At 49.7% G+C, this 576,716-nt stretch overlaps 1 protein-coding gene across 1 annotated transcript; it reads left to right on the forward strand.

The window, feature by feature from the left end:
• The first annotated feature begins 79,028 nt into the window (after nucleotides 1-79,028).
• On the forward strand, nucleotides 79,029-311,715 carry TRABD2B (TraB domain containing 2B). Its single transcript, XM_068966341.1, has 7 exons — nucleotides 79,029-79,130; nucleotides 81,231-81,791; nucleotides 274,858-275,004; nucleotides 281,801-281,975; nucleotides 298,202-298,292; nucleotides 302,045-302,320; nucleotides 311,313-311,715. The coding sequence occupies exons 1-7, from the start codon at nucleotides 79,029-79,031 to the stop codon at nucleotides 311,530-311,532; spliced, it is 1,572 nt and encodes a 523-aa protein (XP_068822442.1). The 3' UTR covers nucleotides 311,533-311,715.
• Nucleotides 311,716-576,716: the final 265,001 nt, after the last annotated feature.

A 576,716-nucleotide genomic window follows, 5' to 3' on the forward strand; every position in this document is an offset into this window, starting at 1 on the left:
ATTCTGTGCCCTCATACCCATCAGAGATGCCGCATATTTTCCCTTCAGTGGCAAAGACGTGGACCTTTGCGTCAGTGCCAGCCTGGCTTCCCCCGCCCTGAACTAGTGCAGCCACCCAGAGCCTCCACACTGCACACTCAGACCTGCCCCATCACTAAACCCAGAGGGGATAGCGACCGCTCCCATCAGAGGCTGAAATCTAGACTTTGTCTGGTTTTCCTAAATCTACTGTCAGGTTTATCTGCCCAAGACTCTCTGGCTCTGCCACTCTTTCCAGATATTTCCTGCCCTCACTTTCATTCCTATTTCCTCAAATTGCTGACAGTTCCTACTATAACAAAGGCAGAACACCCAGCATCTGACTTCAAGGACAACCAAACCCTCCCTGGACAACCAAACCCTTCCTGGACAACCAAACCCTTCCTGGACATTCCCACTGCTGGCCCTAGTCAGAGGCCCTAGAACAGAAGGGGCCTGGACTCTCCACCCCCTGCTGAACTTTGAACTCCAGGACTGGTCACTCTGCTGACCTAAGGCCATGCCAGCCCTAACATTTTCCTTGTCTTAGCAACCAAGCCTCCCACATGCCTTTGGTCAAGCTTACCCAATTTACCACACTGAGCTGATTTCATCTAACTTTTTGGCCCCAGAGCCTCTAACCTCACTCCACCCTAAACCCTGAAACCGACTCCTGGCCCCACTTGAAAGCCTTTCAGACTGAGTGAAAGTTATCTTCTGCCCCAAGTGTGTTGTCATCAAGACCCCTTGGGTACTTCTTTCCTGACCAGAAATGCCATCAGAGAGTCCAGTAAGCGCTGGGCTCACTGACCTCATCAAGGTCTCCCTAGCATCTGCTCCCAAAACAAAGTTGTCAGAAAACACACCCAGGAAAATTGTCAGGAAGCCACCAGTCGTCCAAATTATTTACTGTCCCCTGGCACATAGCCAGCTAGATGCTGGCCATGCAGACTCTGGGAAAATATTTATGTGGGTTCTGATGGATGCTTGGCCAGGAAAGACTGCCTGCTGTCATCTTTTCTTCCTGCTGATAAGGCAAAGCAACACATGTCAGCCAGCTCTTAGAAGGGCCTGGCAGCGGGGACCTGGCATCTGATCAGAGTGAGGTTAATGGCTGCAACCCTCTGTTCCAGTTCCATCTCTGCCACCACCAGCTCTGCCCTTCCCAGGGCAGAAGTTCCTCCATCTGTAACATCATGGACCAGACTGGATGACCTTGGTGTCTCAGATCCTGTGAGATTGTGACTCAGACAGAATCTGATCTCATTTCCAGATCTGCCATTTTGATGGCATTGGCTCATCACAGAGCTATTTTTCTTGGCACCCTGGAAACGTTCCTGAAATTCCAGCATCCTAGAATTTCTCTTTCCACTGATCCAGTTTCAGTAACCAGATGGGAGAACTCCATCTGGAGGGGAAGATCTGAGCCTAAAGTAAGAGTAAACTGGAAGAGGGGAAATTGAGGTCAAGCAGCGTTGGTCATGCACCCCGTGTTGGCAAAGCTCAATGCTGAGCTCACTGGGACAGCAAAGGGTCCCCAGCAAAAGGCCTCCTGTCCTTTAAGCCACACTGAGCTCCAGTTCTGTCCCCCAAGAGCTCCCAGTAGGCAGTGTGGAATGGACCCCAAGGCTCATCTTATTCCCCAGTTGGTCCTTATGCACGCTTCTTCCTGCCCGTGAACCCAGGGCCTCCACGCGCCGCCCTCAGCTCTGCAGTTCTGTCCTTGTCCGAGACCATCTTAGATGCCTTGCTGGGAGGAGTGTCAGCCTCCCCAGCTCCCACCTCTTGTAGATGACCTGACTCTCAGGTCCTTCTCCATTTCAGAGTTTACACCTGTTCCCTCTGAAGACGCCTGCAAAGTAACAAAGTCACAGATACGGACATAGGACAGAGGTTCAGGTGCCCCCAGAGTCCCTCCATTGTCTCCGGATGGCTTCTCTGAGATGTCCCATGACATCTCAGGACCTTCTGCCTACCTCACTTTCCCTGAGCAGGGAGTTCCCTCAGCCTTCCTCTCTCCTCAGACCCAAAGTTCTCCGGGAAGTTTCCATGTGCCAGTCTGAAGGGGCAATGCTGTAGCTGTGCTGGCCACTGAGAAATTAGAATGCAGGAGCCTTGCAGGAAGGGTGAGTGCGTTCAATGGCTATTTCCCTGAGAGAGTACTCAGGACAGGCATCACTGCTGTTTCCCTGGTCTGAAGAAGTGCTCCTCTAGACCCTCCTTCTCTCCATTCAACAGACTCACTTAACTCCCCTCCTGGGCTGGACATTGTCCAAGGTGTGATGGAGGGCAGGCACACAGGCAGACTCAGAACTGCTCCCTTCATCCGCCCCAGGTGCCTGGGATCCTAGAGCAAGACCAGACCAGCCTCTCAGCCTCTACCACCTCATGCCCTCATCACACCTCCTCTCCTCTTCACCTGCCTCACTCCTGGAATCATGATATCATAGGAGGGCCGAGACCAATCTAAGGAGCTTAGACAATCTGTGAAATGAGTAAGAATGGAGCTGTATGAACAGAGATGTCGATAAACAATTCAGATAAGGACTAGCTTCTACCTGCAGAGAAGGCAATGGCAACCCACTCCAGTACTCTTGTCTGGAAAATCCCACGGATGGAGGAGCCTGGTAGGCTGCAGTCCATGGGGTCGCTAAGAGTAGGACACAGCTGAGCGACTTCACTTTCACTTTTCACTTTCATGCATTGGAGAAGGAAATAGCAACCCATTCCAGTGTTCTTGCCTGGAGAATCCCAGGGATAGGGGAGCCTGGTGGGCTGCCATCTATGGGGTCGCACAGAGTCGGACTAAAGCGTCTTGGCAGCAGCAGCAGCAGCCTCTACCTGGAGATGAATGGAGAGAGTAGCATAGAAGCATATACAGTACCATATGTAAAATAGCCAATGGGAATTTGCTGTATGACTTGGGGAACTTAAACCGGGGCTCTGTAACAGCCTAAAGGCACAGGAAAGGGTGGGAGATAGGAAAGGGTGGGAGGTAGGAGGGAGGTTCAAGAGGGAAGGGACCTATGTACACCTATGGCTAATTCATGTTGATCTATGGCAGAAATGAAATCAATATTATAAAGCAATTTTCCTTCAATTAAAAATAAACCTGTCAATTCTAAAGGAAATCAGTCCTGATTATTCATTGGAAGGACTGATGCTGAAGCGGAAGCTCCAATACTTTGGCCACCTTATGAGAAGAGCTGACTCATTAGAAAAGACCATGATGCTGGAAAGATTGAAGGCAGGAGGAGAAGGGGACAACAGAGGTAGGATGGTTGGATAGCATCACAGACTTGATGGACATGTGTTTGAGCAAGCTCTGGGAGTTGGTGATGGACAGGAAAGTCTGGCATGCTGCAGTCCATGGGGTTGCAGAGTCAGACACAACTGAGAAACTGAACTGAACTGAACTGAAATGTAAAAAGACTAGCCTCCACCTGCAAGACGAGGCCCCGTATGGTACAGCCACTTGACCAAGTCTGAAAACCTCTGATAGTAGAATTGCTTGTTGCTGACAAGGAAACAGAGAGCCAGAGAGAGGCAGGGCTGGGACCCAGGTGATAAGACTGCTAGTCCAAACCTCAGGGCAGGAAGTTCTACCTTTTGGGGAAGATGTCTCTTACAATCCTCACAAGAAGCCTAAGAGGTAGGCCTTGTTAACATCCTCACTCTTCAAACAAGGAAACAAACTGAGAAAGTCAAAATAACAGGCAAGGTGACGCACTTTGAAGTGGCTGAGTATAGATTCATACTCAGTCTGTTTAATTCTAGAGCCGTCTTGTCTAGAACCCAGGTACACAGCTTTGAGAAAAAGCATGCCGAGGAACCAATGACCAGGTTGCTGTTGCTGTAATTAGCTAAAATAAGAGTTGGCCCTCCCTGGGAAGATGCATTTTAATATGCCTTCCTCAGTCAAGAAGAAAAGCAGCTAAAACCCAAACAATACACTGATGGTACTGTAGCAGTGAGAGCACCAATATGCTACAGAAACCAGGCGGGAGGAAGCCAAAGCTAAGTTCATCAGAGGTTTGTAACAGGGAATCAGGAAGGCGTCTCAGGAAAGGAAACTGCTAAACATGGCCTTGAAAGATGAGTGGAAATTCACCAAGAGAAAACGGGTGAGGAGCTTGGACATGCCAAACTATATGGGTATCAAGGGTCAGTTTTCTGCATCTGGGTGGAAATTGATGGGTGGGGAGAAGTAACAGATGCAGCTGAGGAGGAATCAGCTGACTGTAAGCTGAAGGGCCTTGGACACAAGGCAAGAGGGTCCTGACTTTATATTCAAGGTGCCAGTATATACAAGTTTTCAAGCAGAGAATCAACCCCTTGCCAGTTGAAAAAGACTGGGGAAAAAGAGGGAACACATCCCAGGGACAGGGGCTCATATGTTAACAATGATAATGACAGCTCACATGTGAGTATCAGTCTAATAAATCTCAAAATAAAACTTTCACTTGAACTCATTTATTCTTTGCATCAGTCCTGTGAGGTGGGTATCCTTCTCCCTCTTTTACAGAAGGGAGGAAAAGGCCCAGGATCATGCAGATCCATCCCCTTAGTCCAGGGAGTTCCCCTCTGCGTAGTCTGGGGCGAGTGTGCAGACTGAGCCTGGATTTCTGCCTGTGGACTAGCTGTTCTCTGCATCTCATCTAACTTTGAGGTTGTAAAATTCTGAGACTTGGTGGCAGGCTGGCTGCCTTGTGGGACTGCTGGTCTGAATCGTGGGTGGTCAGGAATGTTTCAGGACTTCCTGGGCTCCGGGTTCCAGGCTGGAGCGCCTGGATTAATGATCCATCTGCTGGCAGAGTCAGCCGGGGCCCTGACGCCCGGTGCAGGGCATCGATTAGACTTTACCCTCTGAGCTTGCTTTCATCTGAGGCTCTCCGGGTGGGCTGGGGCCTAATAATTAACATTCCCTGAGCCCCACAACACGAGTGAGCTGAAGAAGGAGAGAAAGAATCTTTTAGCAGGTCCCCTTCAGTGGTAGGAGTTGCCCCCGCACCCCCCCGCAGATCCGAGAAAACCTGGGTATGGCTGCCAGGCAGACGACCACATCGCCCCAGTTGACACTCAGTCCAGCCTGGAGTTGGACAGTGAGTGGTTTTGGTCTCATCTTTGAGATTCACAACATTTTTATGGGGAAGTAACACTAGGATTATTATCCTCACTGTACTCATTGGGAAACTGAGGCCCAGAGACGGGCAAGGAATTACCCAAGGGCAGAGGAAACAGAATTAGAGCTCAGGTCTCTGGCTTCCCTGCCTGGCAGCCTTCCAGTGTGGGAGGCTGTCTCCTGCAGGGATGTCTGGATCCCCTGGCACCTCGAAGTGAGAGAAGATAGGAGTGTGCTTTGATTTTCTGTTTCACAAGAGCAATCATTACAGAGTGTCATGTTACTCATTCATGCATTGGTTCACCAAATACCTACTGAATCCCTAGTCTGGTCCAACCTCTGTGCCAGGAGCAAAGGACAGTGGAAAATAGCCCTTGACGCTGAGGAGCTTAAAGCTGGGGAAAGGAGGGGAGTGGAGTGTGGTAGGAGAGGGGTAGATACACAAATACTAAGTTCATGAGGTGCCACAGTGCTTTACTAGTAAATCTAGTTGACAGTACAGAGTGCTTGGAGTACAAGGTCCCATAAAAGGCAATAATAAGTTCTCCCAGTGGAGTGAACACAGATAGTGATGGGGATGTGATCAGAAAAGGCTTCAGGGGAAAGATAACCCGAAAGTGGAACCTTAGAGGAGGGCTTGGTGTTCATCAGGCAAAATGGGAGATGGGGGGAGGATATACAGGTAGGATCATCCCCAAGGGGAAGAAAAGAGTTGATCCAGGCAATGCGATCGAGGCATGAAGTTGTTCAGTTAACTGAGAACAATGGTGTTGGTTGAACAGGAGGATCTGAATAAGACATATTGGGAAATGAAGTTGAACAAATAAGCAAGGATCAGATCGAAAGCGCCTCCTAAGCCAAGGTAAGGGAACTGAAATTTATCCTGAAGGATTCAAGAAAGGAGGCAACATGGTCAGAACTGCATTTCAGGAGGCTCCTTCCTGCTGTAGGGTTAAAGACATAATGGAGGAGCGAGAGATTGAAGTAGACACCTCTGGAAGGCAAAAGTGATGGTTTGTGGCCACAAAGGACACCCAAAGCTCTTGTCTGGTCTGGAGAGCCCTCTGTCCTGAGAATTTTCTTATATAAAGAGTGCTCCCCATGGTTGTCAACTTATGCCAAAGCCCGGGGATCTGGCCCCATTCCACACTCCCTGGTCTGCGAGGAAACCACAGCATCCTTTTCTCTCTTTCTATAGGATTTCTCATACCTAGCCTTCCCACTCGGAGAAGGCAATGCACCCCACTCCAGTACTCTTGCCTGGAAAATCCCATGGATGGAGGAGCCTGGTGGGCTGCAGTCCATGGGGTCGCTAAGAGTCGGGCATGACTGAGCAACTTCACTTTCACTTTTCACTTTCATGCACTGGAGAAGGAAATGGCAACCCACTCCACAGTGTTCTTGCCTGGAGAATCCCAGGGACAGGGAACCTGGTGGGCTGCCGTCTATGGGGTTGCACAGAGTCGGACACGACTGAAGCGACTTAGCAGCAGCAGCAGCAGCAGCAGCAGCCTTCCCACTTCTGCAAGGACGCGTTTTGCTGCAGGGGGCTTCCCACTGCCAATCACTGCCACCAACACGTGGCAGCAAAGCGCACACCTTCATAACCCTCTGCTTCAAACCACTGTTGTTATTTAGTTGCTCAGTCATGTCTGACCCTTTGCAATCCCATGGACTCTAGCCTACCAGGTTCCTCTGTCCATGGGATCCCCCAGGCAAGAATATTGGAGTGGGTTGCCATGTCCTTCTCCAGGGGATCTTCCCAACCCAGAGACCGAACCCACATCTCCTGTTTGGCAGGCAGACTCTTTACCACTGAGTCACCTGGAAAGCCCTGCTTCAAACTGTAGATGACTCCTTGTTGTCTGGTTGCACCCATTAATTCCACAGGTATGTGTTAACTGAGCATACTATGTGCCAGGCACTGCTAGGCTCAGCAAATGTGGCCTCTGCTCTCCCCTCCGTGGGCCCCTATGGTTAAAACCTAAACTCCTTAACCAGCATTTCAGGACTTTCTTAGACTGACCCCAGCCCACCTCCACAGACTCGTGTACTCTCTCCCTCTCTGCACTCGTCACATTGAGTCATTTGATGTCCCTTAAATATCTTCTATCATGTTTTCTAAATAGAAATATCTTTTTCATTGGAATGTTACTATACACACAATTTAATTCTAATGCCAATAGTGGAAAGTTGAAAGTAAAAATGTGTCCTCTATCCTCTCCTACCCACTACCCTCCAAATCCCATTCCCTAGAGATAAAAACTGTTAACACTGGGTAAATATCCTTCCTGATTCTTTTAAAAACTTTTGTGTCCTAGGACATCACCTTGTGGAAACTCTTTCTTATCCTTCAAGACTCATTGCAATGTCTATTCCTCTTCTGCTGAGAAGTTCCCTATGACCCCCAAGGGTGGAATTAGGCACCCATGTGTTGTTTCTGCTTGCAACAAACATAGCATTTATTGCCCATTATTGAAATCATCATAGGTATGCCTCCAGCAGGTTGAGTGTGGGACTGTAGTCTGTGATTACAAGGATAGGGCTGTGACAGCCTTCGTCTCCACCGTATTCATGGTGCCTTGCACATGGTAGGTGCTCAGTGAGTGTCTATTATAGAGTACACGGCGGGTGAACGGATGGATGGAAGAGCGGGTGGACAGATGGACAGATGGCAGGTGGAAACTCCTACGGCATGCTCCAGAAGATACACAGGACGGGATTAGATTGGCACCGAGGAGTGGAAAGGACCCCAGCTGGGGGTTAAGGACCTGGATTCCTGTGCTGGCCCTGCCTTCTCCCTGTTATGTAGCTTTATAGAAGTTCCTCACCTTAAGCTTCAGTTTTCCCACCTGAAACTAAATGGGGAGGGGCGGGTATTTCCCCGGAAACCTCCCAATGGATGCTCCAGAACGCTCAGCTGGCCCTGGCCCAGCACCGCTATTTCACACCTCTGTAATTACCCACCTGCACGCCTTTTATTACAGAGATTGAGGTGGGGGCGGGGCTCATTAAATAAAGGGAAAAAGGAAATTGCTGGCTTGCCGAAATGACATTGTTGGCATTAACTAGATTAACTTCTGAAATGAAAAGCCCACGAAAGCAAAACCAAAACAGAGAAGCAGCCATGGCTTCCGCTGGGGGCTTCACGGTTCCCTGCTTCGGCCTGCCTGACCCCTACCCAGGGCTCCCAGCCATCCTCCCTGGACAGGCTGGAGAGGCGGCAGGAGCCCCTTCCCTGTCTTCACACAGGACCTCACCTCACGGATCTCAGGAAAACAGTACTGGGCACTGAGCCCCACACCGGGGCTGGGAACTCTTTCAGAGGGTCCTAGTCCGCAGGGCAGATAGGCAGGCATGTCATCACCAGGCAGAGTGGTGAGAGAGGAGTCAAGAAAGCCAAGAACTGATGGACCCCGAGTCCAGGGATCAGAGAGGCAACACCCCGGCTGAATGGCAAGCAGATCTCCAGCCAGAGCTTCTTGGGAAGGCAAACCAGGAAGGGGGTAAGAGGAAGACACAGAGACGCGAGGAGGGGCCAAGGGCAGTCCTGCGTGGCTGGAGCACAGAGGGAAGGGGTGACACCGTTGCATTTAGCGGTCCCATCGGGTAAGTTTCTCAGGATGACACGATGACTCGATGACTCAGGGAACAAGCCTACAGCACCCTGGGATGGGGGCCGAAATACAGAATCTCTGCACCAAGTCAAGAATGCTGGAGCACCTGTGAGGCAGCGGTGGGAAGGAGCTGCTGCTGAACTCAGAGCTGGTGTCAGCTGACGCTCATTCACAAAACCGAGGCAAGGGGCAGTAATGGACTCAGACCAAGGCGCTGTCTCAGCTCCCATGCTTACAACCCTCAGGAGAGGTGGGCGAATACTGAGGGAAATGGGTCCAGCTCTGCTCTCTGGTTCTGGTCCCCACAAGGGCAGGGCAGGATGGAGTCTTGATGCCTAGCTAACTGTCCACTCTCTGGAGAGAGAACCAGTCCTTGTAAGCATCCCAGAACACACAAGGAAAACCCTCCTCCCCCAGTAAACCTGGATTCTTTGACTGCAGAGGGTCAGCCAAGGCGAGCCAGAGAAGGGAGGAAACAGGAGAAGAAACACGATGCAGTTGGTGCTTCCTCTCGATAAGACACTTTATGGACTTTCTCTTTCCTTCTGAAAAGAGTCTGGATGGAAGTATCCTTTTCTCCACTTGAGAGGCCACAAAACTGAGGCTGAGTGAGGTTTACCCACTTCTCATAGCCAGTGACAATCAGAGCTAGACTCAGCCCTGAGGTCTTTGCAGTTACAAATCTGGGAGTTCTCTCCCCACACATCTTTGCTTCCAGACCCTGCCCCTGGCCATACAAAGCTTCCAGTCTGCTAGTGCTATGGACCCAGTGATGCCACACTAGTTTGCTAACCTTGGAGTAAAACTCAGAAATCCTGTAGTTCCTCTGAGCCTCTAGATACCAGGACTGTCAAATCCAATCAACTGTCCAATGAGGTTTTTATTTTTCTCTTTTTTGACATGTCACGCAGTGTGTGGGATCTTAGTTCCCCAACCAGGGATCAAACTCATGCCCCCTGCCATCAAAAGACAGTGTCTTAACCACTGAACCACCAGAACTTTAAACATGACTTCTATTCCTAGCTCCCCTGACCAGGGGCATTTGTGATGTCCTTATTCTGAGAAGTGACATCTAGCGATAGAAGTCTCAGCACAGGACAGAAGAGGTCCTTTTAGATAGAAGGAGGCTGTTGCAGTGCCCCTCAGCTCCCTCCAGCTGCACCCGAACCCACACCTGGGCCTGCAGGCCACGGCACCTCATGGGTCAGTCCTGGTCAGGGTCACCAGATGCCAGGCTAGGTCACTGGGTATTAATCATTGCCAAGGGGGAAGTTAAACTGAAAACCGGTTCATTAACGATTAAGCTTCCCCTCTGTAGCCCTCGGGGAAGGGGAGCTCGGGTGGAGGGCAGGTCTTGCGTCAGGACATCTCCTCCTGTGGAAGTCTTCCCAGAGAGTCTGTGGTGAGCAGCAAGGGTCCTGGGTCTGGCTCTGCTCTTGACCTGCCAGGGAACCTTGGACGGGATACTTCCCCTTTCTGAGCGTCCGAGTCCTCCTCTGACACACGGAGAAAATTCCACCGGGTTCCTTGTGACACATTAGCATACATTGTCCTAAGAACAGTGTACATGTATTTGCTCTTCTCCATCTAGAATAGTTCCGTACCCTCAGGGTTCCCAGTGCAAGGACACTTAACTGTTCCCACTCTCATGGCCACGGACATTCAGTTCAGTTCGGCTGCTCGGTCATGTCTGAGTCATTTCTTTGTGACCCCATGGGCTACAGCACGCCAGGCTTCCCCGTCCATCACCAGCTCCCAGAGCTTACTCAAATTCATGTCCGTCGAGTCAGTGATACCATCCAACCATCTCATCCTCTGTCGTCTCCTTATCCTCCCGCCTTCAATCTTTCCCAGCATCAGGGTCTTTAACTGTTCGCATCTTCACAGCCATGGAAAGTTGGTGGCAAATCACAACTCCACCATGAGACCCGGGGTGCAGAGACTCACACTCTCCTCTTTGTTCCCCACACCAGCAAGGCAGTTCTCTGACCCCAGAACATGCCCTCTTTGCTCTTCGGCCACTGGCCAAGTTCTATCTGGAGGGAGTTCTTTGGAGCCCAGTAATGCACGAGAACCAGAATTCCCCATTTGGCCAATTCCAGGCATCTCCTTTAGGACCATCCCATCCCACTGGGACCTGCTAAAACCAAAGCTTTGCACAGGACCTTCACAAATGTTGATCCAGTGCCAAAGCAATGACGCAACATATAATCAAGCAGACTCCTAAACCCTTTGTATTCTACACAGGCACCAGGATGGTGCCAGCGCTGCAGTGGCAGTCCCAAATGGAAGTGACACCATATGTACCCTGGTTTGCAACCAGAAATGCCCATTAAGGTGAGACATCTGGCGGAAACACTGGTGAACAATGACAGATTTTAAAATATGAGGAGAATAAGATGAGAGAGGCAGTTGGGACGGGCAACCAACTTCTTTCCTCTTTTTCAGTGGCTCTTAACCAGGCTTTCCAAGAAGTGAGTCTGATCACTCTTCTGTCTGTAGATGGCAGCACTGGTCCCTTTCACACCCCAAGGGGGACCGTGATTTTCACTTGAGAACATGTGCTCCCGAGAACGGAGTAGAATAAGAATAAAATTAGAGGAACTAGCTTCACAGCTGGAGCAGGAAATGGCACCCACTCCAGTGTTCTTGCCTGGAGAATCCCAGGGACGGGGGAGCCTGGTGGGCTGCCATCTATGGGGCCGCACAGAGTCAGACACGACTGAAGCGACTTAGCAGCAGCAGCAGCAGCTTCACAGCAATTAGCCTCAGCCACTTAAGATGTGAGCATATCTGACAGAGTCACAAAATTCCCGAAGCCTCACTCAGGATTCTAGCAGAATACCAAGGTCACCAGTAACTGTCTAAATAACCACTGCAAGGGGTCCATGAAACTCACGGGTTTTCCCTGAAGTGGGTCAGGATCCACAGAACCCAGCTGGAGCACCCTTGAGCAAGAGAGTACAGACAGATAGCAAGCTGCCCCTGTCTGTTCTGAGTCAGCCTGGAGTGTCTTGCCCCCAGGCATTGTCCCAAACTCCTGTTTACTGATTGCCCTCTATGTGCCTGGCAGGTTGCTGAGAGCATTGCCAGCACTGTGCCATCTACCCCTCAAGATGGGCACTCCTTCCATCTACTTTACAAAGAGGAGACGCACTTGCACAAATGTGGAAACCGAATGAGTGGAAGACTTCTATTCAATACCATGTGTTAGGTCACCAACCAAGCAGGACAGGAACCTATGCACACCCTGGAGTGAAAGCTTACCGAAGCAGCCTGGCAATGCAGGAGACCAGAGCCACTGAAATGAGGAGGGAGGAAGAGAAACAGGGCTATGGTCTCAGGACACACCTGACACCTCCTCTGAATATTGTCACCCCCAACTAAGAAAGTCCGAGGAAGGGAGTCAGGAACACCCCTCAGATCCAGTACCAGTTCTGCCCTGAATGAGCTGTGTGAGCTCAGGCAAGTCCCTTCACCTTTCTGAGCAACCGAAACCTTCCCCAAGCAGGTGGTGAATACCTAATGAGATAATGGCAAGGGAAAAAAAGCTTTTAAAAGTATAAAAGCTCTCCTGGAGGTATTATTAATTATTATTATTATCATCATCATCATCTTTCTCAGTTATTAATGACCTGTTACCTGCAAGGGATCTGTCATCCAGGAATCTCTCTAAGCCCTTCTTGAATCTGTTTATATTTCTAGTCGGCAGCACCTTCCTTGCTTTTGATCCTCAGCCCCCAACCCGGGGAGCCACAGGCATAGTCCTCTGCCTAGAAGCCTGGGTTTGAACAGCTTTTCTCAGTCTCTTGTGGATTCTGTCACCACCGACTGAATTTAGTGCAATACAGCCTCACTTCCTCCCCCAAACCCCATTTGTAAGCCCAGATCTGTGTTAGGATCTTAGGAAGACAGAGAGGATGAAAGAGGCCTTGCCTTCCCAAATCATCCCGCATAAGACCACATGTCCCCCATAGGGTAGAAACATAGGACTCCCTCTTAAGCGCCTATACTTGAAAGGAGAACAAGGTCCAGACTCCACAGGTCTACAGTCCATCCAAGAACCAGGGCCCCACCTGCTCTCAAAGCCCTTTTTCCTCTTCACACCAGAGGCAAAGGACTTGAAAACCTTTCTCAAGGACTACACGGGCCAGAAATATAAATCGAGCTCAGTTAATTTTGATACCTACCTGGGATGAGCTGCACGGACTTCAAGTCAAGGCAAACACGGTATGGTCCTAGCCTCAAGAAGTTCATCGCCTGGTAGGTGAGATCAAGGCACAAAATAATGATCTTGCAAGTCAAGGTTAGCTGAAGGTTTGTCTAGAGGATTCAAGAAAACCAGTTTAGGGGAGGGCCTACCTAGCTGCACCTGTGACAATCAGGAAAGTTTCGATGAAGGGACACTTGAATTCGGTGCTAAAGAATAAACAGGAGTTTGGCAAGTAGAGAACGTGGTGAGCCAAAGGTAAGGGGGTCTGGAGCAGGGAGAACATGAACACTGTGTTCAGCGGTCAGAGCACAGAGTGATCCACCTGGGTGAGAGCCACTGGGTGTACAGTGCTGCCTGTCACTGAAATTGACAAATATCCTTCCCGATCTTCAGAAAAAAGCCCTATCAACAACTGTTGTCTGGCCCCCTAAGAGACTTCCTGACTTCCCCTAGGCAAGGTCTTCGCATGTCTTGGGTTGTGCAGACTACAGAAGCTGGGCATCAGTGTACTCTCAACCCCAGGCCAGTGTTGTGTCTTTACTAAGACTGTCGGGCTCAGAACGTCCCTAGCGAAAAGGGCTTCTCAAATGTACCCCTTTCACCCCTTAACTGCAGGTGAGGAAACTGGAGAAGAAGCCCCTTCCTCACAAGTCAGGGACAGGGGTAGGAATGGAACCCAGCCCTCCTGCCCCTCCTCTCCCCTCTGCTCCCATGATGAGGTAAATCTCACCCAACCTGACTGGAGGAAAGCTCCAGACACGTTCAAGGTGATTGTAACAGTAGCATTTGTAGGCAAATTATATTCCATGAGCTAATTAGGCAGGGATTGGGGCCCTTGGCCATAATTAATATCTTGTCCCTAACAACTTAATCCTGGGTGAGATCATAGCAAGGATCTCCTCTGAATGCCGAAATTCTTTCCTCCAACAAATCACCTATATAAATACATATATTTTAATAGCAGCAATTATAAAGTTCTCTGCCAACTTATGGGGCTGTTTAACATTCCTGGACTGAGGCCACAGTTTTTTCCCCATCTCCTCCCTCCCCACAACCAAAGCCTAATGAATAGTGACTCTTTTGTGGCTCTGCGTTCCATTTAACCAATATCTCCTACCCGATGGGTCTTCGCAGGGAGTTAATAAGCAGTCTGGGAGGACTGCCTGAGGAGGTCCACGAACCTGATCGTTAACTGCAAGGCCTAATCAGCATGTGCTTCCCACCCAGAGTCCCCTACAGCTACACAGCCCCGGTCCCCCAGTAATGGATGGAAAATCGGCGATTTCCTGACAGTTAGCAACCAATTTTCCACCAATTAGAAGAGAGACTGTGGTCCCTGGAGGAAGCTGGATGGGTCCACCGCACAGAGCTGGGACCGGAAGACAGATGATCCTAGAAGCATCAGGGAACCAAAGCCTTGGGGGCAGGGGGCCCCTCCCTCCACTCTCTTTCTGGATCAGCTTTGGCTTATATCAGGGGAAGGCGACTTTGGGGACAGGGGCTGCCTGCCTAGACACTTCCCTCCAAGCTCACCTTACTCAGCAACACTGTTATATGATAAACCACCCCCATCTCTTCTCCTGGGCCAGCAGACATGGGTTTCTCAGTGCCCAGGACACTGAGAAATTCCCCCAAGGCAGTTGATGTGGAGGCTTAAGAAAGCATAAGCTCTGGAGTTGAACAGTTAGGCCTCGAAATTCTGAATTTGTTTCTTTTCCATTGTGTGTGACCTTGGACCAAATACCTAAACTCTCTGGGCCTCAGTTTCTTCATCTGTAAAATGGGGCTAGCCATATCACTTACCAGATAGGACGGTTATGAGGATTAAATGAAATAATGTGGGTAAAGTCCTTTACATCACAGTAAATAGTGTTTAATATAGAAGGGCTATTATTATTCTTCCTATTACTATGTTGATAATATACAGTACTATTACTAACTGATATCAACAAGTGTGTGTTGAGCATTGTGCTAAGCACTATGAGATCACTACCCAAGACATCCTTAGACATTTCTCCAGTTTGTTGGCCCTGCCCCCATCATCTTCCATCTGCTCTTGCACCCCACCAGCTCATACCCCCACAAAAGTGCCAGTGATTTTTCTAAAATACAAGCTTGACTGTGTCCTCATCGCTAACCAGATTAAGAGCCCACAGTGGCTTTTGCAGCACAAGCGCCTTTCCTGGAGCTCACAAGCCCTGAGCCACCTCTTCCCTGCTTACTCCTCAGCTTTAGCTCTCCCCCTTGCCTGCCCTGTTTCTTATCATTCTTTAATGCCCACAGTCCTGGAACATTAGACCCACCATTGCAATGAATGTGAGGATGCAACCACATCACAAAGAAAGCGCACCGAATAGGTGCATAGGAAGCTGGATTCCCCCCTGCTCCATGCCGCAGCATGGCGCCCAAAGGAGCTGAGTGATGGCGTTGCCAACAGGCTTGCAAGTTGTGAGAGAGAGAGACAAGGCCACCCGCAGCATCATTTTGGCATTTATTGGACTTGATTGTGCTCTAAATTCTCAGGTAATTGGCCATTCTCACTTGGTAATTGTAACTGAATCAGACTCAGCCTTTGCCTCAAAGAACTCAGTCTGTGGGAGACAAAATACCAAAAGGGAACTTAACAAATACTTACTCTATGCCAGGCACTCTGCTCAGAAACTGTACATGGATTATCTCACGGGATTATCTGATTTGATCTTCATAAGAGCTTCAGGAGCAGGGTTAACATATAATTTATCACACAAACTAAGACACTTCTGGGAGTGAGGGAGTCTCTATTAAAAACTACATGGGACAATAGGCATAAACTTGGGGCCATCCTAGGCACGTCTGGATAGATGAAATAATGGAGGTGAAATAATAATAAAGGTGGCCTTGTCTCCAAGGTATGTGTTCTTTTTTAAAAAAATTCATTTTGGTCACTCTGCTCAGCTTGCAGGACCTCAGTTCCCCAACCAGGGATTGAACCCAGGCCACTGCAATGAAAGCCCAGAATCTAACCACTAGGCCACCAGGGAATCCCCAGTATATCTTTATTTTAAAGGGTTTAGGAAAATAAGGACTTTGCCCACATTTACTACCTTCTCAGAGATGGGGGCTCAAACCAGGCCCTCTGATTGCCATCTATGGGCACAAATAAGATGCAAAGTGAAACAGAATGTTTCCTAAGAGAAGGAGGGAGAGAGGTGGCTCCAGGCTTGAAGGTGAAGTGCGAAGGTTGGGAAGCAAAGGGGAAGGGCTGGGGGGCACACGTGAACTGAGGGCCAGAGGGCAGTTGGGTTTTCAGAAAGCAGATGGGAAAGTTAAGAAAGTCGTGCAGGAGGGAATGGAACAGGGAGTGGAGGGGTGAGCAAACAGGCGGGGAAGGAGGGAGGCAAGGAGGGTGGGAGCTGGAGTCTAAGTTAGAGACACGGCCACGGACCCAGGCGAGGGCTGATGAGGGAAGCCGGGGATGCTAGCCGCGAGGCCCTCGCTCTGCCTCGATCACACCCTCAGGACCCGCTGCTCATTCTTGGGACACAGTCACCCCACAGCCCTCAGCGAGCCTCTGATTCTCTCCTTTTCCAAACGCACCTGCAGTCCCCCTGCCTCTCCCAAAGCAGCTAGAAAGCCCTTGGCCTCATGTCCCCGCCAGAGGAGTGAAGGGTCACAGAGCTCCTTGCCCCTTCCTGCACCCCACGCGCTGAGTTCTCCAGATTCGGGCAGGGCGAGACAAGTTCGCTTCGTAGAGCTGAGACTCCAACAGCATCCTCTTTTCTCAGACTCTGCTTGTTTCTCAGACCCCTAGTGCCCATCCCTGCTTCCCACCACTGCCTGGCTTGCCCATTTGAACCTGTTCTAGATGCTAGCATCACCTCCAGTTCCTCATCCATGGAATCCAACACCATGACATTGCTTTCCCAGAGGAAGTTCCTGAGGGTCCAGAGTTGCTGGCTTGACAACTCAGGCAGTCACTGGATTCCAGGCTCTGGAACTGGGAGGAAGGCTGTCTTGTGTCTGTCCTGAGAGAGACTCCATGTGCAGCTTCCGACTGACCGGCAGGCTCAGGCAAGTGATGCTTGTGCTGGTGGAAAAGGAGCCCCTCACCCACGAGGGCCAGGCTTGAGGAGCGCCCAGTGGTGCCTCCACCTCCCGCACTTCCTCCTGCTGCCCAGGGAGCTCAGCTGTGCACCAAGCTCTACCTTCCTCAGCCTTCAGAAGTCAGAACCGGCACCAGCTCTGCCCAGTCCCACTCACCCAGCTCCCAGCTCAGAGCAGAGTGACAACACATGGCTGACGGTGACCCTGCTCCAATCTCACCTGGGCCACCTCCACATCTTTGCCAGAAGGATTGTCCTAGCAAGATGAATCACTCCCTCAGTGGTGTCCCATCACAGACAAGAGAAGCGCTCGAGCATCTTCACACACAGCTGTGGGGGGCAGGTCCAGGCACTGCCCAGCTCTCCAATTTTACCTCCATCTAGTCTCCTCACTTCCACCCATACATCTTCATTTAACCACTCCTTCATTCATCCAGTATGTGTTGAAGACCTTCTTCATGCTAAGCCCTATGCAGGTGCTGAGAATCAATCCCGAAACGATTCTAACACTCAATTCCAACATGGCAGGGGTGAGGCAGTTGGCATCCCACAGCACCAAGCAATTCTCCAACACCATCAGCTGGGTGTCCTACAATCAAACTCCATTCTGACAGCACCTGTCTGGAGGCAGTGGCAGATTCCACAGGGTAAGGCTCAGGCCCGCAAGACTGCCCCCACTTCGGAGGCCAGCTGCAAGTCTAGGTTTCACTGTGCTTCCGACCATCTGCCTGTAAATTAGAGGTTTCCATGACTCCCTCCTTGGGTTCAGTTACTTTGCTAGATGGCTCACATGACTCTGGGATCCTATTTATTCACTGGATTGCCAATTTATTACAAAAAATATTAAAGAATAGGAACCAACAGCCAGATGAAGAGATCCATAGGGTAAGATCTGGAACAAAGGAGCTTCTCTGCCTCCGCAGAGTTTGGTACCCAACACAGTGAAACGTGGAAGTGTTCTGGTTCCCCAGCTCTTTGGGGTTATTTATGGAGGCTTCATTAGAAAGGATTGGTTCAGTCATTGGCCACCAGAGATAAATTCAACCTCCAGCCCTCCCCTCTCCCCAGAAATCAGGGGGTGGGACTGAAAATTCCAATCGTGCAATCCTGTAATTGCACAATTGGTTCCCCTGGCAACTAGCCCCTATCCTGAGGTGCTTTCCAAAATCCATCATATTAACATAAACCCAGTTATCACGGAACAAGGCATCTTGAATAACAGGACGCCCATTTCACCTTGACGGCTCTGAAATGCTCGGTTTCAGGACAAGAAACCATGTATTATGATAAGAGACGCTCCCATTGCTCTTATCCTCCAGGAAATCCCCAGGGTTTGGGGAGCTGTGAGCCAAAAGCAGTGGACGAAGACCTAAATTATATGGGAATTATACTTTGGTCATTTGAATGTCCAAATATCTGTTTCTTATAAATCACAGTGGCATGCTGCCCGTTCTCCAACATCCCCATGCTGCTTAGGATGCCCCTCCCAACCTCTCCTACCTGCATTCACTTGATTATCCTCTAGGAGGACCTAGGGCAGGGGCCTCCATCCACACCCTCCTCCAGGCTCCCACGGGCTCTTATCATGGTCTGTTTGGATGCTTCCTGATTAGATTGGAGCTCAACAAGGAAGGGGCTTCCTTGGTGCTCAGACAGAAAAGAATCCTCCTGTAATGCAGGAGCCAGGGGTTCAATCCCTGGGTTGGGAAGATCCACTGGAGAAGCCACCCACTCCAGTACTCTTGCCCGGAGAACTCAATGGACAGAGGAACTTGATGGGCTACAGTCCACGGGGTTGTAAACAGTTCGACACAACTGAAAGTGACTCACACTTTCACTTTTTCATATTTTCAATAAGGAGTTGAATTTGAATCAGTCCTATGCTTCTCACAACAAAATATATTTGTCATCCTTCTCAGTTCCTTTATCCCAGGGTGTACATGTTCATTATTTCATCACCATCTCCAGCACCCTTTTGCCTGCTGCTAGAACTTAGAACACGTGTGTGTGTGTTAGGAAAAGGTGCCCTTTCCTCTGGTTGGATGCAACTCCTCGCTAAAGTGTGTGTCTTGTGAGCAGAGCCCTGGCTGCATCTAGCTCCCAGTTGCCGCTGGTTCCAGCATCTTCATGCAAGACACACCCAGACAGTCAGATGCATCATTCCCCACCCCACCAAGATGCTCATCCAGTTATATTTGGGGGACCACTCTCAATTCAAAGTTACATTGACATCAGAAGGCTAATGACCTCCCAGCTACAAACTACTTCTAAAAAGAAATGGTTGTGGGGAAGTTTTGAAGCAATCATGGGAACTGTAGATGTTCTGCACACCGGATGGAAGGTGTGTCAGACAGGCGCCTGTCCAACCAACAGCACACGCCACTACTTGAGTGGATGCTGCTCCTGGGAAGGGCTGGACCAGTGTCCCATCGGAAGGACTTTCAGTCACGTCGCTTCCTTTCTTTCCCCTCTTTAGTCTTAGTTCTTGGCTTCTGAGATCCAACGTCAAAGCTCCCTTCCCAGCTTCTATGCATTGGCACCCACAAAGGCACACATGTGCACACACCCACACACACACATGCTCACTCCTGTAATTATTCACTAAAATGGGCTCTGAGAGTCATGCTCCGGAGAAACCCACTTGCCAGAAAGAACATGATCTTAGACCAAGTCAACAAACGATGGAGGGTCATTTGGAAATGTGTAGAAATATCAAATCACTGTTTTGATACCAAAAACTAACACAATGTTGTAGGTCAGTTATACCTCAAAAACATACTAACTCATGGAAAAAGAGATCAGATTTGTGGCTACCAGAAATGGGAGTTGGAGGGGAGGGGGAAATTAGATGAAGGCAGTCAAAAGATACAAACTTTCAGTTATAAGCACTAGGGATATAATGTACAACATGATAAAGCTAATTTAGCACTGCTCTATGTTATATATAGACTTCCCTAGTAAAGCATCTGCCTACAATACAGGAGACCAGGGTTCGATCCCTGAGTCGGGAAGAAACCCTGGAGAAGGAAATGGCACCCCACTCCAGTACTCTTACCTAGAAAATCCCATGGACGGAGGAGCCTGGTGGACTATAGTCCATGGGGTCGCAAAGAGTTGGACATGACTGAGCGACTTCACTCACTTTCACTATGTTATGTATGAAACATACATAGAGTTTTATACGGAGAAGGCAATGGCACCCCACTCCAGTACTCTTGCCTGGAAAATCCCGTAGATGGAGGAGCCTGGTAGGCTGCAGTCCATGGGGTCACTAAGAGTTGGACACGACTGAGCGACTTCCCTTTCACTTTTCACTTTCATGCATTGGAGAAGGAAATGGCAACCCACTCCAGTGTTCTTGCCTGGAGAATCCCAGGGACGGGGAGCCTGGTGGGCTGCCGTCTATGGGGTCGCACAGAGTTGGACACGACTGAAGCGACTTAGCAGCAGAGTTTTATATGTTAGAGTAAATCTAAGAGTTCTCAACACAAGGAAAAAATATTTTTGTCTATTTCTTTAATGTCCTATCTCCATGAGATGATGGATATTAAGCCTATTGTGGTCATCATTTCATGATGTATGTAAGTCAAGTCATTTATGCTGTATACCTGAAGCGAATACAGTGCTATATGTCAGCTGTATCTCATGGAGTACCATCTATAAAAAATACTGAATCATTGTGCTGTACACCTGAAACTAATATAATATTGTAAATCAACCATACTTTCATTTTTTTTAAAAGAGATGAAAAAATAGAATGCTGAAAGCAGATTTTTAAAATAACTTGAAAGAGTATGTATCATTAAAAAACTTTAGACACGTATACACAGTAAACTGTCTTAATGGATGGACAGAGGGATGGATGGACGGGCAAATGCCTGATAGAGCAAATCTAACAAAATGTTAACATTTGTGCTTCTAGGAGGTAATGTGTATGTAATCACTATATAGTTCTTTCATCTTTTAAGTTTGGAATTTTTAATGCAGTGTTGGAAGAAATATATAAATGTATTAAATAAAACAATGTTTAATATTTAAAACTTGGAAAAACTATGTCTCAATAAAACTAGAAAAAAAATATATGTATATATATCCCTCAAAAAAAAAAGATAGTGGAGGATGACAGAAGTCCCTCTGAGCCCTGCCATGGTCAAGCTCACCTGGTGTTCACTCTGGCACATCAGGTGGCAAGGCTTAGTCAGGCCAAGGCAGCCCATCCCTGACATGATGGAGGCCTTTGTTCTAAGAGAAAGCAGCTCAGGGAAGAGCAGGCAGTGGGTAAACCTGATGCCTCCACCTCGCCCAACCTCTCGGGGGGAAGCAGAGACATTCTGGTGGCCCAGAGAGAAATAGGACCAACGGGGGCTGGCAATTTGGGCCGATCTTTACTCAGTATTAACTTCCTGGGAGGCAACTTTCAGAGGTAGAAAACTCATGGTCATGAGGATGTGGGAGCAGCCACTGGACGGCCAGTGTGGGCTGACCTTGAAGACCTGAAGATGTGAATATCATTTTGTTTCATAGTCTAGGATTCTGTGAATCTAAGACGCCACATTGCTCATTATTCTCAGATCCCATTACTATATGATCTTAAGAGTTTTAAAACTCAGTGCCTCAAAAATGCTAAAGTTTTATTATTCCTTAATTCCAGAACCTGAGAAATTTAGAATTATAAAGCTATGTATGAGATGTAGTCATTTGGGTGGATCTCTTTGAAAGATGTGTTGAGTACATGCTTTTCACCTGGTACTCTTTGGGGGCACTTTACATATATTATCTTATTTAATCCTCACAATGTACCTGTAAGTTATGTACATTTATTATCCCTATTTTTCAGATGAGGAAACTGAAGCACAGAGAGGTTAAGTGACTTATCCAGGACTACAGGAGTAGTATACAGTGGTCCTATAATGAAAACCTAGGGTCCGTATTCATGGCCACTGCCTTAGGCTGCCTTCCTGTATTATAAAAGGAATACACCCAGAAGGATGAAGGGCTCTGGCCCAGCCCAGGGCTGAGTTATGGGTCCTCTGCTCAGCTGGACTTCACTGGACGCTCTGAGTCCCAGCCCTTGGGGCTTCCCTTCTTTCCCACCTTTCCAGGGAGTGTTCCCTCCACAATCTCAGGTCCTGAATTCCCCAGGCAAAGCCAGCCACATTCTTTGGGCTGGGGTCCAAGTTTATTTAAGAAGAGGAAAATGTTATTATGGAAATTACAACAGCTTTATGAAACAGAGCGTCGCTGTATCAATCCAGGACCACAAGAATGCTCATCAACTTAATAGCTTCCTGTTGGGAGCCTTTCAAGCTACGACTGAAACTGGCAGGCACTGGGGCATGGGAATGGTGCCAAGCAACTGGGTGACACTGCACTCCACCCCCTGCCCTGGGGATGAGTGGCAGAGTCCCAGCAGGAGACCACAGGGGGCCCCTCCCTGCCTGCTCCTGCGTGCATCCCTGAACAAGACTGCAGCTTGGGCTTCCCATTCTCAAAGGTGGAGCCACAGTGTTGATGGTGGTGGTGGTGATGTGTGTGTCTCCAGGTAGCAAGCAGGGAGGAGAAGCCTGGGGCTCCTCCTTCCACCCACCCCATTCCACACCCACAGCCTGACTCAAGTACAAACACAGTTGTGATCCTTAGACATTCTTCCAAAGCCAATGTGGAGGGTCTGTGGCTAGCTCTCTGATAAGGACAGGCTTTAGGAAAGGGACTGCTTTCTTTAACTCCTAAGCCCAAGGAGAGAGAAAGCCAGGACTTAACTCTTTTTATCTTTTAAAAAAAAAAAGAGAGAGAGAGAGAAGAAAAGAAAACCATTAAAGTGAAATTCCTGGGGCTGAAAGCAGCCAGGAGTCTGGCACGTGTCTCCTCCTGGGTAATTATCTGGCATTTAGCACCTCTCTTCCCAGCACTTGTAATTAGCAGGGAAATTAAGATGCTGTCATCCTACCTCCCAGCTTCTTTCTGCTATGCCCAGAGGCCCAGGGAGAGGCCCAGAGAGGGGAGGGTATCAGTACACCAAGAATTGATACTAAAACTCGGGGAGGACTGAGAGGGGACATTTGACAGGAGAGCAGTGGTGGGTCCTCAAGGGAGCACTTCCTGCCGGCTGCAGCCACAGCCATCCCTTTGGTCTGAATTTCTGGAGTGTATGCAAGGGGACTACGTTCTCTCCCATGGGATGCTGTTATGGCTCTGATGAAACGACTAGGTTCCAGTGGAGTCTCATTGCCTTCACCAAGATTTTCACAGAGGCTCTTTGGTGCCCACCTCGGTGCTGGACCCTGAGATCAGGGATGAAATCAGATCCATCCGGAGTTGCAGATGGTCCCCAGGGGAAGGGCACGGCATTTGGTTGGGGAGGGGGTACAACCATGACACAAGGCTGAAAGTGACAAGGGTTGAGGGAGGCAGGATCAGTTACAGAATCTGGAGGGACTTACTGAAGATGTGAATTACTGAAATTCTAAATAATTTCAGACAGCAACAGCAGAAGATTAAACCAAGCATATGGGCTCCTCTAAGGGACTCCGTGAGCTGCATACTCATGAGGCCAGCCCTGGATCGAGGGCAGTGTGGGTATTGCCAATTAAGAAAGATTTCTTGGTTTTTTTCAAACTTTAAACTTTTTATTTTGTATTGGGGTATAGTTGATTAACAATGTTGTGATAGTTTCAGCTGAACAGTGAAGGGACTCAGCCGTATGTATACGTGTATCCATTCTCCCCCAGACCACCTTCCCATCCAGGCTGGCACATAACACTGAGTGGAGTTCCATATGCTATACAGTAGGTCCTTGTTGGTTATCTGTTTTGAATATAGCAGTGTGTATATGACTTGCCCAAACCCCCTAACCTCCCCTTTCCCTCTGGTGACCAGAAGTTCATTTTCTAAGTCTGTGAGTCTCTTCTGTTTTGTAAGTTAATTTGTATCATTTATTTTTAGATTCCATGTATAAGGAATACATATGGAATATTACTCAGCCATTAAAAAGAATGGAAAATGCCATTTGCGGCAACATGGATAGACCTAGAGAGTGTCATACTGAGTGAAGTACGTCAGACAGAGAAGGGGAAATATCATATGACATCCCTTATACGAGGAAGAATTCTCAAAGGGTGCAGTATTTGAACTGGTCTGGTTCAAGGAGTCAGCTTTGCTTAACAGGAAAATTACCTTTACTTTATGTGGCCAGTTTTCTCATCTTTCAAGACCTCAGTCAATGACCCCTCCTCCAGGAAGTCTTCCCTCCTAACTCCATGCTGGAATAGGACTCTCTAGCCTCTCACAGCTCTACTCCTTCACCCCCTCCAAACCTGTGCTTCCCCAAACACCTCACCTATTTCACTCCAGTACAGATGACCAGTTTATACATCTGCCTCTTCGGCTAGCTCATGTGCTCTCTAAAAACAGGTCTATGCCTTATTCCTGTTTGCATTCTTGGTGGCCCATGGAGGGCCTGGATAAGACAGGTGTTCAAAAAGTGATTGAAGAATGAGTGAATGAGTGAATGAACACCCCCAGAAGGAGCAACTTGAAAGAATACTTGATTGCGCTTAGGGAACACAAAGATGAATATTTATCCATGGGCCAAAAAGTTAAATTGGGATTTGATCAGAAAGGCCCTAAATGACAAGCCAAGGGAAGGGTTTGAGCTTTTACAGATGGATCTGGCTGCTCTAGAGAAGATGGCTGGGAGTGGAAGATGGGGGTGGGAGGGAAAGAGCTGTAAGCCAGGCAGAAAGAGCAGTCAGAAAGCTGTAACCATGATCCAAGCCAAAGGTCAGAGTGGCCTGGACCAGATAACAAACATGGGAATGGAGAGAGGGGAAGAGCTGGATGGGAGCTTTGAAGCCCCAGCCGCCCTGGTGGCAGCAACACTGGGTCACCAGCCAGCTATTCCAATTATTCATAGGAAATCAATCCCATTCCGTGGAGACTCAGATAAAACTCATGCACAGTAATGGATGGAGAGCTTAGAGTGAGGAGATAAGAGGAGGCCCCGGGTGTGGGGTGATCAGGTGGGGCTATGCAGGAGGGGGCGGAATGGGAAGAGGTTATCAAAACAGCCCTCAAACAGCAAAGGCTCAGAGCCTGTCTGCCCAGCTGTGACTGCAGAGGGACACACAGGCTCACCCCCAGGCCTGGGAGACCCAGACCTAGTGGTCCTTGGGCATTAGTCCCAGCAGCAGGGGAGACTGATTGAATCTTGCTACCCTGAGATGATGTCGGAGGTCTGATACCCTCTATTAGGAGACCGGGGGCAAGGGGCATGGATGTGGAACAGGCGGGGTACCCTCTGGGGCCCCTTTCAGTCCCAGCTTTCTGGGATCCTGAGTCCATGAATCACCACTGTGGCATTTTGTCTGTAGGATCAGGGAAAGGACGGTCTGTTCTCCAGCACAGGGCAGACAGAATAATGGAGCCTACTCACTCAAGCTGGGCCACAAAGCCTGTGTCCCATCAGCCTCAGTCCCTCCCCCAACCCTGGAAAGGGATCACCGAGCTTCCCTCCCTCTGAGAAGGGAGAGAGAATATGGGTGTGAGAGAGCTTTGCCCCAGGAAGAAAGGGAAATGAAAAGCAGTGGTGCTTCCCAGAGCAGAGAGGGTCCAGGAGGACCAGTGGGTGCAGTAGAGAGAAACGCTGAGAATAAACAGCCAGTAGTCACATAGTACCCACCACTGTGCCAGGCATTGTCCTGGATACTTTGCCTGAATTAGCCAGGGTCAGTCTCACAATGCTCATTTTCTAGAAGAAGAAATCAAGGCTGAATTGAGGAAAAATCTCCGTAAGTTCCCACAGCTGGAGATGCAGAGCTGGACACTTGAACCCAGGCAGTCAGACTCCCTTCTATCTCTGCTCTGTAATGATCTTCTGTTTGCAAAGAGCTCACTCTGTTCCAGGCACTGGTGTCACTTGGCCCCTGGGAGGGGTCATCATCCCCATTTTACAGATGAAGACGCTGAGGCTCAAAGAAGTCTGCTTATAAACCCGTTTCCCAGAAGTAGCAGAGCCGGGATGTGACCTCACAGCTCCCTCGAGTCTTGCACCCCTACTCTAGGCTCTGCAGGACAGGGGGTCTGTGCAGAAAGACCCTAAAGAAGCAAGCGATGGGGCATCTCCAGGGGAGGGCAGGGCCCAACGGGTCCCCTTCCCACCCTCTTCAGACAGCTTTTCCTCACAGCTGTGGATGGAGGCAGCCGGAGGTGCGCCCGAGAGTCCCCATCTGCCGACACTCAGGCCTAGGAGGAGATAGCACTTTTTATCTCTGGGGCGAGTTCAAGAGTTTATTCCCACCCGGGCCAGTGGGGAGCCTGGTGCCCGTTCTTGGAGGGTGTCCAGTGACAGGACAGAAGGGGGCACTTGGTCTCCTTTCCTGCCGACACTCACTCCCCTCCAAACCCCAGCATCACCCAAGGCCAGCAGGAACATCTCAGACAGAGCGCTTGGGTGCAGGAGCTGGGCATGGTGGAGCCTGAGGCTGGTTCAGAGCAGTCAGGGGTGGCTGGTGGGAGGGGCAGAGCTCTGGGGTCAGGCACTTGGGAGATACAGGTGTGGTCCTGGCTTCACCACCTTCTCACTGTGCCACGTCACACCGGGTGCTTTAAGCTCTGAGCTTCCGTTTCCTCCCTTGAAAACTGAATTAGCATTTCTATTTAAGAGAGTTCTCCTCAGGGTTAAAATAGCGAAGATATGTATTTCAGCCACCTGGCTCACAGCCTGACCAATAGCTGGGTCCCTAAGATCACCCCTCCTTTCTCGTTTGCACAACATGAACTGACTCCAGTCACTGAAGCAAAGTCCGCTCCAGGATCCCAAAGACACAGGGAAGAGCTCGACCCCCTCCTCAGGGTTCCTCGGGCTCCCCTTGCCCTGCAGAGGACGGAGCACACTCTCAGGGCATTCAGGGCCCCCAGGGGCCTGCTAGCTACCTGTGTCCAGGCCTCATTTCCTGCCTCCGGCCCCCAGGTGACTCATTCTCCCTGAACAAAGCCGGCCCTATCTTCAGCCTTCAAGGACTGGATCATCAGCGCCTCCTTTCTGAAGCCGCCCCCAGGCCCCTGAGGGAGAATGAATCACTGGCTCCACTCGGCTCCCACAGCTCTGAACTTACTCTGCTTTTTGCTGTGGGTCCAGCTCCAATGATCTGCCCCCCAGCACACAGTGAGCTCCTGCAGGACAGCACTGGGATCCCCGTCTCCTCATAAAATGCTTGCCCGCCGTCTGATCTGTGCTCGGAAAATGTTATGTAATCAATTAGTTAACTAATGAAAGAGAATGTCCCAGGACAGGAGCATCTCAGAGCTGGAGGAGCCTTTCGTCCCAGGGCCTCATTTTCTAGATGAAGAGGCCTGGATGTGGAGGAGGCTGAGATCTGGGGCGGGAAGGACAGGCCCTGGGCCCCACCGTGAGATAAGAGCAGGATAGGCACTAAGAGGCTGCTCTCCACACCTGATCAAGTGCAGGGTGGTGAGTTCCGGTTCACAGTTAGATAGACATGCACCTATAGGTGGCTCTCCACTGCCCCTTGAGGAAGTGCAAGCTTGTCATCGTGGCCTTCTAAGTCCCTTTGTGAAGTCGTCCCCATCAAGTGCTCATTTCTGCTGTGAGCCTGACCTGCTGTTCTCAATGCCGGAACACCTGCCCCCGGACTGGCCGAAGCCTGTAGTCCTTCAGGTGTCCGCTTAGATGTCACTTTTGCAGAAAATTCTCCCTTGTCCCCTGTGTCCCTCTTCTCTGGCCTGTGATCCCATCTGTCATACGAGGCTCTGACTCATTACGTGCCTCTCGTCTAGGCAGAGATTGTTCATCTTGTACCCCTAGTGCCCAGCCTGGAAGGAATATATGTGAGTGAATGGATGAATGAATGAAGTATAAGGACTGGGTTTTGGGGGGCTTCCCAGGTGGCTCAGTGGTAAAGAATCTGCCTGCAATGCAGAAGACATGAGTTCGATCCCTGGGTGGGGAAGATCCCCTGGCGAAGGAAACGGCAACCAACTCCAGTATTCTTGCCTGGGAAATCCCATAGATAGAGGAGTCTGGTGGGCCACAGTTCCTGGGGTTACAAAAGAGTCGGACACAAACTTAGCGACCAAACAACAACATAAAGATTGGAACTCTGGACCTCAGGCCGTCATTTTACAGATGGCCAGTTAACCCCCGGGCCTCGCAGGGGGTCAGGGGTGGGGAAGGCACTGACTTGGGAGGAGACAGAGAGCAGGGCGCGCTGTAGGACATCCCACAGGGGCAGAACGGAGAGTGTTGGCCATGGAGGGAGTCACGTTCCCCAGAACCCAGAGAACCCGTGATTTGCCTGAGCCCTCCCTGGGTTATTTTGGCCCAGTGACCTTTGTTATTTCAGGCAAATCCTTCAGTCACTGGGGAAGCATTTGGAAGGAAGAACACCCTTGGAAAAAAGGTCAGTCTGACCCATGTCCTGAGTGAGCCTTTACTGCCCCAGAGGCCCGTCCTCTGGCAGGCCGAGCGGGGCCTGTTCTAGAAGGCTGCTGGGAAGGGCACCTGGGTGCTGCTGGATGGAGAAGGGGAGGCCAGGGAAGTATAACAGGCAGTTCAGATAACAGCGAAGACTCTGGGGAGAGGGAGAGCTGAGCCCTGGGGGTGAGTGGGTATTTAGGGTAAGAAAGATCTGGAAGGAATGCCCGGCAGAGAACCTTAGGCTTCCCAGGAGTCCAGCCCCTTCACCACACATCCATTGCACTCCTCCTGCCTAGGCCCCACCTCAGAGAGCTTACAGTCCGGTGAGGGAGAGGAAAAAGCAAGAGACACTCAGGATCCAGTATGAGAAGGGGTGTGGCACGGAGGAACCCAGAGGGGCCTCTAACCCCGCCTCCTGGGGAAGTGGTAATTTAGCTGAAGACTGCCCAACAAAGAAAAGCTGTTTTTATTTTCTTCTCTTTCTTCCTTTCTTCCATTCTCTCTCCCTCTTTTATCCTTTTTTCCTTCTTCCTTTCTTTTTTCCCTTTGTTTACTCATTCTTTGTTTCATTCAATTATTAAATGAGTCATCATGAAAGCACAACTTGTGGGCACACCCACTCCTCTTAGGCAGGGCTACACGAGGTGAAGCGATCAGATGTGGCCTCTGCCCACAAGAAAGTTATGGTCTGCTGGGGAGACACATAGAAATGGTCACACCATATATACAGGTACATACAAAACATCCCACAAACCATTGTTGTTCAGTAGCTCAGCTGTGTCTGACTTTTTACTGGGTTTTCCAGTAGTCATGTACGGATGTGAGAGTTGGACCATAAGGAAGGCTGAGCACTGAAGAATTGATGCTTTTGAACTGTGGTGTTGGAGAAGACTCTTGAGAGTCCCTTGGATAGCAAGGAGATCAATCCAGACAAACGTAAAGGACATCAACCCTGAAGACTCATTGGAAGGGCTGGATGCTGAAGCTGACACTCCAATACTTTGGCCACCTGATGTGCAGAACTGACTCATTGGAAAAGACCCTACAAACCTTTAAGAGCTATGAATAAAAGAAGTATTTAGCACCATGAGAAAACTTAGCAGGCCTGAGACCTGTGGGAAGAACAGGAGTGCTAAGGCAGAGACTGAAGCGGAGCATCCAGGGGAGAGAGCGCACATTAAGGCTAAGCAGTGGAGGCACATCACGTGTTCAAGAAAAGAAAGGTACTGAGGACTGACCAGCCACTGCCTGGGGCCCTGCGCGCAGAGTGTAGAAGACTGCTGTTTCGCTTCCTCCTTCTAAACCTCCAGCAAACCCTCTCCATGTGCCTTGCACACCCGGGGTATGCAGCAGAGCGAATTCTGAGAAACGTAGTTCTGACTCCATAGAGTCAGAACATAGCTGACTCGATACGCTACAAATGCAACACGGGTATGCAAGGGCCAGATCATACTGGGCCCTGTCAACTTTGGATGATGTTTTACAAGAAGTGGGAAGTGATACTTGATTTTCAGCAGAGGGATGGAGAATGGCATGACCCATTTTATGTTTTTAAAAGTCCCTGTGGGAGCTTCTCTGGTGGTCCAGCGGTTGGGACTTCGCCCTCCAGCGCAGGGGGTGTGGGTTTGAACCCTGGTTAGAGAGCTAGAAGTCTTCCCAGGTGACTTAGTGGTAAAAAAAAAAAAAAAAAAAAAATCCTTTTGCCAGTGCCGGAGACACAGGAGACTCGGGGTCAGTCCCTGGGTTGGGAAGATCCCCTGGAGGAGGAAATGGCAACCCACTCCAGGAGCTTGCCTGGAGAATCCCATGGACAGAGAGCCTGCGGGCTACAATCCATTTGGGTTGCAAAGAGCTGGACACAGCTGAGCACAGCACAGCACACAGGGAGCTAGGATCTCACATAACTCTCAGCTAAAAAGTCAAGACATAAGGTAGAAGCAACGCTGTACCAAATTCAATAAAGACTCTAAAAATGATCCATATTTTTAAAAATATCTTTCAAAAACAGGTTCCTTTGGGCTGCTGTGTGAAGACTGGCATAGAGAACAGCAAGACAGGAGCAGGGATTCCACACAGAAGATTCCTGAAGGGTTCCCAGCAAGAGAACATGGGGGTTTAGATTCGAGGGTGGGGGCCTTGTCAGCAGAGTTGGAGAGAAGCAGGTAAATCAGAGTGATTTTAGCATGGAGGTAAGAGAGAGGAAAAATGATGACCAGGGATGATTTCCCCCGACTAGTAGCAGCATTTACAACACTGGGATGCATTAGGAGATGCGGGGTTTGGGTGACAGGGGTCTGATGGAAGATCAAGTTAAGGCTGTCAGGTAAAATCTGGAGGCTGAAAATCAGGATAGCATTCTGACCGTGAGATGTACTTGAGAAAAAATAGCACAGAGGTAGTATCCTTGGATGTGGACAAGGCCCACTGAGGGACAGGGTGCTGAGACAGGAGAGAGGAACCTGGCACTACCATGGAATTTTAAGGCAAGATCCAATTTTCATTTTAGAAAGAGCCTTCTGACTGCCATGCAGACAACCATGTGCAGGGTGATGCCAGAGATAAGAGAGACCAGATCTTGGTGACCAGCTGCATCTCAGGTAACTAAAATATCAGGTTTCTCTGCTTTAGGCTGTATCGACTAAGTGAGGCAAAGTTATACAGGTTCTGATGATCCAAAGCTCCGATTTCCTATTATATCATGATAGGGGGTGGGTGGTAAGACCAGTTTCCAAAGCTGCACAAATAAAACCTAAATGATTCCATGTTAGTCCCTTTACTGTCACTGTGTTGGTGGATGTAATCATCGAATGGCTTAAAAGATACAGTGAATTCGGAAAATTAAAGGATTCAGAATTCAGAGTTCATGGGAACGAAGGTCCTGTTGACTCCACCTCCACAGTCTCACTGTTTATCTCCAGCTCTGTTTCTACTATGGCAGCCCATCCATCCTCCGTCTGCATCTGACTCACTGAACCAGTCTCCCACCTTGTGCCCAGACCCCTCTCCCTCTTGTCCATCTTCTACACAGCATGGCTGACATGTCTAATTACATATGCAACCGTGTCACTCCAGCCAAAACCTCTCACTGGCTCCCACTGCAGGATCATGCTCAGCCTCCTCCACCTTCATGGTTCCAGACCCTGCCTGATTCTAGGCCCTTCCTTTCCAGCCTCAGTTCCTTCCCATGTCCTGAGCTCCCCTCCCCAACTCCTGTTTCCTGCTCTACACCAGTCTTCGCGTGAGAGAAACAGCCCCTGCAGGGCTCAGAACGAACCCTGCCCTCTCCCTAGGATAGGCTTTTGCAGGCATTGCTCCTTCTCCCCAGAACAGGCCAGTTTCATCCCTACATTCCCTTAATCTAGCAAATTCTTGCTTAGACTTCAGAATCTTTGTCTGGCTCTGCCACATCTGGGTGCCAGTCCCCTCTCTCCCGTAGCCTTCTGTGGGCTCCTGTCAGAGAATGGACCGCCTTGTATCATAATGCTTGTCTCTTTCTCCCCAAGTGAGACAGGGGCTCTTCCTTCCTCCCTTCCTTCCTTCTTCACTGCCCTCCTTCCTTGTCTCTTTCTTCCCTCCTTCCCTCCTTTCTTTCTTTCTCTTTCTATCTATCTTTCTTTTTCCCAGTTTTCAAAGTCTTTTATTGGCAAGTATTTTAGGAAGGAAAGATTAATCCCACTGTTTCCAAATCCATGGAATGTAGAGCTGTACCCAAGGACACATTAAGCGGTGTGAAAGAGACCGCTGCTTTGCTTCCCTGTTATTCATAGATCCAGCCAAAAGCAAAAAACTTGTAGTCACCAATTCTTCAGGCTTAAACCATAGGCTGATTTATTTTTCAGCACTTCTGACTGCATCACTGCTCTGAATGATGTTCCTTCTGACTTGTACACAGAAGTCCCCTTGTACTGTGCTTGCCTTGGATTCCACTGGTTTGGTCTCCCCAAGCATCAGTCACTCTGCCTTTGCCAAGTTCAGTCCCTCCAGATCATGGCCACGGCTGACCCTGTGTTCAAGCACGTCTCCACCTCCAGGAAGAGTGGGTGGTCTTTCAGGTCAGTGCTGTGCTGCTTTAGAGCTCCTCAGGGGCCTGAGGGAACTTCCTGGCCACGAGGCAGAATCCCTTCGGCTCTAAACACTTGCAGGTCTCTCCCCGCCTGGCCAAGCTACCTGCCCTCTGGCTGGAAGGCAGTGAAGATGTGCTCCACATTGGTGAGGTCCCAGAAACGAGCAGAGGCGGGTGGTGGGGGGCACTACAGGGCCAGAGCCAAGGGCTATTTCTTTCTTTCTCTTTTTTTGGCTGTGCTGCGTGGCATATGGAATCCTAGTTCCCTGACCAGGGACTGAACCCACATCCGCTGCACTGGAAGCATGCAGTCTTAACCACAAGTCCACCAGAGAAGTCCCGCAGCCATTTCTTATTTACTGCTGTATCTCAGTGTCCAACACAGAACCTGGCATGTGGGAGCTGTTTGTTTTTTTTTTTTTTTAATATTACTGATAATTAAAAAGAGACTTCCCAAGTGACACTAGAAGAACCCGCTTGGCAGTGAAAATGATGTAAGAGAGAGATGTGGGTTCAATCCCTGAATCAGGAAGATCCCGAAGGAGGACATGGCCACGCTCTCCAGTATTCTTGGGCTTTCCTGGTGGTGCAGATGGTAAAGACTCTGCTTGAAATGCAAGAGACCCAGGTTTAACCCCTGGGTCAAGAAGATCCTCTGGAGAAGGGTACGGCAACCCACTCCAGTATTCTTGCCTGGAGAATTCCATGGACAGAGAAACATGGCTGACTACAGTCCGTGGGGGTTGCAGTGAATTGGATACCACTGAGCAGCTAACTGTTTCTATAATTGAAAAGATCTCTGGAGAACTTAGGAAAAGTTTGGGACTAATCTCAATGAGAGTCAGAGAGAGCCCTGTGTACCCATATCCTCCCATGGAGCCCACGTTGCAAGAGGAAAACAGACAGGAACGACCTCCATATCCCACTCCCACCCACAGAGCAGAGCTCACCTCCGTGACCCCAGCAGAGAGATGCTCCCCACCCTGGTCCCTGGACAGAGGCCGCCGAGCTCTGCGCTGCTGCCATCCTGTCTCTGCACAGGCTGGGGAGCCTATCAGCGTGGCTTGGCCCACTCCATGCTGGACACCAAGGGCCAGCTTTACTTTCTCCACAGGCCAGAGGACAGTCCAGGGTCCTCCATCCCCCCTGCAGCAGCCAGACAGAGCCCCAGCTGGGCCCAGGCCCAGAGCACTAAGATGTAGTCTGTCTCAATTCCCCACAAACTTGACACTCAGTTTCTGCTGCAGGAAAACAAATCACCTTGCACTCTTGAGATGCCAGGAAACTGCAGTTATTCAGAGCTGTAGGGACCCTGAGAGAGCATCCAGTCTGCCCTCCTCATTCTCTGCTCCTCACTGCATTGTGCAAATGAAGGGAACTGAAGCATGGAGATGGAGCGGGATTTTGAGCAGGTTCATGTTGACAGGAAGAGAACTGGGGCCAAAAACATGGGCTCTCTGCCTCCCAGCTTCACGACCTTTTCAACCCCCAAGCTGAATAAAGAGCTGGGACTGACATCTGCAGCCTGGAGGAGCTTCGACAGCATCACTGAGCTGACTCACCTCCCTTGACAGGGAGCTCAGCAGTCTAGAGAGCTCTCCAACTTAGAACCTTAGACAGGGCTTCTCTACCCTGAGTCCTAACCTGCCTCGGGTCCACAGGGCCTGGGAGATTCATATGGAAGAGAAAATAGATGAGAATAGTGTGTCATTTGGAATTCTGGGGCCTGGGGAAGGCAGACGGGAAGCCCTCCTCCCTGCAAGAAAAACAGTGGGTTGGGGCAGGAAGGGGCAGGGAGACCCCCTGAATGACATTTCCCAGAAGCCTGGGGAGAGGGATCACAGGTCAAGAACTTGGAGTTTGGAAGGTGGGGAGTTCTACCTTCTCAGTTGGTAAAACCAGGGGCCCCTCCCCTGTGACACCCTCAAATCTTCAGTAACGTGGTGGCAAAATTCTCAGGGCAATTATGTTTTTGTAGAAAAAGGAGGACAAAATGTTGTGTGTGGGTCTAGTGGCTTAACACAACATGGCATAAGTTGCCCTCTCCTGAGCAGGGGATGAGAAGTGTGACAAATTGTGGAACAGATGAGCAGTCTGAGGTTCAGAGCAAGTTTTCACCAAATCTCTCAGGAGCACGGCAGTGCCACGTGGCTTAGGGTAACACGCAAAATCTATGTCAGTCATTCTGTATTCCTTCCCTTGACAGAAATTGACTGAATGCTGGTGATGAGCATTAGTACTGGGGATATTGCTATTAATAGATCAGACATGGCATTAATATATTATCTGCCCTGGGTTCTTAGCTAATAGCTCTTAATGGGTGTTGCCTCTTCCCCTAAAGCTGCAAGTCACTCAGTGGCTGGAACTTCTGCTTGCTTCCTCCCCCACGAAACACCCTTCAAGATGACCCTCTAGTGATCAGCTAAAGAATTCATGGGAAGGTACAATTTCATCAGCCACATTCACTCATCAGTCATGTAATCAGCTAAACAAACAAAGCAATTGCCCGATTCTTAAGTGCTCCCAACGCCTAGAACTGAATCAGGCAGACCCAGAGGGGCTCAGCTCTCGAGGTCATCAAGTCTGTCCTTCTGCCTCCAGACCAGGCTGAAGCCTAGGCTAGTACAGAGGAAGAACCAAAGTCTGGGAGGCAGAGAGGCAGACGGGAGCTGGGTTCTGCCACAAGCCCATGCTGTGCTTAGCAGTGATGCAAACGTCCACTGGTGGTGGCGGTGTGTTTTCGTCACTAAGTTGTGTCCGACTCTTTTGTGGCCCCATGGACTGTAGCCCTCCAGGTTCCTCTGTCCGTGGAATTTCCCAGGCAAGAACACTGGGGTGGCTTGCCATTCCTTTCTCCAGGGGATCTTCCTGACCCAGGGATTGAACCCACGTCTCCTACATTGGCGGTGGATTCTTTACCACTAAGCCACCAGGGAAGTTCACCATAGGCAATCTGGAAACCCTTTCCCTTGTTTGATCCTCTCAACAACCTGCGAGTTAGGTAAGGCAGGTTCCACTATCCCTGTTTTACAAAGGAGGACCCTAAGGCTTGCAGAAGTCAAGTGATTTGCCCCAGGTCACAGGGCTGGTGAAGTGATGGCGCCAGGGTTTGTGGCCAGGTCTGTCTGGCCCCAGCGGCCCCTTTCTCCCTTGCATGTACTATACCCTTGGGGTACATACCCCAGATGCCGCTGCGCTGGCGCCCACTGACGAGAGCCCCAGAGCTGAGCCGATTCATGAACTGATGACGCCAGCCTCCCTGCACCCCGTGCCTGATGGATCTGCTGGCTCTTCCAGCCCCAGCACCGCTGGCCAGTGACCAAGGAGAGCACAAGAAGGAGGGATGGGAGCTGGGGGCGTGGACGGGGGCAGAGCAGAGACAGACAGAAGAGACTCAGCACATCCATCAGCAGGGCCAGTCCCCCCACCCCGGGATCTCAGCTGCTGTCTGATCTGCCCAAGTTCCCACACGAAAGTCAGCCCCCTGACAACCTGTCAGTCACTGCTCCCCACCCCCACCCCGGGGCGGGGGCTGCTCCTTCCCAGGCTCCCTCAGCCTCATGGCCTGCTAGGATCCAAGCAAACAGGCCAAGCATAGCTGGGCTCTGATGGGGGAGGAGAAGCAGCCACTCGGACGTCAAAACAGAGGGACCCATGTCTGAGGAGCTGGCCGGACCTTTTTCCTGCTTTGGGGGCCTCATTCTCAGAGCACTGTGTCCCAGCCCTTAATTCCTTAAGCTCCTTAGCAAGGCCTTGCTGAGGTTTACTGGGCTGATGAGGTGCGACTTCTTGTCAGGCGTGTCTCCGGCCCCGGCCTTCACCCTACCTCAGCATGTTCTTGTCCTCGCCTCCGGGGTCGGCCTGCTTGGCTGGACACGTGTGGCCAGCACACATCCTGTCCTGTCGCATCCTGCTGGGCCCAGAGCACCTGGGACAAAGAAGAAAGGAGGTTGAGGAAGGGACCTGGGCCAATAGCATGGGGTCACGCTGCCCGGGGGCATCCAGCGAGAGGAGTGTTCTAATCACAGACTCTGCCCAGTGGAAGTGGGGAGACAGTCGTGATGTGCTTCTGACCCAGTGTCGTCTCAACCAAGGTGCACTGATGGCTGCCCTGTGCCAGACGGCCCTGGATCAGAGGCGGCATCAGATATGGCCCAGTTCCTGAAGGGCCTCTAGACTGTGGGGACAGTAGCTCAGACAACAAATCATTAATAAGCCAGTGATAACTTCTCTGAGAGGGCCCCAGGTAGCAGGAAGGCCTGAGACAGAGGCCAGTTAGCTTTGTGGAAAGAGGTGGGATCCTGAACAAGGGGATGAATTCAGATGACATCCTGCTGCTGTACCTGACTTCTCCAAGTCCCAACAATTTATCCATAAACAGGCCACCGTGTTACCCATCTCATGGCATCATTCCAAGCACTGGATGGTAAAGTATTTAGTACGATGCCTTGTGAGAGATCAGGGGAAAGCCTGGATGGCTTCATGGAGGAGGCAGCGCTGAAAGGGTGAAGGGAAGCAGAGGGCTTTTGACTACTCAGGAAGGTCTGAGGAGACCTTAAGATCAGTTCAGGCAGCACTTCTTCTTGAAGGTGGTCTTATTTCTGCTTGCTGTGTGACATTGCCCTTGTCTCTCTGTCTTGGCCTTGAGGCCATAAGTTGTTCAAGGACCAGGGCCCACCTCATTCACCACAGCATCTATAGTGCCTGCTGCAATGGCACTCAGTGAATATCGACCAGAATAATAATGAGTGACTCTAAAGTCTGTCATGGGCTTCCCAGGTGGTGCTAGTGGTAAAAATCTGCCTCCCCATGCAGCAGACATAAGAGACGCAGGTTCCATCCCTGGGTGGGGAAGATCCCCTGGAGGAGGGCCTGGCAACCCACTCTGGTGTTCTTACCTGGAGAATCCCATGGACAGAAGAGCCTCCCAGGCTATAGTCCATGGGGTCGCAAAGAGTTAAACACGACTGAAACGACTTAGCATGTATGCACAGAGCCTTCATACAGAGTGAAGTAAGTCAGAGAGAGAAAAACAAATATCGTGTGTTAACGCGATATCTGGAATCTGAAAAAAAAAATAGTACTGATGAACCTATTTGCAGGGCAGGAATAGAGACACAGATGTAGAGAACAGACACTCGAACTCAGTTGGGGAAGGGAAGGGTAGGACAAGTCGGGAGATTAGGATTGACATAAATACAGTACCAAGTGCAAAACAGATAGCTAGTAGGTAAGGGAGGGAGGTGAAAGAGGGAGGGGATATATATACACACACATTGAGCTTCCCTGGTGGCTCAGATGGTAAAGCGTCTGCCTGCAATGCGGGAGACCCGGGTTTGATCCCTAGGTTGGGAAGATCTCCTGGAGAAGGAAATGGCAACCCACTCCAGTATTCTTGCCTGGAGAATCCCACGAACAGAGAAGCCTGGAGGGCTACAGTCCATGGGGTTGCAAAGAGTCGGACACGAACTGAGTGACTTCACATGTAAATATATATAGCTGATTCACTTCACTGTACAGCAGAAATGAACACAACATTGTAAAGCAATCATACCTCCAATAAAATAAATGAATTAAAATTTTAAAAAATGATTACTGAGTCTGCAGAGTGAGAAATCAGGAGAAAAGGGATAGGGAAGAAACAGAAGGGAACCACCATGTTTAGTTCCCCATTATGTGTCAGGCATTAGGCTGCTTACTCTTGGGTATCATCAGATTTTGTCCTCCCAAAAGACTGCTGTGTGTTTTATTCTCTCCGTTTTACAGATAAGGGAATGCAGGTTCATGGAGGCCAGGGGGCCCACTAGAGACCCGGCAGCTGGAATGCAGCAGCCCAGAACTCCACGTCCTATTCTTGGGTCTGCAGGCCCCTTTCCATCATTCTGGGCCTCTTCCAAGTGGCCTAAGGATATCTGGCCAGAGCCTCAGGACCCAGAGGGCAGCCCCTCCCCATCCATCCTCTACCCCAACCCCAGCTGAGCAAACAGACTCCAGCTGAAAGGTTCCAAGGAGCCTGGGGGGAGGGTCTGGCAGGTCTGACAGGTCAGCATGAACTGGGCTTTCCTGAGAAAGCCAAGGTGGCCTAGAATGCATCCTTCAGCAGGCCCAAGGGAGGGGTGCGCCTGGCTGGGTCTGGCTGGCTCCAGGTGCTGTGATCTCAGCCCGCAGGCAGACTCTAAAAATAACTCTACCCACCTCCCTGCTCCAAGCACAGTGGGGACGGACCCTCCCTGGTCACTTCTGCACTGACTGGACTCCGGGCAAATCCCCGAGGCTTGCAGCAAGCCCCAGGTGTAAGTGACATCAGGGGTCACCCACCTCCCACTGCACCAGAGTCGTGGATGGAGGGAAGCTGGGGACGCCATGGGCTTGCTCTCCCTGCCCAGCAGCCCTTTCTCTCCAGCCTCTCTGCCCCATAGTCTTGCCTTTCACTTCAGCTTCATCTCCCACTTTCCTCCCTCCAGGGCTCCTCCAAGAGCGGTTGCTGTTGTCCTAAGGGTCTTGTTACGAGTTCTTCAGTAACCCTAGCATGCATACTACGCTGTTTCAGTCGTGTCTGACTCTTTGCAACCCCATGGACTGTAGCTCTCCAGGCTCTTCTGTCCATGGGATGCTCCAGGTAAGAATACTGGAGTGGGTTGCCTCGCCCTCCTCCAGGGATCTTGCCGACCCAGGGATCCCACCCGAACTTCTTATGTCTCCTACATTTGCAGGCGGGTTCTTTACCACTAGCGCCACCTGGGAAGCCCCAGGCAGGCAGTGAGACCTCCCTGCAAAGAGCACAGGCACGACACCCACTGTCTGACACCCACAGTCAGAACCTCCAGCCTGACATTGCCCAGCACTCATTTCCTTAGTTGAGTGATTTTCTTTCTGAAGAACCAGATAATCCACTTCTTGAAGGCAACGGGCACGAAGATTGATTGTTTCACACTAAGACAAACACACGCTGCCACACATACACCCGGCAGTGGGAGGCACACGCGCTCCCCATCCACCCTTGGCTCTCAGACAAGCCAACCCGTCTTGCCTGTACCACCCAGAGAGAGTGGGGATCCACCCTGCCCAAGGGCTGATACCACCAGAAAGGAAAGCATAACCTCATCAGGGGATCCCCACCACCTCTGCCCTGAGGCTGCACACAGACTCTCCTCTTTGAGATCAGGCCCATGAGACAGAGAAGAAGTGTCTGGTGGGGGACTTCCCACCTCAAGAAAACACACCCCATCCCTTCTTTGGGTGGAATGCAGAGAAGTGGTCGGACCAAGGCAGACACTGGAATTCACAAAGATTTCATCAACCACTTTCCAGATATTGAATGCTCACCTACTACATGCGAGACCTCTGGGATGGGGGATGGAGTGGCAAAGGAATCAAAGAGTTTGGCGTCACAAAACACTGGCCTTGTCACTTCATTACTCATGTCAGGCTATGGTTCCACAGATGTTTCTCGCATACTGATTGGGTGTGGACCAAGTTCACATGAGTTATCTCATTTAACTCAGTTCTCTACACCAGTGGTCCCCAACATTTTTTGCACCAGAGAACTGTTTTTCAGAATTTTTCCACGGACAGGGTGGAGGGTGGTTCAGGCAGTAATGCAAACGACGAGGCAGGCACACTGAGGAGCAGCAGATGAAGCTTCATGCCCTAGTCCTGCCACTTACCTTTTGCTGTGCGGCTTGATTCCTAACCGCCATGGACCAGTACCTGTCCACAGCTCAAGGGTTGGGGATGCCTGCCCTATGCTATAAGTGTAAAATCTGGGACCTAGAGAATGTGTCACTTGTTCAAGGTACACAACCACTGCCTCTACTTGCTCATATGTAAAATGGGTCCATAGCTGTATCCCCCTCACAGGGGTGTTGTGAGGATTAATGAGTTAATTTATGTAATTTTCTTAGAACCATGCCTGGCACAAAGCAAGAAGTTAATAAATGTTACTACTAGCTGAAGCCCTTGCCATAAATTCTACTCAAAAAAGCAGCAGACACTGGATTCAAGTAACTCAAGCCTTATTTTTCTCCCTACCATACCAAGGTTCTTTTGCATTTTGTTGGTTTGTAGTAATTTCCGACAAACAGCTACTGCGCATCACTTCTCTACAGGGGCAGCTCCGGGTCTGGTGTTCAAAGCCCTCTGTAAAGGAGCTATTGCAGAAGGAAATGGCAACCCACTCCAGTGTTCTTGCCTAGAGAATTCCAGGGACGGGGGAGCCTGGTGGGCTGCCGTCTCTGGGGTCGCACAGAGTGGGACACGACTGAAGCGACTTAGCAGCAGCAGTAAAGGAACTGGCTGTCCCTTCCTCGCCCATCCTCCTCTCCTGCCTTGAGCAAAGGCTCTCCTCAGTCACGAGAGAACAATAACCACTTCTCCACTGAGGTGAGCCCACTCTCCTGCTTCCAGGGCTTTGTGCAGGCCTAAGACTTTCCAGCTCGTTTCTGCTGACTCTGATTCCAGGACTTGTACCGGTGGCACTTCTGCTGAGAGAAAGTTTGAGAGCCAGTGATAGAAGAGAAATCAGCTGGCTTTCAACTTACAGCTATGGCACCACACCCTTGCTCTGCCACTTTGGCTGTGCGATCTTGAATGAGTTACTTAACCTCACTGAACCCAAGTGTTCTTATTTGAAGAGACTGTATGTAATAATCTTCATCTGTATTGTATTGAACAAAAGACTGTAGAGAGAGTAGTCCTCCCTTCAAGTTTTCAATTCACACACAAACTACATGAGGAGGTACAGTTTTTCCAATTTTTAATTTTTTTCTATAAGCTTTTCGTGAAGTTTTATGCCCATAATATCTCAACCATACTGAAATCCGCTTTAAAAAGGCATTACTTTCAACCAATATATTTGCTCATTTTGAATTTCACCTCAAAGTGGCTCGTGACATGTTGCAAGGATTTCAAATCCCAGTGGAGTGACCCCTGAACCTCAGTGAGAATTTTGCTTAGACTTCTCTTCAGCATGCAGCCACAGCCCTCTCCATGTTTTAAGGCCCATCTCCAAGTTGAATTACAACAGTGGTGTCATCGTCTGTGTATTGTGAGCTCCTTCCTTGGGGACAGACGCTGGGTCTGATTCATTGCACGGAGTCTAAGGAAGCATCTTATAAATCTCTGAACGGACCACCATCTGTTTCAGCCACCCATCCTCCAGCCATCCAGTCATATCCCCTCTTCAAATGCGGATTAAGGACTCTGTCTAGGGAATTCACCCTTCACACCGGGGGGCTTTCACCCTCCAATTTCTTTGTCCTCTAGCATTCTTCCCTCTTCTGGGATCCTTCTAGCCAAGCCCATCACCCTCACTGGGATCCTCTGCTTTCCTAGGACAGCCTCTTTCATTCCTACCCAAGCAGGTCCTCACACCTCCATGCAGGTGAAAGTTGAGGCTGGCACCTCAGAAGGAACAATGTCCCATGGGCCACAGCTGGAGGTCTTTAAGAACATCTGGATGTACCATCAGTTGCTCGGTCAGCCTTTCAAGCCCCAGGGTGCCAAATCTGAGCCTAGGCAGATAAGGAAGCTAGATTTTCATGTGCACATTTGGTGTGGGGTTGCGGGGGAGGGAAGACTGGGGGAGGGCCGGATCTCACTTAGCCCAGAAAGCCCTTCTTATCTACAAGTCCTTTGAAGTATGGGAGCTCTCGGAGACTGGCAGCCGGAGGGGAGCCTTCGCTCCACACTCCAGTCCCCACCGTCCCTCAGCTGGAGCGGATGGGCCCATTCTGGAGAAATGCTGAGATCTCAGCTCTCAGAAATCATTCATTCGCTCTTTCATTCATTCATTCACTTCTGACCCTAGCGAGTGCTGGGCTCCATACTAAAAGCTAAGGAGGCTGAGATGAATCAGACCCACACGCTTCTTTGCCAACACACAGCTCTCAAATGCTCCCCGCCCAAGAAGGGATACAGACATGGAACTCCAGTGCACTGGAGTGCTTATAATCCTAGGTCCTGGTCTGGAATGTGGCAACTGTATATGATGCTTAAACACCCTCTACAATGTCAGAGCAAGCAATGAGGCCCAAGTTCCAGCCCATACACCTCCCGAGGTGGCAGAAATCCTTTCCCCCTCTTCCCTCTTCCCCTCCTGCCAGCAGAGCAGCCCTTTAGAACACTGGGCCGTCTGGCTAACAGACTGAGCCAGCTTCCTCAGAGCTGAAACCTGCCCTCGCACTTCTCCCATGGGTCCTGACTCTGACCTCTGTGGCTGCCAGAACCTGGCTGGCTGCACCTGTCCCAGGACAGCCCTGGAGAGAGCTGGAGGCTGCATCAGCTTCCCACAAAGCTGTCACTGGAAGGGAGACTCCAGGGCAATTATGCTGGGCTTTGGGAGAGGAGAGGCTGGCGCAGCAAGCTGCCCAGAGGGAGCACCCCAGCTAATGAGGGAGCCTTAATCCCTCTCTCAGACTAACAGGGGAGATAAGACCAGTGAAAATGAGGAAACAGGAGCAGCTTTCCAGCTCCCAGCCCCTTCCTCCCCCCAGCACCTCCTCCTAAAGCATCTGTACTCAGGTTGGTTGCACACTCATTCTCCTAAGGCTGAAGTCCCTGCCTTAGGAGCTGGAGGGCAAGGGTAGAGCCTGGCTCATCTCTTTCTCACCTCAGCCCCAACCCTCCCTGCGGCTTGCCCAGGATCTGCACACAGCAGAGTCGAAAAATGTACACTGAATGAAACATTGCTCTGGGGTGTGCTCGTTATGGCTGATGCAGAGGCTATGTATCTAAGGAGTAGGAGTCAGCCAACCTTAGAGTCGGAAGACCCAATCTTACCCTTGGCTCTGCTGCGCACTCTTTTGCTCAAGAGGGACCTTGAGGAGGTCTGTTTTTCTTCCATGGGACTTGGGGTCTCCATCTAGGAGAACCACACAACTAAGACCCATTGAGTCATAAAATGCCCCATGATAGTTCAGGATGCCCTCTCCACCTTTATTCGGCACAGCCTATGCCCTTGTCAGGGACACCTAAGAACACAGCATCTCCTTTCTCCCAAGGCACCTCCATGCCTCCACCAGACTATTTCTGAACCCTGGGAACCAAGGGAGGAATGTGTCCGACTGTGAGTTTGGCCAAATCAAGCCAAGTCACCTTTTCTATTTAAAACCTCTCCCTGGGCAGAGGCAGTCTGTTGAAGCTGGAAGAAGAGGCAAATCCCTACTCATTTAGGAGTCCACTTTACGATGACTTTAAATTCCCTGGGATTAAGAGATCTCCAACACCGGCTTCCCACTGCCCTTTTCTCTAATGCTTCCCTGAGGCCACTTGGCTGATCGGAATGTTTAGCTCACCCTCTCCAGGGCTAGGCAGGATAAGTGCCCTCTCTGGGGACACTCGGCTGGCTGTCGCCTTTCCCTGAACTAATCCATGCTGACAACCCCTGGCCCTGGCATTTCCAAGAGGTCGAGTTCTATAGTTCAGAAAGCTGGGATCCTCCAGGGATCAGGGGGTAGCTGAGGATAAAGCAGGGCAAGACTAGAGACAGTTGAAGATGGATGGTGGGGTCCCACGCCACAAGCTTTTGGGTCCTGGCATGTTCAAACTGGAAGAGGCCATCAGAATAACATGTCACGCACCCCTATTGTACAAAAGGAAAAGTGAGGCTCAGAGAGGGCAGGGCACTTACCAAAGTCAGTGGTAAGGTGAGGACTCAGGTACTTAGGTACTTAGTACTCAGGATTCAGCTACTCCACATCCCCAGATTTCAAAGCGGGACACTTGGAATGCTGAGATACATTTGTACTCATTTCACAAACACTTCCATGAAACCAGCTATGTGCCAGTCACTGTTCTGAGCACCTTATAAAATATGATCTCATTTAATCCTCCTAAGAACCCTGAAGGTAGGTTTTACTGTCCCCAGTTTACAAATGAGAAGGCTGAAACGCCAATAGCGTAGATGAAAATAACTTTTCCAGGATCACAGAGCAATTAAAAGGTGATCACTTGAAGTCTGAACCCAGGTCTGTCCTGTACCCTTTCCTCTACGCCCAGTTGCTTGGTTAGAGGTCAGAGAAGTGAAGCCCCAGTAATATACAGTATAGGCAGCAGGGGGTCCAGGCCCCAGGGCAGAAGGGTCCATGCAAATAAGCTCTGACAGCAGCAGTTTCACACAGCTGGGGAAGTGGCCCAGCAACAAAGTGCCCCCACAGCCTCACCCCTGCCCAATGTGGCCACTCTGCATGCTTCCAGGGAAGCCCGTTTGCTTGGCTTTCTGAGTGAAGTCTGCCCCCAAGGCTGTGTGACACAGCAGTGGCCCAGCCCTCACCTGCCCTGGTGACTGGCTGCCCTGGCAGCCAGGGTGTGAGCCTCTGCCGCCGTTGAGCCGGGGCTGCTGCTCCTGCGTGAGCACTCCTGGGCCCAGGACGGAGGCCTTGCCAGCCCCAGGGTAATGTGCGCCAGCTGCTGCCGCGGCCCCCACCAGTTCTGCAAGAGCAGGCCGGGGGCAGCCTGCGGGTCATATGTCTAGACAGTCAGACTGAGAATGGGGCTCGGCATCTTGGGAGAAGTTTCCTGAATTCCTTCCACCTTCGGGAATGGAAACTGAGCTAACAGGGAATTTGTTCTAATTATAGGGAAATAAGGAGAATTGAACAAGAGCTCCTCAAGGTTGAACTCTTCTGTCGGGTTTCTCCAGTGCTCTCCCCTGTTCATCTCTCCAGTGAGAAACCCCAGAGCACCGGCTCTTGGCCAGCATGAGGCTGGGCACCAGGTACAGAGAGGATGAGATGGGGCCCCGCCCACCAGGAACACCCATCTGGTCGCATGGTGAACAGTGGACCATCAAAGGATGGAGTGGGTGGAGGAGGGCAGCGGAGCACAGGCTCCCGGAAACCTGTCCCAAGGCCAGCAGAAGCTCCTGGACAAAGTGGACGCTGAGGTCCTCCTCCCTCGCTCCTGCCTACACCACAGGGCCCAGCGGAAACGCCACCTCTGATTCCCTCAGGACACACTGATGGGCACTCATTCAACAGATACTGATTGAGGATAGAAGGCTGAACCAGATTGACCAGTCACAACTCGAGGAGTTTAAGGTTGCTCCCTTCTGAAAAGAGTCTTTGCACGTGTTTCACCCAGCAAAGCATCTCAGAGGGTATGTGTGTGTGTGTGTGTGTGTGTGTGTGTGTGTGTGTGTGTGTGTGTGTGTGTTCTGGCTCTTAAGAACTTCCCAAGTTTCTTTCAAGAAGTCCTCAAGTAGCATGACTAACCCCTGGAATCAGACAGTCACACTGGAACCTTGGGTCCAGCCCCTGTGTAATCTTGAACAAGCTATTTAGCCTCTTAGAGTCTCAGTTCCATTTGTCAAATTTGTACAATAGTTATTTGGGAAGGCTATGTGGATTAAAGTAACTCATGGTAAATACTTAAGCTAGCACTTGGCTGTTAGTGTTGGTATGGACAAGGACAGTCTCCACTGCCAGTCTAATGGCCCACAGGCATCATTTGCTTTGCAAATGCTTGCTGCTTGATTGTTATTTGGCAGAGAATGGAGAGTAGATATAGTGGCCTTTTAAAATGTGGTAAAACATACGTAACACCAAGTTCGCCATAGTAACTATTTTAAGGTGTACAATTCAGCAGCACTTGGTGCAACCATCACAAATATCCATCTTGAGAACTTTTTCACCATCCCAGCAGAAACTGTACCCATTAATGACTTCCCCTTTCTTTCCTCCCCTCAACTCCATAGTTGACTTTATTCTACTTTCTGTTTCTATGAATTTCCTAGTTTAGGTACCTCATATAAGTGGGATCATATGGTATTTGTCCTTTTGCAACTAACTTATTCAGTTAGCATATTGTTTTCCAGGGACTTCCCAGGTGGCTCAGTGGTAAAGAACCCCACCTGTCATTGCAGGACATGTAAGAGACAAAGGTTCAATCCCTGGGTCAGGAAGATCCCCTGGAGGAGAGCCTGGCAACCCACTCCAGTATTCTTGCCTGGTGAATCCCTAGACAGAGGAGCCTGGCAGGCTACAGTCCTGGGGTTGCGAAGAGTCGGACATGACTGAAGTGACTTAGCACCCATGCACACATTATTTTCCAGGTTCGTTATGTTGTAGCATATGTCATAATTTTGTTCTTTTTTAAGGATGAATAATATTCCATTTTAGCATCACAAATTCAATGGACATGAACTTGGGCAAACTCTGGGAGATGGTGAGGGACAAGGAAGCCTAGCGTGCTGCAGCCCATGGGGTTGTGAAGAGTTGGAATGACTTGGCAACTTAACAAAAATAACAACAAAAAAATATGTCCCATTTTACAGGCATATCACATTTTGCTTATCCATTCGTCTGCTGATGGACATTTGGTTTTGCTGTCTAGTTGCTAAGTCATGTCTGACTCTTGCAAACCCATGCCCTGTAGCCCGCTAGGCTCCTCTGTCCATGGGATTTCTCAGATAAGAATACTGAAGTGGGTTTCCACTCCCTTCTCCAGGATCGGACCCGAGGATCGGACCTATGTCTCCTGAATTGACAGGCAGATTCTTTCACCACTGAACACCTGGGAAGCCCGCACATTTGGGTTGCTTCCGCCTTTTAGCTGTTGTGAATGGTGCTGCCATGAGCATCGGTATACAAGCGTTCTAGTTCTTGCTTTCAATTTTTTAGAGTCTATTCTGACAAGTGGACTTGCTGGATCATACAGTTACTTGTACTTTTAGTATTTAAAGGAACTGCCATTCTGTTTTCCACAGCAGCTGCACCATTTTACATTTCCACCAGGGATGACAGATGGTCTTCAAGGAGGAGGTGAAAGGAGTGTCCAATGGTCTCCCAGGGTGCCTTGGTGGAGACTTTCCTCAAAGCAGTGGAACCAGCGCAGTAAAAACTGAGGCAAGCCCAGAGGATGTGTTTCAGGCATGGAGGGAACTGGAGCTCCACAGACAAGGGGTGGAAGGGCCCAGAGCGTGGGGTCTGGTGAGAAGACCCCAGAGGTGTGACGGCCACTGTTGTGCGTCCACCATTCTTCCTGGGAGCAGAGGGGGCTGCCTCGGAGTCAGGGTGAAGTCCAGGCAGAGTGTTCCAGGCAGATCAGATCCATCTTAATACGAGGAAGACTTTCTGAGTGTCAGAGCTTTCCAGCATGTGAGTGGGGAGCGCTCCATCCTTGGAGGTGTGAAAGGAGCCATGGAGGCCCTTTGGAACAGGAGGCTGAAGGGCATGGGAGGTCAGCTGAGAGCCTCCGGAGCCTATAGAGCAGTGTGTTCTGAACATTTGGGATTTCAGAAGTCTGCGGCTGGATTCCCTTTGCAGGCAAAGTCTCTGTAACTGGCTATTCCTGCCCATCCCGATAGTCCTGCCCCAGCCTCTCTGAGGCACAGACATTGCTCAGTCCCAGCCAGGGTGAGCTTCATTCTCATTTGCTGATGAGCATATTATACGATAGCCTAAGCTTCTAAGTTTCTGTGGCTCCTGTCTACCTTTTCAATTAGAAACAGTCCTGTGTGCATGCAAAGCAGGGAAGCAGTGCAAAGATGACCAAGGGGCACGACCTTTCCTGTTCAGCCCACTCTCCTGCCGCCAGCCCCTTACCTAGGCTCAGAGCTGACCTCACTTCTCTACTCAGCATTAGACTTTCTGCCCTGGCCTTGCTTTCCCCTGCGCGCTTCTCTCCTTCCAACCATTCATCTTGTGCTCCTGGCTAGACTCACTTCCTGGGACACCATCTCTGAATCTCTCTACCTACACAAATCCCACCATGTTTTTATGGCTCATCCAGGTTTCTTTTCCTATAGAAAGCTCACAAAGATCTCCTTCTTCCATAAGGCGCTGTTTGCCAGGATACTGCTTCAGGCAGTCCTTCGTATAAGTTTATTATTAAGCACCCATTTGGCACCTGGAGTGTTTCATATGCTGGGGACACATCAATAAAGAGAAGAACAGCTCTGCTATCATTGAGCTGCTGCTGCAGCAGGAGACATAGAAAATAAATAGGGAAATACATAAAGTCACTTATATAGAGATGATTGCTGCAAAGACAATAAACGGCTGACATAAGGGAGGTTACTCTGGAGAGAATGGTCAGGGAAGATCTCTCTAGGAAGTGATTTGAGCCGAGACCTGAGTTATGAAAACAGTCAACTGTGAGAGAGGCTGGGGTTGGGGAGCCTTGCAGGGACAGATGAAGGCATTCCTAAATAACCTCAGTTTGTTCAGGAACAAGAAGGTGGTCGCTGTGGCTGGAACATGGAGAAAAGGTGGGGAATGGATGATGTGACAGTAGAGAGACAGACAGGGGAGGTGAGGTCAGCCACAGTACGGATCGCAGTGGACAGCCATCGAGGGTCTTGAGCACGAGTCAGGTCTGACCTATGATGCATGAAAGATCACCCTGGCTGCTGCAGACAGAACAGCTTGTGGTAAGAAAACATTAGAAGCAGGCAAGGCCAATTAGGAGCCTACCGGAGTAGACCAGGCAGGGGATGATGGTGGCTTGGAGGTGGGAGTTGGCAGTGCAGACAATAAAGAGTCAGGTTTGAGATATGTTTTGAAGGTACAACTGCCCAGGAATTGGGAGATGGAAAACCTGACGGAGAAGTGTCACCTTCTTTGTTGGGCTGCGGGGTTAGATAGAAAAATGAGGAGTTCTCCAGATAAAGAGAAGAGAACATTCCAGGCAGTATTTGTTAAAGATTCAGAAGCAAAAGAGTGGCTGGTGCTTTCAGAATGATGGTTGTGAATGGTATGAACTGAGTTTTCAAAAATGACACGTAAGAAATAGGACAGATAAATCCATAAGGGTGTTGAGCATGGGAAGGGCTTAAGCCCCATTTCCTGCAGGTAATAGGGAGCTACTGAAGGTGCTAGCACATGAGAGTTGCTCAAAATACATTTACATAAGAACCACACGTAGGAGCCCCAGAATTGATGTACAGAAAATGCTTTCGCAGGTATTTCAAGGGACCCTGTAGAAACAGCATGGTGTTTGGCAACTGTAGATTCTTGTCTCTGCCTGCCAAAGGCAACTTGTGCCCAGATTGGGCTCTTTTCCAGGATGCAGTCTGCCTATGAGTTCTGTGGGCATAAAGATACCTGTGAGACACAGCCAGGTGGCCAGAGGCAGGAAGACAAGCATCTGGCTATGCCTCCCAACTAGCCTTCACTGTCCTTCTAGACCTCAGCAGCCCATGCCCAGCATTATCCAAAGACAGAGCAAGCCCAATCCATGTACCTGTGGCATTTCTACCAGCCAGTACAAAGAGAAGCTTCTGGATATAATTCCTCAGGGACATTCGTTTATCACTCCAGCTTGCCCAAGATTTTAGAGAGACATCAATGTATTCCCTGCAGCCACAGTTCAGTCTCCAAGAAGCTGTCTGACACTAGGCCAACACCTCGCTCTGGGCCTCAGTTTCCCTGTCCTGAAAGTGAAAAGAATGAGCTTAGTGACCCAACATGCTCTCCATCCTTGGAACCCTCTGTTTGCTTTTCTCCCTTCCTGCTCCCAACCCACTGGCATGTCTGCTCCTCACGCAAGGAACAAAGCCACAGTGTTTCGATGGAGCCTGGTCCATGGTTGGTCTCAGTCCCGGGGGCCAAGAGGCCCAGTTGGATTTCACTGAAGGGAAATCAGAACCCTGTAAGGCCTGCCATGCCCATGCCTTCTGGAAAGTGTTTGCAAAGCCTGAATTCCCAGCCCACACACTGGGGCAAGCCATCCTCCCTTTGAAACCTAAGCAAGTTTCAGGAAGAGCCATTTACCTGTCACATGGTTTTCATAATTTCCCTGGCACCTTCGCTAATCATTGAAGTGGGTGTTGGCAGGCGGAGGGTGACCTCTGGGTCTGACACGACGTGCTGGACCGCAACTCACTTGGAGGAGGAGAGCTGGAGCTGAGATCTTACAGGGCCCTCCTGAGGGTGTCCAGCTACAGGGATTTGTTCATGAATATCGGGGGGTCCTGCAGGAGTCCAAGAAGCAAGCTGAATCACAGGAGGTGAAGTGGATGATGCCTTGGAAAACCGAGTCAGTTAGCATCTGTGAGGCCAGCCCATGGGGTGGAGAGAAGGGTGGAGGGTTGTGGTGCCGTCAGAAGATGCTGAGCAGCTCAGGACTTGACAGGGATGCAAAGCACCGGGTAGGTCTGTATACTCTCGAAAATTATACTTCTTCATCCCTTCTCTCAACAGAGATTACTGTGTGAGCTGTACCAGGCACTAGGGGTACAGGGTAGGGCATCCATCCAGTCCTTCCCTGCCCGGAAAGATGGACTGACAGGAGATGTGTCTTGTGGTTTCAACTGTAGACATTCAGAAGGGGAGATAAGCATGGCCCTGGGTGACAACCAGGAGGGCTTTCTGGAGGTGGTGACATCTAGTTTCCAGACAAACTAGGTAAGGCCCAAAGAGAAATAATGGCTCCGGAGCACTAGTGGAAAAAGCTTGGACTTTGAACCAAATGGACCTAGTTTCAAGCTGACTCTCTGAGCCTTTATTTTCTCATCAATAAAATGGAAACTATTATGACAGTTTAGGAGATTAAATGAGTTAGGGAGGAAATATGCCTGGTTCGAAGTGGTGTCTCCTGAAATGGTTGGTTGGTAGAGGTCAGGGTTCAGGGGTTAATACAGAGTCTGGGGAGAAAGCCTCCAGTACTGCTTCCTCCTCAGCTTTGAATGGACTCCTCCCACCTACCCTTGTGACCAAGGTCGGGGAGGTAGGCTCTGGGCCAGTATCCAGGTCCTGGTGGCTTCTTGCCCTGAGCTCCCTGAGGGTATCAGTATAACAGGCTTCTGCGGGCCCAGTGAATTTCCACAAGTCAGGAGGGCCTCACTCTGAGGCTCACACCTCTGGAACTTGAGCCGTTGGCCAAGTTCAGGCAGTGCGAAGGGAAGGTAAGTGCTGTGTCAGCTGGATTTGGTGGGGAAATGGGCCTCCAGGGTGGAAAAGAAAAATAAAGAAAAGGATTCCTGCTGGAGCTTGCTTGTAGAAAAAGGGAGTTCTAAAGGTTCCCCTCCTGCCTCTGCTGCCCTAGGTCTTTATTGGAGAACTAGCTTCAGAATCTGGGCCAGCAAAGATCGCTTCCTCCAGGAAGCCTTCTTGGATGGCCCAGTCCCTTCGAGCTCTCGTTCTTTTGACCTTGCGGATTTAAGTGTGGTTTTGGGTACTCACCCTCACAGGCTGAATACTTGGCGCACAACCAGGCATATTTTGACTCAGATTGAAAGCTTCCACCAGAAAAGAAAAAGATAGAGAGGAGAAAATTCACATTTATTAAGCCCCTTACTGTCTATCTCACCCTGGGCTGTGCATTTTTTATGTCACCTCACTTAAATGTTGCAACAACCTTTCAAGGTAGGGGTCACTCTCCATTTTATGAATGAGGAGCTGCTAAGTCACTTCAGTCATGTCCGACTCTGTATGACCCCAAAGATGACAGCCCACTAGGTTCCCCCGTCCCTGGGATTCTCCAGGCAAGAACACTGGAGTGGGTTGCCATTTCCTTCTCCAATGCGTGAAAGTGAAGTTGCTCAGTCATGTCTGACTCCTAGCGACCCCATGGACTGCAGCCTACCAAGCTCCTCCATCCATGGGATTTTCCAGGCAAGAGGACTGGAGTGGGGTGCCATTGCCTTCTCCCATAAATGAAGAGACTGAAGCTCAAAAAGTCTGAAGATGGGAAACACAAGTCCGCTGGGCTCTGAAGTTTGTTTAACTCTGGTGGGATGGTGGGAGCAAGTGGGAGGGAAGTCCAAGTGAGGGGGGATCTATGTGTACATAAAGCTGATTCACTTCATCGCACAGCAGAGACTAACACAACATTGTAGAGCAGTAGTACTAGAAGAAAAAAAAAGCACAGTAGCAACCCACTCTTTAAAAGAGTAATAACAATTCTAATATCCAAAAAAGAAAGGTCCTCTGTGGAAAAAGTATGCACTTTGTGGAGAAAGGAGTTTGGGAAATGTTTTGTTAAGCATCCCTCTTGGATCTTCCAACCCACCTCCAATAGTATGTTCAAGGCTCTGAGAAGTCCTGCAGAGAAGATATCTGATTGACTTTACTTAGTCCAACACCCCCTGAGGGACACCTCAGTCACATGACAGTTGTTAACATTCCCTGAGGCCCATGGGCACACACTTTGGGACATGCTATCTAGAAAGCAAAGACTACCAAAGTGGGCATGCTGCTACTGCTAAGTCGCTTCAGTCGTGTCCGACTCTGTGCGACCGCATAGACGGCAGCCCACCAGGCTCCCCCGTCCCTGGGATTCTCCAGGCAAGAACACTGGAGTGGGTTGCCATTTCCTTCTCCAATGCATGAAAGCGAAAAGTGAAAGGGAAGTCGCTCAGTCGTGTCTGACTCTTAGCGACCCCATGGACTGCAGCCTACCAGGCTCCTCTATCCATGGGATTTTCCAGGCAAGAGTACTGGAGTGAGGTGCCATTGCCTTCTCCAAAAGTGGGCATACTCGGGAGCAAGTTCTCCGAGCTGGACTCGAAAGCTGAATTAGACCTGGGGCAGGGAGGAGGGGTGAAGAAGGAAGGGCATAGCTTCTGGGAGTGAGTACCATGAAGATCTGGATGGGGAGGCCACAGCCTCAGGTGAAACCCAGAACCTAAGTACCCAAACTGTTAACACCTTTGACCACAGAAGTCTGTCTTTAAAGCCAGAAGCCTGGAGAGACACTAGTCACGCTCTCAGCCATTGCAGGCAGGGGGCAGCAGTTGAAATGAGGAAGAGTCTGTCTCTGCTGTGTAAGGTTACGGGCAAAAAGCTTCAGTCAAACTTCAGTCAGGTCATCAGTAGAAGATCTAACTTGTCTCCTAAAATAGCATGCATGGTCCTGCCACAGCACTTTGCTCATGTTCCACACCATGAGATGCCCTCCTTCCTGTTCAGCTCCACCTTCCCAGCATCCACCAGGCAGCGCATCTGTCAAGAAGACCTTGAAGACGTCGTGCTCTCTGCCTTCTCCGGCATCAGAAAGCCCTGATGCATTTCTGCTTCTAAAGGAGATGCTGGTGACGTCAGAGACTTCTGATCAACATCAGGACCTAAAATCTTGGTTAGAAGATGAGGCAAAGAAGTGGTCCTGCTGAATTCTGCCCCAGATTGATCGCCCCTGGAGTACTCTCCACTGGCTGGCCACTGCACAGCCAGAAACAGGGGTGTGTCCACGTGTGGATAGCCCATGTGGGAGACCCCTGGAAACTATCAGGTGAGGCACAGGTGAAGGAAAGAGGTTGGAGTTAATTTATAGATGGGAGTGCAACCCAAATCTTCAAGCAATACCTCACACCTGTCTAGAGCAGGGCTTCTCCAAACGTGTCCCCGAACCAGCAGCATTGGCATCTCTTGGGAATAAGTTAGAAATACAAATTCTTGCACACCACCCCTCCCAGACCAACTGAGTCAGGAGCTCAGAAAGGAGCCCAGTCAAGAGTTCTGATAAGGCCTCCGGGTTATGCTGAAGCACTCTAAATTTTGAGAACCGATGACCTGCAATTCTTCTTGTTATAAGAATCACTCCTCCGGAAAACAGTGTTACTCTCCTTTGCTGTGGAAAGCAGCTCAGAGAGGACATTTGTTCCATCTGAGGATCCACGGCAGGTAAACGGCAGACTGGGGCTCCCAGTCCGAGGCATTTTCAAGCCTCTCAGCAGCTGCGTATCTAAGGTAGTAAGAGTGCTGGTTGCCTCGGCCCCAGAGAAAGCCTTAATTGGCTCATTAATAGATGTGATTAGAAGGAATGGAGAAGCCGTTATCTTTGAAGTCCCCAGGCTGTGATACAAGCTCATGCAGGGAGCTTGCTGTAGCTAATTAAAGCTGAGCTGTGTTTCCTGTCAAGAGCCCAGAGTGTTAATGGCTTCAAGCGAGGAAGATCAAGCTTCCACTTCCATTCAGGGGTAATGGATAGAACCAGCAGAATGCAGAGGAGAAGAAAGGGCCTTGTGAAGGCACAGAGCCCCTGGGCCCTCTTCTGAAGTATGTGCCCAAAGAGAAAATGCTGGCTTTAGGGGATCTGGGGGACCCTGGATTCCCCACAGAGACAACCCAGCCTGTCATTGTCTTCATTCTTTTGTTTTATGACTTTTGAGCATTTCAGCCTCTGGTCTCTAATCACACCTGCTCAGGTGTGTGTGAATTGGAAGTGGTGAGGGAGGGCTAGGTGACAGTCCCAGTGGTAACAGAATCTCAGGGGCTGTGAAGGTTCTGGTCCCAAAAGTCGTATCTATGATCAGCGTCCACTGCTATAACCAGGACTATCTGATCGATCACCTTTTCTCAAGTCCTTACGAAGTGCCAGATGGAAGCTGATAATGTTTTACACGAGCTCATACGATGCCCTCAGTGACCCTACAAAATACGCAGGAGACACAGGTGCATCAGGTAAGCGACTTGCCTGAAGACAGAGCTGACTCAAAATCCCTTGTTCCTAACCAGCAAGATAACGAAACCTTCTCTACCCCTGAGCTTTCTTTCTTGGGGCTCGGAGTCATTTCAAGCAGGGAATGCTAATGATGTTATCCCACCTTCCACCTGGCGAGGGGAACTGGGACCCCCATCCTTTCATCTCCTTCTCCCCACCACCCCCTCCACTTCAGGGGAGCTGACTGAAGACGGAATGTTTCCTGAGAACACCTTGTGGTTAAGTTAGGAAGTCAGACTAGACCCCAGCTGGTGGATATGAGCACAGAGTCGATATTTCTGAACCAAGAATCAAGATAGGTGATATTGAGAATGGCCTAGTCTTATCTGATTGATTTTATTTCTCTGAAAAGTTTGATGAAAGCAATCAAATCATAGAAAGTCTGTGAGCAGATATAGCCTTTAGTGAAACTATTATTACATAAATATGAGTACAAAAAACCAACCCCAAGTCGATATTTCCATTCAAATAAGACCCAGGTAGTTTAAATAAGAACTAAAACTGGATACCCAGCAGGTGATCAGTGCAATTCCCCAGGAACCCATCTTTGTGCAGGGGTCCTGGTTCGATACCTGGTCAGGGAACTAGATCCCACATGCTGCAACTAAGACCTGGAGCAGCCAACAATTAAATTTTTTTTTTTTTTTAATGAATGATCAAGAGAACAAAGAACTTGCATCTAAACAAATTGCCTCAGACACATTCCTTTCTTGGCAGAGAGAGGGTTAACCTGTTTGCATGCGCCTACCTCTCCCTGGCTCAGCCCCCTCTCCGCAGAAACCTCAATCAAATTAGAAGGAGGCCTAGGTCAGAGGGTAGAGCTAGGGCAGGGCCAAGCTGAGAGCCCTGGCAGGGTGGAGGGGGCGGGACAGGGCCACATGAGCATCGTCACTCAGGACCCCTCCACAGAGATGGCTTAGGGGGAGTGTCCCCCGCTCCCCCTGCTGCTGAGCAGCTCAAGCTTACCTTGGTGTGCTAAGTTCCTCAGAGGTCTGTAGGTCCTTGGCCCAGCTATGGAGGTTAGCACAGCAGAGAGGAAAAAACACACAGAGAAGCCCTGGCTCCTTTCCTGATGTTGCTGCCCCCTCCACATGTCCCCCACCCCACAAAACAGGGCAACGATAAGGATGCCAGCTCCAGGGCGTGGTTGGGATATGGGGCACAGTGACCACTGGGACAGCCGGGGGGAATGGCTATGGGTACTGTTAGGTGGCGCATTGCTCATAACGGCTTCCACAAAATCAGGAGGAGATGCTGAACGTGGAGAGGAAACAGACCAAACCATGCCTTCTTGCCCTCCCCACCTGGCTCCCTTCCTCCTCCTGCAATTGATGGGAGCAGCCTGGTGCAGCAAAGAGAGTGGGTGCTCACTATCAGCAGGGACCACACATGGCCCACTTCCCGAGACTCACTCCTCAACAGACCCTGGGCTGGTAGACACGTGAGCACACAGTACTTCACTAATTTTCACTGCCAGTCTTCAGAGATGGGATTGACTCCATGGAAAAGATGGGGAAATTGAGACCAGGGAGACACAAAGATGTAAAACCATGAACAATCAGCTGGTCCCAAATTTCAAGGCTGAGGCAGACTAGAAACCCAGGACTTCATGCCCCCACACTCTACTGCCGTCTCCCCCAAAGCCTTCTGGCTCCATCTCGGCCACTCGCTTGTCCTGTTTCATTGGGCAAGCGCTTCCTGCTGTGCCTGCTAAAGTCCTAGCCCTCTTCAAGGTGCTGCTTGCTCAGCCACAGTGGCTTGGTCAGGTGCCCCGTCTCTCCATGACCACAGGAACTGTGATGCCATTTCCGCTATAGTCAGAACTGGGATAGCAGCAGGGGTTGAAACCTGCCTTCTTCTGGAAAGGGCTGTGTGAGCCTGGGCCTCTCCTCCCAGACGGAGACCTATGGGGAAACAGAGCCTGTATTCTATCAGCAATATGCTCCCCTACACCACCCAACCACACAGCCTAGTTCAGAGTCTCGTGCAAAAGAGGGAGGAAACAGATGTGTCTAGTCAAGTGTCCCTTCTCCAGGCCAGTTTCCTCACTAAATGCTGGATGAGTTGGACTAATGGTTCAAAAAGGCCAGGATATACGCCTTATACAACCCACCTGACCCCATAGCCTCTCTGACCATATCTCCTCGATTCCAGCAACACTGACCTCCTAGTGCTCCCTTCAAGACTACAGTCAGCCCTGCTTCAGGGACTTTGCACTTGCGACTCCACCTGAGGGGTCTTCCTCCAGATTTCCCTATGGCTTCCTCCTTCAGGGCTTTTAAAAACACAATCTGAAGCTGTGCCGCCATCTGCCTTCTCGGACTCTCTCATCTACTTTCTTTTTCTCCATCGTGTTTATCAATGACTTACATTTTTAAGAAATGCTGGGCTGCTCAGCTAGCTACCTCAAAAACTCCCAGGCCAGCTAAGTCTGGAGCTCAAGGGTGGGGACCATTTGTATTGTACAAAATCTCTTCTCTAGGTATTTCAGATGCACAAGCAGGGTTGGGAACAGCTGTAAAAACAAAAACACAGAACACTGGAAAAAACTAAGATCCCCCATCCCCAGCTGGGACAGGGCTTGAGTTGACCAAGACTCAGCCTCAACTCTGGTTTTCATTCCACCCCTACCCTCCACCAAGCATCCATGCCCCCTCACAAATACACGGAGCGCTGCCGGTCTCTGATCATAGCAGTCCTTTGGTATTTCTGTTCAGCTTTTCTCATGTTCTCTCCCTCCCTCTAACTTTCCTCTCCAGCGCTTTGAACTCATTCTCTAAGTACCACCTGATACCACCTGCTCTTGAGCAATCTGTTACCCCCTCCACCAACCCCACCCCTGCCAAGAGTCCCTACGCCCTCCTCTGCACTCAGAGGAGCATGCACATATCTTTGATAAAGGACTCATCGCACCATCTTGTCAATTTTTCCAACGTGCGTCCTTCCCTGTTGACCATGACTTTGAAGAAGGCCACAGTGGAATCTCATCTGTCGACATTCCCAGTATCCGGCAGAGTACCTGACACACTGGGTGCTTCCTAAACATGGGAGTAGGTGCCCTAGGGACTGGACAGCTGCTTAAGCACTTGCATGCTTGGAAAAGGGAGTAGAGTGGGTACAATTTGTCTTCAAACAGTCCCACCATTTTCCAGCTTCATCTCAGCACAGCTGACCATGGACTACTTTCAGTTCAAGCCTGCTGTTAGGACAGACCCTGACATCAATCTCATACCCACCTGTCAGTGAAAGCACCCCCTTCCCCCGCCCCTGCCTTCCTAGAGTGCCTGGCTCTGTTTCCAGGGGGAATCCAAGCCTTCTGCCACAAAGGTTCTAGACACGGAAACAGCACTCAGGAGATCTTGCGTTCCTGGGAAGGACTTCCTCTTAGCTCCCCCAAGTCAGATGACAGGCACCACGGGATATAACGAGATTTACCCCCAATGGTGCTCCAAACAGAAAGGAAAGACATCACATGCTCTGAAGCAACAGGACAGCTCCACAGTTTGGCGTGAACTATCAGAGATCACTGTGTGCGGCCTCTTAACTCTTCAGATGGATGAAGACCCCGAACAGTTCAGGACACTTGCTAAGGTCACTGGGACTTGGTGGGACTCAACCCCTTTCTGTGGGGGGTTCTCATCCTGCCATCCTTCCCATCTCTCGCCCCTCGCCTGCCAGAGAACGGCTGGACTTCCTTTTAACCAGAGCCCTGATTTACGTCGGCTGGGCCCAATTAGCGCCAAGCTCTTTCGGGCCGCCAAGTGACCCGCCGGCAAGCAGCTGAGGCCTGTCTGGCAGGACATACTTGGATGATGAAGCCATGCTGCGTGCTAAACTCGGCGCAGGAAAGAGCAGCTCGACTTGGACGCCCACCAAAGGCTGCCAGGCTTGGCTCCTGCCCACGAGTTGGGCAACCAGGCTGTCTGGCAGGGGATGCGGGCCATGCTTCCCAGGCAAGAGGGGTGAGGCTGGCCGGGGAGAGCACGCGCCCTGGCGGGACGCCCTCCCTGGGGCTTGGCGGGGCCCAGTCAGGGTGGGTGGTGGGAGCCCTGAGCTGGGAGCCAGGAGACCTGACTCGGACGAAGATCGTCCCCCAGCTCCTTCCTGGGTGACCCAGGTACACTGCGCCTCAGCTCCGCCTCAGGAAACACATGAGGAACAGAGCAGATGCCAAAAAAGCGCCCGTTGTCGTTAAGCCTCAGTTTCCTCATCCATAAAATGGGAGAAGCGTGGTGCCTCCCTCCCGGGGCTGGAGTGAGGATTGACAAGTAGTGCTTGACGCGGATGAAGGCTACAGCTTGGCCAGGACTTAACCCCTTGTATGATTAGTGTTACATCCGGGCCGCCGTTCCGCCTCTCTGATGTTTAGTTTTCTAACAGGCCTTCTTTACATGGGTTGGTATGAAAATCAGATTCAGGCACCGAGGTCCAGAAAGTATCGGCAGCTTCTGTAAGTTGGTACAACTGAGAATTGGTAGATCTGGGTTCTGAATTTCAATCTGTGAGTCTGTGTTTCATCTCTAGTGCCAATATCCGCTCACGCCCCACCCACTGGCTTTCAGATTGACTTTTGGTGGTGGAAGTGCAGCTCAGAGCTGGCATGGAGAGGCCTAAAGTCCCCACAGATGCAGCCCTGGGTGCCCCCCACCCATCAGATCAGCCCTGTTATTGAGGGTAGCACTTCTAAAAAGCCCAACATGCCAGGAAAAGAGACTAAACCAGAAAACAAGACAGGACTGGCCTGACCACTCCGTGAGTGACATACCAGCCCGGACACCATGACCATGGGCTCCAAGCGCTGTCCTGGACTGCCCACGTGGACGCCTGGCCTAGGCCACTCTTGTTACAGCCTTCTTCTTCAACTGTCCTAGGTCCTCCCTGCAGTACACAACAGAAGCTCAGACTGGGGAAGAGACACTTGATTTTAATCTCAGTTCTGCCACTGACTTTAAAACACTTTGGGTATGCACTTTTAAGTCTGGGAGAGACTCGCAGGGGAGAAGAGGAGGGTGGGATGAATTAGGAGAGTAGCGTTGGCATCTATACACTATTATGTGTCAAATAGACAGCTAGCAGGAAGCTGCTGTATAACACAGAGAGCTCAGCCCGGCATTCTGTGATGACCTAGAGGGGTGGGATGGGGATGTGTGGGAGGGAGGCTCAAGAGGGAGGGGATATATGTGTAGGTATATCTGATTCCCTTTGCTCTACCGCAGAAACTAATGCCATGTTGTAAAACAATTATTCTCCAATTTAAAAAATTAACTTCTATTAACCAAAGAATAAAAGATATTTGGGGGCCTGAGCACCTTTCTGAAAAACGGCAGTACCAGGTAAACTGATGACTGTGGATGCCTTTCTCACAATAGGATCTTTTTGGTCTTATAAACTCTCGGGTGGTGAAATGACTGACTCCTCTGTGCTTTATGCTTCCTTCTGTTTTTCCAATATCTCTTCCTTAAATAAAAGCAAACAACCCCTACTTCGTCTGTTAATGTCTCTGGGATATCCAGCTGGGGGATAAAGAATGCAAGGAAGATGGCTGTGAAGTCCAGATAAATCTGCAGCTCTTTGTCTCCACTTGGAGGAGGACAGACCAAGGCCCTCGCCAAGCCCCGTGAACACGAGAGCCTGCAACTCCCAGAGAAGTAAGCACGCTTCAGGGCAAGAGGGGAGCCAACAGACATCAATAAGCTCAGAGGGACTAGAGAGGGTTTTGAATCTTTAGGCAGACTGTTCATTCATCTGGGGGAAGTTATGTATTATTAGATCCCAACCTGGTCTAGATAAATTACAAGATGCCCGTGAAATGCCTTACGTTTCTGTCCCAAACCTGTCGCCATGCCCTCATCCTCTTTCCTTCTGAGGAGCTCCAGGTCTGTTGATTTATTCTAATTCCACCCCATACACAGCCTCCACCCCAGTGCTGAGCATGCAGAAGGCACTCAATAGAAGCCCCATCCATGATCCTCAACCCATGCTGATTGGGGCCCCAAGTAGAGTCTGTAAAGATGTGATCACCAGGAGTTAGTTCTGATTTGAGTAGGTGGCAGGTGCCCACTTTGGCTAAACTCATGTCCATTGCAGTCCTTGGATTCCAGGAAGGATGGTCAGCTCAGCTGTGATTCATTCCAGCCACACAGCCTCTGGGTGTGACCTCAGATAAGTGGTGAAATGTATGAACATTCAGATCACGGACTTCAAGACACCCTGATCCAATCAGCTTATAAACGAATACATGTCTGTTTATTAACCAGCAGATGGTGTCTTTCTGATCTCCCAACTGCTGGGTGTGGGTAGCCCAGAGGAGCTGAGACAGAAGGAAAAGACATGTGAGAATGGAGAGCACAATAGTTTATGAACATGTTAGTCACTGGATGTGGAAAACAAAGGTCAAAGAAAGCAAATTTAACTCTTGGTGTTATCATACAAAATGATACACTTATATATCCTCACTCCATAGAAATCTCTTACTTTCCTAGACTCAAATTTCACATTCATCACAGCCTCATCAAATAAGCCTTATCATGCCCACTTTTCAGATAAGGAAATTGAGTCAGTGAGGACTGAGATGGCTTTCTCCAGCATCTTGTTAACAAAAAGACTAAAAATCAGTGCTATATTTTTGAATCGTAGAAGGCCATCAATTTGACCAATTTCCTTCCAGAGTGAAGATGATGTAAAAAAGAATTCTAAAAGATTATGAGTCATAAAACTTCCTTCCAAAGTGTCTTTGTTGTTATTATTTAGTCGCTATGTCTTGTTTGACTCTTTTGTGACCCCATGGACTGTAGCCTGCTAGGCTCCTCTGTCCATGGGATTCTCCAGGCAAGAATACTGGGGTGGTTTGCCATTTCCTTCTCCAGGGGATCTTCCTGACCCAAGAACTGAACTCACATCTCTAGCATTGGCAAGAAGATTCTTTACCACTTGGCCTTATAAAAATAAGCCTATGGCAATTTTCCTCTGAAAGACCTTTCCTCTCTCTAATTTTACTTTAAATAACTCTTTGGTTTCTATTCTTAATCCTTCTCTCTCTTTTCTTATTTTATACACTTTTTCTAAGTGGTCTTACTCACATAATGAGTTTCAGTGTATCTTCTCATCTGTCCTTCTCCAGCATGAATTCTACTCCTGAGTCACACCTGCATGTTTTACTGTAGGCATTTGGTCTGAGCAATTCAACAGCACTTAAAAGTAGACAGTTTTAAGAAGACTAAGCAGTTTCCGTCCCCAAGGTAATACTATTCTTTCCTTCACACTCAATCATGAAAGAAAGTGGGAGAGGAAAGTGAGGGAAGAAGGGAAGGAGGGAGAGACAAAAAAAGAAGGAAGAAAAATGGAGAGCAGGAAGAAACAAAAGATGGTGGATGGAGCTGGAAGAGTCTGCAAAGGTTGCGTAGCCCAACTCTTCATTCTGAAGATGAAAAAGCTGGCTAGATAGAATCAGATCTGGAACTGGAAACCCCGCTTCCCTGACATCTGGCTGGGATCTTCGCAAGAGCAGTGACATGGAGCCCTGAGAAATGACACTGAGAAGGCAGAGAGCCAGGGTGGAAAGCTGGGCCTTTGCTTCAGCACACTCTTCACAATGTGTGGCCATCCATTTGTCTGTTTACATGTGCGATGTCTGTCTTTGCAGAGTCAGCTCCATGAGACCAGGGACAAGGTCATGTTCACGACTATATTCCTAGCATCCAACACAGAGCCTGAACTTACTAAATATTTGCACCATTCGCTGTTGCAACAACAGAGAAAGTATCCAGGAATTCATTTAACCAAGAATACAGCATACCACTGTGAAAAAGAGTGTAACACTAGTGCAGGACACAGATTATCTGAATAAGCAGACACATTCCTGTTCTTGGGCAGGGCGGACTTAGCATTTAAAAAAAGCATGTCTCTTCTCTGAAATTAGTATAAACATTTAACACAAGGTCAATCAAAATTCCAATTGATTTTTTTGAGAACTCAATCTACTTATTTGAAAATATACAGGGAGGAATACAAATGGATTTAACCTAAAAGCTTTAAACATTGAAAAAAGAGAAATGAAGGGAGGAAAACTCACCTTTCCAGCTACTGGCACGATACAAAACCACAGAATAAACACATTGTGGTATGGATACAAGAACACGTGGGCAAACACGCCGCTGGTACAGCACAGAGAGCTCAGAGACACAGCCGTTCTCATATCCATGCGCTGTGCTAGCAACTCTACTTTCCCTTCCAACCCCTTCTCCACTATTCTCTACTCTGCTCTTGCTCTGAGAGGCTGGCCTCTCTGCATGGGGGTAACCGTACCCCTATGCCCTGTAATTCCCAGAGAAGTTTGGCCATTGAGAGGGGATATCATCACAGATCCATATGATCATTTCAATAGGTTCAGAACGTGCAATATTATGGGAGATAAGAACAATAAACGAAATACAGTTGTATTTTATATACTTGGAAAGTACAATCATAAACTGAAGATTTTTAAAGGCTATTTTTAAGAGCGTCAAAAATGATGAAATACTTAGGGAATGGTTTTACAAAGGACGGCAGGTTGTATACATTAAAAACCTCAAAGGATCACTGAGGGGAAGTAAAAAGAAAAAAAAACTAAAGAGAGATTAGCCATACTTATGTATCAGAAGACTGTTTTTAAGGTGTAAATCTGGAGAATCATTGCAATCATCATTGCAATCTAAATCAAAGTCTCAGCAAGCTTCTGTCCAAAAATAGACAAACTGATTCAAAAATCTGTATGAAAATTCAAATGATTCAAGGTAGCCATATAAATACATAAATGAAGAACAAGGTTGGAAATTTTATACTGCCCAGTTTTTTGACTAAGTATAAGGTTATAGCAATTTTTAAAAAGTGTGGAGCTCCTATAAATACAGATATCTAAATCAAAAGAAAAGTCAGAATATATGCCATGCATAAATCACCAATGATTTTTGATAAGGGTGCCAAGATGATTCAATACAGAAAGGATGATCTTTTCAACAAGTGATGCTGGAACAATGGATATCCATTTCCAAAAAGAAGGAAAAAAGAAGAAGAAGAAGCCCTCGATCCTCACCTCATGCTTCATACAAATTCAGCTAAAAATGGATCACTGACCTAAGTATAAAACCTAAAACTATAAAGCTTCTAGAAGAAAACAAAGCAGAGAAAATCTTAATGACCATGGGTTAGGCCAAGATTTCTTAAATAAGATACCAAAACCACAAATTATAAAATGAAAAAATTGATAACTTGGATTTCTTCAGGATTTGCTCTTCATAAGTCACCATTAAGAAAATGAGAATACAAGCCACGCACTGGGAGAAAATATTTGCAAAACTATGTTTAACAAAAGACTTGCCAACAGAACACCTAAAGAACTAACACATCTCGGGGAAAAGCCACAGAAACAGCCTGATGCAAACGAGCAGAACATTCCAACAAATGACTCACTAAAGAAGGCAGAAGCATGTCAGATAAACACAGGGAAACATGCTTAACATCACTAGTCATTAGAGAGTCGCAGACTGAAACCACAGAGGGAGACCACTTCACACCCACTAGCATGACTATGATTACAAACATGGACAAGACCAAGAACTGGTGAGGAGGTAGAACGGCAGGGAAAAAACAAGACCGGGAGCTGACTGCAGCTCAGATCATGAACTCCTTATCACAAAATCCAGACGTAAATTGAAGAAAGTAGGGAAAACCACTAGACCATTCAGGTATGACCTAAATCAAACCCCTTATGATTATACAGAGGACGTGACAAATAGATTCAAGGGATATCAATATATTTGATAGAGTGCCTGAAGAACTATGGATGGAGGTTTGTGACACCGTACAGGAGGCTGTGGTCAAAACCATCCCCAAGAAAAAGAAATGCAAAAAGGCAAAATGGTGGTCTGAGGAGGGCTTACAAATAGCTGAGAAAAAAAAGAGAAGCTAAAGGCAAAGAAGAAAAGAAAGATATACCCATTTGAATGCAGAGTTCCAAAGAATAGCAAGGAGAAATAAGAAACCCTTCCTAAGTGATCAATGTAAAGAAATAGAGGAAAACAATAGAATGGAAAAGACTAGAGATACCTTCAGGAAAATTAGAAATACCAAGGGAACATTTCATGCAAAGATGGGCACAATAAAGGACAGAAATGGTATGGACCTAACAGAAGCAGAAGATATTAAGAAGAGGTGGCAAGAATACACAGAACTGTACAAAAAAGATCTTCACGACCCAGATAATCACGATGGCATGATAACACACCTAGAGCCAGACATCCTGGAATGTGAAGTCAGGTGGGCTTTAGGAATCATCACTATGAACAAAGCTAGTGGAAGTGATGGAATTACAGCTGAGATATTTCACATCCTAAAAGATGATGCTGTGAAAGTGCTGTACTCAATATGGCAACAAATTTAGAAAATTCAGCAGTGGCCACAGGACTGGAAAAGGTCAGTTTTCATTCCAATCCCAAAGAAAGACAATGCCAAAAAATGTTCAAACTATCACACAATTGCACTCATCTCACACACTAGCGAAGTAATGCTCAGAATTCTCCAAGCTAGGTTTCAGCAGTACGTGAACCAAGGACTTCATGTTCAAGTTGGATTTCAAAAAGGCAGAGGAACCAGAGATCAAATTGCCGACATCTGTTGGATCAAAGAAAAAGCAAAAGAATTCCAGAAAAACATCTACTTCTGCTTCATTGACTACACTAAAGCTTTTGAATGTATGGGTCACAACAAGCTGTGGAAAATTCTTCAAGATGTTGGAATACCAGGCCACCTTACCTGCCTCTTGCAAAACCTGTATGCAGGTCAAGAAACAACAGTTAGAACCAGACAGTTTTAACAGACAGACAGTTCTAACAGTTAGAGAAACAGACCAGTTCCTAATTGGGAAAGGAGTATGTCAAGGCTGTATATTGTCACACTACTTATTTAACTCTTATGCAGAGTACATCATGCAAAATGCCAGGCTGGATGAAGCACAAGCTGCAATCAAGATTGCTGGGAGAAATATCAATAACCTCAGAAATGCAGATGACACCACCCTTATGGCAGAAAGTGAAGAGGAACTAAAGGGCCTCTTGATGAAACTGAAAGAGGAGAGTGAAAAAGCTGGCTTAAAACTCAACATTCAGAAAACCAAGATCATGGCATCTGGTCCCATCCCTTCATAGCAAATAGATGAGGAAACAATAGAAACAGTGACAGACTTTATTTTCTTGGGCTCCAAAATCACTGTGGGCTTCCCCAGTAGCTCAGCTGGTAAAGAATCCATGTGGCAACCCACTCCATTACTCTTGCCTGGAAAATCCCATGGACGGAGGAGCCTGGTAGGCTGCAGTCTGTGGGGTCGCTAAGAGTCGGGCACGACTGAGCGACTTCACTTTCACTTCTCACTTTTCACTTTCATGGATTGGAGAAGGAAATGGCAACCCACTCCAGTGTTCTTGCCTGGAGAATCCCAGGGACCGGGCAGCCTGATGGGCTGCCGTCTATGGGGTCGCACAGAGTCGGACATGACAGAAGTGACTTAGCAGCAGCAGCATCAGCAATGCAGGAGACCCTGGTTCGATTTCTGGGTCAGGAAGATTCACTGGAGAAGGGATAGGCTACCCACTCCAGTATTCTTGGGTTTCCCTGGTGGCTCAGCTGGTAAAAAATCCACCTGAAATGCAGGAGACCTGGGTTCGACCCCTGGGTTGGGAAGATCCCCTGGAAAATGGAACCGCTACCCACTCCAGTAATCTGGCCTGGAGAAATCCATGGAATGTATATTCCATGGGGTTGCAGAAAGTCAGACACAACTGAGAGACTTTCACTGTCACAAAATCACTACAGATGGTGACTGCAGCCATGAAATTAAAAGATGCTTGCTCCTTGAAAGAAAAGCTGTGACCAACCTAGACAGCATATTAAAAAACAGAAGCCTCACTTTGCTGACAAAGGTCCATATAGTCAAAGCTACGGTTTTTTCAGTGGTCATGTACAGATGTGAGAGTTGGACCATAAAGAATGCTGAGAGCCAAAGAATTGATGCTTTTAAACCGTGGTGCTGGAGAAGATTCGTGAGCGTCTCCTTGGACTTCAAGGAAATCAAACCAGTCAATCCTAAAGGAAATCAACCCTGAATATTCACTGGAAGGAATGATGCTAAAGCTAAAGCTCCAACACTTTGGCCACCTGATGCAAAGAGCTGATTCACTGGGAAAGACTAAGGGCATAAAGGGAAGGGGGAAGCACAGGATGAGATGGTTAAATAGCACAACCAACTCAACGGACATTGACCTGAGCAAACTCTGGGAGACGGTGGAGGATGGGGAGCCTGGTGTGCTGAAGTCCATGGGATTGCAAAGAGCTGGACACAACTTAGTGACTGAACAACAATAACAAAGGTCAGTTCAGTTCAGTCGCTTTGCGACCCCATGAATCGCAGCACGCCAGGTCTCCCTGTCCATCACCAACTCCCGGAGTCCACCCAAACCCATGTCCATCGAGTTGGTGATGCCATCCGACTGTCATCCCCTTTTCCTGTCATCCCCTTTTCCTCTTGCCCCCAATCCCGCCCAGCATCAGAGTCTTTTCCAATGAGTCAACTCTTTGCATCAGGTGGCCAAAGTACTGGAGCTTCCGCTTTAGCATCAGTCCTTCCAAAGAGCACCCAGGGCTGATCTCCTTCAGAATGGACTGGTTGGATCTCCTTGCAGTCCAAGGGACTCTCAAGAGTCTTCTCCAACACCACAGTTCAAAAGCATCAATTCTTCTACACTCAGCCTTCTTCACAGTCCAACTCTCACATCCATACATGACCACTGGAAAAACCATAGCCTTGACTAGACGGACCTTTGTTGGCAAAGTAATGTCTCTGCTTTTGAATATGCTATCTAGGTTTGTCATAACTTTTCTTCTAAGGAGTAAGGCAAGCATTAAATATTTGAGGAAGTTTGCAGGCCGGTGTTATCAGAGCCACTGCCAGCCTGAATTGTGCCTTGTGGAATCAAACATAGATGCAGCCCCTTGCCCCTGGATTTCACTGCCCACTAACCCCCTCAGCAGAGTGCCCTTGCGCAAGGCCCCACCCGCCCAAAGGCTCAGTGCAGTGGCTCTGGGTGCCACTCTTCCGTGGATACTCATGACCTCTTCCAAAAGGCATCTGTGTCACAGATGACTCACGCTCTTTCATAACTTCTTAGAAGAGCATGAAAGCATTTATCAAAGGAGAGGAGATATTTTAGAAGACTCTTGCTATCAATATAATTAATAATCATCATAAAAGTAACATCCATGCCCTTGACAGTACACAAAGCACTTTCACATCCAACAGCTTGATCCCCACAACACACCTGTGTGCTATGTGTTGCTATTGTTCTTATTTCACAGATGAGGAAATTGAGGTCTCAGGGATTAGGCTAGGAGTTGTGAAGCCTCTTCTTATACGGCATATAATTAAGAGTTATAAACTCTTAATTACCATATAAATGTATAAGCCTATTTGCACAAGCAACATTAGTCCTACAAGGACCCACAAAAAAGGGAAAAGCTGCAAGTCACTCGGTGTTCCTAGGTTTACTTGACCATCAGTAACCCCACTTAACCCACTCTTCACTCCGCTTGAGTCCTTGTTGACAATCTCAGTAACATCTTAGGTCAGTCTGGGCCTCTCATTCTAATGAAGTCCAACCTTTGACCCATTTTGAAAGGCCTCTTGGCTTGTTGTTTTTGTTACTTAGTTGTTAAGTCGTATCAAACTCTTTGCTACCTCATGGACTGTGGCTCCTCTATCCATGGGATTTCCCAGGCAAGAAAGCTGGAGTGAGTTGTCATTTCCTTCTCTAGGGGATCCTCCCAACCCAGGCATCGAACCTGCATCTCATGCATTGCAGGCAGAACCACTTTACTGCTGAACCACCTACGAAGCCCCAGTCTCTTAGCTATCCTCCTATTAAGACACTCCTCAAAAATGGCTCTACTCTTCACAACCCTCTCCTCTCAAGTCCTGGGGATGCCACTTCTGGATACTGTCTTAAGGCAGCCTTCATCTATTGATCCCTCCTGGTTGCGGAATATCAACTACTTTGTTTCCAGTGGTCTTTTCAGCTGTAGAGATGGGTTACATTGAGTCATCCATGATCATTCCCAGGGTCTCCCTCATGAACAAAGGGTTAGATATCCAGTCAAGGGGCCAGAACTCAGTCTGGATCAGCATCCAGGGCTAGGGGCTGACCAGTGGCCCACGACAAGGCACTGATATTTCTGAGGAAGAAGTATTTCAGAACAGCTTTCTGAACTACTTAAAACATTCACACGCTTGCTGCCCACGCTCCTGTAATAACAGAGGAAACAACCTACAAGGATGGGACCCTCCATTATCTCTGGATCTCAAGCCTCTTACCTGCTCTAGTGCTTCTCAAGGACTCCTCCACGGAGCCCTTCTCGCTCTGGGAGCCCCCCTCACTAGCTTTCAAAAGCGCGTCTAAACCAGCTTTTAAAAATGTAGATCAGAGTCCAAAAGACTGTTCTATACATCTGTGTCTCTTTTGCTGTCTCGCATACAGGGTTATCGTTACCATCTTTCTAAATTCCATATATATGCGTTGGTGGGAGAGGGAGAGGGTGGGATGATTTGGGAGAATGGCACTGAAACATGTATAACATCATATATGAAACGAATCGCCAGTCCAGGTTTGACGCATGATACTGGATGCTTGGAGCTGGTGCACAGAGACGACCCAGAGGGATGGTATGGGGAGGGAGGAGGGGGAGGGGGTTCAGGATGGGGAACACGTGTATACCTGTGGCTGATTCATGTTGATGTATGGCAAAACCAATACAATATTGTAAAGTAATTAACCTCCAATTAAAATAAATAAATTTATAAAAATGTAGATCAGATTGTGTTGCTTTCTTTAAAGGCCTCCTATGGTTTCTTGGGCTTCCTTGGTGGGAATGCCTGCAATGCAGGAGATCTGGGTTCAACCCCTGGGTCAGGAAGTTCCCCTGGTGAAGAGAACGGCAACCCACTCCTGTATTCTTACCTGGAAAATCCCATGGATGGAGGAGCCTAGCGGGCTCCAGTCCACAGGGTTGCAACTGACACACTCAGACATGACTGATCAATTCACACACACACACACACACACACACACACACACACACACACACACACACGCACACACACACGCGGTTTCTTAGTCAAGCTGGAATTCCAACTCCTTACTTTGACCTTCAAACCCTTCCTTCGCCTGGCCCCTCCCACCTCCCTGATGCGCTCTCTTAGAATCTCCCCCTGGTGCAGGCAAGCTTTGCTGGAGCCTTGTTTCCTGAGCACACTGAAGTGGGCCCTCCCTCTGGGCTTTGTGAATGGTGGTCCCTCTGCTGGGAATGCTCCTCCCTCAGCTCCTCTCACAGCAGACTCCTCAGCATCCACGAGGCACACTCTCTCCCACTGGCCTCGGTTACTTCTTTATCGCTTTTCTTCATGAGCTAGAAAGTAAGGCCATTGTGGGTAGATCTCTGCCTATCTTGTTCACCAGCGCTTTAGCATCGATTCGACTCTCAGCACATATGTCACAGTAACGGATGGCCAGATCCTCTTTCCCTCTTTATAGGAGTCGCCATCCTTGCCATGCTCCAGGTGCTGGAGCCGGTACATGAATTTTGTTCAGCTTGTGTCAGCCTCTGGGGTCACCCTGCCATGGTTCAAACCTGGCTCTGCCATGGACTGGCTGGGGGATTCTGATCAAGTCTGGGGCTCCAATTTCCTAATCTGTACTGCTGTGTTTAGTTGCTCAGTCATGTGGGACTCTTTGCGACCCCATGGACACCTTGGTAGTCCGCCAGGTCCACAAGGGATTCTCCAGGCAAGAATACTTGAGTGGTTGCCATGCCCTCCTCCAGGGGATCTTCCCAACCCAGGGATCAAACCTAGATCTCCTGCATTGCAGGTGGATTCATTACTGTCTGAGCCACCAGGAAAGCCCAAGAATACTGGAGTGGGTAGCCTATCCCTTCTGCAGAGGATCTTCCCTGCCCAGGAATCAAACCAGTCTCCTGCATTATAGGCGGATTCTTTACCAGCTGAGCAACCAGGGAAGCCCTAGGTATCTAGCATAATCAAATTCAGAGAGACAAAGTAGAATGTCAGCTGACAAAGGCTGGAGGGAGGGAAGAATGGAGTTGCCCTTTAATGGATACAGAGTTTCTGTTTTGCCAAGAGGAAAAGAGTTCTGGAGACTGGTTGCACAACACTATGACCACCGAACAATGGGGATTTGAACTGCTCAGATCCACCTATATGCAGGACTTTTCCGTAGTCAATACTGTAAAACCACATGATCTGCGGTTGGCTGGATCCCTGAATGTGGAGCCATGGATAAAAACCGATATTATACTCAGATTTTCAACTGCCTAGAGGGGTGGCACCCCTAAGCTCTACATTGTTTAAGGGTCATCTGTACTTACTGCTCTAGAACCATGTACTAAAAGATGGTGAATTTTGTTATATGTGTTTAAGTGCAATAAAAAATGCAGTCATGACCAAATCACCCATGCACGCTCAGGAGCTAACGTCTGAATCGCCACTGTTCGAATCATCAGGGTTCAGACAATCAGCATTTCTCAAACTGCTGTGATTCAGCCTTTGCCAGGAATTATTAATTGAAATTTTTAGATGTAATTTTTTGTTGTCATCTAGTTGCTTGGTCATGTCCAGCTCTTTGTAACCCCCTAAGGACCGTAGCCCACCAGGCTCCTCTATCCATGGGATTTCCCAGGCAAGAATATTGGAGTGGATTGTCATTTCCTTCTGCAGGGGATCTTCCCGACTCAGGGATTGACAGGTGGGTTCTTAACCACTGGCCACGGGAAGACCATCCTGTGCACTTGAGGATGTTTAACAGCACCCCAGGCTCTGCCTACTAGATGCCAGTGGCACCTTCCCAATTATGATAACCAAAAATATCTTCAGATATTGCCAAATGTTCCTCTAGGGGCAAGAAGGGTCAAACCATTTGCAATAAGGCATATACTTTTACACCTATTGACAGATATGAAACTGGAAGTTCGCAGAGTTTAAATAAATTGCCCAAGGCCTTAGTGCTGCCACGTGGGCAGCAAGGATTCAAAGCCCCATCTTCTTGGTCCAACAGCACATGTTCTTCCTTCCAGCTCACTGCACTAGGGGCTTGAGCCCGCCTTCCCTCACCCTGGTCGGCTCACACACTCACAGATCTGTGCTAATTACACAGCTATGTAAAACGTTATATGTGGTTTGTTATTTTATATCCAGGAACATGGTCCACAGCCTTCATTACATAAAGCAGCTGTGTGTATACTTGGGGTCTAAGTGCTATTTAGTGGTCAGCTCGATGGGGTATTTTGTTTCAAGCATCACATTTCTCTTCTCCCTTTCCATACTTCTACTAATGCCTAAATGGAGGGCTAGAGCCTCAGATGGCTCGGGCTAAAGAGAAAGGCAAAGGTTTCCTAGATGACAAATGTCCCACTGTCCTAATGAGATCAGGAGACAGCTGAGGATGTGCCACGTGTGGTGTGAATGTGTCCCCCAGTGACCGTGTGTGTGTGTTCACAGATGCACCCAGTCTGGCTCAAACACCTTCCACTACCTTCCCACGGGCGTCTTAAAGGAAGGGAGTGGTTCAGCAGCAAGAACCAGGCAGTCTAGAACTTCAAATTATCAGCTGTGTTACTTGAATACGTCATATGTCTCCTCTGAGACTCAGTTTCCTTGTCTTTAAAATGGAGGTAAAAATACTTGTCCCACAGTGTTGCTGAGATCCTTTAGATCAGTGGTCCCCAACTTTTTTGGCACCAGGGACCAGTTTCGTGGAAGACAATTTTTCCATGGACCTGGATCAGAGGGATGGTTTTGAGATGAGTCAAGCACACTGCATTTATTGTGCACTTTACTGCCATTATTATCACTCAGCTCCGCCTCAGATTACCAGATTCTGGAGCCTGGGGTCCCCCGCTTTAGATGAAGAGTCTGGCACATAACTGGTCTACGATAATCCCCAGCTCTTACTCCCCCTTCACTTGCAGAGACCTGGTCCATATCACCCCATCCCCGCTACAACCCATTCTCAACATCACCCCTCTTCTTCAGCCAGAATGTCCTAGCCCCTGACCCTCCTCTGCCTCTTCGCTTTCATCATCCCCCTTAACTGGGTTGCAAACAAGGCTCTTTTCACCTATTTAAATCCCATTTTCCTCTACAGCTGAATGCAAATCCCATGCCTCCTGGTTTAATACCCATGACCTTCCAGTTCTCACTGGCTTTTCCTGAACTTTTACGATTACTACATGATTCACCTGGCACTGAAATGCATTTTAACTAGTCACCTGAATAATTTTTGTGTTGTTCAACAATTGCAAGTAGCCAGAGGTCAGGACTGTATTCCTTCATGCCTGCAGACATGAGGACCCATAACTATTTGTGAGTTAACACAGTCAATGCAGATCATTTTTCTTCCATCACTGATGGCTGCACACAAAAGGCTGTGAATGCATCGCTTCAGGAACCTGACATGTTCACTACCCTCAGTTAGCACAATTTATGGAGAACAGCCCAAGACGATCGCATCCTCTGAAGGGCAAGATGAACGGCTTTCCAAGGTCATACATGGCCCTTCCCGGTGCAGTCTTATTTCTGATCCTCCCCAATGGTTCTCAAGTTCTAGCTTATGGCATTCCCAGTAAGCCAAACACTTATACCTCCTTGCCTTTGCGCACACTGTTCCCACTGTCTGAAATGACCTTGCATTCCTCACACTCCCTGTCCAAATACTGCTCATCCTTAGAGATCAACTCAAACATCATCTTCTCAGCAAGACCTTTGCTGGCCTCCTCCCTCCTAAGCCTGACTTTCTTCTCTCCTAAGGTTGCTGCTCTCCCTCAGCCCCCATCTGTTTCGCAAAGTGCCATTTGTGGGTACCTCTGTCTCCCTCCCTGGGTGGCAAGCTCCCTGAGGACAGGACTCTGGGCTGATTCCTGTGTCCTGCTCCCCCACTGGGCCAGATCTAGCAGAACTTTCTGTTTTTAACGAACACCATCTAATCTGGTGAGCCTGCTCCTCGGTTGCACTTCTGTGGTGTGCATTTCCCCACTCCTGTGAGAGAATGAACACACTTTTGGAATTATCTCAGCCTCTGCCTTTTTTCTGGTTCTTTCTACCACTCTAGTGTATCGAGCACTACTGATCCCCGCATGGTCTCAGAATCCTCTTTCTGTCTTTCCCATCTCCCAAGGACATCATGACCTTCAACGATTAACTTCCAACCCACTAAGACCAGGGTAAGGGCACTTTCCTGGTGGTCCAGTGGCTAAGACTCTGTGCTCCCTGTGTCTGAGGCCCGGGTTCTACCCCTGGTCAGGGAACTAGATCCCACATACTGCACATGCTGCAACTAAGACTTGGCTCACCCAAATAAATAAAAATATTTTTTAAAAGACTGGGGAAGACAGAGCTTGGGCGTGGGTAGAAGTAGGGCACATCTGAGACAGAGCTGGAGCTGGGAGTCAGGCCATGCCACATCCACTGGAAAATACCAGTGTGGCCCACGACCAAGGCTATGGCTGGACGAGAGGGCAGCCCTCTGGCTCAGAGCAAAGCTTCTCCTTTGGTCCAGCCCAGCAGGGGAGCCCCTGGCCTCCCTGCCTGAGAGGCGCCCTTCAACAGGATTGGGGCTCCTGGATCTGCTCAAGAGGCAGACTTTGTTGGTTTAGTTCCGCTACAAGGCTTCTGTTTCTGCCTCAGCTGCTACAGCCTTCAGATTCCTGGTACCCACCTGATTGAACAACTCAATTAAAATGCAATCAAAGGAAAGTGGGCCGGATATGACCGGGGAGAGAAGGCAGGCATCTGAGTCCACTGCCTGCCTCCTGAGCCCTGTGCCCCTTCCCATCCTACCTACAGGTCCCTGGGCAGGCAGTGGCATGGACCTCTGGACTCAAGTGTTGGGCACAGAAGACCCTTAAAGGTCTCTGATCCCTGTGCTGTTCATCTTGATGACTGGGCAACTGAGGTCTAGCCAGGACAGCTCCACCACCTGAAGCCACTCAGGGAGAGGTTAGCAGAAGCCTGTGGAATCTCTAGGACTTTAAAGATAGCTCATATGCTCACCATATACCAGGTGGGGGAAAAAACTGTTTGAAAACACAGAAATCCCTATTCTTGGGGACCACCCTCTCCCGGGGCCTCAAACTAGTTTGTTCTTCTTTGGGAGTAACAAGTTTATGGAAATAACTCACATACCATACAATTCACCCATTTAAACTATACAATATACTGGGTTTTTTAGTATACTCACAGAGTTGTGCAACCATCACAACAATCTATTTTAGAATAGTTTCATTATTTTCCAAAGAAATACAGCTCGCTTTAACCACGGTCCTTTCTCCCCACCGACCTCCATCTCTGCATTCCTCCTTGGCTGAAGCAACCACCAATGGACTCTCTGCCTCTATATACATGCCTGTTCTGGACATTTCATATAAGTGGGATCATATTATATATATGCCTTTTTGTGACTGGCTTCTTCTATTTAGCATAATCTTTTCAAGATTGAGCCATACTGCAGCATGTATCACCACTTCATTCTTTTTTATGGCCAAATAGTATTCCGTTGTATGACCCGACCACATTTGGTACAGCCACTCATCAGTTAACGGACATTTGGGTTAGTTCTCCCTTTTAGCTATTTTGAATAGTGCTACTATCAACATTTGTGTACAAGTTTTTGTGAGAACAGGTGCTTTCTGTTTTCTTGGCTAGGTACCTAGGAGTGGAAAAACTTGCTTCTTCTTGCATCTCGTAATAGTATCAGTAACCATACATACCGGTGAGGATCCTCAAGTGTTATTGTACACCCTGACTCAGAAAAATAGTGAGGGCAAGAAATGGGGTGAAGCAAGAAAGGCACAGAGAAGTTGATTGTTTTGACCTGGTCACACAGCCACAGTAAAGGACCATGGAGGAGGAAGTCATAACTGGCTCTCATGATAATTAGCCAATGAAACGTTCATAATTTTAGCAAAACATTCCCGGAACATTTTAAAAACTCATACACATAGTCACGTGCACCATCACTTCAACTACATGGGTTCCTTTGAATTTCATCATGTCCTTTGTTACCTACAACTTGTGCTCTAGGTCCCTGTGAAGACCATCACACGCACTCTCAGTGGAATTAAATCCTCCTCCCACTCCCCAGGCTTTTCACCTCATCCTCGCCGCAGGGAGTGCTGACTTTGCAGGGAGTTTTGGAGCCCCGAGGAGTGGAGGCTCTTTTAAGGCCTCTTTGGTCACAGCTGCAGGTCTCAGAGCTCTGTGTGTGGGAAGCACGGAGCCTCGCTGTTCTCTCACACCGTCCGGACCCTTTGGCCTGATCTGCATCTGTCACCAGAGGTGTGCACAGAAAAGAGTCGAGGCGGCTTTGACACCCAGCAGGTGGAACAAGATGAAACTGCCCACCGTCATTATTTCTGACCTTCAGAAATGACAATCTCAGGTGAGTCAGCCTGGAAGTTTCTGGCAGCCCCTCCTTACCCTCTCGGTTCCCCACCAAATATCCAGGTCCTGAGCTCCAGAAACTTTTCAGCCCCTGCAGCCCAGTGGGTCTTCCCTGCTCAGCTTCTAGACTGGCCATTCTCCAGCTGCTCTCACTGCTGCCTGAAGCTGTGGGAGGCATGGGAGAGCCAGGAGTCTGGGGCCCTCTCCACTCACTCCCCTTCTATCCAATGATCTGTCTACCTTCAGCTTGACCCCTCCACTCCAGGCTTCCTAAAAGCATATCGGCCCCAGCCACCTTCTACTTCAAGTCTTGCAATGATTCCCCATCACCTAGTACATACCAAGGGGAAGGCAATGGCACCCCACTCCAGTACTCTTGCCTGGAAAATCCCATAGACGGAGGAGCCTGGTAGGCTGCAGTCCATGGGGTCGCTAAGAGTCAGACACGACTGAACGACTTCACTTTCTCTTTTCTCCTTCATGCACTGGAGAAGGAAATGGCAACCCACTCCAGTGTTCTTGCCTGGAGAATCCCAGGGGCAGGGGAGCCTGGTGGGCAGCCGTCTATGGGGTCGCACAGAGTCGGACACGACTGAAGCGACTTAGCAGCAGCAGCAGTATGTACCGAGTACAACACCTGGCCAAAGGACACAACTTAAGTTCTTACCACTGGGTTTTTGCTCCAGCCATGCCTAACTGCTAGCAGTCCCCTGCAGGTACCCGTGCTCTCCCACCTGCTCCTTTACTCAGCTACCCCTGACTTACCCTTCAAGACCACTCCCAGGAGTCTTCCCTGAGCCCTGAGGCTGAATGAGGACACTTTTCTCTCTGTTCCCATTTCTCTGAGCTTCTGCCTCTCCTGGCACTTACCGTCCATATTTTAATTACCTGTTTGCATGTTTCTCCCCATCTACCCTCCTCCATAGGCTGAGGGCTCTGACAACTTCACCTCATTCTTCCTCCAGTTTCTATCCTCAGGCTAGAAAGAGTCAGTGAACTCTTCTTAACATAAGTAAGCAGTGGTGCCCATGACTCAGTTTCCCTCTTGGCTGGAAACCATCCAGAGGCTTGGGTCTTGCCTCTTGGCCTTTTCATTTGCCTCTCCAGAACTGAAGGAGGCTGGTTTTAAGGGCTCTTTCAACTTTTAAGGTCTAAGGAACTGGGATATTGATACTCACCCTTGCAGGACCCCTCACCAGGATCCTGTGTGGTACAAAGATATAGATGGAGAAAGCTGTTTAAACGGTTTAAGTCTGAGGAAATTTTGAGGAAGATCGTTTTGTTGTTCTGTTTTAATGCAACTAGTGTCCGCAGAACACCTACTAATCACGTGCCAGCACTGGGAACAGGGGTATGATACAAAGTTGTAGATACCAGCTTCCGGGGATTTCCTCTGAGTGCTGCCTTCCAAGAGCCAGTCTGGGAGCGCCGACCCCGTCTTGTCCGTCTACTCTCTAGCTGTTTACGGCTCCAGGACCTGTCTGGTCCATGTGCCCACGTTTGCCTCTCCCCGGGCCAGTGGAGTCCAGAGCGGAGCGGATTGAAGTTGGCCCTTCGGCTATCGGCCCAGGCGCCCTCTGGCGGCCGCGCGCGGAAGCTGCGGCCCGGAGCGGAGCTGGCGAAGGGAGGAGGGAGGGAGATCGAGGAGGAGGCGCGGGCAGGGGAGGAGAGGAAAAAGTTGCGCTGGGAAGTTTGGAAAGTTGGGAAGTGGCTGCTGCGGGCTTCGCCTCCCTCCGCGCGTGTGTATGAGGGAGCGAGCGAGGGAACAGGAGAGGAGCGAGCGAGCGCCTGCCATGCCCATCAGACCCCGCCTCGCCGCGCCCGGGCGCAGAGCTCGCCCGGACTCCCTGCGGCCCGGCCCGGCCCGGCGCGGCCCCGGCCCCCCGCCCCCCGCGCCGGGTCCTCCCCTCCCCCCGCCCCGGCGGCCCCAGCCCCCAGCCCGGCCCGGCTCCGCGCCGCTCTCCCGCCCTCCTCTCTCCTTCCCTCCCGGCCGCGGAGCAGCATGGCGGAGCCCGGGCAGCGGCCGCACGGCCGCCCGCCGCCCCTCTGAGCCCCGCTCGGGGGCCACCGGGCGCCCCAGACCCGACCCCCGCCTCCGCCGCGCCCGCCGCCGCACTTGTCCCACCGCGCGCCCCCTGGAGCACCGCGCACCCCTGGGACCCTTGCGCGCCCCGGGTCCCCAGCATAACCCCGGGTCCTCGCGCGCCCGCCGTCCCGGTACTGCTCCGGGAACACCGTGCACCCCTGGACCGCGACGCAGCTCCGGGACCTCCGCGCGTCCCGGGACCCCGGCGCGCTCTCACAGCCCCGGGGCTCGTCCAAGCGGGCGGCGCGCCCCGGTGAGGGGGCCCCGCCCCAGAGGATCCCCCTCTTACAGCAGGCGGAGCCCCGCCCCAAAGGGACCCCCGGGTCCGGCAGGGACATCCAGCCACGCCCCAAAGGGCTCCCGGCATCCCGCGTCCGGAGCCCCGCGCTGCGGAGGAACCTCTGTGCCCAGCCGGGGGCTGCCTGCCCCGCCGAGGGGGCGCCTCCCAGGACGGTCCCCCGCGCCCCGCAGGCCCGGCAGGATGCACGCCGCCCTGGCAGGGCCGCTGCTCGCCGCCCTCCTGGCCACCGCCCGCGCCCGCCCGCAGCCCCCGGACGGAGGACAGTGCCGGCCGCCCGGATCGGTGAGCGAGCGCCCGCCCGGCCACTCTCCCGGCCGCCCGGCCACTCCAGCCCCGCGGGGACGATGGTTTGGGGGTCCTGCCTTCCGCACCCACTTCGGCCCACCCGCTCCACCTCTCCGCTCCGGGCGCTACCTCGGGCGCCCCGCCCTGGCTTCTGCCGCCCGAGCTCCTGTCCCGTGCTGGGAACCGAGTTGGGGCGCTCCCTCTCCAGCTCCTTCCCCACCCGCTGACGCTCTCGGGCTCTCCTCGGACTTTCGGTCCCGCTTGGAACTTTCCTCTCTGTGCCCTTTTGGACTCCCCTCTTACTTTGATCCCGTCTTTACCCTCTGGTTCCTCTCTTCCCACTTCTGACACTGTTTCTGCCGTTCCTTGCCTTTCTCTTCTCTGCCCCTTCCTCTCGTTCACACGCCCAGACTCCTGGCAAGCTCCCCTCTCTCTCTTGACCCCCGCCGGTGACCTCAGGCAAACTTTGCATCTCTAGCCCAGGCCCCAGCACCCACGCTCCCAGGTGCCCCCGGTTTCACGAAAAGGATGAAGATTCCAGAGGAGAGGAAAAGAAAGTGCCAGGACATGCTGGCCTAATATTTCTTTGGGGATTGAGTAATTACTAGGTTTCCTAATTTTCCTTCCAAACTAAGGAATCCCTTGATTTCCCTCAGTCTTTCTCCCTCGAAGTGTAAACTAGTGCCTTGAAAATAACCCTGGTTTGGAGACCAGGGAGCAGGAAACCGTCTGTAAGGTCCTCACTGGCTGCCCAGTTAGTTGACCTTGGGCAAGGTGCACCTCCAGCGACCTGACTTGTATGGAAACAGGGAGCTTGGTGACAGGCAGAGTCCTCAGTGCCAGTCTCTCACCAGGATGCTGAGATTTACATTTGTTGACTGTTGGTAAAGTAAGGTACTATTCCCTTTCCCCACCCCAACAGATACTTTTCTTTTGTACTAGAATCAGGCAGAAAAAATTTTATGAGTTGACGGAAAGCTTGCAGGTGGTGGCTGGCAGTGGATGGTCCAAGGGGTGTTCCAGGGTCGATGGCAGTGATGGTTCGGAGGATGTTCCTGGGTGGACAGTGACTTTGCCTGAGAGACAGGAGAGGCCCTTTCTCATGTCCCTTGACCCCTGGACCTAAACTGGATTGGAGAAATGACCCATGTCTTCACGACCCTCCTTCATCTCTACACACACACACACACACGCGCGCGCGCACACACACACACACACACACACACACACATACATTCCTCTTCAGAGCCTAGGTGACGGCAGACAATTGGACTTGGAGCCCAGGTACACCTTTTAAAGGGAGGAGCCTGGAAAGCATGTACATTTCTTGGGACTAATTCTGTGGAATCTTTCCCTCCCAAACCAGGGCCTGAGACTTTACTTAGCCTGCAGGTTTTAAAGCACTTTCTCATCTGTGGTTTCAGCTGGTGGAGCAGAGTAGCTGACACCCCAGACCTGCCCTCCAAAAAGAAAACTGCATCCGCCCTGCTGAATGGGGAAGTAGCTGTTTAAATAGGCTATTTTTAATAGGTGTTCTGCTTTCAAAGTGCTCTTGGCGTGTATCTTCTAATGGTTGGATTTAAAAGTTATATGACTTCCTCCCTTCTTGCCAGAGCAGGACTCTTGGTCCCCCTCTCCCCACCCTCCACATGAAACACCGCCGGTGAAGGTTTGGCTTGGCCAAGATTAAATATTCTCAGGTGGTGTGGCAGTCTTTGGCACTCACAGCTAGAGCCAATCATAACGCGAGCTTCCTTCACTGCCTTCACTCCTTCTGAGCCTGGCACTGCTCTCTGGGCTTATTTACATAGATTGTGTCTTTTCATCCTCCCAACAATCTTTGAGGTGGCTGCTCTCAGCTCCCATTTTACAGATGGGGAAACTGAGTCTGTGGGAAGTGAAACAGTGTGCTTAAGATCATACAGCCAAGACAGGCCAAAGCCAGGATTTGAATGTGGGTCTCAGTTTCCAAAGCCCTTGGTCCTTCCCATCGCCCTAGGTCGGTCTCTGTCTTCTATCTGTTCTAACCTTCTAACCTCTGTTCTAACCTTCTGCTGGCTTCAGCCTAACGGCCTTCCTTCACCTCTCCTTCTGCAGCAGAGGGACCTGAACTCCTTCCTGTGGACTATTCGGCGTGACCCCCCGGCCTATCTGTTTGGCACCATCCATGTCCCCTACACCCGCGTCTGGGACTTCATCCCGGACAACTCCAAGGCAGCCTTCCAGGCCAGCGCCCGCGTCTACTTTGAGCTGGACCTGACCGACCCCTACACGATCTCAGCGCTGGCCAGCTGCCAGCTGCTGCCGCACGGGGAGAACCTGCAGGACGTGCTGCCCCGCGAGCTCTACTGGCGTCTGAAGCGCCACCTGGACTACGTGAAACTGATGATGCCGTCATGGATGACACCTGCACAGCGGGGCAAGGGGCTCTACGCCGACTACCTATTCAACGCCATTGCGGGCAACTGGGAGCGCAAGAGGCCGGTGTGGGTGATGCTCATGGTGAACTCGCTCACGGAAACCGACGTTCGCTCCCGTGGTGTGCCAGTGCTTGACCTTTACCTAGCCCAGCAGGCTGAGAAGATGAAGAAGAGCACCGGGGCCGTGGAGCGCGTGGAGGAGCAATGCCATCCGCTCAATGGGCTCAACTTCTCCCAGGTAAGCACGGGGCACCTGGGTCCCAGAGCCCAGCCGTTCCCATGTGCCTTCCTCCTCTCCCCAGATTGCCTTCCTCCTGCGGCCAGATCCTGTCCTTGCCTTAAAGGGAGAGGATCTTTCGAGCTGTGGGGCAGCTCTTGGCTGCCTTTGTGGTGGTATGAAGACAGACTGGTGTGTGCTGGACTTGGGGGTGAGAGTTCAGGTGTTTGCTTCTGTCTCAGTGTGCTACCTGGTGGGGATATATACACTCCCCACCTGCTGTGCCTGCCCGAGAAGAAAGAATTTCCCTCGGAGCATCACAGTGATGAGAAACAGAGAGAGTTGCCAGTTTGCATCTGACTTTCCCTGAGGCCCTGGGGTTTCAAGAGCAGGAGGCTGTCCTGAGGCCATTGGGAGGATGCATCTGGGCAGCCGTTGTGTGTGTGTGTGTGAGTGTGTGTGTGTGTACGTGTACGGAGGACACATAGAGGGAGATGTGCTTCCTGGGGTTGCGAGGCAGGAGAGGTGCAATGGACCTGGGGTCTGGTGGCCCTGGCTTGCAGGTTGAGGTTAAGAGCTGCCAAATTTCCCAGGGTCTCTACAAAACTCCATGTACCCCTTGGACCGCCTCCCTAGGCTGAGAAAGTCAGCAAGGAGAGTTTGGGGGTTAATAACTTCAGAGAGATGTGTTCACTTCAAGGTTGACAGTTCTGCTTTCTGAACCTCAGGCATGGGGGCAGGGAGGAGGGTGGAGCTTATCCAGCAAAGTGTCGTTAAAAGCCCTGTCTCCATGGGCAGAGGTCACTCACAACTCACTGGCCCCAAACTCAACTCTGAGGCCCTGGGAACAATGAGTTCACATCTGTGCCTTGAGAGGGGCTGTCAATCCCAGAACAGGCCCTCCGAGTCAGGGGTTGGTGGCTCTTGTAAGCAGGACCCTAGGCAGGGCCCCGGGCCCATGCCCTAAGTGAGGCGTGGTCCCCAAGACATGCTTTTCCAGGAAGGAGCCAGCCCGGTAGATTGGCTGGACTACAAGCTCTGCTGCTGGAACCAGACCTGCTTGTGCTCCCGGGATGCTGCAAGCTCTTCACCAGGGAAACAGGAGCAGAAACTGATCCCCCTTCAGAGATCTCTGCTTTTGTTTTTCCAGGGGAAATGCAATATTGTCCCCAGGGAGGTAAGAAGCCAGATTGATTTGCCGGCCAAATGAAAGGCGGGTTTGTCGGTTCTCCTGCTGGCTCTCCCATAATTGTGGAGTCCTTCCCCAGAGGGCCCGGTGGCAGGAATATTGGGGCAGTTAGTCACGCCCCGCAGGGTTCTGACTATGCCTGACTCCTTCTCCGCGGGGAAAAATCCTGTGCATTCTCTGGCCCAGTGCTGATTCCTCTGAACGTACCGGCTCACTCCCTCTGAAGTGACTTTTCCCTTGCTAGCCTCAGGAGCTGATATTATCTGTGTTAGGCTCCCCGGTGCTCACCACCCATCTCATTTTGGAGACAGGTTTGTGGGAGGCCTCTCTGTTCAGAGGCCTCATGTCTGGCCTCGATGTCTTTTTTTAGGCCGGGAAGGTGGGCGACCCACCGTCCCTCTCAACACCCTCTTTGTACCAACCACAGAGGAATCTGACCAAAGCCTAAGGGAGCACACAGACCCTCTGGTTAAACAGCCCCTGGCTTTAATCTGTCTCTCTTAAAACAACAAAACTATCTTTCTTCGAGGTCTGGAAACACTGCTGTGCAACCAAAGGATGGCTCTGGTAGGTTGAAAACATTTGCTGGAAAGCATGTGAGGTTATGTTTTAGGAAAAGTTCCTGAGAGCCATTCATCGGCCAGCAAGAAGCCCGCTGACAGTCTCCAAAGCCCATGTTTGAAGATCAAACAGACTCAAATTTCTGGTTTCAAAAATGCACCCACCCCATCACCAGCCTGGGCTGTCTCTTAAAATTGTTCTTGGGTCCAGCTCCCTGAGAGGGCTGCAGGAAGCAAGTCCTGAACAAAAGAAAACAGGACTCCTCTCGGTTCCCTAATCTGCACACCCTTCACCACCTGCCAGAGTGCCTGACCTCGCCAATTTGTCCTGTTATCATTTTGGAGCGAGGTGATGAAATCTCTCCTCCATACTCGTGGGCAGGCATGGGCTAACTGGGAAGGGAGCGATTCCAGAGCCTGGGCAGATGGAGTTGTTAGGGATCCCCAACCCAAAAGTCAGAAATGCAACAACAGCCTTCTCAGTAAAATTGTATGCACGCGTGCACAGTTTGATATGAACATCTGTGATGCATTATTGTACTGAAATATCTGTTAAGTGCATCAGATTTTTATTTTTTCTTTCCTCCCAGCATTACTGTTATTGCAAAATATTTGGGGAGGGGGTAGCAAAGAGAAGATGGTGAGGGAAAAAAAAGCTTGAAAAGAGTGCGTTTTGTTAAGACCTGGGATTTTAATTTTGATTTTAGTATTTCTCAAACTTCTTATATTTTCCTCTAGTCAGATTATACCACATTTCCCCTAGCTAAATGGAGAAAGAAAGCTATACCGGCTGAAGGTAGGACTTATGTAAAAGTTTCTTCCATCTTTGCACAGCATGCAAGATCAAACTTCTTGGCCCTGGTCTCTAATTTTAATATGAACTGAGCGCACTGAACCCAACATCATTGTGTGCTTGCTATGTGACCTTGAGCAAGTCACTTCCCCTCTCTGGCCCTTGTTTTTCCCATCTGTGAAATGAGACACCGGGATTAGGTCATCATTCAAGCCACTCAGCCCTGACATTCCATGGGACCATTATAATCAACTCCATGTGCCAGGCACCCTGCAGGAGGCTCTGCACGCTTTTTCATCTTGTCGGAATCTCACAACCCTATGACTTTCTTAGGTGGGCACTCCGAAAGCCTGGATGACTTGACCAAGGCCGCATGGAACAGAGCCAGTCTGCCTGACTTAAGGGAAGGACGCAATCCCCTTGCTGCCCTGGGTTGATTCCCGGGACGTCCTGCGTCTGGGTGATTCGTGTCTTGCAGTTCTTCCTTCAGTACTTGCTTTTGTACCCTTCTTTCCTTTAGGGTAAAGGGCTTAACAGTTTACTTCTTGGAGAATTTACCCTTGTAGAGAAATTATTTCCTTTGGCTCTGTGGCTGGAGCAGGGATGGTAAAGGCAGGTCCTCTAAAGATTTCTCTGATGTGTTTATAGGCAGCTCAGGATAGTGGGCTGAGGGATGGGAGTCTAGCTTCTAGGTTTCTGTCCCAGCTCTGGCTCCAAAGCCAATGACTTGTGTATAACTCTGGGGTTCTTGTTATCTATTGAATGGAACAGTAGTGACTAGCCTTTTTTTTTTTTTTTACAACTGAGCTGGTTTTGTGAGGATGTGAACCAACGTGACCTGTGGGGGGGTTGTCAGGAGGGTAAGAGGACTACCTAGACATAGGGCCCATGCTTGGGAAAGAGTCTGGGAGGCTTCAGGACAAGGAAAGAAGGCTGCATGGGAAGCATCACCTTCACCTGTTGGCACCTTCTTCCAGCAGCCATGCCCACTGCCTGTGCTTTGCTGAACAAAGTAAAGCTGGAGTAATAGGAGGGGGTGGTAGCCCCTGCACTCAGGGCCCGGGGGATGCCTGAGTCTCGAGTCTGGATCTTGTGACAATCTTGAGACCTGCCCATTTCAATCAGCTCTGCTGGCTGCCTCTGGGGATTGGTACCAGCTGCCCCGAATGCAGTGGACTGATTAGGGGACCTCTTTCTCCCTCTAGGGGGCCTCAGTGGCCCCCACTCAGTTCGGTGGAGGCACTGGATGAGGAGCCCTCTGAGTTATGTGGTTCTCCAAGGCAAGATGAAAAAAACAAGGACACTGCCATTCTGAACTTGGCTGTGATTTAACTCACACGCCGACGCTGTTCATCTAGTGTGTGTGGCTTGGGCGTGGCTGCCAAGGGTGTCCAAGATGTTTGTAAAATTCTACAGCCTCCTCTCAAAGGAGTTAGAAAGCCCAAAGTCATCATTTATTGAGCTGTGTCTCCATACAGGGCGCTATATTAGACCTCGTGATTACATCATCTCTAATCCTCCCAGAGATGTGACAAGGCCTGTCATTGTATCTCTTTTACAGACAATAAATTAAGGCTTAATAGGTTAAGTCATTCGGTTGTGATTATACAGCCAGGTCAGGCGGACTCAGGATTCAAGCGTGAGTGTGTCTGATGCCAGAGCATGTTTTTCAAGATTCCGAGAGCTGATGTAATTTTGTTTTTAACAGTCAGATGGCATTATCTGGTGATGTGTGTATTGTAATGCAGGGAGATCATCGTATCTTGCTAAAAAATAAAATAAAATATTAAAAAAATGTATTGAAAGAGATTATTGAAAAGTGCTGAAACTGATTTTCTCCCTGGCTTAGAAATTGGATCTGATTCTAAAATAGGAGTTCTTGCCTGGAGAATCCCATGGACAGAGGAGCCTGGAAGGCTACAGTTCATGGGATCGCAAGAGTTGGACACGATTTAGCGCACTATCTTTCTTTCTTCTAAAGGTTTGCCCAGCTTTCCAAGGGACCAAGGTGAAGACAGCACCCTTAACACAGGCTCGGCAACACAACTGAATAAAGGGTCTCCTTGGTTATAGCCAGAGGTCCTAGTCTATTAATACAGCTGAGGGAACGGCACGCATTATAGGATGCTTAAGTAGGATTTAGAGAGAGAATGAATGGTCAGAAACAATAATATGACCATCCCTGCTTCCCTTCCTTCGTCCAGCACTATGGAATGAATGAGTGAAGAAAGATGGCACAAGCCGCAGTGAAGAGCTCCCTCCTTGAATGTTAATGGTTCCTCACCATCCTACAAGGACACAAAATGTGGAGATAATGAAGCGGGCCGTGGAGTACAAAACGGGCTCCAGGCCTACCCTGTTTCTACCTTGGCCATGACTTTCGGCTTGTCCTGTCCCTCTCCGGGCCTAGATTGCCTGCTCTGTCCCGCAGTTTCCGGACCCGCCCAGTTCTGGGTTCTGTGTGCTCTTCTGCAGTCCTCGTACTTTGGAGGGGCTGGGCCACCCTGAGATTTCCAGGCTGAGTTCTCCACAGTTGGGAGGGGCTGGCCAGCTTGTCTGTGGTGGGCTGCTGCCTATACCTCATCTACTTGTGCTGAAGCCTGCTGGTTCCAGTGGGTGACCTGCTGCTTCTTGCTTCCAGCCTGTCAAGCGGATGGAGCCCCAGCCTGTCGTGGCGCAGTCTGGTGTACAGCTGCCCAGCCTTGCAGCCTGCCCTTCCCCAGGACTCCTCCCTCGCTGGCTCCCCCATTCATTCAGCCAGAGCATCTTAGTGTCAGCCAGGATAGTACGGGGAGCAGCCTGGATTTTTCCCCTGGGGAGTTTACTGCCAAGCCAGGGGCGATATCAATGCTTTCTTCTTAACAGCCGTGGAAACCGAGGCATGAAGAGCCTGTGTGTTAGTCTCCCCTGTGTCCTGCCTGCACGTCACCTTTCTGTTGCTGTCATACATTCCCATCTAATGGAACCCACCTCTCACTTCCCATCCTCCAAGAATGGCTGTTCCTACCCCCACCCCCACCCTCTGGGCCTCCGTGGCAGCTATAGCAGCAATAGCAGCAGTGACCTTTGGCCTCTCACGTCCATACCACTCATCCCTATTTGTGGCTTCCTATCAGATCCGTGTGCCCTCCCCAGATCGAAAGGGTAAGACACTTCTCTTAAGACCAGCTGGGCACCCCTAAGGACCTGCAACCATGCTGAGCCATCTTCTCCCCAGGGTCACCCACAGAGAGCCTCGGGGTCAGTGTTGGCTCTAAGCACAGGCTGGGCTAGTCCACACCTGTACCTGCAGATCCTGGCCTGGGAGCAGGCGCAGCCTGCAGCACCCACTGTGGCTCCCATCCCAGCCCTGTGGTCAGGAGCTGTTCAGCCAATATCTGTCACATGGTGTGGAAGTCACCCGGAGCACCCCCAAGGCCTGACCCCTAGACATGTGGACTCTCATTTTCTTTGTGTGCCCAGAGAGCTGTTTGCAAAGAGCCCCTGCCAGCACAGCAGGCTCTGTTCTTTTTTCTTTTTTCCCCTGACTTGGTTAATTTCAAACTTTAACATTCAATGTTATTAAGCTCAGAAGCAGACACATAGGATGGCTCAGGTCCTTCCATCAAAGGAGAGTGAGGCCATAAAGCCGGAGGTGTGACCAAGATGTCATGAAATATTCTTGTCTCTGAATCAGAAGTTCACAGCATGAAGTCTTCCTGATTTACAGAATCTCTGAGCTGGGACTTGGAGACTCAGGGAATCTAAGAATGGTGAAATCTTAGAACATTAGCCTCAGAGGCATTTTTGGACTCGAAGAATCTTCACATCGTGAAATCCTAGCCCTTTAGCTTTGAAGACTTTTCAGCTCATACACACAGACTTCTAACATCTTAGAGTTGGAAGGGACCAGTTCTCAAGAATTCCAAGAAGTCCCATCCTCAAACACAGTGATCTCCTCCCTACAAAGCCTCCCGCCCTCCCCAGGCCAAAAGCCTGACTTTGTGACGGAGATAAAAATGGGAGCGTGCCTTTGTTAATAGTTCCCATTTGGACATCTCTCAAAGCCAGGAAGAGGTCGCCTGGTAATGCAGCTTTCCGAGGGAGGAAACTGAAGAATAGGACGAGCCTGCAGCCAGCCAGCCAGGCGGCCGTGTTTCTTTCCCCCTCAAGTTTGCTTCTAAATATTATCCACTTCACTCCCTTTTATCTCCCATCACTGGCTCTCTGTCCGCCCACTTAATCCACAGGCAGCCGGTGGCCCAGCCTTCAGCTCTGCTCAGCGGCTGCCAAGCTGTCTGGCCTAGCTGCTCCTCCAGGATCCACAGGCTTTTAAATCTGCGCAGAATATCCGCTGGAACACAGAACGTTGCCCCAAGCTTGGAAATGCTGTTGCATGTGCTGGGCCCCCTCCCTCTGCAGGAATTTCCTTCTTTTCTCTCCTACTCCTGAATCCTCTGAGATCTCTAAGACTCAGCTCCATGCTGTACCTCCTCCAGGAAGTCTTCCCAGAATGCTTCTAAATCTCATCTGCTTGGGAGGACTTGAGGCAAGCTTTTCTCTGATGATGCAGCCACGTCTATTCTTTCCCTCTGTGAAACGTGTGATGGCATTTTATGATATTCTTTCACCACTTAGATATTTTACATTCTATTGTGATTATTACTGCGGCTGTCTTTTCTTTCCTAATCAACCCAGCTTCAAAACCTAGCTCAAAATATGCTCAAAGTTGATTACAAAATGAGACTGGATGTTTTCCAGTTCTGAAGTTGGGGCCCTGTGTTGTATCCTGTGGTTGAGGTGTTGGCAGCTCTGGATGCTAACAGGAGGCTGAGTGTTGGCCTCTGGATTCACAGAAAGCCTCAGACTGCCCACCTGAGACATGGAAGCAGTTCAGTGCTATCGCTAATCCTTTGGTGGGGACTCTATGACACCACAGGTCACTGTTGAATGTCTCTGTCTCTCCATCCCAGAATGCTTTGGTGTCTTCTCTTCCTTGTCTGTTCCTTGCAAACAAAGGCCTCTTTTTTTTTTTTTCCTCCTTCTCTCTACTCAGAGTTCATGTGAGCTTCTCCAGGGTCACTACATCCCGCATTTTATTTTCATTTAAAAATGTTTAATTTCAACCATACTTGCTACTTTGCTTGGGCTCCCGTGCTGCCAACCTGTTCTAGGCCTCTCTCCTTCCCTCTCTCTGTCACACAGTCCCTGATCAGGCCTCCATGCATTTGCTTATGCTGTTCCTCTACCTGAGAGCCCTCCCTGGTTTTTATGGTCTGGCTTTAGGGGTCCCTGAGGGCAGCCATTTGAAAAGCCTGGACCCTTCAAGCAAATGTTTCCTTATAGCCAGACTTTCATCCGAGAAGATGAAAGTCACAAGATTGGACTGTCCCCTCTCGGCTGATACTGCCTGATCATAACTCAGGCAGCCTGAGTTTAGGTGCAATGATGTGATTGGCTTTCAGCGTTGTAAGTTTTATTTTTTTTTCCTTTTCGTTTCTGATTTTTTTTTTTTTTTTTTTTTTTTTTTGAGGCTTACTTGACAACATGGGAACCCACTCCAGTATTCTTGCCTGGAAAATCCATGGATGGAGAAGCGTGTTAGGTGACAGTCCATGGGGTTGCAGAGTCGGACACAACTGAGCGACTTCAGTTTCAGTTTGACGACATTTATATTAGAGATTGAGAAGGAGTTAGTGTGCTGGTGATGGGCACCTGTCCCATCATGAGGACCCCGCCTTCATGACCTCTTCTAAACCTAATTCCCTAGTAAAGTCTCCATCTTCAAATACTATCATAGTGGAGGTTAGGACCTTAGCATATGGACAGAGTGGCACAAATCTGCAGTCCCTAATAGTGAGTGAGTCATACCAGGGCCACTCTGCATGCTTGACTACCCTTGAAAAGAGCCAGAAGGTCATCAGACTTGGCCCACACAAGTCACGGCCCTGGAGCTGTCTCTAGTGGGGGCCTAGGTCCTATCCAGTCTCTTCAGTGGCCCCTGCTGCTGGCCCGTATTCCTCCCCTGACTAGGCAAGGTGACTTCTCTGGGGGCCGGGGGACCTGCAGGTTCTTTCAGATCAGACCCTAACCACCATCCACCCTCCCTGTGCATGCCAAGTCACTTCAGTCATGTCTGCCTCTTGGGACCCCATGGACTCTAGCCCACCAGACTCCTCTGTCTGTGGGAATTCTCCAGGCAGGAATACTAGAGTGGGTTGCCATGCCCTTTATAGGGCATGTCCCTATATATATATGATTCCTGTCCCAATATATATATGTTCCTTTTCTCCCCATCAGGTCAGGAAGAGCAGGGGAAAGCACTCAATTTTACCTCTCTTACCTGTGAGCCTGTTTCTTTGCATAAAGCTTCCTCATTCCGAGGAACATCCTGGCCTGACTTAACCTTCAGAACCAAGCATTAGTCAGTATTCACCCAGCATAGCACAGACTCAACTCAGAAGCCCCCTAGGATGCCTCCAGGCAGGGCCCAGGACAGGCCAGTGCTCTTTCAGGCAGGGCCCAGAATCATTGCACTCATCAGGAATATAGGTCACCTAAGGCTAGTGACCTAACCTTCTTGGGTCTTAGTCTCCTATCTGCCAGTTTCATCTGATTGCTATGAGGATCAACTGATTATGAAGTACCAGACACCCATGGTCATTGCATCTTTAAATTAGCATCATCATATAATTTTTCCAGAAATGTTTTTTAGTTCCCATTGTGTGGCCAGATAGTGGGATTTGTGCTGAGATACAAAAGTGAGCAAGAAGGACGAGGCTGTGATGCCTTCCAGGGTGGGGAGGGGAGGGAGCAGAAGCACCTTACACAGTGGGGGATGGTGGAGGGGGGAGCAGTAGGCAAAGATGGGGGGTTGGTCTTGGCAGGTAATGTGATGTGCTCTGGGAGCCGGCTTCCCACTCCTGCCCACCTCTGCTCCCAGTCAGGGTCAGAGTGCGGTCGGCTTTGCTCAGACGAGATTCCGCTACTGAAGATACATGTTTCCTAGAAGCGCTGCACATGGCCCCGCCTGCCCCTCAGTCAGCCCTGGCGACTGTGCAGGAGACAAGGCAGGCTGCGCCCACGTCCCCTGGCCAGCCCTGCCCTGGGAAGCCAAAGTGCACAGATAAAAGGCCAGCTCCTTTCCAGTTCCTCTTCTATTTAAAGGACTTACCTGCTTCCTCCCTGTTATGGTTCTGTAAAGTTTCCTGACCAGTTTTACCTCCTGGCGACTTAGGGCGCCTTCTAGGCGGTTTGTAATTTAAGCCTCCAGCCCCATTTGAAACCGCTTTTGAGAAGAGAAGCTGTGGGCAGAGAAAGCCTTTCGGATACCTCCCTGTCTCATCTTTTTGCCCTAGTTCTCACGGTTTCCTTTCCTTGAACTGCTCTGCTTTGAGTTTGAGGAGAGACAAAAGCCTAATTGGCAATGATAATTCCAACCATTTGCATCGAGGTTTGCAGTTTCCACAGTCTTTCACATGCAATAACTCTAGCCCGAAATTCCTCCTGACCCCCCAGACAAACACCTTGAAGGGGGCTGGACCAGTTTCCTGTCCCTACCCCCTCATCTCCCCTATTTTGACTCCCAGTGCCCCCCGCCCCCCAGGAGAACTAGTTGGGTGGCTAGAAATTCTTCAGGATTATGGGATATTTTTGAGCTCCAGACCCTCTGCTGGGGATGAGATGCAGTCTGAAGAACTGTGTATGGGCCATGGGTGGGTGAACTGAGTCACTTTGGGACCTCAGGGGCCATAACTGGTACGTTCACTGTGTTTGAGCTTGACTGTTTAGTTGACCCAGCACTATATAGCCCCCATGCCAAGGCCTTCTGGTGGTCTTGCAGGTGACTTTTCTATTATTCTGCTTCCATCAGTGTAGTTGTATGGAGAGGGTGATGTGAAAGGGATGCAGGATTCTTGATGGAGAACTTGCAGTTTCAGCAGGACCAGGCAGGGCCCATGGAGATAGGAGTGGGAGAGGCCTTGCCTGGGGGAAAGAAACTGTTAGGCAGAAGTGCCAGATGGGAAATGTGGAAGGTTTGCAAGGAAGGTCTTTCTACCCCTCCTTCCATTGACTGTACTCTCTCCTTTTCCTCTCCAGCTCCCAAGACAGCCATTGTTATTTAGTGCCTATTATGTGCTAGACCTCGGGTTTATTACAGTTAATTTCTAAAATACTCCTGAAAGGTAAGTATCATTTCCCCCATTTTAGGAGCTGAGACTAAGTACTTTGTGCAGAATGATGGAGCCAGGATTTAGATCTTTTGATACTTTAAGAAAGGGACTGGACTGAGCTGGAGTTAGAATTCTAGCTCCACCAACTCAGACTGGATGACTGAGGGTCTGTTTCCATATCTGAAAAGCTGGGGCTCATAATAGCATCCACCTCCTGGTGTGTTGAGGAGTGAATGAGGTAATGCATATCCACCACAGAGCTGACCGCCTGGCACACACTCAGAGGTAATGGATGTTAATTGTGGTGGTTTAAGTCATGGTCAGTTTAATTATTGTTACTGGCCCATTTTCACACTGTGTCTGGAGGTGAAGCCCATCCCATAGAAAAAGTGGTTCTCAATCCTTGAGTCTCCTCTTTACTGAACGTCATCCAGAGCAGGGTGAGGGATTGGCCTGATTGGGACCCTGCAACCTGATCACCCAGAGCGTGGTTATTTTTTTCTGACCATCTAGCCATACTTGTTCTAGTTCAGCTTGCCTATGATTTCCCACCACTCCCTGGGGTGTGGACACGTCAAAAAGGAAAGAAAGTTTAGGCTGAAGACTGCTACGGGCCCAGCTCTGCCACAGGTTGCCTGCCTCATGCATGACCTGAGGCCATTCCCTCTCCGAGGGTCCTGTTTGTCTTTTGCACAGGGGTTGGTATGTTAATAGCAGTGACCCAGAGTGATAGGGAGAACTGGGGTTAAAGCCTGGGCCGGACTTTATTAGCTCTTCAGTGGGCTGTGTGCTTTGTGCTGCTCAGTATGTATTTCTCCTCTTCTCTTTCTCCCAAAGAGAAGTACCCTGTATCTACTCAGTGGATTGAATTAGTTACTACGGAACTCTTCACCCATCCATTCCTTCCTTCAGTTGTTTGCCAAACCCTGCTGGAAACTACACTGTGCCAGGCTTACTTCCAGGTCACAAGTCTGGGGCTGGTGAGAAAGGGAGGGATTGAAGAGACCCCAGAGAGAAGTGCTCCACAGCAGAGCGCCAGGAATGTGTCTGAGTCTTATATATGCACTGCTCTGCTGAATCCTCGTGACAGTCTCTCAGGGACATAGTATAATTCAATCCCATTTTACAGGTGAGAAAACTGAGGCACCAATAGGTGATTTCATTTACCTGAGGTCACACAGTTGGTGAGGGGAGGATCTAGAATTCAGACTGAGGCAATCTGGCTGCAGAGTCTGGGCACTCACACTCTCTGCATCTATGAAAAGGGACTGAAATCTGACAGTGGGAGGGGTCAGGAGTGGATGGGGGAGGCATAGCTCTTCTTCTGGGACTAGAAGTAAGAAAGCTTAGGAGCAGTAGGGAGTTGGTAGACAACTGATGTTCCCTCCTAAGAAAGAATGCCACATTGGGAAGGAGAGAAGGAGGTGGTCTGTTGGCCAGGACCCGAGGTGAGGAGGGAGGCAGGGGTAAAGGAATAGCAGGGCAGACTGAGGGCCCAGCAGGAGTGGAGGCCGTGAATGTATACTGGCACAGGCTGGACAACTGGGATACTTCTTTGTGTAGCTCTCTAGGGCAGGAGCGGGAGGAGGAAGTGTGGCAAAGGGCCACCCCCAAAACCCAGCCTCAGGAGCCTGTGCTGGGTAGCGTAACAGCTCCCATCTGCCTTGAATGCTCACCCTGAGCCCCCAGCCCCACCTGCAACTGGGGCTTTGCAGGGCCGTGGGAGGCCTTACACATGGTATCAAGATGAATGAGACAGCATCCTTGCTGTCCCGGAGTTTTCTTTGCTGGTGAAGATGCTCATTGTATACAATAGACAGACCTCCCCTCCTTATGAGTACCTGGCTGGGCTAGGAACTCATACCTATGCTCATACTATACTTGGCAGTACAGTGCCACCTTAGATCAGTATAGAAAAACAGGTGTTCCCAGGGTTCAGGAGGAGCACCAGTATGGGGTTGGGAGCTGACGGTGATATTGACTCAGACTGAGGGGCCGTCTTCACTCACTGTCCATCCTGTACTCTTGGAGCGCACTTGCTGGTGGAAGAGGAGGCTCAGGGGACCGGCCAGGGTGGCTCGCGGGCCACATGGTGGCGTGCTCTTAAGCCGTGTTAAGAAACTTAGACTCCATCCTAGGAGCACTGGGGGCCACCGTTCCGCACTTCTGTGTTCTGTAATTCACTCTTCTTACTGGAGCACCTCACTCAGGCTTGCTTGGAAATTCCCAAGCCCCGTGGCTTGAGGGAGGAGCTCCCGTGTGAAGGTCTTTTCCCTCAATAATTCCAAGTTGATCTCAGTGCTGAGCCAGAGGAGAAGGACTCTCAGCTTCTGGAACAGGAACATGGGTGTGTTGTCTTTTTGAAACGGGACCGTAAAAATGGTCTAGTTGCCGAGTGAGACTAGTGTGTAGTTAAAGATCAGCTCTTTGTGAGGAGCCTGAGACCCTGATCACCATTTCTAAAATAGTTACCATGGCATAACATGGCCTTGGATTTTGTATGGCCCATTTGACGGCAGAACTGGGGGGAGGGATTCCAGCTGTTCAGTGTGGAAGTGGGATGATGCAGGTGGTTCTGGGAGGTTGGGGGATGGGAGGATCTGCAGTTCGTACATGGTCTGTCCATCGTGGGAGCGCTGGATCAGGAGTCCAGCAGCATGAGCCTGGGCAGGTTCCTCCCTGGCCGAGCCTGCTCCATGGATGTGAGCACTTGCTAGACGCACATGGCATCCCGCTGCGGCGAAGCCGCTACCTCTGCTGGCCCTGACCTCACTGGAAAAGGGCATTTGTTACTTTTACTGTCTTGGATGTGTTTACATGTCTGTCTCCTCCGTAGACTGAAGTTCTCTGAGGGCAGGACCCTCATCTGATGACCTGAGTTTGCCTGGGGCCTGGCTCCCAGGACACACCCAGGGATCCTGAGGTCAGCTGTAAAATTACCAGCTGTACCCTCACATCACCACCTGAGTATCTGGGTGGGAAACAGAAAGTCCCCAGCTACCCCCACTCTGTTCGCAGATTTCCAGATGTTCAGTTCTAGGAGGTCAAACATCTAGGGAGACGCCCATGTGTCCCATTGTGGCACCCAGGTGTTCAGCTTTGGCAGCTCTGCCCACTGAGCCCCTTCTCACCCACGATGCTTTCCTGCTGATGCTTCATTCCCATGGGGGCCCTCAGTGCTTCTCATGGGATTGGAGGCATCTTCCCAGCCCTCCCCTTGCCCCCTTTCCTCACACTTCTGTGTTTTTTCCAGGACACGGATCAGAGCTTCTGTTTGCTGGTCATTCCGTGATCCTCACACAATATAAATGAAAGCTGCTAAAACCGATAAATTCAAACCATGTGTGGGCACCGGGGAAGCACAGAGACGTCAGAGGGCCGCAGTGTGAGGTGGCGTCAGCTCTGACGGCACCCGAACTGATTTGTATATGAGAAAAGTAAATATCCCAAGTGGTAAACAGCCCTGGGTCTCTCATCATCGCTGCGATTCAAAGGCATTTAATAGGAACACACGCTCTCTGTCTCTTGTAAACAAAGCGAGCTTCTCTCTGCCTGCTGACCTAAATTCTGCATTTTCATCTTTGGGAAAGCCAGCCAATCATTCTCGTCGGGAGACCGCAGGCAGTCTGGGCCGTCGGGTTGGGTCGCCTTCTTTCTGGCTTTAGCAGTTGGTCTGGCACTTCAGCTTTGCCAGAGGGCTACCTTTTCATCTCTCCTTGGCCTTGGAGCAAATGAGTTGGGTGGCCATTCTCATCCTGGTCTCATTGAGGAACACAAAGTTCGGAGATGTAAATCCACTTGCCCAAGATTGCACGCTGGGTCCGGCTGAGCCAAGACATCCCTTCGCTCCTCTCTGAGGACTCTCCAGCTCTCCATCCTTTCTCATGAATGGTACTTCTGTCTCCCTCACGCAGAATCCCAGTGACATCCTCATCAACTCCTCCCTTCTTTCCTCTCCCTTCCTAGAGCCAGGCCTTCCTCTGGGTCCCTGCTGCTTCTCTCTCTCTCTCTCTCTTTTTCTTTAAATTCAGGCGATTCTTATGTGCAGGAATGTGCCCCAGTGAAGGAACCAGACAGTCACGGGTTGGGGGTTCTGGTTTCTCCACCTGTCAGCTGTGTGCCTTTCAACAAGTTCCTTTCTCTGAGCCCTGCAGTTGTCAGTCTTCATGTCTGTAGAATGGGGATAAGAACACCTACTCTTTTGGAGAGCTGTGAGGATTAAACAGAACTCCCATGTGTAGAAGTGCCCAGCCTGCTCCATCCCACTTTCCTTCAACTCTTCAACTGGCCTCCTAATTGTCAGAAAGAGATTGGGCCTTAAAATTACATACCACTGAATATACCGTATACATATACACAAGCAAGGAAGCATCAATTGCACACCACTGAGTATACTGCGTACATATACACACGCAAGGACACATAAAACTCTGAAGTCTGAATCACATCGGAGGATTGTGTTAATGTCGCAGTCCTGGTTTTGAATTTGAATTCCAGTTACATGAGATGTTACCATTGGGGGAAGCTGAGTGAAGGGTATTATTTCTAACAACTGCTTATCTCTCCACAATTCTCTGAATATAAAAAGTTTAATGAAAAAAATGAATTAACTGTTTCAGCACACTCATTCTTTTGTGCCTGCTGCCAGTCAGGTACTGCTGCAGGTACTAGGCATGTATCAGTGGATGCGAAAGAAAAAAATCCTCTCTCCCACCTCCTTCAGGTCTTTGCTCAAAGGTAGTCTGTCTCCCTGTGACACCTGTTTATGATGGCAGATCACTCCCTTCAACTTCCTGTCCTTGCCTGCTGTTTTCCTCCATAGAAGGTGCCATCCGTTGGCATTCTCTATATTTTACTTCCTTCTTTGTGTTTATTTGTGTTCCTTCCTTGTGTTTATTGCCCTTCACTCTCTCACTAGAATGTCAGCTCTGTGAGAGGAGAGAATTCTGTCTGTGTTATCTGTATCCTTGGCACCTAGAACAAGCCGGGCATGTAGTAGGCACTCAGCTAAAGTTTGTTGAATGACTGAGAGGTCATTGACAGATAAGACATGACAGATAAGAAACAAGTCAGGATAGGCTAAGTATTAAAGGCAAAGAAAGCAGAGAAGGGGCTGGTGAGATGGGGAAGGAAATGTTGTTTTGATCGTGTATTTTTCTGCAAATTTTGTAGGCTTCCCTATTGTGTGAGGGGTAAAGTCCTGGCTTCTTAGATTGTAATCTACTCATTAATTCACTGTTCTTTTTATTCATTCACCAGATGTTTCTCTGAGCCATTTCGATGTGCAGGGCTCTCTAGAGCAGGCTGAGAGGAGGCAGAAAAGGATCCTGCCCCTAGGAGGCCTACAGGTGGGCAGGAAGGAGGGCACGGGAATGCACACAGCACGTGACAAGGAAGGATGAAGCTGGTGTGAGCAATGAAAGAATGCTAGGCAAGCGGCGCTGAGAGGGAGGGCTCACCTGGTGCTTGGGAAAGGCTCCCTGGAGGAGGTGCTGATTCCTGGCCTGAAAAGCCTGGGAGGATCTCCAGCCTCTACTCAGCAAACCAACTTCCTCTTCCATGGCTTCCCTAGGAGACCTGGCAAATCTATTCAAACTACTCCTTGCAGCTGGTTTTGGATGCCCTGACTCTACTGGTGCTGTGATCCCTGGCTACCTCTCTCCTTCATTCTGCTCTCAAAATCCTGTTTCCTTTTCCAGATCCAGTCTGGCCCTTCCTATAGGAAGGGTTCCTTGATTGCTGTAGTTCCCATGATCTGTTATCTCTGAACATCTGTGCCGTTTATAGTCTGTATCACACCATTTGAAAGTGAGGGGACCAGCTTCACTGTAGGTGGGACTTGGGCCTCTGTCTGGTGCAGGAGCTGGCTACTAAGCTGATCTTGGGCTTGGGTGCACAATAGGCCCTCAGCAATGCTTGTGGCTGGATGGACTTGAGAGCACTGGAAAAATGTGATTCATCTTCAAAGAGAGCAGGATTTGTTATTTTTGTTGTTGACCTAAGTGCTTCTAATCTTGAACCACTGGAAGTCCACTTAGGAGTGGGCTGAGGTCTTCCTTGACAGTGTTCCTGAGTATGTTGTTAACAAACCAGTGCTGTAAGCAGAGCAGCCCCGGTGCTTCACAGACTCAAGAATTTGCTCTTTCCTGGCATCATACTGGAGCCTGTGTTCAGTGTATTCTTACAAAAGACATGAAAATATATTTATTGCTGTGCATTCACTCATAACAAATGTGTTTTTTAAATAAATATTTAAATTAAAACAGTTTCTGATTTACAGAATTATTAAGAATATAGTACGGAGTTCTCTACCCACTTCCCCTTGTTGTTGACATCTCACATTAGTATATGGTACTTTCTAACAATGAAAGCATCAATGTTGACATCTTGTTGTTAACTGAGGTCCATTCTTCACTCAGATTTCCTCAGTTTTCCCCTAATGTCCTTCTTCTGTCCCAGGATCCCATATTACATTTACTTATCATCTCTCCTCCAATTCTTCCTGGCTGGGACAGTTTTTCAAACTTGCCTTGTTTTTGATGACCTTGACATTGAGTAATAACCAGGTATTTGGCCCTCACTTGGGGTTTGTTTTGCTGTTTCTCTTATGATGAGTCTGGGGTTATGCTCTAAGGAGAAAAAGACTAGAGATAAAGCCATGTTTATCACATTCTGTTGATGGCACATACTGCCAGCCTGACTTATCACTGCGGATACTAACCTTGGTCACCCGGCTCAGGCACTCTGTCAGTTTCCTCCACTGAAAGTTACTCGTTTCACCCCATCTTTCCATACTATCCACTTGGGCAAGAAGTCACTGTGAGCAGGCCATACCTAAGGCTTGGGGAGTGTTGCTCCTCATCCAGTCAGTGTGTTTGGGCACTGCTCACACGCATGCTCTGTATTTGTCAAATACTTGCTCTGTGCTGGGCACTGCCACAGATGCTAAAAATATAGCTGTGAATGAGACAGAATTTTTTTTCCTGCATGGAAGTGAGGGTTTAACAGTGAATGAGTAGATCATTTTAGAGCATGGTAAGTTGTATAAGGAAAGGGCAATGGGCCAGAGAGGGACCTGGGTGTTACGGGGATAAAGGAAGGGAAGGAGCAGCTGCTGGTTTCCTGGGGGTTTCGGGAGAAGGTGCTTTTCAAGCTGAGTCTGGAGGGATGAGAAGGGGCCAGCCATGAGGATCTGGGAAGCACATTCTGGGCAGAAGGAGCAGCAGATGCCAAGCACTGAGGCCTGCTCAGGGAATGGAGAGGATGTCATGATCAGAGCCCTTTGTGTACTGGACAGTGTCAGGAGATGGAGCAGAAAGGAGGTGGCGTGAGATCTCATGAAAGGCCTTCAGATCACAAGAAGGCATTTAGATTTCGAAGCCATTGGTTCAGAGCAGGGGAGATCAGATTTTCTTTTTTATACATAAGTGGTGGCTTTGGGTGTGGTATGCAGAATGGGCCCTCCTGGAGTTGAGAGAGGAGGAAACTGGGACACCAGTATGCGTGATGGTGCTTTGGACCTGGTGAAAGCAGGCAGAGGTCAGTTTGGCTCCGTTTTGGAGGAACCGTTTTGCGACGGTGTGTCTGATGAGTTGTTTGTGGAGAGATCAGGAAGCTGAAACATGCTTGCGTGCTTTGGCCCCGGTGGTGCCATTAACTGAAAGTAGAGGAGACAGAGGAGCACATTAAGGAGGTTAACATGCAAATACTCGGGGGCGTTAGAGTGGCTCCCACAGAACCCCACTTGCTAACACTGCTGTTCGTGGCCCGTCTGCGTTCCACCGCACGTTTGGAGGGATGGGGACAGCATTGTTTGCTCATTCAGTCACCACCTTTCTCCTCGGCAGCCCACACAATTGAGGGGTGAGTGCAAAGGGCAGATGTCCTTGGCAGGCGATCCGGATGTGAAGGGTGGGCCTGGCCTGGCCACCTGCCGCGCCCTGCTGGGCATGTGCCAGGCACTGAGCAGGGCGCCTTCCTGCCTCTCCCCATGCCCAGCCCATGGGAAGTTGCTTTTTCCTATCCCAGCTTCCATTAAGCAAGCACGTGTTAGTTTGTGTTGAATTATGTCCACGGTAAAGTCAGTCAACAAGTGTTAATTTGGCACCGATTACTGTGAGGTGTCGTGGTCCCTGCCTCTGTGGAAATTAAGATGTAAGCACAGTGAAGGGACTGAGCGTGAGTAGCATATTTAGCAAAGAGTGTACCGCCATCCATGTATGGGAGGGAAGGAAAGCACAAGTCTCCAGGGATGCCTGGAGGTATCAGGCAGGGCTTCCTGGAGGAGATGGAAATAGAGCTAGGAATTGGAAGGGCATTGAGGGGACTGGGCCATGTGGCCAGGGTCTTTGTTATTGAATTGGAAGTAGATAGTGTTGGAGGGGCACAATTATGGCCCGTCTGCCAGCATACGGGGGCTTTCCAGATGGCTCAGTGCGTAAAGAATCTGCCTGCAGTGCAGGGGACGCAGGTTCGATCCCTGGGTCGGGAAGAGGGCATGGCGGCCCACTCCAGTATTCTTGCCTGGAGAACCTCATGGACAGAGGAGGCTGGCGGGCTACAGTCCATACGGCTGCAAAGAGCTGGACACGACTGAAGGGACTAAGCACCCGTGTACCAGCATGTGGATCAGAATAGGTGCTAAAAACGAAAACCTGCTGGATGGGTGAGTGAGTGGAAACTAGGCTGATAGCACTGCCGGGAGGGCCTCTGATGCTAGAGCGAAGGAGTCCATTGTCTCCTAAGGGCCGCAGGGAACCGCTGTCTAAGAAAACTGGAGGGAACTAGATCCTGAAGAAAGATTTTTGAATTTCTAGCCAGCATTTAATTTTTTATGATAATAATGATACAGCTCATAATAACAATAATTTTTATAACTACTTAATTAGCATTATTTTTGCCGGAAAGGAACTGTTAGTTATATGCTTGGCCTCGTCTGTGTGTGATTAGAGGTTATTGGCTGAGATCAAGAGGGACTTTTTATCTTGAGGTTTTGCTGTTTTCTTTCCTCATTGGTCTCTGCTGATTGTCCATCTCACTGTTGGCTCTTTAATCTGCTTGTGTTCCATGAGGCACCACAAAAGCACAATCTTTGACAAGGTAAATATGCCAAATCCTTCTTATAACATTTAATCACTTAGGGAGGTTTCGTCCTGGGGTGGGGGTAGCGGGTGGTGGGAATGGGAAGAGAAGTCCAGATTGCTTTGATTAACTGCATTTTTCTTTCTGGGTGAATGGGAAGGCTTTGGTGCAGATCGCAGCCTTGGAGGCTATTTCCAGAAAGGAGTGAGAAAAGTGATTGAGAAGATTCTGGAGTCTTGGACAGCAAAAGGGGTGGAACACCAAATTGGGCCTGGTGCTGGACGGGTGCTGTCGGAACGCAGGAAAAAGGCCCCTGTCTTCCCATCAGGAGATGTGTCTGTGGGGAGGGCAGGGGGTTTTGACTGGGCAAGCCTAACTGGCTAGTGGACCTCAATAAATTCCCATTGATTGGATGAGCCTTCAACCACACAGTAGTTAATTGTTTTAAGGATTCAGACTGATGAGCAATCGCTTCCAAAAGGACTCGCTAGCCTGGGTGTCACAGAAGAAATGGTGTTTGATATAGGACTTGGCCCACTTGTGACTGCATTCAAAGCAGGCCAGCTTCCCACAGTTTTCTCATGTATTTTAAGGTTGTTTTTTTCCACTTTGTGGATGAGGGAGCCCCCACTCTGGGGGCTCAGAGCTTCATTCATATCACCAGGAGATCGGGGCGGGCCTCTTTATTCACCAGTCTGGCTCAGGGTCCAGGTGGTATGCTTACACACAGTAGGGTTTGGGGGCATGTGCATTGAATTAGCAGAGAAGGCAATGGCACCCCACTCCAGTACTCTTGCCTGGAAAATCCCATGGGTGGAGGAGCCTGGTAGGCTGCAGTCCATGGGGTCACTAAGAGTCAGACACAACTGAGCAACTTCACTTTCACTTTTCACTTTCATGCATTGGAGAAGGCAATGGCACCCCACTCCAGTACTCTTGCCTGGAAAATCCCATGGGTGGAGGAGCCTGGTAGGCTGCAGTCCATGGGGTCACTAAGAGTCAGACACAACTGAGCAACTTCACTTTCACTTTTCACTTTCATGCATTGGAGAAGGCAATGGCACCCCACTCCAGTACTCTTGCCTGGAAAATCCCATGGGTGGAGGAGCCTGGTAGGCTGCAGTCCATGGGGTCACTAAGAGTCAGACACAACTGAGCAACTTCACTTTCACTTTTCACTTTCATGCATTGGAGAAGGAAACGGCAACCCACTCCAGTGTTCTTGCCTGGAGAATCCCAGGGACGGGGGAGCCTGGTGGGCTGCCGTCTACGGGGTCGCACAGAGTCAGACATGACTGAAGTGACTTGGCAGCGGTGGCAGCATTGAATTAGTGAAGTCTTCTGGGAACACACTGTGTTGGAAGGCTTCAGAAAGTAAGATGTGCATGATACAAACTCAGGCCTCCTGTTCCCAAAGCTTGCTTGCTTTTACCATACTGCCCAGTTTCATTAGGCAGAGTTGGTGTGTTAGACGGCTTTCCTGGTGGCTCACATGGTAAAGAATTTGCCTGCAGGTTCGATCCCTGGGTTGGGAAGATCCCGTGGAGAAGGAAATGGCAACCCACTCCAGTATTCTTGCTTGAAAAATCCTATGGACAGAGGAGCCCTAGGGGGCTTGGCAGGCTACAGTTTGTGGGGTGTGTTAGACTATTGTTCAGAAATACTCACAGCATCCCCCTTCTGCCACTCTCCAGTGATGCCGGGTTTGGCCACGTGCCTTGCCTTGGCTTCCTGTTGGGCAGAGTGTACTTACTGGCTCCTTGATTTTAGGCTCTGTCATGGGACTTGCTTTGACCAATGAGACATTAGCAGACTTGAAGCAAGCAGAACCTTGACGTGCTTGCTTAGTTGGGCTCACACTCTCACGTGTCTGCCACCACCATGGAAAGAGATTCCCCATGTGGCTGCTGGCTGCTCAGCCTGGATCCCACGGTGAACACAGTAGACCTGAAACCCAGCCTGCAGTGAAGAACCAAGCCCAGATGGACACACAGCTTGGCTTTAACCCAGACCAGTCAACCGCTCACTGGCCCACAGTGAAAAGAAGGGATTGTTGCTTTCAACCACAGAGCCTTGGGCAGTAGCTGACATTCCAGGCAGGGCATCCCAGGCAAGGGCTGGCTCCCAGCATATGTAGTGGAGGGAAAGAGGGAGTGAGAGGCAGGAGATGAGGCTGAGAGTATAGGATCCAGCTAAATCTCACGTCTTGAATGTCAGTGGAAGGAATTTGGTCATTTTCCAATAGGCAGTGGGAGACATGGAAAGTTGTTGAGCTCAGAAGGGTGAGACCCAAACCCACTGAAGAAAGTACACTTGAAAATAAGTGCAGAATAGTTCAAATGGAGCGGGGAGGAAGTAAAGGTCAAAGGCCTTGGAAAGCTGCTGTTACTTGCTCTCCACTCTGTCCCAGAGCCCAGCATTGTACCCTGTGTACGGAAGGTACTTAATAAATATTTGTTGAATGAATAAATGTATGACATATTGTCCTAAGGGGGATTGATAATGAAGACTTGTATAGAAGTCCCTGATTATTCACTTATTTACCCATTTATTTGTTCATGTTTGTTTGCTGAGCCCTTGAAATGGGTAAGTACTTGAATCCAGGGAAGAGCTGGGTGGAACTTGGGGAGGCACCCTTCCCATAGCTTTTGGAAAAGGGGTCAGGCCGACCAGGAGGCAGGGCTAGAACAGGAGAGTGAAGAGGTGAGGGGTCGTGGCATTCGGGTGTGGGAACAGGGCGGTGGTGCCCTCGAGGGAGGGGATGTGCCCGGCTCCTAGTCATGAGGACACAGCAGGTTCAAGCGTCCTCTCTTCTGGCTTCACCTGGGACCAGGGCAGTTTCCCTTGTCCGCTTGCTGAAACCTCACAGGACTGGTTCTGCAGGGGTTACTAGGTTTGGGGATTCCCATTATGTTGGACTTCCTCTTTTTTTGCACCAGGCTGCCCATTCTTTTAAGGCTTCATGTCCACACTTCACTCACTCATCTGCTCTGGGTCAGCCCCTCACTTGTGCTAAGTCACTTCACTCGTGTCCAACTCTTTGGAACCCTGTGGACCCTATATCCATGGAATTCTCCAGGTAAGAATATTGGAATGGGTTGTCATTTCCACCTCCAGGGGATCTTCACAACCCAGGGATCGAACCTGTGTCTCTTACATCTCCTGCATTGGCAGGCAAGTTCTTTACCACTAGCACCACCTGGGAAGCCCCTTGCTTAGAGGAACACAAAGTTCAGTGGTTCATAAATCAACGTGTGACTTTTGGCACAGCCTGGCCTTCTCCCGGTCTGTTTCCTCATCTGTAAAATGACCACTGAGAGGCCTGGATTCAAATCCTAAGTCTGCACCTTTCTGCCTGTGTTTTCTTAACTGAGTCGATACTTGATCAAGGCTTTGAAAGGTGACCTCATTCCTTGCCTGCAAGATGGGAGGGTCCCTCAGGGTGGCACATGGTAGAGAAGCTGAGGTGAACTCTCAGAGAACAGGGGCTTTTTAAAAAGTGCCTGATGCTGGTTGAGATGAAGATCAGCCCCCGATGCAGGGCTGCACCTTGCTTGTATGAGCAGACTCACCTGCTCTGGGTCAGGAGACATCAGCTCCTACCGGTGGATTCTCTAGGGAAAGAGAAGTAAGCACACAGAATCCCCAGGCTTCAGTGAGAACAGCCTGGGCCAGGAAGGGTACCAGAACCTGTTTCTGGTGTTAAAGAGGCGCTAATGGTAGTGGCCTCCTGAAATCTTGGGTTGAGAATGACTCTGAGGCTCCATTGGACTTGCTAGGACACTGGGCTCTGATGAATTAGAAGTTGTGGGGGGCACATGTGCCAACTGCTTGTGAGGGCTGAGCTCTTTCCTCAGGCTGCTGGATCACCCATGCACTTATCATTCATTCGACAGATTCTTACTGAGCCCCTGCTTGGTGTTGGGGAGTGTCCTAGATGCTGTGGCTCCAAAACCAAGCAGTGTGAAAGACCTCAGTGCACATTACATTCTAGAGGGGACAGGAAGGCAGCAAATGGCAAATATCCTGAGTAAATATACTGGTAAGCTGGGGAGTAATGTGTGCTGTGAAAATAGGACCATGTGTGCGTGCATGCTAAGACACTTCAGTCGTGTCTGACTCTTTGTGACCCTATGGACTGTAGTCCACCAGGCTTCTCTGTTCTTGGGATTTTCCAGGCAAGAATACTGCCTGGAGTGGGTTGTCATGCCCTCCTCCAGGAAAACAGGACCAGCTAATGCCGAAACAATGGTTAGTCCAAAGTCATACATCTTGAGGTCAGGTACACAGGATCAATCACATCCTGGGGTCATACCCAGGTGTGTGCACGCCCACACACACACGTGAAGACAACCAGACTCCATTGGAATTGCCTCAGTTGCTCAGCAGTATTTCTTCCAGCTGCCAAGACAACTAAGAGTTGCTGTCCCTTCATGGCCATTCATGCCCAGAGTCTTGGCCGTCTGGCAGCTGGTTTAGGAGTTAAGGGCCTGAGGACGGAGTAAGATCACAACTTTCGTCCTAGGAGCAGCTTGTAGTTTACCTTCTTTGGCTTGATTTACTGAACATATTAGAATTAAAAATAAATATTCATGAGGAAATATGCATATGTGTCATGAACATGCAGTTATCACAAGGCAGGAATGTTACTTGTTTTGAATCAAATATTAATAAGTTAATTTCAACAGTTCTTATCTCTGTGAAAGCAGGTAGTGTAAGCATCTCTGTTAGGCAGTGCTTTCTTGCTTAGTTCCAGTTACCATGGGAATCAGTCAACCAGGGTGGGTCCCACCACATGCCCATCACTGATTCTGCATTATAATCATCAGTACGGTCTGTCCCTGAAAGCCACATTGTATACTGTGAGATAACACACAGTGACACCTCATTTAGGCAACGTCAGTTTTGTGAGCTCTTTCACCAGAATTGAATTATCTAGGTCATTAAGTACAGGTAGATAATTGTCTAGATAACAGAATCATAACCCTTGGATCTCATGATGTTAGCTGACATACCCACTTGGGATGGGAAGCTCTTTAAAAGTATGCTTGTCACACATGAGGGCAGGCGCTTCCATTGGTCTACCTTTTGCTTGGAGACTCAGGGTCATCCCCAGTGGCCTGGACAGTACATGCCAGTGGCTGCCCTGTCTCTGGATGACCGCTGGCGGCTTCTGTCTTTCTGTATTTTCTGGGAGTCCTGCTAACCATTTCTCTATCTCTCCCAATAGAGTCAGACTGAAGGTTTTGACTTGCTTCCTGGAGCTAATATCCTTTGCAACTTTTTGGCTGCTTTAAATATTTCATGGGCTAGGAAGCCAGAGGACCAGATTTATTAAAAGCGAGTCCAAAAGCTAAACTAATTTCAGATGAAGATGCTGAGTTATTCTTCAAGGAGTCAAGTGCACGAATGCGATGTGGTGCCAATTCTGTTATTTGAACACGTGTTCTAGACACGGGAAGTTACCAGATATGGAACTTATAAATTCATGAAGTATTACTCTGTGGTGTGTGCATGTGTCTATGTTCATTCACATATACTCAAGACCCATGGGGTGGGGTGGGGTGGTTAATTTAGTTTCTGAAGGGCTCTCTTTCGATACAGGGATTCAGTGTGTTCTTTATGACCCTGTTTACTGGGTGAAAGCTTTTAGGGGGCTGATTTCAGCTTAGCAAGAGAAGAATTTGCTAGTAGAGAAGTTTGGTCACAGGATGCCTGCCTTGGCGGCTGCTGGAATTGTTCTAATGAAGGCCAGGTAACTATACATCTAAGGACATGGTTGAGGGGATTTAAACATCCCTCAAGTGATTAACCTGATTCTTAAATTTAGAATTTCTTTTCACCTTTATTGAAGTATAATCAATGTATACTGAATGTATATATTTGAAGGGTTGACATAGTTGACTTTTAAAATCTGTTTTTAAAATTAGACAAAGCTATGTTATCCAAATGTAAATATACACTTCACTGCAATCTATAGTTCAGCTTAGTGACTATTGTGAACTAAATGTATCCTCTCAAAATGTATATGCATGCATGCTAAGTCACTTTAGTCATGTCCGACTCTTCAGCTTTATGGATTGCAGCCCTCCAGGCTCCTCTGTCCATGGGATTCTCCAGGCAAGGATACTGGAATGGGTTGCATGCCCTCCTCCAGGGGGCCTTCCCTACCCAAGGATCGAACCTGCGTCTCTTATGTCTCCTGCATTGTCAGGCAGGTTCTTTACCCCTAGTCCCATCTGGGAAGCCCAAAAATTGTATGTTAAATTCTAAACCCCAATGTGATGGTGTTTGGAGATGGGGCATTTGGGGGGTAATTAAGTTTAGATGAGTTTGTGATGGCAGAGCGCTTGTGATGGGATGAGTGTCCTTTTAAGAAGAAACACCAGAGAGCTTGCTCTTTGTCCTCTCGGTGAGGACACAGCCAGAAGGTAGCCATCTGCAACCCAGGGAGAGAGGCCTCTCTGGAACTCGGCCATTCTGGCCCCTTGATCTTGGACTTCCAGTCTCCAAAACTGTGAGGAAACACATTTCTGTTGTCTGAACTCTTCACTCTGTGGTGTTTTGTTGTGGGAGCCCAAACTGACTAGGAAAGCTGCCCTGGTCCCAGGTGGGTCTGAATTACTGAGGTTCTGCCAGGAAGTTTATCAGTCTGGGGAGCACTGCCTTCTGTCATTCACATTGACAGCTGAGTGTCCTTGTGTCCCTCCCTCCTTGGCTCCCAAGGTGAGACCTTCGTCTTAAATAACTAGAGATGGGCGATGCTTCCTTTGATGTCAGATGACAGCAGGGCAGGTCAAGAGCCCAGCTGTAAGGCTGTAAATACTGATGAGTACAGTCCAGTGCCTCCAGAAGGCATGTGCACGGCGCTGGGCCTCATGTGTCTGTGCTGGGAGCAGCCGCCTGGCTCCCCACGGCCTGGCCTGCGCTTGCAGATGCCACATGGACAGTCCTGCCACCTCTCTACTATTTACGGCCAAGTCACTGTGGAGGACTCAGACCCTAGGACCCTGTGCTGGTGTTCAAAAGGATTTAATAGGCCTCTTTGTAAACAGCGCCAAACAGTCATTCTAGCGACACGCAGAGCTCCACGTGGCCGTGGTGCCGAGTGCAACTTGGCCTTTTTTTATTTGTCTGGGCTCTTCCCTGCTTTATAAACAGAGAGGAGTGTCTGCCTGCAAAATTGTCTTCTTGGCAGGATGGGAAGGGTAGAGAGAGGAGGATTCTTCCTTCCCTGCTCTGTTCTCCGTGTCTCGGGGGCCACATCTCCAAAAGCTGTTTTGGAGAACCTGGCTCTCAGTAACCTCAAGTCCTGGGTGTTTAGAGGTGGGAGGGACTCAGGCTGACTCAAGCCAACCCCAGATCACATGGTGTCAAGAAAGAAGGTGGGATCCCATTTTCCTATGTACTGAAGTAGAAAGGAGGTGTGATTTAGGTCTCAGGCACCTTGTCAGAAGCCCTGCTGAAATAGACTCCCCCAGAGGTCTGTTGGGTCTGGGTTGGGGAAGGGGAAGGACCAGTGTCAGTTGAAGAGCCATCCTCAGGACATGGGAGGGAGAGTGACGTCAGATGTCAGATGCTGCCAAGGCCGGCCTCCCTCTGCCCCAACATCCCGCACAGCCATTCATTAGACCTTCTGGTCAGGAAGGCAATCTTTTGCAAGAAGAGGGATGTTTAACTGCAAGTCTGGATGTGTAACCTGGTCGTGGGCCCTGCCAGATAGATATTCCCCATCACTTTGGAATGCAGAGGTATAACCCCCAAGTCCCCAGGAAAGTCAGACTATGTCCTCACTGGAACCCCTTTCACCATCCCCCACCCCCATCTGACAGGGGCATCCTTTCCAGAGGGACTTTGGCTTGAAACCTCAACCTGGCCTTGATGCTTGAGTTGAACCCACTTGATCAAGTCCTGGAAGAAAAATCAAAGGCTATGAAGGGAGAATCGTGTGAGGTGCTTATAGTCCTGAATACATCTGTACACAAAGAGACGTATTCTTTGAAGACTGAGTCAGTTGGCTCAGTGCCCTGCTTGCTCTAAAGGGAAAAGCTCAAAAGAATTAGGTAGAGCCCTGAGATGAGGAGAGGTGGTGTCTGCCTGCAGTCCTGGGCAGCACCCCGCCCCGGCCTGGGCAGAGCTTCTGAGGGGTCCCTCCTGTGCTGTACCCAGTGGGTGTGTTGTCTTCTTCCCAGGACTTCCATCACTTCATCTGCAATATGAGAGATTCTTGATAAAGTGACCAAGCCCCGAGTTCCCCAGCTGTGTAGAAGGTGCTGGTTGAAATTCCAAGGCTGTTCAATGTTAAACAAACAACTGAAGGAATATGATAGTAATTGGAAGCCAACTGCAGAGATTACTCAAACAGCAAGTCTTTAACCCCCATATACATCGGTATCCTTGGCTTAAACTGTTAATTCTTTCCTGATCAGAAGATAGGACTTGCATTTTTGACAGCATCATTAGGGACAGGGATGTCGTTTGTTCAATACGGAAAATGTTTCAAAACACGACACTCAACAGGCTATGAGTGGAAAGGGGAGGTCTTAGTAAAAAGTTTGGAAACCATGTTTCCAGCATTTCAGAATTCTTAATAAAGTTTGGTTCCTTCCCTCAAACAACACTGTGGGCGATCTTTCGGACTCTTCCAAGCCTAAATTTGTAGAATGGTCGAGATACAGGTCTGGAAAGTGCTAAGCCCGCTCACAGGAAGCTCCAAGGTACCTTTGCCTCCGCCCCCTGCACTCACTCAGGTAGTAATTCCATGTGTAATGTAACCAGAACACTCCCTTTCCATTTCTGTTAATTTCCAGATTGGCTCGTTAAATCTATACATTCCAGAGACTTGGTCCAACATTCCAGGGAACCTTTCCATGGATAATCAGAGCAGGAGTTCTTTTCAGCAGGGTTTGTTCAAGCAGAGGGAATGTGAGAAAAAGAAAAAAGAAAAAACGAAAAACCCTCCAGAACCAATTACCTTCATCTTGCAAAGGGGAACTCAAATGGCAGCCTCACTAGCCTCACGGTTACCCCGGCCATATCTCTGCCTGAGTCTGCCTTGTACCCTTCACTTCACGCAGTGTCTCAGTTAGCCCACCTTTGGGCCTAGCCCCAGTTTGCTTCCATTTGTTGAACTCCTACCGTAGACAAGACATGGTGAACTAGCAGCCCTGCCAGAGAATCAGTGCAGTAAACTCCAGGGTATGCTTTCCTGCGTTGTTGTTGTGACACAAACATGTAAGTGTGTTTTAAACTTCAGAGTGCAGCTGCCAGGGGAGGTGTCTGTTTTGCTGCCAGATGGGTATATAATGTACCACACATGTGAGCAGGGCGCTGGGGAATTTTCGCTGGAATTAGCAACTGCATAAGAACTGGAAGCAAATAAATAAATAACCTGAGTGTTCAAAGGCCGTTTATCAGCTCAGTTTATCTCCACTGCTAAATGCCAACTTTTTTCTCGACTTACCTTTCGCATTCCTCTGACCTTCACAATTCTTCCGACATTTGGGATTAATTGAAGTTGCTCTCACGGCTCTTCGGTCCCCGGGTCTTCCAGCCCTTGTTTAAAGGACTGGCCTGCTCTTTTTCTCTGATGTGCTTTGGTGGGGCGATAACTTTTCTATTCCCCAAAAGGAAGCTCCAGGCAGTGGGGAGTCAGGAGGAGAGTTCTGGTCCCCAGGTTTCCGGTCTCTCTGTTTACCACCTGTAATGTGGGGGCAGAGGCAGTAGAGGCCATCCAAGCCTCATCCATGTGTTTGTTATTGGAAGGATCCTCAATAAACACATCTTGAACCCCCAGTGAATGCATGTAGCCAGGCACCTGTCTGTGAGGTGGCTCCTGCTCTCAGGAACCTGTCAATCCCTATTTGGAGAGAATCCAGCAGGTAAATGCAAACGGATGTTTAAGTCAGTCTATGCTCACTGCCCTGAGACCAGTGCAGCTAGTACCAAGCAGTGGCAGGCATATAATCAGTAGTTACTGAATGAACAAAAGAATTACAAAAGTTCAATTCTCACTCAGAGGTAAAGCAGCAACCAGACTTCCCTTGTTTCGTGGCCAAGCAGCAGGCTCACCTGCATGATGTCTCTCTGTGACATGGAAGCAGACAGCCTTCCCCTCCATGCATGGGGCCCCTTGTGGGATGCATGGCTCATTCTGGCTGGGAGCTTTTGGGCAAAGGTCAGATCGCACCAGTATGTGCAGTGGCCCTGCTGGGTGAGAGAGGAAACAGAGAGTTAAGAGCACACACTCTGAAGCTGGAGTGCTGAAGCTCCTGTGCTAATGTCCCCTCTTCATCTGTTCATCTATAAAGTGGAGGAAGAATAGTACCTGCTTCAAAGGTTGCTATGAGGCCTCACTGAATCAATACATGTGAAGTGCTTAGAACCGGACCTGGCACAAAGTACTAATTATTTAGCTCTTTCTAATGTTATTATTTGGAGGAGAGGCGGGGGTGTCAGGACCTCTGGGCAGCTCAGTTTTTAGAGGGGTGAAGGGTAGGAGGGAAGGCTGCTGCAGTTGGAAGTAGCTTGTTCAGAGGCTGTGGTCAGTTTGAGTGAGTTTCTAAAGCGTGGTTCTCTAGCCCTCAGGTCCTGTCTCATGGGCAGGTTTCTACAGTAGTGGAGGCAGGAGGTCATAGGTGAAAGTGGATAGCAGCAGCTTCCTCCTGGTTCTGGTTTTAAGCAATAAACATCTACCCTCTCAACACACACACACACACACACACACACACACACACACACACACACACACACACACACACACTCTTTCTCTCTCTTACTGAATGGGTGAGAGTTTAGCAAATAACATCCAGGCAAGCTCAGGTAGAGTGGTCCAGAGCCAGCTAGGTAGGCCAGAGCTGAGGGATATATTTGAGTGCTTAGTAGGGAAACTGAGGCAGAAGCCTAGTAGATACAGGTTTCCCAGAGTTCCTGGCAGGCAGACCTGAAGTCAGGTCTCTGGCAGCCAGACCATAAGCCTCTGCTACTGGCATTGCTAAGCAGCAGGCTCCTGGCCTGGCAGGGCTTGGTCTGAGGACCACAGAAGCAGAGTCAGCAGTGACCCACATCCCAGAAAGGAGAGACGTGAAGAGGGGGTTGATGAAGACCTGGAGTTGAGATGGGGCCCTGGAGGATGACTTGGATGACCAGAGTTGAGGCATTCCAGGCAGAGGGGGAGAATGGAATGAAGATGCAGGTGGGGTGATGCATATTGAGGTCCAGGAATCTGAGCACACTTGTGAGGATGGAACGGAGTGGAGGCTGTGTGTGGAGGGGAGAAGCCTGGGACGAGAATCAGGAGCCAAGGCCAGGGGAGGGGAACCTTGGAACTGAGCTGGTAACGAGGAGCACTGGCCATTTTGTGAGCCCTGTCACAGTGCATCTGATGCAATTAGAGCTTCCGTATGTCTATACTGTGGAAACGGTGGCAGATTTTATTTTCCTGGGGTCTAAAAATCACTGAGGACGGTGACTGCAGCTATGAAATTAAAAGATGCTTGCTCCTTGGAAGAAAAGCTATAACAAACTTTTATTGTTCAGTGGCTCAGTTATGTCTGATCTTCGTGACCTCATGGCCTGCAGCACGCCAGGCTTCCCTGTCCATCACCAACTCCTAGAGCTTGCTCAAACTCACGTCCATCAAGTCGGTGATGCCATCCAACCATCTCATCCTCTGTTGTCCCCTTCTCCTCCCACCTTCAGTCTTTCCCAGCATTGGAGTCTTTTCTAATGAGTCAGCTCTTCACATCAGGTGGCCAAAGTATTGAAGCTTCAGCTGCAGCCTCAGTGTTTCCAATGAATATTCAGTGTTGATTTCTTTTAGGATTGACTGGTTTGATTTCCTTGTAGTCCAAGGGGCTCTCAATCTTCTCTAGCACTACAGTTCGAAAGCATCATTGACAAACCTAGACAGCATATTAGAAAGCAGAGACATCACCTTGCTGACAATGATCCGTAGAGTCAGAGCTATGGTTTTTCCAGTAGTCATGCATGGATGTGAACATTGGACTGTAAAGAAGGCTGAGTGCTGAAGAATTGATGCTTTCGTGTAGTTCATGGTATTGCAAAGAGTCAGAGATGACTTAGTGACTGATCATAATGTGGTGGAAGGAGCAAGAGATTGACAGAGGAGCTTTCTTGGGAGCCATTGTAGTGAAGAGCCTGGACAGTGCAGAGGCCTGGGTGGAGGCAGCAGGAACAGTGAGGGAAGGAGAGATGGGAGAAATGCTGTGAAGCAACAAGCTCTGGCTCCTGAGATACAGAAGGAGCGGGAAAAGGGGGAGGCCGGCTGTGGACCAAAGTGAGTTCTGCTTCCATCTCGTAGGACTCAAGGTGAGTGTCAAGGGCCCCAGTGAATAGGCCATCAGGAAGGGGCCCTATGGAGTGGGGCCTGGGCTGGAGAGCAGGATTCTGGAGGCCTTGGCAGAGCTGGAGCTACCGATGGGGAAGAGATGGAGCACAGAGAGAAAGAGAGGAGACCAGCGACGGAAGTGGGGACAGCAGCCGTCCTCAGGGCCAAGAGGGCAGAGAGGGGATGCAGGATCTCAGAGCACGGGTTCCTGGTGTCCAGAGATGTCATCAGAGGCAAACAGGAGAGCCCGGCTCCCCCCATGCCCAGTCTCAGGCTGGACCCTCTGCCACAATCCTTGTCCCCAACACACACACACACATGTTCACACTCACACATGCTTGTTTGCACACACACGTTTGTTCATAGACACAGAAGCACCCAAGCACACATGCTTGTACACACACACCATAGCTCAACCCCAAGACCTATCAGATGCAGGCTCAGGTAATTTCTCCTCTGGAAAACTCTGGGCAGCTCCCTGCCCCAAGCACCAGTTCTTCCTCCTCTACATCCCCACAGCCCCTCCCCGACCTCTCCAGGCACCTATCGGATGACGTGGCAATGACCTGCTTAATGGAGGATCACCCCATCAGATGTGAGCTTTGCAGGCTGCTTCCTCCATGGGGCCACAGCCCTGGACAGCACACAGGGCCCCTGAACTGGTGTCAGCTGGTTGAGGAGAGTTCTTGTGAGAAGGGAGCTAGGGCAAATGGAGGCCTGAACAGGTACCCGAGTGTTCGGCTGTGGCCTTGCAGGCTGCAGCCCGTGTGGGAAGTGGAAGGAGAAGAAGTGTGATGGAAGGAATACCTCCCCATGACTCCAGCTGAGAGAACCACCTCCTCCTCTCCAGATTGCCCATCACCTACTGTCCCCCTGTACCCGGGCTGTGCCCCTCACCTACCTTTCCTTCTAACTCAGTTTCAGCAGTCTTTTGAAGCTGTGACCTGAGCTCCTTCTGTAACTGCTAGCTCCTCAGAAAATGCTTGTTTAAATGGATTGTGGCCAGTTGTCAAACGAGGACTGTTGAAAGAGGAGAATCCGACTGCCGCTCAGAGCTCCTTCCGATGGAACTCAGATTGCTCGAGCCTCTGAAATCATTTGAACGCCTAAAGGAGGCTGAACCATTTACTAGAAAGAGCGCTGGAGTCAGGGGTGTAGTGCTACGCAGCCACTGACCCCAGTCGAAACTTAGTTTCCTGAGTATCTTCTGAAGCCAAGCATAAGACTTGGCACCTTCACAAACGCATTTTGTTTCATCAATCCACAGAGCAACCTTGGGATACTGACTCATACACTGATTCATCAGCTTCATCTTATTTAATAATATCAGGGAACTCAGAGGGGTGAAGTAACTAGCTCAAGCTGGTAGGTTACAGGTTGCCTGATTGTTTATTTCTTAAATGTCACTGACACTGATTCTCTGCTAAGCACGTTATATATCTGGCCATCCCACAGCCCGGGAGGCCTCTGGAAATAGAAGAGGTTTGCTTTTGTCTGAGAAGAGCAGGAGTGAGCCTTCAAGGAAGTCTGGAGTGGGAAGGGATGTCGTGTTGAGCCCTAGGATTCCAACAGCAAAGGACCGTGTGACTTGAACACAGAGTATTAGGGCCAAACTCAGTCTTGGGTGTCTGGAAACATCTGACATGATGTCATGAAAAGCTATGAAAGTGTCTCTCCAAAACTCCAAGGGAGGAATTAGGCTTTTGCACGTACGTATGTGTTCAATTTTCAGCTGTCCTGATTTATCTCAGAGAGCCGCTGGTTCTTCCTTGGACTTGGTCCAGGCCCCTCTGTGCTTTGACTGCACTGGGACCAGTCCTGCATGCCCAGCTCCTTTGTCCCATGTTTTTCTGGGCTGCTTGGGCTGTCCTCAGAGGTGTTTTTGAATCACACATGGTCAGGAGCTAAGAAAATGAGAGCAGAGTAAACCTTGCCCCTCAACCGTCAGCAAGAGCAGGGGATTGCCAGGTGGCCTGTGGATTGAGCAGGAACCTGGGGTGAGGAATGAGGACCCAGCATCCCTTTGCTGTCACTGAGGAAGGAGAGGTTGCCCAGGCCGCCCCTCTCGGAGGCGACTGTAGAAACGGTCCAGAAAACAAAAAGTGGATCTGCACTGGGGAGGTCACAGTGTCCTCTAGGGAGGAGACAGGTCATGTGGAAGAGCAATTACATAAATATAAGAGTAGGGTCCTTCTGGGCTTCCCCAGTGGCTCAGCAGTAAAGAGTCCGCCTGCAGTGCAAAAGATGCTGATTCGATCCCTGGGTCAGGAAGATCCCCTGGAGAAGGGAATGGCAACCCACTCCAGTATTCTTGCCTGGGAAGTCCCATGGATGAGTAGCTTGGTGGGCAACAGTCCATGGGGTTACAAAAGAGTTGGAGACAACTTGGCGACTAGACAACAACGAGTCATCAGGGTCTCAGCAAATCCTAGGTGAGCAGAGCCAGGTATGGGTTGTAGAAGCCCCAGATGGCTCTGTAGTGGGTATCCTGCCCTGGAGGGGCTCACCATGTAGGGGGAGAGACAGGCATGCTCAGGAGTCCCGGCATGGGTGATGGGTGTTGAGGTAGAGGGTGTGCCCAAAGGTCTTGGAGGAGTTTGAGTTAAGGAAAAGAAGGAGAAAATGTCTTAGATACAAACAACAGTCAGTGGCAGGACCAAGACCTGGAGCTGCCTGAGATACTCTGGTGTGGGGAGGGTGTGGGTGTGGCTGCCCTCTACACCCCACCTGAGGGCTGACTCATGTCTTTGCCCGGGGGTCTCGGTGGAGCCCAGCTGTCAGGACAGGCAGCAGAGGCTATAAGGAGGGTGAGGTGTGTGGAGGTGGGAGTAACCTGGGAGGCTTCCTGGAGGAGGAGGCATACCTGAGGCTTCAGTGGAGGAGAGGGTTGGACAAGTAGGAAGGAAAGCGAGAGGACGCCTAATAGGAGCACAGAACCAGGACCAGATGGGAACATGATGTGGAGGGGCCTCAGACGGGGAGAGGCCTCATGGTGTCGCATGACACAAAGTCTGGCGCTTTCAGAAGGGCTGGAGCTCACTTCTCTGGGGAGTGAGTACAGGGGAGCGCTTGGGTCAGGGTGACCACTCCACGCCGCAGTCTGACCCCTGGGAAACAAGGATGCTGGCCTCCTGTGATGACCTTGTCTCATGACCTTGAGCAGGACACGTCACTTCTGGGATTCAGACTGGGGAGGTTTGTCGACTGGGGAGGGTGGAGCACGGTGGCTCTGTCACCTCGCTGAGCACCTGGGAGGATGGTGAAACCACGCCAGAGCAAACCTCCCACCGGGGCCCCGCCGCCTGTGATGTGCTTCCCGCCCTCTCCATCACTGGTCCCCGTGGGCTTCAGGACCACACAGGCTTCCTCAGGCCGCCGCCTGGAGCCTGCCCCTGCAGACTGGTCCACGTGCCTGGCAGCGGGAGCGCAGGCGAGCCGCCTGGCTCCAGAGACGTTTGCCCTGGGAGGACAGCGGCCAGCCTGCTCTGCGCCCAGGGTCCTGGCTCCTGCGCTCTGAGCTCACCAAGGTTTATTTATTTATCATTTGTTTGGGGCGAAATGGGAGGGAATCAAATCCAGCGAGCTATTTTAGCTGCAGTTGGTAGAAAGAAAGGCATGTCTGTTTCTCCCGAAAGAATCCCTTGCATTGTGGCCCTGGCCCCTTAGTTGGGTTTCAGCAGACAATGCCCTCCTTTCTCCCTGTGCCCAGCGGCTCGCCCCCGCCTGCCTGCCCGCCTGTCTGCCCTTGGTCCAGCGGGCCTGCTGCTGCCCGCTTGACTTGGCTGCTGGGAAGGAAGGGAAGGAAATGCCTGGGGCCCTAGCTGATCAGCCCAGTCCAGCCTAGCAGGCCCTCAGGGGCCACCATGCCCCTGTGGTCCTCCGGTCTCTCTGCCTGGAGCCCAAGTCCCTTGGTGTGTGTTGTGGGCATGCTCTGTGCCAGGCACTGTACCCACAGAACTGAAGCCCTTCTCCCTGTTGGATCGAGGTCCGAGGTTCAGGTCTCGGGTGAGCCCTGGTGGCCCCGCACCTCTGCCAATTCACAGATGGGAAAATGGAGGTGCTAAGAGTGCAGCCAATCTGCCAAGTGCACACATCGAGGTCTTATTGACTGAGATTTGTTGGGGGGGGTGCCTTTCTGCTGCTCCGGGCGGGTCAGTAGAGGCCGAGAGTGACTAAGGCAGCCTCTGCCGCTGCCCTCAGGCCCCTGCCTCCTTGCCTGCAGTCTTCTCTTCTCACTCCGCTTGTAACCTGGTGCAGCCTCTCAGCACACACAAGAACAGAACCAGAGTCCAGCCTGGCCCCCGTGCAGCTGGCTCCTGTCTGCCGCCCCAGCTTCACCAAATGCTGCCCCCCTTCTTCCCCTCTCTGGTCTCACCCTGTGTCTGCTGTGTCTTCAGCCCCTCAGACTCATTTCTGCCTCAGGGCCTTTGCACTCGCGGCTCATCTGCCTGCAGCTCTCTCCTCTGGTGACTGGTGGTCCTTGACATGTAAGGGGGCCTCTGGTTTCTGCGGTCTCCCCTCACCCGCACTCTTTAAAGCCTTGCCTTACTCTCCTTTGTATCATTTGTCCCTTGCTGAAGGCAAATGCTGGTGTGCTTGTTGGAGCTTTGTCTCCCCCACCAGGATGTAAGCTCCATGCCTGGTGCATTCCTGGTGCATTCCTGGAACTTAGTAAATATATGTCTTTTTTGAATGAATGAGTGAAATCCAAAATGTTGTGTCTTGATTTTCAGGGACTTCTCGGAATATTTTATTGTTTCCTCTAGTGTGTTTCTGGGTCCTTGGGAACACAGGTCGGAACTGTGGTCTAGGAAGGTATAGAGAGGTTGCTGGGGAGAAGCGGCAGAGTCGGGCAGAGCAGTTAGGCAACCAGGCTTCAGAGTCAAATAGACCATGGCACTATAGGCTCCCTGCTTCCATTTCCTCATCTGTAAAATTGGACTTCCGATGGCACGCCCTCAAGGACTGTCTTGAGAAGTAAATGGGTCAATATATAAAAAACACTTAGAACAATGCTGGTGCCGTAGCAAGCATTATGTTAGTATTATAAACTATTACTCTTGATATTATTTATTAGCTATTTTTACTATTACTTTTTAAAGATATTTAGTATTTTTTTAATTTCTCTTTTTGGACACACGGTATGTAGGATCTTAGTTCCCCAACCAGGGATTGAACCCACACCCGCGGCATTAACCGCTGGATCACCAGAGGTGTCCCTACTATTACTGTTCTTAGTGGTAATACAGTTATTATTTGAATTCAGCTCCGACGTTTACAACCTTTGTATCCTTATATTAGTCACCCAACCTCCATAAGCCTCAATTTTCTTACTTACAAAATAAAGTTAATGATAGAATACTAGCCTCATAGGTTTGTCATGAGGATATAATGAAAAAATGCACATCAGACGCTTAGTAAAGTCATGGGAGTTGGAGCCTTAATGGCCAGAAGAAGGGAGACTCAAGGGGTGAATGAGAGGGTGAGCAGGCTTGGCCAGAGGTGGGGGGGGGCCAAGAAGAGGGGGTGATTCAGGGGCAGGGAAACAGCAGGAAGGGGAAGATCATGAAACTTCAGGAAAGGAGTACAGAGGGTAAGGTGCCAGAAGAGGGGGAAGGGAGAGAGGCTGTCTTATTCTCTCTCTTTGGGGGGCTTTTGGAACCTTATAGAGGGATAGGCATTTTACATTCCTCTTCCCAACAAACTAAGTGCCAAGAAGTTGGGGTGAAGTCTCTGAGCTGGGCTTCCTCTCTGTTTCCCTCCTGAAAATCCAAATATGATTCCATTTGTTTTCAAATCCAGGGAGTAGAGAGAGGCAGGAAAGTCTCCACCCTTGGGGCTCAAATCTGGAGGCTGTCCTTTACGCCTTTGGTCCAGGACACCAAGAAGTGAAAGGGTGATGACCTGAAAGAAGTGAATTCACTGCTTCCTGCTCCAGGGACTGCAAGTTGGCTGGGGTGACAGATTTGAAAGCTTAATGTTGAACTCAACCCCTTTTACTTTTCATGACTCCATTTGCTTATAGGCCTTAAGCCTATCTCTCTGCTCCCCACTGAAGGACAGCTTGCCATGGACAGGGAAGGCTTTTAGGATAAGCTTTGCCCCACATATCTGCGGGTTTCCCAGGTGGCACTAATGGTATAGAACCCACCTGCCAGTGCAGGTTCAAGACACAGGTTCAGTCCCTGGGTTAGGAAGATCCCCTGGAGGAGGGCCTGGCAACCCATTCCAGTATTCTTGCCTGGAATATTCTATGGACAGAGGAACCTGGTTTAAAAAGAGGCAGACAGGACTGAGTGACTTAGCACACACGCAGCTGCCTACATCTTTGTCCCCACAATCTCAGAGCCCACTCCCGACATTCATCGTCTTTGACTGTAGAGCCTATTTCATTAGGATTTCAGAACTTTTGACCTCAAGATTCCAAACCCATGGCCCTCAAATTCCATACCTTTGGGTGCTTTGGTTTTCAGAGCCCATATCACCAGTCTTGGAGCCTTTCAGGTGCCTCCTTGACTTTACATCCCTATTGCCTGGTCTGCCCGGTCCCTGTCATCCTGCCCCTGGCAGAATCCTGGACCAGGAATCAAGTCTGGTCCTGGGGCTTATGGTCTGCAGGACTTCGTTACCAACAAGCTGTTCACCTGGATAAGGCTCAGTTTCCTCACCTTTAAAATCTGAGGAGCAAACAGCCTCAGAGGATGCTGGCCAGGGCTTGGAAGATAACGTGTTGGAATGGAAAGTGCTTCGCAGATGTGAGCTATTCCGGTTTCAGTGCCTGTCAGCCCTGCTCAGCATCAGCATCATGACACTGGAAAATCCAGCTACGTGCCCTGCTTGTCTTGGCTTCCATTTACTCCGTGGGCCGTGTCTACCCTTGCTGTTTATTCAGAATTTTAACTCAATCCACTCTCCAATTCCTCCAGCCCTCTCGCCTGGTTTCACTCTTCCTGCTTTGCAATGCGTTTTTCAGAGAGCCCAAATCAGGATCATCCCTCCCTGTTTCTCCCCCTCATTCATGCCTCTACCCTAGTACTTGCCACAGTGACTCTGTATATCTACATGTTAACATGTTATTAAACGGATACCTCCTGTCCCCTGTCACTCATGAGTCTTTGGAGTCTAATAGCATTGACTGACCTCCAAACAGGGTGCTGGCCTTTCTGAATCTTAATTCCTCACTGTGAACATGGGGAAAGGAACACATACCTCATAGAGTTGCTGTGATTAGCAATGAGCAGAATACTAGGCTTAAAGCATTTAAAGTAGCTGGTGCTCAGTTCAGTTCAGTTCAGTCGCTCAGTCGTGTCTAACTCTTTGCAACCCCATGGACTGCAGCACGCCAGGCTTCCCTGTCCATCACCAACTCCCGAGCCTACTCAAACTCATGTCCATCACGTCAGTGATGCCATCCAACTATCTCATCCTCTGTCATCCCCTTCTCCTCCCACCTTCAATCTTTCCTAGCATCAGGGTTTTTTCCAATGAGTCAGTTCTTCACATCAGGTGGCCAAACAAAGTTTTGGAGTTTCAACTTCAGCATCAGTCCTTCCAGTGAATATTCAGGACTGATCTCCTTTAGTATGGACTGGTTGGATCTCCTTGCTGTCCAAGGGACTCTCAAGAGTCTTCTCCAACATCACAGTTCAAAAGCATCAATTCTTCAGTGCGCAACTTTCTTTATAGTCCAACTCTCACATCCATACATGACTACTGGAAAAACCATAGCTTTGACTGATAGGTGCTCATAAATATTAGGAGAGATGGTAAGTTAAGGTGAGAAGAACATAAACTCTGAATGTGGGTTCAAACCTTGAGTGCTGTGTGATTTCAGGCAGGCTACTTAACTCTCCCGAGTCTCAACCTTTTCATCCTTAAAATCCTGTGAACTGGTGTCATGGGAGTACAACAATTTTCTCATGCTAATATTAGTAAAATGCACAGAGAAGAGCAGACACACAGTAAATGGTATCTTTTATTATTGCTTCCATTTACCTCCTTAGGGAAGAAATCTAGTTTTATTTTTTTCTGCACCCCTTTGGCCACTGTGTATAGCACAGTATAGTCCCTGAAGTGAATAAATTTAGCAAAACTGATAACTCAGATGGAAAAGATAACAAAGAGAAATGAAGGGAAAAAGATAAAATTTGAGAGGAGAAAGGACTCCTCTTCCTAACTCACTTCCTAACCTTATAAGACCAGCATTATGCTGATGACCAACTCCAGACAAAGTCATTATAAGAAAACTATAAAGCAGTCCTCCTTGTGTCGTTAATGTGGATGGATGCAAAAATTCTTAACATCTGAATGGATTCAGAAAAAGCCATTGTCAAAATTCAGCACTGTTCATGAAAAAAACTCTAATAAACCAGGATTAGAAGGGAGCTTTCTTGATCTGATAAAGGACATCTGCAAAACACCTACAACTAACATTAAACATAATCATGAAAACTGAATACCTTTCCCTAAGATCAGGAACTGGTCAAATCATGTATCTGAAAAAAGACTTGTATCCAGAATATAAAAGAACTTTAAAAACTCAATAATTAGAAAATAAATACAGTTTCATAAGTCATAAGTTGCTCAGTCGTGTCTGACTCTTTGCGACCCCACGGACTGTAACCTACCAGGCTCCTCCATCTATGGGATTTGCCAAGCAAGAATACTGGAGTGAGTTACCATTTCCTTCTTCAGGAGATCTTCCCAACCCAGGGATTGAACCCGGGTCTCCCACATTGTAGGCAGACGCTTTACCATCTGAGCCACCAGGTAATGAGCAAAATATTTGAATACTTAAGATACATGGGTGGCAAATAAACACATGAAGAAAATGTTTCAGTTCAGTTCAGTCACTTAGTCGTGTCAGACTCTTTGCGACCCCATGAATCGCAGCCCGCCAGGCCTCCCTGTCCATCACCAACTCCCGGAGTTCACTCAGACTCACGTCCATCGAGTCGGTGATGCCATCCAGCCATCTCATCCTCTGTCGTCCCCTTCTCCTCCTGCCCCCAATCCCTCCCAGCATCAGAGTCTTTTCCAATGAGTCAACTCTTCGCATGAGGTGGCCAAAGTACTGGAGTTTCAGCTTTAGCATCAAGAAAATGTTTAATGGCTGTATTTATTAGGAAAATGCTAAATAAAACTATAGTAAGGTACTAGTACATGCTGAATAGAATGGCTAAAATGAAAACTGGCAATACCACATGCTGTCAAGTTTGTGGAGCAACTATAACCCTCATACATTGCTGCTGGGAATGCAGAACGGTACTCTGCAAAACAGTTTTTCAGTTTCTTATACAGTTAAATTTCGAGGGGATTTCCCTCGTAGCTCAGTCAGTAAAGAATCTGCCTGCAATGCAGGAGACCCAGGTTTGATCTCTGGGTCAGGAAGATGCCCTGGAGAAGGTAAATGGCAACCCACTCCCGTGTTCTTGCCTGGAGAATCCCATTGACAGAGGAGCCTGGCAGGCTGCAGACCATGGGGTCGCAAGAGTTGGACGTGATTTAGCAACTAAACCAACATACAGTTAAATGCTTGCCACACCTGAAAAATCCCGCTGCTAAGTGTTTACCCAAGTGAAATAAAAAATCTCTGTTCACACAGAAACTGTACACAAATGTTTATAGTGGCTTTATCTAGAATAACCCCAAGGTGGAAACAACCCAGATCTCCCTAAACTGAGGACCTGATACTCAAACTGGGGTATGTCCATAAATGGAATCCTGCTCTGCACTGAAAGGAGAGGACTCCTGGTGCAGGGGCACAGGTAAGCTCGGATGTGTGAGGCTGGGTGAGAGAAGTCAGTCTCGAAAGGATGCAGGCCGTGCAGTGCATTTCTATGATATTCTGGGAAGCGAACAACCAGGGGGACAGAAAACAGCAGCAGCTATCAGGGTGGGGGTGGGGTGGGTTTACTACATATGACGCAGAAGAATTCTTTGGAGTGTTGAAACTTCTTTGTATCTCAATTTAGGGACTGATGAAGCTGTATGTGTTTGTTAAAACATATACACTGTACAGTTATTTTCCTGTATGAAAACTGTCTTAATAATGAAAAAAATTAAAGCCCCAAGAATTGATTAGTAAAGCTTTAAGATCTCCAGAGTAGGTGAGTGGCATGCAAATATGTACTGGACCTGGGAAATCCTGTCTTTCCCAGGTTTTTCTCTGACCTGTCTTTCTCTCAGACTGCATCCCTGTCCAATCCAGGATTTGCTGTGGAGTCGCATCACCTCCCTGGAGCAGGGTGGCAGCCTCCTTTTGTATCCTCCCCGCCTTCCACTGCTGCACGTGCTGCCCCAGGATCTAAGATGGAAATGTACACACAACCCCTCCTTTCAAGGGCGCCCCTTGGCCTTGCTGTGAGGTCTGAATCCATCCCATGGCCCAAAGGGCCCTCACGACTGGCTCCCCCAACCCCTCACTCCCCTGGCCCTTGCTAAGCTCCAGGGACACTGAACTACTTTGTATTTGCTGCCCAAGTCAGACCCGGTTCCACCTTGGTGCCTTTGGGGGTGGTCTGTTCTCTGTTCCAGGAATTCCAGCCCCCTTTTGTCTCTATCTTCTCAACCTCCGAGGTTCCCCTGAGACACTCCGTCCAGAGGAGCCCTCCTGAGAGAGAGCTGCATGCTTCCTCCTCAGTGTGCTCCAGTCAGTCCACTTATCACTTCTCTGACTGCACAGGGTCCCTGCTGCCAGGGAGCACAGAGCCCCGAAGGCCTCCAGAGGCAGCAGTGCCTTGGGGATCTGTCTGCCTTGCCGAACCAAGTCCGTGCTCTTTGCAGGAGGCCAGCCAGCAGAGCAGCGTTTGTGCTCCAGCAGGATGTCTACCTCTGTCCTGGCTGCTGTTTCCTAGAGAACCTCTCCTTGGTTATTCCCTTTTCTCCTGTTAGCCTTTCCTTCTTTCTCCACTGGCTCTTAATTCATGCATTTACTCACTCGTTCCACAGATATTTCTCAAGGCCCCCAGCCCACAGTGCCGCCTCCCGCGCACCCGTAGCTCAGTGCCTGGGCTGCTCTCCTTGCGCTGCCCCTAGCTGCGCCTTCCTTCTCCATGCCCCCTGACAACCATGCATAGCCATTCCGTGTCCCATGACCCCTCCATCCCCAGTACACGCAATGCCTGTATTGCAGTGTCTTGCAATGGGTCTTGCAATGCCATCTCTTATTCCTTAAGTAGCTCCTTCCATGTGGGACTTCTACAAGCCTCAGGTTGATGGCACCTGGCTCTGGTGACAGCTCACGATAGTGCCCAGCATATGCTGGGGTGCAGAAATTACTAGCTGACTTTCACATGACTTGTCAAGATTGATGAGGAGTGGTAATGTGTGTAAAGCAATAAGCATGCGGCCCGGCATGCAGTGTGTGGTAAATGTACATGGTTGATTTCCAGTAACTTCCATGTGATGGCATATCTCACAAATTAGAGCTGATGTTTCCTTCTGTTGTATTCTGTGGCTTTTTTTTTCCCCTTGATGCATCACACATATAGTTGGGAAAGAGAGAGAGAGTGCAAACTGCATTGGGTTGTCTTTCCTGAGACACAGGACACAGATGTCCTGGCCTCGTTGCCTGGTAACGTGAGTCTGGAGTCAGGAGACCGTGGTGCCAGCCGGGGCCTCTGCCGATAGCACGATGTGTGATCCTGGCCTTCTCTGGGCCTCAGTTTCACCATCTGTAGTAGAAACTCAGACTCTGGTTTCCACAATCCTTATAGAGCTATGCTTTTGCAATAAGGTCCAGAGCCAATAGAGATAAACTTGGGTTTGCTTTTTGTTTTGAGATTATCTTTGCTTTTTCTACTTCCCACATCCTTTCTCTAGGAGAGCTGAGGGTTCATCAGATTGACTTATAATAACAGAGAGCAGATGTTCAACAAATCCCTTAGAACTTGATATTAACTACATTTCACAATGTACCTGTGGAGGAACTTAGGTATGTTTCACCCACTTTTGAAATTTCCTGCCAAAAGTGGGGGAAGAAAATGAACAGGTATTAATTGCTGGCTGTGGGCCAGTGTCCCAGTGGAGACCTTGTGTGCCTGTTCACATCAAACCTCTAGAAACCCATTCTGGGGTGGCCAGTGTTATCCTCATGTTTTTGACTTGGAAAGCAAGACCAAGAAAGAAGAAGAAGCTTTTCCAAAAGTTGGAACAGCCAAGTGATTGGGTGTTTGAATCCACTGCTTCCTGGCTCCAACACTTGTGCTCTTCTTTTGAGGTTTTCAAAATAAAACAAAAACCCAATAAAAAGTCTAAAATACTTAGAAACAACCAATCACTGAATACTTGGGCACAGAAAGTAAGAAGCATGAACTCTCAAATAGCCTGTCTAGTTTAAATCCCCCCTGTACCTGCCTACTAGCCTTTCTGTCTTGGGCAAGTTCCTCAGTCTCCTTGGTTTCCATCTCTTCATCTGTAAAATGGGTATAACAATAGTCACTGCCTCCTAGGCTGTTGTAAGTATTAAATAAGTTAATTTGCATAGAGGTCTTATGGGACTGCCTCCCTGACACCCTGGTTAACTATGCAGTAAGCACTGGGAATTACTGTTGTTGTTGTTGTTGTTGTCAGAGTTATTTCAGTCCAAGCCTGGGATCTGGCGGGTTTCTGTTGGCTTGTCTGCTCTGGAGGGCACTAGGTGGGTGGCAGGGGATGTCCTTCTGGAGACTGTCATCATAGCTGCTAGGCTGCGGTCCAGCTCATGTGACTCATGAAGAGGAGCAATGAGGCGCCTGAGTCCTGCTTGGCCTGAGAGCTTTTCCTGGAGTAATGCTTGATGGTTGCTGGAGCGGGACCCTGAAAATGTATAAACACCTCAGCTGTGGAGACACTCCCTCCCCTGCTCTGGCCCCTTCACCCCAATCCATCCCCTCCCAACCCTGGTCCTGCTCTGTCTTAAGTGCTTAAGTGCTCTGTGCAGCTGAGCCCAGGAAGTGCCCTGCTTATTCTCCAGGAGAGGAAGGGCTTTGCTCAGCCGGAGGTGGGGAGGGTGACATGTGAAAGGCAGAGCAGGAGATCTTGGCGTCCCCAGTGAACCGGGAAGTCTGAGGACAAGAGGGGCCAGAAGAAATTATTTCAGACCAGTTCTCCAGCACTATACTTTTTCTAATACTTTGGTCACCTGATGTGAAGAGCCAACTCATTGGAAAAGACCCTGATATTAGGAAAGATTGAGGGCAGGAGGAGAAGGGGGCACTGAATCAATGGACATGAGTTTGAGCAGACTCCAGGAAATGGTGAAGGACAGGGGAGCCTGGACTGCTACAGTCCATGGGGTCCCAGGGAGTCGGGCATGACTTAGCAACCACACAAGAAGAACAACTCCAGCACAGGTGGGACTGGTTGCGTCACTCCCTCCCCTGGTCATGTTCCTTCATCCTTTGGACAAACATTTCCCGAACTCCTGGTTTGCACTGGGCCGAACAAAGTTAATACATAATATGACTTTGACAATTATATACCATTGACTAATGTTGAACACATAACATTCCAGGTGCTGTTCTAAAAACTTCCTACTTGTTATTTCATTTAATCCTCACATTAAAACCCAGTGGGTAAATTCTAGGATTATCTCTATTTTGCAGATGAGGAAACAGAGGTGAAATAACTCACTCAGGGTCACATAGATGTTGCGTGGCAGAGAAGGGATTTAAGTCCAAGTAGCTGGGCTTCAGAGCGTCTGTGCCATTGGCCTCACAGGAGATGAAGGCAGATCAGTTCATCGTCCCTGTCTCATGCCCTTTTTCAGCCTCCATAGCCCTGAGAGATAGGCAAGGCTTATTGGCCTAGTTTATAAATGAGGGGGACCAGAGCTGGGAAATGACATACACGGCCAGGTTTACACATCTAGTTCATAGTCAGATTAAATTGGAACTCAGATCTCCTGGCTCTTGAGGTGATTTACTCTTTTCCTGCACTGGGCTGCCTGTACATGTGTTAGTACCTGGGTGTCTGTGCGTGATCACAGGGGACTGTGAGTGTGCACATGCATGTCTGTGTGTGCTCAGAGGCACTCATGTTTCTCTGTGTGCATGTCTGTGCTTGCACATGGATGCTTGGGTGTATGTGTATGCAGGTGTGTGTGTGTGTTAGGAGGGGGTGGGTGGCTGCTGGTAACCCTGAGGGTGGATGGGGTCTCACCTGAAGACTTCAGCATGTATCCTGGCTCCACCACCAGGGTCCTGGGGCTGTACCCGTTTCCTTCCCCTCTCCCCAGCCTCAGTCAGGGTAAGTGATGGGCAAGGAGGGTCTCAAAGTTTCTGCCTTTCTGTGGCACTCTCCACTGCTGACAGGCTGTAGTAAACAGGGAGGGGATGGGCCCAGGGAGGCTGCACAGAGGAGGTGCCCCAAGAACAAGATGTTGGGACCAAGATAGTCGGCTGGAGTGGGGAAGTGTGGGCGGAGAGTGTCATTCATACGCCCGACTGCTCTCCTGGGCTGCAGTCCAGGAATAGCTGTGGTGAGAACTACATTTTTAAAGTGGGTCTTAATGTTTTTCACTGCTGGAAAATATGCCATTATGGGCATTTTTCTCCTCCAAATTCCTGGACCGCCATGCCCCCCCGAAGCTCCCCTCCCACACTGCTCACTTTATTTCTCTCTGACGAAGCCTATTTTTATTCCTGCATGCCACCTCTGTCCCTTGACTGCACACGGACGAGCCACCTCAGGTCTTGCTGCTGTCTGTCTGTGTTGGGGACACGTGACTGGGGCGAGGTGACTCGGCTCACGGCTGGGCAGTGGCCCGGGGAGCCAGCCTGTGGCAGATGGGGACAGGGTACATGAGTGGGCCCAGGAGGCTTCCGGGGCTGGCACTGCTGCTCCCCAGTTCTCTAGAGGAAACGGGTGGTGACGGTCAGCAGTGACACACTGGTGGCATGTGGCCTGGGCTTCAGAGAGACACCATCAACTTCACCTCACTTCTTCCTTTCCAAGTGTACAGACCTGGACAGGCTCCTCTACCTCTCTGTGCCTCCCTTCTTATGAACGAGAAGTGAGATGATAAGAGTAATGAAAATAATACTGAGAACAGCAATGAGATGCTAATGAGATAATAGTACCTGTGCACACTAACTCCAAGCATAGCCCACAGCCTGATGGTGCAGCAGGGAACCCCCTGGCTACGTGTGCGACAAGGCAAGTGGAATCCTGCTGTACAGAGTCCTGTAGGGAACCAGGGGCTGGTAAGCAACACTCACTCCTCCTGGGAGCCAAGGGAGCTTTTCCAGGGCTGCTCTTTGAAGAGTCAGAGTTGATGGAACAGAGAAGAGACCTAAGGACATTATAAACAGAGGCACGGAGAGCATGAGCCCAGTCACCTGGGGGAGTGCTTGGGGCGGAGTGGGGGGGAAGCGTGATGTTGCTTGGATGGAGGGAGTATCAGGGCTGGTGTGGGAGAACAGACTGGAAAACAAGGACCAGGTTGTGATGGGCCTTCAGTGACAGAGTTTTCCCTGGGGCATTGAAACCCCGCAAGATTTTAAATTGTGCTTGGATCTTGGAAGGACCACTCTGGGTACAGTATAGAAGGATGGAGCAGAAAGGAGAGGCTCAAAGCAGGGAGGAGGCTATGGAATAGTCCAGAAGAGGGGTCCCAGATGCCTGAGTTGGGCAGGCCTTGATAGATAAGCTCCTCTGAAGAGAGGTTTGGATGAATGACTTGGAAAAGAGGAGATAGACTGTGTGTGACCTTGAATAAGTCACTCATCCCTTGGGGGCTTCAGTTTTTCCATCTGAAGCAAAGCCACTGAGATAGTCTGGTGATTAATATCAGAGTTAGACTCCCAGCCTGGTTTCTTACAAGGTGAGTTACTTAACTTCTCAGAGCCACTGTGACTTTTATCCACAAAACAGGTCAACAGTAAAACCAGTCCCAATGCATTGTTGAGCAAATTAAAAGAGAGAATCCAGACAAAAACACAGCTTAGCGCCTGGCAGACAGCAAACCTTCGTAACTGGCCGCTCTCATTATTGTTGCTTATGGCTAATTTATGACTATGACTATAATTTAGAATCCTCTCCTTCCATTCCATGATAGCCAAGTGTTTGAATAGAACTTCTCTAAGTTAGATCACAGTATCCATCCTCGTCCCCTGTGCTCTAAGCTGCTCCTCGAGTGTCTCCACTTCACTGTCACACTGGCTTTCGTTGGACTTGAAAACCTTTAAAAGAAGTCTCTGCCTGCTCTTTCTGGCCCATCTTCCCAATTATTTCAAAGTAGAAATGCTTAACAGTTATTAGCGAATCTTGGCGGGGCACTAGGCATTCAAGGTGCTCACTGTTTATCTCCTGGGTCTTAGTCCTGGTTCTCTTCCTTGGTGACACCGAGAACACTGAGGTTGGGAAGTTCTTCCCGCCTCCCAAGCTTTCCCTACGCAGTTTTCCCCAACACCCTGTGTCTGTCTGCCTCTTTCCCTGTCTCTATCACACGTGCACACACACAGAGGCACAAAGACACACACTCTGACTTTTTTCTCTGTGTGCAATTCTGACTCCATCCATGTCAGCCTCTTACCCTATTTCTTCCAAGTAGCCTTCTCAGATCTCTGCTCCCAGAAGGACTGACTCTCACCCCAGGCACTCTCACAGAGCTCTGCTTGTCTGTTACAGGGACTGCCATGTAGCGTAGCTTCTCTGCAGCCGTGCACGTCATCTCCACCCAGAGCGGCCCAAGCGCTGTGTGCTTCACGCTTGACTTGAGTTGAATCCGGCCCAGCTCCATTGTTTTACAGATAAGGACCCAAGGTTCCACTGAAAGGAAGGTGGGAGACCCTGCCATTCTCTTTTCCCCCATCCCAGACAGCAGTGGTGCCAGAAAGAAGACAGACTGAACCAAGTGTCCTCATGCATACCACCCCCTGCCCCCCACCCACCTGCTGTTTATGTTTACCCAGGATTCAGGACAGAAGAGACCATCGTTTTCAGATAAACAATGGGAAGGGGGGAAAGTTTGCAGAAAGCCGTATTCCAAGGAGGGGTAGAGCTGTGACCAGGGTAACCCGGAGGCTTTGTGACTGTGTAACTCTGCGTTCTTCCTCTCTTGTCCCCTCTGCTTCCTCTCTTACCGGCCCTGCTCCCTCCACACCTGTAGCCAGAACCGCATCACATGTCTAACACCCCAAGGAGAGAAGGATTCTGGGAATGGACTGTTCACCCCTTTCTGTGGGCTTCGGGCCTCTTCCAGGCCTGAGTTCCCTTTGGCCTCCCCTAATTTCCCTGCAGCTTTGCTCTGCATGCCCGCACCCGAGGTTTGGTGGCTATGGTATGTAATTTAGGCCCCATTTGCGGCTGGCAAGATATATAATGAGCGGTAGAAGCGGAGAATGATGATATTGTTGGAGACCACTGTGGGATTGGGGTAGGAGCCGGGGGTTTTTCCTGTTTCCTCCTGGAACAAGGAAGTCAGGACAGATGTGTGTGCCCCGCCCCCGCAAGAGCCCTTCCCTGAGTCTGGGGCATGTGCTTCCTCTCCCTGGCATCTGGGTTTGGGATGTTGCCCTCTGCCATCAACTGGAGATGGCAAGAGCTTGGCTGAAAGACAGTTGGCACCAGCAGGGCAGGAGGCAGAGAGATGGACCTTGAGAGAAGGTGCCTTTGCACAAGCGCTGGCCCAGTCTCCATGACGCCTGCTCCCTAGTCAGAGACCTCTGAGCTTCCACTTGTTACAGGAAGCTTGTTGTTTTTTTTTTTTAATTCCTGTTCTTGCTAGAAGAATAACAGTGTTGTGGCCTGCTTCTAACCCTCTGAGTCACCCTGAACAAATTCTGGGCCTCAGTTTCTTCATCTGTAAGGAAACTGATGCTGATAGTAAGGATGGTGGCAATAATAATGAAGATGACACTCCTTGCTTGTTGATCAACATTCCAGTGTGATGAATACCATTAATACCCCCTTTCTCCAGATGAGAAAGCTGAGGCACTGGATGATTAACTTGGCAAGATCACAGAGCTCCTACATGAGAAAAGCAGAATACCTTTGACAGCAAGGATAGTGCAGTGGATTTTTTAAACTTCCTTCCAAGTCTGAAAATACAATGGCAATCTCATTTTTAAAACTTCTGATGTTTTTTCATGTTTTCTGTCTATTTGTTGTTCCTCTGTAACTGGAGACACCCTTTCATGTAAGTTCCACCCATTCTTGAAGACTCAGCTCTGCCATGAGCCTCCTCTGATTTTTCCAGGTCTGTAGAGTCCTCATCAGCATCTGGGTCCCCACACTGTCTGTCCTTTATCCTCACACCTGCCAGCTCCTCTGTTCTTTCCACGCCAGTGCATGTGAGCTCGTAGCTGGGAGGGAGGCAGGATTTTGCCCATCTCTCTCTCCCTCTCCCCCGGTTTGGGCTGGTGTTAGGGTGGACTATCATTTGACCCACATTCTTTGTGCATCTGTAAATGATGACGCATCCAATTCACCGTCTCAGCCCCGGGTGAGCCAGTCTCCTCTCTGTGTTGCTTGACCTACGAGAGCATCGCGCCCTCTGTGCTTAGCCAAGTCTGTTGCTGAGAATGACTCTTCCGTGACCTCCTCTGAGAGAGGGGGAGACCTTGTAAATCTCAAGTCCCTGCTGAGTGCTTTGCCATACGCTCTCCTGTTTCTGTTCCCAGCAGCCCTGAGAGGCGGCAGCTCTTACCCCCATCTTTGTGTTTGAGCCTCGGAGAAGGGAAGTACTCTGTCCAAGGTTGCATAGCTAACAAGGGGCACAAGTGGACCTTGAGCATGAGTCTGCCTGCCTTTAACATCGGTGCCTTTCTTCCTGTGACTTTATGTCCCCAATCGAAAATTACAAGATGTGGTGGGCCCTTTGGGATGCCTCTTCTGGACATGAGAAAGTGTTTAAAAAGTACAGTTTAGATTCCTAGATATTGGGATTTCTAGGCCATACCAGTGACATAAGCAGCTCATGGGATATGAAATTTGAAATGAGGACTAACCCAGAACACTCAGGTCCTTCAGTCCCCACTGAGACGGAGCGTTTGTCCCTGCAGTCATGTCCTGCGTCCTCATTAAGCATTGGTCCCTTTCTTTTGGAGTCTGCTTAAATGTCCCCCCAAAATAGATGCCTACCCTAGTTTTATTACCTACTTTGTACTCTAGTTACCTGAAGTACACTCAGCGGTCAATTCCAGAGCCCCACCTCACGTGGGATTAGACCTCCCCCCACCCCCAGAAGCTCTGTCCCAGCAAAGGGACATGAAACAGCTCATTGCAGTGTGGTGATGAGAAGTATGGAAGCATACGCTGAGTTTAAAGCTTTGAGTTGGAATCTTCTGACTTCAAGTCCAACTCCATTAATTGGCAGCTGTTTGAACCTTAGGCAAGTCACTTAACCTCGCTGAGCTTTTGTTCCCTCATCTATAAAGTGTGGGTAACTGGAATGCCTCCCACAGGAATGGGGTGAGGATTAGATGAGTTAAGAGACATACTGCACTTAGCACAGCCTTGGGCAAAGAGAAGCGCATCAGTAAATAGCAGGTGTGATGATGACTGTGTGTGCCATGCTTCGGGGCAGGGGGGAAGGGGCGTCCGAGGAGGCCTCATACAGGAGCTGAAACCAGAGCCGCCTCCTGAAGGGTCAGTGTGGATTTGCCAGCTGGCTAAGGAGAAGCGTTTTGTCAGTGGCCCCCTCACTATGAGCTCTGTCATTTTCTGCTTTTGACTCAGACTCTGCCTTCTATTTTGAGAGGAGAGCAGTGGGCTTATCTGAGAGCCACCTCAAAGGTTCTTTGGGATGCAGGTGATACTTTGTTGGGACTCTTACTGGAATTCCAGGCCACCAGAGGCCCCCTTTTGCAGCTCCACTCTGAGCCCTGTGTCTGGCCCTGATCTCCCCCCACCCACCTTGGAAATGCGGCCAATGATGAAACGGAGACTTGGGTCCCGTTTGTGGCTCCATCAACTCTGGAAGCAGATCATGGGAATTTTCTGAACCTGGGCCCCTGGCCAGAAGGCATTTATAATCAGACATGGAGCAATCATTAGAGCAGAAACAATAAATTACAATAGCACCGAGAGAACTCCCCAGCGCTGCTCCCGCGAGTGGGAGTCCAAGGAGCAGAATATGCTGGCAGGCCCAGGGCCGCCTGCCCCACCGCACACAGGCTGCGTCCTCAGACGTGTGCTAGCGAGTGGGTGCCGTGATTCTGCCTCACACGTGTGTACTGCAGGGACCGTGGCGGCGGGGGGTGGGAGAGTAGGCGGGGGCAGCAGGGTGGGAGGAGTCTCCCACTAAAGCACCTTCAGAGTCAGGCCCTGGAGAGGTGTGGGGTCTGCCTGGGGAAGTGAGGAGTCAGAAGAACCATAGATTTGGGAATCAGAAGACCTGCTAAGGGATAACGGCAAGTACCCCCTTCTCTCTGAGGCTCGATTTCCTTGTCTGTAAAATGGGAATAATAGTCTTCCCCATCTTCAACTGGAAAACAGTGAAGATTAACGTGTTAAACAGTGTCAGAAGCCTGACACATGCTAAGTGCTTCATGATGTCAGCCCTCCCCCAGCTCCTTCCTTCCGCCGTCTATCTGTGTAGTCCATATAGCAGCCATTAGTCATCTGTGACTGTTTAAATTTAAACTCAGTTGAATTAAAACATTTCGTTTCTCCATTGTCCTAGCTCATTTCAAGTGCTCGGTAAGCCGACCTGTGCCAGGTGGTCACTGCAGTGGGTAGCGCGGGTACAGAACATCTCCATCATTGCAGAAAGTTCTGTGGGCCAGGGCTGCCCCCGATCTACCACCAGGGAGGAGTGTGGTCCAGGAGCCACTCATTGACCTGTCGCTGGGGTCACAAAGATGACAGAAACTCTGCCCTGGCCCTCCTTCCAGGTGTGGTGGAAGCACACCTTCCACCAGCAGAGATGCGCAGTGTGAGGAATGCCGAGAGACTGGGCCAGAGGAAGGGCGTCTAAACGGGCCTCAAGGGAGAAGGTCCACCGGAGAAGGCCTGAGCTGACAGGTCAGGGCCGTAAGGTGGAGAGTGACATTCTGGGTGGAGCGGCGGGGGCGCAGCAGCACTTCCACACCGTGTCTTAAGGGAAGCCACAGACCCACCAGGATCCACGGGGCAGGGACGCAGACCTGCCTATTAGTGGGAGGGATGGCGAAGGCTCTGGGGCCACCCTTGATTGGCTGCATGACATCCTAGCATGTCATCTGTTACTCTTATCTGTCCTGTGTCGTCACCATAAGGCAGGCTTCATGAGGGCTGAGACCTTTTCTCTTTTACTCACGGCTTTATCTCCAACACTTAAAACAGTGCCTGGTACATAGGAGGGATCTGAACAGTGGACAGGTGAGTGAATGAATGAAGGAATGGTTATGTGCAGAACAAGCAACTTATGTTAAGTTTTAATTCCTTATTTGAAAAAATGGAGATGCCTTCTCTTTTGGAGTCCTAGAGTGTTCAAGAACAGGGAAAACTTTAGAGGGCCTCCAACTCAGCCCTACTCAAGGCCAGACCTTTCTCTTCCCCTCACCAGTGGCCACACTCCTTATGTTTCCTCCACCTGGACAGGTGTGCCGAGAAGACCTGGGGTCTGTGAGAACCCCTGAGTCATCAGATATAGGATCTGGTCCCACCTGTGCTCACAAGTTGCTGTGTGACCCTGGGTCAGTTTCTTTCCCTCTCTGGACCTCAGTCTTATTAGTAAAGTGAGTCTTGGCCCTCAATCCCATTCTAAGTGTCTTGGGCCTTGGAGAAGAGGCTGCCAGGAGGGAGAAAGACCTGGGACTGAAGCCTCAAGGTGTGTTTTCTCAGCATAAGGGATGCTGTGGGGAGTTGGGGGACCAGAGGACAAACATTAACCTCCATTCGTATGCCACCAGCTTTCGAACAAAGATTCGTGTGCATCTCCCTCCCGTCACACTGTGAGCTGGGAGTCTCCTTTGTCCACCAGCCTTCTCTGAGGGCAGAGTGGTGGGCAGGGGATGGGGGGGTGGGGGGCGGAGAGCAGTCCTGGTTAACCATCACTGAGACAGCAGTTCCCTTCCCTCCAACCTCCCAAACAGCCAGGGCCCTTGTTCTGACTCAGGACATGGAGCTGGGACGGTGCTGGAGGGAGCAAAAACATAGCGTTGATCCACAGGGATCAAGGTGCAGATACCCAGAAAAATCCCACCCCCGCCCCCCAGGAAGGGACCGCGCACTTTGCTCCTGCCTGTCCTAATCTCAGGGGCTCAGATGTTGTCAGAGCCAACACTTCCCTCATAAATCACCGGCCTCCTGGTCTTTTTCTTCTTTGGCGTCTTCTGTCAGACACCAAAAGGCACTCAGGAAATTGGACCCTCAACCTCGGCTGACCGTGGCTCAGGATCCACCTTCCGGGAGGGAGGAGGGGAAGGTTGTGGTGTGATCTCCAGGAACTGGGAGGGTCTGTGGCTCAAATAGCCTGCACTCCACACCTGAGTGCCCACCTGGCTAGATCCTGGGGAATCGGAGATGGGGGAGGATTGGTCCCCCATTACCCCCTAGCACTGCCGTAGAGGCGGTGAGTATGTGAAAGGGTGGAGACGGAGCAGGAAGTGAGGTCTGCACAGTAATCTGCTATTTTCATACTGGAGTTCGTGCAGTGAGATGGGATTTTGGCTCAAGGAAGCTGAAGGATGAGAAGCAGCTAGACAGATGAAAAACAGCAGGGAGAGTGTACAAGGGGATAACATGTGCCAAACCCAGAGGCAAAGGAGGAGAGCCAGGGAAGGCTCCCTAGAAGAGAAGGTACCCCCTTGGAGTCTGAATGGGAAGCCTGGGGAGAGGGCATTCCAGATAGAAGGATTGAAGTGGGCAAGGGCACAGGTGTGTGAAATGCCACAGGTGTGTGAGCATGTGTGTGTGGCAGGGCAGGAGCAGAAAAGGCCAGCAGTTTGGGATTGGCAAGCCAGTGGGGAAGGTAGTTCTCACGGAAAGTCTGGCATGCCGCGCTTGAGAGATCTGGAAGTTGGTTGCAAAAATTTAAGTAACGGGGAGCTATAGACAGATGTGTATTTCCAGTGGGCTCCTCTGATTGCAAAGGAGCTGGACAGGGAGAGGCTGGAGGTGAGGAAACAGGTAAGCTGTTGGTGTTGCTCAGCTCCAGCTGCTCTCAACACCCAGAGTGCCAGCACTGAAGCATCTTTCATGTGGCATAGCCCTGTCCAGCCCACTCATGAGCTCCCCTGCTGAGGCAGGCCCTGTGCCAGTCCCCGGCATGTGCAGGTGAGGGCTGGCCCCCAGGCATGCATCCAGGGAGACAAGGGCAGCTGTGTGGAGCAGAAGACAGGTGGTGGTCCCAGGTGCTGTGATACTGGTGCTTCAGTGAGGTTCAAGAGCACAGGAGGGAGACTAGAGGTTTCTGTCCATTTAGCAAGCACAGGGTCAGTGCCTGCTCTGTGTGCTGCACTCCAGGAATAAAAAGCTGAGCAAGTTGCAGGAGTCTTGGCTCTTGAGCTTACAGTTTAGTGGGGGGTAGGGGGTGCGGGGGCTGATAAATTCCCAGGCAATTGCAGTACTCTTTGGGGAAGAGTGTGATGAGGGGACAGCACAGAACAGGGTGTGGAAATAGCCAGGAATTCAGGGAAACAGTGACGGGACTAGAGTGAGGTGTGGAGACACCTGGGACTCACAGTGTAAGGAGGTTCACTCTCTCAGGATCATGCAAGTGCAGGCTGGGCCCCTGCGAGCTGGGGCCTCTGTAAACTTTGTGCTCTCGGTGCCTCATTAGCCTCACCTTAGTCCTGGCCCAGCAGGGGAAAATTTGTGTCTAAACTAACATGTAGGCTGAGACAGCAGGTTGAGCAGGAATTCGATGAAGGGGAGGTTTTATGGAAAGAGCATAATTGGTAAGGGGAATAATCTATGCAAAGACCCCAAGGCAAGAGGTGCCTGCTCAGGGACCTGTCAGTCATCTGGTCTACTAGCCAAAGGGTCAGAAAGTGAGGCTGAGAGGTAGCCAGGGCCTTATACATTATAAGGGAGTCAGCATGAAGTTCCTGACGGTGTTTGGCTGAGCAGAAGCCAGGCAGATGAGAGTGGGAGAAGTGAGCATTCCTGAGCTCAGAGTGAGGGCCTGAGGGACCGCTCAGCCACAGCGTCATCAGACTGACCCAGCTGGGTGTTGGGTGCTCTTACCAAGCTGTGGGCACCTGTCTTCACAGTGGCTTTTTGCTGGAGGATTTGATTGGGAACATCTCGGAATTTAAAGGATAAAGCAATCTAAATTTTAAGAGCCTTGCTTACCCTGTCTCCTGTCCTTCCCCGTCCTATCAGTTCAGCAACTGTGTCTGCGTTGTTGGAGGTAGAGGCAGGCATTTCACAGACTCATGGTCATAGGGTATGGGGTGTGGAAATAGCGGAGGTAGGGAAGGTAAAACTACGAATGCCAGATGTAAGGTATCTGGTATGTCATTTCATCTTAATCCTCAACGTATTCATTAAAGGTAGCCATTATCATACCCACTTTAAAGATGAGAAAACTAAAGCTCAGAGAAATTTGCTAGCTTTCTCCCAGGTCATAGATCATGTTATGGCAGAGGCAGGATTTGAACTTAGGTTGTCCAGATTTCAGCTACAATAATCCTTCCTTTGCACCACACTGCAGCCAGGGCCTATGTCTACACTTCAGTTGAGTTCAGTTCAGTTGCTCAGTCGTGTCTAACTCTTTGTGACCCCATGAACGGCAGCACGGCAGGCCTCCCTGTCCATCACCAACTGCCGGAGTCTACCCAAACCCATGTCCGTTGAGTCGGTGATGCCATCCAACCATTTCATCCTCTGTCGTCCCCTTCTCCTCCTGCCCTTAATCTTTCCCAGCATCAGAATCTTTTCAAATGAGTCAGCTCTTTGCATCAGGTGGCCAAAGTATTGGAGTTTCAGCTTCAACATCAGTCCTTTCAATCAACACCCAGGACTGATCTCCTTTAGGATGGACTAGTTGGATCTCCTTGCCATCCAAGGGACTCTCAAGAGTCTTCTCCAACACCACAGTTCAGAAGCATCAATTCTTCGGCACTCAGATTTCTTCACAGTCCAACTCTCACATCCATACATGACTACTGGCAAAACCATAACCTTGACTAGATGGACCTTTGCTGACAAAGGAATGTCTCTGCTTTTTAATATGCTATCTAGGTTGGTCATAACTTTCCTTCCAAGGAGTAAGCGTCTTTTGATTTCACTTAGTAACTGTATAACCTTCTGCAAGTGGCTTGTTCTGAGTGAGCCTCAGTTACCTCACTGGTAACATAAAGGGGCTAGACTCGATAGACAAGAACAAGACTTCTCAAACTTCGCTTTGCACGGGATCCCTGGGGACTTCAGTAAAATCTGTATGCTCATTCAGAAGAACTGAGGTGGGGTCCAAAGAGGCAGCCTTTCTGACAGGCTCCCAGGTGATGCCGATGCTTCTGGTCCATGGACCACCCCTGGAGTGCCAAGCTCTGGACCATCGCCCAGGGCCCACCTATCCACAAAGACTGACTCCTGCTGGGGAGAGGAGCAGAAGCGCTTCTCAAACCAAGATCATTCCTGCAAATCCTTTCCACTCCATTCAGCTTCTGGGCAGAGGTCAAGATAAGTAGAACATCTCCTGCTTTATAGAAGAACCAGAGGCTCAGTGAGGGCTCAGGGCTTGTCCACTCCTGGCGATGCCTGGCCAGTGCTCTTCCCCACACTTCCCCACTTTTCTTCTAGGACCTCCCAATGTGGACGGCCCCACATTTCCCCTCATGGGGAGGGCCCTCCTGACGAAGAAGCAGCACCCTAAATGCATGCTGGGTCTTCAGCCTACTCCTCCCCTGCTGCCTGTGGGGCCTGAGAAGGGTGTGGCTCTCTGGAGGGAGGCGCTCATGGAGAAGAGTAAGCCTCCCCACTGGGGATCTTGTTCTCAGGCCAGCGAGGCACTGCCATGATCACACTCCAGCCTTGGCTTCGAGTTTGTTGACTTGGAAGGTAGAAGGCACCGGAAGAGTGGATGTTTGAGAATGGATTTGCAGGCCTCGTATTTACCTGTATTGTCAGGGAGACGGGGTTGCAGGACTGAGTCACCCAAGGCAGGAAGGCTGCACCTGGCATCTCTGGTGGTCTGAGCCCACCCAGCCTCAGGGCCACTGTTCACCCGTGCCAGGCCTCCACTAAGGCCAACTCAGCCCCTGCCCTCGCTTTAGCCCAAGCTACTCTCCTTCCTGGATTGCCGTTCTCAACCTTTGTCCTTCCAGGCTCTCCAACATCCTTCCAGGGGGCTTCCCCCGCTCCCACCTCCGCCTGCCTTCTCTGTGAACTCGGCCTCCATCCAACAGTCCAGCATCTGCCTGCCATTGTACCTTGTGTGTATACGAACTTCATGGACTTGCTTGTGGGTGGATCTTGGTTTCCTTCCACTTCCTGAACCTCGGGACTCATGTTCAAACTGCCTCTGCCTCTCTCAGCCGAGCACACAATCATCACTTAGGAAAGGCTGTTAGGAGGGGATCGCTGAAGCACAAGGAGCTGGAGGAGGGTGGGAGCAGGGCAGAGAGGTCTGCACCTGCAGCCTGTGGTGCAGCATGCCCTGGGGAAGTCAGCTTGGCCTCCTTCCTCTGTAAATATGTTTGGAAGCTGTGGCCCACCCTCCACCCCCTTCCCGCTCCCCAGTCCCCCTGTACACAGGGCTGTGGGGTAGCAATGGCTGTACCTCTCCACTGGGAGGGACCTGCCATCCTGCTCTGGGAGCAGCTGGCAGCTTCTCAGTGCCCTGGCAGGCTCAGATGTGGCGTGGGTGGTGTGCAGGGGCGAGGTCACAGAAGGACAGGCTGGCCTCGATCTGCTCGGGCCACAGTGCTGCCGAGCGGGGGCACCCTGTGCTCTTCTCCAGATGTGGGCACACCTCTTCCTGGCTTCTGCAGCCAAGGAAGGGGCCATGCCTTGGCTATGGGGCAAAATCACAGAGAAGGAGAGCTCAGGCCCTATTGGTGCTAAGTGGCTGGGTATCATCCAGGTCCTGAGGACCCTGGAGAAGCAGCATCTGATGCCACCCAGATAGGCACCCAGGGCCCTTCCATTCTCTGACCAGTTCCCACCATCTCCTCCTTGACCCCTAGCTGGGGTGGGTGCTCTTGGAACCCCAGATGAACTGCCGGACAAATGGTGCCTTCAGAGCAGTAATTCGCCTGCACTTTTCCCGAAAGAGGAAAAAAGTAACCATGTACAGAACACGTCAACTCAAAGCCTCCTCCCACTCTTCCACTTGCACAGCTGCTTCTTTCAATGAAAGAAGGTTCTTCTGGGTCTCAGCAGAGGGCTGGTGCTCCCCTGCCTGGAGGTGGGAAGGGTGCGGGGAGCCTCCTCTCCCCCGCTTTGTGGTAACTCAGAACCTGCGGTGGTAAAAAGGGCAAGGCTCTCCCTGCGACCAGAGGCAGGACTCGGGCTCAGTCTGGGGTCAGGGTTAAGTGTCAGGTTGTGACTCCAGATGGCCTTGATTCCAGGGAAGTCATCTAGCCCAGGAAGTAACTAAATCATTCCCTTAATATTTCCAGCAAACCAACCTGGCCCTTTTGAAATGTCAGCCTCCCTACATCATAGAGTAGGGCAGAAACCTCTCTTGATTCCAGTTTTTATCGGCCCCCACCTCCAGTTTCTTCTTACTTTCCCTCAAAACATCCCTGTGCCGTCTCCGTTTTCTCACACGTTCCATGACACAGCATGAAAACCGACTTCAAAGCCATATCGGCACTTCACAGAGCCATCTCTCCTCTTTAAGAGGAACTGAAAAAGCATTAGGGAATTATTAACAAATTGAAAAGGGAATGAGAAAGAACAGGGGTTTGAAGGAGGACTTTTTGTACTTTATATTGAGAATAATCCTGGTCACTATTTCACTTTATCAGAGTCAAGCACCGATCTCAGAGTGAAAGGGGAAAATACCTGCACTGTAGCAGCAGCAGCAACAGCGACTAACACTAAGAGCTAATAGCCTCCTAAGTTCTATCTTCTGGGAATTGTTTCATTTAGTCATCACTGAACGCAGTCCAGAGATGTAGTTACCCCCGCTGTCCACACTGCAGATGAGGCTGGAGCCTCAGGGCCTGGTTGGGTTTAGGTTAGATCTCAGAGGGCACGGGAAGAGTCAGAGCCCCTCAGCTTATTATCTTTGCAGTAATATCAAAAATAATGTTTGACCAAATATCTGAGTATCCAGCCAAAAGTAACACAACAAATTAGCATCACATTGCTTCCCGTCTGAAGAATCAGTGGCAATGAAAAACCCTTCTCTCAGCCATCCTGTCAACATGATCCTCCCCGTCCTGTCAACGTGGTCCTCTGGCAGCCTTGAGGAATAGTCAGAATGGGCAGGATTCATTGTTTCATCCTGTAAACATGCTGCATTGAATTCCGACTTTGCACGAGGCCCTAGGTTAATCTAACAAGTCACCTGTAATCCTTTCCCTCCTGAGAATTTGGTGGTGAAGGCAGACAGTGAATGAATAGCTACCCAAAGCTGTCATTGTGTTTCCAGGTGGTGAGTCCCATAAAGAAGTAAGACAAGGCGTATGGGGACAGCTGGCATAGGACCCGGCCCAGGGTCAGGATTGGAGGGGCCTTCTCTGAGGAGGGGACTTCAAGGTCCAAGCTGAGACCTGAAGGATGGGTGGGGACCATGGTGGAGGAGAAGGTATCAGGCCAAGGAGCCATGTGTACGAAGCTGGTGAGGTATGAAAGCGTTTGGAGCATTTGAGACTCAGAGAGAAGCTGGCAGTGAGCACAGGTTGTGCAAGGGAGGGAGGTCCTGTTGGAGGCTGCAGAGGAAGGCAGAGGCTGAACCTTGAGCTCTCTAGGCCCTTCCAGGATCTCTACCTTCAGCTGAAGGGCACTAGGGAGCCTCTGAAATGTTTGAAGCAAAGGAGTCACATGAGCAGACTGGTCTTTTTGAAAAAGTGACCGTCACTAGACTGCAGGGAACAGACTGGAGGGGGCTCAGAGTGGATACAAGGAGACCTTGGGAAATGACTCTAAACTCCCAGCAGGGAGACCATAGGGACTTAAGCCCTTTGAAGCACTGTGCAGATGGACGGAGGAGGATAGATTTGAGGAACACTTAGGAGGTCCCATCCACAAAGCGTCATATTTGTGCAGATCTGGGAAGAGCAGGGAGTGATCACAGGTGCATGTGATAATCCCCATGTTATGAATGGGCAGCTGAGGATCAAGGACCAGCGATTTGCCCGAGCTCGTGGACCAGCACCTTCGAAGCTCTGCAGCCCAGGCCTGCTGTGCTCACCTCTGTCTCACTTCTAGCTGGCTCTGCTCCATGCGGGTGAGTTCTCCCTGGTGCTAATGAAGCCGAGGCTTAGGTTCCGTTTGTGATCCATCTTGTCCATTCCAAGTTCTTGACCACAGGCTTCAGCCCTAACCCTGGGATTAAGCTGTGGCCTCCGCCATAGACTAAGCAATCCCCATCTGGCTCCAGCGCAGGCCCTGACCCTGGCCACCCACTCAGTCCCGGTCTTGGCCTCTGGTGGAGTCCTGCCCAGGACCCCTTGATTCTGTCATCCTCCAGACAGACAGCGAGCAGCTGCTCTGTGCCCAGCACTGGGCTAGTGACACTCCAGCCCTGCCCTGTGGTCAGTTCACACTGCTGTTTATCCAGGGAGCCAGAAGAGAGTGGAAATGCCAATAACCCCACCGGCTAAATGGAGAGCTGGTGGCTGCAGTAGAGAGAGCAGATAAGATGTGACTTTGCCCTGGATCTGAACCCAGTCCTATTAGCTCTGTGGCCTCGGGCAGCTTACCTTACCTCTCTGAACATGTTTCCTCACTGTCAACTGGGAATCCCAGGCCGTACTTTTCTAACTGAGGTGTGGATTAGAGATATTGTTTGTATAGGGTATGTTGCACGCTCAGTCATGTCTGACCCCCTATGACCCCATGGACTGTAGCCCATCATACTCCTCTGTCCATGGGGATTCTCCAGGTGAGTATACTGGAGTGGGTTGCCATGCCCTTCTTTAGGGGATCTTCCCGACCCAGGGATCAAACTGGGGTCTCCTGCATTGCAGGCAGATTCTTTACCAGCTGAGCCACCAGGAAAGCCCACTATAGATATGATATCCTTTACTATAATAGATTTGGGGGATGTTCGAGGTGACAGCCAGCATCTCCTGGCATTGAGTCAGTATTTCCAGCACACTCCCTTGTACAAAGTCGGTGCTTTGCAGATGAAGGCCATGGAGCCAGGGAAGGTTTCCTCAGGAGCATCTTTGCACCGTCCAGCTCACATCATCCAATCAGTTTTAACCTCAAGGGGATACAGCCAACACGTAACATCCAGTCAGTTTCAAAATGGAGTGGACACAGCACCGTGTGGGTGAGTGGGGAGAAAGCCCCCATCACAGAGACTCCATCCTGGGACACCAGGAGGAAGACAGTGACTCTGTGTTTTCTCTCTTGGGATGAACGCTGTGCTGTCAGGCTGGCGTGTGCTGAGAGGAGTCCAGGAAGGGATTAGCAAGCTTCTTCTCAGCCTGCCAGCCCTCCATGGGTTTGTCTTCCTGGACCGCCAGCCCTGGAGACAGAGGGAGCTTGTGTTTCGTATCTTTAGAGGTCATCGTCTGCAGCCTGGAAATGCCTCCACTTCTAGAAGTCCGTCATAGGTCAGACTGACCCAGCTGTTGGTCCTGGCTGACCTTTCATGCTTGGGAAGTCCAGAGATGGGAGATACGGAGGGGTTTCACAAGCTCCGAGCACAGATGAAATGCTGAGGTCCAGTTCAATAGGCACTCAGCAAGTGTGTGGCCGGCCACGTGCGGTGCTGGGGATGCAGACGTCAGCGGCATCACTAGATTTCTGAAATAAAACCAGGAGTGTCCACGGCCAGCGCAGGTTGGACGGTGGGAGAGGCACTGCGCTTGGAGTCCGGGAGGGTAGATTGGGGTTCTGAATACCGCACCGACTCTGTGACCCGAAGGGAAGCCCCTTCTTCCTGGGCCATCCATATAAGAGAGGTAGACCTCGTGGCGTCTCTCAAGCCCCTCAGACCGCCCCCCGTGTCATTTGTTCATTAATTCTTTCATTCCCGAAGCCCGTCAGGCACCGCTCTGTGCTGAGCACTGTGGACTACAGGTCCTGTCCTCCAGGGACAAGGGAGCTGCTGGGAACTCTGCACAGTCACGGCGTGACTGAGTTCTGCTTCTCTCTAAGCTTTTGACTGCAAGAGTCTCGGCTACTTCCAGACACCAGACTCAGGCCCAAACCCCTCTTCAGAGCCATCCTGAGGATGCTTTCCTGCTTCCAGAGTGGCTTCCGAAGAGGCCACAGCTCCCCCAGTAGGTGGGTGGCAGCCTCCTAAGGGAGGCACCCTGCTTCCCCCAGGGCCACCTTGCATGGGCAGATCTCTTTTGGGAGGAAAATGCTCAGACTCAGAGTCATAAGGTCTAGGCCATACATCATTTTGACAGGGAAGGCTAGGGTCTTAAAACTATGGCACCTTGACCTTTGATTTTTCTGGGGATTAGGTCTGAAGGCAGGAAATCCAGAGACTTAGGGTCGTTGTGTGACCCTGGGGGTATTGCCTCCCCTCTGAATCTCACTGCATTCACTGCACAAGAGAGGTGGTGACACTGCCTTCCCTGCCTTCCAGGGAGGCTGAGCTCTTACTGTGCCTGCTGCTAGGTCCACATAATCTCACCCGGTCCTCAGGAAAACCCTTAAATATAAGCACCATGATTATTCCCATTTTGCTATAAAAATACCAAAGTCTCGCACACAACTGAGGGCTTCCCTGGTGGCCTAGATGGTAAAGAACCCACCTGCAATTCAGGAGGCCTGGGTTTGATCCCTGGGTTGGGAAGATCTCCTGGAGAAGGAAATGGCAATCCACTCCAGTATTCTTGCCTGGGGAATCCTATGAACAGAGGAGCCTGGTGGGCTACAGTCCATGAGATCTCCAAGGGTCAAACATGACTGAAGCAACTAACACACGCACAACTGGAAGTTGCAGACCAGGGTCTCAAAGGTACTTGAGTTTTCTGTGAAAGGGCTGTTCAGGAGGCTGAGTCTCGTCTGTTCTTAGCTCCCTTTCCATCTCCCTTGACCTCAGGCATTGCTTGTGCTCCATACCTAAGAGCCTTTGCAACACCTCTGCACCCATTTAACTCCTCCCAATCTTCCTGGCCCAGCACTGGCATGCCCTCCTCCAGGAAGCCCTCCTTGATATCACACCTTCTGAGCTCCCCCAATTCCTGAGAGTCAGTTGCATGTGGTAACACAGGCTGTGCATTAAATGTGCTATGTTGGAAGGACAGATTACACGAGCTGATTGGACCAGTGACACGGCTTGGGCACAGGGGCTGACATTGAGATGTAGGTGGCATTCTCCCTAGGGTTTTTGCCCTGTTGCACAGGCCCTTAGGAACCGTCTAGTCCAGTCCTCTCATCTTACAGGTGGGGAGTCTGAAACCCAGAGACAGGCAGTGATTTCCCCCAGGTCACCTGACAGGGAAGACCAGACCCTGACTAGCATTCGAGCTCCTTTCCCTAGTTGCCCTGGAAGGGTCTTTAGAAAGCACCTCTCCCTCTCACTGCCTCCCATGGACAGGACTGCAGCCTCAGACAGCCTCAGGAAAGAAGTTACTGTGTGACTTGACATAGATTCCCTACGATGGAGAGATTTTCCCATCACCTTGGAGAGCTTGTCATGGGTAAGGCTAAGCGCAGCCACTTACTCCTCATCACCCTTTCATCTCTCATTCATCTCTTATTTACTTTATTTTCCACTTGTTCATGTAATCATTTATTCATCCACTTACTCACCGGCCCTATTATTCACTTACTGACCCATTCATTCCTTTAACCAGCAAACACAGCCAACACAGAGCACTTAAGCGTGTGCTCAAAGGAGAGGCTGATAATCAAACTGATACTAAAAACTGTAGCCAAACACAAAATGATTGTTTTAGACAGTGGGCAGGCCAGAGGGAGCAACTGACTCAGGGAAAATGGGCTTCAGGGAGACCCCCCAGTGGAGGGCCTCCAAGTGGCCCCTGAGGATGAGCAGGAGAACTGTTGATGAGAGAGAAGGGAGGACTGTCCCTTAGCTCCTGATGAGGAGCCAGCTAGATCTTGAGCTGCCCAAACCCCTCTGTCCCAGGCAGCCTGAGCACACGGAACTTGAGCTTCTGGATCTGCTCGCCTTTGGCCCCGACTCTGGCCAGGGTCACTGGTTCTCCCCGGGCTGTGGGGATGCAGGAGGTGGTGAGTCTGGTTGAGTGTAAACAGCTGGATCCTCTCTCTCTCCAGCCCCATCTTGGATATTATGGCTTGTCTTCCAGCTGATTACCTGGGGCACATACTTCCACGTAGCCTCCTCTACTGCTGGAAAGGAAGAAGGAGAGAGAGGGAGGATTAGTAAAGTCGATAGCAGTGTCCTCATGCAGGAGGATGGCGGTCAAGGCCACTGGGCCACTGCGCTTGGCATCAGATAGACCTGGATTCAAATCCTGCTGGACTTGTCATGTGACCTCAGATGGGTTCCTCTGAGCACGTTTCCTTCTCTGTAAAATGTAATAGCATCTAACTTGCAGGATTGATGAAGGTATTTGTATGTCCATTCTGACTCACTGTAGGTACTCAAAATACGACGGCTAATGTCTTAAGATGCACTTGCTGCATAATTGTCAAGCCCTTCCTGCATGTTACATTGCCTGAAAGGTGCTCAGGGTCCAGATAAAGAAAGCTTTCACAGCCCAGCCGCTGGGAGACACCTGGCCCTGTGCTTTCCATGCAGGGTGACTGAGCCTGGGTCTGAAGTCCCTAGAAGGCTCTAGAGAGAAGGTGACATTGTAACTTGAACTTGAGTTAAGTAGGAGGTTTTCTTTTTTCTGAGTCCAAACAGCACCTTGGACTGCTAAATTATCTTATTCTGACTCAACTGAATGGGAATAATAACTATCAAGAGAACAAGTCAGGACAATTCATGTTAATAGGTTGTGTACTGGGAAAGAACTACTTATCACAAACAAGTAAGCAAAACCAAACCTGCTCATCCTGACCCTAAATTTCTTCCCCATAGCACACGCATACATGCCAACACACGTGTCATAGATCATAACAGGAATTCAGGAGGATTTGCCCAGGAAAGGTCAGAAGGGAAGCAGTAACACTGGTTTTTCAGTCACTGGAGCTTGGGAAGAATATTTCATGAACACTGAGGCAATGGCTTCTCTCCTTGCTGTACAACCCCCCACCCCTCAATGGGAGGGAAAGGATGCTGATTATAGCAGGAAAGATAGGCCCAGAGGGGCATCTTGGACATAGGCGTTCAGCATCTCAGGCTCACCATGTGTGCCCTCTGGAGTCCAGCATCCATGCCCCTACCTCCTGGAAGCCCTTCCTGACCTCCCCCAGGCCCTCCTTAGAGATCATATGTGAAGGCTCAGACTGGAGCCTGCTTCGCCCAGGCTGCCTCGCCCTGACCAGGCACCATTTCAGGACCGCTGCCCCTTTCTAGGATCGCACTTAGGGAGCTTTGGCCCTGGATCACCTCTTGTGTGGCCGGTGTGCTCATCACAGGATCAGATCCAGGGCCTGTGGAACTGTTTCTTCTCAGCGTCTTGGTCCACAATCGTCCAGGGAAGTCTTGGGGTTGGCCCTTTGGGGACTGGACTCAGTCTGTGATACCAAAGCTGGGGCTTCTGACTGCGATCCTGACTCTGCTCTGCAGAAGCTATGGGGTGATCTTGATCAAATTACTTACCCTCTTAGAGCCTGTGTCATCATCTGTGAAAGTTTTAATGCCAACATTAAACTGTGTCAAGAGCTGTAGCCAGCACCTGAGTCACAGAAGGTGCTCTCAAGATGTGACTCGTCATCACCGCTAGGCTGGGGCAGAGGAGAGGACTGCAAAGAGAGAATGCAAGGGAGAAGAAAGAAGAGAGGGGAGTGGGCACTAAAGGAGGGGATAAAAAGCCCCCCAACCTGCCCCTTTCTCCTTCCAGCCCTGAGTTCTGGCTCTTCTCCAGCCATGTGGAATTTGTTGCCTTGCATGCAGTTTTCTTCTGCAGCCATTCCCTCAGCCGTTGCTTCTCACCCTGTTTGAGACATCATTTTGCAGAGGCTGTACAATGCCCCCTCCTCCAGAAAGCCCTCCTTGACTGACCTTGTTCCTGAGCCCCTGCGCCCTGCATGCCTCTTCCAGCTCCCTGAGCTGCTGCCCTTTTCACAGCACTCATCACATGTCTGGTTTGTTTGCTCAGCTGTCCCCCACCTCCAGACAGACTGTGAGCCCCTTGAGGCCAGGGGCCTGGGACTGAGACCTCCGCACAGTACTGGGTCCTTGTGGCAGCTCAGTGGATGTTCCCATTTTGAATGAGTGCACAAGTAGATGACTCTGACGGGAGATGGGGAGTCAGGAGAGGCTGCCCTAAGGCCTGGCCTCCACAGTCTCGTCTCCCTCCCACCCTGCCTGTGACTGCTCACTGCTGCGCCCCACTGTCTGCAGCCGCTCGGCTGGTGAGGGCAGGAATAAGGCCAAGGTCTGTGCTGCACCGGGCTGCCCTCCCAACGTTCATTTTCCTCAGGGCCGGCTGTGGCCTCCCCAGCAACCCCGGGGCCTTTCAGACCTGCAGAAACAGCTCTCCACTCCCACCCTGCCCGCCCCTTCCCCTCCAAAACAAACACAGTCGTTGCCAGAGAGCCAAAGGGGCTTGCAATGAAAAACAGGTGTCTCCCAGAGACCTGTCAGCCGTGGCTGTGCTGCAGCTCAGGGTCACCGATGTGGAGCAGGGGAGGGGCAGTGGCACTGCAGGGTTCCCCCGAGTGTTTGGCTCCCAGAGCCTGGCACAGGGCGCAGCGGCCACTTCATGCCCTTGTCCCAGGAGGCTGTGACTCCCAGGACCGCCCCCTCCCAAGCCAGCGGAGCCAGGGAGCTCTGGGTCCAGATAGGCCAGCCCTGAGGAGACAGCTGAGCATGAATGCAGGCCTTGCTCTTGTTCCCTCTGCCCTGCCTTACCTGGAGTTCTGCTCCAGGGAGTGAAAGTGTGGATGTCCCAATCACCTGGCCTTCATCGTTGCTTAATCCGAGCTGTGTGGGCCTAGGGACCTAATTGTTCCTTTAGAGTCTTATTTGACTCACCTGTAAAATGGGTCAGTAAAGAGTCTCTCAGTGGGTCATGGAAGGAGACTGGGCGAAGCCGCTTGTGTGTCCGCTTGTGCAAGTGACCCAGCACAGGGCCTGGAGTACAAAACACATAGATTATTAAAAGTAAGCCCCTTGCCTCTGGCTCTGAATCCATCCCTGAGGGACTCTCTGAACTCAGGCAGGCATTTTCAACTCTCTGGGGCCTTTAGGAAGAGTCTCTAGCCTCTGACCCCTTCCTTGACCCCCTGAGGCCTGGCCTCCTGCACAGGTCACTGCGTCTCTGGCACCTCCCAACCTCTGTTTGCGATACCCCTCAGCATGGAAGGCTTTCCCCGTGTCTCACTCCTTTCACTCCCAAGATGTGCTTCCGGAGCAGCTGCTGTGCACCAGGGGATGTTCTGAGGACTCCGAGTACACCTCCGCACAGACCCTGCCTGCCCCAGGCACCCCTGTTCTGGCCACCCTGCCCCGTGGTTTATCTGACTGTATTGGGGGTGCTGCACGTGAGCATGTTCTCCCCACGACCGAGCTCCTGAGGGGAGGGACCACATCTAACCAGGTCTGTACCCTCAGCACGGTACACAGAGGGTCACGTCGGTCTGTTCACCACTGACCCCTCAGCATCCAGCCGAGGGCTTGGTAGGCTCCCAGCCGACTCAGCTCCCTGCTGGCCCCTGATGGAGGGGGTAACTCCATCTCCATCCTCCCTGCAGGGCCACTTTGAGGTTCTTCTGACTTGGTCTCCTCATCAACTCCAGCACTCCTTCTCTCCACAGTGGGGGCCGAGCCAGACACCCTGGAAGATTTGGCTGTGGAGGGAGAGAGGGTGGGTGGGTGCTGGAGTGGTCGTTGATATTTGTATTGGAAGCTGGTGCCTTGCATACCGGTGCTCACCCCTGATTTCAATTATCCAATTGCACACTGCTGCTAAAATTGCCGACGGGCAAGCACACTGGCTCCGAGCCCCTTCCTTCATTAATTCCAACCGTCCATCATGCAGCGCCCGGCACCCTCACCATCCCCAATGAGGCCTGCTCCTCTCCCATGGCTGGCCCCGCAGAGTCTTTCCGGGTCACGAGGACGGGAACCCGAGAGAAGAGCTGAGAGCAGGAAATGCCCTAGGAAACACCTCTGCGATTGTGAGCCGTCTCGGGTCAGAGCCCTCCCCATCCTGATGCTCTGGTGTTGGCCTCACGCCTGCATCCTTGGGGCTAGTTCTGGCCTTTGGAGGCCTGGGCCAGGAGTCACTTTGGTAAGGTGACCATGAAGGAAGGCTTTTGTGGTCGCTGGCTGGCTTCAGGGACACAGCCTGGGGTCGGGGCTCCCAGCTTCACCTGCTGGGTGCCAGAGTTTTTCCAAAAGTGAGTGACTTCCCCCCATTTTCAGTTATCCAGGTCCTGCCATAGGTAGGGTTTGTTGGGAACATTGGAAATATACAAAGAGTCTAGAAGCCTGGAAACAGGAGTTTTAGCACTTTCCTGAGGCAGGAGGGCATGTGGGGTGGTGGAGGTGACACAGGATAGACAGGGAGGGAGGGCTGGGTTCCAGCCTGGCCTTGCCATTCAGTCATCTGCTGAACTTGAGCAGATTGATAGACTATGCCTCAGTTTGCTCGTCTGTAAAATGGCAGCGAGGATGATATGATGATTAAAAGGTAACATTTGGCAGTGTAGGCACAGAGGAGGCTCTGGCTCCGTCTCCCCCTGAGTTCCTTTACTTCTGTACAGCTATTCTCTAGATGTTTTCAACCAAAAAGGACATGTCCACTCTGCTGCTGGAGCCAGGCGGTGGGGCAGCATGATGGGAGACAGGAAAGGGAGAGGGAAGTGGTAACTCTGCAGTGTATCTCTTGCTTTGATAGGAGCTCACATCCATGGGGTGCTGGCCACCCTGTGTGTTCCCACCTGGGTCTGCGCTGGGGTCTCAGGGGACAAAAAAGCAGCCACTTAGAATTTCACCTGTCGAGACTTCCCTGGCAGTTTGGTAGTTAAGACTGCACGCTCCCACTGCAGAGGGCATGGGTTTGATCCCTAGTTGAGAACAAATATCCCACATGCCACAGGGTGTGGCAAAAAAGAAAAAAAAAATTCATCTGTTAAGGTCAGGTGGGAAAGGGGGACACCTGGTCTGAATATGATGGGCACGGTAATGCCAGGTCAGCCACCAGCTCGATCCACCAGACCAAAGGCATCCTATCGGGCGTCTCTCTACCTTTAACAGTGTCACTTCAGTTCACTTCAGTCCAGTCGCTCAGTCGTGTCCGACTCTTTGCGACCCTATGAACCGCAGCACGCCAGGCCTCCCTGTCCATCACCAACTCCCGGAGTCCACCAAAACCCATGTCCATCGAGTCGGTGATGCCATCCAACCATCTCATCCTCTGTTGTCCCCTTCTCCTCCTGCCCTCAATCCCTCCCAGCATCAGGGTCTTTTCCAGTGAGTCAGCTCTTCACATGAGTTGGCCAAAGTACTGGAGTTTCAGCTTCAACATCAGTCCTTCCAGTCAACCCCCAGGACTGATCTTCTTTAGGATGGACTGGTTGGATCTCCTTGCAGTCCAAGGGACTCTCAAGACTCTTCTCCAACACCACAGTTTAAAAGCATCAATTCTTCAGCACTCAGCTTTCTTCACAGTCCAACTCTCACATCCATACATGACCACTGAAAAAAATCATAACCTTGACTAGATGGACCTTTGTTGACAAAGGAATGTCTCTGCTTTTGAATATGCTATCTAGGTTGGTCATAACTTTCTTTCCAAGGAGTAAGCATCTTTTAATTTCATGGCTGCAATCATCATCTGCAGTGATTTTGGAGCCCAGAAAAATAAAGTCAGCCACTGTTTCTACTGTTTCCCCATCTGTTTCCCATGAAGTGATGGGACCGGATGCCATGATCTTAGTTTTCTGAATGTTGAGCTTTAAGCCAACTTTTTCACCCTCCTCTTTCACTTTCATCAAGAGGCTCTTTAGTTTGTCTTCACTTTCTGCCATAAGGGTGGTGTCATCTGCATATCTGAGGTTATTGATATTTCTCCTGGCAATCTTGATTCCAGCTTGTGCTTCCTCCAGCCCAGCGTTTCTCATGATGTATTCTGCATATAAGTTAAATAAGCAGGGTGACAATATACAGCCTTGACGTACTCTTTTTCCTATTTGTCCCTTCAAAGTGTCCCTCTTTCCATGGGATCACCACTGGATACCTTACTGGCTTAGCCTGGCCAAACCCTGTCTCCAGCCCACAGGGCAGTTTGAAGAAAAGGCTGTGCGCTCCTCAGTGCTCATGGGTGGCGAGGAGAGAGGGGGTCTGTGTCCAGAGGAGGCGGTGGGAGTGGAGCAGGGGAGCTACTGAAAGTGCGAGAACCTGGAGTCGGACCCGGGAAAGAAGCTTGGGGAGGACGAGGTCACTTGCTCCAGATATCTGCAGGGCTGTCCCGCAGCAGAAGGGAAAGACCAGGTCACGGAAGCCAGAGCTGGGCCTGGTGGGGAAGCAGAGTAGAAGCGAGGAAGAACTTCTCAGGGTCACGCTGCCCAGCCCCCGGGAGCATTGACCAGCAACCTGCCGCAGAGGGCGTGCCGGTGGGCGTCAGTCGCCTGGCCCTGTAGAAAGGCGGGGGGTTCTGAGGTTAGCCATGCTGCCTACTTGTCCTGAGCTCACTCCTGCTTTGTGGCCTCAGGCTGGTCCCTTCCCGGCCATGACCATCCATCCTCTCCCTGACCCATGGTGGGGCGGTAATGGTTAGGAAGCGACCAATGTGCCCTGGCCAGCCCCAGGACATGGCAGGCCTGGGTAGAGGGAGTTCAGGGCCCAGCACACAGAAAGGCTGCCTGGAGCCCCCCTACCTCCCCCAAGTGACCAGGACGAAGCCCAGTGTCCCTTCTCCCCAGCCCTGAGCTGCCCCTTCAGCCCTCCTAGCATTTGGTAAATACCCTCCCAGTGAGTTGGAGCTGGACTGCTCCAGGAAATGTTGTTACAAATTGTTTTTCCACCAGAGCACATACTAGATTTTCCATGCCACCTCCAGCACATTTTCGGGAAATCCCAGGTGGTGGTGATGGGGGCTGAGACCCTCCAGAGAAGCCAAGGCCCCGGCAAACCAAAAGACGGCTGGGTTTTATTTAATCATAAATGCATATATGTCTCAACCTTTGAATACTGGCAAGGGGGGAAAAAAAAAGCCCGGGCAAACCAAAAAAACACACACATCGCTTTACTTTGCAGTGTAATTACTCTGAATTCAGTTAAACCAACTTGCTGTAGCTAACTAGATTAGTTTACATCTTGTGGTAGAAAAAGAAATACAAATTACTTAGATTGCAATAAACCATGTTTTTCTAACTAAATAGATTAGTTTATATCTTGTGGCAAGAAACAAGGAGAATGGCTCAGAAATGCCTCTTGCTCCCTGCTGTCCCCTCGCTCGTCCGGGCAAGTGTGTTTTCTATGTGAACTGTAGCCCCTGAACCCTGTGCCTCCATCAACCCCCTCCTCCAAGAGAGGGCAAGGACTGCGACTGGGAAAAAGAAAATCCAAACCGCCTCCAGCCCAGCTGCCTTGAGGAGGCCAGAGTGCTCTGTATGTGCACGAGCCACACAGATTCCACTCATTTTTATGGTTGTTTGCTTGCTGTCTGCCTACTCTGTGCTGGGCACGGGGCTGGGGACGGAGTGGGGCAGGCCAGCTCCGCAGGCACGAGACCACCCCCACCCTGCATGCTTGTTTAAGAGCTTTGCTGTCACTGCTTTGAAATTCTTAAGAGTTTATAAATAGGGGGCCCTATGTGTCCATTTTGCACTGGGTGCTGCGCATTGGGCAGCTGGTCCTGGAGGAGAGACAAGGGATAGAGGAGGTGAGGGCCTGCCCTCTGAGAGCATGTGACCTTACTGAGGCCACATGGCGCTCACAAGAACGCCTCATCTCTTTCTGAGGCAGGGTCCAGGTTGGACCCAAGACCGAGGCTTTGCCTACGTGTGGCTGGTGTTTGTCAAATGGATGTTTGTCATATGGATGTTTGTCATAGAGAAGTGATGGTGTATTGCCCTATGTGATTCCAGAGGATTCTTTGGCCTTTTTCCCCACCTGGAAATAAAAGACATTTGCCCCCTACCCTTGTCTGTATTTTTCTATCCTAAAATGACCCGGAGATGTAAACAGTGTATGTGTGCTCAGGTGCGTCAACCTCAGTTTCCTCATCTGTAAAATGGGGCTGTGAAGAGTACCCACCTCACACATTAAAGTGAGGATTATAGCAAGTATCTGTAAGTAATAATGTTAATATTATTTAGAGCATACCTAGCAGAAGAAATGGCTGATCCACCTACTGTCGCCTCAGGAGGCTGGACTGGAAGATGGGGCTGGGGCAGCAGGAGAGGAGGCAGAGAGGTCAGGAAGCCCTCTGACACCTCCAGCCCCCCTCTGCCAGCTTCTGCTTGTGCCCTCAGCCTTGTAGAATGCGTCTGCTCCTCCTGTCTGGAGGCTGCATTTAGGGTAGAGCTGGCCAGGTGATGGCCTCCTTGCAGAGCAGGCATGGAAAAGGGCAGCAAGGGCCAGAGCTCCAGAATACAGGGACTGTCGTCCCCAGGACTGCCTCAGAGGGAGGGTGGCAGCAATTGGAGTGCAGGCCAGAGGAGCTCAGAGGAGAGGAGACTGCGTGAAGCGGGAAACCAGGGCCGAGGCAGGAAGAGACAGGAGGTGAGGCCCAAGAACAGGAGCTGGACAGCACACCGTGAGCGCCCCTCAGACTGTCAGGATGGAGGCAGCCGTGGTGGGGGTGCTGTGAGCCCCACTGACAGGCGAGGGAGCTGAGGCCATGGGACTGAGACCGGCCTAAGTTCACACAACCAATGATGTGATTCCAAAGGATTTTGTTTTTCTGCTCTTAAAAAAATGATATTAGTATGTGTTACCACAGAATATATAATCTTTATAAAAAGCAAAAACAAAAAATTATAAAATTCTACCATCCAGGGAGAAATTTCAATAACCTCAGATGTGCAGATGACACCACCCTTATGGAAGAAAGTGAAGAGGAACTAAAAACCCTCTTGATGAAAGTGAAAGAGGAGAGTGAAAAAGTTGGCTTAAAGCTCAACATTCAGAAAACTAAGATCATGGCATCTGGTCCTATCACTTTATGGGAAATAGATGGGGAAACAGTGGAAACAGTGTCAGACTTTATTTTTTGGGGCTCCAAAATCACTGCAGTTGGTGACTGCAGCCATGAAGTTAAACGACACTTGCTCCTTGGAAGGAAAGTTATGACCAACCTAGACAAAATATTAAAAAGCAGAGGCATTACTTTGCCAACAAAGGTTTGTCTAGTCAAGGATATCTAGTGGGATAACTGCTGTTCAGTCCCTCAGTCGTGCCTGACTCTTTGCGACCCCATGGACTACAGCATGCCAGGATTCCTTGTCTATCACCATCTCCCGGAGCTTGCTCAAACTCCTGTTCATCAAGTCTTTGATGCCATCCAAGCATCTCATCCTCTGTCGTCCCCTTCTCCTCCTGCCTTCAATCTGTTGTTAACGTTTAATGAGTATCCTTCCAGACTTTTCCCCATGCCCATTTGCATCTCTGTGTATGTGCATGTAGATGAATACTTAACTGTAAAAGCAGAATTATTACTGTACATACTGTTCAGAAACCTCCTTTATTCAGTTCATCATATATCAAAAACATCTTTCTACTCCAGTCAAAATATATCTGTGGTATATTTAGTAGCCACAGGACACATTTAGATTGTTCCCAAGCTTCCACAGTCACCCAGGAGAGAACACTTATCAAGGTGACTTTTTAGTAAGAAAGGAAAAGAAATCAAGAAAATTTGAAGTGAAAGAAGAGGCCGAAGCTCTAACTAGTCCCTCTTCCCTTTTCCTGCACACACCCAGCTACCTTTCACCTGCCCTGGCTTACCGGCTGAGTTCTAAGCCGGCATTGTGTCTCCAGTGAATCCTGCAATTACTTAACTTTATTGCTGGAATGACTGTCACAGCTCATTTCTTTCAATCGGTTATTGCACAGAAGGCAAACAAGTTCAAATGAAACATTGTGAGTTTTCTCCTGCTATCTTGCTTTCTGTGATAAGGACTCCTTCCGCTGCTTTTCTCATGGCCTCTGGGGCCTGTGATCTTCCACCCTCAGATGGATAAGGAGTGAGAACAAACATGAATGCACTGGGAAACCAACCACTCTCCACCCTGACATAGTGTGATGGCCCCAAAGTCAGAGGAACCAGGTTCAAATCCCTTCCCTCCTCATTTATAGGGTCCTGATTCATGCCTGAGCCTCAGTTTCCTCATCTGCTAAGTGGGTGCAAAACAGGGACTCTGAAGGATGGTTGGTGAGCATATGGCACCAAATGGAATGGTACTCAACAGATAATTTTTGAAATTAGATACATGTTTCTATCCTCAGAGAATTTTCTCTAAGAGAAGTAGGCCCACCTGTTCTTGGTTAAATGTCCCCTCTATTCAGTGGCTGAGGAGAGCTTAGAAGTCAGAACCCAGTGACCATAGACTCCCTTGTAGAAAGCTGTGTTAGTGGCCCAGCCCATTGTTGTTGTTGTTTCGTTACTAAGTCATGTCTGACTCTTTGCAACCCCACGGACTGCAGGTCGCCAGGCTCCTCTGTTCATGGGATTTCCCAGCAAGAATACTGGGAAGGATTGCCCTTTCCTTCTCCAGGGGATCTTCCCAGACCAGGGATCAAACCGGAGGCTCCTGCTTTGGCAGGCAGGGTCTTTACCACGGAGCCACCTGGGAAGTCCAGCCGACTAATGAACAAATTCCCCACCATGAAAGAGTTTCCAATAAGCACGAAAGCGTGTTTGCCATGGCAGCCTGGGCCCTGCAGCGTCAGCTGCTGGAGGTTGTAGTATTCCTGCCTGAAGAGCCACACTTTTGTGTCTGGAACCTGTATGTTATTGGAGCCAGACTCTGCCCATCTCCTCCCCACACCAGCGCTAGCCAGTGCTCACATGGGCTATCTGTCCTGTGCATGCCCGAGATTCATAAGCCGGTTCCAGGGGACAGTTCCTAACTGTCCGTGGAAGGGGCTGAAACGAGGCAGGCACGAGGTGTTGTGTTTCTAGGGCGATTGTGCCTGTTGCCAGAGGGGGACCGACAGAGCAAGGGATTGGCACTGGCAGCTCCCCCCTCACCAAGCTCCTGACTGCCCGCGAGAGCCAGGCTAAGAGACGTGTTTTCTTTGCTGCATTATTAAGCTGTCTTTTGCTTTTAGGGTTCTGGGACCTGTCATAATACAGGCCATCCTCGCCAAGATTCTGGGCCCCTGTTCCTTTGAACTGCAAGAGCAGCTGTGGAGAAATGCTGCTTTCCCTGCAGGGTGGTTGACAGCTGGCTGACAGCCCCCAGCCAGGCTGCTACCAAGTAGGGTTGCAACAAAGCAAGTCCAGACTTGGGGAATCAGTCCTGTCCCCACAGGGAAGTTGGATGAAGCCCTGTCGCACTCAGACCCCATCACAGGGCAATAGAGCTGAGGACTGGAGAAGGGCAGCACAAGGCCTTGATCAGAGAGGCATTAGCAAGGACTTCCCTGGTGGTCTCCTGCTGCTGCCGCTGCTGCTAAGTCGCTTCAGTCGTGTCCAACTCTGTGCGACCCCATAGACGGCAGCCCACCAGGCTCCCCCGTCCCTGGGATTCTCCAGGCAAGAACACTGGAGTGGGTTGCCATTGCCTTCTCCGCCCTGGTGGTCTAGTGGTTAAGAATTCCCCTTGCAAAGCAGGAAACGCAGGTTCGATCGCTGATTGGGGAGCTAAGATCCCATATGGTGTGGAGTAACTGAGCCCACACGTCCCATCTAGAGAGTGTATGGGCCATAACAAAAGATCTCACATGAAGCAAGATCCCATATGCTGCAACTAAGACCTGATGCAGCCAAATAAATAAGTAAAAATATTCTTTTATAAAAAGAAAGGTGTTAGCACACCATGACCAAGGACATGGAGCTTGGTGCTAGGTGGCCCATGCTAAGTCCAGCTCCACCACCCACCACATACTTGCTGTTGACCTTACCAAGTTCCTTCACCTTGCTGAGCCTGAGGTTCCTCATCTGTGAGATGAGGGAGATACTGATACAGTATCCACCTCCTACCGTCATTTTCAAGATGAACTGAGTCGCATTCTTTGATGCAAAGCAGTGAGTCCAGTGCCTGGTCTGTGGCAACCGAACTCCACTCATACATTTCCTTCATGGGGGTCTTAGTGCTGTAAGTGGGCCATTGGGGGGAAGGACTACTCAGAGCTGGGAGTCAGGACACCTGGTTTCTGATCCTGGCTCTGCGGCTGTCCCTGGTATGACCTCAGGCAAGTCCAAGCCACTTTCTGAGCCCTTGTTAACTTTTTCCTGGTGACAGAAAATTGAGAGATGGTGATAGTGCTGTGATGACCTCTAGGCCCAGGAGTAACTGGGAGTGCCTGGGTCTAAGAATGGCAGGTGCAGGGGTAGGGGCTGGCAGGATTCCAAGGAGGATTGGACCTCCAGTAGGGAAGCCATCCTCAGAATTAAAGCTTTTCCTTGCACCTGCCAGGAGTGGGGAGGTGATGGCACTTACTCCCCAGGAAACAGGCCTGAAGAGGGGGGCTGAGCTGAGGGGATCTTCAGACATCTTCCGGTTTATGGGGCTAGTGCCGCTTTTCATCCCCAGCTGCTACTTGGCCGAGCCTGCTCCTCTGGGAAGCTGGTTCTCATTGCTCCTCATATATTCTCCCGAGACTTGGACCCTTTGAGAAATGAAGGAGTGGAGTTTCAACACAGCAACCGGAGACTTCCCTGGCAGTTTGACGGTTAAGACTCCAAGCTTCCTCTACAGGGGGCAGGGGTTCAATCTCTGGTCTGACAGCTAAGATCCTGCATGCTGTGTGGACAAAAAAGAAAGAAAATGTTAAACTCAGCAACCGTTTATGGAGAGCCTCACACTCTCCAGGCATGAGCTGGGTACTTCAGCATGCCTTGTCTCACTTAATTTGATCTTTCAAGCTCCCTTATCCTATGAATCTTCACTGGTTCTCACGATTTCTCCCTCCATCCATGGTTATTTGAGCCCCATGCCCTCTCTTCCCCATTGACTGTGAGCTGCTCGAGGACAGGCTCAGCCCCTGGTCCCCTTTGTGTCTTCGCAGCCCCAGGCTCCAGCCTGTGTGTTGACTGGTTTCTGTTGAATTAAATTATGTTGAGTCAAATCTGATTAATCTGGAGGGAGGCTTACTGAATTTAATTTATCTGATTTGCAGAGTTAAAGAGTTAGCTCTGTTGGGAGGGAGGAGGGAGGAAATTATATTTCGAAAGCAGAGTATATAATATATGGAGGGCAATGCTTGCTCAAGTGGAAGATTGGCACTAATGGTGGGGTTCTGGCAGGAGGCAGGTATGATGGGGAGATGGACTGGGAGCATTTTGTTGGAGGGAAGGACAGGGATGCAGGTTAGAAGAGAATCGTCCACAAGGGTGTGGGTGGACCCACATGGCTCTGGGACCCTCCACTCTGTGCCAGGCTGACCTGGAGAAGGAAGAGGTGATGACGCATCCTAGGCACTTGGTTGGGGAACTTTGTGCAGCCGGGGTTTCCTGCTCCACTGCTGTGACCACAGTAACAAGGCTTCCTGCAGGGAATGGGGATTTACCCCGTGAGTTTGCCCTGAATGGGAAAGGACTTGACCTAGTGATGTCTTCGCCTACAGAATGAAGCCTGGTGTCCCAGAACCTGGACTCTGCCAGCCACTGTACCCTTATTTCTTCCTGCCCCCATGTTCCACTTCCCCCATCCCAGCCTTGAGTCACCCTATTCCTTTCAGTGGCCTCCCTGACTCTGACCCATTACCACATCCTTTCACCCCATCCTTCTAGGTTAGACTCAGATCCCTCCTCCTCCAGGAAGCCTTCTCTCACTTCTCCACGGCCAGTACCCACCCCCCACCCCCTTCAGTGCCCTATTGTAGCTTCTTCTGTGTGTATCATGCTGTCTTATGCTTAAGTTAGGTTTGGGGGGATTGAACTCATCTCCTTCCTTCCCCAGAGTGAGCTCCTTGAGGGAGCTCTGAGTCATGGGTTTGTTGTGGCGGGCCTGGCCCAGAGAGTGTGCGCAGTGAGTGTGGGGGAGGAGAACAGCCCCAGGAAGTGGTGACCTGTAGCCTGGCCTGCTGCAGCCTCCGGTGCAGCAGGGGTTAATCAGGGGTCCATGTGACTAATAAATATTTACTGGGTGTTAAGTTTTTAGCCTAATGCGGGATTTAGCAGCCATTCTCATTTATGGTAATGGCAGGCATGTGCTACCCTGGGGGATTAGGGGAGGGAGCTCACTCCACCTGCCCTCAGAGCCCCACCCCCCACCAGACTCTACTGCCCCCACCAGGAAGCCACAGAAACCTCCGGCAGGTGGAGCTTGGCTTCCTATTGATTTTCCTGGGCTCTCCACTGTGGCCTCTACCCCAGGCAGCTCCCAGCACCCCCTCCACTCCCTCCTCACCGAATTCTCACTCCCTCACTGTGCCTGCTTCTCTGCTGGGCACTGGGGGCACACCTGAGCAGATGCAGCTTCTTCTCCCAAAGGAATCCCCACATTTTTCATATTTTCCCTGAGAAATGATTCCCAGACCTTGTTCTTGCCCAGCACTTCACAGCGAGTCATCAAAACCCTGGGGAATCAGCTGGGGAGGAGGAAAGACGCAGCCAGGTCTTAGCAGAAGGCAGGGCACAGGGACGTGCAGAACCTCCAGGTGTAAGAGTGCAGAACCTCCAGGTGTAGGGGTGCAGAACCTCCCGGTGTAAGGGTACAGAACCTCCAGGTGTAAGAGTGCAGAACCTCCAGGTGTAGGGGTGCAGAACCTCCAGGTGTAGGGGTGCAGAACCTCCAGGTGTAAGAGTGCAGAACCTCCAGGTGTAAGAGTGCAGAACCTCCAGGTGTAGGGGTGCAGAACCTCCAGGTGTAAGAGTGCAGAACTTCCAGGTGTAAGAGTGCAGAACCTCCAGGTGTAGGGGTACAGAACCCTCCGGGTGTAGGGGTGCAGAACCTCCAGGTGTAGGGGTGCAGAACCTCCAGGTGTAGGGGTGCAGAACCTCCAGGTGTAAGGGTGCAGAACCTCCAGGTGTAAGGGTGCAGAACCTCCAGGTGTAGGGGTGCAGAACCTCCAGGTGTAAGAGTGCAGAACCTCCAGGTGTAAGAGTGCAGAACCTCCAGGTGTAGGGGTGCAGAACCTCCAGGTGTAAGAGTGCAGAACCTCCAGGTGTAGGGGTGCAGAACCTCCAGGTGTAAGAGTGCAGAACCTCCAGGTGTAAGAGTGCAGAACCTCCAGGTGTAGGGGTGCAGAACCTCCCGGTGTAAGGGTACAGAACCTCCAGGTGTAAGAGTGCAGAACCTCCAGGTGTAGGGGTGCAGAACCTCCAGGTGTAGGGGTGCAGAACCTCCAGGTGTAAGAGTGCAGAACCTCCAGGTGTAAGAGTGCAGAACCTCCAGGTGTAGGGGTGCAGAACCTCCAGGTGTAAGAGTGCAGAACTTCCAGGTGTAAGAGTGCAGAACCTCCAGGTGTAGGGGTACAGAACCCTCCGGGTGTAGGGGTGCAGAACCTCCAGGTGTAGGGGTGCAGAACCTCCAGGTGTAGGGGTGCAGAACCTCCAGGTGTAAGGGTGCAGAACCTCCAGGTGTAAGGGTGCAGAACCTCCAGGTGTAGGGGTGCAGAACCTCCAGGTGTAAGAGTGCAGAACCTCCAGGTGTAAGAGTGCAGAACCTCCAGGTGTAGGGGTGCAGAACCTCCAGGTGTAAGAGTGCAGAACCTCCAGGTGTAGAGGTGCAGAATCCTTCAGGTGTAGGGGTGCAGAACCTCCAGGTGTAAGAGTGCAGAACCTCCAGGTGTAGGGGTGCAGAACCTCCAGGTGTAGGGGTGCAGAACCTCCAGGTGTAGGGGTACAGAACCCTCCAGGTGTAGGGGTGCAGAACCTCCAGGTGTAAGAGTGCAGAACCTCCAGGTGTAGAGGTGCAGAATCCTTCAGGTGTAGGGGTGCAGAACCTCCAGGTGTAAGGGTGCAGACCCTCCAGGTGTAAGAGTGCAGAACCTCCAGGTGTAGGGGTGCAGAACCTCCAGGTGTAGGGGTGCAGAACCTCCAGGTGTAGGGGTGCAGAACCTCCCAGTGTAAGAGTGCAGAACCTCCAGGTGTAGGGGTGCAGAACCTCCAGGTGTAGGGGTACAGAACCCTCCAGGTGTAGGGGTGCAGAACCTCCAGGTGTAAGAGTGCAGAACCTCCAGGTGTAGGGGTGCAGAACCTCCAGGTGTAAGAGTGCAGAACCTCCAGGTGTAGGGGTGCAGAACCTCCAGGTGTAGGGGTGCAGAACCTCCAGGTGTAAGAGTGCAGAACCTCCAGGTGTAGGGGTGCAGAACCTCCAGGTGTAGGGGTGCAGAACCTCCAGGTGTAGGGGTGCAGAACCTCCAGGTGTAAGGGTGCAGAACCTCCAGGTGTAAGAGTGCAGAACCTCCAGGTGTAGGGGTTCAGAACCCTCCAGGTGTAGGGGTGCAGAACCTCCAGGTGTAAGAGTGCAGAACCTCCAGGTGTAGGGGTGCAGAACCTCCAGGTGTAAGAGTGCAGAACCTCCAGGTGTAGGGGTGCAGAACCTCCAGGTGTAAGAGTGCAGAACCTCCAGGTTAAGAGTGCAGAACCTCCAGGTGTAGGAGTGCAGAACCTCCAGGTGTAAGAGTGCAGAACCTCCAGGTGTAAGAGTGCAGAACCTCCAGGTGTAGAGGTGCAGAATCCTTCAGGTGTAGGGGTGCAGAACCTCCAGGTGTAAGGGTGCAGAACCTCCAGGTGTAGGGGTACAGAACTCTCCAGGTGTAGGGGTGCAGAACCTCCAGGTGTAAGAGTGCAGAACCTCCAGGTGTAGGGGTGCAGAACCTCCAGATGTAAGAGTGCAGAACCTCCAGGTGTAGGGGTGCAGAACCTCCAGGTGTAAGTGTGCAGAACCTCCAGGTGTAGGGGTGCAGAACCTCCAGGTGTAAGAGTGCAGAACCTCCAGGTGTAAGAGTGCAGAACCTCAAGGTGTAGAGGTGCAGAATCCTTCATGTGTAGGGATACAGAACCCTGCAGGTGTAGAGGTGCAGAAGTTCCCAGGTGTAGGGATTTAGAACCCCCCAGTTCAGTTCAGCTCAGTCACTCAGTCGTGTCCGACTCTTTGCGACCCCATGAATTGCTGCACGTCAGGTCTCCCTGTCCATCACCAACTCCCGGAGTTCACTCAGACTCATGTCCATAGAGTTAGTGATGCCATCCAGCCATCTCATCCTCTGTCGTCCCCTTCTCCTCCTGCTCCCAATCCCTCCCAGCATCAGAGTCTTTTCCAATGAGTCAACTCTTCACATGAGGTGGCCAAAGTACTAGAGTTTCAGCTTTAGCATCATTCCTTCCAAAGAAATCCCAGGACTGATCTCCTTCAGAATGGACTGGTTGGATCTCCTTACAGTCCAAGGGACTCTCAGGAGTCTTCTCCAACACCACACTTCAAAAGCATCAATTCTTCAGCGCTCAGCCTTCTTCACTGTCCAACTCCCACATCCATACATGACTACCGGAAAAACCATAGCCTTGACTAGACGGACCTTAGTCAGCAAAGTAATGTCTCTGCTTTTGAATATGCTATCTAGGTTGGTCATAACTTTTCTTCCAAGGAGTAAGCGTCTCTTAATTTCATGGCTGCAGTCACCATAGTCACCATCTGCAGTGATTTTGGAGCCCAAAAAGATAAAGTCTGACACTGTTTCCATTGTTTCCCCATCTATTTCCCATGAAGTGATGGGACCGAATGCCATGATCTTCGTTTTCTGAATGTTGAGCTTTAAGCCAACTTTTTCACTCTCCTCTTTCACTTTCATCAAGACCCCCCAGGTGTAGGGATTTTGAACCCCCCAGGTGTAGGAATGCAGAACCCTCCAAATGTAGGGATGTGCAGAACCCTGCAGGTGTAGGGGTGCAAAAGTCCCCAGGTATAGGGGTGTGCAGAACTCTGCAGGTGTAGGGATGCCGAACCCTCAAGGTGTAGGGGTGTGCAGAACCCTGCAGGTGTAGGGGTGCAAAAGTCCCCAGGTGTAGGAATTTATAACCCCCAGGGAGAAGGCAATGGGAACCCACTCCAGTACTCTTGCCTGGAAACTCCCATGGACGGAGGAGCCTGGTGGGCTGCAGTCCATGGGGTTGCTGAGGGTCGGACATGACTGAGTGACTTCACTTTCACTTTTCACTTTTCATGCATTGGAGAAGAAAATGGCAACCCACTCCAGTGTTCTTACCTGGAGAATCCCAGGGACGGGGGAGCCTGAGGGGCTGCCATCTCTGGGGTCGCACAGAGTCAGACACGACTGAAGCGACTTAGCAGCAGCAGCAGCAGCAGATGTAGAAGTGCAGAACTCTTCAGGTGTAGGGGTGTGCAGAACCCTCCTGGTGTAGGGGTGTGCAGAACCCTCCAGGTGTAGGGGTGTGCAGAACCCTCCAGGTGGAGGGGTGCGGAAGCCCCCAGGTGGAGGGGTGCGGAAGCCCCCAGGTGTAGGAGTGCAGAGCCTGCAGGAAGTTTGTTGCACACTGTCAGAGAGCACCCTTTCACAGACATCACAAGGCTGGAAGCTGAAATGGACAAATGTTACGCACAGAGGAGATGGGTATGTGTGTGCTGTGACCAGAGGAAGCCCAGGGGCTGTGGGGAGTGGAAGGGTCCCCTCACTCAGCCTGGAGAGGCTTCTCCAAGAAAGCAGTCTTGAGCTGCAATGTGAAACCAAACAGAGAAGAGGGAATTGACATTTTAGGCAGAATGAATGATGTATACCAAGACCCAGAGGCACAGAAAAAAATCTGAGACTATGGTGCATTTGTGGCTAGAGTGGTGCTATTCCGTATAGGAGCCACTAGCAGCATATGGCCATTTACATTCATTAAAATTAAACAAAATTAAAATTCAATCTTTGAGTCACACCAGCTACCTTTCAAGTGCTCAGCAGCCAGGTGTGGCTAGTAGTGCTGATGGATTAAAGAATTTCCATCATTAGAGGAAGCTGGATTGTCCCGCACTGGCACTAGAGTATAGAGGAGCGGGGCTCCCCAGAGAAGAGCCCACAAGGTCACTGGGGTCAGACTACAGGGAGCCTGGAGTGATCTATGAAGGACTCTGGGCTCCTTCCTAGGGGAGGGAGAGAGTCCGTTCTTCCCTGGACCTCCGTGCGCTGGAGCACAGAGGTTGCTCCTACATTCCACAGCTGTGTATGAAGTTTTGCTTTGTGCCCTGTGTCCCTGGTTTACAAGAGAGGCATATGCCTAGGAGCCTGGAGAAGGATCAGATGCTTCCTCAGAGATGTCAGGGCTCTGAGATTGTCAGGGTCTGTGAGCAAGCAGCCAACACAGCACATGTCCATCACACCACCCTGCCAGAAAACTCTCGGCTGAGGCTGGTCAGGGCCAGCACCAGAAGATGCAGCTTGTGGGAGGCTTGGTCAAAGTTCATGACAATTCATGAGCCACAGGGAACAGAGCAGCCCTGGGGAGCCAGCCGAGTGCGCCATGCGGTGGGGGAGTGGGAGTGGGTGGAGGTGATCAGGAGGAGGACGTAGCATGGAAGAGTGTCTGTCTGTTCCTGGGCTGCCCTATGCCTCCTTGCCCCACAGATCAGTTTCTCCCTCTGTCACGCTCAGCTCCAACGTCACCTCCTCTAAGTAGCCTTCCCTGATTCGTGAAAGCACCCCAGCTGCCCGTGTCCTGGATTTTGGCACTTGTCTGCTGCCATGTCGTCGTCCGTAACTCGACCTTGGATGCTTTGAGGACCCAGACCTGCCTTAACTGTGCTCATTCCCTGGCCTGACTGCTTCTCCATGAATCGGCCCCCACTGCTCCCCCTCTGCATCAGAATTACCTGTTTGTGTCTCTGTATCTGGGCTTCCCTGGTGGCTCAGCGGTAAAGAATCCACCTGCCAAGCAGGAGACCCGGGTTCTATCCCTGGGTTGGGAAGATCCCCTGGAGAAGGACATGGCAACCCACTCCAGTATTCTTGCTTGGGGATTTCCATGGACAGGGGGGCCAGCCAGGCTACGTGTCCATGAGGTCGCAAAGTGTCCGTCAGACACAACTTAGCGACTAAACAGCAGCAACCACCTCTGGATCCACCCTTAGACCATGAGCTCCTTTCGGCTCAGGGACCGTCCCCTTCAGCTCCCTAATTGCCTGAACGGTTGAGTGAAACCAGGAGGAGAGGGGTGGTTCTGTGTCAGCTCTGCCTGGAAGCAGAGCACCTGTGGGCAGAGGGAACCAGGAAGGGGCCCAGGCGGGCCGAGGGAGGTGAGCGGAGGCAGGCCAGGCGCACAGCACCCCCCTCCTGCTGCTGAGCCCCTCTGCTTTGACCTGAGCGGCCTCGGTTGGGAGGGGCATCCTGTCTGCTTCCCGGCTCCAGGTTTCCTCTGTGAGATGGACCCACTCTTGCCCCGCTGCTTGACTGCTGCCTGAGAAGATCACGGCAGATCCCTGTATTTCTTGGGCCGGCCTTGAGGTAGAAATCCTTGTTCAAAGTGCCACTTGGTGACTCTCGCAAATTGTTCCTGACAGCCCCGCAGAAGGCTGGCCCATCTGCCTTGCCCTTTCGCAGGGCGGAAGGGGCTGTGAGGAGAGAGATTAGGTTTCCACTTCAGTCAATACTTTGATGTTCAAAGCTGTTTAATATTCATTAAGCCAGCCCTTCAGTTGTAATTGCAGTCATTACCCTCCCTTTTATGATTGTCCATAAATGTTATGGGACAGACGGGCACAGCTATTCTAATGATGGAGGGTTTTGATGATGGATAAAAGGTTGAATGGAACCCCTTCAAATCTGTCTCCTTACTCTTCGGTGCCTGCTCCCGCCCCTTTCTGCTTTTTTTAACGCTTAAAAGATGGTGTTTGGGATGAGAGGGAAGGATGGCTCCAGTAAAGTCACGGTTTGTTAATTTTACAGACACAAACATTGTCCTGTGGTCTCAGACTGAACCTGAACTCCCCCACACACCTGGGCTCAGCCCTTAGTCAGGCACTGAGCCCTGACCAGCCACCGCCTCAGCCTTGACCCTGGCCATAGTCTGCACTCTTGGAACCAGGAGAAGAAAGCTAGGTTTTCACTCCCTCCATTTAGAGAACACAAACTGTTAGATCAGATTTGGACCTTAGAGACCACGGTGCTTTTGCTCTGCAGAGGGGTGGGGGCCACCTTCGGGGAAATACACAGATTTGGAATTGGACATGCATTTAAATTCAGGCCCTGCCACTTTCTAGCTGTTTGATTTACTGAATGTGTCTGGTGTTTAGGTTCTTTTATCTATTAAGAATAAGGAATTATAATACCTACTAGCCAAGCCATTGTGAAGATCCTGTTAAATAACAGGTGTGCAAAGGGCATGTGCTCAACCAGTGCCAATTCACAGGGTGAGACTGGCCCCTTGAATTCCTGTGAGAGCTGGTTGGCCCTATGCTAAGAATCCCAAATTTGCTTAGAGATGTGGGCATTATGGGTGGGTCCTGTCATTGGAAGGGCAGGGTGCCTTTTGCCCACCTCTCCAGCCTTAGGTTCTGACAGTCCTCTCATGCACCCTCTTTTGAGCCCCCCAGTGTCACAGGTTGAGGTCACCAGGAAGCAGACTCTAAGACAGTTTTGTGTGCCCAGTGTTTATGAAGGAAGCCCTTGGGATCAACCTTTGGGAAAGGAGTTGGAGAGGAAGCATCGGCAGAGGAAATGCAGGTTAAAGCCTTTCCATGGGGAAGTTTGGATCTGAAATAACTGCCTGGGTCTTTATACATCTGTCTTGATCCATCATTGAATGTGAGTGCTTCTAGAAGGGCAGGACCTTGAGTGAGGTGACTTTGCAGCTGAGGTGAGCCCTGAAAGGGCTGACAGTTCCAGCGGCAGTGCTAGCAACTGGGAAGCAAGTTCTTCACCGAAGTGGGGTCTGGAGCCGCATCACTCTCATACTCCACGACCAGGATTCGTGGCTGTCCCCAAGTGCTTCCCTTAGGATGCTATATCTGCTCAGCACATATTGGCACATGTTTACACCCACACAGGACCACCGTTACACAAGCATGTTAGGCTTCTCAAAGCCCTTTCTTTAAAATGCTCTATTATTACCTCCTCCTGAAAGCCTGCCTTGGTTTCCCTCCTTCACCCACCTATTGGAACAAATTGCTTCTCTCACTACTCCTAAGATTCATGGGGAGAATGCCAGGAAGGTGGATTTCCTTCTGCTGAATAGCAGAGCCTTTTGTAACTGGCCTCGTGTGGAGTGGAGGGGGCCTTAGCAGTCAGTGTCCAAGTGACCGTGGCTAGTCCTCCTTGCCCTGCTAGTCTGTGATTCCTCTAGGTCTCATTCTGGGTGACTTGCTTCCCCAGCTGTGCATGAACCTCATAGTAGAGCAGGGCCTGGGCCTTCTCTGTTTCTACGAGAGGATCCTTGCGGGCACTTGATTTGCTGAAATCCAAGTACCTGCCACGCTCTAGTGAGCAAAGCAGAAGATTCAGCGTTGTGGGCATAGGAACTCTGGCCTGGAGTGGAGGTCAGATGGAAAAAGAACCATAGCTCTGTGGGGCAAGTTCAGCAACAGGGAGAAGTAGAGGAACCCCTCAGGGCCTGTCTCAGGGGCTCACCCCCAGCTGATTCAGCGTGCCGCTTGAGTGAGTGGATGGCCAGGGCCTCTGTCTCCAGCAGCAAAGGGACAGACATGCATGGTAAAGACAGTCAAGACGTGCTGAACGAATGAATGAGTAGGTTGAGTAAATGAATGACTGTTTCTGCAAAATGACATTTAGTTTTAAAAAATGACATTTATTAGTGGAGGCTTCCATCTTGCCAGCCTCCCTCCTGGGTCTTCTATCTGTGAAAGAGTCTATTCTCAGAATACACTCCTGAGCTTTCCTACTTCCTGGCCCAGTGAATTCCTCAGCCATCAAAGGCCATTCTGTGTCCTTCTTCAGGGATGTTAGAAGCTGTAGAGTCATCTGGGCTGGGCTGGGCTGTGTCAGTTCAGTTGTGTCGGACTGTGGACCTCAGCCTCCAGTATCCTCTGTCCATGGAATTCTCTTGGCAAGAATACTGGAGAGGGTTGCCACGCCCTCCTCCAAGGGATCTTCCAGACCCAGGGACTGAACCGAGTCTCCTGCGTCTCCTGCATTGCAGACGGATTCTTTACCACTGAGCCACTGAGGAAGCCCATAGTACTCGATGGTCTAGGAGGCCCAAAATACTCAGCTGCCCTCAACTTACGCCGTGTCTTTTGTTCATTGTCTCAACCCCTGACACACAATAGACTGTAAGATCCAGAGAGCAAGGACTGGAGTCTGTTGTACATTGAATATCCCAATACTGGTGTTTGGCTCGACAGGGACTCAGTAAATATCTGTTGACTTCATATGTGATGCCCTTCTGATGTCCCATAAATTTCACTTAGTGCCTAACCTCTGCATTTTCAGTGCTTTGTGTGTATGTGTAGGTCTTCAGTTTTCCTGCCAACCTTGCTAACTCACTGTAGGCTGGGAACTCTGGGAGCTGAATTAAATATCTCAGCTTATTTAAAAATCCTGATCCATGGAGAAGTGTAAGAAAAGAAAACCAGTATGGAATGCCTACTATGTGCAGTACTCTCACTGCACTCTCTTACTCAGCCTTCATGATGGATCTTTTCAGTTAGTTCCCATGATCCCTAGTTTTCAGATGAGGAAACTGATGCCAAGGAAGATGGAATTTCTTGTCCCAAAAATGGCAGTAGCAGGACCAAAACCCAGGTCAGTCTGAATCTGGGGCTGTATTCCCAAGCTGAGAGGTGGAGGCACCTCAGAGAGGGCACAACGCAGCCTGTGGACAGGATGCAGGTAAACCCTCCTGAGGAGTTCCGTGGCCCCCCAGGCTGGCCTCTGTGCCCACTCTTGATACACCATCTTTGGTAAGCAAGTCCTGGCCTCTGAGACCTTGTTCACCCCCATATCTCTGCCAGGGTCCCTGCTTGTATTCCTGGGGGCAGTGTAGGCAGTGTAGACCATGGCTTTATGGACAAGTGTGGGAAGGGCCAAACCCGAGGTCACACTCAGAGGGAGCCCTGGTGTGCCCATTAGCCCAGAGTGGGCTGCACCGCCTGGCTGAACCCAGAGTTTCTTTGTTAGCCTTGAGTCTCCACAGTCCCCAGCCCTGCCTCTCCTCAACCCGCCCTCCTGTCTGTAACCCCAGAGCCCCGAGCTCCCCATCCTCTCTTCCCTCTGGGCCCCGAGCCAAGCCTCCTCCGGCTCCCTTCTGCCAGCCTGTGAATGTCCCTTTGTGCGCAGCCCTGACGTGAGGTCCTTCCTGGGGAGGTGTTATTTTAATATATGGAGGGCAGTCATTTCATTTCATAAAGATAGCTTGTTTGGAGGGGCCAGCGGCAGCCCGGGAGAGATCGCACTTGACAGACGCAGGGACTGCCTGCGGTTTGGGGCTGGAGATCACGGTGTGCACCTCTGCAGCCCTGTGCCAGGCGCTGTGCCCCAAGAGCCGTGGCTGGAATAAGTCCTGCCGCCTGGGGCCCAGGCACCAGGTAACTATTTTCCCTCCACTGGCGTGGCAAGGCCCGGCAATGGGAAATCTGGGCAGGCTCCGGAGAAAGGCAAAGCTGAGTATGAGGGGGCAGGGCTGGCAGGTAAGGAGAGCATGGGTTCTTCTCCAGCTCCATCCTTGCCTCCTCCCCAGTCACAGGACCTGTGGAAATCTCTGAGAGATCCCCATCAGCAGAGAGGATTACCCAAGGGCTTTCAGACACTGTCACTGCAAGAGACTTTTACTCCAGTGCCCCCCATCCCGAGAGGAGAATTCTGAAAATAAATGAGGAGTGAATTTCACCTCCTGCCACCTTGAGCCCTGCAGCCAAGCCAGGGTGATGGACGGGGTGACAAAGTCTGGACAAGGTTGGTTCCAGGACAGGTCTGGTTTGCTGCCGAGCAAAACACCTGGTCCTTGGGGGCAAGTGAGACACGGAGGCAGCCTTACAGCTCCTCTCTGCAACAAGGATCCTTTCTCTGACGGTGACGGGAGGGGCCAGTGGGGTCCAGGGCCGGGCAGTCCCAAGGCACCCACTGCCAGGCAGCCAGGTTGTTGAACTTGGAAGTGTGTGTGCTTCCCTCAGCTCAACAGGGCAACCCACAGCTCCTGGCAGTGCTCACGTGGAGTGACTGGATGCAGGCGGGGCTTTATGGTAACTCCAGTGAGAAGCGGGTGTTAGGCTGGGTAGACCACATGAGTCTGTCCATTCTCCTGGGCTCATCCTCTGTGTCCAAGATGGGGTCCTAAGCTGTGATAAGGATTATCCACTGAAACTCAAGTCTCTCGTCTCCTAGGAATTCCCTGGAGAAGATCAAATTGTCAGCTTTGGATGGGGCAGGAGTTACAAGAGCTGAGTTTTGTCTGAGGGCTCTTTAAGTTTCTGCCAGCCTCTTTAAGGTGCACTTTTAGATAACTCCTACGACAAGTAGAACCTGGACTAGACCTGGCTGGTGGCTGATCAGGCAGGAGATCAAGAGCCTCATTCCTGTCCTTCCTTGGGCCCAGCCCTTCGCCCTGAGCTCTCCCAACCTGCTGTTCTGCTTCTCGGTGGTCAGGTCTGGCCATCGCCCTGATCTCGAGTCTCATCTGAACCACGTCTGTGCCACCTCTTTGCTGAATGAGTGATATTATATGCTCATTTCCACATCCACGTATCTTGCTTCCATTTTGTTCTTTCTCTTACTGGCAGTGTCCTCCTTTACAACCGGAACTCTCACATACTGCAGCTGGGTGCAAAAGTTATACAACCACTTTGGAGAGCTGGCAGGATTTACCAAAGGCAAGCTAAGTATACCCTTCCCCTTCAGCCTAGGATGTCCACTCCTCAGAGCAAAAAAAAAAAAAAAAAAAAAAACTTATTTATATTCACCAAAAGATGGTATAGCAATGTTGTTAACACCCTGTTCTTAATAGCTAAAGCTACCCAAGTACCCATCCACAGTAGAGTGGATTCTCACGACTGATACGATGTAGTAGCAAGAGCAAGTGAACCAAGGTTACATGAAATAATGTGAGTGAATCACAAACAGAATATTGAACTGTTTTTTTTTTTAAGAAGCTCCGTACAAAAGAATACACACTCTCCAGTTCTAACCATATAAAGTTTAAAGACAGGAAAAATTAATCAATGGCTTTAGAAGTTAGGATCGTGGTTATGCTTTGGGAAACTTGCTTCTGGGGAACTAATGTTTTGCCTCTTGATCATGGTACTGGTTTGATGTCATCATCCAGCTATAACTGATGACTTCTGCATATTTCTCATGTATGTTCTATGTCAATACAATATTTTTAAAGTGATAGATTTAAGAAAGAAACCACAAATAATAAATGCATAGCATCTGAGTTTGCCCTAACCCTGGAACTAGGTGGGATTACTGCGATACCGTTGAGTCTGTGACCACAGCCTGCAGGCTCCTGTCAAGGCTTTCTGTCACTGTATTCTGTGATTTTTGAAAGCTGTACGTGCCTTGAAGATAGTGGAGCCACCCTGTCCTCACCTCATCAGCGCATTCTGACCTGATGTCCAGCCGATCCTCCTGCATTTCTTTCCTCAAGAACTTTTTCTGTCCCTGGAGTCTACTTTGCCACATGCTGCTGCAGGCTGGGGGTACCAGGGGCAGGGGCCCCGGGAACACCCTTGTGAATTGACTAAGGGGGATTGACCAGTGAGGACTCCCGCTCCTTGGCCCCAAGAGGAACATAACTTGGAGGTTCACTTTCTCCATGGGCTCCGCAAGCTCCCAGTGGGACTAAAGCGCTCCGTTAGATCTTCTCTTGGCTCCTCCCTCCCCTGTCTCAGTTCTTTGCTTCTCCGCCAGCTTTCCTGGCTTCATGTCGCAAATTTTAGCTCCTTGAGTACTTATCTCAGGGTCAGTTTTGGGGGAACCCAGAGTCAGGGAGACGAGACATCCAGCTACACTATTCACGGGGTCTCCTCCTAGCAGGTACCATGAAATTTCTATTGACTGACTAGAAAGACACACTTCCTTTTCTAATTCTCTGCATCGTACCTTCCCTTTCTGCCAAATCCCCTTCAGCATGCTCTCGGTGCTTCTTGTTCTGCGGGGGCAGAACTGGTCCTGTGTTCTGTGCAAAACCAGCAGGACACAGAGCTTCGAATATGCCTACTGCCGGGTGCCCTCCCACCCTGGAGCCGAATTCTTAAGTGAGGGAAGTGCCTCCCCCCCCAGGCATTGTGCCATGTTGGCGAGTCCTTGGTGTGCCAGCATCCATCTCCTGACAGAGGGAGCAGCTCTGTTACCTGCTTTTAGCGATTATGTCAAATGATCCCCTCCAGTAATAGCAGCTGCTAAGACATGGGAGGAGAAGGCGATGGCACCCCACTCCAGTACTCTTGCCTGGAGAATCCCATGGACGGAGGAGCCTGGTAGGCTGCAGTCCATGGGGTCGCTACTAGTCGGACTCGACTGAGCAACTTCACTTTCACTTTTCACTTTCATGCATTGGAGAAGGAAATGGCAACCCACTCCAGTGTTCTTGCCTGGAGAATCCCAGGGACGGGGGAGCCTGGTGGGCTGCCGTCTGTGGGGCCGCACAGAGTCGGACACGACTGAAGCGACTTAGCAGCAGCAGCAAGAAATGGGAGGCTCTTCACGGCCCAAGAAGAAGCACTTCCTACTCAGCTCTCAGTCTTTCCAGCAGCCCCAAGAGCCCACATTACAGATGCTAAAATTCAGACTCAGAGATGAGATGTGACCAATCAAGAACACACAGCTAGCAGACGGTTAGGACTGGATCCGGAACTGAGGTCTCTGTCCCCAGAGTCATTTTATGCAGTAATACACATCTGGTCTGATGGCATGGAAAGCTTACACAAGGCTGTCACATTTGCAGCAGATGTACACAGGCAGTGTCACTCTCATCATTATTGTTGGTCAGCCCTCCACACCTTGCAGCAGGAATGATCATTGCTCCCATTTTCCAGATGGGAACACTGAGGCCCAAAGAAGGAAAATGTCACACACGAGGGCTCACACTGAGGAAGCGGTGGAGCTGGGATTCAAACTCAAGACTCTCGAGTCCTGCCTTCTCTGCTGGAGACGTAGCAGAGACCCCTGTTGTCCACTCTCAGACATCTGTCAGATGTTCAGAAAATATCTGTCACTGGCCGCTCCCTCTGGCCAGACATGTGGAAGCACCCCTGTCCTGTGTAAAGCCAGGAATTGGGGTGAGGAGGACAGTTCCTAGAAAACAAGTTTTCTTACGTATTTGAAAATAGTATCAGTTCAGTTCAGTCACTCAGTCATGTCCGACTCTTCATGACCCCATGGACCACAGCACTCCAGGCCTCCCTGTCCATAACCAGCTCCCGCAGTCTGCTCAAAGTCACCTCCACTGAGTCAGTGATGCCATCCAACCATCTCATCCTCTGTTGTCCCCTTCTCCTCCTGCCCTCAATCTTTCCCAGCATCAGGATCTTTTCAAATGAGTCAGCTCTTCACATCAGGTGGCTAACGTATTGGAGTTTCAGCTTCAACATCAGTCCTTCCAATGAACACTAGGGGCTGATCTCCTTTAGGATGAACTGGTTGGATCAGCAGGAATACTGTCAACTGAATTAAATCATGAAACAGAAAATAATAAAGAAATCAGTAAACTTATCACCTCCTCCTGGGAACCCTGGGGAGATGAGACCGTCCGCTGTCCGAGGAGCCATCTGGCCAGAAACCATTCCTCATGGGCTCCACCAGACCCTCCACCGCTGATCTCATGGTGGCTTGTGCAGGGTGCTCAGGACCCCAGCACTTTTCATATTGTTCCGAAGTAAGCAGAAATCAGGCCCTGCCTACTGACCTCTTCTCCCCTCCCTATGCCTCTGGATGTCCTCATAAACCTTGAAGAGCTTTGCTTATCAGACTGCTTCCCAGGGAGCTAAGCTGGAGACACAGCTCATGCCTGCTGCTTCAGTATACTTCCAGGAGCCCCGGAGATGGTCTGCACTCATTCCTCCAGATTACGTGATTCCCCCTCCAGCTGTTATCACTTCCTGGCCATTCATCCACATTGATAGATCCGGTGGTCGTTTTTCAGTCCTTATCTTACTCAACCTATCAGCACGCCTGCCTTCCGGAAACACTTCCTTCTCTTACTTTCCAAAACATCACCCTCTTTTGGCCCTCCTCCTTCCTCACCGGACATGCCATCTCTTCTCCTCTGCTACTTCCTCCTCCTCTCCTTGACCTCTGAATTTTGCGGGGTCTCAGAGGCTGGGAAGACTCCCTGGAGGAAGAAATGGCAACCTACTCCAGTATCCTTACCTGGAAAGTTCCCTGGACAGAGGAGCCTGGTGGGCTACAGTCCAGGGGGTCGCAAAGAGTCAACAACGACTGAGCATGCTCACACACACATCTCAATCCTCAGCCCTTTTCTCTCTTATTTTTTCTTTTTTTTACAAGTTTTTAAGTTGATATGTTGCATTTTCATTTTTACTCAATTCAATACATCTTTTTTTTTTTTTGTTCCTGCCACTTGGCGTGTGAGATCTTCGTTCCCTGACCAGGAATCAAACCCAAGCTCCTAGCAGTGGAAGCATGGAGTCTCAGCCACTGGACCACTAGGGAAGTCCCAAACCTTCTTTTCTTTATCTGAATGTTACTGTTCTTATTTGTGTATGCTGGAGGTTTGCCTTCATATCTGCAGCCTGAATTCTCCCTTCATGTGAACTCCCTGATCTCAGATATCTGGTTTAATCTCCATTTGGATGGTGAACGCATGTCTTAGACTTAACAACTTCAAAACCAGTGGGTTCTCCCTGACACTACATCCCAGGCCTGATTCGCATCCTGGCTTCTCAGCTCAGCAGAGGGCAGCTCCATTCTGCCCGGTGTTCAGGCTGAAAGACTTAGGGTCATCCTTGAATGTTCCCTTTCTTTCATATCCTACATCAGTCAGCAGGTTCTGTAGTCTCCACATTCTAAATATGTCCAGGATCCTACAGCTTCCCACCACCTCTCCTGCCTAGCTGTTGTTGTTCAGTTGATAAGTCATGTCTGACTCTTTGCAACCCCATGGACTGCAGCACGCCAGGCTTCCCTGTCCTCCACTGTCTCCCAGAGTCTGCTCAGATTCATGTCCATTGAGTCAGTGATGCCGCCTAACCGTCTCATCCTCTGCTCCAGTAGACCCACAGCCAAAGCACCAAGCCCGATTGCAGTCCCCTAACTGTAGGGGTAACTGCTGTTGCCTTTCTCCCATCTGGGAGTCTGCAGTTCACACAGCAGCTAAAGCAATCATTTGAAAAATTCTCTGATCAATTCACACTTGTTTCAAATCCTCCACTGGCTCCCAACTTCACTCCTAGTAGAATCCAAGTCATTAGTGCGGCCTGAAACTTCTGCCTAACCTGGCCCCAGCTACCCCAATGATCTCACCTCCTGCCTCCCCCCTTACTCTAGCCACACTGGTTCCTGCTCTTCCTTGAACATACAAAGCACATTCCTACCTCAGGACCTTTGCACTTGCCATGGCCTCTGCCCTGAACCCTTTCTCCCCAGGTGGTCACGTGGCTTGTACCTCGTTTTACCCAAGCCTCTGCTCAAATGTCACACCCTCAGAGAAGCTCTCCCTACCTCCACAGTAGCCCCCATTCCTTTCCATCTCTATACCTTGCTATATTGTTCATAACACCTTTTACCACCTGAGTATACATATGTATATATACATATACATATAATCTGTTTCCTCACTAAAATGTAAACTCCATGAGAGCTTGGACTTGGTTTTTGCTCATTGCTCTATGACCAGTGCCCCAGCCTGATCCCTGGCACCTTTTTACAGCTTACACTCCCTACAATGTTGCTATGTGCATTGAACACTATTCTGAATACTTTACTTGTAAGAATAACTTAGTCCTCACAGCAAACCTGTGGACTAGGTCCTCAATATCTGCAGTTGAAGAACTGAAGCAGAGATTGAAAAACTTGCCTGAGGTCATACAGAGCCAAGATGGGGACCTGGCTCTTGACCACTGCACCCTATGCCTTTTCGTGGTAGCTGCTCCAGAAGTATCTGTTGGATAGTGTAAATCCAGCCACCGAGTGGCTGCTGTGTACCAGACTCTATGAATATCGAGGACAGCCCAGTAAGCATCCCAAATGCAGCAGCCCCCTGCCCGGACCAGTCCAGGACACCGGAGATCCTGCCTAGACTGTGGCCTGTTTAAAACTGCCTGCCACCGTTTTGTTCTTCTCCAGGGTCCACAGAGAATAATTATTGAATGAATCCGTGTGTGTTAAGGGACAGTGGAGAAGAAAACCTGTAAATTTGTTTGGGGGATTCTCGAAGCTTCCTGGAGGAGGTCCCTGTGGCTGAGCATTTGAGGAGGCATTTGGCAGACCAGAGGCCTGAAACATCAGGTCTGTGGACCTGTGGGCCCACCTATTGATGCTCCGTCGTCCGGGGTCACCTAGGCTTCCCTAGCAGCTGGAGCCTGAAGGAATGCCCTCTCCCCACCTGGTCACCTTGTAGAGTGATGACTGGGGACGGGCTGCAGGGACACAGGCGTCTCCCAGAAGAGCAGACAGCCAGGGCCTGCTAACAGGAAGCAAGACACTGTGGTCTGAGCAGAGGGACCACCTCCGCCACCAGCCTGTCTGTCGCTGCTGCCACTTCTATGGCATTGCCACCTCCACCACCCCCTCCGCCCACAGCACACCCGCCCCTGCCACTACCGCTTCCTGCCAGGGCTTCCATGCCCCCAGCGTGTGCTGTGCCCTCCATCACAGCCCTTGCTGCTGGGCCCACCCTGGCTTCTGACGCTGTAACCCAACTCCAGTTCAGCTCCTTCTGCCATTCTAGCCCCAGCCGCTGGTATTATTATCACCACCACTTGTGGTTATTGTTCTTAATGATCTTAACTTTTAATGCATGTAGAATACCATGAAATTCATCAACAGGGTAACATCATGCTTGCTCTGACAGTCACGGCAAGTTGGTGCGGTAGGCAAGGCATCTTGCAGTGAAGAGGGAAAGGAGACTCAGGCAGAGATGCTGAGCGACTCAGAACGCCATCCGGGTCATAAAAAACTCAGAGATCAAAGTGAAGGAATAACTGAAATTTACGGAGGGCTTCCTCTAGATCAGATACTATGCTGGGCGCATTCATGAATTTTACCTCGTCTGATCTACATGATAACTTTAAGATGGTGATTTAATCTCCCTTACGTCTAACCCAGGGAAGCTGAGGCTCAGAGAGCATAGAGGTCATGCCTGAGATTGCCCAGATGGTCAGAGGTAGGGCACTGCCAGGCTCCAGAGCCTATGCCTTGGAGCTCAGGGAAGGTGTGTTGATGTGGTGGCATTGCCCTGGTCCAGAATTCCAGAGACCTCCGTCTAAATTCTCCCACTGAACTTGGTCACTGAGTCTCAGCAGTTGTGGACCTTTGACCTAGTAGCTCACGCTCTCTGGGTCTTATTCTGATCATCTCTTGATAACACCTGCCTTACCTTCTGCACTGTTTGTTATGAGAGAATGAGCGCTGCACCGGGCCACCCCGAGGTCCCATCTACCCTTGGCGTTCTAAGATTCAGGTGCCTGCATTGATGTGACTGAAGCACACGCTCCTCATTCTTTATTCTCCCCCAAACCTCGGGTGGTGGGAATATTGCCTGTTCCAGTGAACAGATAAGGAAGATTGAGGCTTAGGAAAGGGACATGAGAAAGGAAACTCAGCTCCTGCCAGTTAAGGCTGGGGTCTAAACCAGGGCCCCTGGCTTCATATTCCAGGCAGCTCCCACTAATACCTCTACTTTGACGCCAAGGAGTAGCGTGGGTCTTGGAAGGATTACCATCTCCCAACCAGCTGTCATCCTACCACAGCCTCCTGGGTTCTTGCTGTGTGCCACATGCTGTATTAGGCCCACATCTTCGGCAGTGAGGGAGAGACAGTCTCCACCTGGGAGAGGACGCTTTAGTGAGAAAGGCAGATATCACAGAGACACCTCCAGAGAATGAAATGGTCTCAAGGGTATCAAGCATAACCAGGAAGAACAAGAGGCTGGGGCAGGGGAGCTGGTTACCACAGGGACCAAACCTGGGGCAATACTAACCACTGTGATGACAAACCCAAATTTCAGTGTCTTCACAGCCCCAGTGTAGCTATCTGCAGTGGAATGAAGGAAAAGTGAGGGTACCCTGGTGGACAAAGGCTCTACCCTGGCTGGGTTCACCCCGGCAGTGTTTGTGGGAAGGGAGGATGGGATGACGCAGGGATGCTTTAGGGTCTGACCTGCAAGTGGCCTGTGTTCCATTGGCCAGCACCAGGTGTGTGGCCCCACCTACCTGCAGGGGAGGCAGGAATGGCACCCGGCAGAGGGGGCATGATTTGGTGGGCAGGTGGCAGTTGGAGGTGGTCAAGAGTGATTTCCCTAAAGAGGTGGGATTTCAGAGGTGTCCAGGGGACCAGGCTCAGCCTCTCTCCAGGCAGCACCCAGCCTGGGTAGAACAGCCTGAACCCCTCCACTCCTCCCGGGGCCCCAGGAGGCACGGCGCCTGCAGATGAAAGCTGCATCTTTGAGACCAAAGCGGGGGCATCCCTCCTAGCAGAAAGGCCCCTCACTCTATTTTCAGCCTGTCTGCGGGAATCCTGCAGGGGCTCTCTCCAGAGAGAACACAGACCATCCTCTCTGAGGGTTTTAAAGGCTCCTTTGCCGCTAGAAGCTGCCTTTCAGACCCGTCAGGCTAAAGATTTTAACCCGAGATTTAAAAGGACCAGAGATCAAAAGCAGATGCTCCTGGAAGACACTTCAGCCTGCCCAGCCGTCTGGGGACACGGCTACGGAGGAGAAGACGATTCATCACGGACCATGCAAGCCCCCGTTCAATAATAAACAGATGTATTATGGGGGGAAAAGAAAGGGATGGGTGTCAACCCCTTGATTCATTTGTCTCCCTCTCAAAATCACCTCCATCCTGGGCTCCGGAGGGCAGGCGCGGGTGCTTTGAAGCGGAGACATCATGTCAGGGAAATGGAAACATTTCACGTTGTAAATCCTGGGGGTTGTCAGAGAAACCCTAATGAGAGAGGAAGCTGCCGGGTGGGGTGGTGGGGAGCACCCTGGACTGGTTTGGGGGGAGGAGTCTAAAGGCAGCTCTGGGAGAGGGGAACCTGGCCCCTCCCCCTCCAGACTGACCCTTTCTGCACTGCTCTCCAGCCTCCATCTGGAGTGATACCATTGCGCAGTTTGTGACCTTGGTAAGATCCACATGCTTTATTCAGGTTAAAGCTACTTTATTGGCTTTGTCACATAATCACCCTTGGGGCTTTCCTGCTGCTGTTGCTAAGTCGCTTCAGTTGTGTCTGACCCTGTGCGACCCCATAGGCGGGGGCCCACTGTCTCTGGGATTCTCCAGGCAAGAACACTGGAATGGATTGCCGTTTCCTTCTCCAATACATGAAAGTGAAAAGTGAAAGTGAAGTCACTCAGTCGTGCCTGACTCTTAGCGACCCCATGGACTGCAGCCCACCAGGCTCCTCCGTCCATGGGATTTTCCGGGCAAGAGTACTGGAGTGGGGTGCCATTCCCTTCTCCGTGGGGCCTTCCTACCTTTCACTTAATGGTGAAGAATCTGAAAATATTTTGACAAGTCACAGATTTAGGTGTGATTACCTCCCAAGATAGGATATCTCTAGTTCTGTATTTAGGGGAAACTGAGTCATGATTCCAAAACCCCACACTCTACTCAATATAAAGCCTTTAGCCATAGTAAGTACACCCTTGCAGTCTGAAAGAGCTGGTAAAATGTCCAGGTTAAGATCTGGGGCTCTGGCTCAGTCCTGTGAGTGGAATTGCAGTTCTGTGACATGGGGTAAGCCAGTTCACCTCTCTGAGCCTCAGCTTCCGTGTTGCAGAAGGGTAATAGGCATTGCTGCCCATCCATGATTGCTGCGGGGATTCTGAGCCTCAGTTTCCGTGTTGCAGAAGGGTAATAGGCATTGCTGCCCACCCATGATTGCTGCGGGGATTGAGTTAATACGTAGCATGCGCTTTGCTTGTTCAGCACAGATTTCCTCTGATTCCAGGCCTGTCTCCAAGGTAGATTCACACCAAAGTGTAGATTATTGGTTCACTTTACGTTTGAAAATACTGAAGCTTAGAGAGTGACTTACCCAGGTTCACATAGGGAGCTAGAGCCAGCCCTCTGAGCCCCCATTCAGGGCTCTCTTGCCCCTACCCTACTTCCCCCTCTACATTCTGGAAGCTCTGATCGGGTATGATGATGGAGAAGGCTGGAGGCAGGAGGCAGAGGACCAGTTAGAAGCCCATCAGGGATGAAGAGAACAAGACCAAGGCAGTGGCCTTGAGGGTGTAGAGGGGAAAAACCAGTGTGAATAGCTCTTCAGAGGGTAAAATCCCGCTAGACCATTTCTGATTAATGCATCATTTCTTGTGCCCAGCCCCTAGCACGTGGCCTAACAGCCATGTAAGCAGATATTACATTGTTTCTTCTGTAATCACAGAAGGAAGAGAAGACTGAGTGGATAGGTGAACGGATGAATGAATAAATAAGCGAATGATTAAAAGCAACAGAAGGATGACTCCCAGATGACTTCCAGGTGTCTGGCTTGGCATATTCACTGAACTAGGGAGCACAGGGAGAAGAGAAAATCTACACAGTGATTCATAATATAACCAAAACTTCTAAACTTCCTTTGTGTACAAGGTCCAGAGGCTGTAAATCCACTCATTCCAATCAAATGGACCTTCACTAACGCCAATAGGTGTCTAGCGTGGGGAGAGGAGACGTGAGACAAGAAGTGAGCCTGCCTGCCCCAGGGGAGCCTGCGGTCCAGTGGGATGGCAGAACTCCCAGGGGTAAAGTTCATCCAGGGTGCAGAACAGTGAGTAGGCCTGTGTGCCCAGCAGAGAGCAAGCAGAGCTGAGAGAACAAGAGCTCCCTGGAGGGCGGGCCAGTCATGGAGGGCTCTCTGGAGGAGGGGGGACTTGAACTAATGGGTTAGATGAAGAATCAGGTTTGGCAGAGGATGGAAGCACCTAAGGGCTAAGGCTTGGATCTAAGGATGGGTCCTGGGTATGAAGGAACCAGTTTGTCTCCATCCTGGCATCTCCAACATCCAATAGAGGAGCTGGCATTGAACAGGCAGCAGTGATCTTTGGAAATTCTTTATCTCACTTCTTATATTCTTGACCAGTAGTTGCCACACAATGACTCTTTTTGGCCATATGCCTGAAGGTTGAAGGCATTCCAGACCCATAAATATTATTTCCAAAACCAACTGATGCATGAAACTAGACTTTGATTAAATATTACTACCAGCAATTGGTAATGAAGCATGAGCTGTCATTTATCAGCAAGAAATGTGGACGTAATAATTCATTAAGCCCCTTTAAGCGTGCTCTGAGCTGAGCACTTGGGACAGAGGGGGTCTGCAGGGGTTATGTTTTGTGTTGGCTGTTTGAGGGACTCTTTGGCAAACTGCTTCCAAAACTATTACTCCCCAGGCTGCTGCCTTCGCTGTGTCCCAGCCACTGAGCCACTTGGAAGGCCTCCATTTATTAAAAGGACTCCTTGCCTTCCCCTTCAAGTTGGCAGGAGTGGTGGCGGAGGCAGGGTGCACATGGATGCTTCTCCTACATCATTAGACGGCTGCCCCCTCCCACAGTCAGAGGACCTACGTGTGGGGTGGGGGGAATTCATCATCCATACATTTAACATTGCTTGATAGTTACGAAGTGGCCAGTGCTGTGACAGGTGCTGGGGATAACATGGGGAAAAAACATATACAGTCCTTGCCTTCGTTGAACCCACAGCCTGAGATAGGGAGCTGCTAGTAAGTAGACAGCATGCAGTGACCGACACTATAAGAGTGGAGACACTGAGGAGGCCTTTAGTCTGGCTTGGAAGTCAGAGAGGGCTTCCTGGAGGAGGTGGGAGTTAAGTTGAGGCCCAAAAGAGGTGTAGAAATTGGTTAAGTGAAGACAGAGAGGAGCACTCTGGGTGTTGGGAATAGCACTGCAGGGTTGTGGAAGGGAGAGAAAGCATGGCACCTTTGGATGACAGGGATAACTGGGCTGCATGGGACTGAGGGCGTGAAGCCAGTGGTGGCAGGAGCTGAGGCTGGACAGGTGAACTGGAGCTACTGCCGTGAAGGCCTGGAACCTTATCCTGTTGAGGGGTTTGGAGTGGCCTGGAGAGTAAGGGTGACGCTGGCTGCTGTGTGGATAACAGTAGAACTGAGAGTGGACACCATCAGAGGGACTGGGGTGAGCAGGATGCCTTTCGCACTGTACTTGGGGACCCCCAGCAGATGTGTGGGCTATGGGAGGTCAGGGTCAGGATAAGTATGTTTTGTTGCAGCAAGGAGCAGCCCTGAAACTCTGAGTGGCTTCAAACAGCAGACGCTTATCTCTCACCCATGTGACCACATGACTGTCACAGACCCACCAGAGGCCTCAGAGCAGCCACTCAGCAGAATGCGGAGAGACAGCAAGAGCAGGCAGGTTTCACTTGGTTTTGAAGCTGCTGCCCACGGGTGACACACACCATTTCCACTCGCATTTCCTTGGCCAAAGCAATGGCTGCTTCTGTTTTCAAAGAAGGTAGGGAAGTGCTACCCACTCTGGGAAGACCGGAAAACCAGACAATTTGAGGGTGTAGCCCTAACGACCAGCGCTGTGAGGCTGCTGGCTCCGCAGCTTGCCCTTTACATTACTATCACAAGCACTGGCCCACTGCTGCTAGAATTGATTTCCCTGTAGCTGGCCACATTGCTCCCATCGGGCCTGGGAGGCACACAGGGTCATCCCTTCCAAGCCACCAGGCTCAGCTCCCGGAAGTCCCCACAGAGAGAGCATGAATGGTCTGGGAACTTTAGAGCTCCTGGGGCAGTTGGGGGCTGACCTCCCAAATGCTTCCTGCGTATTTTTTACTTTGCCTAAAGTGAGCAGTAAGAGCAATGTGCTAAATAAAGAGAAAGCCAATGGCACTAAGTGAGACGCTGGGGAGACAGAATGGGTTTTGGTTTGTGTTCCTCTCTCAGAGCTGTTGGAACATTCGGCCTCCCTGCAGTTGGAACAAAATGACTGTTGAAGTGTTTTGCTTTGGTGTAGATACTACACGTGCCCCTGGGCATTTTACTTATTCTGGGTCTGGCTGATCAACCAGATGTCCTGCCTTTGTGGCACAGTTGACGGGTTCAGGCTCCTGGTCCCTCCAGGATCTCAGAGGAGCTGCTCCAAGACACCCCCTTCTTGGGCCAGGCTCACTCCCAGCTCTGTCCCCGTTTGGCCCTCTTTCTCTCCCTGCCCACTAGTCATGTCTCTGTCTTGTTCCCAACAGGTCTGCGTTTCAGTGAGTTAAAGTTCCCACGGTGACTGAACACGAACATGAACCGCAAGCTAGAATACTCATGTTTTGAGCTGAGAAAACTGAGGCAGTGTGAGAGCGGGAGGCCTGGGAGAAGCCTGGCTTGGGATTAGCTCTGTTGCCTAACTGGGGTGTGGCCTTGGATAAGAGAGTTGACATCCCTGAACCTCTGTGTCCCCATCTGCAACCTGGGGGATGGAGGCAGAGAGCGGATAGGGGTGCTGTGAAGAGTGAGTGACTTACTTCAACCTTTATGACACTCTAAAATCAACACAACGTTTTAAAGCAATTGTACTTCAAAAAAAAGAAAGTAAGAGTAAAGAAGGGAAAAGTACTCTGGTGACTGTTGAAGTATCTCAGTGCATTTTTTAATTTGCTGATTTCTTTTTTAACCTAATCACTAACACTAGCAAGTACTTACGTCAGAGCTTGTTTATTGGGTTGTTCTTTATTACTGATTTCTAGGAGTTCATGTATTTTAGAAGTAAAACTTGTGTCAGATACATATTTTGTGATCATCAAAAAAGTGAGTGAGATAAGATGTTGAAGGTACTGGTTCTGTGTCTTAGGAAGTGAACGCTGCTAGATGTTTGTCTATATCATCAAACATATACGTCATCTCTGTTTTAAGGCACAGTCGCACTTGGGGAAAGATGCCGGTTACTAAGTGATTTGCCCAAAGTTGTACTGTTGGTGCTTGCAGTGGGGTAGGATCTGCCACGTGTTCTGAGAAGGAGCAGCTTCTTCCCTAGACTCCTCCACATGCCTTGGTCCCCGACTCCCTCGAGAGACCTCTTACCTGCCTTCTTCTGATATCCATCCGTGCTTTGGCTCCCAGGTACCTCTTACTTCACTCCCACCTTCCTCATTCCTCAGAAGAAAACTTTCCCCTCAACCACTCACTGATCCCTGTTCCTTTAAGGTTTAGAGACCCGTGCAACCCCTCTCTCCTACATTGCACAGTATTTCAGCGTTCACAGAGCTTATCCTAGTGAAGCCAGCCCTGGGCACTGGGGCCTTGAGACTGTGGCGGGGTCCTCTCTGCTTCTCCTGCTTGTAGGTGCCCTGTGTTACACACAAGGTGACTATCACGTGTGCAGACACCCCACGTGCATGTTAAGGTCAATAACTGTTCCATCCAAACCCAACATCCCATGAATGTGCATTTAACAAGATTAAATGTGCATTAAAAAGATGCAAGGTCCTTTCTTGCATCCGTTGAGAAGGGTAGACCACTGGAAGGAGCTGGGAACAGAGATCACCAAACCACCCCACCCCCACCCCTCCCCTTAGACTTTGCAGGGATCTAGGCCAGCACTGTGAGGCTGAAACCAGGGTGGGAAGATGAGGTGAGGAGACAGACTTGGGGAGCAGATCCCGGGGAGCTGTTACAGCAGAACCTCCAAGCCCCTCTTGGCAGGCGCTCAGGCACACACGTGCGGGCCCCACAGCGATGTCCCCGAGCAGTGGCAGCCGCAGGGGGTGTGAGGCGGGACTTGCTTCTGCCTTTGGAACCCTGTGTTTGCTGATGTTTACATAGAGAGTGGAATTAATTAAATGCCACGGGGCCTTCTCGGTTGCTGAAAATAAACCCAGCCAGGCCCCCAGCAGTGAGCCGCCTGCCTGCGTCTGTTGGGTTTCTCCCAGCTTTGCAGGCACACACGGCAGGATTAGAGCCGCTGCCACTCTCCCCACAGGCAGCATGTCGGAGCCAGATGTGTGCAGAACAGGGGCACATCCCAGCAGCCGGAGGCACATAGAAACACACTGATTCACAGGACAAAGCATCGGCCCACCGAGCCTCACCCAGTTAAATACACACAGAGCCGTAGCTGCTCCTGGGTGCACGGTGAAGCAAGCACAGCCTGGCAAAGACGTTCAGATAAACCTGGCACATGTGCCACCGGAACTCATATCATGGTCCTGCACCCACAGTCATGGAGATGCGCGCATGGCTTCCAAATCAGAGAGCCTTAATCTGCTCCTAGATCTACCTTTTGCTAGAAGTGTGACCTGAAGCTTGTTTTTTAACTTGTTTGTGCCTCTGTTTCCTCCATTATCAAATGGGATAACAGCAGTACTAATCTCGCGGTGTCATTGTGAGGATAAAAATGAGAAAATGAACAGTCGCTCTTAGCAGAGCCCCTGGTGCTCACTAAGCCCTCCATGAACCTTAGATAAAAGCAGTTGCTCTCAACACCGTCCCAGGTGTGGGCTCACATGGGAACGTGGGCATGTAGACATTCAGACACGCAAAGATGCAAATGGACCAAGTAACACACGAGAGGACAGAAAGACCACAGAGGCATCCCCTGGGGCTCACAAATAAGTCTGCCTGGACCTGACCTGTGCAGACCTGTGCTCACACCCGCTCTCTTCTCCCCCCACCACCAGCCCAGCCCAGACTGATGGCAGTACATGGCCACGCCATGCAGAGCTGAGGCCAACCAAAGTCCTTGGCTGAGGAGCCACATGCTGCGGGTGTGGTTTCCAGCCACTAAAACACAGACTCTTCTGTGGCTCCCCATGACCTTCTGGCCAAGAGCCAACCTCCCTTCCTGAGGCTGAAATTCACAGACTTCCATGCTCTGCCTCCCTCCCTCTCCTTGCATCAAAACGCGGCACTGCCCCGTGGGGGCTCCCGATGAGCAGTGCCCCTCCGGTTCTGAACAACTGAGAAAGCATGGCAGATGGGGGCTGAATAGAATCTTGATTGCTGAGAAAGTTCTTGATTGCTGTGAGTTGAAGCGCACAGCTTATTGTGAAAGGCAAAGAAGCCTCCTACTGAGTCCCAGAATGGGGTGGGCCATCCCACGCAGTTCTAGACAAAAACTCACAATAAAGCGACTATTGCAATAAATGAATTTATAGTTCTGGAGGGGACAGGCACCCCGTGTGGAGGGCATGCAGAGGCAGAGAACATGTGTACATGCTGTTTGCCCGCACCCTTCCCCAAGCATCACTCCTGCTGTGTGCTTTCTTGGCCTCAATTCTGACCTTGCATCAGTGTCCTAGGCATGTAACAGTATGTACACTACACAGCATGTAACAGGCATGTACACTACACTTAGCGACGGGACCCAACACCGATTCTCTCGCGGTGTCTGTATCAGTACAGACATACCTTGGAGATGTTGTGCCTTCAGTTCTAGAACACCCATCACCATAAAGCAACTATTGCAATAAATGAATTTATAGTCACATGAATATTTTGGTTGCCTAGTACCTATAAAAGCTAAGTTTACACCGTATTAAGTGTGAAATAGCATTTTGCCTGAGAAAACAATGTACATGCTTTAATTAAAAAACACTTTATTGCTCAAAAAAAAAAATGCTAACCATCATCTGGGCCTTCAGCAAGCTGTAATCTTTTTGCTGACTTAAGGACTTTTTTCCAGTTTGATGGCTGCTGAGAGATCAAGGTGATGGCTGCTGAAGGTTGGAGTGCCTATGGCAGTTTCTTAAGACACTTATGAAGTTTGCTGATTCAATTGATTCCTCCTTTCGTGAACTATTTCTCTGTAATATGCAATACTGTTTGATGGCATTTTACCTATATTAGAATTTCTTTCAAAATTGAAAAGAAGGTTGAGAGTCCTCTCATAATCTGCTGCTGCTTTATTAAGTTTATGTAATGTTCTAAATGATCCTTTGTTGACATTTCAATAAATCTTCACTGCATCTATGCCAGGAATAGATTCTGTCTCCAGAAACCACTCTCTTTGCTCATCCCTCAGAAGGAAAGATATAAGCATCTGAATGCAGAATTCCAAAGAATAGCAAGAAGAGATAAGAAAGCCTTCCTCAGCTATCAATGCAAAGAAATAGAGGAAAACAACAGAATGGGAAAGACTAGAGATCTCTTCAAGAAAATTAGAGATAGTAAGGGAACATTTCTTGCAAAGATGGGCTCGATAAAGGACAGGAATGGTATGGACCTAACAGAAGTAGAAGATACTAAGAAGAGGTGGCAAGAATACACAGAAGAACTGTACAAAAAAGACCTTCACGACCAAAATAATCACGATGATGTGATCACTGACCTAGAGCCAGACATCCTGGAATGTGAAGTCAAGTGGGCCTTAGAAAGCATCACTACGAACAAAGCTAGTGGAGGTGATGGAATTCCAGTTGAGCTATTTCAAATCCTGAAAGATGATGCTGTGAAAGTCCTGCACTCAATATGCCAGCAAATTTGGAAAACTCAGCAGTGGCCACAGGACTGGAAAAGGTCAGTTTTCATTCCAATCCCAAAGAAAGGCAATGCCAAAGAATGCTCAAACTGCCGCACAATTGTGCTCATCTCACATGCTGGTAAAGTAATGCTCAAAATTCTCCAAGCCAGACTTCAGCAATATGTGAACTGTGAACTTCCAGATGTTAAGCTGGTTTTCGAAAAGGCAGAGGAACCAGAGATCAAATTGCCAACATCCGCTGGATCATGGAAAAAGCAAGAGAGTTCCAGAAAAACATCTATTTCTGCTTTATTGACTATGCCAAAGCCTTTGACTGTGTGGATCACAAGAAACTGTGGAAAATTCTGAAAGAGATGGGAATACCAGAGCACCTGACCTGCCTCTTGAGAAATCTGTATGCAGGTCAGGAAGCAACAGTTAGAACTGGACATGGAACAACAGACTGGTTCCAAACAGGAAAAGGAGTATGTCAAGGCTGTATAGTGTCACCCTGCTTATTTAACTTCTATGCAGAGGACATCATGAGAAACGCTGGACTGGAAGAAGCACAAGCTGGAATCAAGACTGCTGGGAGAAATATCAGTAACCTCAGATATGCAGATGACACCACTCTTATGGCAGAAAGTGAAGAGAAACTAAAAAGCCTCTTGATGAAAGTGAAAGAGGAGAGTGGAAAGTTGGCTTAAAGCTCATCATTCAGAAAACTAAGATCATGGCATCTGGTCCCATCACTTCATGGGAAATAGATGGGGAAACGGTGGAAACAGTGTCAGACTTTATTTTTCTAGGCTCCAAAATCACTGAAGATGGTGACTGCACCCATGAAATTAAAAGACGCTTACTTCTTGGAAGGAAAGTTATGACCAACCTAGATAGCATATTCCAAAGCAGAGACATTACTTTGCCAACAAAGGTCCGTCTAGTCAAGGCTATGGTTTTCCCAGTAGTCATGTATGGATGTGAGAGTTGGACTGTGAAGAAAGCTGAGCACCGAAGAATTGATGCTTTTGAACTGTGGTGTTGGAGAAGACTCTTGAGAGTCCCTTGGACTGCAAGGAGATCCAACCAGTCCATTCTGAAGGAGATTAGTCCTGGGTGTTCTTTGGAAGGAGTGATGCTGAAGCTGAAACTCCAATACTTTGGCCACCTGATGCAAAGAGTTGACTCATTGGAAAAGACTGTGATGCTGGGAGGGATTGGAGGCAGGAGGAAAAGGGGACGATGGAGGATGAGATGGCTGGATGGCATCACCAACTTGATGGACGTGAGTCTGAGAGAATCCAGGAGTTGGTGATGGACAGGGAGGCCTGGCATGCTGCGACTCATGGGGTCGCAAAGAGTCAGACATGACTGAGCAATTGAACTGAACTGAACTGAAGAAGCAACTCTTCATCTGTTCAAGTTTTATCATGAATCTTCAGTAATTCAGGCACATCTTCAGGCTCTACTTCTAATTCTAGCTCTCTTGCTGTTTACACCACATCTGTAGTTACTTCCTCCACCGAAGTCTTGAACCCCTCAAAGTTATCCGTGAGGATTAGAATCAACTTTTTCCAAACTCCTGTTAACATTGGCATTTTGACCCTTTCCCATGAATCATGAATGTTCTTAATGGCATCTAGAACAGTGAATCCTTTACAGAAGTTTTTTGAATTTACTTTGCTCAGATCCATCCAAGGAATCACTGTCTGTGCAAGCTGTAGCCTTATGAAATATATTTCTTAAAAAACTAAGGCTTGAAAGTCGAAATGACTCCTTGATCCCTGGCTGCAGAATGGATGTTGTGTTAGCAGACGTGAAAACAACGTTAGTCTCATTGTACATCTCCATCAGAGCTCTTGAATGACCAGGTGCAATCTCAGTGAGTAGAAATATTTTGAAAAGAATTTTTTTTTCTGAACAGTAGGTCTCAACAGTGGGCTTAACATATTCAGCAAACCATGTTGTAAACAGATGCGCTGTCGTCCAGGCTTTGTTGTTCCATTTATGGAGCACAGACAGAGTCGATTTAATTCTGAATTCTTGAGGACCCTAGGATTTTCAGGATGGTAAATGAACACTGGCTTCAACTAAAATCACTGACTGCTTTAAGCCCCTAACAAGAGAGTCAGCTGATCTTTTGAAGCGTAGAAGCCAGGCATTGACCTCTGCTCTCTAACTGTGGAAGTCCTAGATGGCATCTTCTTCCAGTATAAAGCTGTTTCATCTACGTGAGACTCTGTTGTTTAGTGTACCTATTTTCAGTAATTATCCCAGCTTGATCTTCTGGATTACTTGTTGCAGCTTCTGCATCAGCACTTGCTGCTTCCTCTTGCACCTTGGTGTTATGGAGACAACTTCATTCCTTAAACCTCACAAACCGATCTGATGACTTCAAACTTTTCTTCTGCAGCTTTCTTACCTCTCTCAGACTTCACAGAACAGAAGACTTAGGGCCTTGGTCTGGGTCAAGCTTTGGCTTAAGGGAATGTTGTAGGAGATTTGATCTTCTATCCAGGCCACTAAGACTTTCTCCATATCTTCAATAAGCAGTTTTGCTTTCTTGTCATTCATGTGTTCACTGGAGCAGCACTTTTAATTTCCTTCAAGAACTTTTCCTTTGTGTTCACAGTTTGGCTAATTGTTTGGTGCAAGAGACCTTGATTTCGGCCTGTCTTGGGTATCTCTATGGTTTCCTTGCTAAGTTTAATCATTTCTAGCTTTGGTTTTTGGCCTGCCAGGCTTCTTTGTGCATGGGATTCTCTAGGCAAGAATACATGCAGCTATTCCTGCCACTGGAACACCTGGAGGCTGTTATTGGATTATTAATTGGCCTAACTTTCAGTATTACGGTGTCTCAGGGAATAAGGAGGCCCGAGAAGAAAGAGAGAGATGGGGGACCAGTTGTCAGTAGAGCAGTCAAAATACCAATGACATTTATTGCTTAGTTCCTTGTCTTATATGGGTACAGCTGATGGTGCCCCAAAACAATTACAGTAGTAATACCAAAGCCCACTGATTTCACCATAACAAATATATTTGCAAGAATTATCAGTATGTGACATACAGACATCTAACGAGCAAAGGTATTGGAGAAGTGGTGCTGGTAGATCTGGTCAACACCAGCTTGCCGCAAACCTTCAATTTGGAAAAGAGAATTAAAAAGCAATATCTGTGAAAAACAGTAAAATGAGGCATGCCTGTATTATTTCCCAATTTAAAAATAAAAGCTTTCTCCCCAAAGGAGTATTGTGATTGATAGATGGGTTGGTGAATCTATTCATTTCTTTATTCACACCTTGAAGGACCCTCCTTTTCTGTAGAGGCTGAAGGGAGTGAAAGGTGTGAGACAGTCGGACAAGGAACAGAAGCCAGTACCTGAAATAGAAGATAAAAAGTTCAAGAGCAGAGTTCAGCCTGGAGGAGGGGTGCCTCCCTTTGGCTCTCCATCCGCAGTATCAGCCTCTGTCTCCAGGTCTCCAAGGGACAGGAAATACTTATGGTTCCAAGGCCACCTGGGCTGGCGTCCCCCTCGCTGGATCTCTGCTTTGAGTGCTCATGCTCACGGCAATAATAACATTACATTGTTGTAAGACAGAGTTCACACAGCTCCCTATGGGTCATTTTATTTGAGCAGTCCCAAGATCTCAGGGCTCCCCTTGAGCCCTGAGCCTCAGAGAGGGTGGCTGACTTGTTCAGGGTTGCACAGCTATGACGAAACGTGGCTTGTCCGACGCAGGCTCTTCTCTTCCTGACTGTTACTACCTGCTACTGTTACTTCCTGACTGTTCTACCCTGCTCAGTCGTGTCCTACTCCTTGTGACCCCACGAACTGTAGCCCGCCAGGCTCCTCCGTCCACGGGATTTTCAGGCAAGAATACTGGAGTGGGTTGCCATTTCCTACTCTAGAGAATCTTCCCAATTCAGAGATCGAACCCACATCTCCTGCATTGACAGGTGGATTCTTTACCACTCAGCCCCCTGGGTATCCAGGCTGTTACTGTTACTGTAGGGGCAGTGAATGGATGAACTCAGTTCCTGCAGTCCTCTTGGGCTGGAGGGAACACCACTTCCTTTGGGTGTCCCATACATCTTGTGAAAGAGCATGTCCAACTGTCTTGGATTTGATTTGCAACATTATTCTTTCAACACATAATTTTGTAAATATATATATATTGAGCGCCCACATGATGCACAGCATGGTAGCAGGTTCAGTGGGAAACAAAAACAGGAACAATTGTGAATGTATGTAAAGGCCAGATGGTGGCCAGCATTGCTGCCGGTCTCTGACTGGGAGCATGTCTTGGCTGGGGGGCCAGGATCAGAACTTTCAAGGGGCTTGGGACCTTGAGGAGGTGTGGGTTCCTTCCCAGGGACAGACTCATCAGTCACAGTGTGCTTCTGGCTGAAAAGAAAGCTTGGTGGCATCTAAGCTGTAAGCTTTAGGCTCTATGGGTAATGTATTCAGGGATTCTGTGTGTGTGTGTGCACGCGCACATGTGTAGAGAGAGAGAGAAGTAAAGAGCACTCACCTTTTCGTAGCAGGAAAATGTCAGGCATCCCTGGATGCAGGAAGAGGTCTCGGTGGAGTGCTAACAGGCTGCTCACAACTTGGAGCAGAGACTGTTTCCTGTCTGGCAGGAACTGATCTCCTTTTAACACCTAAGGCTCAGCCCACCCTAAGGCCACATTCCAAACCTCTCCATCTGAGCCCTGAGCCCTCAGCACTGACCGGCCCTCGGTACAGTCACTGTGAGCAGCTGTGTGAACAGGTACAGAGCTGAGGAGCTCCTGGATTCAGAAGCAGTGATGAGACAAGAAGAACCGCTTCCCTCTCTGGACCTCAGGTCTCAGTCTTCTCATCTCTGAAGTGGAAGGGCAAGGAGGATTGAACACTTTTATCTCTGAGACTCCTCTCAACTCTGGCTTTCAACTATTCCGTGTCTCCCTAGACTCTGAATAGCAAGTGTGTTACAAAGACCTCCCATTGTGATGTTTATATCCATCCTTTTATTTTTTTCTGCAGAAGACCCTAATGAGCTGTGTTTACGCCATAGGGGTGATGAGGTTTGAAGCACAGAACTTGTGTTCCCATTGTGTGGTTGGGAAAACTGAGGTCCTGCACTGGATCCCATAGCTCCTTGAACAGCAGCTAGGCTTGGCACCAGGTCTCCTGACTGTCTCTACCCTCCGTACTCTGCCAGACTACGTGGGTACCCATCTGAAGCATCCAGAAGGCAAAAGCCCAGCTGAGAGAATCTGTGGTTTTGTCTCAGTCCAGCCAAGCATCAAACCTGTAGGGGTTCTCGTTCAAGTGCACTCTGATTTATAAATGGCCTGGTCCTCCATCCACCTCATTATCTGCTGAGACACTGCTTTGTCTTGTAAAGTCCATTTCACAGGTCCACTTCCTCTGACCTCTTCTGCCCAGTAACTTGCTGAGTTGCTCACTCATTATCCACTTTGCCCGTTGCAAATTCTCTCCCCTCCCCACACCCCCTGCCCCGTGCTAGACAAGGCTCCGTCCTGGCAAGTTTCCAGTTTCACAAGTTGTGACCTCCGTCTTGACCTCTGCTAGGTAGGCAGCCTTCTTTTTCTAAGACAAGGTCACAGCCTGGCCATGGCCTGCTCTGAGACATGTGACAACACGTTCTCCCATCACCCTTTCCCCGGCGTCAGCATCCTCCCATAGCCCGCGTTCTCAGGTAGAAATCCAGGCTTTTATCTTAAAAAGGGGAAAAAAGCAAAGACAAACCTTAGTTAGTGTCAGAATGGCTCCCAAACATAGCGCCAGGGCTCTGGACTTGGCCTTCCTTCCTGCAGGGTCTGACAGCAGAACCTCCAAGCCCCTCTTGGCAGGCGCTCAGGCACACACGTGCGGGCCCCACAGCGATGTCCCCGAGCAGTGGCAGCCACAGGGGGTGTGAGGCGGGACTTGCTTCTGCCTTTGGAACCCTGTGTTTGCTGATGTTTACATAGAGAGTGGAATTAATTAAATGCCGCGGGGCCTTCTCGGTTGCTGAAAATAAACCCAGCCAGGCCCCCAGCAGTGAGCCGCCTGCCTGCGTCTGTTGGGTTTCTCCCAGCTTTGCAGGCACACACGGCAGGATTAGAGCCGCTGCCACTCTCCCCACAGGCAGCATGTCGGAGCCAGATGTGTGCAGAACAGGGGCACATCCCAGCAGCCGGAGGCACATAGAAACACACTGATTCACAGGACAAAGCATCGGCCCACCGAGCCTCACCCAGTTAAATACACACAGAGCCGTAGCTGCTCCTGGGTGCACGGTGAAGCAAGCACAGCCTGGCAAAGACGTTCAGATAAACCTGGCACATGTGCCACCGGAACTCATATCATGGTCCTGCACCCACAGTCATGGAGATGCGCACATGGCTTCCAAATCAGAGAGCCTTAATCTGCTCCTAGATCTACCTTTTGCTAGAAGTGTGACCTGAAGCTTGTTTTTTAACTTGTTTGTGCCTCTGTTTCCTCCATTATCAAATGGGATAACAGCAGTACTAATCTCGCGGTGTCATTGTGAGGATAAAAATGAGAAAATGAACAGTCGCTCTTAGCAGAGCCCCTGGTGCTCACTAAGCCCTCCATGAACCTTAGATAAAAGCAGTTGCTCTCAACACCGTCCCAGGTGTGGGCTCACATGGGAACGTGGGCATGTAGACATTCAGACACGCAAAGATGCAAATGGACCAAGTAACACACGAGAGGACAGAAAGACCACAGAGGCATCCCCTGGGGCTCACAAATAAGTCTGCCTGGACCTGACCTGTGCAGACCTGTGCTCACACCCGCTCTCTTCTCCCCCCACCACCAGCCCAGCCCAGACTGATGGCAGTACATGGCCACGCCATGCAGAGCTGAGGCCAACCAAAGTCCTTGGCTGAGGAGCCACATGCTGCGGGTGTGGTTTCCAGCCACTAAAACACAGACTCTTCTGTGGCTCCCCATGACCTTCTGGCCAAGAGCCAACCTCCCTTCCTGAGGCTGAAATTCACAGACTTCCATGCTCTGCCTCCCTCCCTCTCCTTGCATCAAAACGCGGCACTGCCCCGTGGGGGCTCCCGATGAGCAGTGCCCCTCCGGTTCTGAACAACTGAGAAAGCATGGCAGATGGGGGCTGAATAGAATCTTGATTGCTGAGAAAGTTCTTGATTGCTGTGAGTTGAAGCGCACAGCTTATTGTGAAAGGCAAAGAAGCCTCCTACTGAGTCCCAGAATGGGGTGGGCCATCCCACGCAGTTCTAGACAAAAACTCACAATAAAGCGACTATTGCAATAAATGAATTTATAGTTCTGGAGGGGACAGGCACCCCGTGTGGAGGGCATGCAGAGGCAGAGAACATGTGTACATGCTGTTTGCCCGCACCCTTCCCCAAGCATCACTCCTGCTGTGTGCTTTCTTGGCCTCAATTCTGACCTTGCATCAGTGTCCTAGGCATGTAACAGTATGTACACTACACAGCATGTAACAGGCATGTACACTACACTTAGCGACGGGACCCAACACCGATTCTCTCGCGGTGTCTGTATCAGTACAGACATACCTTGGAGATGTTGTGCCTTCAGTTCTAGAACACCCATCACCATAAAGCAACTATTGCAATAAATGAATTTATAGTCACATGAATATTTTGGTTGCCTAGTACCTATAAAAGCTAAGTTTACACCGTATTAAGTGTGAAATAGCATTTTGCCTGAGAAAACAATGTACATGCTTTAATTAAAAAACACTTTATTGCTCAAAAAAAAAAATGCTAACCATCATCTGGGCCTTCAGCAAGCTGTAATCTTTTTGCTGACTTAAGGACTTTTTTCCAGTTTGATGGCTGCTGAGAGATCAAGGTGATGGCTGCTGAAGGTTGGAGTGCCTATGGCAGTTTCTTAAGACACTTATGAAGTTTGCTGATTCAATTGATTCCTCCTTTCGTGAACTATTTCTCTGTAATATGCAATACTGTTTGATGGCATTTTACCTATATTAGAATTTCTTTCAAAATTGAAAAGAAGGTTGAGAGTCCTCTCATAATCTGCTGCTGCTTTATTAAGTTTATGTAATGTTCTAAATGATCCTTTGTTGACATTTCAATAAATCTTCACTGCATCTATGCCAGGAATAGATTCTGTCTCCAGAAACCACTCTCTTTGCTCATCCCTCAGAAGGAAAGATATAAGCATCTGAATGCAGAATTCCAAAGAATAGCAAGAAGAGATAAGAAAGCCTTCCTCAGCTATCAATGCAAAGAAATAGAGGAAAACAACAGAATGGGAAAGACTAGAGATCTCTTCAAGAAAATTAGAGATAGTAAGGGAACATTTCTTGCAAAGATGGGCTCGATAAAGGACAGGAATGGTATGGACCTAACAGAAGTAGAAGATACTAAGAAGAGGTGGCAAGAATACACAGAAGAACTGTACAAAAAAGACCTTCACGACCAAAATAATCACGATGATGTGATCACTGACCTAGAGCCAGACATCCTGGAATGTGAAGTCAAGTGGGCCTTAGAAAGCATCACTACGAACAAAGCTAGTGGAGGTGATGGAATTCCAGTTGAGCTATTTCAAATCCTGAAAGATGATGCTGTGAAAGTCCTGCACTCAATATGCCAGCAAATTTGGAAAACTCAGCAGTGGCCACAGGACTGGAAAAGGTCAGTTTTCATTCCAATCCCAAAGAAAGGCAATGCCAAAGAATGCTCAAACTGCCGCACAATTGTGCTCATCTCACATGCTGGTAAAGTAATGCTCAAAATTCTCCAAGCCAGACTTCAGCAATATGTGAACTGTGAACTTCCAGATGTTAAGCTGGTTTTCGAAAAGGCAGAGGAACCAGAGATCAAATTGCCAACATCCGCTGGATCATGGAAAAAGCAAGAGAGTTCCAGAAAAACATCTATTTCTGCTTTATTGACTATGCCAAAGCCTTTGACTGTGTGGATCACAAGAAACTGTGGAAAATTCTGAAAGAGATGGGAATACCAGAGCACCTGACCTGCCTCTTGAGAAATCTGTATGCAGGTCAGGAAGCAACAGTTAGAACTGGACATGGAACAACAGACTGGTTCCAAACAGGAAAAGGAGTATGTCAAGGCTGTATAGTGTCACCCTGCTTATTTAACTTCTATGCAGAGGACATCATGAGAAACGCTGGACTGGAAGAAGCACAAGCTGGAATCAAGACTGCTGGGAGAAATATCAGTAACCTCAGATATGCAGATGACACCACTCTTATGGCAGAAAGTGAAGAGAAACTAAAAAGCCTCTTGATGAAAGTGAAAGAGGAGAGTGAAAAGTTGGCTTAAAGCTCATCATTCAGAAAACTAAGATCATGGCATCTGGTCCCATCACTTCATGGGAAATAGATGGGGAAACGGTGGAAACAGTGTCAGACTTTATTTTTCTAGGCTCCAAAATCACTGAAGATGGCGACTGCACCCATGAAATTAAAAGACGCTTACTTCTTGGAAGGAAAGTTATGACCAACCTAGATAGCATATTCCAAAGCAGAGACATTACTTTGCCAACAAAGGTCCGTCTAGTCAAGGCTATGGTTTTCCCAGTAGTCATGTATGGATGTGAGAGTTGGACTGTGAAGAAAGCTGAGCACCGAAGAATTGATGCTTTTGAACTGTGGTGTTGGAGAAGACTCTTGAGAGTCCCTTGGACTGCAAGGAGATCCAACCAGTCCATTCTGAAGGAGATTAGTCCTGGGTGTTCTTTGGAAGGAGTGATGCTGAAGCTGAAACTCCAATACTTTGGCCACCTGATGCAAAGAGTTGACTCATTGGAAAAGACTGTGATGCTGGGAGGGATTGGAGGCAGGAGGAAAAGGGGACGATGGAGGATGAGATGGCTGGATGGCATCACCAACTTGATGGACGTGAGTCTGAGAGAATCCAGGAGTTGGTGATGGACAGGGAGGCCTGGCATGCTGCGACTCATGGGGTCGCAAAGAGTCAGACATGACTGAGCAATTGAACTGAACTGAACTGAAGAAGCAACTCTTCATCTGTTCAAGTTTTATCATGAATCTTCAGTAATTCAGGCACATCTTCAGGCTCTACTTCTAATTCTAGCTCTCTTGCTGTTTACACCACATCTGTAGTTACTTCCTCCACCGAAGTCTTGAACCCCTCAAAGTTATCCGTGAGGATTAGAATCAACTTTTTCCAAACTCCTGTTAACATTGGCATTTTGACCCTTTCCCATGAATCATGAATGTTCTTAATGGCATCTAGAACAGTGAATCCTTTACAGAAGTTTTTTGAATTTACTTTGCTCAGATCCATCCAAGGAATCACTGTCTGTGCAAGCTGTAGCCTTATGAAATATATTTCTTAAAAAACTAAGGCTTGAAAGTCGAAATGACTCCTTGATCCCTGGCTGCAGAATGGATGTTGTGTTAGCAGACGTGAAAACAACGTTAGTCTCATTGTACATCTCCATCAGAGCTCTTGAATGACCAGGTGCAATCTCAGTGAGTAGAAATATTTTGAAAAGAATTTTTTTTTCTGAACAGTAGGTCTCAACAGTGGGCTTAACATATTCAGCAAACCATGTTGTAAACAGATGCGCTGTCGTCCAGGCTTTGTTGTTCCATTTATGGAGCACAGACAGAGTCGATTTAATTCTGAATTCTTGAGGACCCTAGGATTTTCAGGATGGTAAATGAACACTGGCTTCAACTAAAATCACTGACTGCTTTAAGCCCCTAACAAGAGAGTCAGCTGATCTTTTGAAGCGTAGAAGCCAGGCATTGACCTCTGCTCTCTAACTGTGGAAGTCCTAGATGGCATCTTCTTCCAGTATAAAGCTGTTTCATCTACGTGAGACTCTGTTGTTTAGTGTAGCTATTTTCAGTAATTATCCCAGCTTGATCTTCTGGATTACTTGTTGCAGCTTCTGCATCAGCACTTGCTGCTTCCTCTTGCACCTTGGTGTTATGGAGACAACTTCATTCCTTAAACCTCACAAACCGATCTGATGACTTCAAACTTTTCTTCTGCAGCTTTCTTACCTCTCTCAGACTTCACAGAACAGAAGACTTAGGGCCTTGGTCTGGGTCAAGCTTTGGCTTAAGGGAATGTTGTAGGAGATTTGATCTTCTATCCAGGCCACTAAGACTTTCTCCATATCTTCAATAAGCAGTTTTGCTTTCTTGTCATTCATGTGTTCACTGGAGCAGCACTTTTAATTTCCTTCAAGAACTTTTCCTTTGTGTTCACAGTTTGGCTAATTGTTTGGTGCAAGAGACCTTGATTTCGGCCTGTCTTGGGTATCTCTATGGTTTCCTTGCTAAGTTTAATCATTTCTAGCTTTGGTTTTTGGCCTGCCAGGCTTCTTTGTGCATGGGATTCTCTAGGCAAGAATACATGCAGCTATTCCTGCCACTGGAACACCTGGAGGCTGTTATTGGATTATTAATTGGCCTAACTTTCAGTATTACGGTGTCTCAGGGAATAAGGAGGCCCGAGAAGAAAGAGAGAGATGGGGGACCAGTTGTCAGTAGAGCAGTCAAAATACCAATGACATTTATTGCTTAGTTCCTTGTCTTATATGGGTACAGCTGATGGTGCCCCAAAACAATTACAGTAGTAATACCAAAGCCCACTGATTTCACCATAACAAATATATTTGCAAGAATTATCAGTATGTGACATACAGACATCTAACGAGCAAAGGTATTGGAGAAGTGGTGCTGGTAGATCTGGTCAACACCAGCTTGCCGCAAACCTTCAATTTGGAAAAGAGAATTAAAAAGCAATATCTGTGAAAAACAGTAAAATGAGGCATGCCTGTATTATTTCCCAATTTAAAAATAAAAGCTTTCTCCCCAAAGGAGTATTGTGATTGATAGATGGGTTGGTGAATCTATTCATTTCTTTATTCACACCTTGAAGGACCCTCCTTTTCTGTAGAGGCTGAAGGGAGTGAAAGGTGTGAGACAGTCGGACAAGGAACAGAAGCCAGTACCTGAAATAGAAGATAAAAAGTTCAAGAGCAGAGTTCAGCCTGGAGGAGGGGTGCCTCCCTTTGGCTCTCCATCCACAGTATCAGCCTCTGTCTCCAGGTCTCCAAGGGACAGGAAATACTTATGGTTCCAAGGCCACCTGGGCTGGCGTCCCCCTCGCTGGATCTCTGCTTTGAGTGCTCATGCTCACGGCAATAATAACATTACATTGTTGTAAGACAGAGTTCACACAGCTCCCTATGGGTCATTTTATTTGAGCAGTCCCAAGATCTCAGGGCTCCCCTTGAGCCCTGAGCCTCAGAGAGGGTGGCTGACTTGTTCAGGGTTGCACAGCTATGACGAAACGTGGCTTGTCCGACGCAGGCTCTTCTCTTCCTGACTGTTACTACCTGCTACTGTTACTTCCTGACTGTTCTACCCTGCTCAGTCGTGTCCTACTCCTTGTGACCCCACGAACTGTAGCCCGCCAGGCTCCTCCGTCCACGGGATTTTCAGGCAAGAATACTGGAGTGGGTTGCCATTTCCTACTCTAGAGAATCTTCCCAATTCAGAGATCGAACCCACATCTCCTGCATTGACAGGTGGATTCTTTACCACTCAGCCCCCTGGGTATCCAGGCTGTTACTGTTACTGTAGGGGCAGTGAATGGATGAACTCAGTTCCTGCAGTCCTCTTGGGCTGGAGGGAACACCACTTCCTTTGGGTGTCCCATACATCTTGTGAAAGAGCATGTCCAACTGTCTTGGATTTGATTTGCAACATTATTCTTTCAACACATAATTTTGTAAATATATATATATTGAGCGCCCACATGATGCACAGCATGGTAGCAGGTTCAGTGGGAAACAAAAACAGGAACAATTGTGAATGTATGTAAAGGCCAGATGGTGGCCAGCATTGCTGCCGGTCTCTGACTGGGAGCATGTCTTGGCTGGGGGGCCAGGATCAGAACTTTCAAGGGGCTTGGGACCTTGAGGAGGTGTGGGTTCCTTCCCAGGGACAGACTCATCAGTCACAGTGTGCTTCTGGCTGAAAAGAAAGCTTGGTGGCATCTAAGCTGTAAGCTTTAGGCTCTATGGGTAATGTATTCAGGGGTTCTATGTGTGTGTGTGCACGCGCACATGTGTAGAGAGAGAGAGAAGTAAAGAGCACTCACCTTTTCGTAGCAGGAAAATGTCAGGCATCCCTGGATGCAGGAAGAGGTCTCGGTGGAGTGCTAACAGGCTGCTCACAACTTGGAGCAGAGACTGTTTCCTGTCTGGCAGGAACTGATCTCCTTTTAACACCTAAGGCTCAGCCCACCCTAAGGCCACATTCCAAACCTCTCCATCTGAGCCCTGAGCCCTCAGCACTGACCGGCCCTCGGTACAGTCACTGTGAGCAGCTGTGTGAACAGGTACAGAGCTGAGGAGCTCCTGGATTCAGAAGCAGTGATGAGACAAGAAGAACCGCTTCCCTCTCTGGACCTCAGGTCTCAGTCTTCTCATCTCTGAAGTGGAAGGGCAAGGAGGATTGAACACTTTTATCTCTGAGACTCCTCTCAATTCTGGCTTTCAACTATTCCGTGTCTCCCTAGACTCTGAATAGCAAGTGTGTTACAAAGACCTCCCATTGTGATGTTTATATCCATCCTTTTATTTTTTTCTGCAGAAGACCCTAATGAGCTGTGTTTACGCCATAGGGGTGATGAGGTTTGAAGCACAGAACTTGTGTTCCCGTTGTGTGGTTGGGAAAACTGAGGTCCTGCACTGGATCCCATAGCTCCTTGAACAGCAGCTAGGCTTGGCACCAGGTCTCCTGACTGTCTCTACCCTCCGTACTCTGCCAGACTACGTGGGTACCCATCTGAAGCATCCAGAAGGCAAAAGCCCAGCTGAGAGAATCTGTGGTTTTGTCTCAGTCCAGCCAAGCATCAAACCTGTAGGGGTTCTCGTTCAAGTGCACTCTGATTTATAAATGGCCTGGTCCTCCATCCACCTCATTATCTGCTGAGACACTGCTTTGTCTTGTAAAGTCCATTTCACAGGTCCACTTCCTCTGACCTCTTCTGCCCAGTAACTTGCTGAGTTGCTCACTCATTATCCACTTTGCCCGTTGCAAATTCTCTCCCCTCCCCACACCCCCTGCCCCGTGCTAGACAAGGCTCCGTCCTGGCAAGTTTCCAGTTTCACAAGTTGTGACCTCCGTCTTGACCTCTGCTAGGTAGGCAGCCTTCTTTTTCTAAGACAAGGTCACAGCCTGGCCATGGCCTGCTCTGAGACATGTGACAACACGTTCTCCCATCACCCTTTCCCCGGCGTCAGCATCCTCCCATAGCCCGCGTTCTCAGGTAGAAATCCAGGCTTTTATCTTAAAAAGGGGAAAAAAGCAAAGACAAACCTTAGTTAGTGTCAGAATGGCTCCCAAACATAGCGCCAGGGCTCTGGACTTGGCCTTCCTTCCTGCAGGGTCTGACCTAGTGATATCGTGTGCAAGGCAACGTTCGGGTTCCAGGGCCCCAGCACACAGTCGGGGTTTGGTGTGGGACATTCTCAGGAGTGACTGGAGGCCCTGTGCTGTTCAGAATGTGTTCAGACCTTCTCGTAGTTTTCCATGGGGAGAGGGAAAGCAGTCGCATGGTCTAGACAGGAAAACCTGGCGGTGTAGACACATCTGGAAGACGATGCTGTGTTTTGAATCACAATTGACATCCCACTTCCCTGTGTGTATGCTCCAGCAACGCGGTCCCCTCACACCAGCCACGTGCCTGCTGCTGCCCCTGTGCCTGTGGGTTGGAAAGGCTGTGTGTTTCGAGCTCTTTCGACAGGGAGCCAGAAGTGGCTTCATTCCACTCAGTGGATCAGGGAAGAGTGGCATGTGAATTGTGTGTCTGGCATCAGCATCCAGAAAGCTTCCTTCATGAGCTTGGATGAGCCACCCACTGCCCCCTACCCTGTCCTGGACATGAAGTGAAGCATTAGTTAGTCATGTCCGACTCTTTGCAGCCTGATGGACTATGGCCTACCAGGCTCCTCTGTCCATGGAATTCTCCAGGCAGGAATACTGGAATGGGTAGCCATTCCCTTCTCCGTGGGATCTTCCTGACCCAGGGATCAAACCCGGGTCTCCTGCACTGCAGGCAGGGTCTTCACAGTCGGAACCACCAGGGAAGCCCCTCCTTGTCTTGGGCCTGAACTCAAACATGAGTAGCATTGTGGTCCGGCAGGCGCAGGAGACCTAAGCACCCCTCGGCCTTCCATATACTGCCCTTGACCTTCCTTCCTCCAGTCTTCAGGCTGCTCGAGAATTTCTGTCCGGTGAGGGAGCCAGATTCTCCCCAAGCCTCTCTTTTCCTTTGAGGTCAGGAAGATAACTTCTAAGACTCGGTTCATATGCGAGTTCTTCTTTGGCGCCTTCCTGGTACTGCAAAGCAGCACTGCAACTCCTCCATTCTCCACGGGACTTTCACAGCTCTGCTGCCCTTGAGCCAGGCGTCTGGCCTTCTAGAGCCTCACTTTCTTGTGTGAATACCACTATGGCCTGTCTGCCTCACGAGGCCATTGGGAAGCCAGTGGAGGCAAAAGTGCGAACACCTGTGGGTACCAGTGACATCAGGAACAGACAGAGGTGGGGGGCTGGCAGCCATGCAGCCTGTCTCAGTCCCGAGGAGGCATGCTGGGGATGGTCCCAGAGCAGGTGTGGCCCTCCGAGAGTGGTCCGGACGTGTCAGTGGGACCTGCTCAGCACGTGGGGATCACAGGTGTGGGCCGAGAGCTCCATACTCACCCTCTGGTGCCCGTCGGGGATTCAGCACTGATGCTCGGTGCTTCCTCGCTGATCACGAGAGTGCGTGCTCTTCGGACACAGGCGCCAGGCTGTCTCAGTTCTTTAAAATCTCATCAGCATATTTAACTTCATATAAAAAACCCGTAAGGTAGGCAGCGATATTATCGCCAATTTACAGGTGAAGAAATGGAGACGCCAAGAGTACATGGGGAGCAGAAGCAGGTGCCAGGACCCTTGGCTGCCTGCCTTGCTCCTAGTGGGGCCTAGGACCTGCCATTGATCTCTTTATCCATCCATGCCTCCCTCCACCCCTTATTCTTTGCAAATCTCCCTAGGGTGGCAGGGTGGGTGGCAGCATGGGGTCTGTGAGGTCAAGGGACAAAGCACCCCAGTTAGGGTCATCTGAAGCTACAAGAGCCTGGGTCATCGCAGGAGAGCAGACACAGGCCTAGCAGGACCAGAGCTGTTAGTACACGGAGCCGACGGAGTCAGGGTCCCCTGAGAGGATGGGGACAGCACTACTGGGACCCCTGTGTGCTGCCCTCCTCCCTGTTGTGGCCACAGCGGACACGCGTCACAGGTATAGCATGCCCAGAACAGCCATGCCTCCCAGGAGCCCACAGTCAGTGAGTCTCCAGGAGACACGGGTTCCCCCAGGGGCAGGGACGTGGAATGACCCATCTCCCAGGCATTCCTGAGGGCACAATAGTGCCCAAGACACTGGCATCTGTTGCCTGCCCCCCACCACCCTGCCAGCCTCCCCCTCCTAAGAGAAGCCCTCACCACTGCAGATGCCATTTTGCCTTTGTTTGTTCTAAGAGCCAGGATTACTGGTGCTGAGAGCTGACTTCCAGCAGGCAGGAGGGATTGAACAAATGAGGTAAAGAGAGAGCCTGGAATGCAGCTTCGTGGTCCAGGCACCCGGAGCAGACTCTACAAGGAACCTGCTCGGGTCTATGGGGACCGCCGCCTTCTCCAGACCTCTGTTCCCCATCTCTGTGAAGCCCAGCAACAAGGGTGCACGCCCAGCCCTGCCTGACACATCTTCCCCCATGCCCTGCCCACCCCCCCACCCCAGTGTGGGAGCAGCTTATATGAGGCTTGCAGGAAGCAGCCCACCTCAGGTGAAAGGGCCTCACCTGGGAGCCAGCGAGCTTGTTCCAGGATCCAGGTCATTCTCTCCAGCCCCTCTGATCGGCAGGTGCAGAGGGAGCTTCCTGGGTCCTTCGAGTTTCACCCCCACCCCACCTGCCCCTGTCCCTGCCCAGCTCTCTAGCTCCCACCCTGGTAACTTCGGTGCCTTACTACTGGTGCACCCTTAGAGGAGTAGCTCTGCCTCAGTCTCCTCAACTGGAAAGTGGAAATAATAGTGCTTACCTCCTAGGCTTGTTTGTGAGGATTAGAAGAGTTATCAAATGTAAGGCACTTAGAATCCTGGCTGGTGTATAGAAAACAGTATACAAAATATCTGAGGGTAGCTATCATTACTACTGTGATTATGCTTATCATATGCAGTGTGCTCTAATCCCAGAGAACATCCTCCTGGCTGTTCTAATACTTTGTGAAATTCCGTCATCCCATGTCTGCCTTTCACGTTCTATTTTCTCTGCCTACATGCCCTTCCTTGTCTGATCTGTCTAGAAAACCCCCAGTCATCCTTCAAGATTCAGCTCAGTCTGGTCCATCCTCTCCGACGTCTTTAGTGGACGAGCTGGCTACATCCTGATTGTTACACTTGCTGTGCCCGGATGGCACTGGGTGTCTATCGAGCGGACTGGTACTTTACCCCCTCGCCTGTCTGTCTCCATAGTGATTAATCTACGTCTGTGTCTCTAACGTAGCACAAGTACTGGGGCAGGCGATGTGAGCAATGTTTATTTCTTTTCTTAAGTGTTCACTGGAGGACAGGAGGGTGTATGTGCAGTGGTGACGATGAGCCGGGTGAGGGACAGAGCTGGGGACTCGCGAGAGGGACGGATGCTGATTGAGGTTGGGGAGGATGGAGGTAGGAAATTGGGAAGATGAGGTAAAGTTGTGGGCTGTCAGCTATTTATGAAAGTGCTTTAAAGGTGTGAGTTTTTTTACAGACGCTAGTACAGACTTTTCATCCATGTGCTCATTACACCTGATCATGTTTCTTTCTGGTTTCTCTTGTTCAGTTCAGGCTGCTACAAGAAACTACCATAGACTGGGGGGCTTTCAAACAAGAAAAACGCATTTCTCACAGTTCCGGAAGTCCAAGAGAAAGGTACCAGCAAATTCAGCATCTAGTGAGGGCCTGCTCCCTGGTTCGGAGACAGCTGTCATCTCATTGTGCCCTCACATGAGTAAAGGGCTAAGGGGGCTCTCTGGAGACCAGTCCCATTCCTGAAGGCTCTGCCTAATGACCTAACCACCCCAAAGCCCCACCTCCAAACACCACCACACTGGGGATTGGGTTTTCAAGTATGAACTTGGGTGAGGGTCCTAATCATTCAGTCTCTACGGTATCTGTCTCTGGATTGGATCCTAACTTATATGCGGGGGCCCCAGTTCTCGTTGGTCTGATGGGTCAGGTCTAAAGAGAACATCCACCTCCCCAGCCTACCCTGCTTCCCTAGAACAGCTGCTGGGACCGGCTCCAGTTGCCTCCGTGGCCTCAAAGTGCTCTTTGGTTTGCCTTGATTTCTCAAGCCGTGTGTGACTTGGAGGGAACGTGTGCCATGTGTTTCTGATTCAACTCCCCTGTGCTCAAAGGCAGTGTGATCTGGAGCGATATCTGATGGCTTTTGAGCCTCAGAAATATGTTCTCCGAGCCTTCTTTTCTGCCCCTTTCCCTGCCTTGACAGAGCAGCCCTCCTGGCTGAGAATTGGTCTCCACAGTCCCAACCCTTGGCAAAACTGCCCCCAGCTGAATCTCTGAGCCCAGGAGACTGTAGACATCCAGGATGGAGGCCAGGGTGACACCAGAGCAGCATCCCTTTCTCATGGAGACACGCCTGCCTGCCTTGACTGACTATCCTGGTGGTTAAGTTCACTCTCCAGAGCTCGGTGGTTCTATAGCTCAAAATCAGAAAATATTTTGATGTGTTTCATGTTTGACAAGTCTTAAGAGTTTTCTTTTTCTTTCTCTTGCTGAACATAGCAGTACCTATCTATTTAGTAAACTTTTATTGAGAACCAACTAAATTCTGGGCAGTGGAGATATGAGAATATATAAAACAGCTCCTGTCCTCAAGGCAGGAGAAACAAATGCTTCAGGAGGCCGTTCCATGCATAGAATTCTTTGAGGGAGGCACAATCCTTTGGGGGAAGGAGAGAATGAAGGAAGAGGAAGAGAGACCAGTCAGGCCCAGAGGCATGGAAACTGTCCCTGACTATTGTGAGATGCACACAGGCAAAGTCAGAGTAAGACCCCAGGGACAGGGAACGATTGGGACCAAGAATCACCTGGTTACTAATGAATGAGACCAGGCATTAGGATTTTTACGAAAGTAACCGAGGATATCTGCCAAGCTGGGAAAGGTGAGGCCCCACAGTTCTAAATCCGCGTCTGTTTCCAGGCTGATTGCAGCTGAGCACAGTAATATCCCCCAATTAGGATCATGCTTTCTGGCTCAGTGGTGAAGAATCCACTTGCCAATGCAGGAGACTTGAGTTCGATCTCTGGGTCGGGAAGATCCCCTGAGGAGAAAATGGCAACCCACCCCAGTGTTCTTGCCTGAAAACTTCATGGACAGAGGAGCCTGGCGGGCTATAGTCCATATGGTCACAGTGAGTCAGACACAACTGAGCATGCATGCAATGCTCTTCTCTTTAAGTTTACAAAGCCGCGTCCCACTCATGATCTCAGTGAGTTCTTCTTCCCTCTGTCCCTCCTCTCTTCATTCAAAAGTGTTTTCTTAGCATGAGCCCTGTGTCTGGTGTTGTTAGACTCTGGGAACGGTGATGGGCCAGCTCAACAGGTCTCAGCTTCATAAAGTGTCTAATTCAGGATTCACATCACTTTAAAACTAAAGACTGATACTATGCCTCCAGGTACCAAATGTCAACATTACTTGGGGATGGCGGAGTTTCTCCATGTTGGTGTTTTCTGTGAAATAGTTTCCTTTTCCCCATTTCACATGAGGAAAGAATTCAAGAAAAAGAAGCAAGGAGGTGGTGTTTTCCTGGTGAGCTAGTTCACCTCCGATCTACTTCTGATAAAAGCATTTCCTTTCTCTGCCCTTGAGGCACTAAGGGAAGTCAAACTCCATTTAAGGCCTCCAGAATTGGAACCTCCCAAGCATTTTGCCCCTAATAAAGCATCACTCTCAATGGTTCATCTCCAAAAGTTTTGTTATTGATTCCAGCCATGTTTTGCAACACTCTTGTTTGCTCATATTTAAAAACAGAACATTTCATGTTGATTTTTTTTTTTAGCCTGATTTCTTGTTATTTCCCACATATTTCCAGTGAATGAAGAGATTAGAGAGTGCATTGGGTTTTTTTCATGAAGGACGAAAGTTAAACATCCTGTTCTGACTGTGGAGAAAATTTCAGGTTTCTGGAATCCATTAAAACCCAAAATGTCACAGGAAAGTTATTCTGGAGCCTGCAAAAACACAATTTTACACTTCTGATGTCCACTGGGCATGTTTGCCTGTCCTTGGAAGGACTCACCATTTTCTTTCTTCACTCCCTCCATCCTTCCCTCTTCCTTTCAGAAAGATGGAAGGAAGCCAATATATGTAATGCTAAGTGCTTTGCAAATGTTATCTTATTTAATCCTCCCAACAGCAACCCCAAAGCTCAGAAAAGCTGATGAACTTGACCCAGGTTGTCCAGCAAGGAAACACCAGATGCAGCCTTCATCTTGCTGCATCTTTAGCTACGTGGTCCCTTACGTCCACCAATGACTTATAGTTTACACTCTGATGCCACGCCATTTTTTTTTTCCATTTTGTAGAAAAGGATGTTGGTGTAAGCCAGAAAAGGACCAACGTTTTCTCTTTCTCTCTCAGCTAAAGACCATGTTTTCTCATTTGTAAGCGGATGTGCCACTGCAAACATTATAGCCAAGAATGATTTCAGAGCATCTGGGTCCGTGATCCAGGGCAGCTCTGTAAATGCACTTGTCATTACACATTCTACTTCCTTGCAGGAGACAGGCAGGTGGCTCTGAAGTCTGACGGTAGAACTGAGTGTAGGGAAACCTCTTACCAGCTGGCGAGGGGCCGATTGGCTGTGACAGGGCCTGAGAGTGAGGGTCTAGCTGGCTGCAGCCTAGCAGTCAGATCTGGGCCTTTGAAATCCACTAATAGCCCATTCCTGGACGTTGAGGCCCCCAGGGCCTTTCAGCCTGCCTTCATTTGGGCGCTTGTTAGAAAGTCAAGGATAACAGACTTGGACGGGAAGGGTGGGTGGAGAGGGGTCCACTGAATTGCATCACAGGCCTAGCCAAGTTCTCAAGCACAGGAGGAACACAGCCAAGGGGCCTCTTCTGGTGTATCCTTCACCCTCATCCCAGCACGTGCCTTGGGAATTTTCCAGGATTCTCCTGGACTAGGCAGGGTTGAGAGGTCTGTGCTGGTGATAGTGGGATCGTCTGGGCCACTTGCTGGCTCAGAAGCCTCACGGGACCAGCATCCCTCTCCCAGGGCAAGAGCCTCATCTCTGGGAAGAAGGCATGGCGGGCCCCCTTGCCTCACAGTATCCTTGGGAGGAAGGAAGGTGTAGAAAAACAGCCAGGACTTCCAGAGTCAGATTATGTCTCTGAGCCTTCTCTGATCTCCCAGGAAGTAATGCTCCCTTTTGAGGCTTACATGGTAATTCATTCTCTTTGCTCTTGACAGTCTTAACTGGCCTGTGTCTGCCTCCCTCAGACCACGAGTTCAGATGCTGAATTTGAACTTGGGTTTGCACAGTTCTGCCTGTTGTCTGATGTTTTCTAGTCAGGGCTGATCGCCTGCTAGAAGAGAATCTTGCAAGCACGCGAGCAGGGTTCACCTTCCCACTCACAGGGCTTATGTGAAGGAGTTCCTCGAGCTGTGATGAGGCTTAACAATTGTCATAGCTTCCCAGGTAGCTCAAACGGTAAAGAAATCTGCCTAAAATATAGGAGACCTGAGTTCCATCCCTGAGTTGGGAAGATCCCCTGGAGAAGAGAATGGCAATCCACTCTTGCCTGGAGAATTCCGTGGACAGGGGAGCCTGGAGGGTTACAGTCCAGGGAGTCGCAAAGAGCCGGAGAAGACTGAGCGACTAACACTCACTTCAGTGATCACAAGTCATGCGGTGTGCCGGGCTCTTTAGGTCCAGACCTCATTTCACTTTTCATTCTTACACAATCCTTAGCATCTCCCGTCAAATATGAGGTGACTGAAGGAGGGAAAGTAGCCGTCAGTATGTGGAAAGTTGAGATCTGAGCCCCAGACCTGACAGCTTCCTAACCCGCAGTGCACAGTAGCATCCTTCCACCTCCCAAGAGCGCCTGCCTCTCACTGGTCTGCGTGTTTATTCTGGCCATGGTCTGGCCAGAATTATCACCGCAATGGGCAGGAAGTGACAGGGGCCCGGGATGCTGAAAGGCCATTAGAAACCAACTGGTGCAAACTTGTTCCTTGACCAGTGAGAAAATAAGTCTCAGAGAGGGGCTGGGGACCAGAGCAGGAGCCAGAGTCCTGACTTCTCTTCTGAATTCCCACAAGCCTGTTTCCTGGACTCTGGGACACTGCCCAGGCCATAAAATTTTATTCTTTCCCATAAAGGTGAACCATCAAATGTCTAACGAAATTCCATTTAATCATTAAACCTTGGGTGAAGTTTGTTGGGAACGTGAGTGAATAGAGAGTCCGCCAGCAGGTCTGAGTACCAGTGATGCGGTGGACTTCAGTCCCCATAAACCTGAACTTTGGAGAGGGAGGCCCTGAGGTTTCTCACAGAAAGAGAGAGAGTGAAGAAAGGAGGCCTGGCGGTGGTGGGAAGCCCACCAGAGAGGAGAGGTCAGGCCTCCTTTCTCAAACACCTCCTGGTTTCCTGATTCGTGCTGCAAGCCAAGGGGATGGCCTGTCAGAAGGGAGGGCTAGGACAGAGTTTGATGCTGAAGGAGGCTGGCATCTCACAGAGGTGTTGTTTAAAGAGAGGAGCTTCCCAGGAAAGGGGCAGATTGCTAGGCCTTGTGCCCAGGAACCCCTGTAGCCTCCTCTCCCACAACAGTCAGGCCTTCCTGCAGATCTGGCCTGCCCCACCGTGATCTGAGAGCAATGAGGCCAAGGCCAGGCATCTGGCCCCAGGTGGTGTGCATGGGGCATGGGGGTGAAATTCAGGAATGACTGTTGAACAGGAAAGGGGAGGACCAGAGGGCACCTATGCCCAACCCATGGAGAGGGAAGAGAAGGGCAGGCTTTCCTTCCGGGCAGACAGCAGCACGCTTGACTCTGGCAAAGGTCACTTGGGACAGGTCTGTGACAGCCTCTGCCTGGAGTTGGCAGACTTGCCCCTCTGGGAGCGAGGTACCAAGCGGGAAGGGCAGCTCCCCTTGACCCTCAGTTCCACTTGCTGTGTCCCCCCAGGCATGCCTCTTTTCCTCTCTGAGGCTCAGGTTCTTTGTTTGTGAAATGGAGACAGTGCTACCCACCTGCTAGGGCCATCATGCCAGTCAATGCCATGATGTGGGATGCCTGGTTCAGGAAGCAGGATTCTGCCAGCTGCTATTATTGTTATTGGCCAGATGGTGCCAAGCCTTAGTGCCACCTTGGCCTCCTGGATGGCTTTGTTAGAGAGCTATTTTTGATACACAAAAGAAGTGCCACTTCCGATCACTGGGAAGTTTCCGATTCTTCCCCTTGGTACGTAGTTTTTGTAATAAACACACAGCTCCGGACTCTTGTGAGGGTCAAAGAGAGTGGACGAAAGGTGGTTTTGCTACATGGTAGAATGTGTAACTGATGGTTCATGTCCTCAGCTCTCGCTACTTGGAGGCATCTGTCCAGCCTGCACTGTGCCATGTTCTCCACGGTTCCTGGACACACCCAAAGGCACAGCCCATGCCCTGGGAAAGCTCACAGTTTGGGCCCATCAGAACATGGAGTGGTCACTGTGACAGTGATGTCCCCGAGTGGGCCTGGGGCGGCTGGGGGCTGACAGCATCCTTGGCATTGAAGTGGATGCCGCAGGGTGAACCAGCGCCTGACCATGGGCAGTAAGGGTGGGCACGCCAGGCAGGGTGCTGCCTGCTTAAAGTGCTGGCAGATAGGAAAGGCACTGGGTAGTTGCCAGCACACACAGAGAGGCCACGCTCACATATGTCTTGGGACTGGGCTGATGAGACCTGAAGGAGAAGGGCAGAGCCTCCGGTCTGAGTGGAACTCTTGGACTTTCTCCCGCACTTCAGGGCTGGCCAGCAGAGGCTCCTGAACAAGATGGGAGCTCTTCTCAGGGAAGAGCTGATGGGCCTTCAGAGGGCAGCCTGATGGTGGGAGTAGGGAGGGAGGCCTTCGAGGTAACTGGGAGGGAGAGTTGGGGAATCACAGCTGGGAGCAGAGCGACATGAGGCTGCACAGGGTGGTGGTGATGGGACAGGAAAGGAGAGACCAGCCCCACACAGCCTTTCTGAAAAAAACAAACCCTCAGAACTTGCCAGTGAGCTGGTCAGAGATGGAGAATGGAGGCAAGAGGGGAAGGTGACGCCTTGGTTCCTACCTTTTTGCAAATTCTTTACTTGGTAGGAAATGTGGAAACGCAGGCAAGACTAAGCTGGGAGTGTTGAGTGGGGTGAGGACGGGAGATGGAGTGACCACACGAACAGCTGCTGAGTGCCAGCTTGGTGCTTAGCACAGGCCTCCCCAGCCCCAGCACACAACAGGGGTATTGCACTTGACCTTTACAATTACCCCAAGTAGAAGATTTCATGCCCAACTTGCAGATGAGGAAACTGAGGCTCAGAGAGGTCAATGATTTGCTGAAGGACACACAGCTGCGAGTGGGAAAGCTAAGATTTCAACACAGGTCTGGCTGCTCACTGCCTTCGTGAGACACCTCCATCAGAACCTCCAGCCCTGCCCCCTCTCAGCTGAAAGCAGGGCCTCTCCCCACCGCCAGGTCTCTGTCTGAGCCACCTCACCATGTCTCCAGGAGGTGCTGCCATGAAGCTCCTGGGAGGGAAAAAGCCCAGTGTGGCACCATCTGTTCCTAACAAATAAACAGAGATGGCTTCAAACCATTCTGGGAAAAAACCACAGATACGGGAGGAAGGAAATTTTGAGACAATCATGTCATTTTCGTTAGCCTAGACCAGCTTCTTCAGCACTATCGGTGTTTGAAGTGGACTCATTCTTCGTTGTGGACACTGTCCCGTGTCCTATAGGATATTGTACAGCATCCCTGGCCTCTACCAGGAATAGAAGCTGCCTAATTCTACCAGGTATAGAGGACGCTCTTAGTGGAGTATTTCCCCCCAACTTATGACAACTAAAAATGCCCTCAGACAATGTTTCCTAGGGAGCTGAAGGGAGAAAATTGCCCCCAGATTGAGAATCACGGTTGTAGATAACCAAAGAATTTCAACCTGAAAGGGAATATTGGGGTCACCTAGGTCAGACCAGCTGTTGCATGGGAGGGTTGAAAGGTGCTCCCTAAAGCTAGCATTCCGTCGGTCTATGAGACGCTCAGTTTACTAGGAAGATGCTGGGACCAGAGGAGAGGAGGGTGCCTGCTGTCACTCAAGAGTCTGGAACTCATCACTTCTTCATACCACCTGTAACAAAGCCTCAGAGGCTTGAACTGTTTCCTTCCAAGCTCAAGTCCCTGGCTAGCCTATCGGAGGTGCCTAGCCCCGTGCCAGGTGCCAGGAGGTGCAGGTTAAGAGACAGAGGGGAGGAAGAGACAGGACTGCTCCAGACAGTTCCGCCCACTGCGGGTCACAGGCGGGCTTCACATGACCAGGAGAGCTTGTGCAGCTGTCTGTGCAGGGCTGGAGGGGCTGCAGGTCGTGGCGGGAAGAATTCTGGAAGAAAGGAGCCTTTGCGAAGAGGAAGGAGAGGGGCAGTGATGTGAGTCAGGTCAGATCTCTAGGAGAGCGGGAGCCACAGGACTCCAAGGACCAAGGCCTGCTTTCTGCGGCATCACATCCCCGACACCTGAGCCAGGGTGCTGCAGGGGCTCCCGGAAAGGCCGTCTGACCAGGCGATTCATGTCTTCATCCCGCTGCATCCCCAGCTGGGCCGTGCCTCCCGGAGCTGCATTTCCACCTGTCAGCAGGGCACCCCAGGGTCGTGTGAGGGCTGAATGAGATCAGGAGTCCCGAGAGTTCGGTTAACCACAAAAAGTTGCCCAGCATGAGGAATGATGGTTATCATACCAAGTGTGGTAAGATCAGCACTGAAGCAGAAGCATCAGGACTGGAAGGGGCTGAGGACTTGACTCCCCAGGGAGCAGCCGGGCGGAGCCTCTTGCCAGTCAGGCGGGTGGGGGTGGTGGGGAACCAGCCACCCTGGGCCAGGCAGCGTGATCCCCCCCCTTCTCCACCTACGTGGACCACTCTTCTACCCTGCCTGGCTCTGCCCGAGCGCCTGCTGGTGCATTCAGAAGCCTCCGTGACCCCAGGGCCAGGCCAGAAAGGGGCTGCTGCAGGAAGACTGCTGAATTCCACGGCCAGAGTTTTACAAGTCAAAACCAAGGCCAGCAATGCCCGGGGGCCCATGAATCTGTTCTCAGACACAGTTGTTGAGAGGAGGCATTATAAATGGGGTTGGGAGGCTGATTCTGGATGCAGGGCCTGGGGCCCAACTCCAGCTAGGCTGGGCGGGCCCTTGGTCACTATATTCATTTCCCAGTTGGGTGTGGCTGGCTCTGGGTAACCACCAGGACCCCAGCGCTGGCAGTGGGAGGGCATCTGAAGGTGGAGTGGGGGGCAGGCCGAATGGCAGGAGGAGAGGAAAGAAAGGAAGGATGGGAAGCAAAAGGGTCAGGCCCGCAAAGCTGGGTCTGCTGGAATGAACGGGCGGACAGCCTCGTGTCTGAGAAAACGGTGAACTCCCATCAGGAGCCCCACGGTTCCTCACTGACCTTGCCTGGCTGCAAAGACCACCTCCCAGCAGGCTCGAGGAGCCTGTGTGTTGGGGGTTGAGGGGTCAGTGTATGTGTGTGGATCGGGGGCGGGAGGTAGTTGTGGCTGCTTTTGGTTTAGGGAGCAGACAGGGCCACCGCCCTGACCAAGTCGACTCGATCCCCCTCCCAGTCTGGAGCTCCCCGCTGTGCCCTCCAATCCCTACCCCTCCAGTCCCTACCCGGCCACCAGTCTGAGGCCCTTCCCCAGAGTACCTGCGAGCTCAGCCCCTCCTGGAAGGCAAAGGCGAGTCTTTGGTTTCTGGCAGCTTCCTGGAAGGTCTGTGGCCACTCACTGCCCACCAGTGCAAGATAAGGCAGAGTGAAGACCCCAGGGGATTCGGGGCAGGGAGGTCATGTTAGAATTTGACCCTGCATTTCCGAGCTGGGTGAATTTTGGAAGTTGTTTCCCCCTTTTGGGCTCACCCACGTTGACTGCCACAGGGGAGGAGAGTTCTTAATTTGCAGGCTGTTAGAGTGTTCAATGAGAAATAAAGTTCTGGCCGCAGTGTCGCACGTAGACACTGGTAGCAGCAGTTACCATTGGCTGAGCAGCAATACGTGACATAAATGATGCTGAAAGAAGTAAGGGACGGTCCCCACATCCAGGGAGCCAACCCCCTAGAGGAAGGGACAGGGACCCAGGGAGAGTTCGCTTGTGTCCGCAACTCCTCTGTGCATTGTTGGGGGCCTTCTCTGTGCCTTGCCTGTCCTGGACGCTGGGATCAGCCCAGATGCCCTAGGGGGTCAGCTGGAGAGACAGGTATACCATCAGGCCTCAGGCACAGGGGTTAGGAGGGAGCTGGAGGGATACCCAGGAAGGCACTGAGGAGGGGTCTGTGGCCCTATGTCTGAAAGCATGAGTAGGAGGATACCAGGCGGGTATGCACAGTAGGGCAAGGCCAAATCTACAGCTGTGGTCTGGCCTCCAGCTGCAATATCTGAGTCAGGTACCAGCAAAGTCTGAACACAAAAGCAACAGCCGTGGGGCTTCAAGAAGGGGTCAGGCCCAGGATGCAAATAGGTCCCTGATTAGCAAGTGCCTCCTCAGGCCCCAGGTGTGAGAGAAGGAGAGAGCACTTAAAGAAAATCCTTGCCTTCCACCAAGACTGACCACTTAGACCACTTAGAGGGTGCCTTTATGACATTCAAGTCCAAAGCCCAGAAAGCTGGAACTTTGCGAAAGTGGTCCAAAAGTCTATTCAGACACCATCTCTGAGCCCTGCAGGAGCAACAGAGAAGAGCCTCTGATAGGTTTTACTTTTCCTTCTCCTTTCCAGGCTCACCGCTCCCCGCGCACCTCTGTCCCTGCCCGCTGGGTGCAGGCCTCCTCATTTATCAAGATAAAATCCATCAAAGTCTCTGGGAGGGAGGAGCATAAAAAGAGTTTGCGGGGCAATAAATCTCCTTTACCATCGGTGGAATTCATCCCAGACTGTGCTCTTTGAAAGTAGAGACTGCCGACAGGACAGTGCAACCGGGCGTGGGGGTGGGTGTGTGGGAGCAGGGACACAGCTCAGAGTCCTGGGCTTCACAGCTGGCCACCTGGCTGTGTCGGGGAGCACAGGCCATCAGTGGCAGAACTGGGTCTAGAACCGAGGATGGCACTTCAGCCCTGCTCCCGTCTGCGTTCCCAAGGTCAACGGAGACAGCTCCCTGAGCCTAGAATTATATTTGAGAACTAATGGCACTCATCCACTTAGTCCCTTCATCATCCACATGTGCCCGTTCATTTTTATGTCACTCTCTTCTGCATCTGTCACTAGTGTTTACTGTGCACCTATTGTGTGCCCAGCACAGAGCCTGCAGCAGGGCGGCAGAAGGTGCACCTGGGCCCATCGGAGCAGGGGAAAGAGCTCAGAGCAGGGGCAGGGAGCGCTCCACACTGTGTGAGGGGGGCGTGAGCAGAAGGGTCAGAGGTCCTATCCACTCTTCCCTCTCCCCCGCCCGCAGAGAACACCAAGCCTGTGTTACTAGGGGAAGGAGATATTGGGCTGCCTTGGTAACCCTCACCCAGGCTGATCAGCATTTAAGGGGACTTTCTTTGTGTCCAGCCACACACTCGGAAAGTGGCTTGTCTGTTCTCCAGGGAAAGTGGCTTCCCTTCTTCTGTCTCTCTTCCTTGTGATAGTCTAGTGAAAACAGCATGGACTGGGGGCTGGGAGCTGTCCATCAAGGAAATAAATAAAGCATACTCTGTCCCTGTGATGGAGCACGACGTGGCAGTTAGAATGAATGACCTACATGTGTCAACATGGGTAAACCTCACTTACATAATATTGGGTTAAAAAGGCAAATCAGAGAACAATACGCGCAGTCTTCTCCCTTATGCAAATCTAAAGAAGGAACAATATTGCATATTGTTTATGCACACATATGCATGTAATAAAAGAATGAGAGTACAGACAAAAAGGATGCAGCCCAAACTCAGAGGTGATTAGCTCTTGGGGTGGGTAAGGGGAGAGAGGTGAATGGGATCAAGGAGGGGGCAAGGGACTTCAGATGCTGTAATTTTATTTATTTTAAAACATGTGAAGCAAAGATGATAGAAGATCAATGTGTGTTAAATCTCAGTGGTAAATACAAGCATTTGCTAGGTTCTCTGTACTTTTCTGTTGGCTTGAAATATTTCATTAAAAAAATAAGATGTTTAAACAAAACCCAGACAGTCTGACTCAAAAACCCACATGAACCGCAGTCTAAGGGCCTCTGAAGTGCCAGACTTGTGGAAGGTGCTCTGTTAAATCCTCTCACATTTAATCTGCTGCATTCCAAGAAGGGGGCTTATTATCTTCATTTCACAAATGAGGAAATAGGCTCAGAGGGGGCAAGTAACTTGCCCAGTGTCACACAGCTTTAGGTGGAAAATCTGAGCTTCGAACTCTGGTTATGTGACCCCCAAAGCTGTGGTCTCTCCTCCACATCTCACCACCTATACGAGCTACATTTCTTTGATGAAATATAACCAACTGAAACAAACAAACACCAAACAAAATGAAAACCAGCTCAGAGTCTGACATGAACCTTCCCTCTGTTACATACTGACTCTGACCTTTGAGAACTACTATCTCCTGGAGCTTCACTTGCTCTCAGGGCAAAATGCAGATGGCACCGTGGTGGCTTCCCTAACAGGAGAACTGCCCTTGTCAATGTTGTTAATATGTATAAAAGAACTTGCCTGTGGTGCCTACCACTCAGAGCTGAGACCCTCACCATCAATTTGTAGAGGACTGTGGCTTATTCTAAACAATTGGCAAAGTGATTCCATTTTGCTGGCCAGATAAAACATCTCTGTTCTGCTTGCATATTGATTATACAACCTCAAAAGACGGAAATCTTAGTTCAGATGCCCAAGCATCATACCTATAATTTCCTTCCTGATCAGAACCGAACCAGAATCTCTGAGTGGAGAAATCAGAGGCAGGAAGAGAACCGAGCTGTGAACATCTCCTTTCACAGACAGAGTTCAGGAGAAGGTGAGGCGCTCAAACATCATCGTATGGCCCCTTTCCCTGTTCTCTGGCTGGCGGCCAGCTCTGTAGGTGGTAGGCATTGTGCTAAGAATTTGAAATTCTAAGAGCCCATCCCATTTTACAGGGGTCAGGAATTTAAGTGACCTAAGACATGGCTAGGTGGTAGAGTTGAAAGCCATGTCTTTGTGATTCTAAAGTCCTGCTCATAACCATTACATTATATTATGTGGAGAGGAGACCAGGATGAGACCAGAGGGAGAAAGATGCAGTAATGAAAGCACGAAGGCCACTGTAAGCCACCTGAGGAGCTGGGCTGGGTCCTGCGGGCATGGGAGCTGTTGCAAGGTTTAGGGAGGGAGAGACATGATCATTCTGGTGATTCAGAAGTCCTCTCTGGGTGCACCCGGAGATTAAATTACAGGGAGGGAGGTGGGAAGCAGGGAGTCTAGGTAAGAGATGGATACAGTTATCCAGGCAAGAAGGGCTTGGACTTGGGCAGGACCAGTGATGGTTGAGAAGAAATAAACTTTCAAAGGTATTTAGAGCATTATAAATATTGGAAGGATTGATAAATGGATGGATGGATTTATGGATGGATGAATGGATGGACAGATTATAGGGTCTGAAAGGAAAGAAGAGGAATAACTCATATTAAATAATGTGGTCTGCGAGCAAGCCCTGGGCCAGGCTTCCCAAGGTCTTTTTAGACTCCTGCTTGCATGACTTTCCTTGTTCTGAAATACATTAAATGTTAGAAGTCAGATACTATAGGAAATCCCACCAGAGTTTTCCCAACCCACAGCCAACAAGTCTAATGCCCACCCTCCACCCTCCTGTGGGAACCTTCTGGGCCCATAGTATATGCAGAAAAAGATGCTGGACAGAGGGAGGCCGGGCTGTCCAAACACAGATGCTGCTGAAAGTATGACCCAATATATACCAGCAAATATTGATCCTGCCCTGCTTCCCAAACCGGACCACTGCCGGACAATGCCAGGGCGCATTGTTGGGTCTGGGCCCTAGGCTGCAGGCTGAGGAATGTGGACTCTGCAGGATTCTGTTTGCTCATTTCCCAGAGCTTGACATCCCTGGCTTGACAGCACCCAGGGAGTGGCCCTCGGCCCGATCACCACGCAGTTCCCTGTTCAGGATATTTGTACAGGGGCCTCTCTGCTTAGTCTATATTCATTAGAAAAGGTTTTTCTCTGTTTGGCGTGTTTCCAGGATGTGCGGGAAGCTTTCCCACCCTACCCCTCCCTTTACCTATCCCACCCGGTTCTGGCTGCCTCTGCCAAGTCATGAAAGTAAAGCCCTAAAACACCAAAGAGAATATGACAAGTCAGGCCCGCAGAGAGGTACCATCATCCCATCATCCCCACTTTAAAGATGACCAGCCAGTACACTTTGAGTCACTCGGCTTGGGGGCAACTATTATGGCTGTTAAGAGCCTTTGAGTCAAAGACACTTTAGAAAGTGAAGCTGGATAAATTACTCAGCTTTTCATACCATCGCCTCCCACCCCATCTCCTCATCTGCAAAGTGGAGACAGCAGTAGTAGCCCCTCCTCTGAGATTAAGTGAAATAGTATTTAATGAGTGTCCAGAACGTAGCTGGCGCTTTTAAACAGAAATGGATTGCACCAGGGAGCTACAGGCAGCCACAGCGCACTTGGAGGGTTTGCTGCTTCCACCAGGAGATCAGGTTCCCAGGGAGTCTGGGCCAGTCTTGTCCGGCAGTGGCGGCCCAGGGGGGCTGCAGGGACAGTTACAATCCCTTGTGCTACATGCCCCAAGGGGCCCCCTTTCTAGCTCTCTCCAGCTCACACCATTCCAAGGGGATCATGAAAATGGTGGGTTGGGAGCTAGCGGGGGGAGACCCAAGCTCATTTCTGGTCATAGTCGGTTAGACTGCTTTGGCCTGGAATTCCTGGTCTCCTACAGCTGCAAAGGCGGCCTTCCAGCCCTAATGGGATGGGCTCCTTGGGGCAAAGAGCCCCTCAGGCCTCCTCGGGCAGCTGTGCCCTGAGCCCCACCCTCCCTCCTCGGGCCACAGTCTGGGCCCAGCTCTGCTTCCAGAGCCCATGAGGTTCCCTGGGAGCCCAGCCGTGCCAGGGACCACCATTGTGGCTTGTGGGTGTTTGGATTCGGGGTTATTTTTTGGACAGTTTCTGTCTTTCTGTTTAGCTTTCTTAGTTTAGCCCTTAGCACAGAGCTCTGAAATAGCTCTTGACAGCTTCCCCTGCGTTGGCTCAGGCGGGCTTCTGGTTGCTCCACTGTTATTTCAAGGACCTACTGTGTTCATCACATTGATTAAGAGCACAGATTCTAGAGCCACCAGCTCCAGCACATATTAGCTGAGTTATCTTGGGAGGTTCACTTGATTTCTATGAGCCTCGGTTTCCTCATCAATAAAATGATGATAGTAATGGTCCCTGCCTCTTAGGGTTGATGGGAGGAGTCAGGAGAGCGATACTTGTGGAGTAATTTGCTCACATCTAGTATTGATACATGGCTCCCCTAGTAGCTAAGATGGTAAAGAATCTGCCTATAATTCAGGAGACCTGGGTTCGATCCCTGAGTTGGGAAGATCCTCTGGAGGAGGGCACGGCAACCCAATGGAGAATTCCATGGACAGAGGAGCCTGGCAGGCTATAGTCCATGGGGTTGCAAAGAGTCAGACACGACTGAGCAACTAACACTGGCAGTGGCAGTATTGATACTTAGTAAGTCAGGATCTGTGAGATCCACACACACATGTTCTCATTTAATTCTCTCCATGCCCCTATGGAGTTGGAAGTATCACTCTGATTATGGTTGAGTATCATCACCTAAGGTCACGCACCTGGCAAGTAACAGAGAAGGCCTCCACCAGGACTCTCTGACTCTAGAAAACTATCTGACGTTTCTTCAGCTTATGTGTCACTCAAAAGAAGACTTACATTTCTTACTGAGTGTAATGTCAAAAAGCAACTTCTCCCCTTCTCTCTCTTTACTTCCCTTCCTGTCCCTTCCCTCCAGTCTGTGACTCTAAAGTCTAAGCAGACCCTGAGTGAAGGATTTGAGTACAAGTCATGTTTTTGAGATTGGACCCAGGGCATTGGGGAAGTGAGCTTGGCAGAGGAAGTCCAATCTGCTGGGATACCCTGAGAATCACATTAACACTTCACAGTGGCAATGCACCTCACACTTATACACCCAGGAGGCAGGGGAGTTGAGGTATTAATACCCTGGCTCTTGTCCATTATTGGTCCAGAGGATGGCATTCTTTCCTCAGCACTGGCTGGCTCAGGGTGGGGTAGACCTGAGTGGTCAGAGAAAGCCTCAGGCAAAAACACGCAGGGGCTGGAAGTTGGAAGTTGGCCAGGAGTGGAGATATGGTGGGACGTGGGCAGGGAACCCAACCCACGGAAGTGTCTTGGACGTGTGCCACTGCACACATGATTCCGGACTATAATCGTCCACTTCCCTCTCTCCCACCAGCTCCTTAGGGCAGAGTCTCATATGTCACAGTGCATGGCTTCGGTACTGGATGAATGTTCGTTGAATGAATGAATCTAGATTCTTGGACTCCTACTGTCTCCAGGCCAGAAGAGGTCTTTGGGGTCATTTGCCAACATGCTGTGTGATGCTTGGTTGTTTCATACTGTCTTGCTGGCAAACTCAGCACAGCCAGGAGCAGCCTGCTCTGTGATAAGATAGCTCAGACTGCAAGACAGTTCTTCATCACTGTCATCTGTGTCCACTGACTCTGTGTTCAGGCCTTTGCTCTGTGCCCCAGCCAAAGGTCCTGGACTAGCTCTGGAGCAAAGCTTGCAGCATCCTCTGAGGACTTGCAATGGCAGAAGTTTCCCTAAGAAGCCGTCCCTCCTCTGCCATGGCCCAATGACACATTTGTGTGTATGTCCAGCCGCCTCCCTGCTGAGGGTGGGAAGTAGGTTTTCTTTGGTATAAACAAGTAGCTCAGAGACCCAAGGCCAGGGAATTTGATCTGGGGTGAACGCCTGGGTTTTGTAATTCTCCTGTGAGTCTGTGGGCCAGCGTTGGCCGGGTCTGCATCTCTTTCTGGAAGGAACAGGCCTGTGAAACCCTACATTGTGCCAAATGTCCCATCAGGGGATTCCACTTTCGGCTGCAAGGGGGTGGGGACTGAGTGAGAAGGCAGTTGTGTAACTCCGGGTGTCAACCACAACTGTAACAAAGGCTAAAGCACCAGGCAGGGACCAAGTTAGCCTTGAGGGGCCAAGTGTGCCCTGTCCTTCCTCCCCTCCTCCGGTTCCAAGGGCAGCCCCGTCCATCTCCTCATCCAGCAAACAAACCTCACAGGCTCACACATGGTTTAACAAAAGCAGCAGAGACTCACGAAGCCCCCGCTTAGTGATGGTCTGCCAGATGATGGATACAGCGAAGCAAAGATGCAACTTCTGTTGTCCCAGAGCTCACGTTCTAGCTACTTGGGGTATCAGGAGGTGCCTACTTGGTCAGTAGGGAAGAATCAGAACTAAGAGTCAGAAGACTTGGGTTCGGGTCTAGGCAAATCTCAGGTAAACCTCTCTCAGTCAGTGTGGGCTGCTGTAACAGATATCACAGACTGAGGACTTCAGCAGCAGATGTCTGCCTTCCCGTGGAGTCAGGGATCACAGGGTGCTGTCAGGGTTGGCATCCTCTGAAGCCCCTCTTCTGCGCTTGCAGGCAGCCACCCTCTTCCTGCCTCTGCACAGGGCTATCCCTCTATACACACGTGTTTGCCATGTTGCACGCACGTGTGCAGCCTCTCCATGTGTCCTCATCTCTTCTTACCAGGGCACTAGTCAGTCTGAACTGGGACCCACCTTGAAGACCTCATTTTAACTAGCAGCTGTTGTTGTTCAGTAGCTCAGTCGTGTCCAACTCTTTGCGACCCCAGCACGCAAAGGCTTCCCTGTCCATCACCAACTCCCGGAGATTGCTCAAACTCATGTCCATCCAGTTGGTGAGGCCATCCAACCATCTCATCCTCTGTTGTTCCCTTCTCCTCCTTCACTCTTTCCCATCATCAGGGCCTTTTCTAATGAGTCAGTTCTTCACACCATGTAGCCAAAGTTTTGAAGCTTCAACTTCAGCATCAGTTCTTCCAATGAATATTCAGGGCTGATTTCCTATAGCATTGACTGGTTTGATCTCCAGCACTACAATTTGAAAGCATCAGTTCTTCGGTGCTCAGCCTTCTTCATGGTCCAACTCTCACAACGGTACACGACTACTGGAAAAACCATATTTTTGTCTATATGGATCTCTGTTGGCAAAGTTATATCTTTACTTTTCAATACTCCATCTCTGAGTACAGTCACTTTCTGAGGTCAGAGCGTCAACATGAAGTTGGGGATGGGGATACAGTTCAGCCCATAGCAGCCACCCAGCTACTCTGCTTCTCAGACTTCCTGCCTCAACCCAGGTCAAAGACTAGGCAACCTGTGAGCACCACATCTATGTATGAAGGTTGCTGATTGTGGACCCAAAGGGACAAAGGCAGCTGGGGCATTTCAGAAAGCCATGGCCACAGGGGAGACATTTGGGGACGTGTGATGGATTATCCGGGAAGACAGACAAGCTCTCCCTTTGCTTCTGTCCCAGGGACACAGGGTCAAGAAGAGCCGGGAGCCAGGACTGCGGGCCAGGCTGTGGCTGCACATTTACCCTCATCCTCTGTTGCAAAGGGAGTGTGGGTGGTGGAAAAACCACAGTGGGTGGGGCAGGTGGCCTGGGCTCACGCTCCCTGCAACCAGGGATATTGGTGAGCCCTTCGTTTCCTCGTTTGTATCATGAGCAAGGAGAGAATTTAACCTCAAAGATTACTCAGTTGTGTAACCCTGGGTGCTGACCACAGCGGTAACAAAGGCAGAAACACGGGCTAGGGGCCAAGTGTGCTTCCAGGGACCAGGCTTGGCTGACTGTTCTCTGATATTATGTCTGGGACTCTGGATTCTCGGATCCTCTATGAGCCTGTGACCAGAGTCTCACTCTACCCACTTGGAACAGCCTGAGCCCTGAGACTGGTCACAGCCCGAGCCTGACCCTGGTCATAGACCAGGCTTGAGGAATGCAGATGGCATCGTTCGTGACACTTCTGTTACAGGAATCACACCAAGCATTGGGAGTAATGCATGGATCCCCTTCTTAGGACTCCATCTCCCATTAAGGGGCTGATTTATGTAACATTTCAGGTCAGGCCCTCATCAGAGAAAAGATAGCCCCCAACCTCCGCCTTCTCCATTCTATTTTGTGGTCCTCGGACTGGGGACCTGGGGCAGAGGGAGGCTGCCTTGCTTCCTGGGGGTGCGACAGAGTCCAGGGTGTGGTGGGACCAGTATAGCCTTGAGAGACTCATCGCTCAAAAGAGTTTGTCCCAAGCTCCAGGGCCCTCAGGTAGCTGGAATTTATGGTGTCAGCCCCGCCCTATGTCATTAATAAAGGAAAATTAGCCTCTCTGGATCAGGACATATTTCACCGGAGTCTGAGGGCTGTAATGAGGCCCTAGCAAAGCCCCAATGTGCCATATGAATTTTATATGCCCTGTTTCCTACAAGTTCTGAACAGCTCGGCCGATTTATAAGGTAATGATTTTTCCATCCATAATTTCTTTCGTATGATTTTTGTAATGTGGACACTTCCCTCTCCTGGCTGGGCTGTGTGCAGCCTAGTCAAGTGGATGCAAGCAGGGCAAGGTGGGAGAACTCGCTCCTCAAGCCCAGATCCTGCCGGAGCTGCCCACCAGCTCTATAGCCGGCATGAAGGAGTCCTGAGCTCCGTCATGCATTGGTGGCTGACTGCCGGCAGCCACACTGGACAGTGATTCCCACCCACCCACCCCCACCCCGGGGCCTGAATTTCCACACCTTTCCGGTGAAGAGCGCGCTATTTAGATCATTCTCCATAACTCCATCAAGAACACTTACAGTCATTGTACCCACATTTCTTGGTACATAATTACCCAAGTCAGGCACTGTGCTGGGTGTTGCAAGCACAAGGGCGAATTAAATACAGGCCTCCCTCCAAGAGGAGCTCTATAAAAGGAGTTATATGTGCTGAGAACACAGAGGTGACTGATCCTTCCTTCCTGTGGGAACCGCGGAGGGCTTCATGGGGGAGGCACTTGTGAAGGCCAGCATGAAGGGGAAGCATTTTGCCTGGCCACAAAGGACCCATTTCAGGCTTTGTCAGTTAGGGTCATATTGCTTTGGCTGTGGACCCAGCTTCCCTGATTGCAGGACCCCCTTCAGGATCCCCTGCAACACCCCAGAGGAGTAGCTGGCTCTCGGGAAAGCCCTTTTTGGCCTCCTGTTCCAAGGCCAATACCTCCCCTCCAGATGCCCCAGTGGGGAGGGGTTTGGAGCAGAAACACCTGGGAGAAGCCCCTGCACACCCATAAATCTGCCCATCTCCATCCTTTGATGTGGACTCTCCTGTCTCCCGAGCATCACTGCCCGGGAGGTAGCTATTGAACTGAGGGTCAGAGGGCACCCAACCTTCATTTTTGAGTGAGTGTGTGTGCTTTAACCTAACCTAGCCTGTGTTATGTTAAGCTGGAATGTCTTATGGGATGGGAATCACTCCCAGTCTAGGTGGGTGTTACAGCCCCCTCTGGTCACCCATTGTCCGTGTACCAGCTCAACAGTGGACTGAAGTGGAAAAACCCAGAGAGTCCCCCAGATGCTTAGTCTGTAGCCCTAAGGAGCTCCTGCAAGGAACTTTTTTCCTTCTGTTCCCTGAAATGGCCGGATGTACTGACCTCCCAGAGATCGAAACTCCATATTTCATGCACCTCACTGACTGTCTTACTCAACCACTCAGGCTCCTCAAAGGTAGGGGCAGCTGCCAGTCCTTTCAACAGGTGAGGAAACCAAGCCCAGAACAGTTGCATCACCTGCTGGGGCCATGCAGCAAATTGGAGAAACAGGATTCTGACTCCTGGATGGGCACACACCATTTCTATCAGGTTGCTCCATCTCACGGTCCAGGTGTGAGCTGAGACCATTTTGCAGATGAGCCAGACTGGCTGGGTGGCTGGGTGAGTGTCAGTAGTCCCAGAGGAGTGTGGGATGGAAATGATGATGGAGCAGCCCTTGGCATCCCTCTTTCCCACTTCTCAGAAGTTGGTACATTTCCCTTGGGAAAAAGAAAAAAGCCACTTCAACTTTCCTGTAATAAAGTTTTCTAATTAACTGGAGGGGGAGGCATGCTGAGTGTTATTAACCACATCTTAACTATATACTATATTGGGTCTTTTTTTTTTTACCCTTGCATTGAGAGGCGTAGGAGTCTTTGCACAGAAGCTGTTAAAGTATTGCCATAAAGCCAAACTTGGGAGATTCGTATGCCTGGTCACACACCAGACCCCCAGTGCAAATATGTAAGATGATATGCACTCCCTCCAGCCCTTGGCATGCCAGACATGCGGGTCAGCCCCAGAGAAAAGAAACCCACTGTGTGAGTCGGCAAGCATCTTCTAGACACCTGAGCTTCCCAGGTGGCTCAATGGTAAAGAATCTGTCTGCCAATGCAGGAGACACAGGTTCAATCCCTGGCTTGGGAATATCCCCGGAGAAGAAAATGGCTACCCAGTCTAGTATTCTTGCCTGGGAAATCCCAAGGCCAGAGGAGCCTGGTGGGCTTCTTAGTCCCAAGGGTCACAAAGAGACTTCATGACTTAGTGACTGAGCATGCACACATACACATACTAAGCACCTACTGTTTGCTGGGCTTTGTTCTGGGGATTTCAAGTTGACTACAGCATGTTTATTTCCCCAAAGAAGTGCACAGTTTAATGGGGACTAAACACATTAGAAGGAAATTACTCAGATTATAAAAAATGTATTTCTCACTACAAAAAAAAAAAAAAATTCTCAGCAGTCACACTGCCTTGGGCCATATACTCATATTCTTAATACACAAAGGTCCTAAAGACAGATTTCAAACACCACCTGTTCAATGAATTTGCTGCATGTACCCCTGGAAAAGGATGGGTTGTTGTTATTATTATTGCCATTACTAGCATATTTAGAGTCAGACTTCCGTGGTCCGTATCCCACCTCCACCGTTTACTGGCTGGGTGACCATGGGCCAGTTACCTTACCTCTCCGTCCCAGTCTCTCAGTATAAAAGAAGAGAGTAATAGTGCCCATCTCACAGATTGTCTAGAAGATATCATGCCTGTAAATCTCTTAACCCAATACCAAACAGTAAGAGCAAAATAATTGCCCAGTATTGTTTTCATTCAGTCTCTTGGTCATGTCTGACTCTTTGCAACCCCATGGACTGCAGCACCCCAGGCTTCCCTGTCCTCCACTCTCTCCTGGAGTTGGCTCAGACTCATGTCCATTGAGTCAATGATGCCATCCAACCATCTCATCTTCTGTCGCCCCCTTCTCCTCCTGCCCTCAATCTTTCCCAGCATCAGGGCCTTTTCCAATGAGTTGACTCTTGGCATCAACTGACCAAGTTATTGGAGCTTCAACTTCAGCATCAGTCCTTCCAATGAATATTCAGGGTTGATTTCCTTTAGGATTGACTGGTTTGATCTCCTTGCAGTCCAAGGGACTCTCAAGAGTCTACTCCAGCACAATTCGAAAGCATCCATTATTTGGCCCTCAGCCTTCTTTATGGCCCAGCTCTTATATTCATACATGACTACTGGAAAAACCATAGCTTTGACCCTATGGACCTTTGTCAGCAAAATGATGTCTCTGCTTTTTAATATGCAGTTTAGGTTTGTCATAGCTTTTCCTTGAAGGAGCAAGTGTCTTTTAATTTCATGGCTACAGTCAGTGTCTGCAGTGATTTTGGAGTCCAAGGAAATAAAGTCTGTCACTATTTCCATTTTTCCCCATCTATTTCCCATGAAGTAATGGGACCAGATGCCATGATCTTAGTTTTTTGAATGTTGGGTTTCAAGTCAGCTTTTTCACTCTTCTCTTTCACTTTCATCAAGAGGCTCTTTAGTTCCTCTTCACTTTCTTCCCCGGTGACTCAGAGGTTAAAGCGTCTGCCTGCAATGCAGGAGACCCAAGTTTGATCCCTGGGTTGAGAAGATCCCCTGGAGAAGGAAATGGCACCCCGCTCCAGTATTCTTGCCTGGAGACTCCCATGGACGGAGGAGCCTGGTGGGCTACAGTCCACGGGGTTGCAAAGAGTCGGACATGACTGAGCGACTGAGCGACTTCACTTTCACTTTCTGCCATAAGGGTGATGTCATCTTCATATCTGAGGTTATTGCTATTTCTCCCAGCAGTCTTAATTCCAGCTTGTGATTTCACCCAGTCCAGTATTTCTCATGATGTGCTCTACATATAAGTTAAATGAGCATGGTGGCAATATACAGCCTTGACATAGCACCTTTCCCAATTTTGACCCAGTCCATTGTTCCATGGTTCTAACTGTTGCTTCTTGACCTGCATACAGGTTTCTCAGGAGGCAGGTCAGGTGGTCTGGTATTCCCATCTCTTTATGAATTTTCCATAGTTTGTTGTGACTCACACAGTCAAAGGCTTTAGCGTAGTCAATGAAGCAGAAGTAGACATTTTCTGGAATTCTCTTGCTTTTTCTATGATCCAATGGATCTTGGCAATTTGATCTCTGGTTCCTCTGCCTTTTCTAAATCCAACTTGTACATCTGGAAATTCTCAGTTCACTAACTATTGAAGACTAACTTGAAGGATGTTGAGCATTGCCTTGCTAGCATGTGAAATAATTGCAATTGTATAGCAGTTTGAACATTCTTTGGCATTGCCTTTCTCAGGGATTGGAATGAAAGCTGACCTTTGCCAGTCGTATGGCCCCTGCTGAGTTTTCCAAATTTGCAGGCATACTGAGTGCATCACTTTAACAGCATAGTCTTTTAGGATTTGAAATAGCTCAGATGGAATTTCATCGCTTCTACTAGCTTTGTTCATAGTAATGCTTCTTAAGGCCCACTTAACTTCACACTCCAGGATGTCTGGCTCTAGGTAAGTGACACGCCATCTTGGTGCCCAGTGTTATCCTAATATTAAGGAAGGAGAGATCAGATATGTCGAGGTACGGTTAGACCAGAGACCAAGCTCCTAACTGCGGTCCTAGACTCTTACCAGTTGTTAGCATGCCAATGGACTCAGCCCGTTCCCTGACCTGCAACAGAAACACCAGCCCTGGTGGCAAGGGGAACTTCACATTTGGAAGGAAGGGTCACGGCAAAGATGTTGGAACACCATGGGACAAAGCTGGTGACATGAACACACCTGGTCAGTGTCTAGAGATTGATGGATGGTGATAAAGATGCTGATTGAACACCTGTGCAGGATGGAACCCTGACCCACGTGTCCACCCATCTTGGAAGGTGTCACCTGTTGGTGACTGGTGGAAGGATCTCCTGCTCTGGGGGGGAGGGAAGAGATCTGACTAGGGAAACCTCTGTCTTCCTTAAAGAGCTGAAATCCTTGCATTTCTATGGACCCATTAGTTTGTGACTCATGGAGCAGCCTGAGATTCTTGGATTCCGAGTGTCTGAGTCAAGAGTTCTAAGCTTGTCCCTGGGCCTGTGTTCATGCTGCTTCCCTGTCTGCAAGCCCTTTATCCCCAAACCCATGTTGCAATCTTATCCCAGTTGTCCTTGTAGGAACAACCATCCCAGAATCCATTGTTCACTCTGGACTTTCACATCTCATTACACTGTTGCCTCTTATGAAGCACTGACTTCATTCTGTCATCCCCTACGAACAGAGTCTCTGCCCATCTCTTGCATCTGCCTGGAGGGGAAGACGTACATCAGCCCCTGGGTTCTAAATGCAACACACAGGGCCAGGCCCCATGGATGTTTGTTGACTTGACATGAATTTGAGTTGAAGGGTTGGGTGGTGTCCGAGCAGTGGAGGAAACACATCACAATGACGATGACGTGAGCAAGGTCACACAAGATGGAATTCTCCACCTCCCAACTGGGCTACCAGCAAGCCCCGGACTGGCCCCAGGTCATACAGACCTTGTCTAAGAAAGTGGCCCTCAAGAGCCACCTTCCAGCCCCACTGCTGAGCAGACATAGACACACATGACTCCAGTAGGCTCGGGGAGAAAGAGGCCCATTCAAGGGTGGCCTATAAAACCTCTTAGCTCGCACTCAGAGGCTTCTATCACCCTTAAAAGTGTGGTCAGCTTGGTGTTATTGCACAGCGGCTGCAGGGACATGACATGATTTACTTGTGTAATTAACTGGTTGCTGCACCCGAACTCTAAGCAAACACTGAGCACTTGGCTAAAATTACCTGCTTCCCAAGCTCCCGCTTTTCCTTGTGGGGTTCAAAGACATTCCAAGAGTTAGGGCTCTGCTCAGCCTCTGCTGGGGCTCTCTTCCACGGCTGTGGGCCTGGGGCCAGGAGCCCATCTAGAGAGATACCACGGCCCTGCTGTCTCATTTCCCAAAAGACCCGTTCTGAGTGTGCATCCCGGGAGGGAGGTGAATGACCTGGAGTATGGGCCCCTCTGCTCCTCAGGCTCCACACCTGCCCCAGCCGTCTTCTCCTGCGAGGGCATCTGATTGTCAGCAGCCTTGACTCTGTGGAGAACTTCTTCTTTCTGAAGCAATTTCTACAATACTTGAATTTTGGGCTGCCCCTGTCTTTGCCTCCTGCCCGCCTGGCGCTCCTTCGCAGTGGCCTGGCTCCTCACAGCTCTGACCTCCACGCACCCAGGGCTCCAGGCTCATCCTCAAACCTCCTTTCCACCTCCACTCATTTTTGACGTCATCTCCCGAATGTCTCTCTCTATCCTAGACTTCCCTCCTCAACCCCAAAGCGTGGTGTTCAGCTGTGCTCTGTGATGCCTGCATCTGGCTGTCTGGCAGGTGCCCCAGATTAGCCACTGGACACCAAAACTCTGAGTGTTCCCCTCCCTTGCATACCTTCTCCCACATTCTCCTCTATCTCAGGAAATGGAGTCACACTTCCAATGGGCTTCCCTGGTGACTCAGACGGTAAAGAGTCTTCCTGCAACGCAGGAGACCTGAGTTCAATCCCTGGGTTGGGAAGATCCCCTGGAAAAGAGAATGGCTACCAACTTCATGGCTACCCTTCCTGGTATTCTTGCCTGGAGAATTCCACGGTCAGAGAATTCCGGCGGGCCACAGTCCACGGGGGTCACAAAGGATCGGAGCCAACTGAGTGACTAGCACTCTCGCTTTTTCCAGTGGGCGCCCAGGCCCAAGCAGCTGGCCTCATTCCCCACTCCTCTCCCCTCACATCCTATGTCCATTTGGTCGGCACATCCCCTTGCCTCTACCCCCATGGTGAGTCCAGACCCCCCACTGCTCACCATCTCTCCTCTACCTCCCTGGCCCCGAACCCGCCCCCCCCCGCCCCCCCAAAGTAGCTGCTTTCCTGGGCTCCCTGCTTCTGCCTTGCCCCCTTGAATTTTCTTCAAGGAGTCCGTCAGCAGCCAGTCACACACAGTGGTCCGTCAGCTTCTAAAATGCAAGTCTCACCACCCCGACTTAAAGCCATCCAGTGCCTCCTGCCTCACCCTGAGAAAGAGCCAAGGTCCTCGTGATGGCCCGAGGTCCTGCTTATGATCACCCCACGTTTGCACACTTACCGCCTAATGCCTCTCCCCACCCCACCCCTGTCACTGCACTTCAGCCACACTGACCTTACTGCTCCTCAGACGGGCCAGCGGTGCTCCATCCTCACGTTTGGGAGACTCCCTCTGTCTAGAATGTTCTTCAGGTGTCCTCCATGGATACTCTCGCACCCTCTTCAGACCTCTGCTCCAGACAGGGCTGTGCTCAGCACGTACAGCTCCCCTCCACCCCTGCGTCACACCCCTCAGAGAGCCTGACAGGTGGAAGGCACTCAGGGACGCTGGGCGAGAGAGGGAATGAATGAGGGCGCGAAACACACATGTCACAGGAGCCCTTCTTGGCGACGCCTCCGCTGACCGCACTAATTAAACTAGCCCCACACACACCCTTCTGGTCTCCCATCCCCTGCCTCATGTTCTCCCAGTGGTTTTCGCCACCCACCATCCAAAATATGTACTTGTTTTGTTAATTCCTGCCTTTCCACTAGAAAGTAATTTCAGCATGTTAGAGGGTTTGTTTTGTTCCCTGCCATATCCCCAGGATCTAAAACAATTTTTGAATGGAGTAGACACATTCCTATGAATGAATCACCCAGTCAACCAATTAGGAAGCCTTGTGAGGAGAAAAGGAGGCTCAACCACTTGCCTGGTTGGGAACAGCCAGCACACAGCCATGGTGGGAGCTAAATTCAGCCCTGGCTGCTCCCGTGCCCCGTCACAGAACACGCCTTCTCTCTCCTGGTGTTTGGGCTTCCACACCGTGGAAGCTTTCTGCAGCATCTGGTGCTGGGGGAGAAGAAGAGACAGTGGGACCAGACCCCTCCCTCTGGGAGGTCCCAGCCCCAGTGAGGGACCAGGGAGAGTGAGAAAGCAGGGCAGGAGGTTGGGCGATGCTCTGGCTTGGGCTGTAAACTCTTAGAGGCAGACTGGCAGACTGTGAGTCCCCAGTGAGGCAGAGCTTCCCCAAAGATAAGCCTTCTGGGTGTTCCTGCAAGGATTAGGGTAACTAGAGCCCCCATCTTTTATCCCAGTGTGCCCAATATTGTCATTTTCCATGTGACATGGAAAAAAGTTTAGAACCTAGTGTCAATACAGCTGTATCATACCAGGCACTTTCCACAAGCTTTTTGTGTAAATTTTCACAGCAACTGTTTTGTTGTCAAGATAGCAAGGCGGGGATTTCCCTGGTGGTCCGGTGGTTAAGACTTCACCGTCCAGTGCAGAGAGTGAGGGGCTGGATCCCAGATCCCACATGCCTCACAGTCAAAAAAACCAAACCATAAAGCAAATTCAATGAAGATTTTTAAAAATATGGTTCACATCAAAAAAAAAAAATGTAAAAAAGGAAAAAAGAAAGCAAGGCAGAAGAGACAGTGGGTAGGTCCTGCGGATCTGTCCAGAAAGACCAGCTCAGTTCTAGGGAACCTCTCTTCCCTCCTCCCAGCCCTCCCGCAGTTGAGGTGTCACCCCAGCCCTGCATCACCCCACCCCTCTGTCCATACTGTGCCCATACTCTGCCCTCTGCGCTATGGGCTCCTCCAGACAGGACTGTGCTCAGCACATACAGCTCCCCCCCCACTCCTGCATCACACCCCAAGACAGCCTGGCAGGTGGAAGGCACTCAGGGACACTGAATGAAGGAGGGAATGAATGAGGGCGCGAAACCACGGACGAGTTGTGTCACTTGTGCAAAGTTACCCCCCTGGTGGGCGACAGTTCCAGGATCAGACGAGCCCAGGCACCCCTGCAGTGTCCAGGCAAGTTGAGCATCTTACCTTGTGCCTGCAGGATCTGCGTGTTAGGCTGGGGAGGCGCTGGGCTTACCTTGGGAGATGAGAGGGGTAAGGCAGACCACTGTGGGATTCCAGCAAGAAAGCCCCAAATCCCCACATGTCAAACCCAATATGGCTGTTCTGCTGTCACATGGTCCCTGCAGCTCGGATGCAGAAGGCTCACGGGAGGCTTTCTGGATTTGCAGAGATGGGATTGGAGGTGACCCACAGCCACAGAGCTTGAGGAAGATCCCCTTCCTTACACTAGAGAAATCATTTTTTTTTCACTCTGCTTCCTAATCCTGGAGAAATGTCATCAAGCCCCTAACTGATTTCTCCTCCCTGGGCCCTGATTCAGGCAGAAGCTCAAGGCTGCCAACAGGGAGTTTGGAGCTCGTAACTCAACTGTGGGCAGGGCCTGGGGGGCCTGATTCCAATTAAAGATGTCAAATGTATTTATGGATTATGTAATCAACAGGTATGCAGCAGCCTCGATAGCCGACAGGGCCACCCTGGAGATAGGCCTGTAATTAATTAATCCCAGTGGGCCTGCCAAATTCTGTTTCAGACATGAGTGCTCTGGGGGATGCTGAGGACCAAGTCTGGGGCTGGCTTTACACCCTGTCTTGTTTCGAGGAGGGCCAAGGAGCTGGGCTGTAGGGTCTGTGAGCGAAGAAAAGAATGCTAGGCTCAGGGGGATCTGGGTTTGAATCATGGCTCTTACCATTTCCAGCCTAATGGATGTGATCTTGAACACGTTCCTGAAACTCTCAGAGCCTCTGAGTCTCTGCTTCTGAAAATGGAGAAGATCTGTTTAGGGCTAATCGAGACAATGTTCATGAAAGAGCTCAAAGTGCAGTGGATGTCCATGGAGAATGACAGGACAGCCCTGGAATAGGCCCGCCTAACCTCCTTATTCCCAGCATGAGAGCACCCATATGTAAAAGGATAAACCTACCCCGCCATTAAGGATAACCTGCAAGGGGAAGCACACACCCATCCTGAAATCTCTCTGAGCCTCACTTTGCTCATCTGTGAAGTGAACTTGCTAGCTCTGCATTCTGGTCTCTTCCTGCCCCTTTGAGCTCTGATGAGCTGACAAAGATTCATTCAGCAAACTTGATCTGTGGCCAGGCTCGATCTGCAGCCCAGGGCCCAGAACTGAATCTGAGGACGTAAACCCCCCCTGCCTGGGACTCGCAGTCCACATGGGGAAACCCACGCCAACCGAGATTTACAGGAGTGATGGTAGTGACAGCAATAGGCTTGGCCAGGGACAGAGGGCCAGATACCTCACTCCACGCCGTCCACCTGTTGGCTCATCTTCCTCCCCTTTATTCCACCAGGTGGACAGGGTCTCCACTCCACAGCTGTGTAGAGTCTGGGAGAGGTTCAGTAGTGCCACAGATGCTAAGCACATGGCCCTTTGACTGTGCTCAGTAAGTTGAGTTGCTAGCAGTCAGAATCATGGGGGTGGAGGAACACTGCCAGGTTCGTCGAGTCACCCCCACTTGACACAGGAGCTGGGCTTGCTCCAGAGTTTGAATGTCCTTAGTTCTTTCTTTCTGTTCTTCTCCCCTCAGAGGTGTGATTTGCATTTCCTAACGTTCTCTCTGGCTGCAGGCTGGATGGAGCACGGACTGCAGGAACTCAGTGAGGAGGTCGATCAGCTAGTTTAGGTGGAGAATGAGGCGGTCTGGAGGCAATGGCGTCCAGACATTTAATACATTTAGCATCCAGACATTTAAGAGGCCAGCTCAGCCTGACTAGGAGACTGGTTAGATGAGTGAGTGTGTGTGCACATGTGTATTCATGTGTGAGTGGGTGCCTGAGCATGTGCATGTCAATGCTCTAGAGTGTGTGTGTGTGTGTGTGTGTGTGTGTGTGTGTTTGGATAGGGGTAAGATTAAAGGAAAGACCTGGTGGCTCTGATGGTAAAGAATCTGCCTGCAATGCAGGAGACCTGAGTTTGATCCCTGGGTTGGGAAGATCCCCTGGAGAATGGCAGCCCACTCCAGTATTCCTGCCTGGAGAAGTCTATGAACAAAGTCTACAGTCCATGGGGTCTTGAAGAGTTGGACACGACTGAGCAACTAACACTTTCAGCTTCAAGGCTCCTTGCATGTGAAGTGGGGGATGGTCTGAGTATGGGGGTCCCCCATGTCCCCTGTGTCCCTGCAGTTGGTCACGGTGTGCCTGTCAGAGCCCTGCTCTTTACTCAGTGGGCTCTTCTTTGAGGACAGACTCTGGTGGAGTTGAGCCTTCTTGATAACACCTACTACATTTTGTGACATAACCTGTCATGAGCACATTTCATATCAGTGATCCTGCAGCTTTGAGTGGACGTCCAGCCTGTTCCCAGAGCCTGAAGGCCGGCATGGCCCACTCAAGGTAGAGGACGAAGCAGGACTGACAGATGGTCACCACACCTAGCCAGTGCCCCCATGCCATGAGGCTCTCTGAGGGTATCCAGGGCTGACAGAGATCCGCCCTGGGCAACAGGCCGTGTGCCCTTCCCGCTGGAGCCCCCTGTTTGCTCTCTTCAATGATCCCTTTTGGAAGCACTTGGGGGTCAGCCTTGACTCTGAGTAAGCAGCTCATTCCTCCATCTACTCTCTCCACACTTGGTCAACGTCCCAACGTGCTGAGTCTGCTGGGTAGCCCTCTGTTAGTCCCTGTTCCTCTGGGCCTTTGTTCCCATCTGTTGGTGGTGGGGTTGCACCAGGGGATAATCAAGTCCGTTCTTCTGCTGCTGGCTTGTGTGTTACACTACCTCTCTTTAAAAGTGCTCCAAGGGGATTAGTCTTCTCCGGGGAATGAGTTGGGTGTGAATATCTAACCCTGTGAGCAGTCACTGACTGCAGAAAGCATCTTTCAACACCTGCTTCTAAGCAGGAAACAGGAGATGCAGAGAGGTGAATGAAGCGCCCGAGGACACCCTGTAAGCTGCAGGCACTGGGAGCCTCAGAGATGATCTGTGGTCTCGAGTGGCTTGTGGGTGCAGATGCTGCTGATCACCCTTCAGAGATGCGGGGTGATTCCCTCCCAGGCCTTAGCCTTCCCTGCTCGTGCCCCATCATCTGAGCAGGACAGTTTACATTCTTTCTTGCTAAGATGTCTCCAGATTCCTGGGTGAATGCCTCCCAGAAGAGTGAGCCTGGTCCAGGGCCCAGCTGTGGGTGTCTCAGGAGGGAAGCCAGTGTCCCTAGCAGGGAAGGAAATAACAAGGCCAGTTCTGATTTCAAACAAATTGCACCCTCTCATCCTCTCTCATTCTGCTTCTCCTGCTGCTGCTTTCTTTGAAGCTGATTGTTTTCCTAAAACTCAACCCCCCAAGTTGTGAATTAACCCTAAATTAAGCCACTGCGGGGGCCCTGCTGCCCTCCCTCGCCTCCCAGGCAGATGTCCTACCTTGAGATGCTACGTGGGTTCTGGTTGAGAGTGTGATGTCTGCCCTTAGACAGTGGGGATGCCAGCCCTGGATCCACTCCTTCCCTCTGTGACTTGACCATGGTATTGAACCTCTCTGGGCTTCAGTTTCCTTAAGGGATGCTGAGCCTTCTAGCGCTGCTGAGTATTAAGTGAGGACACCCATGGGAAGGGCCTGGAAGGGCCTCATAACAAACAATGTGATTCCTGCTTCCCTGCTTCTTGGCCCACTGTGTGAGTCTTGGGCACTGTTGCCCTGTGGGATGCTTTTCAACTTATCACTCTTGGAGGTCCCAGGAGGACTTTCCACTCATGGAAGTCGAGTTACCCCAGAAGCCCGATTAGCCCCTCTCCAAGCCCTGCAGAGCCCTGATGGTACAGGTGACACAGTAGGGCAGGAGGTGGGCCCAAGGTGCTCAGCTTGAACTCGATCATGAGGAAGCTCTTGGAGACCATGGAAGGGAGATGGAGTGACACGGGAAGGACAGGGAGAGGCGGCAGGTGGAGACTGTCAGGAAGAGTGACTGTGATGGAGGGAGTACATGGTCCCTTTAAGAAATTTTAAATGAGGCCTGGTTACCCTTGAATCCCAAATATCTTTCAGAGCCAGGAACCCATTCTTAGCAAGATGTCCTAATGTGGGAAAAACGCGAATCCGCTCCTTCTTGATGCCAAGGTTATGACATTTCCTGCTAAGGTCCTGCCTGGCCTGGCCTTGGACTCTCAGAGCCCAGCAGGGAACAGAGATGGATCCCACCAATGACTCTTCTCTCCTAATTCCAACCCTGGCCTCGTGAGCCCCAAGCCCCTTCCCTGTGGTGTGAACTTTCACAGGATCTTAGGCTTCTGTTTGAGTGACAAAAGGGACAGTGAATTTCAGTTTAGTTGAGTGAACACTCCATCTACTGGACAGCTGCTCTGTGCCAGGCTTTGGGGACCCAGAGATGATTAAAGAACCTCCCTGCCCTTTAGTCGCTCACAGTTCAGAGTAATCACCAACATTTATTGGATGTCTACTATGTGAGGATGAGATAGTTAGATAGCATCACCAGTTCAATGGACATGAATCTGAATAAACTACGGGAAATAGTGACAGGGGAGGCTGGCATGCTGCAGTCCGTGGGGTCACAAAGAGTCGGACACAACTTAGCGACGGAACCAGCAACAACAACTACATGCCAGGCACTCTGCCGGATAAGGATAGTACCCATGGCCACACTTAACTCCATATAGACTGTTGTGTCCCCATTGTACACAGAAGAAACTGAGGCTCTGAGAAGTTGAATAACTTGTCCAAAGTCATGCAGCTAAGAAGGATGAGGAACAAGTTCACAACCAGCTTACCAGGGTGGCCCCCACCATCCAGTGGAAGGGATCTTCTCTTTGATATTCACAGCATATCCATTGCCTTGCTGGGGGAATGGATAAACGTGTGGATTAACTACAGCCACTGAGGAAACGAAGACTCTAAAGTGGGAAGTAGCTTGCCAAAGGTCATCTAGCAGTGAAATGACAGCCCTATCATGTGAGTCCATGTGGGACTGTACCCCACAGGCCTGTAAGCCTCAAAGAGCTGGGCAATGACAGCTTTGGTCTTTCACTGACCAAAGAGTCTGGAGGCAATGACAGAGACATCGGTGTTTAATAGATGAGGGATCTTACACATCAGAAGCAAGGTCCTGCAATGATACTTCACCCTGTGCAGCAAATAGCGGGCAGTCTTCACTTCCAGGGAAGCGGGTTTGGGGAAAGAGAGGGAGATTACCAGCTATAGAGGGAACTGATGTTAGTTTGGCTCACTGGTTACATGGAACCCATGACAGAGGGGCCCATCGCTCAATCACCCCTTTGATAAACTATTGTAGTGGAGATAGTTCTGATCATAATTAGAACAGTCACTAGCTGGGGCCTGGGCCAAGTATATAGGCATTTACTGATTAGGCTCTATCATTAAGAGGGAAGGTCAGGCATGTGAGTAGGGTGCAGCTGAAGCAGGCCAGTTGAGCAGGGGATGTACAGAGAGCAAGAGAACAGCCATTTTGGGTGGCCTGGTATACAACCTAGGTCTAAGACTACTTACATGTTATTTTCTTAGTGTTTTCTGTGGGGATTATAATTAGCATCTTAATGAGCTATTCCTGAAAGATGATGAGAGATCCTGAAAGATGATGCTGTGAAAGCGCTGCACTCAATATGCCAGCAAATTTGGAAAACTCAGCAGTGGCCACAGGACTGGAAAAGGTCAGTTTTCATTCCAACCCCTAAGAAAGGCAATGACAAAGAATGTTCAGACTACCTACCGCACAATTGAACTCATCTCACACGCTAGTAAAATAATGCTCAAAATTCTCCAAGCCAGGCTTCAGCAATACGTGAACCATAAACTTCCAGATGTTCATGCTAGTTTTAGAAAAGGCAGAGGAACCAGAGATCAAATTGCCAACATCCACTGGATCATGGAAAAAGCAAGAGAGTTCCAGAAAAACATCTATTTCTGCTTTACTGACTATGCCAAAGCCTTTGACTGTGTGGATCACAAGAAACTGTGGAAAATTCTGAAAGAAATAGGAATACCAGACCACCTGACCTGCCTCTTGAGAAACCTATTGCAAGTCAGGAAGCAACAGTTAGAACTAGACATGGAACATCAGACTGGTTCCAAATAGGAAAAGAAGTATGTCAAGGCTGTATATTGTCACCCTGTTTATTTAACTTCTTTGCAGAGTACATCATGAGAAACGCTGGACTGGAAGAAACACAAGCTGGAATCAAGATTGCCGGGAGAAATATCAATAACCTCAGATATGCAGATGACACCACCCTTATGGCAGAAAGTGAAGAGGAACTAAAAAGCCTCTTGATGAAAGTGAAAGAGGAGAGTGAAAAAGTTGGCTTAAAGCTCAACATTCAGAAAATGAAGATCATGGCATCTGGTCCCATCACTTCATGGGAAATAGATGGAGAAACAGTGGAAACAGTGTCAGACTTTATTTTTGGGGGCTCCAAAATCACTGAAGATGGTGATTGCAGCCATGAAATTAAAAGACGCTTACTCCTTGGAAGAAAAGTTGTGACCAACCTAGATAGCTTATTAAAAAGCAGAGACATTACTTTGCCAACAAGGTCAAGGCTATGATTTTTCCAGTGGTCATGTATAGATGTGAGAGTTGGACTGTGAAGAAAGCTGAGTGCTGAGGAATTGATGCTTTTGAACTGTGGTGTTGGAGAAGACTCTTGAGAGTCCCTTGGGCTGCAAGGAGATCCAACCAGTGCATTCTAAAGGAGATCAGTCCGGGGTGTTCACTGGAAGGAATGATGCTAAAGCTGAAACTCCAGTACTTTGGCCACCTCATGTGAAGAGTTGACTCATTGGAAAAGACTCTGATGCTGAGAGGGATTGGGGGCAGGAGGAGAAGGGGACGACAGAGGATGAGATGGCTGGATGGCATCACCGATTCGATGGACATGAGTTTGGGTAAACTCCAGGAGTCGGTGATGGTCAGGGAGGCCTGCCGTGCTGCAATTCATGGGGTCGCAAAGAGTCGGACACGACTGAGTGACTGAACTGAACTGAATTTATAACAACCTAGTTCAGAATATCAACTTATATTGCAATAGTATACAAAGCTTTGTTCTTACATAGCTTCTTTCCCTCCCCCTCTTTTGTTTTTGGCACACCAATTATATCCTTAGGTATAATAAAGCTCATCAACACAGATTTATAATTATTGTTTTATGCATTTGCCTTTTAAACGAGATGGTAGGGGAAAAGTTACAAAAAACTAATGTATACCATCTTTTATATTTACCTATAAAGCTCCCTGCTGCTACTGCTGAGTCCTTCAGTCATGTCTGACTCATTGCAACCCCATGGACTAGCCCACCAGGCTTCTCTGTCCATGGAATTGTCCAGGCAAGAATACTGGAGTGGGTTGCCATTACCTGCTCCAGGGGATCTTCCCAACCCAGGGATCGAACCTGAGTCTCTTTCATCTCCTGAACTGACAGGCACGTTCTTTACCACTAGCATCATCTGGGAAGCCCTACCATTGCTCTATTTCTTCATGTAGATTCAAGTTACTGTCTAGTGTCCTTCCATTTCAGCCTGAAAGACTCCTTTTAGTATTTCTTATAGGGCCATCCTGGCAACAAATTCTCTGTTTTTATCTTGTTACAAATATCTTAATTTCTCCTTCATTTTTGAAGTATAGTTTTGGTGGATGCAGAATTCTTCATTGACATTCTTTACCTTTCAGGACTTTGAATACATCCTCCAACTACCTTCTGGCCTTCATGATTTCTGATGATAAATCAGCAATTAATTTTATTTAGATATGCAATGACATTTCTCTCTTGCTGCCTTCAAGGTTCTCTATTTTTGTCTTTAAACAATTTGATTATGATATGTGTAGTGTCAATCTTTTTGAACGTATACTACTTGAAGTTCTTTGAGCTTCTTCGATGTGTAGATTAATGTTTTCCATAAGATACAGGAAGTTGTCAGCTGTTATTTCTCTGATATTCTTTCTGCCCCTGTTTTCTGTCCCCTCTTCTTCTGGGACTCCCTCATTATGCCTGTCTTGGTACTGTGATGGTGTCCATGGGTCTCTGTTCATTGTTAATTCTTATTTCTTTCTGTTCCTCAGGCTGAATAATCTCAATTGACATATCTTCAGGGTAGCACATTTTTTTCTGCTTGCTCACATTTACGGTTGAGTCCCTCTAGTGAACTTCTCATTTCACTTACTGTGATTTTCAGTTATACACTATGTGAATATCTATTTGCTTCTTTTATAAAAAGGATTTCTGTCTCTTTATTGTTAGTTTCCTTTTGGTGAGACATCATTTTCATACTTTCCTTTAGCTCTTTAGACATTTTTAATTCTTTAGACATATTTAAAATAGATAATTTAAAGTCTTTTTTTTTTTTTTAGTAAGTACAACTGCTGCACTTCCTCAGGGATACTTCTGGTTGATCACTTTTTCCCCCTGTTTATAGCCAAAATTGTTTCTATGAATTTCTTATATATTTTGTTGAAAACTAGGCATTCAAAATCATGCAAGATGACAAGTCTGGAAGTCAGATTCTCCCTCTCCTCAGGCTGTTTGTTGTTATTACTATTTCCCTTGTGGTTTTTCTGAGACAGTTATGTTACATGTGTATTCTTTGTCATATGTGGTCAACTGAAGTCTTTGCTCAAATTAGCTTATTGGTGGTGGTGGTGGTGGTTTAGTAGAATCCAACTCTTTGCAACCCCATGGACTATATATGTAGCTCACCAGGCTCCTCTGTCCATGGGATTTCCCAGCAGTACTGGAGTGGGTTGCTGTTTCCTTCTGCAGGGGATCTTCCTGATCCAGGGATCAAACCCGGGTCTCCTGCATTGCAGGCAGATTCTTTACCATCTGAGCCACCAGGGAAGCCCTATTTGCCTCAACTGTTATCCACTACCTCAAACTGCATTGATGTTAAACAACTGCTCTGATTTTTTTTTTTTCCAGTAAACATCCCTGGGGAAAAGGCTGTAAGCATGAGGGGCACTCAAAGTCAGGTCACATACAGGCAACCATGAGAGTTGGGACTTCTAAGTCATTACCAGCAGGTTGTAGAATGGCCGTTCTCTAGAAATGAGGCTTATAAAGGAGCTCCCTCAATACTATTTTGTACTCTCCAGTGACTGCCAAACTGCTGATTTTCACTGTATTTGCAGTTGTTGGTTTTCAAGGTTACCACCAAAGGAGTGTAGAGGTTGAGAATAGGGAAAGTTAAAATATCAAAAAATTTGCTATACTTACCAAAATTAACCTCCTTTTTCTTGAATACATGCTCCCTGGATTCCTGCAATCCTTTGGCTAATTTCCATACTTCTCAAAAAATTGATTCTGATCTTCTTTCCCCCAATATTCTTGTTGCTTTCATTGAGGAGAGAATTTTGATATGTCCTTGCTCTACTGTACAGTTCGGTGACATCTAATTCCTTGCATGTTTGCCGGAGGAAGTATCCATGGGCATGAAGGGGAAAGTGGGGTGTCCAGAAGGTCTACCAGGTGCCAAAATGCATGCTCGTAATGAATGTCATAGGAGTCCTCAGAAAGGTATGATCAAGGTAGGATGAAGTACAAGTAAATGTTATAAGAGGAGCTGGGATGCTAGGTTGCTATGACTACCAAGAGGGAAGGTATCTTAACCCATCCCAGCATCTTCTGTCACCTGCAACCTCTTTTGCCAGTGCTCATGGACTGGCCGGACCTTTGGCCGGGGTCTTGGTTATCTGAACTCAACCAAATGCCACTACTCCATCTGGGGAAGCTGTTTTCAGCTTTAAATTCTCAGTCTCTCTTCTAGGCTGTAATTCTTGACTTGCTTAGCCAGATAGTACCTGAGACTTAATCTTAAAACTGACACCATCTTCTCATTTGTGGTGTATCCTTTTTCCTGCTAACCTGGGATCATAATGATGTAAATCTGACTGGACCAGAGCCCTGGGGCTCCCAGTCTCTGTTCTGACCTCCAGGCCCCTCTTTAAGAGTCTGATTCTGTCAGCCCAGAACAGGCGGATAACAGTGAGCATAAAATGTGAGCTCCAGAGGACAGGAGGTTTTAACCATATCCCAGGGCCTCAGACAGCACTGAGAGCATAGTAGGTGTTCAATAAATATTGGTCTAATCAAATGAATGAACCCTCTAAAATGCAGAGAAAGGATAGGAGATGATGGGCTGAAAGAAGAGGCCTGGCAGGAGGAGAAAGAACCACAGAACCACGTGTCTTGAACACTCGGCTTGCTTCATCCCCACAGTAACCCTGTGGGTGTGAAGGACACAGAGAGGCTGAAAGGAAAAAACCGACTTGCCCAGAGTCCCCTCACCAGTTGAGCGATGGCTGAGGACATGAACCCAGGTCCGTGCAGCGCCAGGGCCACGTGGGGAATGTTCTTAGGCCCAGCTAATCCACTCTCCCCGCTTTATAGAGAGAGAGAGATGAGTGGTCCCCCCAGCGCACAGCAGCTGAGCCCCTGAGCTGCCATTCTTGGCACTCAAAAGTTGCCCAGAGCACACACCCTGTAAGGCTGAAGTCTCCAGCCGGCGCCCTGTGAGCTGACAAACCCAGAGGTGTGTACGCACGCCTGCAAACACACAAAGCCGGTCCTGCTGCGCCTGCCGTGGCAAAGGAGCCCCAGGCCCCTCTGAGTGTATTTTAAACCCATTCTGACTCCCCAGAAAGTCTGTTTTTGTTATTCACGCTGACCTTTTAAACTCCACGTAGTCCTGCATTTTTCCCGAGGCCTCGGTAGGATCTATTAATAATTCCGCTCTCCCACCGAGGCCCTGGGCTGCAGCCGGCTCTCTTACGTGCCGTAAAAGCCAGTCTCCCCGCTGCTGGCAAGCTCGCCCTCCTCTCCAGACCATTAGATGGGAAAGCAGCAAACCCCCCCACCCCCGCCCCCGCCCGCACCAACCCCAGCCCTGGAGAGAAGAGGCCGTGGACTCGGCCACCACCTATGCTCTTCAAAGGTGAGGACAGGTGGTCTGGCAGTGACCAGAGCCAGGATCAGGGCACTCGATGGCAGGGGAATGTGGCCGAGTCAGGCCCCCTGCTTCTGACTGCTTTCTCCTCTCTCTGAGCAAACATCTCTGCAAATAAATCTCCTCTTTCTTCCTTTCTCTCTCTCTGCTGGGTTACTGCTTCAGTTTCATTAAAGACTCTGGAAACATTCTTCAGGCTCGGCCGAGATATATAATACGGAGAACAGAGATTTGCTTCATAACCCACAAACTATTAAAAATATTAGTGTCCCCCAGAGAGTCTCTCTTAAAGATTCCTTCTCTGCCTCCCTCTCCCCCTGGTGCACAGTGCCAACAATAATGCAGGCGGGCTGGTCTGATTTCCTTGAAAGAAAATAAAGACGAGATAACAGGCTTTAGAGAAAACTCTCTTTGTGCCTGAATAATATCCGTCACCCTATATGTCTAGCTAGAGCTTTGTACTTGTCAAAGCCCCTTTCACCATCATTATCTTGTCTGATCCTTTAAAAGGTGCAAAGTGGGGTCATGTCCTTTTTGTTAGGAGGAGAAACTGAGGCCCTGGAGAAGGGAGGCGATTTGGCTTTGAGGCAGATCTGGGGCTTGAACCCAGTTCCTTCTGATCACCAGCCTGGAGGGTTTTCTCATCCAAAAGAGTGTATTAAGTCACTTCATTTCTCAGTAGCAAAGCAATGCCTGGTTTGTGTGAACCCCTGCACTCCCTTGCCCAGCTGCCCATCAGGGTTGTTGTATTTGATGTCATTGCAAGAGATCTGACTTTTGTTTGTTCCTCTAAGATGCACTGAGGTCATCCTGTGGGCCAGGTCTGTCCCTGGGTCTGGGAACAAGACCAGGGGTGAATAAGGGAGGCATGTGTCCTGCCCCCCAGGGGGGATATTTAAAATTAGCTTCTTGTAAGAATTTGGAAAGTCAAGGCCAGGCCAGTCCCGATGTCCATGCATAAGGGAACAGGCCAGCACAGGGACTCTCTGGGTCATGTTGGGCTGTTCTCAAGAGGTCCGGTCCAAGAAGAGGTCCTGCCTGGGGCAGGGCAGTGAGACCCTGAAAAGACCAGCTGAAGTGCTGAGCACAGAGGAGGACTTCCAACCTAGTGAGAAAGGGCCTTAAGAAAGGGCCTCAGCTGGCTTTCTAAGGATGGTCAGAGGTTAGACAGAAGGCATAGAAAAGCAGGTTCACGAGCCAGAGGCTGGAGAGGGCCTGAGGTTTTAAAAGAGCAGTGAAGCATAACGTGGGGTATGCAGTAGTGAGCGATGAGGAGGGAGAGGCCAGGTCCCTGAGGGTAGATGATGACTTGACCTTATGCTAAGAAGGATGGCGGTTCAGTCACTGAGTCGTGTCTGACCCTTGCGATCCCGTGCACTGTGGCCCACCAGGCTCCCCTGTCCATGGGTTTTTCAGGCAAGAATACTGAAGTGGGTTGTCATTTCCTTCTCCGGTCCTAAGAAGGATGGAGTACAGCAAAAAAGCTGTCAGTGTGTTTTAGGAGGATCTTCAGTGTCATGGAGGGATTCATTCGTGCAAGGTTCATTGACTGTACGCTTGTGTTTGTGTTCTGATTCGGATCTTAGAACTGATGGAGAAAGAAGTGGAGGGGACAGGGATGAGGGAGGGAGGACCCAAGAGGTGGCCTGAACGTGGGAGCAGGGGCCAACAGGAGTGGTGGGGTGAAGAGTTGAGGATGGTGGACTTGAGGATCCAGTGGGGGATGGTGACCCGGGTGACCCCCAGGCCAGGCATCTACTCCTGCAGGTGGATTTGGGCTGTGAGCCCCGTATGACCACTGAGACACTGAGGCATGGGGGAGCCGCACATCAGCATGCCCCTGTGAGCCAGGGCAGGAGCTGAGCGCAGCCCCCGGTCCCTGGAGCTGCAGCCCAGGTTCCTCCCACTCTTCTCCCACCCTGCGCAAGCTGAGCACCTCTGCTAGGGTGGGGGTGAGTGACGCCTAGGGCTCCCCCAGGAACTGGACACTTCTTGTTGAGGCCAAAGAGGGCTATGGGCAGCCTCGAGATCTGAGAAGTCAGCACATTCCTTGTGTCCTGCCCCCCCGGGGGGGATATTTAAAATTAGCTTCTTGTAAGAATTTGGAAAGTCAAGGCCAGGCCAGTCCTGATGTCCGAGCAAAAGGGAACAGGCCGGCACAGGGACTCTCTGGGTCACGTTGGGCTGGTCATTCTCTCTCCAGGCCCCAGCTTCCTTGGCAGTAATGACCCTCCCTGCCCTGCCCTGCCCGTGTTGCAGACTCAGGGTGGCATTGGATCAGATGAAAGCATGGTATTCCCATCACAGTCCCCACCAGGACTGCTGTCTTGTCTAATGCCTGTCACCTGACAAGACCTCAGCAGGCAGGTGTGGGACAGGAGCAGCTTCTTGTCACTGAGGGCCCAGGGAGGAAAGGGGCTGGGTTCTGACCCCACTTCTGCTACCCCACCTCACTTGTTGAGATACCCCTATAGGGGACACCTGTGCCCTGAGGGGCTGCAGCCCCCTGACCTTCAAAGACCCTCCTTTCTCAATTTAGATTCTTGGTGTTGGGGCTCACTTTGTCATTGGGTTATACTCAATTCATCTACAGACCACAGGTGGCTTTGGCGAGCAGTCTGAGCACAGGGAGCTCCTCCGGAAGCCCACACCCTGGCAAGGAGCAGCTCAGACAGAGGCCCCGGTGAAGCTGACTCAAGCCTCTGGCCTCTGTGAGCTCAGCCACTAAAGGGCACCATTCGCCAACTACTCTTCCTTTGTTGCTCCTGTGAATTGAGCCCGTGTGTCCCCTCAAAGGCTGCAGCTGCTGCTGGCCAAGTGACCTGAGTGCACCTTTCACCCACAACCACCCTCTTCCATGCAAAAGGTGGGTGGAAGGGACGTGACAAACTCCTCCTGTGTGCACGGCCCCTCCCTCCCTCGCTGTGGGGGCCAAATCAGAGAATAAGAGACCCCCATCTGGCCTGGGGGAGGGAATTTCAACGCAGGGGCCTGTTTGGCAGATAAAGTTTGGAAGCCTTCAGAGTTCCAGGGGACCAGCCAGCAAGGGGGAAAGTGCCACCCATCGGGGTAGGAGCACAGCGGGAGGGAGCTGAGCCTCGGAGGGGGCATCTGCCCTTCAGGGCACCTGCTGTGAGGCACAGGCCTGTGAGGAAAGGCTCGCCCTCCCCGAGTTAACACGCAAAACCCGAGGCTCTTGGCCGAGTCCCTGGCCTGAGGTCCCAGCCTATCTGAGCTGCTGGGACTCCACCTCCTGAAGCCCCAGTGCCCCAGCTCTCCTGACCAAGCCCCAAAGTGGCACCTTTGGGGTGGCTGACCCAAGGTAGTGATGGCCCCAGCTTGAGTAAATTGTTTCTTTGAATTCCTCCTGTTAAAAAAGGAGGGGACGACTCTATGGGCCAAAGTGCTGGAGGCTGCCCGCCTGCCGGGGCCTCAGCTCCCACTCTGCGCTGTTGCGATGATTCCTCCCTCAGAGGCCTCTTCTCCATCCACCCTTGTGTCTCCTCTGGGCCATGAGAGGCCTTGACCTCCCCATCACAGGCAGGTCAGGTGCCTCAGGAATCTGCGGAGAGGGAAATGCTTCTTCCAGGCTCCGAACCCTCCAGGAGTGCCCTCGGCTATCTCCACCTCGCTGTGCTTCTTGTTGCGACAATTTAAGGGCCATGTGTGCAGAGCAGGGAGGCCGAGGGACTTGCCACGGGCCACACAGAGGAGGTGACGTGGGCATTTGAAGCCAAGGCTTTCGCTGCAGAGCATGTGTGGATGCCCTAACTACGCCTGCTGATTTGAGAAATCAGGCAACCTGCTTGCAGACTTCCCTGATCCGTTCATATTTCCAGAGTCCCTAGCTAGTGGATTGAGGGATTCACTGGCTACCTCCCCGCATCACATCCCTTCCAGTTCTCAGACGTCAGCAGCTGACTTTGGGGAGCCTGCTGGGATGCATGGTGTTAAAGGGGGATAAGAAGCCTGGGTGGCACCCTGGACAGCCCCAGCCCCTTCCTCCCCACCCAACAGTCACTCATCCATCTTGCCTGGTTTTGCATGGAGCTTGGACCCATGAAGCATCCCTTTAACCAAGACAGTGTCTCTCCACTCTGTGTTTTAACAACATGGTCCCTTCTCACTCAACATGAACATCTCAGACCCTCTTTTACTTATTCAAAATAAATGTATCTTTTGAAATAAATGACAGATGTAAAATACATTCTATATCATGAGTTAAATAGATTTTAAATTATATATCATGAGTTCAACCACAAACCAAAAGCAGTGGTAAAATTAAGACTAGCTTTTCATCTGGGAAGACAGACATTTCTCCATCAACCATAGTTATGTCTGTGGGCTCAGCGCCGGCCACCCTTCTGCCCTGACCCAGGTGTGATAGATGGAGCCCACTGGAGGCCTCCTGAAACCAGGTGGGCTGCGTGACTCTCTAAGTATATGCGAGCTTTCACCCAACCCCCAGTGAGAGTCCGACACTGCAGCCACCCCACTGAGAATCCCAGCTGGTGGGTTATAAGGTTGTTTGCCGCGTTCTGCCACCTGCGGAGCACAGAGCATACTCTAAGGGGCACACAGACGTTGTCTCTGTTCTCTTGGAGCCTCAGACCTCTCCCCATGGAACAGATAAGAAAACAAGGCCCATTGCCACACAGCAAGTCAGTGCTGGAGGCAGAATGTGAACTAGGTTCCTGACTCCCAGCCCAAGGGCCCACCGCAGAGAGTGGGCTTCCCTTGAAGGGTTAGCACTACGTGCCGGGAACTCAGCAGCTTCTTCCCATTCCGTTCCCCTAGAGGGTTCCCCGAGCCCATAGGAAGTCCTTTAGTGGTGGCTGAGGGGCTAGGTGCTTCCTGGGAGAAGAGACAGTGCTCCCAGAAATGAGAGCCTTCCTAGGCACCTGCTCCATACCAGGCTGGGTGTTCCCGCCCTTGTACAGCTCAGCAATCAGTCCCAGAGAGCCAGGAATTCTTCAGTGGAAACCCATAAGGAACAGATGCTCAACCCAGGCAGCGTCAGCCAGGTAGAGGCGTGGCAGGAGAAATGTCCTGGCAAAGGTCAGAACTTAAGCAAAAGTGTGGAGGACTGAAAGAGACTGGTGTCTGGGGCGACTCATGAGTAGTTAGTCTCTGCTTCAGAACCATAATTCGGGTGAGTGGGAGGTGCGTCTAAGGAAGGAGATGTCAGGTATGTGCTTCAGGGGCCGTGGGGAGCCGCAAGGGCTTGGGAGTGAGACAGTGTGGCTGGACTCGTGCTGTGGGAAGATCACTCCAGGGCCTGGGCTAGGAATGGACTATGGCTTTCTTTCTCTGAGACTCACTTTCTACCTTTCCAAGACAGCTATTGTGGGAACTTGTGAGAACCCAGGTTTGGGAGTACTTTGGAAATTACCAGTGGCGTCAACCTTTATTCTTGCTCATGTGTTTTTGAAACCAAGATGCCTAGTCCTGCTCTGCCCATAGCCCACTCTGTGACCTTGGAAAAGGTGCCCTCTTCTCTGAGCCCTAGACCCACTGCAGGAAAAATTGGGCTGGCTGTCTATCTCCCTCGTGGCGCCTTGTTCTGAGGTGAGTACCCAGCAGGTCCGGGGCCTGAGCTGGCCAGGCTGGCCTCCTCCATGTGTATGCGTGTGGGGGTGGGGTGCTCTCTGGATTTGTGTGGTGTGAGCTACCGGGCCTTTTACAGACTGTTTATGACGAGCTGTTGCAGTAACTGCCCATGATTAGCCACTCTGCAGGCAGCACTGGGGCCTGGGAACTATGGAATAGAGTAGAAGGGGAGAAATTATTAAAGGTTCAGGAGCCTCAAATGTTGTTCCGGCCCTCTTAGTTTCAGGGACCCCCTGCCACACAGCCCTTTGCTGTCATCCTTGCTTCCAGCAAGTTTGAGGAGGGAACAGATAGGACGTGGACTTTGGACATGAGTTTTGGATATGAATTTAAGTGTCACTTCCCCCACCTACTAGGTGAGCTGTATGCCTGGGTGAGTGGCTGCATTTCTTTGGGCCTCAGTTTCCTCATCTGTGAAATGGGGAGACAACCCTGTCCACCCATAGGATCCTGTAATGACTGAGATCGTGGACTAGAGAGCACATCACCCCCCGCCCCCCACCAGTGTGGATGGTCAGTAAGTTCAGTCTAGGACTGAATTTGCAGGCTGTTGAGGGGAGCTAATAAGCCTTATCACTAGAGGCTCCCCCAGCAGCCCTGCCTCTGTGGTGTCGGCGGGATTCAGACCTAACAGACCTGTGTTGCCTAAGGAGGCCGCCTGCCTGGGCAAGCGGACAGAATGAGTGAGGGGAGAGGGCCAAGAATGACCAGTCCCGGAGCCCTGTTTCTCCCAGTTACAGCAGACCCTGTGGGCAAGCCTCTTCCTCACGGTCCTTGCCCAGGGTCCTCTCCTAAGCCCTGTGCCAGCTGATTTCCTGTGTGTCACTGACCCTCATAGTGACCCTGGGAGTCAGTTTAACAGCCTCCACTTGACAGATGAGGAAATGCAGGCACAGGAAGGACAAGAGAGTTGCCAGTAACCTTCCTGGGGCCAGCAGCAGGAACCAGGCCCCAGGACAGGACTTACCCACCCAGGGGCCAGCCCAAGGAGCTGCCCGCATGACACTAGCCACCCTCCCAAGAGGGAGCAGCGTGCTGCTTCGTTCAGCTCTGGGGAGCCCTCCTGCAAGTGGGGTGACCCCTGGAGCCCCTCCAATCTCACCCTTTACATGGCTTCCCAGAGGAAGAAATTCTGAACAGGAACTCAGCGGCTTCGGTTCTAGGCCTCCATCCAACCCAGTGAAAACCCAGAGGATTCGGCTAGAGGGAAGACCTTCACAGGCCTCTGCAGCTTTGACGCTGCTTCAGCTGGGCTGGAGGCCTCACCCGACGTACTGTTCTGTCCTCCCAGAGCAGCAGCACCCCTGCTCCCCCTGTACCAGCAAACACACACCCGAGAACCAAGCATGCCCACCAGAGGCCCGTCCCCCCTGAAGCCCTAGGCTTTAGTGAGCCCCCTGTTATAAGGGGAATGCAAGCAGAGGCCCATGCTCCAGGTCAGGGAGGCCAGGCAGGGCATCTGAGGCCTCTCTCTATAGTCCAAAATCTCCTGCCCCGGGCAGTGACCCTGACCTTACCATACTGAGGCAGCAAACCCTCCATTCCCACTTGGAATTGAAGTCAGAAGATGAGATTTTCAGTGCCTTTAGTCCGAGAAAGAGTTGTGTCCGATTCTTTTGCGACTCCATGGACTGTAACCTGCCAGGCTCCTCTCTCCATGGGATTTCCTGGGCAAGAATACTGGAGTGGGTTGCCATTTTTTTCTTCAAGGGATCTTCCTAAACCAGGGATGGAACTCACATCTCCTGCATTGCAGGTGGATTCTTTACCACTGAGCCACCTGGGAAGCCCAATGATCACAAGCATGTCTGCTATTTAAATTCCATGTGCCTCAATTTCCTTCCCTTAAAATGGTGGTAATAATAGCACCCATCTCATAAGGTTGTTAAGGAAATTAAAAGAATTAAACAAAAAGTGTGGTATGTACATTATCTCTAACTTTCACAGCAACCCTGCAAGAAAGATGTCCCCATTTTACAGATGAGGAAATGCTCTGGAGAGATCCAGGCACCTGCCCAAGGTCACTGAGCGAGTAGGAGTTTGTCCTACTTCTACAGGAGGGTGGATGTGTCCTCCCTGTATCCTTGACTGTGATGAGGGTGCCGGTGGGGGGTGTACCGGAAGAGGTCTATTAGAGCCGAAGATAGCTGAGGTGAGGTCCGCATGTTTCACTTTGCCTGAGCAGTGGCCTTGTTCTGGGATCATAAATCCTCAGAGCAGAGAGATTTTATCCCAGGGCAAGCCCACAGGTGTGTGGGGGGCAGAAGAAGTGTCTGCCTGTGTGTGTGTGACTGTGTCTGTAAGAGACAGTGTGAATGTGTGTCTGACTCTGTGTGTGTGAGACAGTGAGTATGAATGTGTATATGATTGTGTTTAAGGGTGTGGGTGTGTGTCTCTGTGTGTGTTGTGACCATGAGTGTGAGACTGTGACAGGGAGTGTGTGTATAATGAAGTGTGACTGTGTGTGTGTGTCTGTGTCTACGTCTGGGGACTTGTGTACACGTAGGTGTGTGTCTACGGGAGAATTTGTGCAGGGTCTCTTGGTGTGTTGTGGAGTATATATGCGAGTGGGAATGTACACGTGCACATGTGTGTGTGTGTGCTCACCTGAGCACGTCTCTGTATAAAGGTCTGAGAGAGACCAGATTGCCCCGCGCTGGGGTTGGGCAGTGAGGTTAATGACATTTTCTGGTAGGCTAGGCTGAGAGTTAATCAGCGGCACCTCACTGTTCCAACCTATGTAGAATGTCTTCTTCCTCAAATGTGTGCTTTTGGATGAGATGCTGACAGCCTGGAGGATGTACCTCCAGGATAAGTGCCTGGGTTGGGGGGTCTGGAGTTCATGCTGGCCCAGAGGAGACAGGTTCTTGAGCTAGGCATCTCCATGGAGGAGGTAGGTTGCATGCATGCAGGGTGTTTGCTGCCTCAAACCTCTGCGGCCTTCTTCCCCAGGTCACAGAGCACGGACCGGTTCTAGGGGCCAGCAGCCTGGACTGAGATGGTGGGCAGGGTCTGATTCAGTGGGAAAAGCACTTTCTAGAAGTTGTAGTGGCCTGGGATGGGATACATGTGCTCAGGAACCCCAGTCTTCCCCAGAGCCACGGTACCCACCCCACCCACCCCACCTCATGCCTGCCAGACAGTGACACTGCCAGGATCTCCAAGCCGGGGAGACAGGCGGGGTCCTTCCAGTTCTGAGAGTCAGAGCCGTGGTTCCTGCTCCCAGAGCCGAGTCCTGTGCTGAATCAGGTTCCCACGTGTCCCCCACGACTCCTCCGACAGCCCTGGGCTTTCTTCTTTCCCCTTTCCAGAGGAAGACAGGGATGATGACTCAGAGAGGTGACCTGATTTGCCAACTCAAACCCAGAGCCTCCTCCCCTGCCAGCCTCTTGAGGCTCCGCAGCACAGCCTCACACAGAACGGCACTTGCCGGGAGCCTCCCGACTCCTGACTCCCTTAACTGCCTGCGATTAGCAATTAGCAAGCAATTAGCACCGTGGTGTGAAAGGGTTGCCCTGGATCTTCTCACACACTGACCCTGACAGCTGAGGAGGAGAACCTAGGCTCATCTGGGGACCTCCTCCAGGAGAAGAGGAGGGATGGGGAAGAGATGCCAGATGAGGCACCACAAGCACCTGGAGCGAGGAAAGAACACGCCCTGTGTGACCTTGACAAGGTGTTCGCCCTCCCTGAGCCTTGGTTTTGTTGTTTTTTCAAACTGAACTATTCATGATTCTAGGATTGACAAGAGGCTTGAGATTTTATAAAGTGTGTACATGATACAAATTTCTCAGTACCTGATAAACGGTATCCATTGACTGTTGTTATTCTCCTGCCAGGAGGGAGGGCAGGATGGCTGGAAGCAAGGTGGGATCCGCTGCTGCTGGCCTTGCCAAGGGCTTCGGGTCCTCCTTTCTTACACAGGCTCTTTCCCGGTGAGCTTGCAGTGGGCCAGGCCCTCCCTGGTTGACCAGGGAGCAGAAGGATCCACCAGCACATCCTGAGGTCTCCTGCACTGTGTGACCTTGGACAGACCCCTGCTCCTCTCTGAGCAGTTGGGTGTGATGGTATGTAAGCCCCACTTTCCCTTCTCCCCGGCACTGACACCCTGCTGCTGAAGGGATGGAGGCTTGGGGCACTGGACTTGCAATGGAGGTCCCGGGAATGGTCACTGGTATTAAAAAGCCACCAGGTTTTTTCATTCATTCACATGCCAAACATTTACTGAGTGTTTTACCTTCTAGTGGGAGGAAATGTGATAAGTGAGTGATTAGCATCGTGTGTTAGAAAGTGGCGAATGAAGAAAATGATAGTGCTTACAAAGCGGGGGTGGGGAGAGGGGTGGGAACCACACAGAGGCTGGGGGTCAGCGTGGACCTCACAGAGGAAAGGAGGCCTAATGGAGAAGGCGTCAGCCCCTGGTGTTCCTTCCTGGGCATTCCCAGGGCCCTTTGCTCTCTTCTGTAAGATTTTGCCCCAGTGTCTCCCTGCTGCTTTATGGAGAATAGCAACTATGTCCGGTTCCATATGTGCTTCTTCAGAGCCCAGCCAGGGCTCAGCCCACAGGGGTGTTCAGAATCCTGTACCTACAGGACTGATCCACACAGGTTTGGAGCAGCAACCTTGAACCTGGGGTCTGAGGGGTTCTTGCCCTTGTTTCCCCAAGTAGGAGATCCTTCATGGCACCACCCACTCTCAGAGGGAATATCAGCCCAACTGGCCCCAGACCCTACTCAGACACAGCCAGAGGCGACAGACCTTGCTGTGTTCATCGCCCTGCACCACGTCCATGCCAGGCCTAGAATTCCGTCTGCTGCCAAATTCCAGGGCTGGAAATAATGAGGCAAATTGTCCCTCACCGCTGATTGACTTTCAAGTTGCTCTGCTAAACTGGGTGCAGTTGAAGTTTTAGCAAGTCTCCCAGGGACCTCAGGCGGCTTCGGTTTCAACCTTGTAAAGAACTGTTAAGATCCAATCAAAATAAATAAAATCAGATCCAGGAAAGCGATGTGTTTGTGACTGCAAACGAAACACTCAGGATATTCATGCCGAAGCCCAGCACCCTGCTTTTCGCAGGAATTGCTTACCCCAGACTGGCATGGACCCATGATCTCACTAGCTTGTGCTCTCAGAGGCCTGGGGCTGTCGTGGGCCCCCTGCCCCACGCGACGAAAGGAAAGTGCATGCCAGTGTGAGCACAGACAACGTGACTCCATGAATCCATGACCTGGCTGCCACAAGAGAGACCCCAGCCCTGAGTGACTGCAGGACATTCACTGGCCGGCCATGTGCTAGCCCTGCAGCAGCATGAAGGGCATGGGGAATCACAGGCCCCAGGAGCACATGGTAACTGCAGAATCAGTAATACCAGGTCGTGAGTTGCCAGCACCATAGAACACCAGTGAACTGCTGAGGTCGCAGGGCTTCAGGACCACAGAGGGACACGTAGGTCATGTGAAATCTCAAGCTCTGAGAATCGCCAAGCAGGATAGCCCAAAGGAGCCCCTTCCAAATGCTCTCAGCCCACCCCTTGCTCCTCTGGAAACGCTGGTGAAGCAAATAACTGCCAGGACAAGGTTGAAGAAAGACGTGCTCCCTTGAGACTTCTGTGGTGCTCTGTGGCTGACTCCATGCTCTCAGTGCAGGGGATCCAGGTTTGATCCCTGGTCAGGAAACTTAGATCCCACTCGCCATAACTGCAAGCTCTTGTGCCGCAGTTAAAAGATCCCACATGCCACAACTAAAACCCAGAGCAGACAAATAAAACAAATAAATACTCAAAAAGAAGAAGAAATGCTCTCCCCATCTTCCCTCTGAGGAGGTGGCTTCCTGCCCAGCCAACCATCCCCTCACTAGTTCCTCTTGACCTCAATGATATCCTCTGTTGGTGTTTCAGCTGGAATTTTTGATCAGACCCTAAAAGAAAAATCAAAAATATTTGAGAGAAAAATCCTGCGTAATGCCAAGAGCCACCTTCCTAGTTCTGAGGTTCAGAGGAACCAGCAGGGAAGCCATCACCAGGCTTTTCTGTAGGCAGAAATGAGCCACAAGAGCATAGCCCAGGCTCCCCTGTTAGGGATGGAGAAGCAAGTCCCCAGCACGGAGGAGGTCATCAGAATCACTCTGGGGAGCTGGTCAGAGGTGGGTGGGGAAGCCAGGCTTCCTGAGGTCCCCACTTCCCCTCGCCCACTGCCCGGTCCTTCCTAGGACCCCATTCTTCATTGCCTGGTTGGCGCCCTGTGTCCACTCGCCAGGCTTCACCCAGTCCAAGCTAGGGGTCAGGTGGGGCCTCCATCTGCCCCACCAGTGCCAGGCCCAGTGAGCCATGCTTCCCAGCTTGGCTGCCCCCCGCACTCGGCGTGCTGAAAGGCCCCCTTGTGTGGCGGCCGCACCTCCTGGCCGCAGCGCATGGCCCCGTTCTCTTGCCTCATAAACGGCTAATTTGTTACATATTTTCTGACGCTGTAAATGGGAGAACAAAGACCTTTTCTCTCTCATATTTTTGTTCAATTATGTTTGTGGGGGAACCTGATCCCCTTCAAAGGGGGGCCGGGGAGCTGGGGGGAAGCCTCCCAGGCTTACTGACCGCCCAGGCCTGTTCCTGATGCTGGAGCCTAGGTGCAGCTGAGGGAGAGGGTGGTGAGGGGCCCTCTTCACGTCCAGTAAAGGGATTGGAACCTCGTCTCCAGAACAGATGCCAGTCTCAGAAGCAGGTTGGCACCTCCAGCAGGAGGCAAAGCTTTCAGCAGGCAGACATCAGGACTGTAGAAGGAATGCCCTTTCCATGGTCCACATCTCAGCCCTGCGATAGCCTTGCCTGCAGGCAGAGACAAGCCTCTTGCCACCACACAGACAAGCCTGGACCTGCAACGTGTACCTGGGAAGATGTGGCAGGCGCCTGGGCTGAACGGACTTTGAAAAGAAACCCTGCAGCTGAGAAGCCCTGGACTGCACAATTTCTGAGGCCCCTCAGAAAACCCTGAGGCTCTGGTCCACATTTGGGCTTTTGCCCAGCTCTGACTCCATAGCTGCATTCTCTGCATGCTCCATCTTTTTTTACAAAAGTATGCTTACTGTGTTTTGTTTTTTTTTCTAGATCAACTTTTATTATTTATTCCTAATTTTATTGGATTGTGACTAGACATAGAAACCTGTAAAATATCAACTTTTGAATCATCAATAGGATTTTCTTTCTTTTTTAAGTAGTTTTTATTGGCGTATAGTTGCTTTACAATGTTGGGTTAGTTTCTGCTGTACAGCAAGGTGAATCAGCTATATGTACACATCTATCCCCTCTCTCCTGGGTCTTGTTCCCATTTAGGTCACCACAGAGCATTCACACTTACTGGTTTTGAACACTACTCTCCTCAGTCAGGAGCCAGGAGGCAGGGCAGATGTGGCCTCTGAAGGTTGTTCCTGGAGATCTTTTTAACAGTGGGCATTCCAGTCCGTCCTTCCATCCTTCCCTTTAATGGTGTGGCTGCCAGTGGTAGGCCCAAGACTGGGTATGAGGACGTGAGGATGAGCATTGCAGACATGGTCCCCACCCCCGGCGTGTCTCCACAGCAATAGGCAGGGGATTGGCCCGTGGCTAAATGGCCAGATTGTCTTGATTCATCCAGGGCTTTCCGGTTGTACGACCTCAGGCAAATCACTTAGCAACTCTGTGCCTCCTTTGTGTCATCCGTAAAATGTGATAAAAATGGTAACTATTTCAGAGGGTTGTTGGGAGCTTAAATGAAAGAACTTTGTACAGTGTCAGGCACTGAACAAATGGTTAATCAAAGGAAGTCAAAATTATGCTTCCCTGGTGGCTCAGATGGTAAAGAATCTGCCCGTAATGCAGGAGACCTGGGTTTGACCCCTGGGTTGGGAAGATCCCTTGGAGAAGGGACTGGCCACCCATTCCAATACTCTTGCCTGGAGAATCTGATGGACAGAGGAGCCTGGCCGACTACAGTCCATAGGGTAGCAGAGTAGGATGTGACTGAGTGACTAACTCTTTCACTTCCAAGCAGACATTAAATGATTATATATGTCAATATATGAAGGCAGACTATTATGAGCATACTGAAGAAAGATGCCAGGTATAGCAGAGACTTGAATGGGGACCCTGAACTGATCTGGGCATCAGGGAAGATGTTTTCAGGAGGTGATGCTTAAACCACTAACAAATATAAATAGGAGTTAATGGGGCCAAAAAGAGAGCAGAGATGGGAATGGCACGCATGACAGAAAGACCAGCATGTTCAAAGGGGCTGAGGTGGGAACAAAAGATCACATTCAAATAAAACCTGTCAAGGCAGCATGCTGAAAACAGAGAGCAAGGAGGGCAGGAAGCGCGGTAAATCTGAGGAGGCAGGCAGGGCCCGCCAAGCAGAGCTGAGAGGCGTGTTGAATGAGTCCATGGTTATTCCTCGAGCAGAGCAGAGCCATGAGGATTTAAGCCCAGGAGTGCCCTGGCCTCATTTATGGTTTTTAAAGATCATGACCATACATAGCATCCCGTTTCCTGTTAGACCCAGAACCAGCGGGTGTGCATCAGGTTAGGGATACTCGGTACCAGGAACAGTCCAGACCCTGACGCTCGAGCTCAGGATCTTCCTGTGCAGTGCCCTCTGACAGCAAAAGACCTGACGCTCGAGCTCAGGATCTTCCTGTGCAGTGCCCTCTGACAGCAAAAGGCAGTGAAACTAAAAGGGAGAGAGTGAAGGGGAACGAGGGTGCAGACCCAAACATGGTAGGGGCCAGACCACAGAGAACCTCGGTGGGCCAGCCTGAGACTGACCATGGAGAATGGTTGATGGGGCCCCTAGGTGTCAGCCAGGAGCAAAACTAAATCACATTTATTTGTGTCTTTCTGGGTCTCCTGCCTAGATGGGATGTTTGTTGTTTGATACATAGGTGAACGTAAGTCTGTGGTTAGGGCTTTTAATGGTGTGGATAGCACACAGGACAGTCCATGCTCCTGTCCTGAATCTCTCAGCTGTCTATCTCTCTCTCTCTCCATCTCTTTCACACACACGTGCACACGCATATCCTTACAGAACCCGCAGACTCTTAGTGCCCCAGACCCTGCAAGGCAGAAACTCTGGTCCTTTGCTGCCCTTCTCAATTGCAAAAGCATGCAAAAAGAGAAGACAAGCAAAGACTGGAGTGGAAAGGATTCCTTCTTAGATGTGGTAAGCTTCCAGGTGGGGCCGGAGGGGTGTGAGTGTGGACAAGTGGGGGCCAGCAAGAACGCCTGCCCCTGATCTGGCAGGGCCCTGGCGACAGATCCAGGCTAGGCAGTGGAATATGCCAGCCTGGGCCTGAGGCCCCAGGAGAAGGTTACAGGTAAGGAACTGCCCACGGTGGACTAGCCCTTTACCCAGCACTTCCGTGTTCCCATCAGCTCACACTCAACCTGCCCTCCCAAGTCTGACCTGCGCAGAAGGAGGCCTTGGACAGCCCTGAGTATTTCCTGTCTGCAGGGTAAGCAGATCTCTGCTCCTCTAGAATATGTCTGATTTCTCTGTATTCTTTTCCCAAGACCCAAGGCTCGGATTTCAGCTTCACATTCTTTTGCCTGGGTCTAAAAAACATTTTCCTTTTCTGTGGTGGGGAGAAGAAAAGGATAAGGGGGCCTAGGAGACCCGAGCTGCCCAAGTAAAGCCTCATTCCTGTCTTAGTTTTCATCCTCCTGACTGCTGTGTGGCCTTGGGCACCTTCCTGCCCTCTCTGGGCCACAAGGTCCTCTTTTGACAATGAGATCCCATGGAGGAACTAAGGATCCTCCCTCACCTGACATTCTCTTGGTAGAGCCAGAGTCCCCCGCTCTCTTGCTGCCAAGAAGTGTCCCCTGTGACTAAACCAGTGAAAAGCAGGAGAATTCGAGACTGAGTTTTGTCCATGAGGCCAAGTTCTATGCAGCTGTCACCTTTGATGTACCCTAGCAAGATTGTTAATCCCCTGCGCTGTCAAGGCTGCAGGTCCCGTTCCAGTCCCATGCTGTCTTCTTTCCTTGCCATTCTGAGCCTGCTCCTCTTCATCCAACGGCTTCCCCGAGTGTGACTAAGGCTTCCTGAAATGGAAGAGAAGGTAAGGACCCAGCCCCAAATTTGGGGTAGGGGAGAGGTACCAGTGGTAAGCAATGGGAGAGACTCAAGGCCCTAAGTTGTAGGCTTCTAGATCATCCAAGCCAGGAAGGCATTGGAATTCTAGCCTGCCTTCACTTCCTCAGTTCATCCCCAAAGCCCCCCAGCCCAGGTGGGGCCTTCTCACCTCTCCCAGCCCAAAGAGGTCTAAGACTGTCTCCTGCCTGTGGCCTCGGCTCCTCGGATCCTTTCTCAGTGAAGCAGCCAGAGGGCAGCTTCTAAATTAAAAGTCTGAGTGGTTGTTCCCTGCTTTATAACTTCCAGGGCTTCCTGTGGTCCTTCAGATACAGTCTGAGTTTCAGATCTCATCCCATCTCTCTGCTCTGGTCCCAGCTCACGCCCTTCACCAGCCACACATGCTATACTCAGCCCAGGAGATCGTCAGCACTCCCCTGAACTTGCCAGCCTCACCCAGCCTTTGCATGGACATTGAGACTGCCTGGAATTCCTCTTCTTTCTCCTCTGTGTGGCAGATGTGTGCTCCTACCACGAAGCACCTCCTCTATGAGTCCCGTGTGCGGTCCTCCCCTGGCTGGATGAGCATCCCCTCCCCCGACCTTCCAGCTGGGCTCCCACAGCACTGTGTCCATCCCTGTGCCCAGCTTCACGAGTGACATTAGGGTTGCAAGCCTACCTTGGGTGCCTCCAGCCTTACTCTACCCCATTCTTGACCCTGAGCTCCTTGAGGATAAAAATGGTGCTGATAGTGTTCCCCAGCACCAGACCTGGTACAAATCCATAGTGATCACTGAGGGGTGAATAGGAATCAGTCCATGTACACTGGCTCATTCCTTCCCCCTGCACCCAGAGACACCCCGCCACTGCTAAGGGAACAGAAGCTCCTTTAAATGCCCTAAAGAACAGTAATATTTTCCAAGGTTTTTAGGGTGCTAGCTCCCTAGGCAGGGAGAACAAATATTATTCTCCCCAACTTGGCAGATGGGTCCGCTGAGACCTGGAGAGGAGAAGGGTCTGGCCCATGTTCTTATGGCAGTACACCACCCAAAGAATGGCAACTTCACACAGCCTGCATGCACCAGGACCCAGATTTGAGTCAGTGTCAGAGCCCTGCCCTTTCTGCTGCTCTGTGTGGTTGGTCTCTGAACACTTGTAGCCTGTGACTTAGCGGAGAAACGATTTTACTCATCAGCACCGAGTGCTCAAGGAGCCAGCCCCCCAACCTCCCACCCCAGGCCACCTGGAACTGCCCACCCCTAATCCATGCTCCCTGGCCGCTGCCCAGGCCCAAGGCAGAACAGGTCCCCTCCCTGCTGGCGGGCCCCCGAGGCTCCCCTCCTCCTCCTTGCAAATTGGTAATTGCTGTGTGGTCAGACCAGAAGGAATTAGACAAGCCCTCTAGGAATTTCATACTGATTTTGCAAATGAAAATGGAGACTTGCCTTTTGAAGTCTAGGCAGCTGTGTCAGCAGGCAGGTCTGAGACAGCAGGAAAAATAAAAATGACATGCTGCCAACCAGTGGATGCAGCTGCTTCACGATAATGACGATGATGGTGGTAACCATGGCTGCCGCCAACTGATTGCCTGCCGCATAGGCCGTTGTCCCTCTGAGGGTCTCAATCTGCTCATCTGTGGCTCCCCACCCATTTTTTCCTCCACAGGTGACCAGCCCACTGTCTGAACATCCAGCAGGGAAGGGGTGGGTGGAGCACAGAGCCCTTGGCCTGAGACTAAAGGCTTTTCACCACTGGGTCCCCTCCTGGCCTAACTCTTGACACATCTTAAAATATGTCATGCATTTCCCAGCCCTTCTACCTTGAATACACTTTTCTCCAAACACTACTTATCCTGGACAGTCCAGCTTAAAGCCTGATTCCTTCACCAACTCCCAGAGTGCATCACAAACTCTCTCTGAAACCCAAAGGTCCCTGTTTTTTCTTTTTATCACTAACTTATCCCTGTGTTTTATAATTATCTGTTTCTCTGTCCAACTCCTCCACCACCTTGAAGTTCCTCAAAAGTTTATAACTGAAAACAGGCAGGCCTAGAGGATCCTGATATATTTTTATTTTTTTCCTCCATTCATGGTGTGTATTCAACTTAGAAGATCTGAAGTAGTTACTGGGGAGCAAAAATAGTTCATGACAGACAGTCAGTGCTGGGGTCAGGGAGTGCTAAGCCTAGGCACAGCTGCTGCTGGGGTCATTGGGGTCATGTAAAACCCTAACAATGGGGTTGCATGTGATATTACTTATTTCTCTGCACCTTGGTTTCCCCGTCTGTAAAATGGAGTCAATAATGTTGGCCTCACAGGACTGTTACAAAGAATAAATGAACTTTCTTATGCCAAGTGCCTAGAACCATAGACAATTTAAATCATAAGAGAGTGGAGTGTCACTATCCTAAAATGTTGGCTTCATAGAACATGGCAGGCAGAGCTGGATACTCCCACACCCTCGTGTTTCAGAGGGAAACCCTGTGACCAGAAGGTGGGCCAACTCCTAGTCTGGGTTCAGAGCCTGCAGCAACAGAATCTAGGTCTTCAGCCTCCCTTGGGCTTACTTGTGCCTAAAACCAAAAACCAAGGGACCGCTCTGCCATCCACCAGAGCAGACTCCCATACAAACTCCCTTCCTGAAGACCCCAAGCCTCCGGCCCTGTCCGCACCGCCCACCCCAGCCTGATCCCCAGCCTAGCTATCAGCCTCCCTACCAGCAGAATGCTAATCTCCTCTCGTGGGTGGCTCCGGATTTATGAGCATTTCCTGGCATGACTTGAAGGACAGAAGAGGAATGCTGGGATCTTGAAGGGTGGTCTTTGGGTGGAGAAATGAGGCATTCAGAGAAAAGAAGGAAAGAAAGCGAGGGTGAGTCAGCCTCCGCGGCCGGCCCAGGAAAGCGCAGAGGGCCCGCCAGCCCACACTGCAGGGCAGACAGAGGATGTGGCTGCTCCACCAAGGTCTAACCGGTGGGCGTCCACGGAGCGGAGAACGCCTGCACTAGAAGACAAGTCCAAGTTCTTGGGTTGTGGCTGGGGTTGGGGACAGGGTGTGTATGGGGAGGGGAGGGAGGAGCGTGCTCAGCACTTCCGCTTTAGGAGGAAGACAGCCGCCTTCATCTTCAGCCTCATCTCCTTGCTTCACACTGTCTCCCCAGATTCCATGCAGCTACCTCTGCTCGGCCTCTCCGGGACTTTCCATTCCCCTCGGGGAAAGCAAGAGGCCTTCAGGGCCCACAGACCCCACAGGATGTGCTCCCCACCTTTCTGCCCGTGTCCTGGGAATCCCCCTAGCCTCTCCAGATCAACCCTCTGCTCTGCATGCTCTGAGCCTGGAGCTGACACAGTATCACTTGGCCTGTCTCATCCTGGTTTCAATAAGAAGCATAGGCAGAGGATGAACTGGCAGGAGGGGAAGAAAGTTGGGATAGTTCTTGCCGCCACCCACTTCCTCCTTCCTACCAGCCACCATGGTCCAGACTATGGAACAACAGCTGTCGTCCTCTTTGACGGCCGTGGCTCTGGCTGGTTTCGGGTCTCTGACCCCTCCTGTCCCATTAAGGCTCAGGGGCAGGAAAACTTCCCATCACTGCTGCTCCTCAGTGCCCCGCCATCCCCGGCCCACAGCCCTGAGGATATTCCCATCATGCAATGCTCTTCAGTTACCCAATCAGTTGAACTTACTTCATTGGAGCTCACTTCACTGGCAGTGCACCATCTTTTTTCTGTGGGGTCTCTGCCTGAGACAGATCGCATCAACTAGCTCCCCCTTGCCCACTCCTGTCCAGCCATGCTGGCCTCTTCCTGTTCCTCACACCCATCAGTCTCATTTCTGCCTCAGGGCCTTTGTACTGGTTCTTCCCTCTGCCCAGAAAACCCTTCCATCTCTCAAATACTCCCATGATCTGATAGGCCCCTCATCTCCTTCAGACCTCTTCTCAAATGTCACTTCTCATTGTGCCTTTCCTGGACATCTCATGTAAAATGTCATCCCCCAACACACAAACACACACACGCACATACACACACTCTTCCTATCTTTCTTGCCTTATTTTCTTGTTAGCTACATTCACTCCCTAACATAGATATTTTACTAGTTGTTTTTGTATATTGTCAGCGTCCAGCTACTGGTATGAAAGTTCCATTAGGACAAGGATCTCTATTTGCTCTGTTTACTCTTGTCCCTCTAGGGTGTGGAACAGCATCTGGTACAAGAACGCAATAAATATTTATTCAATGAATCTGTGAATGGGTCCTTTTTGCTGGTGGGTAAACCAAGGCCCAGGGAAGGAAAATGATTTGCTCAGGGCTTTATAGTGGAGATTCAGATAACGATGGGAGCTCTGGTCCTAGCTGGCAGCCCAGAGCCAGTCCCCGGCTCCAGAAAGCCTTGTGTTTATTTGGAGGCCTGCTGCTCAGTGGCACAGTGTCAGGAGACAGAATTCTGTGCCGGGGGCCAGGGGACTCAATGTACTGAGAAGAAAACAGGGAAGTTGTCAGCGCTGCTTTGGTCCTGCGGATGGAGCAAGGAGAATAAATAAATAAATCTCAGTCAGAGTCGGGCAAGCTCTAACCTTTGAGGAAATCTCCCCCAGGCTGGAGAAACCTTCCTGCAAGGCAGAGCTGCCCTTCACCCCAACCCACATCGGTGCTGACAGACACGTGGCCCAGGGGCCAGGGGTTCTGCTGCCACCTCTGTGCCCTGGGGGTATGGACTCCCAGCAGGGAGCTGCTCAGGGTGTGGTCCTGGGGTGAGTGGTCCAGCTTTTCATGCATGCATCCATTCACTCTTTCTACAAGAATTTCTCAAGCATCTACTATGTAAGCATCAGGCACTGGGCCTTTTGCTGGAGAAATAGCCAAGACCAAGGAAGGCAATTTGCCTGCCCTTGGAGCATTCACCACCGAGCAGGAAGAACGAGCATTAAATAGCAATGATAGGACTTCCCTGGTGGCACAAAGAATCCGCCTGCCAATGCAGGGGACACAGGTTCAATCCCTGGTCTGGAAAGATTCCATAGGCCGCAGAGCACACTGCACAGGCCTGTGCTCACTGAGCCTGTGTGCACAACGGCTGAGCCTGTGCCCTAGAGCCCAAGAGCCACAACTACTGAAGCCTGCATGATGACCCCCCTGAGCGGCAACTACTAAAAGCCACGCCCCTAGAGTGGGCAGGCCACAACTGCTGAGCCCACACGCTGCAGCTCCTGAGGCCCATGTACCTGAGCCTGCTGTCTACACAGAGACCACTGCACTGAGAAGTCCATGCGCTGCAACTAGCGAGTAGCCCCCAGTCTCTGCATCTAGAGAAAGCCCGCACACAGCAGTGAAGACCCAGTGCAGCCAAAACCTAATACATGAATAAACTAAAAGAAAAAGCAATGAAGCAGGGGGAGTGCAATGGTTCAGAAAGTGACAGTGCTTCGGGGGCACTAAGCAGGGAACTCGCCCGGCCCTGCCCAGGACAGTCCTCCTGAGACGGGAGCCTCTGCAACCAAGTGAAAGGGGAGTGGGAGCTGCTGGGTGGAAGAGGGTTCCAGGCAGAAGCGGGAGCAAGGGGCAGGTCCTGAGGCTGAGAAGAAGAGTTCAGCATAGGAGAGGAGTCGAATAAGTTTCCATCAGGCGGGGTAAAGAGTAGAAACAGAGCAGGAGGCCACGTTCCAGGTGGGGTTCCTTGGCCAGGTGACCTCTTTCCTCTCCTCATATGCCATCTCTGAGCAGGCCCCATGACTGAAGTCCTAGAAGACCTCTTCCTGCCCAACTGACTGCTCAGAATTGGGGCTTCACAGGCTGGTCCCTACTTGTCTGTCTGGGTAGCCAGAAGCAGCCTGGCGAGTCAGGTCCAGGACCTGTCAGCTGGAGCTGAGTTTGAATACCAGCTCCAGTTCTTCAGTGTGAAGCCTCATGCTAGAGCTTTCACCAGCCTCAAGGCCTCGGTTTCTTCAAGTGTCATATGGGAATAACAATCCGTTCTCTGGAAGGATTATGGTGTAGGATAGTTTCTCAACGTCCTTATCACGGCCCGTGGAACCCGTCATACCAATCAATTTCAATCAAGTTGGCAAAATTAACCACCACAAGTCCACCCCTTGTCTAGTTGGCATTCATACAGTATCTCCTTAAAATGGTACCTAATCTCCAAATAAATAATTACGAAGCCTCATCTATCCTAACATGATACAACAATTCTATGTACAACCAAAGCACACTAATGCCTTCCCCCAAAGAGGATGCAGAATCTTTGAGTGGAAGTTATTTACTCTTCTTGATGTACCATAACTTGAATTGATACTTAAAGTACTTGAGTTAACAAAATTTAACCACAAAGTCAACATGTCTTCTGTTACCATGATGGGAGAGAAGAAAAGAAAGAGAAGAGAAAGAAGAAAGCGAAGATTTTATACACACACATCCTTAACAAATTCATGAAATACTCCAGGACAGTCCTTCTTTCTGTGACTGGTCATGTGGTCGAAACTGGTATTTATAACTGTCTTCATCTCTCAGTACCACCACTACCCATTCCCTTTGCCTTCTGCAAGCTTCTCAGCTGGCTGTGGTTCTTTACCTGGTGGGATGACCCAACCCTTCATTCCTGGAGGGTCTGGGCCATGAGACGTCCTGCCTGCAATGACCCTGCCTGGGTCATTGTCGTTTCCCATCAACATTAGTTACCCACAGGGCCTGGTAATCTGAGCTGCCCTAAGGGATCTCCTACCCCGGGGACATGCTCATCCTCACCTCTGTTGTGGAAAAGCAGTCTGATTCCCCTGGCCGTCAGGACCAATCCCCCAGCCCATACAGTAACTCCCTTCTTTGCCTGTTGATTAAGACACATGAGGAACCTAAAGTGACGGGGGGCACTGGGTCTGAACCTTCAGTTAAATGGAACCATTGTTGTGCCTTTAACTCACTAAATACTAACATTTTGCCAATTATTTTATTTTTCTCCTTTTCCTCCCCAGCAGAGAGAGCAGGATTTAGGTCTGTTTTGTCCCTGACTAAATCCCCCGACCTAGAACAGTGTGTGGCCCATGCTGGCTGCTCCGTCAGCACCACTGAGTGGGTTGGGGCCTTGGCTGTGATTTCCCTGTGCTTCGGGGTGGGTGAGAAGTGGCAGCACCAACCTGAGAGCCAGGCCTGTCTCAAACACCTTCCTAACAAAGCGGGTCCTTCCTTCTCTTCACGCTTCTCATGACGCTGCTAGGCCAACAAGTGAACACAGGTCATGGTGTTCACCCTTCCAGCCCCTCTTGGACTGTTTACTGGACTAATCTGCAACAATAAACCTGTCCCCACCCTCCTGGCGCCTGCCTCCCTCCCTCCATCCGAAGCCCGTGTTTGAAGATGTGTTTAAATTCCGGGCCTACACTCAGCAGACACTGTGGACCAGCTTGTGGCCTGCAGGCACCACTGAGGGGGGTACTGGGACCCTCGGGGCTCTTGGTGGCCAGGCCTCCACACACGGCAATCCAAGGGAGTGAGGTGGCTCTTGCCTTCACCCCATGTTTGTTATTTCATGTCAAAGGCTTATCATAAACATTATCCTAGAGTTGGCCACCAGGGCTACAGGCAAGGAGGGTTTGTTATTCTAAAGTGGCAGGGAGCAGAAGGCATAGCGGCCTGAGAGTCTGAGCTGGGCCAGGCTTGGGGATTCAGGATGAATGACAAGGAAGCAGGAAGCAGGGCACTGACTCCTGCCCGTGCGCTGGGCCTTGTAGTCCCCACTTACCAACCACGCTCCATGGTGATGGCCAGTGGGTGTTGTGGGTGGAAACCAAGTCCAATTAAGCCAACCATCCCAGATGCCTGCAGAAAATCAGAAAGTAAATGCTTGTTGAATGCCTGAAGGAGTGTAGCTTCCCTACGTCTGTTGAAGTACCCAGATTGTTCATGAAGAAGCATGTATTACTTTGAAGCCCTGGTTGTGGGAACCTGTGGGAGCCAGACAAAAGTAAATTTCATGGCCCACATCTGTCCTTTATGAGACAAGTGGCCTTGAGTCCCCTTCCCCTCTGCTTCTTTAGTTTCCCATCTGTGAATAAGGACTGTCCCCGCTGGCTCTTTCCCAGGGAGAGCAGAGGGCAGCCCCAAGGGCAGTGGTGAATTGAGGTGATGGGGTCCAGGGCTGGGTCCCGTGCATCTGCCATGCCTTCTCCAGCTTTGTCACCTTCATTGAGTTACTCTCTATCTCTTTGCTTCATTTATTTTTTTCCAATTTATTAAATGGAGTTAATACTAGACCTGTCTCAGAGTTGTTGTAAAGGTTCACTTTAGTTCAGTTCAGTCGCTCAGTCGTGTCCGACTCTTTGCGACCCCATGAATCGCAGCATGCCAGGCCTCCGTGTCCATCACCAACTCCCGGAGTTCACTCAGACTCACATCCATCGAGTCAGTGATGCCATCCAGACATCTCATCCTCTGTCATCCCCTTCTCCTCCTGCCCCCAATCCCTCCCAGCATCAGAGGTTAGATAAGTTAATATAGGCTTAGAGGGTTCCTGACACATGATAAGTGCTCAATAAATGTACTTATCCTAGTGATAAATAGATGAGGACCAAGTTTCCAATTGCAGAGGATGGGCACAAGACAGGGAACGGTGGGGAAAGGCCATGCATGGTATTCAGGCCAGCATCCTACTCTCTGAAGTAGTTCTTGACTGTCTGCTTTTCAGCTGGGACCAGAGAGGCAGGCTCCCCACCCACCCCAAGCTCTCAGTCTAGACAGGGAACAGGGAATTGCCTGAAATGGACACTTCAGTGGGATAAGTGCCAAGACCAAGGGGATTTCGGGGGTCTGTGGTGGGGGTGAGGGGAGTCTGGAATGACAGGCTTGGGTTTCAGCCCCAGTCTCATCACTCCTCAGCTGTGCCATCCTAGGGGTGCTTCGTGAATAGTCTGATTGCAGTGATTTATCTCTAATATGTTAATAACAAACGCTCCCTGCCTGTTTCTGGCTGTCTTTCAAGGCTCTGAAAGAAAATGGATCTGGCAAGGTGTGTGGGATGAATGTGGACTGTGCTAGTGGCCATCTGGAAACCCCGCCCCAGACGTGGTCCAGGGCACAGCAAAGGGTCTTCAGTTGGGGGTTGGGGAACAGTGAGCTCACTGTGCCCCCAGCTCACTGTGTGGCCTTGGGCAAGCTTCATCCTGCCTGCTCTGAACCCCTGTCCTTTCTCCTCTTCCATATGAAGAGGGCATAGGAAGAGATCAGTGGTTCTGAAACCAGGCTCCAGGGCACCTGTGGGTTCCACAGAGAAGCACTAGGTGCTTGTCACAGGGGTCACTGAGCCAGGGAGACTTCAGGCAGGCACTAGCCTGCTTCCTTTACACCAATCAGGGAAGTTTTCATTTCTATCCACTGCACATTTTGAGTTCCGGGCAGGGTTTCTTTGGAAAACAATAACAATAGGAAAGGATTCCATGGCTACAAAAGGTTTGAGAAACCACTGGACCCTAAGGGATCTTCCAGCTCTAATCCAAGAATATTTAGGCCTAACTGTTTTCTTCCAAGTTGTATTTGACAAGCATTTATTCCACACTTACTACATGCCAGGACTGTTCTCAGCACACTATAGACTGTGATGTTCTTCGTTCACTAGACCACCTCCCAGCTCCACGAAGGCTACATGTCTGCGGAGGTGACTCCATGTGTCGAAGAGGGCCCAGGGGGGCCATTTCCCCTCCAGCCAGGTTTTCTGGGCGCCTGAACCGGTGACCTCAGCACAGGCCAGGTGGTGCCGGCACTGAGAATCAGCAGGGCAGGTGTGTGCAGCACAGGGTGTGGTCACAGGAAGTCTGTGTGTCCCAGCCCCCAGAGGAGGAGCGCACTCCAGCCCGACATGGATGCCTTCGTCCCAGGCATGTACCGGGCGGGAGGAAGTGCCTGTTGCTTTAGCGATGTCTGGGCCAACAGGGCCACTGCTTCCTGTGATCCATCCCCAGCCACCCAGCCGCCATCGACACCCCGCACCAGGTGGCTGCAGATCAGATTTCAAGGGGAACAGCCAGAACCTGGAGGCCCGGAGAAGGCCCAGAGGTAGGCTGGTGGGGCCTGACCTCATCTCCAGCCGGCTCATTAGAGGGAGCAGCCTGTGCTGTCAAGCTCCGTGCACTCCAGCTCCCCTGCCCCGCTGGAAACAAAAGTGGGAGGGGATGGGCAGAGGTGATCCCACAAGCACAAGCTTGGTCCCGTTGCCCAGGAGAGTATTTTCCCCAGACTTCGTGTACATACGGCCTGAGTTTTCTGTTCAGATTAGGTGTTCTGGAACCACGTGGTGGCAGCATGCCCCCAGTGCTGATGGAATGCCAGAGTTCTAGGGGCTAGTGTGAAGGATTTACGGAGCAACCTTGAATGATGAATTGACCACAGCAGGTGTCAAAGTGCTAAAGAAAGGATGTGTGACACCGTCTCTTTACCAGGCACAGTGCTGAGTGCTGCCGATGCAAAAATACATAGGATGTAATTCCTATCTACAAGCGGCTCATAACCTCAGTGGGGAGAGAGGTAGTGAAATAGTAATTACAATCCGATGTTCACGCCCTGCTGGAGGAAGCAGGGTGGGTCGCTCATCTCTCAGCACAGCTGTGCTGTGAAGCCTTTGCTCAGATGTCTGGGCCCAGCTGCAGCCAGGGGGGCTCAGCTGGGCTCACTTGCTTGCCTGGGAGCTGGCTGGCCAGACCAAGACGGCCTTGATGGGACAACAATGGAAGCAGCTGGGCTCTGCCCTGCACGCCTCTCACCCTCCAGCAGGCCAGGGTGGACTGTTCCCAAGACAATGTGGGCATGTACGAGGCAGCAGCAGCAGGACGTGTGTAATGCGTTCTCCATTCATCTATGGAGGCTTGTGATGTTGGCCTCCATCTGTCACGTAGCAAGTCCAGAGTCAGAACGTGAGGGAGCTACCGAGGTCCCTGGCCAGGTGTATGTATATTGTTGTTGTTCAGTCGCCCGGTCTGACTCTGCAACCCCATGGACAGCAGCACGCCAGGCTTCCCTGTGCCTCACCATCTCCTGGACTTTGCCCAACTTCATGTTCATTGCATCAATGATGCCGTCTAGCCATCTCATCCTCTGATACCCTCCTCTCCTTCTCCTTGACGCCCTCAATCTTTCCCAGCATCAGGTACTTTAACAATGAGTCATCTGTTCACATCAGATGACCAAATACTAGAGCTTCAGCTTCAGCATCAGTCCTTCCAGTGAATACTCAGGGTTGATTTCCCTTAAGATTGACTGGTTTTATCTCCTTGCTGTCCAGGGGAATTTCAGGAGTCTTCTCCAGCACCACAGTTGGAAGGCATCAATTCTTTGGCATTCGGCCTTCTTTACAGTCCAGCTCTCACAACCAAACGTGCCCACTCTATGTATATAAGGGGAGGTTAAGGTTTGAGGTCATGACTGTCATTCTACCTCACACGGAGACTGTGAGAGCTTCAGCGGGAGGCCTTCACCCAGCCCCCAGTGGTCAGAGAATCTTCATGGAGGAGACCTCTAAGCAGAGCCTGAAAGATCAAGTCTGGATCTGCACGCAGTAGAGAGTGGAGGTGGGAGGTTTCTCACGCGCAGGGAACAGCATGTACGAAGCGCAGAGTCAGAAGGTTGCTAAGTAGCTGAGCACTGGGAGACACAAGGGCTGGAAATAAGGTCATTGACCACAGCGGGGCCAAGTCACTACCGTGTGTGCTCCAGTGAAGAGCTAGGCTTTTATCTTCAGGGCAGGAGGCATCCATGAAAATTTTGAGCAAAAAAAGACAAAAATAAAATCAATCAGATTTGTGTTTTTAAAAGATAGCTGTGGCAGAAGAATATGATATAAATGGGAAGGGAGGGGGGGTCTGCAAAAACGCATGGGTTGCAGTGAGAGGTGCCTGGGCCTGAATCAATGTGGACCAAGAGGCTGGGGTGGACCCTGTTCCCAGACCGGATGAGCTGGGCCTGAGCCCTGCCAGGTAGACTGGAGCTGGAAAAACAACAAAGACAGGAGGCCTGAGATTACCTGCTGATGCTTTGCACAGTATTTGCTATTGTTTTTCCCTCTCACTGTGTTAAATAACCCATTTCATGGTCAAGCTCCTCCCTTTTGCTGACCAAAGGAGTCTGGGTGCACAGATATGTGGAGCTGGCTCTAGTCTCAGCCAAACAGAATTGGGCATGCCCCTTCCCCTCCTGAGCCTCAATTTGCCCACCTAAAATGAGACATTTTAGATCATCTCTCAGGGCCTTATACCTTGGGCAGACCACGTTCCTTTAGAGCCATGGGGCTCAAATACCAGAAGCCATCAGACTGCTAAAGAAGTTCCCAGGAAGCCTGTGAAAAATCCACAGCCTGGCTGTACCTCCAAGTGATCCTGATGCCATCTGGTCTGGCTGGGCACAGCTGTGTCCCCAGGGCCTGGCATGGTGGCCCAGAGCACAGAGGGGCTGGAGGAAACACGTGCTGAGTGGCAACACAGATCTGACTCAGGTCCCAGCTCCTAAGCCCTCTGCCTGATTTAAGGATGGCTTCTGAAGGAGGTTGCATTTGGGTTGGGCCTTGATATCTAATGGGCTTTCTGGTTTTTGGTTCATTTGTTTCTTTTGCAGTGTTTGGGGTGCATTTTGATTCCAAAATGAGTTTGTGCTTCTTCTAGAACTTTTCTAAGCCCAGATGAAAAGAGTCAGGAAAAAAACTCACCTATCGTTCCAAAACCCTGAAACAACTAGGATTCCCATTGCCACCTTCTTCGCTAAGCTGTTGATGCCCAGAGCAGGAGTGGGGACCAGTGAGGGCAAAGGGCTGGGGACGAGAGCAGGCTGAGTGTGGTGAGAGGCCAGCGAGTGAAGAGCGAAGGCCGTGGAGCATTCGAGCAGCACCAGCTCATGTCAGGCTCCCCTCATTCTCACACACTCTGTTTCAGGCCTGTGGCCCCGAAGTCCAGTGGGTGGAGGGCCCTCCCTTTAGGGGTCGGGGACCTCAGCCAGGGGCCGTGAGTGCAGCCCTGACTCCTGTCCTCCCTCTGCTCAGGTGCTGTTCGCCCTGAACCAGACTCTGCTGCAGCACGAGAGCGTGCGGGCTGGGAGCCTGCAGGCGCCCTACACCACCGAGGACCTCATCAAGCACTACAACTGCGGGGACCTCAACGCCGTCATCTTCAACCACGACACCTCCCAGGTGAGGCTCCCTCCCCAGGCCCAGGCAGCTTCCAGGGTGCCCGTACAACCAAGGCCTCTAGGAAGGCGTTTATTAGACACCTACTATGTGCCAGATGCAGCTGGTAAGCAGGAGCTGTTGGCATCCCTACTACAGATGGGGAAACTGAGGCTCAGGGAGGAGAAGAGACTTGCTCAAGGCCACGCAGCTTAGTTGTTATGTTGTCAAGAGCCCCGCTTGAGCCTGGTGTGTGTGGCTCTGAGACCTAGACCCTGGAAGCTTGGCTCCATGCAGCATCTGGGGAGATTAAAGCCCAGGGAAGGGAAAGCTCACAGGTGCTCAGAGCTTGGGCTTGAGTCCAGTCCAGGGCGCTCTGCCTGGATTCGAGTCCTAGAGCAAAGATTAACCCCAGGCTGGCCGGACGGTGGGAGGGAGTCAAGGAGCGGAGCATGGCTCCACCAGGTCTCCTGCTGCCCTGGGACGATTCTAAGACGCTTCGTAGGCAGTCGGGGCCCCCACCCACCCCCACCCACCCCCACCCACCCCCACCCACCCCCACCCACCCCCACCCTCCACGGACCTCATCACAGCCCAGGGCGCCTGCCACACAGGCCTGTTTCTGAGGACCTCTGCTACTTGTAGCCCTCCCCTACCTTGCCCTTTCCCACTGCTCTGCCTTTGTTCAGCCTCCTCCCTCTGGGTTTCCTCCCGCGTGGCCGTGGTCTAGTGTCATCTCTTCAAAACCACTCTGATGCTCTGGATGGATTTCAATATTCTCCTGGGCACCTCTAGGTCCCCTGTGCTTTCCGCGTCTGGTGCTCAGTAATCCATTCATTCAAGAGGCAGCTGAATTAGTCAGAACAGGCCATCTCTCTGCTCAGGACACTGCAATTGCTCCCCATTTTTCTCAGGGTAAAGCTAGAATCTCTGTGATGACCTGCATGGCCCCATGGTCTTTCACTGTGATGGACGAGGTGTCCTTCACCCCATGCCCTCTGCCTCCCCCAACACATCACTCCATCTACATGGGCCTCCCCGCTGACCCATGAGCCCACTTGCACACTTCGTCTTTGCACTGGCTATTTGCTTTGCCAGGAAGGCCTTTCCCCAGCTATCACCATGGCTCACCACCTCTCTCCCTTCAAGATAGAAACTCACATATCATCGTCTCAGTGAGGAAGGGCCAGCTTCCTGGTCTAGAATTGCAGCCTACCTCCCACCTCCCCACCTGTCGCCTTTCTTGTGCTCCACTTTTCCTTCATGGCTTTTTATCATCTTCTCACACACTTACATATCTCGATTCACTGGTCAGTGATTATTTGTTGTCTGTCCATTCCCACTACAGCATTAACTCCCTGAGGGCAAGAATTGGGGCCTGTTTTATTCACTGATAATGAGCCTGGCACAGAACAGTACTCAGTAAATATTGGATGAATGAAAGAAATAATTTATAAATGCCAGTCACAGGGATATGGAAAGGGATATGGCAGGGAGCCAGAGACAGCTGCCTTCAGAGGGCTGAGGGTCTCTTAAGAGAAAAGGGGAGATTCAACACGCAATGGCACAAAGCATGACCCTTGCTACAGGGGAGAAAGGAGAATGACCTTGGAGCCCATGGCAGGAGCAGGAATTTAGGTGGGCTTGGAGGCAGGGGTGGAGCAGGGCTGGGCAGAGATGGAAACATTCTTGCAAGATGAAAGGTCAGAGGAGAAACCTGCCTTGGCCACAGACAGGAGGTGGAAGAATGTGCCCATGGAGGAAACCATGCGGATGAGCTGGAGGCAAGAGAGAGCTGGAGGAGGGGTGAGAGTTTAGGCTGGAGGCATAACCAGGGACCCCACTAGAGCAAGGGTGTCTTGCCCACTCTTGTCAGGCTGCCCTGCACAGGGTGTGGCGCAGAGCAAATATCAGTGAACTACTCTGGTGGCTCAGAGGTTAAAGCGTCTGCCTCCAATGCGGGAGACCCGGGTTCGATCCCTGGGTCAGGAAGATTCCCTGGAGAAGGAAATGGCAATCCACTCCAGTATTGTTGCCTGGAGAATCCCATGGATGGAGAAGCCTAGTAGGTTACAGTCCACGGGGTTGCAAAGAGTCGGACACGACTGAGCGACTTCACCTCACCTCACCTCACCTCAATGCCACAAGGGCAAACGCAGGTGTGTAGGAGGGAGGATCGGGAGGTCCTGCACAGGAGGCTGGGGTTCCAGGTGCTCTGGCTCTCGCTCCTGGAGAAGAGAAGGAGGAGAGCCTTGGCAGCACAAGGCTCACAGTTGCATCACCAGCCAGTCACCCCATGATAGAGCCTGGCCCTGCATCCTCTGCTGGGCAGAGGTTGGTGAGCCCTGGGTCGCCAGGGAGCTGTATGCTTGCGGGGAACCTGGGGCAAGGGGTGTGCAGGACAGAACTGTGGCCACAGACAGCATAACACTCAACTGAGACGGGGAAGAGTGGGGTGACCCCCGAGCATGACAAGCTCAGATTTTCTTGGCGCCTGTGTCCAGAACCACTGATACATCTCTGGCAGGTGAACTGCCTTGGAGGGTGTCTCTTCACAGTGCCTATACTTGAAGTGGGTTAGAGGGCGCAGGTAGGTTCGCCCACCCAGATTAGAACAGCAACCCAGGCTGCACCCAGGGTGCACAGGCAGAGTCTAGCACTCACGGGAGGGACTAGGCAGCCCTGCCCCCAGATACAGACAAGCCTGACGTCAGGGTATCCACACTGAATCCAGAGCCCATGTGCTAACAGAGAAGGGCTCTGCAGATGGAGGCCTTGCAGAACCCAGGGGCTGGAGGGGAGTGGTCATCACCTGCAGTTGGGGAGGGCTTCAGGGAGAAGGTGCTGTGAGAATAGAGTCTTGAGTCCCAGGCTTGAGGGTAGAGTCTGCCAGATGCAGGGACTGGTCAGCAGAGCCAGCTGTGTGGCCAGTGCTCAGGATGGTGGGAGGTCCTGAGGAACGAGCAGAAAGCAGGGGGCAGACCATGCAAGGGTGAGAATGCTCACTGAGAGGCCAGCTTCCTGGGGTGTTTAAGCCAGACAGAGATGTGGTCAGAAAGTTGCCTCTGGCTGCAGTGCTGAGGTTGCTGGAGCAGCCTCTGGAGGCCGGGGCTGGACTGATGCAGGGCCCAGGATGGTAACTCTGGCAGACAGGGACTAGGCTCAACTCACGCTTGGTCTGCTTCTTGATCTGCTTCACTTCATCCCCCTAACCCCGCATCCCACCCTCAGAAATAGCTGAGGCCCTGGCCTCCCACCGCTCTCCGATCACTAGCATTGTCAATGTCCCAGATCAGCAGGGCAATCCACTGGGAAGCCTTCTCTGAGCCCCCGAGCTTGCATTAGGTGTAGAATAGCCATATATATATATATTTATCATTCATATTCAGATACTTTTGAGAGTGAAAGGTCAAATATAATTGAGTCAGAATAATTCATTAGCATGCAGCAATCAATCTACCCGAGCCATTAACCAGGACTGTCCTGGGCAAACCAAGACACGTGGCCACCCTATCAGGGCCTCGTCCGTGCTCCCACATCACTTACCGCCCTCTGAAATCACACATCTCCCAATCTTCTGATCCCCCCACTGGCCATGAGCCTCATCCAGGGCGGCAGACCCAGTCTGAGGTTTCTCTGTGGCCTCCTAAGTGGACCAAGGGCTGGACCCATGGACGTTCTTGGAAGGTGTCTATTGGATGGACAAGGTAAAGAGAAGGAATGAGGTTGTGACATTAGCAGACCTGCGCACTTGACCTCTAAACCACCCAGTCCTAGATGAGAGTCAGGGGAGTCTCACGACCCTGTTCCAGTTCTGCCAGGCCCATCTACTCATCACTCCATCTTGGATCCATCATTCTAGGGTCCTGGGGACCTGACACATCCTCTTTAAAATTTTTTCATACGTCCTGCACTTGAACTTGTCGCAAGAGATTTAAGGCTCCCAACAAACCTAATGGCATCATTAATTTGCTTCCATCCAGCCAGACCTCATCCTTGGCCTGGAGCCAGGGCCCATCAGCATGAAACACGCAGAGAATATCAGCCAGCTGCTGGGCAGCTCAGGGAACCGAATGGCTAACCCAGCCTTTTCACAACTTTGGACTTTCTGGTTCTTGTTTTTCTTTAAAAAGAAAATCTCCATAAAGAATGGACGGAGATTCAGCTTCCACAGACGCACGCTCATGTTTAGGGAGCCTAGGAGAGAGGGCTGGACACATCACAGGTCCCAGGAAGAAGGCATATGCCTGGACCCTTGGAAGAGGGGCAGGGAAGCAGAACGCTGCCTTCATGCTCTCCAATGATTCTGAAGGCCAGCTTTCTGTCACCTCCATCTCTGTGCAAGGCCACCCTTTGCTGTAGCCTCTGCCATCAGAGGGGAAAGATGAGGGAGCCAGCTCCATCCTCTGAGTTAGTTGCACTGATGTTTAGTCAAGATTTCCTTTCTACCATGACAGTGTATATAGCGCTCATGTGACCAATTTGGAAACTGAGTCTCGGACAGGCCAAGTAACAGAAGTTACAGTAGCCACTCAAGTGGTAAATGGCAAAAGAGGGATTCCAGCCCGAGCTGACCCAGCTGTCTGACCTCAGGACTCCCGTTCACTATCTCCAGAGCTGTTGCCTGCAAGCCTATTCATTCATCCATGCACTCACCCATTGAAAAAATATTTGTTGTTTGGTACAACAGTGTCCCACATTCTCTTCCATACACAAGGAATGGAGAGGAGCCTGCGAGAGCCATGTTTCCAGAAATAACCCCTCTGAGTCAGTCTCTCTTGTGCTCCAGCCCCACTCAGAAGTCTGCAGAGTTTCCTATAGCGGCATCAAGTCCGGGTGTGGCCCGGTTTTTCAGGGCCGCCAAGCATCTCTTCCATGATTAGGGGAGGGAGTAAGAACTCTGTTCCTTCCTGTATCCATTTACCAAACAGTCCCAAGCACCGACTCTGTGCTGGCCCTGATGGGCGCTCGGAGAGCTGCTGCCTACAGCTCACCAGGCTGCGCACTGCTCCAGCGCGGGGAACCCCAGTCACCTCATTGTCTTGTTCCTCCCAGAACAGCATACCAGGCTTTTCTGGCAGAGAAGACCCTCCCTTCTCTCTTGGGGAATGTACTCATCCTTGGCCACAGACAGCAGAGGCAGGGGTCGCAGCCTCCCCTGAGTCCTTCTGGGTTCAGCCTCCACGGATACCACCATTTTCCTCAGAAAAAGGGTTGAAAACTCATCAGTGACTCTAGAAGCCGTGTGACTGGGCTAAAACCTGCAGGAATTTAGTCTTTGCATGCCGCACTCTCCACCTGGCTCGTCCACCAGTCATCTGGGCCTCGGGTCTTGTACTTTGGGCCTGGGTTGGTGGAGGCAGAGTCATGAAAGGGGGGACTCCAGGTGGAAGATATTCTGTGAGCAAGGGCTTGAAGGTTAGTGACCCCAGTGGGCTGTGGGGAAAGAGGGTTCATTCTGATCCATGGGCTCAGGTTCCGCGGTCCGCGGCTTCCTCTCCTGTCCCACCCACTCGCTGAAGGACACAGTCCTGGGGCACTGGATCCACCATCCAGGCTAGAGAGGCAGCGCAGTGGGAGTGGGGAGGGACGGCACATCTTTGTGTTCAAGGCTCCAGAAACCGGTGCTGGTCGCCGACTTTGTGCCAGGCATTGAGGGCCTAGGAATGGCACACGTGCTGTCCCTGAACTCAAGGAGCTCTGTGCCTCGTTCAAGAACATGTCAGAGATGCTGGCCTTGGACCACATGGCTGGGTGTGGACATGGGACTGAGAGCTAGGCAATGTGGATAGTTCCAAGCCAGGTGGTTGAGCAAGCCATCATTATGGGAGGAGGCCTTTGTCCTGGAGCTGAAGTTTTCAAGAAGGGATGGACGGAAAAAAAAAGAAGGGATGGAGAGTTTGGGTTACACCCTGGGAAGTGGCAGAGCTGGGGATGGGAAGATAGTGATGGCAACGGAAAGTGGTCAACTAGTGCTCATACGCTGGGAAAACCAAAGGCTATGACCCCTCCTCTAATCTCTTTGGAGGGGGATGAGCTGAAAGGTGTCCACGACAGCACCCATCATGTCATGCAATCCGCTGCAGTAGCGTCAGTCCCACCTTGTAAATGAGGAAACTGGAACTCAGAAAAGTTTAGTAACTTGGACACAGTCCCACAGCATCAGAGCAGGGCCAAAGCCCAGGTCAGCCTTCCTGTTATAGCAGGCAGGCAGCTCAGCGGACCCGCTACTCCTGCTTGCTGAGCCAGATTTGCTGTGTGTGCCAGTGACAGGGTCAGTGCCACAGGGAGAGCCTCCCAGGACCTCAGTGTCCGGAGGCTGAAGTCCAACAAGGCAGAGGTGCAAGAGTGATGCGTTGAGCGAGGGCGGCATCGGGGCTCTCTGTTCAGTTAGCTGTGGGACTCTCCGCCTGCCTCTGGGCCTTTTGCTCTTCTTCCTTTATTCATAAAACTGGGATAACAACAGTCATCTCAAAGCATCTTGGAACTGATGAAACACATCAATTACCTTAATAAAGGTAAGTAGCCCAGACAGTAAAGAATCTGCCTGCAAAGCAGGAGACCCAGATTCGATCCTTGGGTCAGGAAGATCTCCTGGAGAAGGGCATGGCAACCCACTCCAGTATTCTTGCCTGGAGAATTCCATGGACAGAGGAGCCTGGCGGGCTACAGTCCACAGGGTCGCAGAGTTGGACACGAGTTAAAGAGACTAACGCTTTACTTTCACTTCAACCGGGCCCCACACTGGGCTGTGTGTGCTTATTAGAAGCCCTCCTTGCTCCGGAAAGAACTGAAGGCAGCCTCTGTCTTGCCTTTACAGCTGCCCAACTTTATCAACACCACCCTCCCACCGCACGAGCAGGTCACGGCCCAGGAGATTGACAGCTACTTCCGCCAGGAGCTCATCTACAAGAGGAATGAGCGCATGGGGAAGAGGGTCATGACGCTTCTGCAGGAGAACGAGGACAAGATCTGCTTCTTTGCCTTCGGAGCAGGTTTGGGCCGGAGTGGGGAAGGGATTGTCTGCAGAATCCTTCAGGGCTGAGAAATTTGCTGGGCTCTCTACTTTATAAAGGGAAAAGTTGAGGTCCAGAAAGAGCAGGAAAAGCCACCTAGTGTTCCGCAGAGCTGGGAGCCAAAGCAAGTCCTCTACCTCTGGTCTAAGGTTCTGTTGTAACAGTCCTCATGGGCAAGGGCAGTGGCTGCTGCCAAGAGCAGGGCGACTTCTGTGGCCCCTTTACGCCCCTGGAGGCCATGTTGAGAGGCCAGAACTGATGCCAGTTCCCAGTGTCCAGCCCAGCCTTGGGCCCACCCTGCAGAGCAAAGGCCAAGATGGTGAGGGCCACGTGGCCCAGTGGGGAGAGAGCAGCTCTGCCATCCCGCAGCCCTGGCTTCAGATCCCAGCCCCCTCTGGGTGGCATGGCCTCAGCAGGCTCTAGGACTTTTCAGAGGCTCAGGTCTCTCTTCTATGAATGGGCAGTGATGGCAATAATTATGTGATTAATTGAAAAGACCTCCCTTCCCAGATGACTCTAGTGGTAAAGAACCTGCCTGCTAATGCAGGAGACACAGGTTCAATCCCTGGGTCAGGAAGATCCCCTGGAGAAGGGAATGGCAACCCACTGCAGTATTCTTGCCTGGAAAATCCCATGAACAGCGTAGCCTGATGGGCTACAGTCCCTAGAATCACAAAGACTCAGACATGACTGAAGCAACTTAGCACCCACGCACACCTTGTGGAATAGTCATAAAGATCAGTATCATGGAGGAGTAACTCACAATGGCAGCCACAGTTATCAGCACCATTATGATGAGGACGATGAATACAAATTTTATCATCACCAGATTCTCGGGTGCGGCACCTGCTCAGCATCTCTCTCCCTGTTCCTCTCTTCTCTGTCCCCTCCTTCTTCTCTCTCACTCTTTCTTTCTTTCTTTTCCATGGCTGTCTCTGCTGAGGACAGCGCTGTCCACGTTGGGTCCAGGATACCACATTTACCTCCTTGTCAGCTTTTGCTCCAGAGCTGCAAGACTAACATTATTTCTTTTTATTCATGTTACTGGCAGTTTGGGCTGAATGAATTCACCTCCTGTTTTGTGAGAATTAAACGAGGTGGTTGGCTGCCCTCTCTCCCCTCCCTACCCTGGCTAAATACCCACACGCTGCCTGCCTACATCAGGCTGAGCTGGATCAAGCCAAGTGGTCTCACATGAAAGGGCTTGTATGGACATCCTGATTCATTACTGGAAGTCTGCCCCATCCCCACTCATTCAACCCCGATTAGCTAAAGGGCAAGAGCCAGGGTTCGTGCATCTGCACCTGTCTTCCCTCCCTGCAGCCCTCAGCACAGGAGAGGCACACGGGAGGACCTCAGAAACACAGGACGTCTGCGATGGCCCTTTTAGAGCCACACCTGCAGCTGGACAGAGACTTCTGGGCTCGCATTGAGGCTGTGCCATGGCCTGATGTGGCCTCTGCCCCCACTTGGGCAACCACAGTTTACTCATCTAAGTAGAGAGCCAGGACTCACTTGGGCCATTTGCGATTCCAGGAGCTATAAAACAGACTTCTGAGGATTGGGAGGGATTCCTGTAGCAGTGGGAGGGGCTTCCTGAAGGAAGCAGGACTTTGGCTGCAGGACACCTGCTGGGAACCTGGCCCAGCTTTGGCGGCCGGCCTTACTGGAAAGGAAGTGCTCCCCAGCACACCCCTCCCTCACTCACCATCCCAGCCCTCCCCCCATGGGCATATAGGCAGAGTCCCCGGGCAGAAAGGCCCATAGCTGACCATGAAAGAGGAGCCACTCGGACCTCAGCTAGCCCCCAGGCTCCTCCCCTGGCCTAAGAGAAGCCCCTAGAGATCCCAGTCATTGAGGGAGGCCAGTGAGGGACCAGCATTCTGCACGCTCCACCTGCCCTGCCTTCCCCCCAGGCTCAGGATCAGGCACCCATGGGCTGGAGGTGGCTAACAGCAGCTCCTTTCTGTGAGTGTAGAAACAGGAGAGCCTAGAGCTGAAAATCACAATGGCCTGGGCAGCCCCTGACACTGAAACCTCGAGCCCACAGGGCACAAGTGTCCACTCAGGCACAGGCCAGCATGCACGCCTCCTGCCCGCCTCCAGGTTCTTCCCTGCCTCTGAAGTCTGGCTGATTCCTGGTCAATTCTTTCGACAGACCACCCAAAAGACCTCACACCTGTCTAGTCTGTCCATCCTCCCTGCCATTGTCCTGGCCCAGCCAGCTCCATCAGCTCCAGCCTCTTGGTCCTCTCCCTGCTTCCAGTCTGCTTCCCACAGTGGAGTGGGTGAGCGGTGCTGGGTCTGTCTCCCACCCGTGCCCTGAACTCTGGGAGGGCAGACTCCACTTAATCATCCCTGTGTTTTCAGTAGCACCTAGCAGGTTTCAAGCTCGATGAATATATAGAGGAATGTATGAGTGAAGGGAGGAATAGATGGACGAATGTTGACCAGATCCTCCAGTCCTGGTCTCCTGGGCCTGGAGAGCCTGGGCCGGGCCAGCAGTAAAGCCAGGGCAATGGGAACCCCACCCTGGCTCTCAGAGACCCTCTGCCCTGTAGCAGCAGGCCCAGGTTATGGGCCAATCTTGCCACTTCTGGTTCAGCGATACCTGGAGCAGAAGGCCTGTTCAGTGCTGCACATTTTCCCTTATCCTAAGAATTTCAAAGCTGGACTCAGCCTCCAGCTCGAGCTTGCCCGCCTCATCACAGCCATGGGCCAGCTGAGTTCCACAGAGACCAGGACGTGGGTGAAGCTCATGGTGAGTTGGGGGTAGAGCCAGGACGAGTGCCTGGTCCTGGAGCTGTGGTCAGGGGCTCTGCTCTCACAGGCAGGCAGGGAGCCAACTGAGTGGACCTGTGACAGTCAGTGTGTCGGCATGGGACCCACCCTACACAACTCATGGTGACAAAAATCCATGCCTGCCTCGCTGTGTCCTTATGTCCATGTAGCTCCCGAGTCCCATGTCCTTTGGCAGGCTGAGGATGTACATGCAGGGACAGGCTAAGTGCTCTTGGATGGTCTGCAAATTCCAGGTTCCCCCACTCTACGGCACCCTCTGGATGCCTGTTCCATTTTGGGCCTTCCCTGACCCCCGGGCACTGGGGACCTGAGTCAGCCTGACTCACAGCCCATGCCCTGTCCAGCCCTCAAAGGAGGTACAGGGCCCCTGAGGCTGTGGGAGGGAGGGTCTGTACCCCTGGAAATATGCTTCTCTATCCTCCAACAGGTGTCTGCTCATGCCAAGTTTTCTCAATCCAACTTCATGGATGTCCCTAGGAAATAGCTTAGGATACAGAAACATAATTATAAGACTCCCAGTCATCCCCAGCCCAGCCTTGCTGGTTCTGTCACTCTACAGCCTGAGGTTCTGCCATTCTACAGCAGACCAGCCTCAGCGGCTAGCCTCAGACTCGCTGAGTGAGAGAGAGAAAGAGTCTCCACCTGCCTGGTCCATCAGCACCTATCTTCCCCAGTCCAGCCCTGCTCTAGAACCCCTTCCTGGGAGTCCAGAAGCACAGACTGGGATTCCCAGTGCTGTAGGCCAACTGGTCTCTCCTCTGGTCTGCTCTCCAGGGGGGATTTGATGCAGAGGGTGAGAGCTTCGGAGTTAGTCTGCCTGATAAAAAGCCAGGCTTCATCACTGTTAATTCTGAGAACCTAGGAAAGCCCTTTCACCTCCAAGACCTCAGTCTCTCATCTTTAAAACGGGGATAATACACCTGCCTCATTGGACTGTGCTAGATGTGCTTTTTGGAGAAGGAAATAGCAACCCACTCCAGTACTCTTGCCTAGAGAGTCCTGTGGACAGAGGAGCCTGGTGGGCTGCTGTCCGTGGGGTCGCACAGAGTCGGACATGACTGAAGCGATTTAGCATGCATGCATGCATTGGAGAAGGAAATGGCAACCCACTCTAGTATTCTTGCCTGGAGAATCCCAGGGACAGAGAAGCCTGGTTGGCTGCCTTCTAATGGGGTCGCACAGAGTCGAACACGACTGAAGCAACTTAGCAGCAGCAGATGTGCTTTAGGAAGCAGCATTAAACTCTCTACTGCGGTGGAGGACCCTTATCCGAAAGGCTCTACTGAGGGCCAGCCCCACCATTCCAGGCTCTTGGATTGCATCACCCCTGCTTTTTGCAATAATCCCCGGAGATGGGAGCTATTATACTCATTTTGCAGGTGGAAATAAGGCCCAGGGAGGATGAATGGCCTCCTCAAGGCCACAGGCAGGCAGACCTTCAACCTGAATCCTTGCCTCTTGGGTCTTCTTCCAGGCCATTCCCCGCCTGCCCCCCCCACCCCACCCCCCCACGGCCCAGACATGGTGCCCTTGCTGTGTACTTCCAGACAGGTTGACAATATTGTGGGCAAGTGTCTTTCTATCTGGTACATCCCATAGAAGAGTACCCTCCTTGGTGTCTGTGATACTTCTGTATCCAGGCGCTGTGACCTCTTCTGGAGGTTAACCAGCAGGTTCAGGGGCAGTAGGGTGTGCACATGTGTGACGACTCTAAACAGGCCCAGATGGAAGCCCCACCTCCCTGTAAGGCGGCTGTGGCCAGGGTGCAACCCAGATGTTCTGAAAGGATCCAGGCCCCTGCCTTGAAAGGGTGTATTGGCCTGGGGTTGGGGAAAGAAGGGCTGATTCCCAAATGCCAGGCCCATGCAGTTTGGCAAGGTGATCCTGAGGGTTCTCAAAGAGCCAAGTGTGTCCCTGGATTTCCTCTGGTCTCCACATAACTGAGAAAAATAAGTACAAGGTGGAGAATTTATTAATGAAAAATTCAGTTTATAAGCTTATCTTATATTCTGAAATTATCTTTCTACTGTGTTTGAAGATAAACATCTTTTGCTTAAAAAAAAAAAAGATGGTGATATGAGACAAATGGGGCTTTCAGAGGCCCTCCTCAGCAAAATGGAAAGTTGGTAACTGTATTGTTTTTCCCTCTCACCCACCATTTCTTAAGATAGAATCTGAAACAGAGCGCATAATGTAGGGGCTGGCTGGCAGAGCTGGGCTGGAGACACGAGCCAAACTCAAGGGTAGACCAGTTAACCTGCAGGGCCTGTTCATTGTGAATTCTGACAGCCAGTGGTTATCATATATCCTGTGACCCTAGCATGCAACAATTTGAATATAATTCTAACTTCTGACTTTCCAAATTCCTTGGACCCTAACAGCCTGTTGTTCTAAGATTATGTGGTTCTGATATCCCAGCCTTCCATCATCATAGCATTCTAACCCTCTCACAGAGTTTTTGTCAATCACTCTTGAATTCTTTGGAAGGAGGATGGAGCTAAGAGCCCTCCAGGGCCTGGAAATCCCTCCACGTGGGCCTGTTGCCACCTGTCCCCTACCACAGGAAGCAGAAGTCCAAGCTTCTGCTTCTTCAAATCTAAAGCAGGATTTGAAGAGTCTAAAGCCAGGTTGTGGGAGCACCAGAGACAGAGGTGCTGTATCTGTTACCCCAAGCACACACACATCCAGCCTCCAGCCTCTCTCACACCCCAGCTGAAGCAGACCCATAACCAGAGACACACCGATGGGGCCGAGACACAGAAGTTGATTCATAATGAAGGCTTGGGCTTGAGGAAGGGAGAGACAGAAATCCAACACACTGCACACCGGTAACATTTAAAATTAATAACAGCAGCTGTTGCTCCTTGGAGAGTGGGTGCCATCCTGCTTGAAGAACACCCATATCCATCGGGTCATGTGACTCTCATGTCCTCAGTGCCTCTCAGAGGGAGACGAAATGATATTGATTATTCCCTTTGGTGGGTAGATAAATCGAGGTACAGATAAGTAGAGCAAGAATCTTAGAACTGCGTGAAACAGTGGTCAACAATGACTAGGCCATTCTTCCTGACAGGCAGACTCCACCAAAAAGTCATTTAGCGGCTGCTCTGTTCACCTGAGAACGCCCTTCCCCTTTCCTGCCTGGACCTCCGCTTTGGGATTCCCCCAGTCCCACAGGGTTTCCTAGCACAACTCTGTTCATGCTGAGCACATTTACCGTCTACTCTTCTAGGAGGCAAGGTAAGTCAGAGAAGGCTTCCTGGAGGAGGCGTGAACTGGCTGGTTGAAATTTCCCTGATGCAGGTTCAGCTGCCTTCCAGTTCCTCTTCCAGTTCATCCCCACAGTCCTCAGGGCAAGGCCCATACCCACCTGCTTCCCCCACTGGTTGTCCACTTGGGTGCCTCAGGAACAAAACCCCTCAGCGCTCATAGCCAAGCCCAGAAGAGCACACACAGCTCACGCAGGGCCCTGGGGACCTTGGAAACAAGGGGCCCAGCAAACAGCACACGCCCAGCCACTTTTCTCCTCTCCCAGGCAAACGCCAATCACCTGCCATACTCCACCTTGGAACATGAGGCCACACCGCATCCAGAAGCGTTTCAGAATTTCCGACGGTGTTTCAAAGGGCCCTGCTCCCCCACCATATACACATCTGGCAGCTGGCATGCTTGCTCTAGCCTGCAGTCCTTGGCCAGAGTCACCCTTCCTGTTTCAGCCCAGAGCATCCAGCCAGTTCGAACATCCCATCTGCTAGCTCGTCCCTAACTGGAGCCAACCTAACTGCGCTCTGGACTAGGCTGGAGCTCTGTCTGTGAGCCAGGGGGCCCAAATGTCAGCTTCGGGCTCAGCACTCCTGCTGGACATGTGGGGAAGGCAGGGAGAGAAGAAAGTGTCTGGGCTTCAGACTCAGACTGCCTGCATGAGGAGCCCAGTGCCTCTCCTCATAGGAAGGAGCCTGGATAGACCAGGTACTTGGCTTCTCTCGACCCTCAGAGTCCATCTAAGAGGAGCCTGGCATCGCTGGGCAGCACATGTGGTCTCAAAACATGGTATAGTGCCATCACTCAGCACTCATGAGCTCTTGCCTCCTCAGTATTATTTCAAAGCCCAGAGGCCCCCGGGAACAGGACTTCCTCCAGGGGAGAGCAGGGCTATCCAAGGGCTGAAGTGCTCGGTGGCCCCTGAGGACCCAGCTGGGACCCTGGAGAGAGACCCCCATGGCCAGTCTCAGCTCCAAGGCACAGTGAAGCTCGGGAAGTGTCCCTGCCCACGTGTTGGCCAACAGGGTGCTCTCCTGGGGTGCTGGGTGCTCCATTCTAGGAAAGGAGCCTCTGGATGTTGAAAAGAGCAGTAACCATGACGCAGGGCGCCCCGAGCTGGGCACTGCCCCCTGCAGTTCACAGAGCCCATCACAGGGTCCATCTCCGCAGCTCTCTCCACAGCGCCTCCTGCTGATTTCCAGTCGCTCTGCACAGTCTGCCTGGACTTGGGGCGGTGTCAGACCCCAGGAGGGGAAGGCAGGAACATCTGACCTATCTCAGGGTCCCCAAGTCCAGCACGTGCCTGACCTGTAGGAAGACCCAGTGAAGGCTGGCGGAGGAAACCCTGAGGCTTCAGGTCCCGAGGGTGCAGGTCCATCAGAAAACCCCGGGCTTGCATCCTCACCATGGGACGAGAGTGGGGCCCAAGCAGGAGGCCGGCCCCTCCCCCAGGCTGCATCCTGTCCCTTCCTCTTCGGCCCCGTAGCCCCTGGCACCCCTCCACCGCCGCCTGACTCACTCTGTCCTGTGGTTGTTTGTGCGCCCGTCTCCCCTCTGCACCGTGATGCCCTCCAGGGTGGGGACCATGTGCCTGGGTACAGGGAGACATCGTCTCCATCCTCACGGGACTGACAAGGCCCCAGTCCAGCCCTGCCTGGCCAGCAGAGCTGGAGAAAGAAAGCTCAGCACTGCCAGTTTCCCAGGTGGACCCTCCTTGGGAGATTCGAAGCCCCAGGGTATCCCTCATTGTCCGTCCACCCCCAGGTTCATCCGTCTAGCCTTCCTGCCACACTTCCTCAGGAAAACAAACACTGCCATTGCTTGATACCCAGCAGCTGATTCTGGCAGCCAGATTAGCACTTAAAAGTTCCCCTTGCATTAATTTCAGACAGAACATAAATATGGGCTTGGACTCCCTCTTCTAGGAAGAGAAAACTGGAAACCCGTTGGACTCGCTGGAGAGAAAACATGTGTGCTGGCCGAGGGGAGCCCATGTTACTCTGGAGCCTTTGTGGGAACATCTGGTTCCCCCTCCTCCCCTCCGCCGGGCCCCCCAACACTGTCTTAAAATTACCCTGTTAATTGGAGCATTCTTTGCACTGAACACTCACACGCTTTCCTCTCCGATCTGGTGATCCCAGCAAGGGACACACGTTTCTGATGATGCCCTGACCCCAAAACATGAGCTCGGGATCCTTCATAGCCACTGGCACTTCAGAGTGGGTGTACTGCCCATGCAGCGAGCTAGGACATCTCTGGATGGAGGTCCAAGCTTTGCCTTTGCTGGCTGTGTGACCTTGAGCAGGCCTCGTCCCCTTGCTGAGGTCCAGTTCCCTCATCTGTAAACTAGGAGTACCTGAAAAGGCTGCTGCAAAGATGGAATGAATTAATGTTTGAAAATTATTGTGGCCCAGGAGACTCACTGAGGAGGAGGTTATGTTCAAGTAATCACATGATAGAATCATGAAGGTGAGAGATTCCTTTGCAGGAAAACTGAGACTTAGAGAAGGGAAGGCAACTGTCTGAGATCACATAGCTGGTTGACTGTTGAGACAGGTGGTCTGTCCTAACCTCAGGACAGGATTATTAGCTCTGTCCTACCCTGTCTTTTGTCTCAGAGGATTAATGGGAGCTGTCAGACTGTGCCCAGCTGATGGGTAGGGACTTATTGTTTAGTCACTAATGCCTTGTCCCACTCTTTGCAACCCCATGGACTGTAGCCTACCAGGCTCCTCTGTCCCTGGGACTTTTTCAGGCAAGAATGCTAGAGTGAGTTGCCAGATCCTTCTCCAGGGGATCTTCCTGACCCAGGGATCAAACCCGAGTCTCCCCTTCATTGGCAGGAGGGTTCTTTGCCACTGAGCCACCAGGGAAGCCTGGGATAGGGACTAGACCCAGCCTATGCTCTGCTCACTGAGCTTTGTGCCCTGGCATAGGCCTGCTTAAAGAAGGGAAAACTTTGTCTCTGCACTAAAACATTGTGGGGCTCTGCCTGCTCAGAGCCAGACCCCTTCTCTGACTGTATATGATGTCTTGTAAGTGATGCTCTGGCTTGTGGGGTCAGGGGACCAAACCAGCCCACCATTTGTCAAACCTATAATCCTCCTCCAGGCCCTTGTTCCTTCTCTTGCCTGTCCCTCCTGCCCAAGCCCATATATCTATTTGAATCCTCCCCTTCCAGGGCTCTTCCTCCAGGAAGCCTTCCCTGATGCTCTCAGTGTGTCAGTCTCCTTCATGCCCTTTGTCTTCATTGCTGGATTCTCCTTTTCTTCTCATCTCTCTCTCCCTTCTCTCCTCCTGTCTCTCTTTGGATCTCTTTCTTGCTGTCACGGCATCTCTGCTTTTCCTTCTCTCCCTGCTGTTGTCTCTGAGTCGCAGCTGCGGCCTGCATCCCAGCCCCTGTCACCTGTCTCTTCTCCGCTCAGTCTCCGTGTGTCTGGAGCTCTCCCCTCCCCGTCTGTCGCGAGTGTTTCTCCTCTCTCTGCCTCTCTCCCCGTGTCCCTCTCCCTCACTCTGTCTCAGTGGCTCTGTGTGCCCCACCCCCTCGCCACCCTCCTCTCCTGGTTCACGCAGCCTCAGTAAATGGAATGGGATGTGCCTTCCTGCAGAGAGCTGGCTGGGGAGCAGCCGTCAGCTGCTGAGCGGTGGCCAGGAGACCCCGGGAGCCTGGGCAAGCCGAGCAGGCTAAGTTCCGACACCGAGGGGCCCCTTTGGAAACTGTCCACACCTTCCCTGCAGGTTCCAGGATGGGTGTGGTACCTTTTTCAGGATTTGTGACCTTGGAGGCAAGCCCAAACCCTGTCTACCAACCCCTGGGCCAGCGTGCCCCAGGCCCTGACTGGGGCTGTTCTGAGGGCCAATCTCCCAGGATGGATGGAATCTGTGGGGAGCCTCACCAAGGGGTCGGGCCAGGGCTTCAGGGTGAGGGGGTCCTCGAGCTCAGGTCTCCTGGAGGTAAGATGAGATCATGGAAAAGATATAGACTAATAGATCCTGTTAGTAATTCGCTCAGCAAACATTCGTGAAGCCACCACCATGTGCCAGATTTGATCTTAGCCTTGGGGACAAAGATCAGGCATGGTCCCTTGCCTTCTCAAAGCTCTTGGTCTCCACTCCAGTGGCATGGTGGGAACTCGTTCTGACAGAGGCAGCTCTGAGGTGTAAGGAGCTCATTCCAGCCATGGTGAAGAGAGTGAACTGCAGCGAGTGGGGAGGATGCGACACGCAGTGATTCTGGCAGAAGTTGGTGGTGACCTGGGCCAGGGCCAAGCACAGTTCAGAGGGATTTGGGGAACTCTGGTGACTGATGAGACGAGGATGAGGAGAGAGAAGGAAGAGCGAAGATGGGTCCGTCTGACAAGGGTAGCAGAGCTCAGCTGAGACACACCGAGGAGGGGAGGGTGAGGCTCTGGGGGATGCTGGGTGGAGGATGCTCAGGAGGCCACTGGACAAATGGGTCCAGGCTGGGACAGCGGGGCCTGAACAGCAGCTGTGGTCAGTGACAGTTCAGTGACGGCACTGTGGTCTCTGAAACCATATGAATGGATGGATTCACATTCCCTGGATTGTGAATAGAGTGAGAAGAAAAGAAGGCCATGGACGGCGTTCACAGGGGCACCTACATTTATCAGGCAAGGGAAAGAGGAACCCACTGAGGGGACAGAGAGGGAGCAGTGAGAGCTGTGAAGAAAACAGGACAGAACAGTGCTGTGGTGTCCTGTGACACCAAGCCTCAAAGAGGGCGAGGGAGGGAGTGGCGATGGGAACCCGGGGTCAGGAGCGAGGGCTTCCGCCGGACAGTCCTGGGGCAGGAACGCCATAGGAGGGGGGCCTCCTGCAGGAGCTGCCCCTTGCAGGGGGCAGACCCCCGCCCCCCGCCACTGCCCTGGAGGGAAGGAGGTGAAGGCCAGTAAGGCTTATAGGAATTTGGGGGAAAAAATCGTTGCTGACTGCTTCCTGCTTCTCGAAGTATCTGAAGTCTTCTGTTGGGGTCTTACCATGCACAGTAAGGGTCTGGAACTACTGAGGTTGAGGGAGCAGACAGGATGCAGACCAGACACTGAAATGCTGCCAGGCAGCGTTCAGGACCCAGCCAGTGCCCCGTAAGGCTTGGGCCCCTCTGAATGCCCCCTCTGCCAGCTCCAGGAACACCCCTTTCAGAGCGGCCACACGGCCATCTGCTCCGATGCAGCCTGAGGTGCCCTGTTTTCCCTGTGGTTCTTGTCTTCTGTGTGGACCACTGCTGGGCCCAGAGGCCCCTGTCTCTAAATGGGTCTCCATGGATGCAGGGAAGGAATGGCCTCTGCTGCCAGGAGTGCCTTCCAAGAGCTGCGGGTAGGAAGTTCTGCAGCCTATGTGCTGGAGGCTGCCACACCTGGTGCCCCTCCAGCCCAGTCACGCTTGGGGGCAGGCAAGGGTGGGGTCAACTCGGTGGTCCCAGCCCAGGACTGGCTCAGTCCCTTGCTCTAAGGTGCACGCTGGGCTTTTCCAAAGGATGTTCACTCCTCCTGTCTCTTAGGGCTTTATTATAGCCCCCATGAGAAGGGATCCAGGCCCATCTGACATACAGGGAAACTGAGGCAGGTGGCAGCCGATTGCCTGGGATCACATAGGGGAGACTCATAGAGGAGCCTTGGCAGAATCTTCTGTGTTCCACCCTCTCTAACACTGGGTCAGGGCTCACTGGGTCAGATGAGCCTCACTGACCTCCTAGCCTTTGCACATGCCCTTACCCCTGCCTGGAACATCCCGCCGCTGCCCCACTCTCATCCTCACCTAGCTAACTCTGATCCCATCCCTCAGCTAGCGATGCCTCCTCCAGGAAGTCTGCCCTGCCCCCAGGTTGAATTAGAGCCCTCCTGAGTGCCCACATCACCTCCTGTGCTTCCCTTCAGTTCAGTTCACTCAGTCGTGTCCGACTCTTTGCGACCCCATGAATCGCAGCATGCCAAGCCTCCCTGTCCATCACCAACTCCCAGAGTTCACTCAGACACGTCCATCGAGTCAGTGATGCCATCCAGCCATCTCATCCTGTGTCGTCCCCTTCTCCTCCTGCCCCCAATCCCTCCCAGCATCACAGTCTTTTTCAATGAGTCAGCTCTTCGCATGAGGTGGCCAAAGTACTGGAGTTTCAGCTTTAGCATCATTGCTTCCAAAGAAATCCCAGGGCTGATCTCCTTAGCATCGTGCATACCCTGGATCAAAGGACCTCCATTCTCAAGACCATGAGTGCCTTGAACAGGTCCCTCCCTGTTCACCACCATCCAGCTCTGGATATACACTCACTCGGTGTTTGTCAGATAAATGCAGTGAATAAGTCGAGAAGAGGAGGGAGGGAGAGCACAATTTCATAGGGGTCTCCGGAGCCCCCGTGAGCATGGCAGCCAGGGGAGCCTGTGGTGCAGCCCAGTCTCTCCCTGTCCACAGAGACCCCGAGAGTGTCCAGGTGTAAGGGGCTTGCCCAGGGCCCCAGAGTGAGTGTGGGGGCTTCCATCAAAGACTGTCGTTCCCAGACCTGTGGTTTACAGTGACCCAGAGGTGGGGTGTCAGGGACTGTGGCAGGTCACCGAGAGGGAGACTGTCAAGTGGGGGACTTGCTGGGGCATCTTGAAGCCAGCCCAGAGGTGTATAGGCCTGGCTGGCGGGGGGTGCTTCCGGGTTCACCGCCCCACTTCCCCATCCCGCTACTGTGCAGTCCCAACCTCCCCCCCTCCGCTCCCCAACAGCCTGTCCACCTCCTCTGCTTGCTCCTAGATCTCCCTGGGGCTGCCAACATGCTGACCTCCCAGCTCCCCACCTGTCACCACCCATCGCAGGCAATTAGAGTGACAGTGCAAGAACTTCCCCTCAGGTTCTGGGGTGAATGGTGAGCAGGAGAGGAGCAAAGTGCCCTCGGGTGTGGGGCTGCAGGCAGGACTCGGGCTGGGAGGGCGCAGGGCCACCACCTCTCTGCCTACATTGAACAGTGGGGAGACTGAGGTCCAGCTCGGAGGAGGGGCCAACTCCCAGCAGGGACTGGCCTCTCGAGGAGCCTCCCTAACTGGAACCTGGGAGAGCCTCCACCGTATTCCCAGACCTCAAAACTGCAACCCGCCCGAGGGCCAAACCTGGTCTCATCTGGGGCAGTGGGTCAAATGATTCACTTCTGTGTTCTCAGGGTCTACTCTGGGGCTGGTCACAGCAAATGTGTCATAAAAGTCTGTTGGATGAATGGTTAGTGGGTGGAGGGTGAGATGGGGACCAGCCCCCTCCCCTTCCAACACACATGAGTGAGTGCTAAGTTGCCTCAGTCCAGTTCAGTTCAGTTCAGTCACTCAGTCACTCACTCTTTGCAACCCCATGAATCGCAACACGCCAGGCCTCCCTGTCCGTCACCAACTCCCAGAGTTCACCCAGACTCACGTCCATCGAGTCAGTGATGCCATCCAGCCATCTCATCCTCCATCGTCCCCTTTTCCTCCTGCCCCCAATCCCTCCCAGCATCACAGTCTTTTCCAACGAGTCAACTCTTCACATGAGGTGGCCAAAGTACTGGAGTTTCAGCTTTAGCATCATTCCTTCCAAAGAAATCCCAGGGCTGATCTCCTTCAGAATGGACTGGTTGGATCTCCTTGCAGTCGAAGGGACTCTCAAGAGTCTTCTCCAACACCACAGTTCAAAAGCATCAATTCTTCGGCGCTCAGCCTTCTTCGCAGTCCAACTCTCACATCCATACATGACCACAGGAAAAACCATAGCCTTGACTAGACAGACCTTTGTTCACAAAGTAATGTCTCTGCTTTTGAATATGCTATCTAGGTTGGTCATAACTTTTCTTCCAAGGAGTAAGCGTCTTTTAATTTCATGACTGGAATCACCATCTGCAGTGATTTTGGAGCCCCCCAAAATAAAGTCTGACACTGTTTCCACTGTTTCCCCATCTATTTCCCATGAAGTGATGGGACCAGATGCCATGATCTTTGTTTTCTGAATGTTGAGTTTCAAGCCAACTTTTTCACTCTCCTCTTTCACTTTCATCAAGAGGCTTTTTAGCTCCTCTTCACTTTCTGCTATAAGGGTGGTGTCATCTGCTTATCTGAGGTTATTGATATTTCTCCCGGCAATCTTGAATCCAGCTTGTGTTTCTTCCAGTCCAGCGTTTCTCATGATGTACTCTGCATAGAAGTTAAATAAGCAGGGTGACAATATACAGCCTTGACGTACTCCTTTTCCTATTTGGAACCAGTCTGTTGTTCCATGTCCAGTTCTAACTGTTGCTTCCTGACCTGCATACAGATTTCTCAAGAGGCAGGTCAGGTGCTCTGGTATTCCCATCTCTTTCAGAATTTTCCACAGTTTCTTGTGATCCACACAGTCAAAGGCTTTGGCATAGTCAATAAAGCAGAAATAGATGTTTCTCTGGAACTCTCTTGCTTTTTCCGTGATCCAGCGGATGTTGGCAATTTGATCTCTGGTTCCTCTGCCTTTTCTAAAACCAGCTTGAACATCAAGAAGTTCACGGTTCACATATTGCTGAAGTCTGGCTTGGAGAATTTTGAGCATTACTTTACTAGCATGTGAGATGAGTGCAATTGTGTGGTAGTTTGAGCATTCTTTGGCATTGCCTTTCTTTGGGATTGGAATGAAAACTGACCTTTTCCAGTCCTGTGGCCACTGCTGAGTTTTCCAAATTTGCTGGCATATTGAGTGCAGCACTTTCACAGCATCATCTTTCAGGATTTGAAACAGCTCAACTGGAATTCCATCACCTCCACTAGCTTTGTTCATAGTGATGCTTTCCAAGGCCCACTTGACTTCACATTCCAGGATGTCTGGCTCTAGGTGAGTGATCACACCATCATGATTATCTGGGTCGTGAAGATCTTTTTTGTACAGTTCTTCTGTGTATTCTTGACACCTCTTCTTAATATCTTCTTCTTCTGTTAGGTCCAGACCATTTCTGTCCTTTATCAAGCCCATCTTTGCATGAAATGTTCCCTTGGTATCTCTAATTTTCTTGAAGAGATCTCTAGTCTTGCCCATTCTGTTGTTTTCCTCTATTTCTTTGTATTGATTGCTGAAGAAGGCGTTCTTATCTCTTCTTGCTATTCTCTGGAACTCTGCATTCGGATGCTCATATCTTTCCTTTTTTCCTTTGCTTTTCGCCTCTCTTCTTTTCACAGCTATTTGTAAGGCCTCCCCAGACAGCCATTTTGCTTTTTTGCATTTCTTTTCCATGGGGATTTGAGACCATAGCCCACCAGGCTCCTCTGTCCATGAAATTCTCCAGGCAAGAATACTGGAGTGGGTTGCCATGCCCTCCTTAAGGGAATCTTCCTGACCCAGGGATTGAACCCATCTCTCTCCTGTCTCCTGCACTGGGAGGTGGGTTCCTTACCACTGTTGCCACCTGGGAAGCCTGTCTCCCAACACACAGAATCCTACTACTTTCTCCTTCCCCAGAATCTTACACCTCAGTGAGTCTTCAGGGACCACCCCAGGGCCTGGGTCGCAGTGTGTGGATAGATGGTGAACAAACGAATCTTCAAAGTCTTGGGTCCAGACAACACGTACTGAGCATGTGGGGAGCAGTGACCACGTGGTCCCTGCCTCTTGGAGCCTAGTGAGGAGACAGACATGCACACACAGAACCCCGCCTCCATTTCCCTGCGAGGAAGGGAGACTTGAGTTGCTGGTGGAACTGACAAAGCTGAGCCGTAAACCTGTTGGACCTTGAGGCCTGTTGGAGGAGGTTTTTCTCAGAACTGGTCCTTGTGTGACTCCTGCAAGCTGTCCCTGCTGGGACAGTCCACAGCAGGGGTCCGCTCGATGGTGTGGGGGACAGTGATGCAACAGGAAACTCGGTGAGCCTTTACTGCATGCCAGCCAGTGTTCCTGGAGTCCTTACAACAACCCTCGAGGCTGCTAGTACAGTTGTTACCACTTTATAGATGGGAAAACTGAGGCACAGGGCGGTACAACGGATGAGCAACAGAGTCGGGGTTTGGATCCAGGCAGGTGGCACTGGCCCATCTTCCAGCTACACCACACTGCCTTTCAGGGAGTCTAGCCCTTGACTTTGGCCTAGGCCGTCGGCCTAGGGCTCTCTCCAATCACCAGTGACCTGGTATGCGGCTGAGCCCACTTCGTCTCTTGTATTCCAGGTCACTTTCTGGGGAACAACACAGTCATCGATGTCCTTCGGCAGGCAGGGCTGGAGGTGGAGCACACGCCTGCAGGGCAGACCATCCATAGGTAAGCAGCCAGGGCCTCTGGGGGCGGGGGACTGGCTGGCCCACTGCTGCTGGTCCACAGGCCATGCCTGACCACGTGCTGCACAGAGGGCCATACCCTGCCTTCCTGCTCAGGCCTGGAGGGCAGTCTCCCTCTGGGGCCTCCTAGGGACCGGCCTTCAGCAGGCACCCAAGAGTGGGGGCTAGGCTGGAGGTGGGGAGACCGGGAGGAGGCTGGTGGGTAATCCTGGCAGGAGGTCAGGACGGTGGGGAAGAGTGGAGGTGGGAATGGGCGGAGCACTGTCTTGAGAGATGTTCAAGATTTAGAGACTGGTGATTGGTGGGGTGCAGGGACTCTGTAGGACTTCTGGGTTGCTGCCTAGAAGACCTGGTGGATGCCCAGGCCTTGAATCAAGATGAGGCCATAATGACAACAGGCAGGGCCAGGCCTCTGCCCTGAGTCTCAGCCCCACCCAAACCTTGTCTTCATCACCTCCTCTGACTATACCTGCCTGTTGCTGTCTCTTGGCTGGGTCTCTCACCCCTGACTTTCCTGCCAGGGCACACTCACTCAGCCCAAAGAGCCAGATAGAGGCCATCCTCTCTTCCTGCGGGGTTTCCTGTCTCCCTCTAAGCTGGAAGCCGAGGAAAGGAAGAGGCCACCTGGGTTTACCTGTGGTCCACAGTGCCAGCAACAGGCTGGGCATGGAGAGGCATCAGTGCATGCTGGGCAGCCCTGGAAGACAATGACAGAATCCCAACCAGGCCATCCTGAGCAGGAGCCTTCCTCACAGCGATGGTCAGAGCGATTTAGGCCCTTGTCCCTGATGAACCCAGAGTCCAAAAGAAGCTTGAATAATCATGTGTGCATGTGTGCTAAGCTGCTTCACTTGTGTCCGATTCTCTGAGACCCAGTGGACTGTAACCAGGCTACTCTGTCCATGGGATTCTCCAGGCAAGAATACTGGAGTGGGTTGCCATGCCCTCCTCCAGGGATCTTCCCGACCCAGGGATCAAACCCACATCTCTTATGTCTCCTGCATTGGCAGGTCAGTTCTTTACCACGAGCGCCACCTGGGAAGCCGTGAATAATCATTGCTGATGTTTATTGACTACTCACTGTGTACTGGGTTCTAAGTGCTTTTAGTTTATCAAATCCTAACGACAACTCCGTGAGGCAGGAACGATGGGTATCCCCACCTTAAAATTGAGGCACCTGAGGCCCAGAGAGGTGAAGCCGCTTGCAGGCTGTGTGAGTTAACAAAGGCAAAGCACTCAGAAATGGTGCCTGGCAAATAGCGGCTGAAACATTCTAGTAATTAACATCCTTAAATATGAAACATTAACATTGCTGCTGTGTCATTTGTCTAACACGCGTCTCTTGAGCACCTTTTCAGGGGAGGCAGGACAGCTTGGAGCAGGTTAGAGCTCAAGCTGTCCTGGGCTCTAACGGGGGTTCAGTCCCAGGCTGGAACAGAGCTCCTTTCAGTGGAAGTCTGGCTCTAGGGCCTTCCTGAGGTCTTCACCACAACCCTCCCTCAAGGGCTGGGGGTGAGGCTCAGGGGTGGGAGGTGCTCGGAAATGACTGTAGCCTTGCTCTTCACTCTGCAAAGATGGACCTGAAGCCTGGAACGTCTAGTCTCCCAGCTCCAGGCCCATGCCCTCCTGTCTCCATGGCACTTCTGGAGGAACTTACAAACCGTGGACTCCTCCCCCTTCTATCTTCTGAGTCAGCCTGACCAGATTGCTCTTCCTGACTATTTGAGCCCAGCACGAATCAGTCTGTACTGGGTCAAGGGTAGGCGTGTGCTTGAAGGTAAGGGACCCAAGGTAGCCTCAGGAACAAGGCCCTCCTCAAGCTCCCCCTCCCCACAGGCCCCAAGGACCTTCACCTCAAAGCTCATTGTGTCTGTCCCAACAGGGCAGGGGAGCGGGCAGCTGAGCAATGCTGCCTCAGCTCCTATTCATCTCAGAGCCAGGCAGTAGTGGGGGGATGCCCCCATGGGCCCTGGCCCACTCTCAGCCTGAGTCTGCTGAAATCCTGCGGGTGGGGTGAGGGGGCGGGGATGCCGAGGAGGCCCCAACAATAAAAGCCATCATCGACCACAGGTGCTTCCTGGATCCATCTTTTTGTCTGCCTGTTTTGAATTATCTTCCCAGCAGCTGCGGCATCTCCTGGACCCTGGGAATCTGGGGTTGCCGTGGGGGCTGGGGGAGGACAGGCTTAGCTGATGGCCTTCTGTCCTTCAAGGAGAGAGAAATCCCTCACCCCTTTCATGCATGTGGAATGGAGTCGGGGGACAGACTCCCTCGGGCACCACCTCGCCTTTACAATTCTTGGGACCATGCCCAACATTCCCCGTGTCAGATGTCCCCAGCAGGAATTCCATGTAGACCACGGGGAGGAAAGAATAAAAGAGAGAGGACTGGAGGGTGTTTCCAGGCTGAAGGGTGTCTGTGCACCACTGTATGGAATATGGATTCCACACCACACGCTTAATTGCACGTCAGTGCCTGCTGCAGCCAGCTCCATTCCCTTGTGGGCGACATTAAAGAGAGGCCAGATCTGTGCCAGGCACTATGCTAAGACCTCATCTCTCATCTTCATGACAACCCTATGAAGTGACTAACTTCCGCTTATAGCCAGCAGCTGCTTAGACGCTTGTGTCCCTGTCCTTAGGTACACAGCCTGGAAGGTGCAGAGCCGGGGACTGAACCCACCTTAGAGCCCAGGACAGCTTGAGCTCTAACCTGCTCCAGGCTGTCCTGCCTCCCCTGAAAAGGTGCTCAGGAGACGTGTGTTAGACAAATGACACAGCAGCAATGTTAATATTTCATATTTAAGGATGTTAATTACTAGAATGTTTCAGCCGCTATTTGCCAGGCACCATTTCTGAGTGCTTTGCCTTTGTTAACTCACAAAACCGTCGTGATGCAGCTATGAGGCACTGGCTGTAATATCCCCATTTTTCAGAGCGGGAGACTGAGGTACACCACATTACAAGTTAGGCAACTCGCCTCAGGCCCCTCAGCCAGAGCTGCTGAACGAACAAGACCTTGACCAAGGTCAGATACGGAACCAGATGCCCACTCAGGGCTCACTCCTACTAGTCTGGGCTCAAATGTCACCAACAGGGACCAAACTGTTCTCCCTGCCAGCCCCCTCCCATGGCCCACACTGTCCCTCATGACTCTGCTTTATTTTTTCCTCAGCAATTACCACTGTCTGACATCATGTGCATTTTCCTCTCTGTCTTCTGCTTTAGAATATTAGCGCGAATAAGGCAGGGCCTTTGCCTATTTTGGTCACTATTGACATTCACTGCCTAGAAAGTTCGTGGTGCAGGGTAGATGCTTAATAAATATTTATTGTATCAATATTGGGCTTCCCTTGCAGCTCAGCTGGTAAAGAATCTGCCTGCCATGCGGGAGACCTGGGTTCAATCCCTGGGTTGGGAAGATCCCCTGGAGAAGGAAAAGGCTACCCACTCCAGGATTCTGGCCTGGAGAATTCCATGGACTGTATAGTCCACGGGATCACAAAGAGTTGGAAAGGACTGAGCAATTTTCACTTTCACACATTGAATCAGTAAATGAAAGCAGGAATCAAAGCTCTCTCTCTAACACTAGGCAATAGTTTTCCTGGGTGCCTCTCAGCAGGGCACCCTGGCACCTTCTCCTGCCATGACAACCCACCCACTGAGTTGTATGCCCTGTGACACGTGAATGACAGGCTCCCACACGCATGCCTCACCTACCATTGCCCCTTTCCAGCCCTGTCGCCAGGAGCCCTGCACCTCCACCCGCGGGGACCTCGGCGAGCCCCGCCTCAGCGACCGCAGCTGCTGCCCTGCCCGCGGCCCCATCGGCGCCCCCCACCGCCCCACCCCCACCGGAGGAGGAGGACCCAGCGCTGTCCTCACACCTGCTGCTCCCCGACAGCCTCAGCCAGCTGGAGGAGTTTGGACGGCAGAAGAAGTGGCTCAAGCGGCAGAACAAACACCAGCGGCCGCGGCAGTTCAGTGACCTCTGGGTGCGCATCGAGGACAGGTGAGCTGGGAGACAGGTCTGCCGGGAGCTGGGCCTCTCTCTGGCCAGCCTACCTCAGACCCAGCAGGGTCGGACGCGCTCTGTTATCCACGACCCCGGCTCTGAGGAAGCGTGGCGGGTGGGCGCTCGATCGGAATAGGCTCGTCCCCCGTTCATCCGGCAGGGTTTGCGGAGCATGCGCACACCTGACTTGTCAGTTTCCAGTTAAAGGTGAGTGAATAGCAGCTCCCTTCAGGTGCAGTGGACAAAACTCTGCTTTGCCCTTAGCTTTCCTGGAGGCACCTGGGATGCACAGCAGGCCCCATTTGTCCCAGGGGCCATATGGTGAAAGTAGGAGAAAATGGAACAGGCTGGTTACATCAGAAGGCTGTGAGTTCCCTAGACCTGGGTGGATGGTCTGAGCAGCCAGCCTCTGCAGCGGGTCAGAGAGATGGCAGGTGAAGGCCGTGGGCTCCTTCTGAGGAGGGGCTGAGGGGTTTGTGATATCCTTGTTCAGGGCTGGCGGGTGCTGCAGTCGTCCTTCTCTGTCCTCTGCCCGTGTCTCCCTGCAGCAATCCCTTGGCCTGTCTGTGCTCACAGCTCCTGCTGTAACCAAGACGCTGCCTTCCAACCTCCACCAGCAGGCCCAGCACTGGGTGGTCTCCCTAGATTCCACTTTGGGGCAGAAATCTCCACATCTGGTGAACAGTGTCACCAGAGCAACCAGGACGTCCCAGGGAATGACCGCCGGGGCGGGCAGAGTCCTGCCCACCGTGGTAGCCCAGCGCTGGAGGTTGTGTGCCCAGTGCCGGACGTTGTGCCCAGTGCCAGGCCCTTGGAGACTCAGAGTCTCCACCCGGACCCTAAAGATCATTATCTGGGGTTTTCCTCAGCATCCCTAGATAGAATCTCCTTGGGTACTTGTTAAATGATACCCCAGGCCCCATTGTGGCCCTGATATATGGGGACATGCTGCACTGGAACCGGAAAGCTGCTTGTTGAATGTGCGCTAGAGTCTTCTGAGTAGCTTTGGGAAACGTGGATCCAACTCTGAGTTTACCAATGGTGAACCAAGGCCTGGGGTGGGGGCTTGTCCAGGGTTGCACAGGAATTCCCTTCAAGATCCTCCCTCAGCCAGGTCTCTGAGTCATAGACAGAAAGTTGACATAGTCCAGTCTACAGCCTTAACGTGCAGCCTGTGCAATGTCTTAAAGAGCCTTCCAGCCAGTAAGAGTCGAGTCCATTGCTGATTTGGCCTATATTGGTTTCAGAGCGCCTGCCTTGGGTTGCTGGGAAACACGCTTCTTCAGGGGTCCCATGGGCCTGCCCTGCCCAAGGCAGGGTCACTGCTGTAGTTATATTGGCCTCGACACATTTGGCTCCTGTGCCGGCATGGTCTGCCTCCTTCAAACCAGGAACAAGAGCACAGCATTACCAAGAGCCGCTCCACAGCCCTGGAGAGGGCTCACGAGCCACCAGGGAATGGCTGGCAGCCCATGAAACCTCCCAGTCAGGCCATTCACCCTGGGCCCCGATCAACCTGCCAGGTGACCAGACACGGCCAGCAGTGGGTCTGGCCCTTGGGGTGACAGCAGGGAGGCTGGGCTGTCAACTCCAGCCACAGACCCCCAGCTCCTAACCATGTCTGAAAGGTAAATTTCAGCAAATGACTCCAAACGGTTTCCTTTTCACAAAATGTCTCTCTGGAATACAGAGCCTGGTTTCAGGAGAAGAAAACAGCTTTTCTTTGACTAGAGGGATCCCTTCTCAGTCCCAATAGATAAACTGTGGTTGGATAACTTTCTTTCATCTGGTTGTATTAGAGAAGAAGAGTTCCACCAACGGGCAGCCTGTTTGTTGCAAGTTTCTCTGCGTTACAGGGAAGCCAGCGCTGAGGTCCCCGAGGACCTAGATGCAAGGGCCCAGCTCCCGCCACTCCCAGGTCTCACCCTACCCACCCTCGTAGAGCTTCCAAGTTAGCCATTCTCCAAGAGGAAGCAGAGGAGGCCTCTCTGGAGGGGACCTGGAGTCCATTGCAGCCATTCTGGCAGTACTGGGTTCCTTGGAGCGTTCATTCCATTCAGGGTTTTCTCAATTTGCTTCCCCCTCTGCCTGCAATGCAGGAGGCCCAAGTTCCATCCCTGGGTCGGGAAGATCCCCTGGAGGAGGGCATGGCAACCCACTCCAGTCTTGCCTGGAGAATTCCACGGATAGAGGAGCCTGGTGGGCTATGGTCCATGGGGTTGCACAGTCAGACATGACAGAGCACAGAACAGTTGTCCACCCCCCTGGCTCCATCCTCCGCTCTCCATTCCCTCTGCCGGACCTCATCTTCCACCCGTGATCCTGAAGCGAGGTCCCCCCGGGTCTCCGGCCCCCAGTCACGCCCCGGCACAGCTCCCTCCTCAAGCCTGAGATTCTCAGAGCTTTCCCTTGCCGCCCATCCCTCACCGGGTACACTTGGATGCAGAGCTTCTGCCCTCCTCCTGAGACCCCTGGGGCGTCCTGGCTGAGCTGTGTGCTGCCCCCAGCGGACTGTGCATGGCCCACCCCCACCTTTGTCCTTGCCTCTCTCTCTGAGGGGGAATGGGTGTGAGTGGACATTCGCTGAGTTCCTGCTGTGCCAGCTGCTTACATCCATCACGACCCCCAGGCCTGTCAAGAGTCCCGGAAGTCAGCTTCGCTTGACTAAGGATGAAACTGACACTCAGTGAGGTCAGGTAACTTGCCCAAGGCTGTGTGTCAAATCAGGTTGTTGTTGCTGTTGTTGTTGTTAAGTCGGTCAATCATGTCCGACTCTTTGTGATCCCATGGACTGCAGCACACCAGACTTCCCTCTATTTGACCATCTCCTGGAGCTTGCTCAAACTCATGTCCATTGGGTCGGTGATGCCATCCAACCATCTCATCCTCTGTGGTCCCCTTCTCCTCCTGCTTTCAGTCTTTCCCAGCATCAGGCTCTTTTCTAATGAAGTCGGCTCTTCACATCAAGTGGCCAGAGTATTGGAGTTTTAGCTTCAGTCCTTCAGTGAATATTCAGGATTCAAGTCAGGTAGGGAGTCAGAAGCTGCAGCCAGGTCTGTCGGATGCTGAGAGTCACAGTCGTCCAGCACCATGCAGACGCCCCTGATGTCCTTGCCTGACAAGCGTCTCCCTCCTCCTCCCCTTCCTCCCCACATCGTGTTCCCTGTGCTCCGCCCCCCCCCGCCCCGGCTCCCACAGCCCCCATCCTCACCCCACCCGCACCCTCCATGGGAGCCTCGGGTGCCCCTGTCCTGGCATGCTGTCACACACAGCAGCTCCTCACTTGCGTCTAGGCTGGGAGGCCCTGGGGATCAGAGCTGGGTTGACTTTTCTGGGTCACCAGAGGCCTCGTGAGCGTTTGTTGACCACGTGCATGAGTCAGAGAAGCAGGGAAAGAGTGAGGAGGGGGCTGAAGAGCCGACCAGGACTCCACCTGGAGCAGGCTGGCCCCCCCTCGCCCCTCATTACCCCAAATGTAAACACGATGAAGGAAGTTTAGAGAAGCAGCAGCTCGTGGCAGGGTGATTTATGGGGACCCGAGGAAGGGGTGGGGCATATGTCTGCAGATGGTTGAGCGGCCGTGGTGGAGGCTGTCAGGGAACCCCCTGCGTCTGCCAGCCGGATGGCGGGCAACAGGGCAGTGGCGAGACCAGCAGGGGGCAGGTCAGGGCGCAGTCGATTCCCACGCAGGCTCTGTGCAGGCCACTGCCCCGATCGGTCAGATCTGCGACAGTCCTCGTTTTCTCCTTTTGCACAGTCAGTGCCTTGGCTGTCCTCTGTAGGTCACACCAGCTCTGCTGTCTCCCAGTCCACTGCTGGGCCGCTGGGGGGCGGTGTGTGTGCTCGGGCGTTGGGGGAGGGGGGGAGTTGGATAAACGAGGGAGCAGGGCGCTGGGACCGTCATGAGGGAGGAGGTGCAGGGTAGAGAGCGTTTCCCGAGCTCTGGGCACAGCCGGAAGCCAAGCGCAGAGGTGGACGTCTGTATGTGGTGGACACAGAGCCTTGCGGGTGCCACCACACAGGAGGGGGGGTGCAGGACACACATGAGCAGGGGGTCATTGGCCTTCTGGGCCTCGGTTTCCCCCCGAGGTTTGAGCAGATGGCCCAAGGCCCCGCAGAGGAGGAGAGAACTGTGTCCTCTTGCCCTGGGCCCCTGGGTGGGCTCTGCATACTTCCTGCTGGCCTGCCAGCCTGCCCTGAGGTTCTCCAGCTCAGCTTTCTCGCAGCACAGCCAGGCTGTCTCCCGGGACTAGACAGGGTGCTCAGCGTCTCTTCATGATGCCAGGACCCCATCTGATCAGAGAGCAAGATCACTCAGTGGATAGGAACATATATGAATTTGGGCAGCATCCCCAGCCGCTCCTCGTCATTGCTCTGAGGCTTAGAGTAAAAAGATGGTGCTTATAGAGTGGTGAGCTGGCATTAGGCCACTGGTGACACTCAGGAACAGCTGTCCCCCCGTTGGTGGCTGACTCTCAGAGTCAGGTCTAGGGCACCACTCGCCCCGTCCCCCAGCGGGAAACGGCTCCTTGGCCATCAGTGCACCTCAGGCTTAAATGACCCCCTGGGTGAGCAGCACACAGTTAAACAAGAATGTGATGGCCACGTGCAGCGTGCCCAGCCCACGTCCAGTGCTGGTGGGGACTAGAGCAGGAAGAGCCTTGGATCATGGCCGGGCAGGGGCTGCTCCCAGCTATGGTGCAAGTGAAAGAGCCCTGCAGCCACGGCCAGCCTGCCTGTGCCTGGCAGGGAATCCAGTCAGTGAGGGGAGGACGGTCGGGGACCCTGAGGGGTGAAGTGACCCAAGGAAGCTGAGAGGAAGGTGAAGGCAGTCCTGACAGAGAAGACCATGTGGCCTGGAGGCTGGCGTGGGCCTTAGATATCAGGACAGGGAGCTGTGGGCATACCGGTCACTTTAGACCTCTGCCTGCATCTGCCCGGTCTGCCCAGATGGTTCCAGCCTGACCACATCGCGAGGGCCACGCCAAGCCAGCAGGGCTGCCCATCAGCCAGGCCCTCATGCCTCCAGCTCTATCTCCCGTTTGTCTCCTTGGAGCCCTCTGAGGAGCCCACCTGCTTGTACTGCAAGAGAGCCACAGCCCCAGGACTCCCCAGACCCAGTCCCGGGTGGTTCTTAGGGACCCTCTAGTGCCAGAATGGGGGCCCTCCTCCAGGAAGCCCCACAGTGGGGCCTCAGGGAAGCCAGCTGCCACATCTCAGCCACCAGCCCTACGTTCCTGTGCATCATACCTTCCGCTTCTGCCTGTGATCCCACTTCTGGCTTCTACAGCTCGAAAACACTTTAAAGCCAAGGGTCTGTTTCTGCTCCTTCATTGTACACAGGGAAACTGAGGCCTTGAGGGCAGGACTTGCCCAAAGTCATGCAGGGGACAGGGACCTCGGGCTCTTGCCTTCACCCAGGCAGAGGGCCCTTGCCCACACCAGGGTCCCTGTCAGCTCTGAGCACACCCGGCCCTTGGATCCAGCCGTCTGCAGAGCCTGGGAACACTCGGGGTGTTTGGTTTGGCTTTGAGGCCACTTTGCCATGAGACGATTTTCCCCAGCATGGGCCTGGGGCAGGGCTGGGATCTGGACTGGGGCCTGGGCTTTCTAGAGGGGGCCCAAGAGGTGGGGGCATCTGGAGAAGATTTCTGCCCACTGCGACACACCCCCCCAGCAACCTCACTCCATTTCCCTGGGACTCCTTCCAAACATATAAAACCCCTACTCAGGCTCCAAGGGGGAGCTTGCATCTTTGGTTTTCAAAGTGTGAAAGCAAATGCCTTTGGGTACCTTGTGAGACACAGTTTTCAAGATGCCTATTTGTCTTTCTTCTTAGAGGGGGGCTGGCTGCAGCCAGCCTTGGTTCCCATTCTGGGCATCTCAGGTGGCAGCCCAGCCTCCCTTCTGAGGCCAGCCTTCCTGGCTTCTTGATCTGAAAAAATAGGGCAGCAGCTGAGAGGGACTTTTCCCTAGAAAAGAAAGGGAGGGAAGGGGCTGTGATAGTGGCCCTGCTGGGTATGTGCAAGATCCCCTCCGAAGGCTGAGACCACAGGGGGCGTCCTCTCTGACCCTGGCAAGCCTCCATCCTCAGGTGTGTGAGGTCTCGACAGGAAGCACCACGCTTCACTCCCAGGCACTCCATCTCCGCAGTTAGGGATGGCACCTCAGCCCACCTGAGGCTGGGGAGGCAGACAGTCCATTGCACATCTTCAGGCTCAGTTTCCCCATCTTGGAAATGGGAATAATGAGATGACATATGTATAGCATGGAGCACAGCGTCTGCCAGCATACAGGAAGTGCTCCATACATGGAGGACACTATTAGTGACAGAGATGAAGACACAAAATGTCACAATCATGCTAAAAACAGCCAATGCCATATAGCAGTCCCAGTGTACCAGGCATTGTTTTGTACATAATGCCTCATGTACAAAACCCACTCAAGCCTCATGTGCAGAACTAGGTGCCAATGGCAGTGTGAGGAGTGAGAAATATGAAAGGCTTCATAGGAGCTTCAACTCTTCCAGGGGTCTTGGGGCTTGGAGGACAGATCAAAGAGGTGAGGGGACATGGAATTAGGCCTTCAAAGGTGAGTCAGAAAATGGCAGGACATTAGATGTGGCTGGGGAGGGTAGTGTTCCTGAGAGAGCCCGGGAAGGGGAGGTCAGCCCACACCAAATCATGTGAGAGGTCTCAGGTGCTCCGAAGGCTGGCACAGGGTGGGAGGCAGGACAGGCCAGACTTGGGGGGTGGTCATAAGGAACATCCGAAGCCGTCTGCCCCCTCTTTCTTGTGCCACCCACAGAGTCTCTGTCCAGAAACACCTTCCTGCCATCCATGGCACATGTGCGCCCTCCTCTCCTGATTAGGTCGCTGGGAATTTCTAAAGACAGGAACACACAGGTAACAACTGTAGAGTCCAGGGTGAGAAGATATGGTGGGTTCCTGCAGCCACAGCATGACTCGGAGTAGAACAGAGATGGAGGGTCAGGGCAGAGAGTGACAAGCCCCTTCACTGCCGAGTACACACACTGATCAGAAGTCCTGATTCATGTACAGACAAGGATGTGCTTGAAACCCATGGGCTCCTCTGCCCCTCCCCCACCCCCCACCGAGGCTAAGCCAGGGTGGGTGCGAGGGTCTGGCTGGGACAGAGATGAGGCTGGGCTGCAGCAGTGATGGTTACAGGGCTCACCACAGTGATGTGGCCAGTGGTTGGGGTCTCATGCCCAGCACGTGAGGACACAGCCAAGATGGCACAGGGACTCCTGGCTGATGTGGGGCGTGAGCAGCCCATCACGGAGAGGGGTAAGCACTGGGGAGCCGGCAGTGTTCTACAGGGAGGAGGCTTCCTGTTCTGCAGACAGCCACAGAGGGCCAGGCTCCCTGCCAAGCTGTCAGCTGCTAGGGAGCACCCACTGGGGGCCCAGTTCAGATCCCGCCCCTGCTGTGGGTCCTGGAGCGAGTTATTAACGCTTACCCTCTTTGTGACTCTGTTTCTTCACAAGTAAAATGGGATAATGGTCTTGCCTGCTTCATAGTGCTGTCTTGAGGATTAGCAGTGCCCTACTGATGCTAGGAAAGATTGAGGGCAGAAGGAAAAGAGGGCATCAGAGGATGAGATGGCTGGATGGCATCACTGATGCAATGGACATGAACTTGGGCAAACTTGGGAGATGGTGAGGGACAGGAGGCCTGGTGTGCTACAGTCCATGGGTGGCAAAGATGTGGACGCAACCGGGTGACTGAACAGCAGCAGCGTGCTGGCACAGCTGTCGCAGGGCCCTTAGTGCGTAAGTGCTCTTCTCACCACTGGAGACGCCCTCAGCCATAAGCAAGCTGGCCTCGCCGCCTTCACAGTGTCACCCCTTCTGCAAGGCCATCCTGGCTCCACACTGGGCTGGGGCCTCTCTGCGTGTCCCTGGCCTTTCCCTCCCAGCCTTGACCTTCTAGGCTGATGGGGCTTGTCAGATCCTCCACCTGCATCTCCATCTGCCTTCCGGTGCCTGGGGCTGCACAGGGCAGGGGTAGGTCCATCACCTGTGGGGTCCAGTGCTTTCCTTTATCCGGAGCCCTCTCCCTCTTGGTCTCTCTTTGTTACGCCTCCCTCCTTGTCCTGTGTCCTCCCCAGTCCCTGCCTTGCTCTCTGCCCCTCTCTTTCTTCATCATTTCCTATCTCCCCCGGACCTGAGCCGGTAACCTGGTCCCGGCCCCTCGCCCTCCCCTCTAATTCCCAGTTCCACCAAGTGCTGGCCTCGGCCCGCCAATTCCTTCGGTACTTCACCTCTTTTTATTTCTCTGTCTCACTCTCTTGTCTCTGTCCTTCCATGTCTCTTTCACTTGGGCTCTCTTGAGCCAGGAACCTCACCTGTGACCTCCCAAACTGGCTTCTATTTTGATCAGTTCATGAGTGATCACCTTCACCAGCACTCGCTGTGATTGTGCAGAGTGAGGTCACCAGGGTTCCTGCCCCCAGAGGCACCGCCCCACTCCCTCTCTGAGCTGGCCTTGTGGAGCCTCAGTTTTCTCATCTGGTGAGACCGAGGAGCATTTGTTTAGAGGACCAGAGATACTGCTGGTAGCAAAGTGTAGACTCCCAGTAGGTGCTCAGTTAACAGTGGCTGCTGTCTGTGTACTGTTTTTTCTGTTTATTTCAGGCTGGGGAGGGGAGGGCCGCAGGAAGCCCAGGGCCCCTGCGTACATAAGTGTGAGGACTGCCTGCCGCAGTGTGGCTCCAGATGGATCTCTCCCAAAACACTTCACTGCTTTCTGCCCGGGACTCAGTTCTCTTGAGTGGTCACACTGGAGGCTGGCTGTGTGGCTCTGGGCTGCTCACATTCCGTGTCTGAGCCCTCTGTTTCCTTCTCCATTTTATGAGGGAAGAAAACCCAGATTCAACAAAAAGTTGGATCTGAACTCTAAGACGACAGCCCAGGACAAGGCTATTGAGCGGCCGTTCCACATTCCATGTGTCTCTCTCCCTCCAGCACCACAGCCTCGCCACCCCCACAGCCCTTCCAGACCACGCACAGCTCCGGGACCGCCAAGCCCCCCTTCCAGCTCTCCGACCCACTCCAGCAGCAGGAAGAGCCAGCACCCGCCAGCAGCTCAGCGCCCGGCCGCTCCCTGGCCGCCCTGCGCTTGCTCCCTGCCGTTGCTGCCAGCATAGTAGCCTCCTTCCTGCTGCACACCCTTGGACCCCCCTGACCTCGGCCGCATGCCTGCCCGGAGCAGAGAAAGAAGCCAGAGAAACCGACGGGAAGGTCTGCAGCCACACCCACTGCCCCTGCCACCCTCCAGGGGTGCTTGACACCTCTCGGGCAGTCCCGATGGGATCCGTTAAAACACTAGAGCTTTATTGTACCTGACTTACATCTTCTTTTTTGTAGAAGGATCTTAATTTCCCATAGTGCTATGGGGCTCTTTTGTAAAATATGTGTCCATATTAAAAAAGAAAAATGTATTTATTCTACTGATAAAACTATTTTTATGTGGCCGATGTTAATAACTAGCCCCATCACCAACCCAGGAGGTGAACCCAGGTTGCCAGGACAACTGCGACCTTGCAGGGACTGTGGCTTTGAACTGGCTAGCTCCTGGATCAGTGGAGTCCTCCAGCATGCTGGTTTGGCTTCTCCCACCATGGGGTCCTCAGAGGGAGAGGCAGGCAGACAGGCTTAGCTTTTGTGAAACTGGACTTGGGAGCCAGAGATGTGAACGCTGACGGTCCTTCCTTCCCCTGGATGCATCCTGGGGCTGGGAAGGTACTTTAGGAAAGAGAATGCTGCTATTTTGAAAACCCTGAGTGTCTGTGAACTGGCCCTCCAGAACTCTTGGTAAGTGTTCCGACCAAAGCACTGGGGTGGGGGAAGGGCTGTTGGCGCTGAGGGAGGTGGACCCCCCAGCCCCAAGTGACAGATGGTTAAACTGAGATGGTTAAACTCACCAAAGAAAAGGCGGTTGCCCAAGGTCACAAAGCAAGTGGGAGATCCGGGGTGTGAGTCTAGACGCCCCCTGTTCTGGCTGGTATCATTAATCCATCTCGGCTTATAGGAGAGGCTGTTGAAGTCATGACCAAATGGAGTGAGCTGAGCCAAAGGACAGGAGCACAGAAGTGCAGTTTTAGAGACAGGGCCTCTAGGAATTCCATGGTAATGATACTCATAATGAGAGCTGCCATTAGCTCAAAGTCTGGCAGGCATTTTGCACACTCACTTTATCACGGATCCTCACACCAGTTCTGTGAGATGTGATTGTCCCCATTTCACAGATGAGGAAACTGAGCCCCTGTACGAGATAAAGGGACTTGTTCAGTGTTCCCCAGCCAGCACCTGGCCCTAGATCAGGGTGACTCAAAAGCAACACTTGTCTCTTGGACCATGTCTGTCAGGTTCTCTGTGCAGAGGAAAGTTCCAAGAGAGGCAGATCCCACCAAATGGGCCAGCACACGCTTCTTACTGCAGCCAAAGAGACCGCTTGGCTACAGTCATCATGTTGGTCCCTCCAGCCAAAGGGCTCTGGCAGCAGGCTCTGCCACGTGTCCCATGCCCCAGCTTGTCTTATCCTGGAGCCAATGAGAGACTTTCCTGCCAAATCAGTGAAGCTGGAGGATAGTTGTGATGGGCCTGCAGAGACAGAGCAGCCAAACGGGGGCAGGCAGGCCACCGAGACTCAGAGAAGCTGACCAGCTCCTCTGTCCCCAGGGTGACAGCCAAGAAGACAGAGGGCCCAGGTTGGCTGCGTCCCAGCCCTGGACCCTCACTGGGCTGGCAGCTCATTAGTTGCAGAGTCCTGGAACGCAAGAGCGGAAAGGACCCTCATTCGACAGAAAAGAACAGTGAGAAGATAGGCCCAGAGAGGCGAGGTACTTCCCCAAGGCTGCACAGCTGGGCAGGCCTGCTGACGCTAGCTCAGTGTTCCTCAGCGACGTCGCACCATGGGCTTCCCTAGCAGGCCTGGTAGTGTCTGATTAGCATCAGTGCCATTGTGCCCAGCCTGGCAGCTGCCTCCTATCTGAGACAGTAGGGTTCTGGGCAACTCATTGGATGGTCAGAAGCCCCAGGGGCATCTTGGCAGGCAGCTGAATTCTTTTCAGTTCTGACCCAAATGAATATGTTTGAACTTGAGACCTGGCAGGAGCCCTGAGCTCTGCTCCACAGGGTCCAGCCCAGCCCTGTGGGTACCACACTGTAAACTGAACTTGACCCCGGCCAAGGCTGGAGTCCATTTATCCTTGGCAGAAATGTGACTTCCTATTTCTGAGCCGGAAGGGGCTTAGCTGACTTTTAAAGCAGGCTCAGAAGGCCTGTTGGACATCAAATAGATGGCGCAGAGTGCTATTTGGATGAGATAAGTGTAAAGGAATTAGAAACACAGAGGCCAGATTTCCCTCTGTTCAGGGCAGAGTGTGGCATGAGATGTATTGAGATGGAGCCTGAGGTTAATTAGAGATGAAGCACTTGGTAAACAGTCCAAGCACCTGACCGCATGCCCAGATCTGTGCCAGGCATGGGGCCAAAGAGGTAAATTAATGCAGTGTGTGATTATCAAACACACACAGTGCCAGGCTCTGTGCTGGGGCCAAATCTAGCCGCCTTCCTTGGCCTAGAGAAGTTCATCATCAAAAGGCAACAAGCAGCCCAATCCCAGGTTCTTAGAAGGAACTTTACAGGTCATTCTGTCCAGGCCCTGCCACAGGCAGGTTCCCCAGATCCCTCCTCTGAGCAGGTTGGGAGATCCCAAGCTCTCCCTCCACCAAGTACTCAAGTGTTTAAAGAAAGCCACATGGGCCGCAGACGGATGGGCTGCCTGATCAGGTAGACACATGCTGATGGGACAGCCAGAGCCAGTGTGAGTTAGACATCTGCAGCCCACATCCACTGTTCCCTGAGGAACCACCACTGGCCAGGATTTGAAACTTACATCCCTCAAGTCCCCCCAAGCAGTAGAGAACTTGCTGACTTATACTTCCAAAGACCAGAGGCATATGGACAGAAATCTGCACAGCTGGGGCATTTGAATTCTCTCTTCCTGGGCCAGGGAACCATCATTCCATCCGCAGTCACTCACGTGATTTGGAATAATCCAGCCACCACTGCTGACATTTTTTTCCGGCATATGATATGTGCCTCTCCTCACAAAATGCTCCTGTTTCTCTGAGAGCATTGTTAAGATCCTAAATCCTTGGCTTAGGACTCTTACCTTTGACCTTGAGGCAGGCAGAGGAGATCAAGGACTGAGGGCCGGCGTGTTCCTGGTGGCCCTGGGTCCTGTCCCCCAGAACGGCTGACGGAATGACCTAGGGGCTTTCTAGGTCAGGTCAGCATGGCCCTGTCTCCTGATCTCCCTCCAGGCCGTTCTGAGCACCAGCAACCCTGTGAAGGCCGGGACCACGAAGGCGTACAAGTCAAGCTGCAGGAAGCTGCAGCGGGCCGCCAAGGGCCCCACCAGCTCTGAGCGCCAAAGATCTGGAGTCTATGAAGCGTAGCCAGACTGAAGCATATTTGTCCTTCCCACGACAGACAGGCTGTTTCACATATGCTGTTTCCCAGGCCTGGAAATGCCTTTCTTTCACCCCTAACTGCTCATCCTTTGAGGATCAACTCAGATATCACATCCTCTAGGAAGCCCTCTGCACTGACTGTGTCTCTGCTCTCCTATCATACTGTGAGCTCCTCAGTGGCAAGGGTCTTGTGAATTCATCCCTGTATCCTCACTGAACACAAAAATGCCACCCAAGAGATGTGCAGAGAAGGACGGAGGAAGAAAGGAGTGAATGAGGAAGGAAAGGAGAGAGGCAGACCTTAGTTCTGCTGGTAGAAGGATCTCCGCAAAGCCAAAGCTGTCGTAAGATGGCAGGTGTCCCCAGAAGTGGTGAGTTTCCCATCAGGAGTGGTGTGTGCGCAGGGGCAGTTGGCCCACTGGCTGGAGATGTGGTAGGAGAGCTGAAGTCTTGGCAAGGCAGTGGGGTAGGGTCCCTCCTGGCTCTTTAATACTCAGGTTCTTTGAACACTGTTATTTTTCCAAAAATTCATCTAAGCAGCCAAAAAAATCACCCGAGCTGGCTCTCTAAACCAGTAAGTTTCAGAAATCAGTCTAGCCTCACTCCCCCCACCCTCCACCCCCATTCTTTAACAGCCCAGCTGGGCCTGACATGAATTGGCATGCTTGCCTGCTGCCCTGGGGCAGGGGGACTTCTGGGCAGTGGGGCAAGGCTGAACCGGAACCCAAGCCCCTACTCCCAGCCCAGAACTCCTTCCCTCCCTGCCCCGCCCCAACACTGAGGGAGAAAAAAGGGGGGGGCCTGAGAACCGACTGAGCCTTCCCAGGCCCTTTCCCAGGAGCATCAGCACACCCTGAGCTTTCCCTCGTGTGTGTGTGTTTAGTCGTGTCCGACTCTGCAACCCTTTGGACTGTGGCCCGCCAGGTTCCTCTGTCCATGAGATTTTCCAGGCAGGAATACTGGAGTGGCTTGCCATTTCCTCCTCCAGGGGCTTATCCTGACCCAGAGATTGAACCCACGTCCCCTGCGTCTCCTGCATTCCTGGCAGACTCTTTACCGATGAGCCACTGGGGGGCCTCTCAGCTCTCCCTGCTCTTTCTCCGAGTGTAGGCTCTTCCTTGCCAGAGATAGCCTAGAGAGTCCTCCACTTTGCTGAGTGACCTTGGGCAAGTCCCCGCCCCTCTCTGAGCCTCCATCTCCTTATCTGTCACATGGAGACTTTGTTTCCTGCTTGGGGAATGCCACGTGCAATCTTGGGGCTCCACAAAGGTGAGGCATTCCCCCCTCCCCAGCCCTGTGCTCAGCTTTCCTCCCAGCACCTGAGGGCTGCCACGGGATCAGGAGCATGTGGCAGGCAAGGAAGGTGACAGAGTAGCGCGCCTCGAAGGGCCCCTCCATCCCAAGTCCCACTGCGGGAAAGTGGACTTTTGAATAAGACTCTCAGTCTAAGAAGTTTCTGGCGGGGCTCTCAGCCATCTTGGGCCCCCAGTGGCTGGGGTGGCAGGGGCTGACTCCTGGTCAAGGGATGTTCTAGCCCAGAGCAAGGGAAGCCAGAGCCCCTGTGCCAATCCTGGGCCTCAAAGAGCTTGCAGGGCGTCCCGGCCCGACTCTCACTGTGTGACACAGCTTCAGATCATAATGTATTGGAAAGGTATTCCTGATGTTGCGCTTTTAATCACCTCTTCCTCTCACCTCTGTGAATTATCCTGAAGAGTTCTTTAAGAATATAATAGAAGACAAAGAAAGATGCTATTAATGTTATTTTGCCAAGAATATTTTTGTAGCATAATATATTAATAAAAGATATGATGACTTCCACGTGACAGTGTCTCTGCATGCCGATGGCTCCCCTCCTCCCGCAGGGGGCCGTGTGGGGAGTCACCTTTGCTCAGAGGGCCAGCACCTGAGGCGGTGGTGCAGAGGACCTAGCATGGGCCCATTTTCCATGTAAAAATTCAGGCAGGTTCTGGGAGGGTGTTCGGGCAGGGGTCCAGCGGCTTGAGAGACCTCACACCACGTGGGGTCCGTGGAGCCCACTCCAGCTTTGTTCATCTGAACAATCAACCCGGAACCTGGCTTCACCCGTGGGGCCCCCTCGCTCACTTCTCACTCATCAGCACCTACTGATTCAACTTTGTTAACACCCTCACCTCTCTCCCTCCCCCGGCGCCAGCCTAGCCCAGGTGTCCTCACTCTCCCTTACCAACCAGGGCTGTGTGCTCTCTGGCCCACTCTCCACCCCCCACCCCCTACAAGCCCGGCAGCCCAAGTGAACTCTATAAACCACAACAACAACCACAAACCTCCCCGGCTTTTTCAAATTACTGTTCCTAGTACACAAGTCAAGGTCACACAAGGCGCTCTGATAACCTCAACCTGCCCGTGTCCCCAGCATGAAATTCACATCTCACCCATTCCCCTCCTGGTTTCTAGCACTGCAGGACTGCAGGTTGTCTCCGTGTGTTTTCAACTCACCCTAACTGTCTCCATCCTCTGCCTTTGCACACACTTTCCCCCCATGCTCCTTGTCTTTCTGTATCTCTCCCCCTCATTCATTGTTCTTGTACCTCCTGCACAGCCCAGCTCCAGCGGTATCTGCTCCACGAGGCTTCCCTTAATCCTCAAGCTGCATCAGCCCTTCTGTCCCTCCGGCCCCACAGCACCCCATTTACTGTGCACCTGGGTTGTGCAGAAATGACCTGCATGTGGCTGTCCTTCCTCTTGACTTCCTGAGGCAGGCGCCGTGGTTGGTCATCTCTGTATTGTCAAGGCACAGGATTTGACATCTAGTGAGTGCTCATGGAAGAAAGACACAGTCAGTGAAGGAGGGGAGGAAGAAGGATGGGAGGCAAGACTTTGGGTAAACGATAGAGCTTTTATATCAGATATCACAGTGTTAGCTGGCTAGGATCTGCACAAGGTGACCGTACTGTAAGGGTCCACCCGGGAAGAGGCGTGGCCCCTGGGACTCGGTGGCAGAAGGGGGCAGGTCACCTAGAGGTTTGGGGTGGGCCAAGTTTCTAGTTTTGAAATCCCAGAGCCTTCACCAGAGCCAGTTCATTGACGATGTTAATGAGCCCTTGCTGGCTCCTATAATAACGTGGACTGCACTTGGGCGGCCCGTCCACGAGACAGGTGACAAGATGCAACTGCAAGCAAATGCTTACTGAGCATCTATTATGCATCAGACAGTGTTCCAAGCATTTCTGTCTTATTTTATTCTCACAACTCTTCTTCCTTATCTCTGTTTTATAGATGAAATAACTGAGAGAGAGAAAGAGAGAGAGAGAGGTTAAGTAACTTGTTCACAATCACACAGCTTATAAATGCTGGAGCCAGGATTGCAACCCAAGTAGTTAAGCTTCCGGACTGTTTCCTTAACCTTTACTCAAGCTCTGCTGTGCTGGCTACAGCCTGTGAGGTGAGCAAGGAGGCCGCTGCCTCCCCCATTTCACAGGGCAGTGGGTGAGGTTAGGTCCCACCCGAGGCCCAATGCCTCTTCTGTGTCCTGGAGCCAGCCCAGACCTCTCTCCCACCCATTGACTCTGGACAGAGCTCCTGATAGGAAGCCTCCTGCTCCCCACCCACCCTCTGCCCCACCGTGATGGTCTTTAGAGTTGGCATCAATAGTGTAAATATCACAGCTGTAGCCTGTGACCTTGTGTTTTCTGCCCCTCCAGCTCTGGTTGTACTCAGGAAAGGAACCCATCATCTACCTGCCTAGACACTCAGTGGGAAAGGGAGCCCTTGTCCTTCCTTGGGGGATGTAGTCCTCAGTTCAAGAAGCTACGGCCTAGGAATGGGGTCTCAGACACTATGGACTGAGTGACCCAGGGGACCAGGGACTCATCAGAGCCCCTGACACCTTGCTCTCCATATGGCAGCAGGTGGCAAGAGGGGAGACCCCGTGTTTATACCTGGTACACTCACGTGTTTGCACCTCCTTTCCTGGGAGCCTTGCCCACCTCTCCTGCCCTGAGCTCTGGACAGGCTCCTGTTGACATGCTTTTCCTGGGAGAAACCAGATGCTCCTTCTGATAGTAGATCATTAGATTCGGGAGAACCCCATCTCAGCCCCACCTCTCTGTAGAGTGGCCCCAGATAAGAGGCTTTCTCCATACAGCTACAAAGATCAGAGCTGGGTCCAGGGAGAAAACTACAGGGGGTGCGGAAGAGCTTCAGAACCAGGACGCAACGCTGAGGAGGCAGAGGAGGGTTCTCTGACTCTGGGAGGTGTGTGCGAGGGGCCGGGGTGTCTCATGGAGAAGTGATCCCACCCCAGGATAAAGGCGGGCTAGTTGGCCATCTCTAGCTCCCTCTGACTCGGACTCTTCTTTTTGATCTCTTCCCCTCTGGGCCCTTGCTCCCCCTCCATCTTTCTATGTCCCTCGAGGCCCCTCCTTCCTGGCCCTGAGCATCCAGGGCCCTGTAGCCAACCCTGCAGCGGCGCAGTGTCCACTGCAACGGAACCTGTACTGGGGACCGCAGGCCCGGCGCTGCAATCTCTGCTGCTGCCAGCGCTGTGGCCGCGGGCAAGCTCCGCCCCTCTCTGGACCTGTCTCCTTATTTACATGAAAGGAGGCGGAGCCGATTGTGGTCACTAAAATTCCTTTGAGAAAGAGCAACCTCCGTTTTCATGTGGAGATATTCCTCTGTGGGTGCCTGAGGTAGGAAGGAAAACTACCGCCCTCTCCCACCTCAAAGGAGGTGAAGGGGAAGATGATCTTTATGACCAGGGGAACAATTCTGTCATGCTGCTTCTGAAAGGGAGAACAAGAGGAGGGAAGAGGAGCGAGGAACTGGGAAGACAGAGAAACCGAGGGAAGTAGGCACAGCACCTCCTAGGCAGAGAGAAAGCGTGCAGATAACAGTCATTTCCTGGCACCTCCTAGGCAGAGAGAAAGCGTGCAGATAACAGTCATTTCCTGGCACCTCCTAGGCAGAGAGAAAGCGTGCAGATAACAGTCATTTCCTGACTGCAGCCAGAACCCCACCTCCATCTGCTCTGCCAATCCCAAGTAGAGTCTCCATGGCTTGAGAAGATGTGGGATGAGGGGACCACAGGAGGGGCTGTTCGCTGCCAGTTGGCATGGAGTGAAGCAGAGGTGGTGAGGTCAAACAACAGAGAACTGGAAGCCAAGAGGGCCACCTCCCTGAGTATAAGCCCCAGGGAATCCACTGACTCTGGGAGGGTCTGAACGTCAGCCATGGAGCTGATGTCCAGGACGATCTTAATCAGGGCTATTGGAGCCAGAATGTTCTGGCCATGTCTGGGTTATGAGTGGACACAAATCACAAGCTTAGATCTGCCCACCTTGGGCTCCCATGAGTTGAGGGTTTGGGGAGCTTCAGGGCTCACTGAATGGTCCAGGAATCAGCCTCCCCTCTCCCTACCTCATCATTACACGCACACCACCCCGCCACCGGACTGCTGCAGCAGGGGCAGCACCCTGGCCGGGCCGATTCCTGGCAGGGTGGAGCTGGGAGGTGTGAGAAGAGTTGGGGACCTCCATCTGCAACTCGCCACAGCCAGGAAGCCAGCCGGGCCAGCCACTGTTAAACGGCACCATAAAAAGAAATTATTTTTCAGAAAATATTCATAAAACCCTGTTTTATGTCAGTTCTGGGCTTGCAAACCAGTTCCTATGCTTTCTCTCTTTGTATTTTCCATTTCTTCCTCCCTGATCAGTCACAAAAAAAGAACGATAAAATTTCCAGCCTGGAGACACAAGTCCCCAGACAAGGATTGGAGAGTCACAGGCTTCCCAGATGATCCCTCCCTAGTTTCCACCTGCCTCCTGTTCCCTGAGACTCAGGAAGCGTGGAAGGAGGACGGAGCAGGATGGTAACAGGGAGAGAGGAGAGGAACACAGGAGGAGACAGGCGGACAAGAGAGGAAACTGACAGAAGATGGAGTGAGGATCCAGGAGTGAGGGGTCAGCAGAAAGAGGGACAGAAGAGGGAGAGGCAGACAGACTGTGCTGCAGAGCGAGGAAGAGGAGGGAAAGGCAGTCAGAAGAGGCTCGGGAGGACAGAAAGAAAAACGCCAATGGGGAGAATCCAAGGGGAGAGGGACCAGACCGCCTGGAGTCGGCACACAGCAGGGTCTCAGCGAAAGCAAGGCAGCACGGCGTGGGTTGCCAGCACAGACTGCTGCCTAGGATGAGGGGCCAAGACACACAGACCTCTAGAGACACTCTTGGGAGCAAGCATCCTCCTCCACACAGGGAGACTTGAAAAACACAAATTCCCTGCTTGAGTCCTCCAGTTCAGGAGAGCAGCCCCCTCACCCTTCATCCTTCAACAAAGATTCTTCAGGCTCAGCAGCAGTCACGGGCTGGTCTTCAGGGGTCCTGGGGCCTGGTCCTGACCTTGCCCCCACTTCCAGGGAGTCCCTCTCTCAGCCTCATTTCCCTCATCTCTATAATGGGCATAATAAACACAGTTCTGGCACAGGTTACAATAAGGTTGCAATGAGATAGTGGATGGAAACCAAACCCCAATACATGGTTAGTTGTTACTGCTGCCCCTGCAGGCTGCAGAGTCCAGCAGCTAGGTGCAGAGTCGGGAAGTGGCCGCTGCCGCTGGAGGCCCGCAAGGGTTTCAGCCCTGGAGGTGAGGTCCAGGCACAGCCAAGGGCAGTGGCCCAAGTGGTGGGCAGGCGCAGACCTGGACTACCTCACTGCGTACATTTAGAAGCTGGTGCTTTATCAGATAGGTAATTGGAGCCAACGGGTCAGTTAGGCTAGAGCACGTCATCCAAGTTTTCTGTTCCCCTGGCATTATGGTATTTGATTTTGCAAGTCACCCTGGCTCCAAAATCACTGCAGATGGTGAGTGCAGCCATGAAATTAAAAGGCTCCTTGGAAGAGAAGCTATAACAAACCTAGACAGCATATTATAAAGCAGAGACATTATTTTGCCAACAAAGGTCTGTATAGTCAAAGCTATGGTTTTTCCAGTAGTCATGTATGGATGTGAGAGTTGGACCATAAAGAAGGCTGCATGCCGAAGAATTGATGCTTTTGAACTGTGATGTTGGAGAACACTCGAGAGTCCCTTGGACTGCAACGTGATCAAACCAGTCAATCTTAAGGGAAGTCAACCCTGAATAATCTTTGGAAGGAGTGATGCTAAAGCTAAAACTGCAATACTTTGGCCACCTGATGCAAAGAACTGACTCACTGGAAAAGACCATGATGCTGGGAAAGATTGAAGGCGGGACGAGAAGGGGACGACAGAGGATGAGATGGTTGGATGGCATCACTGACTCGATGGACATGAATCTGAACAAACTCTAGGAGATAGTGAAGGACAGGAAGGCCTGGGGTGCTGTAGTCTACGGGGTCACAAAGAGTTGGACATGACTTAGCGACTAAAAACGACTAAGCGTCTGTCCTGTGGAGGAGCCTTAGGGTGGGTGGACCCTGGCTTAGGGCAGGAAAGGGGAGGTTGGAGGAGGAATAAGGCTGGCCCTTATTTTCACCCCGAAGAACCTGTGCCTGAGCCTGGTTCTGACCCCACGCTCTCGGATGTGGGGTGGGTGAGATGTGCCCACTGTCACAGGGGCCTGTGCCCTTGTGGGGCTGAGGACGCCTAACTGCCTTGGACCTGGAGGATACACGAAAGGTTGCAGCAGGAGGCTGGGCTTGGGTGGGGCCTGGCGCCTGGTGTGAGCAGCTGCAACCTGCAAGGCCCTGGGACTTTGCCCTGTGGGCAGCAGAAGCCACAGGCAGTTTTAGAACAAGGCAGCGCAATGCCGTGTAAAAGCCTGATGGCCTGGGCCCTATCTCTCCTCCCTCTGGGTCTCTGTTCCCATCAGCAAACTAGAAGAGCTCCCATGAGGACTCAGGGTCAAGCGGATGTGCCTGTGCTTACAGAACCCAAGTGTTCTGAGTGCTTCGTGGTGGTGGTGAAAGAAGGTAGTGAAGATGACAGAGGAGGAGGGCACTTACTGAGCTCCGCCTCCCCCCCCAGGCCATGACAGCTCGCAGGGCACAATGACACAGGAAGCCTCATGGTCCCAGGGACTCTCCTCCGTGACGGCGGAGCAGGGTGCGAGGGCATCGGCCGCTCTGCATTGGAAGAACCCTGACAACGACTGACTGTGAAGCTCTCTTTCCCCACTCTCTGAGGAGCAGTCCCCCTGGGCCAGACCCAAAGGTGCAGAACCAGAAGCCTCCCAGGGCAACCTCAGCTGGGATTTGAACCTGGATCGTGCTGGTTGGTGAAGGCTCGCCTGCCGTCTGGTGACTGCCACCAGGAGGCAGTGTTGCCCGGGCTGTGACCTCGGGCTCCAAACAAGTGACCTGGAAGGGCAAGGCTGCAGCTTGGGAACTGGAAAGGATCAGGCTTGCCTTTGGTTTGGGGAACAGATAAGAAGACCACCAAGAGCAGACTCGCCCAAGTCGTGTTGGCACATTCAAGGTGGAGGCTGAGTCTAGATTTCCAGACTCCCAGGTGCCCTCCTGGCCTCAGCACACTGTGGCTCACCTGGATGTAGGGCAGTGGGCCAGCATCCAGTTCACCTCAGCTTCCAACACCTTCCCCCCTGTGAGCTTGAATCTGCAGGGAGGGCAGGCCCTGTGTTTGGAACTTGTTCAGAAATATTAATGCACGCAATGGGCTTCCCTGGTGGCTCAGACAGTAAAGAATCTGCCTGCAACACAGGAGACCTGGGTTCAAACCTTGGGTCAGGAAGATCCCCTGAAGGAGGAAATGGCAACCCACCCCAGCATTCTTGCCTGGAGAATTCCATGGACAGAGAAGGCTGACAGGCTACAGCCCATGGGGTCCTAAAGAGTTGGACACGACTGAGCAACTAACACTCTCAGTGAAGTACTATTGAGCAACTACACTATGCCGTGCATTGAGCTCCCAGCTAGAGGACTGGTCCTCCCTGTCTCCCAGAGTCCACAGCTTCGGGCGATGCAGGCACCAGGAGTAACACTATAACAGGTGATGTTTACCCGGAGGGCAGGGCCAGCCTCAGGACTTAGAGTTGATCTGGAAGCACACTGACGTCCTCCTCAAACCTCCTTCCCCTCTCCGTCCCCATTAATCCTGCTTCCCAGTTCCCCTCAGTCTCTCCAGCCACATGTTCCCTTTACTCCCCCCACAAATCCATGCTCCTGCCACATAGAACTCCTCAAGTTTCCCTGAACAGAGCTCCAGTTACCGGCCCCCACTGTCCCCTGCATAGACAATTTCCCAGTCTCCCTATGTTTACCCGAAATTTCCCTCTTGTTCTCCAAGACCTCATTTCATTCTACCTCCTCATAGACATTTCCCTGGCCTACCAGCCTCACAGTTTACACCTCTTCTGAAGCATGGGCTTCATATAAGCAGGCTTAGATTATGGTTTTCTTATGTCTTATTGCTCTTTAAAAAAAAAAAAAAGGCAAAGCCCATGGTGCAGAGACCTTACTCATCCTTGTATTCCCTGAGTGAAGTCTTTAAAATAGAGGACATGTGACTGATATCTCAGAGAAGGCAATGGCACCCCACTCCAGTACTCTTGCCTGGAAAATCCCATGGATGGAGGAGCCTGGTGGGCTGCAGTCCATGGGGTCGTGAAGAGTCGGGCACGACTGAGCGACTTCACTTTCACTTTTCACTTTCCACTTTCATGCATTGGAGAAGGAAATGGCAACCCACTCCAGTATATATCTAGTTCATTAACTTTATAGCTGAAGATTAAGTACCATTCAAGATTAGTACTGAATTTATTTTATCAAAAGCAAAACAGAAAGCAATGCAAACCTCTGGGTACCACACAGGTCTGAGTCTTCCCTCTCGTATGCGTGGTTTCTAAGAGAAATCCTCCAAGTCAGTGTTTATCAATAGGGATAATATCACCACCCACAGGGTGTTTTGAAACTCTGCAGGGGAATTTGGGTTTTCATATATTGTTGGGAGGGGGCTTGTGATCATGGGTCAGGGATGCTTGGTGTCCTGTAAGGAGTTCCACAAAGAGAATTATTCCCTATCCTGCACAATGTTTGCACATCTTGCCAGACATTCGTCAGGAGAGAAAAAGCCATTTGTATTATCTGAGCCTAAAACCATTTTACATAAACACAAAGTTGTGGGTTGTTTTGCAAAGTTTTCATATATATATATATATATACTACATCTTACAGGAATGAAATTGCCTTGCACACTGAAAGATAAATGTACGTTGTTTTGTTCCAAACCTTACCAAGAGCTACTCACCACTTCTGAAGGCCACCTTACGGACAGCACTGCTTGCGCATTTGAAGCATCAGAGCAACACACCTCTATCCCACTGTATTTTAGCAGTCACATTCATAGTGATTCAACAAAAAGGCATGTGCATAGAGAATGCCTCCTGCCATATCAGTAAACAGGATATTTCAGCCCTCAAGCCATCAGTCACAGTAGCTATCCGACAGTCTACCCTGTGGGGATTCAGGTTGGAGAAAAACAGGATACCGGCCCTAGATAGTTCAGTTCAATCGCTCAGTCATGTCCAACTCTTTGAGACCCTAAGGACTGCAGCATGCCAAACTTACCTGTCCATCACCAACTCCCAGAGCTTGCTCAAAATCATGTTAAGGTGCCCATCAAAGGAATGTGCCCAGACTCTTGCACCTTCCATACAGACAGAAGTGCTAAATTCATTAACTTGTGATGTCCAGTTTTTCTTTAACTAACAGTCATCTCTTGATGTTCTGACTACCTTTTTTTAATTGAAAAACTCCTATATATCCTGGCTCTCCACTTACCTCTTCAGACCAATCCTCAGACCTCCTGAAGGCCCCCTAATGGACAGCACTGCTAGTGCATTTGAGGCATCAGAGCAACACTTGGATGACTGTCTCTGGGTTTAAGTCCTCAGTTTACCAAATAAAATGTAATTCTCAGTTTTTAGGTCGTGCAGCTTTTTTTCCCCCCGTCGACAGGTGCAAGACTTTGACCACTGCAGTATGTCTGCTAGCTTTCTTATGCCCAACATTAACAGACCAAATTACATATTGTTTTATTATCAACTACTTTCCTTTTCCTTTTATTTCTCTTTTTCCCTACAGTTAGGGCATCATATTAAATTTTTAAAATCATATGTGTAGGTGTTTTGTATTATCCAGATATTTGATTTTAGCATAGAAGCAGCATTATAAAGTACTTGTAATAAAAAAGGATATTGGTTGAAAACCCCTGTTCTACATATGTCTTTCAAGTCTGAGAAGTGAAAAGAACTGTGATGTTGGACCAGTCCCTAGAATCTGAAGCTAACGATCTTTTATCCTAAATTACACTAGACTTTTCTGAATGATTTGCCAAGAGATTAGTGTCTTTCAAAGGATAGGAAGCTGGTATGATCTATGGCAAAGAGCAACAAGCCTGGGCTGAAGACTCTGCTGCTAGTTACTGGTTACCTTGCCTTGAGAGTATGACTTAATCCTCGACTTATTTGCCTCATCTGGGAAATGAGGACAAAGATAACTTACTTTATAGCTTGGAATTGTGATTAACTGAGACAACAGATCAGAACTGCTTCATATGTAAAGCCCACATCAATGCAGGTTATTAAGGTTGTCAGAAGAGAAAAGAAATAGACACGCTGAATTTTCACCATCCCTCCACCCTCCACTCAGGAACCCCAAGCTGTGTAAGTGGGAGACGATGGTTAACTCAAACCCCAAACTGGGTTCTGGGCCTACCTTGCCACTGATTCAATAAACAACACCAGGCCAGTGGCATCCCCTTTCTGAAGTTCAGTTTTCCTACTTGAAGACGGCAGGAATTAGAGCAGATGAGCCTTAGAGAGCCTTCTAGCTATGGCAGGAGCTTTTTCCACCCTCCAACCTCTCAGCTCAGCTCCCAGGCTTTGAAAGCACCTCCTCTAAAAAGTTGGTTTGCATCAAATGCTAAAGGTCACCAACTTGCTGACACCTTTAGCATTTCCAAGTCCAGCAGCTTGACTGGCTTTTAAAGGGATGTTGGATTTCTTTAGAGCTTGGTGAAAAGCTCCAGCTCCACGTTAGAAGCACTCCAACCACATTCTAGCAGAGCCCATCTTTAAACAGGTCCAAAGGCACACCCAGCGACCGTGGTTGGTTGTGGTGTGGAGAGGAGGCTCGGGGAGCCTTTGGAATGGGAGACAGGCAGAGCAGCCACGGGAGTGTGGGATGTGGACTGGACTGGACTGGTAAGAGAAGCCACTCGGAAGGATTTTTCCACAAGAGCTGAGCATGAACTCCCAGTGGCTGGCTGTGCAAATAACAGGGAATGAGGGCACAGAGAGACATGGTTTGGGGGTGTGGGGTCCCAGGCAAAGGATTTGAGCTAGGAGGTGGTCTTAGGGGATGTGGGGCTCAGGGAAGTAAGGGGTCTAGAGCATGACTTGGAAGTCCCTGCTGTGGATTTTGGATTTGATCACTGACTGCAACTAAAAGTCTTTTATTTGAGAAGATGGGAAAATAAGTCATGTCTCTCTGGGATACTGAGGCTCCTGAGGAATGCAGAGGGTGCAGTGGGCCAGGGAATTCAGGAGGCACAGAGAGCTGAGCCAACTCTCCCAGTGGGCCCGGGCCCATCTGCCTGTGCAGGCCAGGGAAACAAGCACAGGCTGGCAGATCCCGGTCAGATGCAAAGTCCTGACCGGTGTCCATGCTTGGCCTCAGCACCCTCGTGGGTGGGCACACAGGCTGCCAGCTCAGGCCCATGTTAGAAGTCCCTCCAGGGGATGAATCTTCCAGCATTCCTCCAAGCACTTGGTCCCAAGCTTCCCAGGGACTCAGGCCAACCAGAAGAGGTGCTTTGCCTGCTGTGGTTTATGCTCCATGAGGCTGTTCCCTTCTCAGAGGACAGCTGCCCGGCCCGCTGCTCTGGCTCCGACACAGCTCTTTGCTTTCAGCTTTTGAATTTCAAAGTAAACCTGAGGCTGACTGCAAACAGATGGATGGGGTCATAAAAATCCCTCAAGCAGGGAGCAAAGAGGCTCGTGGTTATAAAAGAGAGGCTCCTTTGGAAGAACGATACCAGTGCCCATGCTGGGTTCCTGCCTCTATGAGGCCCTGCTCATTCTTTGCCGCAAACAGGCCAACCCTGCCTCCTTCTCACCCATCCAAATCCTACTTGCTTTCAAGGCTCAGACCAGCCCCAGCGTTCCCAGGCAGCCTTCTGTGACTTCCTCTCCCAGACCTTATACCTCCCAGCCACCTGGCTACCAGACTACTCTACCTTTGAGCTCCTGGGGTTATGACTTCCCACACCCCTTCACAGAGATCTACCGCGTACATGACTGGCAGCTTTTTTCCATTAAATAATCTTTCAAAATATATTCTAGGCATAATATCAGAAAACACCTTCCCCTTTGTGATTAATCCAGTGTTGGACAAGAGATTGATGCTGAATCAATGCTACATTGATGCTTTTCATGAAAAAGCAACTTTATATAACTTCAGTAATAGTGGACAGGAACTGGATGATGTCAATATCACCTCTAAGCAGCTGCCATGGGGACTTGTTATGATGCAACACAGGAAGTATCATTGTACTGAGCAGTGAGGGACCCATTTCCAGGGTGCACTCCAGGCAGGAAGTGTCCTCACTGAGAAAGATGACTTGTTATGTTGTTGTTGTTCAGTCACTCAGTTGTGTCTGACTCTTTACAACCCCATGGACTGCAGCATGCCAGGCTTCCCTGTTCTTCACCATCTCCCAGAGTTTGGTCAAACTCATGTCCATTGAGTCAATGATCCATCCAACCATCTCATCCTCTGTCGTCCCCTTCTCCTCCTGCCCTCAATCTTTCCCAGCATCAGGGTCTTTTCCAATGAGTCAACTGTTTTCTTCAGGTGGCCAAAGTGTTAGAGCTTCAGCATCAGTCCTTACAATAATATTCAGGACTGATTTCCTTTAGGATGGACTGAATTGGTCTCTTTGCAGTCCAAGGGACTCTCAAGAGTCTTCTCCAACACCACAGTTCAAAAGCATCAATTTTTCAGCATTCAGCCTTATTTATGGTCCAACTCTCATATCCGTACATGACTACTGGAAAAACCATAGCTTTGACTAGACAGAGCTTTGTCGGCAAAGTAATGTTTCTGTTTTTTAATATGCTGTCTAGGTTTATCATAGCTTTTCTTCCAAGTTCCTCTTAATTTCATGACTGGCAGTCACTGTCCACAGTGATTTTGAAGCCCAAGAAAATCAGGTCTGTCACTGTTTCCAATTTTCTCCCATCTATTATGCCATAGAGCAAAAGAGAGCTCTTGGCAGAGGGAATGAGAAGACAAGATGAAGAACGAGGAGGTTAGGAAAGTTATATAAATCGTAGAACATATGCAGGCTTTAGAATCAGAATCCCAGTTCTGCTATTTGCAAGCTATTTGACTTTGTCCAAGGGATTCAATCTCTCTGACCCTGAGTTTTGTTACTTGTCAATGGGAATGATAGTAATATCTATCCTGCAGTTTTACTATGAGATGTAAAGGAGATAATGATGCTCAAGATACGCTAAGTGTTTTTATCAAAGAGAGACCTGCAGACCAGGCAGATGGCAGGAGGGAGCCACCTCTGCATTAGCAAGAAGAATTGACATCCAATCTGGGTTGGATGAAGTGAGAACACCTCAGAAATGCAAAGATACTTGCTTCTATTTATTGAGGGCTTATGGGGCTTCTCCAGTGGCTCAGCGGTAAAGAATCTACCTGCAATACAGGAGATGCAGGTTCGATCCCTGGGTCAGAAAGATTCCCCTAGAGGAGGGCATGGAACCCACTCCAGTATTCTTGCCAGGAGAATCCCATGGACAGAGGAGCCTGAAAGGCTGTGATCCATGGGGTCGAAAAGAGTTGGACACGACTGGAGTGACTAAGCACAGCACATACTGAGGGCTTGCTATGTGCCACCTGACAGGCAAAGAACATTTCAATGTTTACACTGTCCTGGAGTGTAAAGGCCATTGTCCCTGCTTTACAGATAAGGAAACAGAGGTTCCAAGAAGTTAGATGATTTACTCATGGTCACCTAGCCAGTGTCAGACTCCACTCTTCTACACTTAAAAGTTGAGCATTTGAGACAAAGAAACTAAAGTATAATACACTGTTACTTGTAACTTTTCCTGGTGCCTAAGAAAAGTTTGAGGCCTCAAAGCTGAGGCCTCAAAGCTAAAGACTGATGCATCCCAATTCAGAAAAAGGAAGCCAGACCACTCCTGCAGGACTTGCTGAGGGAAAACAAAACTAGCCCAGCACCCACAGGCCACCCTTGCCCTACCAACCTATTCATGGGTAGCACTGAGGCCAGAGGACCCTCAGAGCAGGGATGGGGATATGGAGGCAGTGAGGATGGACTTTCAGAGCAGAAACCTCGGGGGAACTGGAAGATGCTAGCCAGGGAGGGCTTGGCCCACATCAGGGAGGACCTCCGTTGTTCTGAAGAAATCCACTCGTATGCCCCCAGCCAGAGAAAGAGCCAGCACTCGGCCATCTGCCACACAGAGAGCCCTGGTGTCTCTCCTCCCTTCATCTCGCCTCTGTGTCCAGCCTTGCAGGAGCCATTTCAGCCTCCACTGAATGAAAGAAGTTATGGGGCTTACTCTGTGCTGACAGGGGAGTGGAGAAAAATGAACACTGAGAATTTGATGGGAAATTTAGATTGATTTTCATCAGGCAGGAGTCTTTAATATGTGAAAAGAAGACTCTTCTAATAGCTGATAGGGACAGGAAAGTTATTGAATGGGCATGCACAAAAGGTCATCCAGCGGTGGGACTTCCTTGGCTGTCCAGCAGTTAAGACTTCACCTTCCAATGCAGGGACTGGGGGTTCAATCCCTGGTCAGGGAGCTTCGATCCCATATGCCTCATAGCCAAAAAAAAAAAAAAAAAGAAAAACATAAAACAGAACAATATTGGAACAAATTCAATAAAAACTTTAAAAAATGACCCATGTCAAAAAAAATTACATAAAAACTCATTCAAGGATGAAGAGGGAGCACAGAGCCAGTTGCAGGGCATGGTTGGGGAAAAATAATAAATTTGTTTCCTCTCTGCACTCCACTGGGTCCAACCAGATAAATCAGAAGTTTACATTAGGAAATCGGGCCAGTGGAGTCAGCCGCACAAGCAGCATCAGGCAGGACAAGGTGAAAAAGAAGCCAAATCAGACCATGGCAGGGGTTCTGCCTTTGGCTGCTGTGACAATTATTCTTAGCAGTTCATTAGTAAGGAAACACGGAAGTCCCATCTCAAAAGTCACTGATGTAGCACTAGAACCATTAAATCCAATTAGCACTGTGCTAACTATGTAGTAAGCTGTGTATGATTTTCATTCCCAAAATGAAAGTCCAAGTTTAAAAAAAAAAAAAACCTGCGGTTTTGTTGTGTGGATACATCTGAACTGGGTTGACCATTAGAAGTCCAGATTCTGGAGTCCAGAGAACAGAGTCATCGTCTAGCTGGCATGGTAAAACATTTAGTCAAAAGACTCTACATATGAAAGCCTTGAAAATGGCTTTCTTGGTCTTAAAGTAAGACCTTGATTCACAAACCTAGTACCCAAGTTCATGTCTCGCATCAGAGACCCGTATCAACCGCCAGTCGACACCCACTCCCAGGGCCCTTGCTCTCCTGGAGTTCTTAGGCAGGGCACTGGGTGTCATCCTCTCACCCACACCGCCAACAGCCCTGAGAAATCAGCACCACCTCCCCTGTTGTATAACCACAGACACCGAGGTTTGGAAAGGTGAGGGACTTTTGGGGGCACCTCAACCCAGGGATCAAACCCAGGTCTCTCGCATTGCAGGAGGATTCTTTACCAGCTGAGCCACAAGGGAAGCCCAAGAATACTGGAATGGGTAGCCTACCCCTTCTCCAGGGGATCTTCCCGACCCAGGAATCGAACCGGGGTCTCCTGCATTGCAGGTGGATTCTTTACCAACTGAGATATCTGGGAAGCCCTCACAGCTAGGAAGTGGCTGCAAAAACCAGAATTAAGGTCCCTAAGACGCTAATCCATGCCTTTTCAACTACCCTAAAACAGAGCCTGGCCCAACCCCCGTCCCTGCCTTTTGGAGCCCAGAATTCTGCCCTGCACAGAGCTACTCCCTTGGCCTCCCAGCCCAACTCCATGTGTGTTTCTTCATATCACATTCACTCCCTGACCTTACATGACAGACTTCTTCCTGAGCCCAATGCCCCCACGCACCAGCCCCATGAGAACTAGAAGGTCAGCCCCCAGGTTTCACACCTTTCCTGCACGTTCTCAGCTCCATGTCCACTGTCTGGCTCAAAGCCCACTCTCAAAAAGTGTTTATGGTGTGAGTTTTGAAAGTTCTGTCTATAGTAAAACTAGGGCTACATTTTTAAAGAGATGTGTATCATTATAGGATATTCAAAGTCCTGGCTCCCAGGCCCTAATTCAGGAACTGACCCCTTGGCCAGCTCTCAGATGCACGCCCTGTGTCAGTCCTTGGCCAGACCCTGAGGACCCACAGGTAAACCATACACGCGCCACAGGATGACTGGACTCTGAAGTAAAGAACTTTCCTTCCGGCCCCATGTGAAGGGATCACTAGCTAACAGCAGGGTTTCTTCTGTCCTCAAGGGACTCACAGTCTACTGAAGCATATATAAATATGTTGGACTTCCCTGGTGGTCCAGTGGTTGAGAATCCACCTGCCAATGCATGTTCGATCCCTGGTCTAGGAAGATGCCACCTGCTGAAAGGTAACTAAGCTCTTGTGCAACAGCTACTGAACCAGCGTGCCTAGAGCCCGTGCTCCACAACAAGAGAAGCCACCGCAATGAGAAGCCTGCGCATCGCAACTAGAGAGTAGCCCTCACTCACCACAACTAGAGAGAAGCCCGTGTGCAGCAATGAAGACCCAGGACAGCCAAAAAGAATTGTAAAAATAATTTGAAATTCAAAAAAAATTTCCCTCTAAAAAACAAATAAATATATCGAGAGTGGTGATTTACAGATGACAGATCATCATCACAGTAAAAACTGAGGCCCAGAAAGGGAAAGGTCATGCAAGTTAGTGGCGGTACCAGAGAGAAGGGGTAGGAGTGTGAGGGGCAGCTGAGGGGAGAGGGACCCCCTTTCACTGTGCCAGGCTCTGTGCTCTGTGCTTCATTTGCAGTCTCATTTTCATCTCCCCACAACCCCAAACAGGATGCATTTATTACCCCCCATTTTTAAAGATGGGAAATCTAAGTCCCTGAGGGCAAGCATGTGGGCTCCTCGCAGGAATGATGGGACTCACCTCATATGAGGGCTAAGGGGAGAGTCAAAGTAAGAAGAGAAAGCAGGTGACGTGGGAGAGGTGGCCGGGAAGGATAGGGAAAGCAGGCTCGCCCTGCATCAGCCGTTCAGCCTGGGTCTGACTGAGGGAAGGCGGGATTGTGCTCCACTGGCCTCCCCTTCCAGCCTAGCAAGGGCCCAGCACTGGCTCACATCTGTGTCCCGCACAGGTTGGAACACAAAGCTGAAGGGGGCCTGCAAACTCTGGGAAGGACACTAATAGAAAGAAATCCTTGGGGCTTCCAGGACATCCCAGAGGGAGCCTACCCAGAGTGTGTGTGCATTTGTGTGTGTGTGTGTGTGTGTGTGTGTGTATATATAGGAATGACATCATGGAAGGCTTCCTCGAGGAGGCACTGCAGGACCTGAATCATAAAGAATAAGCATTTCTGAAGAGACAAACTTACGCAGCTAAGCAGACCAGAAGGTAGAAACTCAGGCAGCCTCATCAGGACACCCACCGCCCCGCTGCACCTCTGTCCGCCCCTGGTCCCTAGACAATCCTCTCGTTCTGCTACCACTTCCTTTACTTTTTCCCCTCTCCCTTCACTCACAAGGGAAGATCTTTGCCTCCGAATTCTCTGAGGCCTTTGGTTTGGAATTCTTCAACTTTCTGCCCTGCTCCAACCCAACCCAGATATGTCAAACTAACTACCTCCACATCGTCAGCCTCAGTCTCAACTAATGCGGAAATCAATCTTCCTTTTCAAAGCTGGTCCCTTCTCTTGAACACTCTCACCTCATCTCCTTCAGGGCCTTGACCCGTCAATGTCTCCCTCTCCTCCATCCTCAGCCTCTCCCTCTTCTTCAGCTCCTCTCTTTGGTGCAAAATCGGGCTCAAGTGCCTTCCATCTTAGCACACCACTTCTGCAAACCATCAAGGGAATAACAAATAAAACAACTTGACCTTAAGATTAAAGATAGCGACAAGCATCTTCTTATGAGGTTTTCCAAAGAGCATCTGTGCTTTCAGAATCAATTCTAATCTTATTAAAATTTACTCTAAGAAATAAACATTAAAATCACTACTTGCATATTTTAATAAAATCCATCCTTTGGGATCCTTTGGAAGATACCATTAACACTGGGAGGCAGACCCACAGAGGTAAGGTATCCTCAGCAAATGAACACATGCAGTGGCCTAAATGCAAGCCCTTCCTCCATACCTATCCCTGCTCACATACAGCCAGGTATTCATCCAGTGGACTCAACCTTCACCCAAAAACTCATGTTTTGTTGAAAACTGCTACAAGCATTTTGCAAACTAACATGATTTCACACATTAAACATTGAGTAAAAACAAAACAACACAAACAGATAAAAATGGCCAAATAATTAGCATCTATGTTTTCATACAACTCAAGGGTGAAAGTCAAGTTAACCATAATCATTAAACCAGTTATTTGCCTTTCAGTTCAGTTCAGTTCAGTTCAGTTGCTCAGTCATGTCCAACTCTTTGCCACCCCATGAATCGCAGCACGCCAGGCCGCCCTGTCCATCACCAACTCCTGGAGTTTACTCAAATTCATGTCCATCGAATCGGTGATGCCATCCAGTCATCTCATCCTCTGTCGTCCCCTCCTCCTCCTGCCCCCAATCCCTCCCAGCATCAGAGTCTTTTCCAATGAGTCAACTCTTCACATGAGGTGGCTAAAGTACTGGAGTTTCAGCTTCAGCATCAGTCCTTCCAGTGAACACCCAGGACTGATCTCCTTTAGGATGGACTGGTTGGATCTCCTTGCAGTCAAAGGGACTCTCAAGAGTCTTCTCCAACACCACAGTTCAAAAGCATCAATTCTTCAGTGCTCAGCTTTCTTCACAGTCCAACTCTCACATCCATATATGACTGTTTGCCTTTAGGCTCATTAAATGATGTGCTATTCAAGAAAGGTACTTGCCAGCTTGGATGTCTCTTGTGATCACAAATTAGATTCTGCCATTTGTGCACTGGATAGTATTTTTACAATTTGTTGACTTTATCTTCCAAGTATATTCAAAGGTTGCCCATAAAAGAAGTATTAAGAAAAGTTGTATAGGTTGTATTAAGAAAAGTTGTATGTTTCTTTGATTTAAATATGAATTTTAGACATTAGAATTAAATTAAAAATTATTTTGAGTTATCCCATTCTCACATTCACTAAATTGTGAGCTCCAGAGAACTGAGACAATATCTGATTCATTTCTGGAACCCAAGTCTGCACTTAGCAAAGGATCTGATCTTGTATCAGTTAGTAATTACCACAATAATAATATAAACAAACTGCCCAAAAGTTAGTGGTTTAAAACAGCAAGCATTTATTCCCCTGCTAATGAGACTGTAGGTTAACTCAGGATTGACTGTTTAGTCTGGGTAGATCTGCTCAAGATGAAGGTCATCTGGGTGAGTTTCAGGCTGCGGCTTGGGTTCAGGTCTGATCTATGTGTGGTAGGCTGAAGGTACAGTGGCTTTCGACAGCTGCTCTTCTCATGGCAATCACCAGAAGCCAACCTCCTTCAAGTCTTTGGCCTATGTCAATTCACCAGCTTTCCACTGGCCAAATAAGTCACACAGCCACACCCAGTGTCAATGAAAAGAAGGATACTCTCCTCACTGCAAAAGTACATGGCATAAATAAAAATTAACACCAATCCCCCTCAAGTTCTTCCCAACAACTGAGGAGGAGGAAATCCTTCAAAACTCATTCTACTCTGATACCAAAACCAAAGACACTGAAAAAAATTACAGACCAATATCTTTGAAGAATATTGATGCAAAAATCCTCAAAAAAAAATACTAGCAAACAGAATCAACAGCATATCAAACAGATTATATGCCATGACAAAATGGGATGCATTCCTGGAATGCAAGGATGGCTCAACATGAGAAAATTAATCAAGGTAATATGCCACATGAACAGAATAAAGGGAGAAAAACACATCATGTTGACTGATGCAGAAAAACATTCAACAAAAATCAACACCATTTTTGATAAAGCACTCAACACATAGAAAATCCTGAAGACTCAACCAAAATAAAAAACAAAAAAACAACTGTTAGAACTAATAAACTAAGCAAAGTTGTAGAATACAAAACAACATGCAAAAATTAGTTGTATTTCTATACACTAATAACTACCATGTGATCCAGCAATTCTGCTTCTGGGTATAGGCCCAAAAGAATTGAAAACAGGAGCTCAAACAGATATTTGCATACCTGTGTTCACAGTAGCATAATTCACAATAGCCCAGAGGTGGTAGCATCCCAAATGTTCATCATGTTCACCAACAGATGAAGGAATACACAAATGTGGCACATATATACAATGGAATATTACTCAGCATTAACAAGGAAGAAAATCCTGACACAGAAGACATCATGGATAAACCTGGAGGCCAATATGTTAAGTGAAATAAATCAGTCGTAAAAGGACAAAGATTGTATGATTCTATTTTTATGTTACCTAGAGTAGTCACGTTCTTAGAAAACAGAATGATAGTTACCAGGGGCTAGGGCAGGGGGAGCAGATAGGTAGTCATTATTTAATCATTACAGAGTTTTTATTTTGCAAGATGAGAAGCGTTCTCGGGATGGAGGGGGGTGATGATACCTGCATAACAATGTGAATGTACACTGTGCCACTGAACTGGACACTCAACAATGGTTATGATGGTTAATTTTATGTTATGTACATTTCACCACAGTTAGAAAAATAAGATAAGTAAAATTTAAAAGTACATGGCAAAGAGAAGTGCTATTTAATCCTGTTGTTAGTGTCTTATAAAAGTCACACGGCGAGCCAGGGCCAGAGACTTGAACTGAAGCAGACCTCTGTCCATTCAATCACAGTGGCTGAACACTAGTGGGGAGAGCACTGGCCTGGAGGTCAGACAGACCTGAGGGGAAGGTCCTGCCTCTGCCACAGGCTTGCTGTTTGACCTTGGTCAAGTCCCTTCCTTTCTCTGTACTTCAGGTTTTTCCTCTATACAGTGAGGAAGTTGGGCCAGACCAGTGCTAAGCTCTAATTTCTCCTGCCCTCTAAACTCGCTCATCCTTTCAACAAATATTTAACTTGCCACATGCGGGTGCTGTGTTAGATCCTAGGCGTAGGGTGAGGATGTTCAACACAGCCTCCTAACTTCTTGAAAAGTCTTCCTTGCACTCAGCCCCTTCCCTATAGGCTTGCCTCTGAGCACCTATGTAGAGGCGACTGGGGGAGTCATCAGTGGGACTGGTTGGTGTTACTCTGATGTCATCTTCACTAGTCTTAACCAGGCTCTCAGTGCTGTCCAGAATGTCCCCTTCATTTCTCTGATCGCTACCCTCTTACTTTCCTTACAATGATCATTTCATATCTCCCCCATCCTTTAACCTCTGACACCCTATCTCTTCCCTTATTCTTGGTGTGTAACCTTGACTCTTGCTGCTGCTGCTGCTAAGTCGCTTCAGTCGTGTCCAACTCTGTGAGACCCCATAGACGGCAGCCCACCAGGCTCCCCCGTCCCTGGGATTCTCCAGGCAAGAACACTGGAATGGGTTGCCATTTCCTTCTCCAATGCATGAAAGTGAAAAGTGAAAGTGAAGTTGCTCAGTCGTGTCCGACCCTCAGCGACCCCATGGTCTACAGACTTCCAGGCTCCTCAGTCCATGGGATTTTCCAGGCAAGAGTACTAGAGTGGGGTGCCATTGCCTTCTCCAAACATTGACTCCTAGTTTATGGTAAAAGTTGAAGCTCTCAGATGAAATCTCCCTGAATTCCCAACTACCTTACCACAAACCCACCCACCCCATCTTCTGGGTATACCCCTTGCCCCATTTGAGGCTCTATTCCCCCGTCTCCAAGCCATTCCAGCCACTGGACTTCAGAGCTGCTCCCTTCCCACCTCCATAGATTCATGTGACCAGTTTCTTTTGTCTCAATAGTTCCCTCTCAAGCAGACCACGAGCGTCAATGTTTAAGTATGTTTAAGTCTTTGGCATCTTGAAAATAAAAGCCTCTCCTTGACTCAGCATCCCCTTCTAACTGCCAACACACTTCTCATCTCTCCTTCTGTTGCAGTTAGATTTCTTGGCTACAAATAACAGAAGCCAACTGTTGCTGATTTAAACAAACCAAAAAAAAAAAAAAAGAAACTGATTAAATGGATATTGAAACACTTGTCCACAGAAAGACTAGTACACAAATGTTCACAGCAGCCTTATTGATAGTAGTCAAAAACTGGATACAACTTCAATAGTCACCAACAGGTGAGTGCACAGATAGGTGAGTGTGGTGTGTTAATGAGCAGCATACTACTCAGCAACAAAAAGAAATGAACCACTGGCAAACATACAGCAACCCAGAAAAATATTTTAAAAAACATTAAGGTAAAGAAAAGAGTCCAGACACAAAACACTGATTGAATTTGTGTACAAGTCTAACACAGGCAAAGCTATATAGATATAGAAACGTCTGTGGGACCAGAGGTGGGGGGAGCAGTTGACCATGAAGGGACACAGGAAACTTTGGTGGGGGGGGGCAGTTATGGAAGTGTTCTAAATCTTGATTAGAGTAGTGGTTACACAGGCATATACATTTTCTTTTAAGTTTTATTTTTACTTTATTTTACTTTACAGTACTGTATTGGTTTTGCCATACACTGACATGAATCCACCACGGGTGTACATGCGATCCCAAACATGAACCCCCCTCCCACTTCCCTCCCCACAACATCCCTCTGGGTCATGCCTGTGCACCAGCCCCAAGCATGCTGTATCCTGCATCGGACAGAGACTGGTGATTTGATTCTTACATGATAGTATACATGTTTCAATGCCATTCTCCCAAATCATCCCACCCTCTCCCTCTCCCTCTCCCTCTGAGTCCAAAAGTCCGCTATACACATCTGGGTCTCTTTTGCTGTCTCGCATACAGGGTCATCATTGCCATCTTTCTAAATTCCATATATATGTGTTAGTGTACTGTATTGGTGTTTTTCTTTCTGGCTTACTTCACTCTGTATAATCGGCTCCAGTTTCATCCATCTCATCAGAAGGGCATATACATTTTTAAAAACTCATTGAACTATACCTCAAGTTCATGTTCAGTACATAAACTACCAAAACTAAAGTTGATTTTAAAAGTTATAGATACGTAGCTAGATGATAATAGAGACAGATAGATAGATAATAGGCGGGTAGATATTTAGTTGGCTTACAGAGCTTCCGGGAAGATAGACTGGCTTGGGCCTGCTTCTAAAACCACCATCACCACCATAGCCCTTTCTTCTGGTGCCACGGCTAGCTGCACTCACGCCTTTGTCACCAGCAGCCCTGCTGGTCCACTAGTCCGGGACCTCTTCCTTTCATGAGCACCACTGCTCTCAGAAAACACTCCTCTGTGTCCTTGCCCTTGTGTTTCACTAACTCCTGATACCAAGTTATGCTTCTGGTTGGCAAGGCTTTTGGCAAGTCCAGTCCTTTGCTCAACCCAGCTCAAAGCCAGTTGGAAAGACAAGTATCTGGCACCTTCCTCATCTCCAGTGGGAGGAAGGCCCTGTTTCTCAGCAAGAGTCATAAGTAGGGAGTTCTCCAAATATAGGGAGGTGAGACGGCTACTGGGCAACCAAGAGGAATGACAGGTGTCGACATTTACAGCTCACACAAACTTCTCCAAAGAGTGGACTACACCAGCCTCCCACCCCCTTCTCCCACTGCAGCCCAGCTTATGTGGTCGCCATCATTCTCCAAACATGGATTACAAAGGTCACTGGTGGCCACCCTGTCACATTCTAGCAGACACGCCCCGTGTTGGCCACTCCCTCCTTTTCGGAGGGACAAGGCTCCCTCCTCTGGGCCACCTGACTCTCCTTCTACTGCTCCTGCCTTGTCTGCCTTGTAAGATCACCCCCTCTATCCAAACTTGAAATGCCGGAGCTCCTTAAGACTCAGCCTAAAGGCCTCTTCCCTCCTCCATTCCGACCTTGTCGCTGGTGACTCACATTCATCTCTCCGACCCAGACCTCTTCTCCCAGCTTCAGACCTGTTTGGCATCTGTACTTGGATGTCTCAGAGGCAATAAGGCACACCGTCTCTTCCATTCTGAACCAACCGAGAAAAAGACACAGAAATCATGGAGGTGACGATGAACGTGGCAGCTCCAGTGCCGGTGAATCTGGATGGGACGTGATGCTTGGATATGTAGCCACAACCCTGCTCCCTAAAACTTACCTCATCTCCAGTCCTTAGGGTGACCCACCTGGGGGGAATTTGGATCAACTGAGCAAACACAATTCTGCAGAATCACATCTTTACACTGAGCCAGGAAAATGGCAATGGCAACCCACTCCAGTACTCTTGCCGGGAAGGTCCCATGGATGGAGGAGCCTGGTAGCCTGCAGTCCATGGGATCACTAGAAGTCAGACACGACTTCATTTTCACTTTTCACTTTCATGCACTGGAGAAGGAAATGGCAACCCACTCCAGTAGTCTTGCCTGGAGAATCCCAGGGATGGGAGAGCCGGGTGGGCTGCCGTCTATGGGGTCGCACAGAGTCGGACACGACTGAAGCGACTTAGCAGCAGGAAAATGGGGCTAAAGTGGGTCTGGCCTCCAGACAACCTCTAGAAGCAGGTGGGCCTCTGTCCCATGTGCTGTACACATGAGAGGGAGCAGAGCACAGCTCAACCATCCTGCAGGCGGAGCCTGACGAGCAAGAGAAGGTGGCAGGGCCGCGCCTGACTGTTGTCATCTCACTAACAGGTTAAGTCCCTATCTACTACCTTCTGAAGGGCCTCCCTGATAGCTCAGTTGGTAAAGAATCTGCCTGCAATGAAGGAGTCCCTGGTTCGATTCCCAGATTGGGAAGATCCCCTGGAGAAGGGAAAGTCTACTGACTCCTGTATTCTGGCCTGGAGAATTCCATGAACTGTATAGTCAGTCCATGGGGTCACAAAGAGTCGGACATGACTGAGTGACTTTCACTTTCACTTCCTTCTGAAGGAGGAGGCAGAAAAGGAGGAAGATTTTCTTCCTGGTTCTTCTGAAAGCGTGGGGGCACCCACTCCATGATGTAGGAATGCTGCGAAGAGAGGTTGGTTGTCCCTACAAATGTGTCCATAGTCCAACTCATGATCTTTTTCCCAAATATGGCCATCTTCCAAGATCCACTATCAGTCATGGCGCAGGTAACCCTCCATGTGCCCATGCCAGGAGTCAGCAGCAGGATCATCTTATTTGCTGACTGTTTTTCCAACTTTACCCCTCAGTATTTCGGGCTCATCGAGTCTCCTTTATTTCCACCGTCCCTGTTTAGCTGAAGCAACTCATTTGGTTACTGCATTGCCTCCCAACCCTGTGCCTAGTCAAGTCCTTCACGCTGTCTCCATGCTTTAACCAGAGTGGCCTCTAAAAGCAACTCTGAACATGTCACCCTCCACCCCTTTCCATGCTCTTAGGATAGAGATCAAAACCTCTGGTGCCAATGAGGTGCTTGCCGTAAGGACTGGACCCACCCTCCCTGCAGCCTCCTCTCCTCCTTCCCTGCCTCTGGTTCGGCCAGGATCTCCTTTCACGCCCTCAGATACACCCCGTCTCCTCTCACCACTGTCTCCTCTCACCACCACCTCTGCACACGTTGCTGTCCTGTCTGGATGGCCCTCTTCCCCTCCCCACTCCTTCACTCTTGACCGCCTTCAGATCTCACCTCGAGAACTTTCCACTGGGCCATCACCTCCGGCAATCCTTCCCTTCCTCCCATACCAGCTCATCTCCTTAGCCATGGCCTTCATAGGTCCTCACTCCTTCCTTCACAGCCCATCTCAGCGGTGTCCACTACTCGCGTTAGTGTGGGTTGACTAATGGTGGTCACTCCCACTTTTCCTATGCAACATGACCCTGGAGCTGAGCCTCTCAGCCCAGCATTTTACCCCAGTTGGCCACCACAGCGACAGGCAGAGGGCAGGCCTTGGTGAGTGCTTGTTGGGTGAATGAATGGAATGCACCCTCGGCTGATTTCATTTCTTCTAGAGCAAGCACGTGCTGGAGCATCTTTGTCCCCTGTCTGTCTCTGGTTCTCTGTTGGTTCTCTTCTCGCTGTCTCTGCTCATCTGTGTCTCTCTATTACTCTCTCTATCCCTCCCTCACCCTCCTTCTCTCTGTCTCTGCTCATCTGTGTGTCTCTCTCTTACTCTCTCTCTATCCCTCCCTCGCCCTCCTTCTCTCTAGTCCACTGCTCATCTGTGTCTCTCTCTCTTACTCTCTCTCTCTATCCCTCCCTCGCCCTCCTTCTCTCTGTCTCTGCTCATCTGTGTCTCTCTCTCTTACTCTCTCTCTCTATCCCTCCCTCGCCCTCCTTCTCTCTAGTCCACTGCTCATCTGTGTCTCTCTCTCTTACTCTCTCTCTCTATCCCTCCCTCGCCCTCCTTCTCTCTAATCCACTGCTCATCTGTGTGTCTCTCTCTTACTCTCTCTCTCTATCCCTCCCTCGCCCTCCTTCTCTCTGTCTCTGCTCATCTGTGTGTCTCTCTCTTACTCTCTCTCTCTATCCCTCCCTCGCCCTCCTTCTCTCTAGTCCACTGCTCCTCTTCCTTTGCTTCTCTCCTTTGCCTTCCTCTGAGTCCTAACAGCTTTGCCAAGAATTCCTCCACCCCATACTTTTGCAGCCACAGCGCCACCTAGAGTCCATCTGTGAGATGGGCCAATTCTAGGGGAGCTGACCGCTGTCCAGCCCAGCCCAGTACTGCCACCGCCAGCTCCCCAAGTATTCTGGGCACATTTTGAGTTCTCACACATCATTTTCCTTGCTTTGAGACAATGTCATCTGACCAACCCCCTAAGTGCCTAGTGGAGACTTTAAGATAGAAAGTCACAGCAAATAGGAGGGCAGGGGAAGTGGTTCAAAGCGATATCTTCCTCTAAACTTCAATCTATCTTTTCTTTCCCCTCTCTAGCTCTAGTCCTCTCTACTTAACATTATAATTTCAGTTTTTATTAAAATATAGTAGATAGTTCATGAGCAACAACAATATCTATGGGCCAATGCAGGGTTCCTCCTCCAGGGGACCTTGTAGAGCTACTGGGGAAATGATGTGAACGGAAGCGAGCATTTCACTTGCACTCAGTTGCCATCTCCCTGTCTCCAAAAATACAAGCTTTGTTTTGGATGTTTGGACCAAGTCCTTTAAAAAGCATTCCAACACATCTCATCATGTGTACAGAACTTTATGCACAAAGATTCTTTGCGCATCATTATGTGTAATGACAAATAGATAGAAACACCCTACCTCCCCAACAATAGGAAATTGGATACGTAAGCCATGGCACATTCCTTTGTCTGAATAGCATGCAGCAAGAAAAATAATGCAGATCAATGCTTTAGGATAATGTGAGGACATACTTACAAGCCATTTTGTGATAGAAAAAACAGATGAGGTGTATAGGAAGTATTATTGAATTATATAGAATAAGGATATACATGGGGAAAGATTATGAGAAATATTCCTGGTGGGTTGTTCTGGGAGATTCCTTTCCCCCTTTTCTTTCCTAAAACTTCTGTAAGGAGTTTGGTTTATTATTTATTTATTTACTATTTGAAACAAACCCGCCCCCTCACCCCGCCAATTTACCAGAGTAATCTTAGAGAAAAGAAAAGTGGGGAAAAAGAATAAATGTGGGTTAAAATAGTCTCTGAATAGTTTACAAAAGTTCTTCAGAGATTAGGAGTCTCTGAACTATTTCTTCTCAATAGACAGGGCTCTGAAGTCTCTAGGATCTACCAGCTTTAAGGTCAAGAAACCTGGGTCAGTCTGCCTCCTGCCATGGACTCAGCCAGCATCTCCTGGGTGCTTAGCAATACGGTTGGCTCTTAGCGACAGACGTCATATCTCAGCCACGGCGCCTGCTGCAGAGCACCACAGTCTATTGAGAGGAGCAAGGCAGACCCCCGAGATGATAGTGTGCACGCTGTTACCCCAGGAAAAATTCCAGAAGGATCAAAAACTTGAATGTAAAACCTAAAAGTACTATAAGAAGGAGAATGATTTTATAGTCTCAGAACAGGGATGACTTTTCTAAAAATGATAAACCTGAGAAGCTACAAATGAAGATGGTTGATAAACTGACTTCACAAAAATATAAATTTTACTCATGGCCAAAAGACTCCATAGAAATATCAATAGGATATTTTTTAACTCCACAAATTCTAAAATTCATGTATGAGGGAGAGGGAGAGGGAGAGGGTGGGATGATTTGGGAGAATGGCATTGAAACATGTATACTATCATGTAAGAAATGAATCGCCAGTCTATGTTTGATGCAGGATACCGCATGCTTGGGGCTGGTGCACGGGGATGATCCAGAGAGATGATATGGGGTGGGAGATGGGAGGGGGGTTCATGTTTGGGAACTCATGTACACCCATGGTGGATTCATGTCAATGTATGGCAAAACCAATACAATATTGTAAAGTAAAATAAAGTAAAAATAAAAATAAAAAAATAATAAAGTTCATGTGGAAAAGTAAGTATGCAAAAATATTCATAATATAATATTGAAGGGCAAATAATGAACTGGGGGAAATACTTTCAACGTATATCTTAGGCAAAAGTAAATTTCCTTTAAAATATAAGCACAGAAAATCAATTATAGAGATCAACACCCCACCCCACCCCTAAAATGAGCAAAGGATAAACCAAATAATTCCTAGAAAAGGAAATACTACATAGATTTCTTTTAAACATGTAAAAAGATATTCATGATAATAATTAAATTAATACAAATTGAGACTTCTCTAAGATTTTTTTCACCTATCAGACTGGTCATGATTAAACAGTTTGATAGTATACACTGCTCACAAAGATATAGGTAAAGCAACAGCCCACACTGCTGGGGGCTGGGGGCAGGGTGGCAAGGAATGCTAACTCATTCAGTTCCCTTAGATGGCTGTTTGGCAACATCAAGGTACATCTGCATATATCCTATGTCCCAGAAACTCCACCTCTAGGGTTTTATTCTGCAGATAGATCATATACAAGTGTGTGTGCACAGAAATTATTCATTGTAGCTTTGACTGGAATAGTATTGTGTGTCCTGGACTCCATCACTAAGTCATGTCAAACTCTTTGCAACCCCATGGACTGTAGCCCACCAGGCTCCTCTGTCCTTGGGACTTCCCAGGCAAGAATACTGGAGTTGGTTGCCATTTCCTTCTCCAGGGTATCTTCCCAACCCAGGGATTGAACCTGCATCTCGAGTCTCCTATATTGCAGGTGGATTCTTTACCAATGAGCCACGAGGGAAGCCCTGAATGTTAATCAACAGGAGATAGTTAAATACACTGAGGTGTACTCATCAATGCTACTCTTTGGCGTGGAAAAGAATAAAGAATGTTCTGTAGGAGATACCGTGGAATCATCTGCAAGATCCATTGTTAGGTGAAAAGGGTGAGATGCAGAAGATAGTGTAGAACTTTTGTGTGTTGCAAAATTATAGGTTCAAAAATGCATAAAATATCTCTGGGAAAGGGGATAAGAAACTGGCAATTCTCTGGGTGGAGGCGGCTGAGTGGCTGGAAACACTGATGGAATGGAAACTTTTCACTGGGTATCCTTTTGTAACTTCCGAAGTTGGCATCATGGGCATGCATTACATTTTTAAAATCTCGGTATCATTCTGGGGCAAAATATTCAATTATTTGGGGAAAACACAAGAACTGGCCATTTAGTAACATCTTATAAAGCAAATACTCCCCATTCCTTCTGTGGGCCTCCCTGGTGACTCAGACGGTAAAGAATCTGCCTGAAATCCTTTCATAGGGAATGTCTAATTAATTGGCTTGGAGTAGGTAGTCATGTCAGTCGTCACAAGCAGTATGGTAAGTGCTGTGTTTCTGTAGATTTTATTGTTCTTTTATCAAAACAAAAACATAGAAAAAATGATGAATATTTATTTGCTTTCTATGAGTTAGACTTCACTGTGCTTGTATGTGTATGTGTGTGTGTATGTAACCTTATTTAATAATTCACCAGTCTAAGCTGAAAACAGAGATGTCCAGATGTGGTATTTGCAAGACCAGTGGTAACAATTAGCCAGGCTGACTTAGAGCTCAAACTGAACTAATTACAGATTTCTCCACAGGCTGCATACGTCCTAAGCCACTTGGGCCGTGTCTGACTCTTTGCAACCCTATGGATCATAACCTGCCAGGTTCCTCTGTTCGTGGGATTCTCCAGGCAAGAATACTAGAGTGGGTTCCCCTGCCGCCCTCAGGGGATCTTCTTGACCCAGGGATCAAGCCCTGGGTCAGGCCCTGTCTCTTCCTTCTCCTGCATTGGCTGGTGGGTTCTTTACCACTAGTGCCGCCTTGTTTTCCAGGCAAGAATACTGGAGTGGGTAACCATTCTCTTCTCCAGGGCATCTTCCCAACAAAGGGATCGAACCTGGGTCTCCTGCATTGCAGGCAGATTCTTTACCATCTGAGCCACCTGGGAAACTTCCTCCATAGGCTACTTAAGCTAAATGATCCAGAATCTGGGAAACATACTGATTGCTGTTCAGTTGTTGCTTTCTGATGTAATGGTCTTTGCAGCACTTAGGACCAGAACTCACCCTTGTGAATAAGGCTAGGAAGTGGACACTCCTATTGCCAATCATCTAGGCAGCCATCAGATCTGATCCTGGCATCCTATACTCATCAGGCCTTTTGATGCTTGGTCCAAAATTCTAACGAAGACATTTCAGTGGATTCCTGCTTAGGGGCAGAGACTGGCAGGGTGTGAGCAAGCTTCTTTCCTGCAGAGACAGCCTGGGACAAGGCAGGGACGCTTTGAAAATGATTTTAGAAAGGATACAGGCCTTAGGGCACTAAGAGAATCCACAAATAGTAGAAACTATATAATTCTCCAGTGACTGCCCCTCCACTGCCCCTGAGCCTTCAATCAAAAGTCATAGACAATCTTGGATTTCCATAAGAGACTCAGGGAAGGTCAAGACAACACGGTAAAGGGAAGAGCATGTCCATCACTTCCCAGAGCCAACAGCACGTCCTAACAGAGAACTGTGGGTCTGAGGCATGATTGCCTCTGGTCTCCACGTGGTAGCATCACATGAGTCTCAAACAGAAGAGCTGGGGTCACAGCAGCACCAAGACTACACCTGTCCATGTAGTGCCCACATCCTGGTCTCTAACACTACTGTCCACTAGAAAGAATCAGTGCGTTTTAGAGGACAGATAGATCTATATCCTGGAGAAAAAGAGGAACAGTGTGGATGGATATGCAACATCCTGCTGTTGCCAGAAAGCAGGACTGCCTTGAAGGATATCAATGGAGGATTAAAAAGATATGAGGTCAGCGTCAAGAGCCTTCCACTGGCAAAACTGTGATCATCTGAACATCAAAGATAAGGGAGACAAGGAAGAGGAGAGGAAGACAGAGTTTATTAGAGCAAGGTAAGGCACTTCCCTGTTGGCTCAGATGGTAAAGAATCTGCCTGCAATGTGGGAGACCTGGGTGCAGTCCCTGAGTTGAGAAGATCTCCTGGAGAAGGAAATGGTGACCCACTCCAGTATTCTTGCCTGGAGAATTCCATGGACAGAGAGGCGGACTACAGACCATGGGGTCGCAAAGAGTTGGACACTACTAAGCATCTAACATATATATATATAGAGAGAGAGAGGGAGAGAGAGAGCAAGTTAACGAAAGCCTATGAATTCATGACACTTTTTAAAAAGTCAATATAAAAGCAATATAAAAAGGTGGCTATAACTCAAATGTGATAAGATCCATTCATTTTTATTATTTCAATAAGTTGGAGAATGTTTACCTATTTTATTTTTCTAGTAAACGTATGTCTTTTTAAAGCTTTGTCATGTATCCATTTCTAGCTCTACGTAAACAAGAAAGAAAAATCACAGGGAGTCATGAGTAAGTTAAGAAACCATGGAAAAGGTAGGAACTGTGTTGAGAACCCAGACAGTGGCCTCAGTAACAACCAGGTAGAAGACACCTCAAGGTGAGCTGGCCCGCCAGCATGTGAACCCCACAACGGAGCAGTGGGAGCATTCTGCCAGGTGTCCACGGCGATGGATTAGTTAAACCTTCTGTAGAGGAGAAAAAACATGCAGACCCAACCCCTCACCGCCTGTGAAATCTCTGTATGACCCCACTAATTATAAGGTAATAAAGAATTCCTAAATAACGTTCATGGATCAGAGCCACAAGTCACAATTAACATGACAATGAGTTATGTGAGCTGACCAAGTAAGTTTTGCAACGTGCAAAATTCAGAGGAGAGACACCGAATCACAAGAAAACTGAAGGCTACCTGAAAGGCCTGATTGCACAAATCCTCCTGATATAACAAGTGAAGATTAAATCAAAAGGAAAGATACAGCCCAATCTGCTGACTGGCGAGTCTTGTTCAAAGCCTTTGCGAGAAGTACCCATACTTCATGCCCAGTCAAGAACCAAAATGTTTGGAAACCCAGATTCTGGTCTGAGTCAGTATTACTTTTCAATTTATAAAGTTATTGCAACCCTCGCTACCTGTCAAAATAAATTATCTTAGAAACCAGGAAGGTATAAAATTAAGTATAGAAATCATGAAGAAATATATTAACCCATGGAACAGATGCTTTAGGATAAGGATAAATGTCAACATAGTCATTAAGTTTTAATAATTCTGTTTTGTGTATATTTTATCTGTTTCATGAGTTTGGAGGATTCAAAAATATATTACAAAGTTTGTAATTACAGTTTAAGAAAAGATATATAGTCAATTAAAAGCATATTCTTAACTAAGAAATATGCTTAGTTAAGTTTATAACATATTTAAATGTTCAATAAAGTTTTGTTTTAACATCTGATTATTAGGTATTTAATGATATACATATATATTTTTAAAACATTAATACCAATAGTGGTGGGACTTCCTTTGCAAGCCCCTTGGTTATGGATTTGGTTACCTACTACAGTGTACAGATTATCCCAAAGCTTAGTGGTTTAAACCAACATTTTATTATATCTTTTGATTTCAGATGTCAGAAACAGGGCAATTCCTTTGCTCCACAGTGCATCAGCTGGGGTCTTGCAGTTTTCCACTAGTGACTAGGCTGGGATGGAGGATCCAAGACACATCCACTCAGATGCTTGGTGTCTTAAGGGGGGATGGCTGGAGAGCTGGACTTAACTGGACCCTGTCTATGAAGTCTCAGAGTCTCTCTCCACACGGTTTCTCCCATAGGGTAAGTCAGACTTATTACATGGCAGGTCGAGGTTCCTAGAGACCAAAGCAGTACTTGTCTGTCCTTTAAAAGTCAGGCTCAGCACTGGAATAGTGTTACTTGTGCCATATTCTATCGGCCAAGCAGTCACAAGCCAGACCACATTTAGGAAGAGAGGACGCAGACTCCATCTCTTTAAGGAAACAGGATCGAGGAAGCCATCCTGAATCTGCCTCGACCATTAAGTAGCCAGGAGAGTGTGAAAGAGCTGAGTGAGCTAAGAGAATAGCAGGTAGTTTGATGTGGAAGGACGACAGTGACGACAGCGTAGGGTGATGAGGACGGTGCCCATGACGATGGACAACCCTGAGCATTGTGGTGAGTGCTCGCTAGGTGCCAGGCAACATTATACTCACTTTACCTTTTCTTGTATTACTGAATCTTTGCAGCAACCTTATGAAGAAGGTTCTATTATTATCCCGTTTATAGACTGACAAGTTGGGTAACTTGATCCACATCATTCTGCCCATAGTAGTGAGGCTGAGATTCTAATCCAGGGCTACACCTTGTACACAAAAGAGCCGGAAGAGAGGAAAGCATACAGAGATCAACAGATGTAGATGGTGAAGAGACTCTGACCCCCAGAGGAGCTACAGGACATTCTGAGGGCAGTGGGAGGGCTCTCCGTTGGGTTGCAGGCACATTTGTGTGCAGAGGATAAAGCAGGAAACAGTGAAGATGCCTGGGCTATTCTAGGCATGAATTGATGAGGCCTGAATCAAGGCTGAGACTTACGGGAATAGGTAAGGGGGAAGAGGATTGGCGCACAACTCAGGAGGAAGGTGGGCAGGATCTGGTGCCCTTTGTGTGTGAGGGAGAGAGTGGAGACAGGGGCAGCCTCAGGGGCCAGAGTCCCCCAGTCACAAGCAGAGCCCATGGCAGATGCTTTCAGGGAGATGAGATGCTGACAAAACTCTCCCCCTGCACGTCCCCCAACCGGGGGAACAGCAGGCCCTACCCTGGGCTCTCATATACCTTTATGGGCCTTGGGGAGAGAGCTGGGAATTGAGGGGAGAGACGAGAGGCAGCAGAGGAGGCCCCTCTACTAAGGGGGTTTGGAACAGGGATTGGAGTACTCCCTGAGCGATGGCCCACGGGAGCCTGGCTGCCCACGCCCTGCCAAGACAGCCTCAGGATGGAATGGATTCTGAGTTCCCAGGCCTAGGAGAAGACTTATTTTCTTGATCAACTCAGAGGCAATGAAGCAAGGAATGAGACTGGAGTGAGCAGGGCCAGCTGGTGTGGAGCAGGTGTTTTCTAGCACAGCCAGCCTTCATCCCACCGACCAGCCTCACCCATCCACAGATCCCATGTGAACTCCATTCTTCAAATGACCACTGTGGTCATTCAAGGCCCAGCTCCAAAGCAGTGTGACACTGTGATGAAAAGCAAAGGCTTTGAAATCAGATAGACCCAGGTCCAAATCTTAAATCCAGAAGTCACTACCGTTGTTGCTGTTTAGTCGCTAAGTTGTATCTGACTCTTTGTGACCCCGTGGACTGCAGTCCACCAGTCTCCTCTGTCCATAGGATTTCCCAGGCAAGAATACTGGAGTGGGTTGCCATTTCCTTCTCCAGGGATCTTCCTGACCCAGGGAGGGAACTCGCAGCTTCTACTTGGCAGGTGGATTCTTTACCACTGAGCCACCAGGGAAGCCCAGTGAATCTGGGTGAACCACTTAACCTCTCTGAGCCTTGATTTGCCCATATATCAACCTCAAACAATTATTGTGAGGACTTTGTGATAATGTATATCACATCCTTGGCACAGTGCCTAGTGCATAGTAATTACTTACCAATTAGCAGCAAGGAAAACAAACAAACAAAAATTCCCACATCTGCTTTTACTCTTTCCCAGCCCACACTGGCCTCTCCTGTCTTTGTATGTAACCATAGAATGACATGCCCTGTCATTTATGCTCCTTGGAATGACTCAGCATCTCTGTGGTCCTTCCCAAAGGGGGGTTAAGCAGCTCATAGTCCTCTGGGGTGTACACTCCCCCATCTTCTCCACGGGTACAGGCTTGTACTGGTTGGGTGCCCATAGGAGTGCAATAAAGACTGATTGGGCTAAATGGCCAATTTATGACTTCGCTTTGAACAGGCCTTAGATGATTACCTTTTATGAGGCTTACACTTTAGACTTAAGATGTAAAACAGAAGCTCAGGTTAAGAGGCAAATAATGGGATATTTTATGTGCTCCTCTGGAGCAAAAGTCCACAGCTTTATTGCAGTGGCTATAAAAGAACATGATTGGAAAAGCCTTGATTGAGAAACCCACAGCGGAAAGAACTCTGGGTCAGGAGACAGGAAGCTCAGACTTCCCACCCTGTCCCACACCATCCAGGCAGGTGCTTGTCCTGTCTGACCTCATGTGCAAAACCAGGGACCCCCAAGGACCCTCCCAGCCCTAACTGTGTGTGGTTCTTGAGGCTGCAGGTCTAAGATACTCTCTTTCTGGTATTTCATGATTCTAAAAATCTTAAGATTCTCTAAGATTCTAATACTCTATGATTCTATAATACCAACATTTTGAAGTTTTAGATTGTACTCTCCTAAGATTCTATAGTAAGGTATTGTGGCTCACAGCACAAGTCTGGAGTCCTGAGACCTGGGGTTAACATTTCAATCTCCTTGCTTATCAGAGTGCAATTCTGGACAAATTGCTTAACAAGAATCTCAGCTTTCTCACCTATACAATAGAGCTAAAACTGATGATGTGAAGAGGATGAAAAGAAACTGCCTTTACAAAATACTTACTACAGTTCCTGGCACTGAGAAACCTCTCTGGTAGTTATTGTTGTTGCTGTTCAATCACTAAGTCATGTCCAACTCTTTGCAAGCCCATGAACTGCAGCACTCCAGGCTTCCCAGTCCTTCACCATCTCCCAGAGTTTGCTCAAACTTATGTCCATGGAGTCGATGATGCCATCCAGCCATCTCATCCTCTGGTAGTTATTTTTACTCTTCTAGAGTTCCATACCCACAATGTCTCAAGCATCTAAAATTCCCTGATTTTAAGAGCAAACTTCCTTATGATTCTAAGAATCTGTGACTCTTCCGATGTCACCCATGAGTCTGGTGGCTCAGTCGGTAAAGAATCTACCTGCAATGCCAGGAGACCTGGGTTCAATCCCTGCCTTGGGAAGATCCCCTGGAGGGGGGCATGGCAATGCACTCCAGTATTCTTGCCTGGAGAATCCCCATGCACAGAGATGCCTGGCGGGCTACAGTTCATGGGGCCGCAAAGAATCGGAGACCACTGAGCCGCTGAGCACAGCGCAACACAGGACGCCTGGATCCCATGCTAGTTGCAGGAATGTCAGCATAGCCGTGGCCACCAGATGGCGGGCTCGGGTTACAGGTCCTTCCCTAACTCAGTTATGGATCCAGCCCCCAAGTCTTCTCTGCTGCTGTCATTGAAAAGTTCCTTTCTCTGATGGGATCAAAGTAAAGGAGGCGGGAGGGAAAACTGCAATTACTATGTTTTTCTTATCAATCCAAAGATCAACAATGCAGGAATTAAAGGGGACCCGAGCAGGGAGGTGGTTTTATTGTCAAATGAGCTTAACATGATGCCATATAAACACTTCATGGCTCGGCCTGGAAAGGTAACTGGGGCGGGGAGCCATACCCCAGGGCTTCAGCAGGCTCGGAGATTCTCACGAAGGTTATCAGCTGCTTGCCCAGGTGCCTGGGAGCCGCGTGGTCCTCCGTGCCCCAGCTCAGACACCCATTCCTCTGGGAGGGCTGGAATCGTCACCGTGTTTACAGATTAGAAAGCAGAGGATCTAAGGGGTCAAGGTTTTGCCTCAGATTCTTCCGTGGTGAGGCCAGGATTCAGACAGAGAACCTTCTAGAGTGTGCTCTGTCCACGAGCTGAGGCCGGCACTGGTGTGTGACCCGGGGTGTGGCTTGGAGTGTGGGGTAGGGCGTGGGGTGTAGGTGGGGAGTGGGGTGTGTGGGGGGGGTGGAGACAAGGACACAAAAGGACGCGGACATCTCCTTCCTTCAGAAGTTACAGCCGCCACTCGCCAAAACACACCCCATCCCCCGCACTCCACCCCGCCCCCAACCCCGCCCCCGCCCCGCCTGTCGGATTCTGTCTGGGCACCTGCCCTGCACTATCTCTAATGTGATCCTTTCACCAGCCCTTTAGGGGAGGCGTTTAAAAATGCCAGCCCTGAGTGCTCGAGGTGAAGGGACCTGCCCAAATTATACAGACATACCAGCCAGGAGGCAACCCGAAGTCTCCCAGGGCCAAACCGCCTGCTCCCTCTTCCCATGGTGGGCGCTGCTTGGAGGGTCCAGAGACTCAGGGCCCTGGGCGACCCTGGGTGAGGCCCAGCCGGGTCAGGCTTGCAGGCATCTCCTCGGGGCGGGGTCCGTTGCGACAGCAAGGACGAGGCCTGGGCAGCCCGGATGCGGCCCCGGGCTCGGCGAGGCCAGCGGGGGCTGCCTGCCGGGGGCCCTGGGTGGTGTGGGCGGCCAATATTGACTTTGGTAAACACCATTTTGCACAGAGCGCGAGGCGAGGGCGGGGGCGCGCTGACCCGGGGGGCGGAGGCAGCGGCTCCGCATTTAGACGAGGCCATTAGCGGCGATCGATGGCCTCGCCGCGCGCTCCGGCCGCTGGGCGCTCCCAAATGAAGGTTAAGTTTGCTCTGCGCCCCGGCGCGGCCGGCCATGCGCTCGCATAATGGCCCCGGCCCAGCCGGCCCGGTGCGCCCAGGTTAAGCGGAGGCCGACGCACTGGCGCGCGGGGGAGGAGTAGAGCGGCCCTGGAGGCGGGGGTGTCCTTGGGCCCCTGGGTGCCCTGGTCTGGGTCCGTGTCCCCTGCCGGGCTTCTAGGCGCTCCGAGCCCGGTGATGTGGTGTGTGTGTGATGCCGGGGTCCCCCCGCTTGAATGCTTGATCTGCTGGCGAGGGCGCCAGAGTGCCTGGATGCCGCCTCACTCCTGTAAGCCGGGAGCCGGCCATTGAGGGGAGTAGGAGCCCGGTGCAGTCCTGAGTCTGCCATAGCCTTGTTCCTTTTCCCTTCTCAGCCTCAGACTCAACCAGAAACAGCTGGGACGCGGGAGCCTGTTCTCGAACCCCCAGGGAAGTGTTCACATTGCGTTTGAGGGGAGCTGGGCAGTGTAGGGACACACGTGGGCTGTGTGCATGAACATGGGTGTGGCTGTGCCCCTGCTGTGACTACAATGCTGGACCAGGGGCAGCAGCAGGCCTGAGCAGGTCAGAGTCGTTGTTCTTTGCTGGGAATCCACTGGGGCCTGTTGCCCTGCATCAGGGCAGCAGCCTCGCCCCTCAGACCTGCCCCAGCAGACCCGCACCTCCTGGCTATTTCATCTGTCAGCTCCATCTGTGAGCATGAGGACCCTTGTCCGAGCTCATATCTGCTGACGCCCAGAAGCGTCCAGTGCTGCAGTGATATCACCTTCAATTCTCACACCTATTCTTCTCTCCACTTTTCACAAATAAGGAAACTGAGGCACAGAGTGGGCAAAGAACAACTTTCCCAGGACCACCAAAGCCAGGAGCCGGAGGAACAGGCATGCAGACTGTGCTCTCCCTCCACACGCTGCTGCTCCTGCTGCTAACCCCAGGGACGGGTCACTTTAAACACCGCATCCTCAGCAGCAAGGATGTAAGCAAGATGCTGTGTGCACCCACCTGGGTGCCTAGGTAGTGTTCTCTAGTCTCTTTCGAGATCTGTTTATCTCCCACATTTAGCTGAGCAAACAGGCTCAGAGGGGGAAAGGCCGTTGCCTAAGCTTGTTCAGCATCGGAGCAGGGATGAAACCCCTGGCGGCTGGGCCCCAGTAGTGTGCGGCTTGCCTAGGTCCTGGCTGGTTGTGGACGGGAGGCATCAGAACGTGAATGTGACCTGGGTCACAGTTTGGAGGGGAAACCCAGGCAGTCTCCCCACTGGGATATGTGTGCCTTGTTCTCTCATGGGACAAGACTCTGGCTCTCTCGTGGCCCCATCCCCAGTCAGCACACCAAGGCAGCTGGACTCGTGGGCTCCCAGCAGAAGAGGTGATGGAGTGGGCCAGAGGGGTTGGCATCTACCCCCAGGGCCATTAGGCAATGTGTGGGGACATTTTGTCACAGTGGGTGGCCCTGGGATGCTGTTACCGAAACGCCAGCTGAGCCCAGGAGGACCTGAGCAGAGGTTTTGAGGAGCCAGAGAAATGGGTGGCCTTTGGGGGTGGGATGCCTTCCTTCCACTCTCCCCAGCCCCCAGCTCCCTACCAAGGGTGGTTATTCTGAGGGCCCGGGAAGCTTCCTAAGGAGGTAACTAGCATCAACAGAGGAATTAACTAGACTGGGGCCGGCCTGAGGGCGAGAGTGGAATCTGCATTGGGAGGTCCTTGGGTGGGAGGCAGCCTGGAACATTCAGAGGACTAGGAAGATTCCACGGTGGGTGGTGTGATGGTACTACCTGTGTGTGTGCTAAGTCACTTCAGTCGTGTCCAACTCTTTGTGACCCTATGTCCTTGGGATTCTTCAGGCAAGAATACTGGAGTGGGTGGGTTGCTCTGCCTTCCTGGGCAGGGGGGATCTTTCCAACCCAGAGCTTACCACTAGTGCCACGGGGGAAGCCTGATGGTACTACAGCAAAAGGCAAACCGGGAGAAGTCAGCAGCCCCTGGGAGCCACGGAGGAGTTGCAGTCTTATCCAAAAAGCATTAGCAAGCCATAGACGTAAGCAGCAGGAAGGTCTGTATTTTCAAAAGATCCCGTTGGCAACACGGTTAGGCAAGAGTAACAAGGGGTGCCCAGTGAGAGGGGTTGATGGTACAATCCAAGCTCAGATGACAGCTCAGATGTGGCAGAGGTATGCATGGGTGGCATGGATGGAGGGTGAGCCGACAGACCCTGGTGATGGTCCCGCTGGGGAGGTGAGGGAGCAGAAAGTGTCAGGCTCACTGAGCTGAGGATGGACTGCTGGCTGTGGTGCCAGGCACAGAGACCAACAGGATCCCTGGCATGGGTGTTCTGTTTGGGGTCTGTTTGTGTTTCAAGTCCCTTTAAGAAGGGAAGAGCTCAAGTAGGCAGTAGCCTGTGTGGTTCTTAGCCGAGAGGAGAGAGACATGTCATTCGCAAAGAGAGCTGAAGTCAAGGGTACGATGAGGTCGTGTAGGGAAGGAGGATGGGGTGAGATGAGAAGCAGGATAAAGGTAAAGGCCCAGGACAAGAGGGCAAGCCAGCAAAAGACCTGAGAGAAATCAGTTGAGAGCAACAGAGCGTGGCCCCAAGAGGGGATGAGGCTAACTCTCCAGGCCTTTGCACAAACTCCTCTCTCTGTCTGAAATCCATCCTCTTCCAACCAGCCCACTCCTGATCTTTCAAAGCACAGCACAGGTCCAATGTCCTCCAGGAGGCATTCCTCAGCGCTGCTCTCTCCCTGGAGCCAGATGAGGTTCTTGGGCTTCCCACACCCCCTGGGCAGAAGCAGGTGTTGGAGAGAGCAGAGCTTTGGAGCTGGACAAGCTGCTCTCCAGACATCTCAGTCTCCTCAACTGTCAAATGGAATTACTGCTCTGCAGGGATTCTGTTTCTCCTGAAAATCAAATGAAGAAAGCATAGAAAACCTATACTTCCTAACAAGACTCAGGAAGTAGAAGCTGCAATTTTCTTAGTTCTTATCACATTGTAGTACAGACATCTGCTTTTGTCTCTTCTCCGGCTCAGCCCTCGAGCTCTCTTTACCTGATAGGGTTTTATCCATCTCAGCATCCCCAGTGTCTGGCCCAGAGCCTGGTACATTACAGTGTACCATGTGCTCATTGTAATCAGAGTGAAGGGCATTTGGTGGGAACAGGAGTGTTCAGGGTAGACTTCCTGCAAGAAGAGGGGCTGAAGCCAGCCCCACCCCCCCACCGCCACCCCCCACCATAAAGCAGTGCAGTGGGAGGACCAGGGGACGGGAGAGGGAGAGGGTCCCAGGGAGGAGGCAACAGCTTGAACACGCTTCTCCCAGCCGAGGGGCCTGGAAAGCACTTCTCAGCTGAATTTCGACCTGAGTCACATATTCTCTCTGAATTTCAGGCAGCCCCAGCCCTGGGGCTGAGCTGGCGAAAAGTGAAACTCAAGACCTGCCTCAGAGCGGTCCCCAGTGAACCCCAGGCCCGCCCCCCACCCCCAGGCCTGGCCTCGCTGCCCCTTGCCTGCCTGGGCCAAGCAGAGCTGGTGGCTTCCTCCAGCCCCGGGTCCCTGGCGGCTTCTCTTCCAGCCTGGGCAGGGGCCCCCGCACTGTGGGCAGAACTTGGACTCCAGAGCTGGGTAGGAATGTTGCTCCCCACTACACACAGTGGGGAAGTATGGGAAACTTGGGAAGTTTCTCCACTCTCTGGGTCTCGCTTTATCTGCAAAATGGGGAGCGTATCATTGTAAGAATTAAATTTTCATGTAATTAAAGTGAAAGTGAAAGTGGCTCAGTCATGTCCGACTATTTGTGACCCCATGGACTATACAGTCCATGGAATTCTCCAGGCCAGCATACTGGAGTGGGTAGCCTTTGCCTTCTCCAGGGGATCTTCCCAACCCAGGGATCAAACCCAGGTCTCCCACATTGCAATTGGATTTTTACCAGCTGAGCCACAAGGGAAGCCTGAGAATGCTGGAGTGGTTAGCCTATCCCTTCTCCAGGGGATCTTCCCAACCCAGGAATCGAACCAGGGTCTCCTGCATTGCAGGCAGATTCTTTACCAACTGAGCTATCACGGAAGCCTGTAATTTAAGTACATAGCTCAACAGTTCAGTTCAGTTCAGTCGCTCAGTAGTGTCCGACTCTTTGCAACCCCATGAATCGCAGCACACCATAGAAGGTGCTTAACAACCTAACAAGTGTCAGCTTCCTCCCCTGTCCTCGGACTAGGGGCAGGAAAAGTGGGCACTGGCTGCACCCGTGTGCCAGAAGCCTGCAGCACCCTTGCTTCCTCCCGCAGAGAGACTCAAACTTTAAGCACAGCATGGCAGATTTTTACTCCCATTTTACCTGTGAGGAAACCATGGCTTCAAAGGTAGCAGAGCCAGGGCTCAAACCAAGGGCCACCTGACCTTGGGTTTACAGTGGCAGGTTCCAGTGGGAACATAGCCCTATTCCAGAAGTTGGACACCCTGGCACTCGTCCTTCTACCAGCAAAGCTCCTGGCCTCTGGCAGGCCTGGCAGCTCACTGAGCCCCTCACTGAAAGTCCAGAGGGCTCAGCGACTCACGAGCAGAACCCAGAACTCATCCCCAAGCTCCAAGCCAGAGCCTGGCACCAGAAGGTTTGTTGAGTGACTAAATGAAGGAATTCCCAACTCCTTCTAAAACATCCATCTCTAAGGGTGCTAGATAGTGAGGTAAGTAAATAAAAATAAACAGGAAGACTGAGGAAAGTAAATATGAAGGATTCATTTAGTTATCAGTATAAGGCATTAATGTAATTAATCACAGATAATTAATAGGCTCTTGATCATCTTTTATCCACAGTCCTCCCTTCTTTTCCTATACAAACATCTATTGGGTGCCTACCACGGACAGGTGCAAGGATGACAATATTGAATGAGAGCTATGTGACTACCACTATCCTAAGCATTTGACGTGATCTTCTGCCTTAACATGGCTCCAAGAAGTAGAAGCTATTATTATCATTCCCATTTTAAAGGTCGGGAAACAGAGCTAGAAATTAAATACCTTAGTCACAGTAACTTAGAAACAGGTAATGCCCAGATTTCTATCCAAATACACAAATTTCAGAGCCAAGAGGGAACATGTGTTTTGCACCAAGGAACTCACTGGATGATTGAATAAGGGGTGTGCATAGTCAGAATAAGACAGAAGACTGAGATGAAGTACGTAGCATGGGGCTAGGCAAAGAGAAAATTCAAAGATGAGTGTTATGAGCACTAATTTTATTGTTTAAATATGACTAACTTTATTGTTAAGCATTGTTTAAGGAAGATAGTCATTTTGTTATTAGTACCCCTCTCTTTTCCTTGGTGTCTAATGAACTAAAAAAAGAGAAACAAAAACAGGGAGGCGGGATGAGAGAAAAAATCCTTTAGAGGTAGCCAAAGAGCCCACACACTTTGACTAAGGAGGAAAGTGAGGCCCAGAAAAGAGTAGGAAGCTCCTCCCCGCAGTCCACCAAAGTCGGAAACTCCGGCGTTGTTGAATGTCGAACACCAGCTTCCAGAGGGGATAAAGCCTGGTCTGTAGCCTTTGCCACCTTTCGTGGAGTAAAACTCCTCATGGCCAACTTCAAGCTACTAAAGGGGGCTCACGGAAGAGCAGAGCTAGACGGAGATGTGATGGACAGCTCTCGGACATGGCTGAATACCGCACAGGCCCTGACGTCCTGGAGCCCTCCAGCTGGTCCCTGCTCCAGAGGCACAAGAAAGGACCACGGGCCAGACAAACGTGAAACCCGGGAGACCTCTGAGATTAAAAAGGCCTTTCTGCTCCGCATACTCAGGTCATCACGGTTTTTTCCCAGCACAGCACGGCTTGGGCGTCAGACTACCTATCCTTCTCTGGGAGCCCAAGATGCTCATTCTGTGTACAGTCCCATGACTTGTAAAGGTCAGACTTGGTGGGGAGGGGCAGGACAGGAACATCCTGGGTGATCAGTAAGATACTACAATATCTGCTTCCTTTGCATTTCTGAGGGACTGATGGACAAACGGTCTTGGCTGGGCTCGGCTACTCCCTTGATCCAGACAAGACCACCAGGTGGGTTCATTTCGTAAGCACTGCATTTATTCATTTATATCTAACACTGGTTCCTTTTCATGGCTTGTTTCCTTCCCCCTGTGGCCTAGGCCCCTAGTGCCCTCAGCTCACCAGTCCAAGACTTGGACTCAAACACAGGCAGAGCCGGCGATCCCTGCAGAGCCCCTCCACATCAGGGCCCTACCTTCCACAGTTAGCTCTTCCTCTGGCTTAAACTGGGGCCCTTCTATTAAAATTACCTTACCGTTAGCAATGGTAGTGAAAAACAACAGTTTCATTTACTCTAATATCTATGAACAGATTACTTAATATTAGCTCAATGCTATCCCAAACAAAAGAAATAGTTAAGCCCCTGCTGTGTGTCAGGAATGTAACAATGTGTATTACATGTAATCTTCCAAGCAAAGTGAGGAGAAAAGTTATTGTCTGCATATTTACTAATGAATAAAGTTCTGCTTAGAAAGGTGACATAAGTTGGGTGAAGTCACATGGCTAGTGGGTGACTGAGCCAGGACTGGCTGATTGGCTGAGCCAGTGATACCCAGTGATATCCAGGTGTATCATTATTCTATAATATTTAATTGCTCCTCTTGATTAAGAAAAAAATCAAGATAATTCTGAGAGAGTGGACCTAGGATAGGCATACTACTTTCCTATTCCTTTGTAACAAATCGTCGCGAATTTAGCAACTGAAAGCAACGCTGGGGACTTCCCTGGTGGTCCAGTGGCCAAGACTCCGTGTTCCAAATGCAGGGGCCCAGGCTAGTTGCCTGGTCAGGAACTAGACTCCACAGGCTGCAACTAGGAGTTCACGCGCCACAGTGAAGACGCTGCATGTGGTAATGCCACAGGTAAGACCCAATGAAGCCACGTAAATTAAAAACAAACAAACAAAAAAGGCAACTCTCATTCACTGTCTCACAGTCTGTAAACCAGGAATCCAAGCGGACTCACCTGGGTCCTCCGCTCAGTGTCTCATAAGGCTGAAATCAAGGTGTCAGCCAGGGAAGGTCTTGCAGGGGAGGCTCTGGAATAATTCAGCTTCTTAAGGTCACACACATTCTTTTTCACATGGTCACTCCCATCTCCTAAGCCAGCAACAGCGAGGCAAGTCCTTCTTGCGCTTCCAATACCTCTGACTTCCCCTTCTCCCCCCAGCTGGAGAAAGTCCACTGCTTTTAAGTGCTCATGTGATTACAGTGGGGCTACCCAGCTAATCCAGGATAATGCCCCTATCTTAAAGTCACCTGCACCATAAAATATAGTGTAATCACAGGAGTGATGCCTTATATTCACAAGTTCCAGGATTAGGACAGGACATCCCTGGGATGCTGTTTTAGAGGTTCTGCCCACTGCAGTGGGTAGGCTTTGTAGAGCGGAGGTTCTAAGGGGATCCTCTAGGAAGGTCAGACTGTGAGGGAGATGGGCTTCCCCTTGGGGGCCTTGAACACCAAGAAATTACTGTGGGGGCTAACGGGAATGGTCCCAGGCAAGGAGGCAGGGTTTATAGGGTGAGGGTGGGGATGATGAGAGAGAGGAGGAAAGAAATGTTAACAAAAGAATAGGCTTTACATCTATAGAGAAGTTCAAGTTGTCTCTTCTTCCTTGTGAGCGTTCCTAAAAGACGCCCGATAAATAAAATGCTGCTGCTGCTGCTAAGTCACTTCAGTCGGGTCTGACTCTGTGTGACCCCACAGACGGCAGCCTATCAGGCTCCCCCGTCCAAGAATCTCTTCCCTGGGATTCTCCAGGCAAGAACACTGGAGTGGGTTGCCAAGTGAAATCAGTCATATCTGACTCTTAGCGACTCCATGGACTGCAGCCTACCAGGCTCCTCCGTCATGGGATTTTCCAGGCAAAAGTACTGGAGTGGGGTGCCATTGCCTTCTCCAGATAAATAAAATATGTGGTAGTGAACAGACTGTGCTGCTCAGTTCACATGGAATGGGCTGGGTTGAGAGTCATTGGGTAGACTGGGATTAGAGCTGAGTTGGAATGAGTTGGATGGGATCATACAGGTCGAATTGGAACTAAGCAGCTTCTTTAGACAGAGTGTTGGTGTGGGCTAGATTGGGATGAGTTGCATGGAGTTTAGATCAACTGAGATAGAAAGATGTGAGAGGGGTAGCTTGGTTGGGGCTGGGTTTTGCCGGGCTACATTGACTAGGGTCAGGGTGGACTAAACAAGCTTGGATGGGTTGGAAAGGTTTGGAGCAGGTTAGACCCACTTGGGAGAAGGCAATGGCAACCCACTCCATACTCTTGCCTGGCAAATCCCATGGACGAAGGAACCTGGTAGGCTGCAGTCCATGGGGTCGCTAGGAGTCGGACACGACTGAGCAACTTCACTTTCACTTTTTACTTTCATGCATTGGAGAAGGAAACGGCAACCCACTCCAGTGTTCTTGCCTGGAGAATGCCAGGGACGGGGGAGCCTGGTGGGCTGCCATCTATGGAGTCGCACAGAGTCAGACACGACTGAAGTGACTTAGCAGCAGCAGCAACAGACCTATTTGAGGGTTGGGTTAGCTGGGGATTGGTTAGTATTTAGTGGCAGAGACAGAATCCACTCTGGATAGCTTGTGTGCTATGCTCAGTCACTCAGTCATGTCCAACTCATTGTGACCCCATGGACTGTAGCCTGCCGGGCTCCTCTGTCCATGAGGATTCTCCAGGCAAGAATACTGGAGTAGGTTGCCATGCCCTCCTCCAGGGGATCTTCCTAACCCAGGGATCAAACCCAGGTCTCCCACACTGCAGGCAGATCCTTTACCATCTGAGCCACCAGGGAAGCCCTGGATTGCTTAAGCCAAAATAAATGTATGAATGGGTTTTTAATGGCTTACAGTAATGGTTGAAGAGCTGAAGAAGCAGATTCTAGGCTGTATCTTCAGGACCAACTCCCAAAACTGCCCTGCAGACTTGGACCACCAAGGCAGTCGCTTCTTTTGCAACCATCACGAAGCCATCTGCCAAATCCGGAAGCCACTAGTCAGGCTTCTGGCTCCAGAAACATGCTCGTCTGTATGTCTACACCAGCAGAAATGCACAGCTCAGTATGAAAGCATGACAAGGTCTATCTTCAGAGGGGAAAAAAGTATGATAAGGAAATTCTTTGGCTAGATAACACAAAAGTAGGAGAAATGGTCATAACTGCACACCATACTGCTTTTTCTAATTTTGCATGTTTTTGAACATTACTAGTATTATTGCAAATATTGATGGGTATCTCATGCCCTGCCTGTCTGTCCATTTGATACACTTCTGAATGAACTGCCTTGCAGGAATTCATGGCACCTGGTGAAAACTACATCACATCTTAAACTCTAATTTTAGGGCAGTCTGGAAAATGTAGTTTCTAGCTTTTCAGCCTCTGCAGGATAAAAAGGCCCAGTCTAAGGAGAGAGGAGAGACTGAATGAGTTACTCCACACTATCTACCACCACCGAGCTAAGCGGGGAGCGGTTGGAATAAGTGGGGATAGACAGGTTGCCTGATTGGGGCAAGCTGGACTGAGTTGAATTGGAAGGTGTGGGATGCGTGTGGCTGAGCTGAATGGAACTGGGCTGGGAGGTCATGGAGCAGTTGGATTGTGATGGGTGGTTTGGGCTGGGAGCGGCTCTGGGGCTGACACTGGAACACTGGTGTCAAGCTCTTTGCATCCAGTGGAGTGAGAGTTATGCTCAGTGGGAGCGAGGAAAGGAGAACCTGGAGGATGGCTGTGTTGCTGAGAATGACACCTCTATCAGTGCATCCTCACCACTCCCTGGGACCAGGCTTCCCCACTTCATGCAAATTGGCCCTATCCCCAGGCTTAGGACATGTCCAGTGTTCAGGTCAACCTCCTTTGCTCTCCTTAAAATGAAGCCAGTTAGAGCAAGAGACTTGAGGAATAAGTTTCAAACAGAGAAACTTGCAGGATGTGTTGTCTTGGGGCAAAACCAAACCCCAAATCAGGATATCAGAGCCATATGGTTTCCTCCCTATGTTTCTGGGGGGAGGGGTTGTGGATTTTATGGAATCTGGGACTATTTCTGGAGCCCCACAGGTGCTCTGTTCACGCAGCCAAGGTAAACGGGTGCTGGCAGGCACACACGGTTACATACACCGAGTCATGCGTGTGAGCACAGGGCTTCCCGGTTTGCAGCACACTGTCAGCGTCTATACCTTCCCTCAGAACTGCCCTGTGAGGCAGGCGTCATTATGTCATATCCCAAATGGAGACATTCGTGCTCAGAGAGCCTAAGCGGACTGCTCAAAGACACACAGCACAGTGAGGATTTGTGTGATTGTGTTTATGTGAACACTGTCTATATCCTGGACTAGACTCCAGCCTCCAAGAGGTTTGAAGTTTGTGCCCATCTTGCTCATGGTTGTAGTCCCAGCATCTAGAACAGTCCTAGCACATAGTAGGTGTTCAATATATACTTACTCAGTACACACATACATTACTAAATAAATGAGAAACTCAAGCCTCAGAAACCCATGTTGTTTTCATAGTGACAGGCACACACACCTGGGTATGCACAGACATGGTCTTTGTGACATGGGCCCTTTGTCCCATGTCTTTAAAGTCTTATCCCATCTCTGCTCACTGATATTGCCTGGATCAGGTCACGAATTCATGCACTTCCTGACCCACTGGCTCAGGAAGAGAAACATCTGGACTCAGAACTCCAAAATGCCCCCCGTGATCCTGGCATGACCAGTGCATGGACACATGTCTCCCCCTCCTTCATCACCAGCCTTCACTGAGACTCTCTTTGGGGTACAGAGCAGAGGAGACACCGGGCAGTTCCATTTGGCAGTTGGCCTTGCCCTTCCAAGAGAGGACAGGATAGAGGTCTTGGACTTTGTCTCAGCTCAGTTGGAACAGCCTGCAAGTCTCCCCGCTCACCCAGTGCTCAGAACTGGGTTCCCGTCCAGTTTGCACAGAGCATCTTGGGATGGCTGTGTCGTCGTCCCCATTTTGCACACAAAGAAACTGAGGCTTCTAGAAAGAAAGTAATTGAACTTCCCAAGGTCACTGACTAGACAGTGCAGGGTCTAGATCAGAATCGAAGTCTGTGTCACTCTGAAATCCATAGGCATTCGTGACAGGAACCCCAGGCCACCCCTGAGGGGGTACATCTCTCCTTCATCCCAGGCCCTGTGAAGGGCAGAGGGGCCAAGTCCCCTCTTCCCTGCATCCTGCCTCTGCACTCAGCCTGGCCCAGCACAGAGTAGGGGGGCGGGGGGATATTTCTTGCTGCCTCCGACTGGTATTGACGGACCAAGTGACTATTGTAAATGCTACGGTGTTGTGTAATCAGTAGGAAAATGTGACTACGTCCCCAGAGATGCCACTGGCATTTTGGAGAAAATCCCATCCTTGATTTACTGGGCTGGTTTAGTTGAAATGTCTGGGTGACAGGGACAGGCTGGAGGCTCTGCTATGTGGGGCTGGACAGATCGCTTGCTGCCCTAGCCCCTGCCTAGGAGAGTAGGGACTGGGTGTGTGGGTGTGTGTGGTTCCGGGTGTGAGTGTGCATGAGCACAGGAGCAGTGCACAGGGGCCCAAGCTCTCGAGTCACACTGTGGGCTCAGATCTCAACTCTGCTCCTTACTCAGTCTCTCTGCACTCATTTCCTCTACCGTAAAACCGGGACGGCAAAAGTGCCCAGCTCTGTAGTCTGTCATGGGATTAAGTGAGAAGATGTAGGAAAGCAGACAGCATGCAGTACAGAGTCTGGTGCATGACTGACGATAAATATTTGTGGACTGAATGAGTGAATGCATGAGCAAACAAAGGGAAAGTGCATGAAAGCATGGAGCAAGGAGCATGGCGCAGCAGAAAGAGGAGAGCGTTTAGAGTCAGGAGACCCAAGTTGGAGCCATGCCTATCATTTACTAGCTGAGCAACCTTGGGCAAGTCACTTAACCTCTCTGAGCCTCAGTTAATAATAGCAATAATCCCTGCCTCTCCAGTTGTTGTGAGGATTAAACAAAAGTACAGGGTGGAACTGCTCTGTCAACGGCAGGGCACTGTGCAAATGTTAGTTCTAATTATTCTCCACAATTATGACTGCTCCGCGGGAGGCCTGTGTGTGAGTGAGCATGGGGGAAGGATGTGGTGAGGGTGGGCCTGTGACCAGGCTATGTGTGCACGTTGATTGCATGTGGACGTGTTTGGAGAACTGGGGCCATTAGAAAAACCATCAGCCCTCTAAGTTGTTCTTTCTTTTGCTAAACTCAACCTGCCAGGCTGACATCGGAAGCAGGAATTAGTGGGAAGTCTGGGGGGACAGGATTAGTGGCTGAACTTTCTATTCCTGGAGACCCTCTTTTCTCAGGAGGTCAAAGCAATTTCCATATATTATCCTGCTGGCAGCTTGGGAAGGTCAGGGAAACGGCAAACACATGACTCTTATTCCTCAGATGGAGAAACCAAGGCAGGAAGGGCAGCTGCTGAAGCTAGTCCTGCCTGGACTCTGTTGGAAGCATCAGCAGAAGGACCCTACAGCCACCCTGGCCTCTCCCAGTCAGACCAGCTGGCAATGGCTCATTCATTTTAGTGTTTATTACAGTCCCCCTGGTCCCCATTCCCAGTCCTGGGCTGTGTGTATTTCAGGGGCAGACTGGAGCAGGAACCCCAAGTCCCTGCCATACAACCCATAATCACTGGAGGGTCTTCCTCTGTCTCAGTCTCTACCTTTCGGCCTCTAGCCAGCTGTTGCCCTAATTCCCCTCTACTAATCTTTCAAGTTCAATCCACTTCTTCCAGGAAGCCTGCCAGACTGTTCTATCTGGCAGATGAAGAAGTTATTCTTCGTTGAGCCATTGCAGCGTTGGAACTGGGAGAAGGAAGGGGCTTGGAGGCCCAGCCACATTGCACCTCTGAGGATGGATCAAACCAGGATGTGCTCCCTGAAGCCAATCAGAGTAAGAGTTACTCATGTGCTGTGACTGTGGAGCTGGTGAGCCTTGGAGCCTCAGGGTAAGTTCTCTGAGTCTCAGAATTGGTCTCCAGACCAGCAGCATCACCCAGGAACTTGTTAGAAATGTCAACTCTAATGCCAGACCCGCACGAGAAACTCTGGAGGAGCGGGAGCAATCCTCCTCTGATCCTGATGCTTCAAAAGATCACGAACCACTGGGCTCAACGATGCTGGTTCCTCACATCCACACGCAGACACCTGTCCCTGAGCAAGCTCAGGAAGCCCCACCTTCCCCACACTGGCTTTGGTTCACCCTGAGGAGGGTTCCTGCCCCCGAGACCCAGTATCTCCCCAGAGAGGGAGGGGCTAACAGCTCCACTGCCCGTTCAGTTCCTATCACCTGCCTCAAATATGTCTCCTGCCTTTCTACTGTGTCACCCCTTGATGCCTCCAGGGGGAGGCTGCCCCCCGGAAGCCTCTTGGATCTTCTATAGAGCAGGGACCCTACCTGCCACCTCTTCCTTTGCTCACTTCCCCACCAAGACCCAGCCCTCACTCACCCGGCCTCCTCACCCTCCATGTGTCTGGGGCAAGCCCTAAGTCTTTCCTTGTGTGGCTCTAGGGAAGTGGTTTCTTCCTTCTCAGGGCCTGCGTGTCCCCTCTCACGAGGAGAAGCCCTCCCAGAACCTGCCTAAGGTCCTGGACAAGGTCAGTGGGTTGCAAGGCAGTGAGCAGTAGGCCACCACCACTGCTCCTCAAGTCCCAGCAAGTGGTCAGACCCCTGAGGTGCCAGGCTTACCGTCCACCCCAGGAGGAGCACAGTCCTCCACCCCTCCTCCTTCCCAGTGGGGTAGTCACAGCAGCTGCCATCTTCCCTGATGAAAGCACCTACTGTTCCAGAACCGGCCGCCTGACTCCATGCTCTGCAAGCTTTGACCCCTGTCTCATTAATCCACCCCTCCCCCAACAGTCTGAGAAGCACCTCATCCCAGTGTACAGGTTCAGAACTGATGCCCAGAGAGGTTCTGTGGTTTGACTGCAATCTCACAGCCAGTACAAGAATGAAATTCCAACCCAGATCTAACTCCAAAGTCCTCTTGCTTAACCTCCAAGAGAACAAGAAGGCCACCCCTGGAGCAAGGAGCAATGGGAGGCAGGAAAGCAGAGGCAGCCTGGATGCTGGCTTCACTCCTTGCCAGTGAATGGCTGTGGGTCGTGGGTCTGTCTCAGCTGCCCCATTTGTATACTGCAAATAATTCCTGCCCTGCCAACCTCACTGGATTCAAGAATAGAGGTGGAAGCGCATGGAAAACTGCGGCGGTGTCCAAACACTGGGACCGAGTGCGTACCATGCTTTACAGTTTACGAAGTACACGGTATACGAAGCGCATCCCTGTGTGACCTCCAGTCACCCTGTCTGAAGCTCATCAACCCTCTCCAGCATCATCGCAAACTGAGGCGGAGGAGTCAGATGCTAGACGGCAGGGGCCGGGCCAGGAGCCGGGTGCGCCTCCGGCCACGAGCGCAAGGGGGCGCCATGGGCTCACAGCGAGCTGGGGCGGCAGAACCCACCGCGAGAGATCGCTTTCTGTACTCTTACAGCAACCAGGCTCCGCAGAGCGCCGGGGGGTGCCCGGGTTCCAGGAGCGACAAGGAGGGGTGGAGGAGACTTGCGCCGAGTCTGAATTTGAAATGTGAAGTCCGGAAAGTCAGCTGCCTCTCCCTGCTGTGTGACCTCCCCTGAGACGTTCGACCTCTCTGAGCGTCACTTACACAGAAATACAACTCCCTCCACCGATGCTGCTCTAACCCAGTCCGCCAAAGGCTCCTGAAACCACAAAATGAGATCGCTCATTCAGACTAGCAGTGCAAACTGTAAACCCTCATTCCCACGTAGAAATTCGCCCCTTTCTCACTCTTCTTGGACTCTGCATCCGAAGCCCCTCGGAGTCAGCACGCAGGGATCTCCGCTTTCTCATTTTACAGAAGCGCAAACGAAGGCTCAGAGAGGTCGCTCTTTCGGGGTCTTGTGGCTCATTTGGGCATACACGGAATGGTCTCCTGACACCAGCACCGGACTGTCCCTTCCTGGTCCAGCGGCCTCAAGTACCTGGCAGCACTGACCTCTGCCGACTGGGTACGTATCAGCCTTCTGCAGAGACCGGAGTGCTCAGGAGTCTGAAACTATCGAAGCCGAAGAGCCCATAAGCTCCGGACCTCCCGCTTGGGCCCGCTCAGCCTAAGGCCAAGGGTACTCGGACCCCAATTCTGGTCCTATCTTCTAGCTCGGCCACACTGCCATCCCTGGGCGTCCCTGGCTGCAGCGCACCCGCTGTGTGATGGGGGCCTCTCTTTGGAGGCAGAGGGCTCACCCCAACTCCGGACGCCGGGGGCTCTCCGCCCGCGGGCCCCCACCCTGCCCCTTCTGAGCCGCACCTCGATGCACCCCCGCCCCCGCCACGCTGGGCAGGATCGCGGGGGTCAGGCCGCGGGAGGGGTGGCCCGTACGGCCCCCTCGCCTGCAGCTGTGTGCACACGTGTAATTAGCTCTAATTATCCCGGGCTTTTTCAGTTCGTAGGCTCCAGGCCTGAGAGCCGCGCCGGGTGAACGCACCCTCTCCGCCCAGGGAACCGGCTCTATCCCAGTCCCCAGGACCTCGCGTCGCCTGTGTGCCCACGCCACCACCCAACGTCTACACCTCCGCCACGTGCTGGCCTGTGAGCGTCTTTGTGTGTCCGCGGGTGTGTGTTCACACTACGCGTCTGAGCACGAACCTGGCGCGGAAAGGGAGAGGGGCGGTGGCGCGGCGGGAGGAGAACCAAATGGTTCTCAGCTGCGAAGGAAGGAAGCGCCCGGGCCCCGCTGTCTCCCGTCCCCGCCAGTCCTGCATAAACATGAGCCCCCACCACCAACACCCCCCGCCCCGGGGCAGCGGCCCAGACCGAAAATCCCAGGATTTCTGCCCTAACCGCGGAGCCGCGGTGTTGACGCAGCTCTGCTCCCCACGCCCTCGAGCCGTTTAGCCCCTCGGCCAGCAGCAGGCCTCTCTGTCCACAGGTGGCATAGCCAGGGCTCCGAGAGGTCGGGGCGCTCGTCCCAGGCGGCGCAGCAGGCCAGGAGAGCCGCAGCGCAGGATTGGGGTCGGCTCTAAGACAGAACTGCGGAGACAGGAGCGGAACGCTTCCGACTCCCGGGTCCTCTTTGTCGGATCGCGGATCCCTAGCCCTGGAAGCCCTTGGTCCTGCGTACTCGGTCCGTGGCGACTTCCAGCCCACTCCCTGCGGCCGACTTGCCTAGTCTACGCGGAAGAGAACCAGAGAGCCGGGAAAAGCCCCAGGAGCCTTAGCTGGAGGTGGCAGGGTCCGCCCCGGGTCCCCCGGAGCAGGATTTCTCAGCACACTTGCTCTGCCCTCTCTTCCCCTTTCCTGGGGTCTCTCTGTGTCCCCCTGTCCCCGCTCCCGTCTCCAGTCTCTCTTCTTTCTTGCTCTCTGACCCTATTGACTCCTTGCCCGGTGTCTCGCACCGCCTTTGTCTCTGTCTCTGCCTCTCCTCGGATCTCTGTTGGTGAAGCACCCCCCCCCCACCCCGCCCCCGCAAAGGAACACACACCGGCAGAATCCGCCTTTTCAATAAAAAACGACAACTGGGAAACAGAGTGAATTAAAAAGCATTAACTTAAAAACAATCCATGTGTCTGTAAATGCGTTCCAAATGGCAGCCCTTCGGCGGGGGTTGGGGGAGAAGGGGGGACGGGTCGGCCATATGTTCTGGAGCCTCAGACACAAAATACAGGGGGCTCAGCGCCACGCGGTGGACCCTTCCCGCTAGCCACCTGGGACAGCAGCGTCTAGGGAGGGGGACTTCGTCTGTGCCCTCACCCTGGCAGAGCCCCCTCACCTAAATTCCTGGTCCCTCCCATGATTCTGTCATCTGCTGGCCCCTCCTACCCCATGCCTCCAAACCTTCCTGTGCTGACCTCAGCTCTCCCTTCGCACCAGCCCTCACCAGCCCCCACACACAGATTCCACCCCCTTCCTTCCCCACCCCACCGCACCCCTGGTCTTGGACCCCATACTTCCGCACCCAGGGCCTGCCCTGCCCCACCCCCATTCTGCCCTTCTGCCCCTAGACCACCCAGCAGCCCTGGCTCGGGGAGAAGTGGTTAGAACAAAGCTTTCCTTGGCCTGAAGAAATTCTCCAGGGAGCCACGTGGAGAAAGGGAGCTCCCAGTCCTGGTACCTGCAGCCTCTCTCTTCTCCCAGAGGACATCAAAAGTTGTATATCTGAAGGCAGCGTAGTTCTCCAAGCATAACAGAAGTCAGTGCTGTCCTTTGAAGCCCTGACTTTGAGGGGGAACTTCCCTCCCCTCAAAGTTCATCCTGCCACCCTTACCACTCCTGGCAACCACCCTCTGCCCCTCTGCCTGGGAGTTGGAAGGATTGGAGAACCTCAAACAGGGATATAATTAGAGAAGAGAGGACTGGGCAGGGTGCCCAGATTCTGCCGCCCCCTCTTCTCAACTGGCAAGGACATCCTAAGACCATAAACCAGACAGGAGGACGATCTGGATTCTTAGTCTTGCTCTGCTGGTGACGATGACTTAAGATTAGAATAGCGATGATATTAACAATCGTCATAATAATATAGCAGCTAACGTTTGTTGAGCTCCTTCTGTGTGCGTGCCATACATTAGCGCACAGAAATCACTAATAGCTGGATGAGTTCGAGCAGTAGCTTGCCCTGCCTGGGCCTCAGTTTCCCTCTCTGTCGAAGGAAGGGGTGGGACCTCCAGGCTAGACAGTGAATCTGAAACGTCTGTAATTGAATCAAAATCTAGACAGGGTGTATCTGTTGTCACCATTCCTATCTGTTCAATAAAGATATAAGGAAGCCAACTAGGAAAGAGTTCAGAATTATTCTGTGTTCTTGAAAGAAAATGAAAAAGCCATCCCTTTTTAAAAAATCCTAACAGTTCTCAATCAAACTGGTCTTTTTCCTAAGAGTCAGCAAGGTGCCATTTAATTTTATTTTTAATGATAAAACTGTTCTTTGTTCATTATACAAGGGAACATTTTAAAATTCACCACACTACCCCAATATCACAAGCCTCACCCAGTGGCTTATCAGATTCTGGGGGAGCCCAGCATGAGGATTTATATAAAACTCCCTGGTGATTCCGATAGAATTCTGATTTGCTTGATTTCTGAATCTGATACCAGCTATCTCCTCCAGTGTATCATTCACATATAATCCCATACCTGATTCTCATACCTGATTCTGATTGAGAATCACTGAGGTTAGGTTCTAAGAATTTTTGTTCCTGCAGATTTAAGCAGCTTCCCTGTCTCCATGCGTATCCTGGTCCAGGGAGCGTGTGAAGGTGATGTACCACATGCCTGTAAGTCTAGGCAAGTGTCTGCATGCACACGTGCAGGTGTGTGTTTCCTTGTGTGTCTCTGGGCATCTGTGAACAGACGTGCTGGGAGCATATGCATGTCTCCAAGGGTGGGTACCTATGCCTCTGGGTGAATTTGTTGTGGCTGTGCCTCAGCATCATGTTTACATACGTGAGGAGACTTTATGCTCGTGTGTGGATATGTCCTGTGTGCCTGCATTGGTGAGCCTGCCATTTTCTGAGGCCTCCAACAGAGCAGGAGTTTCTATGGAGGAGGAGCTCCATCCAGGCCCCTGAAATGCCAGTTGAGCAGTCTCCAGGACCCAGAACTCACAGTCAGAGCTCCTCTCCTGGTTGGGGAAGAGGGACGATGATTTTGAGCATAAACATGGATCTCTGTGCTGAGCATTCTAATTCTGCAAGTCAAGTACAGAGCCCGGGCAGCCACCAGCTAATTAGCCACCCTGGGGTAGGGGGGAGGGAAATTGCCTGTATTGGAGTGGATAATGTGTTTGCCTGTTTCCGTAGGATCCTTGACCGACTGAACACCCCCCACCTCCCTCCTGCTGTATCCCACGGGCCTGTCTCCCCGTGCCCCCAGCTCAGAAAGATGGTGCAGTGTTTGGCTCTAATACTTCGGCTTTTCAAATAGGCCAATTGCTAAGCAAATGTCATTTGGGCTGAAGCTTGGAAGGCTCTAAATGAGATAAATGATTCATTTGAATAGGTGAAGATGGGACTCCTGCTGGATGAAGATGAGCGAATCAAGTTCCCCACGTCAAAGAGAGGCTCCATGTCCCCTCTCCAGGCACACTGTGCTCTCAGGCTGGGGTTCCTCTGCATTGTAGAACAGGCAGACCTGCAGCTGAGGATCTCAGGCTTGACAGATTCCTGGTCCCAGAGAGCCTCCAAGCCCCTCTGTCCACTTCCTTTCAGCAGCTGCTATGGGCTGGAAGGAGCAGGAGCCCTGCCAGGCTGGGCTAAAGGGCAGCTGCCTACAGCAGTCTGAGTCATGCCCTTCCCAGGCTTGTATACACATGTGTACACATATCACACATGGATCACTTGCACAGGTGGCCTAAGCCCATGACTTCAACCTGTGCTAGGCTCTCAGGCACACACAGGTCTACACGGAGGCACACACTAAAGTATGTAAGCTCCTGTTCCACCACTGTTCTGTTTTAACTGATAACACATAAGTGGACGTTAAGACAATATACTAGTTCATAAGCAGATACCGATATGAATTAACAGATGTCACATACAGATATTGTTATGGACTATTTGTATCCTCCCCCCAAATTTATATGTTGAAGCCCCAACCCCCAATGTGATGGTATTAGGAGATAGGGCCTCAGGGAGGCAATTAAGTTAGATGAAATCATGAGGGTGGGGCCCCTATGAAGGGATTGGTGTTCTTATAAGAAGAGGAAGAAAGATGAGAGCTGCTCTCTGTACCATGTGAGGTCACAGTGAGAAGGTGGCCAAGTGCAAGCCAGAAACAAATGTGCCAGCAACTTGCTCTCAGACTTTTCAGCCTCCAGAACCATGAGAAAATAAATGTCTTTCACTTAAACCTCTCAATCCGTGGGGTTTCGTTATAGCAGCCCAAGTAGACTCATACAGGTATGAACTCGGAATTACGCTTGCGCACATTTGCAAATATTAATTCAGGTATCAGCAAAAATTTACTGATACACTTCTAGATGGGGAGTAATGGGTGTTACCCCTACCACTGCTTCTGGAATCACTTACTGAGCTCTCACTGTGCTGAGTGTCTTACAGAGGTAATTATTCTCAAGTACGTTATTCTCAAGATAGCCCCCTTCCCCCTGAGGGAGACATTTATTAGCTCCCAGAGAGCCTCCAAGCCCCTCTGTCCACTTCCTTTCAGCAGCTGCTATGGGCTGGAAGGAGCAGGAGAGATTAAATCTTAAATAAGGTGCTCAGAGTTAGTTGCACAACTCTACAAGGTAGAGTTGGGATTTGGACCCAGGTCTCCTGACTCCCTGGTGGCTCAGAAAGTAAAGAATCTGCCTACAATGCAGGAGACCAGAGTTCAATCCCTGGGTAGGAAAGATCCCATGGAGAAGGGAATGGTAACCCACTCCAGTATTCTTGCCTGGAAAATCCCATGGACAAAGGAGCCTGGAGGGCTATAGTCCATGGGGTCGCAAAGAGTCAGACATGACTGAGCAAGTAACACACTTCTAACTCCAATATGCATGTTCTGTTGGGAATAAGCCATCTAGCACTGGGAGTTAGGGGAGGTGAGCCTCGCCCTCCTGCTATGCCCATGAGGCCAAAGCCTCCATTCGCCAGGGCCACGTGGCTTGTGCAGCTCTGAGCCTTATTACTCAGTCACCATCATTGGTGCGTGTAGTTGTCTCCAGGAGTCCTACACAGTTCCCCAGGCTCAGATCCACAGGTATCCCTGAAATTGTTAAAGAACTGGTTGTGCCTTTTGTACAAAATAATGACCATGATCAGAACAATAACACAAACTGGTTTTAATATGTGCCCAGCTTAAATGACAGGTTCAGCTCCTGTGTTGACAGTTTCTAACGGTGCAAGATTATTTTATTCTCCATACAAAGTCACTCCTCAGATTAATGTAGCTCCGTGTTTTTAGTCAATACTGGAGTCATTTCAAGGTGCATTTGGACAGGATCTCTTAACTGCAGCCTCCACATCCACACCCAGATATCTCATTCACAGCTTAACAGGGTCCAGGGTGTGTTCTGTTTGCCCTGACCCTACCTCTCTTGGGCTCCCACATCCAGTCCTCCTGAAGCCCCTCGTACTTGTCTAGAGCTCTCCTGTGGATATTCTGGAGTTTCCATCAACCCCAGGCCAGAGAAGAGCTTAGAGCAGCCCCACAGACATGTCACATTCCTTCATCCCTGGGCCAGCACCCTGGCTGGCTCCCTTGGAAGAAAAATGAAGGTCCTCCTGACAGGCAAGCATAAATATTTTCTTTCCCAGCCTGGTTCAGATGGGGATACTTTCTGTTAATAAAGTGGCAGCTGGCTATCCGGGAGTGTCTAAACGTGGCCTTCCCTGGCAGGGAGCACGTCATCTACCTCTGTTCACACCCCCAACAGATGACAAGACTTTGCTGGCCTTGCTCCTTTCAGGAATGTGCCTCAGATGGCAGAGAGCAGGCAGGAAGCATTCATGTCACACCAGTTTTGTCTTCTATCTCTTGAGGGCCCGGGAGGAGCGGCCTGAGTTTGCGGCTCTTGGCAAGCATGCCTATCGGGAGCAGGGCCATCAGGCGCCCTACATCACACGATGCGGCTCTATTTATGGGGCAGGAGGGAATGTTGGAACAGGCTGGGTTGTCCCCCTTTGAAAGGTGCTCAGACCAGAAAGGGCAAAACACGACGTAATGGGAAATCGTGCTTTTCTTTGAGGCATGTGGCCTGGAAATGGAGCTGCAAGGCCCGGAAAGGTTTTGAAATAACATTTCGGGCCGGAGCCTTCCCTGCCCCCACCTGGAAATAGGTGTGAGGATGGAAAACAGGGCGCCTCTCCTCACCACTCGTCACCAGCCAGCGCTGTTTGAAATGAAAACAAAAAATTCTTCCTTTAAAGAAAATGTGTTTTCCAAAGTACTGTGAATTCTCCCCTTGACTCCCAAAGCCACAGACGGTGGTGTGAAGGCGCAGTTCGCAGCTTGAAGCTTCGGAGGCTGTTTTGGGAAGAAGGAAGGCGCCGCTGTTAGGGTGCAACAGCATCACCCTCCTGGGTGTTGGGAATAGCTCTATGCAAAACTGGAATTCAGTCAACAAGCATTTAACGAGCACTAGGCCTCTGGGGGGTGGAGAAGGAAATGGCAACCCATTCCAGTGTTCTTGCCTGGAGAATCCGTGGACAGAGGAGCCTGGTGGGCTGCTGTCCCTGGGGTCGCACAGAGTCGGACACGACTGAAGTGACTTAGCACGCATGCATGCAGGCCTCTGGGGGAGGGCTTCCCCGGTGGCTCAGTGGTAAAGAATCCACCTGCAATGCAGTAGACTCACAGGAGACGTGGCTTCAATCCCTGGGTCAGGAAGATCTCCTGGAGAAGTAAATGGCAACTCACGCCAGTATTCTTGCCTGGGAAACCCCATGGACAGAGGAGCCTGGCAGGCTGCAGTCCATGGGGTCATAAAGAGTCAGACATGATTGAGCGCCTAAATAACAAAAATAGCCAATTCTCCTAGGGGACAAAAAGACACAAAGATTTCAGGTCACCTGGTTTCAAATTTCTGCTGTATCTGGTTGTCTGGGAAAGTTACCCGACCTTTCTGGAGTGTTGGTTTCCCCATACATAAAATGGAGCCAATAATGGATCTCAAAGGACTGTTATAAGGACTCTCCTGAAGGCTGTGTATCAAAGCGTCCACTGCAGCACTTGGCTCCTCGGCAGGTTTGCAAACTGTTCGAAGTTGGTGAAGGAGCACTCAGAGGTTTCCTGTGCCTATAGAACGGGGCAGAGCTCCTTGCTTTTGTAGTCAGTACCTTCTGGGATCTGACCCAACTGCTTCTCTCACCCAGTGGCCAGGGTTCTCCTACTGAAGTCGGCCTGCCGGCAAGCCCAGTCTACCATAGTCCCTCTGCTCGTGCCACCCAGCTGCCATCCCCACGTGCTTGTCCATGCTGTTTGCACACCCCCCAAAACCCTGAAACAGTCCCCTCCCTCCTCACCACAACTTTAAACCGGATGCCTTCGCTTCAGGGATAACAGTACCTACCACTTTCCGGGTGCTGTGCATCAGACACATCTTGTATGACATTTTACATGATCAGGAAAGACAGAATCGAGAGAAAACAAAAGGGGGACAGGAAAGAGTTTCCAGAAGAGGAATGATGTGGTCATAGTTATCACAGAAGAAAGCACCCTGGATCAAAGAGGCATCTGGGGGTCAAGAGGAGGCTGAGAGGTCAGGGAGAAGGCTAGGGTGAGGAAGAGGCTGAGGGTCAAGGAGGAGGTTGTTGCAATGTCCAAGCAAGACAAGATAGCGATAGCAGCTTTTAGGCAGAGAGAAGAGGCTGGATTGGAGACTTCACTCCATTTATCCATTCAGTACATACATATGCACTGGGCACCTATCTATTCATTACGTACTTGGTGGGCAGGCTATATGCCAGCTGCGGGGATATAGCAGGGAACAAAGCAAACCAAAACCCCTGCCCTCCTTGAGTCGGCATCCTAGCAGGAAAAACAGGATCAACAAAATAAGAAAAATCTTCAGAGCATTAGACAGAGGAGCATGGCATGCTGCAGTCCACGGGGTCACAAAGAGTCAGACACATGAACTGAGTTGCTCAGTTGCGTCTGACTCTTTGCAACCCCATGGACTGCAGCACACCAGGCTTTCTTGTCCATTACCAGCTCCTGGAGCTTGCTCAAACTCATGTCCATAGAGTCAGAGATGCCATCCAACCATCTCATCCTCTGTCGGCCCCTTCTCCTCCTGCCTTCAATCTTTCCCAGCATACAGCTCTTTTCCAGTGAGTCAGTTCTTTGCATCAGCTGGCCAAAGTATTGGAGTTTCAGCTTCAGCATCAGTTGCTCTAATGATTATTCAGGACTGATTTCCTTTAGGATTGACTGGTCGGATCTCCTTGCAGTTTAAGGGAGTCTCAAGAGTCTTCTCCAACACCACAGTTCAAAAGCATCAATTCTTCAGCACTCAGTTTTCTTTATAGTCCAACTCTCACATCCATACATGACTACTGGAAAAACCATAGCTTTGACTAGATGGACATCTGTCAGCAAAGTAACGTCTCTGCTTTCTAATATGCTATCTAGGTTGGTCATAGCTTTTCTTCCAAGGAGCAAGCATCTTTTAATTTCATGGCTGCAGTCACCATCTGCAGTGATTTTGGAGCCCAAGAAAATAAAGTCTCTCACTGTTTCCATTGTTTCTGCATCTATTTGCCATGAAGTGATGGGACCGGATACCATAATTTTTGTTTTTTGAATGTTGAGTTTTAAGCCAGTTTTTTTCACTCTCCTCTTTCACTTTCATCAAGAGGCTCTTTAGTTCCTCTTCACTTTCTGCCATAAGGGTGGTATCATCTGCATATCTGAGGTTGTTGATATTTCTCCCAGCAATCTTGATTCCAGCTTGTGCTTCATCCAGACTGATATTTCACATGCTGTACTCTGCACATAAGTTAAATAAGCAGGGTGACAGTATACAGCCTTAACATACTCCTTTCCCAATTTGGAACCAGTTTGTGGTTCCAAGTTCAGTTCTAACTGTTGCTTCTTGACCTGCATACAGATTTCTCAGGAGGCAGGTAAGGTGGTCTGGTATTCCCATCTCTTGAAGAATCACAGTTTGTTGTGATCCACACAATCAAAGGCTTTGGTGTAGTCAATAAAGCAGAAGTAGATGTTTTTCTGGAACTCCCTTGCTTTTTCGATGATCCAGCGAATGTTGGCAATTTGATCTCTGGTTCCTCTGCCTTTTCTAAATTCAGCTTGAACATCTGGGATTTCACAGTTCATGTACTGTTGAAGCCTGGCTTGGAGAATTTTGAGCATTCCTTTGCTAGCATATGAGATAAGTGCAATTGTGCAGTAGTTTGAACATTCTTTGGCACTGCCTTTCTTTGGGATTGCAATGAAAACTGACATTTTCCAGAAAAGTGTCATGGAGAAAAATCAAAGCAGGGGAAGGAGATATTGAAGGAAGAGGTCAGTGACAAAATTATAGGTGCAGAGCCACAGAAAGCCTTAGGGTAGCTTTTGAGCAAAGCCCTGAGAGGGCCAGCTCTGCAGATGTCTGGGATACCCCTCAGGCAGAGGGAAACAGGAGTGCAAAGGCTCGGGGCAAGCATGTGCCTGGGGGAGAGGATTAGGAGAAGAGGTCAGAGATGAAAAGAGGGCTGGATTATAAGAGACCTTGTGTATCCCAGTAGCCTACCAGGCTCCTCCGTCCATGGGATTTTCCAGGCAAGAATACTGGAGTGGGGTGCCACTGCCTTCTCCGAAAGACTCCTGAAGGCACCCTGAAGTCAGGGGTTTGGTGATATGCCTTGGGCAGGCCCCTTTCCCATTCTCACCCTGATTCGTCACTATGGAGGTTATGAGTAGTGCTGCATGTGATTGTAAAAGCTTTGAGGTTTACTCCATGTGCTGAGCAAACAATCAGACCTTGCAATGCCCAGAGATTCTCCATGTTAAAGTCTTCAGACCTTTCTAAGTCCAACTTGCAGTTTTGGAGGTGCTGGGGTAGTGGTGCTGACCTCAGGTTGCAGAGCACCCAGCTCACTGGCCTGGGAGCCCCTCCCACCTAGCCTGCTGCCTCTGCCCCCAGGGGAGTCGAAGCGTGGACTTCTGGCAACTCTGGCTTCTCGGCCTTGTCCTCGTGACCACAACTCCAGATCATGTGATATGGATACTTTCCCTTGTTGCTGATGAGTCTTTACTCATCATTCCTTCATTTGTCCTCCTTGATATTCATTTATATATTCATTCCCTCCCTCAGTCTGGTTGCTTAGCCCTCACTCACTCAGTTATTTACTCACTAGTTTTCTTACCTCGCGGCATTTATCACAAGAGAAACTAAATAAGAAATGAATTATGCAACTCTCTGTGTTAGCCTGACTTCTCAGCTGAAATGTAAGGGCATGAGGGCTGAACGCATGACTTATTCCCAGCTGTCACACCAGCATGTGGCCCACAGGACATGCTCTAGGGACTTCCCTGGCAGTCCGGTGGTTAAGACTCACCTTTCCAATGCAGGAGGTGCAGGTTCAATCCCAGATCAGGGACTTAAGATCTTCGATGCTGTGCAGTTAAAAAAAAAAAATCACATACTCTATAAATAAACTCCTGTATCCATTCATTTACTAATGCTTATCGGGGCTTCCCCGGTGGCTCAGAGGTTAAAACGTCTGCCTGGAATGCAGGAGACCCGGGTTCGATCCCTGGGTCAGGAAGAAAAAACGTCTGCCTGGAATGCAGGAGACCCGGGTTCGATCCCTGGGTCAGGAAGATCCCCTGGAGAAGGAAATGGCAACCCACTCCAGTACACTTGCCTGGAGAATCCCATGGAGGGAGGATCCTGGTAGGCTACAGTCCATGGGGTCGCAAAGAGTTGGACACGACTGAGAGACTTCACTTTATTCATTCTTTCAGGTATTTGTCAAACTTGTGCACGTGCCAAACTCTGGCCCTGGCATGTTTTAAAAGAAGAATAGGAAAGAAGAAAATATAGAGAAACACCATCTGAGGCTCTGTCATCTATCCATTCCATTTGTCTGTTCACTCTCTGATTCTTCAATAAACCCTTACTGCTGTCACTTGGTACCAAATCTGAGCTGGATATTGCTTTACTCAAAATGATCAAGGGAAGGTTGAGGCTGGGTTGGAGTTGGGCCTCAAAGAACGGATACAATTTTAGGAATGGCAGGAAAGAAATGTAGTCACAGTGAAGGAACAGCATGACAGAGGCTGCAACGAACATCACAGGATTCTGACTGCAAATACTCCCTTCCTGGTAGGCTGCTAAGAGCTGTCTGCTATCCAGACAGCAGTCAAATCACGGAGGGTTCTGCTTGCTGGGCATACTTACCTGGAGGCCCAGTGGTTAAGACTCCACGCTTCAGTGGAGGGCCTGAATTTGATCCCTGGTCAGGGAACTAAGATCCTGCATGCCACACAGTGCAGCCAAAAAAATTAAAAAATTAAGGTTTGTTGTGCTCCAAGGGAGAATGACTTGAGTCTTTCATTTCCAGTTGTGCAGAGGCCAGTGGGGCAAGCAAATACTGAATGTTTTCAGCAGGGTGTCCCTGGAGCAGTATGACTTCCTTTTTTCCCTGAGAGAAGGAAAAGGCTTTCAAAAATGGCTTAGATTTCCTATGCTAAGTCGCTTCAGTCATATCTGACTCTTTGCAACTCTGTGGACTGTAGCCCACCAGGTTCCTCTGTCTACAGGATTTGCCAGGCAAGAAGACTGGAGTGGGTTGTCATGCCCTCCTCCAGGGGATCTTCCCAACCCAGGGATTGAACCCACATCTCTTACATCTCCTGCATCAGCTGGCAGGGTCTTTACCACTAGCACCACCTGGGAAGCCCCAAGGTTCTCCAACAGGATCCAAGCGGCTTTTACAAAGCTTTGTGATGGCTTTAATGCAAATGAATCAGAAGTTTGTGAATTATATTTCCTCCCCAAAACACATAAGCTAGTGGAAATCAGGAGAGTGTTTAGGTGTAGGAACCTATGTGTTCAGGACCCAGTAGAGCCTCCTCAGTCTCTCAGGCAGAGACTGAGGGTTTCTGTGGGATTGTGGGGAGGAAGGGCCCAACCCTGGACACCCAAATCCTTTGAGATCACCTGTGGGCCCATATTAGCACCAACCGACGCACTAAGGAGGTGCCAGCTATGTGGTGCCACAGTTCCAACCCACAGACTTGGTTCTTAATAAGGACAAAGGATGCTCAGCCATCTGATTCTGCAGGTCCTCAAGTTTTCTGGGCCCTGTAGGGCCCTGGCAGCTCCTGGCCTCCTCTTGGCCCCTTGACTGGACAGAACTTTCTCCTGGGTCTAGGTCTCTAGAGGGGATCAGATCCTCTGGCTAGCCAGGAAGGAGATTAGACATCCGATAATGACAAAAACAATGGGATCATTTCAAAACATCCTCTCATATGTGATAACATTCAGCTAACAAAGCACCTTCATAATCAGTATTTCATTTGATCCTCATAAGAAACCAAGGGAATGGAAGGTGGTGGGGAGATTATAATTCCCATTTACTTACAGGTGAGGAAACTGAAGTACAGAGACTTTTCCCAAAGTCACTCCTCTGAAGGGCCCATTGCATCAAACCTCCAAAGCAGTAAGAGCATGGCATCCTCGTCCAGTGAAGACGGTGTCCTGGGTAGAAAGAGCAGTAAGTGGTTCCTGTGGTTGAGATGGGCCATCGGAGGCTGTGATCTTTCCTCCTACCTCCTAGTGATCTGTGGTTGGAAGGCAAGGCAGCAACCTGCAGTGGGGTTAGGGCTCAACAGTGAGGGGGATCAGGGCTCTGTGTGTGGCCTGGTCTGGGTTCAGCCAAAGCGAGAACCAGAGTCCAGGCCTCCTGACCCCAACCCAGTGTTATCGCCTCTACATCTGCCCTGACACTGACCTTGCCAAGCCCACCCTATATTTGCAGCCTCCCTGTCTGCAGTGAGAGGTCGTGAGAGAGAGGCCTCTCGGGGTGCTCTCAGGGTCTGGGCTGTTGTTGTGACCAGGTCCGAGCTCAGCATGTGAAGGTGGACAGCGAGAGCAGGAAGTCCCGTGGCTCCAGGGGTGGGGCAGGCTCATCAGTAAAGACAGAGGGCACTAAAGCCATCCTTAACTGACCCACCCTCACCCCTCAACTTCCTCCTCTCCAGCCTGGAGGTTCCCACTGCTTCACATCTTGTTGACTTTCCAATTTACAAGGTGTGCTGATTGCCAAGGCCCAGGGATGATTACACACCTGGACCCACCTTAGGAAATCATCCTTCTTGGCCTGGTCCCCACCAGCAGCCTGGAGGTGGGGCAGGAGCATGGGGTGGGATCTCAGGTGCTGTGGAAAGTTTAAAGAGGAAAACAATGAAAAACACAATAGCAGAGAGAAATCAAAGGCAAGTTCCATTTTTCTGGAATGAAAAGAGGGAGGTTTCAGGTTCAACTTGATTGACGGTCGTGCTCTGAAATTCGGCTTTCCTGATGCCACCTCTGATTCCATCAGGGCTCAGGCTGGGGGAGGAGGTTTATGGTGTTTGCTTGGTTTATTGGCTCCTCAGAAGAGGATATGAGGGCCCAAGCAGGTCTCTGGAGACAGAACCCCTCAAAAAAAAAGCCAAGATTTATGGTTTCCGGAAACTCTCAAGGTTACTGAGCTGGGCAGAGTGGGCTTTCCTCAGCCCTCAGGTTTAAGGGGTTTGGGAGGTGCTGGAGGTAAAGGAAACCCCAGAATTTTGGGGAACCACTCCCCTAAATATTTCCTCTTCCATCGCCTGCCTTGAGGCTCAGTGAAGACTCCACGATGCTGGTGATCCCATGATTTCCTCCATCATTGTGACGATGGGGCAACTGAGGCTGGATTGCTGGTGAGCCTGCCCACATTGTACAGGATCAAGTGTCAGGGGACAAGCACTGCCAGCTCCCAGCCAGGGGCTCTCCCTCCCTGAGCTGTTGCCACTAGAGTGACCTTTGAGGCCAACTGTAAATCCTGGAGTCAGAAAACAAAAAGCATTTTGGGGGCTCTGGCCTGGGGCTACCTCTGTGTCACCCCACAAAGACTGGGGACAGTAGTCACGCAGCAGGGCTCAGCAAGGCGGCTGAGGTATCCCTCTACCCCTGCATGTGACCATAGCAAGGGTGCCTGACCTGCCAGAGAGCGCCCAACTCCGCCAGGCCTGCAGACACCAGCCCTGGCCACCACACGGCTCTGGACGTAAATGTTTCGTTAGCAACCTTGCTTCACAAGTGTGAGAGGCTGGTTCCTGACGTGGCCTTATAGCCTTCTGTGGCCCCCGTGAACAGGGTAAATTTGATTTCTGGGCTTAATTAAGGGATATGCCATAAATATTCATGCAGCAGAATGAGCCCCAGCTCACAAGTGCAGCTGCTTCCCGCTTGGGGGAAATTAACATCGTTTTCCAGCCCATGAGTAATGAGGCTCCGCTGCTGGAAAGAGGAGCCTTTTTAACAGCCTCTCCAGGACAGAGAGAGCGAGCCACACTCAGAGGCACCCACACATGGGGAGCCACTCCTCTGCCTCTCCAAAGACTCAGCTCTGCAGGGAGTCCCCACCAGGGTGCTCAGTGAGCAGAAGACCCCTGAGCTCTGTCTTGAGAACCGCGGCCAGCAAACTGTGGCACGAAGACCAGAGCCTCCTGGCACCTGTTTTTTGTGTGTATGTGTGTGAAGGAAGTTTTATTACAACACAGGCACACCTACTCACTTAGCTATTGTCTACGACAGCAGAGCTGGGGAATTGTAACAGAGAGCTTATGGTTTGCATGGTATACTAAGGTGCTTCAGTCGTGTCCAACTCTGCGACCCCATGGACTGTAGCCCACCAGGCTCCTCTGTCCATGGGATTCTCCAGGCAAGAATACTGGAGGGAGTTGCCATGCCCTCCTCCAGGGGATCTTCCCAACCCAGGGATCGAACCCGTGTCTCATGTCTCCTGCACTGGCAGGCAGGTTCTTTACCACTTGCACCACCTGGGAAGCCCCTGTCTGGCCATTCACAGAAAAAGTGTGCCCACTCCTGCTCTCAAAATTTCTCATCCATTTTTTTTTATTAATAAAAGTCCCATACTATTGAGCTGTCTGGAATTCTAGGAACATGGAGCCGTTTTAGAATCATGTGGCCTGAGACTCCTCTGCGCACAGACTCTGGAACCAGTGTCCAGTCTCAGCGCTGCCTCTCTCAGCTATAGGACTGTGTGCAGGTTACTTGTCTTTCTCTGCCTCAGCTTCTTTATCTACAAATTAGAGGTACCTACATGGGGAAAGAATCTACAAGAAAGTGGAGATATGTACATGTATGGTTGATTCACTTTGCTGTACAGCAGAAACGAATACAACATTGTAAATCAACAATACCCCAATAAATCTCTTTTTAAAAAAAATCGGGGGTAATAGCAGTCCTGATCTCATGGAGTTGTTGTGAAGATTAAGTGAGCAAATATTTGTAAAACCCTAGAAAACCGTTTGGCACAAGCATCATGTAAGTGTGCTGTTAAATAAATGGAAACAGTCTCCGACTTCAGAATCCTCAAGAGTAGAGAATTCTAACCCCCTAATCCGCCTGCTAGAGCTTCCTCTCCGTGGCAACAGGGAAAGCCTGCAGGTTTCTGACACTCCGCTAAATGCTTTACATGCATTATCTCATTTAATCTCCAAAACAACTCTTTGAAGTAGGACTTACTGCCAATTTACCTATGAGGAAATTGAGACTTTATGAAGGTTAGGAGGCTAACCAAAGGTCACCCAGGGTGAATTGCAATGTGGGAACGTGAGTCCAGGTGTGCCTGATTTCAAAGCCGACTCCCAGATATTCCCACCTCTCCCCCAGGGCCATGGTCCCTCGTCCGTACCTGTCACAGGGGCCCCCAGCCCCTGCTGACACATGCTGAGACAGGGCACTCACTATCTCTGGAGAGATCCCACTGGAATACGCTCTTGTTCTGTCCACCTCTTGGTCTTAGTTCTGACTGTCCACTCCAGGCTCTGAAAAGCCCTGGAGGGAGGATGAGGCCACTTCTGGGAAATCTCCCAACTTGCTGGGAGCAAGCAGTGGTCTGTGCTGCAAAATGGAAAGTGTCAGTCCTGTCTCACTCTTTGCGACCTCGTGGACTGTAGCCTGCCAGGCTCCTCTGTCCTTGGGATTCTCCAGGCAAGAATACTGGAGAGGGTTGCTGTTCCCTTCACCAAGGGATCTTCCCAACCCAGGGATCCAACCTGGGTCTCCTGCATTGCAGGCAGACTCTGCTGTCTGAGCCATCAAGGAAGCCAAGCGTCTATAGCAAACTAGACCTGAGTGGAAAGACTAAGCTCCTTTGGACAGAACACTCTTCCAGGAAGTCCTCTTTGGTGCCGACAAGCAGCAAGGACCTCCCTTTCCCCTCACCCCTGCCTGAGCCATCACCTGACGAGACCAGAACCAGGCCCTAGTGTGAGACTTATTATGTTAACCCTGGGGCCCTGTGACCCTTGTATTCTTTCGCTTGCTTTCTAACTTTCCTACAGTTCCGTGGCACTGCAATGCTCATCAAATGCTTGTGGCATCACCCTTATCCTCATAGCATTCTCAACCTGTAGGTCATTATCATTCCTATTTGTAAGATGAGGCACCTGAGATGCAGAGGGAGGCTAAACAGGAAGGAGGATGAGAGGAAGAACCTTCTGCGTGCCAGGCATCATGTTCACCCTTTGCCTCACTGAACCCTGAAAATAGAGGTAGCCATCCCACTCTAAAAAGGCGGAGCTTGAGGCTCTGAGAGGAAGCTGGACTTGCTTCATCATAAAGCACACACAGAGTCAAACTCTAAGGGAGGTTTTTTTTTTTTCCCTGTTTTCCAGATGTGTAAACCAAGGCTCGAAGCCGGGTGGAAGCCGGGTGGCTTATCCCACAGGGAGTCAGGCTGGAACCAGGCCTGCTGGCCGTGGACGGAGAGCTCTCGCCCAGCCCAGCCGCCCTCGCAAGGCCCAACACGCATCCTTTTGGGGAGTGGAAAAGGAAACACTGGGCCCTTTTACAGGGTTTCCGTGTGCACGATGGGGAGCCCCCAAGGATGGCCGGCTGGCCACGGATGGGAGGAAGAGTTTGTTTTTCCTGCAGGCCGCTCCGGAGCCTTTCAAAGGTGTGAAGTTCCACGGCCTGCAGAGGCTGACTCTGCTGGCTATCCAGAGCAGGCCCTCCCCAGGCTCCAGCCATGCAGACCTGGCCTCTTCATGCGCCCCCAGTGGGAACTCCCTCTGGCCCACCTGGCCTCTCACTCGCTGAAAGGCTGCGGAGTGACAGGCCAGAAACTCGACTCCTATGTTTACTCACCAAACATAGAGCCGGCCCTCTGGGCTCTCCTCCACCATCCAGACTCTCTGCTACCTCAGGGGAAGAAAGGGTTTGCAGCCCACTCCCAGGCTCGGCATACCTAGCACGCACACCTCCAGAGACTGGCCACGAGGAGGAGCTTCCAGGCTGGCCCTGCAGCAAGAGAGAGTCTGGTTAGACACGAGGAAGAACTTTCTGCCACTGAGGGACATTCAGTTCAGAGACAGGAAATGTCCTGAGTTCTGTGCTCTCTCAGTAAGGACTCCGGGTTCCTCTGCTTGAGCTTCCTTTCCTCACCCCTACAATGAGAGGTGAGACTGCTTGATTCCAAGTTCCAACAACACTGTAATTCTGAGAGTCACAGCGTGAGACAAGGGGCTGGAGACCCAGCTATACCATCAACTGACTGTGGGAACATGGGCAAAGCTACTGTGCTGCTCTAGACTTCAGTCTCCCCATCTTTAAATCGGGCATAATTATCAAAGAGTAGTTCCAAGTTAATGGATACCAAGTACACTGTCCAGCATGTTCTGTGAAGGGCTCTATGCGAGAAACTAGATCGATTATTTCCACTATTCATTCCCTGTTGCTTCTTCCTCTTTTTTCTCCCATTCACGCCTCCTTTGATTCTTCCTCTCTCTTACTTCTCACAAGCAGGAAAGTTACTATGTCCTCTTCTCTCCCTAACCTGTTAACTGAGAAATGTTTATAGATGGAGAGGTCGCCCCTTGTTTTATTTGAATTTAGTTTTGTTTTTTCTTTAGTGCAATTAATACAAGTGGGCCCAGGAAGGTAGTGGGGCCATGGGGAAATACCCAGGGGGCTCCAAGTCCCCTCAGGTGGCTCTTAGAAGACTCTGGAATATTCCCCCGCTGGAGAATGTCTGGCTGGGTGTCTGTGAGTGTTGGACAGGGGCTAGTCCATGGTCACAGTCTTACTGGACTGGACCAAAGGGTCGTTTCTTAATGTTTCCACCTCTAGACGGGCCAAGCTGTTGACTGCTTGAGTAAGGCAGACCAATCGTGTCTATGAACGGATTGGCTGTTTTCTTATGTAATAGTCAAGGAAGCTGCGTGGTTGCTTTTAGAAAACTGAACTGATGTTGTCGTTTTTCTGTAGCCTCTCTTCCCCCATCATTTTTATAACTAGATTGACTGTTTTGGTTGTACTGACCTGTTGTTTGTCTAAACTGACCCTTTGTTGGAAGAGCTGAGCTGTTGTCTGTCATGAGCATTGGGCACTAAAGCAGCTGGCTGGGGGCTGACCCGACAGGATATTTTGGCTCAACAGACAGGTCCGGGGTCTGTTGTCAAACCAGCTGATACCAAACCCACCCCTCAGCCTTCCTGCCGACGTTGGCCTTTCCAAAAAGATCCAGTCTTAAATGTTCCAGCCATAAACCCCACACCGACTGCCCCGAGAGCACACACAATATTGTTGAAAATTGGCCTTCACATCGAGGAAGCAGAAAGCCTGACTGAGGAGCTGGCAAGTCAGCCCACTGTCTGTCCTGCAGCCTTACAGGGCAGCCCCGCCTGCCTGGCTGTCCATGTGGCCCGAGCCTTCCAGTCTTATTCCTCATCTGTGTTAGGGGGATCACTGAGCCCCCAGCACAGCCCCCTCATTTCCCTCTTTAACTCACTTCCTTTCATTGCTGACAGGTCCAGGGACTTTCAATGGGGCCCTGACAAGAGAGTCCTTACCCTCTTTGCCCCATTCACCCTGCCCACCCCTCCTCGGCCTTTCAGACTCCCAGTGAAAGGGACTTGTCCACAAATTGGGGATTTGCCATTGTCCTCTTTGTAAAGGCCCTCCATTTCCCTGGGCCCCACCCCGCCTATCGCCAGAATCAGCAGGGGTGGCCCCAGAGGAGCTGTGGATGTAACAGGACACAATACACCCACACTCTGGCTTAGAAGCAGGGCTGAAGCCTCGGAAACTCAGACTTGGCTTTAGGGCAGGAAGATGATATTCTGCTATCCTCCTGCCTGCTTCCCCTCCCCATTTTATAGGTGGGGAAACTGAGAGTCACGTAGCAAGACCTCTTGGCACCCAGCTGGCCCTCCCATTAGCTCATTTCCACTCTGTTTCTTTCTTATTGAGAAGGCTACAGTGTTTGCCATTTGTGCTAACCCAATATGCCGCACCATTGAAAATGTGTACAAAAGCTGCCGTCAGTAGTTGAAGAAGTTTGGGGTCGTGGTTTCCTTGTTTAGCATCAGAAATCAAAAGCTAGAGCCATGAAAACAGTAATTCTTGGATGAACTGCCTCAAAAATAAATAGAAACAGTGGCCTAATTTGAAATTCAACTCACTAAAAGGAAACAAAGCCAAATTGTTCTTTTCCTGTTTCTAATATTTTTGCTCCCACATTTAGATTATTTAATCCAACTTCCTATCTCTAGGTGGGCCTAAGAAGGCCCAGAGAGGAGGTCTACTTGCCTAAAGGCACACAGCAAGTCTGGGCTAGTGCTCCTGGAATGTCCCTGGAGTCTCTCAGGGAAGTATTTCGGTTTGCAAAAATTTTTGGCTACTTTGAAACGGTATTTCTAGAACCAGTTGGACACTGCAATTTGGTTTTGGGGCTTTGGAGTTTCTAAATTGATTTTTAAGAAAAGATTTTACATTGGTAAAAGGGGTTGTTTACAAAGTTTCAGCTATGGGGAAAATCACAAGATCTCTTGGCATTTCTAACCCGAGCTGTTCTTCCCTAAGGAGCCTTGGGGCACTACAGATGAGCCTGAAACGGGGATTCTGTGCGTGAGCTGAGCCAGAGAAAAGGTTTTTCGAGGAAGGTAGCCTCCAATTTAAGCAGCCACTAGGCAGAGTCTCTCTTTATGGGGCTTGATAAAAAGCATGAGGTTCCAAATTTAAATGGTCTCTGCCTAGTCCTTTTACAGAGTTTTGGGATAAATTCTCTAAGAAGTGAATGTTTTCTAAGTACCAGGGTGACTCAGGCTGGCAGCTCTGCTTCGAGAATATTCCTGACATTGTAATGAAATCCTGAGTATTACCATTCACCCCCTGCCATACATATACTCTCCCCCTCTGAGGATTTATGGCGGTGACAAGATCCCATATCTCTCCAAACCCCAATGAGGACATGATAATATCATCATATCATCAGCTCATCACTGAACCATCCTCATCCACTCAGCTTCTGTCACCCCCCCAAGACTGATAACCATCAGAGGTTGTTAATTCCCAGCAAATTATCTAATCCACATGTTGTCTGATTCGTGTAAACCCCAGCCCATGAGGATCATAAAACAAATAAGCATGAAGTGGTTTATAGTTTCCAACCTCCTCTCACCTAGACGGGCCACACTCCCAGTCTCAGCCTCGGCTGTGGCTCTCATGCCAGAAGGAATGGGCAGCCGAGGTTCCAACCTGGACCTGTCCGCTGCTGTTTCTGGGACAGAGGCCACAGAAAGACAGACACACAAGTCTGCTCCTCCCTCTTGCTCCCCACCCCAAAGGGGCCAAAGCTTCATTTCAGCAATACGTTAATCACTGAAACAGCAAGGTACTGGATGATTTGCAGAGACCAAAGCAAACTGTCCTGGAAAAAAACAGAGGGTAAAAGGAATTTGTAATGATGAGAGACAAAGCAGAGAGGAGAGGAAGGAAAGGGGGTTGGCAGCTCAGCGAGACGCAAGGAACAAAAAAATTAGACTGTGTTGTCTAGAGAGAAGTACAGGAGTGTGTGTGCATGTGTTGTAGACTTAGGTGAAGAATTGGGCAGGGCCATGAGGAGGGCTAAATGACCTCTAAATCCCTTTTTGCCTCTAAAATTCATCAAGGCTATGTCTAAAAGCCTGTAATTCCAAAATTCTGTAATTCACAGATCCTATACTTCTCTAACAAAACAGACATTCTGAGTCTAATTATCTGTGATTCTAAGAGTCCATAATCCAATAAGTCTGTAATTATAAACTGCAATGACTGTTAAAGTCTATGGCTTTCTAATGTCACCATTCCATGATGTCAATATTCTGTGATTCTAAGATCTTATCACTCAGTGTTTCCTTAATTTAATATTCTAACATTTCACCATTCCTGCATTCTATGATTCTAAAAAACCATGATTCTAGATTTCCATAAATTTATCTTCCATATTTCCAATGCTCTACGGTGCTCTGCTGCTGCGCTGCTGCTGCTAAGTCGTTTCAGTCGTGTCCGATTCTGTGCGACCCCATAGATGGCAGCCCACCAGGCTCCCCCGTCCCTGGGATTCTCCAGGCAAGAACACTGGAGTGGGTTGCCATTTCCTTCTCCAATGCAGGAAAGGGAAAAGTGAAAGTGAAGTCTCTCAGTCGTGTCCGACTCTTTGCGACCCCATGGACTGCAGCCTACCAGGCTCCTTCGTCCACGGGATGTTCCAGGCAAGAGTACTGGAGTGGGGTGCCATTGCCTTCTCCGCTACAGTGCTCTAGTATTGTAGAATTCTGCTTCCATAATCCTAAACTTGCATAATTCTAAAGTTTTATGCTACTAAGGATCTAAATCATTTCTGCAGTTCTATAAGTTACTTTAAGAATTCTAAAAAAAGAACTCTTAACAGTCTATATTTCTGAATATATTCTAATAGTCTAGGTTTCTAAGATCCTACAATGCAAAGATATTTTTATTCCAAATGCTATAGTTTAAGAATCTATAATTCCACGATTCTTAGTTCCATGATTTTAATATTGTATACTCATAATTCCAATATTTCTCATGGGGTAGCAAAGAGTCGGACATGACTGAGCAACTGAACTGAACTGATGATTTCATTATTATAAACATAAAGTCGCTCAACTACAAAGTACATGAATTAAGTTGAAACTGAATCAAGTGACCAGCACAGACGTCCTGTTTCGGGTTGTAGTGTCACCAGGGCCACTGGTCTTTCCTTCTCAGCAAAAGAGCCTAGGCTCCTGGAGCCGCTGCAAGACAAAGGCGCATGGAGGTGGGGCCAGGCCCAGTGTCAGGCCCGGGAGTGGCCCCCATGCCTCCAGGTGGCCCCTCTTCAACAGCCCCATTTTCAAACATCTGCCAGCGTTTGGGTCCCGATTGCTGTCCTTTAAAAGTACCCCTCTCCCTTTCTTGTTCTCCATCAAGGGCTCCCATGACAATCATTTCAAGCAGCTAATGAGTTTCAGATGGCCTTCAGGAGCCCGGGACGGATGGAAGCTGGGGGATAAGGGTTCTTAGGCCGAGTTTCATGGGCAGGGGGAGGGGAGGGGTGGGAACCGCGTGGGGGGGGTGGTCAGAAAGAAAAATCTTCTGTAACTGAAGTGTTACTGGGCCTGCCCACCCCTCTGGAAGGGAGCCCTGTGGTCACTCCGCCTATTCCTCTCTGCTCGCCCATACTACCTCTCTGGTGTGCAAACCAGCGCCCCCTTCCCTGACTCCTCACTCACTGTTTTGAACTTGGGTGAAATAAAACATCACGACCAAGATGGCATCACTCACCTGCTGATAGAAGCAACTTTGCAAAAGACAGACATGATCCTTGTCAGCAACATCTTCTGGGATTCTGTCACTGTCCAGATGTCACCTCCGGGTAAAGCTCTAAGCTGCATCACACTGCCTGGCCCAGAGTGGGGCTGGCTGGGGGCCCTGGGAGACGCAAGCCTGCAGCTTCCTCCTGTAAACTGCTGACCCCTTTTGGATCACCCTTGCCCACCCCCTCCATGGCTGGCCTGGGACCAGCACCGGGGGCTGATTGTGACCCCAAAGGGCTTTTCCCCTCCAACACCAGGGGACATAGGGAAACCAGAGGCATGAGAGGGGGCACCCCAGCTTTCATTTCCGTGACACAGGGAGACCCAGGAGGCAGCCCGTGCCCAGAACCTGGCCGGGATTACACAGTGGGTTCTTCGGGCATTCTCCCTGCGGCTGCCTGGGAACTTCCGCTGCTTTCAAAGTCTAATTCAGGAATCAAGCGAGCAGAACATTGAGAAAGGCTCTCCAGGGCGGTTCAGAGGAACTCACACACTCCCCAGGCCCACCGGGGCCATTCCCGTCCAGGAATGTCGGGGGGACATTTCTGCAACAGGATGTGTACAGTTTCGGGTTTGGAGAGGGGGTCCCTCCTGGCAAGGGAGACCGAACCGTATAATTAAGTAACTTGCCATTTCCTTTAAGATATCAACAACAACCACCCCTTCTCCCCGATGCCTAAACAGGACAAATCCCGGGTTAAGCAGTTCCTGGTGGTCCGCTCTCACACATGTGCGGAGGGAGGGAAAAACCCCCGCCTGGAAGCTGGCCTCCCGGCTTCCCAGAATCCCCCGCTGCCGCCGCCGCCGCCTCCCTCACCCGACCGCTCCCCCACCCCCTCCCCCGGTGCAATTAGGGGTAATCTTTTGTTGCCTGGAAAGTGTAAAAATCGCCGGCTTCTCTTTTTGCATGCATAATATCCATTTCCCCTCCAAGTGCGTTATTTGGTTTGGGAATTACATCTATTTACAAGAGTAGATGTTGCACAAAGGTTGTGTTTATGTGGAAAATTATATCGGTGACACGGGCTGATTGGCACGTGGAGGCTGGGAGAGCAGGCCGAAGAGGCCTTCTCATCAGCTTGGAATAACAAAATGATTGTATTTTCAGCAAAGCTAATTGATCACATACCTCGCTGGGCTATCTGTTTACTCAAAGGCCATCCAGGCCCTGGGAAGGTGGACAGGAGAGAGCCCCGGGCGGTGGTCACCACCAGACCAAGCCAGCCTGCTGAGGCTTTGCGGGTGTGGGGGCCGAGCCAGGGGTCGGGAGGGGTCGTAGGGTCATGCGGTGGGCTGATCCTCCTCAGACCCAGCTCTGCACTTTGTGGCCTTTTGACAGGGCCCCGGAAGCACTTGTGGGACACGGAAGGTGTGGGAAGAACAAGTCAGAGTGGGATCAGGGGTCACTCAGGGAAAAATGGTTTATTCCCTTTCTCTCTTCTGTTTGAAAAATGGACCCATGAAGAGTTTTTAAGCTGATGCAGTGCTGGCTGCCCTGGGTCCTAGATGGTGAGAGCCCTGGATGTGGGTGTCTGTCTTGACCAAGTGACCCTGTGGGTTTCAAGACTGTCTTTGCTCTTCTCCAGGGAGCTCTAGATCAGGGCCCTGGGCCCAAGATTGGATGGGAGGCAGGGGGCTAAGGGACAGCAGGGGGCTAAGGGACTGGAATGAGGATTCAGTGCCAATTCTGCAAACAGCTGGAAAGCTGAGCCCAGCCCTCTCTGACACCCTACCAGAACAAAGAACTGATTTCTTACTTTAGGGGAATAAGGCGCTTATTTTTAGGTTTATGACTAGCATTCCTGCAGCCCCACCCCCACCCCAGGGATGAATCAGTGTGTGAGAGGTCCCCTAAGGAGATATCAGCTCCCCCAAACTGACTCAGGTAGGCCAGGCCTGGGGAGGGAAGGGGCGGGGTGGCGGGGGAGGGGATGTGAGCAAACAGCTCAACCCCTAAAAAGGACCAAGTTAGACTTGCATTTCCTCATCAGCATTAAAACTGCACTTGTGTGGGGACAGAAAACAAAAGTTAAATATGTTAAATAAGTGCTTGAATGGAAAATGACCAATTATTCTAAAAACAGTTAGTTGGGAACTAGTCAAGGAACTGATTAATTTACCACTCACTTTGCAAACACTAAGTCCATTTGAAAACCACCCCCTTAAAATAACCTGACATTCCACCCCCCACCCCCCATGCCCACCAGTTCAGTTCAGTTTAGTTGCTCAGTTGTGTCCACCTCTTTGCAACCCCATGGACTGCAGCACGCCAGGCTTCTCTGTCCATCACCAACTCCCGGAGCTTACTCAAACTCATGTCCATTGAGTCGGTGATGCCATCCAACCATCTCATCCTCTGTCTTCCCCTTCTCCTCTTACCTTCGATCTTTCCCAGCATCAGGGTCTTTTCCAATGAGTCATTTCTTCATATCAGGTGGCCAAAGTACTGGAGTCTCAGCATCAGTCGTTCCAATGAATATTCAGGACTGGTTTCCTTTAGAATGGACTGGTTGGATCTCCTTGCAGTCCAAGCGACTCTCAAGAATCTTCTCCAACACCACAGTTCAAAAGCATCAATGCTTTAGCACTCAGCTTTCTTTACAGTCCAACTCTCACATCCATACATGACTACTGGAAAAACCATAGCTTTGACTAGATGAACCTTTGCTGGCAAAATAATGTCTCTGCTTTTTAATATGCTGTCTAGGTTGGTCATAGCTTTTCTTCCAAGGAGCAAGCATCTTTTAATTTCATGGCTGCAGTCACCATCTGGAGTGATTTTGGAGCCCAAGGAAATTAAGTCTCTTGCTGTTTCCATTCTTTCCCCATCATTTGTCATGAAGTGATGGAACCAGATACTGTATTACTCAGATGGCTGGTTATTCTGCACACTTCCAGTTGGCATCATTCAAACTGCTCGTCACTCTTTACTAGCAACTAGGTACAAGCACTGTCCCCTGGTTTGACAGGGGTTTTGTGTCCTTATTGCTAATCAATTTCAGATTTAGTCAACTTTTCCTAGATTGAGGATTAAAAATGTTTGGGGACAATCAATAAGGATCCCCTTGGAGGACTCCTAAAACCCTCATAGACCGCTGAACCCAACAGCCTTGTTTTACAAGTGAGGGAACTGAGGCTGAGAATGTTCCAGTCTTTGCTAATCCCTGCTGATGACATGTGGGCCAGGGTTGTGTTTGGTTTGGGGGTCCTCGGATCAGGGGGATGTTGAATAAATTTCAGGTGCTTTTTCTCCAAGCTCAGCCATGAGGTTTTTCACCTCTCTCCAGGTCTGAGTTGAACAAACTCCAATTTGGGACGTATTAGGTGTTGTTGTAATAACCTCCTGGTAGCACTGTATGTGTATGTGTGTGTATTTGTCCACCCTGAGTTTCAAAATCTCTGGCCCTTCCGAAAGACAAGCAGTTTCTTAATGTGGTGCTCTCGGAATTGTTTTTTAATTGGAAACATTTTGCAATGAAAGCACATTAATAAAACCTGAATCCAAATCAAACTTCTCTGTGTATGTTATTTTTACTCTGCAGTCAAATACTTTTATTAGATTTAAAACTTTTACCGTGCTTTTTATCTCTGGCTGTATAATGTTCTACAATTAAAAAAAAAAAAAAAAAGCCCAATGACTCCAAAGTCTGGCAAAATAATATACTTTCTTGGATGTCTCTGTGTGTTGCCAATTAGCTTTGCCGTGAACGCAGGCTCCCATCCATCACCCGCCTCTGGGTGGCTGTAATGGAGACCTAATTTGTTTCATATGCCCCGTGATCTCTGAGCCATTCACCGGTGTCTCCAACCTGCTGAGGAACTGCCAGGCCAAAGGAGAAATGAATGACAAGGAAAACCCAAGACAAGCCAGACGGACCCCTTATCAGGACAGGGCCCAGTTCTGCTCATCCAGTGGGAATACGCAGCCTCTGTGCCTCCAATTTCTTCCTCCCAACTCCCCCATCCACCCTCTCCTCTCTCCTCCACTTTTTCTCTCCTTTTATGACCCAACTCAGAGCTCACAGGTGGGGAGGCCTAGAGTGAAGAATGGAAGAGTTCTCCTTTCCCTTCGCCTTCCCCGGGCTGACTGTTGCCCACTCCCCCTCTCTGCCCGGTTCCCACCCCCTCCCACCTACTCCTTTTACAAGCCCGACTTTTAAACCCCCAGTTCCCTAGGAATTTTATGAATGCTCGGCACAAGCCAAAATAAACTCATAAAGAAAAAGTTTCTAAAGAAGGTCATAGACCCGTACAGCAAGTGCTAAGCGGTAAATACAAAAGTTCTCCGGGTCGCTGGGAGCTGAGGTCTGGGTGGCAGAAGGTTGGGGCAATGGAGGGAAAAGGGGGAGGGGAGGGGGGGGGTCAGGAGTGAAGGCTTTCTTTCCTCTCCTGAGAGGAGAGGAGAGGACTCCCCAAACCTCAGCCTCACTGAGTCTTTATTTGAAAAAATAAAAGCTTAAAAGCTCTGTTAGAGTTTGACTTCTCATTTCATTGAAACTGTAGCCCAGAGAGGTAAGGCATTTATCCAAACTCACACAGCAAGCCGGCCTGTCCAATGCCGAAGCAGGTACTCGGTCTCCCAGTCTAGAGGCTCCCCTCTCTGTGTTACTGATACGATGAAGGAAGGAAAGGAAGGGTCTTCAGGGCAGAAGCTTTTCTGGACCTTGGAGTCATAGAGCTACCTGTTGAAATTCTCTGGACCAGCACTGTCCAGAACTTTATGCAGTGACGGAGATGTTCTCTATCTGTGTTGCCCAATACAGCAGGCAACTGGGCTTCCCGGGGGGCTAAGGGGAGAAAGAATCCACTTGAAATGCAGGAGATGCAGGAGAATCGATCCCCAAGTCAGCAAGTTCCCCCAGAGGAGGGCATGGCAACCCACCTCAGTATTCTTGCCTCCAGAATCCCGTAGACAGAAGAGCCTGGCAGGCTATTGTCCATAAGCAACTGAGCATGCACGCGGAGTAGGCAATCACCACAAACGGCTATTTAAATTAGATTAAATAAAAAATTCAGCCTTCTAGCCTCGTTTCAAGGGCTATCATACTGGACCACATGGATATAAAACATTTCTGTCATGGTAGAAAGTTCAATTGGATAGCAGTGTTCTCAGATGTCAGCATGGTTGGCCTTCAAAGCCATCACCATGGTCATGATGCAAAATGGTTCCTCTCTCTGGGCTTCCATTAGCCTGAGATCTTCCATACTCTCATTCCCTAAAATGATGCATGCACCTTGGGGGCTATAGCTCCAACTCTCTTTTCTTTCCACCTCCATGATATCCAGTACAATATGGATTCCTAATGAAGGCTTAGTCTCAGAAACTGAGAGTTGGAAAGGCCTTACAGGGAGTTTAACTGAACCACTCCCAGGGCAGGAATCTTCCCTGAAGCCTCTCAGAGGGTGGCCCATCCACCCAGTTTGTACGCCTCTAGGCCCAGAGTCCTCACTATTTACCCAGGCAGCCTAGTCCAGTTCTGAAAAGTTGGGATTATAAGAACATACTTTCTAAAGTCTAGCTGAAACCTCCCTGTTTGCCTCCTCCACCCTGGTTCTGCCCTCTGGCTCTCACTATATTAATTTTGTTTTTCTTTCTATGCAAAGACCCTTCTAATAGCTGCTGCTGCTGCTTGGTTGCTTCAGTCATGTCCAACTCTGTGCAACCCCATGGATTGTAGCCTGCTAGGCTCCTCTGTCCACAGGGATTCTCCAGGAATACTGGAATGGCTTGCCATGCCATCCTCCAGGGGATCTTCCCGACCCAGGGATCAAAGCCAGGTCTTCCACATCACAGGCAGATTCTTTACCATCTGAGCCACCAGGAAAGCCCAATATCTAATTCTAATAGCTAAACAATCTAATTCCTTCCTGTTCCTCTTCAAACAGGGAATTTATCACTGAACACTAAAGTTTAAATGCAGGCTGGTCAGCAGAAAATAGCAGGACATTGCTCCCTTGATGTAGAGAATATGTTTCCATTAATGCCACCCACACTTTAAGCAACTCCAGGACTCCATAGTCTCACACCAGGTTTGGCCATATGCATGGTCCGTCTAGGCAAGGCTATGGTTTTTCCAGTGGTCATGTATGGATGTGAGAGTTGGACTGTGAAGAAAGCTGAGTGCCGAAGAATTGATGCTTTTGAACTGTGGTGTTGGAGAAGACTCTTGAGAGCCCCTTGGACTGCAAGGAGATCCAACCAGTCCATTCTGAAGGAGATTAGCCCTGGGATTTCTTTAGAAGGAATGATGCTAAAGCTGAAACTCCAGTACTTTGGTCACCTCATGCGAAGAGTTGACTCATTGGAAAAGACTCTGATGTTGGGAGGGATTGGGGGCAGGAGGAGAAGAGGACGACAGAGGATGAGATGGCTGGATGGCATCACCGACTCGATGGACGTGAGTCTGAGTGAACTCCATGAGTTGGTGATGGACAGGGAGGTCTGGCGTGCTGCGATTCATGGGGTCGCAAAGGGTCGGACACAACTGAGTGATTGCACTGAACTGAACTGAGGGCTAAGTTGTCCCACCGGCAAACAGGATGGATGTGGTCCCTACCAGAATTGCTTTTTGATGTGAGCAAAACTCCTGCTCCTGCCCCACTCTTCAGGCAGCCCCCCACTTTGGAGTGTCTTCCTCAAAATTTTCCAAGTCCCTTCCCAATGCCTGAGACTATCCAGGGCTAGCAATGCTATATAGATGAGACACTGGGCCTGGACTGAAACCTGCTTGGGCCCTGGTCCATTTCTCCCACTCAGGGTTTTTTCTACCCTTTGCTTCATATATGAGGTCAACCAGATGACCTGAGGAGCTCCAGGATTCATTTCCATCGTTTGGACCTGGGATTCCACAGCCAGGCCCTCTCCTAGCAGAGCAGCCTGGAAGATGGATCACTTACACTTGCCAATGTGATATTTTTCTTGTAGGTGCCCACAAACTTACGTCTCCAGAATGGTACTAACATGCTGATTTTGAATGACTCATTGTCTCTATAGACAGGGACTCTGAACACCCTAGAGGCAGCCCTGGATCCTGTGTTCACAATCTGCATGGAAGAAACAGTTTACTCTACAATATTGTGAGAAAAGAAGTGCTAGGTGAGCCCAGAAGAAAGAGACCAGAGGGCTTCTTATAGGCTGTGATATCAAAGCTGGGTCTAAAGAATGATAGAAAAGAGAGGGAAGGGAGAGAAATCCAGGCAGAGAAAACTGTGAGAACAGGACGTGCACAGGTTTTACCTGGTTATATAAGCTTGGGCATTTTTGAACTCCAGTTTACTTGTCTGTAAATTTAAGACAACCATCTCTATCTCACAGGGTCAGGCCTTCATTCAGTGATTCAAAGAATGTCCTGAGAGCCTACTAAGCCAGGCACAGTGCGGGCGCCAGGGACATCTGAGAGAGCAGAGCCGATTCCTGCTCTTAACGCACTTGAGACAGAAGCGGTGCGGCAGAACAGTCAGACTCCCAGGAGCTCCACAGGGGACTAGTTGACTCTGGCCAGGGCAGGACTTCCTGACCCTTGAGCTCAGTCTTGAAGGGAGAGTAGTTAAGACCTGTCAGGGTAGAGGAGATGGGAAAGGTCTGCCAAGTCGAGGGAACTGTATGTGCAAAGGCCCAGAAGTCTGAGCAAACCTGAACTCTTTGGAATCTGGGAAGTATGCCAGTGGGTATGGTGTGTGTTGACCATGGCTGGAATTTAAGGCCAGAGCTGGAAAGGCCTTGAATGCCCTTTATCATGTGGGTGGTATTGAGCTCTGGAGGATTTTAAGCCTGGAAGTCATATGACCAGATTTGCAGTTTAGAGAGTTTCTCCAGAGGCCAATGTGGAGGCTAGACTGGCAAGTGAGAGGCTAGAGGTTGGGAATCAAGGGGGAGGCTGGTAGGATGTCCAGATGAGAGCTGATGGGGCTGTCTCCAAAAAGATGGAGAAGGTATGTCAGACTGAAGGCCTGTATAGGAGGCAGAATTAGCAAGCACTGGGTGGTTGGTGGCTGCGTGTGGTAAGAGAGAGGTGGAGCCAAGAATGACTCAGGTATGTGGTGTGTTTGCTTTCCAGAAAAAGTACCAATAATCATGGCAATACTCGCTAGCATTTATTACCTACTAATTATGTGCTAGGCAGTGTGCTAAGCATTTTACACACATGACCTCATTTAATCCCCACAGCAATTCTGTGAGGTAGCTACTCATTTATCCCCCATTTTAAGGATGAGGAAACTGGTTCAGAAAGGTTAGGTAACTCGCCCAAAGTCACACAGCAGACCCAGAACTGGCCTTCCGGCCAGCCTTCAACATCTCTATCCATCCTTCCCTCCTGCTTTCTTCTCAGGCTCAGGCTCTGTGTTTCTGCCAGGCCGTCCACACCCTTTCCAACCACGCAGGCACTCAGGCACCGGGTGGCTTCTCGCCTGCCCTTCCTTTAGGGTTTTCCTGCACAACAGTGGGGTCTCTTCAGGGAGCACCCCATTCGCTGGTCTGCACACCTGTCTGTCCACCTCCAGCACACTTATTGAGCCACAGTCCAGACCAGGCCTACAACGCAGAGGTGAAAAGACTTGGCCCTTGCTGAGTGCCCGCAGCCCAGGACAAGACAGATGGCCCCTCCTCTGTAGATTCCTACCCAACTGCCATGTCTAAGGCAGCCCTCTCCTCCATGGTCTCTCCCTCAGCCCCTGGTGCTGGTTCATGGCTTTTATCAGAGTTGCGTCATTTTCTATTTCTGTTTCTTGGGTCTATCTTCCCTCTAACAGGTCAGTTCCGAGGTATGGCTTGAGTTTTGTCCCCTCAAAGCTCGCATGTTGAAGCCCTGACCCCATCGTATCTCAGAATGTAACTGTATTTGTAGATGGAACTCCATCTAAAGAGATAACTATATGAAAATGAGGTCATTGGGGTGGGCCCTAATATGACTGGTGTCCTAATGAAGAAGAAGAGATTGGGCCACAGACATGCACAGAGGAAAGAGCATGTGAAGTGACAGGGAGAAGACGGCCAGGATGAGCGGTCTCAGAGGAAACCAGCATGACCAATGCCTTGACTTTGGATTAGCCACCTCTGGGATGGTGAGGCAATGAACGTCTGTTGTCTAAGCCCCTTATCTGTAGTACTTTGTTAGAGTTGTCCAAGCCGACTAATATATCACCTAAAGGATGCTCTGCCTCATTCCCTAGAGCTTAGCATCATCGTATGTCACCCATGACCAACCTCTCAGTAAATATGTTATTGATTAAGTATGTGTTCTTACTTCCCAGGTGGTGCTAATGGTAAAGAACCTGCCTGCTAATGTAGGAGATGAGTTTGATCCCTGGGTTGGGAAAATCTCCTGGAGGAGGGCATGGCAATTCGCTCCAGCATTCCTGCCTGGAGAATCCCATGAACTAAGGAGCCTGGTGGACTACAGTCCATAGGGTCGCAAAGCGTCGGACTTGACTAAAGCGACTTAGCAAGTATGTATATGAGCATGCATGTCATGTGATACATATGTCAGTACGCACAAGGATCTGTGGGTACACATGTCTGTGTAGGGATGAGCTCAAGCCTATGTGTCCACATGAGTACACGTTGACTTTTGCATCTGTAGTTCTGTGTGAAGGTGTGTTTATGAATGTATTTGTAGGCAGACTGTGAGTGACTTGTGTTCAAATGTTTGTGAACAGGGGCATGGTTCTTATGAGGGCATGGAGCGTCTCCACACACACACGAACACCAGCTGTGCCTGTCTGTGGACCCAAGTCTGGAGCAGTGAGTCTCTGAGTGGCCCTGCATGCATGCATGTCTGTCCTACTTCTCAGGAAGGGTCCCAGGGCTGGAGCAGTGACAGGTCTGTGCCTGGGCAGAGGGCTGGGGAGAAGTCTTAGCTACTGGTTCCCCTTGAAGTGGATTCTTTCAGGGGAAGAGCTTCTTGAAGGGGCAGGAGCAGGGCAGGCACTGTCAACCCAGCCAGCACAGGCCAAGCCAGGAGAGAGAGAGGAAAAGCAGAGCCGACAGAAGCTCTCCTTTGGACCTGTCCCTGTTGCCTTCCCAAAATGGGTTGCTTCCCCATCCTACTCCTCTGTTCTTGTTCTTTTTTTTTTTTTTATGGCTTCAGCGGGTCCTCGTTGTCGTGTGCAGACTTTCTCTAGTTGCAGCGAGCGGGACTACTCTTTGAGGCAGAGCATGGGCTTCTCATTGCGGTGGCCTCTCTTGTTACTCAGCACAGGTTTTAGGCACACGGGCTTCCGCAGTTGCAGCACGTGGGCTCAGTAGTTGCAGCTTGCAGGCTCTAGAGCACAGGCTCAGTAGTTGTGGCTCATGGGCTCAGTTGCTCTGAGGCTTGTGGGATCTTCCTGGATCAGGGACAGAACTGGAGTCCCCTGCATGAGCAGGCAGACTTCCATCCACTTTGCCACCAGGGAAGTCACACTGCCATGTTCCCATACAGACTAGTTGGGGCAGTTTCGCCTTTGTTTGTGTGATTCAGGCTAAGGTAACTCCCTAGGCGTCTCCTCTGACAATAAATTGGGGAGAGGAGGAAAGGAAAGGAGGGACTGGATTTCGAGTCAAATATTCTCAGTTCTGCCCCTAAGTCGCTGTGGCCCTTTCACAGTTATCACCCCTCTAAATCTTAACGCCTCTTTCCCTAAAAGGGTTGGGAAGATCCCCTGGAGAAGGAGATGGCAACCCACTCCAGTATCCTTGCCTGGAAAATTCCATGGACAGGGGAGCCTGGCAGTCTACAGTCTATGGGGTCGCAAGGAATTGCACACGACTGAACACACACTCACACAAGTACCCCCTGACTTGAGAACAGAGAGGTGCTGGCAATGAAAATGTTTTGTAACTACAAGCTCCAGGAAGCCCTTAGGTGGGCTCCAGTTCCCTGACTCCCATCCTCCTGGTTTGGCCAAGAGGAGAAACTCAACCTGAGGGCTCCACCTCCCTCTGCTGCAGGGGCTGCGGAGGAGGTCAGGCTGGCAATTTACAGTGTGAGGAGCCGGCTCCCTCCCAACACACGATCTATCAAGGCCGTGTTTTCCTTGGAAGGCTGCTCCTGCGTGGAACCCTCTTCCCGCAAGCGGCTCTCCCTCAGGTGCTCCCAGAGTTCATGGGCAGATGAGGGGGAGCCGGGGGAGGGCAGAGGCCTCCTGGGAGGGGCCCATTCCATCAGAAATGACAGATGCATTTCCTCAGCTCCAGGCCTCAGCCTCAGCACACTGGGGCGGGCGGAAGCCCTGCCGGTTCCCAGGGGGCGATGGAAGGGAAGTCTCTCCTGGCTCCCCTCCTCCCGGCCCTCTCAGTTCAGGGGCTGAGGAGGTGCAGAGACAGGGAATGGGCCACGGAGACAGAGACACAGAGACACGTGGAGAGAGGCAGAGATACGTGGACACAGAGGCGGGAGAAACCAAGAATCAGACAGGAAGGCTGAGAAAGACCACAGACAGAGACCGAGGCATAAAGAGGCTCAAGAAAACCCTCAGGGAGAAAACACAGGGTCAAGGAAGGCAAGGCAGAGAGAGCAAGGCCGAGAGAGGAGAAAAGCCAGCCAGCCAGCAGTGAAGGCAGAAAGTCAGGGAAATCACAAGAGAGAGCTGGAAACACACACAGGGAGTGGGGAGGTGATGAGAGAGGCTGGAGAGAAGAACGGCCTGAGACGTGAAGGAGAGAGGCCCCGGCGCCAGAGAGTTCAAGATAGGCGGAAGCCCGTGACATCCAGGCAGGAGTGGATGAGAAAACCAAACGGCCAAGACTCGAAATGAAAGACATGGTGTTGCTGTTGTTCAGCCACTAAGTCATGTCCGACTCTGTGTGACTCCACGGACTGCAGCACATCAGGCCTCCCTGTGGCTTACTATCTCCTGGAGTTTGCCGAAGTTCACCTCTAAAGATGTCGCTGGTTCCATGTTCATTTAGAGCAAATGTACATACTGCTCAAATCCCAGAGCCTGTCATGTAAACTAACCTCTTCTCTTGCTTCCTAGACCGCAGAGGATCCTGGAACCTCTACTGGGTGTGGGGGTGCAGGTTAATGGGGTCCCCCTAGAACCAGGCCTTGTGGAAGGCCTAGGGGTGGGGTGGGCATGACATGGGTCCTGGGCTGGAGGAGACAAGAGCCCTTGGGGAGGGGGCTGCAGTGGATGTGGTGATGGGGGGACCACAAGGAGAGGGAGGCGTCAGGAACTCTAGGAGGAAGAGAAGGAGAAATGCACCCCCACTTTCTCTGAAGCCACTGCATTTTTCATAGAATCAGACTTGATTTTGCCAGCCAGGCAGTGCAGCCTCCACGTAGGAAAGGAACTCACTTGCTCAGTAACTGCTTAGCTAGTTGATGCCAGACTCTCTTCTGGCTGCTGGGGGACTACAGAGACAAGGCAACAGAATGCGTTCCCTTGTGGAGCTTACTTTCTCGTGGGAGGAGAAAGGATAGACAAAGTACTGATGCTTGTAGTGACATGAACTGCTGCTTCTCAGATAGAGGTTTGTGCTGTGAATAAATCAGAGCAGGAAAGAAGATGCATGAGAGGAGGCTTGTGATTGAAATGAAGTGGTTGGAGAAGACCCCATGGAGAAGTCCTGATGAGGTCAAGGAGTGAGCTGTGAGAATACCCAGAGGAAATGCCTGCAGTGAGACCTGAGGATTCAGGGGAGGGGCAGGGGTGAGGCAGGGTAGGAAGGAGCCAGGCTGTGCCAGCCCCATAGACCTGAGGGTGTTGGTTCTGCTCCTAGTGGAATGGCAAAGTCCGTGGAGGGTTTGAGCAGAGGAGTGACGTGAAATGACCGACCTTATTTAGATGGTGACCATCTGCCGTGGTCTCAGCAAGAGATAGGAGACACTTGGACCAGGGCAGTAGCAGTGGATATAGTGATAAACAGTCAGGTTGCAGACCCCTGGAGGAAGAACTAAGAGAATTTGCAGGTGATTCTGATATGTATATGGGACAAGGAGGACGGGAGTCACAACCTCCCTGTAAGGGCTCCTTGCCTCTGCTCTCACCTTCCAGGGCAGAGCGCTTAACTATCTTGGGGCCACTCCTCTTTGGACTGCCCTGTCCGAGGGACCATGCTTCCTCTGGGTGGTGCTTAGACCTGCCAACCAGACGGGCCCACTGTGCAGGCAGATGGGATGATAATGACAAAGAGAACCTCAGAAATTCCCTGCACACCATACTGAGAGGACTAACGAGCCAAGACGGTGCAAGGGAGAATGGCTGTGCCCTGCCATCTGACCGTCACTGGCTCCTGGTCCCCCTCCCATCCTCTGGGTACTGCCTCCTTCAGGAGAATTTCCTATTTCCCTAAAATATTGGTTGTATTAACTGCAGAGAAGAACACAGGAGGTGGTTAAAAAACAATAGAGTTACAAGAATTAACCTAGATTGAGCTCCAACACAAAGTTGTTTTCCAGTTACTCAGTCACGCCCAACTCTTTGTGACCCCATGGATAGCAGCATGCCAGGCTTCCCTGTCCTTCACCATCTCCTGGAACTTGCTCAAACTCATGTTCATTGAGTCAATGATGCCATTCAACCATCTCTTCCTCTGTTTCCCCCCTTTTCCTCCTGCCCTCAATCTTCCCCAGCATCAGGGTCTTTTCCAAGGTGTCAGCTCTTCATATCAGATGGCCAAAGTATTGGAGCTTCAGCTTCAGCATCAGTTCTTCTAATGAATATTCAGGGTTGATTTCTGCTAGGATTGACTGGTTTGATCTCCTTGCTATCCAAAGGGATTTAATTTAGGTCATACTTGAATGGTCTAGTGGTTTTCCCTACTTTCTTCAATTTAAGTTCTCATTCCAATCCCAAAGAAAGGCAATGCCAAAGAATGCTCAAACTACCACACAATTGCACTCATCTCACACACTAACAAAATGTTCAAAATTCTCCAAGCCAGGCTTCAACAGTATATGAACCATGAATTTCCAGATGTTCAAGCTGGATTTGGAAAAGGCAGAGAAACCAGAGAAAAAATTGCCAACATCCGTTGGATCATCAAAAAAGCCAGAAAAACATCCATTTCTGCTTTATTGACTATGCCAAAGCCTTTGACCATGTGGATCACAATAAACTGTGGAAAATTCTTAAAGAGACAGGAATACCAGACCATCTGACCTGCCTCCTGAGAAATCTGTTTGCAGGTCAAGAAGCCACAGTTAGAACCGGACATGCAACAACACACTGGTTCCAAACAGGAAAAGGAGTACGTCAAGGCTGTATATTGTCACCCTGCTTATTCAACGTATATGCAGAGTACATCATGAGAAATGCTGGGGTGGTTGAAGCACAAGCTGGATTCAAGATTGCAGGGAGAAATATCAATAACCTCAGATAGGCAGATGACACCACCCATATGGCAGAAAGCTAAGAAGAACTAAAGAGCATCTTGATGAAAGTGAAAGAGGAAAGTAAAAAAGTTGGCTTAAAACTCAACATTCAGAAAATTAAGATCATGGCATCTGGTCCAATCACTTCATGGCAAATAGATGCAGAAACAATGGAAACTGTTTAAGAGACTTTATTTTCTTGGGCTCCAAAATCACTGCAGATGGTGACTACAACCATTAAATTAAAAGACATTTTCTCCTTGGAAAAAAAGCTATGACCAAACTAGACAGCATATTAAAAAACATAGATATTACTTTGCCAACAAATGTCCATCTAGTGAAAGCTATGGTTTTTCCAGTGGTCATGTATGGAGGAGAGAGTTGGACTATAAAGAAAACTGAGTGCTGAAGAATTGATGCTTTTGAACTGTGGTGTTAGAGAAGACTCTTGAGAGTCGCTTGGACTGCAAGGAGATCCAACCAGCCCATCCTAAAGGAAATCAGTCCTGAATATTCATTGGAAGGACTGATGCTGAAGCTGAAGCTGAAGCTCCAATACTTTGGCCACCTGACGCAAAAAACTGACTTGTTTGAAAAGACCCTGATGTTGGGAAAGATTGAAGGCAGGAGGAGAAGGGGATGACAGAGGATGAGATGTTTGGATGGCATCACCAACTCAATGGACATGAGTTTGCGTAAACTCTGGGAGTTGGTGGCGGACAGGGAGTCCTGGCGTGCTATAGGCCATGGGATTGCAAAGAGTCAGACACGACTGAGCAATTGAACTGAATTGTCCAAAGGACTCTCAAGACTCTTCTCCAGCACCACAATTCGAAGGCATCAATTCTTTGGCAATCAGCCTTCCTTATGGTCCACAAAGCTAGTACTCAGTACATGTTGTCTGTCTATCTATCTATCTATCTATCTATCTATCTATCTATCTATCTACCTATCATCATCATCATTCTTGTAATCAATCAAGAGTCAGATGGACTTCGATTCAAGTTGTGTATCTTCGGAAAAAGATTTAATTTCTCTGAGTCTCAGAAACATCACCTTCAAAAAGAAGGCATATCTGAACTTTTTATAGTTATGATTAAATGAGATAATGAACATATAGAATTTGGCAGGGTGCCTGACACAGAGGTAGTACAACAACTGGTAGTCAAGTGGTATGTTGGAGTCAGCTTATACCACCTTGTGAGCTGAATGTTAAATTTCCAGGGATTGTATGAGCCAATTGTTAAAAAGAACTACTATTAAAAATTAAAATATACAAATTCCAATTAAAGAAATTATATTTAAAATAACTGTAATACTCAAAGCCCACCATTTCCTAATTATTTACATTTTACTATTATCCATGCTCTGAGGTCGGAGAAGGCAATGGCACCCCACTCCAGTACTCTTGCCTGGAAAATCCCATGGATGGAGGAGCCTGGTAGGCTGCAGCCCATGGGGTCGCTAAGAATCGGACACGACTGAGCGACTTCACTTTCACTTTTCACTTTCATGCATTGGAGAAGGAAATGGCAACCCACTCCAGCGTTCTTGCCCAGAGAATCCCGGGGATGGGGGAGCCTGGTGGGCTTCCGTCTATGGGGTCGCACAGAGTCGGACACGACCGAAGTGACTTAGCAGCATGCTCTGAGGTTATTTACATCTATTGTTTCTGCATGGGGGAAATACTATCTGATGACATGCTACTGTGCATCCCTTCACACATAATTCTTGTGTGATGATCTCATGTTCGTAGTTCAGAATCAACCACAGTTGATTTGCACACTGCATGCATGCTAAGTCGCTTTAGTCTTGTCCAACTCTTTGCAGCCCTATGGACTGTAGCCTGCCAGGCATCTCTTTCCCTGGGATTCTCCAGGCAAGAATACCAGAGTGGGTCACATGCCCTCCTCCAGAGGATCTTCCCAACCCAGAGATTGAACCTACGTCTCTTGCAACTCCTGCATTGCAAGCGGATTCTTTACCGATAAGCCACCAGGGAAGCCCGATTTACACATTAGAAATTGACAAAAGCTACCAATAAGGGCTTGATTTATCGTCTCCTTGATCATCTAGATTTAAGAAAGTGTTAGAGAAAATGTTAATAATGCAAATTAAGTTTAAAAGTATGTCATGGTTGTGATACAAAAAGTTGAAGAAACACTACTCCAGTATTCAAAAACTGACATGGTTTGTCAAAATATTTGTTCACATTGATGATGAGTGACTGAAGTTACAACATGCATCTTTGTTGTTTTAATTGTATCTCACTTGTTGATATAAACAAAATTATCAATAATATCTATGTCAGAACTGTGCTCATTCATCCACGGCAACCATAGTTTGAATAAAAATCAACAATAGCATTCTAGGAGAATGAATAGGCTATGTGGAAGTAACAATAAAAAGACTGCATATTTTATTTGTAAATTGTGTGCTGCAGATTCTTTAGATCAGTAAAATTTGTAATAAGCACATTTGTATATACATATATTTTTTAGAATTAATTTTAAACACTTACCAGCACACCACTGTGGTCAAGTCATCCTAATTGTATTATCACTGTTACTGTAGATAATTCTACATGGCTTCTGGTATTGGAAGACTTGTTAATTCAGACCAAACCCTCCTGATAAGAATAACTAGAAAAGTTGAATAGGAACAACAAAGCGCATATGTTTGAAGGCCCTGGGGAGTTAAGAAGACAATGAAGAATTATGGGAACAAAGCTGAATTAAGAAGGGATCTCAGACAGCTTAGTTTAGTATTTGATGTTGCCTTCTCCATAGGCGGATCTGCCGATTCTACAAGAGGCATTTGAGAGCCTGAGAAACTGACCTGAGCTTTTACCAGGCTCACAAGACTATAGGGACAAAACTAGGAGTCCTGGACCTGCTAAGAAGGCTTTTGGTTGAGCTCCTAATGGGCTATACCCTAGGAGAAAGAGTGAACAGGAAATTCATTGCCCCAACAGGGATTGAAGCCCAGTTTTAAATGAACTTAATTGCTGACTAGATGAATGTGATCCAGGATAGATAGTACTACAGCCTCAGCCACAGCCATGACTACCCGCATTAAACAAATGTGAATCCTCTCTGTTCCAAAATGGTATCAGCTCAAGCCACAGCTTTTCTCTACAATTTTTCACATAAAACATTCAGAACACAATCTAAAATAACTATGTATACAAGAATATGTGAATTAAAAGAAATGAGGCAATAGAAATAGATTGACAGGGGAGCCAGAAATTTCAGTTAACTGGACATGCACTTTAAAATAATTAAGATTAATGTGTCTAAGGAATTAAAAATCAGGATGGAGAATTTCAAAAGGGAGGATAAAGCAATGGAAAAGAATTAATTGGAAATTGAAGAACAGAAAATTAAAATATCTGAAATTAAGACACTTCAGATGTGGCTCAGCTTCATGGCACATTAGATGTAGCTGAAGAGAGCATTAGTGATCTAGAAGACAAGTTAGAAGAAAATATGCAGAATGACATACAGAGAGATGAAAGGATATGAAAAACAAGAAGAATGCAAGACAAGCCTTATATAGCTCTAATCACAGTCCCAGATAGAGAGAAGAGAGAGAATAGGACAGGAACAAGCCACAGATTCAATAAACTCTGCAAAGCCATAGCAGGACTAACTGAAAGTGAACAACACCATCTTATAGTTAAGCTGCTGAAAAAATAAAAACGAAAAGAAAACCCTAAAAACAACCAGATAAAAAAGAGATATTAGCTTCTAAGGAGCAACAATTAGACTGAGTTTACTTCTCAATAGAAAGAGTAGAAACACAAGACAGTGGAATGATAACATCAAATAGCTGGGAAAAAAAAAAAGTCTAATCTAGAATTCAATTCCACTTAACATGGTTTTCAAAAACAGATAAAATAAAGATATTTTTAGGCAAATTTTTTAAAGTAAAAGAGTTTATCACTAGGAAACTTGAACTACAAAAAATATTCAGGGAGTTCTTGAAGGGAAATGATTCCAGAGAGAAGTTTGCAAAGTCAGGAAGAAATGAAGAGCAACAAAAAGCGTGACTATATGACTAAGTATAAAGGAAAACTGATAGAATAAAATTATGGCAGTAATGTCTTATATGGTTAAAAAATACAGATTATTAAAATATAATAAAACCAATAGCATTAATTTTGAAAAAGGGGTAAATGCAATAAAAGTGTTCTAAGATCCTTGTATCAGTCCTGGGTGTTCATTGGAAGGACTGATGTTGAAGCTGAAACTCCAATACTTTGGCCATCTGATGCGAAGAGCTGACTCATTTGAAAAGATCCTGATGCTGGGAAAGACTGAGGGCAGGAGGAGAAGGGGATGACAAAGGATGAGAAGGTTGGATGGCATCACCAACTCAATGTACATGGGTTTGGATGGACTCCGGGAGATGGTGATGGACAGGGAGGCCCGGTGTGCTGCAGTTCATGGGGTCGCAAAGAGTCGGACACAACTGAGAGACTCAACTGAACTGAAGATCCTTTATTTTCAGAAAGAAATAAAAGTATAAATGTATCTATTATACAATGTTTGGTAAGTCAGTAATATATTTTTATATCTCTAGATAAATCATTAAAAGAAAGTACAACAACCAAGCTAATTGATGGGGATAAATGATGTGATAAAAATGCTCAATAAATCCAACAGGAAGTCCTCACACCACAGAAGTGAGCTACAGGTGTGGACTGGGGGAGTCCTCATCATAGAGAGACTCATTTATCATATTTACTGATGCTATTTATTGATGCGCCATGTAAATCAATACTAAACACTGATATTTCAGCAAATCAGTGGGTCTCTGCCCAGTGGCAATTGCCTTCTACACACAGTAAACAACAAATAGTACAAAGTGAATCCTATGACATATTAGAATATTACAAGGGTAATACAAGAAATAAAAAGTCTACCTGGGTGAGTGGTGAAGGGGAGTGAACTACAGTGTTCAATAGGATGGTCAGTGTAGGTCTCACTAAGAAGGTGAAATATGAGCAAAGATTCAGAGGAGTTGGGTAACTGTAGCCAGGGGAGCAGATGAGAAAGCTGGAAGGGGCGGGGATTTTAATTGGGGCCTGTGAGCAGACTCACGGGGTCTGTGCGTGTTCTGGAAGGAAATATGCAAATGTGCATGTGAACAAGCTCTTCAGCTCTCAGCGTTGGAAAGATGCGTAGGGAGCATTGCAGCCATCCCCCCTCCCACTTTACTGCCAGTCTCGTCAGAGGGGGAGCAAGGTGGTGGCTGGCCAGAAGTGAGAATTCGCTGGACCAGGGCTCACAGCTGGCTCTCTCACCAGGGCGGGGCTACTTTATCATCACCCATGCCTCTGTCTACAGTTTAGACTGGGTGGGTGGTGGGTGGCAGTGGCCTGAGCTGTAAGGAAATGGGCCATGCTGGGGGCAAGTGCTAGACTGAATGGCAGGTTCAATCCCATTAGCAAGAGGATTCTCTCCTGTCCCCACCCAGAACTAAGACCATCCATAAATGTTTTCACCTCAACTTCAAAATCACAGGGGGCAAGTCTAATAAGCTAGAACTTCTGCTGTGGCTTCATTCCCATTTGCTTAGAGTGGCCGCCAATCCAACTGCTTCTTGCTCCAGACAACTCAGCTAGGGTGGGCCTTAACCCAAAGCAAGCACTAACAAGGGCCTTTGATTTTGGGGTCCTGAGAGGTCTCACTTGCCCTCCTCCTTAGCACAAGGGGTCTCTGAAGATGCAAGCAAAGTTAATGAAGGCTTAGAAGAAGAGTCTGTTGAGAAGCGATTTCAATGCCAGAGGTAAATAGGTTCATCTGCATTCATTTCCATTTAATTAAACAAACATTTACTGATTATCCTCCCACAGGTCAGGCCCTGCATTTTGCCACAAGTGATGGATAAATAAGCAAAGGTCCGTGCCTGTAGTGGATTGCATAAATGACACATTCTTCTCACAACTGGATGCCAGCATCTTTGCAGTGTCACTTTGCTGCTCTTTCGATCAAAGAATGGAGTCCATTCCTCTATCCCTTGATTCTGGATTGCCCCCAGGTGCTTGCTTGGGCCAATACACATGACTTGAAAGCACCTGGTTTAAAAAGCACGAGGGCAATGAGCTCTGCCCCTTTTCTCCTCTTAGGAACCCTGCTACCACCACCATATAAAAAAGCCCAGGCTAGCCTCCTGGATGATGAGAATCATGTTACCTAATGACTCCATCCTCAACACACAGAAGAACTATACAAAAAAGATCTTCATGACCCAGATAACCACAATGGTGTGATCACTGACCTAGAGCCAGACATCCTGGAACGTGAAGTCACATGGGCCTTAGGAAACATCACCATGAACAAAGCTAGTGGAGGTGATGGAATTCCAGTTGAGCTATTTCAAATCCTAAAAGATGATGCTGTGAAAGTGCTGCACTCAATATGCCAGCAAATTTGGAAAACTCAGTAGTGGCCACAGGACTGGAAAAGGTCAGCTTTCATTCCAATCCCAAAGAAAGGCAACGCCAAAGAATGTTCAAACTACCGCATGATTGTACTCCTCTCACACACTAACAAAGTAAAGCTCAGAATCCTCCAAGCCAGGCTTCAACAGTACATGAACCGTGAACTTCCAGATGTTCAAGCTGGATTTAGAAAAGGCAGAGGAACCAGAGATCAAATTGCCAACATCCGTTGGATCATCAAAAAAGTAAGGGAGTTCCAGAAAAATGTCTACTTCTGCTTTATCAGCTATACCAAAGCGTTTGACTGCTTGGATCACAACAAACTGTGGAAAATTCTGAAAGAGATGGGAAGACCAGACCATCTGATCTGCCTCCTGAGAAGTCTGTATGCAGGCCAAGAAGCATCAGTAGTTGGGGCATAGATTTGGATTACCGTGATGTTGAATGGTTTGCTTTGAAAATTAACCAAGATCATTCTGTTGCTTTTGAGATTCACCCAAGTACTACATTTCAGACTCTTGTTGACTATGAGGGCTACTCCATTTCTTATAAAGGGATTCTTGCCCACAGTAGGAAATATAATGATCATCTAAGCAGAAGATATTAAGAAGAGGTGACAAGAATACACAGAAGAACTATGTAAAAAAGATCTTCATGACCCAGATAATCCTGATGATGTGATCACTCACCTAGAGCCAAACATCCTGGAATGTAAAGTCAAGTGGGACTTAGGAAGCATCACTACAAATGAAGCTAGTGGAGGTGATGGAATTCCAGTTGAGCTATTTCAAATTCTAAAAGATGATGCTGTGAAAGTGCTGCACTCAATGTGTCAGCAAATTTGGAAAACTCAGCAATGGCCACAGGACTGGAAAAGGTCAGTTTTCATTCCAATCCCAAAGAAAGGCAATGCCAAAGAATGCTCAAACTACTGCACAATTGCACTCATCTCACACGCTAGTAAAGTAATGCTCAAAATTCTCCAAGCCAGGCTTAAGCAATACGTGAACCGTGCACTTCTTGATGTTGAAGCTGTTTTGAGGAACCAGAGATCAAATTGCCAAAATCCGCTGGATCATCGAAAAAGCAAGAGAGTTCCAGAAAAAACATCTATTTCTGCTTTATTGACTATGCCAAAGCCTTTGACTGTGTGGATCACAATAAACGGTGGAAAATTCTGAAAGAGATGGGAATACCAGACCACCTGACCTGCCTCTTGAGAAATCTGTATGCAGGTCAGGAAGCATCAGTTAGAACTGGACATGGAACAACAGACTGGTTCCAAATAGGAAAAGCAGTACGTCAAGGCTGTATATTGTCACCCTGCTCATTTAACTTATATGCAGAGTACATCATGAGAAACACTGGGCTGGAGGAAGCACAAGCTGGAATCAAGATTGCCGGGAGAAATATCAATAACCTCAGATATGCAGATGACACCACCTTTATGGTAGAAAGTGAAGAAGAACTAAAGAGCCTCTTGATGAAAGTGAAAGAGGGAGTGAAAAAACTGGCTTAAAGCTCAACATTCAGAAAACTAAGATCATGGCATGCAGTCCCAACACTTCATGGCAAATAGATGGAGAAACAGTGGAAACAGTGTCAGACTTTATTTTGGGAGGCTCCAAAATCACTGCAGATAGTGATTGCAGCCATGAAATTAAAAGAGGCTTACTCCTTGGAAGGAAAGTTATGACCAACCTAGGTAGCATATTCTAAAGCAGAGACATTACTTTGTCAACAAAGGTCCATCTAGTCAAGGCTATGGTTTTTCCAGTAGTCATGAATGGATGTGAGAGTTGGACTATAAAGAAAGCTGAGTGCTGAAGAATTGATGCTTTTGAACTGTGGTGTTGGAGAAGACTCTTGAGAGTCCCTTGGACTGCAAGGAGATCCAACCAGTCCATTCTAAAGGAGATCAGTCCTGGGTGTTCTTTGGAAGGACTGATGCTAAAGCTGAAACTCCAGTACTTTGGCCACCTGATGCGAAGAGCTGACTCGTTTGAAAAGACCCTGATGTTGGGAAAGATTGAGGGCAGGAGGAGAAGGGGACGACAGAGGATGAGATGGTTAGATGGCATCACCGACTCAATGGACATGAGTTTGTGTAAACTCCAGGAGCTGGTGATGGACAGGAAGGCCCGGCATGCAGCAGTTCATGGAGTTGCAAAGAGTCAGACACGAATGAGGGACTGAACTGAACCGAACTGAAATTAAATTTGCCCATTCCCATACATTTTAGTTCTCTGATTTCTAAACTGTTGATGTTCACTCTTGCCATCTCTTGCTTTACCACATCCAATTTACCTTGACTCATGGACCTAACATTGCAGGTTCCTATGCAATATTGTTATTTATAGCATCATTCCTTTCACCATCAGACACTTCCACAACTGAACATTGTTTCTGCTTCGGCCCAGTCACTTCATTCTTTCTGGGGCTATTAGTAATTGTCCTCTGCTCTTCCCCAGTAGTCATATTGGACACCTTCCAACCTAGGGGGCTCATCTTTGGATGTCACATCTTTTTGCCTTTTCATAATGTTCATGGCATTCTTGCAGCAAGGATACTGGAGTGGTGTACCATTCCCTCCCCCAGTTGACCACGTTTTGTCAGAACACTCTACTATGACTCATCCATCTTGGGTGGCCCTGCATGGCATGGCCCATAGCTTCATTGAGTTATGTGAGCCCCTCCACCACAACAAGGCTATGATTCATGAAGGGGGAGGTTTGCGTGGTATTATTCAGCAAAGTTGAATAATAGTCAAAGCTATGGTTTTTGGTTTTATTTTTTTGTTTTCTTTATGGTTGGGCCATAAAGAAGGCTTAGTGCTGAAGAACTGATGCTTTCAAATTGTGGTGCTGGAGAAGACTCTTGAGAGTCCCTTGGACAGCAAGGACATCAAACCAGTCAATCCTAAAGGAAATCAACCCTGAATATTCATTGGAAGGACTGACACTGAAGCTCCAATACTTTGGCCACTTAATGCAAACAGCCAACTCATTGGAAAAGACTCTGATGCTGGGAAAGATTGAGGGGAGAAGAAGAGGGCAGCAGAGGAAAAAATGATTAGATATCATCACTGACTCAACTGGTCATGAATTTGAGCAAACTCTGGGAGACAGTGGAGAACAGGGAAGCCTGGTGTGCTGCAGTCCATGGGGTCGCAGAGTCAGACATAACTTAGCAACTGAACAACGACAAATTCAGCAAAAACAAACACACACACACACACACACACACACACAAAACTAAGGCACTGCTCAATACAGAGTCCTCTATCTTAGAAGACAGGTCAGTAAGTAAAGAAGTGAAACTAGCTTGGTATAAGATAATAGGGAGTAATGAAGATGATGGCAAACTGTCCTTGCCTGAAACGAAGTAGCCTCAGTCAGCTCCTTTTAATTGCTGCCTTTGAAGGCTGTGTTCACAGTCTTTCTCAGATTCAAAGGGAAGCCCAGAATCAGGATATTTATGGAAGATCTCAGTTTAGTTCCCTTTAATACTATATAGCTTAAGCATTTGCATAGGCTTTTAACTTGTAACTTGTAGTCTGATGGAAGAAAAGGAATACTTCAAGGAAAACAACAAAAACCCCCAGCAATCATCATTATCATGAGTTTTAAAAAGGGAGGTAAGGGCAGGGAAGGTTAAGCACAGAGGCTCTAGGAGCTTAGGAGAGACACCTAACTCAGGGAAGCGCCCCTCACAGCAGGTGACCGTCGGCTGGGGTCTTGAAGTATGAAAACAGGTAAGCCAGGTAATGGCCTTCCCTGGTGGCTCAGTCGGTAAAGAATCTGCCTGCAATGCAGAAGACATGTGTTCCATCCCTGGGTTGGGAAGATCCCCTGGAGAACGGGCATGGCAACCCACTCTAGTATTCTTGCCTGGGGAATCCCATGGACAGAGGAAACTGGAGGGCTACAGCCCATAGGATCACAAAGAGCTGGATACAACTGAATGGACTGAGCATCAGTCAGTCAGTCGCTCAGTCGTGTCCGACTCTTTGCGACCCCATGAACTGCAGCACACCAGGCCACCCTGTCCATCACCAGCTCCCGGAGTTCACTCAAACTCACATCCATCAAGTCAGTGATGCCATCCAGCTATCTCATCCTCTGTCGTCCCCTTCTCCTCCTGCCCCCAATCCCTCCCAGCATCAGAGTCTTTTCCAATGAGTCAATTCTTTGCATGAGATGGCCAAAGTACTGGAGTTTCAGCTTTAGCATCATTCCTTCCAAAGAACACCCAGGACTGATCTCCTTTAGAATGGACTGGTTGGATCTCCTTGCAGTCCAAGGGACTCTCGAGAGTCTCCTCCAACACCACAGTTCAAACGCATCAATTCTTGAGCACTCAGCTTTCTTCACAGTCCAACTCTCACATCCATACATGACCACTGGAAAAACCATAGCCTTGACTAGACGGACCTTTGTTGGCAAAGTAATGTCTCTGCTTTTCAATATGCTATCTAGGTTGGTCATAGCTTTTCTTTCAAGGAGTAAGCATCTTTTAATGTCATGGCTGCAATCACCATCTGCAGTGATTTTGGAGCCCCCCAAAAATAAAGTCTGACACTGTTTCCACTGTTTCCATACCTATTTCCCATGAAGCGATGGGACCGGATGCCATGATCTTAGTTTTCTGAATGTTGAGCTTTAAGCCAACTTTTTCACTCTCCTCTTTCACTTTGATCAAGAGGGTTTTTAGTTCCTTTTCACTTTCTGCCATAAGGGACGCAAGTCTAGTAACAAGGTAATAAAAATGGTCCCAAGAGAGAAAACAGCCTTCCTGAGGGCTAGTGGGACAGCCCTGGCATCCTGGGGATGGCAAAAGGGGAAGAGGCAGAGTGGCCAGAAGTGAGGCTTAAATGGTGAAGGGCTTCAGGCAATGTTGGGCTTTAGCCACTAAGGTGGCAGCACTGTGGCAAGTTCGTGCAGGATGCAGCCTCGGGAACCCAGCTCCTCAGTCAAATCCCAGCTCCGATATTTCTTACCTGGGATAAACTTTGCCAGCCATTTTCCTGTTTGTGCCCCAGTTGCCTCATATTCAAATAGGGTGAGTAACGACAGAACCTAATACAAGCTGGTTGTGAGAGTTACAACATGAATAGTTTTTATCCATGAAGAGCCACTGAAGGTGTCAGCTATCTTGTGAATTCTTTTTTAAATGTTCCTTTTTTCTCCTTTTTTCTTTGTAATAGCAAATATGACCCTTGCAGAAAATGCATGCCCCTTGTAGAAAAGTATGAAGACCATTTAAAAGTCACCCTAATGCCACCACTCAGAAACAAGAGACGCCTTTAGATGTTTCCCAGCCTCTTTATCTTGTGCAAGTACAGTCTGCTTGCCCTGTGGTTTGTTCTGACAAATTTAAGATCATTCTCAATATACAATTTTTTTTCTCTTATTCTCATACTATAGGAATTCTCTTTTGTCATTAAAAATTCTTCAAAATATTTTTTTTAACTGTTATGGAACACTGTGAGACACTGTGAGATGTCTTCATTTGGCTTTGATACCCAGTACTCGTGGTTATTAACATCCACGGAACAGTTACTATGTTCCAGGAGTTCACAGGTGTTAACTCATTTCATTCTCACATCCTCTGTGGGAGGGGTCATTTGTATACCCCAGGTGCTGGGATGGCCTCCCAGGTGGCTCTAGTGATAAAGAACCTGCCTCCCAATTCAGGAGACACAGGAGATGTGGTTCCATCCCTGGGTTGGGAAGATTCCCCGGAGTAAGAAATGGCAAACCACTTCAATATTCTTGCCTGGAGAATCCCATGGACAGAGGAGCCTAGCGGGCTACAGTCCATGGGGTCACACAGGGTTGGACACGCCGTGGCACTAGGTACTGGGATGGCTCCGGATCTGCTCCTCTTCCCTCTTCCTCCTGCCCCAGGCTCACCAGGCTGGTGGGTAGATACTGTTTCCTCTCTCTCATTGGCCCTCTGGCATATGTCAGGGTCCCAAAAATGGGAGACATGGCAGGAGATGGGTTTTTATCCCCTGGGCTCCCTCCTTGCTGCTGGTCGGCTACCCCCCACTCCCCACAGACACAGCCCCCATCAGAAGCCCTCTGCACACAGCAACCTCTCCCACTTTGGCTAACCAGGCCCTTCCCCAGCCCTCAGGCCGCTGGGTGCTACAGCTACCTGCAGTTGCTAGACTCCAAGTGCTTCCCTTCCTCTCTGCTTACACTCCCATAAGACATCGTCCTGTTAAACTCTTGTTGAATTACCCAGGCTAATCATGGCAATTGTTTCCTGCTGGGACCCTGACTCATGCAACACTTGAATGGATAAAATATTATGTGCCTTAATAATAATAAGTTCCAAAAGTTATACAACAAAAATTAAGATTCCAGGTCCACTGCCCAAAGTGTCCACCCTCGAAAGTTTATTGCTTTGTTTAAAATAATAATACCTCACACATATAGTATTTTGTAGATGAGAAAACTGAAGCACAGAGAGGTTAAATAACTCATCCATGGTCACACAGCTCATAAGTGGTGAGTCAAATTTGCTCCATCGTGTCCAACTTTTGCGACCCCATAGATTATATAGTCTGTGGAATTCTCCAGGCCAGAATACTGAAGTGGGTAGCCTTTCCCTTCTCCAGGGGATCTTTCCAACCCAGAGACTGGACCCAGGTCTCCTGCATTACTGCCAGATTCTTTACCAGTTGAGCCGCAAGGGAAGCCAAAGAATACTGGAGTGTGGGTAGCCTATCCCTTCTCCAGTGGATCTTCCCGACCCAGGAATTGAACCAGGGTCTCCTGCATTACAGGCAGATTCTTTACCAACTGAGCTATCAGAGAAGCCCTCTCATAAGTGGTATCAGTTCAGTTCAGTTCAGTTCAGTCACTCAGTCGTGTCCGACTCTTTGCGACCCCATGAATCGCATCACGCCAGGCCTCCCTGTCCATCACCAGCTCCCGGAGTTCACTCAAACTCACCTCCATCGAGTCGGTGATGCCATCTAACCATCTCATCCTCTGTCATCCCCTTTTCCTCCTGCCCCCAATCCCTCCCAGCATCAGAGTCTTTTCCAATGAGTCAACTCTTCGCATGAGGTGGCCAAAGTATTGGAGTTTCAGCTTTAGCATCATTCCTTCCAAAGAACACCCAGGACTGGTCTCCTTTAGAATGGATTTGTTGGATCTCCTTGCAGTCCAAGGGACTCTCAGGAGTCTTCTCCAACACCACAGTTCAAAAGCATCAATTCTTCTGTGCTCAGCTTTCTTCACAGTCCAACTCTCACATCCATACATGACCACTGGAAAAACCATAGCCTTGACTAGATGGACCTTTGTTGGCAAAGTAATGTCTCTGCTTTTCAATATGCTATCTAGGGTGGTCATAACTTTCCTTCCAAGGAGTAAGCGTCTTTTAATTTCATGGTGACAATCACCATATGCAGTGATTTTGGAGCCCCCCAAAAATAAAGTCTGACACTGTTTCTACTGTTTCCACATCTATTTCCCATGAAGTGATGGGACCGGATGCCATGATCTTTGTTTTCTGAATGTTGAGCTTTAAGCCAATTTTCTCACTCTCCTCTTTCACTTTCATCAAGAGGCTTTTTAGTTCCTCTTCACTTTCTACCATAAGGGTGGTGTCATCTGCATATCTGAGGTTATTGATATTTCTCCCTGCAATCTTGATTCCAGCTTGTGATTCATCCAGCCCAGAGTTTCTCATGATGTACTCTGCATATAAGTTAAATAAGCAGGGTGACGATATACAGCCTTGACGCACTGCTTTTCCTATTTGGAACCAGTCTGTGTGGTATAGATGGGTATTAAACCCAAGTAGTCTGGCTTCAGAATCTGCTCTTCATTTCAGTTCAGTTCAGTCACTCAGTCGTGTCCGACTCTTTGCGACCCTGTGAACCACAGCACACCAGGCCTCCCTGTCCATCACCAACCCCCGGAGTCCACGCAAACCCATGTTCATTGAGTCCGGGATGCCATCCAACCATCTCATCCTCTGTCCTCCCCTTCTCCTCCTGCCCTCAATCTTTCCCAACATCAGGGTCTTTTCAAATGAGTCAGCTCTTTGCTTAGACTCTACTAGACTGCCTCTCCAAAATCTCTCCATTAATATTTATATTTATATCTTTGTCTAAATACTCTCTGTTGGTTTCACACAAATCAAGGCATGTTATATATATCGGTAATGACTGTTCACTTAACAATATAGCTTGCAGGTCTTCCCCTTTACTGTTTTCCCACTTAATGTACCTTGACACGCTTTACTTATGCACAACTAAGCTCTGCCTCATTCTTGCCTTCTACTGATTTGCATTTCAGTTTAAAATTTTTTTCCTATTACAAAGAGAATCAAAATAAATGATTTTGTGCTGTATCTGTGCATATATATGAGGGTATATCTGTAAATTAGATTCCTGGAGGTACAACTTCTAGATGTATGTTCACTTTTAAAATTTTCACAACATTTGTTAAATTTTACTTTTGCAAAACTGTCATTGATAACGACTATTCCAACAGTAGGTTAAAATGTCTATATTCCTGCATGATGTTTTACTGGAACTTTTTATTCTTTCTATCTTTGTAGTTTAAATAATGTCTTGTTTTAATTTTCATTTTTCTTATTATGACAGAGGAGTTGACATCTTTTCAAATTTTAAAAAACACTTATCTTAGTGTGCCTTACTTCACCCCCCTGCCATAGTTTATTTAGCACATCTTTTAAAATTCACAAATGAAAATAACAGTGTGATCACAATCTTTGCATGTAAGTCTTCATCTGTATCTCTTTCTGTTTCTTGGGAAAGATTGCTAGAAGTGGAATTACTGAGTCAGAGGGTAGGGATTGTTTTAGACTCTTGCTGCATACTGCAAATTGTCATAGAATTACGTTACCCTCCCACCAGCAACATTTGAGAGATCTCCCCTCACTCACTGCCACCCCCAGCAGTTTATAATTTTTAAATGAGATGCTTATGAATAAGGAAAGTGCGACCTCAATTTCATTTATTTGCTTAGATTTTTAATAAGCCAGATTAAACATTTTTTCATATTCCTAGGCCATTTACATCTCTGTTTCTATAATTCAACGCTTAGTGTTTCTCCGATGACAGGTAAAGCACCCATCAGCATATCACTTCTTAAATTCCTACTAGGCACCTGGAAACTACAGAGCTTTGTGTTTTGAGAGACATAAATGAGATGCAGTCATTATTCTTACAGATCTTGTGATTTAGCTGGGCAGACAGGCACATACGCAGAGAAAGCAATTAGAGAGCAAACCAGACAGTCTGTAATCAAGTGCTAAATGGGCAGCTCAATGCTACGTGCCAAGAGAGCACAAATAGGAGAGAATAGCCAAGCAGGTATGATCAGGGAAAGCTTCTTGGAGGAGGAGCCCACTCAGGGGCTGTGCGTTTAAAATGTGACAAATACAGAGAAACGTGCATTTCTCTTTCCTCCAGCAAGGAGCATGATGCCTCAGTGGCTCTATCAGCACGTCTGGGCGAAATCAGTCTTAAAGAGATAAACTAGCTGATGGCTGCCATGCCCAGCCCGGCTGGCATCGGTTGGCCGTTGTCACCACTGCCTTGGTAATGCAATGACAACAACTAGCATTTGTTTGGCTCTGACCGTGTGCCAAGTACCGTGTGCTAAGTGCTTTGTATTTATGATCTCATTTATGTTCTGACTAGCCTGAGAAGTAAATACTATTGTTACCCCTTTTACAGATATGGAAACTAACATTAAACAAGTCATCAAGGACGTCAGTGGAAGTGTGACGAGCTTGGTCTTTGATCCGTGTTTGTCCTCCAAGGAGCATGCTCCAGGTCCCGGTCAAAAAGCCTTTTCCCCTGACCAGCCACACAATTCTCTGGCTCCTTTGGCGTGATCGGGAAAAAAGGCAAACAGACTTTTAAGGGAGAAAATTTAGAGTCATGGACATTCATCCAAGTATCTGAAGAGTGGATATATATATATAGTTGATTCACTTTGCTGTACACACGAAACTAACACAACATTGTAAATCTACTATACGCCAGTGTGTGTGTTCATGCGCGCTCAGTCGTGTCTGACTCTTTCCGACCCATGGGCTGTAGCCCACCAGGCTCTTTGGTCCATGGAATTTTCCAGGCAAGAATACTGGAGTGGGTTGCCATTTCCTCCTCCAGGGGATTTTCCTGACTCAAGGATCAAACCCACGTCTCCTGCATCTCCTGCACTGGCAGGCAGATTCTTTACCATTGTGCCAACTGGGAAACCCCCTATATTTCAGCAAAAATTATTAAAAAAAAAAAAAAAAAAGGCTCCCGGAGCACATGCTAGGTAGGATGTCGGGCACTTGAGTCCCTACATGGGCATGACCCAAGAGGAGATGAAGACAAGGCTGTGACAGATATTCTAACTGCCAGGGATGGGCACAAGGAGGAGAGAACAGAAGGGGGTCCCCAACCCCGAAAAGGAGAGGTGAGTGTCAGGAAAGTATTCTCAGAGGAAATGGTAGCTGAGCCCATCCTGCAAGAGGGAGGGATTTGCTGAGCACGGAGAAGCAGAGAGGCATTCCAGGAAGAGGAAACACCCAGGCCAGAGCCAACAGCATGAGGTTGGGGCGGACGTGGTCAGAGGGTGTCCCTGCATCACGGCACCGAGCACCTGAGCTGTCATCACCAGCTGACACTTCTGTTTTCCACAGCGAGCCATGTACTCCCCCAGGGCAGTGACTACATCCAAGCCCCTCCTGTGAGCCCCTAGTGACAGAAGGTCTGGCCCACACTGGGCAGACAGCACATATCTGTGAATGAAGAGCTAAGGACCAAACATCTCCATCACAGAGGCCTTGGTGCTCAGGACCTCACCAGGTGAGGGCAGCTCCAGGAGGCGGGGTGGGGGTGAGGGGAGGGGGGTGAGAGTGGGGGGGGTGAGGGTGGGGGGGTGGGGGGATTGTCCCTGCAACCACAAAGTGCACCCCTTGAGGCCAGGGGCCACCTTTCTTCCACTTCCCATCTCTCTACACCACGTTGCCAAGCACAAGCCTGTGAACAACGTAAGAATACTTATTGCCAGGAGTGTAAACACTTATGTAATTACTGTGCACAAGGCTCCAGTCCAAGTGTACTACGTCTGTCTCCTCATTGAAGACTCAAAAAATTCCATTATACCCATTTTACAGATCTGAAAACTGAGGCACAGAAAGGTTCAGTCTCTTAGTCGGGTCACTTAAGAGACACTGCATGACATAGAACTTCAGAGCAAAGGCAGGCGAATCAGAGTAGGCCTAAGTTCAAAATCCTGTTGTACTACTTAGCTGCTGTGAGATCATTACTTAGCCTCTGACTCCCTGTTATGAAATGGGGATAATCGTGACACTATCTCAGTTTAGTGATGAAGAGCAAATGGAAAGTACCTAGCTCAGGGCTGGCACCTAGCAGGCATTCGGTAGCTGGCAGGCATTCTTTCTGCCCACAAGTCCAGAAAGCTGTCTCTCTAGTGAAGATGGGCCCCCTGGTCTTCCTTGTCCCCTTTCTACTCAGTCACGACCTCCTGCTGCCACACATAAGCCACTCGCCGGAAGAGGTGAGTCAGACCCCCATTCCACTTGGGCCTGCTCTTTCCCAATCAGCGAACTTCTTCCATATAGAGCAATCTTTTCCACTGCTCCCAGCTGCCAGCAGAGGCCGGCATTAGAGAGCGTCTTGGCTCCCATTAGAAGAAAAACAAACTTTGCAGAAAAATAAACACTTTTTTTTTTAAGTCCTGTGGTTTTACATTCAGACCTAATAGTTTTTCCTTTCTTTTTTTTCCCAGATACCACAAATCTTCTGCTGGAGGGAGAAAAAAGGAAAAGAGCCCAAGAAGAGACTTCTAGATTGTTCTTCCATGCAAACATGCTCTAAGATGGCCACATCCGAGGACCAGGGTCCTGCATCTGTGCTGTGGCCCTTCAGAGACCTGAGCCCCACTCTCCAGGCTGACCCTCGTCCTTTCTTCCACGGCTCCGGAAAAGTGAGTCCGAGCGACTTCTCTCACCCACGCCTGTCGCTCCAGGGCTGGAATGAGCAGACACAGGCGTAAATGTCAGGGAAGCCCAGACACAGGCTCCGCTGCGATGGGCCTGTGACATTTTAACTCCCAAATACAGTCACCTCCCCACAGCAAGGCTGGCTGGCCAGAGGCCATCCTGTTCTAGTGACAAGTCCTAAAATAAGAAGCCGTTTCTCAGAGAAACACAAAGCCATTTGCCTTTGAGCACAGCCTCCTCTCCACCCCTCCTTGGAGGGAAGAGAAGGCCTGAGTGACCCGAGCAGCAGCCAAGGGCTCTGGCTGAGCCATGCCCCTCAGACAGTACATGCTTGTTCAAGCCAAGATTCCTCCTGCAGTGCCAGCCTGTGCTGGGGAGACCAGCGGGCATGTTGATTAGAGCGTCTTCCACAGGAAATGGCACCTGGTGGGTGCTCTATTCATTTCTGCTCCCTTAGATCCAGAGCTCCCGAGCCTGTCCCACAACTTCAGTAGGTCTGGAAACACCATGAGTGCTAGACGACATTCTGTAGGTACGCTCTTGCTGGTGAGTGAAAGCATTCACTAAATATCTTAGGGATCAAAGACTTCAAAAGGCTGAGAACCACAGGCTTTTTAATTTAATTTTTTAATGAGCATTGAACTCTTCTGAGGCAAAGACCTACCTTCTTTGTCTTGGTATCATCACAACCTAGGAAAAGATGTGGCATGTCGAACATTCAATGGAATGAATAAATGAATGAGGTAAGGGATGAGAATTAACTTTTTCCTTCAAGGAATTCAGAGCAAAAATATAGAGAAATAAAAGAGTCGAATACAAGGCAGAAAATGATAAAAGTCAAAATAAATGGAAAAATTAAGAGCTGCAGAAGCTCTGAGTAGACGTAAATGTCTCTGGCCTGCCTGGCAAGGTGGAACGGCCAGCTAAGTCAAGTTGAGACGACTGGTGGGGGTGGAGGAAAGAGGTTCGGTAGGTAGAATGAGGAGAGATCTGGGAAGTCATTTCAGGAAACCATGGTGAGAAAAAAAAAAAAAAAAAGAATCACAAACTTTATAGAGACATGAATTTTTTTTAATGTGGTTTTGCACTCGAGGCCTAATGGTTTTTCCTTTCTTTTCTCATATGAGCCATCCAGTGTGGCGAGAGGGAAGGGGATGTTTGAGGCCGGGTGGGAAAAAGGTTTGGAAAGAAAGTTTGGGGCCAATTCCTGGGGGGGGCTTGAATGCCAGTCTCCACTCACCCAGCTCTGAAGCAGCAGAGCTCTTCCCTGTGGGAAGGAGATGGGGAGGGGAAAGGGACCCAACACCCGCCCTCTCCCACACCCGGCCAACATGAGGGGAGGATGCTGGTGAGCGGGGCTGAGGCAGACACGGCTGGAGCAAGGCGGATGGAGAGAGGGGACAGATGTGAGGCTGGGAAAGAGAATCAGGCATCTGGCAAGTGATTTCCCATGGAGGATGGTGAAGACCAAGTCGACCTCAAAGAATCCTCTTGATTTTCCCCAGCTTGAGTTATTGGCCATTTTTCATATTCAAATAACAGCAGATTTTAAAAGATTAAGTTAAACTCAGTTACAGGAATATATAAAGAGAGATTTTAAAAGATGAGCAAAACTGAAATAAAAACACAGGATAGGCACACACTGGTGATTTTCCCTTAGTCTCGTTGGTGTTCAGCGATTACTTTCTAAATCTCTGGTTTTCTCCCAGACCTTAAGCGCCATCACCCTGAAGCCTCACGGCCTTTGTTCAGGAAGACTCTGCTTTGAAACTCTGTCCCCTCACTCTTTCTCAGCAGCCCCTTTCATCGTGAGGCAGCCTTTCCCAGCAAGGGCAGTAATGCTTACACGAGGCCAGAGCTTTCTGAGGGTCTACAGCCAAACGGTATCACTCTCATAAACAACATATTACAGACCCGAACCTCCCAACTTGTCTCTCCTCATTCTGTACGTGAAACTCGGCTCAATTCAGTAATATTATTAATAACAGTGGCCACTTCTGTCAGTGCCTGCCCTGTGATTGCTCTGAACACTTCACTTCTATGAGCTCGTCCGATGTGCACAGAAGTCCCTCCCTGTAGGACGGATATGACCACAGTTCTCACAGATGGGGAAACTGAGGCCCAGGCCTTGGCTGGGAAATGAAGAAACCAAGATTCAAGGCCCAGATGTTCAGCTTTGGCGTCTATGCTCCTAACCCTCCTCCTGACTGCCTGTCACAGACCCAGCTCTGTTCTTCACACACTCTCACTGATGTGCTGAGTCAGTGGAGTTGATTACTGGCGAGGCTTGCCTGAGAAAAAGGTTAATGGGTGTTATTTCCATCCTGCCATGCATGGTCCTATGAATACACACTTTCATTAAGATGCTGGAGGAATTGTTGAATGTGGGGCACTTTGGGGAGCAGGTTAAGTAACAACCTGTTCTGCCCCCCTATACTCCATAGTGACCTGAAGGGACCAGATACTAAAGCACTCTCTGCCTCCACATGCCAATGTGGAAAGTGGGCTTTCAAAATGAAGACTAACGTGGACCCATAGACCCACAGTAAGAACATAAATCTCAAAGAGAAACATCAGTGATTTGCTTATTTGAGCAAATCAGAACTTTGATTTGAGACAAATCAGAACTTCTCAACAAAGGAGCCACAGGTCTCTTTGGGGCCACAGGTGAAGTGAAGTGAAGTGAAGTCGCTCAGTCGTGTCCAACTCTTTGTGACCCCATGGACTGTAGCCCACCAGGCTTCTCCATCCATGGAATTTTCCAGGCATGAGTACTGGAGTGGGTTGCCATTGCCTTCTCCCTTTTCTCCAGGGGCCACAAAAGGAGCTCAATTTGTAAGGCAAGAGAGAAAGACACTACTGACTAGAAATGGAGCGATGGGGGTTTCAGTGCTGTTTTTGCCAATTCCTAGCATGTGACCACAATACACAGTCTACCTTCCAGGCTTCCATTGGCCTGCCCATCAGTTCAAAGGTGAATAGTCTTTATAGTGTGTCCATGTCTTTGCAACTTTGTTGCCTTCTTCCTAGTTTGCCATCCATTGACTTTCTACTTATTCCTCAAAGCCCCATGGACATGCCCTTCCAGCAGCCCTCAGGTGGAGTTAATCTCTCTTCCTCTTAGCGCACGGAATGCTCATTTATCCCCTCACTGAGACTTACATACTTTGCTATGCTGCATTTTGTATAATTGTTTAGTCATTTAAGGAAGTATTCATTTGTTTAACATAATATCCTGCCCTGCCACATGCCAAGGATGTGCTAGATGCTGGGAATACAATGAATGAGAGATGGCTAAGGGCGGAATTAATTCCCCAAAAGATGAGTCGAAGTTGTAACCCCCCAGTACCTCAAAACATGCCCTCATGTGAATATAGAGTCGTTGTAGAAGTACACAGTTAAGATGAGGTCATAGAGGAACTGGATGGGCCCTTAATCCAATGTCTGTTGTCCTTGCAAGAAGAGAAGAGATACAGACACCCCCGGAGAACCTCATCTGGTAACAGAGGCAGAGATTGGAGTTACGCTGCTGCAAATCAAGGAGTGCCTGGGGATATTAGAAGCTGAAAGAGACAAGGAAAGAATTTTTCCTAGAAGCCTCAGGGAGAATGTAGCACTGCCAAAACCTTCATTTGGGCTATCTCGGCCCCCAGAACTGTTGACAGATAAATCTCTGTTGTTTCAAGCCACCCAATTTGCGGTACTTCATTATTGTTGTCGTTCAGTCACTAAGTCGCGTCCGACTCTTTGCAACCACATGCACTGCAGCACGCCAGGCTCCTCTATCCTCCACATCTCCCGGAGTTTGCTCAAACTCATGTCCATTGAGTTGGTGACGCTATCTAACCATCTCATCCCCAGCTGTCCCCTTCTCCTTTTGCCTTCAGTCTTTCCCAGCATCAGGGTCTCTTCCAATAAGTTGGCTCTTTGCATCAGACAGCCAGAGTATTGAAGCTTCAGCATCGGTCCTTCCAATGAATATTCAGGGCTGATTTCCTTTAGGACTGACTGGCTTGATCTCCTTGCAGTCCAAGGGACTCTAAGAGTCTTCTCCAGCACCACAATTTCAAAACATCAGTTCTTCCATGTTCAGCCTTCTTTATGATCCAACTCTCACATCCATACATGACTACTGGAAAAACCATAGCTTTGACTAGATGGACATTTGTCTGTCAAGGGGTGTCTCTGCGTTTGAATATGCTATCTAGGTTTGTCATAGCTTTCCTTTCCAGGAGCAAGTGTCTCTTAATTTCATGGCTGCAGTCACCATCCACAGTGATTTTGGACCCCAAGAAAATAAAATCTGTCACTGTTTCTACTTTTTCTCCTTCTATTTGCCATGAAGTGATGGGACCAGGTGCCATGATCTCAGTTTTTTGAATGCTGAGTTTTTTTAAAGCCAGCTTTTTCTCTATCCTCTTTCACCATCATCAAGAGGCTCTTTAGTTCCCCTTCACTTTCTGCCATTAGAGTAATATCATCTGCATATCTGAGGTTGTTGATATTTCCCCCAGTAATCTTGATTCCAGTTTGTGACTCATCCAGCCTGGCATTTCTCATGATGTACTCTGCATATAAGTTAAATAAGCAGGGTGTTTGGCAGCTCTAAAAACTAATGCCAAAATTTTCTCCACTTTCAAGGAACAATACATAAACAATTACAGAACAGCATGAGAATACTTCAGTAAAAGGAAATCCTCTGTGCAAACAAAGAGGACATGGCAACCTTGGAGAGCATTCAGGACAGGCTTCCCTAAGCAGGCATATTTGGAGCTGGGTTTTGAAGGATGAGCAGGAGTTCTCCAGGAGAAAGAGTACTCCACGCAGAAGGAATGGCAGCAGCACATGAGTACTCTCTCAGTCTTTCCTGATGGATTGTGCTCCTTAGGGCCCTCAGCACAAAGCTCTTCCCATGGCAGATGCTCAGCCCACATCTCTTGAACTTGCAGGAAAAACTGTACTCTCAAGGAGAAACAGAAAACAGTGTGGGTGGCTGCCACCTAGAGACAGGAAAGACTGAAATCGTCAGACTCCCCAGATAGAGAGCAGATGGAGGGCAGCAGCAGAGGCCAGAGAAGTGAGGCAACCCAAGCAGAGCTGACTTAAAAAAAAAAAAAAGTGGATTGGTCTCTAGGGCTCCAGCTCAGCTGGGAAGGAAAGCAATTTATGGCCAAAGGAAGTAGGCTGACAGTAAACAAAAATACAGTGACCCTTGAGTTCCCACTGGACAGAAGATAGATGATGCCGTCGTAAAAATGAGATTAATTTTAATAAGAGCTTTCACCAACCGGCAGACCCTGGCGGCCAGAGGCCTGTCAGAGAGCCGATGACAGGCAGAGTGGCTGATGGATGGAGCTGACCCTGGCAAGCTGAAGACACAGGGAACAATTGGAAGCCCAGGACTGGCCCCTGGCTATGGATTGGGCAGCTGCAGTTTGTGCACATTCTTGGTTATCTGGTTGGTGTCCCAGAGTAGGAAGTCCATGATCCAAGTCTCTGAACTGTGGCTCATCCCCTCCTGGAGCAAGAACGCCTTGTTCTCTCAGCTTCCTGTGGGATGACCATGCTTGCACACCTCCAGTGACAAGAAGCTCACTACCTTTAAGGGCTCTGGGGCAGCACTCTATAGATGGTCACTCAGACAATACCCTTTGTTTCCTTTACCACAAAACAATCTTGCAAAAACTTCAGTCATTCTGGATTCCAATCAGCAGACTTCATTGTAATAAATACAGTCTGAGAACTCAGTGTGCAACAACATTGTGAGACAAGAGATGGTTACGGACTGGTTTCTGCCCCCAAGAACTTTCAGAAAGAAAAACAGGCTGGACCCTGACCCTGAATGTAAGCCTTGACTCCGGCTATTGACTGAGTCCAGATCCAGTCAGAGTCCCCATCCTCTTAGAGACTCACCTCTGGTCTTGGATGGCCAACTGAGCCCCAAACCTAGTGCTAGACTAAGCTCTAGGTCCGACTATATGGGCCCTAGATGCAGTCTGAATCCTAGTTCTTTGAGAGACTCAGCCTTGATCCTGGACGCCAGTGGCCTTGACCCTGACCCATGGCCTCACAAGCAGATGTTTATCATTGTGTGATGAAGGAAATGGCAAATGGGCACATGTCATTGTCTCAGGGTGCCTGGAGCGATGTACAGATCCTCGACAAGACAGAGGCAGACGTATTTTAGGCACAGCACTGCCTGAGATACAGCTTCTGCCTCTGGAAGCATAGGTAGACACTCCCTCCGCAAGCCCTTACAGACCATGCTTGTCCCACCCCGGCACGCTGTCTCTTTATTTCTGCTCGTGTGCACACTTCCCCCACTGGCCTCCTCTCTCCTTGAGGAGAGAAAACTGTGTTTGTTCGCTTGCAGGCCAGGCTGCTGTCACCAAGCCTTCCTTTTCTGCCCCACTCCTGAACACCTACTGTGTGCTGGGTCCAGGTCTGGTCACAGGGATGCAGAGACAAACAGGCGGTGGCCTGTCACAGATGCCAGCAAGGGCTCAATCAGATCTTTAATCATTTATTTAATCAACAAACCAACAAGAGGGATCACCTTGCAGAGAAATGGTGCCCCGTGGGGTTTATGAGCTGAACACCTGCCAACCAAATAAAACCAGCCCTCATGCTTTTCCAGCACTCAACCCCCCTGGCATCAGACAGCCCGATTTCTTGTCAGCCATTTCCCTGATTATGTATCAATAGATGTCACACAACCAAGTCCTGCCTCCCAAGAGAGTGTTTGAAAAGTCAAAGATGTTTGTCTAATGCAAACCGATGTCATGTCGGGAATTAGTTTGACTAATAGGCCTTTAATTAGATCCTTGTGAGGTCTGGGTCCCAAGCAGAGGCTTCCCAAAGTTTTCATTTAGAAGATAAACTATCCCCTCCCCCAGATTGCCACCATAAATCTCCTTTCCAGTGTGCACTCAGAATGGCAGAGCAAGGCATAGATTTGTTTCTCCTGCCAACACAAAGAATCCTGTGCCCAGCCGCCCAGGGGTTGAGTGCCTGGGAGCCTGCTTGTGGGTCAGGTCTGCCACTCGAGCTGGGGGAGGTCCCTGGTCCCTGCCATCTGCTCCGGTTGGAGACCAGGGCTTCTCACCAGGGCCAGGGAGACATGTTCCCCAACAGCAACAGGAAATGTTCGTTTTGTCAACCCGAATAACCCCAGCAGGGCCAATTCCAGAGCACTGCAGAGAATATAGAAGACTACGATGTGCTCATCTTCCAGGGTGTTCCTCTCAGAGGAAGGAACAAGGAAACCAAAAGAAGCTACAGAATGAGGTCACCATGCCACCCAGGCCGGCAAGAGGGATTTACCATGGAATAATGTATGTAGACACCAGGCCCTGAGCAGGTGCTTAATATATGAGAATTCTGTGATTTACACTGATTCGTTCCTCTGCCTTGACCTTACAGAAGAAACACCAGCATACAGAGAGTCTGAATCAGCCCTGTTCCAGCTGCTTTTCAGGGCCTGGCACCAGCCAGTCCCTGACTGTTTGCTTACCACTTTGCAACCGATTTGCAGAAATCAAAAGAAAGCAGTCAAAAAAGTTTATAGATCATTGGCATTGCCATACAAAATTTCTTGTATTTCACAAAAGCGTTAGTGGTCAGCAAAAGACTGAGAATAAAAAATAGTGTTTCACCACAAACAGTTTGAGATATGGAGGTGGAAGCTTCTGAGTTTGCTCTTATAATTATCATTTTGTATGAGAAATTGAGGCTTGGAGGATTAATTTTCCCAAGTCCATCCATCTAAAGGGTCTAGCTGGTCCTCAAACACAGATCCTCTTTGCTGTAAAGTTTTGTTACTTACAGTTATTCTGTTCCAGGGACCATGAGAGTCACATATCTGGACCTCGCTGTGTTGTTAATAATGAAAAGCTCACAGTAACTAGGGACAAACTCATGGATATTTAGTCTCAGCTCCGCAATTAACTCACACAGTGAGTCGTCTCCTCTCTGGGGCCTATATTTCCTGTACACAATCAGGAAGGTGGCCCACAATTATCTTGAAGGCCCCTCTTGCTCTGACATCCTGAATTCCATCATAGACTCATTCAACAAGGAGGGACCTTTGAAGTCCTGAGGCCAACCTCCCTTCCACAGCAACGGGACTGGGGCTCCAGCAGCCCCCTGCACACTCCCTGTGGGTGGCACAACTGGAGAGTTCTGATTTTCAGGCTGGCCTCCTCCTAAGGACTCCCATGACTGTTGGGCAGGGTCCTTCTATGAGTCTCAGAATACTGACTCCATTTCACTTGCCCTAAGAGATTACACCCCAGAGATGGGCCTTACTATCACTCATAATGCTCAGCTTTGAATCAAAATCAAAAGCACCTTGAAACTTAAGAGGGAATTTCATCTGTCCAGGGCAGAGCTCACCTCTGGAGCATGAGAATGAAAAGGCAACATAGAAACCACTCATGTTTCCTCCCTGGGGAAAGCACTGAAGTGTCCCTTTTGTCCTCAAATACCCAGAGATTCACCCTTGAGGAGCTAGACACCCTGAAGCCTCCCATCTCCTTTTATGAGAGTCCCAAGGGATGCAGAGAGGACCAAGGAGCTCGCCCAAGGCCGCGCTGGCAAGTAGCCCATTCGAGCTGTACCCGCCTGAGAGGCAGTCTGCACAGGATGGTGCACGTGGTGTCAGCCCATAAACACTGACTCCTGCCACACCCCGTCAAGTACACAGGCCCGCCGCAGTGAAAGCTGAGCCCAAGGATTCCATCCAACCGTCCACATCTAAGTAGAGGAAATGGGTTAGAAAGGAAATGGGTCCATTCATGTGGTGTGCCACCCTCTCTACCTCCTGCCTCAAGAACACTGACTCATCACCTCCTCTTCTAAGCTGTCTCTGCACCAATCAATTGGAAAGTGGAAAATGCAGTTTCTGTCACTGTTGAGTGAAACAGGCAAGTGTACAGTAAGGAGTTTGGAAAATTTGGAAATGCACAGAATTTCAGAGTAACAGAATCGAAGAATCACACATCAAACACTTATTGAATGTGTATGAAGTGTCAGACCCTGCAGATTTACAAATACAGGCCAGTCTAGAGTCAGATAACCCTACAAACTTAGTGTCATGGACTTTGAGGATGTTGGAATCCTTTAAAGTATCACATAATAGAATGATAAGATGTTTAGACAGAATCTAAAACTGCAGGACCTTGCCAACCTAGAAATTTGAGGTTCCATAGAATCAACAGGGGTTGTTGAGGTCCCTAAATCTCATGCCCTGGTTAACCAGCCCAAGGCAGGCCAATCTTAGGGAAGGCAAGAAGTTGCCGGTACTATGTAAGGGGCAGGGCAGCAACCAGGATATGTGAGAGGAAACTGGCCTGAAGAATGAGAATGGGAGCCAATAGCAGGAGCCATGTGAGGCATGAAGCTGCCTCTGATATGAAGATCAAGGGCAGAAGCCTCCTGATGGGGATAAGAAAAGCCCACAGACCTTGATCAACCCCATTCCCTATGAACAGAAGACTTCCCAATCCCAGGTGAACCTGAGGAGGCATGTGGGCCATGGCTGGATGGCTCTGAGAAACGTCTTCCCAGGATGGAGCTGGAGTGAATTCCACATCCTGTCCTGGTTCTGCCCTCTGCAAATGCCGGACGAATAGAATAGGATGTATGATACTTTGTCCCCAGTGGACAAGAGCAGTTCCAGCAGGGACAAGCACGTCAGTAAAGGCAGAGGCTGGAGGTATAGGGTGTGTTCAAAGGAGGGGAATGTCTCCAGTGTCAAGGGCATGGAGAGACACTGAGAGAGAAGATGCTGGAATGGGACATTGAGCTCTAACGATGGAGGCCCTGGAGGCTCAGCGGCTGTACTCTGCACCTGTCTCCCCCATCTCTGGGTATGGCCCACGTACGGCCAGAGGCCAGGAGCAATCGCTGATTGCCTGGTCCACGATGGGGCACTAGCAGGGACCTCTTCTCCCTATCTCAGGTCTGTGGTGTGCCCTTTCCCTGCCCCTGGGTGGCTTGATGAGGCCCTGGAGGAGCCATGCGGTGGGCTCAAGGTGTAATGTGCAGGCTTAAGTGTCTCTAAAACAACTAGTAAAAACCCTGACCAAATCCAAACCAGATGCCCCAGGGCGTGCAGGGCTGAGAGCTGTCAGCACCTCTGCATTTTCACCTGCTCATGTGGGCTGCACCTGTAGGCGACAGGACCTCAGGAGAGCTCCAGGCTGTCTACCAAGTTCAGCCCCTACTGGCCTGCCCAGCATGGAGGCACTGAAGGGGAAGATGGCAGGCCTCTCCTGGGCCAGTGCCCCCTTCAGATTTGCCTTCCCTTTCTCCCAGTTCCCAGTACAGGCCCTCAGGATTTATGAATGCCCCAACTAGACTCCCTAGCTAGGAGAAGTTGGCTGAGTTGCCTCTCTTCTCTGAGTCTCAGTTTTCCTATCAGCAACATGGGCACATTAATAATGACCTCCAAGATGACAGGATAGGTCATTCATTCAGTTGGACAAAAATTTATTGGGGATTTACTGTTGCTCAAGCATTGGACTAGGCACTGGGAATTCAGTGGTGAAGAAAAAACAGACACTGTCCTTGAATTCATAGAGCTTTCAGTCTACAGAATAGACTGGCAAAACAAATCTCCACACAAGTGGGTATCCAATTTTAAAAATCAAGTGAATGTTTTGAAAAGGATATGCTAGGTGCACAGAGCTTACAACAGGATAGGGGCTGAATGAGACCTCTCTGAAGGAATAATTCTCTTTTCTAATATTTATTTTGTGGCCATGTTGGGTCTTAGCTGCATCATGCTCTCTCAGCGGTTGTGCACTGGCCCTGTAGCCCCAATGCACGCGGATTCTTAGTTCCCCAGCCGAGGATCGAACCCAAGTCCCTACATTGGGAGGTGGATTCTTAACCACTGGACCACCAGGAAAGTCCCCGAAGAAATAATTCTTAAACTGAGGCCTGAATGCTGAGTAAGTCAGAGGAAGGGTTTGGGTGGAGGCCTTCATGCAAAAAAACAAACGAAAAAAATACCCCAGCACGTGACAAGGCCCTGAGGCAGGGGAGCAGTCAACTTGTTTCCTCTTTGTAAGCAGCAAGCAGAGAGGGAGGAAGGAGAGGCAGGAGGCAAAGTAGCAGAGAACAGATAAGGCAGGGTCCCCGGGGAGGCAACCACAGGAGATGTGAGTCTGGGGGCAACAGAAGCCCCCACAGTATTTTCAACAGAGCCTCCGCACCATTCTACACTTCCAGCTTTACAAGATGACTTTGGTGGGCAGTTGAGATCATGGATGAGACTTCCTCACCTCTGATCTGAAAGAAGTGCCAGGATCTGAGGGTCAGGAAGAGAAAGGATTAGCCATGGACCACAGGTGTCAGGTACCAGGACATTCGCAGCTCCTCCCCTGTCCCTGGGCTGCCTCTGACAGTTACCGTGTGCTTGTACCATCCTTGACCTCATTTGATCCTTCCAGCTCTGGGAGAGGGAGGCAGATAAACCAGGGATCCTCAGTTCCCTGACCCTAAGGAAACCAAGGTCCAGAGAAGTGAGTGTCTTCCTGAGTCATGTTAGTGGACTTGACCCCAAGCCCTCTGACCTGACATTAGGTCAGATCACTCTCAAGAGAGAGCACTCTATGGAGACCTCTGCCCAACAAGCAATGGGCAGCTTCCAAGGTAGAGATCCAATGTGGGATTGCGGAGATTTCAGAGACCAAAGTCATACCAGACCAGGACAGGAAGGAGGCTCAAGGTGCTAAACAGAGGGTCCCAGGCAGAAGGCCTGGGCAAGATGCAGAATGACATGGGATGGCACATGTGGGAGCACCACGCCAAGGCCGGGGCACCTGGTAAGCCACCCCAAGGACAATGACCATCCCAGCCCGTCCCAGGCCATCCCTGGGGGCCACATTCCCACAGCACATCTGCTCCTTCTGCCCCAAACACGCCTGATGAGATCAAAAGGCCAAGAGCTCTGCCCTGAGCCTGTGCGTCTTCTGGTGCAACCATCAATCCTGCGAACACCATTCTATGAAGAGCTCCAGTTCCTCCCACTACCTCTGAGAGGCTCCTCCCAGCATGGGCCACAGAACTCTCAGAAAAAGTTCTGAGCAGCTCAGAGCCCACAGGCCAGTGACCTGTGCTTCTCTTATGGTGTCTCTGCTGGGACAGCCTGGGCTCAGCTCCCTTGAGAGCTCTGTCACACTGGGGGCCCCTCTCTTCATGTCCTTGAACTTCCAAGAGTCTTGGCCTCCCAGCGATACAGCTCCCCACCCGCATCAGCCTCCTCCCTCGGTGCACACCTACCATACCTGAAGGCTCAGCTCAGCCATACCCTCCCGCACTCCAAAGCTCAGGGCAGGCACCCAGCCCTCCTCCAGGAAGCCTCCTCTGATTCACGAGGACTGAGCAGCCTCTCCTCGGGGCTCCTGCAGCCCCCGCACTCCTCTTGCTTTTCCAAGGACACCATGAACCTCCTAAAGGCAGGATCTATGCTTCCCTTGTTTCCATTTCCTGGAGGCCAGCACACAGTGGGAAGCAGTAAATGTCTATTATCTCTTCCACTTCCCTTTCTGGGAACAGAGTCCAGCAAACGGCCTTGGACCATGAGAAAAAGAAAAAATTAGGATGAGTCTGGAGCCTATTACACAGAGTGAAGGAAGTCAGAAAGAGAAAGCCAAGCATTGTATGTTAATCCACATATATGGAATCTAGAAGGGCTTCCCATGTAACGCTAGCGGTAAGGAACCCACCTGCCCATGCAGGAGACATAAGAGACATGGGTTCAGTCCCTGGGTCGGGAAGATTCCCTAGAAGAGGGCATGGCGACCCAGTTGTCCAACCACGGACTGAGGAGCCTGGGGGGCTAGAGTCAATAGTGTCGCACAGAGTCAGGCACGACTGAAGCGACAACACGAAGGCGAGCTGGAAATCTAGGAAGATGGTACTGATGACCCTACTTGCAGGGTAGCGAGGGAGACACAGACATTGTGTTCACAGCGGGGAAGGAGAGGACGGGATGATACGAGATAGCAGCCCTGAAACATAGGCATTACTAGATATAAAATAGATAGGCAGTGGGAGATCGATGTATGATGCAGAGAATCCAAAACCAGCACTCTGTGACGACTTGTGGGGTAGGATGGGGAGGGAGGTGGGAGGGGTGTTCTAGAGGGAGGAGACGTGTATACCTAATGCCGATTCATGTTGATGTGTGGCAAAAAAAAAAAAAAAAAAAATCACAATATTATTAAGTAATATCCTCTAATAAAAAAAAGAAAAAATAGTAATTCAGAATTTGAAGAGCAGTTGAGTCTTCCAGTGTCTAATAGGATGAAGTCTTCTCTCCTGGTGTGGCATTCAGCGCTCTCGCCGGGGTCACGCTCACACTGCAACCCAGACAGGTAAAGACCGATCACCCCACTCCCCCAGGCCCGCACACCTCTGGCCTCCCCCTCCTCTTTTCCTTCTTGGCCCACGGAGATTAGGCAAGGGCAGGTTGAACCTCCTCTCATTCCACCAGGTTCCCCAGGGGGTGACATAACAACGCTAAACCTCACCTATGAAGCAGCTGGCTGCAGCCTAGGCCCTCGGAAAATGTCAATTGCCCCTTTCCTGCCTCCCCCGCCCCTTGTAAGTTGTTTTCCCTCCAAAGCCTGGAGCTAATGTGCCTCACCCAGGAAGCCTTTCCTGACCTGGCCCCCTCCCATCTCTGCTGAGCCTGAAATCTAGGTGGCCTCCGACTCGCTCATGCGCCCTGGAAAGCTGCAGGGCAGGACGGAGCCATTGCTAAGCCTGGATAAAGGTGAAATCCAACAGTTGGGAGAGATTATTTTTGGACCTGACACAAATGCTAAATGAAGAGCCCTCAGCCTTCCAAGCAATCTTTGCTTTGTGCTCCAAGGCCCAAAACTAACATTTTCATAATAATTTTCCAGTATCAAAGTGATAGTTTTGATTCAAGACAGCTGAAGCCTGCAAAAATGTGTGGCGGCCTCTCCCGCCCTCGAGCCAAACATGTGCCTCTGTCTCTATTTTAACACCTTTGATAATCATCGAAAAATGCGCGGCCCAAGCAGTTTTCTCAGCTTTCTGACTGTAACAGCCGCCTCTGGAAGGCGGTGTTGGGAGTCTGTTTTCCTTCTGCGTTACTCTGAGCCCTGGGCTTTAGCGCTCCCAGCTCGCCTGGCTTCTCAACCTCGCTCTCTACATTCCACTAGTGACGACTGATGCAGGAGTTGGGCTTTCCAGTGCTATTAAAAAGGGGGGAGCCCAAGAAATACAGTAACACAATCTCATGGAAAACTGATATAATCTTTTCAAAACTATAAAGATCGCTCACCCAGAGGAACATCTGCATGGAAAAAGAAAAAGGTTTAAACAAACTGGAAAGGGGTCGGTAACTGTAAAGGCCCGCATGCCGGGAGACTGCTGGCTGGTCCAGAGCTGCTGTCTCTCTGCAGGGAGAAGGCCATCCTCAGAGGCGCCAGTTCCCTCACTGAGAGCTCCCGCCATCTGGAACTCATTGCAGGAGGGAACACTGGCCTTCATGAAAAGAAGCCTAGCTTTATAATAATTGTTCTTTAAATCATTACAATGGCCTGAGCCCCAGAGACAGAGAGTCAAGGGATCGGAGGGACAGACCAGGGGCCCCCCAGGTCGGAGTCCTGACCAGTCCTATTCTTTCTTGGATGTCCTGGCCACCTCCCCCCAGAAAACAGACTCAGGTCAAATTCTAGGCTTTTCTCCGAGCCTGCCACTTGTTGCCCTGGAGAAGAAGTTACTTGCAAAACAGTCGTTTGCAAAGATCCTTTCGGTCCTTGGTACCTTCTGGGTTCAGGGGCTCAAAAAATGCTGAAGCCAGTGCCACAGAGTGGACACTGCAGGCCTGACTCTCCAAGTCCCCATATTCCCCAGGGGGCTCACGCATCTTCAGTGGTGACAGTCGGCAAAGGCAGCATCTGCTACACCCGGGAAACCTGGCGAGAGATGAGCTCAGACACGTGGGCCACGTGTGGTCAAGACAGAGCCCATCCAAACCCGCTGACTCCATCTGTTGGACCACCAGAGCTCCAAGATGTAAGCATGGACCAGAGTCTCGGGGTCTCAGAATAACAGGATCTGAAGATCTGAGGGTCTGACTTTAGCAGAGGTCTGGAATCTTAGCTCCTAGAAACTCTGGTCTTCTCCTGCCTTCCTCCTCCATATTGGTGTTCAGTCACTAAGTTGTGTCCACCTCTTTGCAGCCCCGTGGACTACATACAGCATCGCAGGTTTCCCTGTCCCTCGCCATCTCCTGGAGTTTCTCAGACTCATGTCCATTGGGTCAGTGATGCTGTCTAATCATCTTGTCCTTTGCTGCCTTCTTCTCCTCTTGCCTTCAATCTTTCCCAGCATCAGGGGCTTTCCCAATGAGACAGAGGGTTTGAATGCTGAACTCGATGCAACAAATTTGGACGGACTGATTCGCTGAAGAGGTGATGTGGGACTTCAGGCTCCGTGAGACTTGAGGGACTGAGACCCACGCCCTTAGATCACACGTGAGAGAGCCCTGGGCCACTAGAGAGGCCCTCTACCCCAGACAAGGGTGCCTCTGGGCAAGCGTCCCTGCCTCAGCATGCTGCCCGGCCACAGGTGTGGGTGCTTCCCTTGGGTCCTCACTGCCTCTCCACGACCTTTGTTCTCTGCCCTGGCAGCTGTCCCAGGGCCCTGCTCTGCTCATGCTGAGATCAAGCTTCCTGATGGTGGCTTTGGCTACCACCTCCATGCTCCTGACCAGGAGAATTCTACACCCAACCCAGCTCTCCCTCTTTCTTGGGTTGAGACCCATGTATCCTGCTGTCTGCTGGAAATGCCCTCCTTGATGTTTCACAGCCCCTGAGACCCAGCCGGTTCCCATTCTTCACCCCCTTAAAGCATTCCCACCTCAGGGGAGGCACTGCCACCCACAAGGCACCCCACCCTAAAACCAGGGAGTCATCTGACCTCTCTCCTGCCCTCTCATCCCCATTCCTGAGACCTGGAGCCCTGTCCCTTCTTCCTTCCCCAGACTCCTCAAAACATTCACCTCTCTCCACCCCACTGCCCTGCCCCACTTCCACGCCTCCTGTACCTGGCTCACTGCGGCCTGCTTCACACGGATGTCCAGATCCCCTACCTAGCAGCCAGGGCCATCATTCTAAACTACAAATCTTACCAGTTTCTCTCTGGTTGAAAGTGAAAGTGTTCATCAAGCAGTCATGTCCGACTCTTTGTGAGCCCATAGACTGTAGCCCACCAGGCTCCTCTGTCCATGGAATTCTCCATCAAGAATACTGGAGTGGGTTGCCATTCCTTTCTACAGGGAATCTTCCTGACTCAGGGATTGAACCCAGGTGTCCTGCATTGCAAGCAGCTTCTTTACTCTCTGAGCCACCAGGGAAGCCCTTCTCTCTGCTTAAAATCTTTTAATTATCTATGAGAAATAGTCCCTATTCTGTGCTAGTCCAAATGGGCTAGGCGAGGCTGCAGTAACTAACACCTTAGAACTCTCAGCAGCTGAAAATATCAGTATTTCTCAGTCCTAGTACATGACCACTGAGGGTTATCAGGTGACTCTGCTCGTCATAGTCCTAGGCCCTGGGCTCCTGGAGCAGCTGTCGTCTTGAACGTTGTCCCTCACTGTGTATGTAAAAGACTGCCATGGAAGGTCTCACACTGACAGTTAAATGCCCGAGCCTGGAGGTGACTCAGGTCACTTTTTTTCACCACTGGCCTTGACTAGCCATATGGAACCATTTAACCACAAGGGGCCCAGGAAGGGCAACCCTCCCACGTGCCCAGAGGGTCATTGATAATACTACAGTCATGAATGCCCTTCAGTGTTTGAATACCTGGGTTCTCTCTTACCTCTGTGCCTTTCAAAGGCTCATTCCTCTGTCTGGAACCCTCATCCTCACACTTCATATACGGAACCCATCCTGGGGTCTCCACTTAGACAACCCGGGCCCAAGAGGCTGACTCTGAATTCCCCACTCACAAGCACATCTCTCCTCTGGGCTCTCAAGGCTTTGTTCACACTCCATTTTATTATCTACTGTCTGCTCGTTCTTGGACTGAGTTCTATGAAAACAGGCGTTTGAATGCTTTGTTTATTACTGTATCCCCAGCGCCTGCTCAAGTGCCCATATGGAAAGATAATCAGGATTGTTAAATGAATGAATGAATATATGAATGAGAGAAGGAAATCAGCCAGAGCCCAGTGGCAGAGCTCTTAGGAGTGGCAGGGAGACTGAAGTCTACGGGAATAAAACCAACGATCATGCTGAGTGAGTTCCAGAAGGTAGGCTTCCACGGGCTGGTGGGGCAGAGAAAGAGAAGGCCTCTGTAGTGCCCTATGAGGAAGGATGCACCCCATGGAGAATGTCAGCCTGAGGCTAACCCCCCAGCAGTTAGCAGGCAGTCCCAGAGTGGGCGGGAATCAAGGGGGAGGAGGGGGAGGGGTGCAATCCAGGACTCAGCTGGTAGAAGCAGAGTGACTGCACAGCCAGAGCAAGGGCCGCCCCCGGATTCTCCTGAACCCTCTCTCCCTCCTCTGGCCGCCTTGGCCTGCTCCAGGGCTGCTAAAAGGCAGAAACTCTTCAGCGCATTTTATTTCTTGAATCTGAGTGTCTGTCTGACTCCCCAGCAATGACCACAGCACTTCAGTTCCATTCAGTTCAGTCACTCAGTCGTGTCTAACTCTTTGTGACCCCATGGACTGCAGCACGCCAAGCTTCCCTGTCTATCACCGACTCCCGGAGCTTATTCAAACGCACGTCCATCGAATAAATGATGCCATCCAACCCTCTCATCCTCTGTCGTCCCCTTCTCCTGCCTTCAATCTTTCCCAGCATCAGGGTCTTTTCCAGTAAGTCAGTTCTTCCCATCAGCTGGCCAAAGTATTAGAGCTTCAGCTTCAGCATCAGTCCTTCCAATGAATATTCAGGATTGATTTCCTTTAGGATGGACTGGTTTGATCTGCTTTCAAGGCTGTATATCGTCACCCTGCTTATTTAACTAATATGCAGAGCACATCATGCAAAATGCCTGGCTGGATGAAGCACAGCACTTGGCACATAGTAACAGCTCAATTTACGTTTGTCAATCTGACCTTGATATAAGCTTTTTTCTCCAAGCCCTCAGGAGAAGTCAGCCTGCCTGGTATCTTCTATCTCTCTGGCTGACATGACATTGGCCTCTGTAGCCTCCCGCGTTCCATCCCACCCACTCTGACATCCCTAGGAGCAGACAGAGATATGTACATGGTGTGCCCAGATGTCACTCCTCAAACTCCATGCATCTCAGCCAAGACACGCCAGTGTATGAAGCCCTGGGCCAGCCTCCAGGGCCAGACAAGACAGGGGGTCTGCTCAGTGTAAAGGGGCAAGCCTCAGACATCAGGGGTGAGCCTCAGGAACAGTGTCCAGGCACTTGATAGGGCCTACTCTGGTCTGTGGTCAGAGCCCAGGGGCCTGGGATTTCCACAGTGATGATATTCACTCACCCTTCTCCCCTGCATCCTCACTCCCATGTGAGCAGCTGCCAGGTCTGCCTCCTCAAGGTCTCTGGAATCTGTCCACTCACCTGAATCACCAGAGCAGCCTCTGCCCACAGCCCTGCCCCAACCTTCCCTCCACACTGCAGCTGGAGTCATCTTTCTAAAGCCAAGAAAAGTTTAGGCCATGCCCCTCCTTAAACTCTCCCTCTCTGGAGTCAAGACTAAGGCCTGTAAGATTCTCCATCTTCTGGCCTTGGCTTAACTGGCCCCTGCCCTCCAGTCTCATCTCTTGCTACCTCCGCCCTCACCCTCTTCAATCTAGCCAGACGCCCTTACAAGTGTGTGGTGTTTACCGCACCTTCCAGCCTTGCACATGCTGTTCCTTCTAGGTGGAACTCTTCCCTCCTAGAAAACATCTATCACTTTTTAAAACTTGGTTCAATCTTCACCTTCTCTGGAAGATCTGCTTGAACCCTGGTTGGATAAGACGGCTCGGTGGGTAAAAAATCTGCCTGCAATACAGGATAGACAGGAGATGCGGGTTTGATCCTTGGGTCGAGAAGATCCTCTGGAGGAGGGCATGGCAACCCACTCCAGTATTTTTGCCCAGAGAATCCCATGGACTGAGGAGCCTCGCGGTCTATAGCCCAAAGGGTTGCAAAGAGTCAGACATGACTGCACGACTACACACATGCATTGCTGGATACGAGTCAGATATGTCTTTCTGTTTCTACAGCCTCCCAGTTTCCTTCTTTGGTAACACTTCTTATCATTCTATATCTCCATTCATTCATTCACCAGCATCTAGTATATAACTAGCCAGATATAACTGTTTAAGACAAATGAGAGGGAGGAAGGGGTAAACAGCTACAGCTATCTGGAACAGAGCTGAGTAGGATGGACACGAAGGCTAGTAGAGATGGGAGAAATCCGTGAGTCCTGGAAGATCTGAGAAGACTTCCTGGAAGAGGACTGGAGTAGAGCCCAGAATGACAAGAACGGCTTAGTTGAGTGAAGAATAAGTGCCAGGCCAATTTCACATGGGAGAGAGGGGCAGTGTGGGCATTGAGACCGGTTTCAAATACCAATCTAATGAGTTTGGACTTTATCCTGAGGTCAGCAGGGAACTATTGAAGGATTTCAAGCAGATTATAAGGGGATACTTATCATTAAACCATGATTAAATCTCCATGTTTGAAGGGTCTCCCAGCTGCAGTGTGGTGTGCAGAGACCAGTTAGGAGGCTAACCCAGACTCTGCAGGAGAATGATGGCCTGCACTCAGATAGATGGGCTAAGATCAAAGGGTGGGCTGGAGACCTGCTTAGGCGGGAGAATTGACAGGACTTCGAAGCTGATTGGATATGGGAGGGGAGAATGGAGTTTAAAATTCCTCTGAACTTTCCAACCTGGTAACCAGTGCACACCAGAGAGGATTTGTTTTTCTCTGGACACATTATATGTTGAAGCTTCAGGTAGGACAGAGTAGGGAATAGTCAGGACACAATTGCTTCTCCTGAGTGCTCAGGAGGGGCCAGAGCACACGGTGGGCGTGCGGTCATGTGAAAGGAAGTGATGTGTCTCTTTATCCCGATAGAGCAGACGTATCCCTCCACTCCTGAAGCCCCAGTCAGTCCTTCCCCTGAGGCGAGAAATGGGACTGGAGGCTGTGCTGGGAGTTGATGCTGTTTAGTTGCTAAGTTGTGTCTGACTCTTTGTGACTCCATAGACTGTAGCCCACTAGGCTCCCCTGTCCATGGGGTTCTCCAGGCAAGAATACTGGAGTGGGTTGCCATTTCCTTCTCCAGGGGATCTTCCTGACCCAGGGATTGAACTGCACTGGCAGGCTGGTTCTTTACCACTGAGCCACCAGGGAAGCCCAAGCTGAGAGGAGGAGCAGCCTAATCAAAGGCCTGCAGGGGGGCACCCAGAGTATGAAGGATCCGGGAGCCCTGCACAAAGGCACGCAGTGGACCAGCTGCCCTCTCCAGGGCCCAGGCTTCATTCTCTGATGGAATATTCGATGTCTTCTATTTGCCTGCCAAGTGAAAGAGTCTGGTGGCCCTTGCAGACAGAGAACAGGAAGGGCAGAGAGGGCATTCCTAGTGTCCTGAAGTCAGACATGGAGACCAGGCTGAATCCCAGAGCTGCTTGGCAGCTGCTCTGCAAGGAAGTCAGATAAGAACAGAGCATACTGACTGCAAGACATAGCCCACTCCGGCTTAGCCCTAAAGGTCAGGAGATAAGGGCTTGGAGAAGTCCAAGTCCAAGGCCAGCACACAGTAGGTTCTCAATCATTGTCTCAGATTAGACAGTTCTTTCTCTGCCTCATGAGTCCCAGCCTCCCAGCAACCAGGATGAAGAGAAGCAGAGACACCCCCTCTGCTGTGTCTCTTTCTGTTCCCCCATGCCTCTCCTCCCTCCATCAGCTCTATACAGGTGGAACTCACCACACTTTCCTGAGGTCTCTGTGCCTCCTCCTCCCTCTGGCTTTTGTTCATGCTGTTCCTTATTTCTGGAACATGCTCATCCTCCTCTACCCTTCTATCCAGCTTACCTGTCACCTCCTTCAGGAAGTCCTCCCTGATGCCCCCAGGCATCACCTTTGTTCTCTCATAGCCCCCACTTCTAGCTCTACTAAAGCTCTAATGATCACCTGACCATGAGTGCCTAATTCACCAAGCCTTGGCACTGCACTGCTGTGCCCCTGCTTCGCAGCCCTTCAGTGCGCCGTGTTCTCTCCCTCCCTCGGCTGCCATGGGTGCTCTTCCTCAGCCCAGAAGGCCCACCCTTCTCACCTCATCCAAGCTGCATGAGCTCATTCCTCCTGACTCATGACAAAGGTCACTTTCTCAGAGGCCATCCTTGATGTCACCCCTTACTGCACCGAGGTCCCCTTAACCCCCTGACCTTTCCCTGGGCCTTTGTGGCTATATTTCCTTATCATCCCTGTTTTGCTGTATGGCACTGATGCAATGAGGCACAGCAGTTAAGAGCCCGTGGACCCTGGAGCCAGACTGCCTGGTTCACATCCCAGCTCTGCCACTTATCAACTCAGGATGGTCCCTTGATCTCTCTGCACCTCGGTTTCCTCATCAGTAAAGTGGATATAGGAAAGTTACCTCCTCCCAGTGGGAGAGGGGAAGTGTAAATTTGTAGTGAACAGCAGTCCCTGGGGCTGTTTTCCCCTCCTCTGGGTATATGGCAGGACCGAACTCACCTCTGAAGTGCTGTTTGCTTTGGCCAGTGAAATGTGAGCCGAGTTAAGTGTGCCACCTCCCAGAAGTCTTAAGAGACACTATGTGGTTTGTCATGTCCCCTTGTCCTGTCTCTCCCTCAGCCTGGGACCCTGAATGAGGGGAGATGTGCTATATACCTCCTGCTGACTCATAATAAACAATGTGATGTGAACAAAAATAAGCCTTTGTCATTTCAAGCCACTGGGATTAAGGGCTGTTTGTTTCTGCAGCATACCTGTCCTATTCTGACTGATAGAAGCATCTAGAACAGGCCATGGCAGAGAGTAAGCACTCTGTAAGGTCACCTATTATTATCATGCTTATGTGTTGGCCTGCTAGACTCTGAGAGCAACGCCCACCATTTTCACACACACTGTGGTATCTACCTCCAGCTCCTGGCATAGTGCCCAGAATGTAACAGTTGTTCAATAAAATATTTGTTGACTTGTTGATTATGGTGAGGCTGAGACCCTGCTAAACACACACATAACCACCTCACCTGCTTGGCCAGGTCCCCACCTGTGGGTGACAGAGTTCCAGACATGCCCAGAACCACCCCTCTGCCCGGCCATAAATCCCAGTGGCCCAGTTTCTTTTGAACAGCCCCCAGAGTTCTTCCATCCTAGCAACGCCTGTGAGTTGTGATGGAATAAACTGGTCTTGCCAAGGCTGCGGTCTGGCCCATCTGCTATGGCTCCCTTGTGGACATTCCTCCTGGCCTGGCACAGTGGGCGGCCTTTCCCCTGGTGGTTATTTGCCAAGCTATTCCAGGTGGTTTCATTTCACTCAGCAAACCCAAACCACTCCCAATGTCTGAGAAAATTCTAGATCCTGACAAAAGGAATATGGAGGCATCTAGTCCGATCTCCATCTGGTGAACATAACTCCAGGAGGCACCAGGCTCTGCTTGCACACCTCCATTGATGGGAACCTCATTACCTAAAGAGTTTTAGCTCCACTGTGGGAGAGTTCTGACTGCTGAGCTCTTCCTAATGTATGACATCTACGTGTCTGTCACCTCATCCTGCCCCACAGGGTACAGGCACCACACAGATTACAGCCAGTTTCTCTGATCTGTGACAACTCTTCTTTTCAATCACCCTGACTCCCTTACCTTCTTCTTGAAAACATTCTTAACTTCATCTTATCTTTGGATTTTTTTTTTCAGTCTCGGAGATTTTATGAGAAGACTCCCTGAATTTCCCATTTGTGGGATTTTTGTCAAAATTTACAATTGGTGCAGTTCAGTGTGTGTGTGTGTGTGTGTGTGTGTGTGTATGTGTGCTTAGTCACTCAGTCATGTCTGACTGTGACCCCAGTGGGCTGTAGCCTGCCTGGCTCCTCTGTCCATGGGATTCTCCAAGCAAGAATACTGGAGTGGGTAGCCATTCCCTTCTCCAGGGAATCTTCCCAACCCAGGGTTCAAACCCAAGTCTCCGGCATTGCAGGCAGATTCTTTACCATTTGAGCCACCAGGGAAGCCCAGTCCAGTCCAAATTTGGTCTCAAAATAATGGGCTGGCCTTCCATGTGTCCATGGCCCAGTAGGCAGACTTCTACAAGATAGAGCCCAACACAAATGTGCCCCCATGATCTATTCCTACACCGAAAATATCCACCATCAACTCAAATCCACCCATGGAGGACTCTTGTGCAAGATGATAATGATTGTTCCTTTAGGAAAAGTTGCAAAAGCCTCAAAAAATTTCTCCAGATGGATTACCATTCATGAAAACCTTGGATGGCATTCAAGCTACAGCCTTTGCATTACTTTTGTGTAGGTTCATTCCTTTGCTTCTTAGGATCTTAGACTCCCCAACTCCTCACAATAAGAAAGCTGTACTTAGTAATCTCTAAAGGCGCTCCCAGTCTATCAACCACCCACCTCTTAGTATGAATTAGTACCTCAGCATAGCTCTAGCAGTGTCTCCAAATGAACCAGTCATGGGTGTTGGTTGCAAGGAACAGAAGCTGAGTCTGGCTGACTTAAAGAAAGAAGGAGAAGATGGGGAAAGGGGAAGGATCTCCGTTTTGTTTTCTTGAGTGAGCCATAGAATTAAGGGGAAGACTGAAGAACCAAGCTCATAAAAACAGCAGGAGCCACGGGGAAAATAAAAAGGCAGAGCCACAGCCAGGGCTGTTCCCGAGAAAACCTGGTGGGGATGGCCTGTCTGCTCCTGCGGGGACAAATTGAACACTGCTGACCGTTCCCTCTTTCTTGATATTTTCCTTCCTCTTGGTTTCTGGGACACTGCTTACTCCAGTCTTTTTCATAGGCCACTTCCTCTTCTGACTTCTAAGCTTATTCAGTTCCCCAAGGATCCATCCTAGGCTCTGACCACCCACCTGGTGGCTGAGCCCGGGGGTTCACAGCCAGAGCCGGCACCTCCAAAGCCACGCTCTTCTCTACAGGGCTCTGTTGTCTTCTGTGCTTGCTCTTGGGTGAGCTTTCAGCTCTCTGAGCTCAGTCTCTTCATCATTAAGCTGGGGAGCTAATCTCCTGTGGGCTGGTGAGATTTTGGGATGCTGGGACAGAAGTACTCAGGACCTAGCCTTGCCACCAGCTTTTGTGCTCCCTGTTGTGGGAGGAAATGGAGTCATCTCCCCCCTACCCACTCCTACCCGCCCTTACTCACCCGATCTCCCCCCTACCCACCCCATCTCCCACCCACCCACCCCCGCTGCTTTGCAGCCATCTCCTCCCGGTCAGCAACTCTTGTCTTACAGCCAGAACGCAGTGCTGGCTTCCACGGCCCACTGCAGCATTTAGCCCCTGGGTTTGAAGGTGGCCACCACTGGAGGTGTGGGGGAGTGTCACCCAAAGAGGAAGGAAAGGGTCTCCTCTTTAGCATGCCAGCTAAAGGCCCCTTCCAGATGGGAGCTGAGGGTGAAGGAGCTGAGACACCCTGCATCTTGGCTGCGCTCTCTCTCTCCTCTGCTCCCCGGGGCCCTCCTGCCCTTCAGGAAAGCCTCTGTGCCAACTGCAGACGAAGTGGAGGTCTTCCTGGCAGGGGGAGGGGGCAGAGAAGTGGGGCACTGGGGTGAGCTCCAAAGTGCCTCTGGCTTTATTACTGTCTGTCCTCTCCCCTGCCCCTTCTCATCCCAGAGAACTCACCCTCCCGCCGGCCCGGGGGAAATTACACCCGGTTCTAACGGGAGGCTGATGGACAGCGTCCTCTCTATTCATCTCAGCAGCTGAACGGGCCTCTTGAACATCCATTGTGCCCCCTGCCGCCTTGGCCTCAATGGTGATCAGGTGGTCTCATGTGACACCCTCCCCTGGTCCAGGACAGGAATGGGCTCAGGCGATGGGCTGGCCCACAGAGTTCTCCGTCCATCCTCTCAAGGGGCTTTTGTTGAATAAAATAGCACCCGCCACTCGGCCACTTTAAACCAAGGCCAGGCACTTGAATGTGAAAACGGGGCCCAGGCGATGGGAGTGCAGGGACAATGGCCGCCCTCAATTAGCTCACTGAGGTGCCCCAAATGGACCTGAGGGGGGCAAGACAGCAGCCCATTCATGCATATTTATCACAAGCTGCCGTACTCCAGCCTGCACGGTTCCCATGGCAGCGCTGGGGACAGGCACAGGGGCGAGGGGCCCCACCCAGTAGACTGGGAACTGCTCCCAACCACATGTCCTCTGCCTTATCTGACCCTGAGACTCAAGAGTCACCATAACCTGGAAAACCTAGACTATCAGAGGAAAGGGAACTTGGCACACCCACTTGACAGATGGGGAAGCAGAGGCTCAGAACAGAGAAAAACAACCTTTTTCCTCATTGCAACTTACACCGAGGATAGGAGGAGACTGGTAATAACAAAAGCACTTACTGAACATTCAGGAAGTGCCAGGGTCTGCGCTAAGCGCTCTCAGCTGCCCCATCAATGCTATGAGATAAATGCTGCATTGTCTTCCCTTGAGAAGACTGACGCTTAGGAGAAAGTGTATAATTTTTCCAAGATCACAGAGTTGGTACAAGTGGCAGAACTGGGATGCTCACCAATGTAGTCACACTCCGCAGGTGTCTGGCTGCATGTTAGGAAGTTAGGTAGGGGCTCTATTATTTGGTCGTTGGCTGCTGGGTGCCAGACACTGTGCATGGGGCCAAGTTCAAGCCACTTCGATGGATATAAACAATACCGTGAAGGAGCTCCATTTAACAGATGTGGAGACTGAGGTCCATGGAAGTAGTGTGACCCAGGAAGAGTCACTCACAGTGCTAACCAGTAGCAGAGCCAGGATGGATTCCATGCATGGTGGCATGTTCATCCCCAGCCTTCTCCAGAGCACTTCCTTCCTTCATTTCTAAAGGGCCTGGAAAAGGAAGTCAACCTCAGCTTCCAGATTCTGCCCAGCTCTGACTCCCCCAGGAGAGCCTTGTGGTGGAGGCAGAGGGGGAGATGAATGTGTCTGGACTTCCTTCACAAGGTCCTCCTCAGGAAGTGGCTACTTCTCGGGATTCCCAAGTAGAGCGCCAAGGATGTCTCTCTCCAGAGAGCCAAGTTCTTCCAAGGAATTCCTGACATCAGGCAGAGCAGGTGGGCAGAGCTACTCTCCAGCCGAGCATGGCAGCTGCAGCCACGAGGGTCCCCACTTCCCTCTCAGTCTGTGCCCTCTTAGTATTTGCTGCTCCCTTGCACTGACCGAGCTTACTGTGCCCGCGTCCCCGCCATCCCCCCGGCAGGCACTCTGGCCTCCTTATCCTTGCTTATGCTCTTTCTCCTACTTTGTGAGCTGAATTGCAAGGAGTTGAGGTGAGCTGACTGGAGGGATTCACTGGTCTGAGTTGAGTTCTTTTCTATTCACTTGGTTTGGTTTGGGTTGGGTTGAATTGTGTTGGTTGAGTTGGATTTGTGGCATGTTATGGGGCTTTCCTGGTGGCTCAGACGGTAAAGCGTCTGCCTACAATGCAGGAGACCTGGGTTCGACACCTGGGTCAGGAAGATCCTCTGGAGAAGGAAATGGCAACCCACTCCAGTACTCTTGCCTGGAAAATTCCATGGACGGAGGAGCCTGGTTGGCCTACAGTCCATGGGGTCCCAAAGAGTCGGACACTGACTTCACTCAAGATGAGATGAGATGAGTTCCATGGCATTCAGTTAAGCTGAATAGAGCAAAAGTAAATTGGGCTGAGTGGGGTAAAAGGAATTACAGAAGTGATGTGGGCAAGCCTCAAGCTAGTGACCACCAAGGAACCCTCCAACTCTGAAAAACTAGAATTCCAAGAATCAAGAGTTCCCTCAAAGCAGAGGCCTTGAGCTTTCCATTCTGTCCCTCATTTGCTGTTGAACATGATCCTTCTTTGGGCAGGAAAGTGGACATGGGCCTCTGGGACTATTTCCTTACTTTTATCAGTGGCTCCTTTCAAGGCTGGGAGAGCAAATGATCGATTGTTATGTCTGGTAGAAGTTGACTCTCAGGAGTAGAGATTCACAGGAACCTGAGACTCTCAACAAGAGGAGAATAGAATCACAAGTCATCAAGTCTGATCTTCTCCCTCATCCCCACTGTCCCCAAAGCCAGGACTCCCCCCACCCCACAGGTCGCCTGAAGGAGCCACCAGCCTCTGCTCAGGTGCCAGAGGCAGGACACCCACCCCTTCAAAGGGTCACAGTGTCATCTCATGGGCACAACGTCAGCTCGTGGGAAAGAAGTCAGAGTCTGGTTTGCTCACCAGTACTGTAACCTGGGGCAGATAACTTTCCCTTTCTGAGATTTTTGTGGGGAGAGGGTTTTATGGGGATGAATAAGACAAAATATGCAGACCACTTAACACAACATCTGGCACTCAATGAGACCTGAGGAAAGGTAGCTTCCATTGACATCATCAATCCCATTTCCCTGACTATTCCTATTATTGGACAATGGACAATAGTGGCCATTGTTCAGCAGCTTAATTGTCGGAAAATGCTTCCTCAAGTCTGAGCCGGAGTGTGTGCTCAGCTGCTCGGTCATGTCCGACTCTTTGTGACACTATGGACTGTAGCCTGCCAGGCTCCTCTGTTCATGGGATTTTCCAGGCAAGAATACTGGACTGGGTTGTCATGTCCTTCTCCATCTGAGCCAGGTAGACTCTGGGTAAGTGGATGGAAAGTTAAAGTCTGCCCCTAGGACACCTCTCCCCTTCCTTTGACCTGGCTGCCAGCACTCAGAGGGCCAACTTCCCCTTTCAGGGACTGGTCCTAGTCCTGGCTCGGACACTGCTTTACTAGAGGACCTTGCTTACTTCACTTCTCTTTTCTGGGCCTCAGTTTGCAAAGCAGAGGATCAGGCTAAACAGTCTTGGAGATGGACCCTGCTCAGAAACCTCCAGCCACATATCTGAGCCCAGTGCCCCTCCCTGCTCCCTCTGGTCAGCTGCATAGAACTCTTCGCGTTGGCCCCTGCCTTTCCTGGTCAGTCCTGGGGACCTCCTCTGGAGAGGATTGGCACCACTATTCTGAACCCTCCACATATTTGGCTCCCAGGGAAAAGGAGTTAGACTCAGCCACCACTCCCAGGCCACAGAGGCCAGCACGAAAGGCTAGACTTAGCATCACTGTTTACGGTAACTAGCTATCCCCAAGCAGATCAAAGGCAAAAATCAGGCCTCACACCCTAGTCTCTTGGCTTCCAGCCCAATCCTCTTCTCTCTGCCAGCAGTCCGTCCATCCAACACGCCATAACACAGCACCAGCAGTACCCCAAGCGCTGCTAGGCACGGGGAATACTAAGGTGAGAGCAACTTGGTACCTGCTATTGTGGAATTTCTCAAGAGCTCCTGGAAAGAGACTCAGTTATTTATTCATCCAACAAACACATAAGCACCTACTTTGTCAGGTCAGAAGACCAGCCACACCCCAAAGCCAAGCTCCCACCCCTCCCATGGCCTGGCCCCTGCTGCAGGTCTGAGGCCTGGTGGCTCGGCAGGCCACCCACCGCCTCCCAGAGGGACGAGCAGGCATGAGCTCATGTCTGCGGAACCCCAAGGCTCTCAGAGTGGGCTCCGAGCACAAGGCCTCCTTGTGATTCCGAGAGGGATGCGGTGGGGGCTGCCGAGCCCGCGAAGCCCGGGCACGGCGCGGCTGTCAGCAGACACTCCCGTGGCCCAGGGTGCCGCGCTTTGATATGGCATTAATGCGCTAATATCTTAATCCGGCCACCACCCGCCAGCTGCCCGGCCACACAGCGGGGCCCTGGGGACAGGTTTCCAAATTACATTATTGAATGTTTAGCTAGTGAGCTGTCCAAAGAGTGTTTAACACCGGCTGAGGGGAACGCGTGTGCACAGGACAGCCCCACACGCACAGCCCGCGCGCATGCCACACACACTCGGCCCACCGGCTGGACTCACAGACACAGGCCACCTCCACAGGGACAGACGGACTGCAGAACCCTTAGCGAACACGCATGAACATATACACACACGCATCCACACCCCATCCCATGCCAGGCTCACACGTGCCCTCACACACCCTCACGGCTGCCACACCAGGAAGCAGGCCTGCTTGTCTCCTTCTCACGCTCGCTCACCCCCTAGGAGACCCCCGTAGGGTGGTCCCAGGAAGGGGCACAGCGGGACGCTGTCCCTGATCGTGCCAGGCCTCCCAGGTGCCCCAACGCCAATTTCCAAGTTCAGACACACTCCGGCCCCCCCTGCAGGTACTGTTAATAATGGCTGTGGTCGTGACACCAGCCAGGGGTCCTGCCCTCAGGAAAAGTGGGGTGCGCTTCATACCTGGCCCCGCCCTCCACACACGCCTTCCGCTCCCATCGGGTCTTGTCTGCAAACAGATCCTTCCCTCCTCCTTTTTCTCAGTGCTATTCTCTCGGCCTCCCCACTTTCCATCCTCGAGATCAAGTTACTTACTTCTAGGCAAGCTCCCCGCCCCTCTTCAGGAAGCTCTGCTACTCCAGCCAGCAGAAAGAAGGCTGCTCCCCTTCTTCTCCTCTTCCCCCAGCCCCCTGCCACCCCAGCCTCCTTTTCCTCTCTCCCCCTCCTCCCTGGTTCCCCACACATGGGCCCTGACTCAAGGCTCAGAGCAGGTGCTGCCTTGACATGTGAATGGTAACACGGCCCACCTCATGGGACTACAAGTAGATAGATAGATAAAAGTCGCTCAGTCGTGTCCGACTCTTTGCAACCCGTGGACTGTAGCCCACCAAGCTCCTCCGTCCATGGGATTCTCCAGGCAGGAGTACTGGAGTGGGTTGCCATTTCCTTCTCCAGGGGATCCCCAACCCAGGGATTGAACTGGGTCTCCCTCACTGCAGGCAGATGCTTCACCATCTCAGCTACCAGCGAAGCTACCATGGGACTATAGTGAGAGGCAAAAACATTCATTCACAATCTGGCATGTAATAGTCACTCAATGAAAGCCATTATACATACCATGACTAGGTGATGACAATGATGGTGGCAAAGATGACTGTGCTTCCTGAACCCTGTGTCCCATCTCTGCCCTGGACTGTGAGCTCCCAGGGGTAGACCTGACACCACCCTCTGGCCCTTAACAGGAACTCAGTGTTGATTAGGCTTCCCTGGCAGCTCAATCAGTAAAGAATCCGCCTGCCATTTGGGAGACCTGGCTTAGTTCCCTGGGTTGGGAAGATCCCCTGCAAGAGGGCATGGCAGCCCACTCCAGTATTCTTACCTGCAGAATCCCCATGGACAGAGGAGCCTGACGGGCTGCAGTCCTGGGGTGGCAAAGAGTCGGACACGACTGAGCAACTAAGGACGGTATCGATTGGGTGAGTGACTAAGGAGCCCGCTGTTTGCCCTGCACTTTCACAACCAGAGAAAGGATTTTCCTAGAAATATTGAATGGAGAAGCAAGTCTGACAAATTCACTGGATTCGGTGGGAGTCCCCAGATCCACCTCATCCTGCTTCTGTCACAAGACCCTGTGGCCTCTGTGAGTCTGTGCCTCTTTCTGGGACTCAATTTCCTCATCTGTCAAATAAAAAAGTCGGATGGTGAGGTTTCCAAGTTCCTTCCAGCTCTGAGGTTCTGGAATTCTAAGCCCCAGGCATGACCTTGCCCACTCGGGCTACAAGCTAGTTGCGAAACCGGACATGTCAGCCAAAGGGGTGAGTGCTGGTTAGGGCCGTCAGGGGAGGAGGAGGAGACAGTAACAAGAGGGGAGGGTGAGTGATCAGCAAAGGCACAGAGGCTGGAGCCGAGGTGTACTCTTCAGGCTCAGTGAGGAGCCCGTTTAGGCGGAATGGAAGGCTGGCCCAGGAAGACAGATAAGACGAGAGAGGGGCACAAGGGCTGTGTCATCAAAGGCTTTGCAGGTTAGACTGAGCAGTTGTGGCTGTATTTTGTAGACCAGTGTATTTATAACTTGCAGGCTCCTGGGGATCATCTGTGGCCATTGTTAAAATCGCAGATTCTCTCTAAAAAAGAAATGATGCAAATGAACTTAGTTGCAAAACGGAAATAGGCACACAGACATAGAAAACAAACTTCTGGTTAACAAAGGGGAAAGAGGAAGGAGTTTGGAATTGCCAGATCAAAGAAAAAAATATTTAAAAAGAGTGAAGAAGGCATAGTACATAGAGAAACAGTGTATTACTGGGTTGAATAACATTCCCTTAAAATTCTTGTACACCCGGGGAATAGCAGATTCACACTACTATATACAAAATAGATAAACAACAAAGTCCTACGGTAGAGCATGGGGAACTGTATTCATATCTTACAATAAACTATAATGGAAAAGAATCTGAAAATGAATATACATATAAAAAAATGGAATCACTTTGCTGTACACCAGAAATTAAGACAACATTGTAAGTCAACTATACTTCAATTTTTTTTAATAGCACTAATATAAACAACAACAACAAATACAGATTCCCACGTCTCCCCCTCAACCCTATTAAGAGAGAGCCTCTAGGCAAGGAACCTGGGAATCTTTTTTTATATGAAGGGACCTGGATGATCCTTACAAATTAAGCAAGTTTGGGAAACACAACTGGGTGAGATGCTGAGTCACTGAACAGTACCGCACATGGGAACAACGCACCCAAAGTCTCTTCATCTCAAGTTGTCCAGGTTTGAGTCCACTTTCCAGCACTGGCCCTTGACCTTTCTTCATCTCCCACCTGTAAAATGGGAGTAGTAATCTCAGCACCTACCTTAAAGGCTGGTCACGCGAGAGCCTGCTCAGGACAAGAATGATGAGGCTGTTGCAGGAAATAAGAGCAGATGCACCACCCAAGTAATTTGAGGAAGGAAAGGCAGCCACAGCGGAGGTGAGTGATGTCTGTGAGTGGAGGGGTAGGCCCTGGGGGCTGGGAGAGCAGAAGCATCTCTAATTTGCCTTGGGCTTCCATAGACTCCCTTTGATTATTCAGATTTTATTCATTCACTCATTCATCCAACAATATTTATTGCATCTCTACCATGTACCACTTGATGCTAGGTGCCAGGAATACAAATAGGAAGTAGAGAGACACAGTCCTTCTCCTTGGAGAGTTTATAATCTGGAGGGAAATGTCAAACATGGACAAATAACTGAAATAACTCCAAGTCATAATAAGTGGTATGTGCTGGTGGTAGTTTAGTCCCTAAGTAGTGTCCAACTCTTTGAGACCCCATGGACTATAGCCTGCCAGTTTCCTCTGTCCATGGGATTTCCTAGGCAAGAGTACTGGAGTGGGTTGCCATTTCCTTCTCCAGGGCATTTTCACGACCCAGGGATCAAACCCCAGTCTCCTGCTTGGCAATCAGATTCTTTGTCACTGAGCCACCTGGGAAGCCCAACAAGTGGTATAAAGGAAACTGATAAGAGGGTGGCCAGAGAAGTCCCCTCTAAAGAGGTTTTATTTATGTGAAGGATTTAACTTTGGGAAGAATGAAAGACAACTGCTCTAGGCAGAGACAACAGCATGTGCAAAGGCCCTGGGGAGGAAAACCACGTGGTATGCTGCAGGAACTGAACCAGTCTGTCTGGTGCATGGGGATTGAGGGGTAAAGTGACACAAAGGGAGTTTAAGAGGTTCACAGGGGCTGGGTCGTGCAGGAACTTCTAGGTCATGGCCAGAAATCTGGATTTTATTTAAGTACAGTGAAGAGTTCTCAAGCTGTAGAGTGATGTGATTTGATTTATATTTTAAGGAAATCCCTCCAGCAGCTGTGTGGAGAATGGATGGTAGAAGGGTGAGAGGGAATGCACAGAAACCTACTGGAAGGCTATTAATCTATGGGGGCGGTGGCAGGGGAGGCAGAGAGAGGTGGACAAATTCAATAGCACTGACTGGACCCGCAGATAGATGGGCTGTGGAGGAGGGGAGCAAAGGGGAATCGAGGACTCTGCTGAGGTTTCTGGCTCTCCAGACTGGGTGGATGACGGTGCCCCTTACAGAACTGGGGAAACGGAGAGGCTGGGGGCGCCCTGCTCTGATCAACTGCATGTGACACGTGAGGCCCCCCAGGACCAAGAGACTCCAACAAGCCTCGTGCTGGGACTCTGCTTCTGGCTTTTCCACCACAGGTCCCATGCTTTCCAGTCCCCCTGCCAAGAGCTAATCTCAGGAAAGAATCAAGTAGTCATCACTTGCCACTTCCTCCCAGGAAATATTCTCAGGACCTTTCCCCCAAGAAATTTGCATATGGCTAGTGTCTGAGATGGAGAAGGCAGTGGCACTCCACTCCAGTACACTTGCCTGGAAAGTCCCATGGACAGAGGAGCCTGGTAGGCTGCAGTCCATGGGGTCGCGAAGAGTCGGACACGACTGAGCAACTTCACTTTCGCTTTTCACTTTCATGCATTGGCAAAGGAGATGGCAACCCACTCCAGTGTTCTTGCCTGGAGAAGCCCAGGGATGGCGGAGCCTGGTGGGCTGCTGTCTATGGGGTCTCACAGAGTTGGACATGACTAAGTGCTACTTAGCAGTAGCAGTAGCAGTGTCTGAGAACATAGAGTTTGGAGCCAGATTGCCCAGGTTCAAATACCAGCCCTGCCATTTCTTGGCCGTCTGACCCCAGGCAAGTAATGTAACCTCATAATGGAAGTCATGTGCTTCCATTGCACCATAACATATGAGATAACAGCACCTTCTTCATAGGGTTGACATGCAAACTAGACAGTGTGATGCTTCGCTCCTAAAATGCTTAGGAGAGCACCTGGCACAGAGCAGGAGTTCAGAAATGTCAGCCTGGCCCATGAATGATGCCAGCGCTGTTTGTGGCTGCAGGCTATCTTCATTTGTTAGGGAAACAAGAGATCCGGTGGCCGGAAGACTGGCCTTTGTAGTCGGGCCTCCAGACCTGCCTCATCCACTTAGCAATGGCATGGTTTGGGGGCAGGTTGCCTTCCAAGTGTATAAAGGATCTCCGGCCACCAGTTCCAAGGACCCAGTGAGATGGTTGATGGGTGGAGAGTGGGCATGGAGAAATACTATGCCTCTGACAGTTCTACATATTTCCACGTGAGTGGGTCAGTGACGCACCCAGATGGTGAATGTGTAGAACAAGAGTGGGGCAGAATGCCCCATTCAAAGCTTTGTAGAGGCTCAAGTCCAGCTCCCTGCAGAGATTCCCCCAGAGCCCAAGACCAAGCTCGATTGTTCTTTGGGAACAGTGATGCTCAGAATGCTTCCCTTTCCTCCGGAGACCTTAACAGGATGCTACTCACTCCATAATCTCCTTGGACTCTCGTCGCAAATGAGGCTGGTCAGGGAGCAGCCTCTGCTTTGGAAGAATGGGAACACTGATGCTGGGAGACTCTGACAGTCCTGCAGAGTTTGCAGCAGGGGCTGGACCAGTCTTTCAACAACCAGCCGGAAGCACTTTCCCCCACCACGCTGCCTTCACCTCTGCCCACCCCTGCCCTGTGGGGCTCTCTCTTTCCCAGACTCTGGTTCCAGTTTGAATCTTCCCCACTGACTGTCTCCTTGACTTCTTTCATATCTTCTCCTCTTTCTTCTTGAGAAGCTCCTCAGAGATGTTCCTGGGACTGCAGACCTGGCACGCCAGGTTCAGGACTCCCAGCCGCCTCCTCTGTGGGTGCCATACCCAGCCTTTTTGGTGATGCCCACTCTCCACAGTTTTCCACAACTGGGCCCTTCCTGGCTTGCATTTCTCAGGGGTTTACAAGGCTCCAGACAATTCCAGCTTAGGTCTCAAAGAGAAAGTCCAAAAAGAAACGGAAAAAGAAAAACAATTTCCCTACCCTTCCCAGCCACATATTTTTATAACCCGCCCCAAACTCCTCTGCTATAAATGTCCTAATCTTGACTGTTTTACAAGCAACCTGGCCTTAAAATGGATGGGAGGAGATGGGATGCAAAGGGGTCTCTTCTGAGACTGACTGAATCCTCAGAAGTGACCCAGCGCACATGGCCCACCAGGCACAGCCCTGTTGTCTCTCCCTCCCATCATGCCCAGAATGCTTCAGGCTCTGAGAGGAAAGGCATGACATGAGCAGAGTCCCTATTTGGGCACCAGAAGGCCCAGACCAACTCCTGAATCTGCCCTTCTCTGGATCTCAGTTTCTCCATCTACAGAATAGGGGTTTGGATCAGATGACCTTTAAGGACGACATGGCGTCTGGGGGTTAGGACCAGGACTTGAATGGAAATGAACAAGACTCCATGCTGGGCACTGGATTCCCTGTGAAACACCCAGAGAAAAAGTCCATGTGGCCCTGAGTCAGTTTGGGGCCAACAGGAGGAAAGAGAAGACGACCCACTAGCTATCCCTCCCCTACCTGAAAGCCTCCCCCTCGCTCTTGGGCAGAAGAAATGCAGAGCCTTCTTTCTGGCCATAAAGTACCTCCCCAGCACCCTCCATCCATACCTCACCTTGCACTTGATGATCCTGAAACACCAAAGTGCTTATTTCGATTTCATCGCGGGCTCTGCTCTGCACTCTTGCTCACACTGACCCCATGGTCTGGAATTCCTGCCCGCCCCCGTTGGCCCTCCTGGAACTGCGAGTTCCCAGTTCCCTTCTCAGCACCCATTCAGGCACTACCATCTGTGGGAAGCACTCGGGGTCCCCAGGCTGAGCCCCACAGCCCAACACTTACCTCCTGGCCCACGGCAGATGGAGTGTGAGTGAAGGAGAAAATGTGGGTGGGGAAGGATTCCGGCCAAGGTGTCCCACAAAGACGGGATATCTGGGGAGAGTGACAAGGTGGGTGGAAAGGTAGATTAAGATGAGGCTGGAGAAGGCCCTCCACTCCCACCAAATCCAACCTTTCTAGACGCCTGAGGTGAATAATAACACACAAGGAGGAAAATTCGAGGACTTCTAAGCGCACTCCAAAACCCTTATTCTTTCTCCTCCAATACAGAATAAAACATTAAAATGGGAATCAAAATCTCAGAGTTTTAGAATGTTCCAGCAAAAAGTTCTCCCTCTCAACTCAAGTAGACCCATGTTGGGGACAGGATAGGAGAGGGATAACCCCAGTCTGAGGACAGAGAGGAGGAGGCCCAGGGAAGTAAGGCCACTTGCCCCTGATAACACCATACTGGGGGGGCAGAGGGTGGCGTTTAAAGGAGGAATGCTTTAAAATAATATGACATCTAAAAATAGTGTGGGGCCTGGCCTGGCTGACTCAAAGGGGTCAGGTTTTATGGCTACCCCCATCTGCTTTTCTGGGACGGTGTGGCTCAGCCTGCTCCAGTTATAGTTTTTCCATGAGCTCGGCTCAGGTTTCCCCGTCCCAGTGGTGAGCCCATGGGTCAGTGCCTAATTTTCCAACGTTTATCTTTCCCATTTACAATTTCCCCACGTAAATGGCCAACTCTGTGGGTCCCCTGTGTCTCAAACTCCAGGCCTAGAATTCAGGGTAACCAGGCATGCAACCTTCTCACAGTTCTCAGAAAAGCCTAGAGCCATTCGTAAGGGCCATGCCATCAGGACTGGGCCCCAGGGAGCTACTTCCTGTATCCCACTGAGATACCCCCTCCCGCTATTGGGATGCTGCCTCATTCAGTCCCTCATCTGCAGACCAGCTCCCTCTTGAGTTCTGTACCCCGAGCCAATGAAACACACACGGCTATGGCTATGGCACCTTCCCTGCCCTCAGAGCGAGAATGCTGGAGTGGGATGCCATTTCCTCCTCCAGGGGATCTTCCCGACCCAGGGATCAAACCCAAGTCTCCTGCAACTCCTGCACTGGCAGGCAGACTCTTGACCACTGAGCCCTCGGGGAAGCCTGCAATGGATGAGGCAGATCAGAGGCTGGGTCACCTGGACAGCTGCTCTGCAAGCCAACTGATCTCTGAGGAGCAGGGGGAGTTGAGCTGCTCAGGCCCAGTTCCTCTTCCCCAACTCCACAATCAGATATGTCCCTCCTTCCCTGCCCTTACTCCCCAGAGAGCATCCAGAAGAAGAAGCATCCTTAGGAGATTAGAGAAAGCCTCAAAAGGAGGTCACTTAAGGATGGATTTGAAGTTGGTTAGAATCTACAGTACTCTTGCCTGGAAAATCCCACGGATGGAGGAGCCTGGTAGGCTGCAGCCCATGGGGTCACAAAGAGTCGGACACGACTAAGCGACTTCACTTTCACTTTTCCCTTTCCTGCATTGGAGAAGGAAATGGCAACCCACTCCAGTGTTCTTGCCTGGAGAATCGCAGGGATAGGGGAGCCTGGTGGGCTGCCGTCTATGGGGTCGCACAGAGTCAGACACGACTGAGGCGACTTGGCAGCAGCAGCAGCAGCAGCATCTACAGTAAGCCTGATTTATCGAAATCTTGAGAGAAACCAGTTTTGAACATCAGAGTAACTGTATTGTACTATCTTGCTTCCTTCACAGGACATTCTAAAGCAACTGTTGAGTCTCTCATGCTTATCTCATTTTCACAACCACTAACTCAACCTGTTCTCTGGTGGACATTATTGGCCCACTGTACAGATAAATGAACTGAGGTTCAGTGAACAGCAGCCACTGTAGTTAGGAAATGATAGAAATAACAGAGTTGACATAAAAACACCCTGGAAGCCCGTCTTTCCCCATGATTGCTCTGGAAGATCCACATGAGGCTGACTTGGGACTTGCTGGTTTGAGAGAGAACCCTCTCAAATCCATCTCATGGATATGCATCTGGTTTCCCTTGGCTCATTGGCAATTTGCCCTCCACTCTCCCTTAGGTGAAAGTGAGAGTTAGTCACTCAGTATGTCTGACTCTGTGTGATCCCATGGACTGTACCCCACCAGCCTCCTCTGTTACGTGGAATGGCTGAAAACTCAACGTTCAAAAAACTAAGATCATGACATCTGGTCCCATCACTTCATGGCAAATCAATGAGGAAACAATGGAAACAGTGGCAGATTTTATTTTCTTGGCCTTCAAAATCACTGTGGATGGTCTAATCGCAGCCATGAAATTAAAAGACACTAGCTTCTTGAAAGAAAAGCTATGAAAAACCTAGACAGCATATTAAAAAGCAGAGACATTACTTTGCTGACAAAGGACCATATTATAGTCAAAGCTATGGTTTTTCCAGCAGTCATGTATGGATGTGAGAGTTGGACTCTAAAGAAGACTGACTGCCGAAGAATTGATGCTTTCACACTGTGGTGCTGGAGTAGACTCTTGAGAGTCCCTTAGATATCAAGATCACACTGGTCAGTCCTAAGGGAAATCAACCCTGAATACTCATTGGAAGGACTGATGTTCCGGAAGCTGAAGCTCCAATACTCTGGCCACCTGATGTGAAGGGGCCTCTCACTGGAAAAGATCCAGACGTTGGGCAAGATTGAGGGCAGGAGATGGGTTGGTTTGATGGCATCACTGACTCAATGGACATGCGTTTGAACAAACTCCAGGAGATGGTGAAGGACAAAGAAGCCTGACGTGTTCATGGGGTCAAAAAGAGTTGGACATGACTCAGTGACTGAACAATGACTCCTGCTGGGGTCCAGCCCCGGTGGACCCAGGGAAGTCGAAGGTGGGGAAGGAGTCGGCGTCCTTCGAAAAATACATATTTAATTACAGATATATAAAGAGATTAGAAATGGATAGTGTAGTAGGAAAATTAGTGGAGAAAAAGAGGCTGAATAACTTGGTTTACGTGGAATAGCATCCATGCTCCAGATGGGAATTCAGCCAGAAAAACGGGGAGCAAGAAAGAATGACACGGGGGTATCAGTCTTTCCAGAAACTGATCCGATTTCTTTATTTTGGGGTTTGCTTATATACCTTTTGTTACATATAGGGATGAATACAGAGTCACGCGGGGGTCAGCAGTCCTGACCTTAATCAAAGTCAGGTGCTTCACATAAAAAGGTCTTAGGGATTTTACATCATCTTCTGGCCATGAGTGAGACCTGCTGACATTTTATGATCCTTTCTTTCTGATAACCAAAAAACTTATTTTTTTCCAAGGGTGTTTTTTCTTAAACCAGGCACCACCCTCCAAATAAAGTTACATTCCTATAGGATGAGGGTGTAGTGAGTTACAATCAAGAAAGGAATTTATTTAACCCAAGGTTAACATGATTAATCTTAAAGGTTAATACTTATTTCTCCTATATGCTAGTTATATTCATTATAAGGGCAGGGAATATGGAGATTTAGCAGCAAACACCAACCCAACAAATGAAAATCCTTTCACCAATGTTCCCCTTAAGATCTATTTAGTCTTAAGATAGTGATAAAGTTACATTTTTACATAGCAAGGACACAGTGATTTATAACAAAGTACAGTGATCTATTACAAAAGAGAAAATTCATTAACTCAAAAAGTCTAGTATTGCTAACCTTAAAAACTACTATATTTCCTTTTCTATATTGCAAATACATTGATTAATATATTCCCAGGTGCCTAAGGATATGGAGGCCTGGTGGCAATCATTGACTCAACAATGAGAAAAGCCCTATGCTAATTAAGACTCTCAAAATACTCCAAAACTCTCTGTGCTGTTTATGGTTGAGAGGTAGTAAACAATCATGTGTGTAGTGGCAGGAGTATGGATAATCCTGTCACACAAGCTAGTCTGTCAGCAGAGAGGTTTGACCTAAGTCATCCTTGGCACACCCAGAGCAGGGAATTAGCAGCAATTATTAGCACAACAAATGAAAAACACTTCACCAATATAATTCCTAACCAACCCACTATACTAATAATTTCCAACTCCCCAAAAGAATTTGCCTTTAGTAAGTCTAGAACATCTCATGCCTCTCAGATTGGGAGGCTGTAAACAATCACGTGTGGCCGGACGAACCTATACAGGCGGGCTAGATAACCTTCAGAGGAGTCCGTAAGCTGAAACACTCTTGTGACGCCCAAGAATTTTTATTGCCTTGGAGCTGCACGTTTATTCCTTCTCCGAGAAAAACGGTTATAGGGGAGAGCATAAAACAGACTCTGGTTTTGGGGTAGATGCTCGGGAACAGGGGGTTTCCTGAGGCTTGATCAAGCTTTTGCGTATGCCAAGCCTCCTTCCTCATGACCTTTGCCATGGGCGGAGTTCCTCACGCTGGCCCCGGCAGACTCCCTTAGTTGATCTCAGCCAGTCTCTTAGTTTTAAATGTTTCTGTGCTGAGGACACCCAAATCTAACTCCAAAGCTGTGAACTCTAGGTGCATTGCCATAGGTATCTAATTGGCATCGCCTACTTCCCTCTCTCAGTCTTGACTGACACCTCCAAATTCTGCTCCTCCTTGTCTTCCTGCTGCTGCTGCTGCTGCTGCTGAGTCGCTTCAGTCGTGTCCGACTCTGTGCGACCCCACAGACGGCAGCCCACCAGGCTCCCCCGTCCCTGGGACTCTCCAGGCAAGAACACTGGAGTGGGTTGCCATTTCCTTCTCCAATGCAGGAAAGTGAAAAGTGAAAGTGAAGTCGCTCAGTCGTGTCCGACTCTTCGCGATCTCATGGACTGCAGCCTACCAGGCTCCTCCATCCAAGGGATTTTCCAGGCAAGAGTACTGTCTTCCTGAATCTCAGGCAAAGGCTCCACCATCCACGTGGTTGCTCACCTGAAGATCTTCTTTGATTCCTCTGCCCCTCACATCCCTCATCCAATTCATCAGAAAACTTTGCTCCTCAGAAACATATTCCCCATCTGTCCACATCTCTTCACCTAACTTCTCAGTCAAGTCACCACCCTCTGTCTCCAGGACCCTGAAGTAGCTTCTGGATAGGACTCCCTGCTGCTGTGTTGCCCCGCCTCTTCCCCCAGCATCAGTTCAGTTCAGTTCAGCCACTCAGTCATGTCCGACTCTTTGCGACCCCATGAACCGCAGCACGCCAGGCCTCCCTGTCCATCACCAACTCCCGGAGTTCACTCAGACTCGCGTCCATCGAGTCATTGATGCCATCCAGCCATCTCATCCTCTGTCGTCCCCTTTTTCTCCTGCCCCCAATCCCTCCCAGCATCAAAGTCTTTTCCAATGAGTCAACTCCTCGCATGAGGTGGCCAAAGTACTGGATTTTCAGCTTTAGCATCATTCCTTCCAAAGAAATCCCAGGGTCGATCTCCTTCAGAATGGACTGGTTGGATCTCCTTGCAGTCCAAGGGACTCTCAAGAGTCTTCTCCAACACCACATTTCAAAAGCATCAGTTCTTCGGCGCTCAGCCTTCTTCACAGTCCAACTCTCACATCCATACATGACTACTGGAAAAACCATAGCCTTGACTAGACGGACCTTAGTTGGCAAAGTAATGTCTCTGCTTTTGTCATGCTCCACCCCATATCCCCATAACAGAGCAGTCTTCACAAGTGTAGATGAGCTCAAGTTACACCCTTGCCAAAAACTCTCTACTGGCAATTAAAACATAATCCAACCTTCTTGTGCTGGTCTCCCAGGCCCTGTTTAATCCAAGCACCTGCCCCCTGTCCTTATCTCCTTGCTTGCCCCTAGCCCCCTTCCTTCTGGTCCTCAGACACACCAAACCTGGTCTAGTCCCAGGACCTCTGCAGTAGCTGCCTGGTCTGTTAGAATGCTCCTCCTCAAGAACATCCCATTGGCTCTCTTTGTAAATGCTTCATCATTGTTAAATGGACCTACCAAAATAGCCACCCCCAATCAATCGGAGTTCTCCTGGTGTCTTGTTTCAGAGGCTTGGTGACTGTCTCTGTTACAGCTCCTGGGCAGCAGGCATGTTGCCTGTCGTCTTCTCCACCCTGACTTCCTGTGCTCAGGTGTTCTCAGGAGCAGGGCTGGGCCAGGGCAGGCATTGAATGACTGAATCGATGAATGAATGAATGCAGCAGCTCGCACTTCCAGTGTGAGAACTCAATGCACAGTTTTGGAGGAATAGTCACGATTCATACCTCTCTGCCACACACACGTGTGCACATAATGTATGTAATAGCCACAGAGACAGGAAGGCATGCAAGTCAGAAATATTTACTAATGACATGACTTTGGAAGACCTTGTAATTCTTCTGAACCTCAAATTCCTTCTCTGAAAATGGGGCTAATAGTACTTACTGAGAGAATGTGAGGATTTAGTGTCTGAAAACCATCAATGCCAGTGCCTTGCAGTGGGTGGGTTCACCAGACGGCATCTGTCACTGTTATTTTTGGTTCTTATCACATGACTCTTGGATCCCTTGCCTCGTCAAATAAGCCCAAAGACTCTCATGTCTTCTCACTCCTCTTGTCATCCCTCACTGTGTGTTGCTTTGAAATTAGAAAGAACCAAGATCAAGCCCTGACTCTACCACTTACAGCTTTATGATCTTGGGCAGGTGTCTTGACCTCTCTGACCTCCAGTCTCTTTATTTTAAAATGATGCTGACGAAAGTCCTACACCCAGTGATGTGAGGACCAAATGAAATCAAGTGCTAGAGAGATGCCTAGCACTGGTACAGGTGCACGGTAGGTGTTTGAAGGGTGGCTGCTGCTGCCGTCTGTCCATGCCTACCCTCAGGTGCATGCGCTCACACACACACCCTACTCTGATCTTGGCTGGGTGCAAGAGCTACTGATCTGAACTCTAGAGATGGCATCAGTTAGAATTATTTTTAAAATCTCATCTGTTTTAACAGGAAGCGTCTGTCAATAAAATGCAGCATTAATCAATGAACTATCAAAGGTCCTGGATTTCAGGGCCTGGCTATCCATGAAGGCTGAGCAAGAGGTTCCCAGGTCCAGCTTTCATTTACATGGTGTTTCTCCCTAGAGCCACTGAATCTTTGGTGAGCCCCAAGAGGAGAGGGGTTTGTCTGGCCCAGGCCAGGAGCCTCTGTCTGCTGACCCTGAGCCATGCCCCTCTGAGAACTGGGCATCCCTCCCCAGGAGTATAATGACCAGTACCTGGGTTCATCTCCACTTGATCCCTGAAGACTAAAGCTATTTGATTTATATCTGAGACTCCAGCGGTCAGTCTAATGCCTAACATAGGAAAGGCACTAGATGAAATATTTTATAGAAAATAAATGAGTGAAGATTGAATAAACGAACAAATAATTTAGTTGCAACAATAATAATTATAACTAATATTTACTATACCACTCAACCATGTGCCAGGCACCATTTGAAATGCTTTTCACGTATTGACTCACTGAGTTTTCACAATAACCTCATGAAGTAGGAACTCCTATTTAGCCCCATTTTGCAGATGAGGTACTAAAGCACACAACGATTAGTAACTTGTCCACAGCTGCACACAGTTAAGTGCAGTAACTGGAATTCCAATCCAAGCAGCAGGAGCCCAGGGCCAGCACTCATAATCCTGACATTGTGTCACACATTCATTCATTCATCACTCCTTGGACACCTACACTGTGTCTGGTCCTGGGAGGAACTCTAGAAATGCACTGATGGATTAGACCCAGGTCTTCCAAAGAGGTCACAGCCTAGTGAAAGAATTACAGACACAGCAACATGTAATTATGGCAAGACAAGGACATGGCTGAGTGTGGGAAATTTCTGTGGCAGAGGTTCACACAGCCAGGCCATCCTGGTCAGGTCAGGGAAGACTTCTTGGAGGAAGTGGTCCTTGACTATATTGGCCAGCTATGGGATGGGGAAAGGACATCCAAATAGAGGGACAGTATGTGCAAAAGCACAGAAGTAAGGCAGCATAGCACATGCTGAGAGTGGCAAACACCTGGCGAAAGAGGCAGTGGGGACTGTGCTCGGGCATGGCAAGAGAAGAGGTTAGGAGCTACCAAGGCCAGCTTGGGGGAGGCCAGTATACTCTGCAGAGGATCAGACTTTGTCCCTCTCACATGTGCGGTCCGTGGAAGAGCCTGCGGCTCTCACTGTCAGATTGTTATGACTTAGAGAATGACTGCAAGAGGATGAGGAAGAATGAGGTCACTGTACACGGCAAAAAATCACACACACAAACCCACTGTGAGCACAAACACATCAACCATATGTGCCTGCACACATGCTAGACACACACACACACGAATACACACACCCATGTGCACCAGAAGCAGGAACACAGGTGTGAAAATCGTGGACTAGAGATGATGACTTTTAACAGATCCTAGATTGGGCTCCCCTGAGCAGGATCCCCTCCATCTGAACCTGGAGTCCTGGCCCCTCACCACCATTCCACTCGAGTATTTCCATCCCTGCCTGCTGAGGAAGTTGGCCACTGCCTAATAGGAGTTCAGTGTGGGGACCGAGGATGCCCATGCCTGAGGCGGGGTCAGCAGCCATGGCACAGGCCCAGGTTCCCTCCCAGAGGGCGAAGATGGTGGGATGGTTGAGGCACCAGCATAGATGTGAGGAAATGATTTTCCAGGGACTTGTGGCCATGAGCGCTCACAACCTGGAGGAAGAACTTGGAGACAAGACCAGACGACCCGGGGTTCTGAGACAGTCCACAGCCTGTTGCCTGGGACCAGGAGCAGGTGGCTCCTCCAGCCCCTCCTGAGCAATCTCCAGGATCCCGCCGCAGGACTCCGTCATTGCCCCTGGAGCCCAGCCTTCTCCCCCAGATTCTGCACGTCCCTCTTTCAGACAATAATTCTAATGCCATTCTCTCCCCTGTGATTTCAGCACGAGGCATCATGGCATATGAGCAGAAAGAGCTACTTGTCAACCAGCTGTCCCTGTGTTAAAGTCCTGTCTCTGTCACCATCAGCCCCAAAGACCCACTATGTGTCTTTGCTAAGTTACTCTACCACTCGGAGCCTCACTCTGAGATCTTCTTCTCACTTCTGTGATCTGGAATTAGTAAAATCCACCTGGTAGATCTGGTGTGAAGATTACCCACTATAGAATCCAGAACTTAGAAAGAGAACGAATACCCTCTCCTACTTCCTGGTCAGCCCGCATCTCTCCTGGTGAGAGGCAGTCCTCAGCACCCTAGAGCTAATGTGTCTGCTTTACATCTACGACTCTGTTCTCTCCATAGGGAAGTGGTATTTTCCATCAAGAAGTCTGCAGCCTTATCCCCAATCACTGCTCTTTACTTCCTGTGAGTGCAGAAGAAGCTGCGTCTAACCAACGGGGCAGGTGAAATGGACGGCGGGGCAAAGAGGCCCCCGTGAGCCCTGAGAGTTCTTGCTGGCCCTGTCCAGATGGGGGCCCCACTCCACCCCCCACACTCCCCGCCAATGCCACTGTTCTGCAGAGGATCACGTGAGGCTTGGGAAAGGCCCCTGCACTCGCCCCTCACCACACTCGAAAGATTCTCCTCCTGCAAACTCCCAGGGGGCCAAGATTGTATTGGGGACCACTTAGGACCTCATGGTTTTCCATGAGAATGAAGAGAAATGAGATCAGGGTTGAAAGTGCTCAACTGGCCAAAAGACATCACTGGGTTGGGAAAATGAAAGAGCACCATGAAGACGGACAAGTCAGCTCCCCCAGAAGAGGGGGTGGAGGTGTCCTCCCCTGAGTGAGGAGGAAGAGGCTCTCTGTTCCCATCATCGGCGAGCCAGCAGGCCTATGCCGACGGAGCCTCCCTCCCTCTCCACGCCGCGCCAGGCCGTCCTTCCTCTCTTCTCCTCTCCCCGCCTCCCTTTCTTTCTCCCCATTCCTCTCGGTCCATCCCTCCTTCTCTTTCTCAGCCCAGCCCCAGCCGCTGACCTGAATGCACATGGATGAGACAAGGCCTCACTTTCTCTTTTTGTAAATTGTAAATAAACACACACACACACACACACACACAGAGACTTGCCAAATAAATGGCTTATTCCACTGACATGCATGGTATCCTAACCTTTTACAAACCCCCAACAAACTCAAAGTTCCAGAGACCCTATGGTGGGGTGGTGGACTGAGCCATCCTAACTGACCCTATCTAACCCACATTTGCACTGTGTGGGACACTGTGCCCAGTGCTTCAATGTCAACTCATAAAACTGAGAAAACATCAATTGTTATCATCAAAGAATGGGCTGAGGGTGCGGGGAGAAGGAAATTTTATTCAGTGCTACACTGAGTTTACAAATAAACTTGGAGAGAAATAACAGCTATGCAATCCATCAATGTGGTGTATCTATTCTTTCATTAAGGGTTTCTTTTCTTTTAGTAAAATTTAATTTTTTTCTTCAAAAAGATCTTATACATTCTTGACAAGTTAATTCCCAGACATATAATAGCTTTTGCTGCTATCGTTTAAAAAAACTAAAGATATCATACACACTATGATATTTTCTAGTTAGTTACTACTGTTGTTAAGGAACACTTAATCTTTTGCAGTTATAACATGGAGCTGACATCAAACAGTTCAGAAAGTAAGAAAACAAACCCCTACATACTCACCATCCAGATTGGAAAAAATAAGCATACAGTGGAAGATCTCTAGGGACCTCTGCCAACCCCCATTCCTCTCCTGCCCTACAGAGGTCATCAATATGATAAATGCCTACTGTATACATTATTATGAATGTGCTTACACTCTTCCTATACCCCTGCACACACGTCAAGTTCACATGAGCATAAACATTATATAGTTTCCTTTCGCCTGTCTTTAAACTTTATACAAATGTTATCATACTATCTATCCTGCAATTTGCTTTTTCTGGATTGCTTTGGTTTTGTTCAATACTGTGTTTGTAAGGTTTACTCACATTGATTTATGTAGCTCTGGCTCTTTTATCTTTACTGATACATAGTGCTTTCCAGTTTAAGTTATAACACAATTGGCTCACCATTTCTGCTCTTGATAAACATTTAAAGTCGTATCCAAATGTTTCTTACTCTTTTAAACAATGTTGTAAGATGTATTTCTGGGCATGCCTCCTCTTGTGAGAATCATGTTGTTGTTATTCAGTTGCTAAGTCGTGTCCAGCTCTTTGTGACCCCATTGACTGCAGCACGCCAGGCTCCTCTGTCCTCCACTGTCTCCCAGGGTTGCTCAAACTCATGTCCATTGAGTCAGTGATGCTATCTAACCATCTCTTCCTCTGCCGCCCCCTTCTCCTTTTGCCCTTGATCTTTCCCAGTTCAGTTCAGTTCAGTCGCTCAGTCGTTTCCAAACATTTGCGACCCCATGGACTGTGGACCGCAGCAAGACAGGCTTCCCTGTCCATCACCAACTCCCGGAGCTTGCTCAAACTCATGTCCATCGAATTGATGATGCCCTCCAACCATATCACCCTCTGTCATCCCTTTCTCCTCCCACCTTCAATATTTCCCAGCACTGGGGTCTTTCCAAATGAATCAGTTCTTCACATCAGCTGGCCAAAGTATTGGAGCTTTAGCTTCAGCATGAGCCCTTCCAGTGAATATTCAGGACTGATTGCCTTTGGGGTTGACTAGTTTGATTTCCTTGCCGTCCAAGGAACTCTCCAAGAGTCTTCTCTAACACTACAGTTCAAAAGCATCAGTTCTTCGGCACTCAGCTTGCTTTATGGTCCAACTCTCACATCCATACATGACTACTGGAAAAACCATAGCTTTAACTAGATGGACCTTTGTCAGCAATGTAATGTCTCTTTTTAATATGCTGTCTAGTTCGGTCATAGCTTTTCTTCCAAGGAGTAAGCATCTTTTAATTTCATGGCTGCAGTCACCATCTGCAGTGATTTTGGAGCCCAAGAAAATAAAATGTCTCACTGTTTCCATTGTTTCCCCATCTATTTGCCATGAAATGACAGGACCAGATGCCATGATCTTCGTTTTCTGAACATTGAGCTTTAAGCCAACTTTTTCACTCTCCTCTTTCAGCCAGAGGCTCTTTAGTTCCTCTTCACTTTCTGCCATAAGGGTGGTGTCATCTGCATATCTGAGGTTATTGATATTTCTCCTGGCAATCTTGATTCCAGCTTGTGCTTCTTCCAGCCCAGCATTTCTCATGATGTACTCTTCATATAAGGTAAACAAGCAGGGTGACAATATACAGCCTTGATGTACCCCTTTCCCAATTTGGAACCAGTCTGTTGTTCCATGTCCAGTTCTAACTGTTGCTTCTTGACCTGCATGCAGATTTCTCAGGAGGCAGGTCAGGAGGTCTGACTATGTGGATCACAACAAACTGTGGAAAATTCCTAAAGAGATGGGAATACCAGACCATCTGATCTTTCCCAGCATATACATATATAGTAACTATGAATTATATATATGAACTATGAATTCTATATATATGAAATGTATGTGTGTCTCTATCACGTAATACCAGCTTGCACTCAAAGTGGTTTTACCGATTTACCTTCTCGTCTACAGCATATGAGCACTCCCATTGCTCTATAATTCCTTCAGCACTTGAACTTATCAAGTTTCATGTTTTTGCAGATCTAATGTGTACATAATATATTCACCATATGATTTTATTTTGTTTTCCTCTAATTAGCAGTACATTTGAGCACCATTTCAAAACTGTATCAGCTCTTCAGGTTTCCTTTTCTGTGAACTGACTCTTCCTGTATTTTATTTTTCTGTAGAGTTCTTTACATTTGCTAACTGATTTGTAGGTCCTTCTATACATTTTGAGTACTTGTTACATTTTTGGTTATATGTGTTGCAAATATCTTTTCCCAATCTGTGACTTCTCTTTTCTACTTTGTTTATTTTGTCTTTGAAGGCACATAAATGTTTAAAATTTAATGTAGTCAAATCTATCCATCTTTTCCCATCCTGTTTGTGTTTTTATGTGAATTGTTTAAGAAATCCTTTTATACCCTGAGGTCATAAAGATATTCTCCCATATTTTCTTCTAAAAATGTTAAGTTTTTTGTTTGCATATTTTCCCATATTGATTCTAAAATTAATTTTTGTACAGAGTGAGAGGGAGAAGTCCAATTCTAAATTTTCTAGGTAGATAACAATTTTCCCAACATAATTGACAGAATTAACCATCATTTTTCTACTGCTTTGGAATGCTCCCTCTACCATGTTAGTTTCCATATAATTGGGGGTCAGTTTCTAGTCTCTCTATTCTGATCCATTGTTCCATTATCTAAACTTGTGCTGAATACTACATTTTTTTCACTTGTGAAAATTTTAAAATTTCATTAGAGTATTTAATTATTTAAATAATTAACACACTGATATAGGACAAAAAGTTTCCATCCCACATCTATCCCCATCCCACTTCTGAACAGATAGGAACAGGCTTTTTATGTATATTCAAGCAAATATAAGCATATACTCCACCTTCCATCTTTTTATACAAATGCCAGTGTACCAAATACACAAGATTTTTCACCTGATGCTAGGGTCTAGAGACCTTTCCATGTCAGTACATTGAGAGTTTCCTCACTCTTTGGTACAGTTTTATGATTTCCCTTGTGTAGAAATAACATGTGTGACAAAGGTTTTAAAAGTCATTCACCTAGTGATGGACATTTGGACTGCTTCCAACCTTCTATTACAAATAACTCTGCATATGTCATTTCCTTTATGTACAAATCTATTTTTAGAGTAGATTCTTAGAAATGAAATTGCTGGGTCAGAGAATGTGATGGTTAATTTTATGTGTCAGCTTGACTGGGCGGAAGGATGCCCAAATATCTGGTAAAACACTATTTCTGGGTGGTTTGTGAGAACCTTTCCAGAATACTGGAGGTTAGCATTGGATTCAGTGGACTGAGTAAAGATGATGACCCTCAGGTGATCACGTGCACGTGGGCAAAACCCAATCCATTGAGGGCCCAATAGAATAAAAAGATGAAAGAAGGGCAAATCCCCTCTCTCTTTTTGAGCTGAGGTGTCCATCTTTTCCTGTTTCTGGTTCTTGGGCCTTTGGACACTGAGACTTAAGCCAGTAGCCCCCTGGGCCATAGGCCTTCAGCCTGAAACTAGGAGTTACACCATCAGCTCCTCTGGTTCTCAGGCCTTTGGACTCAAACCAAATTATACCACTGGCTTTCCTGGTTCTCCAGCTTGCAGAGGGCCAAGACTATGGGGCTTCTTGGCTTCTACAACCACACAAGTCAATTGCTATAATAAATCTCCATGGAATTCCCGTGTAGCTCAATCAGTAAAGAATCTGCCTGCAATGCAGGAGACCCGGGTTTGATTCCTAGATGAGAAAGACCCCCTGGAGAAGGAAACAGCAACTCACTCCACTATCCTTGCCAGGAGAATCCCATGGACAGAGAAGCCTGGCAGGCTGCAGCCCATGGGGTCGCAAGAGGCGGACACGACTCAACGACTAAACCACCATATACATATATACGTAAATCACTTAGAGACTTACGTTTGCTGTCACGCGTGCTTAGTCGCCCAGTCGTGCCCGACTCTTGGCGACCCTGTGGACTGCAGCACACCAGGCTCCCCTGTCCATCACCAACTCCCGGAGCTTGCTCAAACTCATGTCCATCGAGTCGGTGATGCCATCGAACCTTCTCGCCCTCTGTTGTTCTCCTCCTGCCTTCAATTTTTCCCAGCATCGGGATCTTTTCCAGTGAGTCAGTTTCTTCGCATCTACTGGCCAAAGGATTGGAATTTCAGCTTCAGCATCAGTCCTTCCAATGAATATTCAGGACCGATTCCTTTAGGAGTGACTTGTTTGATCTCCTTGCAGTCCAAGGACTCTCGAGACTCTAGTGCTGTATATGAGATATAGAGACTGGACGGCAACATATTGTCTCGGTTCTGCTTCTCTGGAGAACCCTAATACAGCCAACATTCACATTTGTAATTTGGGTAGGGTTTCACCAGATGGCCTTCCACAAGGACTGTACTAATTCACACCTACAAGTACGGCTTCCTCTGCCTTGTCAGCAGAGCAGGTTTTCAGATTCCAGTATATTTATCATTCTGACAGGTTAAAAGAAAATGATACCTTGGTGTAGTTTTAATCTGCCTGTCTATTATTATGCGTGAGGCAGAACCTTTTCCTGTGACTCATTTGTTCACAGCCTTTGCCTATTTTTCTACTGAGCATTTAGTACTTTCTCACTGATTTCTAGGACCACCTTATAAGCTGGGGAAATGAACCCTTTGATCAAATAGGAATATCAAATAATATTTCCCATTTAGTTATCTTTCGACTCTGCCTTTTGGCATAAAGATTTCCTTAATGCAACTTAATTTTTCTATCTTTTCTCTAATGTCATCTCTATTTTGAGTCTCTATTTGAAACATCTTCTCTATTTCAAGATTATAAAAGGATTCACTCATGTTTACTTCTAGCATATTTGTGGCATTATTTTACTCTTAAATCTTTGATCCACTTAGAATTTATTCTGGTATGTGGTACAAAGCATGGGATATATGAACCAAACTTTTATCTTTTTCCCACATGGCCAACCAGTGACCCTAACTACATATATTGAATAGTTAATGATCTCCTCCACTGATTTAGAGGCCAGTTTTTTTTTTTAATGTGCCAAGCTCCCATATATGTATTCACTTCTATTTCTGGACTTTCTATTATTTGATTAGCCTGTCTTGCTATTCATCTATCCATTCCTCACTATTTCAATTATTGAGACTTTCAATATAATATCTGGTACAGTTAGTCCCTTGATATTACTCCCCTTTTTAGAGTTTCCCTGAATATTTAGTTTCTTTATTTTTCACATGAACTTTAGAATCAGCTTATCTGGGTTAAAAAAAAATGTTGGTATTTTATTGGGATGACATTAAATTTAGAAGTTAACTTAGAGAGGATTGACATCTTTATGATGATGAGTCTTCTTAGCCAAAAGCATGGTCTTTCAGTTCAGTTCAGTTCAGTTGCTCAGTCATGTCTGACTCTTTGCAACTCCATGAATCGCAGCACGCCAGGCCTCCCTGTCCATCACCAACTCCCAGAGTTCACTCAAACTCATGTCCATTGAGTCAATGATGCCATCCAGCCATCTCATCCTCTGTGATCCCCTTCTCCTCCTGCCCCCAATCCCTCCCAGCATCAGAGTCTTTTCCAATGAGTCAACTCTTCGCATGAGGTGGCCAAAGTATTGGAGTTTCAGCTTTAGCATCAGTCCTTCCAATGAACACCCCGGACTGATCTCCTTCAGAATGTTGGTTGGACTTCCTTGCCGTCCAAGGGACTCTCAAGAGTCTTCTCCAACACCACAGTTCAAACGCATCAATTCTTCAGCACTCAGCTTTCTTTATAGTCCAACTCTCACATCCATACATGAGCACAGGAAAAACCATAGCCTTGACTAGATGGACCTTTGTTGGCAAAGTAATGTCTCTGCTTTTGAATATGCTATCTAGGTTGGTCATAACTTTCCTTCCAAGGAGTAAGCGTCTTTTAATTTCATGGCTGCAGTCACCATCTACAGTGATTTTGGAGCCCCCAAAAATAAAGTCTGACATCGTCTCCACTGTTTCCCCATCTATTTCCCATGAAGGGATGGGACCAGATGCCATGATCTTCGTTTTCTGAACATTGAGCTTTAAGCCAACTTTTTCACTCTCTTCTTTCACTTTCATCAAGAGGCTTTTTAGTTCCTCTTCACTTTCTGCCATAAGGGTGGTGTCATCTGCATATCTGAGGTTATTGATATTTCTCCCAGCAATCTTGATTCCAGCTTGTGCTTCTTCCAGCCCAGCGTTTCTCAGGATGTACTCTGCATATACGTTAAATAAGCACGGTGACAATATACAGCCTTGACATACTCCTTTTCCTATTTGGAACCAGTCTGTTTTTCCATGTCCAGTTCTAACTGATGCTTCCTGACCTGCATACAGATTTCTCAAGAGGCAGGTTAGGTGGTCTGGTATTCCCATCTCTTTCAGAATTTTCCACAGTTTATTGTGATCCACACAGTCAAAGGCTTTGGCATAGTCAATAAAGCAGCAATAGATGTTTTTCTGGAACTCTCTTGCTTTTTCCATGACCCAGCAGATGTTGGCAATTTGATCTCTGGTTCCTCTGCCTTTTCTAAAAACAACTTGAACATCTGGAAGTTCACGGTTCATGTATTGCTAAAGCCTGGCTTGGAGAATTTTGAACATTACTTTACTGTCGTGTGAAATGAGTGCAATTGTGCGGTCGTTTGAGTGTTCTTTGGCATTGCCTTTCTTAGAGATTGGAAATGAAAACTGACCTTTTCCAGTCCTGTGGCCGTTGCTGAGTTTTCCAAATTTGCTGGCATATTGAGTGCAGCACTTTCACGGCATCATCTTTCAGGATTTGCATTTACTCAAAAGTTTTCGTTGTTTCCTTGAAAGTGACTCAAGATTGTTTTTGTATTGCTCTTGCTCCTACCTGTTAACTTCATTGCAAAGTAGTTGATTTCATTGTTTTTGTTGTTGTTATTGTCTTTGTTCTTGTTAATGACATCTTTTCATTCAGTGTATCTTCCCAATGGTTATATTTATACAAGAAAGTAACTGATTACCTATTAACTTTACAGAGCCATCTTACTAAATCCTCTTACTCCTGGGACTAGCTTTTCAGTAGGTTCTTTAGGTTTTCCAGGACTACAATCATCTGCAAATAGTGATAGCTTGACGTCTCTTTTCCAGCTTTTACAACTCTCATTTTTTAACTTTGTCCCATTGCCTCATCTAATGGTATTGAGGTCTTGGGAAAACCCAGCAAATAATACCTTTCCTTGCCCAAATTCTGAACCAATTGAAAATAACACAGAAAGAGGCCAAATACACTTTATTGCTGATAAAATTTAGATATTAGAAAATGTGGCTTCTGTCTGACTTACACTCATTTATAAGCAGCCCTCTCCTAACAGCATCACCAGCTGAATGTTATGGGCTCTGATATGCAGCATTATCAGAATTAATTTTCTAAATATTCTACAATTTTAGGGTTTTTTCTCTTTGACCCAAGGCTTTCATTATTGTTGTTTCGTTTTAATTTCCAAGTAGAGTGACTCTTTGCTGATTTTACAATTAAATTTCTAATTTAGACTTATTGTAACCAGAGAATATTGTTCAAACTATTTTTTACTTTTTGTAATTTTTCAAGGTTTTCTTTGGGACTTAGTATTAATTTTAATAAATACTTTATAAGCAATTGAATAAAATTGGTGAATTATCTATATTATAGTATGCATTTAAAAATAATATTTAGTCTTCTCCATTCTTAATTATTCCTTATTCACTTGCCTCATCATGCACTAAGATTGCTACATTAAATCTCTCATTACTGGTATATTCAAAGTTATTTCTCCTCATGTCTCCTGTAGCTTCAGTTTCATGAATGTTGATGCTATATTATTTTGTGCATGGATAGATCTTCATAACTGTTATGGACAATGCTTCCAGGTGTTTCCATGCTTGTGTAGTCCCTCCCACTGTATACTCAGGGTTTGGGCTCTTCACGACCAACAGAACCGACAGAATAGGACAGAAATGATGATGCACATCACTTCTCAGAATAGGTTATGAAAGATCTCATGACTTCCATCTTGGTCCCTTTCTCTCTCTCTCCCTCCCCACGCCACCCCTAACCCCTCTCTCCACCCACCCCTCATCACCCTGTATTTGCTATGGGGAAACCAACTGTATGTTTGAACAGGCCCATGTGATGAGGAACTGAAGCTTCCTGCCAACAGTCAGGTGAATGAGCTTGGATGTGACTCTGCCAGTACCAGGGAAGCCTTCAGCTGCCTGCAGCCCTTGGCCAATGGTTTGACTGCGGCTTCTTCAGAGACTCTCCACCAAAACCACCCAGCTAAGCTGCTCCAGACTTCCTGATCTTTGGAAATTCTATGTGGTAATAAATGCTGTTTGTTTTAAACTTCTTGAGCTTTTGGGTAATTTGATATGCACCCGCAGATAACTAATAAATGTATTCTTTGTGCATTGCAAACTTTACATGATCATGTGCTTATATAATATTTGACTCATTTAATGCTTTTTGGCCTGAAGTCCTTCTTGTCTGATTATGTCTACTTTTTCTGTGCCTGATGTATTTTTGCCAAAACTTTTATTTTTAGCCTTCCTGAATTGCTTTGCTTTAGGCATATCTGTTTTACACTGTGCAGAATTTTTTTTCTTTGTGATCCAGTCTGAAAATCTTTTTCTTTAATTTTTTAAAGTATTATTTATTTGTTTATTTGGTTGTGCCTGGTCTTAGTTGTATCACGTGGGATCTTCAGTCTTCATTGCAGCATGGTGAAGTTTTTTGTTTCTGCATGTGACATTTTAGTTGTGATGTGTGTGATCTACTTCCCTGACCACGTATCAAACCTGGGCCCCCTGCATTGGGAGTGAGAAATCTTAGCCCCTGAACCACCAGGAAAGATCCCCCCAAAATCTTTTACCTTTAATTGGTGATTTTGGCCTGTTCACATTAGTTGATATAAGTGATATGTTTAGTCTTGGTATGTGCACATTATTCCGTATTGAAGTTATGCTAAAGTTCTTTACTATGTGATTTCTTTGCTTTATTTTCTGTGTGTAAAGTTATTCTGATGGCTAGAAAAAAATATTTATTTTTGTTGTTATTATACTCACCAGTTCAGTTCCATTCATTCCATTTGCTCAATCATGTCCGACTCTTTGAGACCACATGGACTGCAGCACACCAGGCTTCCCTGTCCATCACCAACTCCCAGAGCTTGCTCAAACTCATGTCCATCGAAACAGTGATGCCATCCAACCATATCATCCTCTGTCATCCCCTTCTCCTCCCACCTTCAATCTTTCCCAGCATTGGGGTCTTTGCAAATGAGTCAGTTCTTCGCATCAGCTAGCCAAAGTATTGGAGCTTCAGCTTCAGCATGAGTCCTTCCAATGAATATTCAGAACTGATTTCCTTTAGGATTGACTGGTTGGATCTCCTTGCTGTCCAAGGGACTCTCCAAGAGTCTTCTCCAATACCACAGTTCATAAGCATCAATTCTTTGGCACTCAGCTTGCTTTATGGTAAAACTTTCACATCCGTGACTACTGGAAAAACCATAGCTTTGACTAGATGGACCTTTGTCAACAAAGTAATGTCTCTTTTTAATATGCTGTCTATGTTTGGTCATAGCTTTTCTGCCAAGGAGCAAGCGTCTTTAACTTTCATGGCTGCAGTCACCATCTGCAGTGATTTGGGAGCCCAAGAAAACAGTCTGTCACTGTTTCCATTGTTTCCCCATCTATCTGCCATGAAGTGATGGGACCAGATGCCATGATCTTAATTTTCTGAATGTTGAGCTTGAAGCCAGCTTTTTCAGTCTCCTCTTTCACTTTCATCAAGAGGCTCTTTAGTTCCTCTTCACTTTCTGCCATAAGAGTGATATCATCTGCATATCTGGGGTTATTGATATTTCTTCCTGCAATCTTACTTCCAGCTTGTGCTTCATCCAGCCCAGCATTTTGCAAGATGTCCTCTGCATTTAAGTTAAACAAGCAGGGTGACAATATACAGCCTTGATGTACGCCTTTCCCAATTTGGAACCAGCCTGTTGTTCCATGTCCAGTTCTAACTGTTGCTTCTTGACCTGCATACAGATTTCTCAGGAGACAGGTAAAGTGAAAGTCGCTTGATCATGGAATTCTCCAGGCCAGAATACTGGAGTGGATAGCCTTTCCCTTCTCCAGGGGATCTTCCCACCCCAGGGATCAAATTCAGGTCTCCCACACTGAAGGCGGATTCTCTACCAGCTGAGCCACAATTGAAGCCTAAGAATATTAGAGTGGGTAGCTTATCCCTTCTCCAGTGGATCTTCCTGACCCAGGAATCAAACTGGGGTCTCTTGCATTGCAGGTGGATTCTTTACCACCTGAGCTATCAGGGAAGCCCTGGAGGCAGGTAAGGTGGTATGGTATTCCCATCTCTTTCAGAATTTTCCACAGTTTGTTGTGATCCACACAGTCAAAGGCTGTACTGTAGTCAATGAAGCAGATGTTTTTCTGGAATTCTCTTGCTTTTTCTATGATCCAACAGATGTTGGCCTGTTGATCTCTGGTTCCTCTGCCTTTTCTAAATCCAGCTTGAACATATGGAAGCTCTCGGTTCATGTACAGTTGAAGCCTAGCTTGGAGAACTTTCAGCATTATTTTGCTAGTGTGTGAGATGACTGCCAATGAAACTAAGCCAATGAAACTCAATGAAACTAAGCCATGCCGTGTGGGGCCACCCAAGATGGACGGGTCATGGTTGAGAGGTCTGACAGAATATGGTCCACTGGAGAAGGGAATGGCAAACCACTTCAGTATTTTTACCTTGAGAACCCCATGAACAGTATGAAAAGGCAAAAAGATGGGACACTGAAAGAGGAACTCCCTAGGTCAGTAGGCGCTCAATATGCTACTGGAGATCAGTGGAGAAATAGCTCCAGAAAGAATGAAGGGATGGAGCCAAAGCAAAAACAACACCCAGCTGTGGATATGACTGATGATAAAAGCAAGGTCTGATGCTGTAAAGAGCAATATTTCATAGGAACCTGGAATGTTAGGTCCATGAATCAAGGCAAATTGGAAGTGGTCAAACAGGAGATGGCAATAGTGAAAGTCAACATTCTAGGAATCAGTGAACTAAAATGAACTGGAATGGGTGAATTTAACTCAGATGACCATTATATCTACTACTGTGGGCAAGAATCCCTTAGAAGAAATGGAGTTGCCATCATGGTCAACCAAAGAGTCCGAAATGCAGTACTTGGATGCAGTCTCTGAAATGACAGAATGATCTCTGTTCATTTCCAAGGAAAACCATTCAGTATCACAGTAATCCAAGTCTATGTCCCGACCAGTAATGCTGAAGAAGCTGACATAGAATGTTTCTATGAAGACCTACAAGAACTTTTAGAACTAACACCCAAAGAAAGATGTTCTTTTCATTATAGGGGACTGGAATGCAAAAGTAGGAAGTCAAGAAACACCTGGAGTAATGGGCAAATTTGGCCTTGGAATGCGGAATGAAGCAGAGCAAAGGCTAATAGAGCTTTGCCAAGAGAACACACTCATAGCAAACACCCTCTTCCAACAACACAAGAGAAGACTCTACACATGGCCATCACCAGATGGTCAACACCAAAATCAGATTGATTATATTCTTTGCAGCCAAAGAGGAGAAGTGCTATACAGTCAACAAAAACAAGACCAGGAGCTGACTGTGGCTCAGATCATGAACTCCTTATTGCCAAATTCAGACTTAAATTGAAGAAAATGGGGAAAACCACTAGGCCATTCAGGTATGACCTAAATTGAATCCCTTATGATTATACAGTGGAAGTGAGAAATAGATTTAAGGGACTAGATCTGATAGACAGAGTGCCTGATGAACTATGGATGGAGGTTCATGACATTGTACAGGAGAGAGGGAGCAAGACCATCCCCAAGAAAAAGAAATATAAAAAAGCAAAATGGCTGTCTGAGGAGCCCTCATAAATAGCTGTGAAAAGAAGAGAAGTGAAAAGCAAAGGAGAAAAGAAAGATATACCCATTTGAATGCAGAGTTCCAAAGAATAGCAAGGAGAGATAAGAAAGCCTCCCTCAATGATCAATGCAAAGAAATAGAGGAAAACAACAGAATGGAAAAGACTAGAAATCGCTTCAAGAAAATTAGAGATACCAAGGGAACATTTCATGCAAAGATGGGCTCGATAAAGGACAGAAATGGTATGGACCTAACAGAAGCAGAAGATATTAAGAAGAGGTGGCAAGAATACACAGAAGAACTGTACAAAAAAGATCTTCAAGACCAAGATAATCACAATGGTGTGATCACTCACCTAGAGCCAGACATCCTGGAATGTGAAGTCAAGTGGGACTTAGGAAGCATCACTATGAACAAAGTGAGTGGAGGTGATGGAATTCTAGTTGAGCTATTTCAAATCCTGAAAGATGATGCTGTAAAAGTGCTGTGCTCAATATGCCAGCAAATTTGGAAAACTCACCAGTGGCCACAGGGCTGGAAAACATCAGTTATCATTCCAGTCCCTAAGAAAGGCAATGCCAAAGAATGCTCAAACTACTGCACAATTGCACTCATCTCACATGCTAGTAAAATAATGCTCAAAATTCTCCAAGCCAAGTTTCAACAATACGTGAACTATGAACTTCCAGATGTTCAAGCTGTTTTTAGAAAAGGCAGAGGAACCAGAGATCAAATTGCCAACATCTGCTGGATCATCAAAAAAGCAAGAGAGTTCCAGAAAAACATCTATTTCTGCTTTATTGATTATGCCAAAGCCTTTGACTGTGTGGATCACAATAAACGGTGGAAAATTCTGAAAGAGATGGGAATACCAGAGCACCTGACCTGCCTCTTGAGAAACCTGTATGCAGGCCAGGAAGCATCAGTTAGAACTGGACATGGAAAAACAGACTGGTTCCAAATAGGAAAAGGAGTACGTCAAGGCTGTATATTGTCACCCTGCTTATTCAACTTACATGCAGAGTACATCATGAGAAATGCCGGGATGGATGAAGCACAAGCTGGAATCAAGATTGCCGGGAGAAATATCAATAACCTCAGATATGCAGATGACACCACCCTTATGGCAGAAAGTGAAGAACTAAAGAGCCTCTTGATGAAAGTGAAAGAGGGAGTGAAAAAGTTGGCTTAAAGCTCAACATTCAGAAAACGAAGATCATGGCATCTGGTCCCATCACTTCATGACAAATAGATGGTGACACAGTGGAAACAGTGTCAGACTTTATTTTGGGGGGCTCCAAAATCACTGCAGATGGTGACTGCAGCCATGAAATTAAAAGACACTTACTCCTTGGAAGAAAAGTTATGACCAACCTAGATAGCATATTCAAAAGCAGAGACATTACTTTGTGAACAAAGGTCTGTCTAGTCAAGGCTATGGTTTTTCCAGTAGTCATGAATGGATGTGAGAGTTGGACTATAAAGAAAGCTAAGCACAGAAGAATTGATGCTTTGAACTGTGGTACTGGAGAAGACTCTTGAGAGTCCCTTGGACTGCAGGGAGATCCAACCACTCCATTCTAAAGCAGATTAGTCCTGGGTGTTCATTGGTAGGACTGATGTTGAAGCTGAAACTCCAATACTTTGGCCACATGATGCAAAGAGCTGACTATTTGAAAGGACCCTGATGCTGGGAGGGATTGGGGGCAGGAGGAGAAGGGGACGACAGAGGATGAGATGGTTGGATGATATCACCAACCTAATTGACATGAGTTTGTGTAAACTCCAGGAGTTGGTGATGGACTGGGAGGCCTGGCATGCTGCGGTTCATGGGGTCAGAAATTGTCAGACATGACTGAGTGACTGAACTGCACTGAACTGAACTGAGATGTGTGCAGTTGTGTGGTAGTTTGAACATTCTTTGGCACTGTGTTTCTTTTTTAGTCCTGTGGCCACTGCTGAGTTTTCGAAATTTGCTTGCATATTGAGTGCAGCACTTTAACAGCATCATCTTTTAGGACTGAAATAGCTCAGCTGGAGTTCCATCACTTCCACTAGCTTTGTTTGTAGTGATGCTTCCTAAGACCCACTTGCCTTCGCACTCCAGGATGTCTGGCTCTAGGTGAATGATCACACCATCGTGATTATTTGGGTCATGAAGATCTTTTTAGTATAGTTATTCTGTGTATTCTTGCCACCTCTTCTTATGTAATTCCTGTGGTTCTTTGTTTCTTTATACAGCATCTACTAGTTGTTTCCTATGAACAATGGTAAAGGGTTGTGTGTTGCTTTCTTCCCCTCTTCCCTCCTCTTCTCTACTCCTCAATTTTTGTTAATAATATTATCATTTTCTGTGCAGTTAAATATGTATATACTTCAATTATTTGATTTTTCAGCTAAAGAATATATGCTTTTTTTACTGTCATTTATAAAAGTAGATTGGCTTCCTATCTTTTTACTCCTATTCTCTGCACAGTTTACAAACAGAAAAGTTGTGTCATTTCTATAATTTTAGAAGGCAGTATATTTTGTTCTTTGGCCTAATCGTCACAGATTTTAGTTTTATAGTTTTAATTTACCATTGGTTGGTCATCCTGAAATCATGCACATTTAAATTGCTTGTCTGTAGCCTTTAAAATTAAAGAACTATTAATTGAAGGTTAGTTGGGATGTATAAAACAATTTTGGGGCCTCATTTTCTTTCCTTGAAGGTGTTATTTTCTCTTCTGTAGATATCATTCCACTGCCTGATACCATGAAAAGTTAACTTGAATAAGTCTCAGTCTATTCAGATCTTTTTTCCTCTTATACATGACCCAAACTTACCTGGGTTACCAAAATACTCTTTCTCTTTATAAGTAGAATAAACTTACTAAGCTATGCCCTGATTTTCTCATTCTGGATAAATATATAGAATCAAATTGACTTTACCTTATGAAAAATTTTCTTGAGTTAAACTTTTAAATATTAGGTGCAATTATTTTGGTTGCTTGCTTTGTTGTTGTTCACTCCCTAAGTGTCTGATTCTTTGTGACCCCATGAACTACAGCATGCCAAACTTACCTGTCTTTCGCTATCTCCTGGAATTTGCTCAAACTCAAGTCCACCGTGTTGATGATGCCATCCTATCATTTCATCCTTTATTGCCCTCTTCCCCTCTTGCCCTCAATGTTTCTCTGCATCAGGGTCTTTTACAATGAGTTGGCTTTTCACATCAGGTGGCCAAAGTATTGGAGCTTCCGCATCAGTCCTTCCAGTGAATATTCAGAGTTGATTTCCCTTAGGATGGACTGGTTGGATCTCCTTGTAGTCCAAGGGACTTTCAAGAGTCTTCTCCAGCACCACAATTTGAAAGCGTTAGCTTTCTTTATGGTCCAACTCTCACATCCATACATGACTACCGAAAAAACCATAGCTTTGACTATATGGACTTTGGCGGCAAAGTGATGTCTCTGCTTTTTAATATGCTGTCTATGTTTGTCATATGTTTCTCATGGCTTTCCTTCCAAGAAACAAGTGTCTTTTAATTTCATGGCTGCAGTCACCATCTGCAGTGATTTTTGGAGCCCAAGAAAAGGAAATCTTTCACTGCTTCCACTTTTTTCTCTTTTATTTGCCATGAAGTGATGGGACCAGATTCCATGATCTTAGTTTTTTTAATGTTGAGTTTCAAGCTAGTTTTTTTACTCTCTTCTTTTACCCTCATCAAGAGATTCTTCAGCTCTGGGGGTTCCAAAAGTACGTAAGTTGGATCTTCATTTTCTATTTTCTATATTAATCATTTTCTCTAAATCCTTTTTTAAAAATATATGTTTCATTTTGTTTACTTTTTCTCTTCTTTATTCCCTAGGTCACTTACTGTATTTTTTCAACATCTATTCTCCTTTGTGCTCTTTCTAAGCTGTCTTCATTTCTGAATTTTTTTTTCTTCTATTCCTTTCTTGAATTTTGCCAGTTCATGTGTTGTTTTCTCCTATGACTTTGTCCTTTCGTCCCCGGGTTCTTTCATCTTTGCTTTGTTGTTATATTTCATAGAAATAATTGTTTTATCAAGATTTTAAAATTCATGATAAAATGTTCGCTCTCAATTTTCATCTACTCTGCAGTAACTTTCTCTAGGGAGACGTCTTTGCCATTTAATAAACTTTTCTGACTTTTTTCTCTTCTTTTCCTATAATATCATTTTAGTGATACTTTGTTAGACTTTTTTTTTTAATTCCTCCTTATTATAGCACTAAAAATCCTTGTTAGAACTAGATGAGTTGGACTCAGCTTGCTTGGACTTTCCATGAACAGAAAGATGCTTTGGTCAGGGGAAGAAACGGGGTAGCAAGATAGAATCCCAGGGCTGGCTTTCACAAGAAACAGTCTCTTCTCTGCTGCCACAAAGCCAAATTGCTTTCACGAAGGAGTTCATCCTTGTTTCTTGGGTAGCTCTGGCTTCTTAGCTTTTCTCAAATGACTCAGGTCCAAGAAGGCTTTCCCATCCCATTTTACTCCTGTCATTGCACCTGAAAAGCAGGAGATACAGTTTTCCCCTCTCTGGATATATCCCTTACTTTTCAGAAGAATATGTTTGCCTGGCTATTCTCATCAAAGGAATCTTCCTCTGAGCTGCTTTCTCTTCATTTCCTCCTATTTATTTTCTTCCTAATCTCAGCTTCTTTGGACTGTTCTTACACATATTTTGGAGTCTTGGATAATACCTGTCCTCAAGTTTTGCCAAAAATAGTGTTTATTTTTTTCACTCTTTTTGTTGACTTTGGATGGTTTCTAGGAGAAGGAGAAAAAATGCTGCTTTACACAGCCATATCTATTCCAGATGGACACAATGTCTTAATTACAAAGGTTTTAAAATAAGTTTTACTTTTTGCTAGGGAAAATTTAGCTGCCTTTTCATTTTCTTCAATTGCTTCTTAACTGTTTCTAAATCTCAACTTTCCATATGTGTTTTAGAACAAGCTTTTAAAAAATTCCACACACAGGGACCTCCCTGGTGGTCCAGTGGTTAAGACTCCATACTTTCAGTACAAGAGGAACAGGTTCAATCCCTAGTTGGGGAACTAAGATCCCACATGCCACGTGGCACAGCCAAAATATTTGCATACACATGCACACATGATGTTGAGCTTTTGGGTTTAATTTCAACAAATGTACTATTAATATAGAGAAAACTGATATTTTTATAGCATTGACTCTTCCTATCCTTTAATATGATATGTCTTTTCATTTATTTATCTTAATGCCTTTTATTTTAAAATAAAATTTGGGCAGCTTTAGGAAGTGGTTTGTCTGTTTTATATATTGTTCTTCCAAACTTATGTTTCTCAAATTGAAATATAATTGACAAATGACATTATATTATTTTCAGGTACAGTGATTTGTTATTTGTATACATTGTGAAATAATCACAATATGACTAGTTAACATCAGTCACAAAAATAGTTACAAAAAAGAAGAACTAAAGAGCCTCTTGATGAAAGTGAAAGAGGGAGTGAAAAAGGTGGCTTAAAGCTCAACATTCAGAAAACTTAAGATCATGGCATCTGGTCGCATCACTTCGGGGCAAATAGATGGGGTAACAGTGGAAACAGTGGCTGACTTTATTCTTTTGGGCTCCAAAATCACTGCAGATGGTGATTGCAGCCATGAAATTAAAAGATTCTTACGCCTTGGAAGGGAAAGTTATGACCAACCTAGACAGCATATTAAAAAGCAGAGACGTTACTTTGCCAACAAAGGTCCGTCTAGTCAAGGCTATGGTTTTTCCAGTGGTCATGTACGGATGTGAGAGTTGGACTATAAAGAAAGCTGAGCACTGAAGAATTGATGCTTTTGAACTGTGGTACTGGAGAAGACTCTTGAGAGTCCCTTAGACTGCAAGGAGGAAGGACTGATGCTGAAGCTGAAACTCCAATACTTTGGCCACCTGATGCGAGAGCTGACTCATTTGGAAAGACCCTGAGGCTGGGAAAGATTGACGGCAGGAGGAGAAGGGGATGACAGAGGATGAGATGGTTGGATGGCATCACTGACTCAATGGACGTGAGTTTGAGTAAACTCCGGGAGTTGGTATCAGACAGGGAGGCCTGGCGTGCTGCAGTTCATGGGGTCGCAAAGAGCAACTGAACTGAACTGAACTGAACTGAACTGAAGAACTTTTAAGATCTATTTTCTTCAGTTCAGTTCAGTTCAGTTCAGTCGCTCAGTCGTGTCCGACTCTTTGCGACCCCATGAACCGCAGCACGCCAGGCCTCCCTGTCCATCACCAACTCCCGGAGTTCACTCAGACTCACGTCCATTGAGTCAGTGATGCCATCCAGCCATCTCATCCTCCATCGTCCCCTTCTCCTCCTGCCCCCAATCCCTCCCAGCATCAGAGTCTTTTCCAATGAGTCATCTCTTCTCATGATGTGGCCAAAGTACTGGAGTTTCAGCTTTAGCATCATTCCTTCCAAAGAAATCCCAGGGCTGATCTCCTCTATTCTCTTAGCAACTTTCAAATATGTAATATAGTGCTGCTGTTGCTGTTTAATCACCAAGTCATGTCCAATTCTTTTGTGACCCTATAGCCCACCAGGCTCCTCTATCCATGGGATTTCCTAGGCAAGAATACAGGAGTGGGTTGCCATTTCCTTCTCCAGGGTATCTTCCTGACTCAGAGATAAAACCAGCATCTTCTGCTTGGCAGGCAGATTCTTTACCACTGAGCCACCAGGGAAGCCCCCATGTAATATAGTACTGTTAAGTATAGACACCATGGAGTACATTAAATCCCCATAACATTTATTTTATAGCTAGAAGTTTGTGTCTTTGATCCCCTTCACCCACTGCACTCCTCCCCAACTCCCCACCTCTGGCAAACACCAGTCTGTTCTCTGTATCTCTGAGTTTGTTTTTGTTTTGTTTGGACTACACATATACAGTATTTGTCTTTCTCTATCTGACTTATTTCACTTAGCATAATGCCACCCATGCTGTCACAAATGTCAAGATTACTTTTTCTTTTAATGTATGTATACACACACACTGGAGAAGGAAATGGCAACCCACTCCAATATTCTTGCCTAGAGAATCCTGTGGACAGAGGAGCCTGGCAGGCTGCTGTCCATGGGGTCACTCAGAGTCGGACACGACTGAAGTGACTTAGCATGCATGCATGCATTGGAAAAGGAAATGGAGACCCACTCCAGTGTTCTTGCCTGGAGAATCCCAGGGATGGAAGAGCCTAGTGGCCTGCTGTCTATGGGGTTGCACAGAATCGGACATGACTGAAGAGACTTAGCATGCATGCATTCATGCATTGGAGAAGGAAATGGTGACCCACTCCAGTGTTCTTGCCTGGAAAATCCCAGGGATGGAGGAGCCTGGTTGGCTGCAGTCCATGGGGTCGCTAAGAGTCGGACACAACTGAGCAACTTCACTTTCACTTTTCACTTTCATGCATTGGAGAAGGAAATGGCGACACACTCCAGTGTTCTTGCCTGGAGAATCCCAGGGATGGAAGAGCCTGGTGGGCTGCTGTCTATGGGGTCACACAGAGTTGGACACAACTGAAGCGACTTAGCAGCAGCAGCAGCAGCACACACACACACACATACGCACACTACCATTCATCCACTGATGGACCCTGGGGTTGTTTCCATAACTCTCCATTTGTGTGTGTGTGTGTGTGTGTGTGTGTGTGTGTGTGTGTGTGCTCAGCCTCTCGGTGTGTCCAACTCTTTGCCACCCCATGGACTATAGCCCACCAGGCTCCTCTGTCCACGGGTTATCTCAGCAAGAATACTGGAGTGGGTTGCCATTTCCTCCTCCCAGGGGATCTTTGTGACCCAGGGATTGAACCCACGTCTCCTGCATCTTGCATTGGCAGGTGGGTTCTTTACCACTGAGCCACCTGGGAAGCCATTTACTTGGATTACCTCAAAATTAAATTTCATAATTATCTACTAACGTATCTCTTACATCTTTTGTTAGATTTATTCCTAAGTACCTTGTTTTCTGTTCACATCATAAATGCAATCTTTTTAAAATTTCATCTGTAATACTTCGCTGTGCCATATAAGGACACAACTGATTTTTGTATGTTGCTGTTATTTTTATTCAGAAGATCTGCTGAGCTCCTGTTCATTTTAATAGTTTATCTGCAGATGCTCTAGATTCCTATATAGATCATTATATTCTACCATAATCACTCACAGTCTGGTTTATAGTTCTTTGTCTTGCCTTAATATTCTGGCTAGGACTTCTGGTACAATGCTGAATAGAAGTTGTAGAGCAGACATCCATGCTTAATTCCTGGTGGAAGTCATTTATTTGTTAAGAAATACCCCTTCCTATAATAGTTTAGTGAGATTCTTATCATACATAGGTACAAAATTTTACCAAATGCTTTTTCTAAGTTCATTAAGACAATTATTTTCACTTTTAATTTGCTAATAATTGAGACTGAGTTAGTAGATTTAAAAATGCTATACCATCTTTGCATTAATGAAGTTGACACAATTGATTACAATGTGTCATTAATAGATATTGATGGATTTGGCAATTCAGGGACCATTCATCAATCTTATCTATCTTCACAACATCTTTCTAATACCTTTTATTTTCACTATTTCTGAGTCTGTATGTTTTAAAGTTATCCTGGGTAAATAGCACACAGCCAGGGTATGGCCAGGGAGCTGTCTTCTTCATTTTTGCCTACCATGAAATGCTTACCATTTAACTGGAGATTTTAGTTCATTTACTGGGGTTCCTGCTATATTTGGGTTTATGTCTACAACATTATTTTCTGCTCCTGCTTTCCTTGTTTCTCCTCTGCTTCTTTTTAAATTTTCTCTTTCTTCTTTAGAATTAATCAAGGCTTTTCTTTGTTTTTTTCTTTACTGATTAATAGGTTTTTTACTTTTACTTTTTTTACTAGTTACTCCTAAAATTTTAATATGCATACTTTTTAAAAGCTAAAATTATTTAAAATTTTATATATTGAAGTATTTTCCCTCCCCTCCAGTTACAAAGACTTTAGACTGCTTCAACTTAAATCACTCTTTCTCCTTTCTTAAATGATATTGCGATATAGAATTTGTGTTCTACCTTGATTTTACCCCTAAATTGGTAATAATTTTGACTTTATACAATTATTATTTGACACAGTGTATACATTCATATCTACTTTTCTTTTTCCAGCTTTTTTTCCCAACACATTCCTACCTTCTGGTTTCAATATCTTTCTTCCCAAATATTCCCTTTAGAAGGTATTGCAGAAGATTTTTGGTGATAAACTCCCTCATAGCCAGGATCTCCCCTTGTTTCTCCTCGAACAGCTACTTGAACCTACCGCATGTCCCCTATATCCTAATTTATCTCTCTGGGGACACTTACATGTTTATTTTAAATTCTTGATCCTTCTGGTCCATTAACTGGCTCCCTCTGGTGCAGTCATCTACAACTCAGGGTCAGGCCTGGCAGCGACTCAGGAGAAGGAGTGTTCAGGGGGCAATCCTGAAACGCGTTGTTATCACTGTCACTGGAGTTTTCTGTTCTGCGGTGGCCACAGGATGGGCAGTGAGCATCCGGGACATTGTGAGAGAGACTCGAGGATGCCATGTAATCTTCTCCCCAGCCTGCCCCCACCCACGGCCCCTGCACTCCCCTGCTTCAGGATCCTACCCACCCCTCACTCCCCCAGGACCCTGCCACCTTGTCTTAACATATCCCCAGGGGGTCCTCACAGTCCTTGTCATCTGAAAACAATCCATATCTCCATGAATCTGTGGCCTTTTCAAGGCTCCGTTTGGGGGAGGGAAGCAGCATCTGGCCTTATTTTGCCATCTTGTCAGATCTCAGGTGTGTTTGGGTTTGTGTGTTTGGTTTGTTCGCAGGATATCTACTCACACACCTTCCCCACTCAGTCATGAACTCCCTGAGAACAGAGGCCATGTCTGACAAGTCTTTGAATTCTCACATCTGGCATAGACTGACATATCGTAAGGAGACGGGGGAGGAAAGTGCTTTGAAGAGCCCCATGTCTGCCACTTACTAACTCCAGGACTTCAGGAAGTTAGCTTACTTCTAGTTCACTTCTCTGCGCTTCAGAATTCCTGTCTACAAAATGAGACTTAGATGAGAACGTGTATATAAAATAGTTAACTTAATGTTTGACCCATAGGAAGAGCTCAACAAATGCTCTTGTTAATTAAACAAAACATGCATTGAGTGTCCCTGCATGAAGGGAGCACTGTGAGGCTTTGGTTTTGTTTAGAATAAATGTCAATATTTCTGCCCTAAATGAGTTGAAATATTGTCAGAGACTAAACTCATGACACAAGAAAGCAGTAATACACAGGCAGATTCTAATAGAAGACTGAAGCTATTATCAGTGGGTCCGTGGGGTTAGGGAGATAAGAGTCCTAAGTTCTCAGTCCATTTGGTCACTCTCTTTCTCTGCGATATGACTTTGTCCTGTCCTGCTTTGGGCCTCTTTTTCTCCCACTGGCAAAATGAGAAGCCAGACTTCGATCATGATGATCTGAGCTCACACAAATCCACTGAATTCATTTTTATCTCTTCTGCAGCTCCTTAAGGGATAAAGGACAGACCAAACCAGGATGAGTGATGAGTGAGTGTGTCCATTAAGTTCCCTGCAGGAAATAGATGGCTCAACCAGAGGGTTACCTGTTGGGGATTTCATGAAGGTCTATTTACAGAGGTGTGGGCAGGTGTCAAGGAACCAGTATGGTATGGTGGAGTCTCCAGGGACCAGACTTTACCATTTCTGTCCCCTCAAAGGAGGTACCAGTGAAAGATACAGGCATGAGAGAGGGGTTGCTGGACAGGGAGGAAAGCAATGAATACCTTGGCCTTCTCTCCCCAGCCCTCCAATTCTTGCTGGAGTCTTCCATGGGTTGAGTACAACAGGAAGTCCTGAGACGAGGCAGTGCAGGTAATACAATTGGTAGCATCAAACTCCTGGGGCACAGAACAAACGAGAGGATGGACTGGGAAGAGTCATAGAGAGGGTGGGGGAAGAAAAAGAATAGCTAGCTCAGTGAGTGAGCGTCTATTTATTAAATGCCAGCCTATGGAGAAGGCAATGGCACCCTACTCCAGTACTCTTGCCAGGAAGGTCCCATGGATGGAGGAGCCTGGTAGGCTGCAGTCCACGGGATCGCTAAGAGTCAGACACAACTTCACTTTCATTTTCATGCATTGGAGAAGGAAATGGCAACCCACTCCAGTATTCTTGCCTGGAGAATCCCAGGGACGGGAGAGCCGGGTACGCTGCTGTCTATGGGGTCGCACAGAGTCGGACAAGACTGAAGCGACTTAACAGCAGCAGCATGTTCCAGAAACTGTGCTGCACACATATTGGGTCCTTCATTCCCTTAATAGCCCTGCAAGATGATATCCTTGCCCAGCCTGCAGATAGGAAACTAAGGCCGAGGAGGAATATACGTGCCCAAAGTTGCATAGCAAGTGAACAATACAGCTGGGGTTTGAACCCGGATCTGTGTTGCACGAGGGCCCATGCTCTTTCCAGCACATCAGGGCATTACCACAAAGCCTGACTATGGGGGCTGCTAGGCTGAGAGACCAGAACGGTGCCTGACTCTGGGGCCGGCTCTGAGTGCTTGTCTCCCTGGAGAGAGATGTCCCCTCTGAAAGCTAGAACTTTCCCATCAATTGCACTGTCATTTGGGCCTGGATTCTTTTTAAAGAAAAAGTGGTCAGAGATGGCCTCATTTGATGGTCTGTTTTCCAACTGTTGCCTTTTTAATCAACCCAAACCTCAACTCTGGGGTCATAAAAGGATCAGATGTTTCTTATATTTGTTTAGCGTCCTAATCAGGACCCAGTCAGCTTTGCAACAGAGTCCCAACTCACAGAGCCTCCCACAAACCCACAACAAACTCCCAAAAGAGGCCTGTAACCCACACAGGGCTTCACGACTTTCCGAAGTCACCATCCAGGCTCTCAGGACCCACATCAACCCCACATATGCTGCATGAAGTCAGATATACCCACCAGGTATCTCACACACACACACAAACACATGCGTACTCACACGGGCACACACCCACTCACACTCTGACTCACAAACACACAAGGCAACACCATTCTTACACAAATTTCCCTCAATTAATAAAAACCCAGGAACAAAAAGCCCTGAAGCAAAATCTAGAAACTCCCTGGGAGGGGAGCACCTAGGTAGGCCTCACCCATCCCTGAGCACTAAGGACACATTTTTCTGCCTGGCCTTAGAAGCTTAACAGTGACTTTAGTAGTCATGTATGGATGTGAGAGTTGGACTATAAAGAAAGCTGAGCGTAGGACTGATGCCTTTGAACTGTGGTATTGGAGAAGACTCTTGAGAGTCCCTTGGACTGCAAGGAGATCCAACCAGTCCGTCCTAAAGGAGATCAGTTCTGGCTGTTCATTGGAAGGACTGATGCTGAAGCTGAAACTCCAATACTTTGGCCACCTGATGGAAGAGCTGACTCATTTGAAAAGATCCTGATGCTGGGAAAGATTGAGGGCAGGAGAACGGGATGACAGAGGATGAGGTGATTGGATGGCATCACCAACTCAATGGACATGAGTTTGAGTAACTCCAGGAGTTGGTGATAAACAGGGAGGCCTGGCGTGCTGCAGTTTATAGAGTCGCAAAGAGTCGGACATGAATGAGCGACTGAACTGAACTGAACTGAAATGTTGTTGTAGACATTTTGAGGTCATATTTTTCTGAACAAAAACAGAGTCTTCTTTAAGTCCCCTACATATGAACGAGCTCCATTTCAAGAGGGCATTTGTAAGTTCAATCTGTTCGCAAACCCAACAAAGTTAGCCTAGGTGCCCAATTAACACAATTGACAACATGGTACTGTACTGTAATAGCTTTATAATACTTTTCACACAAATAATACATAAAAAACTAATAAACACAAAAAATGGAAACATTTTAAATTTTACAGTGCAGTACCTTGAATAGTACAGTAGTACAGTACAACTGGCATTCAGGGACTGGCATCAAGAAAACAGCAAGAAGAGTTATTAACTGGAGGAGCGAGAGGAGGTGGGAGATGGTGGAGCTGAAGGATCATCAGCAATAGGAGACAGAGGGCAAGCATGATCACATCTCTGAAAGCTCGCAACGTGAACATTCATATACAGGGGACATACAGTATTTCCTTTGCCAAATTTTAAATAAACATCCATGCAATTTTCATAGCTTCACAGAATAAAGGTGCTTAATGGACAAAAGATTTTGCTTAAAAAAAAAATCTTAAAAGCACACTCACCTAGCAGTCCAGTGGTTAAGATTTCATCTTCCAATGCAGGGGGTGTGAGTTTGATCCCTGGTCTGGGAGCTAAGATCCTACATGCTGCACAGTGTAGCCATATAAATTTTTTTTTTTTAATTCTGGCGCTGGCAGTGTCTACTGCCAAGAGCCCAGCCAGGTAATACGGGCCAAGTCAGAATGAAAGAGACAAACCAGGGTTGCCCCAAGGAGGGCAGCTGAGTGAGAGCGCCAGACACTTGTAACACTGTAACAGCAACTATGACAGTGCTAGCCCAGGCTTTCTGCATCAGGGCCAGGCAGGGCTGCACAGGCTGCGGACTGGCAGCAACAGCCATCACCTGAGAGTGTACTGGAAATGCAAATGATTTACCCTAGACCCACCAGATCAGGGCTCCAAAATCACTGCAGATGGCGACTGCAGCCATGAAATTAAAAGTCACTTACTCCTTGAAAGAAAAGCTATGACCAACCTAGAAAGCATATTCAAAAGCAGAGACATTACTTTGCCAACAAAGATCTGTTTCGTCAAAGCTATGGTTTTTCCAGTAGTCATGTATGGATGTGAGAGTTGGACTATAAAGAAAGCTGAGAGCTGAAGAACTGATGCTTTTGAACTGTGGTGTTGGAGAAGACTCTTGAGAGTCCTTGGACTGCAAGGAGATCCAACCAGTTCATCCTAAAGGAAATCAGTCCTGGATATTCATTGGAGGGACTGATGCTGAAGCTGAAGCTCCAATACTTTGGCCAGCTGATGTGAAGAATTGACTCATTGGAAAAGACCCTGATGCTGGGAAAAACTGAAGGCGGGAGGAGAAGGGGATGACAGATGATGAGATAGTTGGATGGCATCACCGACTCAATGGACATGAGTTTGAGTAAGCTCCAGGAGTTGGTGATGGACAGGGAAGCCTGGTGTACTGCAGTCCATGGGGTCACAAAGAGTCGGACACAACTGAGTGACTGAACTGAACTGACCAGATCAGGATTTGTGTGGTTGGGGCCCAGTAGTTTAAGATGCTCCCCTCCCACCCAGGGGGATGCACACTAGAGTTTCAGAACCGTTGTTCTTTATTATCTCCTTTAACCCTATTTTCAAAAAGAAGAAACTTCAACTTAAAGAGATTAAGGGGACTTTCCTGGTAGCCCCATGGTAAAGAATCCACCCTCCAATGCAGCAGACATGGGCTCAATCCCAGGCAAGGGAACTAAAAAGATTCAACATGCTTCAGGGCAACAAAGCCTGAGAGCAGCAACTAGAGAAAGCCCTTTGGCTGCAATGAAGACCTCAGTTCAGTTCAGTCGCTCAATCGTGTCTGACTCTTTGCGACCCCATGAACCACAGCACACCAGGCCTGCCTGTCTATCACCAACTCCCAGAGTTCACTCAGACTCACGTCCATCGAGTCAGTGATGCCATCCAGCCATCTCATCCTCTGTCGTTCCCTTCTCCTCCTGCCTTCAATCTTTCCCCAGCATCAGGGTCTTTTCAAATGAGTCAGCTCTTCGCATCACGTGGCCAAAGTATTGGAATTTCAGCTTCAACATCAGTCCCTCCAATGAACAGCCAGGACTGATCTCCTTTAGGATAGACTGGTTGGATCTCCTTGCAGTCCAAGGGACTCTCAAGAGTCTTCTCCAACACCACAGTTCAAAAGCATCAATTCTTAGGAGCTCAGCTTTCTTCACAGTCCAACTCTCACATCCATACATGACCACTGGAAAACCCACAGCCTTGACTAGACAGGCCTTTGTTGACAAAGTAGTCTCTGCTTTTTAATCTGCTGTCTAGGTTGGTCATAACTTTTCTTCCAAGGAGTGTCTTTTTACTTCAAGGCTGCAGTCACCATCTTCAGTGACTTTGGAGCCCCCCAAAATAAAGTTGGCCACTGTTTCCACTGTTTCTCCATCTATTTGCCATGAAGTGATGGGACCAGATGCCATGATCTTCGTTTTCTGAATGTTGAGCTTTAAGCCAACTTTTTCACTCTCCTCTTTCACTTTCATCAAGGGGCTCTTCAAATCTTCTTCACTTTCTGCCATAAGGGTGGTGTCATCTGCATATCTGAGGTTATTGATATTTCTCGCAGCAATCCTGATTCCAGCTTGTGCTTCTTCCAGCCCAGCGTTTCTCATGATGTACTCTGCATATACGTTAAATAAGCAGGGTGACAACACATAGCCTTGACGTACTCCTTTTCCTATTTGGAACCAGTCTATTGTTTCATGTCCAGTTCTAACTGATGCTTCCTGACCTGCATACAGATTTCTCAAGAGGCAGGTCAGGTGCTCTGGTATTCCCATCTCTTTCAGAATTTTCCACAGTTTATTGTGATCCACACAGTCAAAGGCTTTGGAAGGCTTTGGCATAGTCAATAAAGCAGCAATAGATGTTTTCCTGGAACTCCCTTGCTTTTTTGATGATCCAATGGATGTTGGCAATTTGATCTCTGGTTCCTCTGCCTTTTCTAAAACCAGCTTCAACATCTGGTAGTTCACGGTTCACATATTGCTTAAGCCTGGCTTGGAGAATTTTGAACATTACTTTACTAGCATGTGAGGTGAGTGCAATTGTGCAGTAGTTTGAGCATTCTTTGGCATTGCCTTTCTTAGAGATTGGAATGAAAATTGACATTTTCCAGTCCTGTGGCCACTGGTGAGTTTTCCAAATTTGCTGGCATATTGAATGCAGCATTTTCACAGCATCATCTTTCAGGATTTGAAATAGCTCCACTGGAATTCCATCACCTCCACTCACTTTGTTTGTAGTGATGCTTCCTAAGGCCCACTTGACTTCACATTCCAGGATGTCTGGCTCTAGGTGAAGACCTAGTACAGCCAAAAGAAAAAAAAACTGATTAAGATTTAAAAGCTAGGCAGTAACAGAAGCAACACTCCAATACAGCTGTAACTGACTCTTCCCTAGTCCTTTGGTAATGTTGAGTTCCTTGACTTGGAGGTTGGCAAGTGGGAGCTGGTGACCCCTGCCTGTGATAAGCCTGCCTTCCTAAGTGGGGACTGGCGGCCTTGGCACCTGGCCTGTAGCTTAGAATCTGAACTCTAAGCTTACCCAGGGAAGTACACTGTCAGTTAGCTGAAAAGTGATGAGGGCTGGGTGGGCAGGCCTGCAGGGGAGAGAAGTGGACCCACTGGGAGCCCCTGTTAACTGCCCTCAGCTCTACCTTCCCTGGTGCTCCTCTCCTGGCACATCTGCTCCCATTCAAATGCCACGAGTGAAGCTCATCCCCAGCTCCCACACTGGAGCATGGCCGTTCTGGCTCTTCTCTCTGTGCCCAGGGCCTGGCACCAAGTTGGTCTTCTGTGAAGCTGCATGGTCAAGTGAAAAATGAGGAGAAAGTGTTAGGCACTCAGTCGTGTCTGACTCTTTGCGACCCTGTGGACTGTAGCCCACCAGGCTCCTCGGTCCATGGGCTTCTCCAGGCAAGAATGCTGGAATGGGTAGCCATTCCCTTCTCCAGGCGATCTTCCCAACCCAGCGATCAAACCCAGGTCTCCCACATTGTGGGAAGATTCTTTACCATCTGAACCAGCAGGGAAGCCCCAAGGTCAATTGAAGCAGACTAAATGCCCCTCTTCTGGCTGTATGGCAACAGAAGACATCATGGAAGGCATTACAGATGAGGACAGTGGGAGGCGATGGAAAGGGCTCCTAGGGAAGGCTGCGGGGGTGGGGGGGTCGGGGGGGGGTAGGCAGTGGGAGACTGCGAGTATGTTGTTTCAGCTTCTCTCAAGTGCTTACAAGATAAGAACTTCAAAGGTAGGTTTGGCAGTCATAGTGGAAAGCCTAGACTGCCAAAAGGTGGGGCAGGAGGGTGGGGTTGATTCTATAGGTGCTGGGGAGCCACAGGGAGTGTTAGAACATGAGTGATGCTGAGATAGTATGGAGTCTCGGGCTGGAGAGGGATGGAGCACCAGATCCTATAACCTAAATTCTGTTCAGCACCAGGCACTGTGCCTGCTCCCTGCCCAGGACTACCCATTTTACAGCTGAGGCTCAGGGTGTCCTGCTCAAGGGAGAGCAGCTAGGAAGCAGTGAAGCTGAATTTACGCCCAGCTCTGTCCCACCCCAGAGCCCAGGTTCTCACTCCTTCCCTACTGCCTTCATCACCATCTGACATGTCTCCACCGATGGGCTCTTGGACCCCTGGCCTCAAGATCGTTGGGAAGCAGAGGTTTCCTGCCTTCTGCCTGGAGTGTGAAGTCAGCGCTAGAACCTCATCCATCCCTCATGGACTCTCCCAGGCTGTGAGGCTGGTAGGTAGTGGGGTGGGGAAGATGGAAGAAGGCGGTGGAGATGCCCGGGGAAGGAAGGTGTGGGGCATGGAGGAGCAGAGCGAGGCCAGGAAGTGAAGCATGTCCCCGGAGCCCTTGGCATGTCTTTCGGTGCAGGCACTCTACCACTCACTCTACCGTCCTGACGCTGGGCTCTGAGCCCTGGGCTTTCTCAGCGACTCCGTACCTGGCAGCTGAGCCTGCTCGGGCAGGCCGGGTGTGCACCATGGAGGAGCCGGGGGCAAGGAGGGGGAGAGCAAGGAGGGACCAGAGCCCTCAGTGATTTCCTAGATTCCGCGAGGGAAAACGGGAGACAGACTGAGAGTCACGGAGACGGAGGACAAGAAAGGGACCCTCAGTGACGGCCGGGAGCGGCTCCGAGGTGCGCGCCACGTTCCCTGCGCCCCACGCCGCCCGGCCGCGCGGCAAACTGGAAACAGCTGCGGAGGTTTTGGGTTTCCGCCCGGCCTCCCCCTGGCCCCTGGCTCGGGCCCACCCGAGGAGTTCCTCTTAATCCCGCGCTCTCGCGCTCTCTCTCTCTCTATCTCGTGAAACTGCGCTGTGAAAATCCTCGGCCCTGCCCGGGCAGGTCAGCGCGGGGCTGGCGGCCGCACGCGGGCCGGGAGGGCGCTGGCGGCGGCTGCTCGCCGGCCGCCGGGGTGTGCGGTGTGAGGCCGGCTCCTCCGCGCCCCGCCCTGCGGCGCCTCCACTCCCTCATCCCTCCGCCGGGGGCTGATCATGCCTCCCCACGCATGGATCAGAGCGCCGTGGTGGGGGTTTAATGGAAAGCGTCCCGGGCCTTCCCTGGCACCTGGCAGGTGCTCGCAGAACCTTCACGGGCCCCTTTGTTGCTATGATGCGCCAACCCTAGGGGTCGTCTTTTCTAGCAGGCAGAAAGATACCCTAATGGCTCGCAGGGGCGTGGCCTGCCCGGCTCCCTTACTCTCCGCAGCCTGGGGTGGAGGTCTGTCCCCAGCCCTTTCCCCTGGAGCACAGACCCAGCGGCCTTCCCCGAGAGGGCAGGACTCACCACTCCAGCTCATCAGGCACTTCTTGAGGCCCTATTGTGTGCCGGCCCTGCCGGATCCCACTCAGTACCTGCCCTCTGTGCTGTGCTTAGTTGCTCAGTCGTGTCGGACTCTGCGAACCCCATGGACTGTAGCCTGCCAGGCTGCTCTGTCCTCAGGAACTTAGAGATAATCTTGTTCAACTGGATCACAGGATTTTTCCTCCGGAGTTTGGGGATCAGATAAACAAACCTTTGTTCATTCTGAGCTCAAAGTGAGGGGCATTCGTGTTAATCCATCATCCAGAGAGGGCAAGGGGCCTCCTCAAGGTCACACAGCAGGTCTGTGACAGAGCTGGGCCTCTGGACCATGCCTCCTGCCCTCCAGTCAAGGCTTTATTTTGTTTTGTTTTGCTATGAGCACTGGGCTGTCTCCTACACTCAGAGAGCCAAATTGGAATTGAAGTCCCTGCCCCAGCCAACAGCCAGGGCTGCCGCCAGCTCCCGAAGTCGCTGGCTTGGCGAGGCTTTCTGGAGTCCCTTTGCCCCCATCCTGGGTCCAGCTGTGTGGTGGGAGCAGCATAGGTTGGCAGCCTGTGCAGAGGACAGAGTCCTGGCAGGGAGGCAGCGCCACAGGGCTGACTCGGACCCCCGTGGTCCTGCTGCAGACTGAGGTCAGCGTTAGTCCAGGAGGAAGGAGCTCTGAGGACTTTGACAGCACAGACACTCTCTAACCCCTGAGAAGGGCCTCTGGGCTCGGAGCTGGCCCCTCACCTCCAGCCTGCCCAGCCCCTGCATTGCTCCTGGGTGTACACACACAGCACAGAATCTCACAGCTGCCCACACAGGGTTCACACACGTGCTCACATTCACCACACACACACACACACAATCACTACAGTTTCATGCTTGTGCATGTGTGGTCTCATAATCTCCCACTCAGCTACACTCAGTGTCACACACATCCTCTTGTTCACACACCTCTTCTGGGCACCCCTCTGTTTGTCACACTTTCCGTGGGTGCCCATGGCCAGCACTGGTAAGGGTGACCCTGGAGGCCTCCCCCCAGCCTCCACATGTGTTCCAGCAGTGCCCGCCCCGCCCCTGGCCCTGCCTGGCCTTCTCCTCTTCGCAGGGGCTGCCCCTGGTGCAGGAGCAGAGCGTGCAGCTGGGCAGCCCGGCCCCAGGCCAGATGCTGGCCTGCTGCTTCACGGCTCCAGAATAGAAGCTCACTGTTCCTCCACAGGCCAAAGGCTGGTGGTGTTTGGAGGTGTCACCCACGCCACCCCTCTTCCTGTCCTACCTGGCAACCTCCCAGGGCCCACACAACAGAAGAGAGAAACCATCCTCACATCTCCCCCAACACTTGCCTCAGACTCACACCCACCAATCCTCACTTGTACCAGTGGGAGGGGATGTTGAGCCCAAAACCCACTCTGAGCATGTCACCTCCTGGGTCAAACGCCATCCATGGCTTCCCTTCTGTTGCTGGGGAAACCCAGCTTCCTCTCCTGGATTCTAAGTCCCATCATTCCTGACTCAGCCTCCCCCTTCCACCTCAGCTGAGGCAGTCACTGCCCCCATTTCACATGTGCTCACACACACACACACAAACGCACACATGCACACGCACAGGCACACATGCACCCACACCACACACACTTTCAAGCAGATTTACCACAAGGTTAGTGATGCCTAGGTCTCACAGACGCTCGCTCACACTGTCCTCTGAGATGCTCTTCTCCAGGGAGCTGGGAGGGAAGAAGCAACCCCAGTCACACACAGGAGGCGCTGGGCTCAGGCTCTCCACCTGAACACTGAGGATAACCCAGCGTGTGTGGCCTGCCTGCCTTACACACCTGGTGTGAGGGTGCAGTGATGGCTTTCTGGAAACTGTAAAGTGCTGTGCATGTGGGGAGAGCTGCTGGTAAGATCTTGTCCCTTAGACAGTCTCTCCCACAGGCCCTGAGCCAGGATGAAACCCAGGCTCTGCCATTCCCTGGCTGAGTGACTTCAGGCAGGCTCCTCCTCCTTTACACTCTTGGGGTCTCAGTTTCCTAGGCTGTCGAGTAGCAGGATAAACCTAGATGAGCTGTATCTTCTCCCATTTCTCACCTTTGAGGGGTCCAGGGATCCACATTGCAGGTAAGCAAGACACAGGAGCTTGAAGTATTCACTCACAAATTCAGTTATCCCTCTGTTCCCTTGCAAGGACACTGATCCACTCAGTCATAGACCACAACTGCCCACCCCCACGCCCTGTCCACGTGCAGGCTGGGGCCCAGGCACTGAGGCTGCAGCAAATGAACACAGCGGGAACCACCCCTGCCCATAACAGCCTGTGGTCTATCAGGCAAGAAGAGAAACTGAAGAAGTAAATTACCAGTCCATGAAGAAGTGCAGAAAGTGATGGGAATTTGTAACAGGCAGACCTCTCCCATGTTGAGGGTCAGGGAAGTTCCATCTCAGCCTCCCCTTGGCCCAGGAAGATATGCTCAAGAAGCCCTGAGAGTGAAAATGGATGGCTTAGATCGAGGGAGAATCCAGAAAATGCAGAGAAGGGCTGCGTAGCTGGAGAGGGTGAGAATGGAGGAGTGGGGTGGGGGGAGGGACTGTAACTAGATTCCTAATTCTGGGGGCAGAAAGCTGAGGGAGACCCCATGTGCTGACTCTGTTTCTCCATGAACAGGAGGTTAGGAGCAGTCTGCTAGGACTTCAGCCCACCAGTGGGTCACTGAACCAGGGTTCTATGAAACCCTTTGCTTTCTACTCTCTCCCAGTGCTGAGCACTGAAGCTCCTGTGGAAAGTTCTTTAGAGATTCCTCTCTGCTTGTTTGTTTTCTTTTGGGGGAGCAAGATTGAAGGTCTAGCCCCTTCAGGAATACAAGAGAGTAAAACGGTCTACCATGTACGGTTGTACAGGTCATTGACTGACCAAGACACCCTGCCAAGGGGATGAGTGGAGGCTGAAATTCAGCCCTTGCTCTGTTCTCCAAGCTGTGTGTGCTGCCATGAGGCTGCATCTTCTGGGGGAAAAAAGAGCTCCCCTGTCCAGTTTGCATAGCGATACTACCCCCTCTCCAGCAACTGAATGATGAGCACCCTGGCTGTGCCTGCTCTAGGGTACCTTTTCTAATTCTCACAAGGTGTGTGGGCACCACTGACTCTGGGAACAAGTCAAGAAAGCTGAGATGTTCCTTATTTTCAAAGATCCTAAGAAATGAGAAGGTTGGGTGGGTGTCAAGGCAGCTCAGCAACTCCCCCAGGAGTGAGGTGTAAGCACAGGCTGGAGGCTTTTCATAGAAAGAAAGCTCTTTGGTGCCCAGGTTGAAGATCGAAGAAATATGAGCCTGAGAAATCCTCCAGTTTAGAGTCCCTCACTGTTAAAACTAGGGGGTACCACTAGGTCGTCTTATTACAACCCCCCATTTATCATGTGAGACATCAGAGGACCGGAGGAGTCGTGTAGTTTCCATGGAGTCACGCAGCAGTATTTAGGACAATGCTAGACCTTCCAACTTCCAGAGCTGAGTTTCTCCACGGCACCCTCTGCCTGGCCCATCCCAGGGAACCCTTATTTGAGCCCTTGGGGGCAGGAGTCAGGCCCATCTCTTCCAGGGCCCCCGGTACAGGCACACACACTCATTAACACACAAGCATGCACACACATGCACACACACACACACACACACACACACACACACACATTATTTTGGTGGCCTGGTGCTGCCTCTAGCACAGGACAAGGATCAGGCTCCCTGCTCACCAGACTGTAAACCTTGGTGCCACTGAGTGGGTTCCAGAACCTTCTACACCACCCCCTAAGGAAGTTTCAGTTTGATTTTGTTCTTATCTAAATATGTTCCTCTGCCTTATCTCACAGGAAATGGATTAGCACCTGTCCCAGGAGGCTGAGGGGCCCAGGGGACCTGCCGAGCTTCCCAGGGCAACTGTTCAAAGCATGGGGGTCCCCTGGGATGGAAAGGACGAGACAGCCCCAGATTTCTCACAGGACTCCAGCTCCCACCACCATCTCCCCCTCTCCCCAACCTGGACCCACACCAATTCTCAACCAAATAGGGATTAATTAGGAAGGGACACATCCGCTTAACTGGCAACCCACGGGTTTGCAGATGGGCCTCTTTCTTGTTCTGTCTGTCACTGGTGTTTTAAAGCAATGATTTTTCTCCATCTCAGCCATTTTTCTCCATTCTCTTTTTTTTTTTTAATCTCTACATTTCAGCACATCTGGGAGGCTGGAAGAAAGAGGCCCACCATCAGTCGGGGTCACCTAACTGAGAGCAGAAGAGATCCTGCCAACATATTGGCATGTAAGGAGGATTACCAAAATAGTACATATGTGACTTATTCTTTTTTTAACCTTTTTATTATAAAATAACAGGAAACCACACAAAGCAAACAGACAGCATAATGAATCATTGTAAGGTGAACATGCCTGTAAGATTAACAAAATCAAGAAGTAGAGCAGGGCCAGTCCCCCCAGGAGCCCCTCTGGGCAACCCATCCCACTCACAATCCTCTCCCTCCCCTAAAACTAACCATAATCCTAACTTTTATAATTATTGCTCTCTTGCTTTTCCTGATAATTTTATCAGTCAAATGTGCATCTCTAGACACTGTCTATAGTTGTGCCCATTTTCTGTATTTGGTACACCTTTTAGGTCTCTCCTACTCCCCAGCTTTCCACCTCCATCTCTTACTTTTCCTGACAGTTTATCTATCAGCTGAAGAACCCCAGCTCTGTGACCTGCAGAGAATCCACATTCTGGACTTTGCTGATTGAATACTGATGGCACCATTCACCATGTATATTTGTTCTTTGCCCTTCCTTCAAATCGGTGGCTGGATCCAGAGAGTAGATCAGGCTCTGGCTCAAACCCCTCTGACAAGATGACAGACGGGACTGTCCTGTCTCACTAGAAATATATAAAGTCTGGCTGCGTTTCTCTCTGGGACAGTCAGCACCCACTGATGCTCAGTGCCGAGATACATTCATTTCTTGGATATTACAAAATGGTGGGTGATACCAGACTCTGTCTTTTTATTGTAAATTCATTAGTTGGAACACTATTATTATGACCTATAAATAATTTCCATCCTTAAAGTCATGACTTTGGATCCTTGGGGGATGAGCATCTCAGCGTTAGGGAGGGGCAATGATGTGACATGTTTAATCTCGACATCGTTTTAGTAGCTTAGAATACAAATCATAGAAGCACCTCAAAGGTGAAGTTCACTCCAACTACCCACCCAGAACAGGAAGCCCCTCTGCAGCCTCCCTATTCAGCACCTGCTCACACACCTCATGGATTAGGAAGCTCACTACTTTCCAAGTCGAACCATCCCATCCTTGGAAACATCTGACTCTAAGAGGGTCCTTCCTCATGCTTTAGAACGGCCTCCCTATTCTCTCCCACTGGGGCCCTGCAGGGTAGGCCTGCTCCCTCTACCAGGGAAGGGTCCTTCAAAGACTCCTCCTCCAGGAAGTCTTCCCAGCTGCTCCTCTCCCTCTTCCTCCTCTTCTGGCTATAATTTCGCATAAAATCCAAAGCTTTGATGCTGTGATTGATGTTTGCTCAAAATTCCAGGGCAGGCTTATCTATAATTTTCAAAAGGCAGATACTCACTTGGAAGCAACCAGGCCCAAGTGTCAAACATTAATACTTTATCTCCCAGTCTGGTCTAACCACAGCCATGCTAACCATAGCCAAAAAAAAAAAAAAAACCTCATGGGTAGGTCTTTCATTGTTTCACCTTTTCTACATCCACACAAAAGAAGCTACATCTCACAAACACCCAGGATGTAAGACAGCAGAGATGCATAAGGCAACCAAATGACTTCTTCTCCTGGTGCTTGGCAATCAGACCACATGAATAATAATTAATCATAATTCAATGAATACAGCAATTAATGAATGAGGAATCACTGAATGAATGAATGAGTGGACGAGAACATGAGGATTGTGACTAGTTTATCTATTATAATGAATTGAAGTAAAATGAGGTGAAGTGAAGTGAAGTGGTCAGACTACACTGGCTGGAAAGAAACCACCAGCTATTTCTATGACTTCCTAGAGCCCATTTAGTAGCTTGAAAATGTGTCTAATGAACTTTGTGCAGTGATTTCAAGGGCCTCCCTTCTTTTTAGAGGTCTCCAAGGGTTCTGCAGGCTGCACTCAAGTCCCTCACAGCCACAGGGGCTTGGCCAGGCTGATGGGGTGGGACCAGGGAGTGCCTTCTTGGAGGAGAGCATAAGGCAAGCCTGCAGGGCAGTGACCAGCTCCTGCTCCAGCCGGTCGCAGAGTCTATAATACTCCCAGCCTGTTCCTCCTCAGAATGCAGAAGTGAGCCCCACATGCCCTCAACCAGGTGGCCATGCTCTAAGATACACCAAATACCAGGAAAGTGAAAGAGCTGCGGGGATCGCTTCTTTCATCTGATACACATCAGCGGGGCTCCCAGTTGACAGCAGAGGGATTATTTCTTAAGCTGGGCAGGGTCACGAGTGAGTATGAAGGATTCTGCCTCTGCACATCCGTGCCTGGTCAGAATTTTGTCAATAAGAACATAAAGGGCAGACTGGAGACATGGAGGGAAGCCCAGAGTTACAGAGAGAAGAGCAGGGATGTGGCAAGGCAGAATCAAAGGCACAGAGCAAGGACTAGGATGCGGTGTAGCCCAGGCTCGGCACCACCCATAAGAGGGCAGAGCAGGGCAGCACCCCACCCCCACCCCCGGAGAGGACAGTCACCCGGAGGCAGGCTAACACAGAGCTTGTGATCAGGGGCTTTGGAGTCAGACAAACACAGGTTCAGATTCAAGCTTCGTGGCTTTGAATGAGCTACTTAACCTCTCCAAACTTCAGCTTTCTCTAAAATGGATCCAGGGATGACTAATAGAGGATCAAGTGAGACAATGTTTATAAAGCACGAGCATATTACTGATGCACAGCAAGCTTTCAGTAGGTGATACTCATCATCACGAATATATTCCAATATGTTATCGATAATACTAATATATTGTTAATAAATAACAATGCATACTACATTATGTTAATAATTATCTGAGTAAGCAATGTGTTGGGTCTAACTAAAAAGAGCTAATGTGAGCCCAGATTAAATTAATAGAGGTCAAGGGTACAAAAGAAAGGAGGGACTGGACCGGCTTTCCTTTGAGCTGGTTGGTTAGACCCCAGTTGGTGGACCATGTCCAGTCCTGGCCTGCTCCTTGGCAGAACAGAGGTAGCTGAGATGGACACAGGAGGCAGCGGGAATGTGAGAGGCTGGGATCCTCTCCTGAGGGGAGCAGGGGCTGCTCAGGCAGCAGGAGAGGAAGCTGCAGCCATCCTCCTCATCACACAATCCCCAGGGCTGGCCTAGAGCAGATGAGACTGAAAGATCTGGGGCTGGAGACAAAGTGGAAGCTATGAGAAGGCAAGTTCCAGCTCACATGAGGAAGAACTTTCCTTCAGGCCAATGAGATCACTCCCCAGAGACCAGCTCTGTAAGGAAAGAGCTCCCAACACCAAAGCTATGTCAAAAGAGCTAAGATAAGCCATGCCTCTCCAAGAGGGGCTTCTCCCTAGGAGAGTGTTGGTCTCCATCAATACCTAGCCAGACCTGACAGTCTCTGAGCCGTGACACATCGGCCATCACTGCAATCTTGAGGGTATAGACGTTACACAGCCAACCATCCATTCATTAATTTATCCATTTATTCACTCCTATACGTCTTTGGTCAATGCCAAGGACATAGCAAGCATGAGCTCAGCCTTTCTGGGGCTTACATCCCACAGAAGTGACTCTCAAACTCTATACATATTACTCAAGAATTTGAATAGCCACCTCCAAAGAATGTAGTTGGACCCTTACTTCACATCATACATAAAAATTAACTCAAATAGGATACAAAAAAGTCTAAATGTAAACAAATACAAAAAGATCTAAATGTAAAAGGCAAAACTATAAAATTCTTAGAAACATAGGGCAAATCTTCCTGACCTTGGATTAGGCAATGGTTTTTCAGATATGAAACCAAAAACACAAGCAATAAACAATAAAAAGAATAAACAAATAAGCTACATTTCATCAAAATTTAAAACTTTTGTGCTTCAAAGGACACCATCAAAAGTGAAAAGACAACCCACAGAATGGGAGAAAATATTTGAAAATCTTATAACTGATAAAGCACTTGTATCTAGAACACATAAAGACACTTGAAACTCTAAATAAATAAATAAATAACTCATTTTAAAATCAATGAAGGATCTGAAAAGACATTTCTCCAAACAACATATACAAATGGCCAATGAGCCCTTAGAAAGACATTCAACATCATTAGTCTTCAAGAAAATGCAAATCAAAACCATAATGAGATACCACCCACTTCTTACCCAATACCAGGCCCATCATCAAAAAGTCAAACAAGTGTTGGAAAGGATGTGGAGAAATCAGAACCCTTATCTGCTACAGGTAGAAATATAAAGTAGTGTAGCCACTATCGAAAGCAGTATGGCATTTCTTCACAAAGTTAAACGTAGAATTATCATTTGACCCAATAAATCCACTCCTAAGCATAGATCCAAGAAAAATGAAAACGTATGTCATCACAAAAGCTGGTACATGAATGTTCATAGCAGTATTACATCAAATTTACATCAGTAGGTGAGTAGATAAAATATGGTATACCTATTCAATGGAATATTATTTGGCCATAAAAAGTAATGAAGTACTGGTATACCCAACAACATAGATGATCCTTGAAAGCGTTATGCAAAGTGAAAGAAGCCAGAATCAAAGGACAACATATTTTATGACTCCATATATATGCAATATCCAGAATAAGCAATCTATAGGGATAGAAAGTGCTGCTTCCCTGGTGGCTAAGAATCTGCCTGCAATGCAGGAGACCTGGGTTCAATCCCTGGGCCAGGATAATCCTCTGGAGAAGGGCATGGCAATCCACTCCAGTATTCCCCTTAGAATCCCATGGACAGAGGAGCCTGGTGGGCTACAGTTCATGGGGTCACAAAGAGATAGACACAACTGAAGTGCTTTCACACACTCACACACAGGTCTGGAAAGTAGATTTGTGGTTTTTAGGACTGGAGGGTTGGGTGAGGTAATGAAATGTTCTGAAATTGATTGTGGCGATGGTTACATCACTCTGCGAATATACTAAAAACCACTGGAGGATATCCTGCAAATGAATGAATTATTTGATGCATGAGTTGTATTTCAGTAAAGCTGTTGACAAAAAGGAATCACCCAAGGTATATTCTGAAACATAGCTGCCAGGGCTCCAGCCCCATAGCTTTGGCTTTAAAGCTGCCTGGGGTGGGGTCTGGGTATCAGTGGTTTTAAAGTCCCCTCCTGCTGCTGCTGCTAAGTCGCTTCAGTCGTGTCCGACCCTGTGTGACCCCGTAGACGGCAGCCCACCAGGCTCCCCCGTCCCTGGGATTCTCCAGGCAAGAACACTGGAGTGGGTTGCCATTTCCTTCTCCTAGGTGGTTCCAGTATGTAGCCAACGCTGAGAATCACTGGTCCAGGAGAACCAATACCTCCCACTTACTGAAAATCCACAAGCCGCCTTACCTTCACTACCTCACACTGTTTTTACAACTCTAGCCCACAGAATAGGACAGGTGCAACAGTCTTTTATCCATAACTCTGAAGTCCAAGGAGTTCTGAAAAAGGAGAGCTTTTCCATAAATTGGCAGAAATTCATTTGGTGTCAAAAAACTCAAGCTGAACCTACATGATACTATTTATGGTCTTTATTATTCCCACTTAATATGAATATTCACACATTCCACTCCAGAAATCACCTGTTGCTTATAAGCAGCTCCACTTACCCTGCTGGGGGTGTTTAATAAAGTATAATATTAAACAACATTACATTCTAAAAATCGGAAAAATTCTGAACTCCAAACCAGATCTGGACCCAAGCAGCTCAGATAAGGGATGGTGGACCTCCATTTTTTCCCACTTTACAGGTTGTTGTTCAGTCACTCAGTTATGTCCAACTCTTTACGACCCCGTGGACTGCAGCACAACAGGCTTCCCTGTCCTTCACCATCTAGGAAACTAAGTCTGAAAAGGGAAAACAACCTGCATGAATCCCAGAGAGAGGACTCCTTCCTGAATCCTTCCTTGCAGCCAGGAAGACCCTCAGCACCTTGCCCGCATCCTTCCTGGCTCTCCTTTTTGGCCCACGGACACATGGGGACTCCTGTTCGCCCAGACGTGTGGGCGCCTGCTGCTCCAGGCCCATCTTGAGCCAGCTGCTGGCAAGGCCTCGCCCACCACACGAGGGGCCAGCCCCGCCCGAGCAGGAGCTGGAGCTGGAGCCTGCTTTGTAATTTGCTCTGCCAGCCCGCCCTCCCAGCTGCAAACGGAAAATCCGAGAAGGTGGTCTGCTTCTCTGGCAGATGTCAGCCCCAGCCAGCCAGGGACAGGGTAGCTGCTAGGTTGGAAACACATTTTAGTGGAATTAGCAGAAAGGAAGAATGTTAATTCTGCAACTCTAAGACTCTGTCGGCAAGAAAAAAACCAGAGAAGACAACAGGCTGAGGTCTGCTCCTCCACGCCTCTCTCCTGCTGATGGCATTTGTTAATGGAATTAATGACAATAAGAGAAGCTACTATGTAGTAAGTCCCTGCTCTGGGCCGGGGGCCAGACTCAGTACTTGTCAGACACTGACACACCCCAGGGTGGCAAGCATTATTGTCCCATTTTCAGAACCAAGCTTCCAAGAGATGATGTGAATTGCCCTAGGTCACACAGCAAAGACACAGTTGAGCAGGACTGGACCCAGCTCCTTCTGATTCTGAAGATGAGCTCTTTCCCTCCACGCCACACACAGAAGTTCTTTTTAGCCAAAAGTCTGTAGAGAAGTTACATTTCTTTCCTCAACTCAGAGCTATTCAGGGGAAGTGGGAGGGCAGCAGATTCAATTCCCTTTGCTGCCTTCTCTCCCCTTTTGGATTGGGGGTGCCTCCAAGGACATGTATTCCTCTGGAGCTTTTCTTCCCAGAAGCTTCAGAGATGAGTTAATTGTCCCGTTTCACAGATGAGAAGACTGAGGCCTGCAGAGAGAAAGACCAGGCCACAGCCCAGGTCTTCCTCCTCCCCACGTGATCCTCCATGTGGCTCTCAGCTAGAAGCCAGCTTCCTACAACTCCACAGTGGAGTTGCACTCCACTGTGCACTCTCCCAGAGTCCACCTCTGGGAGATTCACGATCCTGTTCCTTCAGTGGACAGAGAGACAGCCTAAGACCACATGAGTCACAGAGGGCACTGCTATACATGGAATCATTCATTCATTTGTTCACAAACCCTGGACACACCCTTCTCTGAGCTCCGGCTGGGCTCTAGAGACACAGCAGAGGATCAAAGAGTCCCTGACTCCTAGCAGCTCAGAATCTAGGTGAACAGGCTGCACACCCACTATTCTAAACCCAGTACAGTGCAAGCTGCAATAGGTCCTCTAAGACCCAGAGGACACATAGAAGGGGCACCCCCACCCACACCCCCAGACTGCCAGCAGGAGTCAGGAAAGGCTTCACAACCGAGAAAGAAGCACTTGAGTTGAAGGATGAGTTGACTTTGGTCAGGTGGGCAAGCTGGGGAAAGGCTGCCCAGACCCAGGGCACAGCATATGCTGCAGCCCAGAGGTGGGAGAGGTGATGTGGACTGCTAGGCAGACTGTGGTGTCCAGAGCATCGACTGAAACCCTGGGCCCAAAATGGAACCAAAATCTAGGGACCATCTCCTCATCCAATTGTCCATAGCGAGTCATGGCCACAAGGACCCTCAGGAGGGCCAGGTTTTGAGAATGACTGTTACTTCTTAAGATGTTATGAGCATCTTAAGTAAATGGCCCCACCAAGGAAAAGACCCTTCTCTGAGCCCTGAAGTCCGGGCAGCCCCAGTGGCTTCGGACCAGCCAGTGACGACTTCTTTTGGTCATTAATCGCAGTATGTGCTAATGTTTGATAAATTGCCCAACAGTTGCATTAGCTAATAACTCCCTGAACAAAACCAGAGAGTTCATCTGTTTTTATAAGACGCCCAAGAGCATCCTGGGAACAGGCACGGTGGTCGTGAATAAAAGAGAAACATTCATTTATGGTAATTGGTTTCAGCTCCTCACTTGGCTGCTTGTCCTGACCTAAATGTATCCAGTTGTTCCCTCTGCCTCACTCTGGTTTGGGGGTCACTCCTAATGGTTTAATTCAACAAAAAATGTCTGCCATTTCCTGTAACCTCTGTCTTTTTTTCACCCTCCCTCCCAAACGGTTTTCTTTCAAGCAGTATCTCTGCAAGTCCCTCCCGGAGCTGTTTCCTTCGCAAGGAACAAAGTCAAGATTGTTGACAGAGAAAAAAGGTCTTAACTCCAGGCCAAGAAAAGAAGGTGGGGGAGGGGGTACATGAAGGTAATAATCATTTGTTTGTCTTCCACCCGGACTTCACAAAGCAGGTTTTGTCCGAGGCCGGTGGTCAGGGACTCTGACACAGTACATGGCCCTGGTGACCAGGGGCAATTTATGGGAGGGAATGAACACAAGTCCTCATTCATGGGGCCACCGCGGAGGAAGTGACTGAGGAGGCACATTCGCGCGGGCAGCCAGGCCCTCCCCTGTCCCTCCCGCAGGCCTGAGGCTGTGGAGGGCTAGGGCGAGGCTTGCGGGGTGCTGTGAGTTTTGGCCAAACTTCAAAACCCTTGGGGTAGCCCTGCCTTCCTCTGGACAGCTTATTTCCACACCCCCGGTTATGAGCACAGATCATCGCCCCGCAGGGCAGTGCCCGGAGAGGGTATGGGAGTGGCGGTCCCTCCAGCCAGCTGGATTCTCCATCCCTCAGGTGGATGAAGAAAGCTCTGCTGGCCTTTGGGAAGCATGGATGAGTGGGGCGGGAGGCTGGGGGCGGGCAGGGGCCCGGGGGAGGATCTGGAATACATTGTGCCGTCAGCGGGGACAGCTTGTAAACTTTGTTGGGATGCATCTGGTAGAAAGGCGTTGTATAAATATTAGATCATTATCGGCGTATTGTGTTTCCCGCCTGGGTGGAGGAGGGGCTGGCGGGCCCCAGATGCCTTTCGTCAAGAAGACAGGATGGCTTCGAGGAGCCCTCGGAAGGTTGCCGCCTGCCCATGGGCGGTGCCCTGGGGCAGGGCTCAGATCCTGAGGAGGGCAGAGTGACTGCCAGCCCAGCCTGTCCAGGCTTTTCCCAGGAGGGACTCCGAGCATCAGACTGGAGGAGAACAGGACTGATCGAGTGGATGGAACGGAGAAGGCCAGTAGGTGCAGGCCAGCAGGAGACCCTTTGTCTCGCTGTGACCCTCCCAGTCTCCATCTGAATGGCCATGCGGGGATGTGATTCTATGACACCTGTGAATACATGCTTGGGGCCACCTTGTGCTAGGCACAGGGGACGCAGAGGTGGATACAGCCCCACGGTGGGGAACTCAGCAAACTCGGGGCTTTTCCAGGCTAGAATGCGGGGAGGGAGCGTCATTGCTTGTAGAGCTTCTTCCCGCTTACTTGGAGCCTTGAGCGTCATCACTTCCCAGTGCCTGTAGACCCTGACCTGAGGGAATGTGTGCCAGCCCTGGTCAAGTGCCAGCCACATCAATCACTGTCACTTCATTAATGATCAGTCACTTCATCAGTGATGAAGATGCTGTCCTCTTCAGCACCAGCATCATCAGTCAAAACCTGCCCCTCCTGAGGGTCCTTGTGGTCATGACTCTCTATGGATGACTGAGTGAGGAGATGGTCCCAAGACTTTGGTTCCATCTTGGGCCCAGGGTTTCACTTGATCCTCTGGATACCACAGTCTGCCTAGGGGTCCCCATCACCTCTCCCACCTGTGGGTTGCTGCATATGCTGTGCCCTAGACCTGGGCAGCCTTTCCCCAGCTTGCCTACCTGACCAAATTCAACTCATCCTTCAATCTCAGCTCAAGTGTTTCCTTCCATGTGAAGCTTTCCCTGACTCCTGCTAGTAGCCTGCAGGGGAGGCAGGCTCCTCCTGTGTTTCTTCTGGGTCTTAGAAGACCTACGGCAACTGTCACTGTACTAGGTTTAGAATGGTGAGTGTGCAGGTTGTTCACCTAGATGCTGAGCCACCAGGAGTCAGGGACTATTTGATCATCTGCTGTGTCTCTAATGCCCAGCTGGGGCTCAGAGAAGGATGTATCCAAGGCTTTTGAACAAATGAATGAGTGAATTAATAAATGAACAAAGGCCATCATCATCATCTTTGTGCAAAAGCACATCCTCAGTGTTAAACCAAACACTTCATGTGCACAGCACGTCTATGAGGCTGACTGTCAGTGCCCATTTCACAGCTGAGAAAACAAGGCTCAAGCTCATTCAGCTGATAAGGCATTCCAATCCAAGTTCATCTCCCACACAATGCCAAGAAGCTGTCAACTGGAACCACAAAGTGCAAGGGAGCCTGGGTGCCAGCTCTGCTCATGGCTCAAGGAGGACTTCTAGAAGAGGCCCCTTTGAGCTTAGACCTGTGGGATGAGTAGGAAATAGACAAGGAGGCCTGCTGAAGACTTTGTTCCCTCTCCGTCCAAGAAGCCTTGCTGACTCCCCACCCTCCTCTACTCCCGTGTCTGAGCACTCGGGAACTCCCAGCGCTGCCTCCCACAGCCCCTGCCTTAGAGTCTGGCCTCCTTCCTGATGTGATCACGTCCAACCCCCTCAGCAACTGTGTAAGGTGTCATGATAATATACTGACAAGAAACTAAAGCACAGAGGGGGGTCGTTTACCCCAAGCCTCACAGCCAGCAAGTGGCAAGACTCAAACTCCGGTTCGTAATGGTGACATCAGACCCGTTCATGCTCGAGTGAGCTCCAAGGACAATGCTAGACCCCAAGAAAACCAGATTCAAGGGCTGCCTCACCTGTGACCTCAAGCAGTCCCTTCTCCCAAGGCCCCGGCCTGTCCTCTAGAGACGAGGAGACTCCCTGAAAGGAAATCGGATTGTGTGGTATCTGAGGCACCTGTGAATTGATGTCATCTTGTTCCTGCTCAGCCCTGCAAAGCAGAAGTGCCAAACGTCAGCATCTCCATGTTGCAAAAGGGGAAACTGAGGCCCTGGGGATAACACGACCAGAGAACTAGAACATGCCCAGATAAGGAGGCTCAGGCGTGGCAAGGACTGGACGCTGAGCAGTGGAGTCAGTGAGGGTGCTGAGTTTAGCATGACACAGTGCAGAAGGGCCAGGGGTAGAGTGTCTGCCTCGGATCTGGACAAGGCACTTCTGTGGCTGAGGGTGGAGTGTAGCCCCTGTGGGCAAATGGCTGGACTCTGAGGCTCAGAGGGAGTTCAGCAGCATCTAGTCTAAGTCACAGATGATTTCCCTGCCAGGTGTTGTCTGGCTTTGTCTTGAATACCTCCTGCGACAGAAAGCTCACCTCCTATCAACACAGCTCATTTGATGGTTGGAATGTTCCAATTGTAGCTCATTCAAAGGAAGCATTTTCTATGAAGAAGCAACAGGGAACATCTATGAGAAGAGGCTGGGAGCCATGGGAAGGCTGTGAACCTCATCAGAGAGAGCTTAGACTTGTCAACACCCAGCGACTATTGTGAAATCAGCCCTCCCCCAGGGTTCCCTCCTCTTTCAAAGTGAGAGCGGACACATATACAACACTTGACCATTTTACATTTGTCCAAATCCACCCTCCCAACCAGGTGGCCAGGCAGGGATTATCAGGCGGCCAAAGTGGAGGCGCAGTAGGGGTTTCTCTGCCCAGGTTGCTCAGCCAGCGAGAGGCCACGCCAGGACCGACCTCTGGTCTCCCTTCCCCATTGCTTGCTGCCGCAGTGCTGACAAGCCACCCACGTAGGGTGCCAGTGACCAAGAACACTCTGGGCCACTTCCAGATTTGGAATGGGGCACCCTCAAGCCCCTCAGCATTCCATGCCATGCTATTTTTAGGCCGATCAGCTGTTCCACCCTTGCTCCCCTACCCCAGGCCCCCCAAGCAGATTTCCCAAACAATCAAATCCATATGTCGCCAGTTCCAGGCCTGGCGCTTTGTGAGGTGAACGCTGGATGCCCTGATGCCACCAAAGGATGCAGGCCCCGCCCAGACTGGAGTGGTCCTGCCTCTCCTGATGGGCTGGACCCACAATTGCCTGCCTCACTCTCTCGTGGGCCAGACTCTAGATGCCTCAGAGCCCTTCCACGCCTCCCAGGAAGCACTAGAAAGCAGCCTACTGGACAGAGAAGCCGACTGAGAACCCGAGAGAGGTGTGGGCATGCCTGATGTCCTGGCCCAGGTTCTCCCAGGCCCCACAAGGCCCATTGGATTGCTTCCTGCCGAGCTGAGCTGAGACAAACTGGTTCTGCTCTTCCTGCTTCCCCCAGGAAGTGGCCTGGTGCCAAGAAATTAACACAGCCCCACAGACACAGGATCAAATCCCTGTTTGGCCACTTCTAGCTCTAAGACCTCAAGCCAGGGCCTCCACCCCACGCAGTCCATCCCCTCTTCTCTATATTATAGATAATAATAAGATTTCTTTGGTGGTTCTCATAACCACCAATAATAGTTGGTTGTGAGGTTTCAACAACAACACGTGTGTAAAAGGCTTTGCATAGGACATAGCAAGGACCTGGCATGCTGGACATTTTTCGTTACTATTACTTCTTAATGATATAAAGAGAGGGGCAGACGTCTTGTTTAGTTATCACAAAAGGGGAGGGAGACAGCAAGTCTGTTCCTGGAGTTTTGCAGGCAGAGGGGCCTCAACATGATCACGGTTGCCCTCAGCACCGGCCCTTGTCTTGTCCTTGTCTGGAGCCCCCATCCCTGGCAGTCCAGTCCTTAGGGACTCAGGCTGTGCCCATTCCCCAGGCCCCAGCTGCCCAGATCACTCCTGTAGGCATAGGAGACCCCATCCGGCGGTACTCACTGACCCTGTTCAATATGGGCAAGAACCATGGGCCCCACTTAATCCCACAGCCCCACAGGATCAGGTACACAGCAGACCCTCATAAACATGAAGATCTGAGTCCCAGGCAGTCCACTCAATGGCTTTTAGAACCACAGCAACCCCACAAGCAAATGGAAACCCAAAGAGGAAAGGGCTCCTGCAAAGTCACACAGAGAATCATCAACCCGAGACCCAAGAATGAGATCCCAGAGGAGAGCCTTCCACACGTGATGAGCAGAATCTACAACAAATGCAAAAATAAAAATACTGGAGGCTCTTCCCTGGTCCAAAAAAATCATAGGGCCAATCAGGGAGAAAGACTTTCTGGGCAGGCCCTGCACGTAGTTCATGAGACAGTGTCCACATGGATAGAGCTCACTGCCCACAGCCGGCGCACACACAGTGCCAATGTGTCTGGACTTATGTACCGTCCCCACCATGGGGACCAGCCACCTCCCTCTGCCAGAGGCCCCTAATTCTTCCAATGTGGCTAACAGTTGGGAGAGACTCTTAGGGAGGGAGCGGGGAAAGTGAGACCACCTCTGCTGACAGCCCACCCAGCAAGCCCACTTTCCCTGCAGGAACCCACCCTGGGTACAGAGAGGCTGGTTGCGGGGTGGGGGCAGGGGCGGAGCTCACAGGTACCAGTGACACGTTGCAGGCACTGAGGGGATGCTTGACTCAGAGCGGCACTGGGGACTGCTACAGCAGGCCAGAACCAGGAAAGAATGGGCCAGCCCACTCAGCCAGGTCTGGTGACTCTGGAGCAGGCCTCCCTGTCTGGTTAAGGACTCACTGTGACAAAACAGACAGACACTATCCAGGACGGAATAGGGATGGGCAGTCAGTTTCCACAGGTGGGAAGTCACCTGGAGGAGATGGCAGTTGCGCCAGGCCATAAAGAGCATAGTCTTTCTCTTATTGTACATGGCACACAGTAGGCACACAAAGGATGAATGGATGGATGGATGGGTGGTAAATGGGGGAGTGGATGGATGGATAAGTGCATAAGTGAGCGGAAGGAAGGATAGATGGATGGATGGATGTTGGTTAGTCAGGTGGGTGAGCAGATGTGAGAACAAAATATTGCTTCATTGAATCTATGCTTGCAACAATTCTCCCAAGGATAAGGATGGGAGTGACATTGCCCCAGATGATTAATATAAACACCTCATACTGAGAGAGGGAAAGCGACTTATTCAAGGTGACACAGTAAATTAGAGGCAAATCCAGGACCAGAATTAAAGGCCCCTGACTCCTATCCAATACTCTTTCCACTCCATCATGCCCACCTATTCTCTTCTCCTATTTCCCTTCCTCCTCAACATTAATGTTTGTGTTAAGAAGAAAGGAAAGGAAGAGAGAGGAGGGGAAGGGAGAAGGACAGGGAACCATCATGATTTTGCGGTAAAGATCCTGAGTTATGGCCTGTGATCTTGATCAAATCATTTCCTTTTCCTTGGCCTTTTTCTCTGATAAAATGGGCTGTGAAAATATTCCTAGGTCACAGGTAGGAAAAGTGATGTGGAAGTAGGGAAAGCCCCTACAGATGGGAGGACGGGGATGGGGAGTCAGCTTTTTCACGGCTCTGCACAGACTGACCATTGCCCCCTAGCTTCCAGCCAGAACTGAAGAAGAGGTCTTCAGTCAGATCAGAAGAACAATCCCCACTGACTCCAGGCTGCCCACATCAGCGTGAGTTGAGAGGTTGAGGGGAGGGGGATGGAGTGTGAGATGAATAAGAATAAGCATGCTGGGCTCTGAGCTCCGAGGCAGCAAGGAGAGTGGGCAGAGCTAAGCAGCTGCCACCAGCTCTAGCTGCCCAAGTCAGCAAGTGGGGCAGAAGCCGGAAGAGTTCACAGCAGCAAGAAAGCTTCCCCCACCTCCTGCCAGTTTCTAGGTGACTTCTACAATCATTCACTCATTTATTCACTCATTCACTCATTTCCTGAGGGAAGGAAAGGGAATGTCCAGGGACTGAGCAGGTGTCATGGGCAGGTCTAGCACTAGATGGCTGACAGAAGTTTTCCCATCTGATGCACACCATGTAGCAGTGCCCCGGAAATGGTGATGAAGGGTACCACTGTGGCTAAGGAGATCCTCTGGCCTCCGAGTCCAGAATCTCAGCTTCGAGTTGCCTTTTTAGAGACTGCCCCATCCTTTCCTGTCTCGCTGGGCCTCAGTTTCTTCACCTGTGAAATGAGGAGAAAAATGTTTCTTCTGCCTGTGTTGGGCAGTTATCACCAGGAGGCAGTGCCAGCCCAGCCACTGCCCTCCAGACGAAGCTTCATTACCCAGGCAGAGCAGGAGGCACCTGGGCGAACACCTTACTGAGAGGCCTTCCCTTCCCTGGGGTGAGTGGAGTCAAAGAAAGAGTTCCCTGGCCTTTGAGGGGCGGGAGGGCATGCCTGATTCCTGGAGGACAGAGACACTCACGCTCCTCTGTGTTACCAAGTACAGCGATGCTAGCCCCAGAGTTGAAGCGGACCCTACCCTCCACTCCTGTTGGTCTCCTTGTAATGACAAGGCGATTTGAGAGTGAACCCTGGAGCCATGTCCTTGGGTTAGAATTTAGGCTTTGCCCCTTCTTAGCTGGCTGACCCCAAACATTTTGCCTAATTTCCCAGTGCCTCAATTTCTTAACGTGTAAAATGGGGATAATGACAGTGCCCACCTCATATTACCATCACAAGGATTCAATGGCGTTACACACAGGAAGGGCCTGGAGCAGCACTCTGCATAAAAACACACCATGTGCGCATTCGCTACAAATAAAAATATCCCCATCTGAGTCTTCCCCTTGTTTGAGTCCTCCAGGAGGCTTTTCTGACCCCACAGGCTGTTTTTATCCCTTCTCTTAGCCCTCACAGGCTGCTGTGCTTCCCCCTCTAACAAGGCCTTTATCCTCCTATAGTTGGGCTTATTCTTGGACCCATTTTCCAGAAAAGAAAACTGAGGCCCATAGAGGTTAAGTGATTTGCCTCCCTGCCCTGATCTTCCATCCTTGGCTCAGACATCTCCAATAACAAGAAACTCCCTCCCACCCAGCCTGAGGTGGCGGTACCATCTGAGCTGAGTTTTGCAGGATAGGAGTTAACCAGGAGAAGGTTGGGAGTGAGGAAGAATACAGAGATTCTGAGTGACAAAGCCGTGGAGGTGAGAAACACCCTCGTGTGGGAGGAACTTCTAGCAGTTGCTGGTGCTGGAACGCAAAGTGGGGCAGGGGGCTCGCCAGGGACCGGGGTGTGGACGTGGGTTCCACCCCATCACAGGAGCCTTGAATCCCAGGCCAGGAGGCTCAGATGTGATGCTACAGCAGCAGGGAAGCCTTCAGGCCATTTTTAGCAGACATGGAAATGACCAGATTTCCATTTGGGGCCCTCAGTGAGCTATAAACACTGTGCAAAGCTAGCTATTATGGCTAATAATGGTTTATCACCCTGCGCCATAATTGCCGTTTTCACGTCCATCTCCCACTAGATCGCGAGGCCAACGAGGGTAGGACCTGTGTGTCTTGTGTTCACCCTTGTGTCCCTAGGCTTAGCATAGAGCAGATACCTGGAAGATGTTCTATTGAATTAATTAATTAAAATGAAAGACATGGTACCAGCTACTGTGAACTATTTTGCAGAAGAAAAACTTCGGGGTCAGGCAGCCTTCAATCCTAACTCTGATGCCAGCTCTTACTGCAGAATGGCCTTGGCAAACTGAGTTACGTCTCTGATTCTCATCCTCATCCTCCTCCTCAGAATGAGGTTTCATAATTCCTTCCTCCCTAGTTGTGGTGGAGTTCCGAACACAATGGCCAGCACACGCAAAGACCCTCATAAGTGACAGCTAAAAAAAAAAGTGTGAAGATCCCTGGGCACAAAGCACCAAAGCCGCTGCCTGGTACAGATGTCAGCAAGCACGAAGGGACAGTGTCAAGGGGCAGAGTTTCAAATCTGAGGATCTTGACTTGAATCCTGGTCCTGCTCTTTCCCAGCTGTGCCTCCTTAGAGAAGTCAGTTAGCCTCTCTGTTCTCTTCATCTGTTCCACCTAAGTATTAACAATAATACCAATCTCAAGGACTCACCGCACGCACTAAAGGAGATAACAGATGTGAAAGTGCTCAGTGTATACAAATGTGGGTGATGATTATTATTATCATGACAGCTCATAAAACCCTGGTGGAACTTCCTGTTATAAACAAGGTCTCCCTCACCCCGCCCTGCAGATCAGGGGCTGGCTCAGTGCTTTGTTCTGGGTATAGCTGGAGGGGCTAGCTGGACTGGGGCAGAGGCCAGGGCGGGCTCCCCGCTCCCACCATCTGCACTGCAGGGTTGGCCCATCTGTCCAGCAGTGGGCACACATGTGGCCTCTTCTGAGGGTGTAGGGTCATGGGGGTCAAGCAGGAGAAAATTGGGGGCAGATGAAGGGAAGGTTCCAGCTTATTTTTAGAAAAGGGGGATCGAGAGAAAGACAGGAAGGCCCTTGTTCCTTGGCGTTTCCACCATGTGGATGGCAGGCGGGAGGGCTGGCAGGCAGGGTCGGAGACAAAGATGCGCCTGCTCCTGGGGCAGCTGCTACGCTGCTGAAGGACCTGAGAGGACTCACTGTCAGCACTGCCTTCTCACTCACAGCCCTGCCCATGGAAACTTGTAATGGGGAGCCCGGGACCCTGAAGGAGACCACAGCGTCCAGAGGGGCTGGGCCAGCCAGGCCCACCTGGGCTTTAAGAAAGATCCTCCAACTGCTGTGTCCAGGACGGCTTGTAGGGGGAGTCTGGGGGCAGGGAGGCCAGTGGGCACTCCCAGCACAGGGCCTGGCACACAGTGAGCCCACAAGAGGTGGGAGTCCTCTCCTTCTGGTCCTCCCTGAGGTTCTGAGGTCCTGGCACTTCTCCCGGTGAACCTACCTTGTGTCTCAAAAGGCAGCACCATGGAGTGGAGTGAACAAGACGCTAATGCTGGAGCCAGCTTACTGGGATGTGGAGCCCAGCTCTTCCACTTCCTGGCTGTGTGACTAACAGCCAGCTGCTTGACCGCCTAACCTCTCTGTGCTTCCGGTATTTTTTGTTGATAAAATGGACATAGCCATAGTTCATAGTGTATAGGTTTGTTATAAAAATAAAGTGCATAGTCAGCTGGCACTAGGAGTCACTTGCTGTTACTGTCAGCCTACAGGAGGGCGTGCATGGATAGGGAGACCTGGTCCAAGGAGGAGTGAGCTGGGCATGCGCATGGCTCTCCAGCAGGAACCCTTGATGGAGGGGAGGCAACTAGAGTCTGGTAGGCTTGGTGTCAGCAAACAGGTTGGGCTGGGCTGGGGGAGGCAGGAGGCCTGCCCTGGGGCACTGGGCCCACCCAAGGCTGGATGTCGGCAGACTCTACTGTGGCTCCCACGGGTGTTTTTGGACAGAGCTCAAAAATGACAGGAATTTTCCCAATCGCCTGTTTTTCCACTCTCAGGGCTCCCAGCCTCCTCGCCCTCAGAACTAACTCTGAATAGAACTTTGAAACATGTCAAGAACAAGATTGTGAGGGGCCCCAGAGAAGACTGTGACTCCCAGGTCTGAGTGGAGCCATGCCTGCCAGAGTTGCCTGCGGACAGGTATGAGAGAGAACACACGTGGTGCTGTGCATCCTCATAACTGGACCCAAGAGCTGGTGTGCACGTCTAGCGGTCAGGAGCGTTGACACGTGCCTGTGTCTCCATGCACGTGATTGCACACTCAGGTCAGCATGCACATGCCTCCATCTACCGGGGATGGATTCCATGGGAACAGCTGCCCAGCTACAAGATGCATGAGAGATGGCATGGGTTAAGCATTTACCAGCCTGACACACAGTAGGTGCCCATCACCTGTGCTTCCCACATACACTCCCCTCTGGGTGTCAATGGATGGAGTATACTTGCCCATGTGTCTGCTTTGACTGTATCATAGCAGTCGCTGGACCTGGGGCAGGACAGGAAAGGGAACTAAGACCCGCCCTGTTTGAGTCCACCTGGTCCTGGGCAGGAGGTTGGGGCCCAAGGCATGAGATTCCCATGATGTCAGAGGGACCAGGAGAGGGCTGGGGGTCTGTTTAAGGGCATCTGCTTCACCGGCTCAGCCGCTGCAGAGGTATCCTCAGATGGAAAGCAAACTCAGCATCCAGAGTTTGGAGAGCCCTTGAAGACCACCCACAGCATCCCAAGAGGCAGAGACCTGCCTGCATGGCCCCACAAGTCCAGGGCTGAGGCTGGAGCAAGGCATCTCGACAAAGAGCACAGACTTAGAAATCTGACAGCCTGGGTTCAAATCACAGCTCTCCCTTTGACTAGATGGGTGACCTTGGGCAAGTCACTTCACCACTCCAAGGCTGTTTCCTCAGCTGGAAATGAGCACTCTAAACCTCTAGGGTCAGTGCTGGGCGTGATGGTCAGGTCCCCAACTCTTACTCCAGTGTTCTGGATGGGTCCAAAGGAAACCACCCTCCCCACCAGGTGGCAGCTGAAAGCTAAGGGACAGGGTCCCAGGTGCCCCTCAAGAGACTTTCTTTCTTCTCTAGATCACCCTGGGAGGGATCCAGAGCCCTGTCTTGGGAGGGCCAAGTTTCTAGCCTCTGTCTGTCAATGACTGCCTGGCCTTAAGCAAGTGTCTGTGGGCCTCAGTTTCCCTACCTCTGCCAGGAGGGGTAGCTAGGGGGATCTCTCAAGGGCCACCCCATTCTACAGACCCTTTGCTCCACAGGAGATGGTAATTGGGAGCAGCTGCCACTGGAGCGAGCGTGGGAGCATTGGGGAGGGGGTCGCCCAGCTTCCCCAGCCGCCGGACACTACCCAGTGGTTTATGTCAAATTGTCAGCCCCAATCCTTTCCTCCTGGGCAGGGCCGCCTTCAGTGGGCCTCTGGAGAGGTGGCCTGTCCAGCCGCTGTGTTTACAGTGCTCAGACGCCGCCGGGAACCTGATCTGGGTAGATCAGGGTGGGCCGCCCCACGGGGCCCAAGCCGTGTCCACACTCATTTCCCAGAGACTGAACATGGCCGGCCCGCCTGCCTTGCTGAGTCCAGCTGTCAGGCCACCCGCCCAAGGAGGGCCCAGCTTCTTGCAGGCAGGCGCCATGGAAGGCTGTAGAATGACCCAGAGCAGGGCTGAGGGGAGGTAGGGTGCAGAGAAAGAGAAGACGGGGTGACCTGCCTCCAAACAGGTTCATGCTGTGACCTCCAAACACCCCCTCTTTCCACCCCCTCTGCCCAGGTGTGTCCACCCTACTGACTTGTGATGGACAACTGACCCCTCACAGCACTTAGTCAGTCTGGATCAGAGCCCACTATGGTTCACAGGCCAAATCCAGGCACCGCCTATGAATGAACATGGACTTTTACATTTTTCTTTCTCAAGATTTTTTTGGATGTGGACCACTTTTAAAGTCTTTATTGAATTAGTTACAATATTGCTTTTTTTCCCCCAATGTTTTGATTTTTCCCCTGTACATCATGTGGGATATTAACTCCCTGACCAGGGATAGACCCTGCAACCCCTGCATTGGAAGACAAAGTCTTAACCACTGGACTGCCAGGGAAGTCCCCTGTCTTTTACATTTTTAAATGGTTGGGGAAAAAATATCAGGAGAAGAATATTTTAAGAAACATGAGAATTATATGAAATTCAAATTTGCATCCACAAATGAAGTTTTACTGGAACACAGCCACATTGTTCATTTATATATGCCTGTAGCTGTGTTCTCGCTGAGAGGGCGGAGTTAAACAGCTGTGATGGAGACTGTGGGGCCCGCAGAGCTGAGATTATTTCCTATATGGTCCTCTAAAACAAAATGCTTCCCAGCCTCTGATCTACAGCATTCATGAGCAGCAAGTATAACCCTCAGGTCTCAATCTTGGGAATGAGTATGGGAGTAAGAGGGCAAGAGATGCCACTTTCTTTGTTTCCTATAACTTAATTTCTTATCCCACGTTTCTGGGGTCATTCCGCATTTGGGGGATCTTACATGGTATCAAGGTGAGGGGTAAGGACAGGGCACTGGCCCACACTGCATCCGAGCCCCTTGACGTGACCCTGCATGTCTGGCCACCCTCTACCCCCTGCACGGCACTGTGTCCTGGCTGCACCCCACAGCCCTTCCTCTTGAGACCCTTATCACCTCCCAGCAAAGTCATTTACGACATACAGGCCGGGCTGCACTTCTCCTCGACTTCTCTTTATCTTTCTTCAAGACACTCAGTTGATCCCTTTACTTCTTCTGTTAGTTAAGTCGCTCAGTCGTGTCCGACTCTTTGCGACCCCATGGACTGTAGCCCACTAGGCTCCTCCGTCCATGGGATTCTCCAGACAAGAATACTGGAGTGGGGTGCCATTTCCTTCCCCAGGGGATCTTCCCAACTCAGGGACTTGGAGAACAAAGACCAGGAAGGTTTGCAGGCTTTGATGTTCTGCCTGTCGCATACCTTCCCTGGGGCAATGAGCACTGGGAAGAGAAGGAGATCCAAGAGCAGAGAGACACAGACAAGAACTCCAGTGCAGACAGACATGCATTCACTCACTGCTCTGTCTCACTATCCAAACGCGCGCCCCCGCATTCCTCCACTCACTCAGGCTGTCAGTCATCATTTGTGGAACAGCTGATGCCCCGCCAGACACTGTCAGAAGGTAGAGGTGAGCACGGCACACCTGGCTCTCACTCTGTCCATGCTCCAGGACAATGGCCAATGGCCAGTGTTTAGCTACCTCTGCAGAAGGAAAATAGTTCTTACTTGTAGCATTTGCTACTTTCTGTGATGTAAATACTCTAACCTGGCCAACTTCAAGTTGTTCACATGATGCCTCTGACCATGGAGCTGGGAAGAGATGCATGCCATCAATTTTCAAGAGCCAGTTCCAGCATCCACTGCTGCCTGGAGGTTCATACACATTAATAGACATCACGCATAAAGTGATTGGTGTGGAATGAGAAACACAAAATGGCATGGGGGCACAGAGGAAAAGCACCAATCCTGACTCAGAGGGTCAATCCCCGAGGGCTTCTTAGAGGAGGTGACTTTTAGAATTGGACTCTGAAATGAGAAAGCGCTCTGGATGGGACCTGGCTTGAGTCCCCAAGATGGTTCTGCTCTGATGGACTGTGTTATTGGTCCTGATTACTCACTCCCCTTTCCCTGTAAGAGGCTTCTATGTACCTACCCAATGCCAAGCAGCTTCCAGCACCTCCTGCAGGAAGAGTTTTCACTGCACTCAGCCGTTGTCCTGAGATATGAGTGAAGAGCTAGTGTGTGGCTCAGCCCTTTCTCTTTTTGCTGTCTGTCCTGAGTATGTCACAGCTCCTTTGCAAGGATCCTAGGATAAAGAGGATGCATGGAGCAGAGCCACAGTCAACCCACAGCCACCACAGACAAAATATAATGTAGGCGAAAAGTAAACTTGTTATTGTAAAGCCCCTATTTGGGGCTTGTTATGGTGTGTCTGTTACCACAACATAACCGAGAAAAAACTGACAAATGTTCAGTCCATCCCCATCCAGAACTGGCTCATACCCCAGCATCCCGCCTTGAGCCCCCAGGGACTCACAGAGCCACCAGGCCTCCCCGACTTCTGAGCAAAGATTTGCCCAACCCAGGCTGCTAGGGCAAGTGTAGGGTCCCTAAAATGTCCAAAATTCTCTACAGTTCTAGCATCATCCCATGGTTCTGTGAAAAAGCAAAGGAAACCACTTCTCAGTAGCACCTCCCATTCAGTTCTCCCATCTCACAGCAGTGCTTTGAAAGAATCTCTCTTGACATCAGAAAAACAACAACAAAAACTCTCCATTTCAACCCAAAGTCACTCCAGACGTCGTTCTCGCTTTGAGGAACAGACCAAATTTGAGAAAGCCTTTGTGCAAAAGAAGAGTCAGGGTGAGGTGGACAGGAAGCAGAGTCTGCTGGGCAATGCTAAGAGCAGAGTCAGACCACCCTTGGCCCCAGGGAGCTCCTAGGGCTGGTGGACTGACAGACGTGTGAACAAATATATGCAGTCAAGTACAGTGGTGCTCACCTGTTTGATAAAGTGCTGTGGAATCACAAGTGGAGGCAGCCACTGACTCTATCCAGAAGGCCAGAAATCCTTCTGGAACAAGTGAAGAGATAAAGGGATGGGTGAATGGTAGATAGGTGGATAAAATATGATTAAATCTAGGAATTCCCTGGCAGTCCAATGGTTAGGACTCAGCACTTTCTCTGCGGTGGCCCAGGTTAGTTCCCTGGTCAGGGAACTAAGATCTCACAAGCCACATGGTAAGGCAAAAATAAAATGAATTAAAAAATAAAAATCTATCTGGAAGTATCAAGGAACTTTTACAAACTTTTACAAAGGACAAAAGAACCAGACCTAAAAACTATGAGAATATCACCAGGTAAGGTACATGAACAAAAGAGACGGTGTTCCAGACAGGAGGACAGCAGGTGAAGATAGGGAGGGATGAGATTCACTGAATCTAGGAAAGGAGGGAGGCAGAGAGAGGAAAGAAGAAACGCAGAGTCACAGTGTGCACCACCAAAAGAAGTGATCCAGGGCCCAGACAGACTGAGTTCTGATCCCAGTGGCACCACTTTCTGACTGTGTGACCTCAGGCAACTTGCTTAACCTCTCTGTGCTTATGCCATTACTATCAAATCCAACCCCGCTATGCGGACACGACCCTCCCTCACAAGGTAACTGGAAGATCCTATGAGAGAATGTGAGCAAAGCTCCCAGCCCACTGGAATCTTGCTATTAATGAGGACTCCCTCCTGTTTCCCTTCTACCAGGGCTGCTTCTCAGAGAAGGCAATGGCACCCCACTCCAGTACTCTTGCCTGGAAAATCCCATGGAGGGAGGAGCCTTGTGGGCTGCAGTCCATGGGGTCGCTAAGAGTCGGACACGACTGAGCAACTTCACTTTCACTTTTCACTTTCACGCATTGGAGAAGGAAATGGCAACTCACTCCAGTATTCTTGCCTGCAGAATCCCAGGGACGGGGAAGCCTGGTGGGCTGCCGTCTATGGGGTTGAACAGAGTCGGACACGACTGAAGCGACTTAGCAGCAGCAGCAGCAACAGCAGCAGGGCTGCTTCTCCCAGAGTCCGGGCCCTGCACTTCTGGGGCTGCCTCCTGGCTGAGACACCACCTCCCTCCTCTTCTAGGACTTTCCTTCACAAAGTTCTTGCCCCAAGGGTCCTCTGTGCCCTCCAGCTCCTCCAGCCTCTGTACTCAGCCAACCCCTGCTCTCCACCCCATGCACTCCTGAGAATAGCCCTGGCTCCAAACCTCTAAACCCTGTTGCCTCAGGAACAAACATGTCCAGATGTGGGACCGACCTCGGAGACTGATGAAGAGGGCAGCTCTGAGCAGAGTGAGGTTTCTGGATCTCGTGCCCTTAGGGAGACATGGGCAGCCAAGGAAAGAGAGCAGGCTAGGTGGAGAGGCCAGCTGGCCAGGGTGTGACCTTGGCTCCCGCCTTTGTTATCTCACCTGGTCTTGTGCACTGTCCCCGTGCTGGTCCCAGTCTCGAGGCCAGTTTCCTGTCCCAACTCCCTCTAGCGCAGCTATCTATCCCCAAGGGGAGACAGAGGAAGCCAAACATAATTAACTAAATTTAGAAATAAATTCTTATCATAAATGTGGGCACACAGGTCAGGGGCCAGGAAGGGACATTTGGGATTGGGAAATGTCATTCAAGGCTTTTCACAATTTAACCTGGCGTTCAGTAGATAGTCAATAAATGCTTTTGAGCAAAAGAATGCTTGTTCCTGCTCACCTCGCCTGCAGCTCACACTCACAGTCTGGCCTCCAGTCCACAGCACCACCCCATTCTCTACCTGGGGCTCACTCTTTCTCCTATAATTGGACCTTCCCTTGTGCAGTTCCTTCTACTGGGAGCACAGCCCACCCCCCTCCTCCTCCCCCCAACCCCTACCCTTCTTGCCAAAGTCATAATTTGGCTCAGACACCCCTCCTTCCACAAAGACTTACCAGGAAGGTGCCTTTGTACTCCCACAGGACATACATACCCTAGTCACAGCGCATGGTGCTTTGGGGTTGTCTCCATGCATTTCCACCACTGCTCCACCACTGGACTGTGAGCTCTTCCAAGGGCAGAGATGGGGTCCCCAGCACTCAGTAAGAAGGACCCCAGTCCAGAGGAGAGACTCAAATGCTAACTGATGAGTAAATATGCACACATGTTTTTACATCAGATGATCCTCAGGAGCTGAGAACCCCAGGAAGACACAGGAAGCAAGTCAGGAATTGCAGTTAACCTCCACGCCACCAGGGGGTCAGTACCGAAGTTAAGCAGGAATCATGCAGATCGCTCCTTCTCCCCTCAGTGGTCTGAGCAAGTTACTGCAGCTTCCTGTGGACCTGACTCACCTCTAGTAAGTCATGGGAGAATCTGAGCTGAATTTGGGAGTACAGAATCCTGGCAAGTTACAGCCAAAAAGATTTTACATCTTAGGGAGCTTGAGCACCATGCCTGCCCTTGTTTAACAGATGGAAAAATTGAGGTCCAGAGACAAGACGTAGGCTGCCAAAGGAAAGAGCTGGAAGCAGAACCCAGATGCCCTGAGGAAGATGGAAAAGATTTTGAGAATGAGAGGGTCCAAACTGATGGATTGCATTGCTGCCTGATCGGTTCCCCACATTCTGTCTTATCTCTTCACCCAGACTCCATGTGCGCTTACTTGTCAGATACTTGCTAACTAATCCATTCTAAGTCTTCGTTGCATTCTCTGGACGGTGGCCTCGGATCTTGCTCTGTCCATGACTGGCTGTGTTGTTTCTCCCTTCCTATGCTGTCAGTGTTCTCAACTGCAAACTGGAAGGTGGGCTATTTCAAGAGGGCAAACAGGCTTCCTCTCAGTGCCAACATTGATGACCTGGTAGTGACTGCTTGAGAAGAACTATAAGGGCGGGAGACCTGTAATTGATAAGTGATGCTTGTCACGGGCCAGGAGGCAACCTGGGAGACAGCAGAGGTCAGAGACCTGGATCCAGGCTCCTACAGCCCCTGACTCCTTTCTAGTTCTAGCCATCTAAGTTTCCTGTTTTTCCTGCCTCCTCTGTGAACACTGATAGCAGTACAAAGCTCTGTGCTGTGTACAAAGTATCATTAGATAATCAAACAAGATCCTTGCCCTCAAGAAGCTCACAGTTTGGTGAAAGCCGCTTGCTCAAATTCACAGGCAAACAATTGGAGAAGTCTGAGCTACAGTCTTAGGAACAAAAGGGGCTTCAGAGGTCAGGGGTGTGGTGCTTCAACATCTGCGGGGAACCTTGACCAGATCATTATCCCCCCTCCCCACCACTCACAGGCATTCTCGTCAGGGAGGCATCACGTTTTTTGTCGGCAAAAGTATCACCCAATGGGGCGGTTAAGGCTGCAGGCCCTGCAGGCTCTGCCACTTCCCAGTCATGTAATCCCAGGCAACTTAACCTCTACAGCTCTCCATTTCTACCTGTACGTGAGGAGTGAAGCGAGTACAAGTAAATCACCCGGTACATAGCAGGCCCCCATGAAGGTGATGGAGAAGGCGATGACACCCCACTCCAGCACTCTTGCCTGGAAAATCCCATGGGCGGAGGAGCCTGGTAGGCTGCAGTCCATGGGGCCATGAAGAGTCTGACACAACTGAGCGACTTCTCTTTCACTTTTCACTTTCATGCACTGGAGAAGGAAATGGCAACCCACTCCAGTGTTCTCGCCTGGAGAATCCCAGGGACGGGGGAGCCTGGTGAGCTGCCGTCTGTGGGGTCGCACAGAGTCGGACACGACTGAAGCGACTTGAAGCAGCAGCATGAAGGTGAGCTGCAGGATGACTCCAAGCCAAAGTCCACCGCCTCGGGTTACCTTGGCTTTGTGCTCTCGGAGACAGACATATCTGTCCTCTGGCCCAAGGATAGCTCTATAGGAAAGTGGGGACAGCAACAGGGCTCCACCAGGTCGTCCCCTCTTGGGACCCCACACTGGCACCTCCACCTGCCGCTCCCACGAACATTTACTGATCACGGTGCCCCTTGGGGAGGGCCAGATCCCCAGAGAGTAGGCGATGTGCTCTGAAGGCACTCCCTGCCTCCCACCCCCGCGGCTACCCGCACTCACAGAGGTCCCTTCCCTCCTCGCAGCCAATCTGCGCCCGCCCCTTCTGGTCCAAATGTCTGTTCTCCCAACCTCCCCCGGAATCATTAAACATTCTGCAGTGGAAACGCAGCCGGTCACGTGACGAGCACAGCCCGCCAACGTTGGCACTTCGCCTCTGATCCCGTTTGTTTTTCTAACATAAAACTAATATGACATAATGTATAATCTAATTTGGAAATTACCATTTGCTTGGCTGGCCCACACTGCCAGCCAATACCAACAGCAAGAGAAATTATTTAAGAATGTTTCTTTTCCTTCGGAACACGGCTGATAATTTATTTTTCCGTCAGAAGATTACTTTTCTCTTTACGACATTTCCTGCCCCGGTGATTTGCGTTAGCGTTCAATAAAATGGTCTGTGCCGAACGTCGGGAGTGAGTCCACGCCAACCATTCCTTGAATGAAGGGAGGGTGTCGACTGTGGTCAACGGTGGCTCAGACCCACTGCCGGTCCAGGAGGTAGGCGCCTAGGGGGCTTTTAGTGGGGAGGATTGGGCAGAGCTCGGGAAGTCGCCTGTCCCCTTGTCCTGTAAGCTAGACCTCGAGGTGGCCTGTCGGTCCAGGTACCCCAGAGCCCACTGGCCTCTGGGGGAATGAGTAACGCCTGTTTGGCATTCCTGGGCAAGAGGGCTTAGCACCAAGGTGAAATCTAAGTTGCGAGTGTGGTTTACTGAAATTCAGGCTTCCAGCCTGTCTACACCTGAGTCTCCACCAGAATAAAGTGCCTCTTCTCTCAGAGCCACCGCATATCAGACACACACAGAGGCTCCTTATGCACCATTGCACCAGGGCCCTGCGGCTCAGGCCAGTTCGTTCCTTCATCCTTTCTATCAGTAAGCATTTTGAAGACACAGCTGGCTCCTAAGGTTAGAGCTGGTTTCGAACCCTGGCCCTGCCTCTTACTTAATACTTCTATGACGTTAGACAACTCTCTTCACCTCTGTGAGCCCCCATAAACCTCACCTATTAAATGGAGATAATAATAGTGCTGACCTCATCGAGCTTTGAAAGATAATGTGATTAAGTACGAAAAGGGCTTCTTAGCCCAGTCCTTAGTACACAATAAAAGCTCAGTAAGGTCACTGTCATTATCAAGCTCTGAACAATGGTGCTATGATGGGGACAACCAGAGCTCCTGCACTTGAGGAGAGTTCTAGTTCCAGTGAGGGCCTCAGGCCTTGGATATCAGGCGTGTGCTGTGGGGCTAGTGCCTTGCTCTAAGAATTAACTGACCCAACACATTGGGTTCAGTACGCTAACCACCAGGTCATTGCAGGCAATGAGCAGACTCACCCCTCACAGTCTGGCCTCGGGAGTAAAGGATTTCCATCCCAAATACTCTGCAATGAGGGACACTGGAGGGGTCTTCCTCCCATTCAACCTCAGGCTGGGGGAAGGGACAGAAACAGCTCTCACAGATCTTCTCCCCCTCCAGCCTCAACCACTCTCCAAGAAACCCAATCTCCAAGTTGGAGAGTTTATTTATCCAGTCGAGTGGCAGGTCTGATTTCTTTCTGGGTATTTGAGACTGAACTGATGGGCATTTGGTGAAGTATAAAGAGGCGAACAGTTCTCTGGGCTGTGTCGACCACCTCTTCTGGCATCGTTTGCCTAGGAAGGCTGGACAGAGCAGAGGTGCTCTCTAAGTACTTGGCCCTGTCATTAATTCAACCAAGTTAAGTGGTTGTTTTGGTTTCATGGTTATCGAGGCAACTGGCTCTTCATAGAAGTGACTGAATGTTTAGACACAGCCTCTCCTGCTTGAGAGGTTGTTTGACAGAACGGAGTGGGTGTTTTGTTACGGCTTGGTGACCAGGGTGACCTGTGGCTTTTGCTTAGTTTGATCGGGCTGACTGCTTGTTTGGCTGTAGTGATTGGTGGTTTCACCAGGTTGACCAGTTGTTCCATCACAGTTAGACCCATTTGACTGGCTGTTTAAGTTGGGTGGGTGTTTTGGCATTCATTAACCAGGCGGGCTGGGTTTGATTGAACTGACTGGATGTTTGAGTGAATTAATCCAAATATTTTGACATTGTTTGAGGCAGTCGATTGGCTGTTTACAACAGACTGGTTGTGTTGCTATCATCTGACCCAGCTGACCCGTTGTTCTGGCATTGTCTGACCTAATGGCTAGTTGTTGAGTTGGTTCGGTGTTTTGGCTTTGTTTAACTCTAAAGACAGGTAGTTTGTGAACTGTTTGATCAAGCTGATTGCTTGTTTGGCTAAGATGAACAATTGCTTTTGTATTCTTTGAACAAGTTGAGTGGTTATTCAAACTGAGGCAATGTGTTGTTAAGGTTTAACCCAGTTGTTTTGAAAATACCCATTTCCTGGGCCACGATGGTGGCTTGTTTGGCACTACTGGGGCCAGTGACTGATTTAACTGAGTTGACCAGGCATTTGGGCTCTTCTTGATCATTTCAGCTGTCATTTGGCCAACTTGACTCTGTGGCTCACTGAAATAGGCATTCAGACAGGGTCTCTTAAGCTGACCAGGTTTTTATTGAGCTGCCCAACTGTTTGGTCTCAAACAGACGGGAGCAGCAGTGGGCAACACAGACCTGCATTTTCAGAGGAGCCACTCTGGAAGGCTCCCTCATGTGGAAAAGGGACTTGGAAGACCCTGAGCCTCGAGCTTGGGCTCAGACAGGTGAGAACAGAAAGGCTGGTGGCAACGCAGCTGCTGCGTGCGAGAGTGCTCAGGAGCTGTGCTCTCCCGAGCCAGGAGATGAATGCATTTGGCAGAACACTTCAAGAATGCAACCTCTGGGTTAAGTGGTTGAAATTAGGCCCAATGGGGCTGTTTTACTGAGAATTTACAGTCGCTCGTAGAACTCAGCCCCATCAAGTAAGAGTCCCTCCTGCCAAAATGGAGATTTGCTCCCAGACCACGGGGATTCACTGAAAAAGCACACATCTCCTTGCCTTTGATTAGCCCTAATCTGTGTACCTCCAAGGAGTGACCACACGGGTACTAATGTCTATTCTCCCGCTGGGTGGGGGCTTCTCCCTAAAATCCATGGATGGCTGAGGGAGGACTTTTCTCCCTGTTGGCTTCCTGAAGGAGGCTTCAGCTGAACCGCCTACGCCATGTGTGATGTGAGTGGCGCCAACAAAGCCTTGATCTTGCTGGCGGGTCATGGGAGCGGAAGTGCCCACATTATGTACTCAGCACACTGGATATTGGGGCCTGGTTGGGGCGGGGGGGAACCTGTAGAAGGGAGCTGGACTGATCTCCTCATTTCATACAGGGTAAACTGAGTTCTGAGAGAGACAGGGACTTTATGAGCTGGGCCATAAGGCATGCCAAGTAATTAACCCTTCTCAGTGTAGACAGGTTGAAATTGGAAAGCCCCGATCAGGGAGTTAAGGGGAGATGTCCATTCCGGTGCAATAGTAAGGGGAGGCGGGAAAGGAAAGGCTGCAGCCAGGAGGCAGCTGAAACAGGAGTCCAGCTCTTGAACTCACTGTGTGACTTAATGCAGGTCCTTTCAGAAGAGGATGAGTGAATCATTGCTGAAGAAACATTCAGGGTCACAAGCTCTGGTCACTGAGTCTGAGCAGTACACGGCCTCCCATCCCTGGCTGCATCAGGAGTATTGTCATCAGAACAAGGGATTGATGGTCTCACTAGGCTCCACAAGGAGTTCAAGATCAAGGTTAAGGGGCAAATGATAAAGTGGGTCACAATCAAGAAGAAAAGGTTCTCAGAGCCATGTCCTGGGAAAAACTGATGAAGGAAGAAGGACTGTCCTCCCCAGAGAAGAGAAGGCATGAAAGATGGGGTTAATGTCTGGAAAATGCAGAAGACTTTCAGAGGATAAGAGATAAGCTAAATGAGTGTCAGAGAACAGATACAAAAATAGTATGGCACCAAATAGGTCCTTGACAAATATTACTGAGTAAAATCCCAAGAGATAAAATATAGGGGAAAAAAAAAACTTCCTAAAAGACAGAGCCACCTCAAGAGAGAGAGAGAACTTGTCCTTGGAGCCTTCCAGGCAGAATTCCCATGTTTAAGGAACAGGGAGTCAGATGAGTCAGAAACAACAGACTTGTTACCGCCTTGCTCAGGAAGCCATGCCTTCATGAATATAGCCTCAAGTGTGTTCCCTTGCCTGGCATTGTCAGCTTATACTGAACTTGGGTACCACTGTGACTTCCAGATTCTTTTCATACAAAGAACTCTGAAACAAACCCCATTACCCTACACTCAGGTTGTCACTTTTCAAGCCAATGTTTTCAAACACTGAACCTTTGTAAATTCTCATTCTGCCAACCAGCATCTCCACTCTCCTTTCCAGCTCCATGAAATTAACATTAATAGCTGAGAGTATACTAAGCAGCCCTGGATAAGGGCAGAGATATGCAGGACCTCGCTGGAGACCTTTCTTGGATATAGCCTTTCAAGCCCTGAATGACAAAGAGGCAGAGAACCACTGTGTAATGATCCAACAACTGCAAATTGCTGGCTTTAGAACGCTGCTGTCCCTTTGGCACTGAGTGGCTTGAGTCCCAAGCCTGGCTCTCAGAAGACACTGAAGGCAGACAGGAAGGGAAGTCAGAAAGACAGCCAGGGCATCAAGCTTCCCACTAGGGACCCCAAGAAAATATTGGTGGGGCATGTGATCAGACTCCATGGTCCTCAGAAGCCCTGGCCAGACAAAGACATATTATGCTTCTGCACAGTGAGTTCAAGGGTTGCAGCCCACCCAGGCCTTGCGTCCAGGCAGCGTGGGGATGCAGTGCTGGAACTCAAGGCACCAGCAGGGTACACACTGCCCCCTCCTGCAGGAGGCTGCCTCTCCAAACAGCCAGGGCCTCACCACACACACACACATCATGAAGGCCACCCAGGGTCTCAGAAGAGATCTCCAAGGAGAAGATTCAGCTCGCCAGGGACTCTGCTAAGAGGCACTGAGGTCAAAGGACCCATCACCAGGCAAGAGGCAGAGGCTGAGTGCCTGGGCCCACTCCCTGCTAACACACTGGGAGACCCCAGCTGGGCCCCTGATCTCACCGGGCCTCCTCTTCACCACTTCTCAAGGAGGGAAAGTTAAGGCTAGGAGGGACCCCACAAATCTTGGAGCCCTAATGTCTTTGATTCATAGGCAGGAAGACTGAGCCCAACAAGTCAATGGCAGATGTGGGCTTAGTCCTGTCCCCAGCCCTGACTCACTCACTCCACCACACGGTGCTGCCTCTCCAAGCCTACGCGTAGTAGGTCATCACCTCTAAAACTAGAACCTTGCAGCCCAGAGATGCTTCATTTGTTGCCTCGGGCTGCCATAATAGAAGACCACTAACTGAGGGTGGGGTAGGGGAGGAGCTTAAACTACAGAACTTCATTGTCTCACAGTCTGTGGAGGCTGCAAGTCCAAGGTCAAGATGTCACAGGACTGATTCTTCCAAAGGCTGAGTAAGAATGTGTTCCACGCCTCTCTCCTGGCTCCTGGGGGTCTGCTGGTAACCTCGGACATTCCTTGGCTTTTAGAAGCCAGTCCTCCATTTCCACCTTCCCCTTCACGTGACATTCAGTGTGTGTGTGTGTGTGTACCTATCTCCAAGTGTCCCTCTTACCAGGGTGTCCCACTGTAAAGACTTCATTTTCACTGAGTTACATCTATAGAGACCCTATCTCCAGGACTTCCCTGGCAGCACAGTGGTTAAGAATCGTGCTTTCACTGCAAGGGGCCCAAGTATGATCCCTGGTTGGGGATCTAAGATCCTGTATGCTGTGCAGTATGGCAAAAATAAATAAATATTTTTAAAATAAAATAATAGAATTTTTTTAAAGACCCTATCTCCATGAGAAGGTCTGACATGGAAAAAGGAGCCACTTTGAGGCAGGGAAGCAAGGGCCCCAAATTAAAACTGGCAGGCCCTGCTCACGGGGCACAGGAGGTCACCCATGCTGACCTTCACCAGGAAGATGGGGTCTGTCCCCCACAGAGCTCCATCCCACACACACACATATCAAGGACTCCCCCTCACCTCCTGGATTCCAAAATGCCACTGTCCTGCTGCCAAGGGGACAGAAACACTGAGTTCCTCACTGACTCCCCAAACAAATCCACTCATCCATGCTTGTATCATTCACTGACTCCTTCCTTCCTTCCCTCACATGTCTGCACATCGATCCATTTGTCACACATTTGCCCAATTCGTTCGGCTTCAAATTCAGAGTATTTACTTGCCAGTCCATGCATGCATTCATTCATGCTACTCACTGATTTGAACATTAAATCCATTTCATTTATAAACTCAGTAAACACTTGTAATAAGCACCTGCTATGTGCTAGGCACTGTCTGAGGCTCAGGGGACACAGAAAGAAACAAAGCAGCTAAAGCCTCTGCTCTCTGAGCTTCCATTCCAGAGGAGAAGGCCAGACAAACATTTCAAGCACTGTGAGTTCAATGAAGAAGAGTATTCCGGGTAAAGGGATTGAAGTTGACCAGGGTGAGGAGGCCCCTTCGGCTGGAAGAGACCCCTCTCCAGGAAAGCTTCTCTGAGAAGGTACCAGTCAGAAAAGTAGTGTCGTTGCTCACGTAAAAGCCTGGGGGAAGAACATACGAGGCAGCGGGAAGCGCCGGAACGGAGGCCCTGAGACGGGAGCTGCATCCATTAGCATCCCAGCAGGAAAGAGGGAGCACACACGAAACAGGGCGATTCAGGGACCTCTCTGGTGGTCCCGTGGCTAAGGCTCCACGGTCTCAGTGCAGGGGGCCTGGCCAGGGAACTAGATCCCACGTGCTGCGACTAGAAGACCCCGAGGGTCGCGACTAAGGCCCTGCGCAACCAAGCACATAAATATTCATAAAAGCGGGGAAGCAGGATTCGAGGAGACTTTCTTTGCAGAGAAGTTACCATGAAAGGAGAGGATACAGGGAAACACAGGAGCAGAGCAGAGCAGAAGCCGGAGCCAGGAGCAGCAAAGATGTCACCACCCGACGAGGAAGAACTTAGAGGCAGGTCCCTGAGACAAGGGATGGCCTCCAGTCAGGGACACAACCAGCCCAGGACACTTACAGGGAGAGAGCCGCAGGAATAAACACCCAGACCCCACTCTGTTCACTCCATCTGATCTCCTGGGGGTGCCTCCCAGGGACCAAGCCAGCTGGAGACCAGACCGTGAGGGAAGCACTGATGGACTGCACACAGGTCAGTGAGCCTCAGGAGCAGAGAGCATCTGGAGGGGTGCGCAGATCAGCACAGTGGTCAGAGTCAGCCTGTGTGTCTGGGCTGCGGTGACGAACTGGGATTTATTCTGCCTGCAGTGGGAGGCCACTGGAGGGAATCATCAGGAGCATGGTGGGGGCTGGCTACTCTTTCAGGAGCTCAGTTGGCAATGGCATGGGAAGGTCATCCTCTCATTCAGGAGATGCCCGCACGCAGTCACGCACTCACTTACTCCTTCCGTCCTCCACTCCTCTTCTCTCAGCCTTCACAGGTTCAACAAACCCAGCCCTGCTCAGTCCCCTGTGCCAGGCCCAGAGCATGCCCCACCTGTCCACTGAGGTAGCTGCAGAGATGCAGAGACCTGGCTTCACCCTCCAGACACCACCATCTGACAGCAACAAGCAGGTCCCTGGTGACCTCTAACACCAGATGGAGACTGGAAGGATCTGAAGGAATCCTGGGCTGGGGAGGGATGGAGGGTAAGGCTGATAGAGCTGGGCTGCTTCCTGATGGAAGGCATAGGCTCTAAGCCAAGGCACAGGTTTTGGGCTACCCACTTGCTGCGTGACCCTAGGCAAGAAGGGCAGCCTTTCTGAGCCTTCAAAATAAGGGTGCTAATTCACCTCTTGCATCCCACAGGCCTGTGCCAGGACACTCACCTCACACTCTCCCCTACACCTCTGCCCCCATCAGCCGGTCAAGTACAGAGGCCTCCAGTTCCTTGTGGGGGCTCCTCTGCGTCCCCCATTCTTGGGCCTTTTGTCAGCCTGGGCTGCTATACCAAATTGCCACAGACTGGGGAGCTGAAACAACGGAAATGTATCTTTCACAGTTCTGGAGACTGGGAAGTCCAAGATCAGGGTGCCTGCCTGACCAGATTCTGTGAGTACCCTCTTCTTGACTTACAGGCAGGACCTTCTCCCCGTGTCTTCACCCGGTGGGGATGGGGTGGGAAAACCAGCCCTCTTGCGGGGAAACCAGCTCTCATGGTATCAATCAGTCTTAGAAGGGCACTAATCCCAATATGAGGGCTCCACCCTCACGACCTCATCACATCCCAAAGGCCCCACCTTTAATACCATCCCCCTGGGCATTAGCATTTTAACACATGGTCCGGGGGAACACAGACATGCAATCCACAACAGATGGGGAGGCGACAGTTGTAGGAAACGTTCCACTTGATTCTTCTCCAGAAAGGCTGTGCAGCCCCTCTCCCTCCCTAGAATTCTGACAGTGCTGAGGGACAAACTGGGCCAATTCCCTCCCTACTCAGGGTGAAACTGCTACTTTAAAATGCAGGGCGGGTGATAGATAATCTCTAAAGGCCACACCAGCTCTGCTCCTCTTTGTCTGGCATCCACTAATCATTCCCTGAGCACTGACTCTATGCCTGGCCTGTGTGGCAGAGATACGGAGACACCCCAGGCTGATGAGGTGAGAAGGCAATAGAGAACACAAGGATGAGGTGCTGTTAAGAGCCAAAAAGACATACTGATAGGGGTCAGAGGAGGGACATTTGGGCAGGGCCTTGAAGGATGAGTAGAAGTTGGCCAACATCAGAGAAAAACTAACAATTTTTCTATAGCTCTTTATTTATTCACTTCCACATCTTGTTTGGCCTTCTAGACTCATCGCAAGCAGGGGATTTAGAACATGCAACTGTTTAGCTCTGGAAGTCTCTTTAGATATTATTCTCATTTTCTGATTGAGACGATGGGAGCCCAGAGATGGAAAGGGACTTTCCCAAGGTCATACAGCAGGGGCTCAGTGAGCAGATCCCGAAATCTGAGTCTCTGGCATTGTTCCAGCCATGAGAGCTCACTCACCCCCTTCTCCTTTTTCAGCTGACATCTGGCCTGACCAACTGTCCCATCCCTCCCAGCCAGACCCAGGACACGTTTCACAGCGAGGGAACTGATTGGGTTGGGGGTGGGGAGTAGTTGGAAGAGTTTAACCCCACAGTGTTTTCATACTTGAGATCTGAAAACACGATTTCCCCAGCAAAGAAGCTTAGCGTTAAGCGGAAAATCGGCTTGGAAGGATGTGATATCATTTATAACAGTACATTAAATGCAAGCTGAGAACCTGATATATTTTAGGAACATTCAGCACACTCTAGACTAATAAACATTTTACAATATTATTGCACATGTTCATTTCACTTTGTACAAATAATCATTCCCTTCACATCTAATAAGTCTGTTTGACACATAAGTGGTCTTGGGCAAACACCTCGGAGGGTCTTGTTTTTCTGTGCATTGATCATTCATTTGTGTAGCCCGCCGGGACAGTGACTAATGATTTTGAGGGTTTAAACGTCCTCACACATCGTCTTTGTCTCCCTGCCTGTGATTGTATAAATGTAAAATAATTTCATTTGGCCCTAGAATGTATTGTTTTTCATGTATGAAAAATGCCCGCCCCTTTCCTGCCTGGCATGGTATCAATCAGTTTAAAACAATATTTGGAGGAGCCCTGGTCTGTAGGTCCTCCAACAAGCTGTTGTGTCCCTGGGTGATGGGCCCAAGAACTCCACTTACTGGGGAATTTCCAAACAAACCTGCCGCCTCCACTCCCTGAGCCCAGAAGCCTCCTCTCTCAGCGAGGTAAGCATGAGTCCTGTCCCTCTGAGGCCAAAGAAATAAAATTTGCTACTGATAGCCTTCTCCTTTCTCCTTCCTTCTCTCCTTCTTTATTCTCAAGAGCGTTCACAGAGGTCTCTGGTGCTGCTGTGCTGGGAGCTGAGGGAACAGGGATGAACCCAACATGGTTCTGACCTCCAAGAACTTAGAATCAGGACAGGGCCACCACTAGCTCTAATAACTCCTGTGTTGAAAATGGAAAAATGTGTCCCCTCCAGGTGGGTTCAGCCACTTGACCCTATCACTTGGAGTTGGTGCCTTGGAATGAATTAGAAAGGAAAAAAAAAGCACTCTTTCATCTGGGCAGAGGCAGCTCCCTGGTGTTCTTGTGCAGTGTGCAACCTAAACAACTGTATATAGAGGTTTGAGGTGGGGGTGCAAGCCAGTGGGTAACAGACACCCAGAAACAGTGATATGAATATGCGTCCCATAAAAAGACAAGCTATTGGAATTGGAAGCCCAGAGAGAGGACCACTGGCAGGCTAGGAGACTTCATGGAGGAAGTTACCTTTGAGTTTGGCCTTGAAGAAAAAGTATGAAGTGAGAGGCAAAGAAAGGGATCAACAGCCCCCACCTCTTGAACAGGGGCAAGAACCTGTCTACACAGGCATGATACCAAAGAAGCTGACCATTTTCAGAAACTGACCATAAGGAGAAAAAATAAGTAGAGGAAGGCAAGACAAGAAATGGGTGTTTGTAGAGTGAATAAGTGGCTGGATGAAGAGTTGGATGGACAGACAGATGGAGGGATGGATGGATGGATGGATGGATGGAGAGGAGACAGATTATCAAGAAGTCTGGGATTTCTGTACTGACCTACTAAGAAATTTATGTTTTATTCCACAAGCAGTGTGACTGAGGAGCTCCGAAATGCCCTTGAGGAGCAGATGACACATTCAAAGCTGTATTTTAGACAAGCATTCGGACCAAGATGAACTGGGGAAAATCAGTCTGAGTACCAAAGGGGATCTGCCTGGTGCTCAACTGGAAAACTACAGTGTGGAGGCCTCTTGAAAGGAAAAGGAAAGGAAGAAAAGCAATGTTTATTGACTGTCAGCAGCCCTATGGGTTAAGGATATAACCCCAACAAGTCATGGGAAAATGAAGCTCAGAAAAGAGATCCGTCCAAGGTTACTTGTCTGCAGAGAGTCAAGAGTTGGCCCCATCTGCCTGTCTCTACAGTTTATGCTTCATGCACATCTGACTGGTGGGATGGCCTGACAATGAGCCTCCTCAGCCCTCTTGCCCAAGGACCCCAGCCTTTGTGAGCACTCACTCACATCTGGTTTCAGTTGCCAAGTGTTGGCCACACTAGCTCTGTGGGGCCTCCATCTGTATCTCCTCCCTGTCAGCTGCCCACTTTTTCCAGAAGAACCTGGAACAGATTCAGAGATCTGGATTGGCTGTGGCTCTGACCTCTCTCCTACCCTCTTCCACCACCCCTGCTGCACACAGCTGACCTTTGCACATGCTCTTCCTTCTGCTTGACTTCCATCCTTTCTCTGACTAGCTAAGGCCGTCTTGTCCTTGAAGGCCGGTTTTGGTGTCCTCTTTTCCAGGAAGCCTTCTCTGAATCCCATGGCTCGGGACTCAGAAGGCCTCCTCTGCGCTCCTACAGCTCCTAAGTGTTCTCAAGATGGCACTCAGATGTTTATTGCTTTATGGTCTATTTGCATCATCTCTGTCTATCCTCTTGTGGGCTGTGGGGAGAGCAGGAAATATATCTGATTCATCCCTGGATCCTTAGCTCTCAGCACAGGACCTGGTCCAGAGTAGAATCAGAGCATTCTGGAAAGATAGATAAGTGGTTGGATGGATGGATAGATGGTAAGTAGTTACATGGATGGATGGATGGACGAATGAGTGGACAAACAGTATCTCTCCTTTAAGGAAAATAAACTTTGGAACTCGATTGCCCCACCTCCAGGAACAATCTTCTGATCTGGAAAAAAAAACATCAGTTTAAAAAAACTGAGGCTCTTGATGACCCAGACAATAAATTATAGGTGCACAGACCTGAAAATCTTGACCCATTCAATCTCACTGAGGTAAAGGCCAGATGAGATACATTATTATACAGGCTAGGCTCTAGGAGAACTCCAGTTGGCAGTAATCAGGTCACAGAGAGTCTTGCACAGATTTAAGAGGTTTGACCTTTATCGTGAGCCTGACAAAGAGCAGGTAGAGGGTTCTCTGGCATCAAAAGGAACCACCAACATCTTGAGTCCTCTAAGTGAAAAGGAGATGGAAGAGTCAGGGTATTGACCTTAGGTATTCCTCCCTGTCTATTGTGAAAAGGCTGATCAGAAAAATGAAAGGTTCCCAAGACCTTAGGTCCCCATTCCAGGACAGAGGTAAGTATTGTCTGGTGACTGGGACCAGCATCGAGGCCTCCCAAGAAATTACCCCAAATCCCCTCTTACATTCTCCACCAGCTTTCAACAGTTCTCTGCCCCTTCTAACTCCACTTGGACATGCTGTGTCCACAAAGACTGGGAAACTTATGTCTTAGAGATAGACCCCAAGTCCTTCTCCCACCTGTTCCAGCCTCCAAGCAGGTAGAACTAGATGCCCATTGGCAGTTACCATTTACCAGATGGCCAATTGTGTAAGCTCTTTCTAAGTATTCATAGAATATCTCTGGGTCAATCAGGATTTGATCAGAGAAGTGGAACCACCAGGTGATACGTAGAATGATGGGTTTATTATAGGGATTTGACCTTATGCAACAGTGGGAATGAGATATTCTGCAGGCTTCCGTGTCTGGTCTTAAAAGTCCATAGGCCAGGCAGTGAGGAAGAGAGGATAACGTACAGAAGGAAGGACAGACTGGAACCACAAGGCTTCTCACCACTCTAAGCCTCTAACTTTGATGACTGGATGTTCTCTGGGAAAATCTGGTCCCCTTTGTTATGGAGCTGCATACATACTAGGGCCAGAACTCAGGGAAGGTGAAGGAAGAGATGCAGTAAGAGCTCAGGGCCCTGGCTGTGGCCGCACGTCAATGGCACGTCAACGGGTGAGCCAGAAGAGGCATGACAAAGAACATGACCTCAGGCCCATCCCTGATCGCCCAGCATGAAAGGAGCACGGCTGCTGCTTCCCTGCCACGTTGCAGATCTCAAGCAAAAGACTTCTGCAAGCAACTCTTGCTAACCTAGAACTGTGGAGGGAAAGACATTCTGGGAAACAGGGTTCCAGCTTAGCTGAGCTGACATGATAGAAACCACCAAATCTGCTGGGTGCCTGGCAGGGAACCAGTCAGTAGAGATCCAGCAGAGAGAAACCAGGGTCCCTATCATCACAGAGTTTAATCTTGTGACAAAGACAGACAAAAAATTTTTTAAATGCCACAGTCTGATCGATGCGATGGTAAGGCACAGTTATTGATGGCCTACTATGGAGAAGCATTAGTTAGGATCATCTTCATACCCAAAATAACGGTGGCTGAAACAGATTAATGTTTCTCTCTGACTTACAGAACAGGCTGCTGTGATGACTCCTATATTGTCAGGGACCCAGGTTCCTTCCTTCCACCACGTATGGCTTTGTTCTCTCTGTCACTTCATAATCTGAGATGCCTGATGGCGGGTGCTACAGCTGTTAGCTCACAATCCCAAGCATCAGAGAGGAGGAAGGGCAGGGGATGCACATGCCCCCCACTTTTCAGGACACTTCCTGGTAACTTCCACATGTAACTGCAGTTAACTGACCAGAACTTGATCACACAACCCAGTCTCTGCAAGGGAGACTGGAAAATGTAGTCTATGCTAGCTGGCCATGTGCTCAACTAAAACTTGGAGGTTCTGTTCATTGGAAATAGGGAAAGAAAGGGTGCTGTGGGTCAACCAGTAATCTCTACCTCAGGTGATACACAACAGCGGGCAATATCTCAGATTCTGGAATCAGACAACCCTGAGTTCCATTCCTAGATCTGCACTTTCTAGCTGAATAGTACTGAACAAAGCAATTGCCTTCTCCATCCACATGAGATCGTTATGATCACAAGTCAATATCCTAAGCACTTTTTATGGATTGTTATTCTTAATTCTTACAATGAACCTATGAGTTAAGTCAGAATATTATCCCCACTTTGAAGATGTGGAAACTGAGGCTCTGAACTAACTAGCCCGAGTTTCTGTTCATTTGTAAATGCATATCTAGTGGATGCCTGTTCAGTCTCAGGCTCTGTGCTGGACTCTGCAGATACAAGGAGAAATCAGAATGATCCCACTTCAGGGTTCCCAGCTGGGGAGAGGTGGAGCCTGGCCTGCTCATTCCACTCCTCTAGAATGCTCCCAGGACACATGTTCACAGTTTGGGGACCAGCTATAGGGAAACGATAGCAAAACATTTGTTTTTCCTCTTCCCAGAGTACCCAGTCTGTGCCCATAATTGTTCCAGAGCATCTTTCAGGACTAAACTCAGGCACAAACTGCTCACAAAGCAGCTGGCTGGAGTGAGAAGCAGCCAATCAATTCAGCAGTCATTCAACAGCAGTTCCTGGTCAGACTTGGAACAGCATACTGAAAACAGTATTAGTGACTGCGAGCCCTCAGACATTAGCCTGGACTCGTGGTCACAAAGCACTCTGACATCCACTCCTGCATAAGATCCCCCTTTTGAAGATGAGAAAACTGAAGTCACTTGACCAGGATGAGACACGAAATATTCTAGAAAGCAGAACCAGAAATATAGGAATGCCCAGTCTATGTGAGAAATGGCCCAAAGCTTAAGTAGTGGGCATTGGCTACAGCAAGGAGGTGGGCATGGAGGCCACTAAAGAGTTGTTTTTTTCCAGTCAGCAGCACAGAGCCAACCTCAGGGGTGGCTAATACCCACAGGGCACCCTGAGGACTACACATTAGGGGGGCTTTGGAAAAAACAACCAAAATGTTTGAGCCCCACTTCTTTGACAGAACCTCAGTGGACTGACTTGAGCCCTCCCAGTCATGGGCCTCAGTGTAACCATCTGTGGCCAGAGGGCCCCTCTATGATGATGAGAAGTTGGGTGAGAGACGCCACTCCCCCAGACCTCAGTGTGCCCTTCTGCAGAGTACTACCGCCCCCTTGGTCCCATCACAGGACACACAAAGGCCGCCCCACCACACTCTGCACAAACAGCACCTGCCACCCAGCCTGGTGCCAGTGCTCCGCCAGGAGGTACCAGGAGCTGAAAGGAGGGAGCCAGAGACAGACCTGGCTTTCCAATCCTGGCCTGGAGTTCTCACCTGCAGAAAGGGTTAACAGCAAAGACCTCTCAGGGTAGCTGTGACAAGTAAATGAGACCATCTCCAAAAAGTGCCAAGCCTAGTGCCAGGCACATAAAATGCCCTCTGTAAATGGGGGTTGCATCCTCTTCCCCTTGCTCTGCCCAGGAGAAAAGTCTCAAATGGGTAGTATTCAGCAGCAGAGAGTACAGGGCTACAGATCAGCCACCTCTGATCCCAGATGTGGTCCCAGGATGGTAGAAGCCAGAGAAAAGGGGGCTTTTCCAAGCCCGCCGTGATGCAGACCCAGCCAGGCAGACCACTGAGGTCCTCTGACACCCACTCAGGACCCCTGCCCTGATCATGATGCTGGGACAGGGTGGGGAACTGAGCACTTGGAGCTGGGACCTACAAAGTGCAGGCAGGATCTCATTCTGGTCCTTTGAACCTTCAAAAAAGCCACCCAGTCACGTTCCCATCACATCTCTACCTCCTGTTGCTTTGAGGAGCAACTGTGTTATTTGTAATTTCTGACATTCACCCTCTCCCCAAGTCCCCACCCTTTCCTGTTTGGCCTGTGAATTGGAAAGGGCTATAAACAGGCCAGAGTGGGCTCCTTGCCCCCGAGGCGGGTCTGTCAGCCAGCCAAGGGAAAGGTAGGACCCAGGGGACCCCCGCCCCCACCCTCCCCACGCAGCCCAGCTGAGGAGCTTGTAAAGATAGGATTTGTTTGTTTTTTTGGATCTGGCTCAGGATCTGGCTGAGGCCGGGCCCTTTGGGGAAAAGCAACTTTTAAATAAATGCTTCAAGATTGTGCAAACATTTCAGTAGTATTGGAGGCCTGGCGTTCTGGGTCATGGAAGGAAAAAAATACCCGTCAATCACTCTAGAGATGAAAACCTGATAGCAGAGCCCTTGGTGAGGACTGGAGCTTGGGTTGCAAAGCTCAGTTGTGGCTGGCTGGGACCAACTACACTTAAGCCCTCTCTCCAAAAACCATTTGCATGTTAATCAGGAGAGCAGCCTGTCTGACAGGCACAGAGAACTCAAGCAGCTCACAATACGATGTGTGTGAGGCATGCAGAAAGGACGGAATGGGAGGCATTCAGAACTGGACGTGAGCCCTGGCTCTGCCCCTGGTTAGCTCTATCGTCTTGGGTAAGTTATTTAGCTTGACTGAGCCTTGGTTTTCTCGTTGGTAAAATGGGGTTATAACAGCAGTCTCATCAAGATGCTGTGAGATTTAAATGAAATACAGATTGACATAAAACCTGACCCAAAGCAAGAGCCCAGGAATAAATCATGACAATATCATGAGCTGCCATTTATCAAGCGTTTTCTATGAGTGGAGACTGGCAGACGTTCTCAGCCATCCTCAAAGCACACTCTGCTTAGCCAGGCATTCATAGCCTATCCTCTGTGCTCATTCCCAGCTAGTTCTCTCTTGATCAAGAGTGGGGCTCAACCCCTGACCTAAGAAGTTAGGGTCCTGAAACGAAGACACTCTGAGCTGAGAGACCATAAGCTGGGCCAGAGAAGTGTGTACAGAGCCTGGAACAGACACACACAGAGAGGTGGTCCTGCCTCGAGATTCCAGCGGCTTCTGTGGAGAGAGAGATATAATCCAGGTTTTGAAGGATGAATAAAATGTCCACAGGCTGGCACCAGGGAAAAGCTTTCCAGATGGAGAGACCAGCTCAAGCAAAGGCTCTAAAGCATGCCCTGTATGCAGAAAGGTGGGATGTACAGAAACATTTGGGAAAGTCAAGTTGAAGTCAAAGCTTGAAGAATACTGTCCCGAGAGGGTCCAGCTTAGTTCCCGGGGCCAGGGCAGGTCTCCAGCTCCCTGGGTCTCCTCCCAACAGCTGCGTAACTCAGGCAGTTGCCCCATCTCTGTGTATCTGTATATCCCTCTTGTCCCTTCCCTAGCTGCCTCCAAGGGCTCCCTCTTGGAGGTAAGAAACTTTTGAGAAAGTTATAGTGCTTCGCCAATACTGTATGCCATTGTTTTACATGTACACAGACAAGTCCATATGTGCAAGTGTGCACATGTTCAGGGATCAGAGAGACTTGGCTTCAGACCCCAGCTTTTCCATTTGCTGTTGCAGGACCCTTAGCAAAGCAGGTACCTATTGCATACAAAGTGCCCAGCATGTAGTAGACACGCAAAATACTGTTATCATCATCCAACACATTAACACACTCAAGCTGTCTTTAAGAAGAAATTACCACCCAATAGGTAGCTCAGCTGGTAAGGAATCTGCCTGCAATGCAGGAGACCTGGGTTCGATCCCTGGGTTGGGAAGATCCCCTGGAGAAGGGAACGATACCCACTCCAGTACTCTTGCCTGGAGCATCTCATGGACAGAGGACCCTGGCAGGCTACAGTTCATGGGGTTGCAAAGAGTTGGACACAACTGAGCCACTTTCACTTTCTTTTCACCACCCAATAAGGGTCAATTCATGAGACCATGAGGCCCAGGGATCAGGCCCCTAGCCCATCATCGTACATATGGGAAAATGCAGGCTCAGGAAGGAAGAGATCAGGACCAGCTTGGAAGCAGAGGGCAGAGGGAGCTCTTGGAGAGAAGCCTTCCTGGAATGCCCAGCCATTGTGCTGAGCCTTGCTTGGAGAGTGAGCAGGACTGCGAAGGTGGGTCCAGGTGGGAAGGGCATATTGAGCAGAGGGACAGCATGAGCAAGTGCCCAGATGTCACTGATGAACGTGGAAGAAGACAAGTCACCTGGTCTGTCAGGGTCTGTGCTGGAGTGCGGCAGACAGGGAGCTGAGAGGCTGAGGCAGGTCTTCAAGATCAGGGAGGGGAGGACGTATAGGGTGTGTCAGGGAAGCTCTTGATGTAGTAGGGAGCCCTGCAGGGCAGCAGCAGCATTGGATCAGCATTTTAGGAAGAGTACTACAGGGCAAGAGGCCAGGCTGTGGGCTTAACCCAGGTGCAAGTAAACTGAGGGCCATGCCAGGAGGGACAGGGAGAAGTCGGTGGGTGTGAGAGACACCAAGGAGACTCTTCAAAGAGCCTTCACTTTCTGGAGGAGAAAACGGAGTTGAAGAGTGGACCTAGAAGAACTAGACAGTTTTGATGACTTTAAACCTGGCTGACCAAAGCACAGAGAGCCATCTTTAACTCAAAGGACTGTAGTTATGGGATTTTCAACAGAGGAGAGAACTCAGAACAGAGGGGCTTCCTGAGGCCCCAACCCATCACACCAGCTGCTGCCCCAACTACAAAGCTCTCCACTGGGGTCCCCTTCCCATAAGCCTGCCCATCCTCCTCTCCCTCCCAGTGAGGAAAGCAAAGGCCTCAGGCCCAGCAAGGAGACCCACAGGACAGGATGGCGGAGAAAGCCCTGCTCCCTGGGTGGGGAGGGGCTTAGACAAATCATAGGGCAGTTGCCCAGCTTTCTTCCAGCTTCATCTTCCTCCTTTCTTTCCTGTCTCCTCTGGCTCCATGGCCAGGGCTGCCCCCAGCCTCTTACGAGGTGTCTTGGAGCCAGTCCCTAACCTCTCTGACCCTCAGTCTCCTCCTCTGTGAAGGGGAGGTACCAGGATTTAGCAAGCAAGGCTGCTGAAATTGTTGGCAGGTGCCATGCCCAGAGGAAAGGGCATCAGATCCTTTCTCAATGAACGATTCCACTTTTTCCACGTGAGACTGCCCTTTGCAATTTACAAATCCCTTTCATTTGTGTCAGCACACCTCTGTGAGATGAGCGTTATGGGGCCAAAGACTGTCTCGCACTGACGGCCAAAAGCCAGTCAGGATTTGAACGCGGGCCCCCAGCGCTTTCTCTCTCCCAGAATCAGTCCGTTCGCCCCCATCCCGCTGCTGTCTCCGCCTTCACTGGCTTCCGCCAGTGGGGCCCCAGCCCCACCGCCCTCAACCCCCTGCCCTCTCCTCCCTCCTCCCTTCCTCTGCTTCCCCACCCCACCCGCCCGCCGTTTTCCCCTCCCCTTCCTCCTCGGCGCCGCCCCCTCCTCCTCCTGGTCCTCGGAGCCCAAATACGCGACACCTGGAGCAATAGCAGCCGCCCCGCGGCCTGGGCCTCATTACAGGGCCGGCCCTTATCGCGGCGTGCATCACATTATTTCATTTCAAAGAATCCGCAGAGAAACCCGTCCCCCGGCCGACAACAGAAAGTAAAAACACAGCTGACTCCCATTAGGGCCCTCTCACAGGCTCCGCGTGAGGTAATGAAATATGGAAGCGGTGAGATATGTAATGCTTTATTAAGCGGTCTCAGCTACAACGGCGTGCATGCCAATTACGCCTGCAGGCTACCGCCCGCCCCCGGCCGCCGGACCACCCAGCGCGCGCCCGGCCCGCGCCCCGGCCGCGGATCGGGGAAGGAGGGAAGGAGGAGCGAGGGGAGGAAGGGGGAAGAGGTACGGAAGAAGGGGAGGACGGCGGGGGAAGGAGAGGGGAGGGCGGTGAGGAGGGAGTAGGAGGAGGACGAGGCGTACAGAGGAAGGGGAGGGACACTGGCCGGTGGGCAGCGCCATCTCGGGCCAATGGAAGGTAGCAAGGCATCCTTTGGGCCCCTGAGACAGCCAAGCCTATTTTTTCCCCTGGGGGCTCTAGGAATCTTAGAGTGACGCGGACTTAGAAGACTTAGTCACTTAGGCTTAGTGACTTAGAAGACTTAGGTTCCTAGAAGACAGGAAAGGGAATGGCCAAAACTAAGGCTCAGAGAGGTAAAAACACAAGAGGGTGGCACAGATGCGTCCTGAGCAAGACTGGTGGGAGGCCAGGCCTCCTGTTTCCTAAACTGGGTAGTTTCCATTCTACCAAACTGCCTTTTCTTTTCCCTCTAATGATACCTAAATGGCAGCCCCGGGATCATTTTGTGGATGAGAAACTTCTTTTTTGACATCTGACACTGACATCCCTGAAGTCCTCTGCCCTAACTAGCCCGGTATTTTCCAAGCTTCGCACAGTTTTCTGAGCCCTGCCGCTGCCGTGACTAGGCTGCTAGCCTCTCTGAGAATCAGTTTCCTTTCCTGTATAACCGGGATGACAATCTCCATCTCCTTGGATTATGGTACAGATGGAATGAGAGGGTGTAGTCCTGTCTGCAATGACACCTGCAGGATTCAGCGCTGCAGTCAACGTGTCCTGTCAGTCATTCAGCAAATGGTTCCCGAGCACGCACCTGGTGCCAGGGAATGTGCAGACTGGTGTCCTTGCCTGGAAAAGGCAGGCGAGGTAATCCGACCCCCTTCAGGAAGCTCTGGTAAAGGTTCAGCTGCAGAGAGGGAAGTGAAAATTACTGGCTAATATGGAATTTGGGATTATCTGGGGATTTGCATTATCCATTCAAGGAGTTCTCAGCCGTTTTTTCTCCCTCAGCACAAAGCAATGGTTGACTGCTTCAGGAGGGTCCAGAGGGAGGCGCTGTAGCAGGTAACCCCGGGCTGCATGGCTAGTGTGTACTCAGGGCCCAGGCCTGTTCCTGAGGCCCAAGCAAGCACTGCACAAGGAGGGGCGTTGCAGAGCATTATTTTGGAGAGGTGACCTGGAATTCCTCTGGGTTTCTTAAAAGAAAAATTGTGAACTGTGGTTCTCTCATTGGTTTTTAGCAGCAGATTCCATGTGAGTCCAACATGTAGATTCCAAAGTAAGATCTGTTGGAGGGAGTTTGCCCTCAGTGACCCCAACTCCCATTTGGCCTCACTGTCTGCTGAACCCCTCCCCTGATCGTCTCAGCTGCCTGGAGCTTCCTACCTTCTACAAGGAGAGAAAATACTGACACACACTTAGGCAGTGGTTCCCTCATGCCAGGCACTATCATATTATATATATAGTAGGTATTATATTATTAATAGTGAACTATAAATATACATTCACTATTAATAATGAACTATGTTAACAGATAATAATGAACTGTTTGAAATACAAATAAAATAGTGCTTATTTGATCTTTGGGTGTGTGTATGTGTTCACTCAGTTGCTCAGTAGTGTCCAACTCTTTGCGACCCCAGGGATTGTAGCCCGCCTGGGCCCATGTCTCTTGCACCTCCTGCATTAGCAGGCAGATTCTTCACCACTGTACCATCCAGGAAGCCACATTTAATCTTTATAGGAACTCTTTAAGGTCCGTGGTTATCATTTTTTAGATGAGGAAATGACCCCAGAGAAGTGAACTGATTTGTTGAAGTCAGTGGCTAGGAAATGATAGGTAACCTGCACAGTTAGGTTCAAAACTCCACCCTACAGATCATAGAATCTGGAATTCACAGGGAGAAGGCAAGGATGAAGGCAACTTAAGGGATGTGATGAATAGCACTAATATGCCTACAGAAACCTATGAGCTGCTATTACAAATTTATTTACTTCTCTCAACACTCTTGTGAGATAGGTTTCATTGCCTCATTTTACAGCTGAGGAAGCTGAACCCCGAGGTAAAGGCCCTTGCCCAAGTTTATTCAGCAGGTCCGTGCAGAGCCATAGTTAGAACCTAGATCTGACGGCCAAGTCAACGTTCCCTCACTCTTCCAAACCACCTCTTAGACTGCCCCAGAGCAGACTTCTCACCACCTGTAAACAGTATTTTAAGAATACCACGAAAGCAATAGCAGTGCCTAAACAGCAATGCTCATGTTATTGTGTAGATGAGAAACCTGTTCTCTTTTTCACATCTGACTTTCTAACATCCCTTAAATCCATCCCCTCAACTGACCCTGCATATCTACCCAAGAACACCTCATTCATTCAGTGAATGTGAATGGAGCTCCTACTCTGGCTGGGTGTTGAGGAAACAAAAATGAAACACTCATGTTCTCTGCCCTGGGAGAGCTCACAACCCAGCAGGGGAAAGTGGCAGCTGAACCAATAATAAAGGAGTAAAACCATGATAGAGATGCTTATTATATCAAGGCAGAGAATCGGGTAGATCTTCCTAGAAGGGAAGGTCAAGGTAGGTCTCAATAGATGTAATGTTGGTGCAGAGTCTTCCGAAGTAAATTAAAGGAGTTACCTGGGAGGAGAAAGAACTGAGAAGCCTGCCTGTGAAAAGTAGGGAGCCCTGACTATCCAGAACTCCTTCCAGGAGCTGCTCATAGTTTTTAGGGCCCACTGAGCAGGACAGGTGTAACCAGAATGATGAGAGAGCATCAGAGGTTTTGTTTAGTTAAATTATTTAAACCAGTGGGAACGCAGGGTACTCATTACCCTTTAGTAATTGTTTTCCTTTTAAATCTTGTTCCCAATACAGTTTCTCCATGTTATTCCTACCCTCTTAGAACAGAAAGGTCCAGACCTCTGTTTTCATCGTACAGGTGACATTACTCCTATTTTACAGCTGGAGCCCTGAGAAGTTATTTACATCAGATGTACGTTTACATCATTACACACTTTCACCTAGTGAGCACTTAGAATGTACTGTACGAAGCACGTTATATACATTTATCTTGCTTGAGCCACAGAAATACTCTATGAGATAGTTTCCTAAAGCTTTCTAACTTCTTTCATATTTCATGTCTTGGCACATGCTATTTCTTCTGCCTTGTATATATTCCTCTGTTTTTACCTGCACAATTTAGGCTTCAGACAAAGTAATAGGTTTTAGATAAAAGAACCAGCAATACAGTGGTCCAAACAAGATAGGAGTTCTCGTCTCTCTCGTGCAACGGTTTGGAGACAGGTGTGTGATCCAAGGTGAAAGAGGCAGCTGAGCTTTAGGAACCCAGGCTCCTTCTATTTTATTGCTCTGCCATCCCCTCGTGGCCCAACTCATCTATCTACACCACATCCTCATTCCAGCCATGGGAAGCAGCTTCACTAGCAAGGGTATTTCTATTAGCAAAAGGAAGAGGAGATAAACAGAGCTGGGAAAACAAGAAACATATTCTGCCATCCCTCCTTGTCCTTTACCATCCAGCTTGTGTGTTGCCTCCTCAGCAAAACCTTCCTGGATCCCTTCCCAAGAAGAATCAATTGTCTCCTCCTCTCTGCTTCTACAGCCCCTTGTACGTTGTTGCTTTATATGCCCCATTTTGTGAGCCTGATCCCCTCATCTGCTGATAGTAACCACTATGAGTTCTAAGCACTGTGTCCTGGAACTGTGCTAGCAAGTTTTATGCATTAAGTCATTTAATCTTCCTACAACCCTGGGGATATCCTCCTCTATGAAATGGGCATAACAATGATACTGACCTCATAGGGTTGCTGTGAGGATTAAAAGAACTGATATCGAGATGGGCACTCAGTACGTGATACTACCATTGTGTAAGTACGAACTGATACATGTACCAAGGTAAGGGATTAGTCCAGTTATAAATTATGCTCCCTGCCCTACACAGCTCACAGCTGTAAACATCAACCTCATGCCAGGTTGGCTAGGCACCTAGAGGGACATGGTCTGAGCGTTCTTGGCAAGATGAGAAGTGCTCTACAAATATAAAATGCTGAAGGCCTGGATGGCACTCCTTTATCCCCCTCCTCTCCAGTGATAAAGCTAACTTGCCTAAGGCCACACTGCTAGTTAGTGCCAGAACCATAACTCAAACCAGACTTATTTTAGTGGGGGTGTGATGGTGGGGGGCGGGGGGGGGGGGGTGGTGGAGGTGATTGGCTAGATAAGTGCCACAGGTCTCTGACTCTTGATAGACCGCATGGAGGAAGTTGAGATACTCAGGCCATTGAAGACAATACCACTACCTAGTGGCAGCATTGAGTATTGCAGGCATAGTATCTCATTCACTCAAAAGAGGCAGAAGTATGCCAAGTATCAATTTTGAATTAATATATTAGATATAATCAGGACATTTTCAAAACAGTTGGTTTTCTCTTATCAATAAGCTATCTCAGGTCATTTCCATTCTCCTTAACCACTAGCATTTCCTAGATTCGTTCTTCTTTCCACTTTAGAATTTCTGAAGTCAGAACGTGTGTTATAATAATGGGTCAGCCTTCAAGAGGAGGAATAAGCAGTCAGGTAGTTGACATGTTTATGTAGGGTTACTTCAGATGTGTACTTTACAATGAAAGAGTTGGTTATTAAATTTGGATCCCTAAATACTGCTTTAAAGGTCCTCAAAAAGATTTCATGGTGATTTTTTTTTTTTAAGTTACTGTTTATGCAAGAAATGGCCTGCCACCCACCAGTCAGTGCAGTTACCGGCAATAAAAATTGCCCAGTCTTCCCAAATAAATCAGAGCATTTTCTGAGTGGTGGGAGGTGGGTCTGACAAATTGATCCATCAAGTCCTATAACGTAGACACTAAACACCTACCTGTCAAAAGCTTCCATTTAGCTCTCAGAAAAAGCTGTTTTACCTCCAGCAATATGCAGCTCAGTTCATGGAGAGGGGAGGGCACTATGTATTTATCCAAAGCAGAAATTCATGTGAGACACCAGTGGTCTTCAATATGTCTTGAGACTACACTGTTAATCATTTTTTTAAAGATTTTTTTTAATATGGACCATTTTTAAGTCCGTATTGAATTTGTTACAATATTGCTTCTGTGTTATGTTTTGGCATTTTGGCCACAAAGCATGCGGGATCTTAGCTCCCCAGCCAGGGATCTAACCTGCACCCCCGGCTTTGGCAAACTCTTAACCACTGGACCGCCAAGGAAGTCCCTGTACTGTTAATCTTTTAAAAAGAAAATTAAGTCTATTTACATGAGCAAAAAGGCAGCATCATCACCATGACATTCTGCGTAATTATTGATGACCTAAAAGGGATCTACAGTGTATCATAGAATTCCAGTGTCCACTCAAATGTTGACTATGATCCTGAAAAACAGAAGCGAGCAATTGTAGGAACAACTATGTGCTCTCAGTTATTTTTCTTAATTATGTACCTATCATGCGGCAACTCTCCCACCACCCTAAAGTGGACTTAAATCCACCTGGCGTCCCATATGCAGTAGTGCCTTAGTGTCAGGAAGCTCCAGTTTTCCCTTGACACCAAGCCTCTCATTATAGAGAGGCGGGAAACATGTCCCCTGTTTTGACTCTTTTCTAGCATCTCCCTCCCACCATAACATGAGAATGATAATACTACCAGCAGGAGCAGTGTAGGTTTGTATAGAGCTTTAGAGTTTCTAAAGTCTTCATGAGTATTTGCTCAGGTCATTCATGCCACTACTTCTGCAGTCAGTCCTTTTTTATCAGATGCAGAGAGCTGACCTGACCTGGCCAAGGTCACACAGCATGACTAAAGCCTTCTCCTCCCCTCTCCTGCCTCCTCCCTCTTCCACCACCCTGCCGACTTCCTTTCTCTCTCCCTTTGGCCTTTCTCTATCTATTTCCCTTATCTCTCCATGCATCTCTGTCTCCCTGTCTCTGTTTCTCTCCATCCCTATCTTAGGAGTTTATTTTTCTATCTGCCCCTCTCTTTTTGCTCTTTTTCACCAGGTCTCTGTCTTATTCCTCAATCTCTTTATGTGTTTTTATTATTTTCCCTCAATTTTCACTTTCTTATACTTCTTTCTTCTCCCTCCTCCTTCTCCCTTCTCCTCTTTTCTCTCCTTTCCGCCCTCCTCCCGTCCCTCTCATGGTTTCTTAAAGCCTAAAGATGACAGTTGTCTCTCCTAACTGCCAGCATCTCTCTCCTCCAAGGAATGGAGCATAGGGTAACAATGAGAAGGCGACTTGGCCTTTGTCGCCCCCTAGAGTCTGTTCATTTTGCCCAAACTTCCTGCCCCAGACAGACTTCTCACCTTCAGCCCTGACCAGTCCTCCCAGAACAGGGATTCCTGGGGAGAACCCAACCAGGACAAGTCTCCACATATTTTGCCTGTGTGTATCCGAAAAGACCAAGTTAAATGGAAAGTTCTGGGCATCTTGACAGAGAAAGTAAAACTAATGCCAAACTTGGACTTCCTAGACGTGGACTGGATCCTGGCTCTGCCAGTTAACCAGATTTTTGCAGGCCACCACCTTGCTTGCCATTCTGAACCTGTGTTCCTCACCCACATAGTGGGTTACCTTTTAAGGGCTATTGCCTGGGATTAATTAAGGCCATGATGGTGAAAACACCTGCCACACATCACGGATGCTCAGTAAGAGTTGATTTAGACTCAGTCTTACAAAACAGAGTCTGTTTAAGAGGGAGCAAGTGGAGAAGGACGGGATATTTAGTACAGGGGCTTCATGTTCTGTAATTTCAAAAAATGGCCACAAGTTCCTCCCCAACCTTCAGGAGATGGAGTCTCTTTCCTCACCTTCTGAACATGAGTTGGCCAAGGGATCTGCTTTGGCCAGTGGCTGTTAGCAAATGTGATGCAAGCAGAGGCTTAAAAAGCACTTACATATTGGGACTTGGCCTCTCTCACTGCTCTGGGGAGCCTGGGACTGCCCCTCGTGAAGAATCCCAGGCCATCAGCCAGCCAGCCAGCCACCCACCAGGCATGTAAGTAAGACCATCTTTGCCATATGATCACAGATGTGTGAGTGTTTCAGTTGTTTATTGCTGCATAACAAGTTACCCCAAAAAAGCTTAAAACCACATTTATCATCTCAGTTTTTGAGGATCTTAGCTGGAATGGGAAGCTGGGGCTGGCAAGAGCAGGGGAAACCGAGTCAACACTGACCATACTCTGCATGCTATGGAGCCCCTCAGTACAGCCCCAGCTCAACACACATGCAAGCCTGCTTCCCTCCCAGGGGACTGAGCATCAGCATCCAGAGGGTCCTCAGCCATCAGCCTCCCCAAGTCCTCATCAAATACATGGGGAAGCTTGCCCAAAACCACACCACAAACCTGCAGCAGCAACAGGATCAAAACCGGCACTTCTGCTCCCTGCCCTGGGCTTGTTTCTTTGCAATACATAAAGAGCACATCGCAATCCTGGTGAGACTTTTGTTCAAAACTAAATAAATTTTTAAATTTTGCCCTTCTTGGACTCCAAAATCAGCCCAGGGCAGCAAGCAAGGACAACTAGCAAAGACAGGAAGGAGAAAGAACTTATTACCCCAATTATTGCTCCCAAGCACTCTGCCCTCCTGCCCCTTCTCCCTGCCCCTTTCAACCCAGGATGCCTGTTTCCCTGTGTGACCAGACCTCACTGAGGTGCCTGGCCCAGTACTGCTTCCCAAGAGACACGTGTCAGGAAATTCAAGTCAGAACCTAAATCTAGTCATAGAGTCAGCATCTCAGGACAGGAAGGAAATCCCTCCTGGATGTGCTCTCTCCATGACAGGGGGCAATTCCAATACTTCTTACATGCTTCCAGAGACCAGGAACTCACTACCTCCTGAACTGGTTGAAAAGGATTTTGGAGACAGATCTACCTACATTCAAGTCTCTGTGACAGACAACTGTGCAACATTTGATAAGTCATTTGACCTCTAATCCTCAAAGTTCTCCTCTGAAAAATGGGAATAAAGCCTCCGGGCAGGGTTGTTGTGATAATTAAGTGAGTTTATAAATATGTGCAAAATTCCCAGAGAGTAATCAACACAACGACAGTATTTTTTACATAAGCAGAAAGCGAGAATGGGATGGAACACAGGAATTCCTGCCTCTGACACTGACTGCTTCTCTCCTGCTGCTGCTAAGTCGCTTCAGTCGTGTCCGACTCTGTGCAACCCCACAGACGGCAGCCCACCAGGCTCCCCCATCCCTGGGATTCTCCAGGCAAGAACAGTGGAGTGGGTTGCCATTTCCTTCTCCAATGCATGAAAGTGAAAAGTGAAAGGGAAGTCGCTCAGTCATGTCTGACTCTTCGCAACCCCATGGACTGCAACCTACCAGGGTCCTCCGCCCATGGGATTTTCCAGGCAAGAGTACTGGAGTGGGGTGCCATTGCGTTCACCCCCATTCTCATGTCCCAGTTAGGGGTGCAAGGGATTAGGATTTCTTGAGGTGTCTCCCCAGACATAAGAAGTCAGAGTTCACCCATCAGCTCAGGGGTGGATGCAGGAAGGCACTGGGCAACAGTGTCCGAGGAGGGGGAGAGTTCACTGATGGATGTGCTGAGCCTAGAATATGGAAGGATGGAAGAAGAAAATGAGAGGAGAAAGAGAGGAGGAGAGAAAAACACATATATTCATACACTCACACATTTAGAGGTGATGGAGAAACAGGTATATACATACACATACACACATACAGAGGTGGTGCAGAGATTTTAGCGAGGAGTCAGTCATGTGGGCATAACTAAGACTCCACAGCCCAAGTATAAGTGAGGGGAATTAGGAAATACCTCCTCTACTTTGCTTGTTCTTCACCAACATCCCAGTGTCTCTGCATCTCTGGGAGGGTGAAGGACGGGGCAGGCTGACGTTGGCAAAGTTGCTGCTGTGAATTGAGAGAGGCGCTGGTGATTGGAGTGAAGTATCTGACACTGGGGGGTAGGGGAGCACCTCTCATCCTGCTAATCAACTGCCACAAAGCAAAACAAATTTGCCAGCAAATCACTGAGTGAGAGAAATGGGTAGGGTGCATTGGGCAGGAAATGGGAACTCATTACACCTTCCCATTGTCATTCTCCAACAATATACAAACTGCCTCTGTGGTTTATTTTAGTGTCTTTATGAACAGCTTGGAGGCTTTCCCCAGGCTTTGGGCTCAGCATCTTCCATAGATTCTCTACCTCCACCCTCCGCCCTGTCCTTGAGCCCCTAAGGGTAGTTCCAGCCATCACCACTCAAAGAGAAAACACTGTTTGATTTACCAGCCCCAGGCCATGGCCCACGCCTCACTGCTTCTCCTAAACCCTATCCACACCTTGTAAAGAGTCTCAAAAAAAACCATTCACCTCCTTACATAGAATAGACAAATGCAAAGAGACAAAAAGTAAATGGGGGTTGCCAGGAGGAGGCATTAGTGTTTAAGGAGTTGTTGTTTAGTTCTGGGGATGGATGGTGGTGATAGTACAACAATTAAGCACAACATTAAGTGCAACAGTGTGAATGCACTTACTGTCACTGATGTGCAACGTGTTAGTCACTCAGTCATGTCCGACTCTTTGTGACCCCATGGACTGTAGCCCCTCAGCCTCCTTTGTCCATTGAATTCTTCAGGCAAGAATACTAGAGTGGGTTGCCATTTCCTTCCCCCGGGGATCTTCTCAACTCAGGTCTTCTGCATTGCAGCTAGATTCTTTACCACCTGAACCACCAGGGAAGCCTGATGTCACTGAACTGTACATCTAAAAATGCCTAAAATGGTGCTGATTCACATTGTTGTACAGCAGAAGTTAACACATTATAAAGCAAATTCAGTGCAGTTCAGTCGCTCAGTCGTGTCCAACTCTGCAACTCCATGGACTGCAGCACACCAGGCTTCCCTGTCCATCACCAACTCCCAGAGCTTGCTCAAACTCATGTCCATAGAGTCGGTGATGCCATCCAACTATCTCATCCTCTGTCACCCCCTTCTCCTCCTGCCTTCAGTCTTTCCCAGCATCAGGGTCTTTTCTGATGAGTCATTTCTTTTCATCAAGTGAACAAAGTATTGGAACTTCAGCCTCAGCATCAGTCTTTCCAATGAATATTCAGGACTGATTTCCGTTACGATTGACTGGCTTGATCTCCTTGCAGTCCAAGGGATTCTCAAGAATCTTCTCCAACACCACAGTTTAAAAGCATCAATTCTTCAGCGCTCAGCTTTCTTTATGGTCCAACTCTCACATCCATACATTACTACTGGAAAAACTATAGCCTTGACTAGATAGACTTTGTCAGCAAAGTGATGTCTCTGCTTTTTAATATGTTGTCTAGGTTTCTCAAAGCTTTTCTTCCAAGGAGCAAGCATCATTTAATTTCGTGACTGCAGTCACCATCTGCAGTGATAGAAAAAATTATCCTCCAATTTAAAAAAATTCTACAATAAACCATCATGGAAAACAATATTTTTTTAAAAAGAAATGTATATATGTATATAACCAAGTCACTTTGCTGTACAATAGGAATTAACAACATTGTAAATGAACTATCAGTTCAGTTCAGTTCAGTTCAGTCGCACAGTCATGTTCAACTCTTTGCAACCCCATGGACCATAGCGTGCCAGGCCTCCCTGTCCATCACCAACTCCCAGAGTTTACTCAAACTCATGTCCATCAAGTCGGTGATGCCATACAACCATCTCATCCTCTGTCGTCCCCTTCTCCTCCCACCTTCAATCTTTCCCAGCATGAGGGTCTTTCCAAGTGAGTCAATTCTTCCCATCAGCTGGCCAAAGTATTGGAGCTTCAGCTTCAGCATCAGTCCTTCCAATGAATATTCAGGATTGATTTCCTTTAGGATGGATTGGTTGGATCTTCTTGCAGTCCAAGGGACTCTCAAGAGTCTTCTCCAACAGCACAGTTCAAATGCATCAATTCTTCTGTGCTCAGCTTTCTTCACAGTCCAACTCTCACATCCATACATGACTACTGAAAAACCATAGCCTTGACTAGAAGGGCCTTTGTTGGCAAAGTAATGTCTCTGCTTTTCATATGCTATCTAGGTTGGTCATAACTTTCCTTCCAAGGAGCAAGCGTCTTTTAATTTTATGGCTGCAGTCACTATCTGCAGTGATTTTGGAGTCCAAAAAAAAATAAAGTCTCTCACTGTTTCCATTGTTTCCCCATCTATTTCCCATGAAGTGATGGGACCGGATGCCATGATCTTAGTTTTCTGAATGTTGAGCTTTAAGCCAATTTTTTCACTCTCCACTTTCACTTTCATCAAGAGGCTCTTTAGTTCTTCTTTACTTTCTGCCATAAGGGTGGTGTCATCTGCATATCTGAGGTTATTGATATTTCTCCCAGCAATCTTGATTCCAGCTTGTGCTTCATCCAGCCCAGCATTTCTCATGATGTACTCTGCATATAAGTTAAATAAGTAGGGTGACAATACACATCCTTGACATACTCCTTTCCCGATTTGGAACCAGTCTGCTGTTCCATGTCCGATTCTAAGTGTTGCTTCTTGACCTGCATACAGATTTCTCAGGAGGCAGGTCAGGTGGTCTGGTATTCCCATCTCTTTCAGAATTTTCCACAGTTTGTTGTGAAGGAGTTTTTCCACAGTCAAAGGCTTTGGCGTAGTCAATAAAGCAGAAGTAGATGTTTTTCTGAAATTCTCTTACTTTTTCAATGATCCAGCGGATGTTGGCAATTTGATCTCTGGTTCCTCTGCCTTTTCTAAAAACAGCTTGAACATCTGGAAGTTCACGATTCATGTACTGTTGAAGCCTTGCTTGGAGGATTTTGAGCATTACTTTGCTAGCGTGTAAGATGAGTGCAATTGTGTGGTAGTTTGAGCATTCTTTGGCATTGCCTTTATTTGGGATTGAAATGAAAACTGACCTCTTCCAGTCCTGTGGCCACTGCTTAGTTTTCCAAATTTGCTGGCATATTGAGTGCAGCACTTTCACAGAATCATCTTTTAGGATTTGAAACAGCTCAACTGGAATTCCATCACCTCCACTAGCTTTGTTCATAGTGATGCTTCCTAAGGCCCACTTGACTTCACATTCCAGGATGTCTGGCTCTAGGTGAGTGATCACACCATTGTGATTATCTTGGTCTTGAAGATCTTTTTTGTACAGTTCTTCTGTGTATTCTTGTCACCTCTTCTTAATATCTTCTGCTTCTGTTAGGTCCATACCATTTCTGTCCTTTATCAAGCCCATCTTTGCATGAAATGTTCCCTTGGTATCTCTAATTTTCTTGAAGCGATTTCTAGTCTTTTCCATTCTATTGTTTTCCTCTATTTCTTTGCATTGATCACTGAGGAAGGCTTTCTTACCTCTCTTTGCTATTCTTTGAAACTCTGCATTCAGATGCTTATATCTTTCCTTTTTTCCTTTGCCTTTCACATCTTTTTTCTCAGCTATTTGGAAGCCCTCCTCAGACAACCATTTTGCCTTTTTGCATTTCTTTTACTTGGGGATGGTCTAGATCACTGTCTCTTGTACAATGTCATGAACCTCCATCCATAGTTTTTCTGGCACTCTATCAGTTCAAATCCCTTGAATCCACTTGTCACTTCCACTGTATAATCATAAGGGATTTGATTTAGGTCATACCTGAATGGTCTAGTGGTTTTCCCTACCTTCTTCAATTTAAGTCTGACTTTGGCAATAAGGAGTTCATGATCTGAGCCACAGTCAGCTCCTGATCTTGTTTTTGCTGACTGTATAGAGCTTCTCCATCTTTGGCTGCAAAGAATATTATCAATCTGATTTCGGTGTTGACCACCTGGGGATGTCCTTATGTAGAGTCCTCTCTTGTGTTGTGGGAAGAGGATATTTGCTATGACCAGAGCATTCTCTTGGCAAAACTCTGTTAGCCTTTAACCTGCTTCATTTTGTACTGCAATCAACTGTACTTCAATAAAAAAAATTTTTATTACTATCAAAATATGGCTAAGATGGCAATTTTATGTTATATATATATATATATGCACAATTTTTAAAAAAGCAATCCTCACCTCCATTAACCACCGAGAGGGTGGCTGTGTTTCCTCCAGGGGCCCTGTCTGATAGATACTTCCCCCTACTCAGTTTTCTTCCAAAGTTCTTGACCGTGGACTTGTCCTCATATGGAGGTTTCTGGAAGCTGACCCTTGAAGTTGTACAAGGGAGCTTGTGATGCTCTCATTGGATGCCATTGGAAACCATGAAAAAAACTGAGGCTGCAGGCATCTGGGGTCCCCCACACGCCTGGCCAGAATGCTCACACATGACGCCATCTGCACGCTTGCATCCAGACCAGTGTCTCTTGTTCCCTGATTGCTTCACATACTGGCTTGGGCTCCTCACACAACTAGGGGCCAAGAGATGGATCCTCATTTGGCAAACGTCTGTGTGACATTAGGCAAGTCTGTCCCCTCTCTGGGGCTCAGTTTCCCCTTCTATACAATAAGGGTGTAAGCCAGTGATATTCAGACTTTTCTTTTAACTCTCAGAATCCTTTCTTCAAGTAAAACCTTACAAAGGAGCCCAAAGCAAAATAAAATGAGGGCTGTTTGGGCTAAGGAGCCATGAGAAGCCATCCGTCACTCCTTCTGGGTATCCCAGGAACCCTAGGGTTCTTTGATGCTGTTTGACAACCATTGTTCTAGCTGGTCCTCTGTTCCTGTACATGGTGGGGACTGCTTAATGAATGAAAAGATAACCAAGAAGGACATCCACCCCCTCACCTTTCCCCCTTTGCCTCAGCTCTCTCCCCTCACCCCGAGTAGAAGAAGCCCAGACTCAGGCCTGCAAACTGTGCAAGATGTACTCTCTCTCTCTATCCTCACTCCATCAGAAACTTGGATAAGAAATCGCTGAGCTTTTGTGCCTGCCACCCCCTTGATGGGAAGTTTGCAGTACCCTGGCCAGGCCAGCCTGTTGCCTCCGAACATATTCAGAGGGTCTGAGCTGGGGCCAAGAATAATATTGTGTCAGTGAGTCCATTATAAAAATAAAGGAATAAAAGGAGCCACCCTCAATAAGGGATGTGCAGGCTTCCCTCCAATCTACCACCGCCTGACAAAGGCTAAGATGGCCCTTCCAGGATGGGCATTCAGCCAAGAGCTTTAAATAATCATTAAAAACATGTTCATGATTTATCACTGGGGATTGGCTGGGCAGGGGACTCCTTGGAGCCTGGCCTCTCTCCTTCTCAGCTCAGGCATGTGGGGAGATGGGCTTGGCCCCCCTTCCTCCTGAGCTGTGGACCCCTGTGCTGTGGACCTCCCCCAGGAGAGGGAAAGCCCTATATAAACCATATGTCTCCCTCACTCCTGGCCAGGAGAAAGCAAATCATGGTCTTCTCTAATGCTTCCCGGGTGTCAGAGTGCATTACCTCATTTGACCCTCTCAACCACACAATGAGCTAGGTATCCTTATGAGTGTGCCCATGTCAAACTGAGAAAACTGAGGTACAGAGGTGTAAGTTGCTTGCAGAGCAACTCTGCAAGGGAGGGTAGGTACTCATGTGCTTGGCCCCAAAATGCCTGCCTGATCCAGGACAACATGTAGCCTCCCTGAGGGGGCGGGACAGGTCTTCCCCCTCCTTGGTGCCCCCACGGAGGCCTCTGTGCAAAGAGAACCCCATCAAGCCTCCCTCAACCCCCAACCCATCTCTCATTTATATCCTGTGTGCAGGAGACATTGCAGTCCCCACTTAGCCCAGCTCTCCTTGCACAAAACCTCACCTTCAAACCCCTTCCTGGGTCTCTGCTGATGTGAGAAGCAGAGAAAACCCTCAAAGTGGAAGATGACCTTGGAGGAGTGGAGCATCAGCCTAAAGGGCACTGAACCCAGTGTGCCCGATGCCATGGGGCTCCCAGCCTAAAGGGCACTGAACCCAGTGTGCCCGATGCCATGGGGCTCTCCAGGGAGCTGGAGATGACCACATGTGTCTGCTTAACTATGAAGACCCCTCCCACAAAGGCAGGTCATGGAGGCCTGGGTGAGAGTCAGGACAAGAGAGACCTGGTCCCACATCTGCCTCGGGCTTGCTCATACTCCTGACCTTGGCAAGTCACTCCCAACCCCTGGGTCTCGGTTTCATCTGCTGACAAATGATTGTAAAAGTCCTGTTTTACCTCCCAAGGCTTATAAGGAAGCTGAAGTGGGAAATCAATTAAGCAGTGTCACCAGTGGACAACTCTCTTTGCTCCCATAGCTCCTTGCACAGCTGGACAGACAGTCCTGTCTCCCCCAGACACTGACCCTGGCCCTTCAGAGGATGGAGGGAGAGATGTGAGACTTGAGCAGGTGATGCCTGGTCTGCTGTGGTCAGCAGCCTCAGCTCCATCCAGGGCTTATCCTACTTCTGTGCCTAAAAGCTATGCTCATTATCTAATGAGCTTCACTCCAGCTAAATCATTTTAATAACTCAATAAATCCTCAAAGCCAGTTGTGGTCTATATGGCTATCAGTTAGTCATCACACTCTCGGGTACCTGATCGTGTGCTCGGCCCCCAGAGTTGGGTCAGCAGGCTCTGGCCCTCAGGGAGCTCCCAGTCCACTGAAACACACACTTTAATTTTGAGATCACAACTCTAAGCAGCACAACGCTGTAGACAAATACCTCGAACAGTTAGCCCCTTTTCATCATTTCCTATGTACAGGCCAGTTTCTGCCACCAGATCCAGAAACTCTGAAGGACACAGCAACTGAGTCTTCATCATCGCCATCATATCCTGCAGCCGTTAAGCTGAGACTCCATGGGAGCAGTCACTAAGCACCGTCCAAGCTCAGCTAAACACAACGTGATACTGTGGACTAAGCTGTGTCCCCACCAAATCTTATGTTAAAAGCCCTAACCCTCAAGGTGACTCTATTTGGAGATAGGACTTTTAAGGAGGTAACTAAGGTTAGATGAGGTCATAATGGCAGATCTCTAATCTGATAAAAACTGATGCACAAAGAAAGACCATGTGAGGACACAACAAGAGCAGAGTTATCTACAAACCAAGGAAGGAGGCCTCCCCAGAAACCAACACTGCCAGTACCTTGATCACAGACCTCCAGCCTCTGGAACAGAGAAAATACATTTCTGTTGCTTGAGCCACCTGGTATGTGGTATTTTGTTATTGCAGCCCAAGAAGACTGGCGGTGGCGGTTTAGTCACTAAGTCGTGACCAACTCTTGTGACCCTATGAACTATAGCCTGCCAGGCTCCTCTGTCCTTGGGATTTCCCAGGCAAGAGTCCTGCAATGGGTTGCCATTTCCTTCTCCAGGGGATCTTCTTGACCCATGGATAGAATCCTTATCTCCTGCAATGCAGGCAGATTCTTTACAATTGAGCCACCGATAAATGGATTACCCCCATTCATCTTCACAACAATCCTTTTTACAAATGTGGAATGCAAATTTCAGAGAAGGTAGATCAGTTGCCAAGGCTATAGTTAGAAAGTGGCAGAATCAAGACTGATACTTTGGTCAGGAAAACACCAAAATTGCTGCTCTTAAGACTCTGCTGTGCCATTTCCCTCAGTATTCCAGCACCAGCAAAGGGCCTGGCCAGAGCATGAGCTTCATGAATAAATGGATGGATGGATGATTGAATGAATGGATGGACAGTTGCCTATCATCCTGACATTTGGAAATGTCTCTTCTATCCCAGGCCACTTAAAGACATTCACTCAATACTCACCCTGTAGTCTTGGGGAAGAGCCATAGCGCCCAGCCCATTAGAGTCTTAGGAGGTAATATCCAAACTAAAAGGAGAAGTCAGAGAAAGCTGAATGGAGAGTGAAGGGGAAGGTGCTCCAGAGTGAAGGTGTGAGCAAAAGTTTGGAGGCAGAGGAGCAAGCAGAGTCACACTGAGGGGACAGAGATGGGAGGAGGAGGGGGGGAGGGTGTTCACAGAGAGGCTGGGGATGAAAGCAGGGGGCCTGAGAACCTTGGAAGCAGAAACCCAGAGAATCAAACAACTTTGAGAGCTGGCCCGGGCTCCTGATCCCAAATCCAGGAGCCACTGAGCAAAAAGCAGTTGACAGCTGTCTGCAGCTCCAGAAAGACCTAGAGTCACATGGACTCTAACCGGAACTATTAAAGGCCCTACCGTCCCAGTGGACAGACAGAGGCACAAGGATGGGATGCAGATGAAACAGCATTGCAGGGATGGCCATCATCTTCCAAGCATTCCTGCGGGCCAATTATTTTTGCATTCATGAGAAATACAGGGTTTTGTGCCTATTTTACACTTGAGGAAACCAGAAACTGCGATTTGGAGGAACTAAGCCATATGTGTCAAGGCACCTGGCTGGTAAGGCGGTAAGGCTGGGAGATAGCCTCAGCCTGCCGGATCCCAAAGCTTGGGCCCTTATGTACACACTGTGCACATCTGAATGAGTGTGGAAACCCAGTGGCCCACTACTGGTCGGAAGACTGGGCAGCCAGAGACCTGGGCTCAGCACCATGCTCCTTGCACGTGCTGCCCCGGTCAGTCTGCCCTGAGGGACTAAATGGCCACCTGATGGAGTCCCTGCTCTTCTTGCAGCTCACGTCCGTTTCTCCATCATCTCCAGGTGCCTCTACCTTAGGAGGCCTTCCAGGAAATCCCACAGGCTCATCCTCCGGTGAGGTGGCCAGGGCTCGTCACTGAAGGCAAGGCAAGTGGGAGAAGCTTGGAGACACACCTGGTGAGTTCCTTCCTGGGCTGCCCTGGGAATCTCCAACATTCTGCCACCCAAGAACCCACCTCGGATCCCCACTGCCTCTCTCACCAAGTCTCACTGCTTTTCCCTCTGTGACTTATGCTTCTAATTTTCAGCATCAAGGGGCTCCAACTCCAGCTGAATGAGCCTCTCTCTGGCTCCTGTAGGTTCCCTCTTCCCACCTCAATGCTTCCTCGGATTCCTCCTCTTATACCATTTTTCAAGAGAGAGCTCACCACCCATCTTCCAGGAAACTATCCTGATGGTTTAGGGACAACACAGACCAGAAACACTCTGGACACTCACCATCTGGGCCCTTCCCTGGGTCCTAAATTATTCCACCTTAATGGCCTCATAGTCCCTAAATTAACCCAACTTTCAGTGGGCACTTTCTTTGAGGAATCGTTCAGTGAAGCTAGCAGGAGTTCTGCCCCTGAACAGCTGACAGAGGGGGGTCAGAGGTGTAGATGAAAAATGAAAAAGCAGCATGACCAAGAGCTGTGTCCTTGAAAATGAGTGACATTTAGGAAACTGAGAATCCAGTGGCTTGGGTGTGCATGGTGAAGCCAGTCAGACCCAGGTGTATGTCTCTTCTCTGGAATTTCCTGGGTGTGTGACCTGAGGCAGATAACTTTACCCCTCAGGGTTTCGATTTCCTTATCTATCAAGATGGATAGTGTGAGAATTAAGTAAGAGGTTGCTAGTGTACAGCATGGTGACTATATTTAATAACACTGTATTGCATATTTGAAAAACAAACAGCCCAATCAAAAAATGGGCAGATAAATAGATATTTCTCCGAAAAGGACATACCGATGGCCAACAGGCACGTAAAAAGATACTCAACAGGATGATTCAGCTCAGTTCAGTCGCTCAGTCATGTCTGACTCTTTGCAACCCCATGGACCACAGCACGCCAGGCCTCCCTGTCCATCACCAACTCCCGGAGTTCACTCAAACTCATGTCTATCGAGTTGGTGATGCCATCCAGCCATCTCATCCTCGGTCGTCCCCTTCTCCTCCTGCCCCCAATCCCTCCCAGCATCAGAGTCTTTTCCAATGAGTCAACTCTTCGCATGAGGTGGCCAAAGTACTGGAGTTTCAGCTTTAGCATCAGTCCTTCCAATGAACACCCAGGACTGATCTCCTTTAGGATGAACTGGTTGGATCTCCTTGCAGCCCAAGGGACTCTCAAGAGTCTTCTCCAACACCACAGTTCAAAAGCATCAATTCTTTGGCACTTGGCTTTCTTCACAGTCCAACTCTCACGTCCATACATGACCACTGGAGAAATGCAAATCAAAACTAAAATGACATCACTTCACATTGGTCAGAATAACCATCATCAAAAAAAAAAACTACAAACAATAAGTTCTGGAGAGGGTGTGGAGAATAGGGAACCCTCTTACATTGTTGGTGGGAATGTCAATTAATACAGCCACTATGGAGAATAGAATAGTTTCCTTAAAAAAAAAAAAAAAAAACTAAAAATAGAACTACCATATGACTCAGCAATCCCACTCCTGTGCATATACTCAGAGAAAACCATAATTCAAAAGGATACATGAACCTCAGCGTTAATAGCAACACTGTTTACAACAGCCAGGACGTGGAAGCAACCTAAGTGTCCATCAACAGAGGACTGGATAAAGACGTGGCACATAAATACACAATGGAAGGTTACTCAGTCATAAAAAGGAATGACATTGTGTCACTTGCAGAGATGTGGATGGACCTAGAGACTCGTACAGCATAAAGGAAGTCAGAAAGAGAGAAACAATTACTGCATATCGATGCATATATGTGGAAACTAGAAAAATGGTATAGATGATCTTATTTGCAAAGCAGAAATAGAGACACAAACATAAAGAACAAATGTATAGATACCAAGGGGGAAAAGGGGAGGGGTGAATTGGGAGATTGGGATTGACATATACACACTGCTATGTATAAAATAGATAACTAGTGAGACCTACTGTATGCTGCTGCTAAGTCACTTCAGTTGAGTCCGACTCTGTGCGAGCCCGAAGACGGCAGCCCACCGGGCTCCGCCGTCCCTGGGATTCTCCAGGCAAGAACACTAGAGTGGGTTGCCATTTCCTTCCCCAATGCATGAAAGGGAAAAATGAAAGTGAAGTCGCTCAGTTGTGTCCGACTCTTGGCGACCCCATGGACTGCAGCCTACCAGGCTCCTCCATCCATGGGATTTTCCAGGCAAGAGTACTGGAGTGGGGTGCCATTGCCTTCTCCAGAGACCTACTGTATAGCACCTCTATTCAGTGCTCTGTGGTGACTTAAATGGGAAGGAAATCAGAAAAAGAGGGGATACATGTATATATATGGCTAGTTCACTGTCACAACAGAAGATGACACAGTAGAGTAAAGCAACTATAATAATAATAATAATACTGTATTGTATATTTCAAAGTGACTACGAGAGATCTTAAAAGTTCTCTCAGAAGAGAAAGAAAATTTGTAACTGTGTGCTGATCAGTTGATGGTGATCACTTCTCAATATTTATATATACTAAATCATTATATTGTACATGTGAAATTAATATAATGTTATAAGTCAATTATATCTCAACAAGAAAGGGGAAAAAGTTAGCAGTGAAAGGAGTTATAACTAAATATGTGTCAAACATTAAAAACAGATATTATGACAAATTTTTGTACATAAGTATAAAACTGGGGATGGAAAAAGCAAATTATAATTTGCCAAAACTGACCCCAAAAGTTAAAACATCTAGATTTCCCTATAGTCATGAAATATTTTAAATATGTAGTTTAAAAATTCTCTTTTCCTAAAAGAGAATCCAGACCCAAGGTTTTTACTGAAGAAACAAATAATTTCAGTCTTACACAGCTGTTTCAAAATAGAGAAAAAGAGGGAATATTCCCAACTTATCATAAGAAGCTATCATAAACACAATATCAAAGCCTGAAAAATATGAGAAAGGATAATTATAGGCCAATTTAACACAGAGGCAAAAATTCTAAATAATATTAAAAAGCTGAATGCAGAAATATAAAAAAGATAACCCGTAATGAGCAAGCTGGCTTATCTTCATCATGCAAAGATGATCCGACATACAAAAATGCTGAACAAATTTTCCATATAAACAGATTGAAGGAGAAAAATGGTGTGTTCTTCTCAGATGCAGAAAAGATATTTGATGAACTTTAACATCCATACATAATTGAAAAACAAAAGGCTTTTTAGCAAATTAGAAATAAAAAAGAACTTCCTTAACCTGAAAAAGACATCGTGTCTTTCTGTCAAGCCTGGGCACAGATCTATTCCCAAGTGCTAATTGGCTTAGTCATTCTCAGGTAACTGATATACAATATTTAATTTTCCAGAACCCCTGGGAAGCAGTAACTTAATCCAGAGGAGTGAGTCTAACAATAGGAATTTCTAGGACTACTGTCACAAGGCAGAGGAGGTGATTTTGGCAAGCCTTGCAACACTTTTCAAATCTCTTTAATATGCACAGACTATTGCTTATGTATTTTCATTCATCCAACGAATACTTATTAGATATAAAATACACAACAAAATGTCAAACATTGTACACTGATGCCTGATCTGTGATCTTCAAATGATGATAAAATGTTCATCCTTGGGCTTCCCTGGTTGTCCAGTGGTTAGGACTCTGCACTTCCACTGTAGCGGGTACAGGCTCAATCCCTGATCAGCAAACTAAGATCCCGCATGCTGCATGGCTCAGACAAAACACAAACAAACAAACAAAACGGTTATCCCTGCATCATGAAAAAATCTAAAGGATGACTTCCCAGAATCTCCATGTGGCAGGATAACAAGTAAATGTTATTTTATTATCAAAGCACCTCCCTCGTTTAGTAAACAAATATTTATTGAACAACACACTTACTAGGTGTAAGACCCTATGCTAGGTCCTAAAATGAAAACGAAATATAGGAGTGTGGACTATACTGCCACACCAAGTTTGAATCAATACCCAGGCTCTGCTAGCCATGAGCTGTGCAGCCTTGGGTAAGTTGCTTAACTTCTCTGCTCCTCAGTGTGCCCATTTGTAAAATGAGGATTTTTTTTTTTTAAGAAGATGCATGTGAATTGCCTGGCCTATCAGTCAGTTCACTATCATTATTACCTGAAAGGGGAAAGTGACATGTAATAAAAGAGAGAGGCAGTACTCAGACAAGGGGGTGAAAGGATATCAGAGACAGGGGAAGGATGAAGGAAGGCTTCCTGGAGGAGGAAAATTCAGAGCTGTGCCTTGAATGCTAAGTATTTCAACAGGAAAAGAAGAGGTGGGAGGCCCTCCAAGTAGAGTGCACAGCATGAACAGAGGCCTGGAGATGAGACAGTATTTGAGTTAAGGGCACTAACTAGGCTGGTGGAACTGAAGTGCAGGGTCCATTGCAAAGGTTTTTCTGTACTCCACACTGAATGTTTTGTGGTAGCCACTCTCTTCCCCTCAGTTTCGCCATCTGTAGAATGAGGCCGCCGGAGTCAGTCACCCCTGGGCCCCCAGGCCCTCCAGGACATCTCATTCTGCAGTGTCCGATCTCCCGGACTCTTAAACACTTCCACATGTCAACCCTGACCTGGCTCTTATCTCTGCCTGCAGAACGCAGCCAGCCAGCCCTGCTTCCGGGCCTTGGACGGCCTCCCCGCAGCTGAGAAGTGGATAGCTATTCTAGGGCCGCCAGTCCTATGGCCCCCACTCCAACAGAAACACAACACCCAGGGTGGTGGGCCCTATGCAAACACTCACCTCCCTCCTCTCCTCAGGCCTCGGCAGTGCCTGAGGACGACGTGGGTTTATTTGGGGTCTGCGGGATGTGGAGAATGTTATCATTCTCAGGGAACTCCGAGTCCCGTTCTCACTGCTTATTCTGGCCCCTCTCCGTGGATGCTGCAGGCGTTATGGGGCAAGGAGGTCTCCCTCCTGCTCTCTTACCACCAAAGGCTCCAAGAGAGGTTTCAAGTTTCAGAGAAATGAAAGCAGTGCCTAAAGGGGCAATGGTGTCTTTAACTGCAGGAGCAGAGGGCTGGGGGGACTGAGGGTTCAAGCTGTGTCATCCCCTCACAGCCTGGGCCCCCACTCCCACAGATGCCAGGCATTTGCTTTTTCAACCTGGAATCTGAGCATTTTAAGATCTTCAAACTAATGGCATCTGGGACTACCAGGACCTTAAGAGCTGTAGGATCTTAGACATCCTAGAACCATGAAATTCCAGACTCTGAGTCAGAATTATTCTGTCCAGGGAAGAGACAGCTTCCACCACTTTCTAGCTGTGTGACTTTGGGCAAGTTACTTAACATCTCTATACCTGCATTTTCTCATCTATAAAATGGAGTAATAATTGTATCTATTCCCAGGGTTATTGTGTTGAATTAATGTTATTATGTCATATGTTAATATGTATAAACACCATAGAATTGATGCCTATAGTTCTAAGATCACACTGTAGGGTAACAGTTGGTGCTACTGTCCAGATCCCTAGCCTTCCCTTCTAGAAGTTTCCCCACTCAGCCACATTGCCTCTGAAGATAATTAGGAAGGAACCACCCTTGTGACCAGACACATTCCTCAATGATAGCACCACCCCCCACAACAGAGATTCTGCTGTGGAGAAATTCCACACAAGAGAGGTTTGCCATGACCCCAAAAATACAATGGGAAGAACCATATTTCCTACTAGAACAAGGAGCATTTGGCAGGTGGAATCATTTACTACTCTCAGTGGGTTGACTGGGCTCAGCTGGGTGGTTCTTCTACCCAACACGATGTCAGCTGGGGCTGCAGACTTCAGGGGGCATAACTGGCTGGAATATCTAAGAGCGCTCATTTGTGCATCTCACAAAGAGAGCTCATTTCAGCAGGGATGGCTAGAAGGCTGGGCTCAGCTGGGAAACTTGGGTACCTAGGCCTCTCTCACTTCACATAGTTTCAAGGACTCTCCCCTCCCCAGGTGGCTTCTCCATTTGGTCTATCAGGACAGCCAGACTTCCTAGATCACAGCTCAGGGATCTCAAGCGGACTTAAGTGGAAGTTGCCACGTCTTCCTAAATCTTGGGTCAGTGAGATAGGGAGAATCCTAAGATGACTCTCAAGATTTCCACCCACAAGTGTACACACTTTGTACAATCCCTTCCCCTTAAGTGTGAGCAGGACCCGAAAAAATGGTGGGAAAGTGACTCTGTTGATTATATTACATTATATGGCAAAGGCAATGGCATAGATTATGTTATCCTATGTAAGATGCCATCAGAGCAAACTGGAGAGAGATTCTTCTGCTGGCTTAGAAGAACAGAACTGCCATGCTGAGAGAGGGCCATGCTGCTAGTATATGAAAACAACCTCTAGGACCTTAGACGGGCCCTTGGCCGAGAGCCAGAAAGACAATGAGGACCCCAGTCCTACAGCCACAAAGACTTCAGTGCTGCCAAGAGAATTCAGAAAGAGGACTAACCCCAAACCTC

This window comes from Capricornis sumatraensis, chromosome 2, assembly GCF_032405125.1.
Source record: "Capricornis sumatraensis isolate serow.1 chromosome 2, serow.2, whole genome shotgun sequence".
Classification (NCBI taxonomy): Eukaryota; Metazoa; Chordata; class Mammalia; order Artiodactyla; family Bovidae; genus Capricornis; species Capricornis sumatraensis.

Coding starts and splice junctions, on each gene's coding strand:
- TRABD2B (XM_068966341.1), top strand. CDS start 79,029: ATGCACGCCGCCCTGGCAGGGCCGCTGCTCGCCGCCCTCCTGGCCACC. Junction 275,005..281,800: donor TCAACCACGACACCTCCCAG/GTGAGGCTCCCT, acceptor TTGCCTTTACAG/CTGCCCAACTTTATCAACAC. Junction 281,976..298,201: donor CTTCTTTGCCTTCGGAGCAG/GTTTGGGCCGGA, acceptor CTTGTATTCCAG/GTCACTTTCTGGGGAACAAC.